General features: G+C 45.6%; 6 protein-coding genes across 17 annotated transcripts; 2 read left to right on the forward strand and 4 right to left on the reverse strand.

Moving 5' to 3' along the window:
* Positions 1-412: 412 nt before the first annotated feature.
* Positions 413-15,870, reverse strand: VRK3 (VRK serine/threonine kinase 3). Its single transcript, XM_048495050.1, has 14 exons — positions 15,675-15,870; positions 14,137-14,264; positions 12,695-12,859; positions 12,183-12,329; positions 11,048-11,100; positions 10,003-10,069; positions 8,768-8,852; positions 8,262-8,364; positions 6,914-7,006; positions 6,292-6,424; positions 4,956-5,076; positions 3,809-3,867; positions 1,790-1,938; positions 413-840 (listed from the first exon to the last, which is right to left on the reverse strand). The coding sequence occupies exons 1-13, from the start codon at positions 15,743-15,745 to the stop codon at positions 1,790-1,792; spliced, it is 1,374 nt and encodes a 457-aa protein (XP_048351007.1). The 5' UTR covers positions 15,746-15,870; the 3' UTR covers positions 413-840.
* A 4,404-nt stretch (positions 15,871-20,274) lies between these two features.
* On the reverse strand, positions 20,275-37,911 carry CCNF (cyclin F). The gene is made up of 17 exons (XM_048495040.1): positions 37,799-37,911; positions 34,428-34,582; positions 33,839-33,945; positions 33,504-33,571; positions 31,462-31,655; positions 30,273-30,326; positions 29,388-29,492; positions 28,931-29,008; positions 27,807-27,958; positions 27,534-27,698; positions 27,084-27,207; positions 25,483-25,663; positions 25,207-25,294; positions 24,350-24,449; positions 23,929-24,053; positions 22,697-22,866; positions 20,275-22,064 (listed from the first exon to the last, which is right to left on the reverse strand). Exons 1-17 carry the CDS (start codon positions 37,809-37,811, stop codon positions 21,616-21,618), a joined length of 2,328 nt encoding a protein of 775 aa, XP_048350997.1. The 5' UTR covers positions 37,812-37,911; the 3' UTR covers positions 20,275-21,615.
* Positions 37,912-95,845: 57,934 nt separating this feature from the next.
* On the reverse strand, positions 95,846-98,144 carry LOC125431866 (transmembrane protein 100-like). The gene has a single exon (XM_048495061.1). The coding sequence runs from the start codon at positions 97,987-97,989 to the stop codon at positions 97,618-97,620; it is 372 nt and encodes a 123-aa protein (XP_048351018.1). The 5' UTR covers positions 97,990-98,144; the 3' UTR covers positions 95,846-97,617.
* A 12,601-nt stretch (positions 98,145-110,745) lies between these two features.
* On the reverse strand, positions 110,746-120,306 carry TEDC2 (tubulin epsilon and delta complex 2). Of its 2 annotated transcripts, XM_048495048.1 has the most exons (10): positions 119,983-120,302; positions 119,286-119,384; positions 118,573-118,628; positions 117,681-118,323; positions 116,571-116,624; positions 115,913-115,997; positions 115,333-115,441; positions 114,800-114,913; positions 113,583-113,797; positions 110,746-111,045 (listed from the first exon to the last, which is right to left on the reverse strand). In XM_048495048.1, the coding sequence occupies exons 1-10, from the start codon at positions 120,006-120,008 to the stop codon at positions 110,884-110,886; spliced, it is 1,563 nt and encodes a 520-aa protein (XP_048351005.1). In that variant the 5' UTR covers positions 120,009-120,302; the 3' UTR covers positions 110,746-110,883. The 2 variants fall into 2 exon arrangements, with proteins under 2 accessions (XP_048351005.1, XP_048351006.1); XM_048495049.1 differs by lacking the exon at positions 113,583-113,797 and having other exon boundaries at positions 119,983-120,306.
* Positions 120,307-141,894: 21,588 nt separating this feature from the next.
* On the forward strand, positions 141,895-452,704 carry LOC125431855 (ankyrin repeat and fibronectin type-III domain-containing protein 1-like). Of its 11 annotated transcripts, none has more exons than XM_048495028.1 (27): positions 141,911-142,030; positions 143,810-143,913; positions 144,011-144,153; positions 151,730-151,850; positions 196,011-196,264; positions 227,669-227,862; positions 228,159-228,388; positions 346,412-346,452; positions 385,005-385,133; positions 412,051-412,252; positions 414,104-414,311; positions 417,781-417,975; positions 420,362-420,475; positions 422,447-422,544; positions 425,371-425,461; positions 429,441-429,548; positions 431,944-432,043; positions 432,285-432,417; positions 433,554-433,673; positions 435,323-435,538; positions 436,791-436,957; positions 438,626-438,779; positions 442,067-442,235; positions 443,499-443,665; positions 444,586-444,796; positions 446,720-447,378; positions 448,395-452,704. In XM_048495028.1, exons 5-27 carry the CDS (start codon positions 196,143-196,145, stop codon positions 448,680-448,682), a joined length of 4,116 nt encoding a protein of 1,371 aa, XP_048350985.1. In that variant the 5' UTR covers positions 141,911-142,030; positions 143,810-143,913; positions 144,011-144,153; positions 151,730-151,850; positions 196,011-196,142; the 3' UTR covers positions 448,683-452,704. The 11 variants fall into 11 exon arrangements, with proteins under 11 accessions (XP_048350986.1, XP_048350985.1, XP_048350989.1 ...); XM_048495032.1 differs by having other exon boundaries at positions 446,723-447,378; XM_048495029.1 differs by lacking the exon at positions 143,810-143,913 and having other exon boundaries at positions 141,895-142,030.
* Positions 452,705-521,678: 68,974 nt separating this feature from the next.
* On the forward strand, positions 521,679-524,921 carry LOC125431862 (noggin-2-like). Its single transcript, XM_048495051.1, has one exon. The coding sequence runs from the start codon at positions 523,128-523,130 to the stop codon at positions 523,773-523,775; it is 648 nt and encodes a 215-aa protein (XP_048351008.1). The 5' UTR covers positions 521,679-523,127; the 3' UTR covers positions 523,776-524,921.
* Positions 524,922-547,869: the final 22,948 nt, after the last annotated feature.

The following is a 547,869-nucleotide window of genomic DNA, read 5'->3' on the forward strand; positions in this document are numbered from 1 at the left end:
CAAGAGTCACCAGAAAAGACAATAATGCTAGGAAAAGTTGAAGGCCACAGGAAACAGGGAAGAACCAACATGAAATGGATGGACTCTTATAAAAGAAGCCATGGGACTCAGTCTGCAAGTCATGAGCAAGGTTGTTTACAATGGGATGTTTTGGAAGAGATTAATTCATAGGGTCGTCATAGGTTGAAAGCAACTTGACAGCACTTCACACACATGCTTTTTTCCATCACAGGGCAAAACCCACCACCACTTCCACAACAGAAAGCAGAGGAATCTTCATCGAACACATTCCTCCCCCTTGAGGAGCAAAAATGAAAGACAGGAGGAAGAGAAAAAGGCTTCTTGCACCTAAGCAAACCCTACAGAAGTACCCCACATTGCTTGTGTCCGTCGCTATGAACCATTCCAGGAGTTCACGAGAAAAGTTTATTACGAAATTATCAAACAGTACAATCAACAGCTTGAAGAGGGGAGGTTAGTTCTCCCCCCCAATTAGGGAGCCTCCTTTGTACCCACGGCAATACTTGGGGGTTGTCAGGCGATTGCCGTTCAGGTAGCGTGTCTGCCAAATGGGGATCTGGCCTTCACGTGAACTAAAACTCATTAAAAGTGTGCGGCTGGAGGGAGAGAAAGTTCACATTTAAAAACACAGAAACATATTCGCAGTAAGGTCCTAAGAAATAAGTACCAGGAAATTCCACTGCTCCCTCCAGTTCCCTGCACAATCTAAAAGCCAAGTAGGAAAGCACAGCGGGAAACTGCATTCCTAGCTGCTCCAGTGTGAAGACTTCCCAGGGGACTTTGACCCTGCACGTCACATCTTCTCTGAGCTCCTCAGACCTGCAAAGCCACAAAGCAGAATGTGACAACTCATTGGTTGGTTACCCTCCGTCATCCTTACTCTTTGTAATTCAACTTTGACACTGCTGGGAGCTCAAAGCAAAGAGGAGGATTTTGGGATGTAAAATGGTGATTTACATCTGTGTGTGAGGATGAGATTTAGTTGAGCACTTGAGTGGGCCACAGATCACCAGTACTTGCCACTGATTAAACTCTCAACTTAGCATTATAATAGAAAACAGCCCACTACAGACAGTGCAAAAGGCTCCATATAAATCACTGAAAGTTATTTTTTTTCTCAGTTAGCAAGCAGTCGAGTGGCATGAGCCAATAGCCCAATATCAGAGATCCCAAAAGGGCCTGCAGAATGGCAGACAATGTTTTGGGAGGTCAGTTTCCAATAGAAAAGGACAGAAATCTACTGGCCAACCGAGGAGGGGAGGAAGCAGTCCGAGGGTGCAGAAGGAGACACACTGTGTTGGTAAAATTTGGCCACAGCCGTTTTACTGGTGTGCTGGCAAAAGGAAGCAGAGGCGTGGCATAGGGGACGGATATGACACCGGGCAGCACATCTGCTGTCCCCCAGAAATAACTTTCCCCCAGCCCAATGCACGAGGGAAAACTCAAACACCCGGAGCAACCAGATAGTGGGGGCCATCTGGGTGCTGGCCATCAAGTCCAGTGGCATGGAAGTAGATCTTCAGGCCAACTCAGGTGGTCTTTCACACCACCTACAGCCCAGTTCTTCTAAATTGAGAAAACGGGGGATTGAACGTGGAACCTTCTGCTTGCAAAGAAAGGTGGTTCTACTGATCCCTGTCACGGGTCATCCCTCTCTAGCCTCCCACACCACCACTTTAAAGTGCTCTCCCCAATTTAGAGCTGAATGGCAGGCCAAAAATCCCATTTTGGATAGGAAAAGTGGACGCAAAAGGGTCTTGGCACATACCTAGGGTGCCACTTTGAGGTCCACTGAGTCATATGCAGAGGCCTTCATCAGTTCAAGCGGCTTCCTCAGAAACAACCGGAGCTCTTCGTAGTCTGGGCTCTCTTCGTAGTCCAAGGATACAACTCGCTGCAGGTAGCGCTGCACAGCATCTGACAAAAGGCACCGAGGAGGTAAGTCAGAACAGTTGGCTTCTTCAAGTCTTCCCAGTGGTGCATGCTGCCAACCCAAATGGAAGCTTAAAGCATTTCAGACTCAGAAAGCTTCATGGTGGACAGGTGGCAACTGCCATGGATTTATGAAAAAACTCTGGTACCTAGAAAGGAAAGCTGCACAAACCCACACTATCTAACCCAAGCAGAGCTGCAAAGACTGATGTGCCCATACAATGCCACAGAAACCACTATGTTATGTAGAATCACAGAGTTGGAAGGGACTTCAAGGGCCATCACGTCCAACCCCCTGAAGTGCAGGAACACACAATCAAAGCACTCCTGACAGATGGGCCATCCAGCCTCTGTTTAAAAACCTCCAAAGAAGGAGACTCCACCACACTTCCAGGTAGTGCATTCCACTGTTGAACAGCCCTTACAGTCAGGAAGTTTTTCCTGATGTTTAGGTGGAATCTCTTTTCCTTCACCTGGAACCCATGACTCCTGGTCCTGGTCTCTGGAGCAGCAGAAAACAAGCTTGCTCCCTCACCAACATGACATCCCTTCAAATATCTAAACATGGCTATCATGTCACCTCTTCACCTTCTCTTCACCAAACTAAACATCCCCAGCTCCCTAAGTCTCTCCTCGTAGGGCATGGATTCCTGCTCAGTAATTAAGATCTTCTGCTGAGGTCTTATTCTGGCTCTGGGACAAAGCCTTCTCCACTGTGGTACCCTGCACATGGAATTACTGCCCTGATTATAACAGGCTGGTATAGAGTTCACTCCATTTTAGATGCAGGTTGTTTTATTTTGTTACGGTATGGGGCCCTATTTGTGAAGCAAACAGTTTCTGCTTGTTGAGTAGTATTAAGCCATGCATGCAAGCCAACTGAAGGTCAGAGGACAGGATATCAGTTTCTTTTTAAAATAATAAAAACAAAGAAATAAGTATTGCTGAGTCACTGATGTTGGAAAGAGTTAAGGAAGATATGCAGCAGGAGAAGCAGAAATTTTGGATCCAGTGCAGCTTCCCGCTGCCAATTTCCTGCATGCCATCTTCCAGCACTTCTGTCGGGTCAAGAAAGCAGCTGGTTTCTCCAAGGGCAAAACTTCCTGAGGTCTATCAGGCCTGATTTAATGTTCCCTTTCAACCCAGAGAAGCCTTTGTTCCATGGGGAAAGCAGCAGATGCTCTGGCCCTACAAGAACCCTGTAGGGCTGCTTATCTGGTGCAGGTCAGGAAGATATACAATCAAGAATTAGAATGTAACTGAGGGCCAATGTACACTAGCAGGTAGAAGCGAAGGAACAGTTTGTACACATAGCTCAAGAGAAAGCACTCTAGAAAATGGATAAGGAGAGCAATTTACTGGATTTCTCCCTGATTTGATCATGATTTTATACATGGCCACCAGTGTGGTACAGTGGTTTTAGTACTGACTAGAGTTTGGGAGAAGCAGGCTCTAATCCCCATTCCACCATGGAAGCTGGATGGACGATCTTTGGTCAGTTACACACACTGTTGTTAAGGATAAAAGAGTGGAGAGGAGAAGCCAGGATATACATTCAGCAAAATAAACAAATAAAAATAAATGAATGAAGGCATCTGAAAGCTCCTACCTATCCCCAGACTTGAGTCCATCTTTTACAAGATAGCAGATATGTTACAGTGAGGGAACTCTTAAATCTGGGTACAGCAATATGAATTCCTCTGATACAGAATTCACTGGGCAGCTTTAAACAAGCTGCTGTTTCTCAGCCCAACTTACTTGTAAGGATAAATCTCCTGTGTATGCAGAGAGAAGACTCATCAATAAAAGCTGAGATACAAATGTAGCAAACCAACAAAACAACCGGTATGTGTACCTGGAATGGCTCTCCAGCCACAGGACAGTTTTGGATTCTTGAGCATATCAGCTTTATACCTACAAGGCCAAGATCAGAGATGGGAGAAAAATTAGGCTGCATTGAGAATTCTGTCCCTTCCTGTTTACTTTCCCCACCCCGCTCTCCAAAAGACTGAAGGACACATGACAGAAAGACACGAGACCCACTCAATCTACTGAGGCCCTCGCCATCTACCAAACAAGTGTGGTGTGTGCCCCAGGGACAGTCAAAGTAATGCACGGCAAGCAGTTGATTGACACTCTCCTCCGGTAATATCCCTCCCTCATGACTGGCAGAATTCTTTTTGCCAGACCGTGGATCTTAATTGACAAGGAGCCATATGTGCCATGCACCTACTTCTGGACCAAAAAGAAAAGGGAAGCATGAAGCCAGGAAGAAGTCAAATCCAGGTGGCTACATGACAACAGTCAACGCTAATGGCTATTATAACTCTGTAGGAAATCCTAGCTTGAAAATCCTGGACATCTTTTGCATCTGACTCTACAGGACTCCTAGTGGCCTTGATTTGCTGCTCACAGTATGATCTACTACCGTATAACCTGGGACTACTATAATTAAACTTTCACTTAAAGTTACCTTGGTAACTTTATAGTTACCAAGTTCCGTTCTGGTTGAGATGATTTGAGGCAAAAATATTTAGGGCAACTTTTATCCTATACATTGTACAGTTTCTCGCCAAGTTTAATTCAGTGGCCACTATCTGACACAGATAACAGAATTACATAATTAGTAGCCACTTTTTTGCTGGCAGTAATCCATTGTAAAAGAGGTTAGTTTTTGGGATTATACTAGTGCAATGCGGCTTGTGGCCTTCTGGCTGTTTAAGAAGTATCTTTTAAGTAAGTATGTACTTGAACTTCCAATTTTGCTTAACTGTTTGAGTCTCTGACTTTCCTCCTCACCTGTTATTTAAAATCCCTAATTCAATTTCAGACACACAGAGAGGTCAGACTTTCAAGATTCTGGGTGTGGCTCATATCTACCTCTCCCCCCCCCCCCACACACACACACAATGAATCTACACTTGGAAGACTTATAACAGAATTAACCCTTGCTTTAGAAACAAAAACACAAATGGAGAGCCTTTCCCATGTACAACACTCGCCTCGCTTTCTTCTCCATGACAGCACAGGGATTTGTCAGTTCCTCAGACCATGGAAGGAAGCCGCATAGCCACTTTACAAGGCAATAGCCCACCGATTCCAGATCACTCCGACGAGACGGTGCTGACAGGGGCAGGGAGAGGACACACACACCCATGTGTCAAATGGTTGAGAACAGAGCTCCAAAGATGTGCCCACAGAGGAGAGGCAAGAGAACCCACACCCCTCCGTGAGTCACACCAACTCTCAGGCAGCATAGCCACTGGCTAATAATAATAATAATAATAATGATGATGATGATGATGATGATGATGATGATGATGATGACGATAGTTTGGATTAATTCCCCCACCTTTCTCTCCTGTAAGGAGACTCAAGGTGGCTTCCAAGCTCCTTTCCCTTCTTCTCCCCACAACAGACACCTCATGAGGTAGGCGGGGCTGAGAGAGTTCAGAGAGAACTGTGACTAGCCCAAGGTCACCCAGCAGGAATGGAGGAGTGCGGAAATACATCTGGTTCACCAGATAAGCCTCTGCCACTCAGGGGGAGGAGTGGGGAATGAAACCCGGTTCTCCAGATGAGAATCCACCTGCTCTTAACCACTCCACCACTCTGTCTCTCTCACAATTCTATTTATGACCTACTGTAGAGCACTCAGACAGTTCATAGATTTTGTAGCATTTTCCAGAGAAGTTCACAACCTTGAGCTTTCGAAAGCTGAGAATATCTCTTTCTGTGTACCCTTATTTCCATGGGTTTTTTTAAATGAGTAAGGCTGTGAGTTGGTCAACTGATGAATGTCATATATTACCAAGAAATTTACAAAGGCGCCTCTGAGGTATTAAAAAAGAATACCTTAAAAAAGAAATCCAAAAAATATGCCCTTCACAACCCTACTGGTTAAAAATAGTCTACACTGATTAATCAAAAGCTTTCATTAATTAACAGCATACTCACTATGAGGAGTTACTCCAGACTAAGCCCGCCAACTCTACAAAGGGCTGTGTTGGGTATCTTATCAATAAAAGCTTGAGACTCTAATAAAGTGCGGAGGGCGGACAAAATTGAAGAGGAAAAGGTAACTTCTCTTTGATGGAGAAAATTCAAGTGCACTGGAGTAACCGTTAGACTGGTTTCTATTTAGATCAGTGGGTGGTAATCCAATGGAGAATGGGGACATGCTATGGTATCAGAGATGAAACACTGCCTGGAGGAGAGTCTGATGCTCAGAGAGATAACATTATTCAAGGAACAAGGTAAACAGCTCCAGACCAGGGTCAGGTCAATGTCTCATACCACACATACATGCCAGTCTGTTTCCAAGCTCTGAAATCTCACCGGCTCCTTTGTGACTATCTAGGCTGATGAATTCCAGCGTGCCCTCGTGAGGGGTCCTGCTGCCCTCCCGCTGAGGCACATGCTTTCCCCCTGGGCAGTATCGGAAAGCAAAGCAATAGCCAGCCAGGGTGAGCTGCGGAAGGAAGAAAAGGAAAGGGTGGCACAGGCTCAACAGGAACAAAATACAGAGCAGTCGGGTGAAATGACCTTTCATTTCCCCATTATCTTTAGTTACTGGTCTGGTCTATATCTCTCTGATAGTCTGGAAGGAGCTACCGGTATGGTCAGAGCAGGTTGAACCAGGAAGTATGGTGACCACCCCCCTTCCACACAACACGGCAAGAATTTGCAGCACTTTCCCCCTTCCTTGTTTAGGTATCTGACTCAGACAGGCACCATCCTCAAACCCAGCATAGTCAGTGTTTGCTAGCAAAAGAAGAGGATGACCCCTTACCCCAGAAACTATTTGGAAAGTCAAGTACTGCACCAATAGCTGGGGTTAAGCCCTTAACACTGAAATTTGGGGGAAGCTTAACTTTTCCCTTGATTCTGAGAAGTTTTGGGGATCTCCAACTCTATAGGAATGCTCCCCAGAAAGGACCTATTCCTGACTGCTCCTTACCTCGGAGAGATCCAGTGGATTCACATATATGTTCTCTGCAGTGATGTCCCCATGGGAATACTCGTTTTCATGAAGGAACTCCAGCACATCCAGCTAAAGGCAGAAGGAAAAATGGTGCCGTTGCTGCATTGCCTGCCTTTTTCTAGCCTAGCAACAAAACCCTAACCCAAAGCCATCGTTCTTCAACATGGGTAGGGCAGAGATGCTGCCCAGCAGACTCCACCATCTGAGACACAACATTCCAACAGGACCTCATGATACCATGCCAATGCAACTGTTTACACAGGACAGTATGTCTCAAATCAACATCCTCCCCCTGATTCAAGAACTCAGTGCAAAACAGTGGCTGTGACAAGGATGAGGAATGACATCCCAAGCCCTTGAAAAGCAAAGAACCTTAGTAGTGCACAGGACCGCAATTCTGTTTCCTCTCAGGGAAAACTAACCATTACAGTAGGTAACATTAATTCAAATGCTACTGGTGAAGGATTCCTGGGAAAGCAAGGCAGTTTGTGATGAAGGAAGTTGGGAAAGAGTGTCTATTTATCTCTCTGCCAGACAGTTTTCTCCTGACATCCTTCACCCTGCCGTTGACTACTTCAGACTTCCAGACTATTGCCCCTTCTGCACATGCAGAATAATGCACACTCAATCCACTTTCGCAATTGTTTGAAAGTGGATTTTGCTATTCCACACAGTAAAATCCAGCTTCAAAGTGGATTGAAAGTGGACTGAAAGTGCATTATTCTGCATGTGTGGAAAGTGCATTATTCTGCATGTGTGGAAGAGGCCCAAGTGCTTGCATGACTGAAAGCTGGCAACATGGGGAGGAATGTCAAGGAAACTGGAAAGGGGCAAGGGGCACCTACCCTTCAATCTAAAGTCCAGGGGAAGAGGTTGTGACTCAGTGGCCAAGCACCTGCTTGGCACCCAGAAGGTCCCAGGTTCAATCCCCAGCATTTCCATTTTAAGGAGCAGGTAAGAGGTAATGAAAACAGACCTCTGCCTGAGACCTTAGAGGGCTGTTTTAGACAAGACCACCTTTGATGGACCAAGGGTCTTACTCAGCGCAAGTGCATTGTCCCAAGCACACTTTGCAAGGGAGACTGAGTCCCTAGGTTGATAAGTCCATGCAACTGTGTCATGCCCTTTAGCTAGGTCATGGCAAGGAGGAAGAACCTTGTCTCTAGTTCACTCTTGCAGTTTCAACAGCAGGGCAATCACTCATAGTTCCCTGCTCCAGAAACTGGCCTGTAATGGCAACATTTCCCATTTATTTTGGCTGTGCAAAATTCAGCAACAGACCATTTGGAGACACCCCCCACCCCACCTTTCTGACATCTCATACCAGCCTGATCCCAATCTGGAAGGCAGCTTTCTCCGTCAAATTGCAGGCACCATCATCCAGGACTGACTGGAGGGAGCGACCCAAATCAGAAAAGACCAGGAATCTACAGTTTGGAGAGAGCGATTGTTGCAGACGAGCCACGTCTTTTGCCAGTTCCCAACACATCCCACTTCTCACCAAACTCCACATGACTTCAAGCTTCCCCGTCCCAATCTCTGCATCAGTTAACTCTTTATTTATTCATATCCTGCCTTTCTCCCCAGTGGTGACCTCAAAGCAGCGTACAACATGGCTCTCCCTCTCCTCTTTTCTATCTGCACAACAACAGCCCTGCAAAACTGCTTAGATTGAGACTGGCAAGTAATGGCTAAAGAAAAAGCACAGAACAGGCCTCAGGGGACAGAGAAAGAAATGTAAGATGGGTGGAAGAGGGAATGACTAGGAGCAAAGAGGGCAGTAATGGGAGAGGTAACACATTGGGAATTCCTTAGCCAAAATTACCTCACCTGTAATTGCTACCGTGGAGGCCAAAGCCAATGCAACTGGGTATTCCCAGCAATGGTACTGAATGCTGTTTCTTCCACTTCTCCACTGCAAGGGGACATAAAAGGTGACCAACAGACGTTACCAAAGTAGATCTCATTCTCAACTGCCTCTCTGGATAGGCGAACCTAAATGACTCAAGAGACCCATCCCTTACCTTTCACATATCAGATTCAACACAGAAAATAAGAGTTGAAAGGGGTCATACAGGTCATCCAGTCCAACCTCCTACTCAATGGAAGATCAGCCTAAAGCAGCATTAACAAACTTTTAAGGATCTAGCTGCTAGCTTGTTGGTAGTATAAGGTAAAGGAAGGAGAAGAAGAAGAAGAGTTTGGATTTACATCCCACCTTTTTCTCCTGTAAGGAGACTCAAAATGGCTGACAAACTCCTTTCCCTTCCTCTCCAACAACAGACACCTTGTGAGGTAGGTGGGGCTGAGAGAGTTCGGAGAGGACTGTGACTAGCCCAAGGTCATCCAGCAGGAATGTAGGAGTGTGGAAACACATCTGGTTCACCAGATAAGCCTCTGCCACTCAGGTGCAGGAGTGGGGAACCAAACCCGGTTCTCCAGATTAGAATCCACCTGCTCTTAACCACTACACCACATTGGCTGGAGGGCTGCTACAGTTATTTAACAGAGAATAAAGAGGCAGTAAGTCCAGTCCCACTGCCCCCTCCCCCCGATCTGGCAGTGCTACAACTTAGCTTTTACCTGCCGATACTGCACTGTTTACCTTAGCCCCCAGCCAAGTATAGAGAATCTATCTAACCTATTTTGTCTTGATGTGTTTGCCTTTCTGTGCTGTCATTATTTTTTTTTGGTATTTATGCCTAATAAAGTTTTCGTACTACTGTACTTCTGAATAGAGAATCACATCCAAAGGGGTTGTTTCTGGTAAACATGCATGCCATACCACCGACCAGCAGTCTTGCCTTTGGGGCTCTGTGTTTATACAACAGACCTCCCTCAGAGATAGGAGCAAATGACTAACATGTGTAGGAAAACGTTTATAATTGCTGGACGGTGCTCAATGCAATGCAATAATGAGTCCCATTACAGCCTACTGCCAGGGAGAAAAGCAACGGCATACGCTGTGGAAAGGCTGAGCGTCTACAGTTCTCCCACCACCTTGTAAATTGGCCAAAAATGATTCACAGCCCTGCCATCCCTAAATCGTTTAAGCTCAGTCTTACCTGTGGCTCTCTTTGCTGCTCGCTGCAGAAAGTTCTGCTCGTTGAAGAGCCGCCCGTCTTTGGTATCCTGAGACGGAGGGAGGCAGAAGCCAGCATTAATATTCCCCCCCCACCCGCCATCACTTTCTTCCAGATAACCATTAAGGAAATTATTGTTCCTTATATAACTTCTCTAGTGCTCAAAAGGAACTTGCTGATTCATGCAGGGCTGCCACCTCGCTGCTTTTGTACTTAATTAAGAAAAGGACCAAGCTTCTAGCCCACAGAATTGTGAATGAATTAGAAAAATACGATATTCTGGAACCAGAGCAGGCACTGGGGAAGGTCCCCAAATGATCAGACAGGAAGACACGATACCCCCACACAGTTTGTACTCGGTCTTAAGTACTTAGCTCTTGGAACTGTGCCTCGGTTATCACTCTGACCCCACCTGTCTCCGTCCTTTCCCTTTACTCCCACAAAACAAATGATCTACAGCATAGTTCTGGTGGGTTTTCCGGGCTGTGTGGCCGTGGTCTGATGGATCTTGTTCCTAACGTTTCGCCTGCACCTGTGGCTGGCATCTTCAGAGGTGTAACACAGAGAAAAGTCTGTTTCACACAGATATATAGCATCTTATACACAGAAAGATAACTACAAATATTGGCAGACGCAAAACGGGCTGTTTAGAATTTGTGCTGGAACGTCGTCTTTCTGGGGCCTTCCTTTGCCTGCCCTACTTGTTGGTCTGTGTGATCTCACTTGAACGAGAGTGTTGGGTTTATCTGTTTGCTTGCTTTCTTCCTTTGCCACAAGACAGGCAAAAGAAGCAAGCAAGCAAGCAGGCAAACAAACAAACCCATACACAACTTTTGCTAGAAGTATAATGGAAACTGACTATGTCCCTAGAATCACTCTAACATCATGCAATTCTGACAGGCAATCTGGGATTTTACAGAATTTAAAGTTCACACGAACACTTTAGAGGTACAGCCTATAACTCGGAGAACAAGGACCCGCACACAGAACGTTCTGCATGACACTTGCTTTCCAGAACTGAACTCACAAGTTTGAGGGAGAACCTCTGGTTCCGACAGCGGGTTCCAGATGCCGACTCCGCTGTGAGGGGATGAAATGAATGAAGGTTATGAATCAGTAACATGGGAGAGGTTTCATGGCATTGTGTGCTGGCCTGACAGGAACATGTAGTGACTCATGGCTTTTAGAAATCCCAATCCCCCACTGGAAGGACTGCAATGTCATGCCTCCTCCCAGCTCATTTCAGAATGACCAGACTTCTGTTTGTGTTTTTTGATCACATGAACAGGACTCGGTCCCGAGAGCCTAGTTGTCATAATGCACTCCAGACACAATGAGTCAACATCAGAGCCCAAACCCAAGGTGATTCTGAGTTTCAGCAAAACATGTACAGAGGAAAGCCACAGATAACAGGAAATCACAGACACAGGTACTAACAGCACATGACTCTGTCTCCAAGAAAATAAACCTTTCCCAATGGACCTAAGAAGTCTGCTCTACAGAACCTCTGTACCTCTATGTCACCAAACGGGGCCAGCCTAATTCTCAGCAATTTAGAAATTAACAATAAAAGTCTGTGAATTCTTTTTCAAGCATGACAACATGATAAGTCATCATTAATACATCCAGTATGAAAAGACAGGCAGAAGGTTCCCTTTCCTTCCCTGCTGTGCAAACAACATCCCTAAAAAAAGTTGAAACGAGGGAAACTTTTTATCAATTTGTCCTGAGCGTGGAGCAGTTTCAAAGGCACCCTCTCTTTGCCAGAATCCCTTATTCACAGAATCTTTTTAGGGCTGCTGTCACCATAACAGAGGGCTTTGGGAAACAACTGGCACTGTGGAGGAATAAATATTGGTAGTACGGGATGCATGATGGGACAAACTATGACATGGTTAAGTCTGTCTCCAGCAATGGTGTGGCAACTGAGACATATTTTCAACCTTAGTAGGTGTCAAACTCAGGCTCTCCAGATGTTCATGCACTACAATTCCCAGCAGCCCCTGCTAGCATGGCCAATTGGCCCTGCTGGCATGGGCTGATGGGAATCGTAGTCCATGAACACCTGGAGGGCCTGAGTTTGACACCTATGCCGGGGCGCGGCGGGGTCAGGCATGGTGCAACCCACTCCAACAAAAAAGCAATACAAGCATATTCTGTACCTTCGTACATCAACCCAATGTCAGATTGGCTCAGAAGTTTTACAAGCTTCCACTGCTTGTCGTTCAGGTCTGTCAGGATCTCGCCCTCTGGGAGTGGGGTCACAGAAGCAATCTTGCTCTTCTTGGGAGAGTGGGAACCGGGTTTTGCTTTAGCGAAAACAAACAAATGCGGACATCACTCTCTTAGGCATGCATCCCACTGGGCCCACGAGGGTTCCAAGCAGATCAACCAGAAGAAACTATAAATCATGCTAACATCATCCCTCAGAAGCTGCCAAGCCCCGAATGAACTCTTCAGGCCTTTATAAAACGTCAGAGTGACATGTGTTTCAATACACTTCAAATTCCCACCCAGCTCACTATATTTTAACAAAATCCACCACAGCTTGCCAAAAAATTCTTTGGAAACAAATCCCCAAATGATAACTATGCTATCCTGCTGCAGAGAAAATATGTTGTGGCAGAGTTACTCTGCAGAGCTGGGCCTTTGAATTACCCACAAACTCTCTCACCTTTTGTTGCTTCCCTTGGGGACCTTGTAGTCACTGCAGTTTGAGAGGAGTCTTGTTTAACTGAAGTGGAAGCCTTCCCTTTCTCTGGTAAACATATTTCCACTTTTTTCTTCACAGGAGACCTCACCACTACAGTAAGCTCACCTGGACTTTTCTGATTCAGTTCTAAGCAAAACGAAGCAGACATGGTCAGAATGAGAAAGGTGCTTAAAGGGTCCAAACTTCTATCCCAGATCTATGAATGGTACCAACCCTCCTAGAGTGACCTTGAGCAGAATTAAACTCTTTTATGCACACTGGCTTCAATTGTCTTAGGAAAGGCGTAACTTAACTGAGGAAGGCGCTATCGATTCTCCAGAACTCACTCTTCACTGAGAGAGTTACTGAACTCCAGACAGTCCAGCGATTCAGAGTCCTGATTAGTATGTTTTCATTACCACACCAGAATAACAACTGTGAAGGTAACAGAGGACATGGACTCTGCCCAGATCTCTAGGAGACAGCCACCCCTGCTGGACATTGAACCTATTTGGCACCTTTAAGTCTAGGACCTTTGTTTTGCAAGACAGGCAGTATTAACACCAAGTCAACATACTAACGCAGTCTGCCTTATCACTTCCACTGCCTCCCTAAGAAATGTTATGGTTGCCAGCTAGAGATGAAGAATTTCTGGATATTTTGAATCCACGGGAGGAAAAAAATTAAGAGATATATGCAATCATTTTCTTATCAAACCAACACTTATTTTACTTATTTAATGACATAAAATGCATAATTTATAATTTATTCAGCATACATGATTTTAGCATCTGACACTGTTTTGAAATTTAAAAGTATACTACAGGCAAAATTATGAAAACACTGACCAGGTCAATTTGCAACAAAATGCTGCCTTAGCATATGTGCTGTAGTAAGCAAAGTTACTGGCGCAAGGGGCAAATAAGTTGGTGGAGGAGCAACTTACCCTGGCGGCTGGGTCCCACACAGCTTTGCAGTGCCCAACCCAGAGACTCTCACTGCTGAAAGCAAGATTTTGGAAACTTAGCAGGGTCATCCCTGGTTAGTACTTGGATGGGAGACCACCAAATAAGCCCAGGGTTGCTACACAGAGGCCCCTTCCACACATGCAGAATAACACACATTCAATTCACTTTCACAATTGTTTAAAAGTAGATTTTGCTATTCCACACAGTTAAATCCAGCTTCAAAATGCTTTGAAAGTACATTATTCTGCATGTGCGGAAGGGGCCAGAGGCAGGCCATGGCAAACCACCTCTGTTCATCACTTGCCTTGAAAATCCTATGGTTTGCTGTAAGTTGCTTGCAAAATAATAGCATTTTCCACCACCACTTACAGTTTGTTATCAGAAAACATCCTGCTTGACTTTCAGATGGGTACAGTTTTTCTGTTTGGAGTTCTTAATTTCACTGAATATTTTTACCGTGCTGTGAAGGAATGGGAGTGATTTGCATAGGTTCCTCTTGCTCAGGCAACCTGTTCCCACAAGAAGGGCAGAAGGTAAATGTTGCCTCTACTTTCTTTCCACATTGGGGGCAAAAATTGACTGTCCTGGAAAAAGAAGAGAAGAAGGAAATTAACACAGAATAAGTGCCATTTTTTTCTAAAAATGAAAATTATCTTGTATAATCTGTTTCTACTTTTGAAGGCATAACTTAATGGGACTCTCTGCACCTAACATCAAAAACGCCAGAAGTGAAATGTAACACTAAATCATTAACTAATTTTGCCTTACTACAACATTAATCCCATTGCCTTACTACTGTCTCTGAACTAGTATACATCTTAACTGAAATCTCTCTCTCGGGTACTCCCAATAATGTTCCTATTCCAGAAAAGGATTTATGTATACAACCCTTACATATTTGAATTAGGGCTGTCATTCAGTCAAAGGAATCCTGAACTACAGGATTGCTCCATTAAATCTATTTAAATTTACATATTAAGAAATACTTCCCAAGGGGATTTTTAAAAAATGCCACCTGCCCGTGTATCTCGGAAGAGGCATTCTGCTTTGTCTTACTCAAGAAAGGAACAGTAGCAAACTACATTTTTTAAATAAATGTCTCCATTTAATTTAAATGTCGTTAAGGTACACTTTTAAAATGCAATAATTTTGATACAATACTCTGTCATCATTGTCGCCCTCCCCACCCCAAAGTCTGAATGCCAAAAGAACCCCATGAGGAAGAAATGTATTTGTGGATTCATCCTCTCCATTTTATCCCCACAACAACCCTGTCAGGTGGGAAGACTGAGAGAGCCTGCAAAGTGCATTGAAAGTGGATTGAAAGTGCATTATTCTGCGTGTGCGGAAGAGGCCTAGAGGGCATACTGAAATGTACCACACCACTGCACTGCTAGTCAACTGAAGAACAAATAAGAATGTAGAATTTTAATACAAACTCCTGAATTTTCCTGGATCAGAGCTCATTTTTCAACTGCAGCAAATGAACCCTTGGAAAGGGATGTTTTTTGGGGGGAGCCAACTTCTTCAGAGGCTGAGGGGATCCTCATAACAGAAGCATGTCATGTTGAGAGGTCTGGGGAGGAAACTGCTCCACCATAAACCTGCTCTTTCATACACTACTAGAGCCCCTTTCTTCAGGGAACAACTTCTCCTGACAGAGGAAGTGACAGAATCAAGCGGGGGCCCATAAGTCCGACGCAATTTCATTCCGGACTCATACGGTTATCATCGTCCAGCACTTTCATATGGCTATCCCTTGGGAAACAAAAAAGCGGGCTGCGATTGTAGGCCCGCGTACACTGGGGTCAATGGAATGAAGCGGGGATTTACTCCCGAGTAAATACGCAAAGCCCCCGCCACCGCTTTCCTCCTCAATCCCAAAGCCTCAGGCCTCGGCCCGAGTCCACGGCGAGGCCAGCCTCCTTTCCTCTCACGCCTCAGGAGGCGGCGCTGAGGTAGGCCGGGCAAAGGCCTGGCCCTCGCGTACCCACCCGGCTTCGGGGCTTGCCATCCTCTTGGTCCGCAGCGAGGCCGCGGCACGTCCCCGGCTGCGGCGCTTCATGGTTCCCGCATCCCTTCCTCGCCCGGGCTCCCTCCCCGCAACCGGCGTCGCGGTGCCTCTTTCCCCACAGCGATCACTCGAGCGCAGGCTCCGAAGCTGCTTGTAGGCCGCTTTGGCCTTTGCGCTGAGGGGGGGCGGAAAGGCCAACGTAGCGCTGAGAAAAAATGTTTGTTGCCTCAGGCTGTTTGTTTAATTTAAAGTTCCTTTGTGCAGCTGCAAAAGAGGGAAATACAGGGGGAAAAACAATTTCCCAAAAGGGATGGACAGAGTACGGGAAGCGCTCTCCCTCTCTTTTTACTTGTTTATATAAAAGTTTATTAACTTAAAGGGAGGATTGTACGGAATAAAACAAATAAATGCTGTACTGCTTGATTACAGATGTACAGTGCTGATTATACACTTAAGACTACATCTTGATTGCTCTTCTCCCAAACAATCAAGCTAACAAGTGTATAACTTTGCAACTTCTGATGTTTGTGCGCTCTAATGTGTAAGCGATGCAACTTTGTTAACTGTGAGGCTTAACTGTGCAAAGCCTACCACAGAATTTAAAATCCAAATGTCAGTTGTCCCCTCCCCCCAAATGAATAAGCAATCCATGAGGGGGAAAAAAGAGAAATTTACATTCAGAATACAAGTCACATTTATGTCCTCAATCTTTTGCGTATGTGACATTTTTGAATGGGACTCTGTTTTATTCAAGGTCCTCTTCCTTTAGGGTTAAATACTTTAGTCCAACCCCACTATCAGTGCTGACACACCTTATACCCTTATTTCCAGTCCCAAGTGCATTACACTCACTGCATCCTACATCTTTAGACCAGTCTGAGGGGTTAGACTAAAACAGGGGTAGGGAACCTTTAGCACTCAAAGAGCCATTTGGACCCGTTTTCCACGGGAAAAGAAAACACTTGGAGCCGCAAATAATTTTTGACATTTAAAATAAAGATAACACTGTATATATTGGGCTTTTTAACCTTTTACTCCACTCATTCTGAGAAGCACATGGATGCCCCCGCCCTGCTGCCTGCAGGGCAGGCAAGAATGGGGCCAGCGGCTCGGCCTAGCCGGCCGCCAGGAAACCGCTCGCCCCGCTCGAACAAGGCGGGCAAGAGGGGAAGCCCACAATGCTGCCCAGCCGGCCGTGGGCAATTGGTGCGCCCGCCCTGCTGCCTGCAGGGCGGGCAAGGATGAAGCCGGCGGCTCAGCTCGTGGAGCCGTAGTGCAAGGGCAGAAGAGCCGCATGCGGCTCTTGAGCCGCAGGTTCCCTACCCCTGGACTAAAATAACCCTTGATAAAATGGGTTGTTTCCCCTCCATTGTTTTACACTGAAGTAAATCTACATTAGGAGGCAGCGGGTTTAAAATTAGACTAATTTGCAGGATTATATTACAAAGAGAATAGAAATACAGGCCACTTTATGGAGAAGAGATGGACTGTATTGTACTTGGAAGAGGATTCACATTATATAAAGACTAGTTTTCTTTCCTTCTGGTGTATTTGTCAAATACACTCTTGATTATCTCCTTTTCCTCTCCCTAGCAAAAGAACCTTGATAGAACAGCAGGATGTACACCTTCATTCTGTCTCCCAGGAGAAATCACAGTATATTTTAGTATGCATAACACTTTTAATTTCAGTAAATTTCTTTTGAGTTTCATAGACCTATTGATTTATACAAATGACATCATGTGCTCGTTATATTTTGCACGAAGGACAGGAGCCTCAGAGACTAGGACCAGGAGTAATGGATTCAAGGTGCAGGAAAAGAGATTCCACCTAAACATTAGGAAGAACTTTCTGACTGTCAGGACTGTTCAACAGTGGAATTCACTGCCTTGGAGAGTAGTGGAGTCTCTTTCTGAGATTTTTAAACAGAGGCTGGATGAACATTTGTTGGGAGTGCTTTGATTGTGTGTTCCTGCATGGCAGGGGGTTGGACTTCATGGTCCTTGGGGTCTCTTCCAGCCCTATTATTTCTCCCCAGGAAAGAATTCTTGTAGATTTGGATGCCCAGGCTAGCCTGATTTCCAAATCTAAGAAGCTAAGTAGGCTTGGCTCTGGTTAGTATTTGGATGAGAGACCAAGGAATACTGGGTATGCTGGGCAGACAAAGGCAATGGCAACAAACTTACTAGAGTTCTGTCTTACAAACTTACTAGAGTTCTTTGAGGGTGTAAACAGGCATGTGGATAAGGGGGAACCAGTGAACATTGTCTACTTGAATTTCCAAAAGGCTTTTGACAAAGTTCCTCACCAGAGACTGTTGAGAAAACTCAGCAATTAAGGAATAAGAGGGGAAGTCCTCCTATGGATTAAAAACTGATTGAGGAACAGGAAACAAAGGGTGGGTATAAATGGGAAGTTCTCACAATGGAGAGATGTAGAGAGTGGTGTCCCCCAAGGATCCGTATTGGGACCAGTGCTCTTTAACCTATTCATAAATGACCTGGAAATAGGGGTGGGTAGCATGGTGGCCAAGTTTGCAGATGATACCAAATTATGTAGGGTGGTGAGAACCACAAAGGATTGCGAAGAGCTCCAAGCGGACCTTGATAAATTAGGTGAGTGGGCTAAGAAATGGCAAATGCAGTTCAATGTGACAAAATTTTGGGTAGAGATGCACATAGGGGCAAAAAATCCAAACTTCACATACACGCTACAAGGGTCAATGCTATCAGTCACAGACCAGGAAAGGGATTTGGGCGTCTTAGTTGATAGTTCCATGGGAATGTCAACTCAATGCATGGCAGCTGTGAAAAAGGCAAACTCTATGCTGGGGATCATTAGGAAAGGAGTTGATAATAAAACTGCAAGGATTGTCATGCCCTTATATCAGGGGTCCCCAAACTTTTTAAACGGGGCCAGTTCACTGTCCCTCAGACTGTTGGAGGGCCGGACTAAAAAAAACTATGAACAAATTCCTATGCACAAATGATTGCAAAATGTTTGATTTCACCTTTCAGCCTTTCTGTCATGGTCTATTTTTAGAACAGTGACCAAAGTATGTCAAGTACAGGGTGGGCTCCAAATATTGTTGGGGAGGCTGTGGAATACCTTCCCCTGTAAAAAAAAAAAAGCAGAACTTTCCCAATGAAGCATTCCATCTAACCCAGGATCAGGTATCTTCCTGGGTTCTTTCCTCCCTAGCAGCCAGCGAGCGATTAAGCCAGCCTGGCTGATGCCAATAAGGAGTGAGCCGAGGAACAGAAAGCCTGAGAGCAACACATGGAGTGGCAAGGAGAGGGAAGGAGGCGGAGCAGGCGTTACCACATGTGGAGTTTCCAACTCTGGGTCAGAAAATTCATGGAGATTTGGGGGGTGCCATCCCGTAACTGCAGCCAACAGCCGTTTGAGACCAGTTCCTCCTCTCTCTCGAGCCCCCACTGCACATGAATGGAACCGCCATACGCCATGCCTGGCGGGCAGGATAAATACCTTCAGGGGGCCACATTTGGCCCCAGACGTAGGTTGGGGACCCCTACTTGCTTATATAAAGCCATTAGATGCTGACCGCACTTGGAGTCCTGTGTTCAGTTCTGGTCGCCACATCTCAAAAAGAATATCGAAGAGATAGCAAAAGTGCAGAGAAGGGCAACAAGGATGATTGAAGGATTAGAGCACCTTCCTTATGAGGAGAGGCTGCAGTGTTTGGGGCTCTTTAGTTTGGAGGAGACGTTTGAGGGGGGATATGATTGAAGTCTATAAAATTATGCATGCGGTAGAAAATGTTGACAGAGAGAAATTTTTCTCTCTTTCTCACAATACTAGAACCAGGGGGGCATTAATTGAAAATGCTGGGGGGAAGAATTAGGACTAATAAAACACTTCTTCACACAACGTGTGATTGGTGTTTGGAATATGCTGCCACAGGAGGTGGTGATGGCCACTAACCTGGATAGCTTTAAAAAGGGCTTGGACAGATTGATGGAGGAGAAGTCGATCTATGGCTACCAATCTTGATCCTCCTTGATCTGAGATTGCAACTGCCTTAGCAGACCAGGTGCTCGGGAGCAGCAGCAGCACCAGCAGCAGCAGGCCATTGCTTTCACATCCTGCAGGTGAGCTCCCAAAGGCACTTGGTGGGCCACTGCGAGTAGCAGAATGCTGGACTAGATGGACTCTGGTCTGATCCAGCAGGCTAGTTCTTATGTTCTTAAACATCTTGTGTCTTGAAAACCAAATGGGGTTGCCATAAAGTGCCTAGCACTTGATGGCCACCCTCCCCACAAGTAAACACATTAAGCTGCTTCACGCCAAATCAGATCATTTTATCAAAGTTGGTATTATTTACTCTAACAAGCAGCGGCATTTCAGGGTCCCAAGCCTTCCACAGCACCCACAACCTTTTAACTCGAAATGCTAGGGATCGAATCGATTCAGCTCAGAGCTTCCCCCTCCCAAGGTGGCAACATGAAAGCCACATCCAAAGTTTTCAAGTGTCAGTTAAAAATACAAGACATGGCACACACCTTGAAGCAGGATTTAACCAAACCTTTCCTCCACCGCCCAAAAAGAGGAGTCCAGAGTTGTATAAAAACATGGTTTATTTTTTTTATAAAAATGTGGTCACGAGCCAACATAAATTGTCACTGACATTACCTCCTTTATATATATAAAAAAGAACTGAGATGATCCAGTGTTTCTCAGATTCTTACAGTTGTAACATCACTCAAGTGTATGTATCTTGGCAAACGCTCTAGAGAAGAATCATTTATTGACGACACAACAGCCTTATTCTGTACCCCTAAAGACGGAACATAGGCTGCTGCTCAAGAGTTTTCTTACAGCTTTAGAACACAGAAAGAAGGCTGTGGGGCAGTGTCCAGTCCAGGTTTTTCCTCATGTACTGAAGCAGTTACTCCAGTGGAAGAAAATCCAAGCTTGAATGTCTAAAGGCATGGAATTCCAAGTGTCGTCTTAGTGTAATCAACCCTTTTGCAAAGGACAATTCATTCCATAATTTCTAACAGCAATGGCACACCAAGTGTAGTTAAAAATGGCCCCAAACTGATTTGTGCTTCAAACCTCCTGCTATGCTCACAAATATAATTCAGGTTGAGTTCAAATCATTAGCTGCTTTCCCCCACCCCATGCTCTACGGTACCATTGCTGAAGCCCAGCTTTACATTGGAGAAAGTCAGACACCAAGAATCTGAATTTTTTTAGGCAGGAGCATATAAAATCTGAACAAAGGTTAAGAGACCAGAGCAACATCAAAGAGGGCTAGAAAGGGAAAAAAGAGAGAGTTAAACACAGATGTAGAAGGGTTTCCAGTAAACCATTAGGACATAATTCATTGGCATGAATCCTTGTAGCAGTTTAGCACCAGACCTCAATTTAAGAGACATTCACCTGTAAAACAGTATTTTTAGCACAGCACTCTGGAAGATGCTAATTTGAAGGATCGCAGCCAGTAGCGAGGCTAGACGTTAAACCAGTGAGCATATCCCAGTAATACAAGTTAACAAGCTGCAAGTGTGGTTTTTGTGACAGAGGCCAAATTTTGCACCAAATCTTGCAGGGACAAAAGGGATTTTGAGTGGAACACTCATTTGGCACAAGTCAGGAAGATGTTATTTGCATAGAGTGGGAAGAATCGGAGGCAGGATTCTCCCCCGCTTGTCTCTAGGGACTTCGATATAGCAAGGTCTGCTGACATGGTTGCTAACATACCACTGCCAGAAGCAACTGAAGGGAGGACAGAAACTCAGGGAAGTTCTGAAGTAAACATCAGTGGCAAACAGTGCTGCACAGCTTACAACCCACCGTGCTGAAGGCAGCCTGGCAACCATTTTATGGCACCCAACCAGAGGCTTAATGAGAATGTCTCATTTTTCCAGACTGACCGAGGAAAGAGTAGTAGCGTATCAAAGGCTTATGAAGCCCAAATTCATCCTTTCTGCTTCACTGTACTCAGCCACGTTTTTCCTCTTCACCCGCCTCCGGTTGCTCTTCCTGTCAGGCCTAGCGCAATCGGAAGGTAAACGTGATTTTGCATCCTGAGGCAGAGGTAGGCCTTGGTTCTTCACAGGATTCACTGAGGTAGTTTTAGGAGCTGCGGCGAAGTTGCCATTCGCAGTAGGAGGAGAGCTGGCGCTATTGACAGAGGAATAACCAGAGCTGGCTTCCAGAGTGGATTCTCGGAGGGTGTGGCACACAAGCCACTTCTTCATCCCACCTGGTGGGTCACTTTTACTCAGATCGTGTGCAGACCCACCCTCAGAAAGGGACTCTTCGTCACTGGAGTCTTCGCAGCAATGGTCTTTGGGATCCACATAGACTACAGCTACGTCCAGGACGCCACTGGGTGATGTAACTGCACAGGGCGGAGGGGGAGTGAAATACACAATTAGGGTAGCTGCACAAATCTTTCCAAATTAAGAACATAAGAAAGAGCCTGCTGGATCAGACCAGAGTCCATCTAGTCCAGCACTCTGCTACTCGCAGTGGCCCACCAGATGCCTTGGGGAGCTCACTCAAACAGATTAGACTAAATGAGTCTAATATCTGGTTGTTTCACTTTCCAGTTCCAGCTGGTTTATTTCTCCTCCTTATAACACACTGTTAGCATATGATACTCAGACAGTAAAACAATTTGACACTTAAAAACCTGTCTTTTGCTACACAATTTATACAACCAAGCGGGGAGGACTCATTCTGGGGTTTGGCAGGTTGCATATATCTCTGACATTAGGTATTAGCTACTTCCTCAGCCCCTACCCCCATATCTGTAAAAAAAAACAAACACATTTGGAATTCTCCTTCCAAAATCAAAAAAGCTTGCCTGCATATTGAGAATTGGCATGACAGGCAAAATAATTCTGTTAACATATTCCTGAGAATTATTGCTTACCACTTAATTGCATGGCATAAACGTACCTCCGCTTTCCTTTCCCGTGGTGGGAATTCCGACACAAAAAAACCCAAAGGAAACTGTCAAAATCTTACCGTCCCCTTCCTTCTCTCCTTCGCTTTCCTGATCTCCCTCGTAACCCGAGCAAGCGTCCAAGCTCCAGTCTAGGAAGTTGTCCAAAAGACTCTCCTCCTGGTTGGACAGCTCAGCAGTGGGCGTTGTTACAAAGCTGCCCCGGTCCTCCTGGATGCTGTCTTCCCTTCTCCTGTGCCAATAATATAGTTGTTAATACACATTCGCCAAATGGAGTTAGAAACAGAAGCTGAACTGGTTGTGGTGGGTTTTCCGGGGTTTCTCTGTGGCCATGGTCTGGTAGATCTTGTTCCTAACATTTCGCCTGCACCTGTAGCTGGCGTCTTCAGAGGCGTGTCACAGAAGCTGAACTATTTCTAACTTACATTTTCATTCCAAACGAGTTCCCAAAACATTTTTCCAATATAAGATGCTACCCTGTTTCCCCAAAAATAAGGTCTACCCCAAAAATAAGCCCTAGCATGATTTTTTCAGGATTTTGGGAGGATGCTTGAAATATCAGCCCTACTCCAAAAATAAGCCCTAGTTACTAGTGCAAAATCATGAGAAAAAAATAAGACATCCCCTGAAAATAAGCCCAAACGCATCTTTTGGAGCAAAAATTAATATAAGACCCTGTCTTATTTTTTGGGAAACTCGAGTGTACACCCTGTCAGTATTAAGGCAAAAATTTAACCCCCAGAGAAAGAAAAGCAGAGAAAGAAAAGCAACCTAGAACAGCAATGATCCAGAGAAGGAGCAGAAAAAAAAAGACCCAGAAAGAAAGCAGGAGAATCAACCAAAGGCCCAAGGCAAGCCATCCATGAGAATGACAGCATGCACCGATAACGACAAGGACAGATCAATCTTTCCTTCACATTATAAATACACAATTCAATCGGTACACAGCTATTTTCTTAGGCGGCTTGTTACCAGCTAGGCCTGAGCCCTAAGACAACTTCAGAACCGTTTTGGCTGTGCTTTTCTCATCTGCACTGGGCAGCCCAATAAAAAGGCAAGAATATGGAAAAGTGTCTGAAAACGTTGACAAGAGAGTCGCTGAACCCCACTGGCCCATGCCAGACTGATGTGCCGCCAAAGACTGAAAACAAGAATCCGTGCTGAGGCTGACTATCTATTAGAATTCAACATGTCTTAACATTTATGTTTGAATAAGCATTTTAATTTACACACCCCAAAATTACCAATCCGCCAAGCAGGTAAGCAATAGTCCTGAGGGGAAGAATTCACATACCTTTTAGTTCTCTTCCCTGACGGAGAAGCAAGGAAGGTTTCCACTGTGCTCGAGTGCCAAGAATTGGGCTCCGGGTCTTCCTGCTTCACTCCTAGCAGCGAACAGAGCTGGCTGTAACTCATCACCTACAATGAGACGTACCTGGTGAAAGTATCACAACTACCACCACCCTCTGCACCCAAAATGCCCTGCTTCTCGCCCTTTCCCAATAAGCCTGTGAGTTAGCATCAAGTTAACAAGCAGTTCACCTAAACCACCTCTACAGCATTTAGTTAAAACTTCCATCCATTGATCAATAATTTAAAACAGCAGCTTGGACATCCAAAGCACTCTGAGATCCTAGGAAAGCCCCACCACCCACCTTCATTGCTCATTCCCTACAGAAGAGAACACAGACAGTGAGGCAAGGTGTTCAACGTACCTCTTCTCTGCCGATCTCTCCGTAGCGCTGATCTTCAAACCGTTGCTTCACAGCGGTCAGAGGCACCTGCCTGTAATCCTTCGGAACATCATCGTGAAAGCTTTAGGGGGAGAGAAACACAAACCCTTCAGAGATTCACTGGTTGAGGTTCTCGCACACGCCAAGAATTAGACGAGGCCACTATTTATTTGCGTGCCACCGCCCTCTGAATTCCCAGTCCTGGCTTCAAATTTCAGATTTATTGGAGACATCCATAGGCAATCGCTAATTTAGCGGGGAGGGGGGAGCGCAAGAGGAAGAGTTTGAAGAAGAAGAAGAAGAGTTTGGATTTATATCCCCGCTTTCTCTCCTACAGGAGACTCAAAGGGGCTTAAAATCTCCTTGCCCTTCCTCCCTCACAACAAACACCCTGTGAGGTAGGTGGGGCTGAGAGAGCTCCGAGAAGCTGTGACTAGCCCAAGGTCACCCAGCTGGCATGTGTGGGAGTGCACAGGCTAATCTGAATTCCCCAGATAAGCCTCCACAGCTCAAGTGGCAGAGCTGGGAATCAAACCCGGTTCCTCCAGATTAGATACACGAGCTCTTAACCTCCTACGCCACTGCTGCTCCTGCGCCACTGGGACACAAAGACTTCCAAGATTTTTGATCATATTTCCAACTCTTGAAAGACAGTAGAGCTGAAACCACTACTCTGCAATATTTTGTGCAAGTCACCGTTTCCAAACCACCCCCGCAACCTTTGTTCAGAGTGTCCCAGGGAAGCAGTCCCACTGAGCTACTCTGTCAGCTGGAAAGATAGATCATTAATTGCCATTTCCCTGTCCCCTTCCCGCCACTCCAAGGATATTAGATTTTACCACTTCTTGTGGAGACTCAGCATACAGATTTTCAGCTCTTCAAGGGAAAATCCTGTGCATTCTGATAACTGCCTTGTCCATGGGTGAGCTGAAGCACGGAAACAAACAAAACATTTACAATACTTATGTGGGCTTATTTCCCTGTTAAGTCTCCTCTGTCCCTGCCCAAGCACATTCTGCGTGGCTCCTAGGGGACGAATGCACGCAGTCTGGAGCAGAAAGAGCTGCCCCAGTTGAGAGGGGATGACAGGTTCAGAGGAAGTAATGAAGCGTCACCTTGCCGGTGGAGTACTTTAGCTAGCAACAGTGCTGCGGCAGATAAGCGGGCAGGCGAGTACTGGCAGAGGCTGGTGTTGAGGAATGAGAGTTCACAAATGAAGCCGCACAGGTGCGCCGTTCTTCTCTCCACTGGGATGATGTTCAGTAGCACTTCTTTGTAGTCCACAATAGTGGGAATCTTTAAGAAGAATAGTTGGGTTTCCTTACTTCATTTTTCTCTACCTTTAAGAAGTCTCAGAGCAACTTACAATTGCCTCCCCGCCCCCACCCCACAACAGGTACCTTGTGAGATAGGTAGGGCTGAGAAAGTTAGGCGAGAACTGTGACCAGCCCAAGATCACCTGGAAGGCTTCATGTGGAGGAGCGGGGAAACAAACTCGGGGAGTACAAAAAAAGTGATAAAGTAAGATGAGAGGAATCAAATTTATCTGGGAGAAAAACACGCTTTCAGTCTCTTACACTTTGCACTGCACATATCCCAAAGCTCTGATAACGGCAGTGATGCCTCAGGCCCCTGTTTTAAAATATGGCCCCTTCCGCACATGCAGAATAATGCACTTTCAATCCACTTCCACAATGGTTTGCAAATGGATTTGGCTATTCCGCACAGCTGCAAAGTGAATTGAAAGTGGATTGAAAGTGCATTATTCTGCATGTGCAGAAGGGGCCTAAGTTAGCAAACTGCTGAGTATACTCAAACGGCTTTGGGGTCATTCTGACCTCCGTTGCACCCGAAAGTGAAACTGAAGTTAGCAGGTGGGGAGAAATTGACACGAAAACCCTTAAAGTCACTGGGAAAACAGAATACTACTAAAGAGCTGACAAAGAGGAGAGAAAATTTAAATTCATACCCCAAACAACATGCAAGGAAGAGGAATTATACACACACGTGCAAATCATGCAATACCGAAGTGAGGGTGCTGAAAAAGACCTTTTCAGGCAGCTCTTCACCCTCCAGGATTCCAACCAGGTCAGTAGCTGCAGAATGCATATTATGACAATGTTGCTGCAGCTAAGCAAGTCTGGTCAGAACTTGGGACAAGTCAGAACTTGGAAAGAACTTGAGACAGGATCTTTTGGGAACCTTATGTAAAACAGGCCTGCTGTTCCACACAGGAGACGAATGTAAACGTTATGATCTGCAAACTCATCCCCACATTTGCAGGGAGCAGAAAGTGAAGGCAGATCCCATAAGTGGCATTTAGCAGCCATGTGATACAAGATCCATTTCAAAGGCTGAGGGTGCGAGAAAACCCAAAAATCGCCTTTGATAGATCCGGTCCTATTTTCAGCACTCTGGCAACAGCTACCGTGTTTCCCCGAAAATAAGACAGTTATAATATATTAATTTATATTAATTTTTGCTCCCAAAGATGTGCTATGTCTTATTTTCAGGGGATGTCTTATTTTTCTGTGTTCTGTTCATCGGGCATGCTTCCAAACAAAAACTTCGCTACATCTTACTTTTGGGGGATGCCTTATATTTCGCACTTCAGCAAAACCTCCACTACGTCTTATTTTCAGGGGATGTCTTATACTCGGGGAAACAGGGTAGCTAGACTGGAGAGAATCTCTCAGCAGTGTTACGGAAACCTTACCCGTATCTTGCCTTCCAAAGCGGAGATGATTTCTCCCATCATTCGGACAAGATCTTCATATTTATATGTGTTGTCTGTCAACCAAACCGCTTCCCGTATTGTCAAAATATCTTTGCTGATAAAGCTGTGAAGAAATGACTGTTCAGCGGCACAGTCCAAAACCAAGGTAAGCGCCCCATCTTACTGAGTTGTGTCAGATAAGGCGCATTACAGTTTCTTGTCCTGTGGGATGGGGCGCTTACCTTGGGTTTGGACTGTGCCGCTGAGCTGTGTCTAGCCCAAGGTCACCCAGCTGGCATGTGTTGGAGTGCCCAAGCTAATCTGAATTCCCCAGATAAGCCTCAAGTGGCAGAGCAGGGAATCAAACCCTGTTCTCCAGATCAGAGTGCACCTACTCTTAACCACTACACTATCATGGACAAGTCCCAAGTCAATAGTTCAGCCTCTTACCGTGTACAAATAACCATGCATGCGATTCCCAAGAGCTGAAGACGAGCCCGGGGCACAGGCCTCAATTTCAAGTACCGGTCCACGCAACCCACTGTCATGTGGAGACAGAGGCTGGAGAAATCCTTCATAGTGGCCACTTCCACCAGCCAATCGATCAGAATGTATCTAAAGAGAGAAAGGAAGGAGCGCACCACAGCTGAGGATTGCAAGAGACACTTGGCCCCAGTATTCCTTCCCTCATGATACATGGGGGGGGAGGGGCAAGGTGCCTACCTCATGGTCTCATTCATTCCTTTCTGAACACTGAAGATGCTCTGCTTGCTGAGAGGGAGAGAGGCCTGGAAGAGCTGCGACACCAGCTCATTGGAGGCTTTGGCTTCCAGCCCTGGCTGGTTTCCATTTCCGCAGGCTTTGGCGAGCGCTATCTAAACAGAGGAGGAAGCAAGACAGTAGAAATGGACACTGTATCTGCTGCTTTAGAAGGCGAGAAAATGAATACTGAAAATGTCTGGAACTGACCCCAGGGACAGTATAAATGTAAGTAACAGCGTGTGGTTATGTCACGTTACAATCTTCAATATTTTGGCTTGGAAACATTTTTCTTAAAAGACCATGGTTGATTCCTCAAAGAAGAAGAGTTTGTATTTATACCCCCCGCCCCTTCTCTGCTGTAGGAGACTCAAAGGGGCTTACAATCTCCTTTCCCTTCCCCCCTCACAACAAACACCCTGTGAGGTGGGTGGGGCTGAGAGAGCTCAGAAGAACCATGACTCGCCCAAGGTCACCCAGTTGGCATGTGTTGGAGTGCATAAGGCAGTTTGGTTCCCCAGATAAGCCTCTGCAGCTCAAGCGGCAGAGCGTGGAATCAAACACGGTTCTCCAGGTTAGAATGCACTGGCAGGAAATGGAGCCTTGAGGAGTTGACGAAAAGGCAGAGGCTCTGTACTCTGGAAGTGAAGCTCCTCTTTCATTTTTCAGGGACTGTGCGTGAAAAAGCAGACTTTTGGGCCTTGCTTTGACTTTGAAGCAAATGGTGGGGCCACAGGGGTGTATCTAGGTAAAATCAGCCTGGTTCAAAATCTGAGTGCTCTCCCCCACCCCCCCGTATGGGTGGCTGCCCTCCCCAAACAACATTTTTTTGCATCAAGTCTTGAAGTCAGTGTATGGACCCAGGGGGAAGGAGGAGGGTTGTGGGGGCGATTTTCTCCCCCCCCCCGCCCCATAACTAAATGGCTGCAGCCCGGGGACATTTGACCCCATATGTCCCCCTGGGTGGTACGCCTCTGGGCAGACATATGGAGTGGAGGGAAGTGAATGGGGCAGAACTTGTTTGTATTGAGCTCCATGTGCACGATCACAGCAAAATGAATCCAACTAAACTGCAGCAACAATCTTACCTGGGCCTCCCAGGACCCCTTAGCCGCATAGTCCCTGAGTTTCCTGAGGCTCTGGAGGTATCTACCAGGGTCTGACATCTGCAAAGAAGGGATACAGTCCTATTATAAGAGGCTTCATGATCCACCCGAGGGAGACAATGCATGACTTTATACTCACAAAATGGACAGTTCCCCTCGTCTCTTTTGTAAGCTAGCAAGCTCGAGCACAAAAATTGGAGGTGATGCTCCAGAGACATGCTTTCTATTCGCTGCACCCACATGTCATCAGTTCTGAAGATGCTCAAGTGTCAGTCATCTCTGTTCCACCCAGGTGACGAATATATTATTGCCTGCTCCCCCCACCCCCTTCTTAGACCCTCAGCAAGCCTCTCTCACTGCCGGCTTTACGTCTAGCTGGCCTAGCTGGATTTCTTCCCTCTTCTGTCCGCCACCATCACCGCTGATCACGGACACTCACAGCAGCTTTTCTGTTATTTTCCCAGAGGAGGTAGGCACTGTGCAAACATCCTTGCTTTGAGGATATCTCAAACATTTCAAGGGCTTCTTTCTTCCTTTCTTCATCCTGTATGAAACAGAGAAAAAACAGAGGCCACTGACGCCAGCCGGTTCACGAACAGGAGTGAAGCCACGCAACTGCACCTCCCAGGTGCGCTTTTTATTTTTATAGGGCTGCCAGTTTGCAACCTTCCCTCTTTCATCTATTGCTGTATTAAGCCTCTAAAGCATAGGTATCAAACTCGCAGCCCTCCAGATGTTATGGACTACCATTTCCATCATCCCCTGCCAGCATGATGCTGGCAGGGGATTATGAGAACTGTAGTCCATAACATCTGGAGGGCTGCGAGTTTGACATCTGTGCGTCGAAGGCTACAGGCAATCATTGCGTGCTCCTGTCTGGTCGAGATGGAATGGTAGGTGCATGGAATGTGTTAGAAAGGCTCTTGGTTCCAGAAGCCTTCAGATTCCAATATACCTTGATGTATAAATGCAGGCGCCTGAGCAAGCGGGCCTTTCCTTCCTCCCAAAACACAGACTTTCAGCTACGACAGATGTTTCTCTTTGGGCCCTTTGATTCTCAAACCCACTGATGATCTGTGTCACCCCACTGCCTGCCTCCGCTCAACTTTTCCTCCTTCCTGTTCTAGCCCAAGCCATTGATAGCATCCCCACTGATCTGAAACGGGGTCTAGCAGACGACTGCAATTTGCAAGAGCCTCCAGGAGCAGCCGCGCGAGCTCCCCCCGTTCATTAAAGTTGCATTTGATGCACCAGACCTGGCGGCGCAGCGTTAAGACTTTTAGATGCAGCGAGACTAACGGCACAGCTGCCACAAAAGGCTTACCTCAAAGAGTTGTAGGACCTTAGCCAGGCAATACAGAATCGATCCTCTCTGAGCCTACAAAAGGAAGAGCAATTTGTTACAAAGCTTGACAAGATTAAAGATGGCCTAGAAATAAAACAGAGAGGCCATAAGCTCAGTGCAACAGCACCGGCTTAACATTCAAAGAGCCCCCATGTTCCATCCCTGCCATATCCCTACTTTAAAATGGCCAGGTAGCAAGCAAATGCTAGGTCTAGGCCTGAGCCCCTGGAAATCTGCTGTTGGTCAGAGGAGATAAATCCAGCCTTGACAAGATGAATAAGGCAGCTTTTATGTTTGCAAAAATATTTGGCATTCTCATGAACCGCCAAGAGACAGATCCCTTCACTTCAGTGAGTTGGCAAATTAACTTTGAATCAGTCAGTGGGCAGAGTGTCCAACTGCAGGCACCATAAAAATGGTGACTCACACACAATTTTAATGCAGATTCTGACCAAGGACAAGGAGACAGAAATAAGTCAAGAATGGATTCTCAGGAGGTTTGGCCCAGGATACATTTTACAGCTTTTCTGCACTCCTACAGAATTCAAGAATAGGACTAATAAAAGGAAACATTTCTTCACGCAACGCATGATTGGTGTTTGGAATATGCTGCCACAGGAAGTGGTGATGGCCGCTAACCTGGATAGCTTTAAAAGGGGCTTGGACAGATTGATGGAGGAGAAGTCGGTCTATGGCAGTGGTGGCGAACTTTTGGCACTCCAGATGTTATGGACTACAATTCCCATCAGCCCCTGCCAGCATGGTCAATTGGCCATGCTGGCAGGGGCTGATGGGGATAGTAGTCCATAACATCTGGAGTGCCAAAGGTTCGCCACCACAGGTCTATGGCTACCAACCTGGATCCTCCTTGATCTGAGACTGCAAATGCCTTAGTAGACTAGGTGCTCGGGAGCAGCAGCAGAAGGCCATTGCTTTCACATCCTGCATGTGAGCTCCCAAAGGCACCTGGTGCTGGACTAGATGGACTCTGGTCTGATCCAGCAGGCTCTTAAGAGTGCTGTAGGCATAGGAGGTCTCAATTTTGGCCAGAGTGCCGGACTCATTCCTTTCCCTCAGCATCGGAAGCTCAGAAGTACCCCGAAAACATCAAAAACAAAGGCAGTTTCAGTCAAACCCCCCCCCCCCCCCCCCAGGTCCACCAACTTACTTGCTGCATCTGGCATTCTGCTTTGAGGCTTTCGTAGACGACTGCTTTACAACAGCTCCCGCTCAGAGACCAGGGAGGGCGAATGAAGAGCCAGACAAACGGGGCTGCGCAGACGTTCAGGCGCTCCATCAGGCTGAAGAAACGCGAGGCTTTCAACCCGTTCACTTCGGCACGGCCCTCATCCGAGACGGACACTGAATTGGCAGCAGAAGAAACAAGGACGTGACCCGTATTCATATCCTAGCAGGGCTGTTTCAGCATGCTGACACTAGTGTGGTGCACCAACCAGGCTGTACCACATGGCGGCCCAACGGTGATGTCCTTAGAGACAGCTGCACCCAAGACATGGAAAATGGGCACCCTGCTCCCCCTCATGCCGAGCAAGAGAACACTGAGCGTTTGGGTGGGAAAGAAAAAGGAACAAGGTGGGTTGACGGTCTGCTGCACGGGCATGAACAGAAGCAGAATAAGGAAATGCAGGAGAGCGGGAAAATGCAGAACGGAAAAAGGCAGGAGAGGCACAGTGAGAAAGACAAATCAAAACGATATGACATACTATCTTCTTACAGATAATCATATTTCAAAATGGTCTCAAATGATTATCCACAAAATTAGGGATATTGGAATTGACATAACTGCATTACACAATAGCAACGGAAGATTCATTTTGACTCAAATTAGTGATAGGTTGAGAGATCACAAGACTTTTTTTTTACTCAATCATGATCCCAACCTGTTCACCTCAAGCACTGGGAATTTCTCCTAAGTATGGAGTCCCAGCTAGATACTTCGTTTCTACCTTATCTGTTGAACAGCGACGGGCCTTTATGTTGGCCCGATTTAATAGCCTTCCTTCAACTGTGACATCCGGCAGATACCAAAAAATCCCGAAACATCAAAGGTTCTGTCGATGTGGCTCACTTGACTCCCTGACTCATATTCTGCTTGAATGTGTCCTAAATGCCGATGTATGATCAAGTTTGATTCACCCTCTATTATTGGCAAAGAAAACACAAAACTCTACTTATGCTGCACATTTTCTTTTACGGGACCATTCTTTTGATGTTACTTGTGCACTTGCTTCCTTCCTGGCCATTATTTTAAAACGATAGCTATCGTTTTTATTTGCTTATTGCTGCTGATCTATATCTAATTAGTTATTTAAATGTTTATATATTTGTTGTTATACTATGCTAATGAAAGGCATATTGATTGATTGATTGGCAAACGCTTCGGTCACAGCTGTACCTCAGCATTAGCATTGGTCCCTTCTGCACATGTAGAATAGTGTAGTTTTAATCCATTTTCAATGCACTTTGAAGCTGGATTTTACTGTGCGGAATAGCAAAATCCGCTTTTAAACAATTAGTGAAAGTGGTTGGAAAGTGCATTATTCTGCATGTGCAGAAGGGGCCATTGTCTGACCCATGCAACATATGCTCCATAGGAAGAATCCCCAGCGACTCTTTCAGAATGTTAGTGACACACACAGGCACACAACTCTCGAAGTGAATTTTAACACCTCGAACGGTTAACCTTGCTGGCCCTAACTGAGCAGTAAAGTGAGATGCAAATGTCACAGCCCCCTCCATCAAGCAGCCTTGAACTCATACTCATACTGGCCTCCACTTGGGATGGGGCCTTTTCGACCCTGGCCCCTGCCTGGTGGAACACTCTTTCTCCAGCTGTTAGGGCCCTGCGGGAGCTTGGTAAGTTCTGCAGGGCCTGCAAAATTGAGCTGTTCCACCGGGCTTTTGGGGGAGATGGCCACTGAGACCTCCCCTCCTTTATGCCCTATGTATCATCTGTGTTTTTATTTTTGATAATCTGCCGGTCCCCTCCCAGGGTTAGGACACCATCCACTAAATTGGGTCATAGTGTTGCTACTTATTTCATTGTATTTTGTTGATTTTAATAGGGTTATTTGATTTGTTATTCCCTTGTATTTGTAATTTATTGTTTGTCTGACCTGTACACTGATCTGAGCCCTCTGTGGGTAGAGCGGTCTATCAAATCAAATAAATAATAATAATAATACTTACAGCCTTCGTTATAAAGGTAGGCTATTCCCAGTTTCACAGCAGCTTCAAAGTTGCCCTTCTCAGCACCCCTGTAGAATTAGATGGAGGGTGTTAAAAAGAAGAGGCTGAATAATACATACAATATTTTTCAATTCCCAGAGACTGAACTGAACTACATCTCACAATTCTCATCCAGTTGAACAACACTCCTGGTGTAAAGAGCTAACAAACTGGACGGCGCTTTCACATACAGCGTGGGAAAATCATTGCTCCCAATCTTCCCCACCATAATATAACCAAATGTGTAGTACTGGGTTGGCTCAGCCTTAGAATTTCTGGGGTCTTTAAGAGTTTACCTTTCAAACATTTTTAAATTGCTTGGCGAAGGCCACACTTCTTGAAAACTCGCACATGCCCAAACACTAGCGTGGTTATCTACAAGGTACTTAAGATGAGAGTGGACCTGGGGGGGGGGCAGGGAGGGAGAAAGAGAAGAGGGTTGTTATTACTGTTCCCAATAGATTTTACAACAAACCTACTCAAGGTCAGTTAATACAAAGAGTTGGGTATGTGGCCCTCTCACAATGTCCCCACCAATTAAAGCACAGTGGAAGAGGAGACCTGCAGCTTCGTTTTTAACAAAGTTTACATTTGTTCCCAAAAAAATCTCCAGTCCAAATTAGTACCTGACTACATGTGAGAAAGGGCAAGACAACCCACTGTGAATCTTGTTTGTACATTCTTCTTCTTCCAAGGGCCTCAAGGCAAATTCATACGTCCCCACATCCTTATACCATTGCCACAAGGTCCATCAGGCTGAGTGAATCAAATTCCCCAAGTAATGAAGGATTTTAATCCAGATCTCCTCCATTCTTGCCTGAAATTCTAACCACTCTGCTGCACCCAATTTAGCACACTGGCTGAATTATTAAAACCGGGACTTACAGCACGCAGGGAAAGGATGTCTTCGGCAGGTAGCCCCTTCAGGACATGAAAGAGAACATCTTCTGGAAGGCTCAGCAGCGTCAGGACTCTGGGCCTCTTTCTCATCCTTCGCTTTGAAGGGACGGAGAAGCATCTGGAACATCTGCAATGGGTCACTAAAACAGAAGTTGAGGGATTTCAGAAAGTGCGAGAAGTGGAAGCAGCCATAACAAAATGCAAGCAATCACCACAACCCTGTCTATTATGCAGGCCACGTTACTAGACCTCATGGTGGCCCCCAACGCTCCATCAGCTGTCAAACCAATCTTATTTTAACAGGATGTGTTGGGGCAAATACCGAGCCACACCATTGAGCCATTCAGCTCTTTGCTGGTCCAAGACACTTCCCATTCATGCAACATGCAAGCAGGGGTATTATCTGCAGCAATTCATATGTGCAAAGGGAATCTTCCTGTACCGTGCTTCCTGCCGCTCCCTGTTACAAAGCATAAAAAGCTCAACATTACTTGGTTCTGAGAATGGCTAGACTCTGCCTCTTGTTTCCCAGCAAGGATGAGCATTGGACAGGCAGATGGAACATGAATTAGCAGTGGATCCCAAGATATGTTTAACGCAGAAGGAAATTCCAGTGAGATGCACTTCCAAATAAATATCCGTGGCACTGCCACTGTAGTTGACAGATAGCAACCTGCTCACCGTGAGCTTAAAAAAAATAATGTCCAGGTGATTATATGAGGAAGTTTTATCTACTGGGGTTCTCAGTTTTATCTACTGTAGCCCTTTTCGGGGCCACAACAAACATAGCTATAGAGACAAGTTTAAAAGGCACTAACAGGTACTAACTCACAGACTGCTTAAGATAAGAAATTATGTTACTCATCAGGTAAGGTGAAGATCAAATGTTATCTGCATACATACATGAGAAACGCAGAAAAAAGCTTGAAAGCTATACAGGTATGTGATACACATACACACACTCATGATAGGAAATGTGGGGTGATTGTGGCTTCCTAGTGCAGGCTCACATGCAGTGGTGGGATTCAGCCAGTTCGCACCACTTCGGCAGAACCAGTTGTTAAAATGGTGCTTGTAAACAACCAGTTGTTAAATTATTTGAATCCCACCACCGCTCACATGTATGAACCATCATGTGCAACAGTACACAACACGCATCTCCAGCTTTTTCTCCAACATGGAATTTAGGATTGAAAAGGATCAGGAGCAATATAGACTTAAAATTAAGCAGATTTATGGAGCACTTAACTTTGGAAGGGCTATCCCTGCAGTATAAAACTCTACAGCCCCATGGCGAGTTATTCCAATCAAAGTCTGTTGAAATGAATGGGCTTATATAGTAACTCCCCTTAGGACTGCACTAAAATAACTTCTGTTAAAAGGTTATACTATTCTGAAACCATTGAAATCAATGGGCATGAACTTCCTAAAATTGCTATAGCCTCAGAAGCAATCACACCCACCCACAGAGGTGGCATAATTGGGCTGTTAACATTCAAAGCCTGGTTTGCGTTTAGGGAAGCAAAAATGGGAAATATTACACTGAATTCAGTATAAAATTAGATTCCTTACTGTATCAGAAGCAAATCCCCTTTTTTAAAAAACAACTCAATTTGAGCCTGCTGTCTTAAAAGAAATCCTATTTTTCTGTACAAAATTTAATATAGTCCAATAGAGCGTTATATTCAAATGTTAAAATTCTATTAATAATGTTAATAATTAATCGAATAAAATTCTATTAATAAAATTCTATTAAAAACCCTTTAAAAGATGCACTTAATTTACTCGTCCTTCTATCTTCGTTCCATGTTTTTTTCTCTATTAGAAGGTCTCAGAATAGTTAGAAATATTACAAAACTCCCAATCAAGGGAGTTATTTTAATTGTTCTGTAACAATGTTATACATTTATCTTCTATTGTCAGTTTCTGCATTGTTATATGTCAACTCAACAAATTCGTTTTTAAAAAACCACACAAAATGGCAGAAATCTCTGGCAAAAAAACCCACAATCCTATACTTGTCAAATGTGGGAATCCTTTGAAAACTGCCAGTCCAGCTAGAAACTAAGGTCAGCATGCCCCACTGAATAGATTCTGGCCAAACCTGCTACGTGCTTTTTTGCAGATCCTAAAGGGCATTTCCTCCAGGACTGCACCTCTCTGCAATAAAAGATGAAAATAAAGATTCCCAAAAGGGGAAGCCCTCTGGCATTGCCAAGATGTCCCAGCAAAAAGCCACCACCGAGTCCCCACCCTCTGGGAGGCCGCTCCTATCCCACCATAGGCTCGGCTTACTTTTTAAATCCACCCGCCCAAATTGCAAGAGCGCCCTCGCCTTCAGGTTTCAATGCCAAAATCGGCATTTTCACTCCCTGGCCCCCACCCCTCCCTTTCCCCTTTTTGCTCCCATTTGAGATGGGTGAAGGTTGAAAGTGCAGAAAAAGAGGCGCCCTTAAGTCTAACCGATGCTCCGGATTTAAAGAGGCTGTCGCGACCCGGTTTCCTTGGAGCAAGTCTGCAGTCCAAGGAGATAAGACCACTCAAAGAAGATAATGGGGCCGGGGCGGGGTTGCGTCCCAAGATCTGCAATGGGGAAACAGATCCATGCCCACCTTCCACCACCCCTGTAAGGATCTTCCCTTTCTGGGCCCAAGAAAGCCCCACACCCGGGTCAGCCTCCCAGTTCCAACGGAGCAATGAATAAAAAGTCATTGATCGCCTGCCAACCCGGCTTACTCCCGAGGAAAGGCTCCATGGCCCTGGTTGGTGCCTTTACTTGTCTACTGCAAAGGCAACTGCCGGGTTAAGAACGTTTAAAACCCAGGTGGTGTTTCATAAGCTTTAGGCGGGCAGTGCGATCCTGTACACGTTTACTCGAAAGTAACCCTCGGTTTGTTCCAAGGAGGGACTCTTGCAGTTAGTTTGCACAAGCGTGTGCAACCTTACGTCGGCCTGGCTTCCCTTGGGCACAGGTAACCCACACCAGGCCCCGGCCACATCTTTGCATCGCCCCTCCCGTTATTTAAGACAGCGATCCTATAAGACGAAGCCCACCGACTTGCAGCGAAATCCTAAGCGTCCTTTGCATAAGACTGCACTGCTAAAGGAAACCACCCCCCTCCCGCAATACCTTCTGGGACTAACTTTGTGCCCCGTCAGATCAACGCACCCCCGGGCAAGATCCCGACCCTAAAGTCACACCTTACATAGAGAGCATAACGTGGGCTCGGATTACATAGAGAGCATAACGTGGGCTTCAGATTATTTGGGGGGAGTTTAAAAATGCACCATCCCTTGTCCTTAGACCCTCCCAAAAAGCGGGCTCCGGGCTTGATGCCCCGGGAATGGGCACTCACCGCCCGCTTTCATGCCTGCCGGTTAGCCAGCGAGTCGAAGCACCGGGACGCTCAGCGCCGCGCAAGAACTGCCAAGCAGCTACTTCGTAATAAGCGCCAATACGGCAGGTGGGAGGAGCCTGGCGTTAAACCCCGCCCCCCCGATTCTCAAGCCAAATTCCATTGACGGCTTTCCAGGCCCGCCCTCAAACCACGCCCTCTGCAAAGCGCCAGCTTCCGGCCGCGCGAGCGTCTCACGAAACCCCGCCCACCCAGCACCTCCGCGCCTACATTTTCAAACCCCGCCAAGCTCGCGATTGGCTAGTGGGCGGGGCGGAGGAACGGAGCGGCTCGCGCGCCTCCGGCATTGGGCCATCCCGAAATGCAGATTCGAATGAGGCGGCGGTTGGTGGTTCGGAACGGCGGAGAAGTGCGCAGACGCGCGAGCCGCCTCAGCCAATGGCAGGCTGCTGCCAGACTTAAAAAATTCCCGCAGTGAAGTAGATGTAAATATACCTGTCATGGCCCAGATCAGGTCACGCTATGGGGAAATAAACTGGCCATAGCCACCACAAACCAGAGTTTGCACCCACCCATCACTCATTCCATTTTCCTGTCTTTTTAAAATCCCATATAAAAAGACAGAGCTTCTGGCCCTTTAAAGACTGACACACTTTTTGTCCCATAAGGAGACAAACATGCTCCATGTGGTCCCTGAAAGATTTGGGGGATCTTAAAGACTGAAGGCTGCTGTGTGGCAAATGCTTTCCTGGGAGTAAACAATGAATACCATTAGGGTTGCCAAGCTCCAGGTTCTGGCTGGGGACCTCCAGCAATCGAGATCAATTCACCTGGAGAAAACAGTCACTTTGGAAAGTAGACTCTGTGGCATTCTACCCCACTGACGTCCCTCTTCAGGCTCCAGCCCCAAAATCTCCAGGTATTTCCCATCCCAGAGGTGACAACCTAAGCTTCCGACTACATGTTTAGGTTTTCTCTCTATATAACCCAAGATGTTTGAGGCAACTGAAATAATTATTTTGGGTCAAAAACATAACCAATGACACCTTGAAGATGGATCCGCTGATATAGGCTGGAACCTTCTATCTCATCCTAAAGGGGTCAGTCTTTAAAGGTACCTGAAGCCCTCTGAGTTATCTTGGCTGCAGCAGACTTGCACTGCAAGGAATTTCTCCTTTAAAACATATTCTTAAACAGGAAGCTCTTTCAACCTGAAACACCACTCTGCCTGCTTGTTGTACAAGTTTGCTAACATTCTGCCCAAAAGAACCCTCTAGGCAAGTATAAAACGGGCAGATCACTCCTCGAAGAGCCGAGGTACTCTCAAGACACTTTCCTTTTTTTTTTTTTTGAGTAAGCGCAGGTTCCAGTTCATTTGCCAGGGAGAGTTCCGAAGGCTAGCGAATTTCCTCACCTTCCAGAATTGAATTATTTGTACGTATTGTCAAGGGGGGGAATTGGAGATTATGTCTCCCTGTGTGTTTTTGCAATGAAATTCACTGCTATCCAATTACTGTCTGCCTTCAAAGAAAATCATAGGACAGTGCTTTATGTATTTTTCCCTTGAAGGGCAAATAGCAGTTGGGATGGAGGTGCAAGAAAATGGAACTATAGGAAAAGATCCGCTCTGAATTATCTCTCTAACTAAATATATCCCACATCACACATCTCCCCATGTCAGCATTCGTAATGGAAAGCTGCTTCCCATGCACACGCACAAATCCTACTCATTAAAAATAAACAAAATCAGAAGGTTAGACTTCTCCTCCCTGACATTTAGTTATCTGTGTACAAGGTTTGGTTTGGTTTCATTTTCTTAATCCAGAAGCAGGCAATCCTGTAAACCTCACACCCCCGTCAACCTGAAGCAGTACGGTCCAGGCAGGTCGACCATCTCAGAGAGAACTAGGTCTGTGTCAGCGTACACATTGAGTGGTGAGTCACTGAAGTGAGTCAGCAAGTGATGTATATTCATGTCATGTGCGAACCAGGCTGTGGGTGAGGAGGATGAAATGGCACCAACTGTACCTGCCAATCTTGTTCATTTGGTATGAAAGCAAGAAAAGGGCTTTGATTCTCTTTTCCAAAATGCCCGGCTTTCCATTTCAGTTGTTTTCCCTTCCAGCTATATTTCCTGAAAAGGGCCTTGTATCTGTTAATAGTTGGCTGTGTGAATTCACTGATCTGACAGCAGAAAGCAATGGCCTGCTACACGAGGGGGGACACACTTTAATTTCGGTAAGATGAGAATCATCTCCAAATCTAATGGCCCAGCTCAAAATTGGATTTTGCAGAGTCTGATGGATGTCCTGCTCTCAGAATCAATAGACCTTAATCTTACTCAAGTCGAACAGATTCCATTCCGTTTGGTCCTTTGTATCATACATCAAGTTTTTCAGGTTCTTCCGTATCATCTGGTGCAAGGTGACTGCAAGATAAAATTGCTCTCCACAAGGAATGCTCATGAAGCACAAGCCATCCGGGGACAAATGGGAAGCACCCAAGAACATGGGAATCCATTTGTACAGTTCCCGTTCATCACTTCTGCAGCGTTCTCGTGACTGCCCTGCAAAATACTTGGCTGCTGACTAAAAGCAAACCCCTTCTGACTCACTGCCACTGTGGAGAGCATTGGCCATGCGGAATGCTTATCAGCGTTGCAGCTGCCGGGTGGACAGTGCCTATGGCGTTGCCAAACACACTACTCCATTTGCCTCCACCTGCTATTTCAGACTTCACAAAAGTTCCAATATGCCCATTAATGCAAGTGTTCACTAGGCCATTCAAGGCGCAGTGTGCTCATGTTGCCTGTTCATACAACACTCACCACTGCAGACACAGTAAGGGCGTCTTATCTCCAGTGCCCGGCCCTTCTTGAACTTGGCTTATTCTATTTTGATTCCATTTATTTTTAACCCTTCGCAGCTGCGTCCTGACCCTCTCTCATTCTGAAGTGTCCAGGGCTTCTCGTTTACCAAAAAAAAGGTCAACAGCATTTTCACCTGCAGCTACGCTATCCACATCTTTCTCTTCAGCAAGATGGTTATGTCTAGGAGCAGATGCCGAGAAGATTAAAATCTGCCGACAGAAGGGCATTGCTGGATTGTCTGCTGAATCCCAAGTTTGGGGTCTAAGTTCAACACATTGGGAGAAATGTGTACCCCTACATCTTTCAGCAGGCTATGTTGTACAATGGGCTTGCTACAACCAGCCATAACTTCAATGTTGACAAGTTCAAAAACATTCCAGTGGTACTCCACATCATGCCCGGATCTTCATGTCACAGTAGAGACTTCTGAGTATAATCACAGGTGGATTCCACGCAGCAAATGTATAATGGGTTGCAGTTGTTATATGGAGGAGCCCGTTTTCCATTTTCTCGTTCACGTGCGTGCCATGCAGGCAGTGACTGGAGCCCATGGAAACAATCCGGGTTGCTTTTGCATCTTTGTATGGAAAAGCTTCTATCTTGTTTTTTGGTAATTTCCTGCAACACACGCATAGCTGCGCAGGCATTCAGAAATTAACCCCCTGCAGCCAGGTTTATTGTCCCACAATCCAATCAGCTGCACCTGCATAGCTGTGCATGTGCAGCACACAAAAGAAAAAGGGACCACCCCCACCCCATAATTGAATGATGCTAAAGTACATATTCCTTGACCTGGATGGTCCAAGTTAGCCTGATCTTGTGACATATTGGAAGCTACGCAGGGCTGGCCCTGGTTAGCCCTTGGATGGGAAACTTTGGATGGGAAACCAAAAGTGTTGTTATACTGAGGCAGGCAATGGCAAACTGCCTCAGTTCATCTCTTGCCTTGAAAACCCTGAGAAGTCACCCTAAGTTGGCTGTGCCTTGAGGGCACTTCCCATCACCCAAACAGGTACTGGCAAGATTGCCGAAAAATCACTGTGTTTTTCCTTCTAATTCTTTGATTCCTCACCTGGAAGTGTGGCAACTCGAGCTCTTCACAAGGGAAGCTGGCTTCAGCCATGAGCAGCGACTTCCCACTTGGCAAACTGGAGTCTTATCCAGTCATCTCTTGTTCAAATAAATTGCCTTATATAACCGCCCGTTCGGTTACCACCAGGTGGCATGCAATCCATGGCTAACAGCAGCGATTTTCTCCAAGCACACCCCACACACATCATAACCTGGGAGTAGGGGAGAAACAGTGCAAAAGAAAAGAAAAGTAAAGAAAAAGAACTAACAGGCTGGCATTTTAAGGGGGGAAATTATACAATTCCTGGCTCATCCTAGTAGAGCTTTAAGAAAGTGTAATCTTCATCTGTGGATAAGCTATAAGTGCAGATATTACTCAGCATGAGTAGCTGGTAGAGGGAAGATAAATGAAGTTATTTCTTATGAAAGAAACTTGATGACATGGCACACTCCACAAGAGAAGTCAGGAATGTGGACTTCTTTAGGCAGCCAGAAGGCTGCAGCAGCATCTCCTCTGAACCCAACTGCCTTCTGCATTTCCCCCAAGGTCCTCTTGCTTGGCTTAGCACTTACGAAGTACAGTAGATGTTCCCAGTCTCTCCCTGTTTATGAAGAAATATCCCTCTTGCCTTGTACCTGGCTGTGTTCAATCACTGTCTATTTCCTTCCTTCCTTCCTTCCTTCCTTCCTTCCTTCCTTCCTTCCTTCCTTCCTTCCTTCCTTCCTTCCTTCCTTCCTTCCTTCCTTCCTTCCTTCCTTCCTTCCTTCCCTCCCTCCCTCCCTCCCTCCCTCCCTTCCTTCCTGACAATGCTCTGTTAAAAATCTGCTGGTGTGACATGCCAGAATTGTTGTTCTTTTAGATTTAGGCCTCAGCTCTCCAAATTTAAATTTCTGAATACAAAGGTGGATGTGTCTGGCATCTCACGCAAAGCTATCTAAGTGCCTGCGCATGAACAGCAGGGTGCTAAATCCCCCTGAGCACTGAGGGTCAAACTATACAATGACATTGGAATTCCATGTCTGGAATTCCCAACCTGTAATTAAAGCAGCTATAGCTTTGTGTGGGGAGCAATTGACCAGAGAGAAGGCATTATGGCAGTTGTGTGGCAATATGGCAACTGGGCAGAGAAGGGAGGTTTATCTCTTACCACTAACGCCATTTCCCCAATGAAAAATCTCCCCTTAACTCCTTTAAGCTTTCTTTAAGAGAAAGAAACGGCATAGACGGATGCCTTCTCCGCCCTCTCTCCTGAAAGCTAATGCCTCTTTAAAATCAGGGCAATAGAACCGAGGTTGAAGTAAAGCTCCCTTTCCTAGTGTGACAGTCCTGATTAAGACTGTCCATGCCCCACTGCATGTTTTTAGGGCCAAATAACATGTCAGAAGTCCCTGCCCTGGAACTCTGAAGACTATGTACAGCAAGCATCAGCAGGGTGGGAAAGTGTTAAATGTTCCTTCCTGCCCTGTCCAGGCTATTGCCTCTAATAAGCAGTCTTAGAAGTTACATTTACAAAGGGGGGGCGGTGCAGGAGGGGGTTGCTTAAAGTAAACACAGAAGAAACCATAATGGACCCAAGAAGTCACCAGACATAGGCTGATTAGCTTCAAATTCCAATTATTTCAGATAGTAAGCAATTAGTCAGCAAATGCTGGAGGGGAAAGGACCATTATGTGAGTGGGAAAGTCTGGAATGAAACCAACCGGGTCTCAACAACGGGGAGAAATAATGACACAATTCAGACAGAAAGCTCTCCTTTCTTAGCCAGACAAGAACGATCAGCCGGCATGTGGAGCCAAAGGCTCTCAGCTCATGGAGCTCAGCCAGTTTTTCTTAATTTTCCGCACAAAGAAGACTCTTCATGGTGCGCTACCCCGATCATTTAAAAATCACAAATGTACCCCAATTGAAAACTAGTTCTTAAGGTTAGCAATAGGGGAGGAAAGGGTGAGAGGAAATTATTGTGAGCACACATCAGCAGCATACACAGTTTCATTGTCCGGATCTAATGTATCTAAAGCAACTTAATGGCACATAGCACATCCTACCAGAAGCTAACTCAATACTTTAACTACTACACCGCCTTGGCCCTGTGTCAGCAGAACATGCTGTTAGCTTTACACCACAGGAGTCAAACTCGCAGCCCTCCAGATGTTCATGAACTACAGTTCCCATCAGCCAGTATAGCCAATGCTCATGTTGGGAGGGACTGATGGGAATTGTAGTTCATGAACATCTGGAGGGCCGCGAGTTTGACACCCCTGCTTTACATCCTGTGAAACCAGGGGGCATACATTGAAAATGCTGGGGGGAAGAATTAGGACTAATAAAAGGAAACACTTCTTCACGCAATGTGTGATTGGTGTTTGGAATATGCTGCCACAGGAGGTGGTGATGGCCACTAACCTGGATAGCTTTAAAAGGGCCTTGGACAGATTTATGGAGAAGTCGATTTATGGCTACCAATTTTGATCCTCTGAGCTGAGATTGCAAATGCCTTAACAGATCAGGTGCTTGGGAGCAACAGCCGCAGAAGGCCCTTGCTTTCACATCCTGCATGTGAGCTCCCCAAGGCACCTGGTGGGCCACTGCGAGTAGCAGAGAGCTGGACTAGATGGACTCTGGTCTAATCCAGCTGGCTTGTTCTTATGTTCTTATGTTCTTACGAAACGTTACGCAAAGCAAACTCTCTACAGAGGGGTGTGGAAAGCCCTTATTTGTGAGTTCTCCCTGCTAAATAAAAATATTCAACTACTTCCAGTGCAGAGCCCAGACTTCTAGGCCTCTGGGTTTTTTTTTCTCTGCTTGAGGATTAGCTTCTAAGAATAAACAAACAAGAAATTGGCTACCAGTACTTAAAAACACCAGAATCAAAGGCCAAGGGCATGCTAGGTTCATGAACAATGGTCTCCACCCAGACACAGGATTTGGACTCACCAATACTGCTGCTGCTGCAGGGAATGCAAATGCAACGACAAATGGACTGAAAGCCCCACCCACAATACAATGCACTCAATCACACCTTTGCATAGCAAGTTCCACCCAAACACTTACTGATTGGTTCCCCATCCTGGGACATGGACAATATACACTCCACTAAACATTCCCTTCTCACTAGACACAGTGTGTAACAGACTTCCCTCTGTGATACACCTCTGAATATGCCAGCCAGAGATGCAGGCGAAACGTTAGGAACAAGATCTACCAGACCACGGCCACACAGCCCGGAAAACCCACCACAATAAGTTGAATCCAGCCATTAAAGCCTTCGACAATACACCAAACAAACCAGAGCTCAATTAATGACAATTTCACATGATTAATAAGCCACTGATTAAAAATAGGTGCTCGGTTTATAAACAGACCCTGTGAAGTTTATTTTCAGGTAATTTAGAAATGTTATATTTGGAAGGAAATGGAAGGCAAAAGACAGCTGTGGGTAAACATTTCAGAGCCTCCAGTATGTTCACTCTGTTATTACTTCCGCCTGTGCATAAGTCGAAAGCGTTTGATTAATAACCACCTTGGCAAGATCTGGAAGGCCTGCTTTGATATGAAGCATCTGTGTGATTATTATCTTATGAGCCTGGGAAGAAATGTCTCCCTCTTCCAGCACCACAACAACTGACACAAATCGTTAGCTAAGCCACGGCTCAGCCACAAAACCACGTTAAGACCAACAGGCTGCTGAGAGGAGTTCAGAAACACTTTGACCCCAGAGAATGTTTTCGTCTCTTTCATACAATACATTCTTAAATGCAATTTTTAAAAGTTCCACTGGTCCTGTTTGAACCACGTGTGAGAAATAACATGGGAGAGAAAAGGGATGCACACAAGTTGGAGGCCTGTGTGGAAACAAAGTAGGGCTGACGTAAAGGGTTTATAAATTTCTTTCCTTTCATACCCTCTCGCTTCTACTGCCATAATAAACTCTACCAATTGCTCTTCAAATTCCACACTTTCTGGAATCCCATGCTTCCTCACCCCACCGTTTTTGGTGATCTCCCCACTTTTCCTTTCTGCTAGTTTACAAAGACATTCTTCTGCATACCTGCAGGACCCTCTGCTAGTGACCTCCTCAGAATTACAGCTCAGTTCCAGACAACAGAGATCAGATTCCCTAAAGAAAATGGATGCTTTGGAGGGTGGACTGTGATGCGGCAGCCAAGAAAGCCAATGCAATTCTGGGCTGTATCAATAGGTGTACCGTGTCTAGCTCGAGGGGTGCAATTGTACCTCTCTAATCTGCATTGGTTAGACCTCATCTGGAATATTGTGTACAGTTCTGGGCACTGCAATTCAAGAAGGATATTGACAAGCTGGAATGGGTCCAGAGGAGGGCGACCAAAATGGTCAAAGGTCTGGAATCCATGCCCTATGAGGAGAGACATAGGGAGCTGGGGATGTTTGGTTTGGTGAAGAGAAGGTTAAGAGGTGACAGGATAGCCATGTTTAGATACTTGAAGGGATGTCATGCTGGTGAGGGGGCAAGCTTGTTTTCTGCTGCTCCAGAGACCAGGACCAGGAGTAATGAGTTCAAGGTAAAGGAAAAGAGATTCCACCTAAACATAAGGAGAAACTTCCTGACAGTAAGGGCTGTTCGACAGTGGAATGCACTACCTCGGAGTGTGGTGGAGTCTCCTTCTTTGGAGGTTTTTAAAGAGAGGCTGGATGGCCACCTATCAGGAGTGCTTTGATTATGTGTTCCTGCATTGCAGGGGGTTGGACTTGATGGCCCTTGGGGTCTCTACCAATTCTGATTCTGTGATCCTAGGGAGGAACTTATCCACCTCAGACCACATCCTCAAACCTCCAGGATAGCCTGATTGAATGGTTTTTGTGCTTTCCACAGGCCTCCCGTTGTTACTATTGATAGTGATAGAAAGTGCTGCCAAGTCACAGCTGACTTATGGCAAACCTGTAGTGCTTTCAAGGCAAAAGATACTCAGAGGTGGTTTGCCACGGCCTGCCCTCATCGTGACTTAACATCTCCTGGGTGTCTCCCATCCAAATAGTAGCCTGGGATGACCCTGCTTAGTTTCTGAGATCTGGCGAGATCGGGCAAACCAGTTCAGGGCATCGTTACTACAAGACACAGTTCTAAAATATTCTTACCCCTACCCGTTTTACATTTCTATAGCGAGTCTCACACACCTCACTTTGATTTTTAATATTAGTATTTAACGTTCAGCGTTAAGTGCCTGTTTAACACCGCTTCTTTCTTGAAAAAGCTGGAAAAGTTATATCATTTCTGCACAGCTCTCTGGAGCGCTCAGAACGCTCTGTGGACTTGATCTCAGCAATTGTAGGAGCTGTCTGGTGCAGTGTACGGCCGAGCTTTTGAAGAAGGCTTCCAGAGATAAATTCAGCCTATCTTCCTTTCCTTCAGTTAATCCAGTTACCATTTCATTAGTCTGCCGTTCTCTTTCAGACAGACAACATTCGTATATCTCAATTTACTCCCTCTTGATTTTGTTCTCAAGAAGGTAGCCTCCTTAGTTAAAAAACAGCTACTATGCCACCCCTATATTACAAAGTTATGGGTCTGGGCCCATTCACCTGTGCTTCATTCACCTGCAAGACGCAGGTTCCCCTCAGTTCCCATGCATACAATGTCCAATAAGGATCAAGATCACAGGTTCCCCGGAGAAGGAACATCAACCTCCCCCAATGCTGCTTTCTGAGTCCAAAACAGTCCCGAGGGAACCCCATATATTCTCTGGAATTCAGGTGGATGTCCTCAGCTGTGCCCTATGGAGCTGTTCGGGGCTGGGATAATAGAACAGGGAGGAAAACACATACACCCAGGTCCTGAAACTTACTGGTAACTTCACACATAGACACAGCACTGTATGCGCCTCATGTCCCAGGTAACCTAGAACCTCCCCTGAATGACCAATTGCCATGTTACCCCGCAAATCCAACATCCACCCAGGCTAACAAATCCTAAGCAGGCTAACGTTTATGTGCAAGCTGAGCAAACCTGATTTCACCAAAGACATGGGGAGTGTGCGAAAGCACACCAATGAGTTCAGCGGCTGGCATGGCATCTCACCGCATCGGCAGTACGATTTCAAATGGACGAGTTAACCCAATTAGTGGGAAGCTGTCCTATGAAACTACATATTCCTCAGCCACTCAACAGATATTTCCCATCAATAACAGCCCCGTGCTACACTCCATTATCTCTGGGAGGCGTGCAAAGAATACGCAAAGGACAGACTAATTATTTTAAATTCCATGCTCCTCCCCCATTAGCAATTCCCATAATTAATCTCTTGGGGAAAAATAAAAGGCAGAAAGACTTGCTACAATGCTAGGACACAGCGCAGACGTTGCTCCTCCTTCTATTAAAAAATGTGCCAACTTCTGAATGTTCCAACGGAAACATTTTATTTTGGCCATCTCTCCCATACCTCTAATGACCTGTGTGGGAATTCTTGGCCAGACCCAGCAAATGTCAATAGCAGAAGCTGGATTCCATCTTCTGTCTTGGCAGTTCTCAAACCCACTTTGTCCTGTATTTCTGTTTTTTCTTTATTCTTTATTTCCTTGCTTTGGAAGTAGAACTAAAGCTGCTCATTTCAGTAGCTATCAGGAGCCTCGGTCATCAGATGCAGCAAAAAATAAACCAGAGTTTGATCGTGGCACACTTCTCATTGGGAAGCTTATGCTAGAAGAAGAAGAGTTGGATTTATATCCCCCCCTTTCTCTCCTGTAGGAGACTCAAAGGGGCTTACAAACTCCTTTCCTCCCCCCGCCCTCAAAACAAACACCCTGTGAGGTAGGTGGAGCTGAGAGAGCTCAGAAGAACTGTGACTAGCCCAAGGTCACCCAGCTGGCACGTGTTGGAGTGCACAGGCTAATCTGAATTCCCCAGATAAGCCTCCACAGCTCAAGCGGCAGAGCGGGGAATCAAACCTGGTTCCTCCAGATTAGAGTACACCTGCTCTTAACCACCACGCCACTGCTGCTCATCTGTCTTTAAGGGGCAAGAAAAACAGTTAAAATTTTTTAAATTAGAGGTCCTCAACCTTTGGAGCCCATGGGCACCTTTATCATCCAATAGAAGACTTTTTCATTTGAATGCGGCTAATAACAAGCCCTGCCTTACAATAGCCCCGCCAACTTTGTGAAAAGCTTGCAGGCCCCGAGGGAAGTAGTGGCGGCCATAACATTGGGGATCCCTGATTTAAATAGTAAGAGGTCTCTTGGTCTTTAACTTTTCCCTGATCTTCAGGAAGAAAAGAAGCCCATAAATGAAGTAATAAACAAAAATAAAATAGCCTCTGTAAAGCCATCTTTCTCTCACTTCCCCCAGACTTGCTCCTCATCATGGTGTGGTTTGTGATAATCCATAAGACACACACTAAGCCAACTTTACACTGCATAACCCCTGTGAGTCATCCATGCCTCGTCTCCTCCGCGGAAGGGGAAGGCTGTCTCAATCGTGACTGGCCATCTGCTCAAAAGGAAGAAAGCCAGGAGGATACTGGGTCTGTCTAGTATGATTTAGGGAACATGATAGCCCAGTGTTCCACATGGGCTGCTGATCAGCTGCGACGTGATAATGCAGGACATTTGTGCCAGAGTCACTGTATGAACAGACGTCCGTCGGGAAACCCTACCCAAGTGCAAAAGAGAAGTTGAGAAAAATATTACTGGACCCATTTCACAGGTGGGTGGGCTTTTAGAGCCCAGAAGCCAATAAATGGGTAAGAATCACATATGTGTGTGCCTTCATTAGGAACCAATTCTGTTCAGTTCTCTTCTTTCGAATTCTCTCCTGTTTCTTCAAGGGAATCTTTGGGACTGCTTTTGCGTACAATCCACCTGCTCCCTTTGCATCTCGTTCCCACTGACTTCGCTGTTAAGAATTTTTTTGGCTAGGATTTCCAGGATCCAACCTGGGGACTGTTGACCTTTAAAATGACATGAATGAAAGATGCTTCCTTAGATAGCTCTCCTCTTTCCCCTCCTACCTCCCTGCAAAATAGAGCTTTTTGCTTCTGATGGCACTCTGTAAACAATTTATATTTGCCTACCAGCTGCTTCTGGAGGGAAGGAGGCTAACATATAATCTGAAGACTAAAACAGGCTAAAACCAAAATGTAGTAATTAGCACTTTCTAGGCAGCTAAGGAATGGGTAGGATCTTCTCGTGGGAGAAGACACTGGAGAGGCAATTTGATTTATTCCTGTTCCATGTCCCAGCTGATCCCAAAGGCCAGTCTTATACAAGCTGCATGTATCAAAACGAAAAGTTATTTTGACATTTCCACCCCGCTTTTCTCCCCCAAGGGATCCCGAAGCAGCTCACAATTAATTAGACCACCTGTCATCAGACACCCTGTTTTTTTTGTGACTCCACAGGGAAGGTTGCATGTTTTGAAAAATCAGGAAAATCTATTTGAGATGTTTTAATTACAAATGATTAAATTATTGTTTTATGATGAATGTGGGATCGTGTATGTCAGCCGCCCTGAGCCTGGCTTAGGCCACAGAGGGCGGGGTATTGAATAAAAATAAATAAATAAAAATAAAAATATGTAAATGCTCTTCTTATTAACTGTCAGTTCTTAACTATCAGAGTTCTAACTGCCACTCACTTCTAACTGCTGCTCAACCTCCCTGTCAATCATGGGGGGTTGCATGACCAGAAAGACTCCCTGGAATGGGCTAGTCCAGAGTTCTGCAACCTGCGGCTCTCCAGATGTTCATGGACTACAATTCCCATCAGCCCCTGCCAGCATGGCCAATTGGCAGGGGCTGATGGGAATTGTAGTCCACAAACATCTGGAGAGCCGTAGGTTGCAGACCCCTGGGCTAGTCATGGTTCTTGGGAATTCTCTCAGGCCCACCTACCTCTGAAGACTAAAACAGGCTAAAACCAAAATGTAGTAATTTGCACTTTCTAGGCAGCTAAGGAATGGGTAGAATCTTCTCGGTGTCTGTTGTGGGGAGAGGAAGGGAAAGGAGCTTGTCAGCCACCTTGAATCTCCTTACAGGAGAGAATCCCTGTCCTTCCCACGAGGGTTTGGGCAAAATGCTGAATGGCAGGAATCAGGTGGGCAGAAAAGAAAACACAAACTGCATATGGCCAGAAGCATAAATAAAAACAGCAAGAATGTATTTAAATACATCAAAAGGGATAGGAAGCCAGGATCTTTTGTGGATTTAACAACTTGCCAAGCATCGAATTTTTTAAAACCCAAACTGTTTGGCTTAAAGCAGCTAAGCCAAAGGGAATGGGAAGCAAACGGAGTGGAAAATTATGGGAATAAAGTCTGGTCATCAATGTAATCCTAATCAGAGTTAAACTCTTTTAAGCCTGTGGACAGCAATGGATTTAGAAAGGTCCCCTTAAGACTGCATTGTGCATTTACTAATTACCTAACCCTAAATGTGGCTACTTTCCAGAGGAAAATACCATCATTTTAATTATCAGTGGAAGAAAAAAACCCACAAATCTTAGTAACACAAACACAAATTGTAAATTGTTGTGTTTTATCATGAGAGGTTTTCTGTCTCAGTCTGTTAGATACACACAGACTGATTTAAGTTAAATAATAAAAATATTTTTAAAGTAAACCACCCCTGTACGAGCCTCGGCAGCATTGAAACAAGACTGCCAAACTGTCTATTTGCTGGGAGAGGAAGATCCAGAGGGCAAGCAAGCAACAACTGGTGTGTTGAAATTCTTGGCATTTCTTGCATCCATTCATTATCAAGGAGCTTGTACACATCTTGCCTTTTCTCCGCTTTGTTCTCACAACGACCCTATGAGATAGGCCATGCCAGGAGCGACTGAAATCAAAGCTTTGCAGATGCGCCCTTTTGCAGAGAGACAGGGCTTCTGTGCCCTTCGTCATAGCCATCGTTACCTCTAGAAAATGGACCCAGAAGCCAGGGAGGACGGCCCGCTGGGCTAGAAAACAGGACCAGGTCCAAGAGGGAACTCACAACATATGATCCATAAAATAAAGCCACTTCTGTCCTGAGGACTATTTTATCAATGTCATTTAAAGCTGCGCAGTGTTTAAAGCTGTGCAGAGAGTCAGCGTGGTGTAGTGGTTAAGAGCAGGTGGATTCCAATCTGGAGAACTGGGTTTGATTCCGCACTACTCCACCTAAGTGGCAGAGGCTTATCTGGTGAACCAGGTGTGTTTCTGCACACCTACATTCCTGCTGGGTGACCTTGGGCTAGTCACGGTTCCTCAAAACTCTCTCAGCCCCACCTGCCTCACAAGGTGTCTGTTGTGGGGAAAGAAAGGGAAAGGCGCTTGTAATCCCCTTTGAATCTCCTTACAGGAGATTCCAAAATCCTCCTCCTCCTCTTCTTATTTAATTCTGATTCTCCATTTTAGTGCCACTGACTTTCATCAAGGTCTTGTTTGTAATGTTTTATTGCTCTAAGCGGCAAGCCACTTGGGGCAGGCGTCTGAAGAGGTGGCATGTACTCTTCCAAATAAGCAAATGAACATGGATTTTATGTCTGAAGTCAATAAATAAGGAGGCACAAGTCTTGTTGATTCATATTCCTTTCATATAACTGTAAACAACAGACGTGAGCGGTGGGGAACCAGTGCAACACTTCCAGATCTTTGTTACTATTGTAAGCAAATAAGTTTGCTTTTAATCTAGACTCCATTTTATGTTCTTTTCTTGCTGTTTGCTGCAAGTACCTTAGGTACTTTTTAAAAAGTGTCTAGAATACCTGTAAATGGACCACTATGTGGTAGGAAACACCGAGCAATCTTCACCAAGTGAGCAGATGCTGCATGTTTGGAGGCCTGGACCTAGAAGCCATCGGTGGGAAGGGAGTCAGAATTTCAGACAAATGACAGACACGCTCGTTTGGCCGCAGGCTACTAGTCTGATGGAGAGTATGCTGTCAAACCATCTGAGCCATAGCCCTTTCCCTGCAGCCCTCCGGAATAAAATCTAGACATCGCTACAAAACTTGTCATGAAATATTCAGCAGGTACTTTGCTGCTTCCCTTTAAACAGCTGTATTTAAAGCGAGGGAGAAATTAATCTTGCCCGCCGCAAGATCCTCAAAGGAGAATGAGTACTTCTAGGGACAAACTGCCCTGTTGTTTAAAATATAGCCAGATGGACAAATTCTAGGGCCACCCTTCTCTCTAGTACATAGGTGTCAAACTCACGGCCCTCCAGATGTTATGGATTACAGCTCCCATCATCCCCTGCCAGCATCATGCTGGCAGGGGATGATGGGAACTGTAGTCCATAACATCTGGAGGGCCGTGAGTTTGACACCTGTGCTCTAGTAGGATTTCCAAAATCTAGATGGGACCATAAGAGCTCCTGGGAATACAACAGATCCCCAGGCTGTAGTGATCAGTTCTTGAGACATTCCCTCTGTGACTGCAGTTTGGGAAACAAAACCTCCCAACATTTTATAATTGGACCTAGCCCAGTTAGTTTAGCAGGGTTTTTAAACACGCACGCACAAAATCTGTAAACCCTAATTTACCAGGCAAAAATCGGATCAATGTATAAGCCAAGAGCTGTGACTCCTTCCCCAAGCAGCTGTCAATTCTCTGCCTCCAACCTTAACTCTGCATATTTTGCTGTTTATCTAACTTAAAAAACAACAACGTTATATATTCTTTCTCTTGCTTTAGTCAAGATACTCATCCCAGGAGGAAAATGAGAAGGATCCAACCCACAGCCACACGGCTGAATTCTTCTACTCAGGAATTGTCATCTGGAGTCCCATTCGTTTATATGGATCTGTTTACAATATTTGTACTGCTAAATGCTTGGTGCATCTTGTACAGAAGGTAAGCCGTTTCCTGGTGGGAAATGGGAGCGGGGGGGGGGGGGGAAATGTCTGAACCGATCAAAATGATCTCTGTTTAAATGGCAGTGTGCAAAATGTCAGGCATGCCTACAGCCAGCGTGGTGTAGTGGTTAAGAGCAGGTGCACTCTAATCTGGAGAACCGGGTTTGATTCCCTCTCTTCCACCTGAGTGGTGGAGGCTTATCTGGTGAACCAGATTAGTTCGTGCACTCCAACACACGCTAGCTGGGTGACCTCAGGCTAGTCACGCACAGTTCTTCGGAACTCTCTCAGCCTCACTCACCTCACAGGGTGTTTGTTGTGGGGAGGAGGGGGAAGGGAAAGGAGATTGTAAGCCCCTTTGAGTCTCCTTACAGGAGAGAATGGGGAGATATAAATCCAAACTCTTCTTCTTCAATAGTATTGCTTATTCAAACTGGCAGCAGCTGTCCAGGATCTGAAGCAGAAGTCTTTGACATCCCCTGTGTCATGCCCCCACAGAGGCTTTTGTTATTTCCCCATTAAGATTTAGTTTCCCTATAGTTAGCATGGTTTTAGTTCATTGTTAAGTCTTCTAAGGGCGGGTATTTTAGTTAGCACTCGTTCCTTTAAGACAGTGATGGCGAACCTTTTTGAGACCGGGTGCCCAAATTGCAACCCAAACCCCACTTATTTATCGCAAAGTGCCAACCCAGCAATTTAACCTGAATGCTGAGGTTTTAGTTTAGAAAAAACTGGTTGGCTCCCTCTTCCTCTGCCCCACCCGCTCGAGCAGGGGCCAGCCTGCTCTAGCCTCCAGCAAGTCCTGCGCGCACCGCTCTGAGCCTCTCTAGCATCTCTGCCTCCTCTGCGCCCCCCTCCTCAGGCATCAGCCACCCAGAGCACAGGCACCAGGCCCGCCAACCGAGTCCTCCCTGCTCACCGCGATGTGCGCACGCTGTGCTCAGTGGCCCAAGCCAGCCTAGATGTGTGTGTGTGTGAGGAGGTGATTTTCCGCCCCCCACATGACGAACTGTGTGCGCGTGCCCACAGAGAGGGCTCCAAGTGCCACCTCTGGCACCCGTGCCATAGGTTCGCCATCACTGCTTTAAGACATTTCCCAATAGGCAGTTTCCCTCTTTACCCAGCAATCCCCTGTTTTAGTTCTAGCCAGTCAGTCAGATGAAGTGCCAAGGGTAGTTGGAGACTGGAATATTCGTGTCTTACGTATTAGTATATGGTGATCCATAGAACACAAGTTAAGTTGAACAGTAATTAGAACTAGACAAAGACTGAAAGAACTGAAAGGTAGCAAGACACTGTGGACTTTCTTGAAAGCAGCCAAGTGAAGACACAGTCTACAGCTTCAAACCTGCTCAAGACAAGCAAGTACTCTGATTTAGATAGACCCAAGGGAGGAGCTAGGGTCTTGATTCTCTCCAGTAATAAATCTATTGTTGAACTGTTGAATCTGGCTTGTATCACCCCCACTCTGTTCTAGCCAGGTACAGGGCACCAAAAATAGATTCACTGTCACCAGATCGTATTAATTGGTGACCCCCAAGTACCAAACTCAGGAACTTCTGCTTGCAAAACAGACATTCTATTACTAAGCCATTCCATATCATTAGCATGCTAGTTACTGAGAGGCACATTCGCCATAATAATAACACTGAACAAGAATGGGCCATGGGTAAGGACACATGCCTTTAAATGGAATCAGGGCAAACGTGTTAAGTTCCACACAGTGGACCACATCAAGGAATGCCAGTTTCCAGGTGCGACCTGGTGATCCCCTGGAATTGTGGCTCATCTCCAGATTACCCTGGGGGGAAAGGATGCTTTGGAGAATGGACTCCATGGCATCCTAGCCTAGGCTGACCAGACGTCCTGCTTTTGGTGGGACAGTCACGCCTTCAAACAATTTGTCCTGCGTCCCGCGGGTTATTTCAATTGTCCCGATTTTGGGGAGGCTGCCGCACTGCCTTCTGGGGCGCAAGGCAGTGCGGCAGCCTCCCGTGCGAGTGGCCTTCTGGGGCGCTGCCGTTTCCCGCCCTGTGACAGGCCGGGAAACGGCAGTGCCCCAGAAGGCCGTGCGCTCCTGCGGCCGCGCATGCATGCGGATGCGCACGCACGGCCGCCTACCCCCCGTCCCGGTTCACAAAGGTGACCATCTGGTCACCTTATCCTAGCCACTAAGGTTCCTGTCCTCCCTGGGTGCCATCCTTAAATCTCTAGGAGTTTCCTAACCTGCATCTAGCAATGCTATCCTCACTTCCCATCCCCTGCTGGTGCCCAGGGGGAACCTGGCAACCCTATCCACAATCTGGCAATCACATCCTGTATCAATCAGACCTACAATCAGACCGCAGGGCCTACAAAATGGACCTGTTCCACCAGGCTTTTGGCCAGCCAGGATAGCCATCAGGCCCTCATGTCATCTTGGACCCTCGTGGACGGGGTTGGGTTTAAGAGGGTGAAGTCGCCATATTGGTTGTTTTAAATTGCAGAACTTAAATTATGTTTTATGTATTTTATTGTATCTATTAAATTATGTAGTACACCGCCCTGAGCCTTTTGGGAAGGGCAGTCTAGAAATATAAACAACAACAACAACAACATGTGTAATACTAATACTACTAATAATAATAATACTAATACTAATACTAATACTAATAATACTAATAATAATAATAATAATAATAATAATAATAATAATAATAATAATAATAATAATAATAATAATAATAATAATAATAATAATAATCCTGTTTAAAAATAATATTAATAAAGTATTTGGGTGCTAACAGGCAGCAGCCGAAAAGCATTATTTTCCTGGAATGTTTCATTTGATATTCAAGTCAGCCTGAAATTACTTCTGAAGAGAATCAGCTTGTGATTAATGTGTCTTGGGAATGGCTGAATATATTAACTGTCCAGAATTCGCTGTGGCTGGATTAAATCTGCTTTTCACAAATCGCATCGAATTATTATCTGGACAAGCTCTGACCCGTTCACAAGACTAATTGAACACGTACAGACCCATTGAGGAAATCAATTTGTGGACTTCATCACATTAGAAAAGCGGTTTGGAGGATCTAGTATCTGTTTCCAAACCCTTGCATTTGAGGACACGTGAGTCTAGCTGCTGTAGGTAACCACTAGGGTGGCTTGATTGGAAGTGACGGCAAGTGAAAAAGCATTTTCATTTTATTGTGGGAGTGTGGCAATATTCAGAGAAATGCAGGCAATTTCCCTTGTTTTTCATCTAAGTCTTTCATGAAGAAACAGAAAACAATAATAACAGAAAAATGTGGCTTTAGAACCACAGGGACCATAAGCAACGATGATTTATAACAAAAACAGGCGTAGTTTCAACCTGCTGTGGCCAAAATTTTAATGCAATCATATCTTAACTAGTCATGCTTGTAGTCTATTAGTCTGCCTTACCCATAGGTAGAGGAATGTCATTAAAATATTCAACTGGGGCTCTGTAATGGCCTGGTGTTATTATAGATTTTCTCCTTCAAGGAGCAGAAACCTCACATATCCACAAGACTTTGTGGAGTATTCTGCTCAAAAAAATGTCATTTTCATTTTTACTGGCTGCCTCTCCCTCTTTACACTTAGCGCTCTGCGTAGATCCTTCTCAGTTGTTCTCAACCTGTGGGTTGGGACCCCTTTGGGGGTCGAACGGCCCTTTCGCAGGGGTCGCCTAAGGCTCTTTGCATCAGTGTTCTACATCTGTAAAATGGATTAAATGTTAGGACTGGGGGCCACCACGAGGAACTGTATTAAAGGGTCGCGGCATTAGGAAGGTTGAGAACCACTGAAGAAAAGAGAAATATGGGGAAAAGAACCTATCTTTGAACCCCCTTTCAGCTTTTTAAGTGTCAGGTCATTTATGCATATGTGGTCTCCTCCTTCTCTTTGAGCTTACATTCCCGTATGTTTCAGTAATCGGTAATAATCTGTAATAATCGGTTTCAGTAATCGGTAATAATCTGTAATAATCGGTTTCGGTAATCTTTAATAATCAATTTCAGTAATTGGTAATAATTGGTTTTGGTAATCTGTAATATTCGGTAAGAATCGGTTTCAGTAATCAGTGAAAATCGGTAAGAATCGGTTTTGGTATTGTAATAATCGGATTTGGTAATTGGCAATTAATTGGTAATACTCAGTTTCAGTAATTGGTAATCACCGGTAACAATTGGTAATAATTGGTTTCAGTAATCAGTAATAATTGGTAATAATCGGTTTTGGTATCGGTAATAATCTGTAATAATCTATTTCGTAATCGGTAAAAATCGGTAATAATCGGTTTGGGTAATCGGTAATAATCAGTTTGGGTAATCGGTAATAATTGGTAATAATCGGTATCAGATTAATAATAATTGGTAATATCGGTTTCGATAATCTGTAATAATTGGTAATAATCGGTTTCAGTAATCGGTAAAATCAGTAATAATTGGTTTTGGTATCAGTAATAATTGGTACTAATCAGATTTGGTAATTGGTAACAATCGGTAATAATCGGTTTTGGTAATCAGCAATATTAGGTTTCAGTAATCGGTAATAATTGGTAATAATCAGTTTTGATAATTGGTAATAATCAGTTTAGGTAAATCTGTAATAATCAATTTCAGTAATTGGTAATAATCAGTTTTGGTATCGGTAATAATTGGTTTCAGTAATCGGTAAAAATCGGTAATAATTGGTTTTGGTATCGGTAATAATTGGTAATAATCAGATTTCAGAAGTGGTAATAATCAATAATAATTGGTTTCATTAATCGGTAATATTTGGTTTCAATAATCAGTAATCATTGGTTTCAGTAATCGGTAATAATCAGTTTCAGTAATCGGTAATAATCGTTTTTGGTATTGGTAATAATCGGCAAGAATTGGTTTCAGTAATTGGTAATAATCGGTTTCAGTAATCGGTAATAATCAGTAATAGTAGGTTTCAGTAATCGATAATCGGTAATAGTTTTTCGTATCGGTAATAATCGGTTTCAGTAATTGGTGATAATCAGTTTTGGTAATCTATAATAATCTGTAATAATCTGTAATAATCGGTTTCAGTAATCGGTAATAATCAGTTTTGGTATTGATAATAATCTGTAATAATCAGCTTCAGTAATTGGTAATAATCAGTTTTGGTAATCGGTAATAATCAGTTTTAGTAATCGGTAATAATCAGTTTTGGTAATCTGTTATAATCGGTAATAATTGGTTTCCGTATCGGTAATCATCTGTTTCAGTATCGGTAATCATTGGTCGTAATCGGTTTCGGTATCAGTAGTAATCAGTAATCATTGGTTTCAGTAATTGGTAATAATTGGTTTCGGTATCGGTAATAACAGGTAATAATCCGTTCAAGTAATCGGTAATAATCAGTTTTGGTATTGGTAATAATCGGTTTTGGTAATTGGTAATAATCGGTAATAACTGGTTTCAGTAATTGGTAATAATAGATTCTGGTAACCAATAATAATCGGTAATAATCGGTTTCAGTAATCAGTAATAATAGGTAATAATTGGTTTCAGTAATTGGTAATAATTGGTAATAATCAAGGCCAAAGACTGACACGTGGTGGGGCTACAAATGGGTATAGGGAACCTCTTGGTAGATTTGTACACACCAATATCTCCTACAAGAAGAAAGCAAACCTTAAGGAGTTCTAGTCATAAGTATGTGTCACTTTATTCAGGGTGATTTACTCCCAGGAAGGTCTGCAGCCAAAACCACCTTCCCTCCAGTCAATCTATCTAGAACCCAGGAGGCATGGTGATCCTAATGAGCAAATCAGAACTTCCCAGAAAGCTCTTTGCAGTTAAGCACTCAGAAGCACAGGAAACTGAATTTGCAAAATACAGTCAATGTGTGAACCAGAATTCCCCAACATGATGTCCAAGTCCAACGGGTACTTTCTCTTGGCTTCATATTGAATTTTCAGGAAATGAATGGGGTCATTCTAAAGCAGGACTCGTTATTGGCTTTCCTCTTTCAAATGAGGAATATTTCCACTGGAGAGTTAAGAGGAATGATAAGCCGCTGGATTTTCCTGAGCAAGTTTGTGGTTTCATTCTCCTTCATGTTTTCCATCTTCTTAGAAGGTGTAAAGAGGGAAGCATTCCTCTCAGCTGTGTCTCTTGGGGCCACCATTTTGGGTTCAACTCCACCCCCTGTAGCAGCCATTTTGGAGCAGTGTTCATCATCCTCTCATAAAATTCCAAAGGGGCCCACAGGCTCACAAAGGTTCCCCCCATTATGTAGACAAAACCCTCCAGCAATTTCTCACATGCTACTTCCTTTATGACCCCCCCCCCCCCCATACCAGCTAGTTTTACTTCCATGTCTATGGTGGCTGCCTGCCGGGTGGCCCAGCTAGAATCCAGGGCATCTGAATTCCACAGCTCATATAGAACAGTAAGGACGAAGGAAACAAAGCACAGTTGAGAGCCGGGAATCTTGGTAATACAAAGAGATTGGATAATCTAAGTGCTTGATAATGAGCACTGAGAGGTAAGAGGTTGATTCTGCATACACAGACTTGCAAAGGAACAATAGGGTTAAGGTCTTTTTCTCAACTCTGTATGTTTATTTTATAACATTTTTGCTGTGCAAAAGAGGCATGCCCTCTCTGCATATCACAAACATCTGTGATACCATTTTCTAAACAGACTGCCCCAAATAATCTAACAGAAACCTTCGGGAGAGCAGGACATTGTGGATAGATTCATGGAATTCATTTACCAAACCCTGAATGAATATACAGCCTCATGCTACATAATTAAAAATTAATCCTTATTTCACGACGAATAACCTTTCGGCTATAATGTTTCTTAAACAGAAAACTATCTTCAGATATGTGTTGTCGAAGGCTTTCTCGGCCGGATTCAACTGGTTGTGGTGGGTTTTCCGGGCTGTGTGTCCATGGTCTGGTGGATCTTGTTCCTAATGTTTCGCCTGCATCTGTGGCTGGCATCTTCAGAGGGTGTAACAGCGTGTAATAGACTTCCCTCTCTGAAGATGCCAGCCACAGATGCAGGTGAAACGTTAGGAACAAGATCCACCAGACCACAGCCACCCAGCCCGGAAAACCCACCAGAACCAGTATCTTCAGATAGATTGTTCCTCAGAAAGTATTTTATTTAAAAATCCGTTAAAAAATTTTTAAATCTGATTTTTATTTTTATTTTTAAAAAACAACCCTTGATTTCTATCTACCTTAGGCGGTACTATAATTTGCTTAAAAGCCACTTAAAAATCAGCCAGCACCTGGAAAACTGGAAAAGCACAGACAAAGGTAGGTTCTGACAGTCCAAAAGAGGTCGAAGAATCTTTAAAAGATGGGTTACTATAGCAGCCTGGATAGTCATTTCGCCGAAAAACAGCTCTCATTATTTTTCACGCTTGCTTGTTCTCTCCAGCTGTACCAAAGACAGCCTCATCTTTACCAATTATTTCCCAGTGTCGCTGTGGCAGCTTATGGTCGTTAGCTTTGCAAAAGAAAAAAGAAAAAGAAAAAAGACCCAGCAACGGCAAGTTGGAAACAACTTTAGAGGAAGAGAAAGTGAACAACCGTTGTGTGGCAGGCGCATGTGTTCATGTACGAGCACTCTCACGTCACAGTTGACTTGCAGGGTATTCAAGGCAAGAGGGGGGTTGACGCATTCCTGCTTCCGCATGGGCTAAGGGGGTTCAGAGAAAACTGTGACTAGCCTAAGGTCACCCAGCAGGCTTCATGTGGAGGAGTAGAGAATCGAACCCAGTTCTTCAGATTAGCGTCGGCCGCTCTTAACCCCTATACCATGCTAGCTGAACAGCAGGGTGACAATAAAACCAAAGAATCTTGCATTTATCTACATTCATGAGTGTGCTTTGAAAAGAATTATTTATTATTTGCATTTTCATCGGGACAGCATGCCTCTAGTTGTTCTCCACATGTGGTGCAGTGGTTAAGAGCAGATGGACTCTAATCTGGAGAACCGGGTTTGATTCCCCACTCCTCCACACAAGTGGTGGACTCTTATCTGGTGTTTCCTCACTCCTTCATTCCTGCTGGGTGACCTTGGGCTACTCACAGTTCTTTCCAAACTCTCTCAGCCCCACCTAACTCACAAGGTGTCTGTTGTGGGGAGAGGAAGAGAAAGGAGTTTAAGAAAGGACAGGGAGGGGATATAAATCCAAACTATTCTTCTTCTGCCCTTCCTTTAGCAAGGTTCACAAGGCTCAAGTCCAAACTTCACCCAGAGCGGTCTTTCAAAATTCTGGAACAGTGATACAGATCACTTTTCCTTTCCTGAAAAACAGGCTCCAAAAGGATTCCAATGAAGAAACCATCACAAGAAACACACACACACACACGCACGCACGCACGCACGCACACACACACACACGAGGGGCAGCCCAAATGCAAAGGACAAAGAGTAAATTTTAAAATTACACTGGGAAAGAAAAGGGACAGAGGATAAGACCTACTGAGACAATGTTATGTCAATCAGCTTAGTCACTCAGGTATCCAATGGTCAATCAGAACTTAAGCCCACTTTCTAAAAACCAGGAAAGGTGTGGTCAGGTGTCATAGGGCCATGGGCGCCACCTTGTGAACCTGTTCCCTGGAGAGCTGCTGCCACAACAAATAGGTAGAACGAGGTGAGATGGACCTGTGGTTTGACCCATGTTGAGGCTGTGATGGGTGCAAAACTTTATGTTAACTCAGAGCCCAAAATTTAAATCAGTTCTTTTCCAAATCTGATCTTCTTTTTTGAAACACTGCCCTGTTGTTACTGATTCATCCACCAATTTTTGCCTCTCTTGTGACATTTGGCGGTGTTCTTGGACCAGGTTCTTTGACCGGGCTTGAAGCAAGACACAGAGACAGATGCTCCATGGAGCAAACTCTACAGCTGAGTGCTAAGAGCTCCGCCTAATTACATATCCGCCACTTAACCTTTTCTCCACCTAATATCTTTTATGTGCCTGAGACTTTGAAAGCAGAGAGGAAGCCACCTCTAATAGAAGAGCAACCTTCTCCCTCCCTCCGTTTTTTGTACACACTGCCTTCAACTCATTTTGCAATTAGCACAAAGAACACAAGTGCTAATCATCTGTAATCACTTGCAAGGGGGAGAAACAGAAGTCGTTTATCTCAGCGCTGAAGCCCGACAGTGATGAAATTACCTCTGTTATGGCTGAGTGAGATCAGAGCTCAGGATGGAGAAGGGGACAACATCTCCCGTCCCCCCCCCCTTGGTGTTGTATCCCAAGAGGAATGGCGCTGGCCACGATCCAATGCAATCAACTACAAATGGCTGGCATTGATGGGCTTTATAGGACGTTACTCTGTGAGGGATGGTGACAGCTGTTAAGCAAGGAAGTTATCGATTTTCTGCAGATCTGGCATGAATTATTCACTCATATTCCTAGGAAGAAGAGCGGGTTTGGATTTATACCCCACCTTTCTCTCCTGCAAGGAGACTCAAGGTGGCCGACAAGCTCCTTTCCCTTCCTCTCCCCACAACAGACACCTTGTGAGGTCAGTGGGGCTGAGACAGTTCTGAAGAACTCTGACTAGCCCAAGGTCACCCCAGCAGGAATGTAGGAGTGAGGAATCAAATCCGGTTCTCCAGATTAGAATCCACCTGCTCTTAACCACTACACCACGCAGGCTCTATTAGAGTTATATATAACTCTAACAGTAATTTTTCCACATTTGAAGGAGAAGCTCCATTTATCAGGACGGCTTTTAATCTGCACTAATAAGTAAGAAGCCTTGCTGGGCAAATGCCCCACCAAGCCTCTCCCACTGTCTAAAACAGGGGTAGGGAACCTTTAACACTCAAAGAGCCATTTGGACCCGTTTTCCACGGGAAAAGAAAACACTTGGAGCCGCAAATAATTTTTGACATTTAAAATGAAGATAACACTGTATATATTGGGTTTTTTTACCTTTTACTCTGCTCATTCTGAGAAGCGCATGGATGCATCCGCCCTGCTGCCTGAAGGGCGGGCAAGGATGGGGCCAGCGGCTCGGCCTTGTCGGCCGCCAGGAAAGCACCCGCCCCGCTCCAACGGGGCAGGCGAGAGGGAAAGCCTGCTGCACGGCCCATCCGGCTGTGGGCAGTTGGTGCACCCGCCCTGCTGCTTGCAGGGCGGGCAAGGATGGGGCCAGCAGCTGGGCTCGTGGAGCCGCAGGTTCCCTACCCCTGGTCTAAAAGCACTTAGCAGATACCAGAAAAGGAGTCAGCAGTCACGACGACGCTCACAGGCCCCCTGCCTTAGACAAAAACAGCTGTCCGATGATGGTCCAGCATTCATGTGCAGCCACATTCAGGGGCGCCTGCTGGGAACAAGAGCAGTCTGGAGATATGAAATTTCTGGAGGCTGCTGAGAGGGAAGGGAGCCCCCACTAGTGACAGCAATTCATGCCAATTTCTAACCAAAGACAGAAGAAAGAGGAACAAAGTGGGGGCAGCAATTTCACCAGGGGGAGAAACCAGAAAAAAAGGGACACTGATAAATAGGATGTACGCCCACCTACGACTCTGCTAAAGGCCAGTAATGATGCACCCCTGAGGCTGAGACAAAACAGCTCAGTAGTTAGCCAGCGAAAGAGGCAGAAGTTTTATAGCTGGCTATGCAGCTCCGAAGATGCACCTCCTGCCTCTGGAGGAACGGACGCTTCTGTGAACTAAACAAGGTCCGTGTGATTCCCATTGCCGCCCCCCCCCCCCCGCCCGCCAAGAAAACCGATGCTATTGCAAATGTTATTACATCCACCCCGATCCTATCCTCCTTAACATTAATTTTGAACCCTTAACATTAATTTCGAATTTGGCTCCCAAGGAAGTTTTCGAGAGGCAGGTCCAACTTTCCGGCAGCCGTTGCTGAGTTTGGGTGCTGTGTGGTTTCCGGGCTGTATGGCCGTGTTCTAGCAGCATTCTCTCCTGACGTTTCGCCTGCGTCTGTGGCTGGCATCTTCAGAGGATCTGATGTTGGGAAAGCAAGTGGAGTATATATCTGTTGGAGTGTCCAGGGTGGGTGGGGAAACCTTGTCTGTGAGTAACAAAGGCGGCAACCAGGTCCAATAGTTGAGGGCATCTGAATAGAAGTATGAGTAACAATGAAGAGACTATAGCCTGGGAGTAACCCTGTAGATAGCAAGGTCCACTGGTGGAGAGCATCTGAATAGAAAGTATCCTGGCCTTTGTTTCTTTTTGTCTATGGTCATCCCACTGGTGTTTATTAATGGAGCTGGTTTTGACACAGTCTTGACCCTAGTATTTTTTTTCAACACTTCGGCAACTGGCCAAGTTCCTGTTCACGTTTTCCATAGTTTCAACTTCCTTCCTGTTAAAATTGTCCATGTGCTTATGGATTTCAATTGCTTCTCTGTGTAGTCCAGGGGTAGGGAACCTGCGGCTCTCCAGATGTTCAGGAACTACAATTCCTATCAGCCTCTACATCAGCATGGCCCAATTCCTGGGCCCATGCTGAAATTGTAGAAGCTGATAGAATTGTAGTTCCCCTGGAACATCTCGGAAGAGCCGCTAGGTCTCTACCCTGGTGTAGTCTGGACGTGAAGTGGCTTTCTTAAGAGTGGTCCAGAATTTCCTGTTTTTTTCAAATAATATTCTATGTCCAGGTTGGTTTTATCGCTAAGTGTTTCTGCTATTGCTGATTTTTTTCTGGCTAGAAATAATAGTCGCGTAGTGCCTTTCGTGTTCTTTGATACGCATGTCATGCAAGGCCAAGCTGCGTTTGGTGGTTCCTATGGTAGACTTGTCCACAGCTGCATGGTATGCGATAGACTCCTGCAGTAGCTAAAAGGATCCCTCTTATCCTTTGCCATGAGGCACGTAGCATCCTGTTGAATTTTTCTTGAGATGGGTCTGTAGGATTGTTTGCTAGGTTGTTAGCTTCTTCATCCAGTTTTCCTATGCGTCAGTGTGGTCTCCCTAAGTGGATGTATGGTAAAGCAACACCTTCCCTCTAGATGGCTCTTTATCTTTGTTCATGTGGCTTGTTCTTGGTCTTGCAGCCCTTCTGATTTCTGTATTAGAGTAACCATTAGCCTGTAGAGCCCTGTTTAGGTGATTCAATTCATCTTGTAGGAGGTGAGGTTCACAGATTCTGTTTGCGCGATGTACCAAAGTTTTTATGGTGCTCCTTTTTTGCCCTAGATGGTGATTGGAGTTTTTGTGTAGATATCTGTCTGTGTGAGTAGGTTTTCTGTATACTGTGTGTCCCAATTGCTGGTTTGGTTTGCGGATGACTAAAACATCTAAAAATGGCAGTTTTCCTTCATTTTCTTTTTCTGCTGAGTTTGATCTTCCCAAAGGTTGCTGAGTTTGATCTTCCCAAAGGTTTCTGGACTTCCAAACCGAATTGTTACACGGTAGGAACTAAATTCACTGGGTTTTTTTTTCATATGAACTGTTTGCCAAGTTGTACTACAACTGTTCCCCACAATCCTGTGCGTTACGGTATAAACTTGGGACGGTTTGGATTTTCTGCCTTCCTTCAGTACTTATTTCTGCAGTCTTTATTCTGTTTTGCCTTTTGAGTATTTTGGAAACTGCATCTGGAATGCGCCGCTGTTCCAGAACACCACAACATGCCTGCGGGAATCCCAGGCATTGTGCTGGCCAGATGTCTAATTGTGCTGCCTCCCAGAAAGGAGAAAATATTTTTTTTCTTTCAGTTTTTCCCAGCACTGCATAGGATTGGCGTTCACCCCCCACCCACCCAAAACGTGGCTCTGGCTCCTGGAAACCCATTTCTGGTACCTAGGAATCGGCAATATTTTTCCAGGGCACCCCCTCCCCATTTCCTGTTCATCTGGAGAGCAGATGATTCTTTCCACAGTCAGACCCCCATCCAGCCTTGGAGCTTTAACAGAGTCCGCCTACATGTTCCAAGAGATTCTCACCCCCTCTGGCAGCCATGAGAACTAGAGGCTTGCTTCTTTTTCTTAGCATCCACTCAGAATCTCAGCCTGGTGTGGAACTGCTGGGCTGAAATGTCTTAAGGAGAATCAGTCCCAAGAAGAAGAAGAAGAAGAAGAAGAAGAAGAAGAAGAAGAAGAAGAGGAAGAAGAGGAAGAAGAGGAAGAGGAAGAGGAAGAGGAGGAGGAGGAGGAGGAGAATTAACCCCAATGAAATAACAGTATCTTCATCTGTCTGCAAGAAATCTAGAGAAGAACAAATGTAGTCTCACTGAAGGAAGAAGAGGAGGAGTTTTGGATTTATACCCACCCACCCTTTCTCTCCTGTAATGGGACTCAAAGGGGCTTACAATCTCCTTTCCCTTCCCCCCCCTCACAACAAACACCCTGTGAGGTAAATGGGGCTGAGAGAGCTCCAAAGAACTGTGACTAACCCAAGGTCACCCAGCTGGTGTGTGTTGGAGTTCACAAGCTAATCTAGTTCACCAGATGAGCAGCCACAGCTCAAATGGCAGAGCGGGGAATCAAACCTGGTTCTCCAGATTAGAGTGCACCTGCTCTTAACTACTACCCCATGCTGGCTCTCTCACCAGGGAGAACCCAAGTCAAACCTTCCTTGTTTCCCGACTGTGTTTCTTTCCATATATTGCAATGCGCCGTTTAATGCCGACAGCCAGGACGCTTGTAAGGTCACATCGCTGACTCAGTCCTTACCTCCCTCAGCTGCGGGGGGCGGGGGGGGGGTCCCTCCAGTTTGCAGGGAAGTGATCTGCTGGCATCAACAGGCAATAAAACTGTGGAAAATCTGCTAACGTTGTTTTGTTTAAACAAGATTTGTTCCCCAGTTTATAGGCAAGCCAGGCTACTTTCCAAGGGGGATGATTTAAAACGATTGCACTTAGCGTTTGCAATGTTGGTTAAGCAACAGCTGTCCAGTGGTTAAGGTGGGTCTGCAGAGAACTTTCATCTTGGGAGAGTTTTTCTTCGGAGACAGAAAAATGTTGGGAAGGTCTGAGGAGCATGTACCTGCGTGCAATACGATATCGCATTTGTCTGCCTCTCTATTCTGCATTGGTTAGACCTCACCTGGAATACTGTGTACAGTTCTGGGCACTGCAATTCAAGAAGGACATTGACAAGCTGGAATGGGTCCAGAGGAGGCCAACCAAAATGGTAAAAGGTCTGGAATCCATGCCCTATGAGGAGAGACTTCGGGAGCTGGGGATGTTTAGTTTGGTGAAGAGAACGTTAAGAGGTGACATGATAGCTCGGTTTAGATATTTGAAGGGATGTCATGTGGGTGAGGGAGAAAGCTTGTTTTCTGCTGCTTCAGAGACTGGGACCAGAAGGTGAAGGAAAAGAGATTCCACCTAAACATCAGGAAAAACTTCCTGACAGTAAGGCCTGTTCAAAAGTGGAATACGCTCAGAGGTGGGATCCAACCAGTTCTCACCACTTCTCTAGAAGTGGTTACTAATTTTTTTCTGAGTGCCGAGAAGGGGTTACTAAAGCAACCTCCCTGCCCAATAGGGACTGGAGGTGCGTGTGTGTGGTGGCACCACTGTTTGAATCCCACCACCATCGGAACCTGTTATTAAATTTTTTGGATCCCACCACTGAATGCGCTACCTCAAAGTGTGGTGGAGTCTCCTTCTTTGAAGGATTTCAAAGAGAGGCTGGATGGCCATCTGTCAGGAGTGCTTTGATTGTGTGTCCTGCATTGCAGGGGGTTGGACTGGATGGCCCTTGTGGTCTCTTCCAACTCTGTGATTCTATGAAAATGAGGCAAGTGACCGTCAGGGTCCCATGGCCATCATCCTGCAAGTACTTGCTATGAAAATCTTAGTTGCATCTGTTCTTGGGAATCCTACCGGTGGGGAAACCATAGCTCAGGCAAACTCAAGACATGGAGCTCGGCAGCTTCCATTCTGAAGAGAAACCACAGGCTGTCAAAAGGTTAAAGGCTGACAAGGAAGTTGTCTCCTGGGATGCATTTTTAATAATAGATACAAATAAGCAAGGAGGCGGGAGAATCCAATTCCAAGCCACTGGAGGTGAAACTGAGCCTGTTGTGGTGCTGCTTTCACCAGTACCCACAAACACGCTTCACCATTATCCCCTTGGGTTGTTTTTTCAGGTCTGTTTTGTCACTGTGCCAGGCCTGGAAGGAAAGGATGTTCAGGAACCCAACCAAGGCCCAGAGCGCACTGCTCAAATCCAGCGCAACTGCCTTTTAAAATGACTGCTGAAAAGTTGAAGCTGCAAAAGTGGTTGAGGTTCAGTGGTTTCTGGAGCAAAGTCTTAAGTGGTTTTGTTGCTATCTTTAGTCCTGAATCCAATCAGATACGTCCTACCTCCCTTTCCCATCAACCTGCTATTCATTTTCCTCCTTCACCCCATTGCTGGCTGCATAGGGAAGAAATCTTCAATGGTTGATACATGTAATGACCCTCCACTGTAACTCTATTACTCAGAGCTCCTGCCCTTGGATCCTGATCTCCGAAAGATGCTACAGTCCTGGCGGCCCGTATACCTAAGCATGGAGCCAGGAGGGTGTAGTGGTTAAGAGCAGTTTAAAAAAGAAAAGAAAAAGAGCAGTGGACTCTAATCTGGAGGACCGGGTTTGATTCCCCACTCCTCCACATGAAGCCTGCTGGGTGACCTTGGGTCAGTCACAGTTGTCTCAGAACTCTCTCCACCCTCATGGAGGCAGGCAATAGTAAATCACCTCCAAAAAACTCTTGCCTTGAACACTCTACAGGTTTGCCGTAAGTCAGCTGTGACTTGACGGCACACACACATGCATGCGCGCACACACACAATTGAATGGCCACTAAAGTATACCACTAGGAGAGAACCAGTCTACAAAGCAAAAAGCTCTATGCAGTTTAAGAAAGAGGGTTAACCTATGTACCACAGGGGGGGGGGGAAACTAAAATAGTGATCAATGGAGAAATGTTGTAATGTTGAATTTAGCAATCAGGCAGACCCAGAGAAAAACCCAATGGTACAGTCTTTCCTTTTTTTCTTATCTTATCTTATCTTATCTTATCTTATCTTATCTTATCTTATCTTATCTTATCTTATCTTACCTTACCTTACCTTACCTTACCTTACCTTACCTTACCTTACCTTACCTTACCTTACCGTACCGTACCGTACCGTACCGTACCGTACCGTACCCTTCCTTCCTTCCTTCCTTCCTTCCTTCCTTCCTTCCTTCCTTCCTTCCTTCCTTCCATCCTTCCTTCCTTCCTTCCTTCCTTCCTTCCTTCCTTCCTTCCTTCCTTCCTTCCTTCCTTCCTTCCTTCCTTCCTTCCTTCCTTCCTTCCTTCCTTCCTTCCTTCCTTCCTTCCTTCCTTCCTTCCTTCCTTCCTTCCTTCCTTCCTTCCTTCCTACCTTCCTTCCTTCCTTCCTCCCTGCCTGCCTGCCTGCCTGCCTTCCTTCCTGCCACCCTGTTTTGCCAAAAATAAGACCTACCCCGAAAATAAACCCTAGCATGATATTTCGGTAATTTTGGAGGACGCTTGAAATATAAGCCCTACTCAAAAAATAAGCCCTAGTTACAGATTCCTCGGTGCAGCTGATCAGGTCATGTGGGGGGGAGGGGCAAAAAATCATGGAAAAAAATAAGACCTCCCCTGAAAATAAGCCCTAATGCATCTTTTGGAACAAAAATTAATATAAGACCCTGTCTTATTTTCGGTGAAACACAGTACATCCCTTTGTCACACACACGCCAGCTGGGTGACCTTGGGCTAGTCACAGCTTCTCGGAGCTCTCTCAGCCCCACCTACCTCACAGGGTGTTTGTTGTGAGGGGGGAAGGGAAAGGAGCTTGTAAGCCCCTTTGAGTCTCCTGCAGGAGAGAAAGGGGGGATATAAATCCAAAACTCCTCTCTCTCTCTCTCTCTCTCTCTCTCTCTCTTCCCCCCTCCCTCCCTCCCTCCCTCCCTCTCTCTGTATAATTTATTTTGGCTTACAGGCCACCCTTCCCCACATAGGTTCAGTGCAACTTGCAACACTCAAATAAACATTAAAACCCACAAGCATTAAAACAATCCACATAAACAATACATCCTGATAACATCCAGGCACCATTCAGCTCCACTGGGGGGGATGAACATCTCAAGTTGCCCCCAGCCAGACATTCATGTATCATACAAAAAGGAAGGGGGGAAGGGAAAGACAGGAAAATGGGGAAATGGATGGGAAAGAAAGGCAGAAGGAAGGAGGGGAAGAGGGAACAGAAAAGGGGGGAACTCCATCCCACCCAACACCTGGTCTTCGGAGGACAGAGTAACCAAGGCAACGTCTGGAAAGAAGTACCGGTACATCTTCATTTAGCACCAGGACAGAAATCTGAAGGAGTCTTCATATATTTACCCCACCCCCCCATGTGCTCTCGTTGTTGCTCTAGGACAGGGTGGCCATGCTGGCAGGGGCTGATGGGAATTGCAGTCCGTGAACATCTGGAGAGCCACAGGTTGCAGACCCCTGCTCTAGGAAGACCGTTGCAGAACTTAAAATGGGATTTTCCGGCCAATAGGGTCTGGATTGGGAAGGCACCCTTGCAGAGAGTGACATCAATCTGCCTTTGGAGATGTAGTGGGGGCAGGGGGAAGGGGGGCACTCAACAGCGGAAGAGTTGTGGGCACTGGTGGGCACTGGGAACCAAGGAACTAAAAAAAAAGTCGACAGACTTCTCTTTTGAGCCCCCTTAGGAAAACACAAAGCCAAAAATCCATACGGATATAATGGATCCTGGTGGACAAAAGTAACTCAGCCCTCCCAAGCAAGTGTCTTCCCTAGAGTTATTGATGCGTTTAGTTAGGCTGACGGTGAGTCACCACAGCAGGCTGTGCCATGGCAGTGATTCAACTCTCTCTCTCTGTGTGTCTCTCTGTGTCCTGCGTGACAGGAGCTATAATAAAATTCTGGTTCGGCTTGCTCGAGAGTCTCCCGGCCTTTACAAATCCTGCTTTTCCCCTCCACTATAGGCCTGAGGGCATAATTTAGCTTGCACAAAAGCAGCTATTTTCATGACAAATAATTAACTGCTCAGGGGCAATGAGCTTCTGATGCCTGGATGCGGGACAGGCAAAAGGGCTCCTAGTGCGAAACAACTAAACGCAATTTCGGGGGGAGGGGGAGGACTGGCAACAGCTCCCACCTGGGCTAATTTGGGGTATTTATTGTTTGAATCACAGCAGAGGGGCAGAGCTTTGATTACGGCATGCCATTGGAAAAGACTGTCATGGCTGGTGACAAGACAGCCATTCGTGCCTCCCCTCTGACAATGCCTCCCCTGTACCCGTTCGGCACATGTTTTCCTTTTAATAATTTGGCCCGCCCCCAGAACAGGGTGGCCTGTTCCAGTCCAGAATGGTCTGGTACTGGTCCAGATTGGATGGGCACTCACTGAGAAAGGAAATCGTTACCCCAAGGCCCCTTCCGCACGGGCAGAATAATGCACTTCGATCCACTTTCACAATTGTTTGCAAGTGGATTTTGCAATTTCGCAAAGTAAAATCCAGCTGCGGAGTGCACTGAAAGTGGATTGAAAGTGTATTATTCCGCATGTGCAGATGGGGCCAAAGACTTTTAAAACTCTTTTTAAAATCTAGACTTTTGCCTAGATTTGAACCCAAGATCAACAGCAGTGCTGAAGAAAGGTTACACAACTGTTATACAACTCTTCCTCTGGGAAGAGGACTTTCATCCTTTCTGGGAGAGAAGGGAGTTCCCTAAACGTTACCTGACACCCAGTTTTTATAAGTAGTTACATAGACAATATTTTTGAAAAACTCTGCTGCCAAATTACAGAAGGAGAAGAAGAGTTTGGATTTATAACCCCCCTTTCCGTCTTGAGACTCAAAGGGGCTTACAATCTCCTTTCCCTTCCCCACCCCCACAACAAACACCATGTGAGGTAGGTGGGGCTGAGAGAGTCCCGGCTGGCATGTGTTGGAGTGCACAAACTAATCTGGTTCACCAGATAAGCCCCCACAGCTCAAGTGGCAGAGCGGGGAATCAAATCCGGTTCTCCAGATCAGAGTGCACCTGTGTTAACCACTACACCATGCTGGCTCCTACAGGTGAGTAGACAGGGGATAAGCCACTGCACGCTTGTAAACGCTCTACACCCTGATGAAGCCAGCTAGGGAAGCAGTAGGCCCATTAGATGACACAGGAACAAAGGGTGTGCTAAAAGATGACAGGGAGATTGCAGAGAAGCTGAATGAATTCTTTGCATCTGTCTTCACCCAAGAAGAGGTGAGGAAAATTCCTGCACCTGAACCAAGCTTCTTAGGAGGTGAATCCGAGGAACTAGTGAAGATAGTGGTAGACAAGGAAGAAGTTCTGGAAGCCATTGATAAACTAAATGCTACCAAATCCCCTGGCCCAGATTGCATTCATCCAAGAGTTCTTAAAGAGCTCAAGCATGAAATTGCTGATCTTCTCACTTTAATATGCAACTTATCCCTGAAATCTGCCTCCATCCCTGAAGACTGGAAGATGGCCAACGTCACACCAATCTTTAAGAAAGGGTCTAGGGGGGACCCAGGAAATTACAGGCCAGTCAGTTTGACATCTGTTCCTGGTAAATTAGTAGAATCTATAATTAAAGGTAAAATTATTAAACATGTAGAAAAGCAAGACCTGCTGAGGAAGAGTCAGCATGGCTTTTGCAGAGGCAAATCCTGTCTTACAAACTTACTAGAGTTCTTTGAGGGTGTAAACAGGCATGTGGATAAGGGGGAACCAGTGGACATTGTCTACTTGGATTTCCAAAAGGCTTTTGACAAAGTTCCTCACCAGTTGAGAAAACTCAGCAATGAAGGAATAAGAGGGGAAGTCCTCCTATGGATTAAAAACTGGTTGAGGAAGAGGAAACAAAGGGTGGGTATAAATGGGAAGTTCTCACAATGGAGAGATGTAGGGTGTGGTGTCCCCCAAGGATCCGTTTTGGGACCAGTGCTCTTTAACCTATTAATAAATAACCTGGAAATAGGGGTGGGTAGCGTGGTGGCCAAGTTTGCAAATGATACCAAATTATGTAGGGTGGTGAGAACCACAAAGGATTGCGAAGAGCTCCAAGCAGACCTTGATAAATTAGGTGAGTGGGCTAAGAAATGGCAAATGCAGTTCAATGTAACAAAATGCAAAGTGATGCACATAGGGGCAAAAAATCCAAACTTCACATACACGCTACAGTGCTATCAGTCACAGACTAGGAAAGCGATTTGGGCGTCTTAGTTGATAGTTCCATGGGGATATGTCCCAAACTCAAATAACGTGGCAACTGAACAGAAAAGAAGAGCAAACTCTATGCTACAGGGATAATGAGTAGGAAAGGAGTTGATAAATAAAACTGCAAGGATTAGTGGTGCTCTTATATAAACCTTAGAGTTGAATACGACCCGCGCACTTGGAGTACTGTGTTCCAGCGTTCTGGAGTAAGCCACATCTCAAAAAGGATATTGAAGAGATAGCAAAAGTGCAGAGAAGGGCAATGAGGATGCTTGAAGGATTAGAGCACCTTCCTTATGAGGAGAGGCTGCAGCATTTGAGGCTCTTTAGTTTGGAGGCGTCTGAGGGGAATATGATTGAAGTCTATAAAATTATGCATGCAAATTTAGAAAATGTTGACAGAGAGAAATTTTTCTCTTTCTCACAATACTAGAACCAGAGGCGCATTCATTGAAAATGCTGGGGGGAAGAATTAGGACTAATAAAACACTTCTTCACGCAACGTGTGATTGGTGTTTGGAATATGCTGCCACAGGTGGTGGTGATGGCCACTAACCTGGATAGCTTTAAAAAGGGCTTGGACAGATTGATGGAGGAGAAGTCGATCTATGGCTACCAATCTTGATCCTCCTTGATCTGAGATTGCAAATGCCTTAGCAGACCAGGTGCTCAGGAACAGCAGCAGCAGAAGGACTCTGGTCTGATCCAGCAGGCTAGTTCTTATGTTCTTAAGTCTGACACCTGGTCCTAAGACAGGTCACATGTCAGTTCCAGTGCCAGAGGTCACTATACTGGCATGCCAAAGGGAAAGCCTGCAAGATCTCCAGCCCAGTCACGGCTAGCGTCAGATGGAAAGCCGCTTCCTGGATTCGAGAGCCTGCCAAAAGAATGACTTCCAGAGCCCAGCTTATTCCTCTCTGCCTTTGTGCGTTCTTCCTCTGGTCCCTTGTGGTCCCCTCCCCCAGGAGGAAGCCTTTCCAAGCTTGGGAAAACTCAGTCTTCTTGATAAAAAGCTGTCCTTCACTCCTGGCCTTTGGCCTGGGTCCAGGCTCCTCTGCCCATGACATTTCGCAAAGAGCAGTCAGATTTAAGACCATCGCTCGGTCCTATTTTTATCATCCGCTTCGGACATATGACGCGGTTTGGAGCTGCCTCCTCCGCTTCTCAGCCCTGAGTGCTCTGTCCACTGGAAGCAGCCCACTGCCCGCTCGTGAACTCTCCAGCGCTCAGCTAAACTTTTTGATTTTTGCTAGAGGTAGGGAAAAAAGCCACAGAGACAGCACCACGCCCACCCCATGGAGTCTTGCCCCAGAACAGTAGGAACCCACCCTTCCCAACTAGCACGCTTCATGAACAACTTCCTGGTTACATTCTCTGCAGGCTCAGAGTCGCTGTGGCTGAACAATCCAATGCCTCCTTTGCAACCAGTGAGGGAAAGAGAAATAAAACATAGGTTCAGTCTAGGAAAGAGGAGGTTGAGCAGAGACATGATTGCTATAAAAATCTAAATGGCTGTCTCTTAGAGCAGGGCAGAGAGCTGTCTCTTAGAGCAGGGCAGAGAGCTGTTCCTGTTGGCGGCAGAGGATAAGGGCTTGCAATAATGGGTTTAAATTGCAGGCGAAAAGGTAATGGCTAGATATTGGGGGGGGGGACCTCAATAAGAGCAGTCCAGCGGTGGAATCTGTTGCCTAGGGAGGTAATGAGCTCCCCTTCATTGGCAGTCTTCAGTCAACGGCTAGGTGGACCGCTTGTCAGATGCTTTAGGCTGATCCTGCATTGAACAGGGGGTTGGACTAGATGGCCTGGATGGCCCCTTCTAACTCCATGATTCTATCTCCCCGAAGAAGAAGAAGAAGAAGAAGAAGAAGAAGAAGAAGAAGAAGAAGAAGAAGAAGAAGAAGAAGAAGAAGAAGAAGAGGAGGAGGAGGAGGAGGAGGAGGAGGAGGAGGAGGAGGAGCAGGGGGAGCAGGGGGAGCAGGAGGAGCAGGAATAGTAGTTTGGATTTATACCCCCCCTCTTTCTCTCCTGTAAGGAGACTCAAGGTGGCTTGCAAGATCCTCTCCCATCCTCTCCCCACAACAGACACCTTGTGAGGTAGGTGGGGCTGAGAGAGTTCAGAGAGAACTGTGACTAGCCCAAGGTCACCCAGCTGGAGTGTAGGAGTATAGAAACACATCTGGTTCAGAAGAAGCCAGCAGCTTCTTTGGCTATCACATTGGGTCTTCTCGCAGACCCACACTAGGCAGTCTAGGGTTTGGGTACAATCTCAGTTTCAAGCAGGGCAAGGGGGATGGGCTCTATACAGGGAGCACAAGTTTCTTGCAAGGACAAGCATGAGCTCTTTGCACCCCAATCTGGTCAATGTCCATTCAGTTAACAACAACCCTCAGCATCATAACAGGCAGTTCCTTGAGGACATCACAGGCATCGACCAATCAGTACTGAGCTCATAGCTAGGTTTTGCTGCAGTGAGTTGTTTTCAGAACTCAGCCTAGGAAAAGGGCACATTTGAGCAGTGAGGGCACTCCCCATCCGGCCTTGCTGTTCTAAAAAAATTTACATGCATGTCACTGTGGGAGGCAAAGAAAGCAGGAACTACCTGTGCCATAGTGGATCTGACTGCCAATGCTACCACAGAGCCTTAGGATATGACCATTCCACTCACACTTGCCTGCCACTAAACGAAAAAAAAAACATGTTCTCAACCCCAAGACCAAATCATCCATAAATGATTTTATTTATTTTATTTACAGCAGCAGGGCCCCGGGTGCAATATAAGGTGATTGAACTCTAAATTGCCTGAATGACTAACAACCTGTTTCTCTAGATGTACCTGCTAGGGTTTTCTCTCGGGTAAAGTTAAGAGGCCTCTGAAACGAGAAACCGGAACACAGGACTTCTTTGATGGGAGCTGTGCAGGAAACTCAATAGCCTGACTGACGCTTGTGGAATACCTACCATGCAAGCAGATCTTAGCACCTCTATGTCACTTTCTGATTTTAAATACTTAGGATTACTGCTTCGTAGGCTCTACGTCTGAAAGATGTCTAGCCAGAACAAGTGGAGCACAGTCGAAGGGGTAATTACGACTGGTTAATAGTAAATATTGGTTCCTGTGTTGACTGGCCATACGATATCAGTCATTTAACACCACCCCAAAATGTTGTGTTTTGACCTGGATGGCCCAGGTTAGCCCAATCTCATCAGATCTCAGGAGCTAGGGAGGGTTGGTCCTGGTTAGTACTTGTGTGGGAGAACAAGGAAGGAGGAGGAGGGGGGGGGAAGAGAAGGAGGAGAAGAGTTGGATTTATATCTCCCCTTTCTCTCCTGTAAGGAGACTTAAAGGGGCTTACAAACTCCTTTCCCTCCCCCCACCCCCCGCCCACAACAAACACCCTGTGAGGTGGGTGGGGCTGAGAGAGCTCCGTGGAGTGCACAAGCTATAAGCCTCTGCAGCTGAAGTGGCATAGAAGGAATCAAACCCGGTTCTCCAGATTAGAGTGCACCTGCTCTTAACCACTACACCTCACTGTGACACAGCGAGGCAGGAAATGGCAAACCACCTCTGTTTCTGGCCTTGAAAACCCTACAGGGTCATGGTAAGGTGGCTGAGACTTGACAGCACTTCCCCCCACCCCCCGCACCAGAAATGATGCAAAACAGTATGCCAGCTTCCAAGTTCCACAGACCTCTGATCAATTATCAATTACACTATAAAAATTGAGAATAATATCTCAGCAGAATCTTCATCTGGTGAGAAACGTTTCAGAAAGTGATAAGAGAAGTTGTTACTCAATGTTTTTAAATATATCTTGGATTATCAGAATTCATATTAAGTATAGTCGTTATTAGTAACTGTGTTTTGATTGTTATATAATATAATAAGTATAATACAGTTTGGCCTCTCGGTCTCCAGATCTAATTATAACACTGATTTGATTTTGTTTTCTTTTTTTCTATTTTATTCATTTTCATTTAAAAAAAAATAAGAATCAGCAGGAATCTTCCGGTACCTTAGAGATGGACAAGATTTTATCTGGCCGTATGCTTCTATAGCCTGCAGTAAAATCTGAACTTTTAAAGTGCTGTGAGATTCCTGTTTATTTCGGCTGCAACTGACCAACACGGCCACACTTCTAAGATTTGTCATGAATGCTATTCGTTTAGGAACCGCAGGGTGTTCCTGGGTTCTATTCTGGGGCTTTGGGTTCTGTTGAAAGCAGAGAACAAAATGAAACAAACAGCATAATGCAGTTGTCCAAGGCTTTCCAGAATGACTATCAGACAGACTCTCTCATTTGTGGCTAGTAAAATCGGTCCGGTGGCTTATGCACTTAACATCCTTCCTTTCCTCTCCTGCTTCAACAACACATCTTCAAACAACAAGCTCAGCCTTATTATTTAAGAATTAAAGCACCGGAGAAAATAAAACCAGAAAGTCAGAAGTGAGTGGGAGAAGGAAATCCAAAAAAGGATTCTAAATGGCAGAAGTGCAGGAAGACTATTCGAGATTGATTTTCTTTTAATTTTCTGACACAAGAATAATTCCTGGGATGTAATTTCCTACACAGCCTCATATTCTGTGGAAAGCAATTTCTACCAAACGAAAAACATCGGCTTAATTGCACACGGTTTGGAAACTACCAGGTGAGAATTAATCTAATCGAAATCAATAGGGTTTGGGACTTGGGAGATCGACAGGATGTATTGTGGACTTAAGAAAATTTCTGCTGGATCAAATCGAACATCCACCCAGTCTAGAATCCTGTCCCTAACAATGGTCATTTGCAGGTTTCAAATCTAGCAAAGAGGGAAGGGAATTTATGAGGCAGGTTATGAACTAAGGCACTGGAAAGTTTGTTTTTGGTGGGGTTAGACGCAAATAACCCAGCAAAGGACCGCACTGGAAATTCCCACGATAAGTAGGGGAGACTTAGGGAGCTGGGAATGTTTAGTTTGGTGAAGAGAAGGTGAAGAAGTGACACGATAGCCATGTTTAGATATTTGAAGGGATGTCATGTTGGTGAGAGAGCAAGCTTGTTTTCTGCTGCTCCCTCCACCAGGAGTCATGGGTTCAAGGTGAAGGAAAAGAGATTCCACCGAAACCTCAGGAAAAACTCCCTGACAGTAAGGGCTGTTCGGCAGTGGAATGCACTACCTGGAAGTGTGGAGGAGTCTCCTTCTTTGGAGGTTTCTAAAGAGTGGCTGAATGGCCATCTGTCAGGAGTGCTTTGATTGTGTGCTCCTGCATTTATTTCATTGCAGGGGTTTGGACTTGATGGCCCTTGGGGTTTCTTCCAACCAGGGGCGTACCTAGGTAAACTAACGCCCGGGGACAAAACCTGAGTTTGGTGTCCTCTCTCGCTGCATGGGCGGCCACCCTCACCATGACCAAACAATGATTTTTGTACCAGCTCACAAAACACCTCCCACTCCCATCAAAACATACATGGCTCTCTCCCCACCAACTCTTTTCCTAATTTCCTAATCACAACAACCCTATGAGGTAGGTTGTTAGCCTGAGAAACAACAAGCCAGTGCAAGTGGGTATTAAGCATGTAAATCTCTCACAAATCACCCCCAGCAAAACATTTATCAAACAAATGTCAGCATCACCTCTCACAAAACACCTCCAGTGGAATCCACCCCCAAACAGCATCACTTTCAATGGTGTTTAAACTAGGGAGCTCAGATTCTTCTTTTAAATCTACCTTAAAGGGAGAATCTGGGGTCCCCGGTTAAAAAAGTGGAAAGTGATGCTGTTTGGGGGTGATTCTCCCCACCCCTGAAACAGCATCATTTTTGAGGGTTGGAGATTCAGATGAAACAAATACCAGATTCGGCTGGAATCTGGGCAAATTTGGGCACATTCGACAAAAAAATTGTCCGATTATGTTCTGCTCCAAATATGAGCAATGCAATGCAAGGTATTTGGGTTTTGGAGGGTATTTTTGGTGTTTTATTCAGGGAGCGCATTTTTAAAGCTAGACCCAAATTTCAGGGCATCATTCAGAGACTGTTCTAATGATACCACCTGAGCTTTGCGATGTTTGGTGCAGGGTCAGCAAGGTTATCAAAGCCCAAATGGAGATGGCCCACATCCCCATTGTTTTCAATGGGAGCTAACTGAGATGGGGGCTACCCATTTGAGGGTCCATAACTTTGGTCCCCCTGAACATAACTTCACCAAACTTGGGTGGCATCATAAGAATAGTTAACAGAGGATACCCTGAAAATTTGGTGTCATTAGCTTTAAAAATACATCCCTTCCAGGCACCCCAAGAAATTTGCCCAAGATTCTTTGTTATGCAGTGACTTTGCTCCATTGTAGCTAATGAGGAATTTCTGAGGCAGGCTGCACATTTTTGAAGATAGAGGCACCAGACTTTCAAGGTGGCTCCAAGAGGCCTTGAGTAATAGCATCCAAGCTTGGTGAGCTTTGCTTCTGGAGTGGGGGGGGGGGGAGTTGAGAGAGTTCTGAGAGAACTCAGCCCACAGGCGTGCAGGAGTGGGGAAACAAAATAAGCCTTTTGGGGGCCCATAAAATTGAACCCCCCTCCAAACCTGGATGGTATTACCAGGAGGCACTCCGAGAGCCACCCTGAAAGTCTGGCGCCTCTATCTTAAAAAAATGTGCAGCCTGCTCTAATTCCCCATTGGCTACAAGCAAAGTCACTGCAAAACAAAGAATCTTGGGTACCTCTCTTGGGGTGCTCAGGTAGATTTTAAAGCTAGTGACACCAAATTTTCAGGGTATCATCTGTTAACTATTCTTATGATGCCACCCACGTTTGGTGAAGTTATGTTCAGGGGGACCAAAGTTATGGCCCCTCAAATGGGTAGCCCCCATCTCAGGTTAGCTCCCATTGAAAACAATGGGGACGGGGGCACCCCCTTTGGGGGTCCATAACTTTGCTTCTCCTGAACCAAACTTCACCAAATTTTGGTGGTATCATCAGGACAGTCTCTGGATGGTACCCTGAAATTTTGGTGCCGCTAGCCTTAAAAATGCGCCCCCTGCAGGCCGGAACGTGAAAAAACACTTTAAAAATTAAAAAACACACAAAAGACCCTGAAATGTTGGTGCCCCCCCACGTGACCAAATGGGGGGCGCCCGGGGACATAGGGTACCCCCTGTCCCTAGGCAGGAACGCCACTGCTTCCAACTCTATGATTCTATGATTCTAAGTTACAGGCTGGGGGTCAGTGACACATTTTCCCTTCCTCCCTCTCTGCAGCCTTCCCTCTCACCCCCTCCCCACAAGTTTGCAGTAAGCAACTGGCTATCAGCTTCTCCCCCAGCGCTTGCATAACAACAACATAGTTTATCTGTGGTCCTACTAACTACTAGGTTATCTTAGACATAACTTTGTGCTACCAGAAAATCGATACCAGCCTCTTCCCCAAGGTCTTCAAATTAACAGATTGGTAAAAGGGACCACGAATCAGCTCCCATTTTCATTCTGAGTTTCCTTTAAGAACTCAGGAGAGGGCAATGTGGCTCTCCCCTCCTCGTTTTATCTTCACAACAGTCCTAGAAGGTAGGAAAGGATGCGGCAGAGGGACTGGGCCACTGTCGTCCAAGAAAATCCGGGGCTGAGTGGGGATAATGTCCAAGGAATGGCACACCATCCCCTTTTAGAAGAAAGGAAATATGCCCAGTGTATTTATTACGCTTACTGTTGTCTAAGCCCGCGGTTTGTTATTTCCCTACGGGAAAGCCCATGGTAGCTCTTTAGAGCGCTTTGCAATATGCAGCAAGGGAAATTCAGGGTGTGAGCAGACCTACATAGGAATAGGAACCAGAGACTCACACTTACCAATTTCATTTGTCGCACAAGCATTTTTCCCCTGTGGATTCAGTGAAGCGGATGTCAAGCTCTGCCATGACGGAAGGGTAATGTTGGACTGGCCAGATGCCTGGAGCATTACAAAGCACCCTTCCCTTTCTCAGAGTGGTTTTCACAGTTTTTTAACCCAAGCAAATGATTTTTTTACATATCTATGAGATGCCATACAATTGTTTGAAATTATATAATCATATGCTCAGGTAGTATAGAGACAAGGATACACCATTTGAACAGCAAAGTAGCGGAAAGCTCACCCAGAAAAGGCAAATATCTGCTCTGACTCTTGTTATTTTAATAATTTTTATACTCCAGGAGAGGGATTTCACAGGACTATCCAGCAAGCAAGACCTGCGTCCTATTTTGTTCTCTGTTTTATCTCCCTCCACAAACATCCTAACATGTGAGCGTGTTTGTGTATGTGTCCATCTCCCTCAATTGCACCCAAAAGCGATTCACTTCTGACATTTCTTTCCCACTCCCCCCCCCCGCCCCCCCGGAACTGGCTAGATTTATTCGGAAGGGATCAGAAATCAAAAACTTGGCCAGCCGAACAACACATGACCGGTTCCTGGACGGGTGTAGAATGGCACACCAGAAATATTGCTGATCAAAACTCCTGCTCTTTACCAATCCAAATGCGCAATCTGTTTGTTTGGCACTCCCCAAGGGGACAGCTGAAAAGCCCCTCCGTTCCACAAGACATCAACTACGCCCCCTCCCCACCAATTCCCACACATGCAGCTCACAGCTGAAATCTGTACAGTTCTGCTATGCTCCCGTACAGATGTCAGGAAGTTTTCTTCCCCTGGGTTGAGCTGATCTGCGTTTTCCCCCCTTCTCTGTGGAGCTGCCGTGTCCCCCCCCCCCCCCCCCCGCTTCCAAGTCTGCAGATTAGGTAGGGAAGGGGGTGAGATATCCAAATATTTCCGATTGGATGGGCCCAATGTTCTGAAAATAGGAACTGCAAGCCCTGTTCTAATAAGGTTGCCAGCTCTGGGTTGGGAAATTCCTGGATATTTTTGGAGGTGGGGTTTGGGAAGGGGAGAGATTGACAACTCTATGCTCCGACCACTACACCGCTCTGTCTCTCTGTCTGTCTCTCTGTCCATGACTCAGTGGAACTTGGAAAGTGCAATAAAAACATTTTTGCACAGAAGGGTCTACCAGCAAAGGGCAGCAGAATGCTGTCTAAAATGATAAATGACCCCATGAAAGCTAATTTAACACAGCAAGATCCACGCAGCTACAGAAAGAAATGAAAAAGACCTGCACTGTAGCGCAAGGTGACATATTCGAATGTGGAAACTCTCTCAAAGTCAATGTATTGTCGAAGGCTTTCACGGCCAGATTCAGCTGGTTGTGGTGGGTTTTCCGGGCTGCGTGGCTGTGGTCTGGTGGATCTTGTTCCTAACGTTTCGCCTGCATCTGTGGCTGGCAACTTCAGAGGTGTATTGCGTAGGGAAGATTGTGACTAGACACAGTGTGTAACAAACTTCCCTCCGTGATACACCTCTGAAGATGCCAGCCACAGATGCAGGCAAAACGTTAGGAACAAGATCCACCAGACCACAGCCACACAGCCCGGAAAACCCACCAGAATCTCTCAAAGTCTGTTCAGCGCCACAAAGGATAGAAGCTCGATACGCATTTTGTGTTCTTTCCTACCTTTGGATGGTCTACGGAGGAGGCTTTTCAAAAAAAGTTCTGAGTATTCAGACTGATGTTTTGCAGCTTGGATGAGTTGCTCCAGCACTACGTATGTTATGCAGGAACATGCTACAGTGTGCGATGTATCGCCGTAAATAAAAACAGCTTCTGCACACGGTTGTGTTGATGAAGTTCCAGGCCTTTCCCCAGGCACGGTCCACTGCGGGCAGAAAGCAGAGGCAGAGTTTCACAAATGAATTTTTGTGCATGTGTGTGTGCGACAGACAACTTGGTTCAGTCATCCATGTTTGTGCCGTTTGAAATGCCACAAGTTCAAAAAGAGAGAGAGAGAAAGAGGCGTGATTTTAGCATGCCATATTTGGTTCTGTACTGGGTCACATTTGGCTCCGGGACCACAGCTTGCAGGCCCCCAGCCCTAGCTTAAAATCGGACCTCTCATACACCTCAACAACATTTGCCAGCGTGGACATGCCCCCTGCCCTGAAAATTTCCAAAGCAAGGAAGGAACTCCTTTATGCCTCTCTTAAGTGGCATTTTTCATTAGATTCTTTCTGTTCTAGGCCACGGCTTATGATCTCATCCAAGATGAGTCGGCTAAGCATAGGAGAAAATAGTCCACCCCCGCAAGATGCACCATCTCAAAAGCTTGGGAGGACAAATGTCACATCACCCAAGCTGGGTGGCGGTTCAGCTAGCAAGTGTTCATGCTCCAGGGGTCTGTTATGTTCTTTGGGGTTTTTTTTTAATGTCTTTAATTGCATGTTGATTAATTACTGTCTTTATTTATGCTGTTCTCTGGCAACTGAAGGCAAATCAGATTCTTTTGTTGTTGTTGTCGCTAAAAGCAAACAGAAGAAAACAGGGAGAGGAAGGAATCGTTGATATGCAGAAGTTCTGTCGGAAAGCGACAGGAAGACAGAGCAGAGTTCTTCGTCCTGGCTTCTCCCCCGCTGAGCGTACATATTCAGAAAACCACCCCCAGAACAAATGATTTTTAATTATTAGATTCTTGTCCAGTTCAGTCTACGAGCCAGTTCACCCAGATGGTCTCTTTCTTCTTTCTTATCCTCACAACAACCCTGTGAACAGGTGAGGCTGAGAGACTTTGATTGGCTCAGGGCCACTCAGTGATCTTTATGGCAGAGGGGGAATCTGAACCCAGGTCTTTTTTTTCAGTTTCACGGAGCGATCTTAAGCAGGCCTATTCTGTAGACAGTCTAGTTTTATTAAGTGGGGATTGTTCCCAGGAAAGTACCGTAAAAGTCTGCTTTGCATTAGTTTGTGGCTGATGGTCAAAGTTAATGATTTCCATATTTTTTTTAAATGAAAAGCAGTCACAGAAGGCTGCAATCTTCGGTAAAGGACTGTCAAGGGAGTGGCTGCTAGAACTAATCCACCCTCTGCTCCTTCTCTGCTGAGAGGCATTTCCTCCCCCAGTTACTTTTCTCTTTATCAACAATCAATCAATCAATCAATCAATCAATCAATCAATCAATCAATCAATCAATCAATCAATCAATCAATCAATCCAGTGTAAGGTAGATAAGAGAGACCGCATTACCCCATATGCCCCTACTCAGCCTCTGCGATCAGCAGAGGCCAATTTACTGGTGGTTCCTGGCCCCTCGATGATGCGGCTGGCCTCCACACGGGCCAGGACCTTTACGGCCCTGGCCCCAGCCTGGTGGAATACTCTTCCTCCAGCTGTCCGGGCCCTGCGGGACCTTGGTGAATTCCGCAGGGCCTGTAAGACTGAGTTGTTCCGCCGGGCCTTTGGAGTGTCCAGTCGCTGAGTGGCGCCCCCTTCCCCTCCCCCTCTCCTTCCTCCCCTGCTGCCTTTTTGCACATACCATCTGATGCACTTTACCACCTTATTATCCTCCCAGAGAGGAACCTGGCCCCCTCCTTATTTTTACTGGGGTGATCTTAATTGAATTGGATTAGGGCACCTGTTGTGACATTAACCGCTGTTTTAAGTAGTTTTAATGGATTTTAGTATCTTATTATTGTTATCGATTTAATTAATTGTATTTATGAATGTTGTATACCGCCCAGAGCCCCCAGGGGATAGGGCGGTCTATAAATCGAAACAATAAATAAATAAATAAATAAATAAATAATAAGATACTCACAACTGAAAGGATAAAACATATTAAAACTCTATCTATCTATCTATCTATCTATCTATCTATCTATCTATCTATCTATCTATCTATCTATCTATCTAAAAGAATCTTCTGGCAGAAGGAAACTGGGGACATAAAGTGGATGAGATAGGAGCGTGAACATTTAAAGGAAACAAGGCGTAAGCGATAAAACCAGCAGATAAAATGCTATAACTGTTAGAACACAGTGCACTCTGCTAAGACAACCTTAGTAATCATTCAGCCAGCTTTATAACACAGACCATCCTACCATATACAATACCTGGCAACACTCTATGTTTGCCAGGATTGGTATCTGTAAGCAGCAGGGAAAGATAAACTTGTCCTGTGTGACCTGGAAATCTACGCAGCTGTGGCAAATTAAAACTAGCACTGATGCTGGAGAAACACACGCTCTATTGTTTCTATGTGCCCAGATCTACAGGGACTCTGTTCTTGACAGCCAAGGACTAGGTTTCCCGTTATATATTTTGCCCCACGGGAAAGAAAAGAAATAGGTGGGGGGCTGTAATGGACAAATGACAGCAAGGGGAAAGGGTTAAAGAGCCCTTCGGGGGTGGGCGGTCTATTAAATATAATAATATTAATATTAATAATAATAGTTATCATTATTATTATTATTATTATTATTAAACAACGGCTTCCCTGACTGTCCCTCCCCCCCCCAACCATCTCAACTCTCCACAGCTACCTTTTCATTAAACAAAACTAGGAAGAAACAACCAGGGAACTGTTTGCCCTGCGTTGTTTGGCCTGGATCCAATCCACATGTTATACAGAAGGAGGAAACAATAAACGGCAAGTTGCCCGTTGCATTCTGTCCCTGCTTCTACTGTTGTGGGACTGGCACACATCCCTGTCTGATCCAAGTAGAAGAGCCTCTCCAGGGCGTGACCCTTCACACCACTTGCCACCCGATCCTTTCTCCGGGAGATGTCAGGGCTAGAACTTGGGACCTTTGGCCTGCTCAGCCACAACTCTGCCCACCAGAAACAGACAGCTGCAAGGCAGTAGCTGGAGGAAAGTTTCGCCCTCATCCCCTAAGTCATCGTGTCCGGCCCACGTAGATGAAAACAAGACCTTTGGAAGGTGGAGAGCCGGAAGAAAACGCAGAATCCAAAGCAAGTCTGTGGGGGAAAAGAATAAGCCTCATTGTGGAAGGAGAGACAGGTGGCCAAGAGGGTAGCAGGTAGACGGATGACTCACAGGGTGTCTCTGCGTGTATACATAATCAGAAGAGAATAGCACAGCCAAAGGCAGGCTCAGCCTAATAGTGCATGTCTGGAAATGCTATTAAGGCACATTATGGGCTGGGTAAACAGGAAATGTAGCTGCCAGCCAAATCCAGAGCCACTCGCCAGCTCTTTTCTGTATTCAGGTCGATCGGAGAGGAAGCAGGTGGCCAGTGGGAAAAGGCAGTAACCCCTTCCATGCTGACACATGTAGGTATCCAAGAATGTCTTCTACAGACACCAGTGGAGGATGAACTATTCCACAGGGACTATTCCACATGCATCTCTCAAGAGTGCTTTTTTTTAATTCCAGGGACAGCATTCAATCATCTCAAAGTTTCGTCAACTTGAGCTTCGGAGCCCTACAATATTCTCCTGCAAGGAGAATCCCCGAGGGACTCTTGGAGTCATCCACCAGTGTGGGGATCGCTGAAGGCTCTCTCAGTCTTGGGCTCAGTGAGAAAGCAGGCAGAAAGTCCCAGGTACGATCCCAGCCATTTCCACATTAAAAGATCAACACAGGAAGTGATGAGAAAGATAACCCAGAAAAGTAATCTAGTCTTTGGAACCCTTCCGCACATGTGGAATAATGCACTTTTGATCCACTTTCACAATTGTTTGAAAGTGGATTTTGCTATTCCGCACAGTAAAATCCACTGCAAAGTGCACTGAAAGTGGATTGAAGATGCATTATTCTGCATGTGCAGAAACTCTCTCCTACCACCTTACTTCAGGACCCATTCTGCCAGACCAGGACCCATTCTGAGATATAAATGTCGGTCCTTTGGCCATTCACAACGTGTGTGGCTTGGATCTGTGCATGTACTGCCACGCACGCAGCCTCTTCCTTTCATCCCTGGACACGCGGCTCATTTTTCTGTTAGGGGCTGCTTTCCTTGAACTCCCCTCAAGACCATAACCATCACACATCCCTGAAACCGTATTCAACTGTCTTCCTTTCCTCTCAATCAGCTCTTATGTGCTCTGTGTGTGTGTGTGTCCATTGCTTAAAACGTATCTCTTGTTTTACTGTTTTATTCTCAATAAAACCAACTTTAGTTCTACAACCGCTTGCTTATTTGAGAGCCCCCCCCCCCCCCGGACTATGCTGGTGTCCACAGGTTATTGATCCCAGATACCCCCTGCCGCTCTCTGTCTCCAGCTAATTCCCTCACATTTTTTTCACAGCATGATGTGGGGGACTTTTCTAGCTTTGCCAAGGTATGCAAGATCTTCTCTTTTTAAAAAAAAACCCTGGTGGTAAATGTATTGTGGAAAGCTTTCACGGCTGGATTCAACTGGTTGTGGTGGGTTTTCCGAGCTGTGTGGCCGTGGTCTGGTAGATCTTGTTCACATGCAGGCGAAACGTTAGGAACAAGATCTGCCAGACCATGACCACACAGCCTGGAAAACCCACCACAACTAGTGGTAAATTTTTAAGGGATGGCTCAGTAAGAGGCTGATAAAAGGAACCTGTGCCAGAAAGTGGGCTCTGGGATCGCAAAGAGGGTGCTTTTGTGAAGGCAGGGTCAGATTGTTTAAAATAGGGTTTAAAGGTGCAATAAAGACCACGGAAGGAACAGAGAAATGGGATTCATTAAAGGAACTGCAACAGGGACTTTCCCCTGTGCAACTGCAGTTAGTTTAAAGAACACAACTCAAACTGGGCAGTCCTAAGCAGAGTTAGACGTTCCTTCTAAATGTAATGAAGTCAGCGGGCTTAGTTAGGACTGTCCTGAAGTGTCTGAGCCTACAATAAAACTAGAAAAACCCCAAGGACTAAGGAAAGACACACCATTTTGATTGGGCTGTATGACCCTGAAATGGACAGAAAGGTCAAGATGCAAGATTTCTTCCCATGAATGCAGGGTGACTACTGAAGACATATGGCAGACGACACACACACCCAAACGCATATGTGAATTTTCTCAGAGCACCTTGTGTTACTGTGACAGTCTGAGGACAAATTCTGCTTGTAGTGTCAGATGCCACAGACGTGTCCCACTAAAAGGGGCACCTTTCCACGTGCAGGTTTGTTGTCGTGGCGGATCTGGAAAATCAACAGTGTCATCCTAAGAAAACTTCACACTTCTAAGCTGATGGACGTCAACGGACTCCAGTTGTGGTTCCACTGCTAAGCAACATCCAAGAAAACATCGGAGAAGGGGAAAGCTCCCAAGACAGAAGAAGAGACGTTTTTATCTTTTTTATTGAAACCTCATTCCAGTGCAATTCGTGAGAGCGTGTATGAAAAAAATACATATTAAAATAACATCTCTGTGGCACTTTGATAGCAAAAACATCACCGTTTTTCACTTTCTGTATTCCAAATAAAGAAGTCCATTTCATGGAGTGTATAACGGAGAATCACCACGTTTTTTCTGAAGTAGGCAAATGTTTCAGTGGCGTATAGGGGAGGTGGGGTGGAGAGGAAAGAACAGAGACAGAGGTGCACTTATATTCTGGAACCATAAAGGGTGTGGTAGAAAGAGCCGGAGGAGAAGGAACGCCTGCCATTTCCTCCTCAAGCAACTGATGACGCCCTGTGGAAATTGTCAAAATAAAACTTGCCTGCAAACAGCTCTGTGGACGTCAAACTGACAACGTGACGCAGTTCTGCAATTCGCAGGAGCAGCAGAGTATCTCGTGTTTGGGCACCTGAAAGAGGGCAGCAGTGGCTTTAAACAATGGGAAACGCCGCAAGTTGTATTTTTCACCCCTTATCGCCAAAAGTAGATGCTGCGATCTCCCAGGCAGTCCCGTGGCAGATAAACCAAATCAAACCTGTTGGATCCGAGTCAGCTCAGAGAACAGGTGCGAATATTGCCATCAGCTTTCCGCTCTGGGTGGCAATTTCCCCTCTTCACAGAGGAAGAGTCCCCGGCTAGGCCAGCTTCCCTTCTCAATTTATACTGCTCATGCAGTTAGACCCTTGTATAGATGGCTCAGCAGGCTTCAGAAACGGCTGTTCAAGACAACCGGTGCGCTGAAGTGACTAGAGTGTTGCACTACTAGGATCTGGGAGTCCTGGGTTCGAATCCCCACTCTGCCATGAAGCTCTCTTTCTCAGCTTAGCCTACCTCACAGGGTTGTTATAAGGAGAACATAAATAGGGGAGAACCATACTTGCCACCATGCGCTCCTTGGAGGAAGGGCAGGAGAAAAACGGGCTGAGTGGGAAGATCAGGTAGGATAGCTTTGCCCTATAAAAATGTTCGCAGCATTAGAAGCATTGCTTCTGACAGCCCCCCAAAAGAGCTGGATGATTCCCAACCAGCACAGAAACAGGGAGGGCCAGCTCTCTCCAGTCCTTGGGGAAAGGGTGCCCACAATTCCCCGCTCCCCATCACGGTTCCTACCAACCCTCATCCAATTGTAGCTATGCTGTAGGGAGAAAACTACGATTCTCTCAGAGGTCAAACTGTTTACTCAGCAACTAGTTGATCTGAGAAACTCCCTGCCACAGGATCTCAACGTACTAGCTACCAACCGAGACAGCTTTGAAAGGGAATTGGACAAATTCAAGGAGGACAGGTCTGCCAGTGGCGTTTAGTTACGACCACGAAGCAGAACCTCCACATCCAGGTAAATTATAGTTGCCTGTTCCGGAGTAACCGTCCATTTTCCTCAAGCAGCAACTCAGGCCTTCAGACAGACCATTTCCTTGCAACCGTAACTTGAAATGTAATTTGATTAAGAAGATAGGAGGAGGGAAGATAATTAGCTTCTTTTCCAGCCCGTGGCTTTTTGCTCCCAAGACAGCAATGCAGACGGCTGCAAAGTTCCAAACAGATGTCTTTTTTTTCGGTGGAAGGAATCAAAAACGGCAGAAGCGGAAAAGATTTGCTGGAAGTCTATGCTTGGCTTCCATTAACTGGGCTACTACATGCAAGGAGAATTGTAAAAAGCAGTGCTGGGGGAAATGGACGACATTCCATCTTCCAAGCACTTGGCTGAATTTAGCTTATTGAAAGCAGAGAAAAGGTGCGATCGGAAACGGGAGCGCTGCCAGCGTAGAAGGTCAAACTTGGCCTTCGATGAGGCATCAGCCTCTCAGTTACTGGAAAATGCTTTCGCAGCTGTCTTGGCGGCAGCAACGGTGACGTTATGACAGTCACGCTGAAGCAAGGCAGCCCAGCCAAGGGCTTCCCAGGAGGGAACTCACCTGCTGGTGCCCCAGACACCAGTATGGTACCAGCTTCACCACAGCCAGCTAGTTCAGATTGGGCGATGCATAATTTAATGCCGATTGTTTCGTGGGAGAGAAAATCCTGGTTCTGCAAAAAATCAGAGAGGAAGGAACTCCAGTACTTTTAACAGCACTTTGGTTCCACTTTGCCCCACAACAAGAGACTCCATGCTGATCTGTGTGCAAGCGGAAACACAAAATAATGTGCATCCAAACTATCTGTTCCAGTTTGAGGCTATAAATGGCTTTGATTCTCAACTCCTGCATTACTAGGAGGGTAGTACACAATACTCAGGCGACTGTTTTATTTTCCTGACCTTCAGAGGATAAAATTCAAGCTTTTAGGAAACAATTCAAGCGTTTGGAAAACACTTTCCAATACTCTTGTTCAGCCAATGCATCAATTCTCTCCCACTCATGTTGTCTGGCTCATCAACTCTCTCCCCTGGGATGTTGTGCTTGCATGAGTTTCTCTCGTCTAGGTTCGGTTGCTACCCTGGCAAAGTAGCCACAGGGGGGCATTTTGCTTCGCTGTTGGGCCCCCGATTTCAAAGCAGGCCCTGAACAGCTGTCTGAGGATGCAGTCTTGCAAGCATCCATACGCAGTTCCTCTAAGCTTGCTGGGGTGACTTGGGAAGGCAACAGCAAACCACCCCCTCAGAAACACCTGCCTAATGAATGTGACCTCACCCCATGGTTCAATCGATCCAGTCCTTGCACAGGGAACTACCTTTACCTTTAAGCTATAAATGGAAGACACTGATTGACGGCTAGTAAACCAGGATGTTGGACCAGATGGTCTGGTTGAGGAGGATGCTCTTATGTTCTTAAGGGACTTCCAATTTGGATGGGAAGGCAGGGGAGACACTTCCCAACACACTGTTTTTGAAACTGCAGTCCTGGTGGGGGAGGGACAATCTGCCCCACTTTTTTTGGGGGGGGGGGGGGTTATGGTTATGCCTGTGTTTTGTCCTGTGGGTAAATGCTCAAATTGAGATAGTCCAAACCACTGAGGGGAGGCAGAAGAGGAAATGTAAATAAATGAAGAAGCTGTATTGGTGGAGCTCCTGCCACCAGGTCGCGTTCGGACCTTCCGACAGCATCAATCAAAAACATCTCGGCGAGGCGGAGGAAGCGTAATGCAGACATGTGACTAACAGCAGCATTCAAGACATCGTTGTGCAGCACACTCTGATGGTTATTTAGATTCTGAAGGTCTCACAGCTGCCAGTTCTAGCCTGAGAAAATCCTGGAGATCTGAGGACAGTGAAGTTTCATAGAATCATAGAGTTGGAAGAGACCCCCAAGGGCCATCAAGTCCAACCCCCTCCAATGCAGGAACGCACAATCCAAGCTTGGCGAGGGGCGAGATCTCAGTGGGGATGTAACTCCCCCAAAGCTGCTATCTTCTCCAGGGAGGGCAGCAGGACATTGCCCGATCTCATTGGACCTCAGAAGTAAAGCAAAGTTTGGGACTTGGGAGGGAGACCACCAAGGAAGGCTCTGTAGAAGAAGGCAGTGGCAAACCACCTCTATGTCTCATCTACCTTGAAAGCCCCTTGTTGGGATCACCGAAAGCCAGCTGCTGCTTGACAGCATGTCATGCATACACTAATCTGTACTATCTGAAGAAGAGGAGTTTGGATTTATATCCTCCCCTTTCTCTCCTGTAAGGAGACTCAAAGGGGCTGACAATCTCCTTTCCCTTCCTCCCCCCCCAACAAACACCCTGTGAGGTAAGTGGGGCTGAGAGAGCTCCGAAGAACTGTGACTAGCCCAAGGTCACCCAGTAGGCGTGTATTGGCATGCACAAGCTACTCTGGTCAACCAGATAAGCCTCCACAACTCAAGGGGCAGAGCAGGGAATCAAACCCGGTTCTCTAGATTAGAGTGCACCTGCTCTTAACCACTACACCACACTGACAGCAGTTCTGGGAGAACTGCAGATGCCCCCTGGGGATTGGCAACCCTTGGCCCACCCTCCTTCCCCATTCCATCTTCAGAAAAGCAAGCCAGGCTGAGAGCAAAAGCAACTGATCCCCCAGGTTCCCCGAAGAGCTTCACGGCCAAGCTGACATTTGAATCCAGGTCTCCCCAATCCCAACCCGCCACTCTAACCACAACATTGTACTAGTCTCTTCATTGCTTTTCCAAAATTCCCCTCCAGCACCATTATCTCCAGCAGAACTGTCGTTTCGACCGACAGGGCTTGTCAGTCTGCCCGCTGACTCGGAGGCTGGAAGGCTAATTCAGAGATGTCAACCAAACAGCCTGCAGATTTCCCTCCTGCTCAGGAAATGCCACACATTTTGCTCGGTTGCCAAGGGTGGGGGAGCGGCCTGATTACTCAGGGCACAGGAACACGCAGGAAGCAGACCTGCTGTCGGCAGCTGGGTAACAGAAATACAGTCTGACTCTCGAAACAGTGAAGCGGGAAAGGGTTAAACGTAGCATGTGGGGCTTGCCCCTTCCACAGAGCACAAACGGTGCTACCCACAGGCAACAAGCAGGGTTGATTTTCTTCCTCTTCCATATGCACGCTCGATTTCTTTCAGAAACTCTGCATAAATGAGGGCAGGACAAGCTCCTTGACCTCCTTACAGTAATATACTCCTGGATCGGAGAACAAAGTCAATGCTGGTTGTGGTGGGTTTCCCGGGCTGGTGGATCTTGTTCCTAACGTTTTGCCTGCATCTGTGGCTGGCATCTTCAGAGGTGTATCATGGAGGGAAGTCTATGACTCACTAGACACAGTGTGTAACAGACTTCTCTTTGTGATGCAGTGTGTAACAAACTTCCCTCTGCGGCACACCTCTGAAGATGCCGGCCGCAGATGCAGGCGAAACATTACGAACAAGATCCACCAGACCACGGCCACGCAGCCGGGAAACCCACCACAACCAGTTGAATCCTGCCATGAAAGCCTTCGACAATACAAATACTCCTGGATTGGAGTAAATACTCCTGGATCGGAGAACGAGTAAGTAATTATCCAGAGTTCCACTAGGAGAAGGAGAGGACAGGGGAAAGAGCGGGGCGGGGGGGTGGGATCTGACTTGGCACAGGCACAATTTACATTTTTTTTAAGCTTCTCTTCCCTTCCCTTGTCTCTCTGCAACATACTGAACACGTTAAACAAATGTGCCAAATTCCGAGAAAGCAGAGGCATTTCACGAAGGGCACACTTGACTCAACGGCACTGATTCCACATGAAGGCTCAGCATCCTCTGGTCACGCCAGAGAAGCGCTTGGTGGCTCGCAAGCTCTGCACCCCCCGCCCCCCCCCCCTCCCCGGCCTGCGCTGTCTGGGAGGAAAAAATCTCGCCTTCTCTCAGGGCATGACTCAGAGAGAGCTGGCTGGCAGCTCCAGAGCAGCCCCGGGAGACCATTTCACCTGCCCGCTGGCAGCCTTGCTAAATCTCAATCAAGGCGCCGCGTGTTTCGAAGGGAGAGCGAAACCGGCAAAGAAAAAAAATAAACCATTTTCGGGTTGTGAGAAAAGAAAGGCAAGCGACGTCCGCACCAATTACGCATGCAGCTGAAAGACAAGATGGTAGCGTGAAATCTGGAAGGCGCGCCTCGCCTACAGCCGACGCAAAGTTTGAGTACATTTGCTACAGAACAGCTAAAGCCCTCGCTTCGGGACGGAGCCAAAGACGAAAGCTGACAAGGCAGCAGCGCTTTGATTTCTTTTTTTTTGGCGTGGCAAAACGCAGGTTCGAGAGAGCTGTCCCGGCTCTGGAAAGGCCAACCAGAAATGTGTTAGGTGGCCAACTGGATAAGTCCCAAAAGACTCCCTCCCTCAAGCTTTCCTTTGCTCGGTGTGCAATAAAGTTCTCTGTTTCACAAACATGACATCTGGCCAAGCAAAGTACTGCCCCACCAAAGCATCGACCAACATACCCTGAAGAACCTCAGCCAGAAAACGTGATGTATGTGTCCGCCCGGCGTTCTCGATTTAAAACTGCCCCCCCCAAGGCTTGCCCTGGCTGCTCCCACCCACGTCTCCCAGCTTCTAGGCTTACAAAGAGTCCGATTTCACTTCTTTCCAGTTGCATGTGCGTATGTGGACGGGCTCCAGGTGCTGAGAAGACAAACAGCAGCTGTCCCCCACCCCCCACCCCCAACTTCCTGGGTATTGCAGGACTCCGTTGGGGCAGCCGGGAGAGGAGGGGGCGTCGGAGTGCCAAAGGGAAGACAGTTCTTCCTGAATTTCTCTAAGAAACACAGCCATGGATTAAGACTCCCCTGTTGCAGAGACAGAGAGATTGTCACAGAAATCCTGCCAGGAAAGTTAGATGGGGATGCCGGGGAGAAGAAAAGGTTAGAAACAGATCCACAAACCCTGTCCTCTTCCCAAGAGGTGGAGTCAACCTCTTTTTCTCCATTGTTTTTCCCCCTCGATAATGCATATCATTGCCTTACAGCTGTTTTAAGCTGAGCAGCAACTTCCCTACTGGGATAATTTCAAACCTGAGAGGAGATTGCCAGCCCCTTTGAGGAGAGAAAGGGGGGATATAAATCCAAACTCTTCTCTCTTTTTCTAAATGGAAAACACCGGCCCAAAACCACAGCCCAGATGCAGCAACAAGTCAAGCTACGCCACACCTGAGGGACAAAAGGGCCGTTTCTGCCAGGTCACATCTTGGCAGCTTTCTGTTGCCCCTACAAATGTCTCTGAACTGCATCTGCCCAGCTGTCTTGCCCACACTTTCCAGGCCTCTGATCCCCACACCTGCCAGTTCCTTTTCCCCATACACCATTGAAGGCTTTTCCATTGTTTTTTTTAAATCAGTAAAGCCAGTGTGGTGTGGTGGTTAAGAGCAGGTGCACTCTAATCTGGAGAACCGGGTTTGATTCCCCGCTCTGCCACTTGAGCCGTGGAGGCTTGTCTGGGGAACCAGATTAGCTTGTGCGCTCCGACACATGCCAGCTGGGTGACCTTGGGCTAGTCACAGTTCTTCGGAGCTCTCTTTACCTCTCAGGGTGTTTGTTGTGAGGGGGGGAGGGAGAGGAGATTGTCAGCCCCTTTGAGTCTCCTTACAGGAAAGAAAGGGGGGATATAAATCCAAACTCTTCTCTCTTTTTCTAAATGGAAAACCTGGGTAGCCCTGGGGTGGCTTGATCTCATCTGATCGCAGAAGCTAAGCAGGGTCAGCCCTGGTGACTATTTGGATGGGAGACCTCCAAGGAACACCAGGATTGTGACCCCAGAGTTAGCCAATGGCAAACCACCTCTGAACATCCCTTGACTGAAAACCCCACAGGGTCGCCCTAAGTCAGCTTTGACTCAACGGCACACACAAAAAAAAGAAAGAAAAGATGCCGGAACACTGTAGCATCATAACGTTAATGCAACCCGCCTCCTCCGTGATCTACTTGATTCTATTGAATGCCCAACTTTAGTTAAACAGAAAAGTAAGTCTCTAGCCCCGAAAGAATCGTACCAAACCAAATCTGAGACATGCCACAGCAAAGTGAGAGAGAAAAGGTGGACTATGAGGGGACAAAGTTGGATGGATGCTGAACGAAAACAGTTTTTAAAAAACCCACCCCAACCAGCTCCAGTTTGGATGCCAAACTGGAGCAAAACTTCCATGTGGAAACAATCCAGGGATACCCGGGGGGGGGGGGGGGGGTCAACCCGCTCTGCCCTTGCCACGGACACCATTCCAAAACCAGCACCGCCTGTCGTGCCCATCTGCGGTGGCTGAATTCACAGCTCGCTTTTGCGCATCGGTTTGCAATTGCGGAGCGGGGCCTGTGAGTTTGCATCCGGGCAAGCAAAACCCACCTAGATACTGTCCGAGCACACAGCACCCCATGCCGAAGGGGACGCTGGACCGACTTCTTTTGCAAACTGTGATTCTCGAGGGTCAGTCCCTCCCCGGCTACCCCCACTCCCCGCCCTGTTACTGTCCCCCCTCCAGCACGCATTTTGGCCGCTGCCTCAACTGTCCCGTGAGAGTCCTTAAATTCTCTTGGTTCTCCGTTCTGTGGCACTGTAGGCAAACACGGATGAATCTTCTCTGTCCTCTGCTGGAGGGGGTGGAGGGGACACATATTCATGCCAAGAGTCCCCCAAGTGACATCTGATGAGCCCTCCCCCACGGGAAAAAGAGGCACCATCGCAGCTGCGGCTCATCGCGACCCCCATGTCAACCGCACCCCTCCATGCCGCTGTGGAAAAAAACCCGAAGGATCGCATTGTTCATCCGGTGGCAGTGGCTGGGGTACTTTTGGAAACACCCGTGTCCTTTTCGCTGTCGGGTACTGCTCCGTAATTCTCATCTCTCTGAAAAAAGGAAGGAAGGAAGAACTGTGTGATCGGTCGGCGATGTGCGTAGCGGTGATGCAGACAGGCAGAGGGTGTCCTTGAAGACGTAAACACCTCCCTTTTCTCTTGGTGCTGGTGCCTTCTCAAAGTTAGCTCTGGCGCTCTCTGCAAACGAGGGGTCTCGTTCTGGGGGGGGGAGAAGCCTGCCATCCCCCAAGGACAGGGGGGTCATCTTGGGGAGACGGTCTAGTAGTTTGATGCATTGCCGGCCGCCTGGTTCCTGCCATGCAGCTCCACGGTCATCCTGCCTGGGTAAGCTGTGTCCTTCTCCTATCCGTGACACTGCTTGCTTAATAAACGGGGTTTGTTCGCCCACCAGCCTCCAGGTTCCGCCATCTCCAAAACAACTAAGGGTGCCCGCAAAGGTCCCCGCCCCCCAAAAACTCCTCTGTCACGGGGCGCAAGAAAAAAACTCCAGCCACGCTCTACCTGTTTGGCGCCTGCATTATAGGGCTCCCTGTTCCAGAGACACGGGCTCGGCCTGTTGCTTCTTGCGCTGCCTCTCCCTCTTGGCACGCCAGCAGACCAAGGCAGCCACCAGCAGGCCCACTCCAAAGATAAGGGTGGCCACGGAGACCACCTTGGCGATGTCCATCTGTGGCCCGTTGATGGTGAAGGTGATGCACGTGGCAGCAATGCCGATAACCAAAGAGACGATGCCGAAGGGGAAGACGCAGCGGTACCAGGACTTCTCCGTGCCCCCCGTGGCCAGGGCCAGTTTGTTCAGTGTGGCTGTGGAATCCGTGGCCAGGGCCACTGGCAACCCCGGCTTCCCACCTTGCAGGCAAGTCAGTGAGTTGGTCTTGCAGCCCATCATTGTGGCAGCACACGACGGCCGAGGCTGCCCACAGGGACCCAGAGGAGGGTAATTATATCTGGGGAGACCCCCGGTCTGTCCCGCTGCTTCTCCGACAAGCCAAAGGAGGGAGGACGCACAAAGTCCCGCCTGCCCTCTTCTCCCCACTGCCTTTTTGTCTGTCTGCACGCTCAGAGCTCCAGCCCGACTCTTTTGCTGCAATGTAGAGCAGCGATTGGCAAAGGGGAGGAGTGATATCATGCCAGGAGGCGGGAGCTTCAAGGGGGTTAACTGTTTCAGAGGCTGCGAGCGAACATTTCCGTGGAGTCCCAGTGGGAGGAGGGTGTGCAGGCTCCAAAGTAGGGCACGAGTCTTGGGTGAGTCTTTGATTCCCCAGGATCTCTTTGGAGAATCACAATATATGGCTGTAGGCAGCAGAATGGGAAAGTAATTTATGAATGCAGCTTGTGTGTCTGTGCATTTCCCTGGTTGGTTTATTACCTCATTGTACCTGACATTCCCTTTGAACTGAGAAGGCTTCCAATTGGCTGGGAACCCTGGGGGGGAACTGAGGGCGGCTGACCGAAAGACAGCTGCCTGGGAAAAAGCCCCACTGAATGACAGAGAACACATTTCTGAGCAGAGCTGTTTAAGATTACTCCCACTGTTGGCAATTAAGCACGGACCACGTGGCTCACATTTATACACACACACACACACACACACACACACACACACACACACACACACACACACACACACACACACACACACACACACGCTTTTAAAATAAGGTTCTTATTACCATCTACCCAGAATTGTCCAATATGTTGCATGCTGTTTGCCATTCGTCAGCTCGTTCACATTTATACTTCTCCTGTTCTGAAAACAACGAACAGTCTCTCCCCACAAAACCCTATTTTTAACAAGTGTCAAACTCGCAGTCCTCCAGATGTTATGGACTACAGTTCCCATCATCCCCTGTCAGCACGAGCAATTGGTCATGCTGGCAGGGGATGATGGGAACTGTAGTCCATAACATCTGGAGGGCCGCGAGTTTGACACCTATGCAACAGACCAGTGGATATCCTTTGCCAAACAGTGTAGCATTTTTTAAACTATTTTTTTCATTAAACAACATGATGCTGGACTTTGACATCAAGGAAAACATTACAAAAAACAGCAGCAAGCCTTCACAACGCAGCGTGGGAGATCTGCGTTCTAACCCTGCCTCGGCTCGGAAACGGCTAGCTGATTTTGCGGCCCATTGCCATCTCCCCTACCTCGCAGGGTGGTTGTGCGGCTAAAATGAAAACAGAGGCCAGACCTCCCTCCAGGGGCACTGAAGCCCATAATAACATGACTCATAAAATAAACAGCATTGCATAGAATAAACAATATCACCAACGACATCAAGATTTCTGTCCACTTCACCACTATGAGTTTCAACACCGTATTTTTAACCTGCCCAGCTGTGCCATTTCACATTGTGCCAGGAACCTCCATCAGCCTAGGGACAAATTGGAACAGATATGTGGAGCATTTGTACAGAGGAAATAGGGCTACATTATGATGGGATGGTTCAGGAAGAGGCTTTTATAAAGAGGACAGGACTGACCTCTTCAGAGCCAACGTGGTTTAGCGCAGGTGGATTCTAATCTGGAGAACCGGGTTTGATTTCCCCACTCCTCCACCTGTGGCTGAGGCTTATCTGGTGAACCATATGTATTTCCACACTCCTACATGCCTGCTGGATGACCTTGGGTTAGTCACAGTTCTTCGGAACTCTCTCAGCCCCACCTACCTTACTATAATGCCTGTTGTGGGGAGAGGAGGGAAAGGAGCTTGTAAGCCACCTTGAGTCTCATTACAGGAGAGAAGGGGGGGTATAAATCCAAACTCTTCTTCTTCAACCTCACGAGCAACCCTAAGAGCTCTGCCCAAAGAAGAAAAATGCAACACAGCCAGGCCAAAAGAGGCCCTCAACTCAAGGCTGGCTATTAAAAATATCTCCAAGGAAGGCATACTCTTTGGTTTGAACCACAACGGGATTCAATTTAACATGGTTCCCTTCCAGAAAATCCCCCAGCTCCTGGAAGGCCACTTGACCTGATTCTGCAGGAAGAAGAAGTGTTGGATTTATATCCCCCCTTTCTCTCCTGTAAGGAGACTCAAAGGGACTTACAATCTCCTTTCCCTCCACCCCCCCAGAACAAACACCCTGTGAGGTAGGTGGGGCTGAGAGAGCTCCGTAGAGCTGTGACTAGCCCAAGGTCACCCAGCTGGCATGTGTTGGAGTGCACAAGCTAATCTAGTTCACCAGATAAGTCTCCACAGCTCAAGTGGCAGAGCTGTGAGTCAAACCTGGTTCTCCAGATTAGAGTGCACCTTTTCTTAACCTCTACACCATGCTGGAATGGAGATGATAACATTCATTATTACTAAGAGATAACAGTTTGGGCAATTTTTCACAAAACTGGAAACCCTGAACAGAATACCTTTTGAAAAACTATTCTAATAAGAGCAGTGGCAGGGTTTGAAATCTAAAGGAAAGAGTAGATTAAGAACATAAGAACTAGCCTGCTGGATCAGACCAGAGTCCATCTAGTCCAGCACTCTGCTACTTGCAGTGGCCCACCAGGTGCCTTTGGGAGCTCACCTGCAGGATGTGAAAGCAAGGGCCTTCTGCTGCTGCTGCTGCTCCTGAGCACCTGGTCTGCTAAGGCATTTGCAACCTCAGATCAAGGAGGATCAAGATTGGTAGCCATAGATCGACTTCTCCTCCATAAATCTGTCCAAGCCCTTTTTAAAGCTATCCAGGTTAGTGGCCATCACCACCTCCTGTGGCAGCATATTCCAGACACCAATCACACGTTGCGTGAAGAAGTGTTTCCTTTTATTAGTCCTAATTCTTCCCCCCAGAAGTTTCAATGAATGTCCCCTGGTTCTAGATTGTAATTAATTGTAATTAGTTGTAATCTAGATTGTAATTACCAGAATATATTTAAGAATAAATTACCAGTCGACATGTTAATTATACGCACTGAATTTTCCAGAGTAACCACCAAGTGGTCCTGGAGTCATTCTTGTACCTTTATCAAGCCACTTAAGCGTTCCAAAATCCCAGGGCAACACAGCCTTCCCGGCTAAGGAGCTGTCCATAGTACCAACCCATCCTCCACCTCCGTTTTCGGGTTACCTTTTTCGCCCCTTGGCTTCTGAACGGCTGATAACGTTACAAGTTCAGAAATGTTTCCAAAGGGATCATGAAAACACAAGCAGGGGCTCCGCAGCACAGACCCCTTTGGTGGGCAGAAGTTTTCAAGTTCGGTCCCTTACAATTTCCGCTTAACTCCGCTAAGGCAGCAAATACGGAAACAGCCCCTTCACTTCCTGAAAATCAGGAGAGCACTAACCAATCTTGAGCAGCTGAATACTGAGCAAGACTGACTAGTTATCTGACCTGGAATAGCATTCCCCATTAGGATTTTGGGAGAGTCAGTGTGGTGCAGTGGTTAAGAGCAGGTGGATTCTAATCTGGAGAATAGGGTTTGATTCCCCACTCCTCCACCTGAGTGGTGGAGGCTTATCTGGTGAACCGGATGTGTTTCCGCACTCCTGCATTCCTGCTGGGTGACCTTGGGCTAGTCAAGAGTTCTTCGGAACTCTCTCAGCCCCACCTGCCTCACAAGGTGTCTGTTGTGGGGAGAGAAAGGGAAAGGAGCTTGTAAGCTACCTTGAATCTCCTTACAGGAGAGAAAGGTGGGTACAAATCCAAACTCTTCTTCTTCTATATTAGTCTCTTGCCTTGAAAACCCTACTAGTTTGCCATAAATAACAGCAACTTCACGACACTTTAGACACACTTGATCACTGAGGGGCAAGTATCAACAACTTCCGATCAAAACATCTCACTCAATTTCAAGAATGCACTAGCTCATGGGTCTGCAACCTGTGGCTCTCTAGATGTTAATGGACTACAATTCCCATTAGCTCCTGCCAATTGGCCATGCTGGCAGGGGCTGATGGGAATTGTAGTCCAAGAACATCTGGAGAGCCACAGGTTGTAGACCCCTGCTCTAACTGCAGGTAATCCAAATGGCTGATGCAAAGAATAGCTGTGAGACAGATTGCAGCGGAGGACCCAGAACACAAAGCCGGGCCCGGAAGAAAAGCTGAGGACTCAAAAAAGCCATGATAACATCCATTGTATTAAACTACAACCTGGTCCTAACCTTTAAAACAGGTGCTGGAATGAGCAACCTGACGGGAAGGCACAGGCATCTATTGGCCCTCTGGTTGGCCAATGCCGGACACGAGGGACCATGGGTCTAATCTCTCCTACTGGTGTAGAAGGGAATAGCTGCAGACTCTAATCTGAAAAAACCAGGTTCAGTTCCCCTTTCCTCCATTTGAGTGGCAGACTCTAATCTGGCGAACCAGTTATGCTTCCCCGCTGCTGCACATGAACAGGTGTGTCCCAGTTCTCTCCAAACTCTCTCAGCCCCACCTAACTCACAAGGTGTCTGTTGGGGGAAGAGGTAGGAAAGGTGACTGGAAGCATCTTTAAGACTGTGGGGTGAAAAACCCAACTCTTATTCCATCCAACTGGTTTCAGTTGTAATTAAGGATTGCAGCCTTAAATGGTCACCTGCTTATTCAGAAGAGGGGACAGAGCTCTCGAAGCTTACGAAAGCTAGTAACACAGCAAGACACCCAGGTCAACCGATGGCTCTGTAGTACGGGGAGGTTTTGGAAGTCAGCACCAGGCTGTGGCTCTCTTGTTCAGCCAGGTTAGGATTTGAGCCCACAGGTTAGGATTTGAGCTCTTGAACCTGGAAAATTTGGTATCATTCCAAACCTCTGGCTAAAGGAAAGGTTTACAGGATAAAAGTGGCTGATACAGTATTGTTTAACCTGCATAAAAACTTTCAGGTCAGGGCTGTTCAACAGTCTAAACCACAGGTGTCAAACTTGCGCCCCTCCAGATGTTATGGACTACAGTTCCCATCATCCACTGCCAGCATGATGCTGGCAGGGGATGATGGGAGCTGTAGTCCACAACATCTGGACGGCTGCGAGTTTGACACCTATGGTCTAAACAAAGGGACCTTTCTGCAAAAAGTAAAGGTGCCAGGTCTTTACTGACCGTGGGGTGACATCACATCTCGACATTTACTAGGCGTAGTGGTTAAGAGCAAGTGCACTCTAATCTGGAAAACTGAGTTTGATTCCCCGCTCTGCCACTTGAGCTGTGGAGGCTTATCTGGGGAACCAGATTAGCCTGTGTACTCCAACACATGCCAGCTGGGTGATCTTGGGCTAGTCACAATTCGTTGGAGCTCTCTCAGCCCCACCCACCTGACAGGGTGTTTGTTGGGGGGGGGGGGAAGAGAAGGGAAAGGAAATTGTAAGCCCCTTTGTGTCCCCTTACAGGAGAAAGGGGCTTACAATTTCCTCTTCCTCTTCCTCTTCTATGCACTGAGAATTCAGCCCAAATCCTAACAAAGCTCAGGTCATTTCTTTCTGGCTAACTGTGGGATTGGACACAATGTTTGAAGTGGGAATCCACCAGCCTCATGATGAAACTATACAGACAAAATCTATAAAAATGTAAACAAAAATAATTTGCCGTGGGCTGGCGAAAGGGCATACCTCTTCCTGCAGGCTCCAAGTAAAGGACTGCCGGGCTGAGAAGAATCTATCTTTACCTTTCTGAGTGAGCTACAGAGACCAATAAACTGACTAGGTGCGAAACAGCTTCTTAGGCTCAGCAGCTGAGAAGAAAAAGGCTGACGCCAAATTGGATTTCTGTTCTCAAAACCCACATGGCTGCCATCTTGAAGTGCAAAGTGTCAGAAGTGACATCATATCTCATATATCTCAGTTTCAGCAACGACAGTCAGGTATTGCTTTCTGCGCGTCCCTTAAGAATGTGTGGTGTTTTTCCTACTTTATTCAGTTTGTGTGTGTATAATTCTAGATTGGATGCCACAGACTGAAGACGTTTTGCGCTAGAAAGTGCTACCGTTAGCCGAATGGATCCACGACATTCAACCTTCTGCATTCAGAGTATACAGATCTATCCATTTAGTCGCACATACGTCCAGTGGTGGGATCCAAAAATTTTAGTAACGGGTTCCCTCGCCAGCCCCCCCTCAGCAAACGGGACAGAGGTGTACCTAGGCAAACCTGAGCCCTGGGCAAAACCTGAGTTGGATGCCCCCCCCATGGGCAGCCACCCCACCATGACCCCAAAAATTTTTTTTGCACCAGGTCATTTCTAAATTGTCATCACATTATAAAAAACGCCCCAACTCACAAATCTGAACACAGCAATGGTGAAACACACAGGTTCTTTGATAGAGACTGGTGAGATAAAAGGTACGGAAGGCTGAGAATCAATGAATTGCGGTACCTGAAAGGGATTAACCCAGTTCAGAGAGTTACATTATCAGTCACAATTGCTATATGGAACCTTCACGTTCAAAGGCAGGATGCCTCTCGGGGAGGCGAGGGCGTGGAGATGGAAAAGCGGACCCAATTAGTAACCCCCTCTCGGCACACACAAATAATTAGTAACCCACTCTCGGGAACTGGTGAGAACCTGCTGGATCCCACCTCTGCATACGTCCCACAAAGTGGATGCTCATCCACAAGAACTTTACGCTGGTGAAAATCTGCACAGCCAGTCAGATCTCCGAAGCCCCACTTGGCTGTGCCCGCTTTGTAAAAACACCTGACAGGCACAAGGAAAGGTATTGGCAGGTGTTATGGCAACACAGGCACCATGTTTGAGATCCCTGCGTTAGACTGAGGTCTCACCAGATCTTTCCTGTTCTGGAGCTGTTCCGAGGGGGCTGTCCTATATTTCCAGGGTCCAACATCAGCAGGCCTCAGAATGTCTTGAGAAGCGACGGAATGGGACGCTCCTGGTGTACACTGATAGCCCAATACCTGTCTTTGTTTGAGATGTCAAGCAGTGGGGATCTGTTGCGGAAAGACAACAAACATTTTAAAAAAACTAATCAGGAACATTCCCTGAAATCAGGAATTAGAGGCAGCCAACATAACACTTTCCTTACGAGTTTCCATAGCTGCCGCTTAGTTTGCAGCTCTTCGAGGAGGCCACGTGGCAGAGTTCGGCAGTGCTTCCACTCAGAGGCACCTGGACGTGAATACCAAGTGAGATTCCCACCTCAACAGTTTCCACTAATACCCCACTACAAAGCAATGTTCTAGAAAGTTATGTCTTTTCAAGCAGGCAAGAACTTCCTTGGCACACAAAGACTGCAGTGTTCACAGGCCTGCCCTTAACTTGGCCCTATTTGCATTCTGGTTGTTTGGCTTTGTCGCCTCAAGGCCTCCCGGACTCTTTTGTCTCCGGCTTTTCCAGCAACGGAAGCGGGGGACGACCAAACGTCCCTCTTTACCACGTGCATTCCTTCTTTAACCCACCTGGTCCGGTATTTTTTTACAGGGATAAAATCGATTTTATCTGTTTACAGAGGAAAGAAGGATGCCGGACTACAAAACAAACCCATTTCACTGGTGCCACCAGAGGAGGCAGGAAAGTGTTTTTTTTAATCACAGGGTTAATTGAATCCATTCAAGGAAAAAAAAGAAGGGAAAGTGTGAGCCTCCCACAATTCCTCTGTCGAATCCAAGAGACAGAGAGGCAGACAGACTCCAGGAGGCTGCATTCAAAAATAAAGCATTCAAAACTCTGGAGGAGAAGCAGAGAAATCGAGCTGTTTCCCAGGGCTTGCTTTTGTGCAGGATTTTAAGCTGCCAGGTTCCCCCCTTTCTTGGCCACGTTGTTCAATAGGGGGAAAGAAAAGCGATCAGCAGTTGTCACATCCAAGTCCAGAGCCAAGGGGAAAATAAAATCTCCTGTCCAGAATGAGTCACACAAATGAGGACAGATTTGCGGATTGCGCTTGCGGTACTCTGCTAGCCAAATGAAAGGCAGAAATCTCGCCAAAACACCGCAGCCTTATTTTTCATTTCCATAAATGCTAATCATACCGCTTGGACCACTAGACATACAATCTCTTTGTAGCCATAAGGACTAGAAACTTTTCGGACGCTTTAAATTCTTATCCTATTATATAAAGCACCATTAATGTTCAGGATTTCTTCCTGCTCACCTGCCCACCTTTTTGTGACCAAAAGAGAAAAGAACAGGGAAAATAGAAAAAGTGACAGGAAGGCAGAGAAAACAAAATAAAGAAGAAAGAGACAGAGGAAAATTAGAAAGAACAAGCAAGATGGGAAGATAACAAGAAAAATGCTGGTGCCTTAAACAGAATGAGACAGAAAGCTTCCCTCAAAATTATTTTTGATTACTGATTTGATTTTGATGACTGAAACTCCCTCACATCCACAACCATGCCTGCCTAAGGTGCGGACCCCTCCCCTCATGATTCTGGCAAAAGGGTCCTTGCCCCAGACAAAAACCTGCGGACACTTCTTGCCCCCCAATTCAAAATGGAGGCCCTCCCCTCACAAAATGGCCACCCTGCAGCCCCACAACGCCTACCTCGCCTGACAGAAACAATTTGTGGCGATATTGCCCATGCTGTTAAGGAATTAAACCCAAGGCACAAATCTAACCACAATAATATTCAATATGTATCTGTGGCGGCCTTTTTAACCCGTCTGGAGACCGCTGGGCCTACCTAATTGTGGCCTCGTCTCTACCTGCGAGCCTCTCTGAAGGTCCAGAAGTCCCAGCTGCGGACAGGGTGACTTCTTCGAGGGCTGGTCCCCCTGCATAAGAGAAGAAAAATGAAATTAAGACTATCCTGGGAATTGGGGGAGAGACCCTCTGGCCCCGGACAGGTCTGCTACAGGCTGCTATGGGGAGGAATCTGAATGAATGGCTGGAAGGTGATTGGGGGACTCCTTTGCAAGCAGAGGCCTGGCTGTGTGCCCAATGCACGAGGGGGGCTGGCTGTGCCAGAGACAAGACCCTCGTTTTTCATAGATATGAATAGTTACAAACCAAGTGACAAATCTACAGGTGAGGCGACAAACCAGTGGTGACCTCAGGACAACGGGTCTCACTTGGCCTTGAGGGAATGGCAGGTACGGAGGGGCAACTTTATGGTAGACATGTACATCATGGGAGTCTTAGGGTGACATGACACAGTCGCTGAGATCCTCGTCCCCGTGTTGTGCTCCCCCCACCCCCACCCCCACCCCCACCCCCACCCCCAACAGCTGCCACTAACTCTCAAGGAACTTCCAAAGAGCGCCAATAACATAAAAGGTAAAACCACTGAGTGAATCTGTTGCAAGTCCCTCGGCCCATTCCTTTGGTTCTGGCGCCATCGCGTGGCAAAGGGGCGTCATAACAACGGGGGGTTACTTTCCCTATGGCCAAGTGACGGGTCATATCGCTGGGCAAAGAGACAACAGGCACAAGAAATAGGTATAAACTGGCCAGCCATAACCCACCCAACATCTGCTTTAAGATATGAAGCCACTGAGCGACTCTTTGACCATACACGTTATCAGCGCCCTTTAGCCATAGGGTTGGCCCTTTATCTTTTTCTTTTTTCTATTACTCACTTCTCCCTTTTTAGCCTTAGGATCGGGCGCCCGTTTTACCGTTTTATTGGTCTACTGTTTTACTGTTTAAATTGTATATGATTGCTGCTGGATTTTAAATGTGTTAAGTTATGTTGTTGGAGTTGCTGTCGGAGAACAGCCATGTTGGAAGCCGCCTCGAGCCCCTCGGGGAAGAGGCGGCCTATAAGTTTGAAATATAAATAAATAAATATAAATAAAATAAAATCTTGGACATGCGCTTAATTTAACAATAACTTGTTCCATTCCTTTGGTTCTGGCGCCATCGCGTGGCAAAGGGGCGTCATAACACAGGGGTTTAATTTCCCTGTGGCCAAGTGTCGGTCATCTCGCTGGGCAAAGGGGCAAAAGGCACAAGAAATAGATATAAAGTGGCCCAGGAAAGATATAAACTGGCCAGCCATAACCCAGCCAGCATATGAAGCCACTTTGACCATACCTGTTATCAGTGCCCTCTAGCCATAGGCTTGTCCCCTTATCTTGGATCTGCCGCCATCCTGTGGCCGAGGAGCGTCATGACAACAGGCGTTTAATTTAACAATAGACTCGGTCCATCCCTTTGGTTCTGCCCCCGTTTCGTGGCAGTAGAGCATTATGGACAGTCCTTTAATTTTTCAATTGCAACCATGGGAGAATAATATTTCCAGGGATCCCCAACCGCTAGATTTATACATGCGGGGCATTGTTCCAGGTTGCCCTGAAAAAGAAAGACTTGGCAACTCTGCATTGGAGGAGCTTGCCTTGCAGGGCCGTTGTACGAAACATTTTCTGAGCACTCTCTTCACGGGGCTGATGGAAACCAAGGGACATGAGCCGGGAAAGACTCTATGTCCTCCAAAAAGGCTAACAGTTTTGCTCAGGTCTTGTAAATGTAGGACTGTGGCTTCCTTTAGTGTCAAGGTATCTATTGCTGGGTCTTTCCCTTTGTTCCTGCTGCCATCCACTTATCCTAGTATTATTGCTTTTGCTTATGGGGGACACCAGATGAGGAGTCTTGGGCACCCTCTTGAGGCAGTGGGGTGTTATGGAAAGTCCTCTAATTTCCCCACGGACTCCTTGGTAGAACAGTGGAATGAAAAATGGACTAAATTGCCAGATAAGGCAGGAAGGGGTCCTGCACCATTGTGCCAAGATGAGAATTCCCTTTCCAAAAACTTTAATGCTAATTTTGGGTGTGGGTTCCTTTTTAATATGTTCCAGGCTGGGACGCATACTGGGAGCCAATTTACTCCAATGAATGGGATAATGTACCATGCGAACAATAATAGGAAACTACAAATAGCTGTCTGAATAGCCCAAATTAGCTTGTTGGGGTTTGGAAGCTATGCAGGGTTGGCTGTGGTTTGTATTTAGACAGGGATTTAGACCACCAAGGTGAGTAGAGTCACTACTTGAGGGCAACGTCCAATCACTTCTGCTCATCGTGACTTCTGGCTAGTTGTTGCTGGATTTGACCCAGATGGACTCTGGAGTTAACGTGCTCAATCTCCAATGGGGGCCAGATCAGTGGAGGGAGAGAATTGGGCTTTAGAGTCCAGCACCTGACGTGCTCTCGGGTATAAACACTTGCTGTCTTTCATTTGAAGGATGCCAGAGGAACTACACCCAAAAGAAGAAGAGTTTGGATTGATATCCCCCCCTTTTCTCCTGTAAGGAGACTTAAAGGGGCCTACAATCTCCTTTCCCTTCTCCCCCCCCACCCACAACAAACACCCTGTGAAGTAGGTGGGGCTGAGAGAGCTCTGAAGAACTGTGACTAGCCCAAGGTCACCCAGCTGGCGTGTGTTGGAGTGCACAAGCTAATCTGGTTCCCCAGATAAGCCTCCACAGCTCGTGGCAGAGTGTGGAATCAAACACAGTTCTCCAGATTAGAGTGCACCTGCTCTTAACCACTACACCACGCTGACAAGTGGGAATACACAATCTCAGGCCTGGAATACCAAAGTGGTAAGTTTTATTTATTTATTTCAATTTTTAGGCCTTACTTTTTTCTCCAACAGGAATCCAAAACAGCTTGTGTCAGTGGCGACTCCTCCATTTTATTATCACAACAATCCTGTGAGCTGGGTAAGCTGACCGAGAGTTACCAACAGGCCCAACGTCGCCCAACAGAGTGGAGGTTTAAATCCCGGGCTCTGAGCTCCCGGTCCAACCCTCCAACCCCGGGGGGGTCTCCAAATCAGCAGGCAGCTCGTTAATTGCTAGCTGCTGTCCAAGTGCGGAGCCCATTCAGGCAAGAGCGACGTACAAATCAAATTATAAACAAAACAAATAAAATGATAGGGGTATCTTGTACCTTAGAAGAATCAGGAAAATACTAGGAAAAGGTCTGCTCTAGGCCTTCTCTCTCTCTCATTCTCTAAAAGAATCCTTTTGTTTTAAAGGATTGTTGGTGGAAAGGAATGGATAAGGGTGGGCACTTCCCGGACTCTTGCCCAGTGCCCTGGAAAGGCTAAGACCACTCCTGCCCATCTGCCGCCAGAGCAGTCCTGGCCTTTGTTTTTGAACACATTCAGCTGTCTGATATGTGTTTGGGCTCAGTATTGTCCTTTCAACTGGAGATGGTGGGGATCGAACCGGGGATAGTCTGCATGCAAACCAGAGGCTCTTCTATTGAGCCACAGCCTCTTCCTGGCATCTTCCTGCTGATTTCTGTAAATCAGTCCCCACGAAGCCCAGGGATTTTCTTCTCAGGCCTCCTTTCCTCACCACAGCGGGCTGCAAACCGCAGAAGAGCTTCCGACAGGGACGCGAGGGACCGTTTGCTGCACGTTTGCTGCCTGGCTCCCTGACTACCCTGATCAACCTGAGCACCTCAGGGAGAACGCGCAGGCAGAAGACGTCAGCCCCGCAGCTCACCTGTCAAAAGGCTGAGGAAGCCTTTCCTCCGGCTTTTGTATGAATGAATCAAAAGAGGAGGAAGGAAAACACAAAGGCCGTCTAATGACACAGGAGCGCCAGGAAGCGGGCCTCTGAAAATAGCAGCCCTGGTGTCATCCTTATCCTGAGACAAAAGGCATCTTGGATGATGACAAATTGCTAGGTGACATTTCCCATCTATTCTTGACTCCGCGGCCTCCATCCTTTCTGGTTTTGCTGCCTCAGAGCACTTTAAGCACCTTGCAGGTATCTGAAGTGGAGCGGGTGGCACGGGCAGCACACAAGCTAAATACAATAAATAAATAACGGAATATAATTTTATTTGGTTTGCACACCGGAAAGTTATCAATCAGCACAATGGGAGACCCGTTCATTCACAGGGGAGCGCTGAGGAGGGCAACGAACTCGTAGCCAGAGGCTGCTTCTCGGCATGCCGTTTGGTCAGGGTTCAAGGCAGCGTGACAAGTCCTCTTCGCTGACGAGGGCGGGGAAGTGCTTGCCCCCCTCGCACAACAGTGTGTAAATGGCACGGTACAAAGAAGCAGGCGAGCCTTGTGGAGCAGGTTGAGGTTTGAGAAGAGGGAGCAGCTCGTCTTCCATGGCCTGGGCAAAGAGAAAGCAGAGTGCAGAGCTAGGAACGCTGCTTGTGCTGGAAGGAGCGGCTGAAGGAGTAGGCCCCAGAAAGGCTGAAAATTGGGAACAGATTACAAGCCAGTCTGACAATCCTGACCTAGAGAGCCAGCGTGGCATAGTGGTTAAGAGCAAGTGAACTCTAAACTGGAGAACCGGGTTTGATTCCCAGCTCTGCCACTTGAGCTGTGGAGGCTTATCTGGGGAACTAGATTAGCTTGTGCACTCCAACACATTCCACCTGGGTGACCTTGGGCTAGTCACAGTTCTTCTCTCTCAGCCCCACCTGCTTCACAGGGTGTTTGTTGGGGGGGGGGGGAGGCGGGGAAGGGAAAGGAGTTTGTAAGCCCCTTTGAGTCTCCTTGCAGGAGAGAAAGGGGGGATTTAAATCTAACTCTTCTTCTTCTTCTAGATCAGTGGTGGCGAACCTATGGCACAGGTGTCAGAGGTGGCACTCATCGAGCCCTCTCTGTGGGCATGCGCAAATAGAGTTGCCCCCCCACATCTAGGCTGGCCTGGGCCACTGGGCTCGATTATTAGCATTAAACCTAAGACCTAGTTTTGGGGAAGCAGTGTGGGTAACCCTGTTAAGCGCTGTTAAATCCCAGATTTTCATGCGAAGAACTAAAGCATGATCTTTTACCTGGGAGTAAGCTCGGTTGCTGGCAATGGGGCTTGCTTCTGAGTAAACCCTCCTAGGGTTGTGATTCACCCGTTGGAATAGTTGCACGGTTGCTTCAAAGCAAAGCCACCGACTACCACCAAGCTTACTCCTGAGTAACGCACGCCTCAGAGCCAACCATTTTTTCTAAACTAAAACCTCAGTATTCAGGTTAAATTGCCGTGTTGACACTTTGCGATAAATAAGTGGGTTTGGGGTTGCAGTTTGGGCACTCAGTCTCGAAAAGGTTCGCCATCACTGTTCTAGATGCATCAGTCTAGCTCAGTGGTTTTCAACCTGGGACATGTGCACCCCCAGGGGCATACACCAGAGCATTTGAGGGTATGCGAAAAAAATTACATAAAGAGTTTGGGGGTACAGTTTTAAGGAAATGAATTGCCAATGGGTACATGAGTGAAAAAAGGTTGGAAGCCACCGATCTAGCCTGATCTGGAAGCTAGGTAGGGTCAGACCTGGTTAGTACTTGGATGGGAAACCATCAAGGAACCTAGGGGTGCAATGCAGATGGCAAACCAACTCTGAAAGTCTCTGGTTTTGAAAACCCTACGGGGTCATCAGAAGTTGGCTGCAACTTGGCGGCATTTTCCCCCATCATTAACATAGGCCAAGCCTCTAAGAGGCTTTTCTGAGTTGGGATTCCATCAAGAGAGGATGGTTATGGTCGGGGCATCATTTGGCTACAGAGTGTGCAAAAGAGAACAACAAATACAGGAGTAACATACAGCCCTTGGTTTCCAAGGAAAATCTTGGTGGTAAAAAAACCCACACAGTGTGGCAGGCGGGCCCCACAGTAACCACAGTGCATGCCGTAAAACCTTGAAGTGCCACTCCAACATTTTAAAGTAATATTTTTTTAAATGAAGCATTTGTTAAGCACCACGGGCCGGCTGCTCCTACACAGCACTTCACTTCCAAAACTGTTTTTTTTGTTTTCATTTTATCCTCTCCAACATCCAGCAAAAAAAGTTTGTAGCGAGGTGGCAAATGGGTCAACTGGGGACTGAATCCATTAATTTAAAGGCAGCCTCTCTGTGTGGACAGGCCTATAATAACCCAGTTGGGTCCTCGATTTTTGAACAATACGCAATCAACGTTTTGAAGCATGGTGGTCACCGCAGGGTAGCAAAGCGGCTGCGCGTGTAACCCCTGTGTCAGAATGGGATGACCCAGAAAGGGGTGGAGTCTGAAATGAAGTAGAATGCTGCAGAACTCATGAGGTTGGAGGAAGCGAGACTACCAGGCTGGGACCTTGATTGATTTTATTAAGCCCTTAACACCTTGTTTAAGGTAACTGCAATGTTGTGGGGAACTAGTGGGAAGGGAGTTTATTTTTTTTGCTATATTGTAAATGTTAGAATTTATTGTTTCAGGGTTTTTGTGTATGTAAATGGTGAGAGTTTTCTGGGAACCTTCATCATCTTGAAGCTATCCATTCACCAAGCCTCAGAAGTCTTCAAAACCAACCACCAGCAAAGAAGAATTGGACTTGGCAATATCAGTAGACTGTAAATAAGGACTTGAAAATGCAAACTTAACAGGACTGCAAAGTGTAAATGTTAAATGTTTTAAAAGTGTTATTTGTTAAGTAAAGTAAACTGTTTTGTTTAAATTTGGTTCTTTGCAACTCCTTCCAAGTACTGCCCCACAGAACCCACAAGCTGAGGTTACACGCGCTCTGGTGGAAAAATGTGCGATGCAAAAGTCAATCAGACTGAAAAAAAACCCTATTAGATGGATCCATCGGTTTGATCCAGAACGGCTGCTCTTTTGTTCTTAAAAGGGACACAACGTTAAAAGTCCCCACGGTGCACGTCTGGTGCCATCTCACCTTCTGTATGTCGATTTGCTGGCTCAGCATGGCCACCTGCAGCCGCAAGCTCTCTACTTCCTGCAGCTCTTTCAGGCTGGAGTAACAGAGCAGAGGTGGCGGCTCGAATGTCTCTGGGCAGCAACTCCTTCGCCTCTGGAGAAAGGGCCCCTCTGCAGATGAAGAGGACACTTCGCTGCCAGAGGCCGAGATAAACTGCACTTGGGACTTCACGGCTGTCATGGGAGGCAAACACAAACCTTAGCCAAGATTAAAAAGAAGATGACGGCTTTGGATTTATATCCCCCTTTCTCTCCTGTAATGAGACTCAAAGGGGTTTACAATCTCCTTTCCCTTCTCCCCCACAACAAACACCCTGCGAGGTGGGTGGGGCTGAGAGAGCTCTGTGGAGCTGTCACTAGCCCAAGGTCACCCAGCTGGTGTGTGTGGGAGTGCACAGGCTAATCTAGTTCCCCAGAGAAGCCTCCACAGCTCAAGTGGCAGAACAGGGAATCAAAACCAGTTCTCCAGATTAGAGTGCACCTGCTCTTTACCACTTTGCCATGGCAAAATTGTGCAAAAAAACTGATATAAACTCAGGAAAATATTTACACCCCCCCCCCAATTCATATTCCCTAAATTAAGTACCCATCCTGAGGTTCTTGAAGAACAGCAGGATAAAAATTACAATGTTGATAAAAATAAAAGCATTGATTGGGGGGGTGGGTAGGCAGAACTAGCATGCCTGGAAAAATAACCTTTTTAATATTCATTTGCTCTAATTCTGATGTTCATACACAGCAGAAGGATATGTGCCCCTGCAATCTAGAAATTCCACAAGCTCAATTCTGGCCCCCCCCCCCCCCCCCCCCCCATGCTTGGTATATAGTTATGGGTTCCAAAGGGAATTTTATTTTAGGAAGACACTGCTCTGCAGATAACCATCCTGTAATAATTGGCTGACCAGCCGTAGCTAAAATTACGCTGACTGGTTTCTCTTTGGAGGATCAGCGCTCCGTGAAAAGGCACCCAAATGGGATTAAAATATTATATTCTAACACCCAACTTGGTCTTCTGAGGCAGAACTGCAGACACATCAAGCGCTTCCTTCAACTACTTATGATACACAAACAGACAAAGGGCGCAGAGCGCCTCTCCTCCTTCTTATTAAAGCTGCACGCAGATTTTTACGTCCACGCCAACAGAGTTCAGGTCTCGTCTTTCCAGCGGAGCCTCACCTTCCTGGAGCTGGCTTGCTTTGTCCAGGTTCTGGGAAATCATGGATTGCAGACCCTCCAAAACCAGGAGACTTTCATACTCTCGCTCCCAAGCTGGGTTTTCCCCAAGAGAAGCTACAAGAAAAATAGAAAACAGGAGAAATTGGGGCTGCACAGAACCGCCGAGCTTTAGCCAGAAGATCAGTGAGGAGGCGCCATGTCACAAACTATTAGCTCTTACACTCCAGTTCTGTAAAAGTGACAAGTCTACCTCTCCCAAAATCTCTGGCAGAGCTCATTAAAAAGAAAAAATGTCTCATGCATGCCAAGAACAACCCAAGGGCCACTGTTTTATACTTCTTAGAGGTATATGCATGAACACATAATGTACAAGTATGTGGATGTGCATCGTAAAAAATAATCAGCAGACAGGACTGATTGCATGTCATGAGAGCGTTCAGGGTGTGTGGAACTGCAGCTGCTGTGCTCTGAGTTTGGCAAAAGAAGTCGCACACAGGGGCATCATTTTCAACTACCCACAATGCATTCCTCACCTGGCATCTCAGCTCCCACGCATTGGCTCAGAAGGAAGTAGACGCCACGCAGAGATGTCAGCTCCTTTTCCACTTCAGACAGGCTGAAAGATGGTGAAGGCGAGGAGAACTGGACATGAGTTTAAGGAAAGAGACGGTTGGAAGGGTTTTTGCGGGGGGGGCAGGGTTGAAAAAAAAAAGAAATGCTTCCCAGGTTAGAGTCCTATCGATTTGCTCACTCTTACGCTCATTGTCTCTATTTCTGCAAGCGGTGTGTTCTTTGCAGAGGTCACAGAAAGAACAGTTTCTCAATCCAAGTGGGCTGGGATCAGCCAGGCTTCTACATCAGCCCCACACTGCAGGCCGTATCGCCACATTCATCAACTAGGCAGAGGAAAGGGCCACAACTCCCGAGTTAGCGAAGGGATTCCTCACGTTAGTAAAGACCAAAAACAAAACAAAACAGAATTTGAGCTGTGCTGGAAGCTCAGGATGACCCTGAATCCTAGCCCAATTCCTGGCAACAAAAGGGCTTTTTTCTTCCATCTTTTCAGCCCTGCAGTTGGATTTTCCTTTTGTTTGAGGCTTGCGCAAAGGATACGGTAGCTTGCAGCTTCTCCATAAAGTGATCCCGTGCGGCAGCTGCCTCTGAGCTCATCTGGTAAAGGCAGCAGTCTTCCCACAGCCTGAGCATTTGGAACAAGAAACAGGGCAGGAGGGAGGGTAGGACAGGAAGAGCTGAGCTAGGTCAGAATGTTCACACACCAGGGACGGGAATACTTGAAAGGTTTAGGGTAGGGGTCTGCAACCTGTGGCTCTCCAGATGTTCACGGACTACAGATCCCATCAGCCCCTGCCATGATGGCTATGCTGGCAGGGACTATTAGGATTTGTAGTCCATAAACATCTGGAGAGCCACAGGTTGCAGACCCCTGGTTTAGAGGAAGGCAACAAAAACTAGGGAGCCTTATTTATTCTGTTTGTACTTCATTGTTCTTGGACTGGTTACATGCTCTCAGTGGTCCTGCACTGTTCTGTCCCACAGTCAAACCTTCATTCACCATTATGATACAGCCAAGTTGTAAACGAACAATCTTTTAGGTCAGCCAACCTCTAGCACCTACGGCAATCTCCCTTTACAAACAGCCACTCCGCGAACAGCGCCCTACAGGTTCCTAAAGAGATTTCGAAGATTTCTCCCACCACCCTCTTTCCAACCACTTGCAGAAAAAGTTCTCCGTCGCTTCTGGTCAACTTACCTGGTGAGCCTGAAAGACGCTTTTCTGAATGGAAGGGGCAGTTTCAGCAAAGTTCTGCAAGAAGAGTGGGTTCGCGTCAATGGTTAGCACGCAACCTGTGATTGGTGTTTGGAATATGCTGCCACAGGAGGTGGTGATGGCCACTAACCTGGATAGCTTTAAAAGGGGCTTGGACAGATTTATGGAGGAGAAGTCAATTTATGGCTACCAATCTTGATCCTCTTTGATCTGAGATTGCAAATGCCTTAACAGACCAGGTGCTTGGGAGCAACAGCCGCAGAAGGCCATTGCTTTCAGATCCTGCCTGTGAGCTCCCAAAGGCACCTGGTGGGCCACTGCGAGTAGCAGAGAGCTGGACTAGATGGACTCTGGTCTGATCCAGCTGGCTAGTTCTTATGTTCTTATGCACAGAGAGACATGCGCTCAAAAGTCGTGTTAGCGTGAATGTTAATTTTTTTAAAAAAATTGATTTATACTCTGCCCTTTCCCAGCAAAGCCAGGCTCAGGGCGGCTAACAATACCTAATACGCAACATATAGTAACATGTTAAAATATACAATTAAAACCATATAGCATGGAAGCTGAGGAGGGTTAGTACTTGGATGGAAGTCCATTAGGGAAGTGTCTACAGAGGAAGGCAACGACAAACCAGCTCTGCGTCTCACTTGCCTTAAAAGACCCTTGTTGAGGTCAGTCAGAGGAAAGCAATGGAAAGCTACCAGTTAGTCTCCTGCCTTAAAAACCTGCTTTGATTCGATGGCACCCCCCTCCAAAAAAAACCCCTCTTCACATGGCTCCAAAGTGGCTTACAGTATTCTGCCCTTTTCCATTGTATTGTCAATATAGCCCTGCAAATTAGGTTAAGTTGATGATATTCTGGCCCAAAGTCACCTGCAAACTTTTGTGCCTAAATGGGGATTCAAATCTGGGTTTCCCGGATTCTCGTCTGACACTAACCACGATACTTTTGGAGCATGCAGTAGATCCGTGATCTGACTACCATCTCCAGATACAAACCAGATGTGAAAGAAGCAAAATTTGCTTCCAGTTTGCAACAGAAAAAATATCAGCATTCATTGAACAGGGGGGAAAAAATCTGCAGGACTTTACCCCTTTTCCTGGAGTGTGGATATCTGCGGTTCTGTACACATCCCTGGGGCACTAGCTCCTGAAAGACACGACTCTGTTTCAAAGTAAGATGTCCTGGTACTTGCAAAGTCCCCTTCACTGGCACAGTTCTCATGCAAAGAGCTGTGCTTTACATCTTGGGCAGAGACGGACATGCCCAGCAGAATTCTGGGATTTTCAACTGCAGAGATCTTTCCGCATTCCACTCTGGTTATTTTTACAGGCCCCTTGGCTTTGGGGGAGGCAGCCCCTTGGGGCGACTTCCTCTCTGACCCCTTTGAGACCTTGCGATTCAGCCTGGCTGACGTTACGCCCCGTAGCCTTTTCACTTCCAGGTCAGTCCGGTAGGGAGGTTTCAGAGCATACACTGACGGCTTTCGGGAAGATGAAGGTTTTTGCTTGACAGGAATCATTTTGATTGACGTGGAGATGCTCTCCTTGCAATTAACACCTTGCTGTTTGACAGCAACATGGGTGACAGGTTTCTTCTCTGGTGCTTTGGTGCTGCCAGTAGCCTCACATGGAGGAACGTGGCTCAGGAATTTCGTTCGGATTTTTAAAGCTTTCTCCAGCGCTCTGCTAAGTAGTTCCAGTTCCTTTAGCTCCTCAGAGGAGGGCTCCCTTGCTGAAAATGCAGGAGACAGTCAGTATAAATGTCATCCTGAGCTCAAGATTTTTTTAAAAATTAATTTTTAAGGGCTATTTTGTTCTTCAAATGGTGCAGAGGTAAAGCCAAAGGGTATTTGAAATAACACTTATACCTACAGGATGTTATGTGATAAATCTTCCTCAAGCTATGCCAAGCAGCAACTGACTGCTCCTGTTAGAAGCATTTCAGTGGAGGCTGCTGAGCAAGAAAGAGGCTTGTCTTTACCTTGTTTGACACAACTGTTGTCCTTTATTGTGGGGCTGTCAGGAGCTCCAGAGTTCCTAGCAGAGAGAAAAAGAAAACAAACAACTTAGGAGGAATTACCGGATAGCCCCACCTTGGACATGAGAATCTGAAATGCCACAAGCTGCTATGTCACGACAAGGAAAGGAATAAGCAGTGAACATGCATGAACACGGGAAGGGAAGCCTTACACTGAATTAGACCCCCACTCCATCAAGTTTAGTACTGTCTACTCTGACAGCTAGCAGCTCTCCAGAAACTCAGCAGGAAGTCTTTCCCATCACCGTCAACCTTTCAAATGGGGAAGTCAGGAATTGAACCTGGGACATTTAGCACGCAAAGCATATGCTCTCCCACTGAGCTACAGCTCTTCCTCATTGATCTGGGTTCAAATTTTGCTTCCACAACAAATTTAGTAGGTGGCAAGCTTCGGCCTCGATGCCCTACCATCTGCTACAGGATCATAATTCTCGCCAACCTTACGGGGCTGTTAGGATGACAAGATAATGTGCATGAAGTGCTTGGAAAGAGAACTCTGGTGTTCATAGGACAGCAGGTCCCTGTACTGCAAGACTTTCAAGTTTTAAATTTTCACCTTCCCAAAACAAGAGGGGGAAAGGAATGTTTATTTCCATTGTTTGTCTCCACTAGTTGCAAACACTTCTGTAAGCGTTATCTTCCACTTCACAACTTACCAGTCCCCAAGAATAGAACGACACCGTGCTAGATTTTGCTGCAGCTGGTGCTGTTTCTCTGCACATTCTTCCAAGGCCTGAGTGAGAAGGGAAACCAGCCTAGAAACAACACAGGAGAACTGGTTACTCTTCATTTCCATCACATCACAAGAGCTACCCACTGTCCCTGTCACTTCTTATTGACATTCTTCATGCAGTCTTTTTATTCTCAATTCAGAGGTCAGGGAAGGGCTGGATACAGTCGATTGAAGTCACTGTTGCCACAGAATTCAGAATGCCTGCTTATTTTCCTCAAAGTGCAACCCAAAACTTCCCAAAACAACCCAAAGTGCAACCCAAAACTTCCCTGCAACACAGGATGTCATACAAGGTGAGACTTTTTAACTGATCCTGTAAGTGGCTCTTATCAGCCAGAAGACTCACAAAGAACCTCTGTGTTCAAGAGCAGTGTATCTTAGCCTATTAGTGATACACAATGAAGAGAACTATGGCTTCTATAGCCACAGCTTGTGGCTTTCCTGGAGATCTGGTCACTGCAGGAAACAAGAGGCTGGGATAGACAGATATTTGGTGTGATCTAGCGTTGCCCGTCTTAAATCTTGGAGATAGCGCTTTTAAAAACTTTTATTTGGCATTGCAAACAAGTTTCCGGGGCTGAGCTCCGCCCAACTTGTCTCAAACTTTTTGCAGAACTTACCTGTGCGCACAATCGGCGGGTAGCATGATGAACTGCAAAAAGGGCAATTATTATGTTGCACAAATATCTCCAAAGAACACTGGTAAGTACTTTCCAAAGAGAGGAGGGGCGCAATCCTAGACAGCACTTCCGGTTCCAAACTGAACGGCTTTTCCACTCGTTCCGCTGTCCTAAGGAAACCACAGCGGCGGCCGGGGCTTTACCATAGAGATGCCACCGGCCACAGGGCCCCCACTTCCAGCAACAGATTGTAATGATATGTACATAAATATGTATGTTTAGCTGTTTATTCTACAGAGGGAATCACGGCGTTTGTTTTTAAAGGCGGCATGACATCCCAGCCTTTCCCCAACTCTATGATCCCCGCCGGCGGCCGATGATGTGGTACTTCAAGGTCCTGCCAGAGCAAAACGTCTCGCCACGACCAAAATTATTCCAATCGGCGAGCAGGTGTCTCGGCAAATTCCCTCTGTAATAAATGAACTTTCCCCATCTTCTCGTCTTCTTCGTATTCCCCCCTTCCACGTGCATTTTTTTTGTAGTTAGTGATCTTTTTGCCCTGCTAGGACCCGATTCTTAGCAACGGCCGTAGCAACAGTTTACAAGCGGAAGCTTTTGGAACTCAGGGGTGTAAATGGATGCTGCAGGATGGGAATGGACTGTACTACGTCAAGACTGCCGGGGGTGGGTCTTAAATTCTCCTTCATTATTTCAAAGTCTCACAAACTGGAAGCCTGAAGAAACAGGCAAAGGGCTTGAACGAGGTCCTTGTCCCGTTTGATTGTTTTTATTTTTCCAATAAAAGAAGAAGAGTAGGAGTTTCCCCCCTATTTGGAGGAACGTCCCGCACTGCGACCCCCCCTTGTCCTAATTGCTCGGAGTTTCAGCTTCAGTTTGCAGTGGTACTGCCCATTCTACCTGGGTATGAAAGGTGTTTTTGGAAGGAGGCGGGTCGTCCATACCTGGATCTCGGAGTCAGCAAGATACTGTGCGGTTTGTGAGAACTTGCCTTGGGCACACCTTGGGGAAGCCCAAGCGTAGCAAACGCTGGCACAGTGCTGAACCCGCGTCTGGACCAATTTCTTGCGCATCCCCAGGTCCCTGGGAGCTGGTTGCGAAATTCTTAACTGATCAGGCATCTGTAATGATTATTAATGGCCCCCACACCACTTTTCTGCAAAGGAACACAAGCCGCTCACTTATATGGATGGCAGCCTCCAGCTGGCATCTTGGGATTCCCCCCAGAATTACAGCTCATCTCCCAACTACAGGGATCTATTGTCCTGAACAAAATTGATAATGTGGAAGGTGGATTCTGTGGCATTGACCCCCCTCGAAGGTCTCTGTCCTTCCCAGGCTCCACCCCCAAATATCCAGGAGTGGCCCAACCCGGAGCTGCTAACCCTACACCCTCTGCCCCAACCACAGCAGTACTGCCCACTAACTGTGGCTATGAGTGCCCATAGGTGTTTGAATTTCATTAGATTCGAATGAGCTTTTTATTCTATTTGTTTGCAATAGTAGGAAAACAAATTCTGGGGTGAGGGTGGGGGTGGAGTTGAGAGACGTGTGCATTAACGCTTAGAAAATATCCCAAGATGTCTATTGAGCTAATTGAGTAGGAATTCTAAGAGAGGCCAGCAGACGGCAAACTTCTACTAATGCGATGCCGCTGTTTCCTGAATGCCAAGTAGGTATGAGATCAGACTGCACCTGCATACTATTGACATTTGTGCATTTTTATTAGCAACACTTAAGGCTGCTCTTACTTTGGGAATCTGCTCAGAAACTGATTCATCCACTTAACGGAAGCCAAGCCAGAGTTTTCCAGTGTACGGTTTTAAGGGCTTTAAAAATAAAGTTGAGAAAGCACACCAGTTACTGAACATCATGCCTATGGTGCATCTCTTCACATCAGCTGTGAGATGTGTTCCAAATGTCCTGAAGCAAAACTCAGTGATGCCCTGGCTCCTATTAAACACAGTGCCAAACGCTGCCAGTTTTCAGACTTGCCATATAAAGAGGAAATCTCTAAACAATGACTGGCACGTCTTACTGGGAAAGGTTGGGTTGTCACACCTTCCCCCACAAGAATGCATTGCAACCGGAGGGGCTGTGGGCTGGCGAAAGGGCATACCTCTTCATACAGTCTCCAAGTAAAGGACTGCCGGGCTGAGAAGGATCTATCTATCCTGGCCTGATGATGCCTCTAAACTACTTCAAGATTAATGTATTGTCGAAGGCTTTCACGGCCGGAATCACTTGGTTTCACTGCCAGAATCACTTCAAGATTGTTTTGAGACAACAAATTGGGATGTTTTCTACCACCCAGATCTGGAAGAGTATACCACTGCTGTTCTGAGTTATATCACCTACTGCACAGACACTCTTACTGTGGATAAGCGCATCCGGATTTACTCCAACCATAAACCCTGGATGACAAAGGAGGTTCAGCGACTTTTGCATGACAGGAATATTGCTTTCAGATCTGGTGATGAGGCAAAATATAGTGCGGCGAGAGCCAGTCTCAAGAGAGGTATTCGACAAGCCAAGATGAGTTATAAGAGAAAAATTGAGGATTATTTTAATAATAACAACATGAGGCAGGTGTGGCCGGGGATTCAACAAATTACCAATCATAAACCAACCAATGACATTTCTGTAGATGGGGATTCTTCTCTGGCAGAGGAGCTAAATCACTTTTTTGCCAGCACGAAACAGGTCTATCAGAAGGAAATTGACACACAGCCACTAGGTGATTGCAGCTCACACCTCACTGTGGAGGAACATGAGGTGAGGCAAGTTTTGAGGGCTGTGAATCCAAGGAAGGCTGCTGGACCGGATGGTATTCCCAGTTGGGTGTTAAAGGAATGAGCTAACCAACTGGCTGGTGTTTTTACTGGGATCTTTAATCGATCTTTATCCCAGTCCACCATCCCATCTTGTTTGAAAGCTTCCACCATTGTTCCACTACCAAAGAGATTTCCCTTGCTGACAATCTTCAGGATTATAGAATGATGGCACTCCACCCCATCATCATGAAGTATTTTGAAAAAACTGGTCCATAGGCATGGTAGTTCTTGCCTTCCAGATACATTTGATTGGCTTATCGGATTCGCATATCGGACTAATAGATCTCACGGAGGGCGCCATTGCCATTAGCCTCCACACTGCTTTGTAGCATCTGGAAAATCAGGGGAATTATGTGCTTGAATGCTCTTTAGGACTTTAGTTCACACTGTTAATACAATCTAAGCCACAAAGACTGGTGATGAAAACTTGTGGATCTTGGACTCTCGCATTCAATCTCTTTGGGGATTAGGAGGGACTTCTTGTCTGGAAGTTCCCAGAGGGTTAGACTGGGAAATCCGGAACATCAGTTCTTACTCTCTAAATATGGGAATGCCACAGGGCTGTGTGTTGAGTCCTTTACTGTTCACCCAACATACATATGAGCTGTACTCCCTGTCTATCATAGTAACACCATTATCAAATTTGCTGATGACACAACGGTGGGTGGGGCTCATCTCTGGAGAGGATGAGTCTGCCTATCCGAATGAAGTGGACCGACTGCTCCTCATGGGTGCAGGGGAAAATAACCTGGTTCTTAAAACTAACAAGACAAAGGAGCTCATAGTGGATTATAGAAGGCATAGCTCAGAAACTCAGCCCTTGACTATAAATGGAGATCAAGTGGAGGCCCGAGGTGGCTAGTTTTAAATTTCTGGGTATTTATGATTAAAGAGGACTTGACCTGGGGCGTACCTGAATCTGTAGGTGGTTAAGAAAGCCCAGCAAAGACTGTACTTTCTGAGACTTTTAAGGAAGCAACAACTAGATGGAAAACTTCTGGTGTCCTTTTACCGCTATAGAGAGTGTCCTAACCTACTGCATCTGTGTATGGTTCTCCAGTTGCACAGTGGCGAATAGGAAGGCGCTCCAAAGGGTGATCACCACTGCACAAAGGATTATCGGCTGCCCTCTTCCCTCCTTGGAAGAAATCTATAATTCCCGAAGCCTAAATAAAGCTCAAAATATTCTGAGGTTCCCGTCTCATCCAGCACACTCTCTTTTTAAACTGTTACCATCTGGCAGACGATACAGGGCCCTCAGAACTAGGACAAAGAGGCTTAGAGACAGCTTCTACTCTAGAGCTGTGGCTATGCTAAACTCCGCTGCTTCATATTGATGTATTTGGGGCTGTGTAGGGATGGGTGGAGGAAGGGGAAAGTGAGGATGATGTATGAGTCTGAAATTGTGTGCATCAAGGAATGCTGCTGTAAATTTCGTTGTGCGTGCACAATGACAATAAAATGCTTATGCTTTACCTTTCTGAGTGAGCTACAGAGACCAATAAACTGACTAGGTGTGAAACAGCTTCTTAGGCTCAGTAGCTGAGAAGAAAAAGGCTGACGTCAAATTGGATTTCTGTTCTCAAAACCCACATGGCTGCCATCTTGAAGCTGTGAAAATGAGCCCCAGAATCTAAACCAACAAGTGCAAAGTGTCAGAAGTGACAACGTATCTCATATATCTCAGTTTCAGCAATGACAGTCAGGTATTGCTTTCTGCACGTCCCTTAAGAATGTGTGGTGTTTTTCCTACTTTATTCAGTTTGTGTGTGTATAAAGTGTTGCCAAGTCACATGCAACTTATAGTGAGTCCTGGTGGAGTGTTCAAGGCAAGTGATTAAGCAGAGATGGTTTGCATTTCCCTTCTTCTGCGGATCCTTTTGTGGAGATTCTCCCTTCCCAGTATTGACCCAACTTACGGTAGCTTCTGAGAGCTGGCGAGGTCGGGATATACCGTGGGCGCAACAGTTATCGTGAAGAGACCTAGATTACTATTCCTGTCCAGCCCTGCCCACTGTGTGAATTTTTGTCAGTCAGGTAACTTAACTGCCTTACAGAGCAGTGAGGATACAGTGAAGGAGAGAAGGATTTTGTGAGCCATCCTGCGCTCCTTGGAGGAAGGGGTGAGATTAAAAATGGACTCCATAGATTGTATCCGGCTTTTTGCCTGCAGCTTGCACTGTTTGTAAAATGCAACATTTCATTTAAAAAAAAATGGAACACTTTTTCAGTTTAGAAAGGAAGAAGGCGCCTGAGCAGAGAGACAGGATAATGGACTGCAACGCAGAATTTTGAAATAATTTCAATCAAGTGTTTTAAAATTCAGGAAAACACGTTTTTAAAGGGAAGAGGGATGCTTTTTAAACCCCTGCCTTTCCCAAGAAGCTCAAGTCTATGTGCCTGCTTCCCCCCTCCTGCACTGTACTCTCACAATCTTCTCTGTGTTTCATCGCAAGGGGGATTTAAAACCCAAGTTTCTCCACTCCGAGTCCAATTCTCTAAACTCATGCCACACTGTGTCTCCTGAGGCCCTTGTGGTTTGAATGAATGCTCAGGCGAAAGCACTTGGAACGCTGCTTGCGTTTGGCCTGTGGTTGCATTGCAAGTAATTACCGGCAAGGGCAAGCGCAGACGACAAAAATATATTCTCAAGAATAACAGCAGAAATCACGTTAAGATGCCTCTAGACCTCTGTGTGGCAGAAGCCAAGACGGTTGGATAACATCCTCCCGAGTCGCTCTGCAGAAGTTCATCAAAGCACTTTCTGTCAAAATTCGGGCCGAGAAAGATCGAGAGCCAAGCCCCGCTGAACTGGATGCTAAGCAACCCAGAGACCATAGCAACAGTTTTAATGTCTCCATGCCACTCATTGATAAAAATTTGGGTTCCCGCAGTTTAGTACAAATCCTAAAAGGCACACTCAAAATGACAAGCGGGCGATATGATGAGACAACAATGATTCATTATTTGTCTACATAAGACAGAAGAAGCATGTGTAACACAAGCAGAGCAGAAATTATCAGGGAATAGAGAAGCCTTTTCCAGGAACCTTTTTCAAGTCCTTTTCAGGAACACCCAGTTCTATAGTTTGCAATGGCATAGCTGCTGTTTTAAACAGATGATCTTCCTAACATTATATCTTTATTGTACTGTATTATTATTATTATTAGAACCAAACCCAACTAGGAGTGGAGCGGGAGAACCAAGAATAATAATAATTTGGATTTGAACCCTGGCTTTCTCTTCTGTAAGGAGTCTCAAGTCTGTTTACAAACTCCTTTCCCTCCCTCTCACCACAACAGATTCCTTGTGAGGTAAGTGGGGCTGAGGGAGTTATGAGAGAACGATGACTAGCTCAAGGTCACCCAGTCGGCTTCTGCCTTCCTTGCAAGGCTGTCATACATATTCCACCTAGATAATATATTCAGTGCATTCTGAACCCTTGGAAATGCTTGCCATCATTCTCTGACCATATTGCTCAAATGTGTACGAGACTTCCAGTACAATCCTAAACAATGTCGTCCTTTTCTAAACCCACTGAATTTGATGGATTTATAGCTATCCCACCATCCATTTCTGCACCACGCTGGCAAGCTTCTTACAATTTGCTCTTCTCTCTGTCATCTGATCCTGCTTCATGGCTTGGGCAGGCACTTAGCAATCACGGAGCCATCTCCCAGGGCCCTCGACGGCTTCAGCTAATCACCTGTCTTTATTAAGCATACAGCAGAAATCAAAGGCACCCCCTTGGGGTTGTCTGCAGGTGTGCCTTGAAATGTTAAGGACAATGCGTACAAATCAGAATGCCTTTGTGCAAGACACCGGGAAGATGGCGGGGGGGGGGGGGCATTTTGTTAATTTGAGGCTGATGTTCTGTATGTCTGGTTGTCGTGGGCTTTCCGGGCTGTGTGGCCGTGGTCTGGTAGATCTGGACAACCTGGACGATTACTATGTCAGACTACACAGGGAGGCTATTGAAATCCACAAACACCAAGACAACTTCAACAAGAAGAAAGAGATTCTGAGAATTAACAAAACTTAGCTACCAGGACTTTAAAACACCAGAATCAAAGGCCAAAGGCATGCTAGGTCCATGGACAATTAACTCCACCCAGACACATGATTTGCATTCACTAATGCAGAGAGTGCAAATGCAAATACGAATGTAAATGGACTGAAAGCCCCACCTGTAATACAATGCAGTCAACCACACCTTTGCATAGGAAGTTCCACCCAAGCACTTACTGATTGGTTCCCCATCCTAGGACATGGGACAATATATACCCCACTAAAACATTCCCTTCCCACCGGACACAGAGAACACACTTCTCTCTGTGATACATCTCTGAAGATGCCAGCCACAGATGCAGGCGAAACGTTAGAAACAAGATCCACCAGACCACGGCCACACAGCCCGGAAAGCCCGCCACAACCAGTTGAGTCTGGCCGTGAAAGCCTTTGACAAAACATTCTGCATGTCTGTCCATTCAAAGACTCACTGGCATGTTTCAGAGTAGTGGGAAACTTGCCTGGAGGTCCTTGTTGGGACTCAGTGGTCTCCCTTAGCTCTGTTTTTAACAGGACGTGAGAACACTTCCCGTAGAATCTTTTTTGAATTCCCAGTGGGGTCGGGGTTCGATTCCTCTTGTGTGTGGGGGTGGGAGGAAGTGAAGGATTTTGCTGCTTGGAGGGGGAGAAGAGCGCACGCAGACCAAGGAAAATGCAGAAACGGAGTCTCCGACCCAGAGGCAACAAAACCTCCAGAGAAATCTCAGTGAATGTGTGTGTTTTTTTAAAAAACACACACATCTGTTTCGATTAACGAGCAGATGATGGGTTGGCGGCTATACTGGGGAATCACAAGATCTGCTGACTCTTCAGTCAACTCTTTAAAAAAAGCGTCCCACAGAATCAGACAGGCAACGGCAGAGCAGAATCTTTCCCATCTGTATCAGCCAGGATGCAGCTCTGCCTCGCTCAGGCGGGCAGTCATAACACCAGAATGGCATGTCTTTGGGCGGCTTCTGTAACTCGGGAAGGAGCAAGTGCGTCCAGGGGATCATATACATGAGCAGATTAGCATGACACCTGACTCAAAAGAAGCCAAGGCCCAGTGGCACATCTGGAAGGAGCGCTCCTCCGAGCCTGACATATCCAAACAGATGAGAGCATAATGCCTGTCAGCTGTTCAAGACTATCAGGAATCCCATCTGAATAGTGTATTTATGTGCTTGTTGTGTTAGCAAAGCCTCTTGTTGGGGATTTATACATCATCTGATGTCTAAACAGACAGAGATTTGAGCTGACAAACAGCCAGCCAATTTGCTGGGCTGAGTCGGGTGGGGGGTAGACTTTTGCAGAACATATGGCCGGGATCACTGATTTGTTGGCCCGGTATCCATCCTAGCATTTGCAGGAAACCTTTTTTTCGTGTGGCAGCAAATATATGGTCTGTATATTTGTTCGGTCTGCTTTGGAGTGCTATTTTTAATTGGGGGGAAAATAATATGAAAGGGAAAAGTCTGAGAGCTGAGACAGTTTTTACAGGAAGCAGAGAGGGTATGTCTTTTCTCTCACCATATCCTCCTCTCTTCCTTACCGACCAAGGTAGAACACAATGCTTGATATGATGTCATTGAATGGTTCATTTCCCTTCCCTGTGGCATGCCAATCAATTGTGGCAGGTGGAGAAAGGGAAGTACATTGCTTGGTGTTATTTGCATGTGTTATGACAAACAGGGAAGAAATAAACATGGCATGCAGTCTCTTCTCTGTCCTCAAAGGATCTCAAGGCAGCTTGTGCAATTCTCCCTGCCACAGTGTGTCCTTCCAACAACCCTGTGAGGAGATTAGGCTCAGAGAGAGAGAGAGAGAGAGAGAAACTTTTTCTCAAATTATATTTCAGCAGTTGTTAATCTGGCAATTACTGCTATTCTGAAATAATGTGATTTTTTTTCTTGTATTGCTTCATTAATTAAGCTGTTGTTCTTGCCATGGACACATTTAATGGAAGGCCCGCTTAATCTCCTCCTGCAAATAAACAGTTTCCAAACACAACACTATGTAGACCATCCCAGTTTTTTAAAAAAAGCACATTGCTTCTAAAACCAGGTTTGCAATCATTTTAAAACCGCCAGCCTGGTGAAGCTGATACGTTTTGCTTATGTACAGAACAGCATGAAGGTTTGATCCGGTTCTTCCTGGGTTATTATAAAAAGCCATGAATAATAGTGTCTCATTTCTTCGCATTGCCTGAGAAGGCCTGGGGAGGGAAAATGGAAATGAGAGTGACATAAGGGTATGATGACATGCGCTATAAAAGGAATGCGCAGTAACTATGAGCCTGTGGAGCCCTCTCATGCATACAGACAGGGTTTTCTTGATGTTGGTTGTGCAGACGGCTTGGGAAGGACTTAATATACATTCTGAGATCCATCTTCCATCTCTGGCACCAGCGGCTTTACATTCGTTGGGCACTCTGGATTACAGCCAGTTAAATTTTCAGAGTCCTCCTAAATGGAGTTACATCCTTCTAAAGCCGTTGAAATCAACTGGCTTAGCAGAGTGCAACTCTGTAATAAAACTCTGCTCTCTGACTTTTCTTCCTTTCATATTATTTCCCCTCAACCAATAATATTCTGTTAAGGATGGATTAAATATCACAGCACTTTGCAGCTTCGGTTGACACCCAGGGTGTCTTCTTCACTCTAGAAAGTGCGCCCATCCAGAGGTGAGCCAGATGCACTTCTGCCATGCCTCTGATCCCTGCAGAGTGGGTGCTTTGGGGAGTGGGGGGCTCGAACCTGTGCTGGACTCCCAGATCTGTTTAGGAAAGCAGCCGATAACAGCAAGATTGATCAGCCTGCAGATTCCGCCTGGCAAACCTCTTCCTGACTGCCCCCTGGCCGAGAAAATCTTGCTTGACCTGCTTGAGCGCTCCTTCAAAGAGCAGCTCTATCACCCAGAAACATCAGAGGACGCTTTTCACGGCTTTTGTCCCTTGAGCCATGAAAAGGGTCACCTGCTCAGTGTCTGAAGCAGTTCCAGCTGAAGCGAAAGGCAGTACAATGTGGGCAGCCCCTTCACGTGGGTGCATTCCAGAGCCATGTCCATCAGTCGCTGCAAGAAAACTAAGCAGAAATATCTTGCAGCCTCTGGAAGACCAGGGCGACATCCGTACAGTGAGAATTCTTCATTTTGCATCCACTGCCCTCTCAGAGAAGAAAGAGAAGCAATTGTATGGGAAACTTAGATAGTTCAGAGCTTGCCAGTGGAAAATGGGGAGGGTTGTGTCATCAGATGAGTCTTTGTGTTGTCTTTTGGGCTGAACACAGCCCTGCAATTTTATTTTGAGATACAGGGAAGCTGTGTTTAAGGTGCATTACACTCACATCGTAATATATGCATGCACTGATTTTTTTCTTAAAATAGCCCCCCTTTCCTCTAAAATTACACCCGCAAATGCACTGGTATCTGACAAGCTTTCCTTTCGCGTCAAGCAAATTACACCAGATTTCCTTCTGACCTTCAGCTCAAAGCCTTCCTCTTCCTTGACCTCTGGTTTGTGCCAGATGAATTAGACCCACCCTTTAAAAAATATCAAGGGCAGCCTGTGCCCCAAAGAACAAGTGTAAACACTCTTTAAGATTCAGGTGATATAAATAGCTCAAGCCAAACCCCCACCCAAAAACAATTATTGGATGGCACTGACAATTTCAACCTTGACGGGGGAATTGTTCCAGATTCAGAACTGATAAAAGGAACAGATCTCTCCAAGCTTTCAGAAAGCAGGTGCCACGGGAAGTCGTGGGCAGACATACAGAAACTATATACTAGGCATGAATGAGGCAAGGATACCCGTGACATTTTGCCAACAGGCTCCAGGGCTGCCTTATGGTAAAACCGCAGATCTAACAATGTCAGAACTGACTATGCCGACAAGCGGCGACTGTCCAGACTCCCAACGCAATATCTTTCACATCACCTGCTCTGTGATCCTTTAATTGACTACATTGCAACAGGTGGGTCGATAAAAACCAATACATTTAAATAACTCGAGTGTACTTATTAACTACGTCTGTCTTATTCTGTTTTCTTTCCACAGGTAATAGAGACTTCAAGCCAGAAATCAATAAACGTACATTCAAATGAATCTTCAATAAATATAATATTCATCCAGCATAAATGTTTATTATCGTATTTTCCCAGAAAAGAAAATTATTTTGTATCTTTGATACTGCAGTGAGCTATTGAACCACCGGTCTGTCTTATTCTGTTTTCTTTCCACAGGTAATAGAGACTTCAAGTCAGAAATCAATAAATGTACATTCAAATGAATCTTCAATAAATATAATATTCATCCAGCATAAATGTTTATTATTGTATTTTCTCAGAAAAGAAAATTATTTTGTATCTTTGTTATTGCAGTGAGCTACTGAACCACTGGTTTGTTGATCTACAGCTGTTTGGCGCAGAGTGGCATTTTCTACATATTCTGGTGCACCTGTCCCCCTTGACCTTATGGAGGTGCCTCCAGGTGGGGCCTGGATATTTCCTGGAGTGACAATTGCTCTCCAGACTTCAGAGATCAGTTCCCCTGGAGACAATGACTGCTCCGGTGGCGTAGTGGTGAAGAGCAGACACACTCTAATCTGGAAAACCAAATTTGATTCCCTGATCTGTCACTTGAGCTGTGGAGGCTTATCTGGGGAACTAGATTAGCTTGTGCACTCCAACACATGCCAGCTGGGTGACCTTGGGCTAGTCACAGTTCTCCTGAGCTCTCTTGGCCCCACCTACCTCACAGAGTGTTTGTTGTGAGTAGGGGAAGGGAAAGGAGATTGTAAGCCCCTTCTTCTTCCTCCTTCTTCTTTGAAGGGTGGACTCTGTGGCTTTGTATCCCACTGAGGTCTCTGTCCTCCATCCCCAAAGCTCAAGGAATTGCCCACCCCAAAGTTGATGGCCCTAGACCAGTGGTGGCAAACCTATGGCATTCCAGATGTTCATGGACTACAATTCCCATCAGCCACTGCTACCACGGCCCTGGACTGAACCAGGGACCTTTGGCATGCAAAGTAGATGTTCCATCTCTAAGCTACTGCCTTACGATTCCACTGAATTTCGATGTGGCACAATCTGCAATCCTAAAGACAATTTCTTGGCAGTAAGGCCTGTTGAATAACAGTGACCTTAGTTCTGATTAGTTATTTTAAACATGCTCCCGTCGAGATCAAATGCATCCACCCTCCACATGGAAATTTATTGTGCTGTTCTGAACAGACATACAGCCTTCTAAATCCATGGGCTTAGGGGGAATGTAACTTTGTTTAGGATTGCACTGTTAATCGCCTGGAGTGGCAGTTGTCACAGTCACTTTAGTACAGAGCTGTCTCAGGGACAGGTACCAAGAAGCAGAGATTCTCTCTCTTGCAGAGTGTGCCAATTAGTAGTTACCTTCTCAATGCATTCTGGAAGCTCCCATGACTATAGGAAAATTTTGGCTCTATCCTCACTGGGCAGAACATGTGCTAGTCATCCACGGCAAGCGCCTCCCATTACGGGATATCAAAACTTTGCTATGTCAGCAGTGGATTAAATTAGTCCAGGAACTGCAATCACACATAAATGCATGATGCCATTGGGACATAATGCTTTTTTTTTAATGACTTCGGGTGGAGTGCTGTAGCCACAGTTGCACATGAGTCAGTACTATTGACTGCAACCTGACTTACGTCAGAGTAACGAGGACCAAGATCCCAGCCTTATTGCATGGTTCTGGACAGTACAAGTTAAACTTGAAAGGTGCACAAACCATCGCATCTCATACATTGATGTGCTGCACTGCAACCAAATCACAGCTTATAATTCTAAAATAAGCATTGATACACGCAGTGCAATATACAGACCTAGGAATCTTAGCAAGGTCAGTGCTTGATTGATTGATTGATTGATTGATTGATTGTTCTATTGACTATCCTCCCCTTTCCCGGCAGAAGCCAGGCTCACGATGGCTAACAACACTCTGCACCAATGAGAAAGTTATAACTTAAAAATAAGTGATAGTCTGATCAGAAGAAGCGTGTTTGGCTTCTGAGGCTACATCGGTCTTCTGAGCAACAATTCCTCATTATGATTCAGGATGGCATGAATCCTGTGGCGTAAATGGCTTTAGAGGAATATGTATGAGATGAATAAGAAGTACCTACCAGTGCTTTTAAAAAGCTGAGAGGCCTTCTTCAAAACTCTTCCTTCCCTTATGGGTCCAATTTCCCACCCAGCAAATCTGGGGCTTCCAATTTGTGTGTTTTCTCTTTCGTATATCCTTGAAAAGAAACAAGAACAAGAACATGTATTCAAACACACAGCAAGGAAACAATAGCAATAAACTTTAGATGCTTTATCAGGGAAACTTTGCAGCAAATTTTAGAACAGTGATTCCTCAAAGGAGCATCAACAGGCCCCTTGTCTGCCTACCCACAGAGTTGTTTCCCACTACGCAGTGAGAGTCCAAAGGTCCCTGAATATAATGGGGGGGGGGAATTATCTTTGGGCTGCTTCCCTCCATTTGATTGATTACCAAACCACTGAAGTCGTTCCAGGGAGGCGTCTCAGCTGTATGCCCTTTGAATGGCTATACCTGAAGAGTTTCTTATGTCTCTAGGTTGGCAGTTTTACTCGGGGCTGTGCAGGTAGCAAATCTTTCCCCCCTTTTTTTAGGATGCTAAAGCCAACCTGCCTCTTGTGGCAACCGTTTTGTGATGGCTGTATCCAGCGGCAGACACTTTGCAGTTGGTCCCGCCCTAGGGCAATCCTTTTTTATTATTATTTATTATTTATTAAATTTAATAGACCGCCCAATCCCCGAAGGGCTCTTTACTGATGGTACCCACTGCTCTTTTCTCCAAACATTCGAAATGCCTGAGGGCTAAGCAAAGGTCATTTAAAAATCCTGTTCAGTTATACAGGACTTTGCCTCAGGTAAATATACAGCCTCGGAGTGTGAATGAGATGAATTGAAGTTATTTCACCTGCACATGATAAAAAGAAGTGACACAGAAATAAATAACAAGGTGCCAGAGCTTTCCAAAGTGGGAAATATGCCCAGAGGCGTTTTAATAAAGAAGGGAGTTGCCAGCAGTAATTCCCCGCTGAAAGGTTTCACAGCATTGGTAATTTTGAACAGTGCTGTTTTTGTTTTGTTTTAATTTGCAAACTCACACTGCAGATTTTGACATGTTTTGCTCTGGAAATTAGAATGGGGAGCGTGCACAACATGACCTAACCTGGGCTGTGTTGAGTCCCAAGAAAGGTATGTAAGGTGAAACTTAATGTACAGATGGGTGCATGAGAAGGGGAAGCAGAATCCACTTTTCTTTCTCCAGAAACAGACACACAGGTGGGGCCTGGGGATCCCCCGGAATTACAGTTTATCTCCAGACTGCAGAGACCATTTCCCCTGTCTGGAGATAAGAGATCCCCAGCCCCCCAAATAGTAATTGTACTATATATACTATACACTAGGGCATAATATTACAATTGTATAGGGTAAACACAGATTACTTTCTCAAGTATTGTAGCACTTTCCTCATTAAGAATCAAATTTCCAGATTGATATATTAGGATATAAGCCCATGGGCCAAGTTTTTCTAATACTAAACGTTTGACTTCTCAACCACAAGAGACACGAAAAAGGGAAATTGTGTTTGGGCCCCAAAGAATGAATGTTTCCCAGTTCTGTGCTCCAAACAGGTCACTATTTTTCCATCTACAAATATTCCCAAATCTGTCTGTTGTTTACCAGCACTCAAGTTCTACCCCCTCCTCTGTAACCTAGCTCCAGACCTGCACCCTACGTTGTTCTGACCCATGCTCTCTTAGACTCAAAGAACTTCTAGCTTGCACTTTTTTTTTTGATCCTGCAAACAACCATTACTGGAACTCTGACACATCAACATACGGGAAACAATTCCTCCTCATCATCCATAATCAGCAAACGCTAAAGCCATCTTAATTACATTTAGTGGCACAAGAACCAGCGGGACAAGCCCATGTTTACAGTGACATTAAGAACCATACATTCCCATTTATGCTCCTTGTTCACTCGAAGTATATTTTCGAGTGTGTTATTACTAAGGGTTCATTTGCTGAGGGCCTGTTCACACGCACAGTTACACCCATTCCACAAAAGGTATGATTTTAAATCAATTAAGGCAGACCGGAACAACAAGCTACACAGAAACTATTTGGGCTTCATCTTCCAAAGACTTCGGGGTTGTTGCCATGTTACACAAGCTGTACAAAGCAGCATAACTAGTGTGTCAGTGTCGGCTGAAGAGAGAAAAAATTGCTTTGGGGAGGGTCTCTTTTAGGCTCACTTGTTAGGACTGCGCAAGATACCAAACTGGGCAGAGTTACAACCATCAAGGATAAAATTAAAATTTAAGGCATTCTAATAAACATGTTGGGAAGAGGGACCAAACAAGATCTAGGTCTCTACATATTTAAGGGTTTCCCAGGTATGTAGAAAAATATTACTTGAAAATTAACAACAAGAAGGACAAAATATTCACCAGGAATAACAAAATACTCAGATTAGGTGAGGTCCAGCGCTTGCAAACAAATTATTGTGTTGAACCTTTCCACTGTAAAAGCAAGCAAAATATATTGCGGCATGCATGCCAGAGCCCAATCAATGCTTCAGTAAAACAACCAAAAGGTTATAGACTTCGCCTTCATTTAAATGCCATTGTATTTAGCTAGTCTTAATGTATAACTGATTATAATTAATTTGAAGAAGCTTCCATAGGGTTTCCAAACAGTGTCCGTGACCAGGCATGTTCAGTTCTACAGCTGAATTACATTATTTGCCTGCAGACAAATTTCTGAGCAATAAAATGCACCTGTATAAAGGTTGCCCAAGCTAGCAGGTCTTCTCTGATAACATCTCTCTGAACCGATCTGACTTGGATGCCAGTTTGGACACAGACTGGGAAGTACAAATGCTTGTAGAATCGCCTAGTCAAGTTGTAATGCAGACTAAAGGATGTTGCCAGAGTTCTTGGGTTTGTAAAAGAAAGTGTTAATAAGATCCTTGTTCCTTCTGGCTTATAAAAATCTGCTGGGTAAAGTCTGGGGACCTGCTTGCTAAAATGGTTTTTCGCATGACCCACTGAGGGAGATTGTTGCTAGCTCTTTACCAAAGACATGTCACTTGTGCAACAGTGACCCAGTTTTAAAACCATTGCATGAGGATGAATTGGAGACATACCTGCCTTTCCCCATATCCTTGGGGGGAACCCCACTGAAATTATAGCTTTACCAATAGCCCTGGAGAAAACTGGTCTCTTTCTTTAAACGAGGCTTAATATGTGGAAATACACAGATGAAGCTTTTCAATAGACCAACATTTATTACAATCAAAAGACTAGTCTAGGCACGGAGGTACAGAACATCACCAGACAAATAACAGCCATTATAGTAACAGGACATTTTTCTCCAGGGCTGTTGGCTATCCTAACTATCCCCACTGACTAAATACTAGGGAGGAGCTTTGGCCTGTACACCAGCTTACTGGCCTTCCAGACAAGCAAGTTGGCCGCTGTCCAACACAGGTTGCTCAGTTAGATGAATTGCTAGTCTGACCCAGTAGCGGACTTCTTAAGATTTTACAGGCCAGTATCTAATTGGCTATTTTCGAGGAAACTGATCAAACAGGTAAGGGCACTCGCAACTGCAGGTTTTCCTGAATAACACATTTGCCCTCAAACCATTTATTTCTGGCTTCAGGCCTAATTTTGGGATACTAAATTGCTTTGATAGGCAATTGTGATGTGCAGATGGCAGATGGCTAATCCCAGTGAATTTAAAGCTTTCCAAAAGTGCAAAGTTGCAGACTCCTCTTCAGTCAGTTGAATAATTTTAAAGGTTTGTAGGTGTGAGGGGCTGTTGTTGTGAATTTTTGGGGGGTAATTTCTTGCACCAATCAGGACAGAGTAGTTATCTCATGTATTTCAACATGAACTTGTGGCAAATAATAGGTGCATGCTTTCTTATATAAATCTCATCTGTTTTGTTAGGGCTTGTAGCTTCTGGGACCTTCTTAAACTCTCAAGGCAACTTCTTTTGCATTTGGACTCTTTAACATGGACCAGTGGAATACACTGCCTTGGAGGGTGGTGGAGACTTCTTCTTTGGAGATTTTTAAATAGAGGTTGGATGGCCATCTGTTAGGAGTGTTTCGACTGTGTGTTCCTGCATGGCAGGGGGTTGGACTGGATGGCTTTTGTGGTCTCTTCCAACTCCATGGTTCTATGACCAATTATTCAGTGCAGAATTTCTCTCCGTGGGGAGGAAAGACTTTGTGTCTTCTTCCTGCACAAATTTTCTCCAGAAATTAGGAACCAGGAGGTACCAAACCAGTCCCAGGGAAAGGTGCATGAGCCCTCAAAGGAAAGTTACAAAATCCTGCTAAGGACAGGAGCAGTTGCTGTGAGTAGGAAAGAGTACAGTATTCCAGATTGTAGTGCAAGAAACAGATGAACTGGGGACCAGTTAAAAGCAGGGACAGAAAGGATTAGGTACTTCATTGTTATTTTCTTACGTGTGGTTTTTTTCCCTGTGGTCTGTCAAGCCAAGGAGATATTTCTCTATGGCCAACGTTTACGGGAACTGCTGATTGTTTTGAAAGCTGCATGTTATTAACAACTGTTTGCACTTTTTTCATTTTTCTGTCAACTGTAATCCTTTAATCTTTTTAAAAACTCTGCTGGGATTTGCACATTGTTGGGCTTGGTTCCAAGCTGTCACCACCCCACACCGTGGAAGGGGAGGCTGCCCAGAGCACACAAAAGGAAGGGTTATAAGGAAATCTCTAAACCAGGTTGGTGGTGGATATTAACATTTGCAGTGGGTTAACAGAGACAAGTGGAAGAGAAGTGGAAGAAAGGGAGCGAGGGGGTTCAGATTTGTCCACTGCCTCAGAAGGGGTGTCTTGGTTGGATTTCTCTTACTATCCAAAAGCTCCGTTTGAGAGATAACCTCACAGTTGCTAGCACTAATGACCATCTGTTTAATATGATATGTGGCAGTGTTTAATTAACTAAGCTAGTAAAAGCAGTTCTCTCTGTTTTGGGGTGGTGATTGGTTGCTACAGCCTGGTGGTATGAATAAGGGAGAATGAGGTGAAGTTCACTGGAAAGGCTGCAAGATTATCGACGGTTAAGTTATGGTCATTCTCGACAGTGTGTAAAGAGCGTGGGGGTATTCTTGGACATAGTGACATTGATAGTTTGATCTTTCTAAGAGTGCTTTCCATCTTTCCACCTTTGGTATGTAGTTTGATGTTTTAATATGTTCTGAGAGTAGCGATAAAACGGCAACAAAGCTAGGAAAAGCTAAAGGCACCAGAGAAAGAGCCAACAGAGGATTGACTCTATAAGGGAGTGATGGTGAACCTTATTGAGACCGAGTGCCCAAATTGCAACCCAAAACCCACTTATTTATCGCAAAGTGCCAATGCGGCAATTTAACCTGAATACTGAGGTTTTAGTAAAGAACTTTAGTAAAGAACTTTAGTAAAAAATGGTTGGCTCCGAGGTGTATGTTATTCGGGAGTAAGCTTGGTGGTAGTTGGTGGCTTTGCTTTGAAGCAACTGTGCAACTCTTCCAATGGGTGAATCACGACCCTAGGAGGGTTTGCACAGAAGCAAGCCCCATTGCCAGCAACCGAGCTTAATCCCAGGTAAAGGATTGTGCTTTATTTCTTTGCATGAAAATCAGTGGGGTTTAACAGTACTTAACAGGGTTACCTACACTGCTTTCCCAAAACTAGGTCTTAGGTTTAATGCTAATAATTGAGCCCAACATCCCAGGCCAGCCTAGATGTGAGGAGGAGGCACGTGCCCACAGAGAGGGCTCTGAGTGCCACCTCTGGCACCCGTGCCATAGGTTCGCCACCACTGCTATAAGGGAAGCCAAATCTGGTTTTCTTCAGTGCACCCTTGATATCCCGACAGTAGCCTGGGAAGGTAATGTCTGTTTTAGCTCAAGTTCTCATTCTACTTTAGTGGTATAACATTTCCTAAATAGTCCACAAATGAAATGTTCTTCTTTTTTTCATTTTTGGGAGTCCCCACAAATATTGGGGGAAAAATTAAAATGTAGTTAACACACAGCTATTATCAAGCTGAAACTTATTTTATTGCATTGATAAGATAAAAAGCCTTACTGTTGGAAGATGAGGCGCATCTGGGCATTAGTCCATGTGTGGTTTCATTTTTCCCTTCAAGTTTTCCTTCATTCCAGGAGCTGTGGGAAGTATTTGATTTAGCTTCATGTCCTGTGGCTATCATTTTATAGGCACCAAAAATGCCCAAAAGCTCAAAAAGGTTGTGGACCCCTGGTATACATCGTTCGCTTCTCTACCATTTTACCTTCACAGAAGCATCTGAGAGAATGACACTGAATTACCTGTTAAATTCCACACTTCTACACTACAATCCTGTGGAGTGAGAAGAGCATGCCTATCACAAGAACACTCAGTGAGATTTGGGGTTTTTTCCCCAATGGGTACATCGTAACAGACATATAAGGTGGAATTAAATAGGACCTTAAAGACAACAGAGGCCTTGACACAAATGTCCTTTAAAAGGCTCAATGTATGGAAATGGTGAAGTGAAGCTTTTATTACATTAAACGCCTACAAAATCACATTAGGCCTACAAAAACCTCAGCACTTCTACTCTAGGCCAAGCAGCAACCTTTTCTGTCAGTCCCTATGCGTGAAGAATGGCCAAACAATCAGCTGTGGCAAACCTATGGCACTCCAGGTGTTCATGGACCACAATTGGCCATGCTGGCAGGGGCTGATGGGAATTGTAGTCCATGAACATCTGGAGTGCCATAGGTTCATCACCATATGTAGTGCATTTTAAAAAAATGTTTCCTAGGAACTTGGGCCCATGGATATATAATTGTTCTCCTTTTCTCCAAATCACAACCAACCCTCATCGGTTGCCATCTCCAGATGAAGGCAAGAGAGATCAGTTCCTCTGAAGAAAATGGTGGCTTTGGAAGGTAGACTCTGGGGAATTAGACCCCACCAAAGTCCTTCACCAGACTCTACCTGCAAAATCTACAGGAATGTCCTGATCTGAGTAGGTCACCCTAAAATTGAGGGTTGCCAACTCCAGGTGGAGAAATACCTGGGGATTTGGGGGTGAAGCTTGAGTAGGGTAGGATTTGCAGTGTGGCGGCACTTCCCACTCTCCTAAGCGACCATTTTCTCAGGTGAACTGATCTGTCACCTGGAGGCCATCTGTCATTTCAGAGTTCCGGCCACGATCTGGAAATTGGTAACCAGCCAATCTGAGGGAGGTCAGAGAGAATAGTGGGGTGAATTGATCTCTGTCCCCTGGGGGCCATCTATAAACACAGGGCAGTTCCAGCCACCAGCTGGAGGTTGGTAACCCAGCAGAGGCGGTCCTCCCATTGGGCAAAGTGGGCAGTTGCCCAGGGTGCCCCCTTGGGGTGGGCGCCAAAAATGCAGGTTTGTTTGTGGGATTTTTTTTGTATTTTCAGGGTTTTTTTCTGTTTTTGGCCTGCAGGGGGCACAGTTTTTATGCTAGTAACACCAACATTTCAGGGTTTTTCAGGAGACTCTCCTGATGATACCACCCAGGTTTGGTGAGGTTTGGTTCAGGGAGTCCAAAGTTATGGATTCCCAAAGGAAGTGCCCCATCCCCCATTGTTTCCAATGGGAGCTAATAGGAGATGGAGGCTACACCTTTGAGGGTCCATAACTTTGGACTCCCTGAACCAAACTTCACCAAACCTGGGTGGTATCATCAATAGAAACTCACAAAGAGTACTCTAGAGAATTCCTTTGGTGCTGCTATCTTAATAATTGCACCGATAGCAGGCACCCCCTAAATTTCCCCAGAATCTCCTTTTAAATCCACCCCTTCCTGCCACTGCTTGTTTTCTTTCTTTCTTTTATTCTCTCAATGCCTAATAAAGGTTGTTTGTTGTTTGTTGTTGTTATTATTATTATTATTATTATTAAATCCACTCCCTTCGGCATGGATTTAAAGGGAGAATCTGAGGTCCCCAGTTTAAATAACATTTTCTGAGTAGAAGGAGATGCTGTTTTCAGGGGTAGGGGAGGAATCCTACCCCAAAATAGCAGGCTCACTTTCAATCGATGTTAGCACAAATGGGGACCCCTGCGACTCCCTTTAAGAGTGCATTTGAAAGGAGGAATCTGCTGGGCTCCTAGTGTAAAACATCATTGAAAATGACATGCTGTTTGTAGGTGGATTCCAGCAAGTCACTCTGTTTTGAAGCTGACAATGAGGAGCCCAGATTCTCCTTTTCAAACTGACCTGTAAAGGAGAGAGAAAGAATCCCTGGGGTCCCCAGTTTAAATAACATTGAAAGTGATGCTGTTTCCCCCAATTGGGGGGACTGGATACAAAACCATAAAATGTTTTCATAGTAGTAATAAAACATTTTGAAAGCATTTTGAAAATGTTTTTTAAAAAATATTTCTGCCGTGTGGCATGGCCCATTGCTGTGTTCAGATTTGTGAGTTGGGACATGTTCTATAATGTGATGGTGACTTTGAAACGACCAGGTGGAAAAAAAATCATTGCTTGGTCACTGTGGGGCGGGCGGCTGCCCATGGGGGGGGGGGGGGCATCAAACGCAGGTTTTGCCCAGGGCTCCAGTTTGCCTTGGTACGCCCCTGTAACCCAGCCGTTCCCCTCTGTCATTTGTTCCCCTGTGAGGGAGGTCAGAGAATGGCGGGGTCAGCTTTCCGCTTCCCCTCGCAGGCTCTTTCCGGCCAAATGGCGCCCCCCCCCCCCATTCGCCCCCTCACCTTCCTCAACCTGATGGGGTCTCCAGCGCCCCCCCCCCCCCCGTTTCTCCAAAAGTCAGCCCCCTTCAGTCTCCTCAGCGGCGCTGACTCGCCCCTCACGATGGCGGCTTCGCCGTTTCCCGCCCAAACCGCCCGTGGGTCGCCATAGAGGCGGAGCGAGAAGGAGCCGAGAGGCCGGTCTGTCTCCGCGCGAGGGAGAGGGCGCCGCCGGGCTGAGGGGACGCGGCCTCGCCGGCCTTTGCCCCTCTTCGTGAGGCGCCCCATCGCAGGGTGGGAAGGGAGAGAAGCGGCGGGTTCGTGTTTGCAAAGCTTCCCTGAGGTAACAAGGGACGCTTTTCCCCGTCAGTGCCTTAAGGGAGGCCCGCCTCATCGGGGGGGGGGGCAGTCTGCGTATGCTCAAAGGCACGGTTGTCTTTCGCGTTATCAGCAGCAGGGGGTACTCTGCACATGCTCAAAGGCACGGCTGGCTTTCGCCTTTTCAGTGTGGGGGGGAGGCACTCTGCACATTCTCGCAGGCAAGCTTTCTTGATCCATGAATGGTTAGTTTGAGCATCACCCAGTGGGGGAAGGCGCTCGGCATTCGCTTTAAAGATTTAGCCTTAGCGAAAGGCCTCTGCACAAGCTCAGAGGGACGGTCCTGCTTGGTCTGGCCAGTGGCGAGTGCGGGAAGGCTTCCTGCCCATGCCCAAATGCAGGGCAGTCTTGAGCCTTACCACAACAGTGTACTCTGCACATGGTTAGAGGCATGATTGTCTTCTGTCTGATTGTCAGCGAGTGAGGAAGTATTCTCAAAGACATCGTCCTCATCATCTTAGTCTGATAAATGGCAAGGGGGAAGAAAGGTAATTTATGACATGCTCAGATGCATAGTCTGTACCAGTGGCAAAGGGAGGAAAGGGACTCTGCTTATGTTTGAAGGTATGGTTGTCTTTGACCCAATTCATAGAAAGGGGACATGTTGCACATGCTCAAAGGAAGGGCTGTCTTTAGCCTTACCACCAGCGTGTAGTGGAGGAACTCTGCTCATGCACAAAGGCACAGTCATCTTTATGATGATCGAAGGTGATTGCCCCCCCCGCCCATTCTGCACAAGTGGATTTTTTTCTAGATTGAAAGTATTGCAGGGTGAAGGATTCCTCAGGATTTGTGAAAGGCTTGTTGGTCAGGGGTTGACTTGGCATGCTCAGAAGCACTCTTCTGGTCCTAAAAGGGCAGTTGTGTTTATTTGTGGAGAAGAAAAAATAACACGGAGGCTTCTTGGGATGCTGTGAGTCACTGTGCAGTTGTTTTGTGATGGTGGTTTGGAAGACACTGCAAACAGTTTTTCCTCCAGCACAAATGTTTGATCTAGCTACATCAACCGGGTGTGTTTTTACAGGTTGTTTGCTTTAGACTTGCCTTAGAGCTGGTTTATGTTTTAAAAACTGTTTTTATTGCTGCCTGCCTTGAGTCTCGCATGTTAAAAAAAAAAACCCTCCACGCTTTTTTCTAGCATGAGCTTTTATGGACTAGAGCCGATTTCCTTAGCTGCTGTGAGTGAATCTTCATGATCATTCCGTGCTGGAGATTTGAAAACAAACAAGTGTCAGGATCAAGTGGCCATGAAATGCAGGAAGTGCAGAATGAAATGCAGTTATGTAAATTTCAAATGTCATCAGGAGCAATATAGAGTCTGCTCACTAGTTATGCTAAGTTATTTAACACCTGTATGCAGCCATAATAAGGTAAAAGTAATTAATCCTGTTTTGATGAACGGTGGGGGGAGTTAGTGTCAAAGTCTGACTGTGCAGTCCTAAGAATATTTTCCTGGGAGTAAGCAGTCCCAAGAATATTTTCCTGGGAGTCAGGACTACTTTCTGATGTATGTCTGGAGAAGTGTTGGAAGGCTAATTGGTGTTTTTCACTTGGCAGTCCTCTGCTCTGTATTGGATGGTTCAAAAGAAGACAGACAATTAAGGCTACTACAGTATGTCCCATTCCCCCATACTGTAGGCTGCTGGCTTTTCTCAGAGCTATGCCATTCCTCTCTCTGCTTCCACTTACTGCCTTGTTAAAATATAATGAACGCTGAAAAAAATCCCTTTTTCCTTTCCTGCAGAAGATGTCTGCTTCCCTCAGTCATGTGTTTTAAAAGTGAGGAAAATCATGACAAGCGAAAGCTATGTTGACAGATGAGCCAAAGTCTATGAAAGATCAACCTAGGTGAGGCTAGGGTGCTTCTTATAACACTTCTTATTTCTAAACGTCACAGTCGGTTGAGATTTCTCGGTGAAAATGTGGTTTTTTTTCTTTTTTGCAGTTTACTTTTTCTGCGTAAAGAAGATCTGGAGTCAGCGGCTTCTTCCCCAGCACTGCCACCCTTCGTCCACCACAGCGTACCTGGTTACGATCATTGCATACTGCTTCCGTGGGCTCTGGCCTAAGCCATTTGGATGACATACAGTATGTGTATTTCCTCCTATTTCCATGGTGTGTGTGACCTGCTGTGCTTTGCAGGAGCTGTCCCTATGGAGGTGTGGCAGACAAATAATTCTCTTGATCTGTCAGAAACCTCTTTTTCATCTTGCAACCACAGCATTCAGTACAGTTTTACCAACGAGGTCTGCTCTTTGTCTGCCTCTTCATCTCCACACCAAAATCAAGCCCCAAGTCCTGATAACGCTGTGTGTGTGCAGACACTCCCCCACCCCCCGACCCTTAGCACTTTGTGATTGGATCCCTTCTTTTGAGTTCTTGAGAGAAGGCAAGCTTCCTTCTTTCTTATACAAATAATCAGTGAGGAACATCTCGTCCGGAGCCTGTGGAACAAGTGAGCAAGACTCACTGGTTTAATGAGGAACAGGGAGAGAGGCATAGGCAGAATTTTACCAACTGTATTTGGAGAGCGACTGTATGCATATGTTTGGAAGGGAGAAGTGGAAAGCTCTAGAATAGCAGGCATTTCCTAACACCACTGTTGTGCCTCAAATGGAATGTAGATTTCCTGGTTTCTTATCCAGAAGCAGATTTTGGTGGGTACTGTACTTCCTTTCTTCCTTGTTATTTCTGTGCTTTTTCAACTGTGTTTTTTTTGTTAACGGTTGCAGTTTATCCATTGTAAAACATCTGTGCTCTACGAGGTAGATCTTTTCCTCTTACATTAGAAATTGCTAACTGGGTAACAAAACAGTGATGAAGTAGGATGACTTAATGCTCTTGTAATGCTCTTCTGCTGTTTCGGTGCTGACAGAATCTGTTTAGATAATGCCTGTGCTGTTATTTGAGCCAGAGCTGTAGCGTACTCTGTAGCACTCCAACAGGGCAATGTATATGTGTGATGTTTTTTGGGGAGAAGAATATCCGACAATTTCAATTTGACTTCTCTGCATAACTCGTTGATATACTGTTCTGTGAGTTATACCTCTTCAAAGCTTTATTCTTGCAAACTCGCTTTAAGAAAGGTTTTAGCTGTCCATTTAAACAAAGCTAAATGAGAAATTACTTGGTTGTCCTAGGCAACGGGTTGACTAGTGTTTGCAGTGTGTTCTTCTTGCGTGTTGGGTTAGTTCTGTGATAGTGCTTTAAAAATCATCTTCCCTGCAAAGTACCAGGAGAAGATTCTATAATATTTGCTTTACTGAGTTGATTTGTTTAGCCTGGTTGCATAAGGCTCTCCTGCAAGAATAGAAGGGACTATTTTATACTTATGGGATGACAGATAATATTTCCTTGCTTGAATTTTAATGTGTTCTTTCTTCTATTTCACACAAATGTAGGTTCTTTGAGTTAACATATACTTCTAGAACTTTTTAGTTCTTGTGGAACTCTGTTTTTTTTTAAAAGCAGGGACATATGTTGAATACTTTGAGGTGGCGTCTCTGCAGCTGTACTGTAAAGATGAAATATTGCCCTAGTCTAAATAAAGAAACTTTCTAAATGTCTATTTTGCCCTTGATCAATCTCTGTATAGATTTCTACTTTTAAAAGGAGCTATTATTATAATTAGGGAGAGTTCTTTCTCTCTTTGGTATTTAATGCAGTGCTGAAGTTAGAGAGCTAAGTTTCAAATGTCTGGGATTCAGCACACTGATGTAGGGTGAGTTTCATTTGGAAACCTGCTGTCAGGTATGTTTCACATGTCAACTTTTTGACATGCTCATGTGGTTACCCACCAAGTAGCCACTGTGCTTAATCCAGAGTTTTTTGGTCTGCTTAATAATTGCTTTGATATTGGAGAAGCATGTAGCCATAATTTTGGCTGGTTCTTTCACATTAATATATAAAATTCCTCACCTGTATTGTTTCTGACCATGTACCACTGTCCTTTTTGCCTGTTTTTCCTTTCTCCTTTTCTTTCTCCTTTGACATCTATCTTTGGTTTCCTTCTTTCTCCTTGACTACTTTATTTCCCAAGCTTCCTGACTGGCTTCCTCTCTTGTGAAGTCCCTAACTTTTGCTTTCTTATACCCATAGTCCTGCACACACATGGTGCTGTCTCTTGAGTTGGTATAGCATAGCTCTATGACAACCACAGACCTGCATAGGCTCATGTAGTATCAGGGCAAGTGATTCTGCTGTGTGCAAAGTTACACCATCTTGAATGCACTGAAGACTTAAAGTTGTGTAACTTTGCTTAGGATAACATGGTCAGTCACTGCTGGGGGCTTTTCTTCCAGCATCATCAATCTCTTATTGCACTATAATACTAATGATATAGTATTTCATTGTGTTTTAACTGCTACGTTAAGCAGCAGTGGCGTAGGAGGTTAAGAGCTCATGTATCTAATCTGGAGGAACCGGGTTTGATTCCCAGCTCTGCTGCCTGAGCTGTGGAGGCTTATCTGGGGAATTCAGACTAGCCTGTACACTCCCACACACGCCAGCTGGGTGACCTTGGGCTAGTCACAGCTTCTCGGAGCTCTCTCAGCCCCACCTACCTCACAGGGTGTTTGTTGTGAGGGGGGAAGGGCTAGGAGATTGTCAGCCCCTTTGAGTCTCCTGCAGGAGAGAAAGGGGGGATATAAATCCAAACTCTTCTTCTTCTTCTTCTTCTTCTTCTTCTTCTTCTACGTCTCATTCCTGTGATCCGTATCTGCTACCTTAGCCTAATTCCATGGCACAGTTGTGTCCTCTGCTGTTTATACTTGTATCCGTTTTGGAAAAGAATGCCAAATGATTTCAGTCAACAAATTAAGTTTTGGGCGCTCTTAGTGCGTGAGAATACTAAAAAGGAAAGGTTTTAGTTCAGTTTCTGTTTGCCAATATGTAGCTGGGTTTTAGGACAAGAATTGAGAACGTTGTTTGGATATAGTTCTGAAATTGTTATTAACTCCATTTTTACCCACCTTTGTGCCTAATGGGGACTCAAAGTGGTTTGCATTTATTCTGCACTTCTCCATTTTATCCTCACAGTGACCTGTGCAGTAGGTTAGGCTAAGAGTTGGTTCAGCTTCACCTATCAAGCTTCCACGGCAGAACCGGTCTCCGAGATCCCGGTCCAACAGGATAGTATCTTGGGGGCAACTGTGTTTGCCTGCAGTAGAAGAGAATGTTTGAGTCCAGCTCTGACAAAGGATGTGTTGAGTCTCAAAAGCTTACACCCTAGAAATCTTGCTGGCGTTCAGTCTGCGGCTGGTCTGGACGCTTGATTCTCTAACCTCTGAATAGACTGGTAACCATAAACTGGTAACATTTGAGCAAGACTTCAGGCTTGTCGCCAGCTGTTGCTGCACAATTAGCATAAAGGGTGTTCTTGGAAAGAACGGGCCCAAGAAAGGTTGTATCTAACTGAGTTACAATGACCCGGCACTTTTCACTGCTTCTGCAAAGAGCAAAGAAACATGGTCTTTCTCTTCGTTATTAAATGTCAGCTAGTCACTTCCCAGAATCTGGAAACCTAAATCCTGCATACTTTTGTGTGGTGCTGAAGATGTTTCACGTGCATGTGAAGAATTTGCTAGGATAAAAGATATAAAGAGGAGAAATTTAGACAAGATTGATTTTGAGGCCAATGGATGGGAAAATGTAGGGAAACAGAATTATGTGGTTAACTGTTCTTTTCAGATGTAAGCTTGTATGTGCAGGTTGTAAAATGCAAAGATAACTAGAGCAGGATTTCTAAAAAAAAATTCACCTAGGACTTCTTCCATACACTGTTGTTCTAACAAGTCTGTGAGAATTTATCATGGGACCCCTATACATAGGGTCACAAAGGTCCTTTTTTAAAAACCGACCTGTGTTCCTTTGCAGCAATTTAATGTAGCCATTAGCATGTGATGCTTATCGCCATACTGTGAAAAGCTTTACTTGCATTTTTAATTAGAACTTCAGTAGTCCTTTCACGTATGTCTTGTAAATAAAATTTGTGGTCTGCTTCATGAATGCAGGAGATACTCCTTACTGTAGCGGTAGTGCTATTGTGATTTCCAGTGGCAGATCACAATAGCTTCACGAGTAGGTGGCCAGACTGCCAGGGCTGAGTGTTGAGGACCATACAGCGCAAGGAATAAGTGGGCGACGGCCACAGAGGTGAAACAGAAGGATGAATCCTCAACAAGGAAGCATGCGACATCAGAAATCAGTGTGATGCGACTTTAAAAATGCAGCGTGAAAACAGATTGCAGTTCTTTTTAGAAAAAAAAAGATACATGGAAGGTTTGCAAACATCATTATAGATGTTTATTTTTACTCCTTGGGCCCTAAACTGAATATTCTCTAACAGAGAGCGGAGCTACAAATAAAAATAGATATGTATCTCAACAATCTTGGCTTGCCGAAGTAGAGCTTCTAAAAGATTATGGGCGCAGCTGATGGGTGCATTGGTTGTTAATGAGGCTTCAAGCAAAGAATAAAACAGTTAGGATATTTTCCTAGTTATGCTGGAAATTCTATGTTAGAAGGGAGAACTGTCTTTAGTTATAGGATGCAAATGTATGGTAAGTTCCATGAGAATATGTCCCAGCTCTTAGTACTGGGGCTGGGGTTAAAAAAGGGAAGGTGCTGTTTGGCTGTATCTGCCCAGTGACAGCCCCTGCCTTCTTTCTGTTGCATTCCCAGTGGTAGTAGAATATCCACATGGTTCATTCATGCTTTCAAAATTTCTTTCGAATATGTTTAGTTTGGTGAAGAGAAGGTGAAGAGGTGACATGATACCCATGTTTAGATATTTGAAGGGATGCCATGTGGGTGAGAGAGCAAGCTTGTTTTCTGCTGCTCCAGAGACTCGGACCAGGAGTCATGGGTTCAAGGTAGAGGAAAAGAGATTCTACCTAAACATCAGAAAAAAATTCCTGACAGTAAGGGCTGTTCGAAAGTGGAATGGACTACCTTGGAGTATGGTGGTGTTACCTTCTTTGGAGGTTTTTAAACAGAGGCTGGATGACCACCTGTCAGGAGTGCTTTGATTATGTGTTCCTGCATTGCAGGGGTTTGGACTTGATTGCCCTTGAGGTCTTTTCCAAATCTATGATTCTATGAAGTGGCCATGAATTAAAATAAAGTGTATGCAATATGGATTCTCTTAAAAAACTCCTCTCCAGTTTAGACATGCAGCTAGTTCAGAACTTCAGCGCGCAACCAATCTTTACTTGCCTCCCTTTGCTTCATCTTGCTGTCATAAATTGCCTCGCGTACACTACTAGACTCCTAAGCAGAGCCACCACCATGTAGTAGTTAGGGTGATGGGGTATGATCTGGGAAACCCAGGTTTGAATCCCTTCTGCTGTGGAAACTTGCTAGTGACCATGGGCCAGTCATACACTCTTGGCTTTAACCCTGGCAAGTATTTGGATGGGAGATCTCTAGGGAAAGTAGGGTTGTGACACAGAGGCAGGCAATGGCAAACCACCTCTGAATATCTCTTGCCTTGAAAATCCAATGGGTTGTCACAAGTTGGCTGCGAGGAAGATTTGTGGGCAGTGGTATAGAGTAGGGGAGGAGTTCAGTAGTCAAACAGAGGAGGAGTCCAGTAGCACCTCCTCGCAAAATGTATTCCAAAATAAGCTTTCCTGTGTCAGAACTCACTCCGTGAGATGCCTGACTCGTGAAGGCTTGTGATAGAATTCATTTCCTTAGTCTTTAAGGTGGTAATGGAGCCCTGTTTTCTTCTGCAGCAACAGACGAACGCAGCTACTCCTCTGGAGTTAAAAAAAACACCACACCCTCCCCTTAAATCATAGCCTCCATGGCTACATTGTGTTTCTTTTGTAGAAATGGAGAAAAGGCAATGACATGTAATGTGTACTTCTGGCTTTACTTTTTTTACTTGTCAACAAGCAAGGATTGTCCACTTTCAGTGGTAAGGCAGAGATTTCATTTTTTGGTTCAAAGGGTGTTCTCTTCTTTAGGTCATCCGTGTTCTTCCTGTATTATGGGGCCGTCTGTTACTCTTTTTGTCTCCCAAGTGTATTTTGGGGACTTATTTGTAATCCTTGTTTAAAATAAATCTTTTATTCTGCAGTTGTATAGGTACCTGGGTATAAGTTCTGTTCCATACTGAGGGATTCTTTAGCCTGATTCTCTGTAGTATTTGGTGTGCTAAAAACCCACTGATTTTCAATTAACTTTTACTTGCAACCAGCAAGTAAATAGCACATGGCTACTCAGATCCTATTAACTGTTATTGTAAAATACATTGTTGATTGCACTGTGGAAGCAACAGTAGTAGTACATGAATTACTTTTGTCAAATTGGCTTTGTAGCCAAGATTTACTTCCTTAGATTATATATGGACAATTCTTGCTTCTATCATGGATGATAGTGTCGTTCCACCCCACCCCAAATTCTTTTTATTTTTCCTTGAGTTGACTTGCTTGTTGTTTTACACTGCCTGTAAAGTCACACTCCATAGTGCATAGCTTCTACAGCACATTTGTAACAATCCAAGCGATGAATTGTTTGTATTCATTTAAGTTGCCTCCCTAGGCACAAAGTTTGCATCTTCCAAAATATTGTCAGGCATTAAGCAGAACTCAATTTGTGTGTCTTTTAGAGTGGGAGTAATAATTTTTGTACATTCGGAGTTACCTGAATGTGACTTTCATTCCGTAGCTGTCTGCATTTGGTTTCCTTTGCTGAATATTTGCAACTCTGTTGGCAAGGTGGTAGCAAATTAACTCGTCTGGGCACCAGGGTTCAGTCTTGTAGTATAAGCTGAGAATACCTAATTTTAAAGTGCCTTTCTTTCACTACTTGGGGATAAGTTCAAGCAGGAATGAGCCCTGATGCATGCCTCTCAGAAGTTAACCCCTGTCAAGTAGCTACACTAGGCTGATATGAAAATTGAAGGAAATATCTTTTATTCAAGGATGCACCATTAGTTCCTTCCTTTCTGGAGAACATAAAACAGCCATGAATTGACACATTTAATCGTTCCTCTTATGTCATTCAGTGTCACTTCTTGCCAGTCCTCCTTCTGTTTTTTAAACTGGATTTGCTTTCTTGTTGGGCAAATGTAAGATCAGAAGAACCATCTGGAAACTTGGGAGGAGTAGATTTTTTTTCCCAACTGAAACTTGTGAAACCATCTTTGCTGTGGCATGGCCTGTGGCTGGAATTGCTTTGGAACAGTTCTCAGATTAGAGATCTGAGTGTTTCAAGAACAAGAGTTCAGAGAGTCTCTGGATATTTTAAGAACACTCATTAGGTTGAGCTGTTCCAGTGTTCACTTGCCCTCCTGTTAAATGAAAGTTCTCTGTCATCCTGAGTAAATCCAACTGCTTCTGCCCCTAAATTCAGTGAAAACTGATGTAATGTATATAGAAACATCAGCTGAGAACTGGAGTCCCAGTTTAAATGTTGCATTCACTGAGAGTTTCTCTCTTGACCTCAGCATCCTTCCTCCCTGTGGATACTGGAATTAAAATGCAGGTGCATCTCAGGTTTTATTGTAAGAGACTGATGGGTTTACCTATGTAAAACCTTTGTAACAATCCAAGCCCTGTATACGTAACAAGTATCATTGCTAACCCTTGTCCTAAAGTTATTTAACAAAGCAGTAGCTAGGGATTGATATGTAAAATGTTTTTTTTTTAATTTGCAGGTCACATCTGGCTATATCTTCAGGTGGCAGAATGAAATTGCAGAATCGAGTTTGGTAGCGAACATCAGAAGTGGCCTGGAAAAAAAATCTACCCAGCTGCTCTTTCTTTCAAAAAAGTCCTGTAAGTTGTAAGATCTCCCAAAGTGGTTTCTTGCATTGCTTTGTTTGTGTTGCCAAGCGGAGTGTGTTTTGAAGGGCCTGACTATGTATTAATGCTACATCTGTGATTGGCTCTTCTAACCTCTTTTACTATGAGAGCAGCCAGAAATTGTGGCGATAACTCCCCGTTCCCAATGCTGTATGCCCAGCAGTGGCATAGTGGTTAAGAGCAGGTGCACTCTAATCTGGAGAAACTGGGTTTGATTCCCTGCTCTGCCACTTGAGCTGGGGAATTCAGATTAGCTTGTACACTCCAACACACGCCACCTGGGTGACCTTGGGCTAGTCACAGCTCTACGGAGCTCTCTCAACCCCACCTACCTCACAGGGTGTTTGTTGTGGGGGGCAGGAAGGGCAAGGAGATTGTAAGCCCCTTTGAGTCTCCTACACGAGAGAAAGGGGGGATATAATCCAACTCTACTTCTCCTCCTCCTCCTCCTCTAGGGGCACTTTTAAAAATCAGGGGACTGCCCATTGCCATAACCCTGGTCTTGACTGGTGTTCTATAGCTCCTTTAAAGGAGATCTGATAGAAGGGAGACAGGGACCAGTGGTTAGAGAACATACCCAACATTCAGATGTCCTGGTTTCAGTCCCTGTGGCTTTTTGTTAATGAATCTTTGGTAGCAGATTTTTCAGAAAGACCTTTCTGTACCTGGTACCCTAGACAACTGCTACCAGTCAGAAATCAACAGTCCTGGCCTTAGATGGTCATGTCCCATTCAGTGTAAGGCATCTGTGTGTGTTCATTTGTCCAATCACAAATCTTCTCTTTAGCCTTAATACAACGCTCCATTTCATTTATTCAGTGGGGGCTGACAACCACTGTCATATTCTACTGCTTTGGTTTATTGGCCTTTCAGTCAACTTCATAGCTGACATCCAGTTGCTGCATCTTCTTTGGGAATATACTACACAGCATGTTGATGTTATGAATCATTAAGAGTAGAAAAATTGACTGCTAGTATTTTATTTATTTATTATTTATGGGTTTTTTATACCGCTCTATCCCCGAAGGGCTCTGAGCGGTGTACAACATAATTTTGTCTACACAGTGTACAATAACCCATATAAACAACCCCATTAAAATTAGATTAAAACACAGCGATAAAATTAACAAAGATGACGTCTCGCAATACCCCAATTAAAACCCTCCCAGAGGGGGGAAGCAAAACAAAAAGTAGGTCCCATAGATGATCATGGGAACTCCGAACCGGAAGAATAAAAAGGGGCACTCTCAGCAACTGAACACTCTAAAAAGTCTCCCATGAACAATCTCAGTCTTTACAGGTCTCCCCAAGGGATCTCACCAAGGACCTGTGAGGGCCCGGACAGCTGGAGGGAGAGTGTTCCACCAGGCAGGGGCCAGGGCTGAGAAGGTCCTGGCCCGAGTGGAGGCCAGTCGCATCATTGAGGGGCCAGGAACCACCAGCACTTCTAGAAGGGTGACTACTTCTAGAAGCAGTAGTCACCCTTCTTAAAGGGATGGAAGAGGATTCAGAATAGTACATTTACTTATTTATTAGATTTGTTATCCCGCCCTTCCCCAAAGAGCTCAGGGTGGCTATACAACAAGAAAACACAATTAAAACAACAATAAAACCTTTAAAATATTATAAAAGCACAGCTACAATATAACTACAGCTAAAACATCTAAAGCAAGCAAGATGGCAACTTAGATATCCTCTGGGAGGCCCATGAAGGTGGATATCAGCCCAACTGGCCTCCTGGAGAAGCCTGTTTTCTAGTTGCTATTATAGGTTTGGTTGTATAATCAACAACTATAGTTAGTTATTGGGGAAAACGAACCTCATTTTAAATCGTGAGGTGGGAGCAACCATTGTGAAATGGGATGTGGGAAAGGAGTGGCAAGTCATGCATGAACCTGCCCACCCAGGTCCTGGAGGCTTCCTATCAAAGGCTAGTTACCCCCTCAAACCCAGTGCTCCTTTCCTTAAATGTCTAATGCCATATGTGTCCAGGAAAGGAGAGAGGAGGCAACTGAAGGAAGCTGTAGGGATTTGGAGTTGTTGCCTAGTAACAGATCCTCCAGAAGCTATTGCCACTGTATTAAAACTTCTTGGTTGTATGCAGCTTTAAGGCAGGGGTCTCCAACCGATGGCCCTCCAGATGTTCATGGACTACAACTCCCATCAGCCCCTGCCATCGTGGCCCACTAGGTTTCTGATCATTAGCCACCTTCATTGCTGCAAACAGCAGTGAGAAATATCACCATTTTAAAGGGGGAATCTTTTTCACTATTAAGCTGAATGTATGATGAGGTTTTTTTTTAATTTGCAGAAATTGTGAGGCCATGTTAACCTCCCAGGAGGGATTGTGGCTCAGCGGTAGGGCATCTATTTGTCATGCAGAAGGTCCCAGGTTCAATCTTTACTATCTCCATCTAAAAGGATCAGGTGATAAAGTGATGCGGAAGACCTCAGCCTGAGACCCAAAGAGCCCTTGCCATTCTAAACAGACGATCATGACCTTGATGGACCAGTGGTCTCATTCACAATGAGGCTTCTTCATCACACGTGTGTTTATGTACTTACAGGCATAGAGGCTACTTCCCTATAACACACTGTTCCATTGCAGGAATATTTCCACAAGCCACTCCTGTGGGTAAGATTGATGGCAATGCCAACTCTCAGATCCGATGGGGATATGTTAAGAATCTGGTTGCATCCTTTGATCAGCAGTTGTGAGGTGTTTAGGGCTATATTGATCCCTATGCAAGTGATTTGCTGATGTTCTTCTGAAAGTGAAAACATGTCTTGATGAAGAAACCTTGGGCCTTGTTTACACATGCCAAAATGGGGAAGAGGTCTTTGCACCACCTTGGACTACAGAGGATGAAATTCCAGTATTGAATATTCCTTTACCTTAAAAAAACACCCACCTTGATGTAGAAACAGTGCAGCAGGGGAAAAGCTTTTACCCCCCCTCCCCCCTCGCTTACGCCTCTGGTTTTCTGTTTGCAGAAAGCTTTTAACATGGGGGAGCATTCTGAAACATAACCCTCCTTCACCTGCCCACGTAAATCAGCCTTCCTATATCTGTATTTAGTTAAGAACTGCCAATTTTGAAAGGGAAAGCATGTAACCATCCCGGAACTGCTCTTATTACTGTGTGTGATTCACATTGTCTTTTTGTGGCAAGGTTCAAAGCTATTAGTTGCAGTATTCTTTCCCCACATCCCTAATATTTTTCTTATCATTTTCAAGACGTGTCCTTCTCAGTGTTCTCCTGAAACAAGCATGCTGCAGTCTGGGACAAACCCCAGTAGAACAGAACATACATTTGTGATTTATACCTCGGTTTTAAAACGGAGAAAGCTGCTTTTATGGAGGACAGTGAGCGCAGATTGACATAATAACAAATGTTTGTTCTTCGGCTGAACTAGCCTTGAGCTCTCTCTCTCTCTTCCACACACACACATATATACACACAAATCCAATATGGACGTATTTGTATTTTCTGAAACGAATGCCTTGTAGTCTGGCTGCATTGATTGCTGTGCCCGAGAAGGAGAAGAACTTAGTGGGAACATGACTCCAAGCCTTCTGATTGGCTGGTTTAAGTTCATGGTGGATAGCCTGCCTCCAGCGAATGCTTCACAGTGTTAGGACATTCTGAACCAGCATTACCTTCAGCACCTGTGCCAAGTTGTCTAAATATGGCCTTTAATCACGTAGCTCTCCCTTCTTTGGTGTTGTAGTAATCTCGGGGATGACCGTGCTGATCTTTTGTCCACGTAAGGTTGCTTGGATGTTGAGAAACCAAGTGCTGAACATATCTTTTAAAAATAAGAAGCGGGTTACAATTTATTTGACCAATGTATAGCTACGCGTTTCTAGAGCGTACCGTGTTATTTCCCCCCCTCCATCATGCAGTGTGATATTTTACACTGTGGGTGAAGGAGCTGTGTGGTTTGGATGCTTTTCAGCCTGGAGCACTTTTTCTTCTGGGCACGATCTGTGTCAGCATCCTTGGAGATGGTGAGGCAGTTCCTGGGGCCCAGGGCTTTCAAGTGGATCCAACTGCTTCCAACCTGTGCACGATAATGATGGTCCTCACAGCTGTGGTGGCAGCATCTCCAGCCACATACACTGTCAATCAAAGGGCATGCAGGCAGTGTGGGCCCCAAAAAGACTGATGAGCAGGAGAAAAATACACAGGAAAGTTGCGGAATGCCTCAATGAAGGTGGAAAGAGAAGTGCAAGCAGGTACACCTGTAGGTGAAACTGCTCTACCAGGCATATAGTTGAGGGAGCAGCAATGATCTACAGTAAATCAAATGTCCAGCTTGGACCTTGTGGGGGTTTCCCTCCTACATTATGCCCTATTAGATCATCTAGTCTTTTTGCAGATTCCATACTAACCCGGTTAGCCGGTGTACCCTTGCTCCCAGTGCTTGAAATGGCACCTGTATTTAGGACGCGAGTGCTATTCGAGCCTGCTGCTTTTTTAGCACCATCTATTATACTGATTTGATTTAGTTTTAATCAATGTATTTATTTAGTGTATTTCAAATTGTTGTTATCTGCCCTGAGCTTTGCAGGCTATAAATATCAATATAAACAAAATAAATCTATTCAGCCCCAGGGGAACTCATAACCTGGAACAAGCTTTGCTTCTGGGCTACACCGCATGTTATAAACAAAATGTCTCATTCTCCCCTCCCTGTTTCAGGTAAGATCTACTTTGAGAGGATGGATTTGGAATACTGAAATAATGGCAGGAAGGGAGTGCTTAACCTTTCCTTTATCTCCTGCTGTGTTCCAAGTATATATTTACTCTTGTAGGCATGCGCTGTAGATCCCTGTGGGCAGAAGTAGCCAAAGGGCTGTTGAAAATCTGACTAGTAAATTTTGTTTCATATTCATTTTTTTTAAAAAAACCTCCTCTCCTATTTCTGCATTGTAGGACAGATGTTTAAACCATAGAGGGAAAGCTCTCGTGAAACGTGGCCTCTTTTAATGTGGTACTGCGGAACTATTGTACAGGACAATCTATTATTTGACAAGCAGAAACATGGATAACATGGAGCTTTCCTTATATTTAGGATAGGGTTGCCAGATTTCCCCCCCCCCCCCCCATGCCACAGGCAGGGGATGTGGGGGTTAATGTTGCCAAATCCAGGTGGAAAATTCCTGGAGATTTGGGGATGTAGCCTGAGGAGAACTTCAATGGGATAGAATGCGAAGACTTTGGAGTCCACCCTCCAAAGCACCCATTTTCTCCATGGGAATTGATCTCCCATTGTCCTGAGATGAGCTGTAACTCCGTGGTGTCCCCAGGTTCCAACTAAAGACTGGCATCCCTAATTCAGACTATGTGGAAGGATGCTCAGCTGACTTTCATAGCTTGGCGTGTGCACTGGCATGGGTTCTGCCTTAGCCAACGTTCCATAGTGTTTATTTCACATTGTAATCCTTTTGCAGTGTGAAGATGTTTCCCATTCTATCAATAGAGACCTCTTGGATAGTGTTAGTTGCCATACCTATAAGAAGGTTAATGAAATCAAAGTTAGTTTGATATTATTTTGTTCTGTTTTCTGCCCCATTTTGGGGATCTGTTGACTCTTCCTCCTTCAGCTTTTGAGATAAGGGTTTTGGCTACTTTCTTCTTTTGCTACGTAAAGTAGCAAAGGATTGAATCAGGAGATCCTGCAATTAATGGAACATGGAAATTTCCGAGACCCCCTAGAAAGAAGTTTAATCTTCCCAGAGTCAGGGGCAATGCAATTCTTAGGTAATTGAAATATCCCTGGTCAGTTGCTCTTTTCTCCCTGTGTTGAATGGAATAGGTGAAGGACCATATATGCCTATAGGTTTCTTCCAATCTCTCTGTCAACTCTAGGAAAATCCTGAGAAGACAGTAGGGCCAAAGGGCCCCTGGGTTGTATTGTACATGTGACCACCTGGAGCACATATTTTATATAATAAACATATTGATTATATGATCCGTTGTGGGTTATGACGTTGCTCTACAAAGCAATATGGCAGCAGATTTTTCAAGCAGGCTGTTGTAGTTGTTTTATGACTGAATAAAATTGTGGCTGAACGGTGGTTAAGAAATGACAGAAATATTGGCTAGAGGCAAATTAAGGCTGTGAATGGAGTGAACAAACTGGCTGAAGTTGCTCTGGAATGTACAAATGTTTAAAAGGCATATAGCCAAGCAGTATTCCCCTCCTGGACATTGGAACCCTACTTGCAGGAAGGAAAGAGAAATGTCCGTCAAGAAAAATAAATGTGTGCACGCATAGATTATTTCCTTATCTTCTACCCTGCATCCCTGGCTGTACTCTCTGGGTGGCCAGCTGCTTCTTTTTTTGTTATGCCTTTATAAGACTGCACATGTTGTATCCTCTCCAAATAGGATGTGTTCTGTTTGAGACTTATTTAATGAGGGCAGGTTTCAAAGTTGTTTGTTTAGCTCTGGTGGATACCACGGTGATTGCTTTGCACAAAGCCCGTGCCTTTGGGACGTGAGCATAGCAGATGCATGCCTCTCCGTACTGGATATGTAATTTTTCCCACTTTCCAGTCTTACAGCTGACCACGTCCTTGTGGGGTATCTACCGGAAAGAGTGGCTGCTTCCTTTCAAAACAGACTTGACAAACAGCAAAATATTCGCAGGCTGCCAAAAAATAAAACATGTGCAGCATGACCAGATCCAAGGCACACACGCATGCAACCACAGGGATTTTATTTTGCTTGAACATGATCTATTTAATACTGCATTTATGTCAGGAAATCTCTGTGGGTGGAGAGAAAGGCTGAGCAGTAGCAGCCATCTCAGGGCAGTATTCTACGGGCTCACTTAAATTGTCCCTAGAGCAAAGAATGTAGCTGGATTTCTTGGCTGGTTTTTTGAATCTGTGTGCTTTAAAAAAAATACTGAATATTGATATAAGAAATAAGTGATTTAAATATGGCAGTGTACCTGCGTTATTGCATTCTAGTTGTTATATGCTGAAGGGAGTCTTCAGTCCGTTCTGCTGGGCCAGGTGAAGACATCTAACTGGAGGTTTAAAAGGAGTGGTCAGTAGCCCTCTATCATTAAAGACCTACTCCTACCCACAGGGATCCACAATGCCTGTCTGCAAGAGTAAAGACTACGTCAAAATTCAGAGCACTTTCAGAATTTTTATGATACTGCTTATTTAGCCAACCTGCCTTGAGCAATGTCACACTAGAGACAATAAAAATAGGAATACAGATAAAAAATTTAAATAGCCAACCAGTTCCCACACTCGAGGTTCTTTGAATTTGTTTATGTGGGCAAAAAATTTGGTTATAGCCAGTGTGATTCCTAAATTGATGGCTTCCAAGAGTTTTTTAACCTTGGCCTTTTCTGCATGAAAAGCTAACTTCCGATTTTCCTAGTGGTCAAATTTTGTGTAGCACCCCCCTTCCAAAGAATCATTTGCCAGCCAAATTAGAGCTGCTGTGATACATTTATTTATTTAAATACATTTCAACCCACCCTATACCTGAAGGTCTCAGGGTAGGTTACAACATACATGATCATTACTGTGGCAGTCCCATGTCAGTTTCCTCATGTGACAGCCACTCTCCTTGTCAGTTTCATTCACTCATAACTGTAGACACTGTGTATCTTAAGATTTCATTATTAATTCAAGATGAAAATTACAAAGCGGATGCAAACATCCTGGCTGGAGTCTGTGCCTTAATGATACGTTGCTAATGCGATATGACAAAGAGATTTTAAAAATTCCTTTCAAAACTGGAGGATGAGGCAGAGGAGCAAATGGGTGAAGGAGAGGTTTGGTGACCACATGAGGGCATGGATAAGAACCAGGTGTTTGGGGATGCAGAGAAATAAAGACTGTTTCAATATAATCATGTGCTCAAGGGAAGCATCGTGGTAAAAGTACTCAGGAAAACAATGGAGGGGAAACGTTTCTGGAACCAAACAGGAAAAATGTGTGAAATTAAAAGAAAAAGTGTAGCATTTGAGAGCAAGTTATGTTGTAAACAACTTCTTGCATGGAAAAGGCCCTTCGTTGAGGTTGACAGCTCTGCATTATCACATAAAAGGACAGTAATTCATATATCTCTACTACAAAAAGGTACCACGTTCGAGTAAGCAATTCCCCAAAGTTTCAGTTTGTCCAGAAGCACAGTCACAAAGTAGTTCAGAATATGCAATCTTTTGCATTTGACCTTGCATTACTTGAGAGGGGATAGAGTTTAATCTTGCAAGCATATATGCTTCCCCTTTATTTGCCACTCATACTTTGTTGGGAGATTAGATTTAGAAACACTATCACCTTAGATTTCAGCCCTTCTGCATTACAATATTCTGAGAAGGCCCTCAACAGTTTTTTGGATGCTCACAGGAGATTTAACTAACAGGAGTTCATCCTCTGAATATATTAACATGGGCCGTTTCCATACGGTGGCGGAAGCAGCTGGAATTCGCTTCATGCCGACCCGAAGACGCTAAGGACCGTCCGCGTAGACGGTCCCGGGAAGACCGAGCAGCCGGCGCCGAGGAGCGCCGGCGCCATGCATTTCCGGCTTGTCCCTGGGCCTCCAGCGTGTCGCCGAGGCCTGGGGACACGCCCCCCTGGACCTGCGCGCCTGCTCGAGCGGCGCAGGGCAGGGGAGCGTCGTCCCCAAACCTCAGCGATAACCCGGAAAACCAGGGACAAGGTTCGTCTGCCGAGTCGGGGAGGCGCCGTGAAACGCTTTGCCGTTAAGCAGCATACGGCTTCAAAGTATTCCAAAAAGACAGCTTCTTAACGTTCACCGAATACGCTGGCTGCAGGCCAACCCGGAAGGCGGCCGAGGCGGCGCGGCTGCGCTGCAGCTGCGCCGCCCGTGCGAATGGCAGCCTGGAGACGGCGTTTTTACCGTCTCCAGGCCGTCATTTTCCGCCCGTGCGGAAACGGCCATTGATATTGTGGTATAAGCCAGCGTAGGAGAATGGAATTTTGGGTTTCTCAAAAAGGAAGCCATTTCTTTTATATGCACATTAAACAATATAGGATCTTGCCGGACCCCTCCGTAAAGGGCAGAATTGGACAAATGGCCTTCCAAACTAAAGTGAACTCAACCCAAAGAGGAATCATATAGCATCTCGATTAACCTTAACAATCTTGGGTCAGTTGAAGATTTCCATAATTTGTCCCACAATCAGTCCCTTGGAATTGAATCAAAAGCTGCCTGGAAATCCACGAAGGCCACATATAAATTGCTTTTAGGAATTGATGTGTATTTCCTGGCTATAGAGTATAAAACTAAGCCCTGATCTATTATAGTGACAAAGCCTGCTTTTCTAGGACCTAGCATCTTTTCAGATATCACCTGATCCAATAATTTATGTTACAGTGAAGAGGCATGTAGTCTTCCTAATTAAACCAGGAGACCAATTTGGCAATAATTAGATGGATTCACCCTATTGTCCTTTTTATGGATAGGGACTATAATTGCCTGTCTCCACACCCTTGGGATTTTGCCAGTTTCATTTGTCACTGAAAAAAATTGGCCCCAGAATAAGGCTCCACCAATCTATATTATGCTGGTGCAGTTCAGTGGGAATCATGTATGGGCCAAGAACTTTCCCAGTTTTCATTTTACTAAGAAGTTTTTAAAATATCTTCAGGTGAGATCTTAAGCGAAGTGGGTAATCGTGGGGACTTTCTTCCAAATCACTAGGGGCTACAAGTTAAAAAGAGTGATTAGAGAAGAGGGACGTTATTTTAGTACTAATAGCTGATGTTACCAGTGACCAACATTCCTTTGGTTCTTTAAGCAGTGATCAAGGAATTCCACCCTTCTAGAACTGCCTTACATTTTTTAGTCCTCACCATGCCCCTATAATTATATTTTCGATTTACAAGGACCTGCCGGTCATAGTACACATGGAACTATGAGAGCCCGTATAAGGAAGCCCATTGGCATAAGTGAACTTATGCTACTTAATGTTACTGATAACTGACATGTTGATTAATAATCCATAGTTTATTTAGCTGAAACTGTGGTTGTTGTGACCTCTTTTCTTAGCAAATGGCACACACAACATCTGCTTCTACACATTGGTTGTAAATATACACAGGAACACTGGGTGTTATCATTGTAGCTCACTTGTGTAAAAACTGAGTGTGGTTCCCCCTCGCATTTCTCTTTCTCTGAAGCATCTTAAGAAGTCTTCAGTTTGAGTCCCACAGGTCGGTTTGCTCGCCATTTCCATTTACATATTGGGTACCAATAGATCCTAACGGGATGATTTAATTTTCTTGTGCAAAGAGCCCTATTTGGCTTTGTACTAAGCCTAATTTGACTCAGTCTAGAGAGGCATAAGTTGCAAGCCCCTGCTACAGAGCATTCCCAGCAGGCAATCTGGACTAGTAAGACAGGTGAAGGGACTGCTGCACGGCAGGAAGCAAGGCTAGGAAAAAAAATCTTTTGTAGTCAAGGAATCAAAGCAGGGACAAGGAGAATTGAGGAATGGAATCGGTGGCATGTGAAAGTGCTTTGTATCAGCCAAGTCTGCTGACAGGAAAATGAAATTATATTGGGACAGGAAAGAGCAGGGACCAGTAACAGTGGGGAGGGTGGAGCAGGCCAAGGAATTGTAAAATTGCTTGTAATCAAAAAAGCTTTTGTGACTCAAAAGAGCAGGACTCGAGCACAGCTTCCTGCATGCTTGTGGTTCAAGTGGATGATGATTCTGACAGGAGTCTGCTAACTGATGGTTTGAAAGGGCTTTAGGAAATTAAACAAGGCACTAAGATCCCAAAACACGCCTGCCAAATAACACTTGTGTAATATCCATAAGCAAATGAATCTGAAAGATGGTGGCATTAGTCATAATTCATTGTTAACCTACCAGCATTGCAGCTTAGTGGTATGCCAAAAGGGTTCTGTCTTCTATATAAAGAGAACAACAATAACAAAAATCAATAAAGCTAAATCTCCTGGGTCCGATTTAATATGAGATAAGGCTTTTCCCTGACACAAATATCTTGCTTGAAATAATCTTTAAACAATACCAACGGGGAATGCAGCTAAGAGAAAAGAGGACCTGTGCAACATAGTAGTTACTGTGTTGGAATGGGCTAAGGCAGTGGTGGCGAACCTTTGGCACTCCAGATGTTATGGACTATAATTCCCATCAGCCCCTGCCAGCATGGCCAATTGGCCATGCTGGCAGGGGCTGATGGAAATTGTAGTCCATAACATCTGGAGTGCCAAAGGTTCGCCACCACGGGGCTAAGGGGATCCAGGTTCAAATTTCCCACATAGCTGTGACACTTACTCGGTGACCTATGGCTGGCCACCATGTCTCTGTTTAACCCTGTGGGTCCTCAGTCTTTGGGATCCTTCATAGGTGTCAAACTCGCGGACCTCCAGATGTTATGGACTACAGTTCCCATCATCCCTAGCAGCATTAGAATTGCAGCATTGCACATGTCGAATCATGCACCATCCACCAGAGGTCCCCAGACTTTTTGAGCCCGTGGTCTCTTTTGGAACTCTTAACACAGGATGACGGGCGCGACCACCACATGGCTTCCATGGGAGGTGGAGCCAATCAGACTAGCTGCCCCAGGGAGCCACACCCACAAAGAAAGCTCAAGTTCAGGGGACAGGATGCGTAATTTAAAATAACACACAGGGAAGGAGGAGTGAGAGGGAGAGTAAAACTAGCACTGATATCTGGGATTTATGATGTTGCTTATCGTTGTTTGAAATGTTGTGACGTTATGTCAGTTATGCTTTGATTCGTTTGCCATCTGGTATTATGATTATTGCTGTTGTTATGTATGTGTATTGCTGTTGTTATGTACTTATTATTGTGTTATTATTGCTGTTGTTATGTTATGTACTATGTTTGATGTATATTATGTTGTACACCGCCCTGAGCCTTTCGGGGGAGGCCGGTATATAAATTACAGTACCAATACCAACACCAACACCAACATTTGAAACATTATTCTAATCAATGCATCCAATCAAACAAACTCCCAGATTAGAAGTGTTTAAAAACTCTGCTCCTTAATTAAAAGCCTGGGTGAACAGAAATGTTTGGGTTTGGTGCATGAAAAAGTAATGTAGGCACCAGGCAATCCTCGAGGGACAGGGCATTCATGTGAGGTGCCGCCACTTTAAACACCCCGTCTCTGGTTGCCAGATGTCTTACCTGCTTCTGCTGACCATAAAACCAAGGGCTAAGAAATATTTGTAACCAAGTAAGTCTGGTCAATTGGTTCCCCACCCTGGGACATGGACAATATATACCCCAAACATTTCCTTCTCTCTGGACACAGTGTGTAACAGACTCCCCTCTGTGATACACCTCTGAAGATGCCAGCCACAGATGCAGGCGAAACGTTAGGAACAAGATCCACCAGACCACAGCCCCACAGCCCGGAAAACCCACCACAACCAATAAGTCTGGTTGAGGCTACGGATTTATTTATTTCTTCCTGCCCCTCCTCTGACCCACAAGTCTTGAGTAGTATCAATCAATTAAAATAGGAATCAGATGAAAAAAGGAAAAATTAATATCAGAGACAGCAGGCTGTCCCATATTAGAGAAGATGCCTTGTCACTGGCAGCTTGAACTTTCATGGCCTGAGCAAAGGATTTTGTTAATGAAAAAGTATTTACTGGTCTAGAATCCATTAAAAATTAGCAACAAACATTTATAGAGAACACTCATTTCATTGGCACATAAGTGGTTTGACCCATTTTTCGCTAGCTTCCTATACCATGGATTGTCACATAGACCATGCTCCACAGTTTCTGTGATTCCCTACCCTATAACCACAATATTGATCTGTATATGTTATTTTCAGCCTTTAGAGATCAGTACCACATTTAAAATGTTTAAAATAAATGATAATTGATTGCAATCATGCTCTGTTCACATCAAGCTTTGATTGTGAAGATATTTACATAGAAATATATTTTCCCCCTATCTTCTAATAGGTGAGGGACATTTCCCCTTTCTTATAATTGGAGGCACACTTCACTCAAATAATTTATTTCTGAAATTTGTGAAAGTACAACTTACTGTACTAATAATTGAGAAGAGGGCAGAAATGGTGAAGGCAAAGGACAGTGATGATGTGAATGTTCATTAAGCTGTGGTCAGAAATGGTTATCAAAAAGTGCTAGAAGGGATACAATGAGGAATTATGGAACCGAAGAATACAAAGGCATGTAAACAAAGGAATATGGGGATGGGTTAACTGGATAGTGGAACATTTGGGGTGGGAACAATGGGGTTCCCTATGATTTGGAAAGGGGAGGAAAGTTTTGAGATTAGCCACTATGAGACTTTTCTGGAACTGATGTGCTTTTATGAAAGTATTTAAAGCTGGGAATTCACATCTGAGAAGTCTAGGCCTGCCAGATATTTGAAAGGCCCTGTAAAATCATTCATCCTTCCAGCTTAACTCATAGAATCATAAAATCATAGAAACATAAAGTTGGAAGAGACCCCAAGGGCCATCAATTCCAACCTCCTGCAATACAGGACCAAATGATTCTGTCGCTCTTAATTGTTTTAGTGAGAGCAGCTTGTATAGATATACCAGGTGTTGTTTAATCTTGCTTGTAGCTACATAGTATATTGTCCAGAAACAGACTCTTGTTGCTAACTGACAATTTTTACTTTGCCCTGGTATTGTTAACAATAATTGGGTTCAGATTGGGATCTTCCAAAATAGCTACAAGAAAACACTTAATGTAATAAATGGCCACAGAAACTCAGTTTATCAGCATTTGGCAGTGCAGTCCTAAGTAGAGGTACATTCTTGTCAGCCCAAAAGACTTAAGAGGGTGCCACTTCTGAGGATTGCCCCATGCGAAGTTGTGCATGGTGGTATTGAGAGCCAGCATGGTGTAGTGGTTAAGAGCAGGTGGATTCTAGAGAACCGGGTTTGACTCCCCCACTCCTCTACCTGAGTGGCAGAGGCTTATCTGGTGAACCAGATGTGTTTCCAGACTCCTACATTCCTGCTGGGTGACCTTGACCTAGTCACAGTTCTCTCTGAACTCTCTCGGCCCTCCTGTCCCAGCCCCAACAAGATGTCTGTTGTAGGGTGAGGAAGGGAAAGGAGCTTGTAAACCACCTTGAGTTCCCTTACAGGAGAGAAAGGTGGGGGATTTATCCAAACTCTTCTTCTATTGACTGCACTTGGTTTGCTTAGTCTTGTGGTTGTCTGACTGTCTTGTAGCTGGCTCTGGATTTGAATTGCTTGCTGTGTTGAATAGAAGGCAGTGAAGCATGAGGCTGTGAGAGGTTCTAGGTAAAGAATGGGGAATGTCAGGGTGAGCTAGTCAGCCACTGCTAGATAGCCAGGAACATTGTCCGTTGTTTAAGAGACTGCAGATAGTTGTGGTAAGGGGCATCGGAAGGGTGTGTGTTGGTTGGAAAAGCCTCGGACATCATGCGCCCCGCGCCCCTCCCCCCCCCCCGCCTTTCACGAAAGGCTTGGAAATAAGAAGTCCCTTAAAAGGCCGTGAATGTTGGGCTGTTTCTGCTAGCTCGTGTTCTGACTTCTGTGCCTTTAGGGTGACTGCAGTTGCCTGCCAAGGCTTCTGCCCCCTTCCAAAAGAAAAGCTGGGACTGAGCATGAGAGTTGGCAACCCAGCGATTCCTGACAAGGAAGCTCTTTCATATATTCCAGGCTTTCTTTTTCCATTGGGTTTCTTCCACAGTTGCCCTCCCCCCTTCCTGATTTTCTCGTTTCCCTTTATCCGCAGAATCAGTCGAATTTTAAACACGAGCCTAATACGCTTTCCTGTTTTTTATTTTTACATTCTCTGTACCCTGGCGATATGTCACCTCGTCTTTCCCAGAATAATTCCCTCTTGCAGATGCTTCCTGCTTGAGGGTTTGGGGGAAGGGGACAGGAGGCGGGTTAGAGGAGCGGAAGCTGCGTAAAGAACTACTGTTCAGCGCCTGGAAGAGATTATGTCAAGAGGGACACTTTATAATGTGTTTTTCCTTATTCATGTGAAATGAAAATTAATTCTAATTAAGTGCAAGTTAACCTCTGCCCCTGTTGCAAATGAATGGGATGTGCGATTAACTTACCTTGCGGTGCTGGAGGTTCCTTAAAAATCACTTTGAAGTAAATTGTCACCATGTTATGTGGCTTGAATCCTTAATCTGCCTATTCACTTCTCGGCACCGCATTCGCAGGCAACCGGCATCTGTAAAATGCTGCTTTTATTCCCCAAATTGGAACATGCCTGCTCATCCTCAAAAAAAAAAGATATTAGATGCAAACATGGGAGGTATTTAGAAGAAAATAGGGTACCTGTTTATTAGTAGCCTCGCTTTATCTCAACATTTCACATGCAGTGTGAATCTGGAAATTTTATCAGCATACTCAAGGCAACGGGAGGTTTGGTTTGCTAGATAATCCGTGGTATGAGCATTGTGGCTGCCTGCAAGTATATCTTTAATCTAAGACCTTGATTAAGCTGCTGTGCTCTTTGCAGTGTGATGGCAGCCTCTGAGACGGAGACATGAACAAATGCACATAAGCTCACGAAAGAGCTCAAAGGATCAGCTTTCTGGGCTGTGAGCTGCGCACAGAAGTATATTGGCGACAACCTTAGCTCTCGCAAAGGCAATAATTTTTATGAGTTGAAAGCAGTCAGAGAGCTTTTGTCTCCCTTGGTGTCTGTGTATCTCTTTGGCTGCCTCTGGGCAAATAGGTTTCTCAAACTTCTGGAACAATGTAGAAAATCTGTTTACTGGAGGTGAAGGGAAATGAATGTATACATCACAAACAGCAGTTGTTCTGTCTGGTGTGTGTGGGGGAGCATTGCCTTTCTCCATACGAACATAAGAAAGAACCTGCTGGAGCAGACCAGAGTCCATCTAGTCCAGCACTCTGCTACTTGCAGTGGTCCACCAGGTGCCTTTGGGAGCTCACATGCAGGATGTGAAAGCAATGGCCTTCTGCTGCTGCTGCTCCTGAGCCCCTGGTCTGCTAAGGCATTTGCAATCTCAGATCAAGGAGGATCAAGATGGGTAGCCATAGATCAACTTCTTCTCCATAGATCTGCCCAAGCCCCTTTGAAAGCTATCCAGGTTAGTGGCCATCACCACCTCCTGTGGCAGCATATTCCAAACATCAATCACGTGTTGTGTGAAGAAATGTTTCCTTTTATTAGTCCTAATTCTTTCCCCCAGCATTTTCAATGCATGCTCCCTGGTTCTTGTATTGTGAGAAAGAGAGAAAAATTTCTCTTCTGTTATTATTTTCTACCCCATGCATAATTGTATAGACTTCCTCTCCAAACTAAAGAGTCCCAAATGCTGCAGCCTCTCCTCATAAGGAAGGTGCTCCATCTTCAAAGAAATTCTGAACTATTGTTCTCAAGCTACCAGTTGACCCTTAATTAGGATCCTCATGTAGTCCCTGGTGTTCAATCTTGTAACTAACTTATTCTAGGTGGGGCAGGAGACTGAGAATCGGGTTGCCTACCTATTTCAATCAGCGCATTTGGGACATTTCATACTTTCCCTCTTGTGTCGACTGCCTGTATTCGTGACAGTCAAACAGCAGTTTTAAAAATTTGGCATTGTTTATTTATTTGCTGTATTTTTATAGTGCTTCTTTCTCTTGTTGCTCAAAAGCGCTTTACAATAAGATCAGACTAATTAAAAATCCACCGGAACTGGTCTTGATATATTAAAACAACAGTGGCGTAGTGGTTAAGAGCAGGTAATGTCTGAGGCACCTCCAACGTGATGTCCGAGGCCCTTCCGACAAGGAGCAGCAGTGGCGTAGTGGGCCCAGGGGCCCAGGCCAGCCTAGATATGGGGGGATTCCCCCCCCACATGATGAACTCTGTGTGCTTGTGCCCGCAGAGAGGTATCTGAGTGCCACCTCGGGCACCTGTGCCATAGGTTCACCACCACTGGCTTAGATCATGTTGACATTTTAGGTGAGGATTGAGAGATTTTGTTCTGTGGCTTAAGGCCTGCCTATATAAATACTTTTATTTATTTATTTATTTATTTATTTATTTATTTATTTATTTATTTATTTATTTATTTATTTATTTATGGGATTTCTATACCGCCCAATCCCCAAAGGGCTCTCATTTTCAAAATGGCAGCCCCCAGTTTTAGCCTTCCTAGATGTGATGGGGTAGCCACGCTGTTTGTTCATGCATCTATTTTACCTCCATGCATGGATTACTTTTGCTACTGAGAAAAGGGGGGGCAACAGTTCAGCTTCCTTTAGAGAGCCAGCGTTGTGTAGTGGTTAAGAACAGGTGCACTCTAATTTGAAGAACCGGGTTTGATTCCCTGCTCTGCCACTTCAGCTATGGAGGCTTATCTGGTGAACCAGATTAGCTTGTGTACTCCAACACATGCCAGCTGGGTGACCTTGGGCTAGTTGCAGTTCTTCCGAGCTCTCTCAGCCCCACCCACCTCACAGGGTGTTTGTTGTGAGGGGGGAAGGGCAAGGAGATTGTAAGCCCCTTTGAGTCTCCTACAGGAAAGAAAGGGGGGATACAAATCCAAACTACTACTACTACTACTACTACTACTACTACTACTACTACTACTACTTCTTCTTCTTCTTCTTCTTCTTCTTCTTCTTCTTCTTCTTCTTCTTCTTCTTCTTCTTCTTCTTCTTCTTCTTCTTCTTCTTCTTCTTCTTCTTCTTCTTCTTCTTCACTTGAGACTTCTTTTAAAATGAAACCTTGTCAGCTTTATATGGAAACAGGGCTCACAAGTAAATGAAAACATGTGGCTGTTTTGTCATGACTAGCTGATTCCAATCTAAAGCGCTGTGTGTGTATTAATTTCTTTTCCGTTTCATCTGATCCTAGAGTCATACAAAAAAGCACTTGGAAGATGTCAGCATCAGTAAACTCCTTTACTTTCTTCCCACAGGTGACAATTTCAAAGGGATTCAAAGTTAAATACTGTTTTTCAAAAAAGTGACGTCTGTGATAAAATGTTTGTGAATGCATGGCACAAAGAAACAACACAGTTTAAGATTTTATTTCTGGTGTTCGATATAATTTTTTTTGTCTTTGTGGCTTTCTAGTGCTTATTAGAGATGTGCACGTGAGTCTCGATGATATCTTTGTTGTTTTCATTCTTAAGATCTTTGCAGTGGTAGCCAAGAATCTCCCACAGGGTTTCTTTTCAGTTCAATTGTGTGTGTATATATGTGCATTTAAACTGAGGAAATGACACGAGTAAGCTCGATTTTGGAGTGCAGGTTGGTAGAAGCTCTAAGCTCAGTTTGAAGTCCTTGTTATGACTCTGTTTTTGGGTTGTGTATCAACACTGAACCTTTGATAAGAAGAAGAAGAGTTGAATTTATATCCCCCCTTTCTCTCCTGTAAGGAGACTCAAAGGGGCTTACAAACTCCTTTCCCTTCCACTCCCCACAACAAACACCCTGTGAGGTAGGTGGGGCTGAGAGAGCTCCGAGGAACTGAGGCTCGCCCAAGGTCACCCAGCTGGCATGTGTTGGAGTACACAAGCTAATCTGGTTCCCCAGATAAACCTCCACAGCTCAAGTGGCAGAGTGGGGAATCAAACCTGGTTCTCCAGATTAGCATGCACCTGCTCTTAACCACTACACCACTGCTAGTGTGGAAGGTTTTTTGTCAGCTCAGCTGGCATCATGGTTTTCTGTGAAACCATGCTCAACATTGTATTGTCGAAGGCTTTCATGGCCGGATTCAACTGGTTCTGGTGGGTTTTCTGGGCTGTGTGGCTGTGGTCTGGTGGATCTTGTTCCTAACGTTTCGCCTGCATCTGTGGCTGGCATCTTCAGAGGTGTATCACAGAGGGAAGTCTGTAGTGTGTAACAACATTATCCCTTGAGACAGACCAGCTGGCACCATTCAGTGTTCAAAGTTATGGCTCTGGGATGAGGTTCTCCTAAGCTGATGCTGCAATCGTGCTGCTTTTGTATGTCGTAGCTAAAGGTTGTTAGCTCTGCAGAACAATTCTCATATCCAAAGTACAAAGCTCAAGAGCATAGCATTTGTGGCTCTCAAGTGTGGTACTGGCTTTGCCTGAAAGAAAATCGACCTGTGTTTTATTGAAGGATAAAGTGGAGATCAATTCTGTTGAGAGAGCCAGCGAGGCATTGTGGTTAAGAGCAGAAGGACTCTAATCTGGAAAACTGGGTTCAATCCCCTGCTTTTACATGTATTAGGTGACCTTGGGCCAGTTACAGTTCTTGCAGAACTCTCTCTGGCCACGCTGATGCAGACAATGGCAAACCACCTCCCAATGACCTACAGCGTCATCGTAAATCAGTGTTGACGTGATGGCACATGCACGCACATAGAGTTCTGTTTAACATGAGTGTTTGTATGCAAATCAAGGGCCTCCACAGTCCTTAACAACAGCCTTCCTGTGTGTTTCCCTAACAATAGACCCCATTGTTTCATTGCTGGGTATGTGAGACATCTCCTGCTTCTCTCACAGGAAACTTCAAACATGTGTTCGCTTTGATCCCTGCCCTATATTGGCCACCCATGACCAAAACTGGCCGTTAAATCTGCTTAGACCAGAACGTTGATTATGAGGTGGGGAATGGTTTGGGGAGCAAGGGACAGCATTTCACGATGGTTACACCCCTGCTAGTGGAAGGCAGTGCACAAGCCTCAGGATGGACAAAACCAGATGTTTTCTGTCCTCTTCAAACGTAAACAAAACAGAGCAGAACAGATAACACATTTTTTTTCCAGGTCAGTGAGGCAGCCTATTCCTTATTACAATGGCTGACAAATAGACCCCTGATGGAAGGAGAGAGATTGTCAGGCATTCTTATTTTTCAGCGCAGGTTATGTTTTCATTAATGTTCCATTATTTTCAGGGTACACAACAAAGTGGTCTGAAAAATACTCACATGTGAAGGGGGAGAAAACAAATCAGAGTGGTCTTTACAATTGGGCAGTACTGGGCTTAATCGAGAGCTCTTCCTTTATGCCTTCCATGAACAACAGATTCATTATAGTGTATGTACAGTCTTTATGACTGAGAAAAAAAGGGAGCGTCTTCATTCACCTGTCTTCAGGTCTTTCCAATTGACTGTATTTTTTACCAGTTCCATCTCTCCCCCCACCCGCAGTTATTACATCTGCGTAACCCTTTCACTTATCTTCATAAATGTGAAAGACTGTATACCTCTTATACAGGTTTAGAGTACAAATGTGAATGCAGTAACTTACCCAAGTGGGCCAGCTTTCCACAACTGCTAGTTATCTCTGATTTCTTTAAGTACTTGCCCTTTTAAAATGCGATTCAAGGTGCAGGTGATATAAACTCTGTTGAATCTGGGTGTATACATGCGCGGCGAAATTACGTGTTCTGGTTTGCACTGGGTGCTACCTTATCCACCATGATGACTGATGTGACAACTCAAATTCATCTTTACCAGTGAAGGCAGAGTGCTTTATGGGTTACTACAGCATAGCTTACAGGTGCCCCCCATAATCACATAATTACGATGAAATACCAAGGGTGGTCGTAGTCCACCTTCCTCAGTCTTACCAATGTTCTTCCTGTGAAGATACTCTTTTTCTTGATGCTGTCAAATCTCTAGTATTAGTAGTATGTTGCAAATGGGATGCCTGCGCCTCTGTCCTTGAGTCCTCTCTGATTTTGGCAAAGATATTTAACCAGCCAAACTAAAATTTGGGCTATTTGTCAGTAGTTTGGATTCAGTGTGTCCTTGATTAGAACCCCTGCTCAGAGTTTAAAAGGAGCACGTTTTGCAAACAGCTAAACAGCAGTGTATGAGGAAGCAGTTTAAACCCTTTAGGGAGAAATTATTGTCCCCCAGACTATTTCCTGCCTTTAGAATGTTTGCTGCTATCTCATCTGAACAATTAACTTCAGGCCCAAAGGGCACGTGTGTATTCACATATGTATTGAAGGCTGGAGAATGTTCCCAGCCTTCTTAATTTCCTTGGAGATCTGTTTAGCTACTGAAAATATTCACAGCATTTTAAAGGCTTCTTTCTAGATACCAAAAATCGGAATGGGGGTTATTTGTCTCCACTTGCATGTGTGTCTGTATGTGGTGGGAGAATATTTGAGTCTGCTTTGGGAATCCTATATTGGGTGGAAGGGAAGCATAAAAGTGCTTTAAATAAATTTCTGGAACACATCCAGAGTCTTATTTCCCTCAGTTTTACAGGTCTGTGGCTAATGACAGTTGTACTGCATAGTATGTTTCTCTGTACGGTAACAGTATAAAAAGAAATGGACTTTATGTTTACTGGGTGTATCCTGGTGCAGAAATTCATTATGCTGGGTGCCACAAGGGTAGGATGGCCGGTTCTTCATGCTGTGACCACAGTAGACTCTGTGATTATTGTCACGTGTATCCTGAGTCTGAGTCCCTCAAGAAGAGCTAAAGGGAAGGTCTGCATGTTTTACTGGTGCTGGTGTGTAGGGGAAATATAACTGGTAATACATCTCTTCAACTGTCCTCATGTGATTTCTTAGGAATGGAAGAACATTGTCTTAGAAAACTGCAAAGTTAGATAGTATTACAAGAGCCTTTATTGGCATAGTTATAATACATCCTCCCCAAAGAAAACAATAACAAAGAATCTCTTAATATCAGAGTGGCCCTATAAAATTAGAAAGAACAGAGCTGTCCTTTAACGTGTGTGATTTCTAGTCAAAACTTGGCCACCAATTCACAAACTACAAGATCAGAATTATTTATACGAACCTCTCAATTGTATTGCATCCATCCCTGGCTGAAGATGATGGAATGGGAGTGTCATTCTTGCTCTCTGCAATGCTAGCTTTCAGTATCCAGGTGCAGAGAATAATGTGCATAACACTCTACTGCTGTTGCCATTCTAGGCTGTCATAGGTTCTCTTTTCAGTATCTTCCTCAAGCGCTGAACCTTTGTTTAGTGGGCTCTTGAAGGAATTACAGCTTGACGAGGCCTAATGTTTTGGCCCTTGAAAATTTGGTCCATAGAGGCATATGCCTGGAAAATTTGCACAACTAGCTTAAAAAGGAGAGGTGTGACATGCCAGGGATGATGGAGTCGTCCTTTTCTCCATAAAGGCAAGATGAACTCTTCAGTATGGAAGAAACTAACTTGAACTTGTGTCTGTCTCCACATTCCAGAGGTGCAGCTGTGTTAGTCTGCTGCAGCAAAAATAGTCTTGTGGCACCTAGAAGATGAACAAAGCTTTATTCCAACAGGAGCTTTTACATGAGAGTCCATGTCTTCAGATGTCTTCAGGGACCCAGTGCTCAGGTGGATTCTAATCTGGAGTACCTAGTTTGATTCCCCACCTCTCCACCTGAGTGGCAGTGGTTTATCTGGTGTACCAGATGTGTTTCCGCACTTCTACATTCCTGCTGGGTGATCTTGGGCTAGTCACAGTTCTCTCGGAACTCTCTCAGCCCCACTTACCTCACAAGGTGTCTGTTGTGAGGAGAGGAAGGGAAAGGAGCTTGTAAGCCACCTTGAGTCTCCTTACAGGAGAGAAAGGTGGGATATAAATCCAAACTCTTCTTCTCTTCATATTTCTTCATGGCTCTCATCCTTGGAAGCCTTTACATTTGCATACGAGAGGCTCTGTCCTTATATGCTGTTTTGTCTTTTGACACTAAAGATGAACTTGGTTAAACATCAGGATTAGTGGAGATTTCTGAGAGGTTTGGCTTTGTGGGTGCTGTATGAGGGGGAGTTGACAGTTTGGGGATTTGCAAGCTGTGATCCTAGCACATTTGTCTTCAGAAATACCATGGAATGGAGCAGGAAGCTCTTTAAAGGAATGCATTTTCTTGTGACATTGCCAGCTTGCAGCCCAATTTTCGTGCTGCAGACTGCCAAAGTTGGCAGGAAAAATCGTGATTGACTATGTGTCTCCAGATGAATGCAGACAGCATAAGAGTGCTAAGCACTAGGATATTTTTTGCTCTTTGACTAAGGCAGTAAGCTTATTCAGTGGATGGTTTCGAGCCAAGAGCACCTCTAGCAGTGTTTTGGGATCTACAGTGAACTACCGGTGCCCTGGTCTGTGTGCCTGAATGAATAGAAATGCGTTTTGTAAAATTTCTACTTATTACACTTCTTTTTCCACTGTAAACATCTTACCAAGTCCATCAAAACCTTAAACAAGAGTGTGTCACCAGATATGGAAAACAAAACAGTTGCCCACAGACTGGAAATGGTCAATTTACATGCCAGCTCCAAAGAAAGCAGATGTTAGACTGCAGCAATTACTGTCCCATTGCATTAATTTGTGAGGTGAGTAAAATGATGCCCAAAATCTTAAAATAAAATTTGTTACCATTAATGGGATGAGAAATAGCAGATGATGAAACCGGATTTAGAAAAGGAAGAGGCACTGGAGGTTATATTGCAAATTTACTATGGTTACTGGAGCATACAGGAGAATTTCAGAAGAAAATCAACTTGCTTCGTACATTACAGCAAAATTTTTGACTGTGTGGATTATAAAAAGCTATGGTTGGGTTTTTAAGGAAATGTGCAACCTATACTCTGGATATGAGACTACTGTTAGGACAGAACATGGATTAACAGAATTGTGAGAATGAACAATAACAGTTTGAGATATGCTAATGACGCCACATTGTTGGCAGAAGATAGCGAAGACTTCAAATGACTGGTGGAAGTTAAAGCGAAAAGTGCCAAAGTAGTACAGCTGCACATCAAGAAGACAAAAGTAATCATTGCTGAGGAATTACTCAACTTAAAAGTGCACAATGATGAAATTGGAATTGTTCAAGACTTTCTATTCCTTGGCTCCATCATCAACCAAAAGAAATCATCAATCATCAAGAAATCAGAAGGAGATTGACACTAGGAAGGGCAGCAATGAAGGAGCTAGAAAAGATTCTTCAACCAAGATCAAGTTAATTTGTGCCACAGCATTCCTTGTTAGTGTGAAAGTTGGACAACGAAGAAAGTTGGCAGGAAAAAAGCAGATTAATTGGAAACGTGATGTTGGAAGAGAGCATTACAGATGTCGTAGACTGCATAACGGATAAGGGAAGATCACATCCTCTAGCCATGCTAGGAGAGCTTAATCTTCCCAGGACAAAGGAGAGTTCTTGTCTTCCTGGGGAGGACAAAAGGGAATATTACACTTAAGTATCTGCATAGTTAATCTAATGGTTTGCACACTTGGCTTGATGGGTGGACACAGGGCTTCCCCAACCCATCGGGAGTCAGTCTAGTAATGTTACTATTTTCTGATAATGTTTGTGGAATTATACAGGCTGTTTATTTCACGTATAGTCCCCCTTTTGTCACAGAGACTCAAGGCGGATTAAAGATTAACTGTGCTAATCAAATGTATTTTTTGCAGACAGTGGAAATCAGTGTGAGCAAGTCATTTTGAGGGCATTTTGGATGCTGCCAGTGCCTTGATTCGTGTCCTGTTGCTTTTTGATCAGGTTTTTTTTTAATGTTCCCAGAAGATTATGATGGTGGTTTGTAGTTTAATTGTACCCTTACAGCTTTCCCTTTATGAACATTCTTCATTTTCCTCTTGGTCCCTGTGCCTCCATTCTTGTATTCTAATTGCTCTGGCCTTTCTGTAAAGGATAAAAACAGAAAATGGCGCTTCGCCACGCATGGCGTAGTGGTTTGGCGCAGTTGCATCTGCTAATTACACGCACCAGAGTCCCATCTCCGAGGGTCAGAGATCCTGGCAGCTGGCTCATGGTCAACTCAGCCATCCATCCATTCCTTGGTCGGTAAATGAGTACCTAGCACATAGCTAGGGGGTAAAGAATAGCTGGGGAAAGCAATGGCAAACTACCCCACAAAAGTGGCTTGCCTATGAAATCACTGCTTGCAGCGGTACCCCAGGGTAAGACACGACTGAAGGGGAAACTTTACCTTTCTTAAACTGAAAAGTTCATGTGCTCATTTGCTAGCGCCTTCAGCAACGTCAAGAGAAATTCACAGTGTGGTTTCCTGCATATGCAGATGTTCTGGATGACAGCCATCGGATGAAGATGGTTCTGATCCAGGATGAGATTTCCACGTTGCAGGCAAAAACCGAGAGATCTGTTCCATTCAAGAATTCCTCGCATGAAGCAGAAAGAAATAACTCTTGTTTTTAGAAGACAAGGGCAGAGAGCAAGCGTCATGCTAGGAGAGGAAATTGCATCTCTGAAGTCCAGGCTCCCCCTCCCCCCCTCCTTTGCAGTCTTCGGGAGACTCATGCTTTGCTTGCTGACACATTTGTAGACAAAGAGTTTCTTGATGCTTTTTTTCTTTTTAATCCTCTGCCTGTGGGCCAGTGGACGAACACTCATTGACATGCTGGAAGCTTCAAGCTAACGAAGGCCTTTCCCCCCTTCCATGTTGGCAGAACACTGAAATCGAAACCGCGGGACAAAGCCCGGGCCGCGATTCATTTTTTTCCTCGGCCTATTTGGTTAAAATGCGGAACGAATTGCTTCATGCGTCGTTAAACGCCCACCTTCCCACATGTGTAGTTTTGGGCTGTGTTTTATTTACTTAGATGCTATGGAGCGCGTTCTGTGGGGAGGAGCTGCAGCTCCGTAACGGGATATCTGCTTGGCGCGCAGGAGATTCCAGGTTAAATCCCTGGCATCTCCAGTTAAAAGACTAGATAGTCGATGGGATGAAACAGCTCTTATCTGAGAACCTGGACAGCGGCTGCCAGTCTGAGTAGGCAGGACGGACCTTTATAGACCAACGGTCTGAATCAGTATTAAGCAGCTTCCTGCGTTCATAGAACATAAAATCATATATTTTATTAAAGGTCTATGAGCCAGTGGTGGTTCCCTGCAGCCCTCTCCTTTCCAGCGTGATGTAGTGGTTAAGAGTATACGCGCAATTCAGTCTGGAGTATCGGGCCTGATTCTCCGCTTCGCTACTTGAGCCTGTGGAGGCTTAATATCCGTAAAACTAGATTAGTTTGTGCACTCCAGCACAGGCCAGCTAGTGACCTTGGGCTAGCCACAAGGCTCTTCGGAGCTCTTTCAACCCCACCAAATTTCGCGGCGTCTAAGCTGCAGCGGGGAAGGTACATATTGTAAGCCCCTTTGAGTTTCCTTACAGGAGTGAAAGGGAGATATAAATCCAAACTCCTCTTCTTTTTTCTTTTTTTCCGGTCAATTATTGTGTAGCAAATGAGATCTGAAATGCAAGTAGCAGCCAAAGTGACAGGTTAGCTTGAGCAGGTCAAGAAATTCAGGCCAGCATTTTTAATATAGTGACATCAGCCTGATATGGAAGAAGGCATTGGCGTTCCGGAGTCATTCCTTGGCTTTGTGTATTTAGACTACCTTGGACTGACCAGCGTTCGGGTTCAGAGTTCTTTCGATCTTGCCATGTGAATTTCAGTCCTGGCAGGCAGGCATTGCTTTTTTCTTTAAAAAGGCACATCTGACCAGCCGGTAGACAATTCCCATACTCGATAACAACTTTACAGAGCTGACCTTGTTCAGTGGGTCATTTCAGGTGTTCGGAATGTCTGATATATAAACAGCCTTTAGCTGGCAAGTAGTATGCATTGCAGTCCTTTGCAAATTGTGGCAACTGCCATATTGTGTATGTCATTGCACTTGCAGCTTGCCTAAAGTATTGTGACTGGGTTGGACCTGTGGCAGCAAGGAGGCGACAATACTGACCGGCCACCCTTCATTTGATTTGCCGGCCATTTCATTTTCCTTCATTTCATTTGTGATGGGGGTAGAAGCTAGGCTTGTACCCTGGTTGAGAGGTTTGCTTGGGGGTTTTCTCTCTGAAACAGAAAATAAGAATGTTGTGAACCGGCTAGTTTGTATATAGAATATAAAGCAAGAGTGGCTATTTTACATACTCCTATTTTCCTTGCAGTACTTGTCCCACCGACATTTATTTCTTGACTAAATGATTTAAAAGCAGCATCCAGTAAGGATGAATTCCGCTAGTGAGATGGTAAATAAAATCTCCCTGGCAGAATTATCAGTCTTGGACACATTGACTAGACTATGCAGAACTTGGCAGGGGAAGTGTCCTATAGCAAGAAACTCCTGTGGCTATGGTTATGGTTGTAGATTGGAGATCTAAACTATTTGTCTCTGTGTTCCCCAGTGGAAGCTACTGGCCATCTGTGATGATGGAGAATGTAGCTGAAAAAGGCAGAAAAGGTTCTTCGATGCATTACAGTGATGGAAAAGGAAACAGAATTCTTGCAAAACAGTGTATTTTTCCTTTCACGTTCTTTCAGCTAGTTCTTCCCTCTTCTTGTGTGAATCACAGCCTGCCATTTCACATCTGTTCACCATCTAGAACTCTGTCTGGATCTGTTTCAGCCTGCAGCGTTCAAAGTTGTGGATGGCATGCATGGAGCGGCACAAGCAATTTATTTATTTGTTTTCTGCATCCCGCTCTGCTGAACCACACCTGGCAAGATAGCCGTGGTGTGACATTTCTGCAATGTATTGGAGATGCTGATTCACGTGGCACCACTGACAAGCGCAAGACATGTGGGGATTTGACTGTCTTTGTCTGAATTGCAGAGCAGTGATGAGAAGAAGCAGACTAAAAGAGTGACTGTTGTGGAAATGTGCTGTCTTAGTTGGTATTGGCCCTTCACTGTATCACCTATCTCTCTTCATTAAGCCAGCCAGGAGGAAAAGTAGAAGAGGAAGAGGAAGAAGAGGAGGAGTTTGGATTTATATCCCCCCTTTCTCTCCTGTAAGGAGACTCAAAGGGGCTTACAATCTCCTTTCCCTCCCCTCCCCCCCACAACAAACATCCTGTGAAGTGGGTAGGGCTGAGAGAGCTCCGAAGAACTGTGACCAGCCCAAGGTCACCCAGCTGGCGTGTGTTGGAGTGCACAAGCTAGTGCACAAGTAGCTGCTTGGACAAGCAGTGTTTCTTTTTTTGGTAAAGGTCCCAAATTGAAATCTACAGATCAGGCATGTGATTGGATGGAAACATTCTTCTCCAGCTTTTCCCCCTCCCTAGCCACAGCTATTTAAAGCAGAAGTTCCATGGTTCTCTGCCCTGGGGCATCTCAGAAGAAAGAAATGATCCAGCAATGTTTGTACAATACAGTTTGCTTTGACTGATCAAAGGCTCTTGCGTAACAAAACAAAAACACTGGAGCTTTCAAGGATTTCTAAAATGTCATATTTTGTTGTTAATTATTTTCTTATCTGCTAATTCATTCTGTGTTAGTTGCCTCGGGTACCGTACTGGCAACATGCAAGAGTGAGAAATCTTGGAAATGATAAAGAAGTTATATGAAAAATTAAACAGAACAAGGATAAAACATTAGTTTCAAAGACCTGTGAACACATAAAGAAACTCTCACATTGTGATACCTTGAGACATTTAAAATTCCATAAACTTAAAGCAGCTGCCAGATGCAGTACCCAAGGGTACTGTGGAAGATTTCAGATCAGTGGCTTATTATGCATAGGCTAGTATTGGCCCACAAGCCAGTTTGAGCTTTCTCCAAAAGGGCCATCTTGGACGGTGATCAATGCACAAGGATGAGGGAGCTGAAAATCCATTCTCTTTGTATCAGCTATTACAGCTTCTTGAAGGGTTAAACCCCAGAATTTTCTCAACAAGGTCTGACCTTTGGAAAGCCCCTCTTGTCAGTGTGAGAACTGTACAGATTTTTTAATAATAGCTACTGTAACGTTCATGTCTTCCTTGTGGGATTATGGAGTGAGGAGCCTGGTATACGCCACGCTGGATAACCTCGATGCTTGCTTAACCAAATCTGACCTCCGGAAAGTGACTAAAGATAGTTCTCAGATGTGGAGGAGGAGGATGGTCAGCGTATATGACTGTCTTCTATAAGAGCTGTATACTGTGCCAGAGAGAGCTGTTTCCATGCTTCTGTCTTTTCTAATTTTGTAACATCCAGCCTGATGAAGTCCTGGTGGGCTTGAAAGATTGTGCAGTGTTTTGTGCTAATTTGGTCAGTCCATTAAAAGGTATTGCATGGATTTTGTTATTGGGGATGTCGTGTAGACCAATTTGGCTGTGCAACTTTTTTTCCCCCCTGATGGTCAGGTTTAGATGGACAGATCTATTTAATTTGTAATTGTTTAAATGTGGCTTTTTACATCAAGCAATTTATGCACTCCTGCTTTTGGACTATTGAAAGCATCAATGGGAAACTTGATTTAAAAGCAGGAGCATATTTTGATGGCTTGGGTTGTCATACTGTCAGTCCTACTGATGGATTCTTGTTCGTAGGAACCACAAACCACTCTCTGGCGCCCCCTCCCCCCACTCAAATTTATGTGGCTTTTAAAATGGATTCCAAAGTAGGATATTGCCCCTCAACCCTAACCCAATCCGTAGTTATGCACCTGTATCGTCTTTGTATCCTGCCTTTTCTCCAAATAGCTCAGGCAAGGCAACATGGTTCTTCATTCCTCTGTTCTGTCCTTCCAGCAATTTTGTGAGGCAGGCTGGCCCGAGTGTACTTCGAGTGAGTAAGTGGGTTTTGTGGCAGACTTGGGGAGCAGTGTGTGGCCTGTACTTACGCGACTCAAAACTATAATTAAAACTGGTGTGGAAAGGGTGGCGGAAATTGGAAGATAAGAGAGGAAGGGACTACGGGAAAGGGAATGTGTGATCTCTGCTTTCACAGTTAAGAGGCGAGAGTGTTCAGTTTGTACTGCTCCACTGTAGTAGTTGTGTGAATGAGTGCTGGATTATTGGCATTCAGAGTGGTAAGAAGCAGCAGTGGCGTAGTGGTTAAGAGCAGGTGCATTCTAATCTGGAGGAACTGGGTTTGATTCCCCGCTCTGCCGCTTGAGCTGTGGAGGCTTATCTGGGGAATTCAGATTAGCCTGTGCACTCCCACACACGCTGGCTGGGTGACCTTGGGCTAGTCACAGCTTTTTGGAGCTCTCTCAACCCCACCCACCTCACAGGGTGTTTATTGTGAGGGGGGAGGGAAAGGAGATTGTAAGGCCCTTTGAGTCTCCTTACAGGAGAGAAAGCGGGGACATAAATCCAAACTCTTCTTCTTCTTCTTTTGGATTGGCAGAGGGAGAGCAAGGTGAGCGAGCTTCTTGCAATCTCTGAAGAGCAATAATACCGTTCAGTTTTTCTGCAGCGCTTTTCTCTTAGGGTTGCGGAATTGGAAATGAAAGAGAATTTAAAAACTGCAAGAAATTAAAGAAGCCAAACGGGGACATAGATGTGAATACAAATGTTATTGGGCTTTTTCTGTTCCCTGATTTTGGGAGTGGGGGGAAAGAAATTGATTTTTTTTCATGTAAAGCGGTCATTAAGACAAGTTTTTATTTTTTTTAAAAAACTACATATACCCGGGTATGGATGATATTGGCATCTGTTGGAAATATTTTCCTTTTCCCCAGGAGTATTTAGTTTCGTAAGACCAGTGCTAATAGCATTTCAGTTCTGTTCACAATACAGAATATTCCTTCTATATTTTCTGCAGTTTTGTTCAAAAATATACATTTTGTTTTCTCGGTTGGACTATGCCAGGATCAGCAGGTACGTGCAGTTGTCTGATAAAGGTAACGGTAGTCCTCCATATAAGCATGGGATCATTCTTGACTCATGGAGTAACATCACATCACAACATTTACCAGGCAGACTCTGTTGACAGGATGGTTTTCCATTGCCTTCCCCAGTCGTGTGCACTGTTCTTGCAGGGCTCCTTAGTTGTCTGTTACCCTTATTTATTTTAGGGGGAAAAGTGTGTATTATATGTATACTGACCAACAAGACCCTTGCTTTTCTCTCCCCTCATTAGAGATCAGAAGGACATAGTGACTTCTGTTTAATAGTAATCAGCCTCCAGTAGCTGATTCCACCTTCACAATCTTGTTCCCGTGTTGTGCAGAGGGTCAGCTGTAGTGCCTCAGTTGAAAGCTCTGCATGGGAGGTCCGTTTCAGGTAGCCGGCTCAAGGCTGTCTCATCTTCCCATCTTTTTGAGTGCAGTACCCACCTTGCTGGGGGGAAAGTGTAGATGACTGGGGAAGGCAATAGCAAACCAACCCATATACAGAGTCCGCCTAGTAAATGTCAGGATGAGGTTCGTAACGATCTGGTCCCATGGGTCTGTAACGATCTGGCGCTTGCCAAGAGGTCTACATTTACCTTTTAACCTAAAGCAAGATGTATCTTCCTTCACAAAATAATTGCTCTAGAGCAGCGGTTCCCAACCAGGGTTCTGTGATACCCTGGGGTGCCGTGAGCATATCCCGGGGTACTGCGGCAATGCTACCGGCCCCCCTCACTTTTGCGGTGTCTCTCGCTGACACCAGCAAGGATATGAAACTGGCCCAGGGGGCAGGGCCTGCCGCAAGGTCAGTATCCACTTCCCACCCTCTGTGCTTCTCTTCACCCTGGGAGGGGAAGGTGGGGGGTGACAAGCAGGGGAACTGGGAGGGGAAGGTGGGGGGAGGATGGCAGGGGTACCGTGAGATATGGAGAATGAGGTCAAGGGTACCGTGATGTCGAAAAGGTTGGAAAACACTGCTCTAGAGTATGTGTATCCAGGACTCTTCTGGGCCTGTGCAGTTTTACAGTTATCCCAACCAGTACTAAAATGTCACCAGCTGGCAGCTGTATTAGTCAGAAGGAACAACATAAGCCAGGAGTCCATTGATACTTTAAGGACTCACTCAGTGTTTGCCAGCATAGGTTTCTGAGAGCCACAGCTCACTTCATCAAATGAAGATCCAATTTCTATTGAAGCACCCTGTCCCATTCCATTATTAATTAAAGTGAACTTATTTTATGTTTCCAGTGTGACTGTCTTGAATTTGCAACCCCTGATTTGGCTGCCCAATTATAAAAGGGGACTTAATGTTTTTGATGAAATTGAACGTGGTCGTGTAAGTTTTTAGCTACGAATGGAGAACTTACTGTGAGTTGATTGTTCTTGGGCCTCATGGTGCTTATATCTTTTCTCCCAAACGTCTGTAAAAATGACACGTTGAATTCATGGAGCATCTCTGTTTAGTGCACAAGCCTCTTTGGGTGTTATAAATCAAGCTTCCCGGCATAGACTGAAAATCCTATGTGGATGGCTTTAATGGTTCATTGAAAGTGAGAGCCTTGGATTCATCAACTCTGATTTGAATGCTGAAGCATGTTAGCGGTGGTCCAAGTGCAGGGACCACAGAACTAGCAAGGTGTTTGGCACAGTTTGTGTTGCCCTTCACACATTGAACGGAAGAGAGAAGATATTGGCCTCCCCATGTCCCTTGATGGAAAGTGTCCAATATAATTTGTTTAAACGCTCCTTTCTCTCACTTCCCATTTGAAGCGATGGATGATTAAAAATAGCAGGAGCACTCAAGGAACGTGTCTGATTAGAGGGAAGTCTGTTTTTCTGGTACATTGAGATTTTCACTTTGTGAACCCCAGTGTACCCGAACTACCATTTCTTCTTCGTGAAGAACATTTGCAGAGGTACTTGAGCCTAGAGCACGTTCATCCTGATACTTTGTAAACAGGTTTTGTATATGAAAACGGAAGTGCAGCTTTCCTTGCAGAGGTTCAGTTGTGCTGTGCCTGGAGCATCTGTTTCTTGGTTGCTTGGTTTTGTTTAGACGTTTGTTAAAAACCTTTGGTTCATTTCTCAGCTCTCTTTATTCCCTCACAGCTCCTCAGCTGCACAGCTGCACCTCTCTCTTCTTCACAAAGACTATTTATTCCGCCTATATTGTTGAAATGCTTGCCAGACTTCATCAGATGTGGGACACACATCTTTCCAAACAGCTCGTGTATTTTCTTCCTGAGGGACATAGGGCATTATATCTTTAATTCAGAAAGTCTGTGGGAGCAGGCTCTGATTTCCGTGTTCATTCTCTTTGCTCCCTCAGCATCAATACTGCTGTGTTTACAGAATTTATTATCCAAAATAGTAGGAGCTAGTAATAGTCTATTCCTCTGGGTGCCATATTGGCATAGGGTAGATTCTGAAACGTAGTGTTCAGGTATTCATCCAAACAGTTTTATAGATGTTAGTACCATCAAGTCATAACTGACCAGTGTGGTGTAGTGGTTAAGAGCAGGTGGATTCTAATCTGGAGAACTGGGTTTGATTCCCCACTCCTCCACCTGAGTGGCATAGGCTGATCTAGTGAACCAGATGTGTTTCCGCACTCCTACATTCCTGCTGGGTGACCTTGGCCTAGTCACAGTTCTTTGGAACTCTCTTAGCCCCACCCACCTCACAAGGTGTCTGTTGCGGGGAGAGGAAGGGAAAGGAGCTTGTAAGCCACCTTGAGTCTCCTTACAGGAGAGAAAGGTGGGGTATAAATCCAAATCCTTCTTCCTCTTCTTCTGGGGACCCCAGCAAGGGGTTTCACAGGTGAGTGAGATGCAGAAGTGGGGTGCCAGTGCCTTCCTCCATAGCATCTTCCTTGGGGGTTGCCCATCCAAATACCAACCCCACTTAGCTTCCAAGATCTGATGCGATTGGGCCACACCATGCTTCCTTCTCTCCAAGCACTAGTGTAACTGTGGGTAAACTACAAACAGATAAAGACACATGAACACAGATACATGATTTTTGTGATTTACAGAGTTGTCAGCCTGCCATATCTTCCTGTGACTTTTAACACCACTCACTAATTTGTGATGGCTTCAAAGGTGAATTTGAGAAGCACTTTCAAAGGTGTCCAAACCGTCCAAACCGTGTGACTTAGTTTGTGAGCTTTGTATACAAGAAGTGTAGAGCACCTCATTCCGAATGCAGCCTCTTGAGCCCATATTATTGTTTTGCGAAGAGCAATGATCTTCTTGTATCCAGACCACAGTTTGATCATGCGCATGAACAAGCAGAGTGTGGAGAAAGATCTTCATTCGTAAATGTCAATCTCCATTGGCTTAATCTGCATTTTTTCTGCCTTGGTCTTTTCAGTTCTTGACAGCAATGAGTGCACAGAGGTGCCCAAAATATGGATTTATTACTTCGCTTCTTCTCTTGTCACCCTTCCAGCTCCCTTTTCTCTCTCGGCAAGAGAGTAAGTGATTTGGTAGAAAAGCATCATTCATTTTTCATGTTCAGCTAGCAGTGCAGCTGTTGACTATACTGGCAGTTTCCTTGACAAAATTTCACTGACAAAAAGCTGTTAAAGGGAAAATTTGGAGAGCTTAAAACCAGTGGTGACTTCTTTCTGTTCCTGCCCTTCTTAGACCTCTGCTACAGAGCTAAAGCTTCTTGTAGCTTTGTCAAGCATTACTGTTTCTTCCCTTTCCTACTGCATTTTTAAACTTGCCCTTCCCTATACAGACATAGCGATTTGTCCCAGTAAGGGATCCATTTTGATGACTTTCCATGTAGCACAGTGCAGAACGTCGCTCATTCCCATGTGTAACCCATTCATGCCTCCCTCAATAATAAGGATTTTTTTTTAAAAGAGCAGCCTTGCAAATAACTTCACAAGTCTTACTGGTCTACCTGAAAACAAAAAGTGTGTGTTGAGGGCTGACTTTCAATAGATTGCAGCGAGGGAGCTTCTCTGCCACGTACAAAACCCCGACCCAGAATCAGGTCGTCTATGAATGATGTAGCACCGGGTTCCCCACGAGCGTGCGGTGCGCCACGGGCAAGAGGTGGCCCCCTTCCGACTGTGCTCCGCTCCTGAGATGGACAGCTCTCTGCACTGGGCCCTGGGGCGGGCTCGGCTATCCGAGGCCAACCCGGGGCTCCTCAGCACTGTGGTATGTTACGCTTTGGGTGGGGGAATTCTGACTTAGAGACATTCAGTCACAATCCCATAGATGGTAGTTTTGCCCCATTGGCTCCTCAGCCAAGCGCATACTCCAAATGCCTGAAGACAATGTCTGTTTTTAGTTCAGTCACATACCTGTTCACTAGAGTAAACTGTTCATGGCTGAGATTTGGAAATGAAGAGTGAGAGTGGCGTAGAGTGGCTATTTATATGAGACCCATTGAAAAATTCCCGCTTCATCACAAAGCTTTACTTGGTGACCTTGGGCTATGTGTTATGTTCTCTTCATACAGGAGATGAACTATGTCTTTGTTGAATCTCTTGGACATATGTGTGGCTTTTGATACCATCCCTCTTTTCTGGTCTGCCTGTCTGGGCTTGGACTGGAAGGCACCATTTTGCAGTGTTAAGTTTTAGAAAGTGGTGCTGGGGGGGGGCTGCTGTTCAGCCCATTGGCCTGTGGGTCCCACAGTGTGTCAGCCACTTCTCTGTGCTGTGAACTCCAACATTATCCAGGAATAAAGATGTCAACCATTCTAATGGAATAGCATTTCTACTGAAGGAAAAGGTTTGTCGTTTGGCCAGGACATGGAAGCTTTATGTTTCGTAATGGCAGCATTCTTTTAAATTTATTTAAGTTTCATGAAGTTAAAAGCAGCAATGATGCACGGAGCTGCCACTTTTGTTTGGGAATGCCAGAGTACAGACATTATCAAGGTACCGGCTTTTGAAGGGCTAATATTGGTCTCTGAAGCACTTCTGTAATTAAAGCTCTTGCGCCGGTAATTACATTGTGAGGATCTGACTTAAGAAACCTAATGAATCAAAGGAATCTGACAGTTCAGAGACTATCCTGGGTAATTAGTCTCAATGCTTTTTTTTAACAAAAAAAATCTTTTTAAAAGTCCTGGTCTTTTATGATATCTTTTTTTAGAGGGTGTATGTGCTTACTGTATTGTAATTTTATAAACCACAGATTTGTGATCTGTGGTGTTTTTTTAAATCTGTTTTTTCTTTAAAATTTAAAAAATACAGGCTATCACCTAATTTTCCAAACCTGTTCGCAGTTCAATCGTTACTGAGTGGAAGCTTAAGCCACGTTTCATACATATATTTTGCTTCCTTTGCAGCCTGTGAAATTACCCCTCCTGTTTTATTGTTAATTTCGGGCACAGGCCAGGGTGAAATTTTGATTTCTTTTTCGTTCACAAGATCCGAAAAGAAGAAACCAACTGACCAAAATTGTTTTGACCAGTTAAGTAGTCAACCCTAAACATGGGTTCACGCCACCAACTATATAAGCTCTACTTGCTTTATTTTGTAAAACTGGTGTGCTTTTTTTGCTTTGTTTTGTTTCTGAGGCGCAATGTGGAATCTTTGCCAGTGCAACTATTCAAATGCTGCTGAATCATTGTTTTCAACACCAACTGTAAGGAGAGTGGGAGTTCAGCACAAAGCCAGAAGACACAAGTAGTGCAACCGTTCAGAAGGAGAGAAGTGGTGATCTCAACTCTTAACAACCAGCCAATTAATCTTCCTTAACATTGTACGAGAGATCGTGTAGAAATGAAGCTCCCCAGATCGCAAAGGAACTGTTTATTCATTAGCGTTCCGAGGTGACCAGCATTCTGAACGGCCACCTAAATCAATAAGACTTAATTGAACAGACAGGCAGGGAGAAGCCTTTGCTGCCAGATTGCCTGGACTCTCTTTACAAGATGAGATTCCAAACAATTATTTATTATTGGAACAAGCTGTCGTGGGAAACCTTGACAGTCCCTGTTCAGATCATTAGAATCTTGGTTTCATCCTGAGCAGAAGAATACCTAGACAAACGAAAGCTACTGCATATGATTAAGTTCTTTGAGAAGGCTCTACAAATCTGCATCTCCCCTACACAAACTGGCTTCTTAGCAATTTTATGTTCTATATACAATACCGCATGCTGAGACAAAACTCCCGACTCCGTGAGGCCTGTTCTCCGGGACTGTCACCTTTATGATGAATTGAGGTACATAAGAACATAAGAACAAGCCAGCTGGATCAGACCAAAGTCCATCTAGTCCAGCTCTCTGCTACTCGCAGTGGCCCACCAGGTGCCTTGGGGAGCTCACATGTAGGATGTGAACGCAATGGCCTTCTGCGGCTGTTGCTCCCGATCACCTGGTCTGTTGAGGCATTTGCAATCTCAGATCAAGGAGGATCAAGATTGGTAGCCATAAATCGACTTCTCCATAAATCTGTCCAAGCCCCTTTTAAAGCTGTCCAGGTTAGTGGCCATCACCACCTCCTATGGCAGCATATTCCAAACACCAATCACACGTTGCGTGAAGAAGTGTTTCCTTTTATTAGTTCTAATTCTTCCCCTCAGCATTTTCAATGGATGCCCCCTGGTTCTAGTATTGTGAGAAAGAGAGAAAAATTTCTCTCCTGTCAACATTTTCTACGCCATGCATAATTTTGTAGACTTCAATCATATCCCCCCTCAGACTCCTCCTCCCCAAACTAAAGAGTCCCAAACGCTGCAGCCTCTCCTTATAGGGAAGGTGCTCCAGTTCCTCAATCATCCTTGTTGCCCTTCTCTGCACTTTTTCTATCTCCTCAATATCGTTTTTGAGATGCGGCGACCAGAACTGGACACAGTACTCCAAGTGCGGTCGCACCACTGCTTTATATAAGGGCATGACAATCTTTGCAGTTTTATTATCAATTCCTTTTCTAATGATCCCCAGCATAGAGTTTGCCTTTTTCACAGCTGCCATGCATTGAGTTGACATTCCCATAGAACTATCAACTAAGACGCCTAAGTCCCTATCAACTAAGACGCCTAAACAGATTAATAAAACCTATAATCGTTTCCAAGGAAAATTTAAGCCGAGTCAAATTGTGAAGTTCTACGTATCTGAAGATAGGAAGACAGGACTACACACTAAGAGCCAGCGTGGTGTAGTGGTTAAGAGCAGGTGCACTCTAATCTGGAGAACTGGGTTGATTCCCTGCTCTGCCACTTGAGCTGTGGAGGCTTATCTGGTGAGCCAGATTAGCTTGTGCACTCCAACATATGCCAGCTGGGTAGCCTTGGGCTAGTCACAATTATTTGGAGTTCTCTCAGCCCCAACTACCTCAAATGGTGTTTGTTGTGGCGGGGGAGAAGGGAAAGGAGATTGTAAGCCCCTTTGAGTCTCCTTATAGGAGAGAAAGGGGGGATATAAATCCAAACTCCTCCTCCTCCTCCTCCTCCTCCTCCTCCTCCTCCTCCTCCTCCTCCTCCTCCTCCTCCTCCTCCTCTTCTTTGGGAACAACAAAAATGAGAAAAGCATTTTCAACTTTGTTTTCAGGCAACTTAAACTTGGGTGGATTGAATAGATTCTTTCTCTTCCTGGAGAAAAAAGGAGATCATTAAGGAAGGCTTGCGCTGTTTATAAACCTTCTGCCAACTATTCTCTCTGTCTTCCCTCTAGCAATGTTTCTGGAAGGCTAACCAACACCAAGTTGTGATGCAAGGCCTTCCCTCCATCCTCAACAAAAATAGAGGCACCGTGGGCATCCACGTGCCTTTCCAAACCCAGATCCCCTCCGCTGTGCACAGGCAGCTTTTGACAGATGCTTTCTGACAGCCTCTGAATGGTGGAAGGAGTCAGGAACAGGACAAGATGCTTAATAAGAAAATGGGCCGAAAATGAAGCTTCTCTGCCGATTTCCAAAGAGCACAGCTAGGCTGCCTCACATAATACATCACAGACACGTGGTCCCAAGCAGGATAGTAAAGATTCTGCTGCTGCCATCTGAGGACAGAGCATGTTGGTTGACTCTCTTTACAGAAGGTTTCTGGCGCCTAAGGAAGGCTCTCAAATGCATTTTGTTTTATTCAATTTTTGGCCCTCCCAAACAAATTTCACGTTTGCAGCCTTAAGCATCTTGTAAATAACTTCTCACAACTTTTTTTCCCCCAGACAGATGTACAAATTCCCAACTACTTTCATAGTTCTGGTCACTAAAAGCTTTGCTAAGGAACTGGAGCTGCCTTTCAAAACGAAGCTCTCCGCTCGCCTCTGTGATCATCTACCCACCACTGCATTAAGGAACTGTAGCTGCCTAAATGGCATAAGGCACGATCGGTCAATCAAAAATCTTTTATTGGCATAAGTGAAACACTGTACATAGAGAACAAAATATAACGTTTGCGTCAAATCTGTTGGAGTTGATATAAACGCTCATAAAACAGCGTCCGGATTGGGATGTATAATTGTCCTTCGCTTTGCGACTGACGCTAAAAATGTAGCTACAACTAAAATGACATCTGAGTCCCAGTCAGACATTGAAAAAAAATTGCTCTTTGTCATAGTTTGTTAATTTTTGTTTGTGCAGGTTGCTAGAGTTGTCCAAGTTAAAGAGTTCACTATCTCCCCAGGGTTTCTAGATATTAAATCTTTGACTGCGGGAATTGTTTTATGGAAAACAGCTCAGAAAGTTTGAGGGGGAAACTGAAATGTATGCTATGTTCCATCACAGGCAAACATGCTTTGTTACTTTAAGAACACAGAGAGGTCTCCTCAGAAATCTGTTTAGGCGTATTCGATGGAGCTTAGGAAAATGCCCTTAGGATTGTCCTGGAAATATGGTACTTCCACCCAACTGTACTGTATATGTACTGTTTATGAAATTCAGAGGCACAAATGTCCCTTTCATTAAAACAGCAATTGAAAATATACTCGGAGATAGAACTACAAACTGCTGTACCCTAAGATACAAAATCATATCTTTGTTTTTCCATTGGGGAAAATAAAATAAAATAGAAGTTGAAAAAGAAACCATCAACTTTGTAATGTGCAAAAAGAGATTTGATTATCTGTCTTGAAAGCAGTATGCAAGCCACAGTGCTTGTATATTCTCCATTTCAACTCGAGGACATCTGGAATTTCCCACTGACCAATCTGGGGAGCAGGATCAAACTTTTGCTTCCATGACGTCTTGGATCATGCCCCTTCTTCCCCAGTTGTCCAACATCGAGGCGTGAGAGACTTGCTCGTATTCTAGTCAAACGTCTTAGCAATATTATTGTATTCTAGTCAAACTTAGCAATATTATCTTCACTAGCATTATAAACATTGAATCTTGAATATGATGCTTAGAGCAATCTTGAGTTGGTGTACTAGTACAACTTTAAAACCCTCCTCTGGGATAAAAAACAAGAATACTTTTTTTGGAATATGTCTGACCTCCCCACCCTGTGCATTCACGAGCCTTCTGCATTTATTGTTGAACATGTCACTTCTTGGTTTCAAGAAACAATCAGTAATACTGGGGAGTGGGGAGATAAAGGAAGTAAATCACTGTCTGTTCTGTTTGGCCCTTGTGCCAATATCAGCTACTCTGGCTAATTGCAAGCAGCTTTCTAGAATAGGATATCCAGTCTTACAAACAACATTGGATGTTGCTTAGAAGACCATCAAATGTGTGCTGGAAATCTCATGTGAGATGGGTTCATCTAATATGTTTGATCCCTCTGTGGAAAACTGACTGAAAAGTGTCTTCTTACAGAAGTAGAGAGGAATGTAATGGAAATACCATACTTGCTCATGTAAATACACCTATGTCTGAACAAAGAGTCATCTGAGAGGAAGTATTCTGAATAATATATTTTCTTTTTCCTCTAAGCTCTGTTATTAGTATCACAAATATATTCAATATCAGGTAAATATTGAGTCCATGTGTGAGAAGAAGCTAGTGCGTTCATATAAAGGGATATAAATATTCCACTATCTTGAAATATTCCACATATCGTACATCAGGAAGTGGATCAGGTGATCAGATGTACCTATAAATTCAAGGATTATCAGTTAGTGTTAGCCCAACTGCATATACCATGCAGCAATCATTTTACCCCTCCTTCAGATCAGAGAATCCCTGCGATTTCTGGAAGCTCTTAAAGTTCAGGGAAAGCAAAGGAGATCACCATGCTTTCTTTGGGTTTTCCACTCCTCTCCACCTTCCCTGCCCACACCACAGCAGTTGCTCCCATTCTTTGGGCTACCATTTCAGAATGATCAGGAGGGCTTTTTTAACTCCCAGCAAACTCTTATTCCACCAGCTTTTCCCCTAAGCCAGGATCCACCTCCACCCAGCATGAGCAGCGAGGTCAGCAGACTCATGTCGGGATAGCCCAGAGGAGACAGAGTCAGGCTTCCAGCCTGTGCTGCACTTCCTGGCCAGAGTATGGTTCTGGTGGATGTAATCAGAGAGTCCCTGCAATTTCTGGAAGCTCTTAAAGTGTGACTTCTTCTCCCCTTCTCAGGGAAAGCGAAGGAGATCACCACGCGTTAAGCTTTCTTTGGGTTTTCCACTCCTGTCCACCTTCTCTGATGTTCAGGCACCTGTACCAGGTCACGCTGGCTCATAAAAGGGGAAATTTTGTGCCTGTGGTGACTGTTTTGTGTAGGTTTTGGTTGGGATGCAAACAGGATTCTGGGCCCAGTTAAGCCTTGACTAGAGAGGTCCCTGATACTGCTTTCTCTAAGCCCATTTAAACTGAGCTGGGAGGGAAATCTTGCTGGATCAGCTGGTCCACCAGGCATTAACTTAGTGTTACTAGCTCCAGTTCTCCAAGGCTGGCCAGGACCACGGCCAGAGGTCTAGAAACACTTAAGGGAACCTGACAGGCCTGGACAGCAGAGTCATGGCCAAGTTTCCCAACAGCAGCAATTGGCAGACGATTTTTAGGAGCAAGGAGGAGACAATTTTAATTGCATCTGGGAACTTTGCAGCTGCTTCTGGGTGCATTCCATAAATGGGTTCTGCTGTGGCTCATCTGACGTAAGACGGCTGGTGGCCATTTTAACGGTTTAGTGAGAAGGTTACAGCCTTAGATCACATATATCCTTCCAGTAATGTAGGATCTCTGCGTCTGTATGCCCATGACAGGTCCCCAGGATATATTGCAGTTCCTCACCTCTGAGCTGCGGTAACAGTTCACCCACATAGGGAAGGAGCGTGCAGGCAGCCGGGCAAGCAAATCCCGAGAAGCTTCCGCTATTCCGATTTATCTGATAGTGCAGAGGTTGCTGAGAGGAAAAATGTATTCCCAAATTGGTCTCATAACCATCTTTTCCTTTCTCCATCTCTCATGACCCTACCCCTTGTGAATCTGCATTAACTCTTTCTCCTCCCGCTTTGCATTGCTCAGTAGCGTTGATTTCTTCTGCATCAGGTAACAGTCGTGTCAGCCCTCTCAAGGTGTCTGTGGACCTCGACAGTGTCGTCTGCATCGGGAAAGAGCCACATTACAGGGTTTAGTGTGGAGGAAAGTGTCATCTCCCCCCCCCCGCCCCCTGCAATTCTCTGCATGTCCTCTGTGCCACCCCTTTAACTGCTTCTTTCCCTGTTGTGCACACTTAGGTTCTCTGTTTCCACAGCCTCACTTGGAGTATTAGATTTCTCAGGATGGCAGCCCTGCTACAAGGGGCAGAAGGGGTGCCGCGGAGCACGAGACGGAATGCACATGTGAGAGGACCGAGAACGCCAACAATGCTGTGTCCTTAATCTATCTCTCAGCGAGTGAATTGATTTTTTTTTAAAACGAGAGAGAAATCCATGCGCCCTCATGAATCTGGGGAAGGGGATGGAGGGATGGCTGTCTGGATGTAAGCCACAAAGGTGAATGTGGAGAGGGGGGGGGGTCTCAAGGCTGCAGCATCCTCTCATGAAATGTTAATGGGAACAAGAAGGTGTTGTGGAAGGTTTCCTACCTGCCGCCAGGCAGCTGAAAGGGGAAGCAAAAGAGATTCATTCAGTGACTGCAGGGAGCTGCCGCCGCCGCCGCCGTCGCTACAACAGAACCTTCTAAAGACGTTCGGCTGAAACAAGCCAGCAGGTGCCTTATGCACATACATTGATTGAGCTGTTGTTTTGTTTTTATTGTGGCTGTTGGTCCTCTTTCACTGTTTTTTCCCCTTTTGCCATTCGTGCTCCCCTTGTGTCTTTCTGATCTGTTGCACTTGACGTTCAGGCATCTGTACCGGGTCACGCTGGCTCGTGAAAGGGGGAATTTGGTGCCTGCGGTGACTGTTTTGGGATGCAAACAGGTTCTGTAGTTTGTGGATGCTTAGAAGAGCCTTGCTCCTGGGAACGAAGATACGGCAAGCAGCAATAATACCTGTAAAATTTCTGTTTGAATATGCCAAGGAGATTTTGAGGCAAATTGTAAATTATCTCTCCATTTCCCTTTGCATCCCTCATGCTGAATTTGGAAGCAGACGCTTGTCATTTCAGTCAACGTTCAACGCTTTGTGAGAGAGGAGAATCCAAATAATAGTGAATGAAGGACTGAGCAGGAAATCCAGTTTTAGAAAATGAATTAGTTTGCCAGAAGATACGTGACAGGTTTGCGGTATTGACGGCTCCTCAGGGAGATGGCTTTGGGCAGAAAAAGAGCAATCGTGGTCTTCTTTCTAATAGGCAGAAGGCTGGAAAGATGCCAGAGCGGTGGGTTAAGCTGTTTATTTCAGTTTGTTTGCTTCTGTCCCTGTGTAAAAACTCATTAGATGTTTTATTCGTTTGGGTTTTCTTGTGTTCAAATGGACTGAACGGCAGTATCTAAATGCTCCTTAGGGTTCAAGTGAGTTTATGAAAGTCCCCCTCTCCCACTGATTAATGTCTTTTCCTGCCACCTCCTCCAGCAAGGCTGTCAGACAGAGGATGAACCTGTATATGCCTGACTTGAGGCTTATGAAAGGGAGAAGGATTTCCTACTGGGCAGAATCTCCCACCAGTTGGTGTTGGTGCCTTTCCTAGTTTTGGAGCAGAGGGTCAGATGACAGATTATTGTGAGTGATATCCTAATTAATTAGTTTTAATTTTTAGGACAGTTGATGGTCCTGCTTGCGAGGGAGGGAGGGATGGTGAAAGGGGGGAGGGAAGGTTTATGGACATTTAATTAGGAGCCCATGAATTGAGTTATCAATATGTGTTTCTGCCAGTTCTAAGATCAGAGACAGACCCAGATTTTTCAATGTGCATTTTCACACATGGGTTTTTCCTATTCTCTTTTGACTGAGACGAAAAACAGTTAGACTGGACATCTCACATTTAACGACAGGCAGCTTTGGAAGCTAGCATCCCTCCATTTCTGATGTGGTGGCATGTCTTTTTGAAATCTGTTCTTCACAGCAGGAACTGTGAAACACATCCTGTCAGAATTTATTTTCCTAGAGGAGATTATTTCCTTTTCCCTGCACCAACTGTAATAAAAAGTAGAAGCAGCAACCATATTGCTGGCCTCATTTGTTTGCTTTTAAAAATGCCTAAGCTATGTTTTTCTTCTGTGACTGTGAAAAAAATTAGAGCATGGCTTTCTATCCCTGTCTAAACTGCTCCTTGCTTTTTGTTTTCTCTTTCTCCAATTCTCCTAGCACTCCTGCCCAGCCCAGCCAACGTTGGTGGGATCTCTTGAGTAAATCAAACATACTAACACTAGCATGTGAACACGTGTGTAGGTGGGTGCACGCGTATGTACGTGCCGAAGGTCGTACTGCAGTGGTGCCATGTCGTCTTTTGGGAAGCTTACAGAGTACTTCAGCCTAAGGAAATCAAGGAATGAATTCCGATCAGAACGACGGAGTAGCAGGCGAAGTGGCAGCTACTGCTGTAGTATCACCGAATGCAGGTAGTGGGAAAACGTTCCTCCTCTAACCTCATGTGTGTTCATAGTTGGGATGTTTTAGGAGTCTGCTTTCTTACACCTGAACTAGGGAAAGATAACAGACTTGATAAATAGGACCTCTGGGTTGGTTTTGCTTAGTAGTGTATCCAAGCACTGAGACTTTACTTATTTGTCATTTGAAATATGTTCAGTGGTTCTGTGCAAGGTCCTGTTACACCTGGATTAATAATATTTCCTCTTGGTGTGCCTTGTACACATTTTATAGAGTCAGTTTTCCTAATTACATTAAAATCACAGGAAGAAACACCAGATTTGCCAAACTTTGACAGCAATAGAAGGAAGATGAGATACTTGGGTTAAAGCCCCCTGTGAGGATGGGAAATCCCCTACACCCAGGCTCATTGCCTGCTGCAGCTCCAAATGACTTCAAGAGAAAGAAAAAGCAACCTCAAATGCTTAGTGAAAGTTCATACATGAAGATACAAATCATAGCTCTAAGAATCACTAGAAACTCTGTGGTTTTACCATAGAGTTTCAGGTGATTCCTAGAGCTTACTTCTGAGGTCACCCTACAATCTGTGGAAACTCTGGTTTTATCATAGAGTTTCTGGCAATTCCTGGAACATCTCTTAGTCACTTCCTATATGAACCTTCTGGCAAATACATGAGAATGCATTTACTTTTATTTTTCCTTCTGCAACACTGTGCTCCTCCATAACCTTCATCCCCTGACAACTCTACACACATCCTGTGTGTCAGATCCTGAACACTCACATTGCTAGGCCGACTAGGCTATTTCAGCAATGAAATTTCTTCTGATAGTGCTTCTTTTGTTATACTGGGACAAAAAAGTAAAGGTTGCTTTCCTTTTGAACTATAAAAGACATTTGAACCGTAGCCTCCATAGATTGTGAAGAACCACATTTGCCATCCCCATGACTGTACACCGCCCTGAATAATAATACATAACTTTAATGTAACTCTTTTAATTATTAGAGTTCCTGTGAGCATGTGCCACTACCACCAAACCTTAGTCAGCCCTTGTGCATCCGGAGCGAATGGAAGGGCTTCCAAATCAGAATCAGGATTACAAGAGTGTGCAGTCTTTTATGTTCCCTGGGACTCTTCAGTGGGATGGAACGAAATAAGTGAAAGTCCCCTTCAAGTTCTACTTCACGTCCGCAGGGGAAGCATGACAAGTTTTCTGTTGGCAAGAAATTTTGTTTTATGAGTTGAACAGTGGTAGGCCCCTTCCCACCATCTCATTCAACTCAAAACAATCTTGCCTCCTACACAGAACCTCCTCATCTATAGAACATTGATATAATTGTAATGGACGGGGTTTTATAGCCTCGTTTTATCTTGGGCACATAATAATGTGAAGTTGTCCCAATTTCTAAATAGCGTGCCTACTTCCCTGAAACATGGGGTGCCGTTGGGACCTCTGGGTTGGTTTTCAGAAGAGCCGCAGGTGCCAAGTCAAGAGCCAAAATGAATGCAGCCATTCTAGAAGCAGTTGTCCCGTTTTCAAAATCGCTGCAAGATGTTGATCTAGATTGGGCATGCAGTGTGGCAGCCCCAAGAGACCCTCATCACTACCCACGCCTTTTCAAGTGCTGGAATGACCGGTTAGCCATCATAGTCCTATGCGCAGTCCCACAACGGGGGCTGTCCATTCGCAGGCTCCCATGTGGGCCCGCATGGAAGACTGCTTGCTGAACAACAGTTACAAAAAAGTGCAGCACTGTTTTTTCTGCACCTAAAAAGGCATGTGTGTGTGTGGCGGGGGGATAAGAGTTCCTGGGGCCACCATGCCATGTGTCTGATCCGGATCAAGGTCCCACACCAGTTTTTAAACGACTACAGCTGCTTCTAAAATAGTGGTGGCAGTCGCAGGATGAACCTGTGGCTTCTGTCACGTTTAGTTTGGCTCAAAGAACCTCATGTGGCTCCCAAGCTACTGAGTATCACAGTCTTAAACAGTCCCTTGTTTGGTTGAAGATCAACTACTGATATTCTGGAAGTTAACCTGGAAGCTGTCCATTCTTGGGTGGCTGAATTTGGTATCCTACGAAGGAGACATATTTGAATAATCACGTACTCAAATGAAATGTGAGCACTGTTTGTTTTTTTCTTCAGTGAACCTTTGTGAAACTTTTTTTTTTGCTGGGCTCAGCTTGACCTTAGTCTGTCAAACCTTTCTTTGTATGTTCAAGGCTGGAAGCATGTCTTTCATCATCAGTGCCTGGGGAAATGGCCTGCGACTCTTGAAATCTGGATCGGCTGCTTTGCAATTATTGGCTGCTTGGTATTGTCCCTGTTTGGAATGGCTTTTTAAAAAATAAAGGAGAGCCCAATTGGGTTTGGACCACTGCTGGGGGGAGTGGGGGAGAAAACTCCCCTCTGAAACTGTTCTCCTGCATGCAGTGGCGTTCCTGCCTAGGGACAGGGGGTACCCTCTGTCCCCAGAGCCATTTGTTAGTCATTGATGGGGGGGGCACCAACATTTCAGAATTAGTTTATTGTGTTTTTTAAAGTTTTAAAAAAGTGTTTTCACGTTTCGGCCTACAGGGGGCGCATTTTTAAGGCTAGCGGCACCAAAATTTCAGGGTACCATCCAGAGACTGTCCTGATTATACTACCCAAATTTGGTGATGTTTGGTTCAGGGGAAGCAAAGTTATGGACCCCCCCCAAAGGGGTGCCCATCCCCATTGTTTTTTAATGGGAGCCAGCTAACCTGAGATGGGGCTACCCATTTGAGGGACCCTTAACTTTGGTCCCCCAGACATAACTCACCAAACTTAGTGGCATCATAAGAATAGTTAACAGACAGTATCCTGAAAATCTGGTGCCACTAGCTTTAAAAATACATCCCTTCCAGGCACCCCAAGAAATTTGTCTAAGATTCTTTGTTTTGCAGTGACTTTGCTGCATTGTAGCCAATGGGGAATTTCTGAGTGTGGGCAGGCTGCACATTTTTTGAAGATAGAGGCACCAGACTTTCAGGGTGGCTCAGGAGGGCTACTCCTGGTAATAGCATCCAGGTTTGGAGACCTTTGCTTCTGGGGTTCAATTTTATGGAGCCCCTAAAGGCTTATTTTGTTTCCCAGCTCCTGCATGAAAGCCTGTGGGCTCTGCGTTCTCTCAGAACTCTCTCAACTCCCCACTCAGAAGTAAAGCTCACCAAGCTTGGATGCTATTAGACCTCTTGGAGCCATCTTGTGAAGTCTGGTGTGCCTCTACTCAAGCATCCCAACATACACTCAGACATTCAGAGAATCTCCAGGCTCTTCAGCAAGTTCTGTGGTGGGAAAATTACTTTTCCCACCATAGACTTCAGACTTTCTGTTATGCCAGATGGCTCTGTGGTGAGTTTCAACAGGAGGCACTGTGGTAGGGATCTTGCTCTGGGTGGAGGCATTTCCTGTAGCTGCTGGTGTGAGTCTAGAAGGAACCAGCCAAATTTGCTAAAATATTGTGGAAGAGAGAAAAAATGCGTAGCCACCGAGTTGAAAGGTGAACCTGATACCCACAGAATTAGGCCATCATAGGCAAACTTATAGGATGGCTGGTTCCTTTCAGGAGACTCACACAAGCAGCCCTGCAGGGGGCCTTGAGTAATAGCATCCAAGCTTGGTGAGCTTTGCTTTTGGGGTGGAGTGGGGCACTTTGAGAGTTCTGAGAGAACTCAGCCAGCAGGCATGTGCAGAACGGGGAAACAAAATAAGCCTTTTAGGGACCCATAAATTGGACCCTCAGGCAAAGGTCTCTAAGCCTGGATACTGTGCAGGAGGCTTCCTGGAACCTGAAGATCTGGTGCCTCTATCTTCAAAAATGTGCAGCCTGCTTCAGAAATTCCTCATTGAAGTCACTTTTAACAAAACAAGAATCTTGGGCAAATTTCTTGGGTTCCTGGAAGGGATGTATTTTTTTAAAGCTAGTGACACAAAATTTCCGGGTATCATCTGTTAACTATTCTTATGATGCCACCCAAGTTTTGTGAAAGTTAGGTTCAGGAGGGACCAAAGTTATGGTCCCTCAGGTAGCCCATCTCAGAGTTGCTCCCAGTGAAAACAATGGGATGGGGGCATTCCATTTAGGCATCCTAACTTCCCCTGAACCAAACATGTAAACTTCGAGTAATCATCAGGAACAGTCTCTGAATGATACCCTGAATCATGGTGCCTCCCAATACAAAATGCAGCTCCTGCAGGCTAAAAAACACCAAAATACTCCCCAAAAGCCCAAATACCTTGCATTCGCATTTGTTCATATTTGGGCGGGACATGAAATCAGACAATTTTGTCAGAAGGTGCCCAAGTTGCCCAATTCCAGCCCGAATCTGCTATTTGTTTCATCTGAATCTCCAACCCTCAAAGTAATGCTGTTTCAGGTGGGGGAGAATCACCCCAAGCAGCATCAATTTCAATTTTGTTTTAACAGGAGACCCCAGATTCTCCCTTTGGGTAGATTTAAAGAAGAATCTGAGGCTCCCTAGTTTAAACACCATTAGAAGAAATGATGCTGTTTGAGGTGGATATCCACTAAGAGGAATGTTTGAGAGATGATGCTGACATTTGTTTGCTAAATGTTTTGCTGGGGGGGGGGTGATTTGGCAGAGATTTACATGCTTAATACCCACTTGCACTGGCTTGGAGCTGTTTCTCAGGCTAACAACCTACCTCATAGAGGGTTGTTGTGATTAGAAATTAGGAAAGAGTTGGTGGGAGCCATGTATGTTTGCTGGGAGTGAGAGGCATTTTGTGAGCTGGTACAAAAAATCATTGTTTGGTCATGGTGGGGGGGGGGGGGGGGGCGCCAAACTCAGGTTTTGTCCCCGGGCGCCAGTTTGCCTAGGTACGCCCCTGCCTGCATGGAAACAGTGCTTGGGAGGTGGGGGGATTATTTTGCTGTTTCTGCAGCTCCATGTTCACAAAATACTCTGTCTGGGTATCCCAGTACTGTTTGGACTCTCCTTATAAAAGCCATTCCCTGGACACAACCAGCAAGTGTCAGTCCTTAGAAATTAATGTTGGCATTCAGTGTCACAAATAATTTAAAAACTGGTGTCATGCTTTTCACCCTGGTAAGCTGGATGTGGAGTGGATTTTCGGGAGGAGGAAGGTCTGATTTTTGTAATTACGGCAAAAATCAAACCTGTTAATGGGGATTTTGTTTGATCCGAGAAAAGCAAGCCATGTTGAAAATTTGGCATACTTTTCATCATTTGGAAATATTTCTGTTGTCCTATTTCATCCCCTTCACCTCGTATGTAAAGAAATACTGAGAACCTATAATACTCATTATAGACAATGGAAAGCTATAGTTTCTAAAATAAAATATTAGACCATTGCTGGCAACCTGAGCAATTGCAAGTCTGGTTTTAGGCACTTGTTTTTTAGGCATTTGCTGCCTGTTTTAAAATGCTTGCTGGGTAACATTTATCTGAGAGAAGTAGATCCATGCTACTTCAGAGTCCTATTTACCAATAGTATGAGATTGGTTCAGTGGTGTAGTGGTTAAGAGCGGTGGACTCTAATCTGGAGAATTGGGTTTGATTCCCCACTCCTCCATATGAGTAGGGAACTCTTATGTGTCTAAATGGATTTGTTTCCCCACTCCTGCACATAGAATCATAGAGTTGGAAGAGACCCCAAGGGCCATCAAGTCCAACTTGCTGCCATGCAAGAACACACAATCAAAGCAATCCTGACATATGTTCATCCAGCCTCTGTTTAAAAACCTCCAAAGAAGGAGACTCCACCACTCTCCGAGGAAGTTATTTCATCTGTCAAGCAGCCCTGACAGTCAGGAAGTTCTTCCTCATGTTTAGGTAGAATCTCTTTTCCTGCTGAAAAGCCTGCTGGGTGATTTTGGGCCAGTTGCAGTTCTCTCAAAACTCTCTCAGCCCTCCTACCCACATGGTGTCTAATGTGGTGAGAGAATGGGAAAGGAGTATGCAAGTCGCTTTGAGACTCCTTCACAGTAAAGAAAGGCAGGGTATAAATCCAAACTCTTCTTCTTGTACTTTGGTACATATGGGGGACTTATTTAGAGTTTTATAGTAAGGGTATTGCTACAGACGTGATTTTTGTCCTCACTTACTTGCCTCTGAATCTTCAGAGATGCCCCTGATACTGGCTGTATATTGTGCTGCCCTATATGGACACAGCCATTCTTTCTGGAGCCCAATACATTTAATAGATGAAGGGTTGTCCATCATAGGATGATCAGAAAGAGGTGGTGGCTTTATAATACATGGAATCACTTTATTGAAAAGATGCTGATCAGAGGCAAGAGGAGAAGCCCAATAAGGCTTCCTGGGGAAAGCAGCAGGAGAAACGGAATCTTAGGCAGGCAGCAGCTCATTGGGCCTAGGGCCTGGCACTCCTTATAGGCCCACCCCCAGGACAGCGGGAGTGGGTAAGGTGAGTTGTCCTACCCCCTGGCAGCCCTTTAAAAGGAGCACCTGGGAGAGCCAGGGAGGAAAGGCCAGACTTTACCTAAGGCCACCTGGGAGTGGTAACTGGCAGGAGAGGCTGCTGTAAACCCCCCCCTCCCCCCCCGCTGACTTCTAATGTTCCTCTCCCATTGTAAGCCCTTTTAAAGGAACCCTGGAGGCAGAGATAGCCCTGGACTCCAGTCCGACCCTGGAGTCTGACATCTGCTTTCCACTGCACTAAAGTGGATCCCCAGCTAGCTTCCTTTATTTTTCCAGGGCACAAGGGAACCTCTTACAGACATACTTGCACTTGTTTTGATCTTCATTGATCCAGGGCTCAAACTGCTTCTTTGCCTCCCCTGGGCTTTCAGGCCTTTCCCTAGGGGAGTTTTCTATTCTGTTCCCAAAAGTGTAGCAGGGCTTACCTGGCAGTCACGAAGTCGTGAAGTGATTGCAAACACAGTTTCCCCAAATGTTTCTATGCTTTTAATCCCATTGTTTGGACCTTTTAAAAAACTTGTTTTAAAGGGTTATTTTTTTGGTTTGGAAATATCAATCAAATGAGAACTCCTTCAGAAGCTTTTGGGTCAGTTGTCTTTTACTACTTTGTGTGTGCGTGTGGAACACACACACACACACACACACACACACACACACACACACACACACACACACACACACACACACACACACACACACACACACACACACACGTGCGCACATAAAAATGTTAATGGATCTCCCAACCAAAAATGTTCTTTTTTTAGCACCAGAGAGATGGAGTCAAGGGAGGAAGTGACATTTAGGTTTGATTGCTTGATTGAACTGCTTAGACGCTGCATATTAAACTGCAAGAATCTGTAACTTTGGTCTTTCAAGCTTATCCTTTTAAGTCAAAACCACCCATCCACCCCACCCCCCAGCTCCTTTTAGATCATTCAATTCAATTAAGTCGCCATCTGATTTTGGGTGTTTTTATGTTTTTTATCCAGTTATTTATGATGGTTGTTTTATGCTTTTATTGGAACTGCTTTTTATATTGTTGCTGCCGCCTTCGGGGGAGGGTGGGATAGAAGTTTAAATAATACAGAAATAAAATAAAATAAAATTTGTCAAGTGGGAAGACATTTTGAGATGGGATGGGATGGATTACACTGGGATGCTCATCCTTTCAAAGGTTCCTAGATTCAACTCAGTTTTCAATGACGTTCTGTGCTGGACAAGTTTTTAAAGCTTATCTATTTACTTCATTTATGCCCCACCTTCCCCACCCCCCAATTGGGACCCAAAGTGGTGTATGTCGCCCTTGGTATTTTCCCCGTAACGTGCTGTGACTGGCTCAAGATTACCCAGCAAGCTTGTATGGCGGAGGGAAGATTCAAACCAGTCCAGCAATCTAACCAGCACGCCACACTGATTAAGCAAAGGGCAATGCGGAAAGCTCTGTTACTTAAACGCTATCAGAAATGCCATGGCTGACATTTGTTCCTGCTGTTACTTGGCTGCTGGAAGTCAGTGTCCACCCTTCATCATCCCAGTGAAAGTTATTTTGTCTTCAGAACATAGCAACTCATCTGTATGATTTCTCAGCCTTCCCAGTGATTTATTAAAGTAAATGTAACATTAAATGTAACAATAAATGTAACATTAAACATCCTAGCAGTAAAACCACCCCGATATGCATACTATGCAATATTAAAAACCTCAGCCTGAGAGAAGATCCTCTCAACTAGGTGCATAACATGGTTAAAAGTCTTGGATCTTCACTCTTGCTTTGGAAATCAGTTCCAGAAGGCATGGAAAATGCTCTTAAGGTTACCCGCTTTGCCCTGACTTGTCAGAAAGGAGGGCTGGTTTAGGAGGCTTTGTTCCTGGACCTAAGCTTGGTGTGCTTAAAGGGAGAGATGGTCCTCTAGAAACATGGGTCCCAGTCCAAGAAGCACTCCAGAGGCTCCAGGAAGCTCACTCAATATCCCAGGTTATCACTCTTTGAAACTTGCAGAAGCTCTAAACCATCAGAGTGCTGCCAGAGAGACTCTTACAAGATGCTTTAGAAGTAGAATAGAGTGGCTGATGGTCCCGAAAGCCTTTGTCTAGCTGATGAGAAAGATCATCCACCAGGGGTCATCTTGGTGCCATATCTAGCCCTGAAGGTGGCAGATTGCAAGGGGTAAAGGACAGAGATGTCATTTAGAAATTCCTGAAGTTGTTTTGCCACCACATGCCCCAAGAAAGAGAGATTTTTTTAAAGTGCTCTAAAATTGGTATCTCTAGAACATTGTTTTGGGATCCTTCAAGAAAATGAATACTTATAAAGCACTGTATGTGGTACTACCCTTTTATTAAATCATTTCGCTAAGGTGCATACTTGCAAAGAACTTGAACATTTTCTGCAGTGCTGGAATATTTCCGTTTGAGGGCAACTGTAGTAAAAGTATTCGTTCCTTCCAACGACGAGTGATGCTTTTTGGTAAACGCAATCTGCAAACCACCAGAGTGACATGTAATTGGCTTTAAACACTTGGCATCTTTAAATCCTTTGGCTAAGATTTTTTAAAGCTGGATCAGCGGTATACTCTAATCTGGAGAACCGGGTTCGCTTCCCCACTCCTCCCCATGAAGTCTGCTGGGTGACCTTGTCCAGTCACAGTTCTCTCTGAACTCTCTCAGCCCACATGGAGGCAGGCAATAGCAAACCACCTCCGAACATCTCTTGCCTTAAAAACCCTATTGGGGTCTCCATAACTCGTCTGCAGTCAGTGGCATTTTGCGCATACATCTATTGCAGACCGTTATTTATCAAATACTAAAGTTGCACTTAAATTTTCTTCTGGATGGTGAATGTAGCTTGTATCTCAGCATTTATCTTGAAGATTTAATAGTAATGTGGCTGCTGTTGCTGTGTTGCCAGATTGTTAGAACAAAAAACTATATTGGCCTTAAGGATTCAAATGAAATATATGCATGACATGGGAAAAACTTAGATCCTATTTCAGCAAAAATAATGTCTCGACTTGGGAGTCACTGTTGCTAGAAAGAATATTGGATGCTTAGCTCACCCACTGCCTTTGCTGCTGAGTCACAGTTTGGGTGGGTGGAAAGTTGCCACTGCGCTGGTTTCGTGTGCGGGTAAATGGAAGGAAACAATTTCAGAGTTGGAATGTAAATATTAAGAGCTCTATTGGAAGTTGTGGCTGAAAGATAACTTTCCTAAAATGTCACAGCTTTGTGAAGAACAAAGTAGATGAGGAGGTTTTCCTCCATAAGGGAAGGCCACCCTTAGCATGCTGTAAAGTGTTGTGGTGTGATTGAAATTCAAATCCAGTAGTACCTTAGAGACCAACACAGTTTTCCAGGGTGTAAGCTTTTGGAAGTCAAACATCATTGGCTCATGAAACTTCACACTCTGGAAAATGTTGTTGAAGTTCTACTGGATTCTAATTTTGTTCTGCTACGCTACTACCTACCTGTAATTATTCTGGTATAAACTTGTATATGTCCTATCTATTGGTAACAACTGTGCTGCTATAGCATGCTGCAACTTCTGAGTTGTCTTTGCAGCATGAAAGACTTAACACTGGTTTTAAACGTCACGAGCTACCACGTTCAAGATGTGGGTTGAAGCGTGTAGCTCTGTATGACATACAGTCTAGTGCAGGGGTCTGCAACCTGCGGCTCTCCAGATGTTCATGGACTACAAATCCCATCAGTCCCTATGGTGGCAGGGGCTGATGGGAATTGTAGTCCATGAACATCTGGAGAGCTGCAGGTTGCAGACCCCTGGTCTAGTGCAATTGTGTAGATTTCTGCACTGTCTCTTTTTTATGCCTGTTAGATATTCTTCCATCTGTGTTGCGGAGTTCAGTTGATATGAATGTGATACAGTTCATGTGTCAGTAGGAAAGTGGGGCATAGGACTGGAGTTTTCAGATTAGGAATGAATACATTTGATGCTGTTGAGCGGTTCTGTGAAAGAAAAGGGAAGAATTTTGGTTTTTTCCCTTGGGGGGTTCCTCCTGCCAAGAATGAAGAGACTCAATTCAGATGAGGGATACTGTTAAATCATTGCTGCATTTCAGATGGTCCTCAGCAACTTTCAGGGAGGGGCAGTATAGACAGAAGAACCAATAGTATGTATCACTGAGTTTTGGAAGTGAGTTTTGGCCTGCAGCTTCACTGTGCACCCAGATTCTCATGAAGATGAACTATGTGACTGCTTTAGCACTCAGCTCATCATGTACTCTATGGGGATTTGGATAAAGCATAGAGCAGCCAGACATCAATTTTGCTGCTGATTGACGGCTCATCCTTTGCCCAGAAAAAGACTGTTCACCCCAGCACTCAGGGGCCATGTGAACTGGCCCTGAACTAAAAAACAAAATATTATCTATTTAGATTATGGGATGATATTTTATGGGGTGATATTTTGGGAGGATCTAGCCCAGGGGTAGGGAACCTTTAACACTCAAAGAGCCATTTGGACCCGTTTTCCACGGGAAAAGAAAACACTTGGAGCCGCAAATAATTTTTGATATTTAAAATGAAGATAACACTATATATATAGGGGTTTTTTTAACCTTTTACTCCGCTCATTCTGAGAAGCGCATGGATGCGCCCGCCCTGCTGCCTGCAGGGCGGGCAAGGATGAAGCCGGTGGCTCGGCCTCACCGGCCGCCGGGAAAACACCCGCCCCACTCCAACAGGGCGGGCGAGAGGGGAAGCCCACGGTGCGGCCCAGCCGACCATGGGCAGTTGGTGCGCCTGCCCTGCTGCCTGCAGGGTGGGCAAGGATGGGGCTGGCGGCTCAGCTCGTGGAGCCACAGTGCAAGAGCAGAAGAGCCGCATGCGGCTCTCGAGCCGCAGATTCCCTACCCCTGATCTAGCCTGAATGTAACAAAGGGTTCCCCTGTGTGCAGATTTCGGTTAACCAGAGGAGAAACCAAATTAGGTTGAATATGGTACGTGCCTCTTTAAGTTTAGTGAATTAGAAATATCTATCCCTTTCAGGTTGCAATTATTTCTGGACCACCTCCTTTGAGGGTCCCCCTTTCAATCCCCATGTTCATTAGTCTTCCAAGAACATATGCTTTATTGCATGTCTTGGACATCTCACAACTGCACACCTGCTTTCTTGTCCTGTCACAAATCCTTATTCCTTGCTGCATCTAATTTTTTTTAAAAAATGTAACGATCAGGTATTCCTTTGGTGGTGTGATGATTTAAGTTAACTTTCAGACCATCTATTACCACCAAAAAAGGTTTTAAAAAAACAGTATGAATAGGACATTCGTGTGTAATCCTCTCCCTAGCAGGTTCGTGCCTGCTATATCTGGCTTGGATTCATGTATTGATTTGTGCTGCTTTTTCAAGTATGTTCAGACATGGCAGGACGTAAAGGAGTCAACCGCCCTGTAAACTCCCTCTTGCATCTGTCAACAAACGGCAACTGGTTAGCTGGGCAGCTCTAGGGTAACATTTAGTCCCTTGCCTTGATAACTTGCTGATGATACTAGTCGAATATTTTCCTCCTGGAAAACGAGATGATGGCTGGGTTGGTCGACCTGCATTTTTCATCATTAAGTGGCTGTCAAAACAAGGAAGTAGGACAAATCTGTATGTTAGATCTGTGCCAAAGTGGCAATAAACACATGGAAGACAGTTACTAGAGAAATAGTTTTCAGGCAGGGTAGTGATTTGTTTGGCAAAGACTTCCTGTTAAGAGATAACGTTCCCAAAGAGCAACATGATCTTGGCTTTTATAAATTATCATATTCTGTCCCTAGCTAGAGGACAGATTGTACCTGTTTTCTTATTCATCCCTCGTAGCTAAAGATTTTTGTATGTCTTCCTACTGTGAAGCAATTTATAAGTAGTAGAGCTTGTGTCTCCACCCCACTACGAACAGGTTAAAGAACAGAGCATTAATTGAAGATTCTGATTCTCATTCACTCTGTGACTGACTTGCTTATGTTAATGAGTTGCTAGAATCCTCTGCCTTCCATGTGATTGATAAACTGACATTCCAGATATCAGTTAAATTATTTTAAATTATTATTTGCCTCTTTCAGAAAGCCTGTGAAATTAGAGGGGCAATGGCTCTGGCAAGATTGCTTTTGGGAGCTAGAGGCAGATGTGTGTCTGTGCAGCACCCTTTTAAAAGAACTGATGCTTACAAATGTTCTATAGTAACACAAGTGCAATCCGTAGTTTTGTGGCAAACCTGTTGATCCACTCCATCTTTAGGGCTGCCAACCTCCAGGTGGCACCTGGAGACCTCCTTCTGTTACAGTTGATCTCCAGGCAACCAGAATCAGTTTCCCTGGAGAGAAAGGGGGGGGGGGATAAATCCAAACTCTTCTTCTACCTCACAAGGTGGCTGTTGCCATGCCATAGAGGGCAAGGGGGGAAGGTGATTGTAACTGCTTTTCCACTCCTTTTGATACAGAAAAGCAGGGCATAAAAACTGCTACTACTGCTACTGCCGCCGCCGCCGCCGCTGCTGCTGCTACTACTACGATTTCATCTTCATCATCATCGAAGGCCCACATAGGAGGCCTTGTAGATTTGACTGAAAAGTAGGCTAACTGGCTCTACGTATATGCCCTGATTTTATTGTTATGCACAGAAACACACCAAGTATTAAACATAGCATATCTTTTTCAAGAAGCATGAATAAGAATATGTTCTGTGTGAGGATCTCAAGAGGCTGTTGTGTAATTTACCAGTTCCTTGCGGAACCTCGAGAATCCCCCCATATTTTTTTTTGGTCAAATCCCTGATCTTTGTGCAAGCAAACATGGAACTCTGGTAGCAGTGTGGGCTGGCTGGCAAGAAAACAGCTGTTAAATGTTCCACTAGGAGTTTATGAATTTTGAGATTCTCATTAACTGTGTTATGCAATAAATGTAAAACGTTCCAGAGATACCCTAGTGGCATCTACAGTATTTGCATAAGTGATAAGAGAATTGAATGCTCCTACAGTGTAAGTAAACTCGGTAGATACATCTCTCCCGCACCCAATATATACTTCCAAAGCAGTACTTGGATGTTTCTGGAAACAAAATGTGCTATATTTGTTTTGTTGTATACAGCTATTCCTGTGGAGCTTTTTGCCTTTGCACCTTTCATGATTCCTGTTCTCCCTCTGAGCTGGAGGACATCTTTGGGTAATTCCCACCATTAACCTGGGAGGCAGGAACTGGATCTTCTGTTTCCTGTATCCTGTGGAAGTTACCCAGAATCCCCCAGTTCTGTTTTGTTCCTGCCTCAGAGGAGAACAGAAGCTTGTTGCCTGCACTACGTAGATATTTTCTATTGTTTCTGTTCTTTTGGCTTCTTTAATTTATGTCAACCCCACCATATCATTTTCTGATTTCACCACTTGTGTACAATCCAGAAAAAAAGACTAAGAACATTCACTGCAATTCAGCATCTCCTGCAGATAGAAGCAACAGAGGCTATTCTTGAATCACTTTATACGTCTCAAACATTTTTGAATAAAGACTCCAGTCCATTGCCAACTGTACAGTTAAATGAATTGTTGAAATTGGTCGATCTGGCCGAGGCGTACCTACACGTCCTGATACTTCAGAGTCATCGACGGTTCCTGAGGTCTTGCGTGAACGATCGCCACTTCCAATACAAGGCAATGTCATTTAATCTCTGCCTGGCTCCCCATGTTTCTTAAAGCTACTTACAAATCTGGTAGTTCTCCTTTGGGCACAGGGCATCAACATCCATCCATATATTAGATAATCTTTTGATTCAGTCTCAGTCATCCAACAAGCATGATTTCAAAATGGCGCCGCGGCGGAGCTCGGCAGCGGGGCTCCGCTAAACAAACAAACTTTCTAAGCCTTTTACAACTGCGAAGTGTGAAGACCTCCTCCTAAATCAGTCTGGGAGAGAACTCTCTACCCATCTTGGCATTTTACAACTGTGAAGTATTTTACAACTGCGAAGCCTTTAAGCCTTTTACAACGGCATTTTACAACTGCGAAGCATTTTATAATTGCGAAGCCTTTATGCCTTTTACAACTACAACTTCTGAAGTGTAGAAGACCTCCTCGGCTAAATCAGTCTGGGAGAGAACTTTCTACCCACCTACCGGCATTGGTGGCTGCTTGTCCAGGTCAGGAACGACTGGCAGATAAGAACGACTAGACGGATGTGTGCTGGAGCAGCGGCATGTGCGGGGCTTGAGGTTTCTTGTGTTTTTCATCGCTCGCCTTCCTTGCCTTGCACTTTTGTGTCTCCCCTGCTGTGGTGGATACATCGACCTATCCAGCTGATCTCCCCACCCCGGAGGCTGGACTGTGCCCAGAAGAGCAGCCTGGAGGCGAAGTTGCCATGGGGTGCGGTGGCAGAGATCTCTTCTGAACTCCCTCCATTTTGCGACTTTCGGTTAGAGTGGGCTGTGCCGGGATTGTGGTGGCCCCCATTTGGAAAACCGGAGCATGCGGAGACTGAGTTGGATCTCCACCGTGAGGAAGCGTGCGTTACGGCCCCGGCTTCCAGCGCTCCGGTGAACTGGGGAGCTTGGAAGAGAGGACACTGGAGGAGCTTCGAAGCGGCAGTGGCAGCGCCTTGCATTTTCTGAGCCGACCGGGGTAACATCGACGGGAGCTGGGCGGTGACAGACTTTTTCCAACACAGGCAGCGATATCTCGCCACAAGCTTAAGCTTAAACGACCACGGACCATTTACAGAGTGTCAGTATTTCACCAGGTTGTAAGCGTATCGGGCGGTGAGAAGAGCTGGGCAACACGCTGTATGCTATAAGGGAGCAAATTCGATATATAGAGCACTCTGCTAGAGACGCCTTACAAGGAAGAGGTAGCTGGTGGCAGGAGCCTCCCTGGTTGACTTGCCCGGCATTGTTGGTCTTCTAGGATTTTCTCCGAATTCCTAGATCAGAATATCTCGCGAGCAGTGGGCTTGGATGGATCGTGGACCCCCACTTTGTGCGTAGCCCTTGGTTCGTACATTGCAATAGCGACATTTTATGCCTACTGTCTCGGCCAATACAACAACGCTGCATTACTGTCTCTCCAGTAAAGAACTTTGTGTGATATCTATTCAGTCTGTCTCAGTAAAGAGCGCACTTAAGAATCTGGTGTGGCAGCAGTTTTCTTCGCATGACCATCTAGCGCCAGCTACTGTCCTCCTGGTGCCTGATTTCTGGTGTGGCTTATAACTTTGTGTAGATAGCATTAGGATAGGAATGTTTAGCTGTTTATAAGACCGCATTGTGTATAAATCCAGTTAAGTTTTTCTGTGACTAAGATTAATACCATATTGTTAGTTGTAGTTTTGGGCCCTTTCTCTCAGCCTCTGTAGGCTAGGTATTAGTTGAGTTAGTTGGTATTAAGTGAGACTGGACCCATTTTTTGTGGGAGTTTGGTCGGGCTGCCCAGAGGGAGGGAGATTAGTAAGGAAATGGGGCGCCTGCTTTGGGACTGTGGGAATCCCGGTGGTAATGGGGCGGGGTAAATATAGCGGTGAGGCGGTGGCCAGATTATATAGAAATGGACGGACGAGATATGGGGACAATGCTTTCGTTAAGCCGCTTCTGGACCTCGACTCGGACTCTATCTCGGCGCAGGATGGCAGGGGTTCAGGAATACTCCGGCCAGTCCTCCACAATGTGTGTTGATAAATGCCAGGTCCATTAATAATAAAACACGCTATACTGCGAAAGATTTTCTGGGAGGCCAGCAGATGGACAGCTGGCTTGTGTCACCGAGACCTGGAGTCGCGCCTAGAAGGTGAGACTGTCGCCTTTGGCGAAGTCAGCGTGCCCCCAGGTTTCGCCGTGCCTCCACCGGTCGCGAACCCGGGGCGGGGGGGGGGTGGGAATTGGCAATGTTCATCCGTGATTCTATCCCCTTCAGGGCTGCCTCCCAGTCCCGGAGATCTCTGGCATGGGTATAAATGGTAATGGTTTTGAGTGGTTGGCCTTGGAGAGGTTGGCTGTTCTCCTGGTGTACCGATTAAGCAGCCTAGCGCACCGGGAGACAGCCTGCTGCGGCTGCTGGAGGTGGTGGCAGACTGGGCATTGCGATTTGCCCTAGACTTATAGTCTTGGGCTTAACTTCAATGTCCATGTCGACACGCGCCGTCGTGTGCAGCTTTGCTGCGGACCTAGTGTGTCATCCATGGCGACGACTGGAGCGCCTCTCCTTAGTAAATTCCTGGCCCCACCCATGAAGCCGGTCACAGGCTAGATTTGGTCTTCGGGCTGGGGATTGATATGGTCGTGTCCTCTATCGAGATAGAGTGCCATGGTCCGACCATTGCAGCCCTGTGAGGGGTTCCGGGTGGACCTGCCACAACATCTCCCGTCTACAGAAGCTGACCAGGGCTGATTTATGCCCGCCAGCGGAGACTCCCATGGATCCACTTTGGCTTCCTGAATGCTCTGCGGGATCCTGCCCCTGCCGGCACACTTTCGATGAGCAGGTGGATGACTGGTATTCCTGGCTTTCCGATGCCATCGATGTTGTTACTGGGCGCCTCTGCGTCCCAGCGTTCAGCGGCTCCCGTATGCTATAATGGAGGAGCTCCATACACACATGAAGCGGGCACTCAGGGCTACGGGGCTTGAAGCGAAAGTGTGGAGGGAAATCTGCGGTGACGGAGCCCAGACGTAGCTGAACATCTTATAGGGCGGCTTTATGAGAAAGCTTCTATGAGAGATATATGGCTGCACGAAGCGAGGCGAAGAGAACTTTTCTTCTCCTTCTCTCTCGCATCTGCTAGCTCAAGCCCAGCACAATTGTTTCGATATAATTCCGTCCCTGACCTCCTTATCGGAAGGAAGCTCTGTAAATCATCAATTGGCTACATTAGCTGTGAAGGCATTTATGAGCTTCTTTGCAGACAAAATCTCTCCACTTTGACTACAATGAGTGAACTGGAGGTCTCCCTTGTCGTCTCTCCGGCCCCTTGTTTGTGGTTCTCCCTATGCTCTCGAAAAGGCCGCTTGTTGACAGGGCCCACAATGGCTGCTGTTAGACCTACTACCTGCCCTCTGGATCCAAGTGCCCCTCCTGGCTTATTAAAACCTGCCGGGCGGAAGACTACTGACCCCATCTGTTGAGAATATCATCAATAGCTCCCTTGAGCAAGGAGTTTTTCCGGATGGGTTGGAAGGGAGGCAGTGGTCCGCCCACTCTTGAAAAGATCATCGTTAGATCCAGGGGGGGGATCGCAATGGCCAATTACCGCCCCGTCTTTCGAGATCTTCGTTTCTGGGGAAGGTAATTGAGAGTGGTGTTAGAGCAGCTTCCAAGGGCTTCCCTGGATGACTACCATCGACCTTTGACCCCTTCCAGTCCCAAGCTTCCGTGCTGGAGCATCGCGAGACGGGCGAGACAGGTTCTCGTCGCCGTCATAGAATCATCCATGTGTGCAGCTTGGACCAAAGCGGATCGGCGCTGCTGGTTTTGTTAGATCTTACTGCAGCTGTTTGATTATTGGTCGATCCACGCACCTTTTTGACTCCACCGCCTGGCGTTTTCCGGGATGCGAGGGGCACTGTCCTTCAATGGATTGCCTTGTTTCTCGGGACCATTGCCAGCAAGTTATTGGTCGCGAGGGGACCAAGCCTCTCGGAGGTGCCCACTTCAATGTGGGGTGCCTCAGGGAGCTTAACTGTCCCCGGGCTATTAACTTTAACATCTATATGCGACCACTTGCTCAGCTGAGTGCGGAGCTTTGGGCTGATTTGTCACCAGTACGCCTGATGACACTCAGCTCATTCTGTTGATGGAGGGGAGCTGTCACGGCCCCTGCAGCTCTACAGCATTGTTTGGAAGGTTGGGTCGGCTGGTTGGTTACAGCAGAAGAGCAGGCTGAAACTGAATCCATGTCGAAGACGAGGAGATCGCTTTGGCTGTGAGCAGCAGCAAGGGGAGGCAGGGGATTTCCAGCCGCCCGAGTGGGAGGGGACCATTTTGGCACCGGCCCCCCCTCTGTCCAAGCAGTCTGGGGGTCCACCTGGATTAGATCTCTTCTCAATGGAGACCCAGGTGGGTTCCCTTGTAACCCGGACTGCATTTTTCTACTATCTTCGGCAGGCCGGGCGGCTGGCCCCTTCCTTCTCTCAGGCAGACCTGGCCACTGTGATACATGCAGCGGTCACCTCCGGAGGCTGACTATTGTAACTTCCTCGGGCTTCTGGCGGGCCTTCCTCTTAGCGCCTGGATTCGGAAACTGAAACTGGTCAAACATGCAGCGGTGCGTTTGCTCACAGGGGGCGCCTTCTGTGATCATATTCAACCTGTGCTGCGCCAGCTGCATTGGCTTCCAGTGGAATTCCGAATCATCTTCAAGGTGTGGGTTTTAACTTAGCACTTTAAGGCCTTCACGGCGACCTGGGACCCTGCGTATCTGAGAGACCGCATTACCCCATATGCCTTCTACTCGGCCTCTGCAGTCAGCAGAGGCCAATTTACTAGCGGTTCCTGGCCCCTTGATGATAGAGCTGGCTGGCCTCCCACCACTGGCCCAGGGACCTTTACGACCCTGGCCCCAGCCTGGTGGAACACTCTCTTCCTCCAGCTGTCCGGGACTGGGCGGGGACCTTGGTGAGATTCCGCCAGGGCCTGTGGAAGGCACCAAGGATTGTTCCACCGGACGCTTTGGAGTGTCCAGTTAAGCTGGAGTGGCGCCCCCTTCCCCCTCCCCCTCTCCTTCCCCCTGCATCTTTTTTGCACATACCATCTGATGCACTTTACCACCTATTATGTATCCCTCCCAGAGAGGAACCTGACCTCCCTTTTCTTTTTTTACTGGGGTGATCTTAATTGAATTGGCCATAATAGGGCACCTATTATGATACAAACCGCTGTTTTTAAGTAGCTTTTAATGGATTTTAGTATTATATTGTTGTTATCGATTTAATTAATTGTATATGTGAATGTTGTTCACCGCCCAGAGCCCCCAGGGGATGGGGCGGTTTATAAATCGAAACAATAAATAAATAAGTAAGTAAGTAAGTAAGTAAGTAAGTAAGTAAGTAAGTACAAAACAACATGCAGCCGACTCTAAAGTGCCTGGAGCAACATGGCTTCTTTGTCAATCTCTCAAAATGCTCCTGGCAACTGGTTTGAACCTTAGACCATCTGGGAGTAGTCAGCAACATGCTCCAGGGAGCTCTGTTCGTGATGGATCATAGGGCCAGGAAAATCAAGTCAATGGTTCAGTTGCTGATCTCGTTGCACTTCATCCTGACATTCCTATAAAGACTTGTGGGGTTACTCATATCAAATCTGGATGCCATTCAGTGGGGTCTATTCCATTCATGGCCTCTATATCAAGTGTTATTCCTGTTTCCTGCAAGGTACAGATGTCCATCGTTGTCCCGGCACCAGTTAAGTCCAAGCTGACCTGGTGGCTGCATCTGAAAAACATAAGGCAAGACAAGGAGTTAGATAGATCACCATGGACATGAGTCTGACTGCTCGGGGCAATGTTTGTGAAGGAATTCCAAAGCAAGACTGATGGTTCCAACAGGAATCCAGGTTACACATCAACCATCTGGAACTGAGAACAGTGCTTCTAGCCCTGCAAGCCTTCATGGATTTGGTATCTGGCAGCCATGTCCTCATCCGAATGGACAGTGTATCAACCAAGACCTACCTCAACAAACAGGAAGGGAAGTCCAAGTCTGATGGACTACACTGAGAGATGGTCAAGATCATGGAAAGGTCAGAGATTCATCTCCATTACTTAAAGGCTGAACATGTCAAAGGGGAACTGAATCTAGAAGCAGACTGGCTCAGCCAACAACAGTTATCCCAGAGGGAGTGGGCCCTTCACAGTGAGATGTTCTTGAAGGTGCAGCACTAGGGAGACCCTCAAGAGGATCTCTTCGCATCACTGTCGAACCATCAACTTCCCAGGTTCTTCCCAGGATTCTAACATCATCAGACCAAAGCAGTGGATACTCTGATGTCAGGTTGGCCTCCAGGGCTTCTGTACTACTTTCTCCTGAACCCAGTTCTACCCAAACTCCTTAAAAAATCATCCAGCAGTGAGTGGAAGTGATCCTGGTGGCACCATTCTGGCCTAGGTTCTTGTTAATCCAGAAGCTGGCAGTAGCTCCTCCATTGAAGCTTCCATGCAGACAGGACATCTTGCTGCAGCGTACCTTTCTCCATCCAGACCCGGACAAACTACAGTTAGTCGCTTGGAGGCTGAGCGGCAACAACTAGCAGACCTTGGCCTTGGTACTCAGGTTGCCCAAACCATCCTTGTATTGAGACTTAAATCCTCTACAAGGATTTATGAATACACCTGGAAGATTTTTGTCAGGTGGTGCAGAAGAAAAGCAGTTAATCCTGTGACACCCAGCGTAGCCTCAGTGTTACAATTTCTGCAGGATGGAGTAGAGAGTGGGCTGCGGTCTTCCACACTGCAGAGACACATGGCAGCGATCTCATCCGTCATCCCACCCTTAGAAGGGGTTTTAGTACCTGGACATCCACACATGTCTTGATTCCTCAAGGGAGCATTGACTCAAGAACCCACATTGTTACACAGATTCCCAACATGGAGATTAAGCATAAGCATAAGCATAAGCATAAGCATTTTATTGTCATTGTGCACGCACAACGAAATTTACAGCAGCATTCCTCGATGCACACAATTTCAGACTCATACAATTTCAGACTCATGCAATTTCAGACTCATACATCATCATCCTCCACCCATCCCTACATAGCCCCAAATACATCAATATGAAGCAATGAGGTTTAGCATAGCCACAGCTCTAGGTAGAAGCTGTCTCTAAGCCTCTTTGTCCTAGTTGTGGGGGCCCTGTATCGTCTGCCAGATGGTAGCAGTTTAAAGAAGGTGTGCTGGATGAGGCCGGGTCCCTTAGAGGCATATTTTGGGCTTTATTTAGACTTAGGGCATTATAGATTTCTTCAAGGAGAGAGGGCAGCCGATAATCCTTTGTTAATTATTGATCACCCTTTGGAGCCTTCCTATTAGCCACTGTGCAACTGGAGAACCATACACAGATGCAGTAGGTTGGGGCTCTCTATAGCACAGCGGTAAGGACACCAGAAGTTTTTCCATCTGGTTGTTGCTTCCTTAAAAGTCCAGAAAGTTACACAGTCTTTGCTGGGCTTTCTTAACCACCAGCAGGTAGTCTGGCCTCCCAGGTCAAATCCTCTTTAATCATAGCCCAGGAATTTAAAACTAGCCACCCGCTCCACTTGATCTCCATTTATAGTCAAGGGCTGAATTTCTGAGCTATTCCTTCTATAGTCCACTATGAGCTCCTTTGTCTTGTTAGTGTTAAGAACCAGATTCCACATGGTTCTCAATGCCTTGGCCAAACCACCTTTTGAACTCTTAAGAAACATTCCTTTGAAGATCCTCAAGAATGAACATGGTATTCCTGGTAGCGGTGACTTCCGCCAGATGGGTTTCAGAACTGAGTGCCTTGTCCACAGATCCAAAATTGTGCATTTTTCATTGCAATAAGGTAGTTCTCTGCACTGACTCACAGTTTAAACCTAAGGCTAGTTCTAGCTTTCATTGTTGACAGGAGATCTGTTAACCTACCTTTTGTCTGAATCCTTACAAAAGAGGTGTTCTGGCACAACCAACAGTCATTCTCTTTTGTACCTCCGAAAAACTTAACTTAAATATCTTGCAGAACATATTCTGTCTGTTAATTTAGATTACAGATACCTCATTATGTTTGGAGGATCAAGAATGTATTACAAGGTTGCATCTTCCCTCTTTAGGAGGCAAACTACTGTCAGTTACTGACAAGAAAAGGGACCCTCATATAACATGGTTGCCATGTAAAAAGAGGAAGAAGAAGACGAAGAAGACGACGACGACGACGATTAAGTATATAGACCTCCCTTCCCCGAAGGGCTCAGGGCGGTGAAAAACAACAAGGGTAAAATATAACTTGAAAACACAATATAAAACCAACTCAATACTCACTTATTGAGTTCCTTCTTTTTCTGGATTGTCTCTAAACTACGATTTGAAACAACACTTTAGTTAGTGGTTAGTGCTAACAATAGTTTGCCCGATAAGGATGTTACAGTAAATTAGAAATAGGAAAAGAGGGAAGAGAATGAGTGAGCTTTGTAGCATGTCCTCCAGTCCATGGTTTGAAGAACACCTGATGTGGCCACTGAACTGGAATTTAAATTCCTTTATTGGCAAGAGGTTATAATGAATGGAATTTTTAATGCTGGATTTTCAAGAGGAGTTGAAGTGGGGTGTATTTGATTGTCCCCATATTTTAAACGCTAGCCATGTGGGAAGCAGCTTTGTGGGGGTTTTTTTGCTTTTGTATTATTGGCATGAGCGAGCATGATGTATTGAAGCATGTCACATTTGCTTAGTTGAAATATCCGTGCATGCCAGCCAGTTTGGATGAGACTTGTGGTCGGCAATTGTGGTTTTTGCAGATAAACAATTTGGAAAGCTTGGGTCTGGTCTGAGGCAGAACATGTCTGCGTGAGACCACGGAAATGATTGATGGATCGAATATCTGAAGGGACCACGGAGGCTGTGGAGCAATGAGGATGGGAACGGATGGTCATCAGAACAAGGTGAAATTAAGACATCCTGGACGGCTTGTGATTTCTGGCAGTCCAGAGACTAAAGAAACAGGGATATTTCTCTCTCTTTGCTAATGGCTTGGTTCAAAATAAATTTAGAGAGCAGAGAGTCTGTTTTTGACGTGCGTTGCAGCATGTGTTTTAGAGCCTTGGGCCATGGGTCATCAATTGTGTCAATTCCTGCTGGTAGGACTAAATTTCAGGCTTGCTACCAATTAAAGCGAAAAATTTAGGGGTAAGAAGATTGGAAAAGTAAAGCTGATGATTAAAAGAAAAGGTTATTTTCAGAGAGATGAGGATGGATTGAAAGAAGGACCACTACTTGTGGCGGCTGCAAATCATGAAGCCTTTCTCCAGCCCCTTCCTTTTTTGTGTGAATGGGCTGTGGCCACCCTTTATCCATGGGGCAGCAGTGGCTTAATTTCTTGGTGTTTATGCCATTCTGCTTTTATTAATCTAGTGCCACTGTGGCACCCAAGACTGCCACAGCACCCACCAGTACTTCCCTGGAACCTGCCACGTTGTCCAGAAAGTGTGTGAGGCCATTGTAAGGTGAAGCTTGTGTCCCAATCCCAGATCTCCCCAGCCCAGCCACAGGACTTCTGCCTTAGGTGGATTCAGTTTCATCCAGTTCTGTTTCAACCATTTCACCACAGCCTCCATACACATGGCTGATATATCTGGGACAGTATCCAGCTGGACACCCATCAAAAGATACAGCTGGGTGCCATCTGCATATTGATGACAATCCAGCCTGAAGCTCGAACTATCTTGGCAAGTGGCCACATGTAGATGTTAAATAACATTGGGGAGAGGATCACCCCCTACGGGACTCTACATACTACAGGGTATTGTGGTGAAGCCCTTTCCCCTTTCGCCACCCTCTGTCCTTGATCGTGAAGGAATAAAACTAACCACTGCAAGATTGACCCACATATACCAGAGTGTGCAAGGTGGTGGGTCAGAAGACCATAGTCGACCATGTCAAACGCTACTGTAAGATCAAAGTGCTGAACCGCCTCAATCCAGCTGTCTATGGAGATCCTCTGTGAGGATGGCCAGCGCAGTCTCCTTCTGATGGTCAGGCTAGAAGCTGAACTGAAACAGATCCAGAGTCGATGTCATCTCCAGAAAAACCTGGAGCTCTTCTGCTGCCACCTTCTCAACTATCTTGCCCAGGAACAGAAGGTTTGAAAATGGGTGGTCATTGGATGGATCAGAAGGATCCAAAGATGGTTTCTTTAAGAGCATTCTCACCATTCTTTCAACCTCTTTCACCTCTTTCAACCTCCCTGGAAAGACCTCTGGACTCAAGGAAAGATTGATGATGTCCACCAGGCGGGCCCGTACCCCCTCACTGCCTGTTTTAACCAACCATAATGGACACAGGTGCAAGAGGCAAGTGGCTGGTTTCACAGCAGCCAGGATTCTGTCAACCTTGGTCCAGGAGAGTCAGCTAAAGTGTCCAACACAGGACCAGAAAATGACCAAGGAGCCTCCAGTTCACTTCAGCATCTGTGGGGCGGTCTTGGCAGAGCGACAAGACTTTATTTGCAAAATAGCTTAAAAAAACCTGATCCAGTGTGCCACTCATATGGTGTATCTTGCTCCTATCTGGTCCCTCAAAGGGAAGCCAGAGAGACCCAAGGTGGGTGGAATATAGCTCTGCTGTGGGGCTGAGAGACTTGAAAGTCACTGAAAAAGGGACTATCTGGGATGTACAAATTACTGTAATTGGTGCGGACCGGTTTCTTTTTTCTGCTAGTTGTTTATCTGTCTTTTTCCTTTCGATGTATAAATTTGCTTAATTTAGAATTTAACTTTGCACGTAACATCTGGTTGTTCCCTGACAATATGCTCCACGGATTTGCGGTAACTTGACTAAGTCTTTGCCAAGCTGAACATTTCCTAGCGAGGTTACAGTCGGCCAGTTCACAAGTAGCAGCTTGACTCGCCCCTTGCTGGTTTTGTGCATCAAGAAGACAGACCACTGTTAGATCTGTACAGTTAGATCCAAGAGTAATAGCAGGAGGCTATATATATTAAAAAAGCCCCGGGCCATCTGTAGATCTCATGATATTTCATTTCTCACTAGAACTTCAGGAAGATGTTTTTACAGCTAACCATTTTTTAAAAATTTCTTTTGGATGAATGATGATTTTTTTTGTCAACTAAAGCCAAGTGTTTAGGTGAGTCTACTCATGTAAATTCAACTTGTTGAATTATGCCTTAGATGCCTTTCTAGCTGTCACTGTAAACTGTTCCCAATTAATGATTATTACACTGCACGAAAGGGACTTTCTACACATGGTTCGTCTGTGTTGACTTTGAAAATTCATTAGAAGTATAGAGGCATTACTGCGTGCAAAATTGTACGGTTTGCGTATTTGGGAACGATTGCGACACTCTTGCAGCTTTGTTACAGTTGCATTCAGTTCTTAGTGCCCAGAATTGCAACCCAAGGATGTTGGCAGGACATCTTGAGCATGAAAACCAGCAAACCTTTGGGCCTGAGCTGCTCAAAGCCACCTTTGGAATGTGGATGCTCAGTTCCTGTTACAGTTTATGGAGGGGGAGAAATGAGTCTTGCTGCCCTTTCAGCTTTTAAAGGATCTTTTTTTTTCAAACTCCACAGAGCGCTGCCCGTTGTGCATCGCTCAACACCTACTGAGCCTGTTGATTCCTGATAAACAGCCATGTCAATTGCACTTGTCAGAGCATTAAATTAAATAATTAGTTTAGCTCCTATTTGCCTTGTTGTTCCTTGAAGCCTGCCAGGAATTCAGCTGAGCATGTCAAGAAAGGATGGTTTTACCAACAGGACCAAGAGAACGACAACTTTTTCAGGTTGCACTCTGCAAATGTGTGCTGCTATCACACAGGGCTGAGATAGTTGAGAGAGTTTAGTCATTCAAGCTGCACTTTCCTGCCCCCTTTGGCATTTATCTTAGAAGTAACTTGAAAAAGGTGGGTCACCAGTTCTCTTGGCATAGAAAGCTGCATTGCAAAACCACAAAATCCCAGAGCTGTTCCTATCACTGCATGCTCATGAAAAGGGCAATTTGCAATGGCCAGGCCGTGGTTACGGTGGTGCAGGATAAGATGCAGAGTTGATCACATCCTATCTCTGAAACATTTTCTCATCAGCCTCCCAAGAAGGATAACTGGCTATCTCTGTAGAGATGAGGAATTGTACCTCTTGTGACTGAGCTTATATTTGAACCCTGGATTCCAAGTTCCATCTGCAGTATTCTTTTATACCAGGATCAAAGTGATGCTGATACAGCAGACGCTAGTCAGCATTACAAAATACAAGCAGTCATCCTTTCAGAAAAGTAATCTTGTGTATTTCTGTGCCAGCCTGTTTCTTCCTTTCTAATTTTAGGAAGCAGGTAGATTTGCGACAGATGTTTCAAAGTGCTTTTGACAGAGAAATAAATACAGTCAGATTCAAGGGCAGGAAGAACTTAATTATTCATTTGAAATAGGTTTCGTTCTGCCTTTTGAGCCAAAGGTTCTCGAGGCAGCTGTCGGAAGTTATAAGGATTTTAAAGAAAGGAATACTGTGTGCATGCATCCCTTGAATTTTGTTTTGTCTTGATCATTCTGTCTCAAAAGCATCTAAATGAAACTGGAAGAATCATATATAGAGAAGGAAAAGACACTGAAAAGAATATTTTTCTAAGAGAGGCGACAAACAGGTCTGGAGTGACATGTCACCGTGGTTTTTCATTCACCTGCTCCACTTGCTGATTTGGGCAGTTGGTTTTCTCCTGGGCTGTCACAGCAGAGCCTTGTGTGTACTTGATCTCTGGAGGGGAGTGCAATGTGGTAGCTGCCAGCCGTCTCTTCCTCTCAATCATCTTACAGTATCAAGAGAGCAAAGAACACATGCTTTTGTGATAACAAATGCCAGAGTGCTGAAACTTAACAGCAGCTATAGGTTGGTGTTGTGTTCCCTGTACAGGGAAATGCCGTACAGAGCTTTCGTACCACCAAGAGTGGGAGGAGGCAGCTTTTATTATGTCAGTGAGTCCATTCCTCTGTTACAATGCAGTTTGTTGATTTGTCCAAGCAGGAACCACAAGGAGGTCGGTAAGCAGGAAATTGGGATGAAAAGCAGGACTTGCTGAAGATAGCAACTGAATCTTTTCTCGGCATAACCTTCCTCTCGAGGGTTTTGTGAGGATAAAATGAGGGAGGAATGAAAAAAATCTATCCTGCCCGAGCTTTTCAAAGAAAGGGCTGCGTAAAAACATAACAGATTGAATGAACAGCCTGCAGTGGCGATGGAGGCATCTGAAGCTGCCTGCTCAACTGGTGGTGGCTGCAGGGGGGAGGCTGTGAAATCCTGACCTCTCAGGAGGAATCCGGTGACCCCTGTGCAAAATGTTACGTGCCCTTCTAAAGGGCTGTGATGCTGGCTAAGGAGAACATTTGACAATTGACCATGCTGGCAGGGGCTGATGGGAATTGTAGTCCATGAACATCTGGAGCGCCATAGGTTGGCCACCCCTACTGGCACTGGCAGGAGGAGGTCTTGTATGCTGCCACAGGAGGTGGTGATGCTGCCACTAACCTGGATAGCTTTAAAAGGGGCTTAGACAGATGGATGGAGGAGAAGTCGATGCATGGCTTCCAATCTTGATCCTCCTTGGTCTGAGATTGCAAATGCCTTAGCAGACCAGGTGCTTGGGAGCAGCAGCAGCAGCAGAAGGCCATTGCTTTCACATCCTGCCTGTGAGCTCCCAAAGGCCACTGCAAGTAGCAGAGTGCTGGACTAGATGGCCTCTGGTCTGATCCAGCAGGCTCCTTCTTATGTTCTTATGCTGTCAGCTCTCTTCCTGTGTGAGTTGAGGCTCTAAACAATTCAGCACAGTGCCCAGGTCTAGCGGAGGTGGCCTTGGTAATACTATTTCTCCCGTCCTGTACATAAACTCCTTGCAACATTTCCTTTATTGTAAATCTGAAACTGTGACTTAAATAGGATTCTTTTTAAAAGGTCCTTTTGTCTGAAACTAATAAAACAAGGAAACTGACGGATGCCAGCACAGCCTCCTCTGCTTGTTGCAGTGACACAGTTAAAAAGGGCTTCATGCCTTTGAGTTTTTTTTCTTTAGTGTCCAGTATGATTTTGTTCTGCTCTTTCATTCCTGGAGTTGTATATGACAAAAAGGCAACTTTGTTAATAAGACTTCAGAAAGTCAACAAGCGTGTATTGGTGAGACAAGAGTCAAAGGCGAGAGAATCTTTGTGTGTCCTTTACGGAGGATCTCTGGCTTGAAATTCTCAGTGGTTTTGTGTTGGAAACACTCTGATTAATTGAGTCTTAAAAGGGTCTTCTGACAAAATGGATTTTCTGTGCTTGCAGTTTGCCATTACCCCTAGATACATGCTGATGCCTGTAAATATAATATGAACTGAAACATATTCAGGGCCGTCGTAAGCAGAATCTTCCAGTGTGCTGAGAGCAATATAACTAATTAAACACTGATTTTTTTCTGAGCTCCAGGACCCCACCATACTATTTTAATCCCTGCAAATTTAATCCCTGGGCTCCTTTCTTGTCAGCCACAGCTGGGGCCAGGTGACTGGGTGCATCTGGAGCATTCAGTTACTTTCAATGCAGAGAGCTGGCAGAAATACTTATATATAGAAGGAGGCAAGCCCAGAACTGTGACTCATGCACGGACACCAACTGCAAATTCTCTTGAAGGCAGGCTATTATACAAGTCAGCTCTTTATGCAATATTGAAATTGTGAAGTACAGTTCACTCCAGTTCTGAAAAAAAAAATCTTTCCTTTTAGAATTTTCAGAAATTTATCCTAAGTGAAAGTGGGAAGAGAGCTCCTAGGGCCAAAAGTGAGCAGGTGCTCCCAGCTGTGGGTTACTTTTCCAAGCCCCACAATTGTGATCATTGCTACCAGTTATACCAACAGTGCCACCCTAAGCAGAGCTATGCCCTCCAGAGCTCATGGTGCTTTCTCTCTCAGAAGACCATCGTAGCCTGGCATGCGGTTTGGGAATTAATCACTTCCTGCATCTGAACTGGCATGACTTGTGTAGTGAAGGGTTCACGCTGCAATCGGTGTGAAAGATCAAAGGATTGAACAATCTTTCTAGGATGATTTTGTACCCTTCACTGATTGAGTGCACAGTTTGTTGCTCTCCAAGGTGATCTTCTGTCTGATTAGCTGCAGTGCAGGTATTGGGGGTGGGTGGGGCTGCAATACTGCTAGAGGGGTTGCAAATGTCACCGTTGGAATTCATATGTTGTAGGAATTCACCTGCCCTTCTGGTCCTTAAGGTCCTGATGAACAACTAAGCCATGTACATTGTTTCCACTAGAGAGAATATGATGGAATCATTTTCCATATGCCTTTGTTAAGGAAGCCTGCACCTACATCTTCTTGAATTACATAAAGCAATGGTCAAGCGATACTGGGGAGCGTATTGGGCCTCCTCAAAGCCCAATTGGCTCAGTTCTCAAAAACTTAGTGACTTCTGACTTCTGAGCCGGTCTCTTTATTCTGCAGAGCTGATGATCCCAGATTTCTTGATGGAATGAACCAACTGACAGGCTATGGAGGGAAGGGGAGATAACAGTCCCTAGATTGCCATGCACCTCACTGGGGTCTTCTTGGTCTGCTCCAGTAAGGTCATCATCAAGCCCTGTGTTTGAATGAAGTCTGGTTAGTGCATCTCGGCGGGGCAACATCACGTCTGAGCCGAAAAAGGCGTTTTGTAAGATTTCTTTTCCAAGGTAGAACAATTGTATCGAGAGGGGACGTCTTCCCATAAGCATAACATTGTAGAAGAAACCTCAATCGATCATTTATTTACAGTCAATGGCCAGTACAACAGAACAAAAGTACATCCATTTCACAGTACCATTAGCATAGACTATATGTGTACGAAAAAAACACTAGAAACACAATCAAAGGTAATACGTAGTCTGTGGTATATACAAAGAGGGTATTCACGTGAACTGAATATTATCATTATTATTTGTTTGCAGTCAATGACTAGAACTTAAAATCCCATCTCACCATAATAGCGAAACTGTAGATAAAATACATTGATTGGAACAGGGATTAAAAATTTAAAATTCCCAGACTTAGAAAGTGCCTATGCAGTCTTACTAAAAAGTGCCTATGGGGTAGAAGAAACCATGAACTGGTGGGCACGTTGTTGAAATCACGTCTACACTTGGTTATGGAACAAACCGCTCAAATCCACTTTTGCATTTACAAAAAAAAGTCGTACTTTTGAGAAGTTTGGTTTCTTTCAAGCCCAGCATGCTTTTAAGGGATCTCTGTGCATCCTAGCAGCACTCACCATTTTTGTTTTTTTCCTCCTCTAGCCTTGGTGTGTACTTCTTTGGCTTCAGACAGCCGAGATCTCTGGGTGATGATTAGTAGTGAGGCTCTATGTATCTTATCCTCATTTGGTTGCACAGCAGGTAGTGTCGAAAAGGATCGGTTAATTGCTTCAGGTGAAAGTTTGGGGAAAAAATTCTTGTCAAGCCTTGATGATGAACTCTCCACACAGCCCCAAAAGCCAAACACCAGCTATTTATAGACCCCCAATATAGTTGATTATGACTGACCTTTTGCAGTCTGTTCTCTCCCCAAGGGGCTTTGATGGTCCGATATGGCTACGCACAGGAGGGCAGCTGGCCGGGCTGTAGGGAGTGCCACTGATGGGTTTTGTCTGATTCCTTTTGACTTCAGCAGGAATCTGAACGTTGATTGGAGGAGATAGGGATGGCAAGTTAGACAATATGCGGAAGACGTGAGTGATTTTTCTGCTTTTGTGGCAGTGGGGAGGGGACAGAAGTCATTATAGGAACCTGCTTGGCTCAGCGGAGGAAAAAGGTTGTGTAACCAGTTCTTTGCTTTCCCTTTGCACACTCAGAGGTGCTGGACAGAAATGGGAGCTGCCTCCCTCTCCTCCGTGTCTCCATTCCTCATCCAGTAAAAAGGCATCTACGATGAAAATGGCTGTAGATGGTAGGCAGGGAATAGATTCAACAGCTACCCACCCCCTCCTCCCCAGTCCTTATTGCAGTCGGTTCTGTCAAGCTTTAGAGCAAATATGTTTTGCCATGAATTGGTTTGCTAGATTTTAAGAGCTGGATGTTGCTTCAGTTCTGTTCCTAGCTGATGCTGGGAAAGGAAAAACCGAGCAGGACAAAAAATGTCCTAGTGTGGAAGCAGCCACTGTGGAATTTCACAGGTCTGTAAATTATATAAATTAAGGTATTTTCAGAAATTAGGGACAGTGTTAATCAAGCTACCGACAGGCTCATGTTGGCTTACAAGTTATGATTCCTCCCTTCTTTTCTTCCTTCCGTTTAAAGATCACTGGACAGAAAGCCCCAGAGACCTTCGTTAGGAAAATCTCGAACTCTTCCCAGCATCCCACAGTCCCCTGTCATAAGCCGAGTTCCTGTTCTGGATTCGAAATTTTATACTGAAGATATGCCAGAGCAGAAGCAGTGCAGAAATCACGCTGCTCCGGATTGTCAAAAAGGGTGTACAGTGCCCTCTACCGGTAAGTTTAAATAAATATAAGTACTGTTTCTTTTCTCTAATTTTTTTCCTTCAATTTAAGTCTCCACTACATGTTTCAAACATCTCAAGAAGACTTTTGGGTAATCCTCGTTTCAGAAAACCATTTTGCAACAATGCTCAAATTCCATCTTACTACTGTGAGTGAAAACTGAATGAAAGCCATGAGTATTTTGTTTTATTTCTTCGGGATCTTGTTGGCATTGATACCCTGTGGTTGGCGTGTTTTTGTCCTGACCGCCTGCCTTCATCATCTCTCTATCTCCCTCTCCCTGTCAGGAGAGGCGTGGCAGCTGGAAGATGACTGCAGCGACCCTGTTCGAGACCTTTCCCTTCAGCCTAGGCTCTGCACCACTATGGACGAGGCCCCGTTCAGATCCTTCAGAACCCGGTCCTTCTACATGAGGAAAAGTCTGTCAGTCGACAACCACCTGAGCTCCCTCAGTTACTCTATCCATCCCGCCGAAACCAAGACGGAGCGTGTCAAAACAAAACTTCGGAGGCAGTTTGTGAGTAACAAAATCTGTTGCTTCACTCAGGGGTAGGACAACATCACAACACAACATCATCACAACATTTCAAGCATACAACGGGTGTTCCACGTTAACCCTGCTGCTAGTTCTTCCACCACTTCACATTACAGAACAGCATTAATAATTTATCTTCCGGCGCTGACGACACCCTCATTTTCTTTATGACAAAAGTGACAGAACGAAAGTATCGAATCTGGCAGACGCTTAAATTCCTCAAATGGTCTCTGTGTCTGTCTTGTTAAAGCTAACTTCCATTTTTTGCATCTTACGTATCTCCTGCTGAGCATTGTGGGCTGGTAGCTTAAAGCTATTTCAGTTTTTTGCACCTTACATATCTCACACTGGGCAGTTTGGGCAGGGAGGATAGAAATGATGTTGAACTGTGTGAGATGTTGCGTCCACCCCAAACCCTAGATGTGATGTAAACACGTCAGGGGCTTTCTGGCTCCTGAATGCCCTTATATCATATTGTGCGCAAATGCAATATTATTTCTGCCCATGGATCTTTCTTCCGCTAATTCCAGAAGGCTCTTCAGCAGGAGCCTTCTCACCTGAAGCAGGTAGGTGATAACACTAGCTGGCACACACCCATCTTAATATATTCTTCCACTTTTGGAATTTGCCACTGAAATCCTGAATTTATCCGGAGGTAAATATGGCTGTGCCATTTTGTCATCATAGTTCTCCTGGAGGCGTAAGCCATCTTGGATTGGGTGGTTTCGCACCCCAGTCTCTGGGAGGCAGGAAGTTGTTGTTTGAATTTCCTGTCTGGCTGTTGCCTTCCATTCTGAGCCAGTATTTTCCTGCCTCAGAACGGGAGAGCAAGGACCTTGATAGCTCCTTGGAGAGTTTCTGCAGGTTTGCTTAAAATTGTCTTGTCTGGTCTGTAATTGCTGTCTTCCCTTAGTGTGTCATTTTCCCCCCCGGGCTAGTATTAGAACTGGGAAAGAGGTTCTTTAGTCAGGGCACATATTGGCGCCAAAAATCAGGCTCAACAAAATGGCGGCCCAATCCTTCTCTCCCCCAAGGGAGAGCTTCATCAGGTCCGCGGCTGAAGGGACCAGGTCTACCCGCCATAACCCCCCTACCCACTCGGGCAGCCATTCGGCCGGCAGTGAGTTGGGCGACGGCGCCCGTCTCCAAAACCGGCCGGTTTCTGAGGCAGGATGAATCCCAAGAGATCCGATCCAGCAGCGTGCCGAAGCAGCAAGTCAGGCGGAAGGTTGCGGCTGCAGGGACCAGAGCGCTCGAGCACCTCGGCGCTACCGGCACCTGACGGAATGGCTCCACAGCCCAGAGCACGGGCGGAGAGCCAGCTGAGGGGGGAGAAGAGGAACGCCGTGGCACACCAGATCCGCCGCACCACTCGACTGGCCGCCGCCTCTCTATCTCTTCTCAGGTGCCTGAAGAAGAAGCCGATTCAGCGATGCACGGAACACGGTCCGACGCCTTGGACGGGCGGAGGCAAGAGTTCCCCAATGAGGAAGGGAGTGGGCCCCTAGTTCCATCAGGCATACCGCTTATGGGGGAGGTTGGTTGGGGGGGATGGCAGAATTTTCCCCCTCAGGACCTTGCCCAGCTCTTAGCCAGGACTGTTCAAGCAGCCATGGAAGGGAGAAATAGTAGGAGCAGGTCACGAGTGGCCACTAGAGGCCGCTCAAGGTCTCCCTTAGCAATTCAACATGTTAACAGAGCTCGATCTAATTCGCCAGCAGTAGCTCTGCCCTCCAGTGGCCAGTTAGCTGATAGAGATCCACTCCTTTTCCCAGGAGATGAATCCTTAAGTGAGGAGGAAATCATGGATTTTCAAGAACACTTTTCTGATTCCGAGGATCCTAGGACAGATCCTCCAGAACAGTCTTTCAGGTTATTCAAGCTAGAGGATTTACCACAATTATTGACCAAGGCCATAGCTGCTTTGGAGCTCCAAGATTCAGAGGACGCTCTGGAACCTCCTGGAGCAGAACCTTGTACCAGCCAAACCAGAAAGGGCAGGCCTAAGGGAAGTAAGGACTACTTTCGAGTGGAACAAGAGCACTCCTCTTGTTTTCCAGTACCAGAAAAGTTTGAAACCAGAATGCAAAAGGACTGGGTTAGTCCCCCGGCCAGTAAGGGTCTTCCGGCTACTGCAAAAATCTGTATGTTTTGCCAGCATATTTCAACGATATCCTACAGGCCCCACTGGTAGATGCCACCATAGTGAACCTCCAGTACGGGGGAGCGGTCTCCAAGGAAGGGGAGGGATTTCCACGAGACTCTTTAGACAAAAGATCTGACGCAGCCTTACGCCGTGCGCACGAGTGGTTGACACACTCCATTAAGGCGACGATTCCCACTTCCATAATGGCAGGGGCCTCCATTGTCTAGCTAAAGCGTCTCATGGACATGTTACTCCCAGAACAAGTAGGAATTAAAGAAGGGTTGGAACGCATGTTAAAGGCCAACTCCTTTATAGCCGATGCCATCTTTGATGCCATGTCCTTCTCTTCCAAAGCCATGGCAGCCATGGTAGTGGCCAGACGAAATGCATGGCTCAGACTTTGGGTGGTAGACCCACATTCCAAAATTGTGGTGGCTGGCTTTGACTTCCACGGGAAAATGCTGTTTGGTAAGGATCTCGACAAGATATTGATTGAAGGGAAGGATAAGAGGAAATCTTTGCCCAAAAGTGTCAACGCCACCTCTCCGCAACGATCGTCTAGAATGTCTTTTCGTATGCAACGTACGCTCCCCAGATTCAGCAAGGATACCAGACGTTCGTCATGGGGCGAAAAGCGACGATGGCAGAACAACCAGCCCTTTCGGGGAAGGTCTTCATTTCGAACCTACGGCAGAGGAGGGAAGTTCTCAGCAGCTGACAAGCCGACCAGAACCTGACTATGCAACCATTCCCATAGGCGGCCGCCTGTACCATTTTCGCAACGCGTGGTCAGGCGAACACGTAGATGAATGGACACAGGAGGTGGTGTCTCAGGGTTACTCTATTGAGTTCGATCGTTTTCCCAAAAACAGGTTCCTTTTGTCTCCTCTATCGAAGCAACCAGAAAAAGCTCGCAGAACTATCGAAGCGATTCAACACCTCATCAACATCAAAGCCATAGAGGCGGTTCCGGAGAGTGAGAAGAAGCTGGGAGTATACTCCCATTTCTTCATTGTTCCCAAGAGGAACGGAGACTGGCGTGCCATCCTGAATTTACGTCACGTCAACCGTCACATCAGACTGCATCACATCAGACTGCAAATTCAGGATGGAAACGTTGAGAACCATCTCAGAAGCACTCAGGCACCACGATCTTCTGTCATCCCTCAATCTTATGGAGGCATATCTGCACATCATGACACATCCGGCTCACAGGAAATTCCTCCGTTTTGCTGTCAATCATCTACATTTCCAGTACCGAGCACTTCCATTCGGATTAGCCACTGCTCCCCGAGTTTTTTCAAAAGTACTCCTTGCTCTCCTGATTGCCCCATTCTGGCCCAGACATCCATGGTTTTCGGTAATTCAGGAACTGACAATTCTGCCACCTTTTCATCTGCCTCAAAGATGGGATCTTCTCAGTCAGGGGCCAGTGCATCATCCACATCCCGAATGGTTCCGATTGACCGCGTGGCGGTTGAAAGGGATTCCTTAAGAAGAAAGGGATATTCGGATCAGATGACGAACACCCTATTAGCATCAAGGAGACCAGCTATGATCCGAATGTATAACGCCACGTGGAAGACCTTTGTCTCCTGGTCTAGGTCAAAGGGCATAGATCCCATATCCCCGCAATTGGCCTTGATTTTGGAGTTCCTGCAAAACAGGTTTGAGAGGGGTTTGAAGAGTGCCACGTTAAGAAGACAGGTGGCAGCTCTATCCACCTTTTGGCCCACCTTTCAGAATGTTCCGGCATCTCGCCACCCAGATGTAGTGCGTTTCATTCATGGAGTGCGACAAATTCAGCCTGTACCAATTTACAGATTCCCATCCTGCGTCTCCACCCCATATTATCTGCACTTTCCAAAACTCCCTTGGAGCCAGTGCAGACGATCCACCTCAAGTGGCTACGTATGAAAACCCTGTTTCTTGTGGTGATCACTTCTGCCAGGCGAGTGTCAGAACTCTGGGCCTTATCGGTTAATTCAAACCTCTGTGTTTTCCATCCGGACCGAGTTGTTCTATGAACCGATCCTACATTTAAGTCCAAGGCTAGATCGGCCTTTCACAACAGACAAGAGATTGTTATCCCGAGTTTTTATCCAAAACCATCATGCCCGACGGAGAAATTATGGCACAATCTGGATGCCCAAAGGGCATTAAAAGCTTTCATCATTAGAACCGAAAGTATACGTAGAACAGATTATCTCTTCATCAATGTGACAAGCCCTAATCTGGGACACCAGATGTCAACAGCTTCCATAAATTCAACTATTAAGGCCTGCAACTATCGAGGCCCACAAGGCCGTTAACATACCAATACCATCCGGTATCACAGCGCATTCGGTTAGAAGTGCCGCCACAAATGCAGCTTTTAGGAAAAATGTTTCAGTAGAAAGCATCTGTAAGGCAGCCATATGGTCTATGCCCGTGGTGGCGAACCTTTGGCACTCCAGATGTTATGGACTACAATTCCCATCAGCCCCTGTCAGCATGGCCAATTGGTTCGCCACCCCTGGTCTACGCCATCCACATTTGTTAAACACTATAAACTAAGTTCATGGATGGCTGCCGAAACAGCATTTGGCAGATGAGTGCTGGAACACATCTTGCATGATCATGCCTAACCCTCCCTTCTTGGAGGACACTGCTCTAGGAGGTCCCAATCCAAGATGGCTTACACCTCCAGGAGAATGGACCATTGGATACTTACTGGGAAGGGTCCTTCTCCTGGGGGATAGTAAGCCATCTTGGCACTCCCATGGCATATGATCAGGATGTGTTCCTTTATCCATATCAGTGTTCTCAGATTTAAATACATACAAATAGGTTAGATTTAAAGGGATAGCTTCCCATGTCTTCCTGTTACCATGTTTTTTCTTTTCTGTTTGATGGGTTTGTTTGTTTGTTTGTTGTTAAAGTTAAATGTTATATAGCTTTGTTAGTTGAAAATACTGACTCAGAATGGAAGGCAACAACCAGACAGGAAATTCAAACAACAACTTCCTGCCTCCCAGAGACTGGGGTGCGAAACCACCCAATCCAAGATGGCTTACTATCCCCCAGGAGAAGGACCCTTCCCAGTAAGTATCCAATGGTCCGTTCTTGATCCTTGCAAAAAAGCTTGACATTGCTGAGATCTCCGGACCCAGAAGTGAGCCAATGGTAGGTGTTTAAGAATTAGTATACTTAAAGGTAGGTAACATCTACGAAATATAAATAGCTGGGCCAACCCATATACCAAAGAAAGAGTCTAGAATAGACAGAAGTATCTGTCTTCGTACATAGGAATTATATTTTATTTTAATACATATCCCACATTTCAGCTATTTGATCCCAAGAGAAGACTATTTAGGTATTCCGGGATCTCTTTTGGAAACTTCAGTTCTAACTTGACAATTGAGTTCTTCGGTCTAGGCAGATTAGAGCATCGAGGCTATTTATTTATTTGTTTGTTTGTTTATTTGATTTTATAGACCACCTCATCCCCAAATGGCTCTAGGCGGTTCACAATACAATGTAATGTCCAATAAATTAGTTAAAATACATCTAAAAACATTTAAAATTCGGGTAGAGGCCAGCCATTCAGTACATAGGATCTGAGCTGGCCAAAACTGACATGCAGAGCAACTGAACCCCTGAACCAGATACCCTATTGTGGAAGAAGAGCATAATAATTTATTGTCCCTCTGTGATGAATGGCAGGGGATGGGGGTGGGAGGGAATAGCACAGGAGCAACAATGGCAGATGGGAGACACAGAGGGCCGAGCACTCTTTCTGCTTTAAAGTTTAATGGCTTTATTTTCCACTTGAAAATGATACCAGATTTGAAGAGTGATATGTTGGTTTCTGTACCTCATTACCAGTCTCAGGATTGTAATGAAGGGATCAGATGTCTCTCCACTGTAAGGTAATGCTGCTGCATTAAGTAGAGGTGCCATTTTGAGGTGTACTTGTGCACAAAACCAATCAGGAATGTGGAAAGAAAGGAGGAGGGCTTGCAGCAATCCTTGTGTGCCTAGAATGAAGGGAGAAAACATCCTGTAGTAAACTGTGGTAATTCCACTTTTTTATTTTTAAAGGCTAAAGTCTTTTCACTCCCCCCCTCCTCATCTTAAGGTAGTATCCTATCCTGGTATCAATTAGATTTTCATTCTCTCCTTGGCTTTATATCCCCAAATCTGTCTTTTGGGCTGCTTAGAAGAGCCCTGAACGAGGGACTTTTCTTTCAAAGTCCTGGACTCTGGGTTTTTTTCTCTTTTTTAAATCTCTGGAATCATGCAGGTGATCTTTAAGTCAGGACAGAGCAGGCAAATTTGACTTTGCTCTCATCTAATGGGATGAGAATTTGGATTGACCGTAGCAAGAGAAAGACTTGGAAGCCTGGTGGGACGTTTCTGTGGATGACAGATGGCCTCCCGACTTTACAATTGCAAGCCACTAAAAGAGAAGAGATGAAATTACATGGCAGCAGGAATTAAAGCAGTTACCTGGTGTGCTGACATTTGTGGTGCAAAGCAGGAAGCATCCAGAAGAATTTCCAATGTTTACAGCAAAATTGTTTTGCTTTGGGGTAAGAAACACGCTGGTTTCCTCCTGTTCCTCTGCACCCTCATCTCTGATACAACCATGGTTTCCCATTGGTTGAACTAACTCTACCTTTCTTCCCCTGCTATGCCACGAGGTAGTTGGTCTGATCTACCTGAGTAAGGCATCTGAAGGTATTGAGAGAAAGTGACTGTGTGTAAAAATACGTGGGGAAGGGTCCTAGGAATTAATGGTTAATGCTGAGGGCTTTCAAGGGGAAGGATTTTGAGAGCTGGAATTCACTGAATGAATGAATGAATGAATGAATGAATGAATGAATGAATGAATGAATGAATGAATGAATGAATGAATGAATGAATGAATGAATGAATGCCTTTATTGGCATTAAAATGTATTTATGTATTTCAAAGATGTATACCGAGCTGCTGAGGCTGAGCCTCCAGTTGCCCATTCCTCCTTTAACATGAGGGCATGTGTAGTTCCATGGTTACTTTTTCAGACTTTTATAATTTTCAACGTATAGCAGCTAGCAGGGCTGTGATTTCAGCAGGAAGACCAAAGGGGGAACTTTTGGGACTTTCCCACCAGGGAAAGTCCCACCAGGGAAAGTCACCACTACTCTTCAAACTGGTTTTATCTCCCCTGGGGGTTGATGAAAGCTTATTGGAGATAGTGCTCTTTTGCCAGGGGAAAGAATTAATGTATTGTCGAAAGCTTTCATGGCCGGAATTGCTGTGGTGTTGTGTGGTTTCTGGGCTGTATGGCCCTGTACTAGTAGCATTTTCTCCTGACATTTCGGCTACATCTGTGGCTGGCATCTTCAGAGGATCGTATGGTAGTAAAGCAAGTGGAGTATATATACCTGTGGAATGGCAAGTGGTTCTTTCTCCCACCTTGGACATTCCACAGGTATATATACTCCACTTGCTTTACTACCATCAGATCCTCTGAAGATGCCAGCCACAGATGCAGCCGAAAATGCTACTAGAACACAGCCATACAGCCCGGAAGCCACACAACACCCCCCAGAAAGAATTAAGTTGCTTCATCCTTCCCCTTACCCTAGTATTTGTCTTTAGACTGTTGCTCCTGTGGCTGTAAACTCTTTTTTTTAAAAGCTGGACACGAGAACATGCCCTTCTACCTTAGAGAGCAGAAGGAACCTCGAATTATAACGGTAGAGATTAGAAATGAATCTGCTTGGGAACTTTCTTGGAGAATATGGGTTTGGAGCCTTCCTTTTTGTACATGTGTCCTAGTTAAAAGTGCCAACGGTGTTGTTTTTCTTGGGCAACCCAGACACCTTGATGGTTCAGTGATTTACGGGATAGTTTCCCTTTGGTAGCTGTGTGTAGTCGCAACGACTTAATTAACCGTCCTTGGGGTGCAAGACCTGCTTTTCATGTGTTAACAGAGTCTTCTTGAGATGACTAATCTCGGGTAGGAAATGAAGCCAGTGGACCCTTTTCCCTGACATTTACATGTTAATTGAGTTTTAGCTGTTAGGGAAGTTAATTTTATTACCCACCCGATCCATGGGAATTAGATCAGCCTTGGCTCATGTGAAGGAAACGGGTCCTGAGGTCACTTGTCACAGCTCTGGCTGTTTTATGGGGGAGGAATTGGGCAAGTGGGGGGGAGGGGGGAGGAGATAGCGGCTCGTGGGGTTATAACTGCGGAGGCAGTTTGTCATTTCACTTCGAGAAGTAATTTGTGGTTTCACAGGGCGAAGCTGTTTTCTGACCTCAAGCTTGAATGATCGAACATACATCTTCTGGTAACAAAGTTGCTGCCTTGAGTCTAAAGAAATGAGACAGGATATAAATATTTTAAATAAAGTACAGTTTATAGCGTGGCCCTGCTGAAGGAAAGAGCTGATGTGCATGAGCTTTTAAAAATTCCTTTCCCCCCTTAAATGTGCCGGTAAATTATGCAAAACAGAAACGATTTCTCTGGAAGCCTGGTGGCGTATCAGTTTTTTTCTTATTTATTTTGATCCTTCCCAGGGTGCCTCATGGTTTTTGTCAACAGGAAGGGTTTTGCAAAATGGCAGAGGCATCCCTTTGGTGGACTCAGGGATGCTACCTTGTCTAATTCGACTCTCCACTTCGCCTTGCTGTGAGGCAGGCCATGTTCAAGCTTAGCCTTCACAAATAATTCTCTTTATTTCTGCTGGGAAATATAGAAATAAACATTAACAGTTATTGTTTTTCTCTACAGTACTGTTGAGATGTCAGGGGGGAAAAGAACAAAAGGCACCCAGCTACCCAGCTCTTACCATGTGCAAAGTACACAACAGGTTTCAGCAATTGTGTGCTTTGCTGTGGTGGATAATGCTGCGTTCTCTTTGTAAGCTTCCAGCAATCCTTTGGGCTTGGCGTGAAGGTTTTTTCTCAGCATGTGTGCCTTTGCAGCACAAACTTCTCAACCCTTTTGGCTGATGGAGCTTCAGTGCCTTTGAAATATATTCAGGTTTAACTGGCTTATGGGATAAACAAAACAGTCTGACACCAGCAATCATACTGAGAATGGGCTATTTTCGGCAGCGGCTTTATTTTGTCTCCCGAGCGCACACAGAATATTCTAGTGGGACATACTGCTGTATCTAGAGGCAGACGGGAAGGAAGGAAGGAAGGAAGGAAGGAAGGAAGGAAGGAAGGAAGGAAGGAAGGAAGGAAGGAAGGAAGGAAGGAAGGAAGGAAGGCAGGAGGAAGGAGGGAGGGAAGGAAAAGAGGAAAGGAAGGAAGGAAGGAAGGAAGGAAGGAAGGAAGGAAGGAAGGAAGGAAGGAAGGAAGGAAGAGGAAGGAAGGAAGGAAGGAAGGAAGGAAGGAAGGAAGGAAGGAAGGAAGGAAGGAAGGAAGGAAGGAAGGAAGGAAGGAAGGAAGGAAGGAAGGAAGGAAGGCGGCAGGCAGGCAGGCAGGCAGGCAGGCAGGCAGGCAGGCAGGCAGGCAGGCAGGCAGGCAAGCAGAATTAAGGTCCAGTCAAGTGAAACGTGAGCTCCTAGACTAGTCTCTGAGAACCCCACAGCAATTAGATTCTCAAAGTTCCTTGCAATTTTTAAAAATAGTGACTCCTTCAGAGGTCCAGGAATCATTTGGTGGTTCTCACATCACACAGCTAGATTCTATAGGACCAGCGTTGCTGTGAAAGGGTGCAGCATTCATGTTAAATCTCCCAGTAGTGTGTGTTATAATGACATATTTTCCCAGTTTTGCTGTTGTGCAGACTGTGAAGGTTAGAGCATGTGCACACCTTTTATCACTTTGAGTGCCTTGTGAAAACAACGTGTCGGACTCAGTGGTTTGGCCCAAGGCCCTACTTGTGTGCATGCAACATGCTTTAGTCTAAAGAAGACACAGGTGTGTTACAGAGGTGTTTCAGATGTTGACTGTTGAGTATATCATTGAATTACAAACGCACAAGCTTTGCAGCTGAATCCAGAGCTGAGGTGGACAGGGACGGCTCCGCTAGAGCACCACTCCTTCCTCTGTACAGGCCTTTCCTGCAGTGCGGGAAGCCTGAAAAAGTCACCTTCATGCGCAGTTTTGTCATGCTTCATGTTGTCTTCTTTTGCCATGGAATTCATAACAAAGAAGCAGAGCATTGCGTTTTACTGGCTATTACTGCTCTTCCGCTTCATGTTTAACTGTTTCCCAGTTATTCACAGCGAACCCTTGCAAGCCTACCTGTTTACGTTGGACCAGCTTTTCAACGTGATACCTTGAAGGCAATTCCCACATCTGGTCAAGGTAATTCTTACACAGAGTTGTAGAAGGAACTCCCTGGAACTGGATTAAGCTCCTGTTCCTGTTTGGTTGCCTTCAGTCCCAGTTTTGGGGGTTTCCTAGTTTCCTCGGTCTTACCTGCCTGTGCTGCTTCTCTTGAGACTGAGACTCAAGTGGTGTTTTGACAGCCACAGAATTGGAGGAAGCGTCGGGCAGCGGGTGGCATTCTGGTCCGTGACAGCAGAAAGCAAGCTGGAGTGTTCAGATGTCAGGGAGGCTGCGTGACAAGGATAGGAAGATAAGAAGAGAGGAGACAGTCTGGCCGAGACAGCAGTTGAGAGAGAATTACTAAGGAGGGGCTCTATTGGCTTCAGAAACGTCCCCCGTCTATCTGCAGATCAAAGCGGGGAATGACAGTCCATGTCATGCTGGCTAGTTGAATGACAAAGATAAATATCAGGAGCGGTGGGCCAATTTATAACTCCCCAGGGGAGCACGAGGGCACACTGGTCCGAGCAATACTTGAACCACTGTGATATTTCACAGCAAGCTGAGAGCAGACTGGCAGAGGAATTTATTTTCCTTTCAGGAAAACGGTACCTAGCTCATATATTTTCCTTCCATTAGAGAGTTTTATGTGAACAGGGCGAAGAAAAAGAACTGTGTGCTACCCCTGTTGTTTTTTTTACTACAAAGCCTTTTTTGTGAGACCTTTTGGGATGGTGATGCTTACGACGGCTGCTTCTTTAAACAAAGACTGACGCTCTGGTCAGAACGATGATTCCCTGTGTTCAGTTCTATCTGTTCCCAGTACTGGTAGGAACCAGGTTTATGTTTAGAGCCAGGGTTATGTTCCCCTTGTTTCCCTTGTTGTGTTCCCCTTTCCCCCTTGTTGTGTGGCAGTGGCAGTCTCAGTATTGAGGCATTGGTACACAAGAGATAAAATGCAGAGAGGAGATGGTATTGACATAGCATGCTAGAGGGTTTTGGGGGTGTTATGGAATTACCCCTGGAGACTAGCTAAAAAGCTACGAAGAGAGATTCTGGCCCTTTTCCTCACATGCAGAATAATGCACATTCAGTCCACTTTCACAATTGTTTGAAAGTGGATTTTGCTATCCCGCACAGCAAAATCCAGCTCCAAAGTGCATCGAAAGTGGATTGAAAGTGCGTTAATCTGCATGTGCACAAGAGGCCATATAGTCTCTCTCTGCCCTGAGCTTTTAAAAAAACCATGCTTCTAACTGCAAAAGGTCAATTCTCTATGCTTCATCAATGCAATTAGTTGAAATTCCCTTTTCTAAGTTTATAAGTTTATAAGTTTCCAATGATGGCATAGAAAGAAGTGTTGTATTCCAAGATCCAACAGAAATCAAGCTGGGGTGGTCGTGGTGATCACTGCCCTTTTGCATTTCTCCTGCCATCTTCCCCTTTCTGTTCTCCAAGTGCTGCATGCGTTAAATTCCAGTTAGAATGCTGCTGTGCCGGTATCTTGTAACACCTCAACATTTTCGCAGCTGGTGTGATTTTTTGCAGTGTCTCAGAAATTTGGGGAAGGGTAGTAACTCTTTAGCTGTATGGATGGGAGGCCCCAGCCAACCACCTCCCCTTGCAGAAAGCTTTCCACTGCTTCCGTACACTCCAGTAAACCCTCAGTGCAACTGGGAGACAGCCCAGCTTTCCAAGGGATGGAAGAGGATATGTTGTGGTCTCAACAGAAATTAGCTTCTTTGGCTTCTCCAGGCCAGGAAGGAGGTTCTGGTAAGGCAAGATAAAGAGGAAGGGAAAGTAACCATGGGGAACAGAGGCTGAATAGAGGCTCCCATGATCCTGTTGGGCTAGTCACAGTTCTACAGAACTCTCTCGGCCCCAGCTACCTCAGAAGGTGTCTTTTGTGGGGAGAGGAAGGGAAAGGAGTTTGTAAGCAGCAGTGGCTTAGAGCAGGTGTACTCTAATCTGGAGGAATCGGGTTTGATTCCCCGCTCTGCCGCCTGAGCTGTGGAGGCTTATCTGGGGAATTCAGATTAGCCTGTGCACTCCCACACATGCCAGCTGGGTGACCTTGGGCTAGTCACAGTTCTTCTCTCACCCCTACCTACCTCACAGGGTGTTTGTTGTGAGTTGTGAGTTTGTAAGCCCCTTTGAGTCTCCTATAGAAGAGAAAGGGGGGATATCAATCCAACTCTTCTTCTTCTTCTTCTAAGCCACCTTGAGTCTCCTTACAGGAGAGAAAGGTGGGGGTATAAATCCAAACTCTTCTCTTCTTCTATGTTGTTAGGGAAATAGCTATATTTATCTGATACCATCTTGGCCATATCAATTCTAATATTTGCGTTAGCCTTGAGCATTTTCGATTTAATAGTTCACAGGCTCATGAGGCATCCATGAAATGATCTTACATTTTTAAAGGATTGAAAAGAACAGAAAGAGACCATGGGACTTTTGTCTGCGGCAACATGGGCAAACGCCGGCCATTGGAGAACAATTTCTGCGTGGCAACCCAAGACTACAGAGAGAGGAAAAAACGAGTCCATCTTAGGCCCTCGGTTCCTGTCCCGCGTAGGCCCAACTGTTAAAGAGACATTTTACTTTGACTTTGATTTGTGTTATAACGTAGAAGCCTCGGTGAAAAGCGTGCTAATTCGGCGGAGATTAAATGGTTTACACGAGCCGATAGCTAATGGCCCCTGGCTCAAAAATAGAACAAGCAAAAGGGCACCGTGAATTTTATTTTTGGCAACCCCGCAACGCTTAGTGCTTCAGCTGCTCTTTTGTTTTCCAGCCGCTTTTAATAACATTTGTGTAGTTCAATGCATTGGTGATGCCAGTGAGCATTAACAGAGGAGGCAGGTGGCTTTCAGGTTTCCTAGAAACCAAATAAGAAACACTTCAATGGCAGAGTTAGACAAAAACAAACAATAACCTGAACTAACCTAAAAAAAAACCCCTAACAACTACTGAGTGTCAGAAGGGGAGGTCCAATGTAGGAGTTTTTATTGGTTTGATTTCGTTTATTTTGAAAATAGTAATTAATAATCCTGCTCCCTTCTCTGTGAGAGATGCTTATCCAGGACTTTTTAAAACCGAGAATGTACACAGTGTAAAAAGTATATAAAATAGACACGTGTCTTCACAGTTTTTCCTTCAGGAGCTGTTCTATATGTTCTCACAATAGTTTCCTTGAAACCTCTTCCCATATCATCCTGTAATATTTGTAAGTCCAGAACCCCATGAAAGGGACGCATCACAGAGGCCTTTCCACCTTAGCCATTAACCATTAACCCTCCCTTCCCCAGCTTGTTGGCATCTGGATTCAAAGGTTTGCCTTTACATGGTTCTAAGTTTCCAAGTCTAGGGGGAAAAGTGTGTGATGCGACCTTCTCTAATTGAGTAGAATTCTATTCTGAACGTTTGTTGCAAGGGTGAGCACGTTTTGAGTAGGCAGGTGTTAGTGAGCACAGCTTATCAAGGAGATAATTATTGCTTTGATTGCTTTTAGAAGCAGTATTGATTTCTGTCCCTCCTCTCAGTTCTCGGTTTCTGCCTGCAGTGTCAGCGGAGTGCTGCAAGAGGTCTCCCTAATACCGTGCTGGAGAAGCGAAGAAGTAAATGGACCTTCTGGCCCCTTTCCACTCTCCTCCCGTCTTCCTCTCCTTCGCCAGTGTTATGCTGTCTTTTGAACATTAAGTTTTGTGTTCATACATCAGCTCTAATCAAAGAGATTTTTTGAAATTATAATGCCTTTCCCATCTTCCACATATTTGTAATTAAACTGGCAACCTTTTGGCAGTGCTGTCAGATCTGATTAGTTGCGTCCCATTAAGGCATTTTGTGTCAATCTGTGAACTTTAGATAAAATCTCAGTTAAAAATACACACACACACACACACACACACACACACACACACACACACACAAACGAACAATTTTTTAACTCTTTGTGATTGCAGAGAAGAAGCAAGTGGAGCCAAGATGTCCAGATTCATGATCATTATATTCATGTTCAATTTTTTTTCAAAAGCTCAGTGAACATATTTCTTTGTTTTAGAAAATGTATACCCTGATTTTCCATTCAAATTAGTATCCAAAGCAGCTTACAAGTACAAGTATCAAAAACAATAACAAAATATCAAATGCACCTATAAAAATACAACTAGTAGGAAGATGGGGTGGATATTTATTTATTTATTTAGAAATTTTGCGTGCTGCCTCTCCAAAGACTTTGTTGAGGTAGCATAAAGTCATGATAATAATTCAAAGTCATACATATCCACTGAAAACAGAAGCATTTAAACACAATCATACGAATGATTTGAATACAGGCTACCTTCATTAACTGCATACAGCTAAAATATATCCATGAGTCGTAACTCTTCATGTGGGTGTTGCGCAGCTCTGAGAGTTGATCAAAAGTCACACCCCTGCCAAGTTCAAAGATAGTCTTTGAGACTAAACCAGTTTGCCTAATATGTAGGAATAGGAAATGGCTTGGGAATCCAAAGCAGTCATACTGACCTGAATTTCATGTGGTCAGAGACCACAGCGCAATTGTGGCTGAGCTTCTAAATGATACTCTCGACAGCTTTGTCTGCAAAAAGAAGCAGAATTTCACTTGAAATCACTGGGCGAAAAATTGGAGCAGAGAACAAGGATGTGGAGCATGCCATTTTTGTACCCTTCTGGCGGTCTCTAAAAGAAGCTAGCTGTTGGAGATGAGACCTGGCTTGAATGTATTAAATGTCTCTTTAAAAATTAGAAGCCTAATTGCCATTGGTCCCGACCCAAATCCCTGGAGCTGTTCTTTACTGAACCATAAGGAGAGTGTCTTGAACACTAACTGTGAACTTATGAGCATTGCAGCTGATCTTGGTATTGTGCTATCCTGACTGATGGTAGATCACATGTGGCTTTGGACCAAGTCTTCCTGTCCTTGAGAGTTGAGACATAATTACTTCTCCTCCTCTTCTTACTTCCAATGTAATCACAGCCACTCATGGTGGGAATCTGAGGTAACTCTTAAAGGCACAGATAGATAATTGCAGTATCATTTACTAGGCGTGAGGTAGTTACGTGCTGATTCTACAATGTTGGCATGTATCTGTTTGATTCTGAAGTTTTGGTTTTTGGGAGTTCGTATGTATCAAGTGCTTAAAATTATATCAGTTATTTTAAAAAGATGAATGTTGGCATTATGTTCTTTGTCTCATGCAGGTGTATTTGTTAAGTCTGCTACAGTAAGTCAGATACTCTTCCTTGCTGGAATATTTATTTGATTTGTGGCCATTACAAAACTCAATAAAAAATCATACCAGTAATTTAAAAAAATGATTTGTGGCCAGTTTCTGGGCCAGAGCCCCCAAACCACCTCACAGTGTCAAGGGAAAAAGAAAAGAAATAAAAGAAAAAGGGACAAAAAGCAACAGATTCTATTAAAGAAAGAAAAGCCCTCTATTTCATTGTTTAAAACAAAGGCCCCTTCTGCACACGCAAAATAATACGTTTTCAAACCACTTTCACAACTGTTTGCAAGTGGATTTTGCTATTCCCCACAGCTTCAAAGAGCACTGAAAGCAGTTTGAAAGTGCATTATTCTACATGTGCGGAATAAGCCTAACAGTAAAATAAACTTGAGTGGGAGGAACAGGACAACAAAATTTTAAAATAGTGAATGTGGAAACTAAAGTTTCTGCCATGCCTGTAATACTGTGGCCATGGGTGTAGTTCATCTTATAACACACTGCTCCTTATTTTCCTATGTGAGGCAGCCTGTCTTACCTATTTAGCTACAGCATAGCTGGGAGAAAAAATTATCAGCAACCCCCCACCAAATACAGTTTCTAAGTAAATGTGTACGTCTCAGATAATTAAAAGCATACCTTTTGCATTGTTGGCATGTATCTGCTTTATGACTTCACACACAGACACACACACAGAGACACAGACACACACACGTGCAGTGAGATTAATTTTGTTTTTCAAACTCAGTTGTTTCTTGTGGCACAAAATGTAGTAGATGTCAATTTATAAAATGTGCAAGATAGCAATTATTTGAGACCTGTGTGTAGTCCACACTGGAAATTACCCGTGTGTAAGCCGATTTTCAGGTGTATAGATCTGGTGCGTGATTACACACTGGGCCACTTTATGAAAAACAGTGCACAGCGGCTTCAAATGTCTTTTGCTTGTCCATAATTCATGTATAATTTCAGGCATGCTGAAAGCATTTCATATGTGGCCGGACTGCTGCTTCTGCTGTTAATAACTTCTGTTATTAACTATTAATAACTGCTCTTGTGAATAACTTCCAGGTACTTGCACTGAGTGGAGAAATTTCTTTCAGGTTAATCCAAGAGAGAATCTTCTAATGAGCTTAGAAAGAGAAGAAAGCTTCCATTCTGGAAGCTGTGAGAATATAAGTGATTTTCGAAAGTGCTACTAATATTACTGTTGAAGTCCAAAGTGAGTGATGGGGAATAAAGAGATTTCTTTGTGGAAAAAGAATTAATGAGTGAATTTCTGTCTGAGTGGCAGCCACTTCACCACAAAGGTCTGAGGGATTTCCTCGAAGTCCTGAATGAAAAAACCAATCTGTGCACTTACACCATATCTTTCCTTAACAAATTGCAGAATGGCTTTTCCCCTTGTCAATTGCACTCATCCAAGAGGTGGCAGTTTTAAAATAACTTCTTACCATTTTGTTTTGTTCATCGTTCAGCCTTGTTGAGTTGCATTTGAGCACCTTTGGTTCCTGGAATTACCCACAAGCACACTGTGGGGAGCCAACCCAGTTGAGCCATTGAGTTGCTTCCTTAAATCAGTCGCCAATCTAGCCTAAATATCTCGAATCGTACCTGAACAAAGACATTTTGGTTAAAAAAAACCCAACACCACTCAGTGACAGGTGGAAGGAAAGAACTGCCCCCTCTTTCCCCCAATGGCTTGTTTCTAAAATATTTAGACTGATGGTAGAATCTGATTTGGTTAAAGGCTGACTCGGGTGTTTATGTTGCAAGTGTTTGTTATGCAATCTGAAAACTCATTCTTAGTTTTGTTTAGTGGTTTCCGTAATGCATAATCTCTGGCTCTGGAATGACATGGATGTGGCTCTTTTATGGCTCATCTCACCCCTTAATGCTCCCCTGTGTGCAACCCCCTTGGAAATGATTATTGTTCCTAGAAAGCGGTGCCGTGCCAGTGGAATGTTAATTGGAGGGAAGTGAATAACAAAGTCCACTCTCCTTATAACCTCCTTCCACCCCAACCCCCCTTAATTAGCCAATTGAATTTATTTAGCCACTGAATGGATTTCCCTCCTCCTCCCTCCAGATCCATGAGGGACTCATATTGCCGTTGTAGGTTCCCCTGGGACTCTGCCACAATTTTGTTGCAAGACATTTTTTAAAAGGCCGTTTTTATTATAAGGAAGAATACCCTGCAATTGGTTGAGGTAGAGCTCAAGAGAAAAACAGGGCAGAGAAATCGCTGTGATATTTCCTTTGATGGTAAAGGAAATATTGTTGATTCTTTTTCTCCCCTGTGAACTTGCTAGGGGCAAGATTCTATGAAGTCACAGGCACAATGGGCATATGATTTGTGTACCGTAAGAAAGACTTCCTAAAGTAACAGTACTTATTGGGGGGCTAGAAAAAATGCACTATGATCATCAGATATTGGATGGGTTCTGTTTGTTGTTCTGTAGGTTGACTTGCTGGTTTCCCTCCATGACTAGTCTGTAATTAAGAGATAGTGTTTGTTTACTAAGGAAATGTGTGTTTAAGAATTCAGAGAAATTATAAATGACGGCAGTCTAGACTGAACAGTAAAATGATTTGGGAGCTTTAGTGTATACAGAAATTTTTTATCTAGGCTCCTGGGATTCTTTATGATGATGTTAGTAAGCAAGATGCCATAAATCATCATGGAAAGACATTATATTTTTTTATTTATAATTTTTTATATCCTGCCTTTTTGCCCTTATAAGAGACCCCAAGGCAGCTTAAAATTACGTTACAGAACTATTACAATCAACACTCCTCTCAAACATGCAGCATTAACACAATCTCAAAAGTTGTTAAAAACAGACTTAAAGTACATCTGAAACAGTTAAAATACATCCAAAACATTGGTTAGATCAATGAAATGCCAAAACAAAAACAAAAAACCCCAACACATCTCCCCACTTCAAACCAGAACAAAGTCTTCATCTGCTGGCAGAAGACAGCAACAGAAAAGGACAGTTGAATCTCCATGGTTCTAGAGTTTTGGTGCCATGACCGTGAAGTCCCTGGTCCAAATTGATACCTGTCTAATCTCAGAAAGTGTGTGTGGGGGGGGGGGGGAGGAGATGGGGCTTCCAAAGATTATCATAATGGTTGGGTTCATAAGAGATTAGGCAGTCCTTCAGGTATGTTGTTCCCAAACCACACAGATCTTTGAAGGTCAAGACCAGCACCGAGATTTGTGCCTGAAAACAAATTGGAAGCCGGTGGAAATAGGCCAGGAATGGAGTGACATGGTCCCTCTGACCCACTATGGCGAACATCCGGGTTTCAGAATTCTGTGCAAATAAAGTTCGGAACACTTTTCAAAGGCAGCTCCATGTAACAGCACAGGGTAGTAAACTAATCTAGACCTAACCAAGCACTACAGTGGCTACGGTTTTTTTCCATCCAGGAAAGGCCGCAGCCAGCTAATCAGTCAGCCACAGTTGTCACCTGCTTATGCAGTAGCAGCCCTGGTAGTTTAAACTACAGGGAAATGAGAGATCTATAAAATGATGCATGGGGTGGAGAAAGTGATTGGCACTACAGCTATAGCACTGTAACTGGGTGTCCTGATTTACTTGTTCTGGAGAATAAGGAAGAAAAATCCAATTTAGATCTTGGATTGGACATTTCCTTTTCCTATATTGCATCTCAGTGTCCATCAGGGCTGCGGTCCTAGACCTGAAGTATCCCATTTGCAAATCCTGGTTGGAGGAGGGTATTGGATCGAGCTCACAAGGAAACATTTCATGAGCAGTCATCTGGAGCTGGAGACATGATGCTCCTTGACCCCCATAAAAGATTCTAAATGAGTTCATAGGCCTAAGTCACAAGGAGATTGGGCGGGCATGGTCCCTGTAAATAGACCTCCTTCATGTCTGCTTGTAGATCCCCAACTTGATTTGAAGCTGATGGCTCCTTCCCATCTTTGATAACTTATTGTGTAGAATTCCTGTGTCAGACTGAATTTTTGCATAGGAGCTGAAGTAGTCTGATTTTTGTCTAACTTAACACCCAAGCCCTGTTGTACATTATCCTGACATTGCAGAATCCTTAAAATGTTACCCAAGTCAATTTATTACAAGAAGCTGAGATTTTTTGGAAATTTCTTTCCTTGGCATATTATTTCCTTGGCATAGGTGAGAGTTTGATAGTGAGAAACTTCTTGATTCTGAAAAAATATTGAGTTCACCTTCTGGCATGAAGTTTTCCTCACCACGCTTCATCTGAACAACTGGGCAGTTGCTTTATGATATGGGGTTTAATTTCTCTTTCTTCTTTCCGTAGTTCTTTTTCTCCCAAGAGCGGAGGAAGTTTCACTAATGACAAGAGTTCTTTCTTGGAGCAGCAGTGGCGTAGTGGTTAAGAGCAGTGGCATAGTATACTCTAATTTGGAGGAACCGGGTTTGATTCCCCGCTGTGCCACCTGAGCTGTGGAGGTTTATCTGGGGAATTCAGATTAGCCTGTGTACTCCAACACATGCCAGCTTGGGCTAGTCACAGTTCTTCTGGGCTCTCTCAGCCCCACCCACCTCACAGGGTGTTTGCTGTGAAGGGGGAAGGGAAAGGAGTTTGCAAGTCCACTCCTATAGGAGAGAAAGGGGGGATATAAACCTAGCTCTTCTTCTTCTTAAGCTACAGATATAGCCTAGGATAGCATGGATTATATCAGCCTTGAAGCTCTTCTCTTTGACAGTGCTAGAAACGTGAGTGGTGCAGCTATGGAGAGGGACCCTCCCAGGATGACAGAGGGGAAATCTAATGAACTTTCCCCTCACCGTGGAGAGTGTTCTGATTTTGAAACCTTATGTGGGACTGTTTCTTCAGTGGCGTCAGGATCCTTGGATTGGTTGCAGGAAGGCTTGGCATGGGTTGCAGACTTCCGTCTCCCAGGCTGCCGAGAGACTAGTTATCCAGGCTGTGTTCCTCTGAAGATGATATGTCCTCAACTAAGCAAAGGCATTCTCAGCATGTGGCCTGACACCAGAGAGGGGGGAGAGTTCGGGAGCTGGTGTCAGATTCAAAACCTACCCAGGCCCGTTCGGGAGGCTCAAAGCCGGCAGTATTAGTTTTTTTTTCTAAAAAGGACATTAATACAGTCAGTTTGGGTGTGCAAGAAAAGCAACTCAAATTATCGAAAAACCCAGCTGTAAAAATTGCACCTACCATGTGCATGTCATTCGCTAGCTGCGTGGCCTTATCCACCAAGTCCTCAAAATCATTTGGCTTTATTGAGAATCTTTTAAAAATCATTTCAGTAATGAGGAGCTCATTGTAACTCCCTCCAGATTTGGATTTTTTTAAAAAAATTCTGAAATCAACAATGCTCTTCCAGTAAATTTTATCTCACTTTTCTAAAAGGGGAAAAAACCCAAAATGACTGATTTTAACATCTGGCTGCAATAAATACCAATATTTATTGGTAAGATATAGTTCCTGATAGATTGAAAGGTGCTTGCGACATGCTGTAACTAATGATAGCTACAGGATGAATGAGAAATCTTTGAATCCGGAACATTCTGATCCCTTAGTAAGTCTGGTGCTGAAACTCTGGATAGGGTATAATATCTAGTGTACTTTTCTGTCTCGGTGCTAGACATGGATATGTCTGAAACTGAGAACTGTAGTTCTCACAACAATATATACACATGTCTGTGTCTGTATGCACATATAAAATATATACAGATGCACACAACTATGCATATACATGGATAAAGTGTGTTGCGAAAAGCAGGAATTGTAATTTACTTCATTTCTACTTTACTTCTCTTCCCAGTGGGGGACCCAAGGTGACTTACAACATTGCTGCCTCTTCCATTTTATTCTTGAGACAACCCTGTGAAATACATTAGTCCAGGGGTGGCCAACCTATGGTGCTCCAGAAGTTCATGGACTACAATTCCCATCAGCCCCAGCCATCATGGCCAATGGGTTGATGGGAATTGTAGTCCATGAACATCTGGAATGATTAGTCTGTGTGTGAGAGACCAGCCCAAACTGAGACACATGACCATCGTAAGAAATCATTGCTGCCTTCCCTTTGTATTTACTTTCTTCCAAAGGTCATATATGACTTAGGTTTGTTTCGTCTCCATGCTGAGAATGAAGAGGAATGGCCAATTGTTACTCTCTCAGAAGAGCTATGGGGCTGTTTTGGCATGCATTTTTATTGGCATCTAAATCTGTGTTTTGGCAGAGTCATATGAGTAAGAAGAAAATGGAAGATGTATCCAAAGCAATTTTCGGGGGGGTTTTCTTATTCTGTCTTCTTTTTCTGCTATTGATGTAGAATAGACATATTTAACTGTGCTCCTAACCAATTCCAGATATGCCGCATTAGGTCAACTAGTGCATGGGTTCAGAAGAAGCTATCAACAGAGAGCACATATAAGAAAGCCTGTTTCCTTACATGAAATTGTTCAACTTGACATTGTTGATAATGTAGGTATTTATTTATTTAGAAAGTTTGTTGTTGCCTCTCCAAAAACCCTGCTTGAGGTGACTTACAAACTAAAAAGTAAATAAATGAAAACATAACTTAAAAAAAAAATTGAAGTCTAGCATTGAAAATCCAGCCCAACCAAAAACAAAGCACCCCCCCGCCCCCCACAACAACAACAACTATGGACCGCAGGGCCAGGCTACTGATAGCTTTAAGAAAAACATGTAGGCACCAGATAAGGCTGAAGCATATTCCGTAAGTCATTCCTACATTCCAGATGGGTAACCTTCAGCTAGTCACAGTTCTCTTAGAACTACCTCAGCCCCACCTGCCTCACAAGGTACCTGTTGTTGGGAGAAGAATGGAAAGAGTTGGCAAGCCGCCTTGAGTCTCCTTACAGGAGAGAAAGGGGTGGGGGGTATAAATCCAAACTCTTCTTCTTCTGTACATCATTAGCCACCGTGGTGGCCCTTGTAAGGGCCGAAAGGGAGGTTACACGTTTTGTAAATAAATAAGTAAATCCTAATTGAAGAAAAGGTTATGAGAAACTTTACAGACATTTCACCATTAGCAGAAAAATTGTGCTGTGTGGTTGCCTGGGGGGCTGGCCACAGCTGGTTATTCTGCTGTATCTTAACCCCTGTTTAATGCAGGCCATGTGCTAGGTGCCAGTACTGGGATAGTACCTGAAAGATTGCTTTTGGATTTGCCTCCCTAAATTCCACTTTGCAAAGCCAATTGGCTGAGACACTTTGCTCTCTGTACAAGAGTGCTGAATGATTTCAATGAAGACTTTAAATCAAACCCCACTCCTCTTAAGAGGTTGCTGGATTAAGTGTAATTGTTGCTCTGGAGTGCTTAATGGCATCCTGGACACACAGAGTGATATATGTTTGGGTCTGGACTGTGTCAGGCCTATTTGGCAGTAGTATGTTGTAGCAGGATAAAAACCTGTCGGATGCTTGGAGGTGGCTAACTGGAAGCCCACTCTTGAAGTTCAGTGTGCATTCAGTACAAGCATGGAAGCGGTTGCATTTTTAAATAGGTGGGATTGCGCAACTTCTCAGTGGAAAACCCTGAACTCTCTGATTCTGGACTGGCTGCCTCAAAGAAGAATCCGATCATATGTTTCTAGGCTCAGTTAAAGGTCTTCAGAGCTCTAAATTGCTTGGGACCAGGGTACCTGAATGGAATATCCTTTCCCCTATAAGCATACTTGAGAGTTTAGGTCATTGCACTCCATTTTAGGAATAATCTTACCCATAGATCCACATCTTTGGCTAACTACCTTTCATCCTTTGTTTTATAGTCATTAGCCACCAGAAAGGAAAGTTGTCAACTGATATTTTCTAATTAGGGTAAATCTTAGCTTTAAAATGGTAGCCAGTTAGAACATTGGCAGTGATCTCTCCCATCGGAGTAGCCAAATTTCACGTTTTAAACACGCATGAGGAATATGCATAAATCTGTCAGAATTACGAAGCTTGAAAACTGAGCTAGAGGAACTGATCCTCTTGGACCAATTTTGATTATAACTTGAAAATCCAGAAAATGTCTGTGCATGTTTCTGCTCAATTTAAATAAGTTATAAAATCTAAACATAGCTTGGTGCAAATATTAGCTAAGTTGGAGCTGAGCTTCATAAGCAGATTATATTCTTACCATTAAATTCAAAACATGCATTTTGACAGGCAAAGTTCCAGTCGGGCTCCGCTGACGTTTTCTACATTATTTGGAACTCCATAAATGCTACATTATTTTAATTCTAATTATACATTATTTGGAGTTCTATAAATTGCAGCAAATGCTGCTTGATAATTCTAATGCATTATTATTTTTTTGCCATTGGAGTAACTGCAAAGTTCTACAGAATTGAAGGAGCTAGTGATGATCAAAATTTACAGAACCTGCAGTATTATATTTGGAAGCAACAAAGATGTTGCTGAGAAAGGGAAAATCATAAGTTTTCAACATAAAACTTGTTAGTTGCTAAGTCTGTGCCATATAAAATAGAAGGAAAATAAGTGTAACACACAGAGACTTACAGGAGGCATCTTATTCTCCTGTAGTGTTTAATCTTTCCCTTTCCTGAAAGCCCTCATACCTTCACCTTCTTTTCCTCCTCCCTTTCTATGGTTGCCAGCTCCATGTTGGGAAATTCCTGGAGATTTGGGGCAGGATCTTTGGGAGGCAAGGTTTGGGAAGGGATGCTATCTTAGCAGGGTATAAGCCATGGAGTTCATCCTCTACAGCTGCCATTTTCTCCACGTACTGGATCGTAACCACCTTGTTTGCAAGGGGTTTGCTGAATCACTTGCAGGACTCTAGAACGTGTCTGCTGTGTTTACTTTGCCGCGTGCTATTTGTCCCTGTGTATCTTCACCAGTAGAATAAGCCTTCAAGGGCTATTTAAGATCATGATGTCATTGTCTAGTGCTCTTCTTGGCTTGGCCGTAATGAAACCACTTCTGGAACCTGTGAGTTATTTAGCTGCATGCTGGTAACACCATCCACAGACTTGTGAAACCACATACACTGCTGTCCCCAGCCACATCCTCCTGGTTCCATTTACCGTTGATTCGTGAACTTTTTCCTGGTGGAGTCGTATGCAGTGAGACGGCAGTCACCACTTGGCCACTCCGACATAATGCATAATTTTTCTGAATCCTGTTGTAAAACTTAATCTAGCATCTGGATCGAAACGGGGTGGTGAAATTTATAGAACTGTCTCATACGCTAGGGTCCAAGTCTTGCGCCCGTATTACAAAGCACAAATTGTCACAGCTCTGAGTATCTGGACTTCCATGGATAGTTTTAATGAGGCTAATCTGGCTTTGGAATGTATGGTATAACTTCATTTTAAGTGCAGTTTCTTTGGAAAGCATATGGCTCAGGACACAGAATTATTTCAAGTGAAATGTTGCTGATTAAAACTAGACAAGTTACCATAGCTTTGTGCTGGCCTTAGTTCTACTTCTTCTTTTTTTTAGTAATGCAAATAGAGCTGTTGACAATGGTTAGTTGTTATGAATTTCCACTATATGAGCAGTTAAACAATCAACAGTGAAATCTGGTTCAATAATCAACTGTATCCACATTTTGATTAACTCCTGAAAAGAGCGGAGGTTGTTACCAAAGCAGGACTGATGGAAAGCCCTTCTTGGTTTCTGGAAATGGCGCTGAATCCAAATTTGCATTGTAGAAGACCCCAGGTGAAATCAAACAGTCCTTGGTGATGACCTGTCATCAATTTGGACCATTCTGGTGCGGATTGCCTGGACGGGACATTCTGTTTTACAGCATCTTTATGTAATATTTGCCTAAATCTGATTGGTGTAACCCATCCCACCTTTTTGAAAGAACAAAAGAAGATTGAAGCTGACGTAGTATAATTGTTAGTATTGGACTATGGCTGGGGTGACTTGGGTTCAGGAACACTGGATGATCATGGGCCAGTAATACTGGGTGATCTTGGGCCATATAGGTAGTTCTGAATTCCGTGGTGGGTAGGGTAATACAGAAACCACGATTTTCCAGGTGGTGGTCAAATGAATGCCATGCAGTCTTAAAAATCTGTTTAAGGGAGGATAGAAACTTCGCATGGGATTGGAGAAGCTACTTCAGTTACCTGAACAAATACTTTTCAGTCCATGAAAGGGGAAGAGATGTCACTGTAGTAATCATGGCAAATTTTTCAGTTTCTTTTGAATGCATAGATTATGCCTTCTTAGTCTGTGGGTACCCTGCTCACCTTTCTAGCCTGTTTTGAAGAACAGCTTACCCTATTTATTTTAGGATTGGGGTTTTGGAAATGCAGGGTCTGGACCACAACACTGTTGGGAAATTTGCCTTTTAAAAGTAGATGTTGAAACTCCTTTAGAGAATCTCATGCACCCAGAAGAACAGAGACACTGTTTTATTTTGAGAATCACCTTGGGCAGTTTTTGTTAGGAGAGTGGGGTACAGAAATGTTTAAAATAAATGCATATGGTGGTGCAGGAGTTGGTTTTTCGTATCTTCTCTGATGTAAAAGTTCAGCTGAAGGTCTTGTACGAGGGCATCTTGTTGGCACATATTTAAACAGAAGCCAAGTTTAGAATTTCTGATTTCGATAGCAGTCAAGTTTTTTGCTGAAACAGGATGGTGTGTGTATTTGTCATATTCCTTAAAGACGGGATCATACCACAGGCCGCCTTACTTCCCCATCCAAGGATATCTTACTATGCCTCTAAGTTTAAAATAAATGTACATTAAAATAGAATTGATAAATAAGTCATAGTCAAATGCAAACATATACTGAGAGAAGTAAACTGGAGGTAACTGATTTGCAAAGAATCCTCCCACAGGCCCTTGCAGAATTTGATCTCAGTGTGTGTGCTCTTTGCCGCTCCCCAATCAGAAGGATAGAAGTTTTGTTAGTGACATGTAGGAGTTTTGTTAGTGACATATGTTGGTGGGCCTGTAAAGAGTACATTCTCAGAATGACTTAACTTTTGATCTGTTGGCATTTATTGTACTCTTTGTAATCAAACCAAGCATGGCATGAAAGCAGTCATCAGCGCAGAACAAGTTGGCTTGCTAGTCAGAAGATGGTCATAAATGTGAATTAAGAGCAACATTAAGTGTTTGGTGCACCATCTGGTTGCATTCTGTTCATGCTAGGTCCTGTTTCGGGGACAGCTTAGGAATGGCACAGGGAGCCTTTATCTGTCACATCACTGTTTGAAAGTCATGTTTATGTGACAACTGGTTCCTTCAACATTTGAGCGGTCCCTCCTCTGTCCTTTGTCACTAATTGGAGAGTGATTTGGAGTGCTGGTTCAATAATATCCTGCCATGAAAATTGCCACGTTTCTTCTAGAAAACACTACACATTGATTTCCTGACTGGAGTAATAGCCACGGCTGACACACGTGGCTGTTCAAAGATGTTTGTACTGATGAAGAAAAGTCCACATGGAGGAGCATGTTCGTCTTAGTGGGTTTTGTATGTTGCTTAAGAAGAAGAAGAAGAAGAAGAAGAGGAGGAGGAGGAGGAGGAGGAGGAGGAGGAGGAGGAGGAGGAGGAGGAGGAGTTTGGATTTATATCCCCCTTTCTCTCCTGTAGGAGACTCAAAGGGGCTTACAATCTCCTTGCCCTTCCCCCCTCACAACAAACACCCTGTGAGGTAGGTGGGGCTGAGAGAGCTCCGAGAAGCTGTGACTAACCCAAGGTCACCCAGCTGGCATGTGTGGGAGTGTACAGGCTAGTCTGAATTACCCAGATAAGCCTCCACAGCTCAGGCGGCAGAGCGGGAAATCAAACCTGGTTCCTCCAGATTAGATACATGAGCTCTTAACCTCCTATGCCACTGCTACGCCATATATTAGTGGAAAGGCAACATGAAAATAATTTAAATAGATTAGAATGAGTTCGGAGTAGAGGAAGTGACATCTGAAGGAGGAGGAGGAGGAGTTTGGATTTATACTCTACCTTTCTCTCCTGTAAGGAGACTCAAGGTGGCTTACAAGCTCCTTTACCTTCCTCTCCCCACAACAGACATCTTGTGAGGTAGGTGGGTCTTAGTACTGAGAGAACTGAGAGGACTGGCCCAAGGTCACCCATCAGGAATGAAGGAGTGCAGAAACACATCTGGTTCACTAGATAAGCCTCTGCCACTCAGGTGGAGGAGTGGGGAATCAAACCCGGTTCTCCAGATTAGAGTCCACTTTCTCTTAACCACTATACCATGCTGGCTCTCAATCTGCAACGGCAGAATGAATTACAGTCCTTTATGTTACAAGGGAAGGTTACAGTCCTTATTGATTATATTTTTGAATAGCAGGGGAAAATCTGAAAAGCGAAAATGGCATTCTTGTTTGCTGTCCCTGACCACATCAGGATTCTATCCCCTCTGTGTGCTGTGAGATGTAAGCCAGCCTTAGAGAGCAAGAATGTATTTCACCATTTAAAACCTAATTAGCAACATCTCGGTATTTATCCGCAGTTCAGAGAGATTCATATCTGTATCTATCCACATTGGCCCTTCCAAGTACCAACATGCCAAGAATTTTAAAAATAAGGTCAATATAAAAACCCATCACACCTCAGGAGGATTCTTATATGCCAAGCAGGACTGGGAAAGGCGAAACATTACCAATGTGACCAGACCATTTGACCAGAGCGAAAATTAATTGATTATGGCTTCCATACCGGAATTAAGGAGGGGGCTTGTTTTCCTGGTCTACATGAAGGAGAACTTTCTTGGCCTTCTGGTACATGCACATCCTTCATCACCTGTAATATTTGGTCATTGACTGTAAATAAAGTTGCCGTCGTCTTCGTCTTCGTCTTCGTCTTCTTCGTCTTCTTCGTCTTCTTCTTCTTCTTCTTCTTCTTCTTCTTCTTCTTCTTCTTCTTCTTCTTCTTCTTCTTCTTCTTCTTCTTCTTCTTCTTCTTCTTCTTCTTCTTCTTCTTCTTCTTCTTCTTCTTCTTCTTCTTCTTCTTCTTCACCTGTAGCCGTTTACGATATGGTGGATCAAAGGACAAAGTTCTCCGAATCTTGCTTTCTTCTTCAGCTTGCTTTCTCCGTTCCAGCGATTAACATTCTGCTTGCGGTGTAACCAAGTGATTAGTTGTGTAACATGAGGGACGCACTGCCTTTTGGAGCACTAAACAAACCTCTGAAAATTTTGCACAATTCATGAGGAAAGCAAGATACCACTCAGCACAGGCCAAAGATCACATTGGGAGAAAAGGGGGGCGTGGAAGCTGTTGACATATGCGGAGATCCATGCCAGTAGTTTCCCCGTGCGAAGCTGGGAGGTTCGAGCCTCTTTTTAAAATAGTATTATCATGATAGCTGTTAATTTGTAGTAATGCTTGAGAATATTTTTTTGTAGTCATGTTGAATTTATAGCTTTATGTGGATTGAGGCAATTATGTCAGTTTTGGGTGCTTTTCTGCATGGAATAATAATTCAGTAGGTTCTGGGCTTCAATTTGTGGTTCTCTCTGCCTGCTAATAACAATCGCTACATGAAGCCGACCAATCGCCCTTCTCCCAATTGTGTTGGTTTCCAAACGGTTAAGTCTCTCCCCCTTTTTTGTTTTTGTTTAAATAGGGGTTCTTTTCAACCTTGTGGAGATTTCTCCCTCCCTCCTCCATCTCCATCACTCTCCTTCATTCATGGGCCCTTTTTTTGTCTTTCTTTTAGAAGGGAAGAGAGAAAAAAAATGATACAGGCCCGAGCCGGCTGGCAGGCACCCAGCTCTTTTGGGCGAATAATATAACCGTTCATTCAGCATCTTAAACTGGTGTTAAACTCGGAACTTCTCAGAAGATCACATGCTTGGTAGCACCCAGTTCCAGGCATGCAGCAGGGAAAAAAAGGCACCCATTCTTGGCCAGCAAAATGTAGTCACCCGTCTCACATTTCCTTGCTTTTTGCAAAAATGCATTCCTTTGCTTCCCAGTGCCCTCAAATGCAGCCCCCTCCTCTTTTTATCCTCTGTATCAATATAAACCCGATCTGAAAGATCAATCTATGCCGTCCCCCCCACCTCCTCATCTCTCCCTCCTTCCCTTGTCATTTATTTGGCCCGTATCCTTCACCTCCTCTTTCTGAAGGACCTTTTGGTTCGAGATGCAAAAATAAATCCTTGTTTTGTAAAAACACTGTTGTCCTTTGTACATAAATATTGGGTTGCAGAATTACAAGGCTGAAGAAAAGAGTCTTTCTTGAGGCAAGCTTGGGACCCTGGAAGCCGCAGCGGCTGAGCTATGCAGAGCTTGTTTGGAAGAAGATGAGGGGCTGATATGACAGTAAATGATTTCCTGCCAGTCATGTGTGGCTCCTGACCTTGCAAAAGTTTTTACATACTTATTGCTCCCAAAAAGAATCTACAGAGAGCCACAGGTTTGGAAAGTATAGGACAAGAAGATGCTCCTGGAAAAGAAAAATCCCCCATTAATCATGCTGGCAATCTGGCTGGCTGAGTAGTCAATGCACTAGCCTGTCTCTGTCTGCCTTACATTCTACCAGTTTGTTGATATCTCTGGAAACACCTTGAAAGTATTTAGTAACATTTCTCTTGGCAGCCTTCAATACCATCTTTCACCGTATCCTACCAAACTGCCTCTCAGCTTTAGGACTTAGGAGTACCGTATTGCAGTAGTCCACGTTCAGTCTGGGGGAGGTCAGTCACAGAAGATAGTGTTGAGAGATTCCTTCTTTGCCTTGTGGCTATTGACCTGTGCAGTGCTGCAGTATTCCATCTTATCCCCTCGTGCTATTTCATATCTATATGAAGCCAATGGGAGAGGCCATCAGTCTGTGGCCAGCTGGATTCCACTGGATTCCAAGGATGCTGTTGAAGTTCTGTAACCAGTCCTGGGAACTAGTAACCGACTGGATGAAGGTGAACAAACTGAAACTTCATCCTGACAAGAGAGAAGTTCTGCAGGTTAGTAGGAAGGCAGAACAGAGACTCCAGATCTTTCCTGTCTTAGATGGATACTCCCCTTGAAATGCCAGGTTTGCAGCTTAGGAGTGCTGTTAGACACCATGGTCCCCTTAGAAAACCAGGCGGCTCTCGTAGCTCAGAGTGCTTTTGCCCAGCTCTGGTTGGTGGAACAGCTGCCTCCATTCTTGGGTCAGTCAGACCTAGCTATGGTGATCCTTGCATTAGTTGCATCTAGACTGAACGATTGCGGTGCACACCCTTGAAGAGTGTGTGGAAGCTGCAGCTAGTGCAGAGTGCTGTGGCTAGGCTGCTGATTAGGGCTAGCTATCGGAAGCATATGAACCCAGCACCACGGCAATTACACTGGCTACCCATCCGCTCCCGACTTTGGTTTTACCCTTTGCAAGTAAAATGTTTGTAAAGCGAAAATATTGAAACTACACTTGGGAAATGAAAGTAAGTTACCACACTTGGCACATATGATGTGTATTATACTCTGTTAAAATTTCAGCAAGACTAAGAGATTAATTGGATTCAGGATGGGATTGGGGCTTTCTGTGTCTTTACAATTAGAAGCATCTAGTTCTCCATTGCATGTTTATTCCCTCTGGAGACTACTGGAATCTATTTTGACTTGCGGTTATCGATTAACATTTGTCTCTTGAATCTCACCTGGTAAATTATCCTCTGGTATTTTTCTCTGAATGGCTTGTTCTGGCCTTGTAGCTTAAACGTGATTTGAGAATATTCTTAGGTCTCTAACCTTCTGGATCCAGCTAGTTTTGGCTTTTAAAGAAGAGGAAGTGGTTGTGTTCCTTTATTTTTCAATAGTTTTTTTACATTGACAGCAGAACAAATTATTTTTGAAGCCAGCTTTTTGCAAAATCAGTTGAGTTAAAGACCTTCTCCCCCAATTTCCTTGATACTGCCCCCTTCTTTCTGTTGCTCTTCTGAACTTCAGCCCATGCATAAAAGTTTTTTTTATGGGCGGGGGGGAGAGAGAGTTTCCCAAGTCCCTTCATTACGCAGTAATTAGTTCAGCCGTTTCAAAGCTGCCTGGACTGGTTGCTTTAAACATGGTTTGGCTCTTCTGGAGTACAGAATGAGGCAGATAAGGCGAATTAATTTAGCTGGGTGTCCCTTCACTAGCCTTGGAGGGGCTGCTTAAGAAGGCTCCAGGCTGGCTGAGTGGGAAGGTACTGCTGAGGGAAACACGCAGGCAGCTTTCTAGAGGTCAGTCAGCTAGCCCTCTGCATCCCTGAAATGTTTGAATTGGTGTCAGGGTTAGGGCCTGGGCACTGGGAGTTAGACAGCTGTTAATATATGGTAAAGCAGGTGGATAAATCTGTTCCCTCCCGGCAGGAGGGAGGGGTGACTGTGGGAAATCTATCACATAGCAGAGGGAAGAGAGACACGTTCATTCACTTGCAGCAGTGCAGGCTGTTTGGAAGTCGTTCTGATTACTTGGAATTCTGATTAGCAACAAACTTGAAGGGAGCTACTGCCCTTATTTTGTCAAGTATGCATTATTGTTTGGGCAGAAGTTGAAAGTGGGCCCTGCCTGATCAAAAGAGCAAAATGCCAAGGTTTTGTGTGAATTAGCCCTTTCATATAAGTGAAGAATAGGGATTAATATGGTGATGTGCCATGGCATAGAAACCACGGCGTAGTTGCTGGAATGGCAGACCACTGGAGTACCTACCCCACCGGCGCAAGGGGCAAATGCACTGGCAGAGCGGGTGACACACACAGGTGGGCACTGCACGGCTCTGCAGCAACCAGCCCTGAATCTGCTGTCCTTCCCTAGGCCCACTGGTGCAGAAAGCTGCTCTGGTGTGGCTGGAGGCATTTCAAGGGCCAGCCAGGGGCTAGGTAGTCGACCCCCACTACCTACCCAGCCCCTGTGCACCGACAAGCCCGACATCAGAGACATGTCACATTTTGTGTGGCGTATATCTTCTATGGGGGATTGTTGCTAGCTGGTTTTTTGTTTGTTTATGGGCTTCCTGTGCTGCGGGGAAGCCCTTTAGAGAGGGCAGGGTGGCACCAGAGTGGTTCATTTGGAAGACCTGAGGTCAAATCTCCGCTGTGCTGGGAAATCTTGCTGGATGATCTTGGGCCAGTCACGCTGTTTCAGCCCCAGTCTACGTTGTTTGTTTCTTTAAAACATTTCTATGCTGCCTTTCTACCCAAATGACCAGTCGACAGCAGTAAATTTGACCGCCTTTTTCGCTTTATTGAAGTATTCAGCGAAGATCAGCATGCTGTTGTCTAAATGGCAGCTCAGTTTTTAAATTTCATTATGGTATCATATTTTGAGAATGGCATTAGTAATCCTTGGAGTTAGTTGTTGGGCAAACTTTATAGTGTATCAAAACTCCCCCTATTGGTGACTTGCTATGAATTTTAGTCAACTTCAAAATGGCTTGGTTGCTTTGCCCCTGTTTTTTTCCTTCCATTTAAATTTTAGCTAAAGGCTCCCTCAATATTCCAATATAACCCCCCCCCCAAAAAAAAAAAAGAATTGCTCTGTGAGTCTTTCATGCTTCAAGAATCCTTACCTAACATGGCTAAAATAAGAGTAATTAATTGCATTTTAAAAGTTTGTTGATTTGGAAACTGAAATTAACTATTTTTGTAATTCTTGGACTTGAGTAACTTCTGGTTCTAATAAAGTTAATGTTTGCCCATCGTCCAACAATTTGATGCATCAGTTCACAAAATCTTTTCCGTCCAGTAAAATTACTAACCTTAATCTGAGGCTACCTACGCTGGTTTCTGAGAAATAACTATGTAGGAAGCCTAAGCTATTTTACAATTCTTCCATTTTAGAAACCATTTCTATTTTTAAAAGTTAATTTGCTTCATTTATTCCATGCCTTCCTACCCAGTGGAGACCTCAAAGCAGCATACATTGTTCTCCTATTGTCCATTTTATCATCACAACAACCCTCAGAGGTAGCGTTAGGCTGATTCTGTGAATCTGGCCCAAGGTAACTCAGCAAGCTTCCATGTGGTAGAGCACGAGTTTAAACCCAGGTCTCCCAAACTCTATTCCGACACTCTAACCACTACACTAAGCTGTCTTGCCACCATGCTGATAATTTTGTGTAGCTCATCGTATGGAGCGAAAGCTCTGCAAACATCCTAAATAACCCACCGATGCTCATGTTTCTCATCTTCCTTTTTTCGAAAGAGCGTTGGAAACGAGCAAGGGTCCAGTGGCACCTTAAAGACTGAGAAAATTTCTGGCAGGGTATGAGCTTCCATGAGCTCTTTTGGAAAAGCTTGTTTTAGCAGCTGCCACGGTTGCATTGTACCCCACAGAAACAACTGAGAGTTGCCATTCATTCCCAGGGGAAATGCAGAGAAGAAAGATGTGAATTACTGCTATAGATTTAAGCAGTCGTGTTTTCAGGGGTTTTTTTGGTACGTGTGCATTAGTAACGCTGCGCTTTGCATGTCTCTGGTTTTCTGGGCGTTGTGTTTAAATTGCGGCTTATGTCGTATCATGGCTGTTATTGCCCGCTTTCGTTCCCAAGCTTCTCCACGGGTGCTTGGATCATGAATGGTGACTCCTGGGACGCCCGAGGGTCGTGCCAGGAGAGGGAGCCGGCTATGCACATGTGCCTCTGCTTCCTCTGCCCTTTTAACGAGCATTAGGGAAAAGCCTGGTCTATTTAAAAAACTTCGGAGCCTAGCACATCTGAAATAGCCCAGGGTTGTTACTTTGCTAATGCCTGTCACCTTGGAGGGGAGTCCATTTTACAGCTGCTTGCCCATGCATTTTAAGAGGGTTTTAACAAGGAAGCTAGATTGTAGCCCTTTCCCTTTTCTGGCTGCGGCTGGCACTGAGATGAGAAGTGGGAGGCAGCAGAACGCTTGCGCCTGGTTGTTCCTGCCTACCGCAGTGTTTCAAACCAGCATGATGTGCCCCATGTCACAATAAGCTTCATCCTGGGCTTCTATAGAAGGCAAAATACTGTTAAGAACATCAGAACATAAGAAAGAGCCTGCTGGATCAGACCAGAGTCCATCTAGTCCAGCACTCTGCTACTCGCAATGACCCACCAGGTGCCTTTGGGAGCTCACATGCAGGGTGTGAAAGCAATGGCCTTCTGCTGCTGCTCCCGAGCACCTGGTCTGCTAAGGCATTTGCAACCTCAGATCAAGGAGGATCAAGATTGGTAGCCATAGATCAGGGGTAGGGAACCTGCGGCTCGAGAGCCACATGCGGCTCTTCTGCCCTTGCACTGCGGCTCCACGAGCCAACAGCTGGCCCCATCCTTGCCCGCCCTGCAGGCAGCAGGGTGGGCGCACCAACTGCCCGCGGCCGGCTGGGCCGCACCACGGGCTTCCCCTCTCACCTGCCCCGTTGGAGCGGGGTGGGCGCTTTCCCAGCGGCCGGCGAGGCCGAGCCGCTGGCCTCATCCTTGCCCGCCCTGCAGGCTTCAGGGCGGACGCATCCATGCGCTTCTCAGAATGAGCGGAGTAAAAGGTAAAAACCCCAATATATAGGGGTCCCCAAACTACGGCCCGGGGGCCAAATGTGGCCCCCTGAAGGCATTTATCCGGCCCACCAGGCATGGTGGTGATGGCTCCATTCATGTGCAGTGGGGGCTCGAGGAAGAGGAGAAACCGGCCCCAACGGCTGTTGATTGCAATTACATGATGGCACCCCCAAATCTCCATGAATTTTCTGACCCAAAGTTGGAAACCTTACACGTGGCAACTCCTGCTCTGCCCTTCCCTCTCGGCTACTCCATGTGTTGCTCTCAGGCTTTCTGTTCCGCCTCACTCCCATTGGCATCAGCCAGGCTGGCGAATCGCTCGCTGGCTGCTAGGGAGGAAGAACCCAGGAAGATACCTAATCCTGGGTTAAATGGAATGCTTCATTGGGAAAGTTCTGCTTTTTTTTTTTTACAGGGGAAGGTATTCCACAGCCTCTCCAACAATATTTGGAGCCCACCCTGTACTTGACATACTTTGGTCACTGTTCTAAAAATAGACCATGACAGAAAGGCTGAAAGGTGAAATCAAACATTTTACAATCATTTGTGCATAGGAATTTGTTCATAGTTTTTTTAGTCCGGCCCTCCAACAGTCTGAGGGACAGTGAACTGGCCCCCTGTTTAAAAAGTTTGGGGACCCCTGATATACAGTGTTATCTTTATTTTAAATGTCAAAAATTATTTGCGGCTCCAAGTGTTTTCTTTTCCCATGGTAAATGGGTCCAAATGGCTCTCTGAGTGTTAAAGGTTCCCTACCCCTGCTATAGATTGACTTCTCCTCCATAAATCTATCCAAGCCTCTTTTAAAGCTATCCAGGTTAGCAGCCATCACCACCTCCTCCTGTGGTAACATATTCCAAACACCAATCACCCGTTGCATGAAGAAATGTTTCCTTTTATTAGTCCCAATTCTCTCTCCCCCCCGCATTTTCAATGCATGCCCCTTGGTTCTAGTATTGTGAGAAAGAGAGAAAAATTTCTCTCTGTTAACATTTTCTATCCCATGCATAATTTTATAGACTTCAATCATATCCCCCCTCAGACGTCTTCTGTTGTGAAGTGTAGCTCCATTATCTGTTGGAGCCACATTGACTTGAAAACTGGCTCAGCGTAGTTCAGCCCTTGGTGTTAAGACATCACAACATTAGACTCTATTTTGGGGGGAAAGAGCGACTAAAGCAGTCCAGAGCCCTGCAGTGGTTAAGGAGGGAAAGTGCAGTACTTGGGCCCGAGGGAGACTTAATGAATGCTTTTTCTACCTTTTTTTGAAAGGTGTCCCATCCAGAATGAGAAGCTTTGGGTTGGATGAGGGTCTGTGGGCCTGTTGGTTTGGGTGTTTGTCTGATGTTCTCTTGATAGGTGTGATGGTGGTGGAGCGAGAAACGTGTGGCTGGAGAAGAAGAAGAGTTTGGATTTATACCCCACCTTTCTCTCCTGTAAGGAAACTCAAGGTGGCTTACAAGCTCCTTTCCCTTCCTCTCCCCACAACAGACACCTTGTGAGGTAGGTGGGGCTGAGAGAGCCCTGAAAGGACTGTGACTAGCCCAAGATTACCCAGCAGGAATGTAGGAGTGCGGAAACACATCTGGCTCACCAGATAAGCCTTCCACTCAGGTGGAGGAGTGGGGAATCAAACCCGGTTCTCCAGATTAGAATCCACCTGCTCTTAACAACTACACCACGCTGGCTTTTCAGGAAAAGGTAGTTCATTTGCAGCTTTGCATGTCACAAAATCAGGCCATTACATAGTCTGGAATAATACTCTATTATAGATTGATTTCATAGATTAATAATCTGTCAGGTCAGTTTGAATCGCTGGTTGGTTCAGGTTCATGGGTCCGTGGGATGGTGAAAATTACTGGGCAGGTCAGAAAGAGAGGAAATGATTGGGCACGTAGGAAACATAATCCCTAGGTGGGAAATGCTGGCATGGGTGTCCAGTTACCTGTCTGTGCACTGGGCTTGCATATTGCCAAAAAGATATTGTGCATGATTGTTTCTGTCCGTGAGGTGAGCACATAAGTAGCAGAGTTGTTCTGTCTCAGCCAGGGATGTTCTTGCAATCTTGCGCAAAATATCTGTCTATAAATAAAGAGATAAAAGGACTGTTGCCCCAGGATGTTCCTGCAAATTAGTTCTCTGTATCTCTTTGCGCTGCCCCCCCTTGTATAAATAACTTCATTCAACAAATAAAAGGGATGAGTGGGCTGTCTGGGGATTAGCCGCCTTGTGCCTCTGAACATGAAGGATTGTTTTTTATGAAGGAGGGAGGGAAGGGGGAGTTGCTGGCAGTGCTCGCTGGCGTTAGGAATGGAGATCCATCTCCCTGTTTTATCTATTTACCAGCGATGGCAGTGAGGTAAACTCTTCTGAAGGATTGTGGTCCAACAGCCCCCTGTCTCGGCTTTAGGAGGAACCGACTGGCTCTTTGCAGAGAGACAGCTTGGTCAGATTACGGCAGCTTTGCCGCAGAATCATCAGCGGGGTGGCTGGACTTTTCATGTTTTGTTTTTCCTAGATAAGGAAATGTTTTGCTGGGCTCATTGCTAGGATTTCAGTGGGCTGTTTCTTTCAAGGGATGCCAGTAATGGCTTTTACAGACTAAAGGCGAGGGCTGAGCTAGTCCAATGGCGGGAAATTGCTCTCATCCAGAGACTCCAAAGGGATCTATTCTCAGTGCCTTTTGTACGGTAGAAAGCGGCTGTCCTCCAGAAGATGAAATGCAAGGCCGGTTTCAAATCCCCACTTAGATTGTGGAAGCTTGCTGGGTGACCTTGGGCCAGACGCACACGCTCAGCCCTGACACTGGCTACTATTTGGAAGGGAGACCTCCAAAGAATATGGGGATTGGAACCCAGAGGCTGGCAACGGCAAACCATTTCCAATCGTCTCTTGCCTTGAAAATGCTACATCTCTGACTGGAAGCTGAGGAAAGGGGCCAGCTTGGAAAGCCCCACACCACCCCGAACAGTCAGGATGGGGAAGTCTCCTGGAGCTAGTGGAGAAACTTCCCTGGTTTCGGGAGCTGTTGGGAGGAACAGTGGCCAACCTACGAAACATTTTTTTTAAGCCAGCTCTTCATCGGGTAGCTTGTCTGCTAACACCTCTTATCCACTTCCTCCCTCTTCTCCGTTGTAATCAGAGAGACTTGGCTAGCTGCAGAAAGCACTGCCCCATCCTTATTGTTGGAGGGGAGCAGAGCCTGAAGCCAACTGCATCTGCCACATTTACAGCAAGGAAAGCAGCGAATAGGAACCAGGTGCCAGGTTGCCACGGTGCCTAGAGATTTTGCGGCATCAATGAGGCACATTCCAATGCATATTGCAGTTATATATGTCTGCAACGTAAAGACAAAAATAAAAAAGTCCCTTAAAAATGAATTCTTGGTGTACAAACAATCGTTTTGAAAGGGGCTAGTTTTGAAAGAGTTGTTTTGTTTTGTATTCTGCAGTGGAATTATTAAAAATCTGATAATAAAACCATTATATTTAGAAGCAAAGGACTAGCTCCTGTGTTGAAAGTGAACTAGTGCACTGGGGCCAGCCATAAGTTCAGCTGTAGAGTTCTTCATAACCACAGGTTTTACAAAAACATACAAAAATTAATTTTAAAAATTCACAAGAATCTTACCTGCGACATCTGTACATATGCAGACATTACACAAGCAATCTAGAGGAATGTAGGTGCTGGCTAGAGGAACCCAAATTTGCATGGGAGAGCTGGTGGTGACCAAGAAGAGACAACATTGCGAAGGGGACGCCAGATCTAAGCCCTGTGGCAAGGGCAGAAACAGCCGCTGGAAACAAGAGTCGATAAATCTGTTATCACCTTCTTGAAATTCTCCTTTCTCTCTGAAAGATAATTGGAATAGAAAATGGTCTTAATGGAGCCACCAAAAAGGACGGCGCTGCAGAAATGCTCCAATTCCTAACGTGATCCCATCGCCTTCCCCCAATTTCTGAGCTGCATCTAAGGATAGGGTAGCATTACAGTTGTGCTGGCCCATTTGGCCATTCCCAAAATTTCCAGCTCAAACATGGAAAATAGAGCATTCCTTCATACAAAGCCTCAGAAGACTTTCAATCGTCTCTTAGTGAAAAGCCATCACGGATGAACCAAATTGACCTCTGTTTTTGCTGTTTAAGTGCTAGTCCAGATACTGTGTTTGGTAAAGAAAAAAGTTAATTCAGAGTGAAGCCATGTCCCCTGATGCACATCCAGAATTGTTTCCATTGGAATGTTTGATGAACAGTCCTGTGGTAGAAGGAACAAGACTGCAAGAATTACTCTGGGGCTCCTTTTAAAAGTGGCAACTCAGATTCGGAGACCTTTACTAGGCATATACAACATGGGGACAAAAGGAAAAGGTAAATCCAGTAGGGAACAGTGAAAACCGTGTGAACAGAAAGTGCCAACTCTACAAATACATCAATCACTTTTCAACTCAAGATTTTTTCATTTAAAAAAATGTCTTTCCTCAGCCAGAAGGCCACGTTGCCTTATTTCTGAAGTCTGTCCCCCTATTGGTGTAGCCCTATAGGTGACAATTCTGAAAAATACATCCTATGCACGAAATGGTGAATTTATCCTGACGGCACTTAAAACAGACACAGTGTTTTGCCTACATGCGTATCAACAGCCTGACAAAAGACAGTTTTGGGCTCCAGAATTGAACAGTGAACGGGAAGGTTCCTCTCATTTATTCAAGGGATCCAGGATAAATTCACCATTTCGTGCATAGGATGTATTTTTCAGAATTGCCACCTATAGGGCTACACCAATAGGGGCACAGACTTCAGAAATCTGTTTCTCATACTTCTGCACCCTGTACTGCTGCTATTGAACTGGACTACCAGAGAATATTAGAACTGAATATTGTTATGCAATCAGCATTCACTGATGTGTAATCAGCGTGATTCCCTCCAGAGAGACTAAAAAAATGTGTGTTGCATTTAGCATATATATCACTTTCAAAATTGGATGGTGAATCATTTCTTTACAACGGAGTCTTTAAGACTAGGCATGTGTCAAAACCAGGGGAAACTCATACTAAGATAATTTCTGGATGTTTAACTTTTTCTTTGAACCAAGTATTTATTGCATTTTTGGGTGGGGAGGGGCTACACGTGAGAAGGTCTGTGGTCCACTGCTGGACGAAGATGTAGAAAATAGATGTGTGGGGGGTGGGGGGAATCTCATTCTATTGTGGGGTGGGGTAAAGGAAAATCAAACATTCCTCCCTGCAATCCTTCCAGAGTGCCCTTTTTTAAAATACTGGATTTAAAAGGAGAATAAAATTAATGAGGACATGGATAAATGACTTCTTTTTATCTCTGCTGCTGAAGAGATAAATGTGACATTAATTATGTGACACAGCTTTGAAAACTATTATGGATCTTTGTTTTCTAAAGGGAGTTTTACATCTGGGACCAATAAAGAACAGCAGTGTAAAGGGTTTCTTTTGAAGGATATCTGTGGGTTAAAAAGAAGTTGTCATCTTAATTTTCCTTCCACAGATGAGACTTCTATTGTCTGCATATATGTGGTCAAGCGAGGTGGGGGTAAACATCTAGGTTCAGTTTTGGAAACAGGATTTCTCAAGGTATGGATGCAGGAGAAGAACTCTATAATTTACCCCCTGCCCCCCCCCCCCCCCGTAAGGGTCTGTTACTCCAGTCATCAACAAGACTCAGGGAGATTTCAAGAGCTTTATTGGAATTGTGTCAGCCCAGGTTCAGGTAGCTGAAACTGAGGGGTTTGGCTCCCTGCCCCCTGGTATATACTTTACAGTTTAGTTCAACCCCGGCATCCCCCCATAAGAACATAAGAACAAGCCAGCTGGATCAGACCAAAGTCCATCTAGTCCAGCATTCTGCTACTCGCAGTGGCCCACCAGGTGCCTTTGGGAGCTCACATGTAGGATGTGAAAGCAATGGCCTTCTGCGGCTGTTGCTCCCGATCACCTGGTCTGTTAAGGCATTTGCAACCTCAGATCAAGGAGGATCAAGATTGGTAGCCATAAATCGACTTCTCCTCCATAAATCTGTCCAAGCCCCTTTTAAAGCTATCCAGGTTAGTGGCCGTCACCACCTCCTGTGGCAGCATATTCCAAACACCAATCACACGTTGCGTGAAGAAGTGTTTCCTTTTATTAGTCCTAATTCTTCCCCCCAGCATTTTCAATGAATGCCCCCTGGTTCTAGTATTGTGAGGAAAAGAGAAAAATTTCTCTATATAAATGACATTTCCTACCCCATGCATAATTTTATAGACTTCAATCCTTATCCCCCCCCCCCTCAGATGTCTCCTCTCCAGGCAAAAAAGGGGTCCCAAACGCTGCAGCCTCTCCCCTCATAGGGAGAGGGTGCTCCAGTCCCTCAATCATCCTTGTTGCCCTTCTCTGCACTTTTTCTATCTCCTCAATATCCTTTTTGAGATGCGGCAACCAGAACTGGACACAGTACTCCAAGTGCGGTCGCACCACTGCTTTATATAAGGGCATGACAATCTTTGCATTCCCATCCTTACATTCCCATAATGTCAACATGTGAAAAGACATTGGGAACAACAGTATTGTTTGGGAAGACAGTTCACTCCTTCAGTAAGGCAGATAAGAGTGAATGACTAAGCTCTCTTGAACTAGTTACTTTGCAAGCAGGGAGAGGCCTCCGTAGCCTTGAGCGATGATAACGGCTGGGCCATCTGCAGCTGAGGAGTGGACATGCAAACTGCCAGGCCGGGAATGGCGCAGGCCTGACACCCCCTTAAAGTAGAGGAAAGTACAAAAACAACTAGTTTACATGTATTGTCGAAGGATTCAACTGGTTCTGGTGGGTTTTCCAGGCTCCAGGGTGTGATTCACATTTGCATTCCCTGCAGGGAGTGATTCACATTTGCATTCCCTGCAGCAGTATTGTGAATGCAAATCCTGTGTTTGGGTGGAGACACTGGACTCACTGGACACAGTGTGTAACAGACTTCCCTCTGTAGATGCCAGCCACAGATACAGGCGAAGCATTAGGAATAAGATCCACCAGACCACGGCCACACAGCCCGGAAAACCCACCAGAACCAACTAGTTTACAGTATGCTTTTCCTAAGCCTGGTTTTCATGTCCTTGCGGAATATGTAATTCAGTGGGTAAAATATATCAAGCGATGTGGCCATTAGCAATTTAAATGACCTGGAATAAGATCTTTCAGTCCTGTGTGTCTCCATTATGCATTGAACACTTACCTCGGGACTCTTCTCTGTGCAGTGGTCTTGCCCCGTGCTTCTCTGTTTACATATGAGGAGGCACTCCCTCCTTTCCCCAGAGTTTTTCTGCATGAGCTTTCCAGGCCTGGTTCTCTTAACTCTGCCCATCAAGTGAACCTTAAAGGCACAGGTCTCATTATACCCGGTAGTACTTATATCGATGTTACTGTTCTAAAAGTAATCATCCCCCCACTCCTCCAGTGAAAGAGGCAAAGCAGCTCCCTGGATCACAGTCTGCTAAAGAAGGACCATCCTAGAGCAGATGTTCCCTCCCCCTCCCCTCCCTTTCACACAACTCTTCCTGCTGCAGGTATCTTTTATGGGGAGCAGAAGGGAGAGGAGTTTGTAAGCCACCTTGAGTCTCCTTATAGGAGAGAAAGATGGAGTATAAATCCAACTCTTCACATCTGAAGGTGAGGGTGCAGAAAGCAGGAGTTGTCACGCTGATCTTAACTGGTGAACTGGACAATATGCGAGGAGGTAGTCCTTCGAGTGCCCTGGCCCCAAGCCGTTTAGGGCAGCCGGAAACAAACGGGCAGCTGTGCAGATCTTTCAGCACTGGAGTTATATGAACCCTGCACCCCGCCCCTGACTGCTATATTTTGGACAAGCTGACTTTTCTAAACCATTTTCAAGGGCAGTCATGTAAAGCCCCACGCACACTATGCGACTCTAACCTGCTTAATGTGAAGTGTGGATGGGAATGTTTCCAACCTACTCAGAGTAATTTGTATTAATCTCCAAGGAAGCAGGGGAGATGTACAGGGATTCTCTTTTTCATAAAGTCCCAACGATATCGTTGACAGAGAGGAAAAATGATTTGCTGGAGGGTTCTACAGAAACTTTGAGGATTTTGTTTTGTGGTATGGGGAACATAGTTCTCTCCGTAGCCCAGGATTACATGCAAAGACGGATGAAAGAGTGTGTCTTTCTACATTTGGCTGTATCAGCTCCTCTTGGCTGAAGAATGAGGAACTGTTCCAGCCCCTTCCGGGTGGGTGGGGGGGTGGGCTCTGCTTTCCTTGAAGCTGGGGACAGTGTGCAGTTATTTAGCAGAAAAATTAGTCTAAAGTTATTAATGCTTTTGATATACTTTTTATTGGGATAAATCTCTACAGAGCAAAGAGATGCTGTCTCATGAAAGCATTCTGAGATGCCTCCTCATTTTATGGCGCTGACTGCTAATTACTTTTATTACTTGCAATAGCAGCCTGCAGTCATTAGTGTTGAGTTACGCCAGGCACTTATAGCTACTGAGGGGTTTGTTGAAGGTATTACACAGTGTTAATTATCGCTGCTGGTGAAGCAAGCGTTTCATTTCATGAAGGTGTGTAGCTAAATGCCTGGGAAGTTGTCATGCCCAAAATGTACCCAAAGCATTAGAAACTGGTATCTTCCTGATGCCAGTTATTCCTGGTTTTAATAACTGAGTATAATACCAGAGCCAACATGATATGGTGCTTATGAGTAGCAGACTCCAATCTGGAGAACTGGGTTTGATTCCCCACTCCTCCACATGAAGCTTGTCGGATGACCTTGGGCTAACCATGGTTCTCTTACGACCCTCTCTACTGCACCTACCTCACAAAGTGCCTGTTGTGGGGGTGGGAAGGGCATGAGATTGTAAGCCTCTTGGAGATCCTTTAACGAGGGAGGAAGAGGGGCACAAAAACCTCCTCCTCCTATTTCTTCTAATGGGAATTCTGTTGGGCAAACTCTTAACCCTCTCGGAGCAAGCCAAATTGTGCTGTTGGTTAGTGAAAGCTCCTGCTAACCACAAGCTGTGAGTGGGATTGCAAGGCTGCGCATGATGGAAACTTGCCCAGTCTTGTGCTTATACAGTGAAGCCAGCTAGGAAAAAGCCCTGTGAACATACATTCTACCTGTGCATGCTATGGAGGTTGGAGGCCATTGCTGGGCAGGGAGCCGGCTTGCAGTAAAGGCTTCTTGGGGTCAAGGCTTTAGGTCATTTTCACAGTTCATGGTAGAAAATACCTTCCATCCTTGATTGCATGTAAATGTTCTTCCTACCTTCTTGCTTGCTTGATTCCTTCAGTGTCTTGGCGTCATCTCATGCTGTGCATCCATCTGTTCAGACTTTGCACCTGCATGGCCACAGGTATATGAACCTCCACTTGGCCAATGTTCTTCTAGAATACAAACGAGCGCCTGTGTGAAGTTTGTTCATCTCTTCTTAATCTGGAGAATTGGGTTGGATCCCCCACTCCTCCACCTGAGTGGCAGTGGTTTATCTGGTGAACCAGATGTGTTTCCGCACTCCTACATTCCTGCTGGGTGACCTTGGGCTAGTCGCAGTTGTTTGGAACTCTCCCAGCCTCACCTACCTCACAAGGTGTCTGTTGTGGGGAGAGGAGGGGAAAGGGGCTTGTAAGCCGCCTTGAGACTCCTTACAGGAGAGAAAGGTGGGGTATAAATCCAAATTCTTCTTGTTCTTCTCTTATATATATGGTTTTCCTCCTCTATATCCTATGAAACTCTGTGATGTCAAGATCACAGCATGTTTATTATGACCCCTTCAAAGGGAAAGGCTGTTGATGAATGTGTAGTTATGTGCTGGGCTCCTTTTGGGTGAAGGTTTTGGGGTTGCAGTGTTCCTCACTGATGTCATTTGAGAGTGTGTGTGTGTGTGGGGGGGCTATGATGGCAGCCTTCCAGTAGGTTTGCCACTTTCCTGATAACGAGCACAGGGAGAGGATGGCTCATACTAGCAGCTTCCAGACAGGTTTCAGCGCTGTAAAATGTGTTGATTTAAAGTGGAAAAACCAAAAGATAGGCCAATCTCTGAGTCACTGCAGCAGCGATAAGTCACTCCATGGCACGGCAGGCGGCGGCAGCAGTGCAAAGTGATATTTCATTAGTCGGAGCAAAAGAAACAAAAGCCATAGAGCTGCATAAAGGGCAGGTTGATTGAGTTCATTCTCATCATCTCTTGCGCACAAACACATGCCTGGTTTGAAATGCATAATTTGGTCCTTCTTTAAAAAGTGAAAAATCTGCCTCCGTTGAAAGGCAGTTAAAATGCTGCCTACATGTGGATGAGAAACGCAACCAGGCAAGGGCAGTTTCCCTCCTTGGGGAAGACTGGAGTTTCTGCTTATGGTTTGAACCCGAAAGTCATTTCATAGAATTGGAAGTGACCCCAAGGGCCATCAAGGCCACAACCCCCTGCAATGTAGGAACACAAATCAAAGCACTCCTGACAGATGGCCATCCAGCCTCTCTTTAAAAACCTCCAAAGAAGGAGACTCCACCACACTCTGAGGTAGTGCATTCCACTGTTGAACAGCCCTGACGGTCAGGGTTTTTTCCCCTGATACTTAGGTGGAATCTCTTTTCCTTCACCTTGAACCCATTACTCTTGGTCCTAGTCTCTGGAGCAGCAGAAAACAAGCTTGCTCCCTCGCCAACATGACATCCCTTCAAACATCTAAACATGGCTATCATGTCACCTCTTCACCTTCTGTTCACCAAACTAAACATTCCCATCTCCCTTAGTCTCACCACATAGGACAGTGGTGGCTAACCTTTGGCACTCCAGATGTTATGGACTACAATTCTCATCAGCCCCTTCCAGCATGGCCAATTGGCCATGCTGGAAGGGGCTGATGGGAATTGCAGTCCATAACATCTGGAGTGCCAAAGGTTCGCCACCACGGACATAGGGCATGGATTCCAGATCTTTGACCATTGTGGTTGCCCTCCTGTGGACCCGTTCCAGCTTGTCAATGTCCTTCTGGAATTGCGGTACCCAGAACTGTACATGGGATGTGAACATAGTTCAGGGGATGTGAACACGGGCGTCTCACTGTGCCCAGGATGCCTGCTCTTGCAGTGACACAACCCTGTTAGGAGCGGTGCATGGGGTCACCCTGGCCTGCAGAGGATGAAGTAATGTAGATATAATCTTTGGCTGCTGACCTCTTTCAGAGAGATCTCAGGCCTTGATTAATGATGGTCTAGTTGGGTAGATGAAGAGCTGCTGCCTGCTTGAAAGTCCCATGAAGTCACTTGACAAGTTGGCTACCGCTGGCCGGGGCTGCTGTGCTTGGCAGTCGGCTTCCCGGCACTAACCTCTACCTCTGTTTATTTTATGACATATCTTTGATATGGTTCTGGGTGACCCTCGAGGTCCAATAACTCAGCAGTGACATTTCAGCTGGGTATAATTTTAGACCAACAATAACAGAAATAAATCACTCCACGCTTTCCGTAAAGTGTATATTTAGGCATTACTGTACACGAGCCATCGGGAGAAAAGGATGAATTTATTCTGATTCAGTCTGGCTTCTCTAAACACCATGTCCAGGCGGGGGATCTGCCCCCCCTCCCACTTCTCTCCAGCTCCTCTCCCCAATATTTCAGTCTTGGAAACACACCCAGAATTCATCTGCCAACTCTTCTCTTCTCAATGCCTGCTGCCGCTTCAGTAAATTATGGAGATCTCCTTTGCCCTCACCCAGCACGGGACTGAACTTTGTCTTAAACACAGGGGCTCAGTTGAAACCCAGCAGCCCACCCAGAAGCTTTCAGGGTGGGGGTCTGATGGGCGAGAAAGGCAAGAGAAAAGGCGGAGATGTCAACAAAGACTCTCCCCCCCTCCAGCTATGCTGTAACATCCCCCTCACTCCCTGCGCAATTAGAAGGAATACAGACTCTCATTGGCACATAAGAGCAGTGTCCTATTCCTTGACACACACCCTCCCAGCTCCTTCGAGCTGTTATTCTAAACATGCCAACCTTTGAGACCACCTTTCAACTCCAAAGTTTTCTGAGAAAACAAAAACGTGTGAGCCATGGGGTCATTTTTTCTGGACGGTTTTTGGGGGGCGGGCCATGCTCCTAGCTCGCATGCTTCACTTCAAGATGTTGCTACAGGCAGTTTGCTGCAGTATCTTGTTATCGAAAATGAAAAGCAACTTTCTGGATGGGGCGGCTTCTTTGTCTAAAGAGGATGTGCTTGGGAGAGACCCTTTCTTTGTAAAGGAAAGTTTTTCTAAAAAAATCAGTTCAGTCATTTTCCTTCCACTTTGCTTGCTTTGAAACAGTTGTCGTTATTGAACAGAGTGCTACAATTTCAGGATATCGTTATCTTCCTGGCTAGGTAGGCTATCCTTACCCGCTCATGTCTAAGTTGTAGAAAGAGTCCCAAATGGTGCCCAGTTTTCATTCTGCATCTGCTTATACCTGTCTGATGTGGAGATGGCAGTTTCTATTTGAGTCTTAGTTCGGATGGTGGAAAAATAGTTCCTCAAACATCTTTTCAGGCCTCCCTTCATTTCTGTCTCCTTATCCCGTGGTCTTTGGAAGTTTTAGGAGATCAAGGGGAAGTGTGCGTACGCATTGACACGCAAGCAGATCGTATGTCAGATCGATGTCAGAGTAACGCACCTTTCTGCTTGACATGGATGCATATGCTGCTGAAATCTTCCTCTGCAGATGTGGGTAACTGGAATCATAGAATCACATAGTTGGAAGAGACCCCAAGGGCCATCAAGTCCAACTCCCTGCAGTGCAGGAACACACTATCAAAGCACTCCTGACAGATGGTCATCCAGCCTCACTTTAAAAACCTCCAAAGAAAGAGACTCCATTCTACTGTCCAAAGTAGAATGTCTACTGTCTACTCCAAAGAAGGAGTGCATTCTACTGTCGAACAGCCCTTACTGTCAGGAAGTTCTTCCTGGTGTTTAGGTGGAATCTCTTTTCCTTCACATTTTCCTTCACTCTTTTCCTGAACCCATGACTCCCGGTCCTAGTCTCTGGAGCCTCAGAAAACAAGCTTGCTCCCTCCCCAACATGACATCTTGTACCATAGCCATGGAGTCTTCAAGATTTTCATACTGGCTCCAGAGAAACTCCCATCTATAGGGAAAGAATTTACAAAAATATTTTGCATAGATGCAAATTAACTGTTTCGGTTTCTTGGAGATGTCCAATTTGTCCTTTGACAGTTCATCAATCAGTGTGCATTCCAGAGCACTTCCCAGCCTATTGGTTGGATGGAAGGTTCAGCTGTGGATCCGTGCAGCCATGTGTCACTTTTGCTAAGCTCCTCTGTGTTGTTGCAGCATGAGGAGGGACAGGTGGTGGTTTGTGGTGCTCTTGGCAAAAATGTTCAGTTTCAGTTCACTGCCGTCTTCTGGAACGCTGAGCAGACTGTTTTGCACCAAGCTGACATGTGTCTTTGCTCTCAAAGAAAGAGTGGGGGTTGCTGGAAATTGAAACCTTCGTGGAGGAATGAGTTTTGTGGTTTCTTTGGGAGACCACAAGCTCAAAATCTGAATCAACAAGACAAGCCTCAAATGGCAACCAAAACAAGCATATTCACGCTTTCTCCCGCCCCTTTTCCCAACTGCTTCCCCCCATTCCTGGTCATGCCTGGTCCTCTACATCCTCTCGACAGATTTGTTTCTGGTAATCAAAGAGCATGCAAACTGTTTTAAAGAAATGCTCTTGGCTAGAATTTGGCCTGCATTTACTGAGGGCGTTTTCCTGTTTGTAGCGAAAGGTTTGACCAGGGCTCGGTTCCCTTCTGCACCTGTGCCTTCTTGCGTGAAATTCTATCTACATGTAATCACACCCCACAACTCTATAGCTACGGCATGCACATAGACCCAGCAATTGGGGGGCTAGGAGTTCAAGCCAGAGTAGTTGCTGTCTCTCCACTGAAGAGAAATTGCTACCTTTGGAAAAGCAACCCTGTGCCCTGTCTTTACCCATCTTCATTGAGCACTGTGGTACTGTACAGTTTCTAAGACATCTTGTGTATCTTGTTTGTTTTTCCCTTCAAACAGAAAATTATCAACACTGCTTCTAATTAGCTGGCTGTGGTGCCACTGCCTCAAAATGTTTACTGTTTTCTTTTGCTTCTTAAAAAAATTTTTTAGAATGTTTCATTCTCTCTGTTAACCAAGGTTCTGGAGGTAGTTTAAGACATAATACAAAACAAAGTGACAAATAACTAAAACATGACAAAACTCAGCCAACAGAAAAAACAATCAGTAGAATCAAAGAAGCCAGCGCTAATTGCTCAAGAGAATGACTTTGGGCCTATCAGCCAAGAAGCTCGGCGGTCTAAGTCAAATGGACAAGATTAATGATAAGGATGGTGCCACTGCTGAGAAGATCTTGTTTATATTACATAGTGGAGGATATTGAGTCCAGGCTTCTTGTGAACAATCATGTGGAGGAGTCGGGAATCCAACCCGGTTCTCCACCGGGCCTTTGGAGATGCTGGTCGCATCCTCCCTTTTTATCATCTGTGGCCCTTTTCCATCTTGGGCCTTCCGTTCCCTCTTAAGAGGGGTGTTTTAGATGACCGGACGCTATATTTTTACATTTATATTTTACTTCATTTTGTATGCTGTATTTTAAATGATTTTAATTCGATGCTTAGAGCCCTTATTTTATCTTATCTTGTATTTAATTTGGGAGGGCTCCTTTTGCTTATTTATGTTATATTGAAATGTACACCGCCCAGAGCCCTCCAGGGGTGGGCAGTATAAAAGTCAAAATAATAATAATAATAATAAAATAATAGTCCACCTGCTCTTAACCAGTACACCACACTGGCCAGTTTCAATTTCCATGCTCAGTCTCTCCCCGATGAATAATGGTGCACGGAGGACACGCCGGAACACTTTTAGCTTCATGGTGTGGTAGGCAGATATGGTTTTTGTGTGTCTGGAAAGATCCTTCAGATTAAAAATCAATGTTTCTGCATACCTGGAAAGTACCCTGTGCATATGGAAATGTCTACCTGGACTATGACTAGCTCAGTGGACCAGCAAGTTCATTCTTGCTGGTGACAAGGATTTGCCTGATGCTATCAGCCTGCGTTTCGTTATCCTGTTTTAATCCCATCCAACCTTGAACCCAACTTTCCAAGTCTTATTTTCTGCTGTCTTGGATCTTCTCTGCTGCCTGATAACCTGAGGGAACTGAATGCAGGGCTCTTAGTATATGGATTAGAATGTGAGGTCTAATACTGACCATGTTTCCGACGCAGAAAAGAGTCGAGGTGTAATTAATATAGTGTCCTGCCACATTAAACTGCCTTGAGCCAAAGGCGAGGCTGTGTATATATCTATTAATAAATTAAATCAGACAGCAAGTTAGAAATTAAAGGGACTGAATCTTATGATTTATGCGCTGCTGTGATACTTGAGGAGCGCCTGCCTGGGAAATTAGCATTGTGCCATGGAAGTCCTTGCTTGACTGAAGCAGTTCTGTATCTTGGTATTATGTCCCTTCATCACTACACACTCGCTTCCTTAGCTCCCTGCTGATTTGGTAACCAAAGTTTACTTGTGTAAGCATTTGCTTGGTAGTGGCATTGTTTTTTATTTTAAAGAAGGCATAAATTAGAAATTATGCATAGAATTATTGTGGGTAAATGCAATACGATGGAAAAAAAGGAATTCAGTACCAGCACTATCCTCCTTTCTCAAGCTGAGTGGCAGGATGTAAATCGTGCAATCAGCCAAGGTAGAAAAGTTTATAAAATGGGTGACCCCGAAATCAACTCGGAAATGTCAGTTTGGGTCATGACAGAGTTCCGATGCAAGAAAACCCCTTTGCCTTAGGAGAGCTGTTCATGGAACTAGCAAGAGGAGAAGCGATCTTTGATCTAAGCGGCATCTAAGAACCAGTGGGAAGGAGTGACTACAACACTGTCCAACTCAGTATCTGTGTCAGTTGAAAATTATCCAGAAAGTCCAATATAATGATCTTTAATTTCAAAAGGGGGATTTCAATGGCGAAGGGATTTGTTAAGAGGAAATGGCAGCAAATTTTTAAAAAGCATCAGTTCTCGCCAAGCAAATCTAAACAGATGATAAAGCAAGCCAAGAAGGAATGTGGAGATCAAATTGCTGATGATGTAAAAATGTATACTAATAACTATTTAAATGCATCAGGAGCAAGAAACCAGAAGGGCTATTAGGTAATACAGTTGTAACAGGAATATTAAAGAAAGATAGGTAAATTGCAGATTAACTAAATATAGTATTTGCATAATTGTTAATTGTAGAAGGGAGTGGAAAAATACGGATGCCTGGACCACCAGCTTGCATCCTGCAGTCATGTTTTGCCAGTAGAAGGGTGCTTTTGCTGATAAAGGACATGATGAGTAAATCTACAATGAAAACTATTTTTTTGTGGAAGACGTAAGTGTGTCGAGGGTTTTAATGTAAACATCTAGGGTGCATCAAGACATATACCTTGTGGCATGCTAATTGAGAAGGTGTCACTTGTGTGTTGCATGGGGCCTTTGCATCTATTTCTTTCTGCTGATATTTAAGTACCAGTATTTGAGGAATCCCATAGCACTCCATGATGTATAGAAGGTAAGCCCCGAGCCTTCAGAAACAGAAGAGATGACAGCATTGAATGCATAGCCTCTTTTACAGAATTGAGAGAGTTGTCACACTGGGAGCAGTTATCTTTTCAAGGATGGAGAAAAAGGTACAGATTCATTTCACTAAGGGACTATAGTGGGATTTTTTTAATAGCATAAGTACTTCCTTTCCTGAGGTCTTCATGGTATTCAGTCAAATAACTCGGTAGAATATTTTGGGCAGAAAAAGTGGGTTTAAATTTCTCTTACGAATTCACACTTAAGATCAGAGGATGAGGTTACAAGGCAAAGGTCCCTGAGATGGAATTGGATGAGATGTCTTGAATTTCAGTGATAGGAAATCCGCACTCCCAGCCCACATCCACACAGACGTGACATTGCTGCAGGAGTCCAGTCGCAGACGAGAAAGTGACAGGACTTGGGCATGACAATACTGTAAGTTAATTCTCTTCATGGGAATTTTATTTTTGATGAAGTTGCTTTTGATTGAGAAGCAGCTGGACGTGTCCAAATCAAAATGGGTTTTGTCCAGTCTGTGCATGGCAACATCCAACAGTTAAAGTTCCTTTCAAACTACAAATGTAATGATTTTACAGTGACTTTCAACTTCTGACGGAGCGGTTTTCCCATCAAAAGTCAGATTAAATAATCTCCTGGCCATCACAAAACTCAAATCCTATATCAGCACTGTTTCAGTTCTAAACAGCTAACAGCAGTGGCTGTAGTGGTTAAGAGCAGGTGCATTCTAATCTGGAGGAACCGGGTTTGATTTCCCGCTCTGCCACCTGAGCTGTGGAGGCTTATCTGGGGAATTCAGATTAGCCTGTGCACTCCAACACATGCCAGCTGGGTGACCTTGGGCTAGTCACAGTTCTTCTGAGCTCTCTCAGCCTCACCTACCTCACAGGGTGTTTGTTGTGAGGGGGAAAGGGCAAGGAGATTGTAAGCCTCCTTGAGTCTCCTACAGGAGAGAAAGGGGGGATATAAATCCAAACTCTTCTTCTTCTAACAACAGGAATCTGTTGTAACCATACTCCCAGTCACTGTCCAGTTCACACACAGTGCCCAATCACATCTGACTGTGGTTTAGAGGACAAGCATGACTAATAATCTGCCAATTTAAATGTAATGGCAGCCCGCAGTTAGTCACAAAATGGAGGGAATCACCTTATGGGAATTCAAGCCTTCCTCATCCGATGACAAACTATAGTTTGGTATTATACATGACCTGAACTGACGTGGCCAGCAAAACACATCCATCGTTCAAGGAATCTCTCATTTGTACAGGCCTGTTTTAAGCTTGATGGGCTGACACTACTCTGTGTGTCTAACGCTGCGTGCAGGAATCCATGAGTCTGAGCTGGTACACTAATACTGCACATATATAAAGTGAGACCCTGTTTATAATATTGGTTGCATGTTCCTGTGTCATCCTCCAGGCAAGTAGTGATATGACACTTAAATCAGGCTCTACGGAAAATAAAAGTACTATATATACATATCCCAATTTTTTAAAAAAAGCAATGAGATCCTGCGATATTCCCAAGAAGCTGGACGGAAAACAAGGCAACATTTATGCCAATTCAATCATTGTTGGAAATGTGATACTCCTACACTCCGGATGCTACTAGTAGCCTACAAGAAAAGCTGAGGTATCTGTAACGAAATAAGCCAGAAATAGAATAAACTCCTGGCAAGAGAAGCATCAAGTCGACAGTGACAAACTTCTGGAACTGCCCCTCACAATGTAGCCAACCTGGAGTCGACAGTGATTTGAAATTAAACTTACATTCTTCTGGATCTGGAAGACGGCGAGGGTGGCCCATCTGAAAACAACTTTCCTCCTCAAACACCATTGCAACATTATAAGTGAGCTGAACCACTTTTGATGGCCCATTTTAAAGGCAGAGAGGGAAGGGGAGGGCAGAACCCTGATTCTACAAATCTCAGACACCATCGAGGTCTCTTCTGTGCCATGCCACTATTCAGCCATGTGGCGATCACCAGCAGGTGACGACAGCTTGGAAATTTGCGTGCAGTAGGGTTACAGAGGGAAACAGCACAAGGAGCAAGAGAGCTTTCAACACTCCTGAGGACCGATGTGTGACCATTCATTCTGACTTCCAGGACGCAGGCAGGTGAAAACACTGCACCCCGCTCCAAGAGAGAAGGAGATTGACAGCCCAACCTTCCGCAGCACCCCAGACTGTTTATCTGCAGCAACTACTGTTCTTTTACCTCTTTTTCTTTCCCATGGAATCCTGCAAACACATAGGCCCATTTATTTAAAAAGAGTGATAAAATACAGGCAATGTAGAATAGCTTCCATAGCCGAACTGGCTTCCATAGACAAACCGGTCTGCAGAATCCAGAGGGCTGCCCTGAACATGTCGTAGAATATCAAAAGGTCCACATAAGAAACCGTTTTAAAAGAAAGAAAAAGTTAAGTTTAAGGCCTCTAAGTGGGGGGTAATAGCAATTTTGCAGTCAGCACATCAGCACATCCTCCAAAAACTTTCAGTAAATGCAGGGTGAGGCTCTCTCTTGAAAATGGTATGAAGATAAGGTGATGTGGTACAGTGCAAACACAAGGCAGCAGATCTTCTGTGTGTGAGAATTAGGGCATGCTTCAATAAAATTTGATAATTTTTATACAGTGGAGTGTGGGAGTGAGAATGTTAATGTTCAGAACATTAACTGCTCTGTTGGGATTTGTTGTTGTTGTTGTTCCACATGCAGTGTTACTGATCAAATCATGAGGCATCTGCCCCAGTGCATTGTGGTGGATGAGGGTGACTGGGAATATGTTGACTTTCTGATTAGCGTCTTTACGAAGCTGAAGGCAACGAACGGGGAAACTTGGACCTGTTGAATGTGTTGGAATTCAGGACTGTCCAAATACAGAAGAGGAACATGTCCAAGATCATGGCTTTAAAATACGTCTTGTCCTTAGCCCTTTGAATTATTTTTTGTAACGTTCAACTTGATGAACAAAAGCTGACATGTTTTGGCTTGGCAAAAATACCACATTCCGTTAATTTCCCCATATTCATGGGACTCAAGAGTTCAGAACTTCTCCTTTTGCCCAGGTAAACTCATTTCTTGAGACCTAGCCAATCACACAGGCAAATAAAGATAAAAAGCCTGAGGCAGAAATACAACCAGTGCAGATGTTGATTTGTGACATTTGCTTCTTGAATGATGGCGGTCAGCTGTTTTAATGGTTAAGTTTCTTCTCTGAATTGGTGTGAGCAAAGTAATGTATACTGCCCAAAGGTAGCCAGGGCCTTTGTTTGAAGTCCATCAAGGTATGGAATTTGGGAGCGGGGAGGTGATACTGGTGGCAGCTAGTTTCCTGGTCATCGTGGTGGGGGCTGTTGTCGGGAGGATTTATACCCCAATAAAGGCTCCAGTGTCTTGCTCCCAAACTGCCTGTGGTGTCAGACTTTATGAATTGCTGTTATTTTGACAGGTTGCTTTGTAGATTTAATAGGTGTGTGATTGATGCTACTGCCCGGAAGGTTCTCCCTTTTCATCAGGTCATTTTATTATTTATAACACAGAGTGATGGGAATTTTTTTTTCTCCTGGCTGGAGCCAAAACAGAAACTCCCCAGTAGGGGGTGGTTATAGCACACCAGTCAGCAGAGGGGCCCTCTGTGTACAACGACGTCCATTGTGCCCACATTCCTTGGGCACTGGCTGTGCAACTCCTGGAGCACCCCTGGCGCTTGGTTGTTTGAGCAGGGTGTGGTGGGAGACAACCCCTGCATGATATATAAATGAATATAATCAGAAATTAAGCTGCAGGCTGGGAAAGGTCCTTTGGCTCGTGCCAAAGGACATTTCCCAGCCCACGACTTAATTTCTTTGGCTTGTGCCAACGGAGGTCAAAGGTTGTGATAACTCTTATGAAAGAAAAAACCCTTTATGCCTATTATACTTGCAAGAGGAAAAGCTGGTGTGTGTGTGTGTGTGTGTGTGTGTGTGTGTGTGTGTGTGTGTGTGTGTGTGTGTGTGTGTGTGTGTGTGTGTGTGTGTGTGTGTGTGTGTGTGTGTGTGTGTGTGTGTGTGTGTGTGTGTGTGTGTGTGTGTGTGTGTGTGTCTAGATTCTTCCAGGCTTTTGGCAAGGGTAGCAAAGTGGGAAGATTGAGATGGGTTACCTGCACACGTGTTTAACAGCCCAGATCAATTCCTTCCCCTTCTGCCCCATTCCTGGTCCAGACTTCAATCAGCTATCTCTTTAATGAGGGTCTGCCTCATGGCTTGGTCAGCTAATTAAAGAGGCCATGCCAGTAAGCTGTGGCACCAGGTTGACGGTAGGGAGGCTTTTCTGAGCAGGATGTGGAGGGAAGAGGGATCATGCTGGCAGCAGCTGCTTGGCTGGGGGCCCTGCAGATTCAATTCACCCCCACAGAGCAACTGGAAATGGAATATCAGGTTTTGAAAACAGTTATAAATACTACCTCAGGAGCTGATGCAACCGCGGCTGCTGAAAGCGAGGTGTTTAAGAACAGGAGACTTGGAGCCGAGCAGCTAAGATTCACTCCGCCCCCCCTCCACAGTCTGTCCTCACCCTCCCGTTCCCCAGGTCTGCAGTTTATCCACAGTTATACAGTGCATAAAAATACATTGTCCTCTTTGATTCCAGAAATAACGCTCACACAATAAGCAGGAGGCCGGTCAGATTTTGCTAGCTACATCAAAGTCCTTGTGCCTGTAGTCAATGTACAGAGAGAGAAAGAGAGGACTGTCTGCTTGAACAAGTATATTAAATAGTTTTGGATTTCAGTGAGTGGGTTATTCTTGTTGAGTTCCATGTTTTGTCTTTCACTGGTTGGGAATATTAATATAACTCTCTTATTTCAAATGCATTTGGTGTGCTTGTGTGTACTTGTGCACACGAAACAGTTGAGGTAAACTGTGGTTAGTGCGTTAGCAGTAGATGTGATTCAGAATAATTAGATAATGTAGCACTCTGGTCCCTTCCGCACATGCAGAATAATGCACTTTCAATCCCACTTTCACCGTTGTTTGCAAATGGATTTTGCTATTCCGCACAGCTGCAAAGTGCATTGAAAGTGGATTGAAAGTGCATTATTCTGCATGAGTGGAAGGGGCCTGAGCTGCAACAACTCTTCAGAAGGATATCCCTGATAATTTACTGAATACAAAAGCCGAACACTTGATAACTGCTTATATTATCTTCACTCTATGCATGAGGTTCTTATACTGAAAAACAAATAATGTTTGTGGAAGTAAGGTGTGAGTGAAAATTATTCTTGGGTAAAAGAGACTTTACCCGTTTCTGGATCTTGTGACCTTGTAAAGCAGGGGACATATTGTGACCTGTGGCTCAGCAAAGTTTTTGTCGCTCAGTATACACACAGAGACCTTTCATTCCTTCAGCCCGAAGAAACCAAATATAAGACTTCACATCAAGGCTGCAAAAGGGTGTAAGCTGTTTGGCCCTATACTTGCAGTTGGCTTCCCCCCTCTCCCCTTAAGTTGTTGCTATCACTTTCCTCATGTGTGAATCTGCTTTCCAACTATCTGGCCAAAAACTCTTTCATGCATGTTGTGGCAGTCAGTTGTAAGACAACATGCGCACATACTGGACGTTCCCCTAGCATTGGGTGGAAGGAATGGACAGCTTTATTATGCGGCAGAGACTCTCTTTGGCCAGTGATGCTCGTGAGAAAGTCATTTTTTCGTTTCTTTTTCCTTTCTTCCTTCCCTTTGGGAAGTACTTTCTCCATGTCTTCTAATCTCATTGCAAGCTGTTTGGGGTGAGCAGGTAGACTACGGGAAAGAACGGAATTGGCACTGGGATTTGCTTGTTGTCTTCAGTTGTTTCAGTTGATCCTTCAAAAAGGAAAATCATCCGGAACCCCAAGTAGCAGCGCGGGACATGTCTCTGCCATTATATGTGTGAATCTTTGGAAAAGATGACTGTTCTCTCCACCTTTCTTGGCAGGATTGGGAGAAGCTATGAAGTTTTAAGGTATTTGTGGCTAGATGGAATAGTTTTGCTGAGATGTCTGAGTCATCCCAGCTGATACTTCCATTCTCCTCTATCCAGGCAAGCTTAGCTAGTCTTAAACTATCCCTGGCAGGTGCCTATCCAGCCTCTTTTGAATTGCATATCAACGAGCAATTCTGCCCCTTCCTAAACAGTAATGAATACTTGTTTCCTGGCTCCTGTTTCGGAAAGGTGGAGGCAGTGTCTGGGTTATTTCAAGGTCACTGTGGGCAGCATTAGATGTATTGGTTCCTCATCGACTGGCTTAAGTAACAGTGAATCTTAAATAAACATTGTGAGGCTGTGCTCTATGCTATTTCCATACTATTTAAATACATCAAAACGCTGTTGAAATATTCCCATATGTGCATCTTAACATAAATGACATTTGACTGGGTAGTTTGGTTACTGAGGGTCCCTGTGGAAACAACACTGCCTATGTACTGTGCAACTGTCTTTTGACATCCTCATTGTGTACATCTTGTGACGTGTTTCCAGATATCCCCAAAAGTGCCTTTGTTCAGATTTACCTTAAACAGCTATGGTGATATCCAAAAACTTCTGTTGCCTAAGGGAACTTTCTTGCTTAATTATTTTTGCCTTACTTTGCCTAACGAGGATTTTGAAGGCCAGCCTTCGCATGTCTTTCTCATATTCTTTGTGCTAGTGCGTTCATTAAGCATGTGTGTTGTTGACAGCTGTGTTAATGCTGTCAAGAATTAACAACCACTTTGCAATAAATAAGGTTACCTTTTATACAATAGGGACATGGTCTTGAACAAAAATCTATTTGCACAGAGATTTTCTGTGCAAGGAAGGCGACGTACGTGCATCAGTCCCAGGAGCTTGCAGAATTTAGTGCATACTGCCTACTTGCATAGAAATATGACCCGTAAGGCAGAGCAGGTGGTTCTGTAGCTACTTTGTAGTTCAGTCTTTCCAGTATAATTTGGAACTAAATTACAGGTGTGCAGGAACTTGATTTCAACCAGGTTTGCACAAAGCTAGTGTTGATTTTTCTGACTCGTGCATAGTTTTGTACAAAGCTAGCTCTGCCTGTCATGCCCTGATTACCCCCACAAGACAAGCACCTTGCAGGAGTGAAGACATTAAAATCCTCTGGGAGGTATATGCCTTAAGCCAAAGACGGAGCTACAAGTGGGCCGGGGGGTGCGCGTTGCACTGGGCGCGCACCTGAGGAGGTAGCAAAAATTTCAGGGTTTTGTTTGTTAATTTTTTAGTGTTTTTCCATTTTTGGCCTTCAGTGGCGCAGTTTTTAGGCTAGCAGCACCAACATTTCAGGGAGTTTTCAGGGGACTCTCCTGATGATACCATCCAAGTTAGATGAGGTTTGGTTCAGGGGGTCCAAAGGTATGGACTCCCAAAGGGGGTGCCCCCATCCCCCATTGTTTTCAATGGGAGCGAATAGGAGATGGGGGCTACATCTTTGAGAGTCCATAACTTTGGACCCCCTGAACCAAACTTCACCAAACCTGGCTGGCATTATCAGGATAGTCTCCTAAAGATATCCTGAAATTCTGATGCTGCTGGCCTAAAAACTGCGCCCCCTGCAGGCCAAAAATTGAAAAAACACTAAAAAATACACAAACGAACATTTGGGGGGGGCAGCAAAACTCAGATTTTGCACTGGGCTCCATTTTCCCTAGCTACGCCTCTGCCCGAAGCTGATCTGTAAAAGATGCTGGAGAATCCACAATGTGTGTGAACAGTGTCCTCAAGTCACAGCAGGCTTACAGCAACTCCTGATGGGGTTTTCAAGGCAAAAGATGAACAAAGGTGCTTTGCTATTGTCTTTCCCTTTCTAGCAACCTTGGTATGCCTTGGTGGTCTCCTGGCCATATACTAAAAGGGGTTACCCTGCTTAGCTTCGGAGATCTGACCAGATCAAGCTAGCCTGAGCCAACCAGGTTAGGGCGATCCGTGACGAGTCCCATCTAATTATATCTTTTCTAAGTGTGGCTATACCTTGTATAGAATTATATCTTGTACAAGTGTGGCCTGGAAAGCCAATGGAGAACTTTGCTGCGGTTTTCATGTAGAAGAGTATGGGCTACTGACTCTTCACGACACGCCGCCTCTGAAAACCCAGGGAACGGTCAGATTGTGTCAGCCCAGATTACATTGATCCACCAACAGTAGAATCTGGGGCGTATCTTATTGGCTGAAGCCCGCCAAAGTGGAGAGTTGTTGACCCAAGCAGCACATGGGATTTCTCATGCCTTGTGGCAGCAGAGTAAGAATACGGTTTGCTTGGATGTGCTTCTGAGTTCAACTAGGTGTACATGTGAGTGCACCAAAATTACGATGGCATCTCTTTCCGTACCGCCAGGATCAGAAACCTTTCTTTCATCTCTGAACAGGGGCCACTGAGTCCTCGGGTGATAATCCGGGCCTATAATTCAGAAAATGCAAGAATGGATCCTGATGAGCCCCGTTAATGTGATTAATTTTAAGCCCTCCGGTTCTGATACCTCCCCTCTTTCTTCAGTTCTTCAGCAACAAATGGTGAATAAGTGGGCAGGCAGCAGTATGTTTGGCGCAGGCATGCAAAGAGCCCTTTAGGTGTCGCACTGCAACAGAAAGTCCGGCAGCAGGGATCAGCATGTGTCATCTCCTCCGCACACACCCCCGTCTGGCCCTCTGGAGACTTTGCTAACTGTGTCTCGCTGCGTCTGGCTTTGGGAAAGCCGTGAAAAGCCGTGACTGTAGCATCTCCTGGCATGCAGATGGAATCCTAGCAATGGCACGATAAGAAAAAGCTGGCACCGGTTTTAGTTTAAGGGGAACATATTGAGTTGAAAACAGCGTGCAGGATTAGGAGAGCTTACCTGCTGCCTTTTCCAAAGGTGTGCCTCCTTTGCTTCTGCGAGTATTTTTTCTGGTAGTTTTACATCTCTCTCCTTATTCCTGCTGCCCATCCCGCATCGTTCCTTTTTCTTTACTTAGGAAGTGAGGATTCTGCCTTTTTTGTTCTCACCTATGTGCCTCCTTCGAACTTGCAAGGCCTTCTGCACATTCTGGATGTTGTGTCCTTCCAAGCTTCCCAAATAGAGACAGATCAGCTTTGTTCTTTAGTACAAAGCCCCAAATTGCTCAGAGACACATTTCAGGAGTTTTGTGCCATACTTGTAGCCTACACTTTACAAGACAGCATGCATCTGGAGCACAGCAGTTGCATGAGAAAAGCCTGTTTGTGCTTTTGGTATAACACAACGTGCCACTGATTTAGCAACAGGCTCAAGCGGTCAGCTCCCATCCCCAACTGCAAGTTTTGGTTTCCCCACAAAAGAACGCTTGATGGCTCTCAAGCCTTTTCTAGCCCCTATCTTTCTTGGATCTGTCACTTTTTGGTACTTTATCTCCTGTTGATGTATTCTCCTCCCCACACACCGCCCAAGCCTCCTGTGCTGCCAGTGCGGCCTGTGTGTTCCCTTCCCTTGACAGGTCATAGCAGGGAGCAAACTTATAGTGATGTTTCAAGGAGGAAAATTCAACAGTGCTATCTACAAACAGTAGGAGCAGTATAGGGTAAGAGAAGGCACTTCCTATACGCAACCACAAATGCCTACCACCGGTCTCGTTATCTCAGAGTGAAAACTTGTTAAATTCTGCTTCTGGCAACGGCGAAGGTCAATTCCAAGTTGCTGTGAAGGGCTGCATCCCTGTTTCTACCACACACGCACACGCGTGCACACACACACACACACACACACACACACACACACACACACACACACTCTACTACTGGCTTAACATTCCCTCAGTGTACCTTGGCAGTCAGTACTGCCTTAGCAAACAGCTCATATGTGAGCTAGGGCTGACCGGCTCATTTTGTTCCAGCCCGTGGCATTTCCAAGCACACTAAGTGAGCATCTTCAGGACGAGCTCCAGGAAAACCACTGCAAAGAGGAGGATTTGAGCAGATTCTTTGCCTTGATTGCAGAATGAGTGACTCGTTTAGTTCAAAGGTTTTAGAGAGGCCCCAGCCTGATTGCTGAGACACAGAGTGAAGGACAAAAAGAGCAAACCATTGTGATGAATGGTTTATTCAGGGCTGCAGCCAGGAAGAACCCTTGAAATACCATAGATGCTTCTCGAGCCCCTTTCCTGCATTCACAAAGTTCACTTATAAAACAAAACAGTTATCTAGCCTTTTTTGTTTTTGGAGCTGTAATGAAAAGCTCCTGCTTAGGAAGATGTAAACTCATTCATTCATTCATTCATTCATTCATTCATTCATTCATTCATTCATTCATTCATTCATTCATTCATTCATTCATTCATTCATTCATTCATTCATTCATCAATAGTATTTATGCCCCATGTTCCTGTAGTCAGGTTCAAGGCAGTTGACTAAATACAATAACATACAATATAATACAATAACAATTATAGTAAACCCCAACACAGTATAATACAATGCGATAAAATGCTCGTTCCTGTTTCCCAGTTTTTTGGCCAGGTCAATTAGGGTAACTTGTAGAGAACTAGATGAACTTTTCAACTTTATGCAACTGAATGTTGTTGTGTTAATATTTAATATGATGAAATAACCTAGAAAACACCCACTCTCTCTCTCTCTCTCTCTCTCTCTCTCTCTCTCTCTCTCTCTCTCATTCTATTACAATATTTATATCCCACCTCTTTTGTGGGGTTCAATGAGGCTTAGAACTCTAAATTAAAAAATATAATAAAACCCAATGAATCCTTCCCTTCCCCAGTCTGTGACTCAAACCCCATTAAAAGCCCTAGCCAAACAAAACAGCCTTACAGCAGCTCCATTGGGTTTCTATGTATGGAGCCCTTTATACACCAGAGGACCCACTATTGAAAAAGAGTATGCTCTGGTAGCTGCCAAGAGGAGGACAACCTGATTGTGCTAGCTAGAGAACTGTGAATGGCATGAAAAGGTATACGAAGAGAGATGGTCCTTCAGATGCTATGTTAACTGAACACCTTTAAAGGTCATAACCAACCCTTGAATTGAACTCTGAAAGAAATTGACAGTCAACGAAGCTGTTTTGAAAAAGCTGTTTTCATTGGCTAGTCCCTGACAGTGATTGCGCTGCCGCATTCTGAACCAGTTGCATTTTTTTAAAAGCAGGCCCACACAGAGCATGTTGAAGTAGTCCAATTGCAAGGTTACAAAATCACAGATTAGTATGGCTAGTCTGAATGAGTCTAACAAGAGGGAGAGCTTCTTGTCAGACCTTTGTTCATAAACCATACCTATGCTACAAAGCTAACGTTTGGTGTGGATGGTAATTCTCAAGGAACATTGGTTGTGGGGATGGTTGTGTAGACCAACAGCAGAAGACATGACTCTTGAACCTTCAGAAGCTGAGGTGGAAAGATACCATTCATGTCAGCGTGGTGTTGTGGTTAAGAGTGGCAGATTCCAATCAGGAGAGCTGGGTTGGATTCCCCTCTCTTCCACATGAGCAGCAGACTGATATCTGGTGAACCAAGTTGGTTTTCTCCGTTCCCCCACAAGAAGCCTGCTGGATGACCTTGGGCTAGTGACAGTTCTCTGCAAACTCTGTCAGCCCCGCTTACGTCACGTGTGGGTGTAAAAAAGTTGTGCTACCAGAAGAACAATACTTCCTCTGCTCTTATATATATTGCAAGGGGCATTATGGGGAAATTATTGTCTGTTTTTTTCAGAAATTGAGCTGTCAAGGACAACCTGGAGTAGGTTTCTAGAGAAAGGCATGGGCTGCACCAGCTGTGCCTTAATCTTTGAGCACACCGCATGGAAAACAGTTTGTACTGACATACCTGAAAGGAGCTTTGGGGGCAAGTAATGATGTTGCTTTGGAGCTGGGACTCACTGTCTTTTCAGTCTCTGAGTTGGCTGGAGCAGGAAGTTGTTGGCATTCCTCTCGGATTTGTCCCTCGACCAGCTACGTTTCTGGAGCTCCATTCATGAAAGCTCCTGGCTCATAATACACACTTCATCGCTAATGTGAAGCGGCTTTGGGCCTATGAAGGAACCGGGGGGGAAGAAACTGGGGAGGGGGGGAGGGGGAAGGAAGGTTTCTTCTTGCATTTATTGAACATGCAACAAATTCTTCCACGGTAGGATCATGTAAGGGTATTATCCCACGAATGAGCTCATGCATGAATCATTCCGATTATTTGTGCGATTCTAGCTGATTGCTGAACACCGGTTGTAGATTCCCTAGTAGTTATGCGCAGTTGTCATTTCCACGCATTCCTCTGTTAACGGTGATCGGGTTTCTGCTTTCACAATCCCACTGAGCCGGCCAAGGGAACAGTTCTGGCAAAATGACTTAAGTGTTCTCTAAAATCCTTTTGCTCACCTCATTTTATGTATGTTAGTTCATTCCTTTTGTTTTGTTTTTTTGCATGTCCACAGGATTATTATTTTTTTGGCTACTACATTTCAAATTACAGCCGCGATAGGAATCTTGTTTTAAAGGACTCGAGAGTATCCTGGGAATTATGCTTTCCAAGCACTGGGTTACTGTTACCTTAAAAATGGAGTTGGAATCTGTAACGTTGGTTCTGAGGCTGCTCACAAGGAAGCTCTTAGCAAATTTCCTCGTGGATGAGGCTCAGAATTAGATGCACAAAATCTTCCTCTTTCAGCTCAGAAATCTCCACAATCCCTGAGTAGGGAGCAGCATTGCTCAACTTTTGTCAGCTTGGCCAAGATAAGAGTGACAAAGGATGTGCATAACTTTTTAAAAATGCCATGTGTAAGATATAAAATAAAGGAAATCTTCAAGGGCTATTCTGGAGTTCCTTAACCGCGATCTTGCAGGAGAATATAGAGGAAAGCAGATATCTGAGATCACTCATCTTTCTGACAGAAGTCTTGATCAGCTCAGTACGAAATGGAATGCCCATGATCTAATAACCACTTCGTGGCACGCACAAAAGAACCATCTTGCTTCCTGATTGTGAAATTTTGGCCCTGATTGTGAAACTTTGGCTGCATTCAACTTTGTTTTTGGCCCCCAAGAAGGTTCTGATTCCTAAAAACATCCAGTTCCCAAACGAAGGAGGAGGAGGAGGAGTTTGAATTTATACCCCACCTTTCTCTCCTGTAAGGAGACTCAAGGTGGCTTACAAGCGTCTTTCCCTTCCTCTCCCCACAACAGACATCTTGTGAGGTAGGTGGGGCTGAGAGAGTTTCGAAGAACTGTGACTAGCCCAAGGTCACCCAGCAGGAACAGAGGAGTGCAGAAACACATCCGGTTCACGAGATAAGCCTCTGTCAACCAGGTGGAGGAGTGGGGAATCAAACCCAGTTCTCCAGATTAGAATCCACCTGCTCTTAACCACTACACCACACTGGGTCTCGTAACTCAATTTCCTCCCACATATTCCTATATGTCAGAATCAGCCCAAGTGTAACTGGGAACATCTGGTGCCAGTGGTTGGCCTTGACCAGTAGTCTAGCCACAGCACTCTGCACTAGCTACAGCCTCAAGACACTTTTTAAGGATACCCCCTAGGGGAATGCAGAGGCTCCAGCATTGCCTATCCCTATCAATCAATTTTTCTTTTTGCTGCAACTATACTCACATAGTACACTTTTGACCTGGGTCTTTGCTCAGACAGCAGCTGTAGCTGCACTTGTTTGGTTTCGCTTTCTCCTCTCTCAATTGCTCTGCCTCCCTCTTGTTAATTTACCTGTTTGCTTGCCCTGCAGCATACCAGGATCTCCATTTCCAACCATCTGTCTTGGTTTGCACCCCAGGCCTTGTGCATTGTGGCTCTGCATTGGGCTATAGCTTTATGTAGCCTTCCTGTCTAATTGTGGCTCGAGCTCACTGGCAGCATGAGTCTCTGTGCTGTCAATAGTCAGTCATCCTAGCAATTCAGTTTTATATTACTGCCCTCCCAACCAATAGTGACTTGGAGATTTTGAATCAGTTCCTGAGGTCTGGTGTGACTCCCAAGGATCAAAAAGATACCCTGTTTCCCTGAATGTAAGACATCCCCTTAAAATAAGACGTAGTAGAGGTTTTGCTGAAGTGCAAAAAATAAGGCATCCCCCGAAAGTAAGACGTACCAAAGTTTTTGTTTGGAAGCACGCCCGACGAACAGAACACAGAAAAATAAGACATCCCCTGAAAATAAGACACAGTGCATCTTTGGGAGCAAAAATTTATATAAGACACTGTCTTATTTTCGGGGAAACACAGTACAACCCTCAAAATGCATGTGTGTGTGTGTTCAGAGGAGGGAGAAAATTCTGGGTTGCACAATCCTACAAGAAGAAGAAGAAGAAAAAGAAGAAAAAGAAGAAAAAGAAGAAGAGGAGGAGGAGGAGGAGGAGGAGTTTGGATTTATATCCCCCCTTTCTCTCCTGTAGGAGACTCAATCTGGCAGTCTCTTCGCCTGATATACAGTGATCGTTTTCTTTGGCATCTGTAATGTGGCCGCTCAACAGTGAGTTCTGCTGTTTACCCCCTTTTCTCCAAATTGCTCTCTTTTGTTTTGTCTAGCTGGGGAGCATTGGTGGGGGAGTGAGGAGAATGGCTTCTCCTCTTCTTGATAGGGCAGACCCTTAATGCCAGCCCCCTCGTCCGTTTTTTTAAGCCGGGCCATTTAAATAGTTCCACTGTGAGTAAGGACTCCAAATGTCAGTTATCATGATATTGCCTCCAGCGATACTGAACACTCCTATTCTTTAATCCTTCCAAATGGAAAAGCTCGGTGGATCTCAAGCTTTTCCATTTTTAGGCAACTCCCATCCCATCGACATTCTGGTCTATTTCAAGGTCCTGTGTGCTCTCGAATGGGGCGCTTGACCTGTCCAAATAGATTTGTCCAAATAATGGTCCAACATTCTTTTAAAGCATTAATTTCATTAAAAGAACAGCAACAACCAATTAAATAGCAGCTTTAAAAAAAGGCTGTTGTTGTTTTTCTAAAGACAGTTGTGCTAATTATTCTTACATTAAAAACAGCAAGCCAATTCAGTCCAAAAATTGATCCTGTCATTTGCAGCAACTTTCCAAAGTAGTCGTGCTTGGTCTCAAGGCTGGAGTCAGGGGCGGGGAGGGGAGTTCCGAGTTCTGCTGCAGGCAAAAAGGAGTCATGGGTAGCTCTAGGCAGGAGTTTTATCACTGAGTATTTGTGTTTGGAAAGATGTCAGTAGTGATTACAGGTGGCTAGTGGGAAGAATCTTTACTAAGTTGCTGGGTTTGCCTGACAACTTCAGGCATGAGGAACAAGCAAGCCACCTTGCTAACAAATGACACCACAGTGAAATAAAAAAGATAATTCACCAGCTGCACAAGAGAGTCTGTTGCTTCCTGGAATATTTGGACAATACTGACTTCAGTCCAATGACAAGCAATCAGTTGTCCAATCGATCAGTAATATTTAAGACATGAGTCGACTGGCAGGCCTCCTCTTATGTACTTTGTGTTTGTTTCAGATCTCATTTGCTCAGCAGAAGCATGATGCTGTTCTTAGGAATTCAGCCCATATGAGTCTTGTTGCTTATCTGGTTCCCCGGATAAGCCTTCACAGCTCAAGTTAGAGTGCACCTGCTCTTAACCACTACACCATGCCACAGAATACTGACGTAGTCTGGATGTCACCAGGACATGGGGTAACTGTAGACTAATCAACTCTGGTTAAAAGCATCCCTAGTCACAGTTGTCCCCTGATCATCTGAGAAGCACAGGGGGTCTAGGACTATCCCAAATACAGTTTTGGCCAGACACTGCAGAGTCCAGTTTTCTATGGCACCACAAACCTCATCCAAGATGACATCACACACATCCCTGTAGGTCAATTACTTTCCCAACCAAAACTAACTCTGGCCTTTGATGTGCCTTTCTGGATTTGCCACGGATTTTCTCCGGGATCGAAAGGAAAAACAATCTAGCACTTTGTCAGCTCCTTGACTTTGATTGCTTTTGTCTATTTCGGTCAAAGGGGTTATAAATCTCTGGCTGCCTCCCCATGTGAAGCTAGCCTGCCTGGTGCTCCCATTCCCTCAATACAAATCACCACCAGCGCCACACCTGCTCTTTTGCTCGGCCCAGTGACGTAGACTCGACGGATGCAAGATTTAACCCATGCTCCAAGCATGACAACATGAACTGGCACCAGTGTTCCCTTCCATCTCCACTGCCATCCAAGCTTCCACCTCCTGCTCTAATGTGCTTACTGAGGGGGCCAGCCCACCTGTTCCAGCTGACAGAGAGAGAACAACATCTTACAGCTGCTGCATTTACTCCCCCACCCCCATCCTTAAGCATCCAGCAGCAGCACAGCGCTGGAGAAAATGACCCCAGTGGGAGTGTTTATTGTCGAGAAGAAAGGAAAGCGCCCCCAGCCAGACCTCCCCGAGACAAGAGCTGCTGCGCCTATGTTCTTTGTTGCACATTCATCAACATTCTTATAAACATTTGACTAATAGAGACAGTGGGTGTGTCTGGGCTAATGGTTTACAATACGCCAGTGCCAAATTGAGGTCTCTGCCCAATTATGTAGGAGTCTCTCAGTTTCGTCTGCTCTATGATCATCAAGGAGTTGGTGTTTGCAAGATTCTGTCACGCTGGAAACTGTACCAGCCGAAGAGGTATTTTAAGGCCTTTGGGATTTTTTTTTGAGGGGGGGGGAGCGGGGAGTTGCTTTGGACCAATGTGGCTGCCTCTGGCCTCTGCCTAATTTTTCCAATGTATGCAAAAAATTGAAGTGATCTGCTGACAGAATGAATCATGGGAGGCAACAATCTGCACCCAATAAGCCTTATTCGTGAGTAGGGATTAAAAACTGAGTCTCCCAAGTCACCACCTACGATAGCACTCTGACAACTGAAAAAAACCCTTGGCCTGATTGATCAAATAAGAACTGATCTGATTGAGCAGAAGAGAACTGCTTAAAAATACACACACGCCAGTTTTTTCGTTTAATTGGCAACCCTATCCCAGACACGATGTAGTCGTCTCAGTGTCGATGAAGAGGAGAAAATATATGGCTAATCTCAAGTTTTACTTTCCACCCTTCCCCCCATCCCTCACAAAGATTGAATACAAAAAAAATGTATTTTCAAGAAGGGTAAGCATCTTAATATTAAATTGCAAGAAAACACTTAGAAATCAATATTTTTTCAGTATGTTTAATCTTAAGGATAAAAAAGTCATGAAGCTTCATCGGTTGCACTCAGTTTCCATTCTGTCAATACCCAGGATTCCAGAAGCAGGAATGAATTCCACTGTTCACTCCAGGCATGTGCCAGGACGCTAGCAGTAATCTCTGTACAATCCACTCAAAAGTGTCTGAAAAGCAGCCATTCTGAGATGCTACCTCAGGTGATTGAAACCTCCAGCGTTGCCAGCAGATAGCAGAAACACCACCACAATCGATAACACAAGGCTTATGATCTATAGCTCCTCAAATATATAACATTTTATTGTCTTTTTTCATACTCAAGTGGGAGAACAAAAGAGAGAGCAAATAGCTATATAACTACAGAGGAGAAGAAGAGTTGGATTTATATCCTCCCTTTCTCCCCTGTAAGGAGACTCAAAGGGACTTACAAACTCCTTTCCCTTCCCCCCCCTCACAACAAACACCCTGTGAGGTAGGTGGAGCTGAGAGAGCTCCGAAGAACTGTGACTAGCTGGTGTGTGTTGGAGTGCACAGGCTAATCTGAATTCCCCAAACAGGTCTCCACAGCTCATGTGGCAGAGCAGGGAATCAAACCCGGTTTCTCCAGATTAGAGTACCCCTGCTCTTAATGACTACGCCACTGCTGCTGCCACTGCCACTGCCACTTCGGAGCTCTCTCAGCCACTGCAGAGGGGCAGCCATGTAGCAATGCAGTGCTATGCCTAGTTACTCCAGTGGAAGGATGGTTTCAGTGGGCTCAGACTGGAGAAACTGTGTGTAGGAAACTAATTATAAAAACTAAAAATGAGTTTCCTGTGTGTAGGAAACTAATTATAAGTGCAATAGTTTTACTGCTTGGAAGACACCAGAAGAAGGAGAAAAAGAAGAGTTTGGATTTATACCCCACCTTTCTCTCCTGTAAGGAGACTCAAGATGGCTTACAAGGTCCTTTCCCTTCCTCTCCCCACAACAGACACCTTATGAGATAGGTGGGGCTGAGAGAGTTCAGAGAGAACTATGACTAGCCCAAGGTCACCCAGCAGGAATGTAGGAGTGCGGAAACACATCTGGTTCACTGGATCAGAGTCCGCCACTCAGGTGGAGGAGTGGGGAATCAAACCCGGTTCTCCAGATTAGAATCCACCTGCTCTTAACCACTATACCACACTGTATATACAAGCAAGGGAAGAGTTGTTTATGAAAAACTGGGAGACCAGTGGGAGGGGGAGTGGCTTGGTGAAAAAAAACAAAAGTTTAGCAGGTCCAATCATACACGAGATTTAGTTCAATCCTAGGCAAAAAATAAAACAACACAGGGATGGATATATTTTACTTAAAAGCGGATGCCCAGAATCAAAGTGCGTGCAGGCACCTAATCCATGCAGTCCCTGCTCAAGAACGTTATGCAACAGGTCAGGATCAATAAGGTTGATTGTGTTCAGTTTGTCAACCTATATCTCCTTATGTACAGAATCAAACAGCAAGGGAACCTGTAACCTCCCTTGGCTTATGAAATTCAGTTTAAAAGCTTTCTCCCTGCCGGAGTGAAGTCGACCAGGCCATTTGTCAAAAAGTTTTGCCAAACCATTGGATACTTGGATGTAATCTCCATGAAACAAGTCCACGATGATCCTCCGGCATTGTGTCGAGATGAATACACATCATGGCGCCAAACAAGTTCATAGGTGATTTCTTAGCCATTGTGCGGAACTCTCTGAATCATGGTGCTATTCAGAGGATAATTTGAAGCATGTAACCTATATCCCTGCAGATCACAATTGGGCAGTGAAAGACAGAGGGCATTAATGCCTGAAGACTGTAATCACACCACGAGCGGCTTACTGCTTATCTGAATGTCATTCAGAAAGGCTCCACGGAATGAAAACCGTGGCTGTGATCGTATATACTTCTCTGGACCATTTTCTCAATTCTGGGCAAATGGCACCATTAACAAGTTGGCGTTTTTAAAGCTGCTGCTTTGTCTGGTGTGACTCAGAGGTTCCATGAGTAATGCTCGTGAATATGTGCTGCCTGAAAGCCTAGAGTAACATGGGCAGATTAAATATAATAATGGGGAACTTTAAATTTCCAGGTAAAACTTGCTGAGATTTTCCACATTTGAACAAAAGAAAAGAAAATTTATTTTAAGAGGCATCGAGCAGACAGGACTCCATTCTACTAATAGTCCTTGGTCACAGCATGGGTGGGGAGCAGAGGCAGAGGTTACAAAGTGCTACAAGGGAAGGATAGCAGTGCCTCTTTGTGCTAGAGAAGCAGGGCTGATCTGGAGAACACGGTTTGATTCCCTGCTCTGCCACTTGAGCTCTGGTGTTTGTTGTGGGTGGGAGGGGCAGGAAGGGAAAGGAGATTGTAAGCCCCTTTGAGTCTCCTTACAGGAGAGAAGGGGAGGGAGTATAAATCCAAACTACTACTACTACTACTGCTACTACTACTACTACTATTAGTTCTACTGCTACTACTACTACTACTACTACTCTTCTGCTGCTGCTGCAGCAGCAGCAGCAGCAGCAGCAGCAGCAGCAGCAGCTTAGGGCTGTATGATATTTATTTCCCCCCTAGGACTTCAGATATCTAAGCGGGGCCTCTTTGTACCTTTACCTCTGAACAGTGACTAGCTAATTGCAAGACATATAACTAATAACTATTGTTATGCTAGCAAAGTAGCAGGAATAGATACTGACACATGTAATCCCCCAAAGTCTCCTTGGAGATCTTTTTGTTTTATCCCAAAGTACTTAAGATAAAGGCAGCTGCCCCCAAATCCTTCTCCAAAATGATTAACAGCCTGTTTCTTCATCCTTTCTAAATCCCTCTGCCTGAGAACTTCCTCGCCATTTGTCAGAATAGTTTCTTATTGCGCGGTGACTTCATAGCTGTAACCATGACGGCAGAATGAGGTGACATCACGGCTCTGGACATGGTTCCCTGCCTGGCTGCCAGGAGCAAGCGCCAGGCTGCGGGCGGGAAGCGCCAGCTTCAGAAGAAAACTATTTCAGTGAATCATAATGGAGTCGAGTCAGAAACCTGGAAACAGCATTAAGGATAAACTACTGTTAATGTTATGGTTTGCAAAGGCTTGCTTTTTTCGTGACAGCTGCTTTGAAACGCTAGTGGTGAGAGAAGCTGGTCAGAAGGGCACCTGGGCCTTTTCTGCCCTTTTGTGAGCAAGTTTTTGAGTTCTGTGGAAGATACACATGGTGTGGGGAGACCGTAATCATTTGGGGTGGGGGTGGGGAAATAACCTAGGATTTCTTTCACAAATTAGCTTTTCTCCTTTTGTGCCAACCTACAGTGGCTTTTCTCCGAGGTTCCCTACGCTCCCATTTTCCATTTCCATTGTTTCTCCTTCATCCCTTTGTGATTTCTTTAATCAAAGGTGATTTTGAGAAAGTATGGGGAACCATCAAGGAGAACGTAGGAAGACAACAGAAGGAAAGTGAGGACGTTAAAAAGTGGGGGGAGGGGGGGTGCTGCAAGCCAGCACCCAAACTATGGGAAAACCTCAGTGCGAAAAGACCCTTAATTACTGAGACTGCATATGAACTAGCTCAGTAGGCGGTTTGAAAATGCTCCGTAGTAGCGTCTAGTCCCAGCCGTCCATACTTGTGCATTACTTTCGGCCTGGCCTCATTATTTGCAATGTGGATGTAAAGATTGTGTGTTCCACTGACTGACTTGCAGACAAGTATGAGGTTGCCCCAAGATCAGAAAAAGCAGATGTAGTTCCCTTTTATGATATTTATCTCAGAAGCTGCTGCAAATACGTACCTTCAGGGCACTGCTTTGGTTCCTTTAATCACTTTTGCAATAGTTAGCTCTACAAATGCACCAATCTCCAAAGAGTTCGGGGAAGTACATGCAACATTATTTCCTTTTATTTTCACAACAACCTTGAGAGGTAGTCTGTGCTGAGAAGAGACTTTCTTGAGGTTAGTTCAGTTAGAACAACAGATTTAAACAGTCAAAGGCAACACTCAAATTACTACACACAGCTCTTTCTGTGTTCGCAGCAGTGGCATAGTGGTTAAGAGGAGGTGCGCTCTAATCTGGAGTACCAGGTTTGATTCCCCACTCTGCCACTTGAGCTGTGGAGGCTCATCTGGGGAACTGAATTAGCCTGTGCCCTCCAACACATTGGGTGACCTTGGACTAGTCACAGCTCTGTGAAGCTCTCTCAGCCTCACCTACCTCACAGGGTGTTTGTTGTGGGAGGGGGAGGGGCGGGAAGGGCAAGGAGATTGTCAGCCCCTTTGAGTCTCCTACAGGAGAGAAAGGCTGTGTGTATAAATCCAAACTCTTCTTCTTCTTTCTCTCCCTCCTCTGAATTATGGTTATCAGAAACACTTCCATACATGTGCAGTGTGCGAAGCATGGAATCTTCTCATAAATTGTCTCCAGTTGCCACTTGCTGAATTTTCAGTTGTGGGCTGTTTCTGCCTCTTTGGCTGCTGCACCAAGCAGAAAGGCCAGACGTGAGGTGGTGTCTGGCAGAAGTGCGGCAGCCCCCTCTAAACTTTGCCCGGCTTGCCTTTAAATGGTGCTAAGAGTGTCTACTAGTGGCCACATAAAGGCATCTATCCCCCTGACTGCAAACCGATTGTGACAGTTACCACGAGGGGCGAAATTAAAAACAGATGAACCTGGCTTTCCCTGGATGCCTGATTGGGCCAGAACAGCCCTCTCGGGGGGCAGGGGGGGGGGGGAATGATTGTCTGGAAATGTCTCTGCTGTGACTCCAGTGCTCATATACTTAGCCGTGACGCCGCGGGCACCGCGGGCATATACAAATGAAGAATAAAACTGGGGAGTGAGATACTATGTCATAGCAGGGTGAGAGACCCTAGAAAGAATGTATGTGGAACCCTTCGAGGTGGAGCGGATGCGCTTGGGAGACTTATCCTGGATTCTGACTCGTTCCTCTCCCCCTCCTCTCCCTTTCCGTCGTCTCCAGTTAACTGGAAAAGACATTTCTAATTCGAACAAGGCTGTTCGTAGTATGTGCGGCGCCTGCTTTTTTTTGCGAGCGGTTGTCATTGCTGATGAGAGAATACCACTCTTCCTTTCTTCGTGCCATAAATCATGGGCACATTTTGTACATCGGAGGAAGTGCCATGCAGGAGAACGCCCCACCCCCTGCCTTCAATCGAACTTGCAGGTGAAACTCATTGCATTGGGCAAGAAAGCTGCGCTCCAGTCTCATCTGAAGCTAGGGGTGGCCGAACCCCGCCCAGATTGGCCGTCCCTGCACTGCACCTTGCTTCTCAGCCGAGCGGCAGCAGCCCCTGTCCATCAACTCACACCTGCCATTGTCATTCTGGGATGGAAGCGTTCTCCTTTTTGTCTTGACCCAGCAGCTTGTGGCCGGCCTCACATGTCTGCAGTTCAAATCTGGGACCGGTCCCATTGAGTAGCAGAACTCCCCGATGAGTTTGTTTTTGGATCTCTGTTTGGGCGAACGTGGCAACTCCAGGCCTCTGCAGTGCAACCCGGTAGCCATTTGACTTGGGTGAGGTGACGTCAACGAGAAGGCTTTTCTCAGGCTTTGCTCCAAGTCCCTTTGTCCTGCCAAGCGGCAACAGTAAAGCTGTCAAGAATAGGCCGGTGGCGACCGGGAGATTCCTCTGCAGCTGACATCTGCAGCTGAGGATGACTTGTAAAGCCTTCGATTTTCTGAGGAGGCTTTGAAGAGAGAGACATGCTTTGTGGCAGACCCGAGCGCAATAATGTCACGGGATTTCCATCCTCGGGCCATGGCTTTGTGGGGATTAGGCCATTGCTTGGGAACTGCCTGCATTTCCACCCTCTTCAGCTTGTGCATTTTCCATCTCTGGATTCAAGTTCCCCAGAGAGGCGCCATTTTGGTGCTTGTGCGACTAATCCGGGATTGAAGTATGCGCTGGAGGCGGAAGGAGGGAGGGGGAGGAGGCGAGGCAAGCCACTGTTGTGTTCAGAGTGTCTTTGCAACTAGCAGTGGCTGCTCAGGGAGTCATGGAAACAGCTGCCATACAAATCTAGCTGGAGCCGTGGAGATCAGTGCTGAAAAACACCCATTGGGTTCATCTCCTTGTGAGTGTGCATGTTTGCATGAAGAAGAGGAAGAGGAAGAAGAGGAAGAGGAAGAAGAAGAAGAAGAAGAAGAAGAAGAAGAAGAAGAAGAAGAAGAAGAAGAGAGTTGGATTTATATCCCCCTTTCTCTCTTGTAAGGAGACTCAAATGGGCTGACAAACTCCTTGCCCTTCCCCCCTCACAACAAACACCCTGTGAAGTAGGTGGGGCTGAGAGAGCTCAGAAGAACTGTGACTAGCCCAAGGTCACCCAGCTGGCATGTGTGGGAGTGCAGAGCAGGGAATCAAACCCGGTTCCTCCAGATTAGAGTACAGTACAGATTAAAGGCAGTGTTCTACAGCTGAACATGCCCTCATGGGGAGCAGAGCATTGCAGAGTTTGACCAGCTGCCATACTTTTCCTTACCATTTTGACACTGCTATTACAGGTTATTCCTGACAGCCACAGTTGGAAGAAGACTAAAGTCAAGCCCGGTAGCACTTGAGAGACCAGCACACTTTCCCAGGGCATGCATTTCCAAGAGAACTTTGTAACTCATGGCTGTATTTGTAGATCAGCTCTCCGTCATTACCAGCCATCCACTGCAGGGCATATAAATCAAACGGCAGCTATACCGTATTTTCGCTATTCTCAGTTTTCACAAACTGAAAGGCTGCAGTCCTGACATCTCAAATATTTTCAGAAGTCTTATAAATAGGACTGATGTCCGGTGCTTGTTTGGAAATAAATGCCTGAACCTTCATTAGGCTCCTGTGGTTGTCTTTTTAAAGCCAGCCTGTGTGGTTCCGAGGTAAAAGTGCATCATGTCTCCAACAAGAACTCCCATAGAGGAGTTTTGCTTACACCAGAGTGATTCCATTTCAGAAATGTCAGCTGTCAGTGTTAGCTGTTGCTGGCATCTGAGTAGTTTCTGTGAAGCCTCCGCGGCCATCCTCTTTCACCACAGGGCTACTCTGATTGGGGGATCGCTTCCAACTCAAATAGTGGCTTCAGCAGCTCCGTTCTGTCTGTCACCATTCTGGCTGATCTAGCCCAGGGGTCTTTTAATAAACTCTTTGTACAGTCCCTCTTAGTGGCCCTGACTAGTACTTGGATGGGAGTCCACCAAGGAAAACCAGGGTCTCTATGCAGAGGAAGGCAGTGGCAAACCACCTATGTTAGTCTCTTGTCTTGAAAATCCTATTGGGTTGCCTTAAGTTGGCTGCAACTTGGCAGTACTTTACACACACACACACACACACACACACACACACACACACACACACACACTGTCCCTCTTAACTCTCCACATCTTGTATTTTGGTATTGTCATTATCCTCTGAACTGGGGGGTCATCAGCCTTTTATAATTCAAGGGACAATTTAGGTTAAAATTCAAGAAATCGCCAAAGAACCAATACATGAAAGATGGTTTATATAACTGAAACTATCCAACTGCACATTACTGATAATTGGCATATTAACATGGAGCTGCTGCAGCTGAGCCCATTGCTGTTGCAAGTCCTGTAATAGTAAGTGGCACATGTAGAAGAAGAAGAGTTTGGATTTATACCCCACCTTTCTGTCCTGAAAGGAGACTCAAGGTGGCATACACGCTCCTTTCCCTCCCTCTCCCCACAACAGACACCTTGTGAGGGAGGTGGGGCTGAGAGAGTCCAGAGAGAACTGTGACTAGCCCAAGGTCACCCAGCAGGAATGTAGGAGTGCTGAAACACATTTGGTTCACTGGATCAGAGTCCGCCACTCAGATGGAGGAGTGGGGAATCAAACCCAGTTCTCCAGATTAGAATCCACCTTCTCTTAACCACTACACAACTGCACTACACAGGAGCACCCAGGTCAGTTGTTTTAGCGTACTGGTATAAATCTGTTCATTGTTCACACTTGGGTCCCATAAATATCTTGTCCTGCCAGTCGCTTTGCACACGACTTATTTCAGCACCCTGCTTACCCCTCCAAATAGGCCTTAACTTAAGCATTTCATTTTTATGTTTCAAGTTGCATTTCCTTCTGTAGCTATAGGTTGCAGACCCCTTCTGCGAATTGTCCTCTGATAGTACTGATAATTCTCTTGTCCACTTTGTGGATAAATAAGGATAATGACTATTTGTTTGCTCCCTTTCCCCAGGGTATTATGCTTGCAGTTTGGTCAGACTTAGAACCCAGCAAGTGCCAGGCTGCCCATTCCTATTTCATAAAGAAGATCTGTTCTGCCGATTCAGCCTTCATCCAAGTGTAGGTTTTAATGGGACTCACGGAATGGAACACTGTTCAACTTTTCCCAAAGATTTTCAGTGAGCACTTTGGAATGTGTCCTTCTGCAGTATGCCAGTAGCTCCTCTTCTTTCCAAATATTGGGTTATGTCTGGACATGGTCTACCTTCTCCTTTCCGGAACCAGAAAATGAGCGAGGTGCTTTCTGATGCTATTTCTGCCATCACCGCTTCACAGCGACCCGTGCTCTGGCTGATACCTGAAGCTGTATGTCTGTGAGCAAGAAGCGTGTTGACTGCTCTTGGATAAAACCGTTGCTTTGTGTTTGGCCTGAATATGTGTTTTGTTAAGTTAAGCTCCCTTTCCAGACAGAGAAACTCCCTCTCTAAAAAACTGAGGACAGATTGTTATGCAGTGTTTGGGATGCTCAGTTCCTGGGCTCACTTAGATGGATTCTTGGCCTTCTGTCCCGACCACACGATTCCTCTTGGGGTTTTCAACCCCATCTATTTATGGTTGCTGCTGCCTCAGAGCGACTCCCTTTCTTTTGATCTGGGTTGAATTTACCTTTATTCCATCTTAATTAAAATGTTCCTGGGCAAATCACTTTAGCTCACAAGTCACCTTATAACTTCAACTATTCTGCCAGTCTTGATCATGTGGTTTATTTTACATTTCTGGCCCACTCTGTTCCAGTATAGATCAGAGCATATAACAGTTTAAAATGTAGCTATAAAATAATTTTACACACACAAAACAAAATACAAACTAAAACTGCTGTATTAAGAGTGGAGCAATATTCTCCTATACATTGAACAAGGAAATTTTTGCAGAACTTCAGAAACTAATGTACATCAGTGCAGTCACAGTTACGAATATGCTTCTGTTGGATCCAAAAAATATTGTCATTCCCAATATTCTTCAATACCAAATACTGGCATGGTATTTGGATTCGGGAGTTTTTTGGAGTCCATTATTCCTTATGAGGTAACTTTTTGAGTGACTAGGAAGAAGGATAAAAGGCAACCATCCCGATCTTTGTGCCTGCATGAGCAGTGATGCTTGAGTAAGGCAAGCTAATTTTAAAACGCCATGGGCTGAAATTTATGTTCTGCAGTATTGTAGATTAGCCAAGTGCAAACTATGCAATAGGCTGAATCCATCTGATAAATGTTAATGTCAACCTTTGAAAGAAACTCTGTTGGTGTTAATATCACACTCAGCATCCTTGGCAGTATTAACCAGATTACTTTTCCTAGAGCTTTTTGATTTTTTTCTATTAATATGTTTCCAGATAAAAGAATCGTCTCATTTTCTCCTTTTGAATACAGACAAATTATGTGCGCACACACACACACACACACACACACACACACTAATAGGTATAGATAACATAGCTTTTTTACCATGTATATCTTTAGCCGCTGAGGCGTTTGAAAAATTTCAGACTGTATGTGAAATGGGATTTCTTAAGATCATGTATGAGGAGAAACTATAGTGGTGGTTTTCAATAGAAGCCACCTATTTATTAGTAACATCTTGGCAGCAAACAGCTTGATTAAGATATCTGAACATTTGAAAATCTGATTTGAAAGTATATGGAAATCAAGAGCTATGTGGTGTAGAGCATGTGCCACATTGAGGTTTGCAAGAACAAGACTAGGAAATACAATGCGTCTTAACGTTAGCATCGTTGACGCTGTAATTTGGGGTTCTGTGCCAAATTGAGATGCCAGGAACTCTTGCAGTGAAAAAGTAGTTGCACCTTGCAGTGAAAAAGTTGTGGAGACTTTACATCATTATTTTACGGCGCAGGTCATTTAATCAGATTATTACGAGAAGTGGGCTTTCTGTCCTTCAGCACTGGGTTACAAGAAGAGTTGTTTGTCAAGAGAGACTGCATCGTTACCTGTAATGCTGCGGAGTTTGCACATTTGACCGCGAAGATTACTGTATTCTGTGGTGCTTGTGAGGAATTCCGTGTTAAGCAGTTTAGTTGATATGGCTGGCTGCCAAAACAACAATAAATGGAACTTGGCTACAAGAAATGCACAATCATGACTGGGTTTGTTGACCTAATCTGGTGACCTGTAACCTTGCATTGGAATTTCCTTGTCTGGTGTTTTTGTTCTGTCCCCTATTTGTTGCAGTTAAAAACACTATGCCAAGTTTCTTCTAGAGCCAGCATCCCATTTACATTCCATAGCCTTCTGAAGACCAAATATCTATTGACATCTCTGCCGAGTGAGTGATAACTAGCTTGAATGATGGTATCTGAGGCTCTTGGCCTACAGGTCCAGCTGAATGAGGTGTGAGAAAGGCCACTTTTTAAAAATGCCTCTCCTATGCCAACGTTTCCTGGAAATTAAAAAGAAAAAGAAATGTTTTCACCTCGCACTTTGCGTACTGTGCTAATTTTTCCATTTTGAGGAAATTATTAATATAGGGAACTCTGAACAATGCATTCCCTCTGTTCCTTTTTGTGTAGGTGGAATTTTGGAGTGACAGCCAGAGAAATAGAAGAAAATACTCCCAAAATCCAGTGTCGGTCAGTGTAGCCAATTCATTTGCAAACATGAAATCTGTTGCCTTAATTTTTGTGTGTGTTTTTTTTTTAAGAAAAATGTGTTTGTGTGTTGACAAGGGTGTGGAGAGAGCATCCCTATTTCTAGGGATAGAAAATGGAAAACATGTTTGTGTTCTGACATGATGTGACATAACTTCAGTGAAACCTGCTTCTGCTCAGCTTTGTTATAAAACAGGAGTAATTTTGATCTGTGTGTCAGTCCCCAGGACACTATGTCTGGTTTATGGGGATGAACAGTGCAGAAGTCCTCTGTCAGAGCAGAAGGTATTTTACCTAGTGATGGGCTCATAAAAGGAAATAGGCCTAGGTTACCGTTCTAACTACCTGTCTGCTGTAACTTATCTTGTACAACCTAGGGTTTTTTTCCTCTAGCGTCTGAAATGGGAGTATGAAAAAGTTATCAGGTAACTTTTCAAAGAACATACCGTCACAAATTGATGCCCAACTAGTGACTTGCATGTGGAGCTATTTACGTGCTTCACTTGTCCGAGTGTTCTATTGCTACCCTCTCATCTGCTTGGTGCTGCTACTCTATGGTTCTTAAAAAGGAAAGCCAGATTGCTTCCCTGTTGTTCAGGTCATTTCCCCGTAGGTGTCCCCAGGCTGTAGTGCACATTTACTGGCAGAGTGCTTGGTAGGCCCTGCAGTTTTGCTACCTTATCAAGTCATCCGTTGCTTATTTTTGTGGTTCCAGGGTACCCAGGGTTTATGTTTTCCAGTATATAGAGGCTTATAGCCAGTTCTGCATGTCTAGTGGCGGTATTTCATTCATTTATAGTCCGCCTTTCCCTCAAGATCAAGGTGGAATGCCAGATTTTAAAATGCAATAAAAAAGCACAACACATACAACTAACCAGGCTATCAAACTGGAGTGCAAAATGAGCAAACAATGCAATAAAACCACGTAATACAATAACGTTCAACTCAAACTAACATTTCCACAGACATTGAAACTGCAATCCTGATCCCTTTATAAAAAATGCCCATCCATCCTCTTGGATTCCTGGGAAGCAGGAAATACTAGCTCCTGTTTAATGTGACAGGTACATGACGTGCTGTTCTCTAGTTAGGTGTATGCCTTCTCCCCAGTTTCTATACAGGAACAGGCATAAGATTGCTTCTTGTTAGGTTTTCTTGTGGAAGTGATGGGTAAACTATATAAAACTTGGCATAAGATGAGTTATGATCCTTCCTGGCTGCTGGAAATAGTGACCTTACATAAAGACATGAGGTTGGATGGGAATAAGGCATGACTTGAAACCAGAATAGTAAGATCCTGAAATTTGATCAGCCCTAACCGATTGATGATTTCTTCATACCCTTTTGGTTCAGATAAAAGATTGGCAGCACAAAGTCTTTAGTGAAATGGTGATTTGTGTAGATGAAGCATTTTAAATCTCCACATTCTTATTTGATCTGTCCTGTTACTGAAAAACTGTTCCAAAAGTTCCAGTTGTCAAGGTTTCTATGTGGTTTATAATTACTGGGGATTTACCATTTTAAAATGAGTACGTTATCTATTAAAATCTCTTATTGAATGTCTTTCTTGCAACAGTTACAGCTGTTTGAAAGCTAAAGGCGGGGGAAAGAGAGCTGTGATAGCTGGAAAGAGAAGGAGGATCCAAAAGGTGTTTTTTTCCAGAATAAGGGACAGGTGAGCAGTTTTGACAGGAGTAGTGAGAGAAGATATTAAATAAAGATGAAGGAGAAATGTCTTTCAGAATGGAAGAAGAGAAGAAAATACAAAGAAGAAAACAGGCCACGATGGAGAGCATGTTGGGTAGTTCCAAAGGAGAGGCAGTCAAGCAGAGAAGTTCCGGAGCATTCTTTGAATTTTCACGTTGGGGAAGTTGTCTGAATTAAACCAAGAACATTCTTCCTTTATCACATTATGAAAGTCCTAGCCTGTCGAAGAGCAGGAAAAAAAGTGAAGCAAGGGAACAAGATAACTTCAAGAATACCTGCCTCTATATCTCTCAACTTGTCCAGATCAGGCTAGGGCTAGACTATGTAATCACTGAGTTTTCCAAAGGCATTTGGAGCTTGTAATCGGGCTCTCTGGCTCAGGCATATTAATGGTAATTTTTGTAATTTTCAGAGCAGAAGGGAGTGCATTTCTGTAACAGGAGTCCAAAGACGGAGCAAAATGGGAAGTACTCAGGGTTTGTGAGCACACATACATCTTCTAGCATTTCCATGGATTCCACCACTATGAAGGGATCAAATTATGATTTGAAACTAATTTCCTGCATTCTCCAACAGTATCAAATTTGGTTTTCAGCCTGAGTCCCTGTGTGTATGCACACACATTGGCATGCGGGACAGAGCATTCATATTTTTTATTCTGTGCGGGGAGGCTGACCAGAAAGGTCACAGCTGGAACTTGTGTCCATTGCTCAGTAATCTTTGCATTCAAGAAATTAATTATAACCTAGCTGCACACTCCTGTTCTATTTAGGGCCATTTGTACTATGCATCAAAAAGCAGAAGGCGGGGGGAAAAAACCCTTATCAAAAGTCTGGGCTCAAAATAAAGGAAGCAGAATATGCATGATGCATAAATCAATTTGCATCATTCTATTTTCAGTAATGGTAATTGTACAAAACTAAGACAATTTGGGAAACTAATCCTATCATCTGGAGTGGGTAAAGAACTGTGAAGGAGGGCATATTGGTGTTTGGAATATGCTGCCACAGGTGGTGGTGATGGCCACTAACCTGGATAGCTTTCAAAGTGGCTTGGGCAGATTGATGGAGGAGAAGTCGATCTATGGCTACCAATCTCGATCCTCCTTGATCTGAGATTGCAAATGCCTTAGCAGACCAGGTGCTTGGGAGCAGCAGCAGCAGAAGGCCATTGCTTTCACATCCTGCCTGTGAGCTCCCAAAGGCATCTGGTGGGCCACTGCGAGTAGCAGAGAGCTGGACTAGATGGACTCTGATGTTCTTATATCAAGGTTTGCCCAGAGAAACAGACCTTAGGATGCGTTGGTCCTCACACATCTTGTGTTCTCTTGTCAGCATTGGATGACTTGCAGCTGGGCGTAAACACTGTTTCTTCTCAGTCTGCATTCTGGTTATACGCTCCTCCATTCCATCTACTGTTGAAAGATCTTTTCTTCATAAGTGCAAAAAGAGAGAGCAAACTGCCTCCGCTGAGTAATATGGTGTTGGAGCTGATTCATAAGGGAGTCCTCTTCTTCCCAAAATTTCAAGTAGGTTGGCAGATACATGCTCAGTTTTCCTTCACAGTAGGAACACTTATCCAGTTTGTTCATTCCATCCGTTGCTCTGTTAGGGTGTTCATCACATGCCAAAACGTCAGAGCCTTCTACTCTTAGGCAGAATAGAACAGTGATTAGAATTTTGGATTAGGATCAGAATCAGGGAGACTTTGGCCCCTTCCATACATGCAGAATAATGCACTTTCAATCCACTTTCAATCCACTTTGCAGCTGGATTTTACTGTGCGGAAAAGCAAAATCCACTTGCAAAACAATTGTGAAAGTGGATTGAATGAGCATTATTCTGCAGGTGTGAAAGGGGCCTTGGTTTCAAATGTTCATTTAGCTGTGAAACGTTTTGGGCATCGTTGAGCCTGTCTTACACTCAGACCCCTTCCGCACATATAGAATAATGCACTTTCAATCCTCTTTCAATGCATTTTGCAGCTGTGTGGAACAGCAAAATCCACTTGCAAACAGTTGTGAAAGTGGATTGAAAGTGCATTATTCTGCATGTGTGGAAGGGGCCTGGGTTTACCTTTGGGCCTGTCTCACACTGAGGTTTAATCATCTCTCATAGAACAATAGGGGAGAACAGTAAACATGTACCCCATCTTTTTGCTCTTTGGTTCCTATTAATTAGCCTTCATGTTTCTTTCCCAATAGCCGTCAACCAATATACACGAGTAATTCAGACGTGAGTTTTTGCACAATGCAATCAGGATATGATTTAAGAGGTTTCCTACAGTGTGTTCAAATCCGTGATAGGAGATAGGATTTCCATGTCCCCTCGTTTCCTGCATAGCCATTTCCTATTTGCAGTTACTCTGCTTTGATTTAATCTAGTGTATCTAGTGTCTTTCATCCCTGGAGCTCAGGGCTGCAAATATGGTTCTGTATTCCCCACTGTATCTTAACAACAACTTTGTGAGCTACGTGCAGCAGTGGCACAGTGGATAAGAGCAGGTGTGCTCTAATCTGGAGGAATCGGGTTTGATTCCCCGCTCTGCCGCCTGAGCTGTGGAGGCTTATCTGGGGAATTCAGATTAGCCTGTACATTCCAACACAGGCCAGCTGGGTGACCTTGAGCTAGTCACAGTTCTTCTGAGCTCTCTCACCCCCACCTACCTCATAGGGTGCTTGTTGTGAGTTGTGAGTTTGTAAGTCCCTTTGAGTCTCATATAGGAGAGAAAGGGGGGATACAAATCCTCTTCCTCTTCCTCCTCCTCCTCCTCGTCCCCTCCCCCTTCTTCTTCTTCTTCTTCTTCTTCTTCTTCTTCTTCTTCTTCTTCTTCTTCTTCTTCTTCTTCTTCTTCTTCTTCTTCTTCTTCTTCTTCTTCTTCTTCTTCTTCTTCTTCTTCTTCTTCTTCTTCTTCTTCTTCTTCTTCTTCTTCTTCTTCTTCTTCTTCTTCTTCTTCTTCTTCTTCTTCTTCTTCTTCTTCTTCTTCGGTTAGGCTGAGAGAGAGCAACTGGCCCAAAGATCATCTCCATTCCATTGCAAAGAGGGGGTTTGAGCTCTGCTCTTCTAGACTGTAGTCCCAACTGTCTAACCACTACAGTACACAGTATCACTTTATCCATGATGATGAATGAAACGAAAGGAGAGGAAAAATTTTGTATGGTGGAGTGAGAGAATTTGCTTTGGTAGGGAGGCTTTCCGGGAGACCTTTGCAAGAGACACGTGGGGAACCTTAAATACATTTAGGGAGTTGGGGCCATCAAGCCTTCCTGATCCTATGAAGAAAGATAAGTGAAGAAACTCCATGAGGTTCAGATGATTATTTTGACACGTGAAGGGAGTTGTGCAAAGCAATACGATACGATATGATACAAAGCAAAGGCCAGGCAGAAGGGAGTGCTGGTATATGTGGAGTGAGCAAAGTAAACTTGCTTTATTACACGCAGAAGAGAAGAGGGTTTGTGGGAAGTGGTAAATCCCTTTCCTGGAACTTTTCACACTCCGATGCGCAGCTTCCACTCCCACAGCTTGGCACGTGTGAGCTCTCAAGTGACCTTCATGCTCTCCTGTGACGAACTAAGCAGCTTTCTGCCCCAGTTTCGTTCTGAGCTGCTGTCGAAGTGCTGAGGGGAGGTAAAGAGAGCTCCGCCGGCACTTCGATGTGAACACACGAAGACATTTTAACCTTTTGATTGGCCAGTTTCCTAGCTGGTCACCATCGTATTGGCCGGAAGATTTATTTTCATACTGCAAAATTCCATCCTTAGTGCAACGCCTTGATCTCCTGAAGAATTTTGAATGGTTGAACGAAGGAGCGGAATCAAAATAAACAGCACCGCCAGTGGTTTTACACATGGCAGGCTCGACCAACCTCAAATAGGAGGTTGTCTCCGAAAGGGCTGGCCACAAAGCACAACAGGCATTCCAGCCTGAAACCCCCGATTAGCTTGAGCCATAAAGACGGGTGTGTGCATGTCCGAGGAGCGAGCAGGAAGTTGCATGTTTTTCAGCAGCTCGTCCATCTGCTAACCTTTATGGGGCCAAGTCAGCGGTGGGGTTGAGTGCCCGTTCTCCTCTTCTCAGCAGGATTATAATAACAGAGCGTTACAATACGGTTTATAGTCACTAATGAGTCAAACGTGGGCTAGTTCCTGTGAGGTTGCTTGATTCATAGTTGTTGTTTCCATTCTACAGATGGGAACGCTACAGCAGATGACAGAGGGGCGGGTTTTCCACTAAAGATTTGGGACTGAATCCCACAGTTTGAGACGGAAGACACATTCTCTGCAAAGGTCCTCAAGCATCAAGTCCTATTAAACCATATGAGTCTTTGTCATGAGGTTCAACTGAAATCATTAACACAGCTGAAATCCCATTGATACCTCTGTGCATCAGCGGCTTCAGTCTGAATTCAGGTACCTAGGACCATTGAAACAGCTACGGAATGTCGGTTGGCCGTTTCATTCCCTCAGGGGAAAGAGGTCAACTGTACCAGCCATCAGATAACATGTCTCTCCCCCAGTCCACTCTTTCATTAAATTCTGCAAGATCAATTCCAAATTACCCCAAATCACCACTGTGGCTCTCCAAGAAAAGAGAAGGGTTGAAGGGTCAAACAGGCCTCCATGTTGTAGTTTGCTCTGATGAATGTAATGAGGCTATTCCAGTCGTGGCCTCCTAAAATATGAAAGGCTCCAGTTTCATTCCACTAGGTGGCAAAGTCCCGCAGCGTTGTCCCGGTGTGTTTGGGTTTTTTCCCAGGAGGGATTCCCTTGCCAGTGTACTATAATTTAATCGCACACAATATGCTTGATTTTGTTGGTCTTCCTTTAACAAGGATGGGAGGTGGGATGCAATTGAGAAGATTGCCCAATATTTGGTCTAATCGGTGCCAGTTCAGCTCCAATGCCAAGTTTGCTCACTACGTTGGTGTTTTTTCTAACATTTTATGGCTGCTGATAGAAGCAGGTTTCTGTGGATTATCTTTACTGTTGTTCTGTACGCTGAAGTGCTATGAATACTGGACTGGTGATTCCTATTGAGAGTGGTATGCCAAAAAGAGAAAGAACATAGAAAGCCTCAGAGTTGCACCAGTCTTTATTGCTGAACACATTGTCTTCAGGATGGCAGTAGCAGGTATGGATGGTGGGTTTCTGGCTTCACATGTGAAACAGATTTCTTCCTGAATGTATGCAGTCTGTTTCCCACTGGGGTTGAGAGAAGATCACCTGCTGTGGTCTTGTAGAAACCTAAGAGGGAGTTCAGGACTTCCAGAAACTCCAAGCCCCCCACCTCTCAGTCAACAGCTTCTCCTTTGCTCATGGAGCTGTGTTATCCTGAAACCAACCATTGCCCTCTTAGTGTGATCAAGCAGCTGGGACTTGTTTTGGTAGCACAGAGCCAAGGCGGGAGCTTTAGGATGTGTGAAAACTGGAAAGGTATACTTGCATCAAGTTTTTTGCTTTATCCAAAGGGGGAGATTTCTGCCACTGTTGTTCTGTGCTACCTTCACGTACAGCTGAACAGTAGTTGCTGTCCTTTTCTCTAACATGAGAAGCATCTCTTTCAGTCCTTTTACCTTTGATCAAAAAGATGTCTCTCTGAGGATCTCATTAATTTAGTGAGCACTGAGCCTCCTGAAGATGGATATTTAGAAACCCATCCCTCAGGTACATTGCAAAACATGGTTTGATTCTTCTTCTTTTTTACTCCACTGGTACTGCTGTTCACAGGAGGAAGAAGGTGATTCAGTGTCCTGTTATGTGCTTGGGGATGACTGGCGTTAAAGCTCTGATCCTCTCCAAAGAGAACCAGCACAATCTTTCTGTTGGAATCTGCTTCCTGTGTACACCACAAAAAAAACCCCTGGTGCTTTGTAGTTAAGATGGCCAAACTAATAATAAAATTGCCAGCATATTTTCTAGAAGTTGTAAACAAGTTCCAAGTTCTTTACTCACTTGTCCAGGGTCTGGGTGTAGTCTCTGACTTCAGTTACACTTGCTTCCTTTCGCACAGTTTTCTTTCAGGAAGACCCTCTCCATCTGGGGAAGCACTGTCATATTAAAAATCATGTCAGCAGAGCTAAGAGGTATCGAGCAGCCGAGGTAGAGGAAGCTGCTATTTTGGGGTACGTACATGTTCAAAGGAATCAATCACACTGGGTTTGGTGATCCATATCAGAGTAGCTGATTCAGGTTGTAAATCCTGAATGGAAATGCTAGAAAAGGTACTGTACACTGTGACCCTAACAACATGTCATGGGAGACTGCACTTGAGTTTGCTGTCAACAATTCAAGATTTCTTAAAACTGAAAAGCAGCCACTGGAGGCTACCAACTTGAGAGGAAGGAGTAGCATAGACAGACATATCCCACAGGCTACGGTGGGTTTTCCGGGCTGTGTGGCCGTGGTCTGGTAGATCTTGTTCCTAACGTTTCGCCTGCCTCTGTGGCTGGCATCTTCAAAGGTGTATCACAGAGAGAAGTCTGTTATACACTGTCCCATGAGAAGGGAATGTTCCAGCAGAACCAAAATGGTGGCATAAACAGTTTGATAAGGAGGAACTGTTTGATTCCTTTCCTGCAGTCCTTAAGTACTCTTGTCTTGCTTACTAGATACTTTCTCATTGTAGGGGAAAGATGAAGGGTCCCATTTTACCCTTGTAGAGATAAAAATGTGTTAAGGAGGGTGATTTTGAACCAAGCAACTCCAGGTAAACAGCCTCTCCCTCTCACTGTCCTCTGCTTGAACTGACAGAATCTTACAGCTGCTAGGAGATAGTTCATGTGTTTGCTGTGTAACATCTACTTTAGCTTTGAGTTGATTCATATTTTTCACCTCAGTTCTTCAAGAGGGACTTCCAGGCATTTTCACAAATTGTGCCGGGAACACTGTTTCTCACTTCGAATGCAAGTGCTATAATAATGATCAATGTACGTTCAATTAACCCAGCATTAGAGATCTTGCCAAATCTGCATATATATTTTTGCGCACGCAGGTGTATGCTTGTAAGTTGGTTTCTAGAGAAAGTGTTAATTGGACAAGGAGTCTTGGCAATTAGAAGGTCAGTTAAAGCTATTTCTTGATCTAGTTTCAGAGATATATATGATAAAGTCCAAACAGTAAAAGAAAAAAATGCACCCCAAAGTGCTGGAAGTAAAACGAAGGCTTTAAAGTTGAACAAACTCATTCCTGAAACAAATTCCAAGACAAAAGCAATTGCAATAAAAGATAAACAGTAAAACACTGTGTTCAATGATAGGGCATGTGATTTTGACCTTATTTCATTGAGTGCACTTCATTATTTATTTGCTTGGGGAAAAAAAGGTGCTTCCTTTTCAGTCAAATGTTTCTCAGGTAGGTTCCACTGAAATAAAACCAACAGTTAAAACAATTCAATAAATAAGCAAGAGTAAACGCTCTAAAACCAGAACAAAGCATACAACACAAAAGACTGATGGTGTGAATGATTGATGCCTCTCTGACTTAGGAGATTCTTGCGAACCTCCTAGGGGGGCCTTTGAAGATCAGAGTAGCTGAATGTGAGACGAAGTGGGCAGGCAGAGAGAAATATTGATAAGATCTTTAGGGTGCTCATAGCAGTCTTATGTCTATTTCAAAAGTCTGTTTGTTGAGCTAACCCTGGGACGATCCAGCCCAAGAAGTCAAGGACTAAATAAACCTTGTCCTAAGACTGTCTCTGATATGCTGGTTAGACCTCTGTGACCAGGACCGACCTCCTGAAATTCTGTGTACTCCCATCACTCATATTTTGGGACATGAATAGGCAGATTCTATCCTCAGGTTTGTAAAAGTTCACCTACAGTAAAAGTTCACCAGGAAAAGTTCACCTACAGGAAAAAAGTTCACCTACAGGAAAAGAGTGAACCAGGGATTATTACTAGTGAAAACTCTGTTCTGGAGGCTTCCACCTTTGCACTCATTAATACTCTTGTCACCTTATTGGAGGCAAACTCTGTATATTCCAAATAAAAATAATAACAACGTTCTTTTGGTACAATCTAATAGTGGTGGGACGATGTTTAAAAAGGCCCTGTTTGGATGTGACTGTAGGAGATGTCTTAAAAGAGAGGGTTTTATTATTATTATTTTGCAAAATCTGTGGAATGTGCGTAATTAGAAAAAGTGGCACTTTTAAAGCAAACTCATTTATAACTTCAGAGCCAGTGTGTTGTAATGGTCAGATCGGGAGAGTCTTTTGGACAGTTTTGTCAAGGTAGATCTGATGGGTTTGTGCGGGGGGTGGGGGGGTGGGGTGGGATCTGAAACCACAGATAGAGTAGTTAGAACTGATGCATATGAAGTATTGAGAAACCTTTGAAGTTCCATAGAATCCACCGTCCAAAGTAGCCACTATCTTCCAGCCCCAGATGAACCCTGGCAGCCATATTGCAAGGAAAAACAAGGCTCCTTCCGCACATGCAGAACAGTGCACTTTCAATCCACTGTCACAATTGTTTGCAAGTGGATTTTGCTATTTTGCACAGTCAAATCCTGCTGCAAAGTGCATTGAAAGTGGATTGAAAGGGCATTTATTCTGCATGTGCGGAAGGGGCCCTAGTGACAGAAGCCTGTTTATGGATCTCCTGTCATCTCACCTAGTTTCTTGCTGATTCTGATGAAGGCATTGCCATCCTGTTTCTCGTGAAAGCTTACTGGGGCGATCTTGGACCTGTCAACACCTTTCAGCCCAGCATATCTCACAAGGTGAGGCTGAAAGAGAGGATCGTATGCACCATCCTGAGTTGCTTGAAATGAGAGGGGGCAGTGAGTTCCACACCCTGAAGAACTGAACACTTTAAAACCTCCCTAGAATGCCAAATATTTTCCTTTCTACAAGCACCATAAGACAGAAATATTGCTACAGCCCCTAATTAAAATTCTTTGAGCAGGATGCTATCTCTGCTTGTAAACTCCGTTCTGTGTGACTGAAGGGATGAGTTAGTCTCTGTGTGCTCTCTGGTATTTTTATCTCCAACATGGTTATTTTTGCTCCCATGACCATGGTACAATCATTTCCTCACATTCATATGCTGGCTTGAGTCTCTTGCATGGGCTGTATTCACTGAGCTTTCTTCCATCTTGACCTATAAACTGTTCCAGGTGAATGCTGTTTTTCTACTGTCAGCAAGCTGTCTACACATCTAGTGTTTGGTAAAAGTCACATCATGATCGCGTCATGGAGCTTACCTATTCTGTCTGGAGAGGGCAGCCTTTGCACTAAACGCAGTCACTGTTCCCTTTATGTCTGCAGGGTGGGGAACCGACGGAGACTTTGCCATTTGCTAGCATACAGCCTCCTTTCACAGAGTGTTGACTGTTTCAGGAGATCAATAATTGGATTGTGGGTTTAGGCATTAAAAGATGGCTGTTCTCAAGCCTGAGCCGTTGAGTGATATCATCAGTGCTGTGTCCCCCTTCCATTCACTTCAGTTTACTGCGTTGCTATTGCTGCTCCTTGTGATTTTCAGTGTGCTGTGGTTGTTTGTATTGGCAATCGGGAGGACGGGGGTTTTCACTGCTGGGAAGCGGAGGGCTTTTGGCTCCTGAGAAAGTGAGGATATTTGCGTTTGGCTGTTTGTCATTCTGAATGTGGGTGGAAGTGCTTGGCATTGACTTCCTTTCATTTTTGATCTCCCATTGTAGGTAGGTTTGAGACTTTGTGGGCAACAGCAACAGTGACATTTTCTTCCAGACAGAATAAGATTTTAAATAACATTTTTGGGAAAAAATTATGTATCTTTTGCCTGATCCAAGAGAGCATGTTCTCAGAAGGTTTCCACTTGGTTTGCTGTTATCTGGCTTAAGCTGAAAATGTGTGCATGTGCCATGCATGTAACAATGCTGATACAATTTCCTATTCCTTCGTGATTGCATGTGAAAATATTTATCTGCAATAGTTTCAGTGGCTCAGAGGGGCAGTCACTTAGCCTTTGGCCTCTGTGTTCCTCATTTGTCACGTAAGAACATAAGAAAGAGCCTGCTGGATCAGACCAGAGTCCATCTAGTCCAGCACTCTGCTACTCGCAGTGGCCCACCAGATGCCTTCGGGAGCTCACCTGCAGGATGTGAAAGCAACGGCCTTCTGCTGCTGCTGCTGCTCCCCCCGAGCACCTGGTCTGCTGTGGCATTTGCAATCTCAGATCAAGGAGGATCAAGATTGGTAGCCATAGATTGACTTCTCCTCCATAAATCTGTCCAAGTTCCTTTTAAAGTAACACAGGGCTATGAATTGGTTGCATGGCGTTGGGCATTGAGATGACATCAGAATCTTTGTAGTGATTTCTGCTGCAGATTTGTGCTTGTCTATGCACAAATGCGCATGGCTCATCAGTTGCACTGGTTGTTAGCGTCACTCTTTGAGTGACTGTTTTCTATGTAGTTCTGGGTAACGGAAGCTGGGTATCAGAACACAAAGTAGAAACTGCAAGTCTGAAATTTGCCCAGCTCTGAGTTATTGCTCAAGGAATACTCTACTTTTGTCTTTCTCCTGACTGGTTCTCTGGATGTAAAACTCTGATGCTCGTTAAGACGAATGGGACAGGGAAGAACTTTCTCAAATAAAAATAAAATCGCTCCTGTATTAACAATTGGTTGATAACACTCTGCTAATTTTGCCTTCTCTTGCAGGATGTGAATTTCTCGATTGGATTTGTTTTGCAGGAACGCTCTTTGCTCCAGCACAATTTAAGTTGTACTGTAATGTAATTTAACAGGTCTGCTAGGTTCTGTAGGGTGGGCCACCCAGGCACCAGAGAGGAGTGGTCTTCTCTCCCAGCCTCATTGACATGAGTACGCTGTAACTCTCAGAACGGTTGTGCATCGATTAAAGCTTAGCATTCTTTGGCTGGCTATGGAAACGGCGTCTAGCGGAGGTAAACTTGGCTTCAGTCATCTGTGTAGCTTGTGTGGTTTTTTTTGTGGGGGGGTGTTTCAAAGTTAAGAGCAATCTTTGCCTGTGAGTCAATGCAAACCAATTATTGATACAGAATCACTGGTTCTGTTTTCTTGTTCTGTGTATCTTAGTAACCTGATAGAGGGATATAATAACTGCACAGAAGCTGGGTTCATCTCGCCCACCCATAAGTACAATGAGTCACTGTTGCTGCTCACTCTGTAATGAATTAATTATCCCAAGTGTTGAGACCAGAGTGAGGGTACATGGTCTGTTCAGTCACTGCGACTGGAAGCTATAATGGACATGGAGAAACGGTGAGGACTCCAGCCAGGTCTCCATCGAGGCTAAGTTTGAAGACTGGCCTTTCCCAATGGGGTTCTCATTCTGTCTTTCTCCTCTCCTCAAAGTGGGAAGGGAGGGGAGAAAGGCAGGTTAAAAATGTGATAGATAGACAAGTCACTCACGTAGGACAGTAGGAAGGAGAAGCAGAGGCTAATCGGTTTACTATCTTAGGCATTCGTGCACTAAAGGAGGGGAGTGAAAGCTGGCAGTAGCTGCTCTCAGGAGAAAAACCCTTGTACCCTCCTTGTACCCTGATGAGGCCTGTCATTTCATGTTTCTCCAACCATTTTCCATCATAAAGCCATCTAGTAGCACAGAGGTCCTGAATGTGGTACCCACAGTCATCTCTCCTGGTGCCTGTCCAGAGTTTTCAGGAAGTGGACAGGGCCAGGTGGGGCTTTTGGTCAGCAAAGCTTCTGGCCATTGGAGATTTGATTGGCTCTACAGATTTTTCAAAAAGTTGCCATGGCAGCAGCTGCCACCACAGCACAAGGATCTTCACTGTACGATTAAAGGTAGCTGCAGCAGCCTTTTTGTGGCTGCATGCACCTGCTGCAGCAACCATTCTTTCCCTGTGCCCTTACTGCATTGCGATTCCAAAGAAATCTACAGACTCACAAAGGTTAGGGACCCATGCAGCAACATTTGACCCTAGAGGTGTTCAAGGCGAAGAGGAGGCATAGGACTTTCTCAGAACTATCAAGAGCAAAACATCAAAAAAATCAATCGAACAGGAACCATGCAGAGAAAGGCATCAAAAGCAAAATCCTCTGAAGATACCAGCCACAGATGCAGGCAAAACATCAGGAGAAAGTACTACTGGAACACAGCCATACAACCCGGAAAACCCACAATATCCTACCAAAACAGTGTAATTAATAAACTTTTCCGGAGCCACAACAGGTATGGAGCTTGACAATGTGAGGCTTAAGGAATCAGAAGCAATTTTGCATCTCACTTTCGCTTGCAATTCCCAACGCAGACTGAAGGGCAAATCATGTAGCACAGGTGTCAAACTCGCAGCTCTCCAGATGTTATAGACTACAGTTCCCATCATCCCCTGCCACCCTGACTAGCAGCACTTCCCCCCATTTTGAATTTCCTATCTTCTCTAAGGAACCAGTTCTGCCAATCTTGGATCAGATTTTAAGGGACTTGGGCTGCCAATTCCAGCAGTAAAGAGAGCATGGTATTGCATGATTCCCCATCAAACTCAAGGTGGCTTACAAACTCCTTTCCCTTCCTCTCCCCACAACAGACACCTTGTGAGGTAGGTGGGGCTGAGAGAGTCCAGAGAGAACTGTGACTAGCCCAAGGTCACCCAGCAGGAATGTAGGAGTGCGGAAACACATCTGGTTCACCGGATGAGAGTCCGCCACTCAGGTGGAGGAGTGGGGAATCAAATCCGGTTCTCCAGATAAGAATCCACCTGCTCTTAACCACTACAGCACGCTAGCTCTCAGTAACAGTATAAAACATATGCACAGCCATACTTCTGTATTCCACAACTGTGGGTTACTTTTCTCTTGCAGCATAGACCAGTTTTGCTAAGAAATCACCAAACTGAAACAGTGGATCGGCAGTGTGGCTTTGGTGAAACTCTCCAAGTGCCATTTGTGGAGCGGAGTGTTCTGAACATTTGGCAGCTGAAGGATGTGCTTCTCTGCCTGACAAGAGTTAATGAGGACAGAAGAGCCACAGATGTATGATGAAACGACGCTGAAGTTCAGAAGAGGAAGAAGGGATGACAACAGGAAGTGTGCCGCCTGCTTCATTCACAGTGTCTTTATTTTAAATGATTTCTTTGAATGACTTCTAAAAATGCTCATACTGAAAAGCTACAGGAGGCCAGAACTTCATCACCCTGACTAGCAGCACTTTTGAAAAGACACTGCATACATTTCAGCCAGGTCTCTGCGTCTTTTATGTCATCAATCCATGGCAGAGATTATCCCCAGTGATCCAGGTAGCCAGTGCCTGGAGCTGGTGCATATGTACATTTATTTCTCTCCTAGGTTTGGTGCCAGCCTCCACCTTGATTCTTGATGCCAGGGCTCTGACTCAGGGCTAAAATACTGAGAGTTTGTTATCTGCACTAAGTTTATGAGTTTATCCATCATTAATTATAAGTTCTATCTCCAGAAATGATAACCTGAACACATGAAGCTGTTTTATACAGCAGTGGTGTAGTGGTTAAGAGCAGGTGTACTCTAATCTGGAGGAACCGGGTTTGATTCCCCTCTCTGCCGCCTGAGCTGTGGAGGCTTGTCTGGGGAATTTAGATTAGCCTGTGCACTCCAACACACACCAACTAGGTGACCTTGGGCTAGTCACAGTTCTTCGGAGCTCTCTCAGCCCCACCCACCTCACAGGGTGTTTGTAATGACAGGGGAAGGGAAAGGAGTTTGTAAGCCCCTTTGAGTCTCATGCAGGAGAGAAAGGGGGATATAAATCCAAACTCCTCCTCCTCCTCCTCCTCCTCCTCCTATACCAAGTCACACTATGGATCAGTCTGGAGAGTCTTGTCTACTCTCACTAGCAATGGCAGCCCAGGGCCTCTGAAGATGCCAGCTCTAGATGCGGTGAACATTAGGAGCAAAAGGTACCCAGCCCCTAGCCACGCAGCCCAGAAACCCCACCGCAATCCCACAACAGTTGCGTCGCCTACCACTTGATCCTTTTAAATAGAGATCCTGGGGATTGAACCTGGGACCTTCTGCATACCCAGCAGATGTCGTACCACTGACCCATGACCTCCCCCATAAAAGTAACAAGTATTCACAAGGCACAATGAGACCAGTCAATAGATTTTCTCGACTCTGCCTTTGTCTCCTTTTTCAGATAAAAACTGTCTTTGGTTCTCAGTTCAGTCAGTCTGTTTCAAAACCGAACAGTAAATCTGCTAATGGGAACAGCCCGAGAAATAAGCCCGAGAAGCAGCACAAGCATTCAGCCGTCCTGCGTTTTTTTATCTATGTTTTATTAGCTTTCCGCACACACTCTCAGATTTCACTTATGCACTTAGTCCAGACTGTATTCATGGGGTGGGGTGCGGGTGTGTGCTGTATCTATTTGTGGGGTTAAAATCCCCTTCTCTTCATTGACTAAGAGAAACCGCGTCCTAAAAAATATTTCTTCTTTCTCATGTTGCCTGAAAATGTATAGCAGCTACTTTCTCCCTTCCCATCTCCCTACTTCCCAAATTCAAATCCTGCCAATTAAAACCAAGCAGAAGGGGGGAAAAACCGGAGCAGAGTTTAGTCAGCTCTTCAAATCTGACAGGCCCTAGTTCCAAGAATAAAGACTCATCCCGTTATTATTTCTTAACCTTCCATCGATCTCCCACAGTTTGGAGCTGTTTTGGAAACCGCTCTTAAGGCCAACATGACGTCAACATGATTCTGTAGTATCTCTGTCTCCATTCTAGTTAGGCTCTTCCTGTCTTCTGTCTCTGCCTCTCCACGCCCCTGTCTCGGCTCTTCCTCTTTCTCCACAACTCCCATCGGGATTTCTTTTCAACTCTTCTGACACCCCCCCCCACCCAGCCTAGTTCTTATTCATCTTATTTTTCCCTCCCCACCCACGGCCTGTTTTCATTCTCGAGACCCACCTCTTTCTCAACATCAAAAATGCAAAGGGATCCTTTCTTCTATGAATAGGTTTTATAATTCAGATACGCTGTAAGCATCTGGGCCTAATTTTTGTTCTGCGGCTGTTGGGAAGGTTAGCAAACACCCAGTTGTAATCGTCAGGTTGTGAGCAGGTTTTTAAAAATAACAAAATAGGTCAGACGGAATAAGACTACAAGTAGGAGAAACCTATCCATGTGTAACAAATAATGCTACTTGTTTATACAAGATGGTTCATGGCATGGTCTATGGATGCAGTGTAGGACCCACAACCTCTTTTTTGTGAAGTAGCTGAAGTTGTATTCCCCCAAAACAACAAGCCAAGCGATGTACAGAGACGTAACAAGACTTGGAAGAGCATTAATTCCTCTCTGTGCCAAGTGCATTCCCCCCCAAGGACCTAAGTATTAATTAATTCTCTGTACTGAACTATTCTGTGAGCTCAATGGGCTTTCACCACCCAAACAGGTACTTGGGTACTGCCAAGTAGTGTAGTGGTTAAGAGCAGGTGCGCTCAAATCTGGAGGAACCGGGTTTGATTCCTCGCTCTGCCCCTTGAGCTGTGGAGGCTTATCTGGGGAACCAGATTAGCTTGTGCACTCCAACGCATGCCAGCGGGGTGACCTTGGACTAGTCACAGTTCTTCGGAGCTCTCTCAGTCCCAGCCACCTCACAGGGTGTTTGTTGTGGGGGGCGGGGAAGGGAAAGGAGTTTGTAAACCCCTTTGAGTCTCCTTACAGGAGAGAAAGGGGGGATATAAATCCTCCTCCTCCTCCTCCTCCTCCTCCTCCTCCTCCTCCTCCTCCTCCTCCTCCTCCTCCTCCTCCTCTTCTTCTTCTTCTTCTTCGTGATGTACAGAGATGAAACAAGACTTGGAAGAGCGTTAATTTCTCTCTGTGCCAAGTGCAGTTTTTGCCCCAAGGGCCTAAGTACTAATTAATTCTCTGTGCTGAACTATTCTCTTTTTGGTCATTCGTTCTGCATTGGGACAGTCATTTGGGGCAAGTTAGAAGCTACTTGGCTAGGGAACAAATGGGGGCTAAACCCGTTCCCTTCCTCTCAGCCGGAGTTGGATAAGTGTATATTCTGACCTGACTTGACCAGATCATTGAGATGTGGTAGAAATCAACTCTACCCAAACAAGTCAAACTATGCTAAATCCACTTATTAACAAGGAAGGCAGCGGGCTGTTCTGGAAGCACACCAGCCACAAACACCTTCCATTATTATTTTGTTTTCTTTTTTCACCTGACCACAGGCCTTCTGGGATTGGCTTGTAAAAGATGCTGGTGGCTACCCTCTCTAACGAAGTGCCAATTTCCGTGGCTCCAGAGAGTGTCCTGGTGCTGGTTTTCCATTTTGTTCCTTTCTCTGATGTGGCTTTTAGCAGCTGGCCAGAGGCCACTTTTGAGCCAGTTACGTTGGCCAGATAGCAGCCCTCAAATGGCTGTAATTAGTTATAATTAAAAGACTGTTGTATTTCTGCAGTAGCTCCTGCTTGAGGTGTGGTGGAACGTAGCTGACATTAGTTCAACCTGACCATGGTGTTAAACTGGTTTCATTACGATGTCTTCACAGTTACTAGGTGCTGGAGATCTAAAGAGAAGAAGAAGCGAGAAGAGTTTTGAATTTATATCACACCTTTCTCTCCTATAAGGAGACTCAAGGTGGCTTACAAGCTCCTTTCCCTTCCTCTCCCCGCAACAGACACCTTGAGAGGTGGGTGGGGCTGAGAGAGTTCCAAAGAACTGTGACTAGGCCAAGGTCACCCAGCAGGAATGTAGGAGTGCGGCAACACATCCAGCTCACCAGATAAGCCCCTGCTACTCAAACCCAGTTCTCCAGGTTAGAACCCACCTGCTCTTAACCACTACACCTTGATGGCTCTCTTGAGGTCTTACAACATTTCACTAGCTTTACTACTATCAAATCCTCTAAAGATGCCAGCCCCAGATGCAGGCGCCATGTCAGGAGAAAATGCTACTGGAACACGGCCATACAACCCAGAAAACCCACAATACCCTAGGGAAGAAAATGCTTTCAAACGAGAGGCTGGTTGTGTGTGTGAGTGACATTGTTTTTTTTAAAAAAATGGTTATGCCGTTGGGCTGTTTTGCTGAGCCTCTCTCTCACCACCTGGCAGCATCCCAAAGAGATGGGACTCAACCTCACAGTTATCCAAAGGGAGGATTTATAGCTTTCATTCATTCGGGCTTAGAGACTCCACTTCTGATGCTCTCAATATCTTGCCTATGGGCCTGTTTTCGGATCAGGTGTCTTTGGGGCCCTGGGCGGAGCTTAAGCAGCCACCAGGCCATTCATCACTGCCCATGTGACTTCTGTGGAAGTGTGTGCTTAAGTTGCCTTGACCGAGCGCCTGGTCCCACGGGAAGGATTCAGACACCACCTGCCCTTCTCCCTCCCATGTGATTCTTTCAGTGCAGCTGTTGCTAAATTTCTATATGCTTTCCGGAGAGCGCATCCTTTCCGGGTTATGGTATGGCTGCAGTTTGACAATGTTTGATCGTATTCGATTGGGTATAACGGTGAAGATCAAAGAGAGAGGTCTGTGAAGAGCAGTTGTTTAAATTCAGTTTTGATGCTCAGTGCAGATTCCACACAATAAGGTGTATGTTGCTTAATGGTTTTTGTAGCATATATGTCGTCTCGAGAGCCAGCGCGGTGTCGTAAATAAGAGCGGCAGACTCTAATCTGGAGAACTGGGTTCTATTCCTCATTCCGCCACATGAAGTCTGCTGGGTGACCTTGGGCTAGTCACGGTTCTCTCAGAACTCTCTCAGCCCCACCTGCTTCACAAGTTGTCTATTGTGGGGAAGAGAAGGAGTCTGTAAGCCACTTTGAGACTCCTTATGATTGAGATAACCGATATATAAATCCAAACATCTCCTCCTCCTCCTCGTCCTTCGATATTATCTGTAAATGTCTACATTTCTGCTTCTTGTATTAAAACTTCTACTGAATACAATACTGAATACACAATAACTATAATGTAATTTGTGGAATGTGGATGGTTTTGCTCCACAGTAGGACCTTAACAGCAAAAAAGTGGTTATTGAGATGTAGGGTTTGTGCAGTGTTTTTTGTGTGTACTCTTTGTAGAGATTGTGATTGGTTTGTGTGCTCTTTTTAGAGATTTCTGTTGCCATTGTGCTGTGAGGTTGCCTTGGTTTGTTTTCCCCCCTCGCCCATTTTACATACCGTGTTTCCCCGAAAATAAGACAGTGTCTTATATTAATTTTTGCTCCCAAAGATGTGCTATGTCTTATTTTCAGGGGATGTCTTATTTTTCTGTGTTCTGTTCGTCGGACATGCTTCCAAACAAAAACTTTGCTACGTCTTACTTTTGGGGGATGCCTTATATTTCACACTTTAGCAAAACCTCTACTACGTCTTATTTTCCGGGGATGTCTTATATTCGGGGAAACAGGGTATAATTCCCTTGTCCTTAAACATGAAAATCCAGATGGGAATACACATTATTTCTCCCCCACAACTGAGTAGCATAACCAGTTTTATGAGAGGACCACTTATTATCCATGAAAGAAGTGATACCACAAATTCACCCACTTACACCCATTTGTGTAACTGTTCACAAATGTTTCAAGAAACTGTTAAATAGTTGGGGATAGAGATAAAATGCACTTAGAGAGACAGTGTGTGAAGTGCTGTAGTGTTTCAGAGCTCTAGGAGCATCAGTGGCATAGTGGTTAAGAGCAGGTGAAATAATTGAAATAAATCAATCAGTGTTTATTAGCCTTAGGCCATATACACATAAAAAGGTACTTCAGCCAAAGCCCTACTCCCCTCAGATTACAAAAGTATAAAATATGTTATGACAGTTTTTCAAGCTTTAGAGTACAGAAGCAATGCAGCCATACAACATCAAGCGAAATATCATAAATCTAGCCACAACAGAACTGTCACTGATATACATTAGCATAAGTTGGATTTGGGCCGACAAACTATGTTATATTTGCATCTCCCGTTCAACTCCCTTTCAGCAGTGGCGTAGTGGTTAAGAGCAGGTATACTCTAATCTGGAGGAACCGGGTTTGATTCCCTGCTCTGCCGCCTGAGCTGTGGAGGCTTATCTGGGGAATTCAGATTAGCCTTTACACTCCCACAAACGCCAGCTGGTGACCTTGGGCTAATCACAGTTTTCCGGAGCTCTCTCAGCCCCACCTACCTCACAGGGTGTTTGTTGTGAGGGGGGAAGGGAAAGGAGTTTGTAAGCCCCTTTGAGTCTCCTTGCAGGAGGGAAAGGGGGGATATAAATCCAATTCTTCTTCTTAGGCTTAAATCCACGCTCACAGTTAAACTTAAGTAAACTTCAGTTTACTTAAACTTAAGTAAGAGACCATGACCACCGTTAACCGCCAAGTAAGTGACCATTCTGTCTCAGCCTAGCTTATCTCTCAGGGTTGTTGTGAGAATAAAATGGAATGAGGGGGAGATCCATGTTTGCTGCCATTAAATCTTTGGAGGAAATGCAGATAAAAATAATAAAATAATCAGAAATTAAGACCTTCCTATTAACCATTTGGTATATTATTCATTGTTAAGTCTATGGATTCTGTTCTGTATGGCAAAATAATTAGCATGATATTAACACAGAATCAGGAGATCAGGAGAAGATGCAGTTTTAAAAAGAAAAGCTGAATATTACAAGGCAATTTTAGACCTAATTTCAGTGTTTATTTACACAGGCTTTTGACACTGTAGAATGTTCAGCTTCAAAGAAGGGATTCATAGTCAAGATGAACAAAATTAGCCAAATTTCACATTTGCATTTATATGATAAATAAAAAGGTTTATTGTGTATCCCAGCATGGAAATTTAATCAAAACAGCTACTCCTATTCTTTATGAGATATAAATTATTTGTGAATCAGTTGATGTGCTGATGGGAGCGTCATCATATACAAAATAGAAAATGTAATTCAACAAATAAAGTAGATTTCACTTTCTATATCCTGAGATAATTTTTGTTGAAAGGTATTTTGCTGGAACATCAACCACATACCATTTTAAGACACCCTTAAAATATTAGAGAGAACAACGAGGCAGCCTTTCTCAAAGACCTCTCTCTCTCTCTTTCTCCCCGATAAAGTGGTTCCACAGTATAAATATCTAGATGTTACAAACTCTGTACGTACTTAAGATTTTAACATAGTGTGTTACCCAATATTTATAGCGCCAGCATTTCATAAGTGGGTAAAAAGACAAGCCATATTTCATTGCTTTAGAATAAATTATTTTTGCTGCAATTCTTTAAGGAGCTTGAGAAATGCATGAGCCTCCAAAACAAAGAGTTACTTTAGTCTATTGACAAAAAGGAACTATTACTGCTATCAGTTGCCTCTGCTGTTGCATAAGCAAATCCTGCTATTCCAATAACCATGGAAAAATTAAGTGTTACAACTTTCAGCCATCATAAAAAGTGTCAGAAAAACTAGAATTCTCATAGCCTGGTGGTGGTGGAAAGTGCTGTTAAGTCACAGCTGACATGGCGACCCTGCAGAGTTTTCAAGACAAGAGGTGTTTGGAGGCGGTTTGCCGTTGCCTGCCTACACGTTGGCTGAAAGTGTTCTGAGAGAACATGTGACTAGACCAAGGACACCCAGCAGGCTTTATGTGGAGGAGCAGGGAATTGAACCTGTTTCTTCAGATTAGAAGCTGCGCAGTTGGCAGGGTAGAAGGAAGGGATAGAATCAGAGTTTACTGCCCCCCCCCCCCCCCCCGGCTTTAATATCTATCCAGAAGTTAGGCAAGTATTTTGCTTGTACACACTGGGAAGCTGCAGAGTTGGCGCCAGAGCGGGAACAAATAGAGACAAATGCTTCCCCGCCCCACCCAAAGAAAGATGGTGCCAGACCAGACAAAGTGTGTGTGTGGTCTGTGAGAAAGCATCTGAGCCCTTTCTCTAGAAGGAGGTCAGTTTCCTCTGTGTTTTAATTTCCAGTAAAAAAACAGTTTTCCCAGTGGCTTTCCCAGTATGGCTTTCCCAGTGCGGCTTCTTTGCTCTTTCCTCAACTGCTATTAGGTCAGAGAGAATGACGAGCAAAACTCTGCCTCCCTCTGAGGCTTGCATCTTCTTCTTGCATTTTTCTCCAAGCCCAGCTCCAGTATTTAAAGTATCTGGAGGAAAAAATACGCTGACAGCTGAGCGCAGCAAGGGAAAGTGCCAGGTGAGAGTGTGGTAGATGAGCTCCCTTACGAGTACACTCATTAAAAATATATATATAGGCATACCCCCAACTTCAGAATCCTGAGAAAGTTGGAAACATTCAACGTGATTGATGTTTAGAATATTCTGCCACAAGAGGTGGTGTTGGCCACTAACCTGGATAGCTTTCAGAGGGGCTTGGGCAGATTGATGAAGTCAATCTATGGCTCCCAATCCTGATCTTCCTTGATCTGAGATTGCAAATGCCTTAGCAGATCAGGTGCTCGGGAGCAGCAGCAGAAGGCCGTTGCTTTCGCATCCTGCCTGTGAGCTCCCCAAGGTAACTGATGAGCCACTGTGAGTAGCAGAGTTCTGGACTAGATGGACTCTGGTCTGTTCTTAACTTTTGGACAAAGTTGTTATGCTTCCCTCAGCTTGATGTGCGGGCTAGAATTTATATTGCACATCCAAAAAGGGCCCCAGGCTCCTGGTACAGTTACAGCAGAAATGTGCTTTCTATTTAATCTTAGGGAAGCGAATAACGAATTGCATAAAAATATACTGAAGGCAACAAATATAAACAAAGAATAAAATTATCCCAAATGAACGCCCTTGAAAAACTAACAACATAATGCTACACTTAAGAATAGACAAAGAGTAAGGAAGCGGTTTCTGGAGACATTCGAACTCCTGCCATTTCTGAATACCAAGAACATCTCAGGAGTGCCAAAAGAAGTTCATTTGCCCCAAAGTAGGATTCTTGCCTCTATGTGTAAGCCATACTCCTCATTATTTATGTGAAAAAATCAGCCCGTGGCATGTTTGCTGTAAGAGCCTTAGGATTTTTGCTCAGAGCCAAGCCACACAATGTTGACATATCCGGGCAGTTTATCAATTGATTTCACACTTTTCAGAAGTGATCAGGCAAAACGCATAGTGGAGGGTACCAGCTTTCTCCTTGACATAGGTCTTCGGCCCATTTCTTCCTTTGTTTGTTTATTGCTTACATTTCCACTGCTGGTCCCCCCCCCCCCCCCCCGCCCCCAAAACTGGCCTTGTGGATAGCATTATGTGTGCCATTTTGAAAACCTAAGCAGGGGACTTGTGGCTTCTTGAAGACAAACCAAATTGTATTGCAACATAAGCTTTCATGGACTAGAGCCTGGACTGGTTCCTTCAGAATGCTGTGAATGTTGCGTTCATTTTCTGCTGGAGGTTTTGGAGGAAGAAAACAAAGGGCTGGAGGGATCATGATATTCAGCAAACGGAGGTCCACACATGCAGAATAATGCACTTTCAATCCACTTTCAACGCACTTTGGAGCTGGATTTTACTGTGCGGAAGGGCAAAATCCACTTTCAAACAGTTGTGAGACTGAATGTGCATTATTCTGCATGTGTGGAAGGGGCCAGAGACTAAAACTTCCTAGTGTAAAATTTAAATCTATCAGTGGAAAAAAGGCAGAGAACGTTCATTTTGCTAATGAATATTGTCTGGTGCAGGCCTCAGAATACTGGCCCTTTCCCCACTTACCTTAAGCCCTGCGCTACTCTCCTAAAGTAGCGCGGGGTCCAGCTGCATTCCCCCTTCAGGGGCGGCGAGAACGCAGCCACACCAACGCTGCCTCTCTCGCGCCCCCTCAGGACACGTAATTCCTGTGCCTTTTCAAATGGCGCCTTTTGATGACCCCGCACAGAGCCAGGAATTGCGCTCTGGGAATTGCACACAGCAACCCTCTGACAAGGGCAAGTGGGGAAAGGGCCACTGTTTAGCGGAGGTCCCATCTTCCCCGCAAGGTAAATTTCAATTGTAATCTTCTCAGTCTAGAATTTGAAGAAGAAGAGTTTGGATCTGTACCGCACCTTTCTCTCCTTTAAGGAGATTCAAGGTGGCTTACAAGCTCCTTTCCCTTCCTCTCCCCACAACAGACACCTTGTGAGGTGGGTGGAGCTGAGAGAGTTCCAAAGAACTATGACTAGGCCAACCTCACCCAGCTGGCATGTAGGAGTGCGGAAATGCATCTGGTTCACCAGATAAGCCTCTGCCACTCAGGTGGAGGAGTGGGGAATCAAACCTGTTTCTCCAAATTAGAATCCATCTGCTCTTAACCACTATATCACGTGAGAGGAGGTAAGGGGTCGAGTGGCCGCCACCTTAACAAAGAGTAACCTCATTTTTATTTTAAAGCATTTTCCCGATATTTCCTTATGATCTAATGGTTATGACAGTAAGCTAACTGAAAATGCTTTTCAATGTTAACATGCTAGCTGTGTCGACGCGTTAGCATCTTTAATTAGACATTGTGGATGAAACCAACAGCTCTTCCATTGGTCTTAAAGCTTCCTGAAAATATTCCCACAGGTTTTGAGCACCTTCAAGGGAACTGGATTTAGGTGGAGGAAGCTCAACTCATGAGTAACGTGGGCCCACGTAATTATTTCCAAACACGTGGCCCAGCTCCTTCAGTTTATTTGCCTTTGTTTCAGAGAGCCAATAGTATTCTCAAACCTCCCACCATTCTGTAAAGCCAACTTGACAATTCTTCTTTGAACGAACTGTTTCTCAAACTTCTGGAACACTTCCTTCAAATCGATTGTGCCTTCTGGCTGCCCCATGCCACCCAGGATCAACGAGATCAAAGAGACCCTTTCTCAAGGATCTGTGGATTGAGACAGAATGAAGTCGCTAGTTTTTTTCAGCCTTCACTCGCTGCTGCAGAAGTGCAAAAGGAAAGTTATGGGGAAACAGTGGGGTGAGGGAAGATAGGAGTCGTGTCTGTTTTGCTTGCCTGTATACTGGGTGGGAAGATGCCCCACTCCAAGCAAGTGTGTTGATTCTGTGGAACAGAGAGGGGATGGAGCAGAAATAGGGGTTTGCCACAGTTTAAATGTAGTGTCTTGTTTGGTAGTGTCTGTATGAGTTAAAAGAGAAGAAGCATTACAATACTCCTTGTGCTTACTTTCATTTTATTTTAAGGAGCCCCTAATCCCAGATTTGGAAAAGACTGGAGAGCCCTTTGGGTCTATAGCCAGCTGTAGATTTGGTTACTCTGTCTGCGTATGTGGCAAGACTGCTGCCCATATTACATTTTTAGGCCACTGGAGTGTTTTGATACTGGAGTGTTTCTAAGTGTAAGTCAGGAAAGAGCTTGTTCACATGTCGAATTCCAAGGAAGACAAGGGGTCTGCCAAGCCACTTTGGATGCTCTGCATACCTTTGGCGTATGCATGTTAAAACCCTTCCTGCATTACTGTTTTTGACACAGGAATGAGTTGTGGGAACATTTGCACCACAGGAGATAACCGTTATTGTCCTATCCTTAAGGAACTCCTGGTGGTTGTTCTTCTAAAGGCATTCATTGACAGGCCACCTTGTGATCTCTGCTTTGGAGTCTGATTGAGGCCATGTTTTTTGAAGGATTTAATCCACTAACTGGTCCACATCAGCACCCCCATTTGTGAATAAACTTTTAAGAAGTTCCTGGGAAAAAGACTTGGATTCATATGAGCTTCTTTCCTTAGGGATGTATGGTTGGGTCATTCCCACCCAAATTTTTGAAGGCTTGTAATTAACAAACCTATTTGCAGGGAGGTATTTGGACTGACTCCTTTTGTTTTAAATGGTTCCGCATTAATCATCTTTGCTAGTTTTTTTATTGAAAAACTGAATCTGAAGGTTTACTCATAAACAAAGGACAGACTACGTAATTTAGGTGTGTATTTTTCTTTGTGTTTTCTAACCCCTGCTGAGCCTGAGTGTGAAATTGACCAGAAAAGTTGATGTAGGCCTAAAACATGCTCCAAATCCCAATTAAGAAGGTCAGAACTGAACTGTACACATAAAAAAGGTGTATCCGAATCTTGGAAATACTGGGTCATTTTTATAGATCCAAATAATTTCTGTGTATTCTGTGCCTTTTTGGAAAATGTGATCCTTTCACTTTGAATAGAGATTCCACTGGCAATTTCCATGTTGATTTTTTGCCATGCATTTAAAGTGTTACTAGAACCGTTCTTGCATTCCTAAGTAATTTAGCTGCCCCATATATTAAACTGATAGTTTTGGGGATTATTAGTTGTTCCAAAATTGCCTGGGTGGAGTCCCCTTTATATGGCCATATTGGTATGTTGTGAATTTGATTTGGCGCAGTCGTAAACTTTAAAATTTGGAACAGATAGCTGTCTCCTATCTTTATATGGGAACATCACAGTTTCTAGTTTTATTCTGGGGTTCTTGCCATTACAAATATAATTTATTCTTTTATATAACTGTTTTCATATGATACACTCTGAAGAGAGGATAATGATTTGGGGAGAAAGAGAATATGTGTGTGTGTGTGTGTGTGTGTGTGTGTGTGTGTGTGTGTGTGTATATATATATTTTTCAAGGCTGTCTTCCCAATTAATGAGATTGGGAACATATCCCAAAAAAAAATATTTTTTCCCTCCAGGGTTTTTATAATGTGCTCAAATTATTCTCTAGTATGTTTTGCGCTCCCTTTATACAGTTTGATGCCTAAATATTTAATGGAGGTTGGAGCCCGTATAAATAGTGGAGCTCATCAGTTGCTCCTGGCGCCATTGGTCAGTGGTAAATGTCTACTTTTGTCTCCTTTTTAAAAAATCATGACTGTGAAAGTTTTTCTGTCATTAACAAATTAAAAATATTGGCTAGGCTTCTGTGAGCTTTTAAGAACCACTTGGGGCTCGTGGTGTTTGATTTTCTCCTGCTGCATAATCTGGGATTAGAACGCAATCTTCAGATTAGAAGCAAAGTAGAGGGGTTTTTCCTAGAGCCAGTGTGGTGTAGTGGACCTAAGACCTGGGAGATAGACCAAGGTTCGAATTCTCGCTGTGTCATGGAAGCATGGTGGGTCACCTTGGGCCACTTACATACTCTCAGCCTAACTCAGGGTTGTTGGGAAGATAAAATGGAGGAGTGGAGGGCGATAGTGTTGGAAGCTACTTTGAGTCCCCATTGGGTATAAATTAAGTGGATAAATGTTCTCTTCAACTCAAGAACATGCCTCTGTAGAGGATTTTGAGCAAAGAGGTTCTATGATGGTGACACCCTTTTCTAAATACTCCTCTGCTGGTACTCCTCAAAGTTGCATGCAAATATGTCTGAAATGCCAGCCGCTGTTTGTGACGTAACGGCAGGACACGTATGAAGCAACAGTGTTTTAGAGATGCGCAGTCTTTTCCTCACCCATTGCTTTGCTCCTCCACTTTGCAGTTCCAAGTCGCTGTCTGGTGTTTAAAACATATATTGGTGTGTGATGCCTTTCTTGCATGCCACTTTTTTGGTCCAGATCCTACCAACGTTGCTTCCTCTATAGAAGATCACTCCCCCACGAGTTATTTTTTCTTGCAGGGAAGACCAGCTGGGCCAAAGTAGGATGGGAAGTGAAAATGACTGGGAGCAAGGCCAACTGGGTGTCCCTTGCTGTGCTACAAGCCAGCACTGCAGGGCCATACGTGACCATGGTCTCAGCAAAGGGCCTCGGCTTGTCCATTGTGTCCTCCTGCAAATTGGCAGCAGTTCAAGAGGAGCCAGTTAGAGAGCTGACACCAGGGCATATCTAGGGAAAATGTAGCCCGGTGCAAAATCTGAGACCCCCACCCCATATTGGTGGCCGCCCTCCCCCACCACAACCAAACAATGTTTCGTGTATGGACCCAGGGAGAAGGAGGAGGGTTATGGGGAGCGATTTGCTGCCCCCATATGATTAGATGACCGCGGCACGGGGACCATCGACCCTATATGTCCCCCTGGACGGTATGCCCCTGGCTGACACCAATCACCATTGCCAGTGGAGGGTCTGAGGAGATTAGCCCCTGAGGTGTCAGCAGGGACTTGGCTCTGCTTGCATTTCGTGGCCAGTGACCTCACAGGGCCGTTCCCCCATCAAGACATTTCTCTGTCAGTGGGTTGGCAGGTCTGTCCCTGAGCCCAGTGGCTCAATGGAAGATTTGCTCCCCATCTTTGCTAGTAACCTTGAGTCTTGCCCTTAGGGGGCTAGCAGGGGGTCTGTCAAAGCTAGTTAAGGGAACTGGCTGCTTGTATCCCTATCGTTCAAGGAGCATTGAAAACCGTAGACTGTTTCTAAAAATGCTTCTGACTCCAAAATGCGTGGCTGGCTCTGTTTTGAAAAGCACAGTAATCCTTAGGACTGAAAGGGGGCTTCTTTACTAGGCGTCTTTGTGTGTATGCGTGTGTGCATGTGTGTGGTGTGCATATGAGCAAAACAGTGCTTAAGTTTCACCCTTTCCTGTGGAGTCATGACCAGATTTCTTTGTATAATGTGGCAGTTAAGATCCATAAAGGGTCTTTGGTATAAATAGTGCCCTTCTTAGTCAGTGTTTCTGCTCCCTCGGAGGCTGAGTCACATCTACTCACTTTACTGACCAAAACAAACTCGTTTTTCTCCCCCTCCGATTCCTGCAAAGCCAATACAGCAATTTTCCTCACGCTCCTTTGACAGCAGAGTCAGCTGAATTCGTATTACATAATCTTTATTTCTGGCTGTGCTAAAAGTGGCAAAAAAAAAGCCCCAAAAAACCTTCTCCCAAAGTTTAATTTTTCTTGCTGCCAACCTGAATTTCAAGCAGTTAGAAAAATTGTAATAAGACTTGTTAATGGAGTGAATTTAATGTGGAAATTGAGAGAATTATGAAACCCAAACCAGGTCATTTTTTTTGTTTTTGTTTTTGCCGACTCCCTTCTGAGTCACGGCCCTCTCCAAATTAGCACTAGGACTCTCTGTGCAGTGTTGTTCCATGGGAGACCACCTTGGAGAAAGCCGTCCATTCTAAGGATATCAGCAGCTTTAACTTAATTACGTTTAAATGGAGCTCTTGTGTGCCGGCTGCGTTGCTAACAAGCAAATTGGTCTCTCCGATCTATCGTTCCGTAATGCATTTGCATAGGGTCCCGGACCTCTTTGCTTTTAACCGTTTGTGCCAGACGTGACTTCTCCATGTTCTCCTTCAAAATGACAAACAAAACACTTCTCTTTTCCAACGTTGTTCGTGCCCAACACACCTTCCATGTCCTGTAGTGGATGCTCCATTTTTCTCCTCCTCTAGCTGCATCTTCAGGGACATCTAGCGTGCCTGCTGCCTTTTAAAGCAGCCTGGGTAGTGGAAGCTTTTCCAGGCTTGATTCCCCACTTCTCCACATGAAGCCTCCTAGGTGAGCTTGGGCCAATTACAGTTCTGTCCGGACTCTCTCTGCCTATGCAGAGGCAGGCAATGGCAAACTGCTCTTGCCTTGGACAGATTTATGGGGAGAAGTCGATCTATGGCCACCAATCTTGATCCTCCTTGATCTGAGGTTACAAATGCCTTAGCAGACCAGGTGCTCGGGAGCAGCAGCAGCAGCAGCAGCAGCAGCAGCAGAAGGTCATTGCTTTCACATCCTGCATGTGAGCTCCCTAAGGCATCCGGTGGACCACTGCAAGTAGCAGAACTAGATGGATCTCCCAAAGGCATCTGGTGGACCACTGCGAGTAGCTGGACTAATGGACTCTGGTGTAATCCAACAGGCTTTTTCTTATGTTCTTATGCCTTGAAAACCCTACTGGGCCACCATAAGTCAACTAGACAGTACTTTCCACCAAACACGCACCTATCTTGAAGCACTTTTCAGAGCTGTGTTGACCTGCTGCCTCCAACTCGAAAGAAGGTCCAGCAGCTCCTTAAAAATTAATGAATTTATCATGGCCTTTTTTTGTGAACTGGAGACACTGTTCAGATGCAAGCTTTACGCACAGTCGGTCTCACGAGTCTTGAAGGTGCCATGAGATACTTTGTTGTTTTCTTAAAGCTGGAGTTCAGGAAAAGAAAGCAGAAATCCCCAAAGACACTCTTCATCTTTAAAGTGTTGTTAGAGCCTTCTTTCCAGCTGTATTTAATTTTTTTAATGCAGTGCTATCTTGGACAGCTATGGTCTTTCATCTGCTGAACATATTGTACCACTCTCGAACTGATAACTGATAGTTTGCTGTGCAGATCGTTCAGCCAACTCGGGCAAAGATGCATCTTTCAAGGGTCCATCGCCCCACCCCATCTAACAGGCCTGTTCTTGAAATATTCTGCCTGTTTCCCGACCTTTGAGAGCCTTAAAAAGGGTTGCAGACCTACACTTGAATAAAATCCCTGCTGGCTCGCACTTCCAATCTGAATGTGGAAATTTCTTGAAATTTCTCTCCCTGTAACACCCAATGAAGCTTGTAAGCCACCTTGAGTCTCCTTACAGGAGAGAAAGGTGGGGTATAAATCCAAACTCTTCTCCTCTTCCTCTTTACATAAAGTAACATCATTTCTTATACATCATACTTTGGGACAGAGTTCTGCTTAGTTGGCCTACTAACTGGGGTTTTTTTTAACAGTTGTTTTTGAAATAACTTTGCATCATAGATTTCAAGCAAGCATTAATAAAGTGTATGGTTCCAGTCACATGCTTTTCTTCTGCCGTAGCTTTGTTTACGCTTGGCTGCTTTCAGCGGTGTCTTGATGGTTCACCAGTTCAAAAGATATATGTAGAATTTGTGTCCCATCTGTCTTGGGCTGTTTCAAAGACAGTTCCATGAAAAGATTCATGTGAAGGGTTGCTTTAAAGTTTAGCTTCATGTACAGCCCTTCTGGGTTACATATGGGAAAGGAAACACTGTTTTGACTGGTTTCTCTTTCTGTCTCTCTCCTTCACCCTTTTGCAGGATATCAAGAGTGTCGAATTTTTGACAAGTAATGTGTCTGTTTCTTCTTGTGGTTTTGCTGTGGTCAGGAAGAGCACAGTCAAAGCCATGAGAGTATTTTCTTTTACTTAAATTTTTCTTAACTGTCAGTATTCAGACAGTAAAATGTTAGTGCATTGTGGTGCCAGTTCCCAATGGGCTATGCACTGGGCGGGGGAGTCTGTAACTCATAGGTTTACCAAAGCCCTTCCTGTACACAAATCAAATATGGGACCTGGATTTCTAGTAGTAAGTGACTTTTTCCTTCGGCTTACTCTCCTCTCTCAAAATGCATCTGCTGTAATGTGATTAGGAAGGAGTAGGCCATGATATATTGGGCGCATCTTGATGGGGACGGACACCAACACATTTCCAAATGTAGCTTGTCCTGACAGCCAGTGTGGTGGACTCTCATCTGGAGAACTGGGTTCAGTTCCCCACTCTTCCACATGAAGCCTGCTGGGTGATCTCTCTCAGCAATTGCAGAGCCAGGCGACACCAAGAAGGAGGAGGAGGAGGAGGAGTTTGGATTTATACCCCCCTTTCTCTCCTGTAGGAGACTCAAAGGGGATTATAATCTCCTTTCCCTTCCTCACCCCCCAACAAACACCCTGTGAGGTGGGTGGGGCTGAGAGAGCTCTGTAAAGCTGTGACTAGCCCAAGGTCACCCAGCTGGTGTGTGTTGGAGTATACAGGTAATCTGGTTCCCCAGATAATCCTCCACAGCTCAAGTGGCAGAGTGGGGAGTCAAACCCGGTCCTCCAGATTAGAGTGCACCTCCTCTTAACTGCTGCATCACTGCTGCTCCAAGTTAGCTCTGGATGTCTCTTGCCTTGAAAATCCAAAGGGTCACCATAAGTCCGCTGTGACTTGACAGCACATTCTCTCACACACATAGCTTGTCCAAGTTCTATCAGACACATGCAATTCACTTCCTGCTGAAAAGTCCCCTGTAGCAACCCCTGGCAACTTTATCTTTCTTCAACTTTATCTTTCACCAGCCAGGCTGATGCTTTAAGCCAGCTACTGCTCTCTTGAAACACTGCTTTCAGAAAAGAGCCATTTCACGCTTCTCTCCAAAGAGGGGAGACTCGTTTTTATGTAATACATCATCTTAAAATTTGCCTCAAGTAAAAAATACCCACAGCACAGTTCAAATGATTCCTTTCCCCATTATTTTGTTAGAGGCTTTAATAATGTAGTTCCCAACTCTTGAGTCATCAGTGGGGTGAGTAATCTGAGAGGAGTGTGCCGGGCCCGGCTTAATACTGAGTCACGTACATGAAGCTCCAGAGATCACGAAGGTGGTGCTTAGATCTCCAAAAGAAGGGGGCTTTTGGATGCATTTCTCCCTATTGGGTCCTAGAGCCTTCTGTCTGCATGGAGTTGTAAGTTGAAGGCACAGAGTCACCAAGCCCTTCATGCGCTTTGCGACTGCTCAGGATTACAACTCTTGGTTTACGTACCTAAATGGCATCCTAAAACTGCTTGAGTGCTTGCCCATATTGTGCCCATATTGCCAAATGGTGGCAAAAGAGAAGCAAGTTAGCTGGTCTGATCCAGCAGGCTCTTTCTTATGTTCTTATATTGGTGTAGTGGTTAAGAGCAGGTGGATTCTAATCTGGAGAACCAAGTTTGATTCCCCACTCCTTCACCTGAGTGGCCAAGGCTTATCTGGTGAACCAGATGTGTTTCTGTACTCCTCCATTCCTGCTGGGTGACCTTGGACTAATCACAGTTCTCTCGGAACTCTCTCAGCCCCACCTACCTCACAGGGTGTCTGTTGTGGGGAGGTGAAGGGAAATGAGCTTGTAAGCCACCTTGAGTCTCCTTACAGGAGAGAAAGGTGGGGTATAAATCCAAAACTCTTCTCCTCTTCTTCCCATACAAAACTAGCCTGGGGAAAGGCTTGATTTGAGCCCTTCTTCATGACTTGAGTAGACTTTATCTGTAGAGCTTGCGGAGGGCAGTTGTACATGGGGCAATATCAAACAAGGGATAAACCCCAGGCCTTTCCCACATGTACCGGTTAATGGTGTTCTGTGAGGATTACGATTAGGATTAATGTATCCAGAAGACAGCAGTGAAGAAGGTGAGAGGTCTGGAGACCAAGCCCTGCGAGGAAAGGTTGAAGGAGCTGTGTACGTTTAGCCCCGGAGAGGTGATACGATCGCCATCTTCGAGTATTTGAAGGGCTGTTCCATCGGGAACAGAGCAGAATTGTTTACCGTCACCCCAGAAGGTCGGATCGGAACTATCTGGTTTAAATTAAATGAAAAGAGATTTTTGGCTGACAGGGAGAGCCGTTCCTCACCGGCACAGGTTTCCTTTGGAGGTTTGGAGGTTTTTAGGCAGAGACCATCTGACAGCAAGGCTGCTTCTGTGAACTTAGCAGATCACGAGAGGGAGGATAGAAAGGGTGAGTCTGTGCTCAGCTCTCAGGACCCTTCCTTTCGTGCCCAGGTAAAAACTGATTGCCACTTCCAGGCCAGGAAAGAATTTTCCTCCAGGCCAGATTATCCAGGGATCATGGAGGGGTATTTTTTTGCCGTCCTCTGGACATAGAGCAGGGGTTGTGAATTTCCTGCGTTTTGCAGGGAGTTGGACTAGATGACCCTTGATGTCCCTGCCAGCTCTGTGTTTCTCTGTTCGTGCAGTCTGTTCACACAGCGAACATTTTTAATATCTTTCATCATGTTGAATGTTTAATGTGGCTTTGATAGCATTCTTTTGCAGTCATAAGGACTGATGCAGTGTTCTTCACTTGGAGCAGTCAGACCTCTCACCATCTACCCGTGTGGGTAGCTGTATTGGTCTGTTGTGGCAGACGCACAAAATTGTGCGGCCCCTTTGCCCCAGGGAACGAATTGAGATTGTTGTTGTTTTTCCTGCTGGCTTAAAAGTTTTTCCAAAAGGACTTGGTGCATACCAATAAATCTGATAAATGCTTCAAGAGACCACAAGACCCGCTGTGTGTGTTGGCACACTGAAGAATTTACCAGTGTTGTATATTTCACAAGTAGATAAAGTGTTATTTTGGGGGTGAGGATTGAACAGGTGGTTGGCATTTTCTGACCACGGCACATTTATCCAGCATTGAGCTTGGTTCTGTTTTTTTAAAATGTATGTGGGGGGAATTGCAACATTGGTCAGCCATCAGCCCTTTTCTTTCCATTCTGAGATGACTTCCTTGACAGAGGGTGGTAAGCAAACAGTTTTCCTTAGAAGAGTCGTGTTTATAACGAAAGGATTACAAATTCATGCCTCAAACTGTGCTCACGTTGATTTATAATCTAGCCTTGCTGGATTATAAATCTTGACCTATTCTGCAATACACACATAGCACTTCACAAAATTAAACAGATGCCTCCTTTAAAAGTCTTAAAAGCCATATAAATACATTTTAAAAGGCTAGGGGAAAATTGCATAGAAAAAATTGTGAATGCTTCAGCTAACTAGGAGTGGGATTTTAATGGCATGCAATCATAAAGTAAATTCATAAAATCTAGAGCTCATGTACTTGGGCTCTGTGTATTGACAGCACCTAACCAAACTCTTCTTATAGAGAAGTCATCCTTGTCACACAAAATCCAGCCTATTATAAAACCCAGACAGAAGTGCCTCATGCCCAGTGAACATGAATAAGGTGTATTTCAGTAGAATTTAAATGGCAAATATGGAATAAAACATGAGTCTGGTGGCAGCTTAAAAATTAAAATTTATTACCGGGTAAAGGTTTTGTGAGGGATCACTTCACTTGATACGTAGGAATGTAAATCTTCAGTCTGGTTTATGTACACAGAGGAAAAGAGGAGGGTGATATGAAGAGAGGCCAGTTCAAAACAAGGCTTAGTCCAGGGAAATCAGTTTGTTTCTTAAATAAGTGGAAGGCTCAGCGTGGTATAGTGGTGAAGAGCAGGTGGATTCTAATCTGGAGAACCGGGTTTGATTCCCCACTCCTCCACCTGGTTGACAGAGGCTTATCTCGTGAACCAGATGTGTTTCTGCACTCCTCCGTTCCTGCTGGGTGACCTTGGGCTAGTCACAGTTGTGTTGAAACTCTCTTAGCCCCACCTACCTCACAAGGCATCTGTTGTGGGGAGAGGAAGGGAAAATAGCTTGTAAGCCTCCTTAAGTCTCCTTACAAGAGAGAAAGGTGGGATATAAATCCAAACTACTCCTCCTCCTCTACTTCTCCTCCTCCTCTTCCTCCTCCTCCTCCTCTTCCTCCTCCTCCAAGCCCTAAGGTTGCGAGGGGCTTTGTCTCAGTAGCACAGCATCTGTTTGGTGTGCAGAAGGTTCCAGGTTTAATCCCCAGCATCAGGTCATAGGAGATGTGCAAGAGGTCCCCCCGCCCCAACCCCCTGGAGAGGTGCTTCTTGTCAGCATAGGCAAGATTGAATTTGATGCCCCAATGGATCTGACTCAGAATAATGCAGATTTGTGTGTGCACCTAGGTGCTAGTTTCCAGTGCAGAAGCAAGAAGGTTTAGTGGAGGGAGCACTAGTTATCACCCACGAGACCTAGAGTCTCTTTTTGTGGGTTGATAGAATGCCACTTTGCCGGCCCCCTTCCCAGTACAACCAGCTGTAAAATCAGTTGCCAACCCCTCATCAGGTCTTTGCGGTAAACATCCTGGCTTGGTGTTGGATTGTACAGCTCCGGTTACTTCCACTCTCAAGTGCTTCTGGAATAGTGAGTTCCAGTGTAGTATAATGGTTAACAGCAGGTGGATCCTAATCTGGAGAACCGGGTTTGATTCCCCTCTCCTTCACATAAGCGGCAGATTCTTATCTGGTGATCTGGATCTGTTGCCCCGCTCCTCCACGTGAAGCCTGCTGGGTGACTTTGGGTCAGTCACAGGACTCTTTCAGCCCCACCTAGTGCACAGGATGTCTGTTGTGGGGAGAGGAGTTGTAAGCTGCTTTGATTCTCCTTACTTTTGAGAAAAGCGGGGGGTAAGTCCAAACTCCTCTTCTTAATGAGCAAGTGGCTAGCTTGTTTGGCTAGTAATGCTCAGCACACAAACACACACTGTTTGCTTTGTGAACAAGTAAAAAGGTGAGCGAACATGCCGCAACACTGGCCTTATACTGGGATTCTTTGCAGTGGCGGTAATAATATCTATTAGTCGCCTGCAGGAAAACGAGGTGGTGTAAAACACCCACACCATCCTGGCCACAAGCCCAACTATCTAATAATACCTAAACTTCCTCTACTGTAGGAACCAGAGGTTTTATTGTTCAATTCACTTTGCTAACAAACAATTTAAGTCCCAGCGGCTGCTGTTTCAGGGAGCCGGCCCCGGTCGCTGGCCCGGCGAGGAGGGCAAGTTTACTGCTCCATTGATTAGTATTCTGCCTCGTCGCTTCCCACTGCTTTTGGAATCGGCTTGTAGCCATTGCTTGGCAACCACAATCTAAAAGTACAACACCAGCTCAGGAGTGCAAGCATGCTGCTGGCAGGCAAATAACGACCGTCCTCATCTTTCTCCTGTGGAAAAGAATGTCAGGTTTGAGAGGAAGGAGGATGAGGAAGTGAGCTGTGAGAAAGAGCAGGACAGGTAAAGGCGCAAGAAGGGTCTTTAGCAGTGGAATTCTTGGGCTTCCTGAATTAAGGTTTGGTCTTTCTGTTTCATATTGTCTCTCTTGCTCCTCCCATCCAGTGGAGGTTTAGTATGCCTGTGTCCATTCGTGGTGGCTCCGTGTGCTTCCTTAAATATGGGTGGCAGTCACAGAAAGAGACTGTCTTCCGTTCCTGGCTTTTTAATTCTATTTGTATGTTTTTAGGGCAATTCCTAGCATGTCCCATTTCTTGATTACTACTGGGGTATGCTTCATTCCTTGACTGGCAGCGAAAGCATGTTCCAAAGGCTTAGGTTACTCAAGACCTGTAGTGCCTGTCGGTAAAGATGAGGGATGAATTATTCTGTGTCAATTACCTCATGGGGAAAAATGTCTCTGAACCCCACAGATGGGCTAGGCTGCTGACGTTTGAGGCATCTGACACATTTTGCAACTTATATAATATCTGTCAATCAGCAGAGAATTGAGGTTATCGATGTGGTCTGGCAGCCCTGTTTGTTTTTATAGCAAAAAAGAGGGGGAAAAGATTCTTCTCCTGCCTCTCCACCCATCTTGTTTCTTGGGTGCTTTCAGAAATGCTTGGGGTGGTAGCTATGAAAGACGAAGGCTTCCCTGGTGTAGATATCACCGATTCATTCCCAAACCTGACCCGTAAGCTCTAGCCACCGAAACAAGATTTAACTTATGATGGCTGTGTTGAGGAATGAGACAAAAGTTTTCCCTGGAGAAAGCTTCACTTAGGGCCAGGTTCAGGCCATAGCGCTAATCCAGGTGTGGAACAAGACATACCTCCAAGAGCAGTCCTTAGCTCCTGCAAGCTTTGGGTACAACAGATGCCCTTTTAGACTTCACGGCAAACCTGCTCGTCCTTAGTCAGGGGTATCATCACACAAACAGGCACATCCCCCGCAATTGGCTGTTTCATTCAAGTATTCTGATTTAGCACCAGACGTGAGTGAAAAAAATGCTTCATTTTTAAGCTACCCCAATCTGTGAGGCTGATTCGGCCTATCATTAATTTCTGATATGGTGTTCTAGAACCTAGGGCAAAAAAAGTAAAATTTACCAACCCCATCTTTGCACCTATGTCACGTTTTGTGATTTATTACTTTCTTTGTTGCGTGTGTCTGGATAAAATGTGAAATTTAACAACACAATATCTTTCTGTATTCCAGAGCCTTGGATCAGCAGACAAGAAGGACTTGTACCCATCAAAGTAAGCCTTCACCCCCTTTTCCTCTTTTTGAAAAATTACTCACAGTCCCATCCGAAAGGGGAGGAGCTGAATGGGCTCCAGGAAGTGGCATGCCGCTGCTCCGGTGGGTTCACCCTCAGTTTGAGGTGCCACATGGATGTCATATTTGGATCTTCCAAAAGGATGAAGCCTTCCACAAGTCTGAGCATTTTTTGAAGGAAACATTTCTGCTTGTAGTAATATTAGTGAAAGGAGGGGTGGTTAATGTCATTTAGAAGGGTTATTTTAATTCATTGACCTTGTATGGCTTGTCTTTTTTCTAGTACAGTATTTATCTTGATGCTTTGAGAGTAAGATCTAATATGGATTTTAGAATGACACTGAATTAGTATAAGGTAATGGGTAAAACTGGGTAAAATCCACAAATCTGGATTTTTCATACAGTTGCTTTAAATTTTGGTGCGGATATTGACTTGTCTGTAGCTCCAGATCAAAGACACATTTGTGGGGATGTAGAAGGTTGTTGTGATCTCTTTTTTGAAAACACACACCCACACACCAGAAAAACCTAACTTTTTTTAACCACAGATAACTTTTTAATATTGTAAAATGCCCCGTTGGTTGTGCATCAGTAGGTTTTCATTGTAGAGAAAGAAGGAGCTGTCAGTTCAGTGTCCGGCAGGAAGTTTTCACCTGCTCCCATTTATAATCCACCAGCTGGTCACTGCTTTTTGCCAAGAGTCTTTTCCATGTGTGAAATGTAAACTTATCACAGGAAGATATAAGAGGATAACTTGGTGAATATAATCCTCTGCCAGTGCCACATACCCTTACCTGGTATATCAGCTGTAAGCTCTACTCTTGGTGCAGGGAGGAAGCAGAGCCGGCGCTCCCACTCTTCTTCCTCTTAGGTGGTTTTACTAGCAAGCTGTCACTGTGTTCTGAAATGCCACATGCTTAGGTGAGACTTCTAAATTGGCATTCGGATTTTTAAATTTAGGCCTATTAGTTTGCTTGCTTCAGGGTACCTTGTAATTGCTGGATTTGGGGGAAGTCAGTGAGAGCGGTTGCGGGACTCAGCAGTTTTTAAACGTGCTCCTGCAGATTGACAGCACGGCTCTGTAATCTTGAATGGTCTGTACTCTGTCAGACACTTGTCATGGTTGCCTTGTTGTGTGCTGTCTCTATGACAGTTCATTGCAAAGGCGAGCAATTTAAGGCTGACTCTTAGGAGATCAATGTAAATTAAGCCTGTTCTCCTTCTGACTGGCTCAACTTTTGGCAGAGCTGGACTTTTCCCCCTGATGGTAGTTGTGTACGCCATGTACTTTCCGTGTACTTCCATGGATGAATGTCTCGATATATATTCCTCATTCTCTTTGAACTTTTGATGTGGACTTGAATAGTAACTAACCTTTATCATCACCCCGTTGCTATTGTCACGGTTGACTCTTCTCACAAAAATGGGTTGCAGGAAGAGACGACGAGAAAAAGAAACACTACAGTCTCCTCTCCTCCCCAAACAACTAAAAATTGGAGATTTTTATGGTGGAGGGACAGCTATCTCATTCCAAGGAAGCTACTTGAATGAGTTTACAGTGCCTCTTGAGAATCGCTTTGCACCTTTGGAAAATGAGGAGACCCCTGATCCAGTTAGTGGTAACAACTGTTGGATGGATTCTGAATATTTGCTTCAAAGATGGTTAAAAATCTTTTGAACTGTTCTTAGTTTCCAGTACAATCCTAAGCAGAGTTACTGTGCTTGATTTAAGTCAGTGTCCTTTAGGGGTGAGACTGTGCTAAAGACTGCTTTACGAACCACATCGCTGTACTTTTTCAGTAGTTCCCTTGACATTCTTGGTATCACTTATTCACATGATAGTGTCTAGAGATAACATGTGAAAGTAAAACAAACCTGGGTGTAAAGTACACTGTTCTTTGGGATGAAGCATCATTAGAGCAAAGACAAACAAAATCAACTTTCTGTGTACCTGGAGGAGCATTCTTGATCTCTCAATAGGGACCAATTTAAAATTGATATACCTTCCTGAAAGGCAAATTCTGCTGCCTTCCCCCCCTGCCCATCCCCAGCAAACGCGTGACAAAGCGTCATGCTCTCAACCAGTAATTGAAATAATAAATCCTCCATTGCCTCTGATCAGAATGAGAGCGAGAGTCAGGCTAGGAAATCTGGGGGCAAGGAATTCTGTCTGTGTCACATGGGTGCTTAACCCGAGTTGTTTTATTTCAACTGCTACTGACAGCTGAGTTAAACCTGTGAATTTTGCCTGCCCGCTGTACTGAACTGTGTTTCACAGTGCAGATCCTTTGCATTAGCTAGGTGCGTGCTTGTCGGAGGATGCTTTATTTTTTAAATTTATTTTGCTCCCAGATGACCTTCCAACCGCAGATCTAATGGGGTGTCATCAGCATACTGATGACACCCCAGTCCAAATCTCAGGATTAACTGGGTTGCATAAAGATGTTAAACAAGATTGGTGAGAGAATCACCCTTGGGGGGGTGAGCTGATATGAAACACACCAGTTAAGGGATTTGTCCCTTGCAGTGTTTACATTTGTGAAATGCCAACATTACCCAATACCTCTGCAGCAAGCTATTGTAATAATTTGATTATTATTGTGCCATTATATTGTACCCAGAGGTGAGGCCACATTTCATACTAGAACAAATTTTGATTCCCATTTATGAAATACATAGGTTTGATTCCTGATACACACACCCTCCCCCCATTTTCGGGAGCTTTTAATGTGTTGAGATTGCACTGGGAGACTTTTTATTGCTCAGGTTGCTATAGAAACACTAGTCTTTCCCCCACTTTTTAACAAATGCGGCCTTTTCTGCAATTTTAGTTTCAGTCCAATTTAAAAACCTCTTTGGCCAAGGCTCTCATTGCCACAAGTGGACCTAACAACTCAGCAACCTCGCCCCCCTCCCGCTTTAAAAGGTACGAGTGTATAAAGTGGGAGAATTGAATGCTGGGGGGGTGGGGGGTGTTCATCAGACCATAAGGCTAACTTTTCCTGCCACACTGCCCTATAACGGTCCTAAAGGGACCACCCTGGAGAACAACAACAGAGAAGTCATTCTCTGTGGCCATTCAGGTCTTGGCCTCTCCTGGAGTCAGGGGTCAGACTCGTTGGGGGTAGCGGTTAATGAGTGGCCACCGCCTGTTTAATGAGCAGTTGAAGATGAACAAAACGAAACAAAGTGCCAGAATGGCTGGCGAAGCCAAAGACCTTGGGGTTCTCCAGCGGACCTCATCCCTCGCGCTTCTCAAGCCAAATTAATTGAAGGTCGAAGCTGAAAACAGCATCTCTGAATGCGGGAGAGACAACCCCAAGGACGCAAAATCTAAAGCGGGTCAAGGAGGTGATCACGAATGGCAACAGAGGTGGGCAGGAAAGTGGGCATCCTTCTGTCAAATGGGACGCCCCACTGCTGAGCAAGTGCAGGCTTTCTTGGAGGGAGCTTGCTGACTAAGGCTGATGCTCTCGCATCTTTGTTCCCAAAGTCATCAGATTCCAGTTGACTGTGGAGGGACTGAAAGGTTTTGAAGCCTCCGAGATAACAGCAGCATTTTCCCAATCGGCTGCTGTACCTGATGCAGGAAATGAGAAGCTGCCTGCTAGAATACACGCGGTCTGTCCTGGAGTCCGCTCTCCGTTTAGCACTGGGGAAGTGGTAGGAGCGTGGGGTTTTGAAGCACGCAAGCCGTAGTATCTGTGTGCTAATGTGCGACTCTGTGAAAGGTTACAATGAGGTTCTCTGTGAATAGAGAATAGACCACACAACTCAAAGGGTTCAGGGCCCCTTAGTCGGGGAGTCAGCAGTTCTGTTTTTCATATAGGACAGAGATGGGGCTGAGTGGACAAAGACTGTACTATTACGGATCCGGGAGGGTGTGAGAGAAATTAAACCAACTGGTGTCTATGGGGACTGAATAATGAATGGTAGGGACTGAAGTGCAGTTTATGAGAGTTACTGGAGAACGTAGATTCTCTACTTAGGCCAGGGGTGAATTCAGAGTTAGATAAGCTGAATTTAGCAGACCCGGCAGCAAGGCTGCCCAGTTGCAGTTCTTCTCCATTGTAATACTTGGGATTTCTTTGTTTGAAGATGAAGATGATCATAGGAAGTCGGGCATTTTGGGAACAGAAGGACAAAGATTGTGCATTCTCGATAAAGCAAAGTTTGATTCAATCAGCTAGCACCGAGATACTTTTTTGAAACAAGGGAGGGTCTTCTATGTGCTTTGCCCGACCAAGTAATTGAAAGGTGGATGCTCTTTCTCTGCTGATGCACACATCCAGCGGCATCTGCCTTTCTGGCGCTTTAATGGTCAATTAGTATACAGCTGGTGAGACCCAGCAAGTGGTTGATGATCATTCTTGTGGCTGTACCTATTTCTTATGTCCCTGCATTCTCTGTATGGGCCCAGTCTGAAATCTAGGGCAACCTTTGGTTTCTGAGATCCTCAGCTTCCATTACAAATTAAAATCCCTCCATAGCCACACGGATTATCATCTAACTAATTGTGTCTGTCGAAGCAGGTTGTGAAAACATACGGGGGTTTGGTTTCTCACTACTTAGGAGGTTTTTGTACCCTGCACAGCTTCTCATGGTTCCCTGTCTCCTTCCCCTTACAGATTTTGCTACCCCCTAGTTTACTCCTGTCCTCGTTTCTTGGCCTGTTGCTGTCCTGCTTTCTTGGGGGGGGGGGGGGGGGGGGGGGGTGTAAATCTTTTGAAAAATCCAAATGTTGGCACTGGAACACCCTTGGCACCGTTTGCAAAATATGCCCCCAAAGCATGGAATATGAACACTTCGCCCATAGAAGTGTGATTGATACCTTCGATGCAGGAGGGTTCTCCTTTCCGTTGGGGCCTTTCTCTAGCGGCATTGAGCAACGGCCCGCTTCAGACAAGGTGGCGCTCCAGAGAAGAAGAAGAGCTGCAGGAAGTGGAAAGGACCACAGGGCAGCACCATCGTCAAATTGTACTAAATAAATCCTAGAAGCCTCGAGGGTAGGCAATAGCTGGGGGGAGAGAGAGAGAAAAAATGCTAAATATTTGTACATAACAGTGGAGCTGAAGTCCGTGTCCCCAGCCAGACATCTGATGTGTCATTTTGGATTTTGCAAACACAGAGGGAGCTTTTTCAGGGCTCGGCTGCTCAGACACTGCAGCTTTGAATGTCCGAGCGCCCGGCGTGTTTCCACTCCCCTCAAATTCATCAATCAGCTCTCGGTAAGGCTCTGAAAGGGCCAGTTTATTAAACAAACACACTTAGTGTAAAAAGTTTATTCCAGTTAATTAGGACTTCATTGCAATGGAAACAAATTATCCAGCTGTCCTATGCCAAGCTAAACAGTCGGGGTGTGAGGAGGGGGGGGAGGAGAGGGTCCCATCTTGAGGGGAGGCAAACAACCATCTTAAGCAACTTTATTTATGTCCTTTTAATATATTTATTTGGACTTTCCCAAGCTGTAAGCATGGGCTATTAGAGGGCTTTGCAGCTGAGTTTTTGCAGGGGCAGTCTGTCACCAGCGTCAGGTTATTTGGCTCTCTGGGGGGATTTGTGGCCTGCCTGGTTCGTGTGCGCATGCCCGCTATTTGCCTGGCATATCAGGTGACGACACACGTAGCTGCATGAATGAGCCATCGCAGATATGGAGCATCATATGCAGGGCCTTTGGATGAAGGGCTGTCAGAATGCTTATCTGTGAAGGTGGTTCCCTTGTGATTCTCACTCATGGGCGCGGTAATCCAGTGTGGAGAAGGCAACGGATGTGTGGAACAGAGTCGTGTTGCCCTGTGGTGTGGAAGGAGACCCAAATTAGGATTGCTGCTCGGCCACGGAATGCCCGCTAGGAAGTTCAGAAAACTCTTCCTGACACAGGGCAGCTTTCCTCACCAGATTACTGCAAAGATAAATTAGCTCAAGAAATCAGTTGCATTGCTAGAGGCATATGATCACTCCAAACTTGAGTGGAGACCGTAGCATTATGGACAGCATTATAACAAGAATGTGGGACTAAAAAGTGGTCTACAACACTATCACCACGGGAGGAAATAAAAGCGAAATCAGCCATGTCTTTGAGCTGAGTCAACCCATTTCAGATAATTAAATCAAAATGTTGGCAAAATTCAATCATGTTTACACCAGCATGATTGAAGATGGTATCTGCTGAAAGTCCAGGGGCTGAAAAATGCCATGGCAAAGACTTGGCTTCAAGGCCGGTCAGAGAAATAAAATTGGACTCATCTTTGCCAATTCTAGCATTAAAATCCCCCGCCAACAGCAACATAGTTGTGGAGACCGGACCAAAGCCGGTCGTTCACTTGGACCTCTAAACGAGGAAAATACAGTTTTATAATTAGTAAATTACCAAAATCACAGCTAAACAGTAACAACTGAGCCCGCTGCTCAAAATCCTAATATCGAAATGTCTGAAGCAGTAGCCATATTTTTAGTGCGAGTTTCACACGATGTGCAATAGTATTCCTCCAATTGTAAATTGTAAACTTTCGGCACATGATGGTTTTTATGCCTAATAAAGGTGTTTGATTTGATTTGATTTAAGATAAATTAGCTGTGAGTTGTGCCTGGCTTCGATGCTGGGAATGGAAGGGAAATTATTGGAAGAACTGATAGTGTTGCGTTCCTCACTTGTCCATCTTTGTTTGACCTCTGCAACTCTCCTGTAGGTTGCAGCTATGCTTGTGGTTCATGCAGTGTCTTCCAAACATGAAGGAGCAAAATGCCTTATTTGGTGTTTTGGACAATGGCTTGCATCATCCGTTTCAAGCTCTTTTACTAAGAAAAGTCACATAGGAATGCTTAGTTGCCAGCGTCGCTAGCCCCATCTGATGTCTTACTGTGACACGACGTAGCTTGATGTAGTATCAAGTGGCATTTATTGTAGGAGGCTAAAAGTCATTACGATGGAAACACAGCGGAAAAAACGCACATAAAGCAAGAAAGCGGTGATGAACCGTAGATGGAAACAAAGTGCATGCTCTGAGAGATCCAGGTTTGAATTCCCAATCTAGAAGAAGAGGAGGAGGAGGAGGAGGAGGAGTTTGGATTTATACCCTGTCTTTCTCTCCTGTAAGGAGACTCAGGATGACTTACAAGCTCCTTTCCCTTTCTCTCCCCACAACAGACACCTTGTGAGAGATTTCTGAATGGCCCAAGGTTACCCAGCAGGATCATAGGAGTGTGGAAACATATCTGGTTCACCAGATAAGCCTCCGCCACTCAGGTGGAGAACTGGGGACTCAAACCCGGTTCTCCAGATTGGAATCCACCTGCTCTTAACCACTTGCATCACGCTGGCATGGAAGCTTGCAGCAGTCTCCTCTCTCAGCCTACCCTACCTCATAGCTTGTTGTGAGGATAAAACAGAGGAGGGGAAAATAAGCTGCTTCAGAGCCTTCGTAGGGGAGAAAATTGGCATATACATATGTAAATATATTGATCCCAGTCGTTTGTGATAGGGATCGACTAGAGCAGGGGTAGGGAACCTGCGGCTCTCCAGATGTTCAGGAACTACAATTCCCATCAGCCCCTACCAGCATGGCCAATTGGCCATGCTGACAGAGGCTGATGGGAATTGTAGTTCCTGAACATCTGGAGAGCCGCAGGTTCCCTACCCCTGGACTAGAGGGATAGTTCCTTCTCTCTCTGCATGTTTCATATAGCCAGGCCAATCTCTTCTTGCGAGTGGAGCCAGGGAGACTGTTTCAGTGGGGCTCCCGTCTCATTCAGCAGAGCTTTCAAGGGAAAGCAAGCAGGTTGGAGCCGCAACCGGGAAACTGGACTAGATGGACTCTGGTCTGATCCAGCAGGCTAGTTCTTAAACATGACGATGGCAGCGTTTGAAACCCATGAGTTGTACAGGGTGGCTCGGGGATGATTAATTACATCCTTCCCACATCCGTTGCTGTTCCTCTACAATATGCTCCTGACACCGAGGGAGAGCTTTGCATTCATCATTGTCTTGGCTCAGGTACGAGGAAGAGAAGCTGTTCACTGTAGCCCAGGATAGAGAACTGCAAGCACTACTTTCCACACCAGTGATAAGGCACCAGCTAATTTCGGCCTTCATTTTTTGGCCTTACCAAACCAGTTTCTTAAGAGGTTCCTTCAAACCACAGTGACATATTTTTGGAAGGTTGTGTATGACGGCGGACTGCAGAAGGGGGGGATGGAAGATGAGTAGCCCATGTTTGGCAGAGTTTGCTTGGTATTCTGTGGGATGTGAGGGGAAAATGCTTTGCTGGGAATTATTTCTGATCTGTAGGACACACTTGGTGGTTGACAGGAGAGAAGTTTGATAGGAGTGGCTAGGGGAGCTGAAGGATCAGGAAGTGACAGAGGAACCCTGACGGCTTAACATGCCCCCTGCATCGCCTCCTGAGACAGTGCAGGGCTGTGGCTTGGTGGTGGAGCATTTTTTTGCATGCAGAAGGTCCCAGGTTCGATCTCCAACATCTCTAATTGGTGAAGGATGAGGTAGTAAACAATGCAAGACCTGGAGAATGGTTGTCAGAAAGAGGGGACAATGCTGACCTCAGTATAAGTCCATGTCATGCTTTTAGCCAGTACTGTACATGGTATCCAAGAATCATTGAGTTGCCCACAAGGGTTCAGCCAGCCTCTGTTTAAAAACCTCCAAAGAAGGAGACTCCATCATTCTCCGAGGCAGTGAATTCAACTGTTGAACAGCCCTGACAGTCAGAAAGTTCTTCCTGATGTTTAGGTGGTGTCAGAATCCCAAAGACTGAGACAAACTTTTGTGTAAAACAGCAGTTTAATCAACAGCTTGTGGATCTTCCCTGGACAAAGCCAGAACTGATTTACGCACGCAAAGATCCAGTACTTAAAACGGCATGCACCTCCCATCCTAGGAAAGCGCGCCTAAAACAATGGCAAAGGAGATAACAGTGAAGATGCCCAGCCACTGACCTTGAGCAGCACCTGGGGAATGAAATCATTCTTAAGAAACAGAGCAGAGACAGACAGTATTGCAATTAACCCATTCCACCCCACCCCCCATTATACAGAAAGCAGCAAAAGCAACCCCAATATGAGCAGGCCTCCTGACAGGTGGTCCACTACCAGAAAAAAAACTGCCTCTGAGAGTGGTGGAGTGTCCTTCTTTGGAGGTTATCAGTGGGTTTGGGATGGTGATGAGTGTGTGCCATTTCAGGAACAAAGTGCTTACCTTCCACCTGACCTACAAATACATTTTTCATTTGTATTTTTAATAGCTTCCTAATTCAGCAACCTACCTACCCCCTACCCATAGTTCAGATAAACAGGTTAAATAGAAAGAGGAGAGACTTTCCCCTGTCTCTGATTGCATGTGGCTCTACCTTTGCTTTTGGTCTCTGTTATACATTCTGTTCTTCAAGGCAGGGGGTCATGTGAATAGTATAGCAGTGATGGCCAACCTATGGCGTGCCAGATGTTCATGGACTACAATTCCCATCAGCCCTCGCCAGCATGGCCAATTGATGGGAATTGTAGTCCCATGAAATTTATCTCTAGGCTTGCTCCCTCGTGTTGGAATAACCCTAGTATAGAGGATGCCAGGCTGTCCTAGGGGACCCGTTGTGGGTTTAGTGTGTATGTGTGTGAAACAGGGAGTATGTGTGGATGTCATGAGTCAGTGACAATAGTTTTGGAACTTCATAGTTTTGGAACCCTTTTGTATTCATCTCAGTTGACCAAATCCAGCACAGAGTTGAAATTTTCCACTTTCCTGAAGCACAGGACATTATCCCTGGCAGGATGGCAGGAGCCAGTCTGGAGGCTTGTCCAAATAGTGACCTGGTCTCTCCCCATTTCAGCATTCCTGATGCCTGCAGTCCTCTGGGCCCCCTTCGGTTCACATTGTGACTGCCAGGGTCACGTGTGGCTCTCGCGCAAGCTGACTTCTCACATTCATTGCAGGGGCTGTCCCGAAGTGTGCCCTTCCCCTGTGGCAGGCTCAATTTATGTGCTACAGTGCCCAGCTCAGGAGCACAGGAAGCTGCTGTCTGGTGAGCCCTGGAGGGAGGGAAGTCCATGAATATTAATAAGCAGTACAAGCTGAGAAGGAAAATAGGGTAGCTTTCAAAATAGAGTAAGTAGCTTTAGAGGATACAGCATGAAGATCCTCCCTTGGAATGCCGGAGGCCTTTTCCTTGCTGAGGGTGCAGCAGGCGCTGTCCAGACATATCTAACTATCTGTAGCCATGATGGCCACAGATGAGAGCTGATCCCTTGGCCTGACCTGTGTTCTGCACCTTGCTCCCAGCAAATCCATTTGCCTGCCCTTTTTTAGCACAGTCATTCACTGCATGATCCATGCACATGCGATCCTGTGGCACCGCAGTGAAATTGATGAAGCACGTGCAAAATGGTTTCTCTTTCTGGTACAGGACGGCATTTGCGTGATGCAAAACTGGAAAAGCAAGAACTCAGACTACAGGGACTTCTCCCTCCACCTCCTGTTGCTCCTCTTCCTCAAGGAAGGAGCGCAGGCTTTCCCCAAAGCTCTCCCTTTTACTTTCAGCTCCCATCTAAGGGATAGGAAAGGCGTCTCTGCTTGAGTCCCTGGAGAACTACTGCTAGTCGGTGTAGACAAGAGTGACCTTAATAGGTCAGTAATCTGACTCTTATATAAGGCAGCTTTGTGCATTCAAGAAGGCTTCCAAAGGAGAACAGAAGAAGAGTTGGATTTAAATCCACCTTTCTGTCCTGTAAGGAGACTCAACAGGGCTTGCAAACTCCTTTCCTCCCCTCCCCCTCCCCCCCCCCCCGCTCTTGTTGTGAGGCAGGTGGGGCTGAGAGAGCGCTGAAGAACTGTGACTTGCCCAAGATCACTCAGCTGTGTTGGAGTGCACACGCTAATCTAGTTCCCTAGATCAGCCTCCACAGCTCAAGTGGCAGAGCAGGGAATCAAATCCAGTTCTCCAGATTAGAGTGCACCTGCTCTTAACCACTACACCATGCTGGCTCTCTACTTTTTTTACTCATTGAATGTGTGATCAGAGTGGAGTTGTTGGACAGAGCATGAGAACAACTTTGGGATAGTTTGCTGTTTCTGCTCAAACTTGCCTACCTCTCAGTCCTATCAGACTAACAGCCATCTCTCAGCTGGTCAAATTTGTGTCAACTCATCCTTCGAAACGGGATTCAGTCATCATTTCAATGTACAAGAACCAAGCTGGACACCATCTCATCTTGAATATTTCACTCTCAGGTCATATTCTTTTCCTAGCAATAAAGCCAATTGCACAGAAAAATACAGTGGGCTCCAGAAACATTAAAATTCAACATGTAGACGTTTGCAGGATGCCCCCAGGAGAAGAAATGTGGAAACCCCCCCCCCCTTCCACATGTGTTTATGCGCAGCTCTTTAAAAACTGAGTTGTCACCAATATGCCTTGCCTTTCATGTAGATAAGATATGGGTGTGTCTGTAATTGCTTAAATGGAGTCGTTCAAGGCATCTGTCCGATCTTTTCTCATAGCAGATGCCAGAAATCTGAGATCCACGCAGAGAGGAAAACCCTGTGTTGACTATCCTGGCTGAAGTTTTTGTGCCTTTCCTGATGGCTGTTGGGGGATTCCAGTGGAGTGTGGGCATTCATGATCCATAATTGCAATGCACCCTTACCTGGAAGCAAGAGAAATTTAAGAAACAGAAGGAAGAGGCAGTAATAGATGAAACAAGTGTCCCTTTGCCTTTGTTTTCTGGGGGTCATTAGTGATGAAACCTCCCAATGTGTGAAGGGTTTTATGTGGATCTGGACTTTATCAACACAGGAAGATATAGGAGGTGCATCCCTCTAGTTTGGGCTGTGGGGGTCAGCCTCTCACTTAACATTCCCTTCATGCTGCACATCAGCAGTGTTGACCTCAGAGTCAGCATGGGGAGGTACCTCCCAAGGCCCATAGTTTGGTAGTGAGCCTACCTCTTGCTGAAGACCCTGGCTGGATCCGTTTCCTATTGCGTCAAGAGACTCTGGGTTTTGTTTCTTCTTCCATAGACCCTGGTGCCATTTGAAATCTAGTTTTTGCCTGTTATTATGTAATCCACTTAAGCACTCGTCACCCTTACTTTTGACCTACTTCAGTTTTTGCCTTCAACTTATTTTTCTTGCTCTCCCTGACCTCTTTGTGTTCTGGGAATTCAGACATTTGTAGTCACTATTTCTGTGACATTTGAGTTGTCCCCAATAAATAAGTTATTGCTGCTTTTCCCCCTGTTCGTGCACCAACAAAGCAACTTACAGCGTGGCGTCTTTGAGGCAGTCACGTCGGCCTGTTCCACACTTGCAGAATAATGCACAGTCAGTCCACTTTTCACAGTTGTTTGCAAGTGGATTTTGCTATTCCGCACAGTAAAATCCAGCTTCAAAGTGGATTGAAAGTGCATTATTCTGCATGTGCGGAAGGGGCCGTTGAGAGCCAGTATAGTGGTTGTGGTTAAAGAGGGATGGACTCTAATCTGAAGAACGAGGTTCGGTGCCCTGCTCCTCCACATGAGCAGCAGACTCTAATCTGGAGAACCAGTGGGGAGAGGAAGGGGAGGACTTTGTAATCTACTTTGAGGCTTCTTGCGGTTGAGAAAAGCAGGGTAGAAATCCAAACTCTTCTTCTTCTTTTGAAGTGGCATTCTGATGCCCCTCAGTTGCTCCGTCTGTCTGTTTGGTTTTTTGTTTTGTTTTTTGTTTCCCGGTGAAGCGCTGCAGTCCCCAAGCTGCTCTGCAGAAGGGCCAGATGGAAATTTTAAAGTGGCATGCAAAGTAATTCAAAACAAGTTTTGAGTATATTTTGGACTCCTTGAGGAGTTTGTCCTCCTGGTCTTGCTGAGACCACGGGCTGTCTCGGACAAGAGCTCACTTTGAATTTATAGTTCTGCTGAGCTGGGTGGAATGTTTTGATTCCCAATTTAGAGTATCCCTCCTCACAGGTTCCAGCCTTCCAATCTCCTGCCGAGACAAGCTGGGAGAGGCTGGAAGGGTGCTGTGTGGTGCTCCGTGACAATTTTTATTCATCAAGCAAAATTTTGCCACTTGTGAAAGTTTTCCGTGTAAAACATTGTTGCTTAAAATATTGTCTCCAAGCTCAGCTTCCCTTTCCTCCTTACAATTCTTTTTTAAATTAGGCTGATGTTTGTGGTGGTTTTTCCTGCGGTTGCTTTTGGAAAAGGCCAGATTTCATTGTGTCTGCCGCACAAACGGAAGTCAAAACTAATCTGAGGGCCAAACCAAAAGCAGCGTGGACTTCCGTTTCTATTTCCCTAGACTTGTTTTCAATTAAAGAATCCATGACATGCTCCAGTTGGGAATCATAGAGTTGGAAGAGACCCCAAGGGCCATCAAGTCCAACCCCTTACAATGCAGGAGAGAAGGGAGGGCTGTTTGAACTTTCCTTCCTCCAGCGTTTACCTGGTATAAGACCTCTCATCCCTGGCATTTTCTCTCTCTTTTGGATGGATTAATGATGGTTGATTGAAGGACTCCCAGGAGCTCCAGGGCTCTAAGTGAAAGAGATAAAACTTAATCAGCAGAATAATCTAATTTCACAATATTTTTGAGTGTGGCTAATCGCCAGGGACGCCACAGGCATTGTCCAATCATACCCACATGACAGCAATCACAAACTCTGACCTGTGAGCTTAATGAGAGAGTGGTATCAGACTTTCCAGACAGTACTGGAAAGATTGAGACCCCTTCAGCAGAAGTGCTGTATGAACAAAAGGCCGTTGCAAAACCTGGCAAAGGCCCTCTGAGTTTTTGTTCTAAAATGGGATCCACGGCAGTGACCTAGATTGGTGCTTGTATATAACAGACGAGGGGCACGGTTGACAAAAAGAACCTACCGAGATAGCTTTCTGCTTGTTAAAAAATGAAAGGCGGCTCGTTCAGTTTTCAGTAATAAAGGTTTTCCTTCACCATGGATATTTCTGACCATTTTCCCATTCATTTGGGGCTGTATCGACACCTTTCAATAGATTTTGAAGGTGTGTGTTGGACCTGTGAGGTAGGCTAGACTTGAGAGTGTGCGGCTGGCCCAAGGGCACCCAGATAGCAGAGCCCATGGTCTTCCAAATCCTATTCCAGCATTCTTATCACTACACCACATTGGTTGTCACAAGGAGCCCTTGTACCAAAGTGGTTGGAGTCTAAGGATTTAGAAGAGGACAACAGCAAAGAGCCATCGTGGTGTAGTGGTTAAGAGCAGGTGGATTCTAATCTGGAGAACTGGGTTTGATTCCCCACTCCTCCACCTGAGTGACAGGGGCTTATCTGGTGAACTGGATGTGTTTCCGCACTCCTACATTCCTGCTGGCTGACCTTGGCCTAGTCACAGTTCTTTGGAGCTCTCTCAACCCACCTACTTTACAAGGGGTCTGTTGTGGGGAGAGGAAGGGAAAGGAACTTGTAAGGAGCTCTTCGGGGATAGGGCAGGGTACAAATACAATTGAAATGAAATTAAAGTCTCCTTGCAGGGGAGAAAGGTGGGGTATAAATCCAAACTCCTCCTCCTCCTCCTCCTCCTCCTCCTTCTTCAAAACAACAGGGCCATTTTGCTGTTCAAGTTGTGTCCCGGCATGCACATAGTAGATGTTGAGTTGAACAAATAAAAAAGAAAAGGGCCAGTCCAGGCATCCTCTAAGGTGATGGGAGCCAAAGGATTGGATCATTTCTGGCCCAACTCATGACTGGGGAAGGAGAAATGGCTGGTATTATTTTGACATGCTTATTGTTTTGCTTTGGTGAGGACTTCACATTTTAGAGGGAGGTATAATTTTCTGCAATAATATGGTTTTTGTGCTGTTATGTAAGCTCTAGTGACAGCAGAGGGGGAAAAAAGTTACCAATTTGAGCAGTCACGTCTTGTTGGTTTTTCTCTATAGTCGAAATTCTTTCCAAAAGCTCCTCCATTCATCCATCAATAGTAAACACTGTTGTTTTTTTAAGTCTCTCTCCAACCACAGAGGCCTTCGGCTCACAGCAACAGCAACCCCCCCCCCCACCACCACATATACCCATACTATGTAATTGTGAATCACCCATGCAGTGGCATATGTCATATATTTGTCATCATGTTCCTGAACCATGCTTTCTTTGGGTGCATAAATATTGCCTGGTGGTTGTGTGCGTGTGGCTCCATAGGAAGCCACCGGACGTTTTCGGAATACGAAGTGGCCTTGATGAAAGGCATTTGGTTAGGAGGTTGCGTCGTGTGGTTTGAGTCGCATACAGTTGTGATGCCAGCGGTCCATGATTCATACAACAAGATCTTGGGTCTTGATACGGGTGTACGTATGAGTGTTTATCCCAAGCCCTTCAGGATATAAACGTCGAAATCCTTTTTTCCTCTTTGCTTTCTTCTCTGATATTCTCATCCCTCTGGAGTGAAAAAGTCCGAACTGCTTACTTGCCCCTCAGTGTACTCCTGTGAATAGTTTTAGATTATGTAACTCTCGCTCCCCCACCATATCCTCTTTTCTATGGTCCTGGCAGCTCAGTTCCTAATTGAATAACGCCCTTTTGGGGCAGCAGCTATGACTTGCAGAGAACACAGACAATTTATGCTTAATAGGATGCTATTTCTCCAGAGCCTGGTATAAGCCGTAGCCAAAGCATAGAAAGTTTACTCTTGGTACATGGTTAGGTCAGGTCCACCCCTCAAGATTGTGTGAAGGGCAAGAGCCTACAAGAGGTTTCCCATGTTGTTCCTTATGGATTGTAGTCTATATGTGTTCCTTACTTATCAGCAGCACTTGAAGAGCAGCCTGGTGTAGTGGTTAAGAGCAGGAGGATTCTGATATGGAGAACCAGGTTTGAGTCCCCACTCCTCCACCTGAGTGGGGGAGGCTTATCTGGTGAATCGGATGTGTTTCTGCACTCCTACATTCCTGCTGGGTGACCTTGGGCTAGTCACAGTTCTTCGGAGCTCTCTCAGCCCCACCCACCTCACAAGGTGTCTGCTGTGGGGAGAGGAAGGGAAAGGAGTTTGTGAGCCCCTTTGAGTCTCTTTACAGGAGAGAAAGGTGGGGTATAAACCATTTACCTGCTCAGTTGCTGTGTGCTGCCTTTCAGGCGTGCCTTCCTATCTTCTACGTGGCTATCAGTAAAGGCAGGGGGCCTGTCTGAGCAGCTTGATGTAGTACCTGATAATATTTGAAATGCTGCATTGGTTTTCCTTTTGTGAAATCCTTCCATGACGGGAGGTCATTGTTGGCCTGCCTCCCGCGTCCCCAAAAGATGTGCCGGCTGGAAAAAACAGTAGCTTCCACATTATTTCATTAAAATAGGCATAGAGGAACAAAGTGGAGAATCTAAATACATGGATATTATGGTGGTAAGCATTATGGACATGTGCCTGTTTATGAGAGCTTAGTATCATTTCTGCCTGCCCATAATGAGCTATTCCTTTTGGATGCCCGGAGGCTCCAGCACTGGCCTGAGGGAGCGCTATTTTTGAGAGAGAAATATCTGAGCTTTTCTCGTTTCTGCTTCCCGGCAGAGGCAATTTGCCCAGTCAGAACACCCCAATCCTGTCACTTGTTCTTTGCCATTTATATTCACGTTAACGGTTTATGTCAAGTCCCATGTACAGAGCTGTCCAATCCTTCCATAGCATAGGCCCAACATGTATGACTTTGGAAGACTTGGGAGAAAAGGCTGGGGTGAGGGTGCGGGAGACTAGTAGTTACCTCTTCCTTGAAGACTGAAGGCAGTTCTCTCTGTGTCTCTCTCTGGAATCTCTCATGCCCTAGACGCCAAGGAGCTCGCCTCTCCATTGGCTGCAGAAGCAGACTCAGCATCCCAGAATATGGGCTTTCATGTAGGAGCCAGTAGTCACACAGCGTTCATCCCCACAAACTATCATTATTGGCCCCTTTGCTTTTCTCGGTTTCTTTCAACTGCAGCTCCCAGGATGCCTGAAGATATGCAGACATCCAAAGACAGTGGTTTCCTATAAACTTTTGGGGTTTCATGCTTTGCAGGCAGGAATGTTTTTATTGCATCACAAATCCCCCTTCTCTACCTCAGTGGTGTTTTTTAGCCGTGGAAAGAAAGCGGAGGTTCGAACGATGGACGTAACGATGAAGAGGGGATAGGGGACTGCCTAAATGCCACACACGAGCCATTTTTGAAGTTAGTACAAAGAACTTTCTCCCCCACCCTTCTTGCTTCCGTGCCCTGTAGATGCCTGCTTGCTCTCACGTTCAGAAGAACACTGGAGTAGCCCATAGCTCATAAATCTAACATACGTCTTGCTGTCAGAACTGCCTAGAGAGAGGACCATCTTTTAACAAGCCGTGTCTTCCTTTCGGCTGCCTTTGCCATGGACTTTAACATTATTTATAATATTGCAACAACTCAGTGACTTTTCAAAACTGCAGTGGGGAGACCTGGGGAGTTTAGAACAGCTGTATACATCCTTCCAGTACAGGAAAAGGCCAGGATATGGGAGGGGGGGCGGGATAATCTTGCTGGTTGCTGTCCCATGATAGTCGTTAAATGCGAGCTGAGCTATCTGTATAGTTCTGAGCAGCCAAGATCATAGCACTGGGGCTAAGCCATCCAATCTGTCGGACACAGAGCAGAATGAATCTGGGCATGCCATCCTGGAACTCCGCAGGGTAATGTTTGTTTGCTGACCTTTGCCTGCCATTCAGAGTGACTCACAGGACACCCAAGAAGAAGACATGTTGGATGGCAAGAGCCATTTTTAGAGCCACTTTTCGGACACTAATCTCACATTCATGAGCTTTCTCCCCGTGTTGCTGGCATCCAACCGTTTGTTCTTTTGGACGTGGGCCGGTAACTATTTTTCTTTTCTTCATAAATGTTATTTTTGAAGTCTTGGATTTGGAAGGGAAAAAAATGATTGCCGAGGCTCAGCTCACCCAACTACCAATCCTGAGTGGGTTGTGCCACAGAGAGAAACACAACTCTCTGTGACATGTCTCTGAAAATGCAAACCATAGATGTGGGTGAAATGTTAGCAGCAAAAACTACCAGACCACGGGCATACAGCCCGGAAGACCCACAACAGCCACCTCAGTAGACCACCTGGGGCAGAGACCTGAGTTATGCCCCTCTCTCACCCACTTCCTATCCTCATTTTTCTTGGATTGATTCACTCAACAGAAAATGGTGGTTTGTACAACCCATAGTTGGCTTGGAAACTTACTTCAGACTGGTTCCCAGTTCCAACTAGAGTTTTCACTGGGGAAGAAGTGATGTTCTGAGTCACTGATATACATTAGCATAAGTTGGATTTGGGCCGACAAACTATGTTATATTTGCATCTCCCGTGCAACTCCCTTGCAGCAGTGGCGTAGTGGTTAAGAGCAGGTGTACTCTAATCTGGAGGAACCGGGTTTGATTCCCAGCTCTGCCGCTTGAGCTGTGGAGGCTTATCTGGAGAATTCAGATTAGCCTGTACACTCCAACACATGCCGGCTGGGTGACCTTGGGCTAGTCACAGTTCTTTGGAGCTTTCTCAGCCCCACCTACCTCACAGGGTGTTTGTTGTGAGTGGGGAGGGGAAAGGAGATTGTAAGCCCCTTTGAGTCTCCTACAGGAGAGAAAGGGCAGATATAAATCCAACTCTTCTTCTTCTATTATATTTTGTTTGCACTAATGTGACTTCCAGTGACCTAGTCTTCTTTCCCCTTGGGACTTTGTCCACCTCATCTGTGGCAGTGTAAGACGCCTTCTGGATTATTCCCGCCACCTTCTATTATTTTCTTTTCCCCAGTTTCATCCTGCATTCTTTCTTGCGGGTTATTGGATTTCCAGCTTTTTTTCCAGCTTTCTTGTCTTTTCCACAGTTCCTGGTTACATACATAGATATATACGCAAACTCATGTTTCTTGGCACCTGCCCGGAATTCCAGATAGTGACTGATTATATCAGGCAGTGTGGTCCGCTAAAAGAGCTTGATGCTTATCCAAAAAGGAAAACCATCGGGACGCTGTGGCCAAGTCAGCGTAACCACATCACTGCTTTGCTGGACTTGGAAAACTCTGGCTGAGTGGCAGCCCAAAATAACAAAGTTTTCCAACCCTGACAGGATCTTTGGTCGTTTGGCCTCTGAAAAACAAGAATAGGCTCCAGTGCAAGTCTTGGGTTCAGACTAAACAATAGCCAAGCTCCTTCCAAACGGGCTGGAAGCATTTGAAGGTGTGCATCGTTCTGCCACAGGTTGAAATGTCAAGGCACCAGCAAGTGGGGGTATCCAGCTGGCCAATCCACAACCCCCATTAGTAGGAGGACTGAAGACAGGATAGACTGAAGCGTCCCCGTCAGGACAGAGTTGAATCAACGGAGCAGTGTGGGCTCCAACAGGAAATTTGTCAGAGATGAGCTCTCAGCCGGCTAGCTAATTTGTATGACGAGCTGGCTTTACAATAGTGTTAGACCTCCAGCACGGAAAGTTTCTTGCTCCTCTGTGCCTTGCACGGATAGGATGGGGAAAAAAGTTAAGCCGTATGTGACGTGCATGGAAATGGCCAAGCCCTAGCTCTGGGGGAGATCCTCGCTTGTAGATTAAACTCCCACCCAGCTGCCAGTGAGAACAGAGTTTTTTTCCCAAACTGCAGCCTAGATCAGTGCTTTCTAACAAAGCCCAGCGCAAGATAAAGGTTTTCTCGCCAATAATAATCACAGTAACAGTGTGGGGGGAGCGTTTCCCGCTGCGTTAGCAGTAGGACTTGATGAAGATGAGCTCAGGTGGGAGGGGTATCGGTGGCATTTCGTTTTACAGATAACAATTAAAAAGCCAACTAAGTAGCAAAAAGGCAGAAGATGAACCAACCCCCCCCCCCTCCCACCCCATGAATGTAGAGTGACTGATAGTGCAGCCTATGTAGAGTTATGCCAGTCTAAACCCATTCATTTCATCTCAGTGGGTTTGGTCTGGAGTAACTCTGCCTAGGATTACTCCAGTCCAAACCCACTGAAGTCCAAACCCACTGAAGTCCAAACCCACTGAAGTGAAATGAATGGAGTGTTGTAGGGTTTCCTGGCTGTATGGCTGTGTTCTAGTAGCATTTTCTCCTGACGTTTCACCTGCATATGTGAAGATGCCAGCCACAGATGCAGGCGAAACGTCAGGAAAAAATGCTACTGGAACACAGCCATACAGCCTGGAAAACCCACAACACTCCAGTGATTCAGGCTGTGAAAGCCTTCGACAAAACATTGAAATGAATGGACTTAGACTGGAGTAACTCTCTTTGGGATTGCACTATAAATATACTTCTGGGATCTTCAGTCTTGCCAATTGGTCAGAATCTTCTCTCTTTTTTCTGATTTCATCAGTATGGATATCTTTCAAATCCTTCGGCATCTTTTCTGCAAGAGCGACTCAGAGCTGTGGCACTTTTGCATTAGAATGTTATTTCTGATCGTCTATTTCGTTTCGGTTGCCTTATAAAATGCTACCTCTTTCAAAGAGCGAATGTAGCAGTAATATTTATGGCAGAATTAATTGGTTGTAATGTTTCTGGATTAAAGATTACATTTTCCCTGAAAGGAAGGGCATGGGGCCTAGCAAAATGGGGGACGTGGATTGTTATGCTATATACATGTATACAAAAGTTTAACCCGTTTTTGATGTAGATCACTATGGGTTTCCTACTGATTTTACAGGGAGGGGCATTCATTGTCAGAAATCGTGATTCTTTGCATTAGTCTTTTTCTTATCGGCTGTTTCTTTTAGCGGGAGAAATTGCGTGAGAGAGAGAATCTCCAGAATCCATCTTGTGTTCCACTAGGCAAGAAGTCTAAACTGCAGTAACTCCTTTCGAAAGTTCATTGTATTATGTCCAGCCCAGTCACTCCTGGCTAGCATTTGCATGAACTCCAGCGCAGACAATAGAAGCTGCCAACGTTGCTCATTCCGGGGAGACGGAGGACGGAGCTAGATCATTAGAATGCTTCGGAGCTGCCAGCTATTCAGTTGGTTCCAGGTTTCAAGCCACAGCAGCTAACAAGCTCGCTGTCCCTCTCATTGCTTCTCATGTCTCTTGAGAACTAACTCTTAACAACAGAACGAGGATATATATATATCCCCTTCCACAAAATATGTGACTCTGAAGGTGTCTGCTGCTAGACAGAGTTGCGTGTCCAGCACTCTGTACCTGTGTGACCGTTTAGAGGACTTTCTTAGTTGCTGCACCTCCCGCTTCGGTTGTGTGAGCTGGCACAGGGGCGATCTAATGCGACTTTTCCACTCTGAACTATTGCGTTCCAGGAGCTGCGAGGTTTCCCTTTACTGCCCTGTTTCTGGAGATCGAGCTTAAAGCAGTCAAAGAAGTTTGATAACACAAATAACAGCATGGCCATGGTCTGTTCAAGCTCTCAGGCGAAGGGAGGGCAGAAAGAAAAGGTGAAAACACACAGTCTCCTTTCCCACGCTTGGTTCTTATCTCATGGTTGGGACTTCTCCCCCTTGTCCTTTGCCACATGGGCAAAATGGAGCCCCCAGTCAAAAGCTTCTGCCTCTCCAAAAAGCTGATGGAAGAACTTCCTATGCCCTGAGAATGTAATCCTCTCTTGGGATTCTGTCCTGCCCTGATTGTCCAACCATCTTGAAGCAAGGAGGGTTTACTTGTTGACTGCAGTAGCCTAACTGGGTGTGTCATTCTATCAAAGTGTGGAATGGTAAAACATTCAGGCAGGGCCACTGGCAGATGAAACCCCCAAAGTATTCTGCCTTTGGAACATGATGTCCCCTCCTCTCTGCCAGACCCCATTTTTAACTGGTTCCAGCTCACATATGGAGCAGCCTTAGAGTGGTACCATTGGTTTGTTGCCTCCTTTACTCGCAGTGGCTCTCCAGTGTCTCAGGAAAATGCTCTTTCTCATCAATCACAACCTAGTCCTTTAACTAGAGGCGCTGCTAGAGATTGATCCAGGGGCCTTCTGTCTGCAAATGCTCTGCTGCCCAGTCGCGATCCTAGCAAGTCAAGTGCCACCTTTCAAATACTGGAATGCCAGGAGCTTTATATACAACGAATTCCAGCCCCCCTGGTGGATTTTAAAAAATGAATACAGAAAGAAAAGGTGAATTGTAAAAATGGAGTATAGAAAGAAAAGGAAACACTGCACATGAGTAATACTGTTGCTTTCATTTGCTGATTGTTATTGGAATAAGAAGAAGAGTTTGATTTATATCCTCCCTTTCTCTCCTGTAAGGAGACTCAAAGGGGATTACAAACTCCTTCTCCTTCCCCTCCCCCACAACAAACACCCTGTGAGGTGGGTGGGGCTGAGAGAGCTCCGAAGAACTGAGATTAGCCCAAGGTCACCCAGCTGGCATGTATTGGAGTGTAAAGGCTTATCTGGTTCCCCAGATAAGCCTCTACAGCTCAAATGGCAGAGCTGGGAATCAAACCCAGTTCTCCAGATTAGAGTGCACCTGCTCTTAACCACTTCACCACACTGTTTGAATTTGAGTTAACTTTTCTGTCAAATGGGCAGACACTGGCATAGTTCATTCACAGGGAGAAAACAGGATGGGCACTACTTGTGCTTCTCTGAGCACAATAGCAACTTATACTCAGTCCCACAGCATTCCTCTCATCGTGTGAAATGTGCACATTTTTGATCCTCCCAAAGGGCTCTGCTCTTCCATGGGTAGAGCCTGACCAACGTTACAGAAAATCAAACAAAACATGAAATAAGGAGGTACCCAGATTCATTCTGCTGATCGTTATCCTGTTTGCTTCGTTGTTGTTTCAGCAAAACAACTGAACTGCAGTGTGATGACTGAGTTTGCTTTCTGTTGATGTCAGAACAATTCTCGCTGCCTGAGTTGTTAGGAGGCCGTGCAACACTCAAAAGCAAACTGCCCTGCAGAATCAGTATTTGACCTTAGCATGAAGAATCTAGAACATGATAGACTCAGAGGAATGGACACTCGCCGAGCAATTTGATTGATTGTCAACAATTTTGCTGAACATGTTTGTTTTGGGAATCTCCATGATGCCTATTCAGATAGAGTCACATTGAATGAATTTAGTTATATGCAGCTTTGTATATGCTGGATGTTGTTGTTGTTTTTTTAAAAATGACAGATTTTTATTTGTAATTTTTAACAATTTCGGAGCCTTTCTCTTAATTTTAAACGTAAAATCAGTTTCGGAAAGGAATTGACACACGTTTTCAATATTTAAGAGAATCAGCATTTGGTAGTTTGCCTACCAAAACTGCATTGAGCCTTGGGGGTGCTCACAAGTAAGACTAAGTAATCTGGAACTGCAAAAAAGTACAGCTTTCTTCTACCCTGACCTGGGTAACCTAACTCAGAAGCTAAGTAGGGTCAGAATAGTACTTGGCTGGGATACCACCAAGGAAGTCTAGGTTTCCGGCACAGAAGTAGGCAATGCTAAACCACCTCTGAACACCACCACCACCACCACCACCACCTATTATTATTATTATTATTATTATTATTATTATTATTATTATTATTATTATTATTATTATTATTATTATTATTATTATTATTATTATTATTATTTTATTTTATTTTATTTTATTTTATTTTATTTTATTTTATTTTTATTTTTATTGATACAAACACAATAATACACAGCAAACAAGATCATTATGCTGGATTTTGTATTAAATCACAGGTCGGACACTTCCCAAGCATTTAGGACTGTGTGATGTATCGACGAATAATGCGTGCATAGCCAAGTAGGGTGGTCTTTTGCAGCTGACATATGGTGATTTTGTCAGTGCCAATTGTTTTTAAGTGCTGTCCAAGGTCTTTAGGCACTGCACCCAGTGTGCTGATCACCACTGGGACCACCTTTGCTGGCTTGTGCCAGAGTCTTGTGTCACCATAAGTCTCCTGTGACCCAAAAGCAAAAAATCCCGTTTTTTTCTGGAAGGTGATTCCTTTTACTTAACAAAAAATCAATTTATTTGTCAGAACACACATCTTCCATAGATAAGGTCTTAGGATCAGTTTCCGTGTCTCCCAGATCTCAAGAACTGAGACGAACCTCATTTGACATCTTGGAGAATTGCCCCAGAGTTAGACAAACTGGGCTAGGCAAGCGGTTCCAAGTGGCCAAAGAGAAATCTAACAATACAAGCCACGTTATCTCTTCTTTGACCAATGGAAGACACAATCATACCTCTGCAGGGGGGTCCGCGTGGCTTGTCAGTGAAGTTCAACTACAACCGTTTGTCTTCCTCTTAAAAGTTATTTTCAGTAGCTCCTGTCCTCGGGTGCCCATTTGGATTTGGTGAGGGTCAAAAATAGCGCATATACACGGCCTTGCTAATTGTAATGGATCCTCATCATGAGAATAGCAATGAGCTCTGTGTATCAGAGCTGTTGTGTTGGCGGAAGTTTTCATGACCTGATTATCGTCCTTTAAATAGAACCAATTATGCGGGCCTGGAATGTTTCATCAAGTCCACTTTGCTCTAGCTGGGTTCCCCCCCCCCCCCCCGCCCATACCTAATTCTGACACATTTGCATTAGCAAATCTGTCTGCCCGGTTCGAATCATAGAATTACAGAGTTGGAAGAGACCACAAGGGTCATCAAGTCCAATCCTCTGCAATGCAGGAACATGCAATCAAAGCATATGCTGATCCAGCTTTTGTTTAAAAACCTCCAAAGAAGGAGACTCCACCACTCTCTGAGACAGTGAATTCCACTGTCAAACAGCCCTGATGGTCAGGAAGTTCTTCCTAATGTTTAGGTGGAATCTTTTTTCCTTCACCTTGAATCCATTACTCTGTGTCCTAGTCTCTGAGGCAGCAGAAAACCTAGCATAGTATTTTGTCTAGCATAGTTAGTCTAGCATTGTATTTTGCAGGGTCCCTTTGGTGGAGCGAGTTTGTCTTGAAAAGCCTATGTGTGCCATCTTGACATCTGCACTAGGAAGATGGGATATGTCACTTCTGGGGCATGGTGGGAGTGCCTGCACTGCATGATTATATACGATGCAGTTCTGATTTGGATTATTCGCAGTTCATTTTTCTCCTGCTATCAGGTCTCTTTTCTGTATGTATTAGGGCCGATGTTGAAATGTGGTATTACATTCATGTTAGGTTCTGAACAAAAACGCATATGCGGTAGAGGCAGAGTATAAAACGAGTTCGGAGAGAACAGAGTTCAGAGAGAACTTTGACTAGGCCAGGGTCACCCAGCAGGAATGTAGGAGTGGAGAAACAAATCCGGTTCACTAGACAAGAGTTTTAACAAGCAAGGAACCTTTATTGGCATAACAACATTATGTACACAGATCCACTTAACCGAGTAGAGGGAAGCTAAAATAAATGTACAGGTAGGGAAGGCTGATGTTCAGGATTTGCTCCTAAAGCGCTGTTTTATGTACAAATCCAAAAATTTGGTGACTGCATCGTTTGCATCACTACTGGAGCTGTCCAACAGAAAGGTAATCTTTTGCAAGTCAGATGCATACTATTTTTTGAGTAGCAGAGGTGACAGGTATTTGACTCTGGGTCCTGTGTAAAGTGGACAATAAAGTAAGATATGATCTATAGAGTCTACACAGTTCCCGTTGCATATGCATAGCCTTTGGTGGTAAGGGGTTTTAGTGAATCTCCCTGCTGATACGGCTGATGGAAGGGCATTGCAACGGGCCAACATCATTGCTCTACGGAGCCTGGGCATGGTTATCTGGTGCAGGTATTGAGCCCCCTTAGACAAGAGTTCACTGCTCAGTGGAAGAGTGGGAAATCAAACCCAGTTCTCCAGATTAGAGTTTACCTCTCTTAACCACTACACCATGTTGGGGGGGAGGTATGAAGGGTGGATTTGAGAGCTTCTATTGGTTGTTTGAAGCTTTATGATTCTATTCCAGTTTTAGCAAATTCTGCACCTCTGTTTAGGAAACTTGATGTTAATTCCTGTGGTGGAAGGAGAAGTCTGTGGGAGAAGGCAGTCAAGCCACTATTGGAATTGTTGCTGATACGCCTGGTGAACGGCTAGATTTGAAGTCAGCAGTACCTTAGAGACCCAGAAAATTTTCATGGTATTTTCAAGAGTCAAAGCTCTCTTCATCAGACACAAAGTGTGAATAGTTAGCATCACTCAGGGCTCTGAGCACACCCAGCTCGGACTGGTTTGGGAACAAGTGTTACTGTAAGGTGAATTGCTACTGATGCAGATGGGTGGACAGGTGGCAAGTCAGAAATAGGGGCAATTTGGGGGAGTTGAGTTTACAAGGTGCAAACATGGACAGCTGGCTGGGGTTGTATCCAACCACAGAGCCTCCCTGGCAATATGGTCCCATATATATGTTCTTTCTGCTTCTTGACCCATTTGACCAAGCGCCATTCATACCTCATTCTGTGCTGCTTAGTTCTAAGCCTGGTGATACCCTTTCATGCCTTTTCCTTCCTTCCTTCCTGGATCTCACATCTCATTTGATGTATCTCCCTCCTGTCATTTAATAGCTCTATCAAGGCAATGTCTTCCTACTCTGCATATTCTAGTTTTGGCATGCTCTCGCACAGAAACTATTGGTTGCTTCCAAATGGCAGCGTAGCAGTTTAGACACAGCTTGGGCATGGATCACAGAGTCTATCGACCACGGCTTTGAAAACAGAAGAGCAAAATAGCTGAGAGAGCATCTGACCTTTGTGGAACTCCTGCCCTTTGAGGTGCCTTATTACTGCAATTCCCAGAATGACTTTATCCACATGGCTGCAGATAAAGTGTGCATCAGGTCTTTATTTTGGTCGGCCACAACTTCATCTCAAAGGGAGCTGTGGCCGTGCCAATCAAAGTGAAAGTGTGCACATTTCTCAAGGGTGTTGTTTTGAAATGTTTGCCTGATGTGTGTTTTCACGAAACTAGGAGCCTCAAGAATCTCAGTGTGGTGTAATTAGAAAAAATGGATAACGGCACTCGTATTTCATGGTGACCGTGAGACTCCTCATTGGTGATTACCAAGGTCTGTCACTGATGATGCATATGAAAAGTCAGGATGAAGGAAGAGTCATTGCACTCACGGTTTGTTCACGGGACCATCAGCATACATGTCAGTTCCTATGGTTTCCTTAGACCTGTTTCCTACTGTTTTCTTCCCACTATAAAGTCAGTGACTGTGGGCCAGGCATTGGACCTAGAGATATCTGCTGGGTCTAGCTACGGAACCCTTAAAATACAGGTGTCAAACTCGCAGCCCTCCAGATGTTATGGACTACAGTTCTCATCATCCCCTGCCATCATCATTATGGGAACTGTAGTCCATAACATCTGGAGGGCCATGAGTTGTCTTGGATCCAAGGTTGTCTTGGATCCAAGGTGTCTTGAGGAGCAGATTGGTTCACAGCCAAGCTACCATGGCTTATAGCCAGGTTAAGCAACAGATAATCTTCAGTTCACATGAGATCTACTAGACCTCTTGGGACAGTCCATGTCGCTTCAACCTGAGCCCTTCTTGGTCCCTTCTTTCTTTCTTTTTTGTTGTTGCTTCTGCTGCCCCAGCTCTGGCCACTTCGTCGATCTTATTGCAAAGAAATCCAGACATGAGCAAAGGAACCATCAGGACATGAGCAAAGGAACCATCAGGGGCAGCAAATGAGACGAAAGGGTGCAGCCCCTCTGGACAACATATCCAGGGAAGAAACTGAATTGGCTGACAGTTTGAGTAACTCTGGATCATAGCTTTACACAGATGGCATAGAGAGTTGTTTGAGCCGTTAAGAGGCAGTAGCTTTTACCCCCTAGGCCTGTGGCTGAGATGGGAGGTATCGTTTGCTATTGACTCTACAACCCCCTGCTGCCTTTTTCTCCCCCTCCCCCTTTATTTTTATTTTCTCTTTTTTTTAGCCCCATACAATGACTTGTTATGTAAAACACCAGAGAGAGAGAGAGAGAGAGAGAGAGAGAGAGGAGGGAGGGAGATTCTTTGGTGTTGGAATCTGAGTCACATGGGGCTGTTTTATTTCCCCCCTCTGCTAATCTCGTTTCTATAGAAACAGGATTGGGGGGGGGGGGAGACAAGCCGAGAGAAAGGGAGAGAGAATTAAGGTGATGGGTGAGAAAATATGGGTGGCAAATGAAGAGGAAGATCTCGTTTGGGGATGGGCTTGAAAGCTGTCCAGAATAGGATGCGTGTGTGTTGCGGGGGGGGGGGGGGGGGGCGAACTGCCAACCATCGGAGCGGGTATTTTGCCCAGCAGATGCCTGGGTCTTTGCCTTGGATGCAGTGTGTGTATAACATGCATTTGGGGGAAGAAGGTGCTTTGGAACATTTTCTGAAGTGAACCCATCCTTCTGAGAAAGAGGGCCAGGAAGAACAGACCCAGCTATTAGCAGGTGAGTGAGAAAGCAGCTGCACTGGGGAGAAGACTCACTCTAGTCATATATTTTGGCACTTGCTCCTTCCTAGAGGCACAGCCAGCTGGCAAAGGGTCCCACTCCCCGGGATCTTGATTGGCCAATGTTCGTTGTCTCCTTCCCCCAACCCACCCACCCTGCAAAACTCTTATGTTGGCACGGGGATAGCATATGGTGATTTGTCTCCAGTTTGTCTAGATGCTTAAATGTGTTTGCATGATGCAGGCTATCTATGGGAAAAGAAGGAATTTGGTTTTCTTTTTTTTTTTGGTTTTAGTTTCTGGATTAATAGGTTTGAGGGAGGACAGGAGGGTCCTATCTTTGTATCCAGTTGCAACTCTTGTCCAACTTTAATGCCCCCTCCCCCACAGCCGTCTTCCCAGTACAGTTGTGTTCCAGAGCTGCTTAGTATTTTTGCCTGCATCCCTGAACATTTACAAGCTCTGGATAAGACAGTTCCACAGGGCTGGTCATCAGTACAGCCAGTGCTGTTCTCACGGGCTTGACTGTGGGATCTGATTGTTGTCCCGATTGCAAAGAGCTTTGCTTACAGGATTCCGTGTGTGTGTGTGTGTGTGTGTGACAGTGATCCTAAGGATTGTGCTTTTGATGAGAGGGGGCTTCCCAATAACTCCTCCAGGGTCACAGGCTGTTTCCTGGGTGATGGCAAACACATGGAGCAGCAGAGGCATAGTGGTTAAAAGCAGGTGCACTCTAATCTGGAGGAACCAGGTTTGATTCCCCGCTCTGCCACTTGAGCTGTGGAGGCTTCTCTGGGGAATTCAGATTAGCCTGTGCACTCCAACACACGCCAGCTTGGGCTAGTCACAGTTCTTCTGAGCTCTCTCAGCCCCACTACCTGACAGGGTGTCTGTTGTGAGGGGGGAAGGGAAAGGAGATTGTAAACCCCTTTGAGTCTCCTACGGGAGAGAAAGGGGGATTATAAATCCAAACTCTTCTTCTTCTTATGTTGACTGTCAAAGTAGCTTTCATGCATCCTGATCCATACCAGCCATGTGCTCACTTCCAAGTGACTGTTAATTGGCCGTATCCAGATGCAGGTATCTGGTGGCTGCTTTGCCTGTGCATTTTTACTGTGCTGACTTGAACTTGTGTATAATAATGGCACACCTCCACATAGAACTTCATAGACTGCATGCAGTGGGTGCGCCATCATGATGCACATAGCCTCTCTGAAGGTGCCGTGCAAACTTTGGTGCTGCCTGCACGGATTCCTGATATGTTGCAAACAGCTGTTCAAATGCATTCGCCTACAGATATTATGGATTTGCTGTGTGCCTTTCCCCCCAAAGCATATAGCACAGTTGCTGTGAATGTTTGGGCTGAAGGGTTATCATAGCGTTCATTTTTGCAATAAAAATTATTCCTGATCTGTGCCGCTTTATGACTGTTCGTTACTTTAAAATATGTTAGATGATCTGGAAGGGAGGAGTGGCAGGTAGAGAGGGTTGCTAGCAAATAATGTGCATATATCCAAAGTCCCGGTATGAGTGTGATTTTTGGAATATTTGCTATTGGCTACTTCCTCCCACTGATTTGAAATCACAGGGTTGCTTGGAGAGCCTGAATTCTTTCAATCCATGTCTAACTGAAGTTGCTTAGGAGTGCAAGAAAAAATACTCCCTCCCCCCATGTAATATAACATTGAAATATGGTTAGACCAGCAGACGAGCAAACTATCCAGCCACTTATCTAGACATATAGTCTATTACATTACTTACATCTTGTTTACTGCAAGATGCAGGTTGCACAGGTGTTTCTGTTAGAGGAGTTGTGGTTTCACTTTGACACCAACAGTGAGCAGTAGGGGAGGCTCTGGAAGTTGGGCTGGTGTTCTACACAGCAAGCCATTTGTAGATAAGAAGTTTGGATTTATATGCCCCCTTTCCTGTAAGGAGGCTCAAGGTGGCTTACAAGCTCCTTTCCCTTCCTCTCCCCACAACAGACACCTGGTGAGGCAGGTGGGGCTGATAGAGTTCTGAGAGAACTAGGACTAGCCCAAGATAAGCCACTCATTCTGCTGCTCAGCTCATACAGTCTTTTCCATACCACTGAAATTGGTGAAATGGAGTGTTTTTTCCACGGTTTTTGCAGAATGAAAAATGAGTGAAGTAAAATCAACAGATTTTACTTGATAGACTGGGAGATATTTGGTGGTAAAGGAAGACTATCTCACCCACTGAGAACACTGTGAGGATGGGGTATCTTCTTTTCCATAATTTGATAGGGAATTTATTTGCTTTTTTTACTTGCTTATATTAACATTAGACTCTTGAACTACTCTTCTAATGCCAAGATGCCATTGAGAACTTGCAATCTGCTACTCAGTTATATGGGCAGGGTGGATTCAAAGTTTGTTGATTTTTGTTGATTGCGTTTGGAATTGAGAGGCGTTTGCTCTTCTGAAGGACTTCATGGCACAGTGGACTGTGGAGGCAATAAACATTGCAAGGCTCTGAAGATCTAGTTTGCACTGTGGATGGTGGCTGTGGAGGGTTTTGTGAACTCGATTTCTTAATTTTTTTAGAAAAGGTACCCTCTTGTTCCTTAAATACAAGATTTAAATGCTGTTGACTACACAGGTTATGTCCCTGAAAGACTTCAAACTACTTTAGACAGCACCTTGTAATTGAACCACTGTATGATGGTCTTGAAGAATGTACATACTTAGGATATCACTGCACAAAGAAGAAGAAGAAGAGTTTTGGATTTATATCCAACCTTTCTCACCTGTAAGGAGGCTCAAGGTGGCTTACAAGCTCCTTTCCCTTCCTCTCAACAGACACCTTGTGAGGTCGGTGGGGCTGAGAGAGTTTTGAAGAACTGAGACTAGCCCAAGGTGACCCAGCAGGCATGTTGGAGCGCGGAAACACGTCTGGTTCCCCAGATAAGCCTCTGCCACTCAGGTGGAGAAGTGGGGAATCACACCCGGTTCTCCAGATTAGAATCCACCTGCTCTTAGCCACTACACCACTTGCCTTTCAGAAATGATGCCAGTCCATACCATGTTCATATTTACCAAACAGCAAGTCTGCTATGTCTGTTGAGCCTTACTGTCAAATGTTGACAGCAGTGCAGCCTTGCAGTGCAGTACTCCAGATGTAAATCCCAATTAGTTCAATGGAGACTTTACTGTTCAGTAAGAAAACTTTGGAACACAACCTCGGTGTAGTGTGTTTTATAACGGGTTTTCGACCTGCCCCTGGATTTATTCTGGAAGTAAATTGCAATGAATCTCATCGGTCCCAATCCTTTCTACCCTAGGAGACATTAAGAGCACATCTTCATCTTACCAGAGCATCAAACTGAAGAGGGAATATTTAAGGTCCACCAAATATCCACATGTCCTCTGTGAGCATGGCTTGTAGGCAGCTGTTACAGAGCAGGGAGCAAGGATGCTAGTCATCTTGGCCTGCACCTTTTCAGAGCCTCATGGGAAGATGTTTGCAGGGAAGCCGTAAGATGTCTCCCTGAAGTATGAAGTGTAATAGAATCTGTTGGATTTGTGTCTTGCCGCAAGGCCGATTTGTGAGTCACAGGGCAGGCAAAGGTCACTGCTGCCCATTTTACTAGGTGTGGACAAATGCATTTCTCTGTGTTCCTTTCTTTGCATAAGTGTGTACCGCTCTGATATGCACAAGCGCAAGTTAAAATACAAACAAACCACTGTCGTTGAAAGGGGAAGTGAGAGGCTAGGTTCAGTTGGGAGAGCCCCCTGGACCTGTTCATGACTCATTCCTACAATCCACGTAGTTAAAGCCTGGTTTATATGGTCCAAAAGACATGATTTTAGGATTGCTTGACACATGAAAGTGTATCCTTCATGCAAATGTTGGAAGAGGTGGATCAGACTTCTTCCTTGGGGGATCCTTTCCTTTGGAGGTGGTTCTAATTTTTCACTGCAGCCAGAAGGCTTTGCATGGATGTAAAACGTGACATTGGTCATGACTCCTCATAGTATGGTGTAGTGGTTAAGAGCAGGTGGATTCTAATCTGGAGAACCGGGTTTGATTCCCCACTCTTCCACCTCAGTGGCGGAGGCTTATCTGGGAAACCAGATGTGTTTCCGCACTCCTACATTCCTGCTGGGTGACCTTGGGCTAGTCGCAGTTCTTCAGAACTCTCTCAGCCCCGCCTACCTCACCAGGTGTCTGTTGTGGGAAGAGGAAGGGAAAGGAGCTTGCAGGCCACCTTGTGTCTCCTTACAGGAGATAAAGGCGGGGTATAAATCTTCTTCTTCTTCTTCTTCTTCTTCTTCTTCTTCTTCTTCTTCTTCTTCTTCTTCTTCTTCTTCTTCTTCTTCTTCTTCTTCTTCTTCTTCTTCTTCTTCTTCTTCTTCTTCTTCTTCTTCTTCTTCTTCTTCTTCTTCTTCTTCTTCTTCTTCTTCTTCTTCTTCTTCTTCTTCTTCTTCTTCTTCTTCTTCTTCTTCTTCTTCTTCTTCTTCTTCTTCTTCTTCTTCTTCTTCTTGGAAAAAAGATTTAGCTCTTTTAAGCAGGGAGGAGCAAATGGTAAGTGTTCAGGTTGAGCAAAAAAACCCAACCCAGTGGCCATCACCAAAGGCAAGAGTATAGTCCAGTGGTGGCGAACCTTTGGCACTCCAGATGTCATGGACTACAATTCCCATCAGCCCCTACAATTGGCCATGCTGGCAGGGGCTGATGGGAATTGTAGTCCATGACATCTGGAGTGCCAAAGGTTCGCCACCATGGGTATAGTCTTTCATGGAAGCGGAGACATTCTTGCCATGTGTTTCTGACAATACCATATTGGGGCAGACTCGAAAAGACTTGATGTACTGAGACCAGTGAAGCCTGTGGAGAAAAAGAGAAAATCTGACAAAATGACGTTAGTAAAAAAAAGGACTGTCTCCTGGCATTGCCCTTTGAGCCACTGCAGGCAATTTTCTTATCTGTTTTCCAAAAGCCATCTGTTAAAACAGAAATGACGATAACATGTTGAGCCAAAGGTTGATGATGTGACCTTAATTAACGTTATGCTCTCTGAGGCCCTCCTGGAACACTGGAAGTGGTATAGTCGCTGCTTTTATTGGGAATGGGGCCGGTTTTATGGCACACTGATAGAAAACAGTGAGTGTTCCTCACAGTGGGATGCTTAGGTGGGTAATCACTGTGCACTGAAACAAATAATTTGAAAGAATAGTTCAGTAGGCATACTAAATATGCACTGCAGACCAGATAGCTTCCTGGTCAGGGTACCAAAGTGCTAAAGAGCCTTCCTTCAAAAGGGGCACGTATAGAAAACAGAGCAGAAGTGAAAATTAAACGTGGTTGGATGTGCATTGGAGTTGAACGACCATGCCATTATTTGAACTGATTCGTTCTGAATCCTTGCTTGTGCTTGGCCTTCCATCAGATTAATCACTTCCGATTGTGCAGAATATTCCCAAGGCTGCATCAAGGGGGGAGTTAATGTGTCTCTGCACAGTCAAAGTGAAATAGGTACGTGGGAATGATTTCTGAGTTAAACAAAGCTGTGTTGTGCAAATAACTGAGCAAGCTGTGGCTGCTGTGGAGGTTCCTAGAGCAGTGGTGGCGAACCTATGGCACAGGTGCCAGAGATGGCACTCAGAGCCCTCTCTGTGGGCATCCGCAGAGCCCCCTCACACACACATCTAGGCTGTCCTGGGCTCAATTATTAGCATTAAACCTAAGACCTACTTTTGGGGAAGCAGTGTGGTAACCCTGTTAAGCGCCGTTAAATCCCACTGATTTTCATGCGAAGAACTAAAGCGCGATCCTTTACCTGGAAGTAAGCTCAGTTGCTGGCAATGGGGCTTGCTTCTGAGTAACTCCTCATGGGTTGTGATTCACCCGTTGGAAGAGTTGCACGGTTGCTTCAAAGCAAAGCCACCGACTACTACCAAGCTTACTCCTGAGTAACGCGCGCCTCAGAGCCAACCGTTTTTTCTAAACTGAAACCTCGGTATTCAGGTTAAATTGCCATGTTGGCACTTTGTGATAAATAAGTGGGTTTTGGGTTGCAATTTGGGCACTTGGTCTCGAAAAGGTTCGCCATCACTGTCTTAGAGGGTTCGGACGGAATGGTCCATCAGCTCCTTGGCCCAACTGAGCTAATTTGAAAGGTGCCTTCACAAGAACTGGAAAAGGAGTTTCCCAACTATACTGCAGCAGTTTGATTGGTATGTGATAGGGGGGTGGGGGAGAGGAAATTTCCAGTCTTGGGTGCAGCTGTTACTTCCCAGAGATGCATCCTAATATGTAAACTATAGCTTTCTGGTGAACCAGATATGTTTCCACACTCCTACATTCCTGCTGGGTGACCTTGGGCTAGTCTCAGTTCTTTGGAACTCTCTCAACCCCACCTACCTCACAAGGTATCTGTTGTGGGGAGAGGAAGGGAAAGGAGCTTGTAAACCACCTTGAGTCTCCTTGCAGGAGAGAAAGGTGGGGTATAAATCCAAACTCCTCCTCCTCCTCCTCCTCCTCCTCCTCCTCCTCCTCTTCTTCTTCTTCTTCTTCTTCTGACGTTAGGACTGTGGTAAGGGACACTTCCCTTACAGGAGGAAAAGGCACGGTATAAATCTAAACTCCTCCTACTCCTACTCCTCTTCTTCTTCTTCTTTGGACGTTAGGACTGTGGTTGCTTCTATACTGCCTTTGGGAGACCTCTTGGGTGAATGTGGATGGTTGTTGCTCCAGGGTATGTGTCATTAAAGCTTTCCCACATGTTAGAATATATTAAAATAAGTATGTATGTATGCGCATGCACACACATACATGCACCCTGCCATGGATATGCAACTTATAATATGCAACTTATCCCTGAAATGAGGCTCCATCCCTGAGGACTGGAAGATGGCCAATGTCACACCAATCTTTAAGAAAGGATCTAGGGGGGACCCGGGAAATTACAGGCCAGTCAGTTTGACATCTGTTCCTGGTAAATTAGTAGAATCTATCATTAAAGATAAAATTATAAAACATGTAGAAAAGCAAGACCTGCTGAGAAAGAGTTAGCATGGCTTTTGCAGAGGCAAATCCTGTCTTACAAACTTACTAGAGTTCTTTGAGGGTGTAAACAGGCATGTGGACAGGGGTGAACCGGTGGACATTGTCTACTTGGATTTCCAAAAGGCTTTTGACAAAGTTCCTCACCAGAGACTGTTGAGAAAACTCAGCAATGAAGGAATAAGAGGGGGAAGTCCTCCTATGGATTAAAAACTGGTTGAGAAACAGGAAACAAAGAGTAAGGGTGTAAATGGGAAGTTCTCACAATGGAGAGATGTAGGGAGTGAAGGTGTCCCCAAGGATCCGCTTTTGGGACCAGTGCTCTTTAACCCCTATTCATAAATGACCTGGAAGTAGGGGTGGGTAGCGTGGTGGCCAAGCTCTTGCGAGATGATACCAAATTATGTAGGGTGGTGCCGAGAACCACAAAGGATTGCTAAGAGCTCCCAAGCGGACCTTCTGATAAATTAGGTGAGTGGGCTCAGAAGTAATGGCAAAAGTGCAGTTCAATGTAGCAAAATGTAAAGTGATGCACATAGGGGCAAAAAAATCCAAACTTCACATACACGCTAAGCAGGGGTCAGTGCTATCAGTCACAGACCAGGAAGGGATTTGTATGCGTCTTGAAGTTGATAGTTCCATGGGAATGTCAACTCAATGCATGGCAGCTGTGAAAAAAGGCAAACTCTATGCTGGGGATCATTAGAAAAGGGAATTGATAATAAAACTGCAAAGATTGTCATGCTCCTTATATAAAGCTGTGATGCGACCGCGACTTGGAGTACTTATGTCCAGTTCTGATGTCACAAGATCTCAAAAAAAAAGGATATTGAGGAGATAGAAAAGTGCAGAGAAGGGCAACAAGGATGATTGAGGGACTGGAGCACCTTCCCTATGAGGAGAGGCTGCAGCATTTGGGACTCTTTAGTTTGGAGAGGAGGCGGCTCAGGGGGGGATAATGATTGAAGTCTACAAAATTATGCATGGCTGGGTAGAAAATGTTGACAGAGAGAAATTTTTCTCTCTTTTCTCACAATGCACTAGAACCAGGGGGCATTCCATTGAAAATGCTGCGAGGGAAGAGAATTAGGACTAATAAAAGGAAACACTTCTTCACGCAACGTGTGATTGGTGTTTGGAATATGCTGCCACAGGAGGTGGTGATGGCCACTAACCTGGATAGCTTTAAAAGGGGCTTGGACAGATTTATGGAGGAGAAGTCGATCCATGGCTACCAATCTTGATCCTCTTTGATCTGAGATTGCAAATGCCTTAACAGACCAGGTGATCGGGAGCAACAGCCGCAGAAGGCCATTGCGTTCACATCCTACATGTGAGCTCCCAAAGGCACCTGGTGGGCCACTGCGAGTAGCAGAGAGCTGGACTAGATGGACTTTGGTCTGATCCAGCTGGCTTGTTCTTATGTTCTTATGTTCTTATGGTGATTTTTAATATATGTTCTGGTGAAATTTCACCCACCTGTGCGGTGCGCCTCGTGTCTAGCTTTGGAAGGGCAATTCAACGAATCCTTTAATCTTTGCCCCTCATTTCTCTGCTCAGCCTCCAAATACAGCAGCTGGCTGAGACTGAAGAACTTGGTTTGACTGAGTCCCAGCTAATGGAAATATGAGTCATTATCACCTAAGCTGTGCCTTGGAATTGCAGGGGAGAAATGTAATGACAGAGAGTTCATTTGAGCTACAGGTTCTATTTTACAGGCTTTAATGAGATGTGTAATTGTTCCTAATCAAATCTCTTCCCTGCCCCCCCTTAGTGCTGGCTTTAGAGCCGAGTTTCGTTTTTCTCCCTTTCATGTTTTTCAAAGCCAAACACCCATTCCTTCCATGAAAGGACAAAAAAAATTGATTTTAGAAATGTAAAGAATGATCTTGAAATGCTGGAGCCTCCTCTTTCCCAGTGGTGATATTTAGGCAGACAGCGTCTCCCTCCAAGAAACTGTCTCTACTCTGCCTTGAGTAACAGCAAATTTACAAGCTGAAAAATAAATCAATAACCCGAGTTAATGAATTGAAGATGTCTGATTTTGAAACGTATCTGAGAAATGGCTAGCTGTTTGCGGTCTATTTCAGTGCTGTAAAGAAAGAGAGAAACCTTACTTTTTTTTGAGAAACATTTCTGAGGTATTTTGTTTGGTTAAAATGTCAAAACTGAGGTATACACACCCTGTGTGTACATACCCAGCGCTTGCTGTTTTTATGTGATTTTTCTCAAGTTTTCCCCTCTACTTGTTAAGTTGGGTTATTCTTTATAGATTTAGTTGCTTATCTGAGCTTGTTCTATTTATGAATTTAGTGTAGTGTAAGAACAAAAGAAAGAGCCTGCAGGATCAGACCAGAGTCCATCTAGTCCAGCACTGCTACTCACAGTGGCCCACCAGGTGCCTTTGGGAGCTCACAGGCAGTATGTGAAAGCAATGGCCTTCTGCTGCTGCTGCTGCTGCTGCTGCTGCTGCTGCTGCTGCTGCTGCTGCTGCTGCTGCTGCTGCTGCTGCTGCCAAGCACCTGGTCTGCTAAGGCATTTGCAACCTCAGATCAAGGAGGATCAAGATTGGTAGCCATAGATCGACTTCTCCTCCATCAATCTGCCCAAGCCCCTCTGAAAGCTATCCAGGTTAGCGGCCATCACCACCTCCTGTGGCAGCATATTCCAAACACCAACCCCGCGTTGCGTGAAGAAATGTTTCCTTTTATTAGTCCTAATTCTTCCCCCCAGCATTTTCAATGCATGTCCCCTGGTTCTAGTATTGTGAGAAAGAGAGAGAAAAATGTCTCTCTGTTAACATTTTCTACCCCATGCATAATTTTATAGACTTCAATCATATCCCCCCCCCGACGTCTCCTCTCCAAACTAAAGAGTCCCAAACGCTGCAGCCTCTCCTCATAAGGAAGGTGCTCCAGTCCCTCAATATGACTCCTGCCTCCTCCATCACTATTCCCATTACTCTTATTTTTGCAACAGTCTTTCCTGCCATTATGCAAAAATCTCTCTGTTACATATATTATCGATTCATTTGAGTATGGTCAGCTTGAGTTGACTGATCCGTAGGGGGGCTTTATTGAGCTTCTGTCTGCTTCAGCCAGCAAGCCTCTCCCCCTCTGGTTCCGCGGATGCTGCTGCAGCAAAGTTAATGCCTCTCCTTTCTGCCCTTCCCCAGGTCTGAGAGCAGCCTCTCTAAGTTCACACACCGATTATCAGTTAAGCAGAAGCAGGAGAAGAAGAGAAAAGCTGAGTATGGCTCAGCTGAGCTGCCTGCCTACCGTCCCAGATCTTTGAGCATTGAATGGTAAGAGGGACAGGGTGGGCCCAACGCAGTGTGGTCATCCCCAACTGTTCTTGTCCCTTGACATTTCTACTGTTGCGCTTTCCCTTGTGAGATCCCACCCACCCCCCACCCCCCCATGGCCCCGGAAGTGCTTTGGAAGGAGAGAAACCAGCATATCAAACCCAACCCTGGTTGGCACTGGCAGCATGGATCTTTTAAGCCTGTGGAAGATCACCTAGAAGGGCGATGGCTGTAAACCCTCCATACAAACCCTTGAGAGTCCACTCTTGCTTTGCTTGCAAAGCAGGGAGAGTTCATTGATTTGCACTGGCAAGATCCCAGCTAAGAGTGTGTCTCAATGCCAGATGCAGAAGAGATGGAAAATCTGTGGCTGGAGGGCAAGTCCCTTTTTCTAGCAGGAGGTATGTGGGTGCTCTGGGTTTGTGCCAGTGACAATATACGGTATGAAAAGAAGGCGGTCCAAATCTACAAACATACAGTGGACCTGTGCCAGGTGATGATGGCTTGCAGTGTTCCCGGAGTATTTGGTGACAAGTGCTGGCCCTTCATCTAGAGATGGTAATAGGCAAGGCATGGCATCCAAGCTGGTTGGCATGGACAGAGAGGTAGTTGAGAAACACCTGACTACATTAGGGGCATACAGATCCTCCAGGCCAGATGATAGGCACTCAAGAGCACTCAAACAACTTCCTAGAGAGCTTGCAGAACCTGTGTCCATCAGCTTGGAGAACGGAAGGTGTGCCCAAGTTTGGAGAAGGGCAAATGTTAGCCTAGTTTTCAAAAAAGGGAGGAGGAAACTTACAGGCCACTCTGACTTCTGTTCCAGGGTAGAGACAGGGTGGATGCAGCCCCAGCTAGACATTTTCATTAGGGCACTTCTGACTTCTGAGTAGACAAGCCAGACTTTCCACATCAGTGTGCAACCACAGTGCAAGAGGACTTCAAACTTGGTGTCTCATTTGGGCCCTCCATGGAGGGTTACGGCTGAGATTAAATGTCTCCTTGCAAAACGTTGCATCTCTTACCTGTCAGGCGGAACAGGGAGCTGAGGTACATTAAATGCGTTAGTGACAGTTCTTGCAACCTCACCTTGTATTATCCTCCTCTCTTTGTCCTCCCACCCGGTTGGTTGGTTGCCAGCGAAGGCGTCATTACAGCTGACACCTTGACAGAAACACACGGGCTGAGCTGTGTGAAGGAGAGCTGGCAGTCTTGGCAAGAAGCAGGCAGCCTTGTGGTGAGAGCTGTGATCTAAGATGCATTGAGGTGTCAAGGCTACAGAATAGGATGCTGATCTACTTTGTTAACAAGTCTGTCCAGTTGACTGTGATTCAGCCACAGGTCCTGTTATGTTGCACGCTGGGCAGTCCTCTTCCTGGGATTGCATTCTCCTCGAGAGAATGCGCAGGTGTGAATCTTTGTTTTCATCGCTCTAAGCATCGCCGCCAGGAGCAGCAGTGGTTAAGAGCAGGTGTACTCTAATCTGGAGGAACCGGGTTTGATTCCCCTCTCTGCCGCCTGAGCTGTGGAGGCTTGTCTGGGGAATTTAGATTAGCCTGTGCACTCCAGCACACACCAGCTAGGTGACCTTGGGCTAGTCACAGTTCTTCGGATCTCTCTCAGCCCCACCTACCTCACAGGGTGTTTGTTGTGAGCGGGGAGGGGAAAGGAGTTTGTAAGCCCCTTTGAGTCTCCTTACAGGAGAGAAAGGGAGGATCTAAGTCCAACTCTTCTTCTTTTAAAAATGTCTGAGAAGTGATCCAAAATTGTGCCCCTGTGCTGAGGGACAGTGGTTTTAGAACTTCCTTATTATTTCATTGAAGTGACTTCAAACGTATCCTGTCATCGTTGTGGGTGAGCTGGCCTCATGCTACGAGAGTGGGAAACGTTCACCGGTCTCCTGAGCCCCCTCTGCTTTTTGTTTTGCTTGATTAATTAGCTGATCTACTTTGATGGACTACCTTGAGGACAATTTGGCGAGTTCCAGGACATGCCCGCCCCTTACCCGACCCATAGCATGTCGGGTGGCATATCTGTTCTCTCCTCAGTGAATGATGCTGCCTCCAAGAAGTTGTGCAGATAAATCTCATGAGATTTTGGATCTGCCTGTGTCATTCCAGCATTACCGCTTTCACGCTCTAACTTCTGTTATGCCAGCCTACACCACGAAGCCACAAAAATGTCTGTCTGGCACATGCATCAGCCATTTTGTTGAACTGGAGTCTGCTCTGCCCTTGGACGGTTCTGCCGTCGTTCTCAAAACACTGATTAAGTGTTTGGAGCCTAACTTGGATTTACAAACTTGGATTTATGAAAAGTGATAAAATTCTTATGGCAGGCTTCTTTTCACCTGGAATAATTTGAAGGCAGCTAGATTGCAGGTGAACTGATAAAAAAAAAACGTTTTCTGACATCCATACAACACAGAAAAAGAAAGCCTTCCCAAAATGCAACCAGACTCCTTTTTGGGGTACAAATATCAGGGAAGGGTCTCATATGAAGAGGGAACAAGGAAGGAGTTATGCTTCAAAACAACATCATCTCTCAGGGCTTTAATCACTGGCATTTGTGTCCGTTCATATCTCTTTCTTGAGTCTGCCCATTGGCCAGTAGGAGAGTGTTTAATTCAATGCAGAAATGCCGAGAGTTTCATTATCTCACGCACACACACAGGCACACACTCAAATGCACACAGTGTACAATTTTCACGATTATAAGACTGATTCTAGGCATGCACTGTGGCCTGTCACTTGCTGCATGATCTGTGGCATACTGTGGTGGCAGTTTTCTGCTCAACAGTCACAGAATAATTGGAAAATAATCTTTAACATGTATAGTTAACAGCCGGCTGTACAAACGATGTTTTGAACCTTAAGCCAACCACTCTGAACTCTTCAGAGAAATGAGCGCTTTTGGTGTCATTAATGAATTAATAAACTGACAATTAGTATTCACTCATTTAAAAACAAAACAAAACTAGGCCTTGATGCCGTACAGTGGGACTATTGCAATAGCATGATCCTCTCCTCTCCTCTCCCCCCCACCCCCACTTCTGCCTGTCTAGGAAAAGTGGGAAGCCCATAAAGAGACTATTCACTCACCACTTCTATTAGTATAGTCCCCACTGGAGTCAAAGGGACTGTCCCAGTATAAGTGGTTTGTGACTCACCTCCTTGGCCATCCGTGCTCCTTTGGAAAAGGCTGTCTTCAGTTAATTTCTTCTATAGAGCCCTTCACAGAAACAATTCATGCATTAAATGTTGCTCTGCTCTCTTAGGTGGATTAAGCGTGTCTCTGCTTTATTTCCCATGTGGGGGAAATGGAGACGTATGGAGCTTGAATTTTGCAGTGCCAAAACTGAAACACCCAGAGCCCAGTCTGCAAAGGTATTGGATATTTGCAAAGCCTGAAGTCAGAGGAAACGGAGGATTTCAGCAAGTCTGAGGGCCCAAATAAAGATCACGTTTTTCAGAGGCAGGGGAACATCCAGCACATTTTAGTGTGTCTCTTCTTGTCTGGATGGAATGTTGGATGGTGTTCAGGTCAATTTTGAGCATGACCCTTTTGCGTGGTTTGCAGTGTTTCACATTTTATCCCTCCAATTGTTTGTGCGTTGCCCTCAGTGCATTTGCAGGATGGCAGTTGCAAACATTTTGTAAACAAAATCTGTTCACCTGCACCGAGGCTTTCTTTACCCCCTACTTCCCCTGTTCAGAGCCTGCATCGACCCTGTAAAAGTCTTGGATCGGATTAAAATGGAGAACTGTAGAAGGTTGTCACCAGCATATTGCTGAAACCCAGACTCCTGTAACCAGTCATAGAGGTAGATGGCACATATGAGAAAAAGTGTTGGCCGGGGCCATAGAGAAGGTTAAGAGGTGACATGATAGCCATGTTTAGATATTTGAAAGGATGTCATGTTGGTGAGGGAGCAAGCTTGTTTTCTGCTGCTTCAGAAACTGGGACCAGAAGGAATGGGTTCAAGGTGAAGGAAAAGAGATTCCACTTAAACATCAGGAAAAACCTCCTGACAGTAAGGGCTATTCGACAGTGGAATGCATTCCTTTGGAGTGTGGTGGAGTCTCCTTCTTTGGAGGTTTTTAAAGAAAGGCTGGATGGCCATCTGTCAGGAATGCTTTGATTGTGTGTTCCTGCATTGCAGGGGGTTGGCCTGGATGGCCCTTCTGGTCTCTTCCAACTCTATGATTCTGTGACTTCTATGACCATGTTGGGGACTCCTGTTTTAGTGGTTGCTGCTTCAGAGGCTGGAGTGGAAATCCACTCCAACCCACTCCCTACAATGAAATGTAATGCCCGGCATGTATGAGCAGCATCAGATTTGAATCCAGGCCGAAGCCCAACCCAACTAATTTCAATTGTACTAGTGTGGAGCAGTCCCACAGAAAACTCAGTTTTCTTATGTCTTTGGTAAACCTGTTGCTTTTCTCTTTCAAAAAACGGAGAACCCCAAAAACAGAGCCCAAAAAGAAGAACCCCAAAAACAGAGCCCAAAAAGTCACTCCCAAACCTACCAATGCCCAGAGCTGGGCAGAATCTAAGCATCAAGCCAACTCATTTTTAAGCCCGTGCCCAAAGAGAAGCATTCCTCCTGGGGTACAGTGACTGTTTTATTTAGCACATTTATATACTCTGAAAAATAAGGGAAACAACTTTGTTTTTTGCTCCAAAGTTTAGCACCAACTATACACTGAGTCTGCTGAATTCCACTTGTAAAAAAACATAAAATGAAATAAAATTGGGGAAAGTGGCGAGGGAAGACGGCGAAGTATTGAGAAAACACTTATTTCATTCATATGATATTTACTAAAATAAGTAGTTCATTATTAGACTTTTCTTGGGTGTGTGTTTTTTTCTCTCTCTCTCGGAGCTGGTGCCACAAAGTCCCTTCTGTTAGGGACCTATGAATGTGCTGTACCATCTCAGACCGTTGGGCCTTCCAGTATTCTTGGATCTTGCCTCTGGCAAATGTGAATACTTAAAAATATTCAGGGGCCAGGTATCCAAGCTGGCTGCTGAACAGACGTGTGGGGAGACAGACACAGAGGAGATGTCCGATTTTGGTTTTTCACAAATGTTGTGAAGGATGCTAAGGTTTTTTTGGGGGTGGGGGGGTGGGGGTGGTCCCTTTTCATTCCTTTTCATCTTTCACTCTCCTTTTCCTCTTCTTGCCAAATTTGGGTTTTGCTATGTCTTCATAATTGCAGGGATTCTCTGGAGAAAAAACACGAATGCTTGTTGGAGCAATATGATAGCAACTAAACTGTTAGGAAAGCAAAATCTGAAAATTATGTGAAGCTTGCATACACTTCAATGCCCTGAAAATTTCATTACAGGAGTTCAAAACAACAGGAATGTTTTTAGTGATGAGTATGTTTGGTGGGTTTTGTCTTTACCAAGACTCCTCCCCTGATGCACACTCAGATAATTAGATATTCCTGCTGCCATCGGTTTGCAAAACCACAATTTGAACCAGGATTAAACCAGTGTTTTTCAGGGAAATGCACACTGTAATTTGCCAAACTCTGAATTTATCTAATGTTAGCTATTAGAAATATCTAATCTGATCACTGGGGAAGAGAAAAAGGAGGGTGCATAAGAACCTTAGAATTCCTCGGGCCTGTTCGCACAACAAGAGCCAGAGTGGTGTAGTGGTTAAGAGCAGGTGGAGTCTAACCTGGAGAAGTGGGTTTGATTTCCCACTCTTCCACTGAGCAGCAGACTTCTATATGGTAAACTGAGTTTGTTTCCCCACTCGTCCACATGAAACCTGCTGGGTGACTTTGAGCCAGTCACAGTTCTCTCAGAACTCTCTCAGCCCCACTCACTTCACAAGGTGTCTGTTGTGGGGAGGGTAAGGGAAAGGAGTTTGTAAGCCCCATTGCTTACAAGAGAGAAAGGGGGGGGGGTATAAATCCAAATTCCTTTTCTTCTTCTGGTGTGATTCATGCCACAGATTGGGAATGGTAGCACCGTGAGCCTCAGCTAGATCTGTAAATTAATGTGCACATCAGATGCTAGGTCGTGGGTCCGCCATGCTTTTATTTCTGTAGCAAATTCTCCAGATAGTACACCTTATTTGACTGAGCTTTCAAAGTTACAGCACTGCTGCCTCATGCCAGATTTTTTGCTTACTACCATTTACCTTTTTGTGATAAATGTACACCTGCCACCAAACGGATCCAACAGGGTACCCTTCAGCACACAAGAGCAGTTTTCTATTACAAAAAAAGAGTCCTCTTTTCTGTGTAGGAGCCAGAGTTTACATCTTGATTCACATCTGGAACCAAAAGTAGGCCATTTCTTCCTGCCAGGAAGGAAACCTCATACGGCTTCTCTGCCCCCAGGATCTCGACTTTTCTGATTGTGAGAGGAGGAAGTGGAGGAGCGGGACAGGTTTTCCCTTTTCCCCCATTCCGTCTAAATGGCAACAGGCTGCCATTGGTCAGGAGAGACAAACTGTTGTACACAAGGGAGGTTTTGGTTTACCTTTGTTATAGCGAGGTTCACTGGAGGAGAACTGATTTGACGTGGGTAAGAAGCAACCAAAGAATGCTTCCACTTGTGGCTGATCTGGTCTTAGCGTTTTGTATCTGTTAATGACACAAGCGTTGGTGCCTGCTGCTGGTGTGGCAATAGAAGAAGAGTTTGGATTTATACCCCACCTTTCTGTCCTGTAAGGAGACTGGCTTACAAACTCCTTTCCTTTCCTCTCCCCACAAAAGACACCCTGTGAGGTCAGTGGGGCTGAGAGAGCTCCCAAGAACTGTGACTTGCCCAAGGTCACCCAACAGGAACGTAGGAGTGCGGAAATGCATCTGGTTCACCAGATAAGCTTCTGCCACTCAGGTGGAGGAGTGGGGAATCAAACCTGGTTCTTAACCACTACACTACACTACACTTTATGGACCAATATATATCTTCTGCCAGCGCTAATTCCCTTGTACCAACCCATGCAAAAAAGAAAGCATCAACTAGACCTGGTTAAAAAAAAATCATCCATTTCTGCCATTAGGGACCAAATAACAAACCCCTCTGCTGAATCCATCAAGGCAGCAAAAACGTTTGTCATCCTAAAACATGTGTCTGGTTGGGTGGCTTTCTCTCTCTCTGTTTTGATCCTCCCTCTTTGCAAGGAAAATATCCTTCTCTGCAGAACCAGTTTGCACATCTTGCTGAGATTCAAAATAGAGCTCTTGGAGTTCTTGCCAAGAATGAGAGATGGTGTAATAAAAATGTTATTATTTATGTAACACCATCAGAGCTCCGTAAACAAAAAGACAGGTCTTTACCTTCACAGAGATTACGATCTACATTGCAGAAGTGCGTATTTTGGGGGGGGGGGGCAAGGGAGGCAGGCGGAACAGGCTAAGAAGAAAAGTGGAGAGTTGCAAGGACAACAGCAAATTATGAATGTGAGGGAACGCAGCTACCCCTATTGAGTAGGCTTCCCCTATTGATCACTGTCCTATGTAGTTCAGTGTAGTTTTAATGCATTGGTTGTGCAATGCTCTTAATGTTTTATTGTGCACAGCATTAAAGTGGTGGTGGAAAGCACCGTCGAGTCACAGCTGGCTTATGGTGCCCCCAGCAGGGTTTTCGAGGCAAGTGACCTATAGAGGTGGTTTGCCACTGCCTCCCTTTGTGCTATCGTATGTTTTGCTGCTGAGCAGACAAGAGAAAGGCAAGCATAAACCTGTTTTAAATAAAATTTTGTTTTATGCAGAATGCGATTGCTCAGGGTTCGAAAGTTTCTGCTGAAACGTTGCCACGATGCATTTCTCCACACCACCCCCAACCCCTATCCCAAGGTCTGGTTGAAAAGCACACAACTGCATAACACATATGAGAGCCAGCATGGTGTAGTGGTTAAGAGCAGGTGGATTCTAATCTGGAGAACCGGTTTGATTCCCCACTCCTCCACCTGAGTGGCAGAGGCTTATCTGGTGAACCAGATCTGTTTCTGCACTCCTACATTCCTGCTGGGTGACCTTGGGCTAGTCACAGTTCTTGGGAACTCTCTCACCCCCACCTACCTCACAAGGTGTCTGTTGTGGGAAGAGGAAGGGAACGGAGCTTGTAGGCCACCTTGAGTCTCCTTACATGAGAGAAAGGTGGGATTAAAATCCAAAATCTTCTTCTTGGGTACACTACATGGGTCTGGCTGTGAATGGGGTCTCCTATGTGTGCCACTTTGAATTCCATAATGGAATAAAGGTGGGGTACCAAGAAAATGCCTGCATTCTTTATCATGTGGAGAAGCCATCTGGACATGGTTCTCTGGGATTCTGGTTGCCTGGGGGCGGTATGGGATACAGTGAGGTCATGTATGGCACAGGCTTGGCTGACGAGTAAGGTAAGAGTCATACTTCCTGTTGGACTGCCATAACATAGCTGTGGAACGAGTTGTCTAGAGGGTTCTTTGCATGTCCCGCAGGCTGTCTGCCTAACTGTGTTTGCCATCTGTGTCTAACGACTGGGAGAGGTTTCCCAAGGCTTGGGGCGAGATGTTATCAGTGTGTTGCTGTGCAGAATTCAACCATCATGGCGTAAATGCAGGGGTGTCCAACTCTGGACCTCCAGATGTTCATGGACTATGAGCCCCATAAGCCCCTGCCAGTGGTTCACTAGCACACAGGCGTCAAACTTGCAGGCCTCCATATGTTATGGACTACAGTTCCCATCATCCCCTGCCAGCATGATGCTGGCAGGGGATGATGGAAACTGTAGTCCATAACATCTGGAGGGCTGCAAGTTTGACACCTATGCCTAGCAGTCCTCATCAGGGTGACAAGGCATGGTGCCAGTGTAATGCAGACTAGGATCTGAGAGACCCAGGTTCAAATCTTCACTATGCTGCAAACCTTACTGGGTGACCTTGGACTGGAATACCCACTATTTTACTTCCTTGAGTCCACACATTGGTCAGGCAGTTAAGAACTAAGGCTACCTTCTGCTAAAATATTGCTTTGTCACACTTACTGTTTTTTTAATTGTGTTTGTAAACATGTTGTTAGCTGCTTTAGCAAACCTGGGTGTCCAAAAAACTGGGATAGAAATTAAAATTACCGTCGTAATGGTGGTCCTGCAGACGGTAACCAATAGGAACATGGGGGTCCATGGTGCTGCAGTGCCGAAATCCCCCAAAGCAGTAGGCGAAGAGACAGAGTGCATTTTTCCACGTGCAAGATGTGGTACACCCAGATCTGGACGCATGCCATGCATCCTGAACAGAAGCATAGCCTCAAGGGGAGATGTCTAGACTGTCTGTGACAAATGGGGGGAAACAGCATTTGTTCTACTAAACCTTGATTGTGCGGAAAGGTACTCACTCTCTCAGCCTACGAGAGAGGTCAGAAAAGGGGAGGGGGGAACAAGTAGGAGACACACTTAAATTGTTGTGCCTCTGGGCTACGGGATGTTGTTTGTGTCGAATGCCTGACAACCGTACAGGGTTTGACATCAGCTACGGTTTTCAGAGTCGGCTCACCTTGGAGCCTTCTTTACCTTAATAGGAACTGAAAGTCCCAAGCGCTTGGGTGGCTGTACATGTAAATGTCTTAGATCTCCCTTGGTATCCCTTCCACAGCTCTGAAAGAATCGGTCAATTTCTGTGCAGCCTCCCTGAGCACAGAAGAAGGCTAGAATGAAACCAAAGGCGTTTTTTGAAGGCATTCTATTTTGACCAGAGAGAGGAGGGGACCTGAAGCCATTGCTTGGGAACAATGGCCAAGATATGGGGTCATTTGTTATGGTACTGGAGCAGCTTTGCGTGATTTATGGGATGTTTTGTTCTTCCGCTTGTTGCTTTTCTAACCCCCAGCCCGGCCCACTCCATCTTCCTTCTCCATTCCCCCCCCCCTCCCTTTTCCACAATTCCCCTAATAACTTTGGAGTCTCTCTGCTTTATGAAGTCATGGTATCTGTGACTTATTGAATTAACTGTATGGAACTGAGCTTTGACACTGTCCTTGTGGTCTGTCGAAGCGTGCGATACTGCGCTGTGGAGCCAGAGTTTGCCAGAAAGGCTAAACAAACAGCAGGGCTTGATCCTGAAAGCTGGGTAATGCGTTCAGGACTGGAAAAGCTGAATCTTGGCTTCCGCTGCACAGAAATAACTGGGGTGAGATGATCTCTAGAAAGTAAAGCTCCTGATTCATACGTCTGGATGGATTTCTCGTCTTCCCCAAGCCTAGCTTCTTAAAACAAAACAAACCCAAATCACTGTGAGCTTGCATTTTTAAAAGCCTCCCCCCCCCCCCGCTAGCTTAATATTCTTGTATCACCTTCAAATTTAGCATATGAGGAGTAGAACTGTGTCCAAATTGAAATATTGAACTAAGAGTCTAGGACATAGGTGTTAAACTCAGGCCCTCCAGAAGTTCATGGACTACCATTCCCAGCAGCCCCTGCTAGCATGGCCAATTGGCCCTGCTGGCATGGGCTGATGGGAATCGTAGTCCATCAACACCTGGAGAGAGTTTGACACCTAGGAGGTGGGAATCTCTTCTTTGTAGGTCTCTTTTGGGAGAGTTTGGTCATGAATACACTGATGTGTCCCACAGCTCGATGCTATTTATGAATAATTGTAGGTTTATTGTCTCCATTTACCCTGTTAGCACCAGGACAATCTCTTGCTATAGCCTTGCAGTACTGAAAGAGACTTTTTTGTGCACTGGAGTAATATGCAGGAGGAAAGAGAAGATGCAGGTTTCAAACAGAAACCGTTTTGTCGAAGGCTTTCACGGCCGGATTCAACTGATTTTCATGGGTTTTCTGGGCTATGTGGCCATGATCTGGTAGATCTTGTTTCTAATGTTTCGTCTGCATCTGTGGCTGGCACAGATAAAAGTCTGTTACTAGACACAGTGTGTGACAGACTTCTCTCTGTGATACAGCCCTGAATATGCCAGCCACAGATGCAGGCGAAACGTTAGGAACAAGATCCACGCAGCCCAGAAAACCCACCACAACCAGAAACCGTTTTCATTAAGTAAAGCATTTGAATTAAGAAAGGGTACCCCACCATATTTCCTGTGTTTACTGGCATTTGCACGAGGAAAGCCTACATCAGTGATGGCGAACCTTTTCGAGACCAAGTGCCCAAATTGCAACCTAAAACCCACTTATTTATCGCAAAGTGCCAACACTGCAATTTAACCTCAATACTTAGGTTTTAGTTTAGGAAAAATGGTTGGCTCCGAGGCGTACTTTACTCAGGAGTAAGCTTGGTGGTAGTTGGTAGTTTTGCTTTGAAGCAACCGTGCAACTCTTCCGACGCGTGAATCACGACCCTAGGAGGGTTTACTCAGAAGCAAGCCCCATTGCCAGCAACTGAGCTTACTCTCTGGTAAAGAATCGTGCTTTAGTTCTTTGCATGAAAATCAGTGGAGTTTAACAGTGCTTAACAGGGTTACCTACACTGCTTTCCCAAAACTAAGTCTTAGGTTAATGCTAATAATCGAGCCCAGCGGACCAGGCCAGCCTAGATGTGTGTATGTGGGGGCACTCTGTTTGCGTGTGCCCACAGAGAGGGCTCGGAGTGCCACCTCTGGCACCCGTGCCATAGGTTCACCACCAATGGCCTACATCAAAACTAATTCTGTTCTGACTTTTGAAACAATATTTGGGGAAGCAGCCACATGAAGAGCTCAGTGTGAGATAGGAAATGGGAATGAAGGACATATAAGCACCGCCTCTTACCTGCCACTGCTTTAATTGTCTCGGCCCCTTCCTGAACCAGGTTTCTTCCATCCATTTTTTTAAAATGGCATCAGGGGTTCTAATATTTGCATTTCTGCATAATAATGCATGTCTGTATCCCCCCCGACTATTCCAGAGACACCATGGGAAGTTGGCTATATAGACTGCATAGTTTGTTCTTGCCTGGAACAGCTGGCCTGTTCGCTGCATGCAGTAATAAGTATTGGCACAAGATGAAGCACCCTGTGAAGATCAGATGTGCTGAAAGAGCGTCTGATTCTCTAAATTGCAAACAGCTTGGGCACGCTCAAAGAGTGGATTCAGATGACCGTGCCTGGCCCTCTGCCACAAAGTGCTTTCTTTTTACCCCCATGCCATTTACCTGGTACTGATATCTATGTGGGGAAAGCAAAGCAAAACCAATGCTTTTATCCCAAAGCACGGGTCTCTACAGATACCACAGCCTGCTCCCGTGTGGCTCTCACTAATGATAGAAGAAGTCCACTTTGCAGTGGGATGACCGTGGCTGTCTGAATCTTCCCAGATGTCTCAGGAGACAGGTTAAGATTGACGGAACCTCTGAGTGGCAGAAGTCTTAAAAGTTCTCCTCCTCCTCCTCCTCCTCCTCCTCCTCCTCCTCCTCCTCCTCCTCCTCCTCCTCCTCCTCCTCCTCCTCCTCCTTCTTCTTCTTCTTCTTCTTCTTCTTCTTCTTCTTCGTCCCAGTTTTCGAACACCTACAGAATGCTTTGGATAAATTAATTCAGCCGTGATGTAGAAGATATCATTAACAAGGTGATCCTGTGATCAGATTGATAGTTGGAGTTGAGGGGGTTGAATGAACTAATACCTTTTCTTTCTCTGTTTTACCGTGTATCCCTTTGACAGTCTTCAATCGCAGAAAGGTGACCCAGAGGTTTTAAATAAAATATATTTCCCCTGTTTTATGGGTTTAGGATGTCCACTGCTTATAGGAAGGGCGCTGAGTTAGTTGAGTACTAGCTAATCCATATGAATAAAAGCAACGTTCAGAGGCATGGTTTTCTTGGCCAGGGGAGGTCGTGACACCCATTTTTAGGGTTCAAACATAAAGACTTTTTAAGCCCTATTATACCCACCCCTGGTTTCTTCGTTGTTTTGTATTGTGGCACATGTTTTTTTTTATGGTAGTAAACTGCATATTTTAACATTTTAAAACTGTTCAAGATGCCCGATAGCTTTTAAGCACTCCTGAAAGCAATTTCCTTTCTGATCTCTCTTCTCCGTGGCCCACTCTGTCACTTGCTGCCATCTGAGCACCAATTTCTATCCATCAGACGGCAAGAGATCGGCACCGAGACCAGCATTTAACCAGTTTTTCTGGGTTCAGAAGCAAAGACTCATCTCTTTTGTTTGTCATCTGACTCAAGCAGAAGAAAATGGGCCGTCTGGGAAAATAACAGCTCCAAATAATGACTATTTTTTAAGGCGAATATTTTCCAGGTTCACAGTGTTGGGATGTCGGAGTCCGTTCCAGGATTCACTTGTCATTAAGAAAACAGAAACATGTAATCATCATTTGTGAAAATAAGCAGTCGGTTATAAGTTACACAATGTTGTCTTGCTGTTCCTGGCAAGTCTACTTCTATCCCAATGTCTGTTTACTTAACTGGGAGTCCCCAGTGGGATTATCTTGCAATGCAGTCCACCTATTACTTTCAGTGCACTTCGACTGTTGTCATCTTGCCTGACTGATACTTTCTCCCTAAAGATAGAAAACGTAGATGCTAATCAATGCTACCAGAGTCACACCCTTCTAGGCACACTGGCTTAACTGGAGCAGAAGGATGTATATCTGCTGTTAGTATCCCACCCTGTTACACGCTGTTTAACATATTCTCCCTTTCCCCGTTGTTTGGATCCTGGCTTCCTTCAGGTCACGAAAGGTACACCTTTCTTGAAGATGCAACATTTCAGTGCTGGCATTTACCAGCCTCTGAGATGTTAGTTTGTGATGGACAAATCTACCCTGCCCTGTTCGGTCTCTCACTTTTTTTGTAGGATCCTATAACTTGACTGCAGATTTCACACTGGGATCTGGTTACATTGTCAGGATCCTTTGTACACTTGATGGAGGAAAAGATGTGGAAAACAGCATAGAATTATTTGTTCATGTCATTTGAATGTATTGACTTGCAGGCACCTTGGGAGATGTCTCAAGTAGGGGAGGTTACGGGACTCACAACACTCTTGATAGTTCAGAATCCAGGGATGTAATAAAAAATGGAATGGAGGGAGGGGGGCATGCTCCTTTCCAGGCTGGTCTTTCTCTCCCACACATACATGCACACGTCCAGGGAAAGAAGCAGAGCTTGCAAGATGGTCAGTCATTTCTAAAGTTTGCAAGGGAATCTGACACAGGAAAGAGAATGGCTTCTGCTGAGGGTGGGGCACTCTGGGGCCCCTTCCGCACATGCCGAATAATGCACTTTCAATCCACTTTCACAATTGTTTAAAAGTGGATTTTGCTATTCTGCACAATAAAATCCTGCTGCAAAGTACATTGACAGTGGGTTGAAAGTGCATTATTCTGCATGTGCGGTAGGCACCTGGATTAGAGTTTCTAAGTGCAGCAGCGACCTCTTACCAGCCTCTTCTCTTAGGAGGGGGGTGTCATTGTCCATGATGGATGGATGGCTGCCTCTTTCATCTGGAACAGCCAAGGGACCTTCCTTGTCAGGATCCAGGCAAAATGATAGCTTTGCCTGGTGGAGAAATATGGGCAACATGACCCACCATTTGTTGTGAGTGTAGAGGGTGTCCTTATGTTTCCTGAGTGAGCTGAGTTTGCTCCAGCTTGCTTTGCTGGCATGGAATTAGTGGCTGGGGATGGCTTGGAATGGGAGAGAGAGAGAAAAATCTTTGAGGATGTCTTCTGGATTCACCTCCAGGCAGGCTGCCTGCTGCCAGAACACAGCCTGCCCCCCCCCTGTTCCCCCCCCCCCCCCCCCCACCAGCCGCCTTCCAGCCCTCTTTCTCAAGCTGTGATGACTTTCAGATTAAGCTGTTGGCTCCAAGCAGGCTTGTGTTACCACAGCAACTTGTACACCAACCTGCTTTAATAATTCTCTCCTCCCCCCCCCCCCATTTCTTTCAGAGGAGTGCAGTCAGAGTTTCTTGCAACGCATGTTTGGAAACCATGCAAGCCCCTCAAATGGCAATTGTGGGCTATCCCTCTATCACACCCCAGTGTTGTTTCTCAATCCTCTCTTCCCTTTATGACCCTCCCCTTTGTGCTGCATGTATCCTATTGCAGAAGGAGTTATACATTGCAAATTGTCTTGAATACAAGGTCAGGTGGCATATAAATGTATCAAGTAGACAGACAGACAGACAGACAGACAGACAGACAGACAGACAGACAGACAGACAGACAGACAGACAAGGCCTGTCGCAAGTTATAATTTCAAGAGGATCAGTCAGCGTTTGAGATTCCTTTTTTTTTATCAAAGCAAGCTGGAATCTTCATGACCGTGAACTCATGCAGTTATTAGGTTGCGAAAATCCTCTAGAAACTGAACAGAAACTCTAGAAACTGTGAATTATATGCTAAAAGGGCAGGCTAAGATCAAATAAATAAATTAAAACCTACAAAATAGATGTGTGTGTGGGTCTAGGAGCAGCAGTGGTGTAGGAGATTAAGAGCAAATGTATCTAATCTGGAGGAACCGGGTTTGATTCCCAGCTCTGCCGCCTAAGCTGTGGAGGCTTATCTGGGGAATTCGGATTACAGCCCTGCCAGCTCCACACACTCCCTCGCCAGCTGGAGTGACCTTGGGCTGAACACAGCTTCTAGAGAGCTCTCTCAGCCCCACCTACCTCACAGGGGAAGCGTGTTATGAGGGTGGAAGGGCAACGGAGATTATCAGCCAACTGAGTCTCCTTACGGGACGGGGATATAAATCCAAACTCCTCCTCCTCCTCCTCCTCCTCCTCCTCCTCCTCCTCTTCTTCTTCTTCTTCTTCTTCTTCTTCTTCTTCTTCTTCTTCTTCTTCTTCTTCTTCTTCTTCTTCTTCTTCTTCACGTGTCCCAGTTTCCCTTGTTTTAAACAACATTCCTCACCTCATAAAGTTGTTCCATGTCTCAAAAGTATCACAGACCCCAAAATCCAAATCTATGTGGCATAATGTCCAATCCCTGTATTTTTTAGAAAATTAATGTACTAGTTTATATCCATTACAGTTGCCTCTGTTTGTCTCTTGCCATAAAAGCCCTCCAGGATTGCCATAAGTTGGCTGCAACTTGACGCGGACACAAGTTTCATAACGTGCCACTCAAGGGCAGTAACACCTGAAGAGTTCTTTTCAAAATCATGCAAGCTAGGAAGGTGTGCATTCACTGGAGAAATATACTGCTGTTTTCTTAATCAGTTGGTTGCGGCTCACCATCCAATACTGTGTTTTTAGAGATTGTCCTCACTATTCTTATAAGGTTACTCCTCAGTATCAGTAGAGTAGGATATTGTGCATTTCAGCTGAAGGGGGCAGGCTGAGGAAGCTTTTGGAATAGACCGGTGGTTCTCAACCTTCCTAATGCCGCGACCCTTTAATACAGTTTCTCATGTTGTGGTGACCCCCAACCATAAAATTGGTATATATAAAATATAAAAAAGACTGTTTTCCGATGGTCATAGGCGACCCCGTGAAAGGGTCATTAGACCCCCCCAAAGGGGTCATAGCCCACAGGTTGAGAACCACTGGAATAGACCATCCATCTGATTTCCTTTCCTCTAGACAGGCAACCTATGTGTAAAGTAGTCATGAGCCCCTCCCACACAGACAGAATAATGCACTTTCAATCCACTTCCAATGTACTTTGAAGCTGGCTTTCACTGTGTGGAATAGCAAAACTCACTTTCAAACAGTTGCAAATGTGGATTGAATGTAGCTTATTCTGTATGTGCGGAAGGGGCCACAGATTTCAAAAGGGCCCAAAGGCCGTTGAATCCAACTCCTTTGCCGAGGCTGGAGCAGCTCAGTCAACCCCTCATACACACAGGCTCAGAGAAACAATCCATGTGACACAAATTGATAGCAGGTGCTCTGTGAGAGATGTGTGCAGAACAACCGTTCCAGCGTAGATGCCAGCGGCATTCGGGTGCCTTTGAGTCTTGGAGCTAATAGTAAAGTTAGATTAAGCTCTTCCCACCACACTAGCTGGTCCATTGTCTATGTTTCTGTATCATAAGAACATAAGAAGGCGCCTGCTGGATCAGACCAGAGTCCATCTAGTCCAGCACTCTGCTACTCGCAGTGGCCCACCAGGTGCCTTTGGGAGCTCACATGCAGGAGGTGAAAGCAATGGCCTTCTGCTGCTGTGCTGCTGCTCCCGAGCACCTGGTCTGCTAAGGCATTTGCCATCTCAGATCAAGGAGGATCAAGATTGGTATCCTTTCCGTTAGCAGGTTCCAGAGATGACGATGCTTTGGATTCTGCTGAGCTCCTCCTCCCTAGCCCTCCAGACCCCCCACCCCCCCACCCCAGACAAACTTGGGTCACTTTGCATCTTTCCTCAGTCCTGCTTGTACCAGACTCCGTTGAAATTTAAAAAAAAACATCAAACATGCCACAGGCTAATTATAGTGTAGCTAAAGCTTATCCAACAGAATAAAACACATACCCACGTAGTATAATTCTGACTACAGCCTCAATTAGGACCGATTCCCAATGCAATTGTAAAACTTCCTGTACGAAAACAAACAAGCCGCGTAAGCCGCATCCAAAGGCTAGCAGCAGCCGTCGCCATGGCTTTAAGCTTACAGGTCTTGCTAGTGTTGTTTCTCTCCCTCCCTTCTTCCCTCCCTTTCGCGTATGTGTCGGGTAGGGAGAGTTAGATTTGAGACTTTGGGGGTGGGGATAACTATGTCAAGGGGGTGTTTGGGAACAAAAACTATCTTGGGTTGGATAGGCTGGAGCAGCAGTGGCGTAGCGATTAAGAGCAGGTGCATTCTAATCTGGAGAACCGGGTTTGATTCCCTGCTCTGCCGCTTGCGCTGTGGAGGCTTATCTGGGGAACTAGATTAGTTTGTGCACTCCAACACATGCCATCTGGGTGACTGTGGGCTAGTCATAGTTCTTCAGAGCTCTCTCAGCCCCACCCACCTCACAGAGTGTTTGTTGTGGGGGGGAGTGAAAGGAGATTGTAAGTCCCTTTGAGTCTCCTTACAGGAGAGAAAGGGGGTTATAAATCCAAATGACGCCTCCTCCTCCTCCTCCTCCTCCTCCTCTTCTTCGTCTTCTTCTTCGTCTTCTTCTTCGTCTTCTTCCTCTTCCTCCTCCTCCTCCTCCTCCTCCTCTTCTTCTTAATCTTCTTAATCTTCTTCTTCTTCTTCTTCTTCTTCTTCTTCTTCTTCTTCTTCTTCTTCTTCTTCTTCTTCTTCTTCTTCTTCTTCTTCTTCTTCTTCTTCTTCTTCTTCTTCTTCTTCTTCTTCTTCTTCTTCTTCTTCTTCTTCTAACATAGGCAAGAGGCTGAGCACCAGAGGCATGTATATATCTAGACCAAAAACAGTTTCCAGCAGACCATGGGAAGGCAGAGAGTGCTGTTATTTCACTGCAGATCCGAGTGAGAACAGGAGAGAGGGGTTGGAATGCATGTCTCTCACTTAGGGTTTGCACCCGATTCCAGTCGGTCAGTGCAGAGGTCCGAGGTTCACTGTGGACTTTAAGGCCATACATGACAGCTAGCTTCCTCCGGCCTGTCAGGGGAGGGGGCGGGGAGGGAACCCGCAGCACAACTAATAAAAAAGGCCAAACAAAAACAATGTGATTAAAGGGGACTGTGTGTTCCCACAGCAAGAACATTTGCCCGACATTTCCTCACTTCGATATTTAATGTTAAGCAGCAATTAGGGGTTGGCGGTGAGGAATGCTGTGGGGAAAACCCGCCTCGGCTCTCCAGTATCTAATTTGGGGGAAAGGGAAGGAGACAGTCCTCCAGAAAACCAGCCAGGTTCTCCTTGCCAGCGTGGGCTGTCATCAGAGCGTACCTATTAAAATAGGTGCGGTACCTCCCCCTCAATTCTATTGGTTGATCACTGCATACTTTTAACCTAATATTGGAACATATCTGTATTTGTAGCAGTATTCTGGCCCATTAGATCTGGCCCGTTGGATAGTACGTTTTAGCTTTTTTCCCCTGTTCTGAAATAGTTATGCTAAGAACTAGATCTGTGTGGCATGTTGAAGAATGCAGTTCGTGCTCCCAGATATGGATTGTACATAAAACAAAGGTGACTGATATTCTGTAATGAGGCTTTCTGGCCACCAGATCCCCTGGGAAACTGAGCTTGCTTTCAATCAATATTTCTCCCCAGGGAGCACAAAGCTTCTCTTATTTATCTATCTTAGACGGGATATACTGAACGAAATGTGTCACATATTGTTAGCAACCGGGGGCATTTTTCCAACTCTGTGCCCCTACCCACAACAGTAATAATATTAAGAGTTTGGCTAAAATTGCTGGGAAAGGTGTGGTAATGGAGGGGTGCCCTGCACGCCTAACAGGAGGCATTGTCAAGAGTGTTATATTTGGCGCGTCTGCCGTATAAAACTGTGCTAGCATTCAGAAAAAAAGTCCAAGCGGAGTTATAAGCAGCCTATAAAATTGTCAATCTAGTTCTCTTCTTCTTCCAGACAGTATGGCGGCATTGGCCTTCATAATTTAGTCCCTGACTGGGAGGGGGGGAAACATGCCAAACTATTCCTCTGGCTCTTTCTAAAGACCTGGTTGAGAGGAACGAGGGAAGGAGAAATTGCGGACCCATTCAAATCTTTTGCTCGTACAATCCATCAAATAGGACTGGTTATTCTCCAGTGCATACCGGAATAGCCCCGTGAACGAAATAAGCATTGCAGCTGTGACTCAACGGAGAGGTGACAGTGTGAAGAGAGAGATTATACTTGATGAAGTTGAAAGATGGAAACAAAATAGAAGTGCTGGATGATGGACTGGCTAGGTTTTCAAGCGTTACTAGAGAAGTACGAAAGCCAAAGAGAGTCTGTGAACATATTCTTATGTTTATTGACATATTACAGTTTGGTATCTTAAGCAAATCATGAGATTCTGTGGAAAGGGCCCAGAATGGCAGAGCAAGTCATTTTTGTTACGGTTCTTGGCTATCTGTCTCAGTTACCTAGAGGAGGAGGAGGAGGAGGAGGAGGAAGGGTTTGGATTTATATCCTGCCTTTCTCTCCTGTAAGGAGACTTCAGGCAGCTTACAAGCTCTTTTCCCTTCCTCTTCCCACAGCAGACACCTGGTGAGGCAGGTGGGGCTGAGAGAGTTCTGAACGAACCGTGACTAGCCCAAGGTCACCCAGCATGCTTCATGAGTAGGAGCATGGAAACAAAACCCAGTTCACCAGAGAAGAGTCCACCACTCAGGCGGAGGAGAGGGGAATCAAACTCGATTAACCTCTACACCACGCTGGTCAATGGTAAAAGGGTAAATCCCAGCAGTTTGGAGCTTGTTTTTATTTATCATAGAATCATAGAGTTGGAAGGGGCCAGACAAGCCATCTAATCCAAGCTCTGCTCAATTCAAGAACAATCTAGACTATCCCTGACTAGTGCTCATTCAGCTGCTGATTGGAGAGTGCCAGAGGGGGGGAGCTCGCCATCTTCCTAGGCAGCCGGTTCCACTGCTGAACTACTAGTGGGTAAAAAAAAATCCTAATGTCCGGCCATACATCATACATCTATCTCTGTATAGTCATGTTTTCACAGTCCTTTACAGCAACTCTCAAACACCAGTACATTTTTTGGATTCCGCACTTGGTTGCGTTACATTTGTGTATGAAAAATGGTGACTGATGTTCTTATCCTCCGTCTTCCCTGCGAAGACCTCCCACAAGAGCACCAGTCAAGGCTATTAATTGTTTGAGATGGCGACATACTCCAGGCAGAAAAATCTGTGGCCTCTTTGGTGGAACAGCTGAATCTGCTTTAGTGAAATTGGCAAAGATGCTTCACAGAAAAAAACCAGTTTTCTTGTGGAGAGCTGGTTATCATGCCAGTTGTCGACCTTGATTAGCTGAAATAGAATTAAGCTTCGAGGACCCGTCCGAAATTAAATTAAACGATCGTGGAGATGGCACCAGAATCTAAAGCAGTCCAGAGCCGAAATGACAAAATGAATTCTGGGAACTGGGGTACATATAAAGCTGCAAGTCAGTTCATATCAGAAGGATGTTTTTGGAAGGGGAACAATATACTTCCAGGTGTCTTGTATGATCTGGGAGATGTTTCTTCATCTCTGGCGTTACTTCTATTTCTTCTCATTTCTTATCTGACCTGTGGGTGTAAGCCTATTCCTCACAATGGGTGATAGTAAGTACTCCTTCTAGAGTAGACCCTAAAAGGGGAGGGGGATAAACCTTAGTTCTATTCCTTGGCTTCCACCAGCTTTGTGGTTAACTACAGGCCTCTCCCGGAGCCGCGCTGGCATCATTAGGGATTCTGGAGAACAAACAAAAATGCTTTGGCGTGAAGAGAATCTCCTATAAGTTGGAAGTTATTGTTGTTCCGAGATCAAACGGGCATGTTCAGTTGAGCTCAAAACAAACAAACAAACAAAAGGACAGTTTTGCCAAATGAGGGAAGAAGGACAAGAAAGGATAGGCTACAAAAAAGGATAGGCTATCAGGTTTTGAGCCTTGCTTCTCATGGGTATGCGTCGCTATTTCTGAAGAGACAAAATAAGTTTTCTTGCCCATTGTCCCCATTGCTTCTCTGTTGGTTTTGGGAGAGTCTGTCAAATGGACATTAGTATTATTTACTGAATTTATACCCCACATTTCTCCCCAGTGGAGAAACAGTGGCTTACATAGTTCTTCTCTTGTCCACTTTATCCTCCCAAAGGCTGCACTAGGTAGGGTTTAGGTAATGTAAAAGAATTAACACAATAACACTCAGCACGTAGCCATTGGGAACCACAATAGAGCCTTTACCCTCATATTTCTCATGTGAATCTGTTTCATATGTATCTTTTACTTCATTGTGACATTTGGGGAGGGGAGGGGGCAGAAAGCTTTGCATGGGCTCTGCTAGACGTTGAACTGTGGCCAAAAGTGTTTCCCAGTCCACTTCTTTACCCATTTCAGCTGTGGGTTTTTGCGCATTTATTCTGCGAAGGAGAAAAACGGTGTTTCCTAGCTTATGAAAATGGTTTGCTGTCATTGGTATTTATGGTTCGGTGTGTGGCAGATTGCCTGCCTTGTTTGCAAGCTGACCGAACGAGGCCGCTTTGGCACGTCTCCATCGATCCCGCTGGCTGCCTGGAAGGTTGCGGATCTAGATGCTCTTTTTTTCCCTCTCTTGTTCTTCAACCAGCAAACCGACTCAGATGGCGCTGGATCTGTTGAAGTCAAGAAGAGATAAAATAATATCTATTTCCTCCCCCCCCCCCCCCCCCCCCGTTGATGAAAATCCAGTCTTCGGTGGCTGTGCTCGTTAACCAGCCGGAGCGAGGTGAGCGGTTCTAGGAAAGTGGCAGAGTCCTTTGCTTTGGCTGAAATGATCACACTTTCATATTTGTGACCATCTTAATATTTGGGGTCTGATAAATGTTGTAGGAGCTCGCTAAAAACAGAGCCCTTTGGGGGTGCGGCATATCAAGCCCAATAAACAAACAAATAAACAAACAAATAAATAAATAGTCGGTGCCATCCTCGTGATAAAGCTCACCTGCCACTGGTTCCACTGGTTTCATGTGTCTCCGTGACACCTTACGCCACCAGACTCACTCTTCTTGTTTTCAGAACAGCTCTGTGGGGATGACAACTTTCGTTGCTTTTGCTAGGCAGTCTTCTGCTTGGTTTAACTCCGAGTAGGGGCAGCTACCTCCCAATATCTGCTGCAGTCTGAACAGAAACTCTGGGTGAGTAATTGGGGTTGGATCCCTAGTCATTCACACCTCATCAGAGAGGTATAAATTCTGTCTGTGTAGCTAGATCAGGATGCTCGCTCCCCATTTCCTCTGTTGCCTCGTTCAGCCACGCCCACCAAGGTTTGCTTGTGCTTGTTATCCTGTGGCTAGTGCCTGCTCTCGCTATGTGCAGTAGTGGAAATGGTGTTTGTGAGAAAGGCTTGTGGTGTAATTCAAGGGAGATGTCATGTTGGTGAGGGAGCAAGCTTATTTTCTGCTGCTCCAAAGACTAGGGCTAGGAGTCATGGGTTCACGATGCAGGAAAAGAGAGTCCACCTAAACATTAGGAAGAATTACCTGACTGTCGGGGCTGTTCAACTGTGGAATGCACTACCTCAGAGTATGGGGGAATCTCCTTCTTTGGAGGTTTTTAAACAGAGGCTGGATGAACATCTGTCGGGAGTGCTTTGGTTGTGCATTCCTGCATTGCAGGGAGTTGTTCTTGATGGCCCTTGGGGTCTCCTTCAACTCTGTGATTTGATGAGCCTATGATATGGTCTGATGCTCACTTTGCCAGGCCAGAAGCAAGCATGGCAGGATTGATCTTGAACGCTTTTTCCTCCCTTCAGAGCATGAGACATCTCAGCAGCATAGTCAGCAAAGTCTCTATCCCATCTGCATCAGGCCCAGCTTCCATTTGAGGGCCCCCAGGTTGAGCCGCAGACTTGTGCTTGGGATGGCTGATACCATTTCCAATATTGGCTTTATATATGCCGTTGTCTCCTTATTCTCTTAACACAATGCATCCTTAGAGAGCCAGTGTGGTGTAGTGGTTAAGAGAAGGTTCACTCTAATCTGGGGTTTGATTCCCCGCTCTGCCACCTGAGCTTTGGAGGCATATCTGGTGAATTCAGATTAGCTTGTGCACTCCAACGCACACCAGCTGGGTGACCTTGGGCTAGTCACAGTTCTTTGGAGCTCTCTCTCAGCCCCACCTACCTCACAGGGTGTTTGTTGTGAGGAAGGAAGGGGAAGGAGACTGTAAGCCCCTTCAAGTCTCCTTACAGGAGAGAAAGGAGGGATATAAATCCAAACCCGTCTTCTTCTTAAAGGGGTAGGGGGGAGACAGAAACAGGGAATGGAGAGGGGCCAGGCTTGTGGAAAGATACATTCTGTTCATATGATTGCTGTTCTCAGTTAAGGGTTATGTTACACTTTGACATCCTGTATAGTACGGACAATTGGACCCTATCGCTTAGCCGCACAATGGGAATATTAATGACTGGAGAGCTGTTGCAGAAAGTGGCCAGAAGCTATTAGCATAATGGATTGGATGCAATTTGAGCAATTTTAGTTGTTGGTAAGAGAACACAGTTTTGTATGTGCTCGGGCGTTCTAAATTGGGCTCCAGTTTCTTTTCGGCCTCCTTTAATTTTAACCATATATCTGTTTACCAATATCAATGGGATCAGTTGGCAATTTCGGAAAATATATACAGTGGGCATACTTAAACATACTCAGGAGTACGTGCCGCTTTCACTGAATTTAGGACCTTCCCAAGACCGGCTTTTCAGACCGCATGAATAAGTTTTAAAAGCTCCAGTCCCCATAACAGATCCCGAAGGGACTCCGCTGTTTACGCCACTCCATTGTGAAAGTTGTCCATTCATCCCTACCCTTTGTTTCCTTTCGCCAGTTCCCAAGCCATAAGATGACCTGTCCCCTTATCTGATGCTTGCCTCCGTTCCCTCAGGAGCTCTTGATGGTGGGACTTTGTCAAATCCAAGAACACTGTAGCTGCGCCTTTCCCCTATCTTGGATATCATTCCAAGGGGGTTGTTTTCAGTTGGGTTTGGTGGCGTGCTTGCAGATAGCCATCGAATCGAAAAGCATCCATAGTGTTCTTTTGAGTGACACAGAATTAACCGTCCATGTGCTTGTGTGTGCCACAAAAGACCCTCCATTTGTCAAGACTCACTGTCTTTGAGGCGGGGGGGAAAACATGCCAAATATGTGTATTTTACAGCGGGATCTGGATCAATCTATTATTCCTGCGTCTTAAACATACAGTGTGCTTGCTGTGGGACATGGGTTTAGTCACAGAGGTGCCCAGCTTCTTTGCCAGGCCAAGCTGTGGTTGCAAAGGGCTCAAAAACGGGCCTATTCCTTCCCCCTTCTATAGGCACAGGGGGAAAAAACCCAACTCTCTTCCCGCAACTCAGACTTGTCTTCATAGTATCTAGAGACTTTTGTAATCTTCGCGATCCATCCCAGGAGTATGCCTGGCAGGAACCAACCTTGCGCTGTTTCAGAGCTCAAAAATAGAAGCATCGTTTAAAGGAATTAAAATGGGTAATGTCGTTCTGCAGCCCACGATGTCTCAAATACAATCAGAGTGATTGAGGGAGGGAGGTGGAGGGTGCTATTAATACCCTCCGCAGGGCTGTCTCCCTAAATGTGATCACCAGAGCCAGTGTTTTCTCAGTGTTGCCTTCCGTCCAGATCTGCAGTGGTTTTGCAAGGGAAGTACAATTAAACTGATCAGCTGGCCTGCCCAGGAAAGGGCTTAGTTTTTTAACCAGTGCACTGGACTGCCGGTGATACGTGCAGCTTATAGCCTAGAACCCTGCCAGAGCCACAATGTTGGACATGTACAGCTTCATTGCTCAGTTCACAGCAGGCAAAAACTGCATCCAGGATTGGAATCGAGTGATACAAATCGAGAGCTTTCGACATCACCTGGTTTCTGACGATGACAGCATTTTTATCCCTTTAGGGACTGGCAATAGTAAACAGACAGTTGTGCATATGAAGCATCCACTTGTCACAGTTGGTCGGGTCACTTTGCTCCGATTTCTCCCGAGGACGTTGACAGGTTGCCTGGTGTTGTGAAAGCTGCCACATAGGCTCTGGAGCTGCTCCCATCATGACTGGCGCGAGCCAGCTGGAGAACGTGGTGAGCTTCTGGCTAGAATGGCGGACGCCTCTTTGGAGGAGGGTGAGGTGCCACCCACTTGTAAAGGAGGTGATGTCGTCCCACCCATTCCTTAAGAAGCCGTCCATTGTTTAAGGAAGCTATGGACTGGTTTTAGGCTTGTCAGTTTGCAGGGAAGCTGGCAAAATGTTCAGTGGCGGCGCAGCTCCTGGCATTCCTGAATGAATCATCCTTCCTTGATACTTTTCAGTCTGGCCTTTAGCCTGAATTCTGGGATGGAGGCTGGTTTAGTGCCCCGGTGCACTGCTCTTCTGATTGATCAAGGGAAATCATCTCTCTCGATCTTGTTCACTCTCCCAATGGCTTTCGGCACTGGGAATTAAAATGTTTTCTCATACATTGTTTAGAGCATAGGTGCCAAACTCGTGGCCCTCCAGATGTTATGGACTACAGTTCCCATCATCTCCTGCCAGCACCTGTGGTTTAGAGCAACTGGTTAGAGTCTTGGAGTTGTCTTTTGATATTTCTCTCTCTCCCTCCCTCCCTCCCTCCCTCTCTGGACAGGACCTCCAAGTGCACCTAAAGGGTAGACAGGGCCAAAAGACTGCCTATATTACTCTCCGTATTCAGTGGAAAGAAAGTATCCCCTCCAAAAACACATAACATATAGTTTATCCGCGAGGCTCCAGCCGCAGCTAAACGCAACCGCAGCCTCACGGCTAAATTATATGTTGTATGTTTGTTTCTGTGCAGCCACAAAGTATTGTATTGTAATTTTGATGTAATGGAAGGAGAAGTGTACATCCCATGCTTGCTTTGTTACACATTTGTATGGAAGAATTGAGAGACTGCATTTGAAAAACTGAATACATTAATTCAGAATACACAGTACTTGGGTGCTGTAAGCTTTTGGGTGCAGATGCCTTACTTTCACTGATACTGGTCACCGAACCCCCCTTTTTCTAATATTAGTCTCTGTGCCTGTAAAGGCTGCCTCAAGAGTTAGGGTTGCAAGCTCCAGCCTGGGAAATACCTAGAAATTTGGGAGTTGGAACCTGAGTCTGGGGAGGGATTTCAATGGGGTGTAACGCCATAGAGTCCACTTTCCAATGTGACCATTATTTCCTGGTGAACCGAACTGGGATACAGCCATAAAAGACTGCAGAGAAGATCCATAGATGCTTTCCAGGATCCCTGCATCAGGTCAGTGGTCAGGCAAGGAAGCAAGTTGCACAGAAGTTTCCTTCAAGCATGAATATACATGGAAATATTTAGATTGTCCACTCTTTGCTTAACCCAGGCCTCCCTTTGCCCGGATGCTAACCGTATCTGTCCACCCATTCTTCACTTTGTGTTTCATTAGGTCTTCCTCGCCTAAAATGACACAGCAAATGAGAGACTTACAGCTCACTCAGTCCAGGAAGCAGCCGGGGCCCTCCTCTCCAAATGCCGCCAAGAGGCTGTACCGGAACTTGTCTGGGAAATTCCGCGTGAACTACATGTCCTTCGACGAGGGGACAGTCACAGGGAGGACTGAGAAGGAGAAGTTACGCAAGTCCTACCTTGTGAGTGCCGTTCCTTGGCCGTTAGAATTCCTCTGTGGGTTGAGACATGCAAAGAAAATGCATCCCTTCACATTGAGCGGAGGGATTTGTTTAAACATTGCTGTTGGACTCTTTTTGAGGTCCCACCACTCACTCACTCACAGCTCGGATAAGGTGGCAAATAATTGCGCCATGAGCACCATAGTAAAACCCGCCAGATACCCTGCAGGAGGCCAGAAGAGGCAAGCTTACCCTCTTTCCCGGAATATAAGACATCCCCTGAAAATAAGACATAGTAGAGGTTTTGCTGAAGTGCGAAATCTAAGGCATCCCCCGAAAGTAAGACGTAGCAAAGTTTTTGTTTGGAAGCATGCCCGACGAACAGAACACAGAAAAATAAGACATCCCCTGAAAATAAGACATAGCTCATCTTTGGGAGCAAAAATTAATATAAGACACTGTCTTATTTTCGGGGAAACATGGTAGTTAAAGACTGACTTGAGGGGGAACCCCAAGAGCACCACGGGCAGCATGGTGTAGTGGTTGAGAGCAGGTGGATTCTAATCTGGAGAACCAGGTTTGATTCCCCACTCCTCCGCCTGAGTGGCCGAGGCTTATCTGGTGAGCCAGATGTGTTTCCGCACCCCTACATTCCTGCTGGGTGACCTTGGGCTAGTCACGGTTCTTGGGAACTCTCTCAGCTCCATCTACCTCACAAGGGGTGGGGAGAGGTTGGAGCTTGTAGGCCACCTGGAGTCTCCTTACGAGAGAAAGGTGGGGTATAAAGCAATTTCTACCCCAGTGAATATCGTATGTATGTGTGCGTGTGTGTGTGCATGTATGCATGCATGCATGCGTCTGCTCAAGGAGGCTTACAAACATGCACCGTGATAAAACCATAAAACAGCTTACAAAATCATTTAAAATTAACAAGCGACTTAAAAACCCAACATGAAACATTCGGCAGCCTAGAACTGAGCCTGTAAAACTGTTCTCCAGCTAGAAGCCGATTCTTTTAAAAAAAGAAATCCCTTCATGAAAAGCCGGGGGTGGGATTGTCCTGGCACCTAAAAGAGTGGGGTAAATGTTAGGCGAACCTCCAGGAGAAGATCATTCCACTGGTCAGGGGCCCCGACGGAAAATGCCCTGTCTCTAGTTGCCATGTACCTTACATCTGCACCAAAAGTCGTCTTCATGGCAGCCACTATTGTTGTGTTTTGGGCCTGGGCCTATAAGTGTTGGTCTGGTGTGCTGAAGGGTCAGCTGGTCTGGTGTGCTGAAGGGCCAGGTGGGCTATTGGCAAGTCCAGTTTGCCAGACTTCTTCCTGCCGCTGAGTTTTTGGGTCAGTTTCACAGAAAAGATTCCAGAAGCGAGTTTATCCCTCAGCGGCCCTTTTAGGCCTTCCTGGTTTCTCTCTCCCTCTCTCAAAGGCGATTTCGGTACCGTGCACATGGTGCAGCATTATGATTGAGTTCTGTTGGGGCGTGTCGTGCTTGTAGAAGAATTAGAAGCAGCTGTGGAATGAACAAGACTGCAAGTCCTGGGTGTCCTTGGTCTTGAAGGTGACACAGTGCATCAGGGCGCTCTTGATTGGCAAATTAACACTGTGAGTTGAGTGGGCCGGGATGTGACTTGCCGAAGCGATCAGTGCCGTTCACCCTGCATTTACCATGTGCTGAGAAAGGCAAACTTAGCTTAAGCTGAAAGTAGGAGAGCCATCCGATGAGTGCTCAATTCAGCCCCGATCCACTCAACCCACATTTCCACAGTTCTGCTTGGCCTTCTTCATTTGAACGAAGTGGCCGTGTGGGGGAAGAGCCGGTGAGAGAGTTGCCTGCTCTGCTTCATTGGTCAACTGCTTCTCTCCGCAGTTCCAAGGCAATGCTGCGCTCTTCGAGGCCGTCGAGCTGCAAGATCTGGACAAGGTGCAGGACCTGCTCCGGCAGTACAGCCTGGAGGAGCTGGATCTGAACACCCCCAACAGCGAGGGCCTCTTGCCTCTGGACATCGCCATCATGACCAACAACGCCCCCATCGCTAAGACACTGCTGCTGGCCGGGGCCAAGGAGAGCCCGCACTGTAAGTCGCCGTTTGGAGGCAACGTTGCATGACTGAGCCACACCCTCTTCCAAGTTTGCTCAGCAGTGGCGTAGTGGTCAAGAGCAGGTGCACTCTAATCTGGAGAACCGGGTTTGATTCCCCATTTCTGCCACTTGAACTGTGGAGGCTTATCTGGGGAACTAGATTATCCTGTGCACTTCAACGCACGCCACCTCGGTGACCTTGGGCTAGTCACAGTTTTTCGGAGCTCTCTCAGCCCCATCCACCTCACAGGGTGTTTGTTGTGGAGGGGGAAGGAAAGGAGATTGTAAGCCCCTTTGAGTCTCCTTACAGGAGAGAAAGGGGAATATAAATCCAAACTCTTCTTCTTTCTCTTCTGTCTGTTTCTCTGTTTGGAACTGGAGGGACTCTGGTCCTTACAGCTCCCTGATACCCCTCCTCCATTTTATCCTCACAACAACCTTGTGAGATAAGTTACGTTGAGAGAATGTGACCATCCCGAGGTCACCCAGCAAGCTTCCGTGGTGCAGAGTGGGGACTTGGGCCTGGGTCTCCCCTAGTCTGATACTGTATACAATACACCACTTATTTATTTGCTTATTTTTATTTATCCTTTCCTCCTCAAAGAGTACCCAAAATGGCTTACGATTAAAAAAAAAAAACAAGGAAGGGGTGGTGGTACTGAATTCAAAGCAGCTCAGTTTTACTCTCTCTCTCTCTCTCTTTCTGTGTTCTAAGCTAGTGTGGTGTAGTGGTTAAGATCAGGTAGACTCAGATATGGAGAACCAGGTTCGATTCCCCACTCCTCCCCCTGAGCGGCAGACTCTTATCTGGTGAACTGGATTTATTTTCCTGTTGCTACACATGAAGCCTGCTGAGTGACCTTGGGCTAGTCACAGTTCTCACTGAACTCTCAAAGCCCCACCTCCCTCACAAGGTGTCTATTGTGTGGAGAGGAAGGGAAAAGGAGTTCTTAAGCCTTTTTGAGTCTCCTTACAGGAGAGAAAGGTGGGGTATAAATCCAAACTCTTCTTTTGCTGACAGATCTTAACTGAAGATCTTAATTTTTATGGTCTATGACCCTCAGACTAGAAGCTGAAGAATAAGAACTCATGTATCTGGGCATGGCTGGGCTTTAAGCGCCTGCACCAGAGGATAAACAGTCCAGTCTTACAGACCTGTTGCAACAGGGTCTCCCCTTCTACCTCTCCTGCCTGCTGATGGCATCTCCTATTACTGTGATGCTATGACATGAGAAATCACACCTACCAAATTCTTCTCTACTATGGAAGGGTTAAAGTTTCAGGAATGCATTCTGACCACGAAGGAGCTGGGTATCTTAGGCCGAATGAGAGTCAACAGTGCAGCGTTCGGACCCTGATAGTGTTAGAAAGAACACTAAGGCAAGGGTAGTCACAGGAGAAAATTTGAGAGAAACTGCAGGTATCTGTGATCCCGACCATAGGATCAGAGGTCACAATGGAATATGCTGCCACAGGAGGTGGTGATGTCCACTAACCTGGTTAGCTTTCAAAGGGGTTTGGACAGATTGATGGAGGAGAAGTCGATCTATGGCTACCAATCTCGATCCTCCTTGATCTGAGATTGCAGATGCCTTAGCAGACCAGGTGCTCAGGAGCATCAGCAGCAGAAGGCCATTGCTTTCACATCCTGCCTGTGAGCTCCCAAAGGCATCTGGTGGGCCACTGCGAGAAGCAGAGTGCTGGACTGGATGGACTCTGGTCTGATCCAGCAGGCTCTTTCTTAATGTTCTAATGGAAAGGGAGACATGGATGAAAACATAAGCAGAGAGGATTTCAACCTCTTCCGCCTGGCAGTCCTCAGTGGCATGTTCTAAGGCGGAGATTCTCTCAACTGCACGTTACGAGAAGCGGGGCAGCAAAAGACATGGTCCGAGTAGATTCTCTGGTGTTACTGGAATCCCCACATCAGGCAAACGGCTGAATCAGCTCCCAAGAGTGTCTTCCTGGAATCACCCAGCTTGAATTGACTTGGCTTTTGCTACCTGAAAGGTTCAAACTTGTCTGATCAGGTGAAGTGAAACATAAAGACGAGGAAGAGGCTCCAGCTCAACCCTGGCGACCAGCTTGGAGCAGCAGGGAAGTGCCTGGCTGCCAGCTCTTTGCAGATAGCCCATCTTGCAAAGAAACAAATGGTTTCTTCACAGCGGCATTGGCATTCGGGTCAGGGTCAGAAGGCCCCTTTCTTCCAGCTCAGGCATTCCTGCGAATGGGAGAGCAGACGAGGAGAGTGGCTTTGAATATGTATTTATTAGCACTCTGTCCTGGGAAGTGGGGATTTTTCTCCCGCAAGCTTTCAGGCACACTGCTCTAAAGAGGTGGTGCTGGATACAGCTGCCGGAGTCTCCTGCTTGCTGGGTGGCCCACACAGCGAGTAGCCACAAGCCAAGCTGGCAAGAGCACGCAGTGAACGGAGCTAATGAAGTAGGAAAGTGGAGGGTATGCCTTTGCTGTCTGGCCATAGGAGCCGGGCAAGCCCAGAGGTTCCACTGAATAGAATGCAAGTTGGGTGTGTGTGTGTGCCTTTTCTTGTTCTGAATGCTTTTTGGCTCAGAAAGGGCAAGCCACTCACGTTGGCCACTTGCCGAAGTCATGCTCCAGTTGTGCATCATGTACTGCAGGATACAGATGTGACTTCAAACAGCTACCAATAAAGGGGATGCTGCAAACCTGGCCAAGCCTGTGTGGTCCTGGGACTCTTCATGGGGATGCCCGGGGATGCCCGGCAGCAGATGGCCAAATCCCCCCGAATCCCCCTGCTGCTGTAGTTGCCCTCACTGATCTATGGCTGCCTGCCTTCCCAAGACCCCCATCAGCAGTGGGGCAAGCAGTGGTGCATGAATGCATCTTTGCCAAAGCTTCTTTTGGTGTCGCTGGTAGTGGAGGGTTGGAAAGTTCTCCTGTCCTGAGATACTGGAAGCAGAAGGAGGATCCCTAAACAGCAGGCTGTGTTTCCCGGGGGTGTTCCAGGAAAGTGTGACGTTTTCCTGGAGGCCAAACCTCAGCATGCAATTTTGGGTGCTGACTTCAAGGTTCATTTTGAACTGGCAGATGCCTCTTTGTCCTTCTGGCAAAGATGTCCTGGCCGTGGAGAACACTTGGTTCCTGGGAGGGCTGCAGATTTCCTGAGGAGTGGAGACACTTTTGAGTTTCTTAATTAGCAATAAAAAAGAAGAGTCAGAATTGCCAGCCTGCAGAAGCAATTCAAGGTCTAACCCTGTTGCTTTTTCTCCTGCAGTTGGGGCAGGGACTGTATTGAAGTGTGCTTCTTGGGTTTGCGGGGTTTTTCCAGCAGTTTTCTCAGTAAAGCAGCAATAAAGGATCCCTTCTAGGGGCTTTAAACCACTTTTGTTCCTAAGCCTACATTGTCTTCCTTCTCTCTTCTTGTGCGTCGTTTTAACCGGTCTTTTCCTTCCTCCCTTCTGCACCTCTTTCCCTTTACAAAGTCATGAGTCTAGAGAGCCGGGCTTTGCACCTGTCGACACTGGTCCAGGAGGCTGAGCAGCGGGTCAATGATCTCATTGCCCAGGTGGTGAACGAGGTGCCCAACGCTGACTGCTCGGAGAAGGAGAAGCAACTGAAGTCCTGGGAGTGGCGCTATCGGCTTTACAAACGCATGAATGCCGGCTTTGAGCACGCACGTGAGTTTCTGGCGGGGTGCAAGACCCCCCACCCCCGCCCCCAGTAGATCAGAGAAACTGCCTCAAGATCCTCCAAGCCAACACTTGGGCATTAGGCCAGTGTTCACTCTCCTCAGCTCCCCTAAAAAGTGATTCCAAGGATTCCCCTTTCTGCCTGGAATGGCCTCCCAGAATGTCTTCCTTTTAAAGGAAACATTTGCGTGATCAGTGTTTGGAAATATGCTGCCACAGGAGGTGGTGATGGCCACTAACCTGGGTAGCTTTCAAAGGGGCTTGGAAAGATTGATGGAGGAGAAGTCGGTCTATGGCTACCAGTCTTGATCCTCCTTGATCTGAGACTGCAAATGCCTTAGCAGACCAGGTGCTCAGGAGCAGCAGCAGCAGAAGGCCATTGCTTTCACCTCCTGCGTGTGAGCTCCCCAAGGCACCTGGTGGGCCACTGCGAGAAGCAGAGTGCTGGACTGGATGGACTCCGGTCTGATCCAGCAGGCTCTTTCTTATGTTCTTAAGGCCATTGCTTTCACATCCTGCCTGTGAGCTCCCAAAGGCACCTGGTGGGCCACTGCAAGTAGCAGAGTGCTGGACTAGATGGACTCTGGTCTGATCCAGCAGGCTCTTTCTTATGTTCTTCACGTCCCTCCTCAAAACCCAACTTTTGACACCACCAAGCGGTCCATGTTCCTGAGTGAAATCAGCCCTACTCAATGGATAATCAAACTGACATGTAGGCTGTAGTCCATGAAAGCGTTTGCTGTGGCAAAAATATGCTGGTCCATAAGATGTCTGTATGTTTTTGCTTCAGCACGCTGGCACGGCCACCCCTCTAATTCTTCCCTCCCTTTGGCACTTCTCCCTGGCTTCACCTGCTTATGTCAAATTATAGATTGCCAATTCCTAGGGTCAGGGTCTTCTTGCACTCTGTAGATCAATCAAGGTTATAAAAATAATGTTCTTAGTGGTCTATGTTAGATTATATAATGGAAGAAAACACCCTAGAAGACTGTGGTGGGCCACAGGCCGAAGAAGTGGGGTCAAAGTATACCGTATCAGAGGTGTGCTGCACTTTGACCATCATAAATAATTCAATTCACTGTGTCAGACCATGTTAATTATTTGGGTGTTCAGTAAAATCAAACCCAGATGGCTCCAAGCAGTAGTAGGTGAAAGTAAGACTGTTTTCCCTTTACCCATGTGATTTTTTTAAAAAGGGAAAATCCTTTCTAGCAGGCACAATGAGTCCTTAAGTGTGAAGGGCGACCCAGCTGCCGAGCCTCACTGAAAGAAACATTTCTGTGTAGCCGATCAGCTCTTTCTAAACGTACACCCCCTGTTTGCGGCCATGTCTAATGCTTCAGGGGAAATACAGAAAAGTCAGAGTGTTTTATTTTACGTTCTTCTGATGACTCAGTCTTCCCTACACAGACCAGTGCATGTAGAATTCAATACACTCCCCCCTCTCAGGAGCCTTTTTTGCAAAGGAGGCGGGCTTTTTCTGCCTCACCTCCTGGGACTGTCTCCACGCGTGTGATAGATTAGAAGCTAGACCAGGGGTAGGGAACCTGCGGCTCGAGAGCCGCATGCGGCTCTTCTGCCCTTGCACTGTGGCTCCACGAGCTGAACCGCCGGCCCCATCCTTGCCCGCCCTGCAGGCAGCAGGGCGGGCGCACCAACTGCCCACAGTTGGCTGGGCCGCGCCGCGGGCTTCCCCTCTCGCCCGCCCCATTGGAGCGGGGTGGGCGCTTTCCCGGCGGCCAGTGAGGCCAAGCCGCCAGCTTCATCCTTGCCCGCCCTGCAGGCAGCAGGGCGGGCGCATCCATGCGCTTCTCAGAATGAGCGGAGTAAAAGGTAAAAAAAACACCCTATATATATAGTGTTATCTTTATTTTAAATGTCAAAAATTATTTGCGGCTCCAAGTGTTTTCTTTTCCCGTGGAAAACAGGTCCAAATGGCTCTTTGAGTGTTAAAGGTTCCCTACCCCTGAGCTAGACTGATTAGAAGCTAGACTGAAGAGTCATTTCCTGCAGCACCACACAGGAGCCAGCGTGGCATAGTGGTTAACAGCAGGTGCACTCTAATCTGGAGGAACCGGGTTTGATTCCCCGCTCTGCCACTTGCTGTGGAGGCTTAACTGGGGAATTCAGATTTAGCCTGTACACTCCAACACACGCCAGCTGGGTGACCTTGGGCTAGTCACAGTCCTTCGGAGCTCTCTCAGCCCCACCCACCTCACAGGGTGTTTGTTGTGAGTGGGGGAGGGAAAGGTGTTTGTAAGCCCCTTTGAGTTTCCTTACAGGAGAGAAAGGTGGGACGTAAATCCAAACTCTTCTTCTGCTTCCTTCTACGCTTGGACACGCCCTCACTGACATTGATGCTGTCTGTTCTCAGGGGTTCCAGATCCGCCCACGAATGTTCTCCTGTCGGTGGCCAGCAGCACTTCTGTGGAAGTGGTCTTCCAGGAACCTCTAAGTGTCAACTCGGCTGTGGTCACCAAATACAAAGGTAGCGCCGTGGCCCTATTTCCCATGGATTTTACTTTAAAGAGCCTGTTTGGTTGATTTCTCCCCTCTTGGACTACGAAACCTGTCTGGTTGATTCCTGATGATTTAGTGACACTTCCACATTGGTTTCTCACGTGCCTTGGGTCTCAGTGAGGAACGCAGTGTCTAAACAAAGTAAATCAATAGTTTTGAAGTTACTAATGTGTGGGCAGCTACTGAACAACTATAGTCAGATTTTTAAAAAAGAAGTTAGCAAGATCTGTAGCAAGATCTGTATAGTCAAATATTTTAAAGAGAAGTTAGCAAGAACTGTTAGCATAGTTCCCTGAAGATGTAAAACTCAGCATCAACATTTAGCACAACTGTCTGTTACCTATATGCTAATTCGTTGATTGTTGGGTTTTAATTTCATGATTAACAGGTGTCCGGCACTCATGTTTGTAGACACAGTTCGAAGACTTCTGTGTTTGCTCTGCATAAAAACTCAGAAAACAGAACAAATCTGTATGGAGGTTTCAGTGGTTGGAAGCTAGGATCTTTCCCTCCAATCATTCCCCAAGTTCCCAATGACATGCAAGCTGCAAATCCTGACAATTGCTTCCTCTTATCACTGACAACATATTTTTAATTTTGCATTTGGAGTAACTTTTAAAAACTGAGTTGATACGTTTTTCTCTCCAATTGCCTAAACTGTAGGCAACTGTACATCCAGCATGGTGTAGTTAAGAACAGGTGGATTCTAATCTGGAGAACCGGGTTCGATTCCCCACTCCTTCACATGAGCGGCAGACTCCTATCCAGTGAACTGAATTTGTTTCCCGACTCCTACACTCCTGCTGGAGTGTAGGAGGGTGACCTTGGTCTAATCACTGCTCATTCAGAACTCTCTCAGCCCCACCTGCCTCACAAGGGGTCTGTTGTGGGGAGAGGAAGGGAAAGGAACTTGTAAGCCACCTTGAGTCTCCTTACAGGAGAGAAAGGTGGGGTATAAATCCAAAACTCTTCTTCTTCTCATAGTTTACAAAAGATTTCCAGTAGTGGAATCTACAGAAAAACCTGTCATCCCTTCTTCCTAGTCCCACCCTGTTCGCTGAACCCCTTTCCCTGCTTTGGCCCCACATGCTACTCAGTAGTTTTCACAGGAAGATGCTCAACCTTCCCTGAGTATTGTAGTTAGGAAAGAATGGCATATTTCCAGTCTCTGGATGTTGGTGGACACCTTTCGTCTTGGTCCTCCCTCTCCTCAAAGCCCAGCCCAATAAGTCATTCCCTTCTTCCGGTTGCTGCAACCTTGTCCCTTTTTGATTTTAACAACTGCTCCCCTCAGCGTTGATTTCCCCTCCGCTTAAACCCTCTCCACCCTGACATAATGTTGGCTTTTGGAGGAATGTTCCTTTTTCCAGTCACCATCAAATCCTGCCACTTAATCTACTTTGTCTGTTTCCACCCACCCCTCTCTCTCCACTGCCTTTGTTCGGTCCACCTGTTCTGTGCCGTCTTTTATCTCTTGGTTCATCGGTCTGTCTGTTCCTCCATCTCGCTGGCCTGCCTTTTGCCTTCCACGCGCGGGCGAGGGTCATCTTCTCTGCCAAGAGAGGCAGCCATGACCCCTGCCAGAGATGCTTCTTGATCAGGCAACATGCAGCTATTGCACTGTATCCTCTGGGGAGGGTTGTCTTTGAATATGGGAAAGGTGTGCCCCGTTGTTGCCCCTTCTTGCAGTTTATGCTCCCCACCCCCCCAGTTCTTCTGTTCTTTTTTTTCTCAGACATTTTTCCAACCCGCACAGCTGGCCCTGCCGTAGCTGGTTCTTCAGTTTCACAGTCAATCCCTCTGCAGCAGCTGGTCCAGCCCTGGCAGCCCAGCTCTCTAATCTAACCCTGTCTGCCTGCCAAACGCTACCTCCTTCCCCTTGCCGATGAAAGACCCCCAGTTACTGACAGCGGGGCTGTGCTTCTCTCTTTGTTTGCAGTCGAGTGGAGCTGCTCCCCCGCCTTCTCCCCGCCATTGGGCGAGCTGGTGATCGACAAGCTGAAAAACCTTCGTGTCACCATCCATGGCCTCATCTCGGTGAGTGAGTGGCTCCTTCGAAGGCCTGGAAGCGCTCCCCCACCTTTCACCCTCCTGCCCCTCCCCAACTTGTTCTGAGCTGCCAAAATGTGAAGCCCTGATGCTCTCTGCCCCATGTTGCATCAGGTCACACGCAGACATTCAAACATGCCTGGTTATGCAGTGGTTGCCAACCCTTTTGGTATAGCAACCCTCAAGTCCAAACGTATTGGGCCTAGTGACCCACCTAAAAATCAGTGAAACTGCAAATGATCAGTGGGGCTATTGATCTTAGATCAACAGTGGTCTATTGATTTTAGATCTTAGTGAGCCAGCCTGGTGTAGTGGTTAGGAGCAGGTGGACTCTAATTTGGAGAACTGGGCTTGATTCCCCACTCCTCCACCTGAGTGGCGGAGGCTTATCTGGGGAACCAGATGTGTTTCCGTACTCCTACATTCCTGCTGGGGTAGTCACAGTTCTCTCTGGACTGTCTCAGTCCCACGTACCCCATAAGGCAGTGGTGGCGAACCTATGGCACTCCAGATGTTCATGAACTACAATTCCCATCAGCCTCTGCCAGCATGGCCAATTGGCAATGCTGGCAGGGGCTGATGGGAATTGTAGTCCATGAACATCTGGAGTGCCATAGGTTCGCCACCACGGCCATAAGGTGCCTGTTTGGGGGGGGGGGGGGAAGGGAAAGGAGCTTGTAAGCCACCTTGTGTCTCTTTACAAGAGAAAGGTGGGGTATAAATCCAAACTTGTCTTCTTCGTATGTTCTTTGAAAAACCACTGGAACAGATTCTCTTGGGTGAAATCACAGAAAAATTTAACTGAGTAATAAAACATATTTTTAACCTGCATTCTCAACCTTGACCTTATTTTTTTATCTCCTGTCACTGGTGTGGCCCTTTTGTTTCTCCTCCTCCTGCCTGCCCAGCACCACTGCTCTATGGAGGCCTGCGATAACTTGTGGAGTATGGGGTTTCCATTTGCCACGTGTTGTCTTTCAAGCACATTCTGAAACTGGAGAACACTTGGCATAGCCCTAACAAAAGGAAGTAAGCTTGAATCGCCGCTCTTCACGAAATATGAAGAACAGAAATCCTTTCTGGGTCTGTGTGTGGCTACTGTGCATGGCAGGAGCTGCCTTGGGCAGCAAAGAGGAGGGATCTCGAGGCAGCAATCTCTGCCTCGTGAAGAAAAGGGTGGAGAAGTATTTACTAAGCCATGCAATCTATAGGTTTTATTCTCAGTACCATTTCCACCCATTGGCTCTTTCTCGTCCCTACCCCCAGCTTATAAATCAGAAGCTGGTTCTCCCCCACTGCTACCTCCTGCGTAGATCAAACCCTCTCCACCAGCTCCATGGCTAATTGGAGATGAGAACCAGCATTTCTGCTCTGGCCCACAAGTGTACGGACATCGTGGGCTGGTAGGACCTGCCTCTGCCCCTGCTGTTTTATTTCTCTGGGAACTACGGGACCCATGCTGCCTGTCAGCTGTCCCTTCTCCATTGTGCAGAGGGCAGCTTCCAGGAGCGCAAACAGCAGCAAGAGGCCGTGCATTTGAGACAAATGGACCTTAGGCTGGCTTGAGTTCCACAACTCTCCTCTCTCTTTGTGAGCAGGGAAAATGAGGCAGAAATTCAGCACATAATTCCCTGTGCACATTGTTTTGAAGCCAGTATTGAAGCCAGGAGCAAACTTATTGTTCAACAAGCTGTGGGTGGGACCCTAAATATATGTATATATTTTAATTTTTACCATAAGCTTTTGAAAAACCATCATGTAAATTCAAAACAGGATTGATGGGGACAGTCATCCTTATAGTCTCCTTACAGGAGAGAAAGGGGGATATAAATCCAAACTCCACCTCCACCTCCACCGCCTCCTTCTCCTCCTTCTCCTCCTCCTCCTCCTCCTCCTCCTCCTCCTCCTCCTCCTCCTCCTCCTCCTCCTCCTCCTCCTCCTCCTCCTCCTCCTCCTCCTCCTCCTCCTCCTCCTTCTTCTTCTTCTAGGGCCTTTGGTTTTGGATAGTTGAGAGAGTCTCTGGCATGGCTTAGTGGGTTGTAATCACAGCCCATTCCTTTGAAGTGCAATATTATTTATCCAGGAGCTGAGCACAAAAAAAATGGCATATTTTTAAGTCAGCCTGTGCTGTCAGCTAGTCTTTGGGTTAATTTCCTGTATTCCCACTCGGGTATCCATAAAGTTAATCTGGCCTTGGAATGCAACTGGAACTGGGCATTGGGAAGCCATGGAGTGAGGGGATGACGTCATCACCATGTGCCAGGTTCTGGAAGATTTAGACACCATTGCAGTCTTCCTGTCCCAAAGCAAACTCTGTCTCACCTTCCAAGAGCCGTGTAAAATGGACAATCCCATCTGCCACAGGAAGGCCACAGCAGGATGTTCGGCCTCTGCACGTTGGCTTGTAGCAGCGATGTCATTTCAGCAGACTTCTGGGGAGCCCTTGTGCTACCTGAATCATTTTGGACCAAGCATGGGTTCCACAGAGTCTGAAACTGAGTTGGGAATAGATCCACAGGAGCCATCCTTTAGAACTCTGGGTTGTTCCAAAATTCTTTGACTCAGATCTGGATTGAAGGGGTCATCAAAGAGTCATTAACCCGAAGAGGCCAGCAAAACTGAGACAACCTTGCACTGTTTTTGCAAGGGCACCGCAGGCCACTTTTTAAGGGTATCACACCTGCTCTGCTTCTGCTTTATGGAGAGCATTTGAGGAGGGGCAACTGAAAGCAACCCTTTACCTGTCTGCTGGTTGGACTCCAGGTTGTTTTCTATCTCCAGTGACCATTTCCCCCCTTGCCCCTTTCCCCACAGGGTACTGCTTACTATGTCCAAGTTTCTGCCTACAACATGAAGGGCTGGGGACCTCCTCAAACTTCAGTACCACCCTTTGCTATTCCCTCAAGTAAGTATGAATACTGAGAAGCTTTATATGTGTCTCAATATGGATACTGTGATGCTACTTTACCTGCCTCAAGGTCAGGTGCACCTGGATGAGATCTATGAGTTTCCCGCGGTGTCTAGATCTGGCAGAATTGAAATTGCCTACATGAGAAAAAGACTGTGCATCCTTTCTTTTATGAGAATTGCCTGGTTGAAAAAAGAGCTATATTTTTTGAATCATTAGAAATTTGGGTGAGTTGCTTGGATATTGTGATGAAAAACAAATCACTTTTAACACAGTCTGGGGTGAAATTCCTCCCACATAGCATTGGCAGGGGTGGAGAATGCATAAAAACATAGCTTTTGACTGTTTTCTTTTAGGACATTTTGGCTGCCCATTAGTCAATGGCCTCCTCAAAGTAAAATCACAGGATTTTCCCCTCATGTGAACCACCGTGTTCTGCAATTGGGGCAGAAACGTAATGTGTTGGGGGCATTGGGGTTAAAGATTGCCCTCTTTTTCCAGTGAACACTGACCCAGAGAATCATAAAGAACACTGGAGAGATACAACCCCTTCCTTCTTTCACAGAAAGCTTAACTGATCACACTCAATGAAACTTGCGGGAGCTATTCAGGACACAAAAAAGGAGAGGCAGAAAGCAAGCTTGAATAAAAATGCCCTCTCATTTAGACATGTATCTCTGGGAGCTCTTCAACCCCTGACGATATTCTGAGAGAGACATTTCCCTACCCTGAGATGTTTGGCTTGGGGTCGTGAATTCACGCCAACTACCGTTTGGTATAGGTTGGTATAGGAACTGTCCCCACATGCCTCGTTGAACAGGCTCCTCTGCTGACAGCCACATTCAGGTCAGGCCTTGTGGTTCAAAAAGAGCAATGACTGTAAGATTACATGCTGTCTGAGGCTACCAATCCCTTGTGAACAGGTTGGGGTTGCATTGGAGGTAGAGTTGCTGCCAGCGTGGTGTCATGGTTAAGAGCAGGTGGATTCTAATCTGGAGAATCGGGTTTGATCCCCCACCTCAGTGGCCGAGGCTTATCTGGTGAACCAGATGTCTCTCAGTATTCCTACATTCCTGCTGGGTGACCTTGGGCTAGTCCCAGTTCTCTCAGGACTCCCTCAGCCCCACCTATCTCCCAAGGCATCTGTTGCGGGGGGAGGAAGGGAAAGGAGCTCGTAAGCCACCTTGAGTCTCTTTACAGGAGAGAAAGGGGGGATATAAATCCAAACTCTTCTCCTTGTACCATATCTTTTTTGTTCGGTCATCAAATCACAGCTGACTTATGACGACCCTGTAGAGACGTTGAGAGGTGGTTTGCCATTGCCTGCCTCCACGTCACATCCGTTGTATTCCTTGGAGATCTCCCATCCCAATACTAGTCAGGGCCAACCTTACTTAGCTTCTGAGAGCCGATGAGGTCAGGCTAGCCTGGGGCTTTCTACATCTTGGAGTTGCGTAGTATCTAGCGTAAGCCACAATGGTTGGCCCACCTCACGACATTTATTGGGGCTCACTTTTTGCGTCTTAAAGAAAATATTTATCTCCCAATTTTTTCTTTTAAAAGAAAATAACCGGCTTTTGTCATGTAAAAGCGCGCAGCACCTCCTTGGGTATTTTTATGAAGCGCCTAAAAATAGCACCCAGCCTCAGCCAAAGTTAACAGAGCTGATCTTTCCATGGAAAACAGCGGCATGGGGGAGCACGCGAACCAATTAATGTAAAGTTAATGTAAAAGAGCTGTTCCCCCCCCCACCCCCACCCCCACATGCACACAACACACACACACACACACACACACTTGCCTGTGCTGTTCAGTAGCTCTGCCACCTCATAACTAAGTGGTGTGAGGAAGAGGTTCTGTTTCTCATTGAGGCCAGTTTGATTCTCACTTGGGGGTCTGGAGCAACTTCTGCCCAGGCGGGGGCCAATGTTTGGGATGTGACTGGAAAGATTGAAGAGAGTACCAACAAACCAAACCTTGCTCATCCACTGTGATTTTTCCCTCTCCTCCTGCTGGTAAAGTAAAAGTTTCCCCTTCAGTCGTGTCCAACCCTGGGGTACCGCTGCAAGCAGTGATTTCATAGGCAAGCCGTTTTTGTGGGGTAGTTTGCCATTGCTTTCCCCGGTTATTCTTTACCCCCTAGCTATGAGCTAGGTATCATTTACCAACCAAGGAATGGATGGATGGCTGAGTTGACCATGAGCCAGCTGCCAGAATATCTGACCCACAGGGGGCTTGAACTCCTGACCATGTGAGTGGCAGTGCAAGCACTTAACCACTATGCCACGCGGCTCCTCCTCCTGCTGGTGGCAGCTATTAAATCCCATCAACCTGGCAGGCAATTGCTACTAGTGGCTGGTGTTGTGGGCTTATGCTGCCTCTGTGCCATCTAACATGGTTTGGCCTTCTTAAACCTGAATTGGTGCCTTGTGATATAAAGTAGGAGGAATCTTTGCGGGGTGGCTCTATATTTTGTGTGGGAACAAACAAAAAAAGTTATCAGTGTCGAGTCAATTTATTGCAGTCACGGACCCGTGCAAAAACATACAATCAGGAAATCTCAGGAACTTCATCAGAAACAATATCCATAAATGAAACATTTAGTATATCAAAATTTTAAAATGAGATTTTGAACTGTCTGCGTGCTTTATGTGCAAAGGCACTAAAGTTGGCCAGCGACTTCAAAGTCATAGGATTATCACCAGCAAGTAAGTTTTCAAGGCATACTTTATCCAAATGACCTTGGAAATTAACTAATAATGAAAGAATAATCTTCGGTCACAACTCCTTGTAAATAGGACAGTAGAAGAATGTTCACCACAGACTGTATTTTTTTCCGGCATGTGGGGCAATTCTGTCTGCGTCCCTCGTCTTGCTGTATCTATCCTCAGGAACTGCCAACATCAAGCTGCTGCATGTGGCTAGAGTGAAAACTGAGCTTGTTGGCATCATGCTAGCAGGAATGGTAGTCCATGAACATCTGGAGGGCCTGAGTTTGACACCTATGTTGGACCATGCAGCATGTTGATAATTCCTCCTCAATATTTTGCTAGGCTTACAGATTCCCAAGCACATTCAAAAACGTTTAGCCCAGGGGTCTGCAACCTGCGGCTCTCCAGAAGTTCATGGACTACCAATTGGCCATGCTGGCAGGGGCTGATGGGATTTGTAGTCCATGAACATCTGGAGAGCCGCAGGTTGCAGACCCCTGTTTTAGCCTGTGCTTGGTGAATTCTTGCCAGGAATTCAGTGGTTGGGAAAAAGATGCCCACGCTCCGCTTAGCCACCCTTTGTGGCTAACTAAAAAGCACAATAAATATGTAGAAGCAAAAGCAAGCGGGTAAACATTTTCTTTAGTGCATAATTTATTCTGGCTGCAGAGTCTGATGCTCCTTGCTCTACAGTGTCGAGGTGCATCAGTGCAGAACTGGGTTTTTAAAGCAGAGCCATGGACGGAGCCTTAATCAGATTGAGGACACGGTCTTAGGCAATGTTCTTCAACCTTTCCAGAGCTCTGTGGACCCCAAATCTGCAACAAGGGACCTGTAGATGCCTTCCTTTCTCCTTCGTCATCTTTCTTCCACTCTTTTCTAAACAACAGTCCCACTGGCAGCTGTGCAATGGGAGCGACTCGTTTTAGGACAGGGGGTGACACAGTTGCAAAGACCGCTGGTCCAAGATTAAGGTTTTTCATGACCTGTCTTTGCCTGAGAAGATCTGTGATTCACTTGCCTACTAACTGAGAAGATCTGTGGTTCACCTGCCTACCAACTCCGAAGATCTATGTGAGTCAGTTGCTTGTGTTTGAGGAAGGGCTTGCCCTGAGAAGTGTGAAACAGCTGCATAGCTTAACCAAGGTTCTGGCCTGGGCTACAAACTGGTGAGGATACCCCAGAAGGCAGAGTCACGTATTGAAAGGGACTCCTGATGCATTGTGTCATTTTGTCTCTGTTTTCTTATCGCCTTCCCATTTCAGATTGGAGGGAATATGACGGGCGGGCGCCACGGCGAAGGGGACAAGCTGAAGCCTTAGATCACCTCCTCACCCAGGTGAAGACTGTGCACCAGCACTGTGTGTGTCACGGTGAGTCCGAGGCAGGTTTGGCACCAGCCGCTGTAAGATCCATTGAGATGCTGCTGAGGGAGAAAACCGTGGGAAGGGAAAAAACACTAGGTGCTTGGGTGACGTATCTTCCTCAGCACAGGTTAGCATGGATGGGGTTGACTGGTTGCTTCTGAGAGCAACGAAAGTGAGAATCCACTCTGAGACTGACTCATATCTGGCAGCTGGGAAACAACTATTGGAGCATTTCTGCTCTGTAACTATCAGAAACGTCGGAGGCGGGAACCGTTCATGCTCCAGGCGTAAGGGGGAAGCTTGTGAAGAAAGAAAAAAGCTACAGAAAGCGCAAGAAGGGAGAGGCGACAAACAGCCGTGGGGCAGCAGACAATACCCCATAACTTTTTTTGGTTCCGAAAAGTGTGTTTGGACATTTATAGAAGAAGTTCCAGCATTCAGGAAGCTTGGCGTTTCCAATCTGCCGGTGAAGGTGTTGGAAGTAGTCATGTCTCCTGTGCAAAGGAACTGGGAAGAAGACCCAACAGGGAGCGGGCAAACGGCCGGCTAGATAAGGTTGGCAGGGGATTGACCCCTCCAATCTTTTTGTGCCCCCTCTGATCAGTCCTTAGACCAGTAATCTCAGGTCTAACATCCTGCTTCTTCTCAGACGTTCGTGCACGCTCTCTCCCTAGCTAGCAAGGCGGTAGCACACAATCTCTCCCCACTTTTCTAGGCTCCACGTAGTTCCCTAGCAAACATTGGCTCTTTAATCTTTTGTAATCCCTGTTCTGTGCAATAAACAACTGCTGAACAGGGGCCAAAATGCTAGTCTGGTTATTGTGTGCTGGACTGAGCATTGGGTCTGAATTCAAATCTCCAGGCACAGCACCCTGGACAAATTGGACCATTTTTCAAGGGAGGATTCACATATGGTAAAGGTGCTAGTCCGGCCCCTACTTTTTACTCGGCCAGGTCGCCACCTCTTTGGGGATTTTTGCTGTCTTTCAAATTGGCATAATAATGACATCCTTCGCAAGAGTTATTAAGATGAAAGTAATGATAGAAATATAAAGCACAATTAAAGTAATATATTTAATTGTGCTTTATAATTCTTATCTCTGTAAACAAACAAACTTATATATAATACAGCCAAAACTTGTCGTTGCTTGTTTCCTTTTTGCTAGACGTGGCGCTTTGGGAACCATTCCCTTTGGAGGGGGCAGATCCAACAGGGCAATCCTGAGCAGAGTTACACCCTTCTAATTCAGTCGAATGGGTGTGACTTTGCTAACTTATTGCAGCAGTTGCAGAATGAACAGGGCCAGATTGGGAATCAGTTCCAGGAATTGTGAAGAATCTCTGGAGGTAGCATGGCTAGAATAGAAAGCCAAAGGGGCCACGGAGAGAGAAACCGCAGGCTCCCGGGCAAATGAACGTAAGGAGAAGAAGAAGAAACAAGAAGAAGAGTTTGGATTTATATCCAAAGATTCAAAGGGGCTCACAATCTCCTTCCCCTCCTTCTCCCCAGCAACAAACACCCTGTGAGGTAGGTGGGGCTGAGAGAGCTCAGAAGAACTGTGACTAAGCCCAAGGTCACCCAAATAGCCTCCACAGTTCAAGTGACAGAGCAGGGAATCAAACCCGGTTCTCCAGATTAGAGTGCACCTGCTCTTAACCATTACACCATGCTGGCTTAAGGGGAAAGAGAAGCTAAAGTGCAGGAAACGGAAGCAAAGAAAAATCAAGAAGAAAGCAGAAAGTAGGTATCACAATAATGCGCTTAAATTACAAGCAGAGAGGTACCAGCTGGTTTTTAGGAAATACTTTTTTAAAAGAAAGAATAGCTGAGCCGTGGAATCAGAAAACTAGGGAAATACGAGCTGCATTTCACTTGCAGTCCTCAGGCAGCGGCTGGACAAACACTTGTCAGGGATGCTTTAGGCTGATCCTGCAAGGAGCAGGGGGTTGGACTAAATGCCCTGTCTGGCCCCTTCCAGCTCTATGATTCCATGAAAGGGGGCAGGTAGGGAGGGGGAAAAACCGCACACAAAGCTCAGGTATTGCAGGATCTCTAGGTAATCACAGAGACAATGTGGGTCAAGGACTGGAATTTTATATCTTGATTTTAAATAGCCGGTCAAGTCTCTGAGATACAGAAATATTTACAAAGATAAAGATGAACAAGCCCCTCCCCTCAGTCACTGAACGTATTTGGAGGTCCTGGTTAGGATAGCTTGGGATATGTGCACTGTTTATTCTTTGGACAGTTTTCTTGAGCCTTCTCCAGGATCCAAGCTGACATTTTGTGAAAGGGTGGCTTAGTGAATGGTGCTGGGGTGGTTTCGTGAATGGTCCCGGGGTAGTTTTCGTGAATTGTACTGGTGCATCACAGCTTCTGAGAACTGTCTTTGCTTCTCAGAACCCTGCAAGAATCAGCCACAGAGCAGGAAGCACTCGGTCTCCAAGAGTCTAAAGTATCTCTTCCATCCCGGGAGCAAATTCTTAAAGACGCTGAAAAGGTAGGAGGTCCGATGGGTAATCAGGCAGCAAAAAACATTGGTGCACACTGCACAGTTCATACATGTTCACTCCCCTTACTTATTGAGTGTCCTAGGTGGCAGGGTGAGGGGAATCCTTCCCACCTTTCCTCTTAAAGAGTTTCTCAGACATTGCTATGGAAAATAAGCTCTTCTGTGTTTCCTCGGATCTGCCACCCTAGCAGACTGAATCCTTCCCAAACTGTCTTTTCTTCTCTCCCAGGGGTCTCTATCTGGCTTCTGTATTCTACAAGGATGACAACATTCTAGTGACGCATGAGGATCAGATTCCCGTGGTGGAAATAGACGACACCTACTCCTGTCTGCTTATGCAAGACTTCCTCTGGTTCACCAAGGTGACTCTTTAAGTAGTGGGTCTTCAAAAGCAGAAGACTTCCGCTGGGACAGGCCCATGGCCCATCTTGTCCTCATCCTGGACAACCAGATGCCTTCCAATAAACCCACAAGTGGCAACACCCCAACACACACTTTTTGTCTCTTCCCTACCCACCATAGCAGACTTAATCAAAAGCACCCAGCCTCTGAGTACAGTGGCTTCATTTACCACAGCCAGTCTATCCTCCATGAATGCGTCTTCTTCTCCTTTGCAGCCATCTAAAGCCATTGTATCCCATGAACTGGTACATTCCACTAGTTAATGAAGTGTTCTGTGAAGAAGTACTTCCTCTCATCTCACCTGAGTCTATTACCAATTGATATCACTGAAAGATTCTGAGTTTTCGAATTATGAGAAAGGAAGAAATAGCTCTCTGTACCCACCTTCTCCACATCAGGCATCATTTTATAATCCCGTATAGCTCATCCCCCTCAAGCCGCCTTGAGTCTTTCAGAAAAAGGCAAGGTGTAAATGTAATGTAATAAATATCCATGTCCCCCGCGCCCCCAAATTAAAACTGATCTTTCCTTTCTCCATAGAAAAGGCATCCCAACCCAATGGTCATTTTTGGTTGCCCTGCTCTAAACTGTTTTCAGCTCTGAGATATCATTTAAAAGGTGGGGGAACTTCAAACGTACACAGTGTTTCTAACGTGTCCACGCTATATAGATTTTTATATTATGATCTTGGAAATTCCATTTGCTGTCCTTTTCCTGATAAACCCTAGCATCAAATGTCCTTATTTCACCGGCACATAGAGAGCACTTTTTAGCACATTTTTGTAGCCCAGTGAATCATCTACTGTGGGAGTTACTTGCTACCTTATTGTCACAAAACCTGAAATTCTGAGAGAGCGGGTGCCTCTATAGCAGTGGTGGTGAACCTTTGGCACTCCAGATGTTATGGACTACAATTCCCATCAGCCTCTGCCAGCATGGCCAATTGGCAAAGCCCTTTCAGGGGTGTACTGACCAACAAAAGCAGGATACCAACAAGGGTGCATTTGCTTGTGCTGTAATTTGGGTAACTTGGCTGGGCTAGAGTCTCAGGAATCTTATACTCACCTGACTGGCCCAATTGCTGTGCTTGGTGCAGGTCTCTTGCATGTGGGATGAAATCCTCTGGCTGCGTCAGTGTGTCACCGTCTCCCAAACGTCCTGTTCCTGCATCCTCCAAACCCGCTTCAAGATGCTGCTGGCCATCTCCCAAATGCAGGTAAGGAAAAGGCTTTTGTGGAACGTTCCTTGAGTTGCCTTGGTTGGGTTGCCTTCTGTGATCACTGACTGCATAGATGAAGAAGAAGAAGAATTGGATTTATATCCCCCCTTTCTCTCCTGTAAGGAGACTCAAAGGGGCTTACAATCTCCTTTCCCTTCTTCTCCCCACAACAAACACCCTGTGAGGTGGGCGGGGCTGAGAGAGCTCCGAAGAGCTGTGACTAGCCCAAGGTCACCCAGCTGGTGTGTGTTGGAGTGCACAAGCTAATCTGAATTCCCCAGGTAAACCTCCATAGCTCAGGTGGCAGAGGGGGGAATCAAACCTGGTGCCTCCAGATTAGAGTACACCTGCTCTTAACCACTATGCCACTGCTGCTGGAAATGTGTCGTCATCAAGGGAGTGTCAACCTCTGTCAGGAACCTGCGCTGTCCACCCAGGACAGGTAACAATCTCAAGTTGTTGCCAGTTATGGGTAGAAGTCCCTTGTGTATCTAGTTTGGAGCTGTTCCAGCAGTGCTCTGAATCTATGGACATGGCCACCAGAGGTCATAAAGAAAATTGGATGTGGGGCTGTAGCTGCATGGACAAGCTAGTTACTCTCCATCCACTGGGTCACTGTAGGATTGAAAATGTAAGAGGAGGAATTCATAAAAACAGCAGGACACTTACAGTCGGAATGGTGGTGATTGATAGCTCAAATATGAGAGGATGAGATTTCCCAGATGTGGACTTGGCTAGAGCCTCATTCCTTTGTTGCTTTTCCCAGTCTAGAGCAGCATAATATCTGATCGCTCTGTTACCAACCTTTTATTATATATATTCAGAGCAGAATAGGGGGTGTTTTTTTTGTCTAATGTTTTACATTAGGTTGTATACAGCCCCCCCTCCCTCCACCCCTCAAATACCAGACTTTCCAGTAGCTGGACTGGCAAACTTTACTTTGATTAACTTGTGCGATTGATTAAAACTTCAGTGGCAAATATATGAAGCAGAACAGCTACTCGGGGAAGTCAGTAGCCTTCTGAGACAGGGTTCTTTTATGCTCAGAAAGTATCCAAGATTAAGCAGTGATCCAAAGGGGAGGGGAAAGCGTATATACAAGGCACAGCACTTCCCTTGTACAAGGATGTTCAGCCATGAATTTTGGTGGCCCCTTTCAAACGGCTGTGCTTGTAGGATCTCTTTCCCATCACGGGCAGCTGCCTTCGCCTGCAATTAAACTGTCCGCAGGCCTTTACACGCGCTCTGAAACGTTGTTCTTCCTTCACACGCTGCACAAATCTGTAAGAATGAGCGGTTTCAAATGGCGGCCGCGCGCCTATAGGCTGTGGTAATCAGCCATCACGTTGAAGAAAAATGGTTGCATTCATTCAGGATTCTGTTGGAAACTGCCACAAGCGGGTCTCTGGAGAGGCGGGATATACGCTTTTCCAAAAAAATAGTTGTTGGGAGATCTGTAGCCATCCACCGGCCCGGAGGGTTGTTCTGTAAGTGGCCCTTAGAACAAAGAAGTGTTCCTGCCTGCCCCAAACCAATTTGACAGCTCCTCCCGCTCCTCTTGGTCAGGGTTTAAAGGCTATTCCCTCTTCAGCCTGACTGCCATTGCCATAAATGTGTCCCTTCTTCCTCCTCTGTTATCTGTGCAGGGTCTGCTGGGCATCCAGGACCTGGGACAGGTCTTTTTTGAGCCCCTGAAAGACAAGCAGGGCAACATTTTGGTGGTGACCTTGAAGGAGGTGAAGACCAGCCAGACTTTTGAGAGCGTCCGCTGGGTTCCCCTTTCCAAGCTACCGACAAGCCGCAAATCCGTCTCCTCTCCTGAAGAGCCCACTGCTCTGGACATGCTGCTGCTGACCATCCAGGTGGCTGGTTCTTGTTCCTCCATGAGGGCTGAAAGGTGCTGTGTTTTCACGCTTGGCCACACGCCTCTCTTGTTGAAGACCTCTAGCCAAGTGAAATGTGAAAAAAATTTCAGGTTCAAAATCTAGTCAAAATGGATCTCGGAGAAAGGCTGGTGAGGTCAATGGTCAAACTCATTCCAAGGCAGACTTGCATCTTTGTGTTCACTGGCCTGTGTAGGGAAGAAGAGGAAGAAGAAGAGTTTGGATTTATAGCCCACCTTCCTCTCCTGTAGGCTCCTTTCCCTTCTTCTCCCCGCAACAGAATTTTATGAGGTAGGCGGGGCGGAGAGAGTTCCGAAGAACTGTGACTTGCCCAAGGTTACCCAGCAGGAATGTAGGAGTGCGAAAACACACCTGGTTCACCAGATAAGCCTCGGCCACTCAGGTGGAGGAGTGGGGAATCAAACCTGGTTCTCCAGATTAGAATCCATCTGCTCTTCACCACTACCCCATGCTGGGAAGAGTGCTGAAGTTGAGAACAACTTGTTGCAGCCCAGTCATGCCCCTTCATTGTTTGACATTTATAGCTGAGCAATATTACAGAACAAGGTGCTTGACCGGGTTCTGCCGCTGTCATACTTCTCCCCACCACGAGCTGCATTTGCTCTTTTCTGGGGCTTTGCTCCCCTTCCTCGTGTTGTAGTTGTGTTCCCAGACAGCGATCTGGGCTTCGCAAAGGCTGCCTTCCCCGAGCGCCCAGCCTTTCCTCCTCTTGCTTTGACCCCTCTGGTTGTTTCTCTCTCCTTTCACTTCCTTTCACTCAGCCAAGTGTCTCCGGCAACAAAAGCCACTCGAGCACCTGTACAAGGGGCTATTGAAACCGCTTATTCAAAGCCTTTGGCAGGATTAGCGAAAGGCCAAACCGCTAAAGGGCCAGTTCAAGGCTGTCTCTGTTCCTGGAGATCGCAGCACCAGTCTGGATATCTGACAACAACAGCCTCCTTTGTGAGGCTTCCGGTGCCTCCCGCCCCGTGCCAGTCTGTCTCCTGGGGCTTTTGGCCCGGTTTCAACCTGGAAGCTGGAGATAAAATAGCTACACGGGACTTTCAATTCAAGCCACAGAAATGGTTCGTTTTTGACTGGCTCCGTATTTTATCTCCCCACGGTTGCCCCTGGTGACCTTAGCCTCTCTGTTGTGTTCTGAGTTTTGGGGGTTGGTGGTGAAGGTTTTTGCAGCCAGGTTTACAGGGAGATGTGTGCTTTCTGTCCTCAGGACAAGCTGGCTTACCACCAGAAAAGCAGCCAGGCTCTCCCCCCGGGTCTCTACTTGGGTTACCTGAAGCTCTGCAGCGCTGTCGACCAGATCCGAGTCCTGGTGCCCGAACGGTTGCCTAACATCCTGTGCCATGTGAAGATACGGAACAACCCAAACATCTCCAGGTAGGGCTTTTGGACCAGGCATGGAAGGCAATCAGGGTAACTAACGTACATTCTATACTCCTTGCTGCAGAACTGCTGGGAACCCAGGGGGACTGTGCTGAAGGCTTCCTATGGCAAAGAGAGCCAAGTCCAGAGATGCAGGAGCGAGAGAATCAATGGGCAGGCTAGCTGAGAGGGAGGTTATATATGTGGGACCGTGGCTGATTGACTGTACATGTGGCAGGGTAGCACCTGTCAGCTTTAGATGATGCAAACTGGAGTAACCTCCAGGTTTTTATTCTGACCTCAGGAGGTGTGGATTGGTCTCTTTGGCCCAAGGGTAAGTCTTCATGGATCAGGTGTAAAATTCGGGTGACTCCATTCTGCAGAATGACAATCCAAAGGAGGACTTCCATTGCTGCCACTCAGGAGAGCTTGGCGTTAGTTCTTTCCAAGTAAGAGGGGCTTTGTTTCCTGTCAAGGATGAGTAATTTCAACCAATGGGAGCCATCGCCTGGACTTTCTGAGCCCATTTCCAAAATGTTCAGCTTTAAAAAGATGATGATGATGATGATGATGATGATGATGATGATGATGATGAAGAGGAGGAGGAGGAGGAGGAGGAGGAGGAGGAATTTGGATTTCTACCCCCCCCCTTTCTCTCCTGTAAGGAGACTCAAAGGGGCTTATAATCTCCTTTCTCTTCCCACACGACAGATACCCTGTGAGGTGGGTGGGGCTGAGAGAGCTCTGGAGAACCATCACTCGCCCAAGGTCACCCAGCTGGGGCGTGTCAGAGTGCACAAGCTAATCTGGTTCCCTAGATAAGCCTCCACAGTTCAAGTGGCCAAGTGGGGGATCAAACTCGGTTCTCCAAATTAGAGTGCATCTGCTCTTACCCACTACATCATGCTGGCTCTCATGATGATGATGATGATGATGGTGATGGTGATGGTGATGGTGATGGTGATGGTGATGGTGATGGTGATGATGATGATGAAAGCAGACAGCCTTCTACACCAGCTCAGGGAGAAGCATAGCTGTCCCTGCCTTCTAGTGTTTGGTCCAAGGCATGCTACAACACATGGATATCTGACAGGTTCTAAAATTAACCATTGCTTTACCAAATGCAGTTAAATGACTGGGGACATTCAACGCATCTTGTATTTAGGGTGCTCCTTGCTGATATCTTCCCTGTCCACTGTACCCTTTAAGCCCCCCCATAACAAAAATTCTAGGGCTGTGGTGGCAGGGGCTGATGGGAATTGTAGTTCATGAACATCTGAAGTGCCATAGGTTTGCCACCACTGTTCTAGGGACAGGTCTGTCCATCAATATGAAGCACCCTGCTGGTATCTAAGCCCCAAAGACTGCTTCAGGTCAAAAACACAACGGAAGCTTGATCACCTCTTCTGTACCAACCTTATCCAGTTTTAGGTCCTGTTTTAACACCTGCTGTGTCCTGTATTTTGTTTTATTTTCACTGATATGTCTAATAAAGGTCAGTTGAAACTAACTGCTTCAAACATCCCGCACGAGAACGCTTTTTTTCCAAAAAGGGGGAAAATGCACTCATTTTGATACCCTGAATATTGACCTATTAGCCAGCCATATGCACGTGTCAAGGGTAGGCCTTTCTTTCATGGTCTTACTCTTCTGCGGGTTCATCCATTTTGTCTCCTCTTCCAGGGAGGAGTGGGAGTGGCTGCAGCACTTGGCTGGGATGGAAGAGCCCATTCCCCTGGAACAAGATCTCGAGGCCACCCCCCAGAATCTCTTGCTCCAGGAGCTTCAAGGGGCAGTCAGAGAGCTGATGCAGCTGTTAAACATCCCATTGCATGAGGTAGGTTCAGGATGGAATTACAGTGGAACCTCTGTTTTCAATGGTAATCCGTCCAAAAAGAATCTATGACCGTGGTGGCAAACCTTTGGCGCTCCAGATGTTATGGACTACAATTCCCATCAGCCCCTGCCAGCATGGGAATTGTAGTCCATAACATCTGGAGTGCCAAAGGTTCGCCACCACTGATCTATGAAAACCGAAACTGATGAAAACCGAGGCAAACTTTTTCATACGAATCCATGTAAATCCAATTAATCTGTTCTAGGCACTCCAAAAAACATACCAAAAACACATTTTTGGTGAATAAACATAGTGTTTAATGCTGAAAACAGTAACAAACAATAACACTAGGACCAGCTTCAGAGCCAGTGGACCAATGTCGCACCAGAAAGCTGTCCAAAGAGGTCTGTTTCTGACGCCTCTTTAAGATTTGTCTGAAATGGGGCAAGACATTGTCATTAAACAAGTTGCAGACATGGCCTGCAACAGCTTTGTCCGGGTGATTTTTCTCCACCTTACTGAAAATTGAAGAAAACCGAGGCAAATTGATGAAAACCGAGACAAATTTTTTACTGAAAAAATCGATGAAAACCGAAACTGAAAACCGAAACTGAAAACCAAAGGCAATGAAAACCGAGGTTCCACTGTATACAGATTATGTGGGGACAGAAAGGAAGTGGGGGTGTTGCAGTGCAGGCAACAGGACTTATCTGTGTTAATGGGGGGGCAGTCTAGATTTTTGTCAAGTTCTGTCGGTCGAGAGACAAACCAAGCAAGATGGGGGGAGGATTGTGTTGAATCTCTTGATGTTTGTGCAAATGATAACAAGTTGGGTGCTGGGAAGACCGAATCAAGACCTGGGGATTTGAACTCAGATATATCTGGTCCAAAAATAACACCACCACCACCACCACCCCAAATAACTTCACTGGTATTTTCCAGGTATGTTTATTTTGCCGAATCAGCATTCCAGAATACTAATTATCTATTCCTGGAAAATCCCGGAAATGTTTGGGAGTGGCCAGGAATATCCAAGGCTACCATTTTAAGGCTCCCTGGACTGTTTTTCTCCAATTTTTAGGGTTCCCAGCCGTGGGGAGTGGGGGATGAGGCAGTGTCCCAGTCAATAGTATTGGACATTAGAGGGAACACTTGAGCCGTCTGCCCAATTGTGGCTGTTCACACGTAACCTCCATGGGAGATTTTAACTTGGTGGGGCCAGGTTCTCCAGACCTAACTCAGGTTTCCCACAGCCTTGGGAAAAACTTTTTTTAAAATAAAGGAAAGAGATGCTGCCATGGAGGTAGGAAGTACTCCTGCCTCTGCCCCCCCCCCCCACACACTCACACATTTTCCACCCCAAAACAGCACTGGGTTATTTATTTTTGCTGCTGCTGCTTTAGGAGTATTCTGCGCATGGTCAAAAGAGGATTAAAAAAAGGCTTGACTCCATTTCAGAGCTAAATTATTTGGGGCTGCTGTTGCTGTGGTCTGCTTCAGTTTTTTTTCCTACTCTGGGAAGATCTTCTAGTTCTGTCCTAGTGCACATCTTCAGGACTGGTGGGATTTTTCTCAATTTTTTTCCTCTCTCTGTGTGTCCTTTGTTTTTTGTATTTTGTCAGAGGAGCAGGAGGAATCTGACATTTCTTTCTGGGGTTTTTTTAAATAGCTTCCCTTGCTTTTGTTTTGTGGAATTTTGGGGTGTTCCTGTTGGTTTTTAAATTTTTAGTTTAGCAGGATTGGAAGAAAATTTCCTGGTTACATTTAAATAATACTTAACTTCAGGTGAGGGTTTACGGCAGATATTTTTAAAAATAGAAGATTGGTTTGGCTTGGGCTCTCTGGTTTGACTCTGGTTCCGTTGGGTTGGTTGTTCTGTTTGCACTGGAGTCTTTTGGTCAGTGGTTGCTCCTGTGTGTTTGAATACTGCCTTCTTTGAATTCCCCCCCCCCTAGGAATGGCTGGGGGCATCTTGTTTGGGGTCCCATAAAATTGGATCGCTTGACTCAGTTCACTTTAAATTTAGAAGAAGAAGAAGAGTTTGGATTTATATCCCCTCTTTCTCTCCTGTAGGAGATTCAAAGGGGCTTACAATCTCCTTGCCCTTCCCCCCTCACAACAAACACCCTGTGAGGTAGGTGGGGCTGAGAGAGCTCCGAGAAGCTGTAACTAGCCCAAGGTCACTCAGCTGGCTTGGGTGGGAGTGTACAGGCTAATCTTAATTGTATTTAATTGTATTTATTTTAGTAACTGTTGCTCAAGTTTTAATGGGTTTAAGTTTTATTTGTATTGATTGCTGTCTTAGAGAACAGCTATATTGTGATCCGCCTCGAGCCCTCCGGGGGTGAGGTGGCCTATAAATCCAACAATAAATAAATAAATAATCTGAATTCACCTTATAAGCCTCCACAGCTCAGGCGGCAGAGCGGAGAATCAAACCCGGCTCCTTCAGATTAGATACAAGAGCTCTTAACCTCCTACGCCACTGCTGCTCCTTTAATGGGTTCTTTAATGGGCAGGTCCCCTATTATTTTAGTGCCATTTGGTTGAATGACTCCTGAACAACCTTTTGCCTCCATGCGCCTTGTTTGAGCGCTTGCTACGAGGCGGCTGGGATGAAGACCGCTGACAGTTAGCTGCGGTTTGGGTCGGGGCAGCCCTATCAGGGGTCATGCCCACCCTGCAGCAATGGGCCTCAGCCCCTGCTATGCTGGACTCCTGCATTTCTTCCTCGGGGAGGAAGCTGCCGTCAGAGGCAAGAGGCTTGCTGCCAGAGCCGGTCACCATCTTAAATCCGTGGCAGCCCTTTTTTGAGCTGTTCTCGTCCTCTGCCAAACAGCTTGCAAAGTTGAAAAGGGGAGAGGGAAGGTAGAAAAAGAGGATAGGGATAAAGTTAAGCTAAGTTAGAGGCAGAAAAGCAAGTGAAAGGGCAAAGAAGACCAGAAATAGAAGCACAGGCAACTGGGCTGAATTGCTGTCCCCGGAGGTAGGAAAGAACTGAGGAGAGATAGCAGTCTGCCTGGCAACAGGGAACAAGAAATTTAATCCTGCCTCCCCAATAGGACAGTAGGAAAAACCCAGGTGTCCTACAGCTCAGAGAAGAAGGACCTTTCGCAGGTAAGTACCGATGCTCCTTTTGCCACACAGACCAATTAAGTGGTTGTCTGACTTCATTCTCTGCTTTTAGGCAGGAGACTTATCTATCCGTGTTCAACAGACTGTTGTAATGAAGGCTGAGAAGGTTTATGCCAACCAATCCAATGTTTTGTCATGTTTGACTCCTCCAGGCCAAAGATTTCCGTCTGTACAGTCAGGAAGTTCTGGACTTTGGAGGGCAGGTCTCCTTTCTCTTGTTGCTGCCTCCCTCGGATGACGTGTGCACCGCTCCTGGTCAGAACAACCCTTACACTCCTCGGTCTGGCTTTTTCACGCTCCCCCTTCAGATCTTTGAGCTAGGTAAGGCACATAAACTACATTCTTCATCCTCTGCTTCTAGACAAGATGTCAAACTCAGGCCCTCCAGGTGTTCACGGACTACAATTCCCAGCAGCCCCTGCTAGCAGGGCCAATTGGCCCTGCTGGCATGGGCTGATGGGAATCGTAGTCTGTGAACACCTGGAGGGCCTGAGTTTGACACCTGTGCAAGAAGGAACGCTCTCCCCACACTGAGTTCCTTGAAAGGTCCCAAAGGGTTGAAGGGCATGGCTTACTAGAGTTTGCATGGGGCACAATGTATTTTCCCTCCTGACGACTCTGTCCCGGATGGAAGAGGGAGAAGGAGATCTATTGTTTTTCCAAAAACAAAATCAGGAAGGAAAAAAAGTTCCATAGGCATCTGGACCCAAACTCTCTGGATAAGCCGAATATATATTGTTATGATGCCTAAGAAAGTGGCAAGAACAACGGTAGCAGAACTACTGAATCCCTGAAACCCATTGTGTATTTCAGCATACTTCATCTATGTCCAGCCTTTGTCTCTAGCAGGGACCCAAAGCAGCTACAGGATTCTCTTCTGCTCCGCTTTATCCTCACAGCCCTTGTAGGAGGGTTCAGCTGAGTGTATGTGAGGCTGGACCAAAGTCACCGGAGCCCTTCCTGGTGAAACAGGAACATTAAAGCACCCCCATCGTGTCACAAACTCACTGCCAGGCAGAGGATGCAAATGCCTTTATGTGTAAACATCAAGTACAGTTGCCTGCAGTTTTCTTCTCTCAGGCTCCTCTCCCCCAGCGCCATTGGGCTCCCTTCTTCACTGCTGCACCATGGGACAAAGGGTGGTAGACACACCCTGTAAATATTCAGCTGAGTCTGGCAACATGGTGCTGTCCCCCATTCCGCAAGTCAGTCAGTCAGTCAGTCAGTCAGTCAGTCAGTCAGTCAGTCAGTCATTCCCTTTATTAAACATAGGATAAAACAACAGTCAGACTAACAATAACAACAATAAAAGGTTATTAGGTGATCAACAGGAGTGCACAGTTGTTGATAAAGCTGTTGCCAAAAACTTTGCTACATCTGCGGTTCTTTTAGTGCAGCAGGACCCCTTCTCTTGTTGGTGGATACCACCTAGAAGGCAGAAGAACCTTTTTGCCATGGCCTGGCAGTGTGCTGTGGGTCAGCCCGCTTTAGCAGGCTTCTTTCCTTTCAACTTATCGCTTCTACGGATAACCAAATTTTGCTTCTGCAGTGCCACAACCCTTCTCCCTGCTCTTCGTTTTCCAGTTCATTTTTTCACGTACGACCACGAGTTCATCGCTCAGTACTGCCAAGTGTCTGCCCTGTTGGAGCTGGAGTCGCTTCTCTCCCAGCAGAGCCTCAGGGAGGCCTTCTCAGACACCGAGCTGACTACCGCCAAGCAGAGGCACCAGCAAGTTCAGGACTATATGCAGGTCAGTTGCCGCCAGAGGGTAGAAAATGATGCCAAAGATGGGGGTTGTGGTTTAGTGGTAGAGCATCTTTTTCCCATGCAGAAGGTCAATTGGCCACATCTGGGTTCTAGATCAAATCAAGCCTGAACTGTCCCTACACACTAAAATGGCTAATACTTTAAGAACATAAGAGAGAGTCTGCTGGATCAGACCAGAGTCCATCTAGTCCAGCACTCTGCTACTCACAGTGGCCCACCAGATGCCTTTGGGAGCTCACAGGCAGGATGTGAAAGCAATGGCCTTCTGCTGCTGCTCCCGAGCACCTGGTCTGCTAAGGCATTTGCAATCTCAGATCAAGATTGGTAGCCATAGACCAACTTCTCCTCCATCAATCTGTCCAAGCCCCTTTGAAAGCTACCCAGGTTAGTGGCCATCACCACCTCCTGTGGCAGCATATTCCAAACTTTGATCACGTAACGAGAAGACAAGAGTCAGTGGAAGAGAAAATAATACTAGGAAAAGTTGAAGGCAGCAGGAAAAGAGGAAGGCCCAACATGGATTGACTATAAATCAGGGATCCTATAGAGTTGCTGCCAATCAGAGTAGGCAAGACTGGTCTTGATAGGCCAATTGATTTGCTTTGATGATGTGTTCCTGCATTGCAGGAGGTTGGACCTAATGGCCCTTGGGGTCTTTTCCAACTCTATGACTCTGCGAATGGTGAGACTGATTCCAAGGCAGCTTGCTATGTTCATGTGAGATTTGCATGATGGTGTGCTTGGAGATGGGCATGGTTTTTCCATACCAGTGGTTCTCAGACTGTGCCTCAGAGTTCTAGGAAAGGCATTGGGAAAGTAGGCTTTTTTCTACCATGTTTCTCCCCCCGCCCCCCTTCCCCAGTTAAATAAAGTACAATGATTCTGTTTCTTTGTATCGGACAGCAAATGGAGGAGATCTGGCGGGAAATGCGTTGGATGATGGATGCCCTGCAGCATGCGCGGTACAAGCAGCCGACCGGTGGTATCCCGCTTGCGTTGTTCCTTGAGGAATCTGCCATTGAACTGAAGGAGAAGACTCAGTCGACCTCTTCTCACTTGGACTTCCTCCCCTCGCCTACCCCATCTCCTGAAATGAGTCGCAAGCTCAACTCGGGTGAGGAATACCAGCAGCCGGGGCCAATAGACCAGCTCTGCTCTGAGACAGGTTTCCTCTCTCCCTTTTACAAGCACAGTAGCTCTCTAAACTCCATTTTCATTTGGTCTGAACGACCACATTACTCTGTCAAGATTGGAAACGCTGATCCCTTCTGCTCTTCACTGACCTCAGCAAAGATCCACATTTTATGTGGCAGAAAATATGGGCTTGCAACTGTGGGCTAAGCTAAGCAAGCAAATGGGAAGCTAGGGTTAAAGCTTCCATTTCTGAATATTAATAGCCCTCATGGGGATGTGTGTGCAGATTGGTTCTAGACCATGGTGCTGGGGGAGGAAAAGGCAATCCCTAATGGGACAAATAGTAGCTGGATGGGAACATTGGCATAAGGGTGACACTACTGTCCTTTACACTGTTGCCCCAATCCAGTTCAGCCCCTCTTCTACACCTCCAGTCATTAATAAACATTTTAAGAGCCAAGAAGGATCTGCTATAATATGTCTTCCAGTCTGTGGGAAAAGAGTTTTTCTGGAAAGGATGGGGAAAATGAATGACCAAGTGGTAGAATCATAGAGTTGGAAGAGACCCTGAGGGCCAACCCCCTGCAATGCAGGGACACACAATCAAAGCATTCCTGACAGATGGCCATCCAGCCTCTGTTAAAAAACCTCCAAAGAAGGAGACTCCACCACACTTGGAGGTAGTGCATTCCACTGTCAAACAGCCCTGACTGTCAGGAAGTTTTAGGTGGAATCTCTTTTCCTTCACCTTGAACCCATGAGACCGGGTGCCACCAATATGGGTAGTCTGTTATTATTGGAATTGATGCTGCATATTGAATTTAAATGTTTTTAGATGTTTTAAGTATCTTATTGGTTTTTATTATATTGTGAACCGCCTAGAGCCCTTTGGGGATGAGGCGGTCTACAAAATCTAATAAATAATATAAAAATAAATAAATGACTCCTGGTCCTAGACTCTGGAGCAGCAGAAAACAAGCTTGCTCCCTCAAGTATGGAGGGAGAAGGGTAGGGAGGAAGTTGAACTGAACAGTATACTACAGAACTCCCCTAGATGTACTGTAATGCTTCAGTGAAATTCTTTTTGACCAACAGTAAAATTAAAAAGTTCCCTCATGGCTGATTCTTGATATCCTCATTGCAATAATTTAATAATATTAATGTAGCTATTTTGAGTCCCTTCTTCCCTTGAATGTTATCAACACTGGGAGCCCCCACCCCCACCCCCACCCCCACCCCACCCCCGTGGAGGGACTATCCCATATTTTCTCCACCATTTTTCTTAAAGCTATACATGCCATCACAGTATTAATTATCTAGATTAAGTTGTCTTTGCCACTACCAACATTTTAATAAGAAAACTTATATCATTAACCTTAATGAGGCCTCCCAGATATCCTGACAGCGCAACGTGAGAATCTGTCGGGATCTGATACACTGTAATCTTTAAAATGATCTCAGATACCTCTTGGCAGCTCCTTGTTAGGAGTATCCCACAAACCATAAATCTCCTTTGTACACTTTCTTCTCAAGAAACAATATTTGCAGAGCCTGCTGCAGCAGCTGTATATAGAAATAACGTACACAGAAGGCATATAGAATTGAAGACCGGCATAGGAGAGAAATGGACACATTTTGTTTGGCCAAGAGTAAAGATATCCCGTGGAAAACTTTGAAACCCATTGGTGCTTGGAGTTCCTGATTTCTGAGTATCAGTCATTTTGAGCCCCTGTTCCCTTAATGTGATACCAGTGAGCCACTCAGAATTCCAGATTAAAGTAGGTTTCCTTGATAAAATCAATGGTTTTTACTGGCTGTTGTTACAGTTCTTTTCCTACTTCAAATCTTTTCCCTGGGCCAAGTCCATCCTTAGGTAACCAAACTTTTTGTCATCTTCTTCCAGCAGATTCACATGGGATCTCAGATGAGGAGGGCTCCTCCGAGGTATTCTTGGCTACAGACAGCGACTATGACTCCAGCAGGGCTCAAAGCCCCAGGGAGCTGGACCTCATTTACTCCTCTTCAGGGCCCGAATGCTGCAACAGAAGAATTCCCCGCCCTTTGCGGGACAGTGCCCCCGACGTCCTGCAGAGTCATGAGCTGAAAACGGCCCCGATCCTGACAGAGGAGCCCCGGCCTCCCCCTGAGCTCTACGACAGTGACTTTGTGCTTCCCAGCCGGCAAATAGAGCTGTTGCGCATCACAGAGAAGCGGCAGGCATATTGCGTCCGCACCAGCAGCCTGGATTTTCCGAAGCCCCTTTGCCACGTGGCCAGGAAGTCTTGCCCCGGTTCAGTGGACAGTTCCCCAACAGAGAGCAGGACTGCGGGCCGATGCAGCCCAGTCAGGTTCGGAACAGGCTTGGCCTTCAGCCCCAAGCATGGCTGGCCCTCAGAGAGCACCGAGCCTGTCTTTCGGACGCGCTCAGTCGAGTGGATTCGTACCTTCCAAGAGATACCTGAGCCAGGGCATGTAGTGAACCGGGGCAAGTTGCCCGGCTCCACGGCGTTATGTGTGTGCCCGCAATATGAAACAGGGCTCTCCAAAGAGACAAACATTAAGGTACTGTCATAATCCTGGTCCAGTGTAGTCTGGCATAGCACAGTCCTGAGAAGGGTGAACAATATACAATTTGCACCCAAAAATGGTTTGCTTATGGTGAAGTCAGGGGTGAAGGCAGGTCAATGTATGCCTCCCTCTCAAGATTCATCATGGACCCCCAGATTGTCCACTGGCATACAGCCTGAATTTCACCAAACCCTGAGAGAGCAAAGTCTGAAACCGAGCTCTTGACTAAGGGATTGAATATTTTTAATGCAGAAAATATCTCCATTGCTCTTTCCCTAGCTATGGAATGAGGTGAAAAAGAGAGACCTTCTTCTTACGTCTTGTTCTCCTTTAGAGGTGCTTGCATGCTATCACATTCCAACCCTCCTTCTTTCCACCAGTGGCTTCCCAAATGAGCGATTAGACTCATGGGCCACATCAGCTTTGCCCAGAAGGGTTTTGAAACATTAACAGTTCCACAAAACTGAATCCAGTTTAGCTTTCCAGACTCCCATTAGACTTGAGTGGGACACTCTTAGATTAGTTTCTTGACAGCAATTTTAGATATCACAGGATATGCCTTTGCCACTGTGGCGTAGTGGTTAAGAGCAGGTGGATTCTAATCTGGAGAACCGGGTGTGATTCCCCACTCCTCCACCTGAGTGGCAGAGGCCTATCTGGTGAACCGGATGTGTTTCCGCACTCCTACATTTCTACTGGGTGACCTTGGGCTAGTGACAGTCACAGTTCTTCAGAACTCTCTCAGCCCCACCGACCTCACAAGGTGTTTGTTGTGGGGAGAGGAAGGGAAAGGAGCATGTCAGCCACCTTGAGTCTCCCTACAAGAGAGAAAGGTGGGGTATAAATCCAACTCTTCTTCTTCTACTGGAGTAAATTTGGGAAAGACATTTCACCCAGGTAGTTGAGTTCTTGAGGAGAGAGCAGCCAGTATGGGTATCCCTCTCTATCCACCCATCCCCTTACAACTTTGTGCACCCTTCTTTATCTCAGATATCTTTGTCTTTGCGCAGCTGCACGTCACCAACAAGATGTCGGCAGAAGAGGTGGTGAAGCTCGTGGTGGAAGAGATGAACGAGGTCTCCCGCAACGTCCTGGGAGATGCTGACGCGTTCTGCTACAGTGAGGAGCAGCTGGACCACTTTGGACTTGTGTTTGTGTCAGATGAAGTTGAACAGTGGCTCCCCAGTGACTTCCTTCCCCTCTCGCTCCAAAAGGCTTGGCCTGACGGAAGGTTCTATGTCCGGATCAAAGAGACTTCTCCTCTCTTGTTTCAGTACGGGCCAGCGACCACTGTATGAGAGGAGGGGAACGGGGGGAGGGGGGGCAGAAAGTATGAAACATCTAACTTCCATCACCAATGCTTCCTTCTTGAAAAGACACTTTTGTGCCAGATACCATGGGCCAAAACAGGAGCGTACTGGGCCAGCGTGTTGCTTTTGTGTGTGCGTGTGGGTTTATTTTAACCAAAGAGACAAGACTGGGATGTTGCGACAGCAAAAAGTGTGGGTGGAGGACAGGGGCCTTCTGGGTAGTGGAACAAATCTGAAGACGTTTAGAAAGGGGAAGAGTTAGTGTGGATTAAAGCAGCAATACATACATATATTTTCCACTCTGAAAACAGAGAAGGGATGCGTTGTTGAAGGAAAAGTTACTAAGATTTTGGCCGGGGTGGACCCAAAAGTTTGGGGCAGCTGGGGAGGCAGGTGAACTCACAAAAACTTCGTGTCCTGTTATCTGTTATTGTTTTGCTGTTAACTGGAGAGACGGGAAATTGCCCATATTTTTTTTTAACATTCTGTTTTTCTTTTCTCGCATCAAAGATGCACATGCCACGAAAACATTGCAAGAGATATTTAGTACACTCAGCACAAAAAATGGCAAGAGATGTTCAAGTTGTATGAGAATAGGAATTCCTTTCCACACTCTACATGCAGGACAGAATCTCCTCCTAGTAGGAAAATCAGATTAATCTTTCACATCAACAGGAGAGAGAGAGAGAGCGACTAACTTTCCCAGGTCAGCCCTCTCTTTGTGGCTCGATGGCAGAATTCCTGAGAACTCTGCATTCAAGAACCCTTTATGGGTTTTTTTTCCTTTTCTGCTTTCCCCTCAGCCTTTTATCTTTCCCATATCCCAGTCAGGGATCAGAAAGGGGACACAGGGAAAAAATGCTGGGGAACCTCTGTAGGACCAAGTCTGCCCCCAGGTAGATTATCTGCTTCCCTGGATCCCAAGCATTTTTTCCCTTCTCCTAGTGGGCATTTGAAATGTAAGAACAAAGCAATAATCATAGCCCAGTGTACCTCTCCACGGGGACTGCCATTAATCCACCCATCTCCCTTTTGACAGATCTTGCTGGCTGTGGAGTGAGGGTAGCTGTTTGAGGTAGAGAAGAGACTACTAAGGTAGAGAAGATGCTTTGAGGATCGTAAGCTTAACTGTAGGAGAAGACAGAGGTAAGCTATCCCCAGTCTATTAGAATAATCAGATTGAGCCTGAATTCTTGGGGCTGGTGAAATAATTACTGACCAAGGAATTCATAAGGTAGATTTTTTAAGAGCTATCCAATTTTGGGGAGGCACCGTGGGACTAGAACAGGAGGAAGGAACTAAGCACCACCATGGATGGAATATAAACAAACTAAACATTCATGTTCATTCCATGGGCAGGAACTCATGTTCTCCTTCTCCATCACATTAGCAAGGGAAATCCGACATGCTGGTTGTCTGCCTCTTTCTCTTTCTCCACAAAGAAGTCTTATTCTTCTTGACACCAGTTTATCCCCCGGCCCCAAATCCCCTCTTTCTGTTGCAGCACATAGATCAGATTTCTGTGTGCTGAGAACAGTCAGGGAAGGGTTTCCTTTCAAGTTCCTCAGCAGCTCCCCAGGTTTGTTCCATAGAGTCCTCATGGTTCAGAAGCCCAGACAGAACATCAAACATCTTGTTCATACAGCTGATCATAACCAAAGGAACATCAACCGTTAGAACTGAAAAGATTAGACTGGTGCTGGGGGCTTTTGCTGTCTAAATACAGACCATCAAGTGTTCATACACACCAAAAACGACTCCCCAAATAACCGAGCAAGAACATCTTCTGTCAGGATTGCCTTGCAGATAGTCAGCAGCTTTAGCAAAGAACAGCGTTGGTCCCATCAGGACAGAGAACATAACAGGGATTTCCAAAGTGAGAGTGAACCGGCTGACCAGTTCTGCACTCTGAATGGAAGCGACAACCTGAGGACATCCAGCGGTAGTGAGAAGGTTCAAGGTACATGGTGGACTTCTCTGGGGTCACAGAAAGTAACTAGAGAGGTTCATGTCTGGCATCTGAATGTGTATGATACTGTGACTCAGTTGAGCCAGAGGTTTCCATTCTCTTCTTTCTTTGCTCCTTCAGCAAGTTCAGTTTCATCACATAGAAATAATCATAGTAGGCCCCCTTCTGACTCCAGACGGCTCAGTCTCTGGAGCTGTTGATTCTGTCAGTCGACAGGGGCCTACAGCAACAATCTGGGTTTCCTGTATCAGAGGGCTTCATGTACTGTCTGACTGGTTCCAAACGACAGCTCAGACGTTGAGCCAGAGGTGCGAACATTCATGGGTCAGAGCAAGTCCTATCTACCTCCTTCCTTCTTGGAGGAAATGGCAGCGATAAAGTGTAGAACCATACTTGGAAAACCTTCAGCCGGTGGTCTGAGAAGAGCTCGATCCCACAGAAAGGAGAGGTGCTTTGCAGTTTGTACAAGGCAGAGCTGCAAAAACAACTGAGCGCCATGCCCTCAAGGAGAGTGCTCTCGGCCCTGAATGGAGTATCGGCCTGGAACAGCAGGAACGACCCATCCTCTCACCCTTAGCTTACAAGTTCTCAAGGGAGTTGTGTTCCCCATTACGTTTTGTTATTCAGTGTAGTGTTCTGAGGTAGAGTTTTCCAGAGATTGTTTGTGTTATAACCAGGGCATCTGCTCATACATTCACAAGGCAACACAAAATGAATGGCTGGTTCTGATTCTGGGAGGTACAACCCGCTCTGAGAAGACAAATGGGTTGGTTATCCCTGATACAGAAGCTGCCTGCTTTGCTTCTGAGAGAAAGAAGGACTGTTGACATCCCATACGTCCCTGTCCCCTTCAAAGCAGAGAGATCAATCTAGTGAACTTTGGCCAGCTCGTTGACGCATGGTGTGGAGATGGGACCAGGATGCCTATATGTCATCGCGGCCCTCCAAATGTTATGGACTACAGTTCCCATGCTGGCAGGGGATGATGGGAACCATAGTCCATAACATCTGGAGGGCCTCGAGTTTGACATTTGTGCTCTATGTCATCATTTATTTGGGTTTGTCGTTTGCTAGTTTCCAGTGACAGTGATTATGCCTTTCCCCTAGTTTATTCCTAACCGGGGGGTGGGGGGTGTTTCCTACGCTGACCGTTCTGGATCGGGGAGACAGGAAGCTCCATCCACTGACAAGGTCCAAGGTTAACCTAGTCTTCCTATCAGGAGGAGGTGATCGCTGTAGAGACTGGCCCCTTAAAACAACAATTTTTATAGCTGGTTAAAAAAAACCCACCTTTCTATTTGTGTGAAAAGAACAACAAGAAACTATAAGCGTGCAGATGTTGATTTTGCTGTCATCAGATGTTGACTTTATTGAGGCACCCGTTGTGACCACTCTTGAGTTTGTTGGGTTTTTCCTTTCCTCTCTCAGTTGTTGTTTTTCTGTTTCCGTGATTGTGATTGGTTGCTCTTGTACATCCGATAAGCATGACGTTTTGTTAAGCCGCTAGGTCTCTTTGTTAGCCGCAACTTATTATCAGAACCGTGGTCCGTAGTAAAGACAGCTGTGCCGCTGAGAACGATCCCATCTTTCCTTCTTGTGCCACAATGCCCTTTTCGGCGAAAACACCTCCGTCCTCCTGTGTCCCTGAGATGACCGTTCTGATCTTAAATTCTGGGTTCCAAAGGATATTGTCAACTTCCTGGGAAAAAAGTTTTTTTCAGTTTGTGGACTAGCAAAAAAATTTACACAGATGTTGTTTACAGAAATGTCAGGCTGTATTTCAAAACCCGAAGAAGTGGTTTCAGGGAGGGAGGGAGCCGAATTGTCTCTCGCCGTGCTGGAATTCAAAACGGAAAGATCAGAAAATGAAATCGACCGTAAAAGTGGAGGGAGACACTGGGGGCCCCCTCTCCCTGAGCGAGACGAGTGAACATTTTTGTAAAAATGAGCTCAACCCTGCAATGAGCTCTTTGTGTGTGTGTGCGTGTGTGTGTGTATATATACATGTATATATAAATAACATTGATCATATCCCCTTTAATTGCTCGAGTCCTCTTTCTTCGTCATTCAGGCTATAACGCTGGAATGCTCGGCTGGAAGTTTTTCTTCGTGCAGAACTCGCTGCAGGATTGGTGCCGCGGTGTCTGCACACGCTGCCATTTTGAGGGTTGCCTGAAGCCATCTGCGTTTAAGTGTTATTTTAAATAGCACTGCTGACTGAATCCAGTAACACTTTATTGCGGCACAAAGAGGAGCAGAAGAGCAACCGCAGTGCTTTGGCCTGGCTGTCACTGAAGAACATCAGCTGCGAAGCGTCGGCGTGTGTGCTCCTCTAGCCAAAGGGTTCCAGCCTAGATTTGGGCCACGCCCTTCCAGGTGAAACATGACGCTGCTTTCTAGGCTCGTGCGCTGTGGGAAAGACACGATTTGAATCGGCACAAACCTTGCGGAAACGACGGGAAGAAAGGAGATGGAACTCAACAGAAAATATTGAAACTGCTGTATCGAAATGCGTGCAGCTTTGGTGTGTGACGTTCCCATCCTGTTATGCATAAAGGAGTTCAGTATGGCAGCGTAGCTTCCCAGCAACCCTGCAAGACAGGTTCTGCAGAGAAAGGGTGACTTGTCCGCATCCACTGCATCGTGCAGGATCTCGTGATTGCACTCGCTGGCCGTCAGTTAACTCTTAGCTCTCGAAGGAAAACAGGTTAAGGCAAAGATCCATTAAATGAGTTGCCCTAAAGTGACAGAGCCAGGCAGCGGTGGAGCCAGGATTACAATCAGGGAGTTTCCAGATTCTATGCTTCTAACCCTTTAGTCTCTCCCTGTCATAATTTGAATGTCCTCTCATTATAAATCGGTGTGCTGACAGGCCAGAAAAGACATGTGAGACTCCCTCTGCCCCAGCATGCACCTAGCCAGGCAATAGCCTTGGGGACAGGGAGGAGTGTTCACTAGAAGACACTTAATAGTCATGCCTTTTCTTCAGAGCGGCTGCTCTCCCCTGTTTCCAGAGTAAGAAGAAGAAGAGTTTGGATTTATACCCCACCTTTCTCTCCTGTAAGGAGACTCAAGGTGGCTGACAAGCTCCTTTCCCCTCCTCTCCCCACAACAGACACCTTGTGAGGTAGGTGGGGCCGAGAGAGTTCTGAGAGAACTGTGACTAGCTCAGAGTCACCCAGTAGGAATGTAGGAGTGCGGAAACACATCTGGTTCACCAGATAAGCCTCCGCCACTCAGGTGGAGGAGTGGGGAATCAAACCCGGTTCTCCAGATTGGAATCCACCTGCTCTTAATCACTACACCACGCTGGCAAGACTCCAAAAAATTCTTTGGGTGGCCTGCATGTGTGGAATATATAGCTCTCCCTCAGCACAAATGGAAGGAAGTCATGTCAGTTCCTGGTGCATTGGATGCAGACAGGAAGGAATCTACTTCCTTCTACCGGTCATCAGGACAAGTCAAGAGGGGGACTCATAAGAGCATGTTGCATGCAATATCCATATTGGCCATTACATCATTGTATTTAAGCATCTCAGACAGACAGCAAATCAAGTTCACAAAAAAGAAATGCCATCATTCAAATCGGAAGCACTAGCAGCAAGCGTTCATTCTGTCATTTATTTCTGAGTTCAATGACCCAGGTATTGCCAACACATTTTTGTCTTGTATTATCAGTGCAGGTAAAGGTTGTGGTGACCTCTTGCCTTCCTCAGTTCAGTTCTCTGCTTTTGGCAATGTCTGAAATCCACCTGCAGATCTCACCAGAGAGTATGATTGCCCTTCATTGTAGAAGAAGAAGAAGAGTTTGGATTTCTATCCCACCTTTTTCTCCTGTAAGGAGACTCAAAGGGGCTCACAGTCTCCTTCCCCACCCCTCAACAAACACTCTGTGAGGTGAGTGGGGCTGAGAGAGCTCAAGGTCTAGCCCAAGGTCACCCAGCTGGTGTGTGTTGGGAGTGCACGAGCTAATCTGGTTCACCAGATAAGCCTCCACAGCTCAAGTGGCAGAGCGGGGAATCAAGCCCGGTTCTCCAGATTAGAGTGCACCTGCTCTTAATCACTACACTACACTGCTCTTAATCACTATTATGCTATTATTTAGTCACACTCTGACTGCCACGTTCCCTTTTTAGGTTAACCATTCTCCTGAACTTTGCCTTTTAGAATCCAGACATCCTGTAGGTTCTAGCCAGCAAATGATCAGTGGGGATTTCTGGCTAGCAGGAGCAATGGCTTTTCAAGCAGAAGCAAGCCTGGTGATTTATCATCACTGGGGGCCAGCAATCCGAGCACTCCCAGCCTGTACCCTCCGTTGCAGTATGCCTGGGTGGTTTCATGTCATGTTTGGTTGTAGAGAGGTGTCCTCCTGAACTGCAGCACTTTCTTGTCCTCAACCGAGCTGCGTGTCATTCACAGCAGGTGCCAGGAGATGTGTCCCAGCTGAGCTGCAGGAGAGGGAAGGCCAGGCGCTGTCATCAGCGAGCGGATTAACAGCCCTCCCCGCCCTGTTGGATTTCGTCACCCTCCCTTGCTAATAACACCAGTGACAGTACTTTGGCAAAGGAGGAAGTGTCCCCTGGGGCGCTGAATGGGTAATCTATTCCTTTGGCATCTATCGATCCTCACAAAAAAACCCAATTGATGTGCACAGAGAAGATGATGCTTTGGGGAGGACAGTTTGGAAAGGCTATCAGTTGAGTAGTACAAATTCCCCCCGTGGTAGGAAGCAAAAGGCAAACACAGGGAGGAGCCAGGATGCCATTAGCAGACACCACAAGGCAGTTGGCATTAGTTTCTCTTTCTCTCCAAGGGCATTGTTTACTTGAGGTCTTTATCTTGGAAGAGCAGCCCCTCAGAATTTCATGTTGTTTGTTTACTTAACCCAAAGGCCATTCTGAAGCTGCAAGTGAAAACAGAACTCCGAAATAAATCAACAGTTAACCACAGTTCTTTCCTAGGGTGAGAGGAGTTCCCCAGGAATGGAGACGTTGCGGAGCATGTGACTTAAACCGTGCAGACAGAAGCTGGCATTTCTGGATTTCTTTTTTAAGTCCCAAAATAACCTGAGCGAACGCTTTTTCACTGTTTGGCCTAGGGAGCTCTCAAAAGCTTACGCCCTGGTATTTGTTAGTCTGTAAGATGCTACTGGACCCATATCTTACTCTTCTGCTGCAGACAAAATCAGCTGCCCACCTGAATTATTTTTATGAATGTGTATCTTCCTGTTCCTCAACACTCAAAGTGTATCTGCATTCAGGTGTGACTCTCAACACAGCCCTGTCTGAGTTGGCTAAGGTGCAGGATGGATAATTCACCCAAGGTTCATGGATCAGCAGGGGTCTGCAATTTGGAAACAAAATATTCTAGCCCTTGTCATATAACTCTGCCTGCATAAGGTCTCGGTTTGCTGAGGAATACAGCAACAACCAACAACCAGCTCAGGTTAAAAGGCGAGAAGGACCAAGGAAATCTTCCGGCACTACTAGATCGGAGTTGGTCAGGTCCTGATGCTTATAAAAACTCTGGGTCAGGTTTGCTCATGAGCTTAAGCAAAGAGGCTCTGCTCTAGGCTGTTCAATATCAACTACATAATACCTCTTCCTCTGGCATTACCATGGGAGGTGTGTCCAACAGGTCCCCCTTAGTCCATTCTGTTCTCCACACTCCTCTAAAAAGAATGGTAGTTTTCAACTGTGGCACAGGCTTTACCTTCCAAAGAAACACGGATTTTCTTTTAAGTGGATTGATCGTCCTGTAGCCTGCAAAAGAAAGAAAACCTTTTAAGAATTGCTTAATCTGTTTTAGAGGCTGTTAGTTTTAAATCAAGGTGGTCAGAGCTGACATCCTTTTAAGAAAAAAAAAAGCAAATTGCTGGCAGCCTACCCAGAAACAGGTGGCTTGCTTTTTTCCTTCTGATTCGTAGAGTCTGTTGTGTGTCATTTTCCAGTTCTTTTTTGTTTTGTATTTTTGCTTTATGGAAGCTCCATAGTGTTTTAATTCAGAGGTGGTCTGCCTTGGCATGTCTCTGTGTATCATCTCTGGACTTCTTTGGTAGTATCCCATTTAAGAACTAATCAGGGGCTGACCCTGCTCAGCTTTGGAGGCCTCATGAGATCAGCACCATCACTAAAATTTGGCTAGAACTTCTCTGCTGCAAACATAAACTAGGCGTCCTAGTTCTATAAGCCTGCCCTTTCTTCTCTGCCCTCTCATTTGGGGGGGTGGCGAGAGAGAAGTTTGTTCCGACCGACAGTAACGCTGCTCCCTAAAAATCAATGAAAGGGGAGTTCCAATGATTAACTGGGGTCAAATCCCCACTTGAAATTTGCATTCAGATCCAAACCTGCTCGTTGTGAAACCATGTCCTCTTCATCGGAGTTTCTCCCTCCCCACCGCAGCGAGCACACAGCAGACACACCCGGTTGCAGAACTCTTAGCAATCCCCACTACCAGGCGAGCTCACTTCGCCGGTCTCCCCTGATTGGCTGGCATTACTTGATGGGGCGGGACTTTTCCCCACAGCAGAAATGTACATTGCAGGGGCGTGATAAAAAAAACCGACTTGTAAAAGTTTAACATTTAACTGTGGAAACAGTTAATAATTACCTGTGTAAACCATTAACAATTCAAAGTTACACGTTTGACTGTTTAACGTTTGCGTCCCCTTCTGCTGGCTGATCGCAAAAGCGGAAACGAAACCAAGGAAAGGCTGCGCGCACATCGCAGCGCTGATTGGTTGCCCGAATTCCATGTCACACTCCAGGGCGGGAAACAAGTCAGGGTTTCAACCCTCATCCCTCCCCTCGGATCAGCTCTGAACCATGTCAATGGGTTCTATGCCACTTGCAACCAGGTCCTGCCGGAATGCGGATTAACGGGGAGAACGAGCGCCAGAAACGGAATCTGCCACGCAAGCCATGGGGAGGTCGTCCCTCAAACCTTGTTAGTTTGTGTTCTGAAACCTGGCTAAGACGGTAGTGGGGATTTGACCTGGGTGTGAGGAAAGCAAATTGTTCTGCTGGTCTTCCAGTTCCAGCACAGGATATTGTCAGAATGGTACTGGAAGCTGCTGCGTCTTTCTGCGCTTGTCTCTGGCTCTTAACTGGCATTCATTGGCATTCCCAAGGAATCAAAGAACAGGTATTCCCAAAGGCAGAGCTCAGTGACCCACAGGATAGGGTGCTCCTCAGAATAAGATGGTGGCTGAGCGTGGGACAGCCCTTTTAACATAATCCTCGGTTGCTTGACTTCCCATTTTGCTCGCCCTGTAGTGAGAATCAGTAAGTTGCCGGATTCTAGTATTGACTAAATTTATCTGAAAGGGTCTGGGAACAGGCTAACTAATAGTAGACCTGTAGATCTTAAAGGAAGCATTCCTGGGGGAGGGAGAGTGGTTGGGAGGGTGGCTGGTTCTGCTTGAACCTTATAGCCCTTATGGCTACCAAACAACCATGTGCTGGTTCTGGTGGGTTTTCCGGGCTGCGTGGCTGTGGTCTGGTGGATCTCGTTCCTAACGTTTCACCTGCATCTGTGGCTGGCATCTTCAGAGGTGTATCGCAGAGGGAAGTCTGTTACACACTGTGTCCGGTGAGAAGGGAATGTTTTTAGTGGGGTATAAATTGTCTTGTCCCCAGATGGGGAACCAATCAGTAAGTGTTTGGGTGGAACTTGCTATGCAAAGGTGTGGTTGATAGTATAGTACTCCAAGGGGGGTTTTCAATCCAGGGAGTGATTCACATTTGTGAATCAGCCAGATGTGCATCTATATTATTCAGCACCTGCAACATACATATATATATATGAAAAGATGGTGCCTTTTCCATTCCTCTTTCTTCTGTTAAGACAGGTGCCACGCAGGACTAAACTGTTTATGGAACTGCGGTGGCTGACTCCTTCTCTAGTGCCATCCAGTGTCCTCTCCAGCAGACCACATAATTTTGCATACCGGTCCAAACCTCCTTGGCAAGTTGGGAGACATAAGGGCACTGCAAAAGGATATATTCCAAGGAGTCCTCTGACTGAAGGGGCAGGGATATAGCCTTTCTGAAGAAGAGGATTATGAGCAACGCATGGCTGCGAACATCAAGACCAGCAACAAACAGTTCTTCAAGTACATCAAAAGCAGGAAGCCAGCTAGGGAAGCGGTAGGCCCGTTAGATGACAAAGGAGCAAAGGGTGTGCTAAAAGATGACAGGGAGATCGCAGAGAAGCTGAATGAATTCTTTGCATCTGTCTTCACCCAAGAGGAGGTGAGGAACATTCCTGCACCTGAACCATGCTTCTTGGGAGGCGAATCTGAGGAACTCGCGAAGATAGTGGTAGACAAAGAAGAAGTTCTGGCAGCCATTGATAAACTAAATGCTACCAAATCCCCTGGCCCAGATTGCATTCATCCAAGAGTTCTTAAAGAGCTCAAGCATGAAATTGCTGATCTTCTCACTTTAATATGCAACTTATCCCTGAAATCAGGCTCTATCCCTGAAGACTGGAAGATGGCGAACGTCACACTAATTTTAAAGAAAGGATCTAGAGGGAACCTGAGAAGTTACAGGCCAGTCAGTTTGACATCTGTTCCTGGTAAATTAGTAGAATCTATCATTAAAGATAAAATTATAAAACATGTAGAAAAGCAAGACCTGCTGAGAAAGAGTTAGCATGGCTTTTGCAGAGGCAAATCCTGTCTTACAAACTTACTAGAGTTCTTTGAGAGTGTAAACAGGCATGTGGACAAGGGGGAACCAGTGGACATTGTCTACTTGGATTTCCAAAAGGCTTTTGACAAAGTTCCTCACCAGAGACTATTGAGAAAACTCAGCAATCAATGAATAAGAGGGGAAATCCTCCTATGGATTAAAAACTGGTTGAGAAACAGGAAGCAAAGAGTGGGTGTAAATGGGAAGTTCTCACAATGGAGAGATGTCGGGAGTGGTGTCCCCCAAGGATCCGTTTTGAGACCAGTGCTCTTTAACCTATTCATAAATGACCTGGAAGTAAAGGGTGGGTAGTGTAATTGTGGGAGTTTGCAGATGATACCAAATTATGTGTAGAAGATTGGTAGAGAACCACAAAGAAGTTAATGGAGAGCTCCAAGCGGACCTTGATAAATTAGGTGAGTGGGCTAAGAAATGGCAAATGCAGTTCAATGTAGCAAAATGCAAAGTGATGCACATAGGGGCAAAAAATCCAAACTTCACATACAAGCTACAAGGGTCAGCGCTATCAGTCACAGACCAGGAAAGGGATTTGGGTGTCTTAGTTGGGAATGTCAACTCAATGCATGGCAGCTGTGAAAAAGGCAAACTCTATGCTGGGGATCATTAGGAAAGGAATTGAGAATAAAACTGCAAAGATTGTCATGCCCTTATATAAAGCAGTGGTGCGACCGCACTTGGAGTACTGTGTCCAGTTCTGGTCGCCGCATCTCAAAAAGGATATTGAGGAGATAGAAAAAGTGCAGAGAAGGGCAACAAGGATGATTGAGGGACTGGAGCACCTTCCCTATGAGGAGAGGCTGCAGCGTTTGGGACTCTTTAGTTTGGAGAGGAGACGTCTGAGGGGGGATATGATTGAAGTCTACAAAATTATGCATGGGGTAGAAAATGTTGACAGAGAGAAATTTTTCTCTCTTTCTCACAATACTAGAACCAGGGGGCATTCATTGAAAATGCTGGGGGGAAGAATTAGGACTAATAAAAGGAAACACTTCTTCACGCAATGTGTGATTGGTGTTTGGAATATGCTGCCACAGGAGGTGGTGATGGCCACTAACCTGGATAGCTTTAAAAGGGGCTTGGACAGATTTATGGAGGAGAAGTCGATTTATGGCTACCAATCTTGATCCTCTTTGATTTGAGATTGGAAATGCCTTAACAGACCAGGTGCTCGGGAGCAACAGCCGCAGAAGGCCATTGCTTTCACCTCCTGCATGTGAGCTCCCAAAGGCACCTGGTGGGCCACTGCGAGTAGCAGAGAGCTGGACTAGATGGACTCTGGTCTGATCCAGCTGGCTTGTTCTTATGTTCTTAGGTCCTTAGCAGATGACCCAACAAAACCATTCACTCTTTTTAAAAAAACAGATCTTTTGCAACTGTGCCTGTTTAAAATTAAACTGAAAGCCACTGCATCAAACTGGACATAGCTGAAGTGTCTTTGGCACGTTTCTCCCTTGGGCTAACTTTTTTAAAGACAGCCCATTAAAAGGAAAATGTATTTGTTCTCTGTCTCTCGGCTGTCTCTAAGAGGCATCTTCTAACGCCACTGAAGTTTTAAATGATGCCTACTGGAATGCAGGAATGCTGGCTTAAGTTCTACATTTTGTTTATCTGTTAGCTACAAATGACCAGAGAGGACAGCAGTGTGGTTTGAATCACCCGTGATCATTCTTCCAAAACATCTAGTTCTCCAGTTAGGTAAGAGCATCATGGCCGGGGTCCTCAAGACATGTGAATGTACCTGCTTGTTTGGGCGGGGGTGGCGGTGTCCTAAGCAGAGTTAGACTTTCCCAATTCCATTGAAGCCAGTGGTCTTAGAAGCATGCAACTCCACTTAGGATCCTACTGTAAAGAATTTTCCATTCAATCCAGCCTTCGAGACAGTTGACAGCCCGAGTTAAAAACAATAGTTCACAGTCGTCTGTCTAATAAAAATCAAACTGAAAACAAGTGACAAGCCAATGTCTCCTGACAATGAGAGACTGGTGAAAGATTACTTTCTACTTTATGTTATTAGACAGTGGCAAAACAGCCAGCCGGCAGAAGACTCAAAAGCACCTCGTGTGGAGGTGACTGGACACATCCCACCAACCTGTCATACCTGAGCAACAGAACATGTGTGCTGTGATATTCAAGGATCTCAGAAGCTAAGCAGGGTTGGCCCTGGTTAGTGTTTGGATGGCAGACCTCCAAGGAATGCCAGGGTTGTGATGTGGAGGCAGGCAGTGGCAAACCACCTCTGAACATCTCTTGCTTTGAAAACCCTAGGGCAGGGGTGCTCCAGATGTTCGTGGACTGCAACCTATGGTGCTCCAGATGTTCATGGACTACAATTCCCATCATGATAGACAGATAGACCTTTAATGGCATATGTTACAGAATTTAAATAAAGGATAAAATACAGAACATAAATTAAGTTCATTTGTTTATGACCGTGCATAAAAACCTGGCTGTTTGCTCTATCCGTTATGAAAGGGGCAATAATACATCACGTGATGTACGGTTTCAGCAGTTTTCAGCGTGCAGATGCAGAAACTTTCACTGTGGGGTGTACTGGAACCGCTTCCATCCCATGCTGGCAGGGGCTGATGTCCATGAACATCTGGAGCATCATAGGTTGGCCATCTCTACCCTATGGGATCACCAGAAGTCAGCTTAAAGGGGTCTCGATGCAAAACACAGACGCCCTAGAAGAATATTATCTTCCTCTCTCATTCCCCCTTCCTTTGGTTCCACTTGTAGACAGTTCTCCAACTTCTCTGTGTAACTAGTGCGCCACCAGCCAAATGCTTTTGAAATCAACAGACTCCCATCCCATCATTTTCCATCTGTGGATGGCTTTGATCTTGGTGTTTAATGAAGTCATTAATTGATAGGACCTGTAAGAGGAATTCACACTGTCTCTTGAACTGAATTCTTGGAGTCTTTAAGTGGAGGAGACAGAGGGAAAAAATAGAATCAGAATTATGAAGAAACCAATTGAGTTTATGTCTATGTTTGTGTGTGTGTATAAAAAAAATTGTGCATATATATCAAATTAAGATCACATTGATACCATTATTTGCATAACACAAATTGCGTAAGTTACGCTGATAATTATCTTTGGAACCGTATTCCATGGAATACAGTTAATAAATCACAGAAGATCAGGAATCAAAATGCATGGAAGAGATTAATATTGAAGGCTACCCAACATGGTCCTGACCTGGATAGCCCCCGGCTGGCCTGATCGCATCAAATCTCAGGAGCTCAACAGGATCAATCCGGGTTAGTATTTGGACGGGCAACCTCTAAGGAACATCTGGGTCATGATACAGAGGCAGGCAGTGGCAAACCACCTCCGAGACCCCTTCCGCACATGCAGAATAATGCACTTTCAACCCACTTTGCAGCAGTGCGGAATAGCAAAATCCACTGGCAAACAGTTGTGAAAGTGGACTGAAAGTGCATTATTCTGCACGTGCGGAAGGGGCCTGAAGGTCTCTTGCCTTGGAAACCCCGCACGGTCGGCACAAGTCAGCTGTGACTTGACGGCACATGCCCACCTGACAAAGGCCATTGACCGTTGCATCCTTCTGCTTTCCTCAAAGCTCTATAGCAGAACACCCTAATAAACTAAAATAGCCCAGTGTACGGCCTTCTGCAGTATCTGTTGCCAGCTGATCTAAGCGGCAGAGAACTCTGACAGGTTGCCGCTCTAGTTGAATAACAGTTCTCTTATGCGAAATCCACCAGGAAAGCTAGAGCTTGAATTGGATTGGATTGTTGAATCAGGTCTGCACGCTGGCTAATTGACACGTGAGAAGTTTAATGTATGGCTGAATGAAAGCTGCATCCACATGTATAGAAAGTCTTTGTCACAACCAAGTTAACATTTGACAACAGTGAGAAAGATAGCGACTGCCCCTGGCTCTGTGGGAGGCACCCCTTCTCTTTAGATAGTCCCCAAACCAGCTACATACACACATCATACAAGGTCTGCTTTTTTTGGATATTTATAGACTCTCTAAACTTGAAAGTTCCGTTTCTGAGCTATTATGGCTACTAGCATCAGCAGGCTAAACTTCATGTATCAGTCTAACCCTTCAAAAAAGCTTTCTAGGCTAGCAGCTATCACAATATTCGGTGGTGATTGATTCCAGAGATTATTCATTAATGGGGGGTGGGTTGTCTTGAGAGTATTGCTTACATTTACCATATCATTTAACACACAACATGCTTTACCGTCTTTTTCACAGCCATTCTTAAAACATGCTGTGAGCTCACTTTATTCTGTTTTATCCCTGGGAATTGGGGTTTTGCAACACTTGCCTGTTCGAAGTCCAACCAAGAAATCTCTCGACACAACCTGAATGTGTTTGGGGGCCAAACCCAAAATGATATCCAGAGAAACAGCCGGCTTCTTCAGATCCACCCTCTCTGGGTCTGCCTCTGCTGGTAACGTTTCTGGGGCCAGACTTTTGTTTGGCGTAGAGTCGTAGGAACTCAGTGACTTCGACTTAGTCATGCCAGCATCCAGCAGGCAGCGAGAGCCTCCGAGTCTCTAGGACAGAGACTTCAAGTCTGCATAGCAAACATTTCCACGAGTGAGCAATTCAGAGTGACCCCGAACTGCATCAAGATCAACAGTGATCGTTCGTTCCAAGCCCAGCTGCCTGAATCTCAAAGGGAAGCAAAACTTAATATTCCTGATAGCTGGATCCAATTTATCAGGCGTGCAGCAGAGACCATAGTCAGGGAAGGAGACAAACAGTCTTCAGACAATTAAATTTAATTGTTCCATCTGAAGATTATTTATCTCCTTCCCTGATTATTGTCTTCTCCAAGAAGTGAGTAAATTGGAACCAGCTACCAGCAAGAGTCTCTCTGTTCCTCCAGAGCGGAGTGGAGTTCTGAAGAAACACTGCGCTTGTTTCATGTTGGTCTGCTAGAAGGAAGAATCAGGAGGCCGCTTCAGATCTGCCACCTTTGAATGTCTTTTTGCCAGTTCCGAAGTGGCACCAGCCTTTTGTCACATCCTTCTTTTAGAAAAAGAAGAAGAAGAAGAGTTTGGATTTATATCCCCCCTTTCTCTCCTATAAGGAGACTCAAAGGGGCTCACAATCTCCTTGCCCTTCCCCCCTCACAACAAACACCCTGTGAGGTAGGTGGGGCTGAGAGAGCTCCGAGAAGCTGTGACTAGCCCAAGGTCACCCAGCTGGCGTGTGTGGGAGTGCACAGGCTAATCTGAATTCCCCAGATAAGCCTCCACAGCTCAGGTGGCAGAGCTGGGAATCAAACCCGGTTCCTCCAGATTAGATACGCGAGCTCTTAACCTCCTACGTCACTGCTGCTCCTACGCCACTGCTGCTCCATTTTAGAGCAAGGGGGGGGAGGGGGGGCACAGCGCTGAATTAATGCTGCCAAGTCACCTTACCCGAAGCAAACTTTAAAAGCTTGATTTGTACATAGCTTTCTCCGTAAACAGACAATTTATCTGTTCTTCCCTCACATGCACACACGTACGCACACGGTTTTGAACATGAGTTGGGTGTGATCATGAGGCCTACAGGGAGACTTCCAGTGAGAAGAGCTTTTGGCCGTAGTCCAGAGAGGATCACTGCCATCAGGCGAATTGTTTATCTTCCATGCCCTCCCAAACTGAGCAAAATGTATTCCATTTTAAAAATATGAAATTTTCTCTGGCTTGAAAAACATGGTGGCTGTGGAAGCAATGCTTCTTTTGTTGGGCTGTTTTTATTATTTGCACGGGGTAGAGTTATAGCAGGGAATCACTGCGACAGCAGCAGAAAGCCCTGAAACCCAAAGAAAAGTTGAAAGTTAGAAGGAGGGCATGATCTACCAGTTTCTAATGCAAAAACTGTTCAAAGCAGGAGTGGCGGAGATGGAGACCAAATGTTTCATTTTGAATTGCGCTTCTCAGTGAGAGATTAACTTTTAAAGCATTTTTATTCCTCCCCATCCAACTTAAAACAGATCCCCAGAATGATTAAAAAATAAATTTACAAGATTATAAACAGAAGACTGTTAACTACATACAACGCAGACACGTCATGCGCAAATTAGCCTCAGGTGAAAGAGAGTTAGCAAAAAGAGCATAAACAAGAGCCCTCAGATACCTTTAAGACTAACAGTTTCATACCAACACAAACTTTTGTGAACCTGTTTGAACCAGCTGACCCAGATGGCTACCCCTCTAGAATAAAAACGGAGTCAGCCATGGGCCCCTTCCGCACATCCAGAATAAGGCACTTTCAATCCACTGTCACAATAGTTTGCAAGTGGATTTTGCTATTCTGCACAGTCAAATCCAGCTGCAAGGTGCATTGAAAGCGGATTGAAAGCGTGTTATTCTGCATGTGCGGAAGCGGCCATAGAGCTTGCCCTCTAAAGCAGTCATTTTCTCCAGCGGAACTGTAGTCTCTGTATTCTGGAGATCTGTTGTAACGCTGAGGGATTTTCAGGCACCACATGGAAGTTAGCCATGCCAATTTATGCCAGATAATGTAACACACTTTGTATGACATCCCAAGATGACCTGAAGGAGCTGTGGAGTGGGAGGAGGCAATTCTTGAGATATACCGTGGCTCATCACTTAGGGAGACCTTTAGAAGAAGAGAAGAGTTTGGATTTATATCCCCCTTTCTCTCCTGTAAGGAGACTCAAAGGGGCTTACAATCTCCTTTCCCTCCCTCCCCCCAACAAACACCCTGTGAGGTAGATGGGGCTGAGAGAGCTCCGAAGAACTGTGACTAGCCCCAGGTCACCCAGCTGGCATGTGTTGTAGTGCACAAGCTAATCTGGTTCACCAGATAAGCCTCCACAGTTCAAGTGGCAGAATGGGGAGTCCAATCTGGTTCTCCAGATTAGAGTGTGCCTGCTCTTAACCTCTATACCACACTGGCTCTCTTTCAAAGTCACAATCGGCACATTTCAATAGGACCTGGCAACAATCAATCGAGCAATCTCATTTTGGGCTGGTTATAATTCCCAAGCACTCTTTAAAAGCACATAGGGTTAATATTGTTTGGTTGGGCTTCACTGGAAACGAAGCATCTGTAAGACTGTTAGGAATAGCCATTTAAGGGATGGATTTGGGTGCCGGGAAGCCGGATCAGGTCTTGAATGTAAGATCTTCACATGCACTTTCTCTCCATTAGGCCACGACTCTGACAAATTGCACATAGAGTCCTTCTTTTCACCCACGCGCACTGCAAAAACCCAAGGTTCGTCCACAGTGATGAGATCTCTAGAATGAGGCTTTTTTTCTAGCGTCATTTCCAGCTTGTGGTGCAATATCAGTTTTTTATAGGTGAGAGTTTCAAGGCTCTTCAGTTAGGTATTTCTGGACAGAGGCTGGTGGCTCCAGCAATAAAAGAATGAACATAACCCCTCAGACAGAGAACTGGTTGAATTTCATGACTGGGCAATGGGTTTATTGGTATGTTAAATAGTATAATAAGAATTGGGGGGGGGGGGGATGATCATGAATGAAGCAAAATGATCATGAATGAAGCGGCTATATGGCCAGACACATGAAGTGTCCCATTCTAAAACTGATAATGGGGCTTGACTTCATGTTATATCCAGAGAACAGCTCTCTCTGTCTGAACTGCTCTTTTCCCCTTAAGCACGGGTAAGCCCTAATTTTATTTAAGTGGATGAATTCCTACAAGTAACTAACAGAAACATGGGAGGTGGGGGGGGGGGGGGATGAGGAAAGAACATAGCCTATGAAAGCTACTCAGCTAATTAAGAGAGACAGGGAGAAAGACTTCCTCAATTGGAACAGCTAGGAAGAGCCAGTGAGGGGTGGGAGCAGACAGCAGCTGTTCTCCGCAGAGCTCCGGCTGAAACAACCGTCTCTGGGAAGTTGATTTTGGCTGGATTTGTTCCAATTAATTTTTCAACATGGCCCGGGGCACAGGCCTGCCCCTCGATTCTCACCCTTGGCGCGGGGAGGGCTGCAGATGGAACATTCCAGACGGGTAGCTGGTGTCAGTCTGTTGCGGCAACATCCACCAAATGAACATAGTCTCGTGGCACCTTCAAGATTAAAGTATTTTGGCGTAGGTTTTTGCATGCCGGAGCCCACTTCTCCAGATGCGGGTTCGTCTTCCTTCCCAAGAGTCTTGATGAATGATCGTAGATACAAAGATTTGAGCCATTCTATTTATAGTAGCAAATTTTTTAAAAAACAAAAAAACCCTCTTTGCAGGGTATTAAAACCAGCTTCGCTAAGGAAGCGACAGTGATCTGTCAGTCCACGGAGTTTCTAAAGGCTCATCTGACTTCTGGCTTTGAACAGCTCCATAGAGCATCCGTTGTCGAGAGCTATGTATGGTGAACACTCGTCCGGCCTTTGGAAATCTTGCTCTGACAAGCTGGCAGGATGCAGAGGCGGATCTAGGGAAAATGTAGCCTGGTGCAGAATCTGAGTTTTCCACCCCCACTCCCCACAACCAAACAACTTTTTTTGCACCAGGTCTTGAAGTCGGTGTATGGACCTGGGGGAAAGGAGGAGGGGCATGGGGGCGGTTTTCCGCCCCCCCCTCACGTGACTAAATGGCTGCAGCCCGTGGACATTGGACCCCATAAGTTCCCTTGGGCCCCTGGCTGGATGTGTTCTTTTGTTTCTGTATGCTGTTTAATTGGTGGCTTGTGATTGATCGGTTGCTTCTCTTTCACTGATTGTTAGCTGCCTGGAAGAGTCCTATAGGAAAAGAAAGAGAGCATGTTGTAAATATTTCCCTCGAACTACATGCACCCGAGTTTCATGCACTACAGCAAACACATTGACTCATTATCCTCATGTGACGATCAAGCTTCACTCAGGATGCATCAGCAGTGGAATGGGGTTTTTTCATTAGAAATGGCAAGTTCTGATCTGGCCCGTCCAGTGGGTGCACTTGCTTGTTAGGAGCGAGGAGCTGGTTAACTCCATTTCCGAGTGCCCACATTGGTGGCAGTGGTGGTTTTCTATTACCTGCCTCTCTGTGGCGACCCTGGGTTTCCTTGGCAATCTCCCAACCAAGTTGTAACCGTCCCTGCTTGGGTTCTGAGACTGAGCTAGCACCTGGCCCATCCAGATTAGGGAGCTGCGTTAATCTGCTGAACGTCCATCTCTTCTTGACCCAGTTGTTCTGGATTTGTGGCAGTCACCTCATGCCCAGGTCTGTGAGCCCAATCCCTTCTATCTCTTCTGAGAGCCAGCATGGTGTAGTGGTTAAGAGCAGGTGGATTCCAATCTGGAGAACCGGGTTTGATTCCCCACTCCTCCACTTGAGTGGCAGAGGCTTATCTGGTGAACCAGATGTGTTTCCGCATTCCTACATTCCTGCTGGGTGACCTTGGACTAGTCACAGTTCTTGGGAATTCTCTCAGCCCCACCTACCTCACAGGGTGTCTGTTGTGGGGAGAGGAAGGGAAATGAGGTTGTAAGCCACCTTGAGTCTTCTTATAGGAGAGAAAGGTGGGGTATAAATCCAAACTCTTCCTCCTCCTCCTCCTCCTCCTCCTCTTCTTCTTCTCCTGCTTCTTATTCTTCTGTGCTGCATTCCTGTGGGTCTTTCCTTGGTCTGCCTGTATGCTGCCAGAAAGGGGGTGGGAGTAAGAAGACCTTTAGGGAATTACCCTCGTGTGTCAGGTTTGGGACAGTATCCTCAAGAATGCTGAGTTGAAGGGAAAGATTCCTTGCCCTGAGACCAAGGGCTTGGGCAACGAGACTTCTGGGCTCCACTCCAGTTCTATTTTTGTTGTGCATCTCAGATATTCCTGTTTTGGTTTTTATAGCCCAATAAAACAGGAAACTCCTTGAAATATATTCACAATAGGAAAGGATATTGTGCAACCAAAGGAACGTCGTTACAGAGGTGGGATGCTTAGCAGGAAGAAGACATTGGGAGGAGGGGACTATCCAACAGGGGCGAATTGAATATCCACCTTTCTCATATAATTAGTCAGCAAATACAGTGCAGCCACGATTTCTAGTCTGACTGCACAACTGACCCCAAGTGGCAGAATGAAACGGCGGTAATATTGTTTAGATGCATAATAATACCCCTTGCAATTTGAAGGCTTTAATTCACAATCCCTTGTAGCTCTTGGGCCACACAGCACAGGGCTCGCAGTCCCATGTATATTATTCTTGCAGTTCCTCATTCTTTCTGAAATAGAATGATATTTCATCTGCGTGCAAGAGAATGAGGGGATAATGGCGCACTTTTGGTCATGACCATGTTTTTTAACCTGTGGGAGGCACAGAGCCTCCAAAGAACTAAGGTCAAAACAGTAAGAACATAAGAAACAGCCTGCTGGATCTGATCAGAGTCCATCTAGTCCCGTACTCTGCTATTCACAGTGGCCCACCAGATGCCTTTGGGAGCTCACATGCAGGAGGTGAAAGCAATGACCTGCTGCTGCTGCTCCCGAGCCCCTGGTCTGCTAAGGCAGTTGCAATCTCAGATCAAGGAGGATTGGTAGCCATAGATCAACTTCTCCATAAATCTGTCCAAGCCCCTTTGAAAGCTATCCAGGTTAGTGGCCATCACCACCTCCTGTGGCAGCATATTCCAAACACCAATCACGTGTTGCGTGAAGAAATGTTTCTTTTTATTAGTCCGAATTCTTCCCCCCAGCATTTCCAATGCATGCCCCCTGGTTCAAGTAATGGTGAGAAAGAGAGGAAAATTTCTGTCTGTCAACATTTTCTACCCCAGTCTTTCTTTGTTTGGAAAATACTGTGATGTTGCAGCCAATATTTGGCAACCCAGTAGGGTTTTCAAAGCAAGCAACTAACATGGGTGGTTTGCCGTTGCCTTCCTCTGCATAACAACCCTGGTATTTGTAGGTGATCTCCTGTCCAAATACTAACCAGGACTAATCCTGCTTAGTAGCTGAGATCTGCCAAGATCAGGCCAGCCCGGGCCGTCTAGGTCAGAGCGTCCACTCTTCAGTACTTGAAAAAAGAAGTATTCACAGCTGAGGTTGCCCAGTGCATACACATCTGATAATTCGATTTTTAAGTACTTTGGGGGGGAAATTGATGGGAATTGGGGTGGTAATATCATTATTATAAGGAAGGACATTTATTTTTCCAAAATTCACTTTTTAAGATATAGCCATTGGTTCTTCCCACCCCCTATCTTTTAAAAGAAACTCTCTCTTTTCATTTCTTATTGTAGAAAAATCAGCGCACCCCTTGGCAACTTCAGTTCTTGTAGTTTTACATTATATACCACAGGGTGGTGCTCTAGCAGGAGGATAGGAAGGACTGAGAAGACATTGCCTGCCTCTTTCTCCAAATCTCCCAAGCAGGATCTAGCTTTCTGACCACCCCTTCCCCCACCAGTGGCCAAGGGGGGGGGGGCGTAGCAACCTTACTAACAGTTGTAACTGAGAACCCCCTAATATGGAGACCTGGTTTACACATGCAGAACTGAGGTGGTAGAGTCCTATCATAGGGGAATAGGTTATACCACTTTCAGACTGCTAGCTGGTAGATGGTCAGATTTTTGTTTCAAACTTCCCTGCCTCAACCAAAAAAACTGGCCTGCAACTGGAAGGGATGAGTTACACAGAGATCTTTTTCCCCCCCCACATGATCGTCATGTGAAGGTTTAGGCTGACACTGACTCTCTGCCCATGATTTTGGACTTGGAAAGGGATTTGGAAGGCTAAGCTTGGAAGGTTAAGCCTTTAGGAGAGAACGCAGCAATTGCGTAAGCAGCCCTGTTTCTGCAAATCATAGGTAAACATCTGAAACGTTTTATTTTCAGCAAATGGCCTCTGACATCTTGAAAAGTTTCAAGGAACTGGGATAAGGACTCCGAATTGATAACCGGGTCACACCAATGAAGCAGCATGAACCCAGGGGGTTCCACCCGAGGTGAAACGGGATGAGCCATTCCAAGGAAATCATTGGCAGACAATAAAGAGACTTTGTGGCATTCACCGGCTTCTGAATGACAAAAGGTAGGTTAGTAAAGAAATAGTAACCAGGTGGGTTAATGGTCAGGAGGGGAGCTGGTGTTGAGTAAGCTGAGAGAGCATCTCTTCCCCAGGTAGAGCCTCTAAATGATCTCTGGATGCCTTGGAGGACTACCATAATCCATCCTTGATGGTGTAGTGGTTAAGAGCAGGTGGATTCTAATCTGGAGAACCGGGTTTGATTCCCTACTCCTCCACTTGAGTGGCAGAGGCTTATCTGGTGAACCGGATGTGTTTCCGCACTCCTACATTCCTGCCGGGTGTCCTTGGGCTAGTCACAATTCTTCAGTGTCTGTTGTGGGCAGACCAAGGAAAGACCCACAGGACTGCAGGAGAGAAAGGTGGGGTATAAATCCAAACTCTTCTTCTTCTTCTAAAGTCAAAAAGCCCCCAAATGCTTTTGCCTTTCTTCCCTACGTTTCTGATGGTCCTTTGAAATAATAACTTCAAAGCCGTCTTGCAGCCTGGGTTGTCATCTTTCTAAACGGGGGTGTGTGTGCATTTGTGTGACAGTAGAGTGGCTATAGCAAAGGAAAGGGAGGTGGAACAGGAATATCGAGAGGTTTAGGGCAGGATTGAGGGGCATCAGTGGGGCTTTGTTTCTCATGCTCTGCGCAACAGCTGCCTGCGCCACAACTGCCTTTAAAGTCAGTGCTGACAACGCCTCACTTTTATGGGAACTAAATTTACCCAGGCACATGCAAAATAAAAATAACAAAACGACCGACAAGTTATTCCACCGGCTTTCCTGATCCTCAGCCTGGATTAGCAGCGAGAGGCTTGCAAATTCTTGTAGGGTTTTAAGGCAGCTTTCTTTCCCATGTTGACCCCTCCGAGCAGAAACCGGGGGGAGTGGGGGCTGGTTCAGTGAGCAGACTCAAGAACACAAAACAGAAACACGTTCCCCCCATATACGGAGAACCCAAGAAGCAAACATACAGCAGGGATGTCAGTTTGTGACCTGGACTGTAGAATAAATGCTGTAGATTTGGAGGCGTTTATACGCCGCCGGTAGTTTGGTACGGTACTTGAGCATTAAACAGCAACACCACTGTATTACTGGCATGTATGCATCTGTAGTTTTGGGTGACTGCGGCCTGGGGGTGGGGGGGAATGCCCTGTTCTCTTTGACAGAGGCTTATTAGGATTCTGTTTACCAGAGGCTGTTAGTTACCTCCATGCAATGAAGATGTTCAGCTGCTCAGATGCACACATTCAGCCTCTAGTAAAAGGGCGGGACGATTTTTTCTCCATGTTGCTGGTGATCCTGACTGTGGCTCAGTCTCCTTTTGTTTATTTCATGCATTTCCATGGCACCTTTCTGGCACTGCCTTTCCAGGCAGGTTACAGTTCAAAGTAACACCTGCAGGCTCCATTCAGACCCCACACATTCAGGTACCTGAGGTTAACCGGATTGTCTAAATGCAACTTACTCCCGAAGCACACAGCACCTTTTCTTCCAATTCAGGGTTCCCAACTCTACATTGCGAAGGCTAGGAATGCTTATATCGTTGAAGGCTTCGTGGTCAGAATCAACTGGCTACTGTGGATTTTCCAAGCTACAGTCTGGTAGTTTTAGTTCCTAATGTTTTGCTCGCACCTATGGCTGACTTCTAAACTTCTGATTGTCCAAAATTCCCCTCAGATTTTGGAGTTCTGAATTGCCTGTCAGCGCTTCCAGAGCGGAAGGATCTTTGGGCGTCGTCCACTGTTTCTGTTTTTATTTGTGAAGCTTGCGCAGAGCACAGTGGAGGTGTGTTTGTGTTCCTGATGCAAACATGGAAATTGATAAAACATTGCCAAAGGGAAAAATCATCTATGCATGATTGCATCAAGATGTTTTCATATCGTGTTTTACTTAATCTGCAGGCTTATACATGTGCATCGGTAAAAAAGAAATATCGCACCAGAGAATTTTCAGGCAATCATACGCATAATGGCTTCGTTGTTGCTTTCCTTGTAATATTTCACCAATTATTAATATTGCTAATGTAGCAAGAGGGAAACAGTGACAAATTGCCTGTGCTACAATTCCAAAATTATTTGCAGAAATTATCTTTAGTTATGCTGGGAACAGCTAATCTGTTCACCCTTTTCAGTTCTTGTGGGCAATGTGAAATCTGTGTCAGATAAAATTATAGACTGTGCTCACGATTCAGAGGAACTTTTGGCACCGTGCGTGCAACAGAACCTGAGAAGTCAAGAACAGATTGCTAATTGGTTGCCATGGATGTGTAAGAGGGGAAGTGTTTCCTGCCGATTAATTTAGTGGCCGTGCGATTTTGGTTTTGGTTAGCTTTCTCTTGTGGAATGGATGGTGGCACAGATTGCTTGTTGGAGTTGTTCCGGAAAAAAAATTCTGCAAAAACCATTCATTCACTTACAGGCTTCTCTGGTTCCTTGCTCCTTTTCTGTATTTGCTAGCCAATAGAACATGCACGGAACGGCTCCTCTGCTCAGTTGTATATAGCTGAGGGCAGTTTAAATAATATATTCAAGTCTTCTCTTTCGGTCTTATCATTACACATTCTTCTGGTGCCATGAGTAGGATCCAAGTACCATTATGCCCCCAATTTTGGGGGAAAGGAAGCCAAGAAGACTTGCTGCTTTAGATGATGAATATACATCTGGACAGGTGTTTTTTTCTACAGAAGAAGCTTCTCTTCATTTTTTCCATGCCTGTTAACGGTGCACATGCAACCTGATGAACAAATCCGAGGGACTGGTGCTGCTTCCTCAGAGACAAGAGGAGAAAAAGCACTCAAAAAACAAGGAAGTTTTTTTACTGCCGATTTGTTTGGTTGAAAGCTCACTTGCTAGACAAATTGTATCCAAAGCCAAATGTTGTCGTTCCTCGGGCAAAAATCTTTAAGGGAAGCTGAAAGAGTGCTAAGGAGACTAGCAGGAATTTCCCTGCCCGAGCCAGGGGCAGGGCTGATCTCTGTATATCCCAGCATAGCCCTTGTTTCAGGAACAGGTCCCAGGGCTGAGCCTTTGGCTCAAATTCAGCCTTGGTCCTTCCAAGCTGAGCAGTTTATGCTACAATATTCCTGGAGCCCTGTTCACACACATTACCCTTTCCCCCTCCCCTGCTGTCAGTGGGGGGTAGGTAGTGGACGGAGGCGGCAGGCACGCTCCTTCAGGGGGACTTCAAAGTCGGCCTCATTGTGCGGGTGTGTTTGCTCCCCTCCCCTAAGTATGATGGCCATGATAGATGTGACATCAGCTAGAGACAACTTGGAGAGACCAGGGCTGACTATTGTTCTGTGCCAGTGTGAGGTGATGTCCGTCGCCTAGGAACCGGGGGCAGAGCCACGAAGGCATGCTTTCATCTCCCTGACCTGCTTGGCTGGCGAAAAAGTCCCATCCGAGGCACCAGCCTGGGGAGACATTGCCAGCGTGCAGCAGAAGGGACACGAGTGAGAGGCAGACACAGAACCGTAACGTTTTCGGGACAACATTAAACACTTCTCCACCCGTCCTGCCCCAGAGGAAAGCACCTGCCGGCAAACTTTTGTTTCCTGCTGCACGTTCAAATTGCGCTCGCTTTGTGTTTTCTCCCTTCTGACTTTTCTTCCACCAGGCTCTCTCCATGCACCGGAGTATGGGCCATTTGCACCCATCACATAGAAGAGGGGATATTGGCCAGTGTATCCTGTGTGGGTGAGAAAAGCTCCCTCTCTGGAAAATCTCCTCTCCTGCACAGCAGTTGAAGAGACAAGAGCCCCACCTGCCTTTTCATTCGGTCATTCTACCGTCACAAACACAGTGTCACAAGGCCGAGGAACAGGCCGCAACTAGATGGGAGGGGGATGAACTGATTGCTAGCTATCATCAAGCTAAACACTAAGTGTCCTCATACTGCTATTGATGGTCTTCACCGTGTTGTGTTCAGCCACGATTATCACTTCTTGTCTTATTCTTTGAAGTATTGTTTCTCCTCTTGCCTCTGAACCTGTTTAAACCACTTGACAGCGATCAGCATATACCCATTTAAGGCTCCCTTCAGACAAAATGTGGTTTAATTAAACAGGATATGCCTAGCATGGCCTTCTGAGTAAGGGCCACTCCACTAATTACAGATCTAAAACTTCCAGCTGTATTCCCCAGCTTCGCAAATGCCTGGCCTGAGCCTGGCTGCCAGAGTACACTGCGAAAAAGATACTTCCCTGCACTATTAAGGCTGCCATTGCTTACTGGGAAGTTCTTGTCCAGTTTAATGCAAATGTATCTATTTTCCAGACCAAAAGACACGGCTTGTGAGGAATTTCTTGTATTTTTTTTTAAAGCGCTTCATTACAGGAACTTTCACATGTGTCCCATAACCAATCTTGCGCATCTTGGAGAAAGGGATGATGAAACTCTCCGTTTGGACCAGGCCAGCAGGCCGGTTGGTTTGCATTTGAGCTGAGGCTCGCTGGGGGCTCCCTGCAGAGATTTTAAAGAAGTCGCCCTCCTAGAGCTGAATAGAGGCAGCCAGCCAGTCTCCACATGTCAATAGCAGAAGAGTTTGCATGGAGCCCCCACTCCATTGTCAGAGTTTTGTCCCGTAAGCCACTCTGTAATCGGCCTACTTACTCTTTCTATACGCTGAGAATCAAGCGTGCCTCTATTCCCAATCTTCAGGACTGCCTCAAGACGCCTTGGATTTAAAAAGCTGATTTGTAAGGCTGATTCATGCAGGAGTCCAAAAGGTTGTTTTCAACTGGACGGTCGCTGCTTCTTCTGCTTCTTTTAGCTACTTTTTTCCCAGCATGCCGAGGCCACGTCAAGAAACTGCACCCACGCCCTGTGCCCAGTGAACTCAGAGAGCCTGCTATACAGGATGCTGAGGAAAAGGCCTTAAGACCTTGGCTTGTTTTCTCTCTCTCCTTTTTGGGGGGCTCTCGGTGTCAACATCCACCCAGATGAAGAGTTCTGGAGGAAGCCGCTCCGTTGAGTCATTTTGGTTGGTTGTAACAAAGGGCATTAGAAGACCTTCGTGTTTGGCTTTTGCCATGGACCATCTTGCAGATTCCACGTGCATGCTTGGCTAATCTGGGCTCCTCTTGCTTGAAGGAGGTGACAAATTTGGACGCGAGCAAAGCTAACAAAGTAATTCTTTGACGCGAGGCTGTTACACTTCTTTATGGTCCTCTCCCGACCAGTTCCGGGACCACCTTGATGTACTGATCAAGCCACTTCATAGGCTTGAAAACACAAAGAGCCCCGGCGCTTTTCCAGAATCCCCCAACTCAACCAGAGGACAAACTCTGGCTCCAGCTGAGTTAACATCTGGCAGAGGCATGTTGCACCTTCCCTCCAGAGACACACAGAGAGAGAGAGAGAGAGAATCATGCACAGAAGCAGGGTTGGTGCTGTTGCATGCTAAACAGCATAGGCCGTCCCAGTTAGTTACTCTACTGGCCGTATTTGCTTACAAGATTATCTGCTCTGAAAAGACTTGCTTTGGTGAAAAGTAGAACTTAATTATCAGCCTACTGTTAGGAAAGGAGGATTATTCCTGAGAGGAGAGCTCTCAGCAGGTCTCCTCGACATCGGGCCGAGAGCTGTTGGTGGCACAGAGTCTTTGAGCGTTCCTGTCAAATAACTCTGGTGGCCTTTCCAAAGAGATGCTGGTGCCAGGTATGGAATGTAGCTCAGATGCTGGTGACCACCATGAAGCAAGTCTCGTTCACTGCCCTCCAAGGATTGGGGTGGGAGGAATGCGTTTGAAAACTGGTGGACCCTACACTGATATACATTTTCATTTCTCTCCTCCCTAACCTGCGGTTCACATTCTCTGAAGTAGATCCTGGTGTGACCTAGTCATCGATAGAAATGAATGGTTGTAACTCAACAGCAACTAATTTTGCTGCAAGGAGAGCCAGTTAGTGGTTAAGAGCAGCTGGATTCTAAACTGGAGAACTGGGTTTGATTCCCCACTCCTCCACCTGAGTGGCAGAGGTTTATCTGGTGAACCAGATGTGTTTCCACACTCCTGCAATCCTGCTGGGTGACCTTGGGCTAGTCACAGCTCTCTTAACTCTCTCAGCCCCGTCTACCACACAAGGTGTCTGTTGTGGGGAGAGGAAGGGAAAGGCACCGGTAAGCCACCTTGAGACTTCTCACAGGAGAGAAAGGTGGGGTATAAATCCCAACTCTTCTCCTTCTTCCTTCCCCAGCTCCTGACATCATCCTTGGACCTATCATGAGAGTTTTTATAAATCCAAACTCTTCTTCTGATGCAACAAATCACTCAAAGCTGTCTTGGGTGTTTGTATTCCACTACCACACAACAAAACTAGCAAAAAAAATGTATTACTTAGAATTAGACGGTTGGGTACCTTTACCACAGCTTCTCGCCTGTGCTTGGCGTTAGGTGGAAGAAAGCTGAAATGGGTTTGCCCAAGCCAAGTGCAGTGTAGAATATGTCAGCAAACGAGAATCCTGCCGTACATCTGGTACAGCCTGCATGCTTGCCTCTACACCCTTGTAATGCCTCCTGTCAGTTTATAAGCGCGTTTCGTAGCAAACATTCCATAAGTCTCCACTGCTATGCCTTGTTGTGCCAAAAGAATGAGCAACAGGTGACTTCATGAGAATAATAATGATCAGCTGCACAGTGTTGTTGTGAAACAATATGAAGTACTTGGTATGTTGCAGTTTTTTTGCTGCAGGGAGATCTAAGCTGGCCTGGAAGACTTCCCCCTAGTTCTGTAGACACACAAGTTTATGGAGGCCGGCCTGGTGCACCAGAGCAATCCAGCACCACGGCCACCACTTTGGTTTTAAAAGTTTGCAGTATCAATTCTCAGCTTGCCTCTCAGTGGACAGAAGATTTCCATCTGGTGTAAATGAAGCTGAACAGACTCATTGCTAGCTTTCTTCATTGTCCAACTTTCACACCCATTCCTAGTGATGGGGAATACTAAGGCACGAATTACCTTGATTTTTGTTGCCTTTTTTGTCGCCATCTCAAATACAGTTCCATGTCATCATGAGAGTTCCGTGACAGCCAGCGCGGCGTCGTGGTTAAGAGCAGTGAACTCTAATCTTAAGAAACAGGTTTGATTCCTGCCATGAGTGGCGGAGGCTTATCTGGTGAACCAGATTTGTTTCCACACGCCTACATTCCTGCTGGGTGATCTTGGATTAGTCACAATCCCACCAGAACTCTCTCTACCTGCCTCACCAGGTGTCTGTTGTGGAGAGAGGAAGGGAAAAGGATTTGTAGGCCACCTTGAGTCTCCTTACAGGAGAGAAAGGTGGGATATAAATCCACACTCTTCTTCTTCTTCTTCAAACACAGCACTATAAATACCCAAAGAAAAAATATCAGCTTCTGGGAAGACGTCTTGGACAATGAGGAAAATCCCACCAGCTAGTTCATGAAATCGCCGGGGGTGGGGGGGTGGGGCTGGGGAGGGGAGGGGAGGGGAGGGGAGGGGAGGGGAGGGGGAACTAAATTTTGAACCATCTTCAAGTTTACAGCCCTTTCACAAGTTCTGAAATTTCATTGCAGTTTGAAGGCCAGAAGAATTTTAACTGCCGGCTCTGCTTGTAGAGGCAACCATCTGGGATGGGATTTTGCGGCAAAGCAGTTGAGAGAAACATGTTGTGTGGGCACACGTTTTACAACTTGGGGCTGTTTGTTTTTGCAAGATGCAGCCACATTAGCAACAGCGCGTGTGAGATGTGTGAATCTTGCTGCCATGCTTTGTCTAAAGGAAGCACACAAGGTCTTCACAGTTTGCTATAAGAAGGGGAGACCCTCGAGCAAGCTGCTGTTGCTTTCCAGAGCATCTCGACCCCATTAAAGTCATCCTTGCCACATTTCAGTAATGAGTTAAACATGGCTGGGCTGAAAGAACCTGTGGCTGCTCTATTAATCAGCTCTTGAAGAGTGCCGTCGCACGAAATGGCAGGTCCGTGTCACCACTTTGCTGAGAGCTAGATTAGCAATAGAGACAGCTGGCCAGACTTCCCATCATTTCACAACCCCAGTTTTTATTCATGGTTGCTGGGGAAAGTTTGAAATTCATCTAGGCGCTTGTGAAGGCTGCCAACATATCCTTCCCTCACTGTATATTTAATAGCTGCATGATAAATTCATCAGACAGAGCTTTCCCTGGTCGTGGTGGGAAGGTGCTGTCAAGTCACAGCTGGCTTATGGTGCCTCTGTAGGAATTTCAAGGCCAGAGATGCTCAGAGGTGATTTGCCATTGCTTGCCTCTGCGTTGCAACCCAGGACTTTGTGGTGGTCTCCCATCCAAATGCTACCCAGGACTGGTCCTGCTTGGAGATCAGACTTGCCTGAGCTATCCAGGTCAAGCAGCATTCCCTAGCCTGCAAATATACTGACCGGGAATTCTGGTTGTTGACCGCAAATAAATATTCATTCATTGTATTGTCGAAGGCTTTCACAGCCGGATTCAACTGGTTCTGTTGGGTTTTCCGGGTTGTTTTCCAGACACAGTGTGTAACAGACTTCCCTCTGTGATACACCTCTGAAGATACCAGCTACAGATGCAGGCGAAACGTTAGGAACAAGATCCACCAGACCACCGCCACACAGCCCGGAAAACCCACCAGAACCAGTATTCATTCAATGGTTGTTTTGGGTTTTCTGGGTTGTCTGGCCGTGGTCTGGTAGATCTTGTTCCTAATGTTTTGCCTGCATCTGTGGCTGGCATCTTCAGAGGTGTATCACAGAGGAAAGTCTGTCACATACTGTGCCAGCCACAGATGCAGGCGAAACGTTAGGAACAAAGTCCGTATGTAATACAACCCCGAGGAAACCCACCACAACTTCAGTTGAATATCGACGTGAAAGCCCAGCCGACTCAATCATTCATTTACTGACTGGGAAAACCATCTTCACTTAAATTTTTTCCCTGTCACATGCCTACTAAAAGCTCAAGAACTTTCCAGAGAGAACAGAATCAGCAACTGTCGTGTTTATTTATGCTTCTTTATCACTAGGATTAATCATATCTAACACGCACATATACAATACATTTCAATTATTCCATTATTTCAGTCATCGTTTTAGCAGCCCTGTGAGGTAGGCGACCATTATCCTGTATTCCAGACAGAGGCTGAGATACTTGGAATAGCGACTTGCCAAAAAATACGAGTGATCAGTTCATGCTGAAATGAGATTGGAACTGGGATCCCATACCCTTAGCTGCTGTGCTGTACTAGGCCTCTGCTGCCTGAATGTACTCGCTGCAGTTGGCTTACAGAGATCAGGTTGGGGGACAGCTCTTTGTTCTTTTACAGGTGCTTAAAATAGAAATTTTTACCTGATGGCTTTTCCCATCATGTTCCTGCTGAAGCAAGGTAGAGAAAGCAACCCCTGACAGTACGTCCTCTCCTGGGCCACTCTCTCAACATCTCAGTCTCGCAACCCTTTTGGCCTGTGATGATTTGCTGTTACGTTTCTGCTGGACCGTCCAACTAGTAATTTCCTCTTGTTTCTCTTGGGGTGCTTGAAAGAGACAGTGTGACCATCTCTGCTCTTGGCCATAAAGACTTGGACAGAAAAGCAGTGTCTTCCATTCTCTGTTACGCAATAGATCTGGAATAGCTACTATTTTCCAACTGGGGGGGCTAAGCACCACACAAAGCAGACAGCGGTGTGGTTCTAAGAGTGCAAAACAAGACGTAAGTTAAGTCTTCAAAGAAAAGGGACTCCTTTCTAGAATTTAGAGGATCCTCCCAAATTAACAAGCTCTTACCTTTTTTTTTTTTTTTTAATCCCCAGGGAAGTTCTTATTCCCTTTCTTCGATCCTCTGTGGTCTCACACAAAAGGGCCTTTGATGTTCCTCACGGGGCCGGCAAGCCATGTCTTTTTAGACCAGGATCCAGCAATGGAGCCCAGGAAAAGGGCCTGATTTGACATTTAAGGCACCCATCATCCGTCAAACCCGCAGCCCTCCAGATGTTAGGGACTACAGTTCCCATCATCCCCTGCCAGCATGATGGGAACTGTAATCCATAACATCTGGAGGGCTGCGGGTTTGACACCTATGACTACATCAGGAGCTTTTGGAGCCTGTGGGGACCTTTGAAATTCTGATACAGGGTGATGGGCCCAATCTCAAAGCAGCTGCCATGGAAGGCCAGGTCAACCACAAAATGACCCAAGGTTCTATATAACTCTAATAGCAATTCTTCGACATTTCAGGCAAAAGTTCTGTTTCACAGCATGAGGGGGGGTTTCTGTATGGCTAATTAAAAGCACTGCTGGGCAAAATACCCACCCAGCCCTGCCCATTTTCTAAAAGCACTAGGAGGGCACCAGGAAAGGTGGGCGCCATGTTGTGGACCCCACACTAAAGTAGGGGCAGATGATGATCCCAGAACTGTGAGAAGAAATACCCTCTCCTCCTTGAGAGCCAATGTGGTGTAGTGGTTAAGAGCAGGTGGATTCTAATCAGGAGAACTGGATTTGATTCCCCACTCCTCCACCTGAGTGGCAGAGGCTTATCTGGTGAACCAGATGTATTTCCACACTCCTACATTCCTGCTGGGTGACCTTGGGTTAGTCCAGGGGTAGGGAACCTGCGGCTCTCCAGATGTTCAGGAACTACAATTCCCATCAGCCTCTGTCAGCATGGCCAATTGGCCATGCTGGTGATCTGATGAGAGCCGTAGGTTCCTGGTATCTGATCCCTGGGCTAGTCCCAGTTCTCTCTGGACTCTCTCAGCCCCACGTGCCTCACAAGGAGTCTGTTGTGGGGAGAGGAAAGGAAAGGAACTTGTAAGCCACCTTGAGTCTCCTTACTGGAGAGAAAGGTATAAACCCCAACTCTTCTCCCTTCCCCAGTTCCTAACCATCATCCTTGGACCTATCATGAGACTTTTCACTGAACACTCCTTTGGGGAAGGTACAGCCATACATGGCACCTTTCCCTCCTTGAATAGAGGGCAGGATAAAAACATACTAGGTTTATATACATTCTCATCCCTGTGGTTTGTACAACAACGAGTTATTGGGTGCTCAGCTTCAAGCCCAGCTCAAAGTTTCAGCTTCCTATTGCGGGAGTCCTTTCTCCCAGTTCCAGATGTTCGGAGCTAGTTGTGTTGATGGTGGCGAAAAGGCTTTCTGCTCACGGTCAAAAGCAAGACTTGAACTCGGGTCCTTAAAACAGATCCGAAGACTGGCGAACCTTTTGCTGTAAGCAAGCCTTCTTTCCTTGCCGCCTCTGTCTTTCCTCCCTCTTCACCTCCAGTGTTTGGGCCACGTTTCAGCTTCCTCTCTTATCTTTAAAGAAGTTCAAGTGCACCAGAAAGGCAGCAGCGGGTTAAAATTGCCACTCTTGCCTTCATGGAATCCAGTGTATCTCTCACGCATTCTAGCTGTTATTGACTGGCGCCTGTTACCATCCTCAATTGTATCTATCCTTCACAACAAAATGCACCCACACCCATGCTGTCTACAGCGCTGGCATTAAAAAAGCATTTGACATCAATGGTTGCCCCCCCCCCTAGGTCTCCCCCCCAATCTTTTCACTCTAGGCTCCAGCTTCGTTGTTCCTACTAAAGCACTGATAGTACTTTGATGATCATCACTGGCAGAGTTTCAAATCAATGTATTATAAAACCTTTTTTTTAATGCCGTAACGTAATGCAGATTTTTGTCACTGCTCCACGGTTTCTGCTTTTAATTTCCAGCGAGAATGGAGGCTCCATAGCCCTAGTCAGATGGAAAGTAACTCCCATCTTGACTCCAGTTCCTCCGGTTCCCTTCAGACAGATCCCTGGAATCTGTTCTGTGCTGCCAAAAGGCAACACCGAGGTGGAAAAATAGAGATCTAGCTAAAGGACCAATCCTGTATTTCTAGATTTCAGGCTTTCAGGTTGCCTAATTCCCCTGTGGAGATGGACCAGAATGTCTATAAATTTGTATTTGATTAAGGAATAAGGAAATTCGTATGAACCAAAGATGCTAAGAATCAAAATGGGATCTCTGTATAAGACACCAGCAGGCCTGCATGTTTAACAGCAGGTCAAAAGGAATGTTAGAAGCTTGTCAGTGATTATGCAGGCAAGCAAAGATAAACATCTTTAAGATCTTGTCACTAAAGGCCAACGTGACAGCAGACATATGCATTTATAACTTGATCAGAGGTTAGAACTAGCTATAGAATGTGATTAGTTAAATTAAAAAGTGTTTTTCTATATATTGTTAAATGAACACAGAAATGATAATGAGAGATTCACATTTATTTGTATGTTACCATAATGCTATTGTGTTGGAATCAATAATTGTATAATCTTTTAAAAGTTAAAATCATGTTTTAAATCATTTCAAACTGGGAACAGGGACATTTTATGATCCTAAAGAATGTAGGTAGGTCAAGCCTACATAACCTAAAGGGGATATATCTCTCTCTGGGAGCAAACTTAGAAAAACAAGTTATTATTGAAAACAGAAGTTAGTTTTATTGCAGCCCTTTGCATATGGGCAGAGAGGGCCTCAAGCTAACAGCATGCAGCGTTTGACTAACAGAAGGAATGTAACACGTAGAATAAAGGCTGTCTTAGTGTGACAAGGAGACAGAACTATCCAATGGGATTTTAAGGTTCATGCTTATAGCACATGAAAGGGGTCTGGATCATGTACGTAGTTATGGGGATCAACTGTATGATGTCTGTATTTTTGTGTCTATAAAATTGGTCCTTTTGTATGAAGTGGGTGTGCCTCTTACTTAAGGGGACACCCTGGTCAGATACTTATGCTGTCCAGTAAACTTATCTTCTGTAATGTTCTATATTCTGCTAAGTAAAAACTGTCTGTTTGTTTCTGATGTCAGATGTCTTTTGCTTTTATTTCTCCAACCTATCTTTCTCAAAACAGCTGAGCAGGCTGGACTTGTTCTGGCCTCACACCCCTGTTCTAGAATATGATGAGAAACATGATCCAGGTAATCCAACCCAGTTCCCCAAATTGGGTAGCGCAGCAGCCTGTGGATTACAGGTAGATGCATATTGCCAGAGGGCGGATACAATACTGGTAGGCAGGTGTGACAGACAGGTGACTGTCCTGCCCCTGAAGGGGGAAAACAACCATTTAGCTAAGCCTGTAGCAGTGCTGCAGTAGCAGCAGCAGCAGCCAATCACCTTTGATCAGGGGCAGGACAGAATTTTGGCAGGAAACGCAGAAGGAAGGAGAGTTGAGTTCTGCCTCAGGAAAAAGAAAATGGCCGCTAAGGTCTGGCTGAGGCAAAATAGCAGGCCGGGTGAAGGCCAGCTCTGCCTGTTAGTGTGGTTGAGTGGTTTAACTCTAAACCTGAGTGTGAGCAGTGTCCCCCCCACTTGTGAGGCCTGTCTCTGGGAACAAGCTGACTTTGTGCAATGTAGTTACTCTTAGGAAAGAGCAGGCTAGTATGAATGGTGTCCTGTATCTGTGAGAGGATTTAGTCAGCCCAAACTTATTAGTGCTTGGGAGCTTTAAAGGCACTTCTAACTGCTCTCTGAAGCCATAACTAGTTTAAATGTAGGTGCTCCAGCCAGGTTTCTCCTTTGTTTGCCTGGAGACCCGTGCTGCTGACTTATCTCTTTGAACAAACCTGCAAATCAATCAATCAATCAATCAATCAATCAATCAATCAATCATCGTAGTTGTTTATATATTCATCCATCCGCAGTGATCTCAGTAATATCCTTGTGCGCCACAAAAACTTATCTCACGGCTGTGACTCCAAAGCCTGTGCACTTGTTACCTTTAAAACATTTGGTAACGGAAGGGCAGGTTTCTAGTTTAAAACAAACCTGGCCCTTATCATCATAGAAGGTTGTGTGCATGGCCTCAGTTAGTTAAAAAGGAAGAAATGCCCGAAGAGCAGAAATGGGTTATCTCAAGCAAGAGAGAACGTAAGAAATATCTATCTATCTATCTATCTATCTATCTATCTATCTATCTATCTATCTATCTATCTATCTATCTATCTATCTATCTATCTATCTATCTATCTATCTAATTTAGAATTAGGAAAATTAATGAAGAATAAGTCTATGAGTCTCTGTTAATCATTGTTAATTGACCCCTACATTCAGAGGCAGTGTATGCTGGTGTATTAAATATTGAAAATGTTACCCTTTCATGTGTATGGTGGGCACACTGTGCCTTGGCTGCCGCATATCCAGCGTAATGCTTGCAGCCCACTGAGTGTTTTTACTTCTGATTTGGCAGAGCAAAGCTTCTGTTTCTGTTGCTTGCTCAAGGGTTGCTAACCTCTAGGTGGAATTTGGTGTTCTGATATTCCAGCTGATCTTCAGGTGACAGAGGTCAGTTTCCCTGGATACAGTGGCAGCTTCAGAGGATGGACTCTGCAGCATCACAATTGGCGCTGAGCTCCCTCTCCCCAGACCTCTCCTTCTGCAGACCTGGCTGCAAATCTCAAGGGATTCCCCGAGCTGCAGCGGCAACAGCTGTCAGCATTCCAGAATAGTGTTCGGTTCGAAACTAAACTGATGCTTCTCTGAGTGACAGCACAGCGTAGTGGTCAGAGTGTCAGACTGGGATCTGGAAGGCTCCAGTTTGAATCCCCAGTTCTGCTAGGGAAGCTTCCTGGGTGAACTTGGGCTGATATCAACTAATATCCAGTGGTGTAAACTGGATAAGTTCCGACACAAAAGATATATTCCGCTAATACACAAGCCTCAATATAAAGCGCATGCCCATGTAACTCGGGCCAAATGAAGACGCTTGATCACACTTTCTTCCACTGTGCAAGATTTGCCAAAGCTATGTTGAACCAGACTTCCCTTACCCCACTCTTATATAATCAACTAACTGATACTCTTAAGGTCCCTCTAATTTTAGATAACACTGACCCCACTGTTTGCGCGAAGGTAGCTGATTTCCTATTAAATATTATAGACTTATCTCTAGATAGACATTAACTCTTTAATTGGCTTATAATAGTATAACACTATTTATTTGATGTTTTATGTTAGAGGTTTTTTTACAGCTGAAGCAACTTGTGTTTTTAGCCCTTTTGTATTTTATGGATTGTATTTTAGTAATGTGTTTATGCCAATAAAGGCTTCTACTACTACTCTATAATATAAAGTGCACAGCGCGTTTATTGTGCTAATGTGATTCCTAAACATCCACTTATCACTGTACCTAATGGACTACCGGTATATACTATTGCCTAATTCTAACACATGACAACACCGATTGCCAAACATACAATCATACAACTCTTTCTCATAACGTACAATTAAGTATCCAAGAACCAACAACAACAACAACAACAACACATTTTATTGGCATATAAATACATAAAATAGCATAAAATTATCCACTAGGGATAGCTGGTAGGGGAAGTAGAAAATGTACTAACTATTGTAATTGATTGTCCATATGGTTAAACTGGAGTGACTTGGAGATTTCGGATCTTCATTGCCTTTATTAGGAATGTGGCTACATCTATAGTAATCTGAGAATTTTTATCACGGAGTAAGTATTTGAGTTTTCCTTTGTCAGAGGTCCATAGAGCTTCATTCAGATGGGGTTTGATTAACATGTCTCTTGGGGATGTATAGAAATGACAATGTAAGAGTACATGCTCGGTAGTCTCTATATGCCCCTGTGAACAAGGGCAGAACGGCTCACTATATGGAATACTTGAAAATCTTCCCTTATAAGTAGCCATTGGAAGAATGTTAAGTCTAGCTTGCATAAAAGCACGCCGAAAGCATGGAGAGGTGAGATTTGAAAAATATGCTGGGATGGCCCAGGGCCAAGAATCATTAAGGAGGTGCTGCCCTTCCAGTTTTTATAGTCCAATTGGTATAGTGATAAGTGGATGTTTAGGGAGGATGTTGTAAGCCACTTTCGGCACCCACTGGACAGAAAAGTGGGACCTAAATGGAGCAAATAAATAAAGTATTCATGGAGCACTAACTTTGTTTACTGGACAAGGTCTTGAGTCCAGTGGCATCTTCAAGACCAACAAAGTTTTATTCTTGGTATATGCTTCTGTGTGCACGTGCACATCTTCAGATATATGGAAGCATAAACTAAGAATAAAACTTTGTCAGCCTTAAAGGTACCACTGGACATCAACTTTTTTCTGCTGCTTCAGACCAGTACAGCTACCCACCTGAATCTGTTTTTGTTTACTGTTCATCCTTGTGCTAGGAATAAAGTGAATTCCCCCAAATTTAGAGAATTTGGTTGTCTGAAAAATGTAGGAAGTAAACCCAGACTTGCTGGGAGTGATCTCACTTCAGTGTTCTTTGAACGTTTCAGAGAGAAGAACGAATCCTGAACTGGGCTCCAGCGTATACCTCGAAGCAGTTTGGCACGGGTGTTGCCACCCTGGCTCTATCCTTCATCTCTCGTGGAGAAAAACTGCTCTTCCTTCGCTTTAGCAATGGGTTTGCTTGTGAAATATTATTGCAAATGCAAAACGAAGACTAGCCTCTGGGTAAGTATATTGATGTCTGCTTGTTTTTAAAACAAAATGTGGATGTCAAAAAGGTCACAGTTATTCTGCTGCAGATAAAAGGAGTGTGTTTAGTTCTGCTGGCTGGCAAATGTGTGGAAATGAAAATATATGAAGGCTTGAACCTCACTCACCATCATGGTGAGTTGATTTGAATCAGTGATCTGTCTGTCTGATCACTGAGTTTTAAAAATAGCAGGAAGCTCTGGACACAGAACGCCTGGTGGGTCTTGTCTGGCTTTTCCCCATGCCTACCATTTGATTTCATGTGGTTCACCTCTCTGTCGGCGCTCCATAATATTTGGGGGATGACTGTTACACCTTGCGGCATGGCTCCTCTTGGCCTGAGGTATAGCTGTCTTGCCCAGGTATGAGTCTAGGTGAGCTGGAAGTGACATTGGCACCGATGGTGTCAGGATGAGAGCAATCTGCCCACTTACCTCCAGGCCCCAGCGAGGGACCAGGGCAGCAAAAGAGTAGATGGAGCAGGAACATATGGAGCAGGAACCACAACCTGCGCTGTTGTTGCTGTCTTCTGCCTTGTTCATCACACCACCCTGGAAAGACACTTTTTCCTGCCTTCTCAATAGCCACCTTCTCTCTGCTCCAGCCTAGAGTGAGAATGGGGGTGAGGGGTGGGAGTCCCCTGAAGTTGCGGGAATAGTCAGGGGCCTAGGATTCCCCGCTTCTACCCCATTCCTCCACCCCCCTCCCAATAATGAGCTGTTGTGTTTTGCAGCATTCAGGGCTAAGTAAGCATGAAAAATTGCAACAATAAAGGCATAGTTCTGGGACAGCAAAGCCCCTTGTTTGACAAGCCTAATTCTACACCCACCCACCGCATTTTCTTTCAGCCATCACTCCCCCCCCCCCTTTCCTCTTTAATAAACGAACTAGCTATTTATTGCCAGGGAGGGTGGTTTCCTTTTCCCTTCTTGCTTTGCTTCCCCCCACACACACCCCTTTCGCCCCAAACCCTTGTGTTCATATGTAATTTGGAGAGTTAATCTTCTCAGACAGGAAACACTTTCACTACGGCCTTTCCTTCTGGCTCTTTAATTAGTGAAAAAGGGATGCCCAAACTGTGGTACCTAAGCATCCAAGGCTGCTGCTGTTCTTCAAAGGCGCCAGCCCCATCATCTCCCCACGCCATTCTGATTGACATCGCCGAAATACAGCGACTCACAATTTGTTGGTGTGATGCAAGATGGGTACTGGAGGTTGTCACCAGTGAGGTGTTTGGGCCAGGGTTTTCAGCACCAGTTTGAAGCTAAGTCTTCTGCCGTGCCCCTCCTGTTGCAGAATTGTCACTCAACAAGCAATAGTTCTACTAATTAAGAAGAAGAGGAAGAGCTGGATTTATATCCTCCCCTTTCTCCCCCCCTCACAACAGACACCCTGTAAGGTAGGTGGGGCTGAGAGAGCTCTGAAGAACTGACTAGTCCAAGGTCACCCAACTGGCGTTTGTTGGAGCGCACAGGCTAATCTGAATTCCCCAGATAAGCCTTCACAGCTCAAGTGGCAGAGCGGGCAATCAAACTTGGTTCCTCCAGATTAGAGTACACCTGCTCTTAACCACTACGGCACTGCTGCACCTAGACCCATTGATATCCAAATTAGAAGACCCATTGATATCCAAATCTTGGTTTTTTCTGAGGAGCTTGAACCAGACAATGGGGCAGTTCTGGGGTATAGCGGAGCTACCTCTAACCCTCTGGGCAGCACCCAAATCTTCAGTCCTCCTTCACTTAATGAAGGATAATATGACTGAATTGCTGAATTTCAGCCCTTTTCAGATGTCACAGTTTTACACTGGGAATCTTCCAACCAAAGGCATGGTCGTGTTCTGTAAACAGAGGCGATGTACTTATTCCCAATGCCTCACTATGCACGAACGCGAACCCTGAAAAGAAAATCTATTAGTCATTTCACACATACCAAAGATGCATGGACATCGTAAGTACGAAAGTTGCCCCAGTTCACGCCATAAGTATCAGAACTCCAGATAGCATGTGCTGTATTATGCACAGTTGATAGGCTCCTGGTATGCACAGTTGTAATGTCTGAATGGAGCTGTTGTCTCAGCAAGGGGGACTCAGAACTGAGTGAAGAGGCTGGTTTACCCAGTGTTTCTCCCTCCTCACAGTAAAGCACAGCTAAATGCTGGAGTGTGGTAAAATCAGGAATGTAGCACCCCATTTGGAGCACTGAGTTACCCCACATGAGAATTTTTTTGAAAACCTGGGCATTTTAAAAGCAAACCCCAAGGTCATGCTAAATTCATGAACAATGGACTCCACCCAAACACAGGATTTGCACCCCCCCACTCCACCACCCCCATCTACCTCTCCACTCCACCCCCCCCCCTACCTCCCCCCCCCCCCACCCCACCCCACCCTCCCCCCCCCCCCCCCCCACCACCCCCCCCCCCCCCCCCCCCGGACAAGGACAATATATACCCCAAACATTTCCTTCTCTCTGGACACAGTGTGTTATAGACTTCCCTCTGTGATACACCTCTGAAGATGCCAGCCACAGATGCAGGCGAAACATTAGGAACAAGATCCACCAGACCACGGCCACACAGCCCAGAAAACCCACCAGAACCAACTGGGCATTTCAATGTGTAACACCCTGTTTCTGTTTAAAGAATGAGAGTTTGTTTCTAAAAGGGGAGTGATAGAACACACATCAAGTTATGCACACCTGAGATATAGTTGGTCAGCTTTTGTCAGGGAAAGCAAACCTCATGGACAGCTCCTTGATAAAAAAGAGACCACATCTTATATTTGTCAGCAGTTAGAAAAAACTGGGAAAGGACCACATGTAAAAAAAGGGGGGGGCTTAAAGTCTTTGTGCAAATAGTCATGGTATATACAAAAGTATTTGTATAAATAATCATGAATGTATGAATAATCATGAATCAAGAGCATAGGGCAGCAATTCTTAACCAGGGTTCCCTGGTACCCTGGGGTGCCATGAGCATGTCCCAGGGGAACCGCGACAACACTACCCCCCCCCCCTCATTTTTGTGGTGTCTCCCACCGGCGCCAGCAAGGACATGGAGCTGGCCCATGGGGCAGGGCCAGCCACAAGGTCAGCAGCCACCACCACCCCCAGTGCTACCCTTCACCCTGGGAGGGGAAGGTGGGGGATGTGGTAAGCAGGGGCAATGGGAGGGGAAGGTGGAGGGTGGCGGCAGGGGTACCGTGAGATATGAAGAGTGAGGTCAAGGGTACCCTGACCTCGAAAAGGTTGGGAAACACTGGCATAGGGTATGCCCAAGTAATGTACAAATAATGTAATAGTAACCACAATTAGCAACAGCTCTACAGTGGGCTCTCACAATGTGGACATGTCACTCAGTTTGGTATCACCACATGATTAATTTTTGCTTTAGTGCAATGATACTCTTATAAGTATATTTTTAATGATTGCAAGCGCCCCCAAGTACTTTATAAACTGAAGGGTAGGGTCTGTATGAATAACAGCAGAGTGTTTTCAAAATCCCTATCACGCTGGTAAGAGACTAACCCATAGTGGGGGTGGGGGGGAGCTCTGTTCTAGGAACAATGTCTCTTCCCATCCTGCCGACCCTTTCGGATAACAACGCTTTCTATGTTTAAGGAATATAAAACAAAAAATTCTGCTTAATGGCTGTGACAGTGAATACAGCAGGTGCTTAAAGGTGTTCACAAAGGGAACGTTTCTGATGATTATGGCTAAATTGTTGGGTTTCACTCATTTGTTTGAAGCCCCTCTGGATATATGGCAGCCACATTGAGCAAGGAGACCTGGCCATGGCCCTCTTTGCCAAAGGAGTCTTGCTGGGCTGGGGCGATTTTAAAAGTCGGCACGGCGCATTGCAAGCATTTTTTGTAAACCATGCATACTCGTCGAGACCAATCTAGAGGCTCGGAGCCCATGCCGTTTTTTTTCCCAGGGCACAACCACATGCTCATTATCCTCTTTTTGGAATGTTGATAACAGGAAGATGGGCATGAAAACTCCCCTCATTTCTCTTGCTGAGAGCAATAAACTGATTCAGCCTTGCCAGCGACTCCCAACAAACCAGGAAGGACTGACTGCAAAATGTTCTGTCCTCAGGAGGAAGGGTGGTGGGGTCTTAAATTTACCCACTGATTGCTTGGAAAGCATTGCAAAGACTTGGACATCTATTTTGCCTTGATTTGGCCACAGCACTACCAGCAGTCTGGCAAGCCAGCCTTTCCTGATTGCTATTTGGAACCGATTCGCCTCTCCCAATGAGCCTGAGATTTGCATTGCTTCATTTAGCTAATTATTTTTGGATCCCCACATTCCAACATTTAATTACAGATAACTTACAAGCTTCAATGGGATCTGGCTGTTGGAAGTGACAGTGGGAGGCAATAGGCCAATGAAGACCAATTGTCTGAATTTCAGAGCCAATGATAGAAAATGACACACAAGTCCCGTTGTCTATGGAAAAGCCGTGGGCTGCTGTCCAATTCCCTCCTGAAAATGAGGTGTGAAAATCATTCTGTAAACACACTGATCTAGAGGAGGCCAGAAGGTGCAGAAATGATTTGGCCTACCACTTAAAGGGCAGAAGGAGAGGCGCTAAACAAACCCTCCAGAGGAAGCCATTCTTTTGGTGAGGTGCCATCACTGAAAAGGCCCTGTCTCTGGTCACTGCCTGCCTCCCCTCTCCAGGTGGGGGCAAGCGGCAGGGTTTAGAAAGAGAATCTGAATTGTTGATATAGTTAAGAAGTGATTGGTAGTAACCAATCCATTTATGTGGGCTTATGAAGTAGTGCCCAATAAAATAATACTAAATGGTCAAATTTAGACCCCCACCCGAGTGATAATTTGAAGGACATGGAGGCCAAGCCTCAATCCTGTATTTCTTTTCCAATAACTGCAGTAGGGCCTACTCTCAAGTAAGACTGTATAGGATTGCAACGTACATAGTACAACCTACGCAGTTATTCCATTTCCTTCTAACTGGAGTTAACTCTGCATGCGATGGCACTAGAATTGTATTGAGTTTTAATGAATTCAGGTTTTGGTATGAAAAGATCCAAAATGCTTCTGTTTAAAATGTTACCTGAACATTAGATTTCTGAATTATCTGTGTGTAATTTCAAAAGTGAGACAGATGCATTAGGAACCCACCTGTGTTGCAGTGTGGAATATACATGCAGTTGCATCAAGTTTATTTTTGTCTGATGTTTCACCGTTACACGGGAATGCATGAGTTTACCACATATGCACAGAAGGACACAAAACTTCATGCAGACAAACACATCTAGTTTTTTTTCTTCATAGTTTTTTCTCAAAACTGCAGTTTTCCTTTAGAGAGGTGGAAGGTGTGAATGGACAAACTCTGGCAAATTGTGAATGTTCCAATTCTGGAAGTAATTTTAGAAATTCACCTACTTAAACCAAAATTACGAGACAGTAGAATGCAACCCAGAGCAAAATTCCAAAAGCATGAAGGTTTTTAAAAGGGGAATTCTACTTATCCTGTGGTCTCAGGGGACAGCACTCTGTAAATGTACCTTATTCAAAATTCAGCACAGAGACATCTAATTTTGCCTCACTGAGTGCATGCTCTGATAGTAACTTGCCTGAGTTTGTAGACATTATTAGATTTTTTTTGCACATCAAACCAGTTATAATTCATCACAGATGTTGCTGCTTCCAAGATGTTCATAACTGGCGATGATTTCATCAAATACGAATTGTAATATTAAAAGCTAAAGAATGTTAAGTAGCCGTTCTGGTCCACCGAACGATCCCAGAGTCGTGCAATACCTTTTTATTCAGACCACCTGAAATATCACAGAGCAGTATGCAAATGTTCGAATTACCCAGAACTCTTTGCCAGGATGGATGTTCAGCACACTGCCCCCAAATCAAAAAGAGAAAGTTGTTTTGGGACACAACAGAACCTGTCCACCTACTGTATATACTGGCGTATAAGACTACTTTTGAACCCTGGGAAATCATCTGTAAAGTGTGGGGTCGTCTTATACGCCGGGTACTCTTATATGGCGAGTATATCCCAAACGCTATATTTTAACTGGAAAAGTGGGGGGGTCGTCTTATACTCCCAGTCGTCTTATATGCCGGTATATACGTACTTCAGAGCGCAGTATCAAAATGGAGTGCAGGTAGCGTGCCAGCCTAAGCAGGATTACATATTTCGGATGCAAAATAAATTTTGGGAAGCTGCTAGATCGGAAAGAAGAAGAAGGGTGTCATTTTGGGTGCAGCTTTATAAAAACAGCAGCTAGGGCTAACCCTGGGTCCTGTACACACACACACACACACACCCTCCCAACAGCCCCACTCACTGGCATTCAACTGTGTTCAACTGCATCCCTGCCTTGCTGATTTTGATTGAAAACCAGCCTTTCTCATTCTCATATTCTAAAGCAGAAATGCTTAAATGTCGCCTTAAGCAAGTGGCGTGAATCGTGCTGCTTGTGGGGCAGTGTGTACCTGTAGCCTGTCTTCTGGCTAAGTCTTTTCTGATTTCTTTTATTCCTTTTTAGCTGTCATCGGCATTCACCTTGTGTATGCTTCAAGTGCTACACAAGACAACGTTTACAGCCCGGGAAGCTGGCTTGAGAACAAAAAGGCTTCGCCCACTGATTTTTGTCCCGTCGCGTAGCTGTGGAAGGTGCAGAGTGTCCGCCTAAAAGAAAGGGTGGCCAGGCAACCCCCTTTTCATTTCTGACCAAGTAAGCTTTGATTCACAATGTACTCTCCAGAAAATGTTCTTGATCTTTACATCCTGCTGGATTCAAATGTTGTCCCCATCTCCTTTCCCCATCCCTAGAGGGCAGTGAGGAGAGGGTTAAAAGAATCCCCAGGTTCTTCCCCTCTCCCCAAGACATGATGTCATGCTCACTGGCTTGTCCGCCTTCCCTCCCACCGCACTGCTCCCTCTCCCTGCTGCCCATCAGTGGCCTGAATAGAGAATTAGTTTTGCCCACATTTAGACCTCTTAATTAGCTATTCTTTTTGCTCAGCTTGGGAAGAGGAGGGGTAAGGGAGACCTCCCCCCCACTCTCCCAGCTGTGCTTGGCCCTTCTCCCGCAGCAGGCAACAAAAGAGCCCAGCAGGCAGTGCCATCGGAGGGCGCTGGAGACGCCAGGGCCTGTCAAAGCGCGTTTCCCACCTTCCCGAGCCAACCTTTTCTCTGCTCCAGCCAGGAGACAGGCTGCCTTAATTGGGCTGAAAATCTAATCATTTGTAACTCCCAGGCCTGGGAAGGCAGAATGAGAGAGCGCAGGGGGACGGGGCTGCAGGAAGTGAGGGAACGGAGGGACAGAATGGGAGGACACAATTCGAAAGGGAGAGGTTTGAAAGGGAAAAAGGAAGCCTACGGCTGGTGAGGGGGAAGCATGAAATAAAGAAAGGCAGCAGGATGAGGAAAGGGAAGAGGAGAAATCTGGGAGAGAGAGGGGCCAAAGATATAAGCAGGCCAGCAAGGGGAAACATATGACGACTTTCTTTTAAAATAAAGAGGGGTTTTGTGCGATGAGCATCCTTTCCCAAATAAATGTCCTTCTCACAGAGCACCTGTATGCTGTGGACAACTGGTCTAATATGTACAGATCGATGCAGGATGGAGGTGGGTTATGGGACCTATGACTCCCTCTCACAGCCTTTTGACGCTTTCCTAGTTCTGTGACTATGTAGTTGGCATTCAGCAGGTGCTATTTGCCTGGTCCATTTAAAGCTCTTTGCCCCTAGTTCTTAAACAAACTGCAGGATGAGGTAGTAGAATGCTGATGTGGTAAGAACATAAGAAAGAGCCTGCTGGATCAGACCAGAGTCCATCTAGTCCAGCACTCTGCTACTTGCAGTGGCCCACCAGATGCCTTTGGGAGCTCACAGGCAGGATGTGAAAGCAATGGCCTGCTGCTGCTGCTGCTGCTGCTGCTGCTGCCGCCGCCGCCGCCGCCGATCACCCGGTCTTCTAAGGCATTTGCCATCTCAGCACAAGGAGGATCAAGACTGGTAGCCATAGAATGGGACTGTATCATTTCAAATTGCAGGTGATGGATGCCTTTAAAATTTCCAGTAATGTAAGCCACCCCATGCAAACCAGAACAGCAGGAAGGAATCTTTTGCTCTCCCGCTCCCTTAGCATTATTGTGCTGACTTCCTGTATACTGGAAGCTTTCAACATAAAGGAGCACTCCAAATTGTGAGCCTCCACAATCTTCCACCTGCGTCTGAAGTAGCATGATCCATTCTGCCACCTTAGCATTTTATCATCTCTCTTCTCACCTCATTTTCCTGCAGGTCTGAATCAGGCTGGAAAGTAGATCTCACGAATCACCTTCCTCTGCCCAAGCTGAGTCGTGGTTAGTAAAGAGTTGGCAGACAGAGCCGACTAATTATAGATAGACCAGCCACCTGAATCTGAACTTTACAACTTTAGGTGGTGCTCAGGGAAGTCGGCATCTTTTCTCTTAGTGTTGCTGCCCCGTACTCGCTTGAGAGCCAGTCTGGTGTAGTGGTGAAGAACGCGGTAATCTGGAAAATGGGGTTTGGTTTCCCACTGCATGAGCTACGGACTCCAATCTAATAGATCAGCTTTGGTTCCCCACTCTTACACATGAAGCCTGTTGAGTGGTCTAGGCCTAGCCACAGTTCTCTCATGCCCACCTACCTCTCAAGGCGTCTATGGTGGGGAGAGGAAGGGAAAGGAGATTGTCAGCTGCTTTGAGTCTCCTTGATGGTAGAGAAAAAGCAGGTATAAAAACCAACTCTTCTTCTGATGTTCCTACTAGGATCCTATCATCTGCATTAGATATACGACTCATCAACTTTTCAGAAAATAAGCAGTTTTGCTCTGGATCTGGAGGCGACGTCTCCTGATACCTTCACATAACACTGCCATGATAGAAAGGCAGGACATAAATGGAACAAACAAAAGTGCTTTCTGAAGCACCGTACAAATATTCACCCTTTCCTGAAAGCCAGTACAGCCACATGGGGCACCTGCCTCAGGTGGGTCAATGATGGCAGAGGTGACCTATGGAACCCAACCTGCTGGCCGCGCATTCATTGCTGCTCCTTCTGTCCCCTTCAGTGGTCTTTGGGCAAGAGACCTTCCCAGCAGATTGATCCCTCATTAGGGTGGGTGCTATTTATATTCATGTCCAACACCAAAATGTCTCAGGTTGGCCCTTCCCAATGAAACATTGTGTGCATGTGTGTGAGAGAGGCAAGCTTTATGAGTCTAAAGCAGCAGCAATTATCGCCACAGTTTGATGCACCGTCAAGCGGGCATGCTTCGAAAGTCGCTCACTGCCTGGCCACACGATAAGTGGCTTGAAAAACCCACCGTGCCGATACAGCGCAAAACCAGGGGTCACTGTGCATGGCGACTATAATGAAGAATCTGAGACCTACCTGGCCTCCAGAAAGAGCTGAGCAAGCCCTGGCATTTGCTAATTGCTCTTGGCTATTTGTTCTGGCATTCACCTTCTGCTCCTGGAATTCTGTCTTGGCATCAGAGTGATTTTTCACAAGCGTTTGCCATTAATAGGTCTTGGCGCAGGGCCTGGAGATGAGTGATTAGGAAGTTACATTCTTTCAAAGGAATGAAGATGTGTACGGAGATCCTCCGTGTTTTAATTTAGGTGTATGTTGCAATTTGCATCAGGGGTTCTGCAGGCAGGTGCTCCGGTTCCAGTGATTTTCTTATAGGGGCAGTATGTTTCTTATTCCATCTTTCTGGCACATTGTCTAAAGAAGGATATGTGTCTTGCCCCTTCTTTTCCTGAAATCACCCTGTGAGGGTAAGCAAAGCAATACATTGTCGAAGGCTTTCACAGCCAGATTCAACTGGTTGTGGTGGGTTTTCCGGGCTGTGTGGCCGTGGTCTGGTAGATCTTGTTCCTAACGTTTTGCCTGCATCTGTGGCTGGCATCTTTAGAGGTGTATCACAGAGAGAAGTTTGTTACACACTGTGTCTAGTCACAGTATGTAACAGGCTTCTCTCTGTGATACACCTAGACACAGTGTGTAACAGACTTCTCCCTGTGATACACCTCTGAAGATGCCAGCCACAGATGCAGGCGAAACGTTAGGAACAAGATCTGCCAGACCATGGCCACACAGCCCGGAAAACCCACCACAACCAAAGCAGTACACTTCGGAATCTGAATAGGAAATTTGAACCTGCGTCACAGTTCAAAACTCTACCACACTGATAGTATTTTATTTACTACCAAGGCACACATGTATGTACTTCATTTACCTTTTCACTGAGTCTCAAGACAGACTGTAGAATGAGAACACAATGCAACCAACAGCCCAAATAATATAATAAAAATAATGTGATACATACTGCAAATAGTGCAAACAAACCGGATTACAAAACCGAAAAACAGGACATACAATAAGCAATAGATAATGCATACAATGAGCAATGCAAAAATTAACAAAGCACCAAAAAATCAATTTTTTCAAACATTAAAGTTAGAATCCTGTTCGTTTTATGAAACAGCCCTCTTGGACATAATTATGTGATTGAAACACAGATTTTTACAAGGAAAAAAAGAAGGAACAAACAGAATACTGAGCTAGGATTATTTGAGCATCTTCAGAGCTGGAAATCCTTGGCCCCAATCCACAGGTCCTTCTATAGAGCCGTGGGTTCCTCTCATGCTGCTGAATACAAAGATCTCTCTGTACACACCCGCTGAACCAACGGTTAACGCTATGAGCACTGACTGTGCCATTAATCTGTGAGGAGGGAGGAAAGAAAGGGGGCCTGAATTTAATCTACCCCCTCTTCTGGGCCTGCATGTCAAATTCTCCTCACCATAATGCTCCCCTTAACAAAATTGTCCATGATTCCATGTTCATTGTTCGGATTTTGTGCAGGGTGTGGTGCATGCCCAGTTTCCTGCCGCTTTCTGTTATTTTTTACCATTTTCCTTCTCAGCTATACTAATGGTGTATCTTGATAAAACACGAAGAGGAAGCAGCAGCATAGATGTCATAATACATATGATGTGATTATGTGCTGTGTCTTACCAATGCAAAAATGTGCATCATTTTTTTAAAAAAGTCTCAAATAAATTACCTTTTTTTTTGCAGGGTTTTATCAATGCAGTGCAGACAGGCAGGGACAGAAAACAAATCTTTGAAATGCTACAAGGCCTCTGCTCTGCCACAAGATTTTTGGACAGATGAACCAGATTCAAAAAGAAATAGAAGGTATCAGCCTCTATACCTTTATCTTTACGTCTCTGATAAGCAGTGGGGATTTCCTGATGTGTGTTTTGTATGAATGTGGCCATTGTGTGTTAACTGGAGTTTATTTAGAGGCAGTGGCCATTTATGCTGCCTGTACACAGCGTGCCTTCAGATAAAAAACTTGGTACATAACTAGGATTGAAGTTCTGGCATTCTCAGTAACTGTTAGTGTGCAAGGTAAATGACTATGGTCCCAGGCTAGTCAGTCTGGTTAGAGTAGAGATTCCCAAAGTGGGCACTACTGCCCCCAGGGGCTGTGGAAGCATCAAGGGGGGCAGTGAAGAAGAAGAAGAAGAAGAAGAAGAAGAAGAAGAAGAAGAAGAAGAAGAAGAAGAAGAAGAAGAAGAAGAAGAAGAAGAAGAAGAAGAAGAAGAAGAGGACGAGGACGAGGAGGACAAGGAGGACGAGGACGAGGAGTTTGGTTTTATATCCACCCTTTCTCTCCTGAAGGAGACTCAAAGGGGCTTACAAGCTCCTTTCCCTTCCCCCCTCCCCACAACAAACACCCTGTGAGTTTGGTGGGGCTGAGAGAGCTCCAAAGAACTGTGACTAGCCCAAGGTCACCCAGCTGGCGTGTGTTGGAGTGCACAAGCTAATCTGGTTCACCAGAGAAGCCTCCACAGCTCAAGTGGCAGAACGGGGAATCCAGCCTGGTTCTCCAGAGTAGAGTGCACCTGCTTAACCACAATACCACGCCGGCTCTTAACCATTACATCACACTGAGGAATTTTGGAGCAGTAGCGGGGCAGCACAGGGATTCCTGGGGCAGCTGATACGTGAAAGGTTCTAGGGGAAGAACACCAGCTGCGGCCCAAATCTAGCTGCGACAACCTTTGCCCTGAGAAACATTGGTCTGCGCTGCCGCAGACTTGGACTCTCTTCCCTCCTCTGCCTTGGGCCCACAAAATACTTGAAAGTATTTTGGGAGGCTGAAAACCAAATGCAAACCTCCCTTGCTCCCTTACGTACCCTGCACCTGCTCTGTCTTCCTCAGACCCTACACTGGCCTGGGATTGGTGTCATTAGGCAACCAGCAAAATCCCAGGACATTCGGGAGGGCCCATCACCATGCAGTATTCTAGTGGTGATGTTAGTGGGCAGATAGCTGCTGCATGCCTCTGGTCATAGCTCCAAGGGAGCAGCAGAGGCAGCAGCCCAGAGCATCATCAGCTGTTTGTCCGCATGAGCAAACACAAGCAGCTTGGAGCAGCAGCTGGACTGTGTTTTAACAAGGGGCCCGAAAACCTGGAACCGTCCAGGACTGACCCTGCTTGATCCCTGACATCATCTCTGCACTATCAGTTTGCAGCTGGTGCCTTTCTGTAATACCAAATCCAGAGAGCCCTGAGGTGGTGTCAGAGGGTGGCTGGGAAATAAGTCAGCAGGTATGAAGCTGCTGGCGCTGTTGCACCATCGTAGGTCTCCGCAGGAGGCCCAGCAAGGTGGGATCAGCCTGGCTCCAATTGGATGTAATTACATGTTAATGACTCCCTTCCCTCCGACTCCTTCTCCCTTGTGCCCGAAGCCGGAGGGTTGCTGGGTCTTATTTTCATTTCTGTATGGCACCCACCAGCAGCGTTGTGCACATTGTTATTTTAATGGCTGTGAACTGCTTCAGGAGACAGTATTTGTCTGAAAGGCAGGATAAATATGAAACAAGCGTCGCTTTGGCAGCTATGAACCCAGTTAGGCAGCCTTGGGCAAGCCGCTGGTCTCTCGCCTTCAGTCCCCTCCCCTCCTACAAAATACCAGCCTATGTACAGGGCTGTTGTGATGACTACTGCAAGGAGGAACGCAAAGTGCTTTTGAAGGCGGCGCAAAAAGCGATCTGCGGATGCTCATGTCAGCTCTTTTGCTGCAAGAATGTTGTCTCGTTTTCTGTTGTATCGGTTTTCAAATTGCAACGTGATTATGTACCTGGCAAACTAGCTTTCAACATCTGCCACTCTGGAACTTATGAAATAATCACCGTAATGAAAAGAGAACCTCTGAGTATGTGTAGAGCACATTTTTCATCACCGGGTGATGAAACGCTGTCCTCACACATCATCTGGGCACAGCTGTCTCTAGCAGAGAGACATATTTCTGTAACTGCCTTGGGCCAGCACAGATGATGGGTGCCTGTCACAATTTGAAACTATCTGGGATCTTGCCTCTGTTGCTTCCAGCTCTTCTAGCTCCCTGCTCACTTCAGAGTCTTCTACAAGTGATGAGGAGGGTTCTGCAACATATTATGAGCTCATGCCAGGCTGTCCTTGCCCTGTCCTGCCCCACCTCCATTGACAAAAAACGTTGAACTGGCCTTTCATCTGGAATCAGAGTAAAGGTCTTTTGGGCCTAGGAGAAGTTCCAGAGTGCTGGCCTGTTGGAACAAAGTAAAAACAGACGTGGTTCTGGTGGGTTTTCTGGGCTGTGTGGCCGTGGTCTGGTGGATCTTGTTCCTAATGTTTCGCCTGCATCTGTGGCTGGCATCTTCAGAGGTGTATCACAGAGGGAAGTCTGTTACACACTTCAGAGGTGTATCACAGAGGGAAGTCTGTTACACACAATGTGTAACAGACTTCCCTCTGTGATACACCTCTGAAGATGCCGGCCTCAGATGCAGGGGAAATGTTAGGAACAAGATCCACCAGACCACGGCCACACAGCCCAGAAAACCCCACCACAACTAGTTGAATCCATCCGTGAAAGCCTTCGACAATACATAAAAACAGAAGACTTGTTTTGTGGCACAAAGCTCAACTGTATACAAGATTAGAGCAACGACCGAAAACACAACATCGGTAACAGGGGATGATAGAACCGCACAGACTTACTAAGCTTCCTTAGCACTTATGCAACAGAAAGCCATAGTTTTTTGCCATCAAGTTGCAGCCGGCTTATGGTCACCCCAAAGTAGAGTCTGAAAGGCAAGGGATGTTGGCTTGCCGTTGCCTGCCTCTGCATAACCACCCTGGGCTTTCCCGGTGGTCTCCCATCCAAGTACTGACCTGGGCTGGCCTGCTTAGTTTCCTAGATCTGATGAGGTAGGGTAGGTAGCCTGTACCATTTGTGTTATTGAGCCCTTGAAGCGGAATAGGAAGGCGTGGTGCTGGTGTGGCCTGCTCAGATAGCGTCAAGTGCCCTGGTGAATTCTGATTCGACTTCCTGCTGAAATCTCTCCTTAAAATTCTTTCTTTTTAGTGACTTTCGACTCAGGAGCAGCGTATCCTGGTAGACCGAAATCCTTTTGCCAAGGTATGTAATAATAGCTGCATAAAGGATGCGATATTCTCATGCAAGCTAGCTTTACCTGCAACTCCTCTTATTTTAAAAAAAATATTGTGGACCGCAGGGGTGTCTGAGTGTTGTGATTTATACGGGGGAGGGTGTTCGCCAGTGGCACAGGGGGTCAGGGAAGTTTAAAACGTATGACACGCTTTTATGAACCATCACATGATATAAAACCTAATTCCCTTCTATCTGAAAATCTCGCTGCCTATTTTTATGCCTCTGTTTGTTTTGGGATGACGCTTGTCATTTCTTCTCTCTCCAGACTCCACTCTCTTATCTAGATTATTCTCTTGGAGCAGCTGTTGCTGCTCCATCAACTCATCCCAACCCCAACCCCCCACATTTGCTGCGTATGATTTAGATCCTTTTTTGCAATGTACGAGCCTCCCAACCCTCCCTTCAAAGAGTGTCTTCAGTGAGCTGGTTTTGGGTGGGTAGCCATGTTGGTTTGCAGTAGAAGAGCAAGATTCGAATCCAGTAGCACCTTAAAGACCAGTATGATTGCCAGTGTATAAGCTTTGTCTGCCAAAGCCAGTGTGGTGGATTTTAACAGCAGGTGGATTTTAATCTGGAGAACTGGGTCTGATTCCCTACCCCTCCACCTGAGTGGCGCAGGCTTATCTGGTGAACCAGATGTGTTTCCGCACTCCTACGTTCCTGCTGGGTGACCTTGGGCTAGTCACTGTTCTTGGGAACTCTCTCAGCCCCTCCTACCTCACGAGGTGTCTGTTGTGGGGAGGGGAAGGGAAAGGAGCGTGTAAACCACCTCGAGTCTCCTTACAGGAGAGAAAGGTGGGGTGTAAATCCAAACTCTTCTTCTTCAAAGGGAAACTTTGACTCTCAAAAGTTTCCACCCTTGAATCTTGTGGGTCCATAAGGTGCTGCTCGATTTAAAAAAAATGTTCCTTGTCTTGATCAAACATGCCTACCCTCCCTGTCTTTATGGATCATTAGCTATTTATCCATTTGCTTGGAAGCTGAGTCATTGCTTATTCAGTTGGTCAAAATTGCAGTTTGAATTTTCCTTTTAAAAAAAGGAAGGCTGGAAAGAGTAAGATATTCCACATCTTGGTCCATGATCAGTCCCTGATCTGTTGTCATTTCTCCTGCTGATTCCGTATTTTGGGATTTTTTTTCTGGGAGAGGATATCTTATTAAAATGTTGTTTCTGCGATTTGGCAGTATTGTCATTTTCCAGGGTTTTGCTCCCTCCCGTGACAAATCTTTTTTGTCATACTATTGTCCCACCCTTCCTTGAAGCACTTCAGTGGCGTAGAGTGTTCTTCTCCCCATTTTATGAGCACAACCACCCTGTGATGTCAGTAAGGCTGAAAGGAAATAACTTCTCAGGGTCACTATCCACTCACCATAAGCCGCGGGGTCACCTCTTTAAAAGCCACGGGGTCCTGACGCCCTCACATCTCCGGCGCCATCGCGCCGGGTTGCCAGGGATTTACCTCTCCGGGCCTCCTGGTTGCGCTGCAAATTAGTCTGGGCTTAAAAGAGCAACTTTTAAAACCGCAGGTGCCGCTGGGTTGTGGGGAACTCGCTGTTTATACATGCTGATTCACAGACGCTAAGCTCACGCCAATCAGGAACAGGGAGCGCCATCTTGTTAAGTGGGTGTCCCCTGGCCTGGGTGCGCGCTGTGAGTGATGATCGTGACACGCACGACATCCAGTCGGGCTTCACGCCCATAACTAACTTGTTCTTTCCGTACCGAGCAAATGAAAATGTCGGGCCGTGTTTAATGAGGAAGTACAAGAGATGGCGTAAGCAGCTGGCTTCTCGCTTTCACTTCCAAACACTGCTGATGACGCGTCTCCACAGAAAGCGCAGCTAACGATTTATTTCGCTGACGCCAGCATGTGCCGACGCCTTAACAGAGGGGCTGTTAGCCGCCTTCGATGACGCTCGCGACTCACGCCGTATGAACCTATCATAAACAACTCTTCCCAGCCAATCACACTGGAGACCGCCAGCTGGCCGCCACTTTCTCGTGAATCATGACGCATTAATGCCTTCGACAGCCAATCGAGCGCCCATTCCTCATTGCAACGTGAACTCCGCCTTTGCTGCCCGCTATTTCAAGAATTGCAAACGTAGAATAAATGTTCGGCCGTGAAGCCACGAGGCTTTTCATTGGCGGGTCAAAGAGCGGCATGCTGGCAGCTTTAGTGAGGTAAGGGGTAGTGGCCCTGGTGTCACATCCACCACTCATAAGCCGCTGGGTCACCTCTTTAAAAGCCACGGGTCCTTGACGCTTCCTACATCTCCGCGCCACTCGCGCTGCTGCCAGGGATTTACCTTCTCCCGCCCTGGCTGCGCGCTGGGTAAATTAGCTCCGGGCTGGTAAGAGCAACTTTAAAACTGCAAGGGTTGTGGGGAACTCGCTACGGGTTGATTCGCCAGACGCCGCAGCTCACGGCCAATCAGGGAACAATCAGGAGCCATCTTGTTAAGCGGGGTGTCCCCGCCTAAAAGTGCGCCGAGTGATGACGTGAGACACGGTCGGCTATCCAGTCGGGTTTCACGCCTTCATGTCTCAATCTTGTTCAAAGCCCGCTGAAAGCAAATGGAAACAGTCGCTCGGTTTAATGAGGTAGCTACTAAGAGGCGCAGGGCGGCGAGCTTTCGGCTTCTGCTTTCACTTCCAAACACTGCTGATGACGTATTCTACAGAAAGCGCAGAGCTAACGATTTATCAAGGCTGACGTCAGCATGTGCCGACGCCTTCCGGCCAGGCTGTTAGCTTCTGATGACGCTCGCGACTCACGCCGCGCGAACCTATCATAAACAACCTCTTCCAGCCAATCACACTGGAGACCTCAGCTGGTCAGCCACTTTCTCGTAACTCCATGACGCTAATAATGCTCGAGCAGCCAATCGGGAGCTACCTACCCTACGTAACGGAACTCCCGCCTTTGCTGCTATTTCAAGAATTGCAAACGCGGTAGAACAAATGTCTCCGCGGGTCGAAGCCACGAGGCTTTCGCATTTGCGGCTCCAGAAGCGGGCGTTGCAGTTTAGTGAGGTAAGTGGGTAGTGGCCCTCAGTGAGCTTCATGGGGGAGGGGGAATTTGAATCCAGGTATTCCAAACTTGACTACAACTTATCTTGACTACAACTGGTGCTCTATTGGTGTCTCCTTGTCTCCTTGTCATGTAACAAATGCTTATGTATGATCTCTAAGGGATATCGCAGGGCATCTCTGCTGTTTCACAACCTACGACCTCCTAGGTGTATTTTGAACTGCCGACACCCACCAGCAGAAACCAACTACTGCATGTGACAAAGTGGGCTCTAGAGCCACAAAGCCTTGAACAGTCTGGGGCCCTCATATCTTTAAAATTGCATCTTCCCTTTATCACCCACGAAGAAGAAGAAGAAGAAGAAAAAGAAGAAGAAGAAGAGGAGGAGGAGGAGGAGGAGGAGTTTGGATTTATACCCCACCTTTCTCTCCTGTAAGGAGACTCAAGGTGGCTTACAAGCTTCTTTCCCTTCCTCTCCTCACAACAGACACCTTGTGAGGTCGGTGGGGCTGAGAGAGTCCGGAGAGAACTGTGACTAGCCCAAGGTCACCCAGCAGGAATGCAGGAGTGTGGAAACACATGTGGTTCACCAGATAAGCCTCCGCCACTCAGGTGGAGGAGTGGGGAATCAAACCCAGTTCTCCAGATTAGAATCCACCTGCTCTTAACCACTACCCCACGCTGGCTCTCTTTGGTCCTCCAGTAGTAATTTGCTGGTGGTCCCTGGCCCAGGGACATTTGGTTGGCCTAGACCAGAGCCAGCGCTTTTTCAACCCTGGCTCCAGCTTGATGGAACACTCTGTAATCTGACACTGGGGCCTTGTGGGACATTACACAGTTCTGTAGCCCTGCAAGACAGAGATGTTCCACTGGGTCTTTGATTGACGCCACTCATGAGTCTGTATAATCCATCTGATACACCGGTCACCCTCATCTTGCATACTCCCGACTGCGCGCCCATCCACCATCAACAACCGTTTGTATCATGAGAGGGGTTGTACTGTGTCATTATAGATACTTGGTTTTAATATTAAATATTTTATATTGATGCTGTGTTAATTCTCATCGTGAGCCTCCCTGTTCCCACCCCTGGCTGGGAATGGGCGGGTTATAAATATAATATAATTATATAATATAATAAATATAATAAATATAATATAATATATATATTAAAAGTATAGGTCTATCTATCTGTCTGTCTGTCTATATACCATATATCTATTTCTATCTGTGTGTGTGTGTGTGTTATATATAAAGCTTTCCCTGAAGTAAAATAGTCCTATTCTTTAAAGTGCCACAAGATTACTGTTTTGTTTTTACACAGATGCAGTAATCCTGAGATAATAAATTCTGATTGATTGACGAATTGTTTTGGAAAACTTGTTTTGGAAAACAAACCAAGGGTGCATATCAGAACGCTCTCTCTCGCAAGGGCCAAAATTCCAAAGGCCAGCCCTGTTTGGCATTTTGTTGGGTGCCGTTTTCGACTCGCGTTCAGAGAATGGCACCATCTGCCTCATGCGCTGCGGCTGGAGTGACCATTCGTTATTTTTCCCTGGAGCTTCTGTGCGGAGTTGTGCTTTAAGTCGTGGCTAGTGCTGACCTCCTGATGCCTGGACCTTCCCGTACTGTACTTGCCAGAGAGTTTGGCACACGTAGAACAATAAGGATTCCCTGTTCAGTCAGACCAAGGTCAGTCTAGTCCAGCATCCTGTTCCCATAGGCTGCCCCCTAGAGGTTAAGTGCTTCTGAACATGGAGGTTCTATTTGGTATTTTGGCAAATGAACCTGCTCTTCAGGAATGCTCCCTTTATAGACCCATCAGAACCAGTGGCTTTGGCCAGGCGTTGTGACAGTGAATTCTATACGTTAACTGGTGTGTGAAGAAGCACTGCAGCTTTTTGTTTGCTTGTCTGTTTTACCAATCCTGAATCAATCAATCAATCAATCAAGCCTCTGTGGGCATAGTAAACAATAAAATAAATACAGGATAAAACTGGTGAAAAACATGGATACACAGAGCAAAGAAAAAAACGTTAAGCAAAAAAATTGCCTCTGGCTTTTGATATTTTCCAAGAGGAAGTCTGCTGCTATCACACAGAAGGAAGGATCTGGATTGTTCAACAAGTAGTGAATAAATCAGGGAGATCTGTTGAGAACAAGGGATTCACATAGTTGGATCTGATTTCCTTGAATCTGGGACAGTATAACTGGGCCAAGGATTCGACTGAGCCAGCATTACACGGGAACAATCTATTAGACTTTTCTTGACTGTTAAATCTACCATGTAACAAGGTGGAGGACCATCCTGAATCTACTGCTTCTTGATTTCATTGGATGACTCTTAATCCTGGTATTAGAAGAACGCTTCTGGGCACGTGCAGAGCACTCTCTTCTCACCTTGGGGTTGCCACAGTTCCACCACTCAGACATTTGGGCAGATGCACGCCCTGGGGTGATTGCTCCTTTTGGAGGTAGCAAGGCTACCAGTTAGTTTGAGCCGCAGCACCTTGTTTTGTGGGAATTCTTCCCCGTGCTGCCCCTCTCTCTCGACCGCTGGCCCATCACAATGCCTCGCCTCGCTTTGGCCCCAATGGCCGACTGCTTACTTCATGCCTTTCGGAGGAAGTGACTGGCACAGGGAAGAATGTTTCTTTTCCCCCTACAGTGTCAGCAGAAGCCAGCTGTGTGTCTAATCTTTGGATTTCATTCAAGGCTGATGTCAGTGGGGAGCGATGCAGAGGTTAACGAGGTGAGGAGGGCTCGTTTCTCCCCACCACCACAGTTTTGGCATACGGGTTGGCTTCGTGCTTCAACATCTTGAGTGGAAGGCTGGGGACAGACAGCCCTCAGCTGACAGGTTTATCTCTACAGCCTCATCTCCCAGCGGTGACAAGTGCTGAGGCGTGCTAGCAGGAAGCTGTCTTGCCTAGAAGGGTGTCTGGGGGCGTCTGTAATTTAGGAGAGCGGCAACTGATGCTTAAAAAAAAACACGCTTGCTGTTTTTCGTCCTCATGATGGCAACCCTCTGAGACAGGCTTCTAGCAGTTCCACTTTACAGGTAGTGGCAGGGAAACAAGCTGGGAAAAAGCGCCATGAGAAATCTACAACAGAGGTCATGGTTGGATGCCTCGTTTCTGTAGAAAAACTAATGGAAGCCACCACAGGAAAAAAAGAAGAAGAGTTTGGATTTATACCCCACCTTTCTCTCCTGTAAGGAGTCTCAAGGTGGCTTAGAAGCACCTTTCCCTTCCTCTCCCCATAACCACCTTGTGAGGTAAGGCTGAGAGAGTTCCGAAGAACTGTGACTACCCCAAGGTCACCCAGCAGGAACGTAGGAGTGTAGAAACACATCTGGTTCACCAGATAAGCCTGCACCACTCAGGTGGAGAAGTGGGGCATCAAGCCCGGTTCTCACAGAGAGGCCCGGTTTGGACTGGGGCTGCAGCTCTTGAGAAAACATTTTAAAATCATGTTGCCATTTACTGGATTTTAAACCACAGTTTGTCCCACCGGAGAAAACAGATGGCACTTGTATTCACCCTCCCTATAGCTTGTGAGGGGAGTGATTACCATTGGGAAAGGTATGGGGGAAATGGGTTAAGCTTCCTTTGGGATCATTGCAGTACAATCTATCCTTTATCCAAATGGTCCTCCCTGTTCCCCAAGAGCAACTATGAGCTTTAAATAAAAATGCCGAAGATCCAATGATAGATTTCCTTGGATCCAAATGTTTTGTGGTTAAAAAAATTGGACTAGCATTGAAGAAATGAAGAAGCTAGGCTAAAGGTAAGACCCCGTGTGGCACCAGAAATCTGTTACTGAAGTCCAGGTCCCCCCCCCCACCACCACCAAGTTTCAGTTCCGATTGGAGCAAAAGCTTGTGCAGGAGCAGGGACGTTGAATCTTTCCCCTGTTTTCCATGCCTAAATCGGTCTTCTCTGCCAAGATGATGCATTTGAACCTGCAGGGGTGGTGTACACTGGGGAAACAATATGGGGGTGGGGGAATGAACACATCTGTTCTCTGCTTGGATCAAATCCAGATCTTCTGACACCTGTTTTAAAGGCAAGACAGAAACCAGAATGAAACTCCCAAGCCGAATGTGGTTTGACACAACTGTAAAAACTGTAAAACTCACCCACCAGGTGAGTTTCATGGCTGAGATCTGAACCTGGATTTCCCACATAATATCTCCAGTTTTCAGCTTGATACCCCTCCCCATAATATAGCATCCCAAGAGTCCCTCTCTGTCATAAAACCAAGTTCAGCATTTGAAACTATGACAAAAGGGTGCCACAGTATTAAAAATACTTCCTTTTCTCTGTCCTGAATCCCCGCTTCAGCTCAGTGGATGACTTCAAGTTCTATCTGTCCACTCACTCCACACCTTCCATAATTGTGTGTGTATGTGTATATATACATTGTATACATACATGTATATATTGTATATACATTGTATATATACATGTGTATATATACATTGTGTGTGTGTATAATACAATATATATACATATATATCCATACATACGTACAAAAAGGCAAACTCTATGCTGGGGATAATTAGGAAAGGAATTAATAATAAAACTGCAAAGATTGTCATGCCCTTATATAAAGCAGTGGTGCGACCGCACTTGGAGTCCTGTGTTCAGTTCTGGTTGCCACATCTCAAAAAGGATATCGAAGAGATAGAAAAAGTATAGCGTAGGGCAACAATGATGAGAGAGGAATCGGCTGTTCCTTCCCTATGAAGAGAGGCTGCAGCATTTGGGACTCTTTAGTTTGGAGAGGAGACGTCTGAGGGGGGATATGATTGAAATCTATAAAATTATGCAGAGGATAGAAAATGTTAACAGAGAGAAATTTTTCTTTCTTTCTCACAATACTAAAACCAGGGGGCATCCATTGAAAATGCTGGGGGAAAGAATTAGGACTAATAAAAGGAAATATTTCTTCACGCAACGTGTGATTGGTGTTTGGAATATACTGCCACAGGAAGTGGTGATGGGCTCTAATTTGAATATCTTTCAAAGGGGCTAGGACAGATTGATGGAGGAGAAGTCCATCTATGGCTACCAATCTTGATCCTCCTTGATCTAAGATTGCAAATGCCTTAGCAGACCAGGTGCTCGGGGGGAGGGGGGGAGCAGCAGCAGAAAGCCCTTGCTTTCACATACTGCTTGTGAGCTCCCCAAGGCATCTGGTGGGCCACTGTGAGTAGCAGAGTACTGGACTAAATGGACTCTGGTCTGATCCAGCAGGCTCTTTCTTATGTTCTTATACATGTATTTATACATATATATTCTTATACATCATGATACATCCTCATAATGCAGCTAGCCCCCTAATTATTTTTATTGCTCTTCTCTGCACCTTTTAACACTATGCAGTATTTTTCTTCGGGTACAGTGACTAGAACTGTGCAGTTTCCCAAGTGGTTCCTCATAGATTTGTATAAGGGCACTATGACATTGGCACTTTTATTCTCTGTTACTTTTATAATTATGGCCAGCATGGAATTTGCCTTTTCACATGAGCTGTACACTGGGTTGATATTTTCATTAAGCTTTTTCACTATCACTTCAAGATCCTTTTCTGGATCTGACTTTTCCAGCTGAGGTCCTATCGGTGTATATGTGAAGATGGGATTTTTTTTGACCCCCAAATTCGTCATTTTACACTCGCTCACAATGAATGTCATTTGCCCTTTTAATGCCCATTCCCCAATCCATTTTTTGTTTCAACCATGCTAAATAATTTGATGTCAAGTTTTAGTTTTAGAAACCAGAGGGACCGTGGCTAAGAGGGGTGACTCAGAGGGTATGGCCCAAGTGCCCAACAGTAAATCTTGAGAGCCAGTGTGGTGTAGTGGTTAAGAGCAGGTGGATTCTAGCCTGGAGAATGGGTTTGAACACCAACTCCTCCACCTGAGTGGCGGAGGCTTATCTGGTGAACCAGATGTGTTTCCGAACTCCTACGTTCTTGCTGGGTGACATTGGGCCAATCACAGTTCTCTCCGAACTCTCTCAGCCTCACCTGCCTCACCAGGTGTCTGTTGTGGAGAGAAGAAAAGAAAGGAGTTTGAGCCTCCTTACAGGAGAGAAAGGTGGGCTATAAATCCAAACTTTTCTTCTTCTTTGCATGCCCAGTGATCATTGGAGGCAGTCCAAGTTGATTCCGTTAACGTGTTTGGGGATCACAGAATTTGTTATTTTCTTGGTTCAGAACATAGAGAGGATTGCGTTACAGAACAAGATTGGCACAAACAAGCCTCTGTGCAGGGCCCGCACCCAGGAAGACGTACAACGTCATCCACAAGGACATCTCCAGAAATTCTCAAGCTTCTGTCGGTTGCGTGTGTTCATAGATGCCTGCTCATATCCTGACATCAGCTTTTTCCCAGGGTTGGTGGCACCTGCTTTGTAGCGTGAAACGTCCGATTTCAGCTAAGGGTCTTTACAGTCCTGCCTTCTGGAACATGAACTCATTGGTTTCAGCATGTGCCAGAACTCCCCCCCCCCTTCTGCACTGTAATGACGCCAAGTGTGCCATGAAGACGACTTGGCATGGGGTTATCTCTCCTCATGTGTGCCCCACTTAACTTTCCAGCTCTGCCCTAAAAGAAATTGATTCTTGCCCCAGAGGCTAGTGGCCCCACAATTGCAATGTGAACGTACGGTCACCAGTTTGGGATTCGCTTGTTTATCTTCCTTTCTTGAGTTACGCTTTTGAAACGCGGATTGCAGGGTAACCTAGATCATTTAATGTGCCAAGACATATGCACTGCTTATGCTCTCGTGTCAGGGCCTCCTGGCAGGGAAGAAAGGAGGTAGTGCTGGGTTTTTTTTCCCAGCAAAGTGATAAAGATTTCCTGGATATTCAAACAGCCGTAATTTCTCACTTTGCTGTTTCCCAGCTGATATCCACTTTCAGTATCACATGGCCGGAGGGCAAGCAAAACATCTGCCGACGCATGTTCTTGGCTTCGGCTTTTCGCATACTTATTGCTGGCGCCATTATCTTAGAAGCGCCTCTAACATGAAAACTCAATCTAGAGCTGAACTGCACATTCTGCAGAAGAGTGTGTGTGCTTTAATGGTTGTTGGGCAACTCAGCAGGACAGGTGCCATTAGTTAGTAGAGCAGTCTGGTTGATGGGGGCTTTTCACTTTCCTTGGGATGTAGCCCTACAATTCACAGCACCGTCTCGCAATAAAGACCCAGGTTCAGATTTCCGCTCTGCCACGGAAGCTTGGCCGTGGGACAATCATTCCTTCTCAGCTTAACCTACTTCACAGCGTTGTGAGGGTTAAATGGAAGGGAGAAAAGCAGCGTAGGCCCTTTCCACGCAAAGCACCTAAAAAGTATGTAAAACGTTTTCAATTCCCCTCCTTTACCAAAATGTTTGTCCTCACTCGCACCTGAAAACAATTCATGACCGCCATTAGGTGTTTTCCCCTCTTGTTTGAGTTATTTGTTGAATTGATGCCTCAGCGCTTCTTGCTGCCATGGTCTCTATAGCATGTATAATTGATGCTTCAAAGTTTTACCCCCTCCCCAGAAAATTAAAAAAACACACACAGAAATGATGAAAATAAACAGGCGTGGGGGAACAGAGTGAGTTCAGCGATGCAATCGAACGTTGCTGAGGAGAAAGCTTGGGGGCAGCACAGAGGCGTGGAAAATGTAGTAAATAGACCGCACAGCGAGTGAAGACATTTTAAAAATGTTTCAGGCTAGAGGATCATTTAAAACGTTTTGAGGCCAGGAACAAAATGTTTTCAGGACGTAAGGGAGGGAAAGGCAAGGTGGAACTCCATGAAGGAAACGTTTTATTCCCTGCCTCAAAATATTTGGAAAGGTTTGTGCGGAGAGGGCCTTAGTCTGCTTTGGGTCTGCACTGGGGAGAGAAGCAGGGGACAAACGGATTCAGTAATTATCACTCCGCAGTGCTCTCATTTGACAAAGCACAACACCCAAAACTGGGGAGGGAAGGAGTTAGGCAGGGGAGAACTTCATTCCCAGGAGAAGATCTCCTGCTAAATGCTGAGGGCATAGGCAGCACAGCCCTCAATGGGCCAGGTGTTCAATAGCCAAAAGAGATGATAGTTTTGAGGACATCTGAAGGTTGGTGCCACATTTATTTACTCCCGCTCTCGCTGAGACTCAAGGCAGATCACAAGACCACACAATTTAATTTGGCAGCATGAGATCCAATAAACAATGCAATAGGACTATGATGGCGTAATTCGGAAACAGCAAGCTAGGAAGCTGCAACAGCTTGCAGAAGTCCCTTTATTTTTCCACTGTATCCTTTTTCTGCACACTGTTTCTTCTCTTCCTCTCTTTCTGGCATTGTGGGTAGAGGTGTGGCCCTTCCTGCTCGGTGACCTGATACACAGAATAATACGCCAGACAGTATATATGTAGTGTGGGTAAGAAAACTGACTATAGCCAAATAATTTATTAACAGAAAACACAGGAAAGCAAATTGGTGCAGCATGGGAGGTGTTCCAAGCATCTGGGAAGCCGGAGTGCTGTCCCCCAGAGGATGACTAGTTCCTCCAGCCCGCCTGCTGGAGGAATGTAACTAAGCAGAAGATTCAAGTGAGACATTCCAGACCGGCGAGATGCCCATGACTGGAGCCCCTTCTCCATCCTTCGCTAGGGGCGCAAGCTCCTTAGCCTCCCGCGGGGCATTCCAACAGTGGGCTTGTTCCACCCCTACCTCTTAAGGAGGTGTAATAAACAGGGGAGCTCTCCCAGCTCCCCTTGCCAGCGGATCACCCCCCATGTGCAACCCGCAAACAGCTATGACAATAATAATAACATTTAAACATTTCCAAAAAACAGGGATCGGGTGGATGGGAAAATCCCTCAACGTTCTGACGCAGAGTTGGCCGTGGACCACGATTGGCTTGGGCCCTCTGCGCTTGCGCAGAACGGGCCTGAGCCGCCTGGCCCTCTGCGCATGTGCAGATCGGCCGCGCATGCGCAGAATGGGCCTAAAGCCTTTGCCGGGCCCCTCTTCCCTCCTGCAACGGCGGCCGCATTTCAGGCACGGCCACGCTTTCCCAGTATCCCCTCCCTATTCCCTGCTTCCTTCTGTTCTTCCAGCTCACCAATAAACCTTTCTCTTCTCTGCCTCCTTTCGGTTTCCAGCTTTACTTATTGATATATTCACTTCTACCCCACCTGACTTTTCCAAGCTGCTTGTCCCAACATTGTGGTTGGACAGAGGAAAAAATGAAGATATCATCACAGAGAACGATGGCTCTCTGGTGTACTGCTGTTGGACAATCTGGAAGGACATCCTGTTGTCTGCTTCAGTATTATAAGTTGGCTTGTAGCCTGAATGCATCAAGTTTAGCTGCTTTTGCCTTTTCCTGGTGACCGTCTGATGAAGATAGCGTCTCTGTGTGTAGCTTCTTTCCTGTTACACTAATCTCACTCAGTCATTGCTTAAGTTGATAAGAAAATGGTTCCCAAGGGGCTGAACGCCAATCCAAACTTCACATACACGCTACAGGGGTCAGTGCTATCAGTCACAGACCAGTCACAGACCAGGAAAGGGATTTGGGCGTCTTAGTTGATAGTTCCATGGGAATGTCAACTCAATGCATGGCAGCGGTGAAAAAGGCAAACTCTATGCTGGGGATAATTAGGAAAGGAATTGAGAATAAAACTGCAAAGATTGTCATGCCCTTATATAAAGCCGTGGTGCGACCGCACTTGGAGTACTGTGTTCAGTTCTGGTCGCCACATCTCAAAAAAAGGATATCAAGAGATAGAAAAAAGTGCAGAGAAGGGCAACGAGATGATTGAAGGATTGGAGCACCTTCCTTATGAGGAGAGGCTGCAGCTTGGGACTCTTTTAGTTTGGAGAGGAGGACGCCCAGGGGATATGATTGAAGTCTATGTACCATGCATGGGGTAGGACGCTGACAGAGAGAAATTTTTTCTCTCTTTCTCACAATACTAGAACCAGGGGTTACTCCATTGAAAATGCTGGGGAAGAATTAGGACTAATAAAAGGAAACACTTCTTCACGAACGCAGGATTGGTGTTTGGAATATGCTGCCACAGGAGGTGGTGATGGCCACTAACCTGGATAGCTTTAAAAAAGGGCTTGGACAGATTTATGGAGGAGAAGTCAATCTATGGCTACCAATCTTGATCCTCCTTGATCTCAGATTGCTAATGCCTTAGCAGACCAGGTGCTCAGGAGCAGCAGCAGCAGAAGGCCACGTTTCTATTATCCTGCATGTGAGTCTCCATAGCACCTGGTGGCCACTGCTAGTAGTAGAATGTGTTGGACTAGATGGACTCTGGTCTGATCCAGCAGGTTGCTCTATGTTCTTATGTTCCTAAGGCTGAATCAATCCAAACTTCACATTATTATCGTAGCTTTACAGGGTCAGTGCTATCAGTCACAGACCAGCTTTCTCACAGACCAGGAAAGGATTTTGGGCGTCTTAGTTGATAGTTCCATGGGAATGTCAACTCCAATGCATGGCAAGCGTGAAAAAAGGCAAACTCTATGCTGGGGATAATTAGGAAAGTGGAATTCGAGAATAAAACTGCACATCACCGCCATGCTCTTGAAGTATGTGGTGCTGCGACTGCGACTTGAGTAATTGTGTTCAGTCTTGGTCGCCACAGCATCTCAAAAAAAGGACATCACATAGATAGGTAGTGCAGAGAAGGGCAACGAGGATGATTGAAGGATTGGAGCACCTTCCTTATGAGGAGAGGCTGCAGCGTTTGGGACTCTTTAGTTTGGAGAGGAGACGTCTGAGGGGGGATATGATTGAAGTCTATAAAATTATGCATGGGGTAGAAAATGCTGACAGAGAGAAATTTTCTCTCTTCTCACAATACTAGAACCAGGGGTTACATCTACTGAAAATGCTGGGGAAGAATTAGGATTTAGGACTACTAAAAGGAAACACTTCTTCACGCGACGCATGATTGGTGTTTGGAATATGCTGCCACAGGAGGTGGTGCGGATGGGCCACTAACCTGGATAGCCTCTTTAAAAAAGGGCCATTTGACAGATTTTATGGAGGAGAAGTTAATCCATATGGCCAGCCAATCTTGGATCCCTCCTTGATCTCAGATTGCTAATGCCTTAGCAGACCAGGTGCTCAGGAGCAGCAGCAGCAGAAGGCCATTGCTTTCATATCCTGCATGTGAGCTCCCATAGGCACCTGGTGGGCCACTGCGAGTAGCAGAATGCTGGACTAGATGGACTCTGGTCTGATCCAGCAGGCTAGTTCTTATGTTCTTATGTTCTAACGCCTCTCACATGTGATTTCTGTGGTCCCCTATGCTCCAGCCATTTGGTGGACACCTTTTTGAAAGTGGGCGGAATTTCACTGTTGAGTTCAAAGTGCTTCAGGAAAGTATGGATATACATTTTATCAATCAGGCATCGCAACCTGATCTCTCCCTCCCACTCCTCTTCCCGGTAAAAGTATTGGAAGAGTGGCATCCCTGCTTGGAGAATTAGGAGTCTCCGAATGTGTGACTTCACAATAAATTCACTTCCGTTCTACTTTAGGATCAAAACTGAAGAAATACCCAAAAACATTGAATGAATTTTGAAATCCTTCCAGGGGATATTAAGAACCATGCAGTTTCCGAATTCTTGATCACAGTGGTAAGTTTAATGTTGAAATCATGTTGTTTGTGTCTCCAACTGTCATAGCCAAATGAAAGGAAACAATGCCATTTCATTTGAAGTGCCAGTGCCAAGATGTGTGTTTATTGTTTCCTGACTTCAGAACTCCAAACCAGTCAAAGTTAATCATTCATTTACAAGTCTGAGGGTTATTCCCCCCCCCCCCAGTTTTAACAAATTCATATTTTCCAGCCTAATAATGGTTACATGTGGAATATTTCATTTTGTGTTGATGCAAAGTTTTTTTAAAATGAGAAGACTATGTGCATTATCTCCACACATCCATATTGTGCATTACCTAAGACACAATTCTTTCACCTTTTAACTTTGCCACAGAGACAGGGCTCAAAGCAACATGAAAGAGTCAAGCTGTGCTCCCTTCTTCAAGAACGTGTATATGTTCACGTGACATATGGGGAGAGCACAGGTGGACAGTTCGTTTAAAATCCCTCTTAAAACCTGGGCCCCAATTTGTCAATGTGAAAAGAGCCAGGTTGTGTAGCAAAATGCACTTCTAGGGCCCAGTTCACAGCAGAAGAATAGAAAGACTCACGTGAGTATACAAATTACAAGTTCAGATGGCTCTTCTAGGGCCATCTTTATAAGGCATGGGGACAACCCAGAGACACTGCAGTTGAACTGAGAAGTGTCACTTAAAGCCATTTCTGGAACTGGTGGAAACTCGAAAGGTGGTTCTAAATGCATTGTGTGAACAGCCAAATGTGCCCACAGACTCAAAAAGGTTGGGGACCCCCAAGCTACCTCATACTTTCTGGGGAGCATGGATCAACTCCATACTTTCTGGGGAGCATGGATCAACTCCATGCCACTATAAATATTCTTTGTGTATCTCACTTGACTGAAGGAAATATTTAGTGATCTTCCCTCCGCTTCCGTATTGCATACATACCAAATGTCTTTTCTCATCTCTTAGCTATAAATTTGCAACTCCTACCCCTTCCCCAAAACTATTCTATTGTAACACAGTCAGCAAATAAACAGTTTCAAAAGCGCCACAAAATCCGCTCTTAAGGGAATAAACCCCACTGAACTCAACGAGAGTGACTTGTTGGGACAAACCTACTTAAGGTCACAAAATAGAAGTTCTGAATATTGTGCTGGCTTGTTACAAGACTGGATGTCATGTACGTTGGTACTATGTAGAAAGGCAGGTGGGATGTACAATATCTTACTGTTCCTGTGTTGGGAGCAAGCTTGTGGCCTACTGAGAGCCTTTAACTTCTCCTTACATGAATCATGGGGGGGGGGGGGCTGTGTGCTTGCTCAATGCACCTGCTTGGAACTGTTGGAGCATTATAGCTTGGATTGTGCAGACTCTCTGCAGAAGCGTATCTGGATCCCATCTCAGATATTTGAGCAGTGGGGGCCCCTTCCGCACATGCAGAATAATGCACTTTCAGTCCACTTTCAGTGTACTTTGCAGCTGGATTTGACTGTGCAGAAGAGCAAAATCCACTTGCAAACAATTGCGAAAGTGGTTTGAAAGTGCATTATTTTGCATGTGCAGAATGGGGTGTTAGGAGGTTTTTACCAAATGATTAAATGCATTCTCATAAGATAGACCTCTTCGTGGCAAATAGCTGTTCTGGATTGATGACCTGTAAATATTAGCTACTGGGGCAAGGTACTGAGGAGAGCTGCTGTCTTGGTATGTCACTCATTTGTTTGTTTGTTTGTTTATTTTTTGTGGATTTATATCCTGCCACTTCCCTGAAGGGCTCTGGGCGGGTTACAACATATATTAATATTCCGTAACAATAGACATTAAAATATAAATCCTAACATGTAATAATTTAAAAAAAATTAAAATCACAAAATGCTTAGATGGTGTATGTTTATCTGACCCACCTTCCGCCCATTCCCCCCAGGCCAAAAGATGTTGCAATCATCCAGCTAGCTCCTTGGGAAAAGGCCTGGTGGAACAGCCATGTCTTGCATGCCCTGCGGAATTGATATATTTCCTGCAAAAGTTAACCTCCACAAGGCTTCTGAATCTCCTTGGCAGGATTGTGGCTCAGTGGCTGAGCACATGTGTTGCACGTGGAAGTTTTCAAGTTCCGTCTCTGGCGTCCCCAGTTAAGAAATTATCTCTGGTTCAAGGTGCTAAGAAACACCTTTCTGCTGCCAGTCACAGTAGACCTGCTGACCAAGTACGTCTGACGTTCCAATTTTTATATTCATTTAGATCTTTGTCAGCTGTTATTCAGTTCTTTGGTTTCCACCGTTGGTTGGACAGACTTGTTCATATTGGTGTGCTTCGTTTGTTTTGAAACAGTGCACGCAACATTTCGTTATTGTGTACCCAGTTTATACTTTCTAGTATACATTGTTGACACGTATCATAAAATAGATTCACGCACGCAATAGATGCGGAATCAAAATTGGGGTTTTCATGCGAAAGCAGTGGGAGATAAGAAATCCACCACCACCACCCGCATTTCCCCCCAAAAAAATCCTTTGTGAGATAGACCAGTGGTTCAGACTTGGTATAAAGCAGATCCACGTTTCATAATTCTAGGTTTCCTCCTTCTGCCCTGTGGGACTTGGGAGCAGTCACCTTTCTCTCTGGTCCAGACTCTGTGCTGTAGAAAGTAACCTACTAAGGGCAGCTCGCAAGAACGGTTGCTGAGCCGGCTACGTAGAACAAGGGAGCCTAGACCACAGGCATCTTTTTCCCTCCCGGCTTTTCTAAACAAGTGCCTGCAGCAGCGCCCAGCGGTGCCCTGTGGCTTGTGCAGGATTTCTCACCCCTACTACCGCTGGCTTGCCCATTAACCCTATGTGCCGCTTGCTGGTTTCTGTGCTGGCTCACAGATCCGCTTGCAGGCTCAGCTGGAAATAGGGAACAAGGACACAGTATTAATTTTTTTAAATGATAATCCTTTCCCATTTTGAATGCACTGTCTAGGGAGCAAGGCCTCAATCCTGTGTGCACGTGCTGAGAAGGAAGCCTGCGCTGATTGTATTGGGGTTGGTTTCCAACCTGTAACCCATTACTGAATTTTGCCAGGCTTTATTTATGAGTTTGGAAGAAGCTCCTCACCTTAAAATGCCAGTAGAAGCAAAAACATTTGCAGGCATAGAACTTCAGGAGGTTTGCTCTGCAGGCAGTGACCAGCGTAACAGCAGCAGTATAGCTGCGACTTGCTGTCTATCGGAGCTACCTCCTAATAAGAGTTAGCATTTATACAGCAGCGCTGTCAGTAGTCTAAGCATTTCACGCCCATCACCTCACAACAATCCTGTAAGGTATGCCAGGAGCATGATCCCCTAAGACTGGTTTGTGCTTAGCTACCTAATGATCCCTCCCCCCTCCAAACTGAGGTCAGATTTGAAGGGAAACTTCCAAATCACAGCTCAGTCTGTTGCTATGCAAGCCTGTACAGACGAATGCCCTTTGAAGCAAGCTGACTTGGAATAGTTTAATTTTGGGGTACAACTTGTTCTCCTTTGACCTTTCATCTAAGTAAAGGGGTTTCTGATAGCCAGAAATGTCACAAAACTATAGTGGGCTTTTGTAAATAACAAGCTGATGCGGTTGATTATGGGTGCGCACCCATCTTTGGGGGACTGGGAGGTTACTGGTGCATTCTTCGTGGTTTGTATTTACATCCCTCCTTGTGAATTCACACTGCTGCTCAACCCAGACTGAAAGACCGCTCGCCTTCCAACCTAACCTACCTCACGGGGATGGTTGTGAATGGCAGGATAAAACCGGACTAAACAAATGTGGGGGCTCAGATGTTTGTCTGGAAGCCAATCTCAGACAATCCCCTCTAATCCCAGATGCATGCCTGGCTGAGATGGCTGCAGTAAAAGGCACTCTGCTCATGCCCCGCGGCACTCTTTTCCTGTCCAGCACATGGAGGATAATGCATTTTCAGTCCACTTTCAGTGCACTTTGAAGCTGGATTTTACTGTGCGGAATAGCAAAGTCCACTTGCAAACAGTGGTGAAAGTGGATTGAACGTGCATTGTTCTGCATGTATGGACGGGACCCTCTGAAATGGTCGCTGAAGCCAAGATTGCATGTGTTGGAAGGCCTGGGTCCTGGCCAGTCTGGACAAAAGGGGTGTGAATTCCTCTCTCTGCAACAAGTGACTTTGCCTGCTGTCTGGGGCCGGAGCAATTTTGGCCTAGCAGCACGCAGATGACTTGCAGCAAACCTTTCAACTGAGAATAGGATTTGGTGCGCCAAAGGGCACGAAGCAGAACGGGTATGTTGGGGCTTTCTGCTGCGCATCCCTCACCTCGGGCTTTCAGCCTCCACCCCAGACAGACGCAACTTTGCAAAAGCCTTCTGACTTCTGACGGATTCCCTCAACGTGATGACGGGAACCTAGCAAAAGAGAGAGTCCAACTTCCAGCGCTAGCGGGATGGCCCCTTCCCACCCGTGCAGAGGCAAAGCAGGAGGTTAGCCAAGCCAAACCCCAGCGCGGGAAGCCGTGGGGCGCTAGGACCCGGCGGGGCAGGCGGGCTTTGGGCGCCGGGGGCGGGGAGAGCGCGGGCGCTGTCAATCAGGCGACGCGGGGCAAGTGACAGAGGTGGGCCGTGCCCGTTGACACTTGGCTCCCTCGGCGGGGGGGCGATATTTAACTTGGGATCGCGCGGGGCCGGCGGAGCAGTCGCGCGCTGGCCGGGGAGCAACGCGAGGCGCCGAGAGGACCCCCGGGGAGACGCCGCCGCCCAGAGAGAGAGAGCGAGAGAGACCCGGGCAGGTAGACTGGACGCGCCTCTGCAGCCCTCGCCGGCGTGCACGGGGGGAGCCAGTTGCATTGCAGCCAGCAGCCAGCCAGCCGCCCGCCCTGCCTCTCCCGGGCTGCCGCCGCGTGGATGAGCGATCGGGCTGGCCGGCGGCGTGGCCATAGAGAGAGCCCCTCGGCGGCTGCACTTCGGCCAGCAGCGGCTGCGCCTTCGCCGCTCTGCAACCTCCCTCGACCGGACTGATCGCCGTCGCGGCGCCCGCGGAGCGAAAGCATCTGGGGCTCCGGCTCAGATCTCGCCCGGAGCTTGGCGTCTGCGGAGGGAGAAGGATGGTCTCGGGGACAAGTTGGGGCCCCCACTGAACCCTGACCGGCCGGACTGCTGCTGCTGCTGTTGCTTTCCGTCTCCTGGGGGGAAAGAAAATCCCCTCCATCTTCTGTCCCGTCCCCCCCAGCACCCTATAAGGAGCCTTGCAAGATGAAGAAAAGTTCACGTGGAGCCTTTTTGCAGTTTTGCTGGGGATCTGTGGCCGTCTGAGCGCAAGAAAGGGGCCCCCGAAAGAGCAGGCATCAAGACATTGACTGCGCTTCGAATCCCCCCCTCTGACTGCAAAGGGGGGGAGGGCTGGAAGAAGTGGGAAGACCCCCCCCAAACAAGGAATCCAGAGCCGTTTCTTGGGACTATCTGTGCTCCCAACCCTCCTCCACACCCACCTCCAGCGGCCCCCACCCCCCTTTCGCTCCAGCCAATGCTTTTCACAGTTCCCCCATCTATAAAAGAAGGTTTTATTCTTGGGCTCCAATCTCACGCCAAACCCTGTCATACCGTCTAGACAAGTTGTCGTGGGTCTAAGTCCAGCTGTCACCATGGGGATGGCGAGTGGTCCGCTGTGAATTTTTTGGAGAGAGAGAGAGGAGAAGAAGGAGAAGAAGGGTGCAGGGGAATTACCCAGTGCAAAAGAATTTGGTTGCCCTTTGGGAAGGTTCCCTGGGCAGGAGGCGACTGTCTGCTCCCCGCCCGCCCGGCCACCCCCTCTTTGCTATTCACCCTGCTTGCTTAGTTAATAGGGAAGGGAGATCCAAAGGGGGACCTCACATGTGTCTGTCATATAACCCCTTGGCGATCTATTTAAAGCCAGAGGCCTTGGTGGACTTTGTCTCAGCCTATTTATGAATCCCTTGGACTTGGCAAGTAGGACCGTGGAGTATTAACTCGGAGCTTTGGAACAATCAGCGAAGCAAGTCAATTGCAGCGCCTGGCTGCTCTCTGTGGGGGGAACAGTCTGCCAGCGCCAGTGGACAGAGCAGAGCTGGGTCAAGGGAGAGCATGAGGGCCTCCCAAGCACTCCTGCTGTGCTCTTCCTTGGCGGTGCTGTTCCAGCCCGGCTCCTGCCAGCCCTACCTCCGCCTCAGACCCTCCCCTAGCGACAATCTGCCCATCAAGGACCTCATTGAGCATCCGGACCCAGAGTATGACCCCAAGGAGCAAGACCTGGATGACCGGACTTTGCGGAAGAAGCTGGGGAGCAATTTCGACCCTGCCTTCATGTCAGTGGTCACCCCGGTCCAGGTGAACCTCTCCAGCCCTGACCCGCTGCACAGGGTCAAGACGGCAGGACCGTTGCCCAGTGAGCTGAAAAAGCTGGAACTGGGCGAGACGCCTTACGGAGCAAGGCTTAAGATGGGCAAGAAGGCACGGAGGAAGTTCCTGCAGTGGCTGTGGGCGTACACCTACTGTCCGGTGCTGTACACCTGGAAGGACTTGGGCATCCGGTTCTGGCCTCGTTATATCAAGGAAGGGAACTGTTTCTCTGAGAAGTCTTGCTCCTTCCCGGAGGGCATGTACTGCAAGCCGGTCAAATCGGTCACCAAGACCTTCTTGAGATGGTACTGCCAAGGGTGGTCGAGGCAGAAATATTGCACCTGGATCCCCATGCAGTACCCTGTTATTTCAGAGTGCAAATGTTCTTGTTAGCCTCCCGTTTTGGGGCGCGCTCTCTGCACGTGTTCTCTCCGTTTTATGTGGCTCCGCTCCTGGGATGACTTCTGCTGGAAACCACTTGGTGCCTTACGGTGGGGCGGGACAGGCCCTGTTTGTGGGACCATATGTGGGTCTCCACAGTGAGGCTTTGGATCCAGCCAGTGTTGGTCGGGGACATGGCAGGTGCTAGTCATTTCGCAGCCCCGAGGGATCGGATCATCTGGTCAAGGATCGGGTGGTCTTATGGCACTTCTTGCACTCCATCCACACAAAAACACACGTTCACAAGAGACCTTGCTTATCCGTTTCTCTGTCCTCTGGTTTTTTTCCCCTTCAGCGGCCCCTTGCACTGTGTTTTTTTTTTTTTTTTTGGTAATAATTATTTTATTTTATTTGAAATGGGGGAAAAAACAAAAACCCGAAAAAGGAACTGCAGTGCAGGCCAGAGGAAAAAAAGCTAAGCACTACAAGATGTTTATTTTTATACATATATATCATTCTAACAAAAAAATACCATCTTTGTAAATATAGAGATTTTAAAAGGGGAGGAAATTCAGCTGTGTTTTTTATGTTAATTGTTATTATTATTATTATTGTTATTATTATTATTATTATTTACTAATTCAGTGATGCAGGACCACATTTTGAACTCAGTCCTTTAGGAACTGAACACTTTTTCTTTCAGCAACTGAGAAGGGAGATTTCCCCCCATATAGATGGTTTATGATGCCCAGCCTACCCTGTGCGCCTTTAAGATGTTTTATTTCCATTTCCTGTATTTTCTTGCCTTTTGAGTTTGTCAGCAGTCTGCAGACTAATTTTCAAAGCGCTCTAGGGTTGTTGTTTTTTTAAATGTATATGGTTTAAGGAGAATTTTTTTAAAAGTAGGAATTTATGAGAAGAGTGTTGGAGTTTTTTTTGTTTTGGAATACATATAGTAATGTAGAGATGTTAAAAGACATTTCTTGTGTACAGTTTATTTATTTTTGATGTTTGTGTATAGAAGAAAAAAAAAGCTAGAGATTGTGCCAGAAAATATTGAAAATGTTTACTTGAATATTCCTTTTGCAACATATCAGTGTACATATCAACCATGACTGATCAAAACATTTTTAGCAATAAACTCTACCTTTGAAGAAATACTTTCCTGATGTACTGCAGGCCTTCAGAACAGGCAGAAGTGTATTGCACCAATCCTGTGATAGGTAAGACCAGACATCCCACCTGGTGCTGAAAATGAAATCTATTGATGTACCTTGTTTTTAGTCATCTGACCAGTGCTGGAGGCTCATCACCTTGAGATTCAGTGTGGTATGAGAGCTGTGGAACTGGAGCAGAGAGCTCCTCTACAGAAGTTCAATGGGTGGGTCACCTGTGGCCATTTCCTTTCTCTCAGCTTGCTTCCCAGGGCTGTTGTGAGGGCATAAAGGAAGGCAAGGGAACGCTGTGTCCCCTACCCCAGAGCTCCCTGAAGAAAAAATGCAGGAAAAATGAGATGGGTTATTTTCTGTGGGGTGATAGGTCGTAGAGAACGGTCAGACATGTTCTAGAAGTGGAGAACTATCAACAACAGCATAGGTCTTACTGCTCCGCTCAGCAAAGCTGGAAGTTCCTTGGCTGTGCAGGAGGCATGCCAACGTTCAGGGAAATGAGCAAACTTCTGAGAATCATTAAGGAGTTTTTGTTCCTCCTGGCTGTACCTTACCAGGGTCAGCCTGTCTGACTCATTCGGTGGGTGGATTTCCCATGTGAAGATGAGAAGATAAAGGTTACGTCACCTGAGCCAAAATTCAAAAGCCTCTGTGATAGAACAAACAAATGGGATCTTTCTTAGTCTTTTGCTGATTCTAGGAAAGATAAGGTGGCCTTACACACAGAGAGACATACACACAGGTATGTGTGTGTATTTTCAGCATTTATTAATCTTCACTGCCCTTCAGGGCTTTATGAGATTGGTCAAGACAGTCACTGTTGTTTAGTTATGGCAGGGGTTATCAAACTCGGTTCCTGGGATACCTGGAGCTTTTTCAGAAAATGATCAGGGGACCCATGTTTGTTACAGAAACCACTTATATTCTGATCTCCCTGCGCCTCTGAAATTTCAGGTTATAGGGTTCTAGCGGGTCACAGCCTTAGCTCCTGTGGGATAAAAATGTGCCTCATTGAGCCCAGTCTGTGCCCCACAGGAACTGAATATGTACACTAGATTCAAACACGGGCCAGAATCCTTTGCAATGGCAGTGAGTGCTTCAGCAGGCAAGTATTTGTGAGTAGTCCTACAAATTATAACAAGAATTAGGTGCAACTGAAAAGGTAATCCCGTGCATGCTGCATTTTTGGAAGGAAATCCCTTTAGGTCCTGTGTAGCCTACTTCCACATAATGTTAAAGTCCTGCTGAGTTTGAAAGGGACTGATTGCTACATGCTGTGTCCCCACTCAGCATCAAGACCAAAGTGCTTCTGGCCGGTTTCCAAGTCCACTACAGAGTGCTAAACTGTCCAAACTAGTTCTGTTCTGGGGTGCTGTGTGGCTTCCGGGCTGTATGGCTGGGTGCTAGTAGCATTTTCTACTACCACTAGAACACGGCCACACAGCCCAGAAACCACACAACACCCCAGTGATTCTGGCCGTGAAAGCCTTCGACAATAGTTCTGTTCTCTTGCTTTGCCTGGGTCAAAAGGAGGATAAGTCGATGATTCTACATTGCACAGGAATAAGTTCAGAATTACAGTTTCTGCAATTGCTAACAATGTCTGTTTAAACCTCTGGTTAAGAACATATGGCCTACTTCTCACCCACCCTTTCCCACAGTCTTGCAAAATTGCCTTCTGTATACCCATGTTACTCTCCTAAGCTTAGCCAGCAAATCCACAGACAAACCAAGGACTCGAACCCTCCCCTCCCCAGCAACCTGCAAGTCTGGCCACAAGTCCTCTATGCAACAGATACTTGGCACTTTGCTTCAACGTTAGATTGGAAGGCTTTTAAAGAGGCGTCTCTGAACCTCTGTCCATTAACATCTGTGATGGAGACTGAAATGATGAGTTCCTTGGTCAGAAGGAAGATATATATGCTCGGGGCACCAACAAAAGAATGAATGAATGGGAAAAAGAGAGGTATGAGGTTTCTTGCCATTTTTTAATACCCCTGATGTTTTTTCCTGGGACTGTGCTTGTGCAAAGGTGAAAAATGCTCATGATTTTACTAGGCCTGTTTGGCTTTTGAAGTGACACTTGCCGAATTTTCCCCCTTCATTATTTCTCCGCCACCATTTTGCCCCCTTTCCGTTACCAATCTCCACACTGCGCTGTGGAAGCCATCGAGAGCCAAAGTCTCGCAGAGCAAAAGTTGTTCTCTTCTCTCGGGGGGGGGGGGGGAGGACACAAACTAATTTATGGTGAGTTTGTCACAGGCCTTCCTCTGGTTACGGTCTTCCGAAACACTGCTTTTTCCTTGAGAAGGTCAACAGAAGAGAGGGCGAGAAACCCCTATCAGAACACAGCCACAGATGCATTTCTTCTAGTCAAGTGTACCTGGTATTTTATATTACCTGTTACATTTCCAAGAACAATTCTCTGTTGTGGTTGGCGTTCCCCTGTCTTCTCAGTCGAAAGTGCAATGCACAGAGACGTCAACCATGATTGAAACAAATAAAAATGTGCTGGATGTGATGGCAGGTAAACTGGACATCAGTAAGCCTGAAGTGTGTATCTCCATCAATGGCTGGGGGTCTGATCCTGTGCACATCAGTCCAGAGACTCCACTTTGAGGCCTGAAGTGTCCCCTGCCAACATATTACAAACTCTTTTGATGAATGATGGGTGTGAGCATTCATTCAATAAATGCTAATTTACCTCATCCACAAGCTCTATACAACCTACAAGCAGCAAAGGGGGCACTTGGGGGGAATTAATCTAAAGGCAGGGTGTGGCGTCATCCAGGCATGTTTTGGTATTCCTATTTCTGTTTTAACCCTTTCGTTTTAGCTCAGTGACATTTGAAGGCGTTCTTGCTGTCAGGCATGAGGCTTGGACACCGCATGGCCTTGGGACAGATGGGAGACGGGGAGAGAAAGATCTTTCTTGTGCAGGGAGCAAAACACCAGGAATGATTGGGGGGGGGGGAACCCCAGGGAGGCTTGTCTTGCAAGAGGAACCACATCTGTGGTACGGATGCTGAACATCTGTAGGGGGAGGTTGGCCAGGGAGGGTATTCTGGGAAAATATTTCTGACCTAATCCCAACAGTATCTGGTGTGGTGGGATTTGGTTACAAATGGCCCCTTAACGTCTTAGTGCGTTTTGTTCTGCTGGGTTGCAGGGGCAAGCAGAGACCCTTGCATTGTGCTAACCTGGGAAATAAACCTTGGCTAGAATTGATGGCTAAATTTATTTGCGGGGGATGGGAGAGGAACATGTTCTCTCTCTCTCTCTTTTTCCCCCCAGCGCATGCAAATTTCGAGAAGGATGTGAGACTAAATCTCTGCCCTCCGTTCCAGAGAAAGCTGCGTCCGAGCACACGTTCCCCATGACAAAAAGTTAAGGAATAGCTAAGAAATCAGATAAAACCGTGTTCTTTGGGCAAAATGGGAAGGAAATTAAGGTGGCAGATTTTAAAGGGTCACCTTAAGTCAGGAGTGACTTGACAGGACTTCACACACACACAGAGAAACAAAATCTCTAACATTGCAAACATTGCCAAAGGTTGCATTAGAGGCAGCGTAGTATGGGTGGTTCGTGTCAGACAAGGATCTGGGTTCAAACCCCTGATCTGTCAAGAAGCTCACAGGGTGACTTTGGACCAATCACTCACAGCCAGACCAACCTCACAGGGTTGTTATGAGCACAAAGGGGGTGGAATCTTGTATATTGTCCAGGAATCTTGTATATTGTCCTGATCTCCTTGGAGGAAGGATGGGGTAATAGTATACAGTTAAGAGTTAACTTTATTTATGCTGTTTGCATGCTTGTATGCCTGCACAGTTACAAAGTAAAGGCACTTCACAAATACGTTGGAGGATGGAATTTCACAGGACGGAGCCAGCACAGGCAAGGCTCTGACCCTGACAGTAATCCATTCTACAACCCCAAGCAGGGCCTCAGCTAAAGAGCATCAGCAGTATTCCAATGAATATGTACATATTTATAGCTATTCCTGTAGATCTGGAGGACACCCCATATTTGTCTGCCTTTGATGACTATGGAGAGGAGTGCATTCTCAAATCCCCTCCCCCTTTTCCCAACCAGGTGGTCTGCTGGTAGATCACATGAAAACCCTGCAGCTTCTCTTTCTTTTGAGCAAGGAAATACACCTTCTCTTTGCATTGCAGAAAGATCCCATGGAAGAGCATGAGGGCGAACCTTACAGGGCTAACTTTTGCAAGAGCAGTCCACTCTGAATGAGAAGGGATGTCAAGTTTCCTCACACTGGACGCAGTGGGGTTTCTTTTTACAACCTTGAAGCCTGGGAAACGGTCCCATATGCAATTTCGACCCTTCCAGGTTTCCTAAGGAGCAAGTCACATAATCGCATTTTTTGGGGGGGTGCTGTCAAGTCACAGCTGATCGATGGCAACTCCGTAGGGCTTTCAAAGCGAGAGACTTAACAGAACTGGTTTGCCATTGGCTCCCACTGCACAGCAGCCCTGGCATTTTTAGGAGGTTGCCCATCGAAATACTAGCCAGGGCTGACCCTGCTTAAGTCCAACGAGATCAGACTAGCCTGGAGCTATCCACGTCAGGCCTATTTGCAAGTAGATAAGAGAGTCCTTGTCTTGTCAAAGGTGCTGTGCTTTGATACCCCATTCTGCAGGACTAGAGCCACACAATACTGATCAGAGCAAGAGCTTTAGCATTAGATCCCCAGCAGCACCTTAGTAAAACCCATCCCTTTAAGGGGGGCCACCCCAGCAAAGGACTTTCAAGGCAAGTAGGAAGCAGAGGTGGTTTACCATTGCCTTCCTCTGCAGAGCCTTCCTTGGTGGTCTCCCTTCCAAGTACTGGCCCTGCTTGTACCACGCATCCTTCCCTCCCAAACCCACTGTAGCCTCTGGGACATCAAATTTTGCAGTGCCTTAAAAGCTGTAAAACCTCTTTGGCTAGCGAAAGCAACAACGGGAAGGAACGGCATGCACCCTCTCTCCAGTTGACCCTCTTGTTTCCAGCTCTTCCTCTGCTTTCAGGTCCTTTCTGTGTCATATCCAACCCTGTCCCTAGCTAGATGTATCATGCCTCCCCTATTTCAGTCCTACATACCAAACAACCCCCACCCCCACCCCGAGTATTAGGCCCAGGGTAATGCAGACTCCTGCTGCCGCTTGCTTCTTTCCCCTTTTCTCTCTCTCTTTTTCTCCCACCGCCTGCTTCCAAAGTGCCTATTTTTTAGCACACAACTCTGTTTTGGGATGAAAGGAACCTTGATGAATATGCGCTGTGATTTCAAAGTGTGTTTTGTGCAGCAGTGACAACAACAACAAAGCGGTTGGGGTGGGAGCCCTGGCTTTTTGGCTGGCTCGCACGGCGGAGTCTCAGGGGGTTTTGGAAGCCCCCTCACTATCAGCGGCGCCACTTAGCCGACAGAGCAGGACGAGGCGGTTAGCTGGAGGATCAGCAACTTAACCCCTTCTAACTTACACGAGTCTGCGAGGGGTGGGAGTACCTTAAAGAGAACAGCCACCATGAGACGAAATGTCATCCACGCCCTTCACTTTTAAAAAAAGCGGTCCTCAGTGTGTAGGGAAATCAGATATTATGACCCAGGTTAAAAACAACTTCGTTGGTTTCTTAAAGGCCTTCTTTAAGAAAGTATATTCTCAAATATACTTAGCCCGCGTGGCACAGTGGTTAATAGCAGGGGCACTTTAATCTGGGGAACCGGGTTTGATTCCCCATTCTGCCACTTGAGCTGTGGAGGCTTATCTGGGGAACTAGATTAGTTTGTGCACTCTCACACAGCTGGGTGACTTTGGGCGAGTCACAGTTCTTCGGAGCTCTCCCACCCCCACCCACCTCACAGGGTGTTTGTTGTGGGGGGGGGGGGGCAAGGGAAAGGAGATTGTGAGCCCCTTTGAGTCTCCTTACAGGAGAGAAAGGGGGGATATAAATCCAAACTCTCTCGTCTTCCTCTTCTTTTTAATAGGGATGCCAACCTCCAGGTAGGGCCTGGGGATCCCCAGAATGACCGCTCATCTCCAGATGACAGAGATCAGTTCCTCTGGAGAAAATGGATGCTTTGGAGGGTGGACTCTGTAGTATTGCACTCTGCTGAGTTCTCTGCAGAGGTTGGGTGAGGACTGTGGACAGGGTAGCCTTGATGTTAACACGGGGCAACCTTTTTCCTTCTCAGTGCGACTCCACCCTTTTCCAGGCACTGAAAACTAGTCTTGTGACTCAGTCTTGGCCCAATGGTCAGGACCCAGGTATCATTTTATGTAGGCCCAAGTCAGATAACAGCCCCAGCTGCTTGCATTAACCCATCCCACGCATACAGCCTCATGAAAGAAAGCATCTACTTCATTACATAAATGACTCCTTGTGGCAAAGGCCTCCCAGCCTGTGCAAACCTGCTTGGACCATCGGGGCTGGGTAAAAGTATGGCCCTTTCCCCCTTCATGCCTGGGTCCTGGGGAGGGTGCAGAACATCAGAACAGCAAGGAGGCCCTTGCGTTTGCCTCTGTTATAAATGTCGTGTCGTTCAGAGCTCCCATGAAGATATGTGTAGTTTAGCAAACCTTGAATTAAATGCCTGTATTGTTGTTGTTGTTGTTGTTGTTGTTGTTGTTTGGTTGTTTGGTTGTTTGTTAGATTTTATAGACCTCCTAATCCACAAAGGGCTCTAGGCAGTTCACAATGCAATTAAACCCAATACATTAATTAAAACATCTAAAAACATTTGAAGTTCAGTATGCAGCATCATATCAGTGGCACCTGGTCTTAAGGCCGGCCTTAAGACTGGGAGGGGCTGGCAGCGCCCAAGATGAAACCAGCGGGGGCACTGCCAGAGATGACACAACCATGGCAGAGCCTCACAAGGGGGCAGCCAATCCGCGGCCAGCCTCACCAAAAGCCTGGTGGAACAGCTCGGTCTTACAGGCCCTGTGGAACTCACCAAGGTCCCGCAGGACCTGGACAGCGGGGGGAAGAGCGTTCCACCAGGCAAGGGCCAGGGCTGTAAAGGCCCTGGCCTGGGTAGAGGCTAGCCACATCATCAAAGGGCCGGGGACTTCCAGCAACTCCGCTGTTGCAGAACGCAGTGGCCTATTCGGGACATATTTGCTAAGACAGTCCCGCAGGCATGAGGGCCCTGAGCCGCGAAGGGCCTTGAAGACGATCCGGAATTCTACCGGAAGCCATATAATGTTTAAAAATCGATGAGGTTGGTTGTCTGCATTATTCATCAGAGCAAACGTTTTATTTGGTATGTTCTTGCTGAAGCAGAACCTGCTTTGGTTCAGGCAGTGGCTTGTTTGGTTGTGGTTTTGTTTTACAATTTGCTTCCAAAGGGATGCTGGAACTCCACATCCTGTGACCCCAACACCATACTCTTGGAGCATTTCTGTGTATTCTGCACATTCCCAGAGCTACTATTTCATCAATGGCTGCTTTGGGCTATGTCACATGCACACTCCATTGCTGCAGCCTCGCTGCTCACCTTTTAAACTAGTGTTGAGTAGATCCCTGGCCTTTGGACAGATCAGAAAGTTTTAATCCTAAAAAAAGAATAAACCCTACTTTTTAATCAACAAACACTTATTGCCACCCAAAGTAAAACCTTGGGATCTCCTCCCCCAACGACAGAAAGGTTGCACGCCCAATACCTGTGCACGCTCTTTATCCTACCCAAAGAATCGCCTCCTAAAACCCGCATGGCAGGATTTCTTTCCAAAGTTCTAGTCCGCAATTTTATCTTGGCTGCTTTTAACAACAAAGAGTGTTACTGTTTCTTTCAATGGGAGAAATTTGCCAAGGGTCCTTAGCACCTTCGATCAGTCTCCTCCATCTCAGTTTCAATCTCACAACTCGTGATCCAGACTGCTTTTGTGCTTTTGATGGTTTGTGTACTGATGAAGAAGATGGCTTGGCTAGTTGTATGTAGTCCTTGTTTTAGAACGTTGTTGTCTCGAGTTGCTTTTATTTCTTCCTGACATATATTAACAAGCACAAAGACGGCCTTACCCCCCTCCACCATTTATGGCCAATTACTGTCTTTGCTTAAGTGATACGGTACCCATCTCTACCCCCCGATATTTTGGCTTTAGAGGCATTTTCAAAGTCATTGTCTTCCGATTTTGTGTGATGCCCAGAGGGAAGTAAAATCACTGTTTTGCTGCTATATCTGTGAGCATGACAGGAGCTTGGAGGGGGGGTGGTGAGAGGGGGTAATTGAAATGTCAGTGTACTTAAAGATGTTCCGATTTAAATAGAGTTTTCATTATAAATAGATAAAAGCTCCCCAACTTAAAAATAACTGCTCTTATTCAGCTTACTCGTTTCTGACGCTAATAATTCACAGACACAAAAATATGCATTAGGCCATTGGGCTTGGCCACAGGGCTGCAGAGCTCCTGTCAACGAGGACAGATGATTTCACTGATCTGATTTCACTGATTTTTTTTTCCTTTGAAGCCTCGCTTGGAAACACAGCAGCCCCCTCTGGTATTGGTGGGTTGCATCAGACGGCTTCTCAGTCTCTTCTCACAGACAGCCCATTGCTGATCTGCCATCTCTGCTCTCCCCTGACAGCCTTGCCATCACTCTTGATGATGTGGACCCTGCGTTCAGATGTAACTCAAAACCGTGGTTTATTTTAACTGTGGTTCGTTTATGACACTGCAGTTAAACTGGCAGAGAATCATCTAATCCTGGTTTGATTTGACTAACAACAGTTTCATCGACTTCAACCTTTTCCACTGTCTTCCATCAAATAGACCCAGACGCTATCTTGGCCTGTGTTGTGACGAGGGTGTTGCTGCAAATCAAACCAAAATTAATCTGAGATCTCTGTGTTTGTTTATCAGGCTCAACCACAGTTAAGTCTAATGGGTGGTGTCAGAACCATCGTCAGGCCGGGACTCCAGATCCTGGATTCACAGACCCTGACTAAACATAGCTAGCAGAGTCATCCACATTCAGACAGCCACAGTAATCATCGTTTCATTAAGCTGTCATTTTGCAAGCCTCTGAAGTGAGCCAGTGACATATCCAAGACCACCCAGGAAGCTTCTTTGCTAAAGACCTACATGTTATGTCTTCCCAGGATCTGCACAATCAAATGGGCATTGCGAGTTCTGTTCTGAGAATCTCAAATGCTTGTGAACCAGATCTGAATCAGGACCAATGTGAACTAGAGCTTCATTTCTCCCCCTGTGCCATTTTCCTGTCTTGAAATAGTCCCAGAGGAGACTATTGGCCCTTTGGAAAACCTAGGTATGCCCTATCAGTTAACAAGAAGCTCTAGCCGTGGAAATTCCCCACCGCCCCCGCGTGCCTTTTCAGGTTGGGGAAATAGCACTGTGTTTGTGTGTGTAAAGTGCCGTCTCCCTGCATGATACGGTTCTGATCCAAATCAGCTCCACGCATGCTTGGGATTAAAGTGCCATCATCGAACCTACAAACATTTTTGATCTCATGGGTCCACAGAAAACAAAACATTCACTCGAGCCCTTAAGGTTGGTTCAAACGTGGGCTTCCCCAGTTGGAGTTCGGCATCACCTCCGCAAAAAGATGTCAGAAAGCAGGACTGGGAACGATTTCTGCCCGGAATGCTGGTTGCCTGTCGGGACAGACAGCATTTGGCGAGAGAGTCTCATGATGTGACTCACATTTGAGCAGCTTCATGCGTTCATAGCTGTCTGTCAGCTTGTGAGCAGGCCGATTTGCTGTCTTTCAGCGCTTGCCTGATTTTTGCTAGGTTGGTAACTTTTCTGCCTCTCCTGTCCCTGCAATGGACTGTTTTGGGCAGTTTTATATAGAATCCTGCTCTAAGATCTGTGCTAAAAAATAGATCCTCCACCTTCAAAATCAATAACAACCTGTTGTTTGTATGGAAAAATGGATTGGTTTGGTTGCCTTTCTGCGACATGCCAAATGTCAGGCAGCGTCACACAGTCACATGGCTACCTGTGAGGATTTCAGTACGCCCTTCTATCCCGGTGGTCAGTGCTGACTCAGGAATAAGTGAAGAAAAGGCTTGAAGTCTGAAACAATCTGGAGAAATGTGAGGAGCATCCTTTTTGGAGAGTACCATTTTAGATTAGAGTTAGGCCTCCGTGGTGTAGTGGGTGTTAATGGGAAGTTCTCACAATAGAGAGATGTAGGGAGTGGTGTCCCCCAAGGATCCGTTTTGAGACCAGTGCTCTTTAACCTATTCATAAATGACCTGGAAGTAGGGGTGGGTAGCGTGGTGGCCAAGTTTGCAGATGATACCAAATTATGTAGGGTGGTAAGAACCGCAAAGGATTGCGAAGAGCTCCAAGCGGACCTTGATAAATTAGGTGAGTGAGCTGAGAAATGGCAAATGCAGTTCAATGTAGCAAAATGCAAAGTGATGCACATAGGGGCAAAAAATCTAAACTCCACATACATGCTACAGGGGTCAATGCTATCAGTCACAGACCAGGAAAGGGATTTGGGAGTCTTAGTTGATACTTCCATGGGAATGTCAACTCAACGCATGGCAGCTGTGAAAAAGGCAAACTCTATACTTGGGATAATTAGGAAAGGAATTGAGAATAAAACTGCAAGGATTGTCATGCCCTTATATAAAGCAGTGGTGCGATTGCACTTGGAGTCCTGTGTTCAGTTCTGGTCGCCACATCTCAAAAAGGATATAGAAGAGATACAAAAAGTGCAGAGAAGGGCAACAAGGATGATTGAGGGACTGGAGCACCTTTCTTATGAGGAGAGGCTACAGTGTTTGGGGCTCTTTAGTTTGGAGAGGAGACGTCTGAGGGGGATATGACTGAAGTCTATACAATTATGCATGGGGTAGAAAATGTTGACAGAGAGAAATTTTTCTCTCTTTCTCACAATACTAAAACCAGGGGGCATACATTGAAAATGCTGGGGGGAAGAATTAGGACTAATAAAAGGAAACATTTCTTCACGCAACGCATAATTGGTGTTTGGGAATAGTTGCCACAGGAGGTGGTGATGGCCGCTAACCTGAATAGCTTTAAAAAGGGCTTGGATAGATTTATGGAGGAGAAGTCGATCTATGGCTATCAATCTTGATCCTCCTTGATCTGAGATTGCAAATGCCTTAGCAGACCAGGTGCTTGGGAGCAACAGCAGCAGAAGGCCGTTGCTTTCACATCCTGCCTGTGAGCTCCCAAAGGCATCTGGTGGGCCACTGCGAGTAGCAGAGTGCTGGTCTAGATGGACTCTGGTCTGATCCAACAGGCTTGTTCTTATGTTCTTATGTTAAGAGCAGGTGCACTCTAATCTGGAGGAACCGGGTTTGATTCCCCGCTCTGTGGAGGCTTATCTGGGGAACCAGATTAGCTTGTGCACTCCAACGCACGCCAGCTGGGTGACCTTGGGCTAGTCACAGTTCTTCAGATCTCTCTCAGCCCCAACCACCTCACAGGGTGTTTGTTGTGAGGGGGGAAGGGAAAGGAGTTTGTAAGCCCCTTTGAGTCTCCTTACAGGAGAGAATATGGGGTATATAAATCCAACTCTTCTACTTCTTCTCCTAGAGTTATTTCCCTAGGAAGCTCATAATGGGCTATCAGGACGGCTTCTTTACAGAGAATGCATAAGACAAGACTACTGTGGCATGCTGTGTGCTTTTGCAAGCTGTCTTCCTTGGAGTGGCATGGTGCAGGAGTTCCCAACTCTGAGAGAAATCTCCCATCTAGCGGCCAACAGCTAACTTGCAGAAAAGTGGGAAACCTTTAGATCAGCTTCACTTTGGAGGCTACGCATTCCACTGAGGAAGCAGTGGTACAAACTTTTTAAAGGACTACAAGATTCCTTTTTTGGTTTTGTAACTTTTTAAAGGACTACAAGATTCCTTTTTTGGTTTTGTAAGTCACAATCTTAGCACATCGTATGTGCACATTCAGGTCTATAGCCAGGATATTTACACCGGCAGGGGGAGAGGATGAAGAGTACATGGAGTGGACCATTAGAACACAACATATACTTCTTGCACTTAGCAGTAGCGTAGCCAATGAAATAATGGAGAATTCCTGATGCTTCTGTTCTGTTTTCTAAGTCGAATGAGGTAATTAGAAATCCCGTCATGCAAGGGAAATATTAACGTCGAAAACTTTGTTGCCTTAAAAGTGGACAGCTTTGTCCTATTTGGCATTCATCAATAAGACTTAAGATTTTGACGATCAGAAGGGCCAGGTTTTGCAAAACGTTGTTGCACTTTGCAGATGAGGCCAGTGACGCAAGCGATATTTTTGTCAGTTACATCAGATTAGGAAATGCTCCTCAACTCTGCCGACCTATTTTTTTTATTCCATGCTTAACCACTAGGTTGGACTATTGCAGCATGTTGTACATGGGACTCTCCTTGGAGGTAACCCAGATGCTTCAGCCGGTGCAAAATGTAACTTTTGGGAAGTGTAGGGTATTAGCATGTCAGCATGGTGTAGTGGTTAAGAGCAGGTAGATTCTAATCTGGAGAACCGGGTTTGATTCCCCACTCTTCCAGCTGAGTGGCAGAGGCATATCTGGTGAACCAGAGGTGTTCCCACACTCCTACATTCCTGCTGGGTGACCTTGGGCTACTCACAGTTCTCTCAGAACTCTCTCAGCCCCTTCTGTCTCACAAGGTGTCTGTTGTGGGGAGAGGAATGGAAAGAAGCTTGTAAGCCATCTTGAGCCTCCTTACAGGAAAGAAAGGTGGGTATAAATCCAAACTCCTACTACCACTCCTCCTCCTCCTCCTCCTCCTCCTCCTCCTCTTCTTCTTCTTCTTCTTCTTCTTCTTCTTCTTCTTCTTCTTCTTCTTCTTCTTCTTCTTCTTCTTCTTCTTCTTCTTCTTCTTCTTCCATTTTGAACAAGTTGTATTGATTGCCTGTTCATTTCTGGGTGCTGCGTTCATTCCTGGTGCTGGTTCTGACTTTCAGGCCCGGTAGCCTGCATGAAGGACCACATCATCCTATATAGACCTGCTGGTCTGCTTAGGTTTCCATGGTGCTGATGTTTTTTATAGGTTCTAATAAATACTAGCCTTGTTAGCTTGAAGTGATGATATGGAACAACTTTCTGGTTCTGGTGGGTTTTCCGGGCTGTGTGGCCGTGGTCTGGTGGATCTTGTTCCTAACGTTTCACCTGCATCTGTGGCTGGCATCTTCAGAGGTGTAACACAGAGAAAACGGTGTTACACACAGTGTGTAACACACTTCTCTCTGTGATACACCTCTGAAGATGCCAGCCATGCAGCCTGGAAAACCCACAACAACCAGTTGAATCTGATCTTGAAAGCCTTTGACAATGCATGGAACAACTGTTGCTTAATAAATACAGAAGGATAAAGAATCATTAGAAAGAGCCCAGATGAACCCCACTTACATTCAAACCAACACCCATAATATTTAATAGAATTCATTTTGAATGCCCGCTTTGTAGTTCCTGCAGACAGGATGTAGGTATTCCGGGCAGTGGAGTATCAGCAACTCTTGCCACAGCATAAAACCATCTGAATATCAAATACTTCCTGACCAGTCCTCCTTTTTCATATCAGCGGTATCTGCAATATGAGTGTGAAAGGGTAAGGGTGAAGGCGTCCACCACACTTCCTGTCAGCTAAAGGACACCAACAAACTGAAAATAGCTTTGAACGTCTTCAGTGTGAACCGGGAGGTAGAGCCCTGCTCTTGCCTGCCCTTCAGGGCCCAATCTCCCCGGGTCCTCTCTTGATGACAGAGAATGTGTTCATAACACCCCAGATGTTTTAGAGAGCCAGCATAGTATAGTCGTGGGAGTCCTGGACCAAGCTCCGACAGACCCCCTCTGCTGAATCTCCTCCCCCTTGCCGTGGAAGCTTGCCGTGACCTTCAGCCAGTGACACACTCTTATCCTAACCTACCTCACAGGGTTGTGGCTGGGAGCATAAAGTGGAGGAGGGGAGAATGATGTTATAAGCTGCTTGTGAGCCAGCGTGGTATGGTAGTTAAGAGCAGGTGCACTCTAATCTGGGGAACCGGGTTTGATTCCCTGCTCTACTACTTGAGCTGTGGAGGCTTATCTGGTGAGGCGGATTAGCTTGTGCACTCCAACAAATGCCAGCTGGTGACTGTAGTGTACAGGAATCCAGTTTCTGTTCTGTGCCCCAAAGACCATCTCTTTCGGAGGCATCTCTGCTTCTGTTTATTTTGTGCGACTACAGATAATGTGGAAGAGGGAAGAGGAAATTGAATATATTCAGTGTGAGTTTTACCACTGTGATGAAGATCAGCTTAAGGAAAAGTTAATTTCCACTGTACATTCACACACAATAATGTCCCTTTCCTTAAAAACCAACCAACCAGTTTTTCCATTTCTATTAAATGTGACCCTATGTCCTTCTGGCTGTAGAGTAGCGGGGACATCTAGTGATCAAAATATTTATTTCTAGACAAACCACATTTCTGCTGTTACCTCCTGCATGTTTGAGAAACTATGTTTGCATCTTCTCAGTAGTTTGAGATGTCTCCAATATTCTGCATTCCCGTGAGACTAGTTCGTCCACAAATCTTTTATAAAATTAATTGCTGAGTCCATCTGGGCTAGGTGGTTAATCGCTTCTGTTATTTCTGAGTTGCATATTCTGTTATTTCTGAGTTGCATATTGGTTGCATTATTTCTGAGTTGCATATTGGTCTGAGTTGCATAAAAATTCTCTGTGTTCAGATAACAATTTAAGGATGGCAAGGTTGTCTATAAAATGTCCTCATAGTTTCCCTGTCTGGACAGTCTGTCTTATACAAATTGAACTGAAATTTTGAAATTTGCCTAGTCTGTACATCTATTTGTGTTTTCATCCCCAATTCTGTTCTCTCTTACAACTGCTTCCCTTTTATTCCAGCCATTTGGCTAGGATCTTAACCTGCTTACTGTCATGTTCAAATATAGATTGTGTTGCATATCATGTGGACTTTGCAATTTCCAAATCATCATAGAATTTTAACTTGTGTGAATTTCCACATCTTGCTATACTCAGACAACTGGTAGTTTTATGCCTGGCTCCTTTTATTCTTTGATCTGAAGTCATTCTTTTCTAGTCAGATACCTTTATTGCTTAAGTCATAGAATCATAGAGCGCGTCCACAGAATATAATCCTTCGTTCTGAGTTTGGCCAAATGTCTCTTGAAGCACAGCCCTGGTTGTTTGCCATTAAACTACACGTTAGGCATGTTCGTTTTTCCAGCATTGCGGGTTATCTAGTTTGTCACTGACCTGGGATACCGTTATCTAGTTTGTCGTTAAACATGACTTGTATAGAGCCTCATGACAGAAAAAATGTGATGAGAGATTGTCATCGACGGGCATATCATAGGATATGATAAAAGATCTGTGGAAATCAGAGGCTTTCTTTGAAATAAAAAAGCATGTTGAACAACACAGTGTGCAACAGACTTCCCTCTGTGATGCACCTCTGAAGATGCCAGCCACAGATGCAGGTGAAACATTAGGAACAAGATCCACCAGATCACGGCCACGCAGCCAGGAAAACCCACCACAACCAGCATGTTAAAGACATGATTATGTTAGCACGTTGTTTCGTGCTTGTCAAGTTTGCTTATCTCAATTCTTTTTAATTTCTTTCCCTCGTTGCTGACTTGCTTATACCTATTGCTTGACAACTCCTATTTTCTTAAGAGCTTTTTTCCCCTTGCTTGACTAAATGCTAACCCTCCTATGGTTAGGCAGGGTAGATACATGAACCGATTGTATTCTGAAGGGACCTGACCATGTTCTTCTGGTTCAATTGCTTGCACATGTGCTCCTGGAACGTTGTTTCTATGATGATCTAAGATCAAGTTATGTTATTCCTCTTCTAACTGATTGGACGAGTACCTCTGTCTGAGTCAATGCCCTGTTTATTAAGTAGGGTATTATCAGCAATCTTAAGATGATGTTGGCAGCGGCATGATTTAACTCAGTCCTTATATCCTTTAAATAATAGATTTGGAATTATTCTGCTCAGTATTTACAAATCAAGGAGCTTCTAAGGGAGAAAGGAAAGGGGAGAATCATAGGCCCGTTCCGCACACGCAAAATAATGCGTTTTCAAACCACTTTCACAACTGTGGATTTTGCCATTCCGCACAGCTTCAAAGATCACTGAAAGCAGTTTGAAAGTGCATTATTCTGCATGTGCAGAACGAGCCATAGAGTTGGGAGGGGCCAGGGGTCTGCAACCTGGGGCTCTCCAGATGTTGATGGACTACAATTCCCATCAGCCCCAATTGGCCATGCTGGGAGGGGCTGATCGGATTTGTAGTCCATAAACATCTGGAGAGCCCCAGGTTGCAGACCCCTGATTCTAGAATCTAGTCCAACCTCTTGCTCAAGCTGGAACTCCTAAATCTGGCCAGAAATCTAGCTAAGAATTTTTGGAAACACCACTACTGTCTAGGTACTCCTCAATGCAGATGGTATACTTGACTTTCTGTGTTTGATTTATTTGGGGATTTTATTCTGCTAGTTTAATTGCGCGTTTTTCTGGACTGGGCATGCCATTTTATTTTGGTTGCTATTCTAGCTGCTGTGCTGTAATGCTTGGATTCTGTCAATCTGCTGTGATACTGTTTTTTAATGCATAAGCATAAATAGTCCCACAACATAGCACTCACTCCTCTCTGCAGTACTCTAGGGCAGGATAATTCCAGGCATGGCAAAGTTAAAAGATTGCTCCATGCCAGATTGTACCATGTTTTTTAAAAAGGCAAATTTCCTCTATAAACAGATTTCCTCTTTAGGTGTAATGGTGGGGAAAATGATTTTCATGTTGTTGTTTTTTTGGCGCAGTGGCACAGACTGACTGTGCCATAAAAAGTGGTGTTCTGAAAAAAAAAAACACTAGGAAGGGCAAGGCGTGGAATCTCTATGTGGGCAGGCACCAACTCTGGAATAAGATTGTGGGTAGTACGCAATCATGCAAATGTGTGTGGGTGAACAAGAAGTGTGTGCCAACCATTGTGGCTCCTTGCACAATCCAGACAATCCGGACTGAAGTCCCAGGCTCTGACAGGATTTCTCCCAAGGAGGACAGTTTCAGCAGCAGAGGCTCAAACAGAGGTATGGCAGAAGGGAACCAGGTACAAGGAAGAGGGGGAAACGTAAGCTGGGCTGCTTTTCAAACTGGTTATCCATCCCAAAGTTTTAAGTCCAGGTGCTCTGGTTTTAGTGTTTTTGGGAGAGAGCCTGGCAGAACTACAGTGAAGACTGTACACCGGGGGTGAATACCAGTTTCCTGATATGTGTGTGCACAGCAGGAAAACTGCATTTGCCAAGTACACTTGTTAAAGTTTTATGGGTACGTGTAAAACATTTTGTGTCTATGAATGCAAAATGCCATTAAATGACCGAAGTGGCCTATAAAAAGAATCTCTATGCAGCCACCAGGGGGCGACCTAAGCCCACCATAGAAGCCTCTTCTTTTTGCAGTTCAGCTGGATGAAGCCTTGTGTTTTCCTTAAGAACTCTTGTTTCTTGCACAATTGAGAGCTCTTTTGAATTTCCCAGAGGGGTCCTGAAAGTGACATAGTGCCCGCATTTCCTGCGGGTGTCTGCAAAAATCCCTGGATCTTTTGGGCCACAGCTACAGAGCAGAATCCCCTGTATCTTGTTGGTATCTAGCCCTGATCCTGGTTCATGTGCCATTTCATGCAAAACTCCTTTCGCAGCCCTTTACTTGAATTGCATGCCACTCAGGCTGCCTCTGCTGATTCCACACTCGACTGATGGGAGGCCCAGTGGGGACCGTCACAACCTCTGGGCATCTTTTGTGCGTCAGTCAGGCAAGCTGAATCAAGACCTCTGACTTCCAAGAAAATCTCTGCTTGAATATGCAAGCTGTGATCTGCCAAATCAGGCTATCTAAGCTCAGAATGGTTTGCTGGCGGCTGGCTGTGGTTCTCTAGGGTCTCTGGCAGAGAACCATCTTTTCCAGAACCTGCCGTCTGAAATCTTTTTACTGGAGGCACCCCTGACTAGACCCAGGACCTCCTACACCCAAAACAAGTTCTCTGCCCAAATACACAGGAGGCCTCATGAAGCTGTTTTGGGTCTACATCTTTATATCTTATTTCAGAGGGCATTTGATCAAGGGTAAACTGTTTTGGCAGATCTAGCTGCTTATTGTTTTTATCCACTGTGGTGCCGTTTTGCTCCCTTTTTTTATGTGTTTGCAACTTGTTGATTGATCAGCTGCCTTGAGATAAGGTAGAACAGATATATTTTAAATGAATATCAGATCTGACCATTGGCTTTCCAGGCCTTGTGTAGACACTTTTGCTGAGATGAACCTGAGACTTTGTGCCTGCAAACGTTTGCTATTCCGCTAAACCACATCCCCAGAATTGCCATAAAGGATATACACGCACTCAATGAATTATTTAGAAACTGTTCTCCAAAAAATGCTTCAACATTGGCTAATGCTTGGGGGGGTCAACAGAGCTTTTTCTCATCGGGGCATTTTTTAATCTATCTGAGGCCTCTGTTTTGCTTAATAGATCGACGACGTGTTTTATAAATTGGCTAGTAGAAAGGTCTATCTTAAGCATATATACCACCTTCCCCACAAGATCATCCTTCGTAATCTCATCCTCATTGTGCTGTAGAGTGACAGCTGGCCAGCTGCAGAAGGTTCCAGGGGAGCAAATTAGTTGGATTATTTTTTTCCCCAAGTTAACAAGTGTAATCCTTGAACGGAAAGCAGTCTAGCTGTCAGTAGCCTGTCAGAATTTAGAGAGAAATTCCCTCCTGACCTGGGATACCGTGATCAATCAGGCAAAAATGCAGGGATCACAGGACTCTACACGAATAGCATCTAACACCTTCTCTGGTGGCCATCCGTGATGCCATCTCAGTGGATGGGGAGGGATAATTTTTTTTAAAATACCCTACTGATCCTCTGCCATTATCCACATGGTCACATGGTACTATGGTAACCACTTGCCAAGCATATGGGATGAGAATTTGAGAGTTGAACTTAGTCCCCTCCCCATCTCTCTTCTGTGGTTAGTGATGGGGTGGGTGAAATTGCCCTATGAGAGCCAGCGTGGTGCAGTGGTTAAGAGCAGGTGGATTCTAATCTGGAGAACTGGGTTTGATTCCCCACTCCTCCACCTGAGTGGCAGAGGCTTATCTGGTGAACCGGATGTGTTTCCATACTCCTCCGTTCCTCCTGGGTGACCCTGGGTTGGTCACAGTTCTTTCAGGACTCTCTCAGCCCCGCCTACCTCATAAGGTGTCTGTTGTGGGGAGAGGAAGGGAAAGGAACTTGTAAGCCATGAGCCTCCTTACAGGAGAGAAAAGTGGGGTATAAATCCAAACTCTTCTTCTTCTTCTCTTCATACCAATTGCCTTCACACGGTTGTGCTTCAGACAGCTGCTGGGCTGAAAAAAAAAAGTTAGAGATGCTTCAGTAATTCTCTCCAGATTCTGGAATTCCAAAGTACCTATTTCATTCCTCCAGGCGAAATGATTTATTAGGAATCCTCCATTGTTGTACTTTTATCTCTGTACGGAATTGTGCAGGTGCAATTTGCTACAGGCTTCGACTGATTTTTTTGTGTCCCCTCCTTTTAAATTATCAATTGCCAGTGCATGTTATCGTATAAATGAAACATTGCAGAAAAGCAGCGTTGATACGATCTGTATTTAGGATTGCGTTAAGATTGTTTTTATGCAGCATTTTGCCGATGCGCAGGAGCACACATGCCCATTGGTAAAACGCGGTGCATTTTGTTCTAATGAATCATACGCACATCACACAGAGATTGTCTTTTGTTTTGTTTTGGTAGCGCTCATGAGTGTTATGTGTGTGTGGGGGAAGATGCAAATGAGCCATTGAAACCGATAGCTGTGAGCCAGTTGTACATGCTCAGATTACAGAATTGTTTTTAGAAATCCTCCCAGCTAAAACTGAGTTTAGAGGAACTGGAACAGAGAGCAGAGCAAAATTTCAGAGCACTGTTGGGTCCAAGTTCTGCAACTCTAGAGATACACAACCGGGGACTGCACAGTCTTTGCTGCCGTGCCGCCTGATCCAATTTTCTCAATGTAAGTTGCCAAGAGTTTTGAGTGACATACTTAGAGTCCTTCCTTTTCTCAGCAAACAGCAAATAACATTTGGGTTTGATGACTGATAAACTGAATCTCATTTGTTGACAGATAAATTGGCTTTCTTCCCCAGACCTGGATTCACAGCACAATCCCTTAGATCAGTGGTAAAGCACATATATTCTGTAGCAGATGGATGCACATCCAGTCCTAGCATCCATATTTTTGTTTTCAACAAAAAAAACCCTCAGTGACCAGGTCTTGGGAAAGATTTTGCTCTGCTTGTGAAATGACAAGTCCAGTAGCAATTAGAGTAGACCAGGAGTGTCCAATTCTGGTGCTTCAGGTGTTCATGGACTACAATTCCCATCAGCCCCTGTTGACATGGCCAATTGTTCATAGCCAGATGTTCCATGGACTATGATTCCCATCAGCCCCTGCTGATGGGAATTGTAGTCCATGAACATCTGAAGCACCAGAGTTGGACACCTCTGGAGTAGTCAGTACTGCCCAGTGGGTCAATAAATAGCCTGCCAAAGCTGAAAGCCCCATATTATTGCTGAGTTTGCATTGTGGGAGAAACAGGAGGGACATTACCTGCCTCAAACTTCTTTGAGGCCCCTGTTAGAGAAGAACCCAAAAGTGGGGTATTAGTTAGAATCTTGAACCAGAGCTGCGAAGACCCAAATTAAAATCCTCCACTCTGATCCCTTCCGCACATGCAGAATAATGCGCATTCAGTCCACTTTCACCATTGTTTGCAAGTGGATTTTGCTATTCTGCACAGTAAAAACCAGTTGCAGAGTGCACTGAAAGTGGATTGAAAGTGCATCATTCTGCATGTGTGGAAGGGGTCTCTGCTGTAAAGCTCACCGAATGACCTTGGACTGATCTTTCTTAGTCTAACTTATAAGGATAAAATGGGGGAATGGGTCCCCCTAACCACCTTGGAAGGAGGGCGAGATAAAACTGTTACAGAGAAAGGAGTCCCAATGGGTGGCAAGTCCATGGCTAATGTGTGTGGGCTGCTGACTGTCCACCCCTACAGTCTGAGCTTGCCCTCAGCTTTTATTCCAGACCATTTCTGAGCATCCCCGTTCCAGTGTTGCCAAAGGGGCTCTGGAGGGTCCCCAACTTTATTGTGCAATAAACGCGCAGGTGTTTCTGAGTTGTTGGGCGGGGGCAGGCCTCTGAAATATTTCCTTCAGTCAGCGCTTTTTGTTCGGGGGATATTGTGTTTCCCCTGTGCCCAGACTGCAGCATGTTTTTGCTGGGAGAGAACAGCCCCCCCGCCCCCCAGTCATCAAGTGCAATTTCTTTCTTTGCCTTCCAAGTGTGGGATGTGGTTGCGTGTGTCACAGCCAGCTTTTAAGCACCACAAGTATCCCCAACCGGGCCTCTTTGGGTCTTCGCCGCAGCAGAGGGTGTAGTGCTCCTCTGGAAGCCCTTAGTCAAGAGGCAGCCTTTTGAGATGAACTGTCCTGGCCCCCTGAGATGAAACCAGGACATCATCTGAAGTGTCAAAGTTGGGGGCCCGAAGATATCTAGCAGATCGGCTGTGGAACCAGCATCCAGCCTGGATTCCACTGGCTTTTCAGATTCCAGAACTACCTGCCAGAAGCAGGCTTCACCAGTTGGATCATTCAAATGCTGACTGGTTGGTAGCCCTAACCTTTTTTTCTAAGGTTGCTTCGCTTTGGCACCTTCAGCTCTGGAACCGGATGAAGCCTGGCTTTGTGCAAAACAGCCTTGGGGTTCTGGACAGTCATTTTTTTGGCTGGTGACAGAAAGCTCAGAGGAAAGAGGCCACGTTCTCCTCCATTTACACTCGAACCAGGGGAGATTTTTGTTCCGCAGGAACAGCTGTTCCTGAGAACTTCAGAGAATGGCTTCTGGTGCGAATAAGCAGTACGTGGAGGGGAGAGCCTCAGAGGCTTCAGAATACAAGAACAGATTATCTGTGTCCTTAATCCCAGGGGCTGGTGGTACCAGTCCTTAGCTAGCACCTTACATAAACTGCCTCCTGTGTTTTCAGCTACTGTTTCATGTGATACCGATTGCGTGGGGCGGGGGGGGGGGGGGTTGGCGGGGTTGTACCTTCTGTGAGAGGAGATTGTGGAGAGCTAAGTCTGAGACTTGCTGGGCACTTGGAGTGATGTGAATCAGCAAATAATTAGAACGTTGGCTTCGTGACTCCTTGTTCTTTGCAAACAGCAGTGAAATGGCTTTTGCCAGTGTGGTCATTTTAAAGGTGACCTCCAGGAGGATGGGATGGAGAAGACGAATGGAAAAGGGTGGTAAGAGAGGAGAAGAAAAGTTGGATTGAGGTCCACTAGGGGGGGCCACTGGGATTATTAACACAATTTCTAAACCAACATGCATCACACACACACACACACACACACACATACACACACCGCTGCTTATTCCTTCTTTTGCTCCAAAACAAATATAATAAAAGAGTGCAACATTAACAAACACATTGACTCTGTACTGTAAATCTGCCGAATATGTTGTGGAGTCAGGGAACATGATGGAAAGGAGGTTTTAATGTTCAGTTTACTTTTGCCAATGGGCCAGACTGAAAATTGGAGGGCCTCTTCCCACTTGGATGGTGGCGTCAGTTCATAGCAAGAGCAGGCACAGCTTGTTCAGGGACAATGGTCACACAGGAAATGTTTTGTATGATGCTGCGGTGCTGGTAGAGTTCCATTTGGTGCCACTTCCAAATGATTGTTACGACCATAGCAAATACTAAACTGTGATGGTCAATCTTATTGCGCATTATTTTTCTGCAGTCATATTTTGAAAAGGGCTTGTAATCAGACGCAAAACAAACCAAGATTTAAACAACCACCTTGAA

This window comes from Sphaerodactylus townsendi, linkage group LG04 (genome assembly GCF_021028975.2).
Source record: "Sphaerodactylus townsendi isolate TG3544 linkage group LG04, MPM_Stown_v2.3, whole genome shotgun sequence".
Lineage (NCBI taxonomy): Eukaryota > Metazoa > Chordata > Lepidosauria > Squamata > Sphaerodactylidae > Sphaerodactylus > Sphaerodactylus townsendi.

Excerpts from the sequence above, each read along its gene's own strand:
- LOC125431855 (XM_048495029.1), top strand. The coding sequence starts at position 196,143 with ATGTCGTCTTTTGGGAAGCTTACAGAGTACTTCAGCCTAAGGAAATCA. Across the intron at positions 227,863-228,158 it reads GTGTACAGTGCCCTCTACCG|GAGAGGCGTGGCAGCTGGAA; the intron begins GTAAGTTTAAAT and ends TCTCCCTGTCAG. Across the intron at positions 432,418-433,553 it reads ACTTCCTCTGGTTCACCAAG|GTCTCTTGCATGTGGGATGA; the intron begins GTGACTCTTTAA and ends TGCTTGGTGCAG.
- VRK3 (XM_048495050.1), bottom strand. The coding sequence starts at position 15,745 with ATGAAGCGCCGCAGCCGGGGACGTGCCGCGGCCTCGCTGCGGACCAAG. Across the intron at positions 10,070-11,047 it reads AGAGGTTCTCCCTCAAACTT|GATACCAAAGACGGGCGGCT; the intron begins GTGAGTTCAGTT and ends CCTCCGTCTCAG. Across the intron at positions 1,939-3,808 it reads TGGCTGGAGAGCCATTCCAG|ATGCTGTGCAGCGCTACCTG; the intron begins GTACACATACCG and ends GCCTTTTGTCAG.
- LOC125431862 (XM_048495051.1), top strand. The coding sequence starts at position 523,128 with ATGAGGGCCTCCCAAGCACTCCTGCTGTGCTCTTCCTTGGCGGTGCTG.
- CCNF (XM_048495040.1), bottom strand. Across the intron at positions 33,572-33,838 it reads AATTTAAAAATGTTTGAAAG|GGGTGCTGAGAAGGGCAACT; the intron begins GTAAACTCTTAA and ends CTAATTCTACAG. Across the intron at positions 27,208-27,533 it reads TGCATGGTTATTTGTACACG|CTTTATCAGCAAAGATATTT; the intron begins GTAAGAGGCTGA and ends ATTTCTTCACAG.
- LOC125431866 (XM_048495061.1), bottom strand. The coding sequence starts at position 97,989 with ATGATGGGCTGCAAGACCAACTCACTGACTTGCCTGCAAGGTGGGAAG.
- TEDC2 (XM_048495048.1), bottom strand. The coding sequence starts at position 120,008 with ATGCTACCCGCCGATTGTGCGCACAG. Across the intron at positions 119,385-119,982 it reads CCCGCCGATTGTGCGCACAG|GCTGGTTTCCCTTCTCACTC; the intron begins GTAAGTTCTGCA and ends TGTTGTTTCTAG. Across the intron at positions 118,324-118,572 it reads CAACAGTTGTGTCAAACAAG|CAAGGGAGCCCTCCTCTGAG; the intron begins GTAAAGACAAGC and ends CTGCATTTTCAG.